Genomic DNA, 535,557 nt, shown 5'->3' with positions numbered 1-535,557 from the left:
TCTTCCTGGGTCGCATAGGCCCTTGCAGGCTTACTAGAGGAGGCCTTTGGCTTGCGGCTCTCCTTCATCTGCTTTGTAAGGTCCGTCATCACCTTGAGGACATCATTGATTCTTGCTTCTCCCTAAGGATTGCAAGAATGTCTTGTGGTGAGAGATTCACCTGGGCATCAATTGCATCGCGAATTGAGCCAAATGAGTCTGGCAGAGCTGCTAAGAGTTGCTGGATCTTTCTGTCCTCAGTCTTGATGTCTTGGAACTGAGGCGAGATTGAAACAGCCCTCCTTGCAATTGAGCTAAGCTCCTGCCAGGCGTCATCTATTGACTGGTCCTCTGTCATCACGAAATTGGTGTATTGCTGAAGCAAACTTCTTCTAGTAGCGAGAAGTCTTCTCTTGTATTTGGCTTCAGCCCATTCCCACAACTCCTTCGTATGCCGGATCTCGTATGTCATCTCTTGGTCATCTGTCGACAGACAGATGTACATCTCATACAGGGCCGTTGCATTGTGCCGTCTGTACGATGCCTTCCTTATCGCTTGATCCAAAGGAAGGGATGACTCCGATGATGTAGAGGGTATCGCTAGGGTTGTAGCGGGAATGTCCGTAATGATGTCCTCGAGGACCCAGTCAACCTGCTTTGATACCAGGTGTATTCTTATCAGCTTGAACCATGGTTCGTGGTTCTCTCTTGTCAGAAGAGGTGCTGCTCTCTTTCTTGTAAACCCAGTCTCGTTCTCCATTTTTGTAAGTTGAGGGACAGGTTGGCTGCCCTCAGGTAACAGGATGTATTCGGTCGTACGCGATCGGATCGAAATAGGATAAACCGAACGCGAGGTTGATATTGGTGCTGAGACACTGTAGCGTAACTCTCTCAGCAGAGGGGGTTTCTAAGACACTACGGCTCTCTCAGAATGAATAGTTAGTCGATACGAACGCGATGTCCGGAGAGCGACTCTTCTTAGTAAGCTCGCCCACTTGTCTAAGGTATTGGCATAGGCTCCCTGACTCGGAGTCTAACAGTGCCTCACTAGGCTCTTTCACGTCTTATATGCACCTATAGCACGGCTGTAGCTTCCTATATAATGCGGGTGCGGCCTCTAGTCTGCCTTCCTTTTGTTCTAAAGAGGAATAACTCTAATACGACTTTGTCGAGGGTGAAACACCGAGTTACTAACCCGGGCTTATAACCTGTTAAATAGGTACGAGTTACGTAGTAGTAGAAGACGGCAGATTATACGAAAGACGAAGAAGGACCTAATAGGATAGTGTGTATCTATATATAGTATCGCTAGTATTAGTGTAGGTAGATACTAGGTGTCCGGATGTTTGCTAGCCTATAGGCTAGCAAACCCTAATTATGTGATCTAGTTATATGACATACCCACACCTATATGCTTGTCCTACGGCCTGTATGTTCTTAACATCTACTAAAGAGGCCACTCTATACCTAGTAAAGTCTTCCGAGAACCCGTTCGTATCTAGGGGAATGTTCGTATCCCTTATCGTCACCTCGTTTAAGAGTGTAGCGGAGTCAATTAACCTATATAGTATAGCTTTACTATTTAGCTCGACCTTCTTCGCTACTAAGAACTAAGTATTTGTATAAGTACCTTGACTATACTTAAGAATTCTGTTCTTAATTCGAGCGCGGATTATCTGTTCTATAATCGCTCGTAAGCTTAGGTATAACCGAATGTTCCGCGCCTACTACGGTTTGTACGTAATCGTTATAATCTTCTAAGGAGGCATAACATTATGTCTAATCTACCGTATATAGCTAAAATCCTACGCTAGGACACCTTCTCGGTTAAAGAGCATTTCTTTAAACATTTGTCTTTCCTTAGCCGAGAGAGCGATACTAACCTTAATACTAGCGAGCCTTCTAGGTATAATCCTCGAGCCGCGCTCGATACTAGAGAACTTTTTAATAAGATACCTCCTATCGAACGGGCCTTACCCTACTAGTATTAGATTTTCCTAGTAAAGGGCCTTCCGCTTCTAATCTATATTACTATCTACTTTCGACTAAGGCCTCTCGTAAACGCTCGCGTTAATAGGTCTTTTCTTATTAGCTTTACGCTTATATATAGTAAATATATACGGTATCCTAATACCGGGTCTATATAACCCTACGTCTCGTTTCTAAGCCTACCTATTAATCTAGCCCTATTTCAGGATCTCCGTATACTAGTCGCCCTATACGGAGTATATATTTATAATAACCTACTCTCCTAGAGCGTTAGTAGTCACCTTAGCGCTTAAGTATTAGTAGTTTCCTAGTAGTCCTAGTAATTTCTTCGAATACGGGCTAAGGTCGAGGACATTTTCTCTTTATTATAATACGGGGCCGCGGTAATTCTTAAAGTAGTCGAAGACAGTCGTGTCTATAGGCTTAGGTTTTAGCTTCGTTATACCTTCTTATCGATATCGACGCGCCGTATTATTAGAACACTCCGCCCCTAATATATTCACTACGAATAGGGTATTAATAGGCCCTACCGGCTGTTCCGAGGGCGTAGGCCTTAACTTAGCTCGAGGCTTAGGTGTCCTTCTAAGAGTCTCCCCTAAGGCTACCGTTAACTAGCTTCTACTAGCCCTAGAACCGGCGTCTCTAATTATCTCTACCTCCTACTAACCGAGTTCTTCCTACCGGATCTCTTCTTCGAGTTCTTATTATATAGCTTTAGCGGCCTCGGCTCGTACCCTTAATACCTATATACTAGACCTAGTTCGAGGGTTCGGGTTCTTTATAATTCCTACTAGAGCTTTGCCTCGAGATTTGTTACTCTAGATTAGGTAGGCCTTAACCTTAAACTCGTCGTAGTTTATAATCCTATACCCTTATAGAGCCGGTTCTTCTTCTTCCTTAAACTAGATCTAGTAACTACTAGCGGCCGTTAGTTACTACCTAGATCTAACATCTTAAGGGCCGTATTCTATAAGGTATCGGTTATTAGGTAGAGGTTTAGAGTAGTTAGGAAGCTTTACGCTTAAGATACTAGTATAATCTCGACCTATCTATTATTTCCGAAGCGTAGGGATTTTCATGTCCTTATTAAATAGAATCGGGCTATAGTGTTCCTTAAGCTACGGAAGTATATAAAGGAGCTTAGGTTTGCTATAGTCCCGTCGGAAGTTAAACTTAGGGGGATTTAGATCGGTCTTCTTTCCTAGGTACTACTAGTTATTCGTCGCTAAAAAGACATACCCTTATAAGGTAAGGAATAGTATCGCGGGGTACCTATTAGCCTAATATTCCGTACTACTATAGTTATAATAGTACCTATTAAGCGCTTTAGACTGCTCGCGGTTCTATAACTACGGGCGCTATATTAAGTAAACCTATAGTTTAGGCACGCGATCGGGGTTTTCTAGTTATATAGACCTTTGATTTTTACTAGGGTTAAAGGATCTGACCTCCGCCGCGCGACCTCGTTAGTAAGCCCGAATACTTATTTCTACTATTTTCTAAATAAGGTCATCGTCGATAGTAGCGGAAATAGCTAGTTCGTTAAGTATATTAATCTTAGGGATTAAGCGCGGCATCTACTTTATAACTGACCGATAAAGCTATAGTAAAGTAAGTAGAAAGTCCGTATATACGGCCTTCTATCCTTCTTTACTATTAGCAATAATTGTCGCCTCGTCTAGTATCTTTTAAAAGCGCTAAAACTTCTTAGGCTACTTTAGATAGAGCCTACATTTCTTATAAACTGCCTTAGTAACTGACTCTAGGAGCCACTAAAGTAGAAGACAGCTACGGGAGCTGTTATCGAGGTCTTCGGAATTAATTAGGTTACTAGAGGCTACGAAGAGATAGATAAACTCCTTTATATCCTGTTCCTTAGAGCTTTTCCCTTACTCGGCCCGGACTATCTCTTCTAGATATTCTCGACTTCCTAATATCGAATAGGTATCGAATCTCGAAAATTTAGCTAAGAAGGACCTCCTAAAGGTGCTCCGCCTCACTTGCTACCCCTCTAACCTTATTACTAAACGTCGGATAGTAGTCTCGTAGTTACGCTCGAAACGACCCTAGAAGTTGTCTTTCTTAATTAATAGCCTTAGTAGATACTAGTCTATAAGATTATTAAACCTCTCCTAGAATTTAGTAGCGTTCCTACTATTAAAGAGGGGGTTTTCCGGACTCCCTAGAGTAGGGAAGCGAGGTCCTACATTTTCTATAGTAATAGTAAGACGGCTAAACAATACTGCTATCGCATCCGGACTATAAGGCATTCCTAACGTTATAGTGCCCTTATTTAAGTCATCCTCTTCTTAGTTATTTCGTCGTGCTCTTTCCTTATCCTTATTAGAGCCTAAAGCCTCCGGGATGTTGTCTTCGTCGCTATCCGAGTCTTCTATCCCTTCTAGGATTATAGCCTCCCTATAAGGCCTATAGGCCTTCGTTAGACTTTCTAGTAACTCTTAGCTAGCTCTAACACTAGTAAACGACTCGAACCTCGATAAAGATATAACTAAAACTTATGACCTTATTCGTAACCGTAACCTTACTCGTAACGTTATACTTACTTTACTTATTACTAAGAGCCTTGACCTTAGGTGCCTTAATACCTTAAGATTTCGACTTCGAGTCGACCTTAACCTTAATTTTACTAAGATGTACTAATAATACTACCGGGGATATACTTAAAACCCCCCCTTATTAACTACTAAAATATAGACGACTAACCACCCTAGTAAGTAAGGGCGCGCCTAGTGACCTTAGAATAGCTTACGCGTAGGTATATATATTTGCCGGTCCGCGGGCCGTAAAATATATACTAAGATCCTAAAAGATAATAAATCTAAAATTCTTAGATTCCCGTGTTTTTACCTTATAGAGATATTTGTTCGTAAATCCTAGCTTCCTACTAAGATTACCTCCTAACTATATATATCTTAGTAGTACCTCTATATACCCCTACTACGTAATCAACCGTTAAAGGTTAACGAGATTCGACGCGCAAATTTCAGGGTCTAAAGGGGCCCTTAGCTCGTTAGTACTAGTCCGATCCTATAGCTTAGTCTATTCTTTAGTCTATTATACGATAGTCCGCTACGCTCTGTAGAACTCGTACCTACTAGAACGTAATACTATACTAATTAGAGGCGTTTATATTTACTCTTAGTTCACCTTCGCTCTTCCTTACTTTCTTAGTAGTAGATATATACTAGGATTCTCTTATATAGTATTACCTAAACTATTAAGAGTAGTTAGATACTATAACGCCTACTAATAAAGCCCGTATCGCCCGTGATAATCTCCGCGACTATCCTTATTTTATAGACTATTATATTATACGTCGTTTCGAGATCTTCTTTAAGACCTATATTAAGCGAAGTTTAAGGGAACCTATATAACGGATTTAGATTATATTACTACGACTCGCCCGAAGGAGGCGCTATCGCTAAACGCGATATATTCGAAAGCCCTTATTAAGGCTATTCTAACGATCTATAGAGTAGGCTACTACCCCTAGAATTAAGGGAGTTCTACCCTATTAATTTAGATAGCTTCAAGTTCTCTTTACCCTATTTTTTAGCTCTAAACGCTACGGAGGTGCCTAGCTACATTAGGTAACTCCTAGGTAATAGTAGCCTAGGCTACGGTACTACTAGCGCCTACGGCTCTATAGGCGAAGCTCCCCTAAGACAACTAGTAGTAACTTATAGAGGACGTAAAAAGTATAGAAACTAACGATTAGCTCCTATACTAGTCTCTATAGGTAATAATCACTTAGCTACGTACGGCGCTTATACTATCGTATTACCGAGAGGAATAAGAAATAAGGACGACGTCCTAGGCGATTAGTAAGGCCACCCGGAATTAACACCTCTATAGCTAGGTATCGGTCGCGGTATTAATACTAGGCCCCCGCCTAACGTACAATATAGTTACGATCCGTATTATAGTAAAGGAAGACTAGGCCGAAGTTACGAAGCTATCGAATAAGGAGCTCGCCTAACGAATTAATTAACTAGGGGTAGTCGTAGTAAAGTAATAGTCTAACGGTACTCTATAGATCTATACTAGCTCTACTACTACTAGGAGGCACCTAGAGGTATAGCTATAGTAGGTATCTAAGGTTACGGTATTAGCGAAGGTCTTAACGAAGTAATTTACGATCCTAGTCTACGATATACCTAAGAAGTTTGACCTAACTAACTCAGGTCACCTATATACTCTCTAAGAGGACAAACCGGTTACTTTTAACTCTCTATTAAATAGGTACGAGTTACGTAGTAGTAGAAGACGGTAGATTATACGAAAGACGAAGAAGGACCTAATAGGATAGCGTATATCTATATATAGTATCGCCGGTGTTAGTGTAGGTAGATACTAGGTATCTAGATATTTGCTAGCCTATAGGCTAGTAAACCCTAGTCACGTGATCTAGTCATATAACACACCTGTACCTATATACTTGTCCTACGGCCTATATGTTCTTAACACTTCTACTTAGGCTATATAGTCTCCTATAATCCCTTTATATAAGCTAGAGCTACCTTATAAAGTTTTAGAACTACTAGCTATTAAGGGGCTTTATTAACCTATTAGTAGCTATGTCCTTTATATAGTAGTAGTCTACTACAATCTTCTTCTACTACTAGAGATGTCTAATACAGTTATATATAACATCAATATGCTTTGACCTTTTATGTATATAGGCATCTTTAATAAGTGTTAAAGCGGCTTAGTTGTTACCTATAAGCTTGACTAGCCTTAGCTCGTTAATAGTGCCCTTACTTACCCTTATACTCGGCTAGAAAGAGCTCTTTCCCACTAGTTCTAGGCACCCTATTTCCCTAAGGACAGTAGTAAGAAATTGTGACTACTTTGCGGCTACGTTTATAGCTATAAAATCAGCTTCTATTATTAATGTTATAATAGACTTCTACTTCCTACTTATCTAGGACATAGGTGATCTATAAAGGAACTATACGTATCCTAGAATTGAGACTCTATCTACTTTGTCTATAGCGTAGTCAGAGTCCGAGTATCCCTAGAGATTGCCCCCTCCCTTTCTATATATAAGACCTAGGTCTAGGTACGACCGTAGGTATCGGGAGAGCTTCTTCAAAGCCTTTATATACTACTACGAGGGATTAGCAACATATGAGCTAATTCTTCTAAGGGGGAATGCTAAGTCTAGCCTTGTTATTGTTATTGGCTACATCTAGGTACTATTATAGCTCTAGTAATCCTGTTTGTTACACCTCTTATCTATAGGTGCCGTAGGCACTAAGTGCTCGTAGCTCTCTATAGGTGAGTAGGTTAGCGTAGCCTTCTCTCTAGCTATATTCATCTTGGCTAAGTTAGCGTAGACATAGTGTCCTTGATCAAGCTTTAAAGTGCCTTAGGACCTGTCTCTTATAATCCTCATTCTAGGGATCTTCGTAGGTTCACTAAGATCTTTAATCTTAAACACTTTTCTAAGCTCAGCCTTAAACTACTAAATATCTAACAGCTTCGGAGCTATAATGGGTATGTCATCTATATAGGTAAGGACTATAAGGTCTCTATCCGTATAGATAAGTAGGCATAGATCTACCTAGGACTAGGTAAATCTAATCTTCTCTAGCTTTATAACATAGAGCTTGTTCCAGTCTCTAGCTACTTGCTTAAGCCTATAAAGGCTTTGTAGGACCTTATATACTATGTTTAGAGGTACTTCAACTCCTAGGGGTAGGATTATATAGATGTCTTTAAGGAGGCTACTTTAGGTAAAAGCATTATTCATATCTACTAGGTGCATCTCGAGATCTCTCTTATATACTACTACTATGAATACTCGGAGAGTATTATGTCTAATAGTAGGTGCAAAGGTCTCTTCGAAGTCAACCCTATATTTCTATAAAAACCCTCTTATAACTAGTCTTGCCTTGAACTTCTTAATAGCTCTACTAATCATTCTTTTTATATCAAAGACCTACCTAGAAGTAATTAGATTCGCACCCTTTGGCGGTACAACTGCTTCCTAGGTGTTGTTACTTACTAAGGCAATAAGTTCGTTCTCGATTACCTCTCTCTATATATGTCCCTATTCGGGGTCTCCTACGGCTACCTTATAGGACTTTAGGATTAGCACTTCCTACTAATAGGCTATAGCCTACCTAATAGTAGCAAATATATATTCTTCTACGTCGTTTAGAATCTCCTCTACCTAGCTTATTATAGGGTCTAGATAGAACATCTAGGCGATAAGAGCCTTATAGTGTTTAGCCTTATACTCTTTAGAGTTATTATCTCCGTCCCCCCTTAACCTCTTGTTGCCTACAACCTAAGGTGGCGCTAGGTGTTTAGATAGGTCGAACTGAACGACATCTTCTTTTTCTTTTATTAGAGTACCCTAATCTCTAAACTTCTAGTATTTCCTAATGTCCTTTAGGGGAGGGGGAAGTTATATAAACAGCGGTTACTATAGTATTAATAACTTAGGTAGGTTCTATATAGATCTACCGTTATCGGCCTTCGATAGTATTAAAACCGCCTAACTAATATTAAGTAGCAACGCTCAATCGGGTTCATCGATCTCTACGCCAAAACAAGACACATTCGAAAGCTCTTATCAAGGCCATTCTAACGATATATAGAGTAGGCTACTACCCCTAGAATTAAGGGAGTTCTACCCTATTAATTTAGATAGCTTCAAGTTCTCTTTACCCTATTTTTTAGCTCTAAACGCTACGGAGGTGCCTAGCTACATTAGGTAACTCCTAGGTAATAGTAGCCTAGGCTACGGTACTACTAGCGCCTACGGCTCTATAGGCGAAGCTCCCCTAAGACAACTAGTAGTAACTTATAGAGGACGTAAAAAGTATAGAAACTAACGATTAGCTCCTATACTAGTCTCTATAGGTAATAATCACTTAGCTACGTACGGCGCTTATACTATTATATTACCGAGGTTAATAAGAAATAAGGACGGCGTCTTAGGCAATTGATAAGGCCACCCGGAATTAATACCCCTATAGCTAGATATCGGTTACGGTATTAATACTAGGCCCCCGCCTAACGTACAATATAGTTACGATCCGTATTGTAGCAAAGGAAGACTAGGCCGAAGTTACGAAGCTATTAAATAAGGAGCTCGCCTAACGAATTAACTAACTAGGGGTAGTCGTAGTGAACTAATAGTCTAACGGCACTCTATAGATCTATACTAGCTCTACTACTACTAGGAGGCACCTAGAGGCCTAGCTATAGTAGGTATCTAAGGTTACGGTATTAACGAAGGTCTTAACGAAATAATTCACGATCCTAGTCTACGACATACCTAAGGAGTTTGACCTAACTAACTAGGGTCACCTACGCGCTCTCTAAGAGGACAACCCGGTTACTCTTAACTCTCTAATCTAGAAGGCGACTTAGCTCTATAGGAAATGGCTAGAAGGCAAGAAGGCCTCGGCGCTAATAGTATAGCTATAAGACGCGAAAGCGGCGGATCTAGCGATAGAACAAGGCCTAGTCTAGCAATATAGCCTTAAGATAGTAGAAAAGCACTCCTTATCCTTTCGTGTCCTCTAATGCTTCAAATGCTAACAGTATAGACACCAAACCTATACGTATATAAACAAGTAGGCCTACTCGAACTATATAGGAGACTATATGTCTAGGGACTATATATCGACTACGAGACGGTACGCGAACTGTCCGGGGCACTACCTATCGTATAGTACGGAATGCCTATAGCGGAAACTAGCGAAAAACAAGGTAATCATAAACAGAACCGTCGCCCTAAGATTCTACGGCGACCGTAAGGCTAGCCTATACCGGAACTAACTAGCGGCGGTCGGGTATAAGCGCCCTAGGGCCGAGAACGATATAAAGGATATATAACCTAGGGCGTACGGGAGGCCACGTGCTCTACTAGCTACGGCGAGGGAATCTAACTAGGCCCGGCTCCCCTTTAGTATATAGCCGATAGGCGTAGACTAGGACGTATAGGGCAGTAGGACATAGGACGATATAGAGGAAATAATTGTCGATACCGATAACTAGCCTCGACGCGCTTAGTATCATCTAGTATAACGTCAACTATAGCAAGGATATAGTCTAGAACCATTTCCTACACGAGGCGGACCCGCGCGTCTACTACGTCCTTATAATCTAGGAGCTCTAGATTAACCCGTACTATAAGAGACTAACGACCTATAAGTTACTAGGCTATACGACATACCTACGAGGCGACGGCAGACCCCGTACGTGCTTCTATATTAGTAAGGACATACTAGAATCCGACTAGGAGGTAGTATACTACGTAGACGGAGAAGGCGGGGGCGATATTACCTCCCTCTACGTAGGTAGTACCTAGATATATAACCTATATATATAACCGCTAGCCTCGAGGTCTAGCCGCGACCTAGGGGTCTATAGACACCTAGACAGTACGCTTAAGAGACAAGGGTGCCACATCGTAGTAGGAGACTTTAATATATACTACCCTTCCTAGGAAAGCCTTATATAGCCGCACCCTATAGCCGACGAAGTACTCGACTTGATAGCGAGTAACGCAATTGCCCTTAATACCCTAAAGGACCTAGGCACCTAGAAGAGAGGGGGACTCTAAGGCACGATCGACCTCTCCTAGATCTTAGATAGCTACTACTATACGGTAACCTACTATAGGATCGAATATAAACTCGAGGCGTCGTTAGACTATATACTAGTCAGGACCTCTATTACGATATAGATATAACGTATACTAGCGGGAACCCCTAAGCTAAACTAGGGAAAGGCCTACTAGGCTAATATCTAGGCGTACCTCGATAACTCTAAGAGGCTAGTCCAGATCGCGTAGTAGCAATATAATAGTAAAGACGAGATAGACGAAGCAGTCTAGGGGTTAATAGACGAAATAAGAAAAGCGACCTTACTTCACGTTCCGCTTACCTAACTAACGATATAGTCTAAACTATACTAGACGCCGGAGTACACTACGGTAGTAAGAGAAGTAAGGAGAGCCCGCCGGGTGTAGACGAGCAGCTATAGCGAGGAGGCCTAGAACGTATATAGAGAGGTATACTAATAGAAGAAAGCTATAATACGGAGGGAGAAAGTAGTCGGCTAGAGGGCTATAGTAGAAGAAATCGCCGGTAAGCTAGAGAGGATGTAGAAGCTAGCGAAATAGGCCCGATAGGACCCTATATAGGGCCCCTCCTTCTCTATCCTAGCGCTATAATCGCCTAGTAGCCCGGTTAGCGACCCCGAGGCTAAGGCGCGTCTACTAGCTAGTAAGTTCTTCCCGCCCCTAGTCGAGGCTAATCTAAGTAACATAAATAGCTCTACTCCCCTAGCCCCTAGTATCGCGGTCTAATAGGAGGTGTCTAAGGGAGAAGTTACCGCTATACTAAGGAAGTTACCGGTAAAGAAAGCCCCGGGGCCGGATAGGATCCTAAACGAGCTACTAAAGAAGTGTAGAGATCAACTAGCCCTAGTAGTTATAGCGATCTTTAACGCCTGCCTATAGACCGGGTACTACCCGATAGCTTTTAAACAATCGACGATAGTAGTCCTACGTAAGCCGTAGAAGGAAGACTATACGTAGGTAAAGTCGTACCGCCTAATTACGCTCCTTAATACTCTTAGGAAGGCGCATAAGAAGCTAGTTATAACGAGACTCTCCGAGGCGGTAGAGGAACACTCCCTACTCCCGGACACCTAGATAGGTACGCGCCTATAGCGATCGACGCTATCCGCGATAGAACTTATTACCTCTTAGGTAAAGGCTATCTAGTATAAGAATAGGGACAAGGTAGCTTCCTTACTTAGCCTAGACATATCGGGAGCCTTCGACTACGTATTATACCCGCGGCTACTCTATATCCTAAGGTCGAAAGGACTCCCTAAGTAGCTTGTCAACTTCGTACGGTCCTACCTCTAAAACCGTAGTACGTCGATCCTAGTCGGCTAGTATAGAAGCCTATTTTAAGTAGTCTATACTAGAATCCCGTAAGGCTTAACGCTAGTACCTATTCTGTTCCTCTTCTTTATAGCGACGCTACTCCTAGCCCTAGAATCCTAGAACACCGCTACGAGCGGCTTCGTAGACGACATAAACATCCTAGCGTAGTCTTCCTCGACTAAGGAGAACTATAGGCTACTAGAAGAGAAGTATAAGATCTACGAGGACTAGGCTAGGAGGCACGGGGCTCGGTTTGCCCTAGAAAAGTACAATCTAATACACTTTACGCGCCGGCTACGGTTCTATAATATATAAGCTTCTATCTAGATATCGGGGCACACGACTAACCCGGCAAATTAGCTTAGGATCCTCGGACTATAGGTAGACCCGGCGCTACGGTAGAGGAAGTACGTATAGGCAATATTACGGAAAGCTAAACAGAATATAGCATTATACTAGAGGCTCACTACGTCTATATAGGGGGCGGACTTCCGGTAGTTACGACTTCTATATATAGCTATTATACGGCTAGTCCTTACCTATAGTAGCCAAGTATAGTCCTTAGGTAAGAGGGCCTACCTATCGAAGGGACTCGTCGCGCCGCTAGCGAAGATCTAAAACTAATACCTAAGGAAGGTTACTAGGGTATATAAGGCGATACTAACGAGGATACTTAAGTACGAGACCGCTATACCGCCGATCGACCTATATATCTAGGGACTACGGACCTCCTACTTAGGCAAGTCGGCATAGTACCTAGTATAGAGGGTTATCGCTAGTATAGTCGTAAGGGCCCGCGAATTAGTACTAGCGTATAGGGGCATTCGACCCGGAAACGAGCCGAACTACCGGGTAAGGGACGAATAGCTAGTAATATAATAGGAAGGTAAGAAATCGTTTATAGAGCAACTATAGAAAGAGAGGTAGAACAACTAGGTTATAGGGTATAGTAGACGCCCTTAGCTAGCGGGACAACCTAAGGAATAGTTAGCTATAAAATCCGCGGTCAAGTACCCCCCGAAGCTTATCTACTACCGCCTTACGAGGGTATAGAGTAGTATAGCAACCTAACTACGAAGCGAATATATCGGCCTCTAGGGGTACCTATTATAGAGGAAGGTTCTAGGATATACGAATACTAGCTGCCCCTACGGCTATCGCTCCTAGAACGTACGGTACGTACTCCTCGTCTATCTAAGGTAGTCGCTAGGAAGGGGGGAGTAGATAGTAAAGGCGAGGAACCGGACGATTAGGGCACTTCTTAACAACGCTAAGGACCTACGGCGTATTACGAACTAGATACTAGAGAAGGGCTAGCTAGAACAGTACCGCCTAGTAGGAACAGTATAGGAAGAGAGGACACGACGTAGCGCGACGAGACCGGCTAGGAGCGGGGGCTAACGGGGTAGTGACATAGACTACGTACGTTTAGAGGGAAAGCTAAACTAGACAAGGAGTAGTCGGGGGCGGGAAGGGTTTTTACCTATTCGGGTTTCCCTTTATATATAACAATAGATATATACCTATATAGGCCGGATAGGGTCCTAGAACAGGGGAATGACAAATCTATCTATCTATTAAAACCGCCTTAATATTTTCTCCTAGCCTTTATAATAGTGTTTCTAATAATCCCCTATCGGAAAATTTCGCCCTAAAGGGCTTCCTCCTAATAGGATTACGCTATAGCGCTCGACTCGGCTAGTTAGTAAAGGTGATACTAAGATCTATATCTCCCCCCTTCTTATTCTTAAACTAGTCGACGTGACTATACGCTTTTATAGCTTTTATGTCGGGATCCTAGAACAGCTATTATTTTGTAGTGTTTTCTAAGTAGCCTATAAATACGGCTTCTTTTCCTCGGTTTATTAACTTGTCTCTTCTTAAGCCTTAAGGTTAGGCTCTTAGGTCTATATAGACTATAGCTTTATAGATAGATAGATTTGTCATTCCCCTATTCTAGGACCCTATCCGGCCTATATAGGTATATATCTATTGTTATATAGAAAGGGAAACCCGAATAGGTAAAAACCCTTCCCGCCCCCGACTACTCCTTATCTAGATTAGCTTTCCCTCTAAACGTACGTAGTCTATATCACTACCCCGTTAGCCCCCGCTCCTAGCCGGTCTCGTCGCGCTACGTCGTGTCCTCTCTTCCTATACTACTCCTACTAGGCGGTACTGTTCTAGCTAGCCCTTCTCTAGTATCTAGTTCGTAATGCGCCGTAGGTCCTTAGCGTTATTAAGAAGTGCCCTAATCGTCCGGTTCCTCGCCTTTACTATCTACTCCCCCCTTCCTAGCGACTACCTCGGATAGACGAGGAGTACGTACCGTATATTCTAGGACTAATAGCCGTAGGGGTAGCTAGTATTTATATATTCTAGAATCTTCCTCTATAATAGGTACCCCTAGAGGCCGATATATTCGCTTCGTAGTTAGGTTACTATACTACTCTATACCCTCGTAAGGCGGTAGTAGATAAGCTTCGGGGGGTACTTAACCGCGGATTTTGTAGCTAACTATTCCTTAGGTTATCCCGCTAGCTAAGGGCGTCTACTATACCCTACAACCTAGTTATTCTACCTCTCTTTCTATAGTTACTCTATAAACGATTTCTTACCTTCCTATTATATTACTAGCTATTTGTCCCTTACCCGGTAGTTCGGCTCGTTTCCGGGTCGAATGCCCTTATACGCTAGTACTAATTCGCGGGCCCTTACGACTATACTAGCGATGACCTTCTATACTAGGTACTATACCGACTTGCCTAAGTAGGAGGTCCGTAGTCCCTAGATATATAGGTCGATCGGCGGTATAGCGGTCTCGTACTTAAGTATCCTCGTTAGTATCGACTTATATACCCTAGTAACCTTCCTTAGGTATTAGTTTTAGATCTTCGCTAGCGGCGCGACGAGTCCCTTCGATAGGTAGGCCCTCTTACCTAAGGACTATACTTGGCTACTATAGGTAAGGACTAGCCGTATAATAGCTATATATAGAAGTCGTAACTACCGGAAGTCCGCCCCCTATATAGACGTAGTGAGCCTCTAGTATAATGCTATATTCTGTTTAGCTTTCCGTAATATTGCCTATACGTACTTCCTCTACCGTAGCGCCGGGTCTACCTATAGTCCGAGGATCCTAAGCTAATTTGCCGGGTTAGTCGTGTGCCCCGATATCTAGATAGAAGCTTATATATTATAGAACCGTAGCCGGCGCGTAAAGTGTATTAGATTGTACTTTTCTAGGGCAAACCGAGCCCCGTGCCTCCTAGCCTAGTCCTCGTAGATCTTATACTTCTCTTCTAGTAGCCTATAGTTCTCCTTAGTCGAGGAAGACTACGCTAGGATGTTTATGTCGTCTACGAAGCCGCTCGTAGCGGTGTTCTAGGATTCTAGGGCTAGGAGTAGCGTCGCTATAAAGAAGAGGAACAGAATAGGTACTAGCGTTAAGCCTTACGGGATTCTAGTATAGACTACTTAAAATAGGCTTCTATACTAGCCGACTAGGATCGACGTACTACGGTTTTAGAGGTAGGACCGTACGAAGTTGACAAGCTACTTAGGGAGTCCTTTCGACCTTAGGATATAGAGTAGCCGCGGGTATAATACGTAGTCGAAGGCTCCCGATATGTCTAGGCTAAGTAAGGAAGCTACCTTGTCCCTATTCTTATACTAGATAGCCTTTACCTAAGAGGTAATAAGTTCTATCGCGGATAGCGTCGATCGCTATAGGCGCGTACCTATCTAGGTGTCCGGGAGTAGGGAGTGTTCCTCTACCGCCTCGGAGAGTCTCGTTATAACTAGCTTCTTATGCGCCTTCCTAAGAGTATTAAGGAGCGTAATTAGGCGGTACGACTTTACCTACGTATAGTCTTCCTTCTACGGCTTACGTAGGACTACTATCGTCGATTGTTTAAAAGCTATCGGGTAGTACCCGGTCTATAGGCAGGCGTTAAAGATCGCTATAACTACTAGGGCTAGTTGATCTCTACACTTCTTTAGTAGCTCGTTTAGGATCCTATCCGGCCCCGGGGCTTTCTTTACCGGTAACTTCCTTAGTATAGCGGTAACTTCTCCCTTAGACACCTCCTATTAGACCGCGATACTAGGGGCTAGGGGAGTAGAGCTATTTATGTTACTTAGATTAGCCTCGACTAGGGGCGGGAAGAACTTACTAGCTAGTAGACGCGCCTTAGCCTCGGGGTCGCTAACCGGGCTACTAGGCGATTATAGCGCTAGGATAGAGAAGGAGGGGCCCTATATAGGGTCCTATCGGGCCTATTTCGCTAGCTTCTACATCCTCTCTAGCTTACCGGCGATTTCTTCTACTATAGCCCTCTAGCCGACTACTTTCTCCCTCCGTATTATAGCTTTCTTCTATTAGTATACCTCTCTATATACGTTCTAGGCCTCCTCGCTATAGCTGCTCGTCTACACCCGGCGGGCTCTCCTTACTTCTCTTACTACCGTAGTGTACTCCGGCGTCTAGTATAGTTTAGACTATATCGTTAGTTAGGTAAGCGGAACGTGAAGTAAGGTCGCTTTTCTTATTTCGTCTATTAACCCCTAGACTGCTTCGTCTATCTCGTCTTTACTATTATATTGCTACTACGCGATCTGGACTAGCCTCTTAGAGTTATCGAGGTACGCCTAGATATTAGCCTAGTAGGCCTTTCCCTAGTTTAGCTTAGGGGTTCCCGCTAGTATACGTTATATCTATATCGTAATAGAGGTCCTGACTAGTATATAGTCTAACGACGCCTCGAGTTTATATTCGATCCTATAGTAGGTTACCGTATAGTAGTAGCTATCTAAGATCTAGGAGAGGTCGATCGTGCCTTAGAGTCCCCCTCTCTTCTAGGTGCCTAGGTCCTTTAGGGTATTAAGGGCAATTGCGTTACTCGCTATCAAGTCGAGTACTTCGTCGGCTATAGGGTGCGGCTATATAAGGCTTTCCTAGGAAGGGTAGTATATATTAAAGTCTCCTACTACGATGTGGCACCCTTGTCTCTTAAGCGTACTGTCTAGGTGTCTATAGACCCCTAGGTCGCGGCTAGACCTCGAGGCTAGCGGTTATATATATAGGTTATATATCTAGGTACTACCTACGTAGAGGGAGGTAATATCGCCCCCGCCTTCTCCGTCTACGTAGTATACTACCTCCTAGTCGGATTCTAGTATGTCCTTACTAATATAGAAGCACGTACGGGGTCTGCCGTCGCCTCGTAGGTATGTCGTATAGCCTAGTAACTTATAGGTCGTTAGTCTCTTATAGTACGGGTTAATCTAGAGCTCCTAGATTATAAGGACGTAGTAGACGCGCGGGTCCGCCTCGTGTAGGAAATGGTTCTAGACTATATCCTTGCTATAGTTGACGTTATACTAGATGATACTAAGCGCGTCGAGGCTAGTTATCGGTATCGACAATTATTTCCTCTATATCGTCCTATGTCCTACTGCCCTATACGTCCTAGTCTACGCCTATCGGCTATATACTAAAGGGGAGCCGGGCCTAGTTAGATTCCCTCGCCGTAGCTAGTAGAGCACGTGGCCTCCCGTACGCCCTAGGTTATATATCCTTTATATCGTTCTCGGCCCTAGGGCGCTTATACCCGACCGCCGCTAGTTAGTTCCGGTATAGGCTAGCCTTACGGTCGCCGTAGAATCTTAGGGCGACGGTTCTGTTTATGATTACCTTGTTTTTCGCTAGTTTCCGCTATAGGCATTCCGTACTATACGATAGGTAGTGCCCCGGACAGTTCGCGTACCGTCTCGTAGTCGATATATAGTCCCTAGACATATAGTCTCCTATATAGTTCGAGTAGGCCTACTTGTTTATATACGTATAGGTTTGGTGTCTATACTGTTAGCATTTGAAGCATTAGAGGACACGAAAGGATAAGGAGTGCTTTTCTACTATCTTAAGGCTATATTGCTAGATTAGGCCTTATTCTATCGCTAGATCCGCCGCTTTCGCGTCTTATAGCTATACTATTAGCGCCGAGGCCTTCTTACCTTCTAGCCATTTCCTATAGAGCTAAGTCGCCTTCTAGATTAGAGAGTTAAGGGTGACCGGGTTGTGCTCTTAGAGAGTACGTAGGTGACCTTAGTTAGTTAGGTCGAACTCCTTAGGTATATCGTAGACTAGGATCGTAAATTACTTCGTTAAGACCTTTACTAATACCGTAACCTTAGATACCTACTATAGCTATGCCTCTAGGTGCCTCCTAGTAGTAGTAGAGCTAGTATAGATCTATAGAGTACCGTTAGACTATTAGTTCACTACGACTACCCCTAGTTAGTTAATTTGTTAGGCGAGCTCCTTGTTTAATAGCTTCGTAACTTCGGCCTAGTCTTCCTTTACTATAATACGGATCGTAACTATATCGTACGTTAGGCGGGGGCCTAGTATCGATACCGCGACCGATATCTAGCTATAGGGGTATTAATTCCGGGTAGCCTTACTAATTGCCTAGGACGTCGTCCTTATTTCTTATTACCCTCGGTAATACGATAGTATAAGCGCCGTACGTAGCTAAGTGATCATTACCTATAGAGACCGGTAAGGGAGCTAATCGTTAGTTTCTATACTTTTTACGTCCTCTATAAGTTACTACTAGTTGTCTTGGGGGGGGCTTCGCCTATAGGGCCGTAGGCGCCGTTAGTACCGTAGCCTAGGCTACTATTACCTAGGAGTTGCCTAATGTAGCTAGGCACCTCCGCGGCGTTTAGAGCTAAAGAAATAGGGTAAAGAGAGCTTTAAGCTGTCTAGATTAAATAAGGTAGAACTCCCTTAGTCCTAGGGGTAGTGGCCTGCTTTATATATCGTTAGAATAGCCTTGATAAGAGCTTTCGAATGTGTCGTGTTTTAGCGTAGAGATCGATAATAGGAAATATAGGGTCGCTGCTTACTATAGCTTTATATCCCTAGACGCGGAAATAGTCGACTAACGGTACTTAGCTAGTAAAGGCTTCTTCTAGTAAAATAGTAATACTATTAATGATCGGACTATTAGGTAGTCTATCTCTAATTATAGTCTATACTTATAAAGCTTCTAGCTAGAACTTAACTAGTATACTAGAGTCTTTAAGTATAGCCCGGACTATATTCTTAGAGGCTTAAATTGACCTTTCTATAGGTCTATTTTAAAGAGAGTTATAGGCATTAGTTGTGTCTATCTAAGTACTAAACTCCTTCTCCTACTCCTTTAGTAAGGCGAGAATTTCCTTTATACTATTACTACGGATCGTAGACAGAAAGTACCTTAACTACCGTTCTACCTAGACCTTCTAATCTCGTAGGGCTATAGGAGCGTCGCTCCTAGCCTTTAAAGGGATTACCTACTTCTTCCTAGAGAAGTTGTCTATAATCTTAAGCCAATATTTGTATCCTAGCCTAGAGACTACGCCCTAAAAAGGCCTATAGATGTCAATAGAGATGAGGGCTAGCCTCTCCCCTTTCCTCTCTATAGTAGGTCCCTTGAACTTCCTTATATTTATCAGGGAGCAGACCTTACAATTCTAGTGTTTAGAAGGAATAGGAATAGGATCTTTTTTATTAGTAACTCTATATAGGTTTCTTAGTAGTCCCTTACTAAGGTGTATATATCTTCTATACTATAGCTTCTACTAATCTTCGGACTTAGTATTAGCTATAGCGGTACCGTGACGTTCTTAAGAGAGTATACTAGTATACTATAGCTTAAGAAATTCCGAGATCGAGTAGATAAACGGTACTCCTCCTCGAAGTTTAGTCTAGATAACGGGTTTACTAGACAAGGATTTTAGGGTGAAACTAGCTAGTTAGATAGCAAACTATTAGCTAAACTAATTCTACGAAATGAGACTAACTCTAAGGCTAGGAATAAACAGGACATTTTCTAAGACAATTTCTTTCTAGAAGGACTACCTATTACTATACTTCCTATATATGTAGCTTATAGATAGCCACCCCTAACCTTAATCTACTTTCCCTTTTAAAGAGGCTTTAGTGTCCTAAATAGTGGATCTTAGTCAGTTATATAAAATGATATATAAGAGTTAAGTAACTACTCGGACGAGGGGTACTTACCTTTAGCTTCTATAGTAGAATAGGTAACCTTATTAACATTATTATCTTCTAATAGTATCTTAGAGTCTAATACGTCTTCCTAGGTCGTATAGGCCCTTATAGGCTTACTAGAGGAGGCCTTTGGCTTACGGCTCTCCTTTATCTACTTTATAAGGTCCGTTATTACCTTAAGGACATTACGAAGGCTTAGTAATAATAACCTCCTACGAGGTAGTGACGGTTATCTCTTAGTAGGGTAGGTAACCCTAGCTAGTTTGTCCTTGTTCCTAACAGCCTACTAAGCTATAAAAAGGTGTAGGCACTTGCTTTTAAAATAGTTACTACCGTAGAGATAGTACGTAAGCTTGCCCTAGAAACCCTTCTTAGCGAAAATAGCTATCCCTTAATAAATTATTGATTCTTACTTCTCCCTAAGAATTGTAAGAATGTCTTATAGTAAGAGATTTACCTAGGTATTAATTGTATCGCGAATTGAGCCAAATGAGTCTAGTAGAGCTACTAAGAGTTGCTAGATCTTTCTATCCTTAGTCTTAATATCTTAGAACTAAGGCGAGATTGAAATAGCCCTCCTTATAATTAAGCTAAGCTCCTACTAGGCGTTATCTATTGACTAGTCCTCTATTATCACGAAATTAGTGTATTGCTAAAGCGAACTTCTTCTAGTAGCGAGAAGTCTTCTCTTATATTTAGCTTTAGCCTATTCCTATAACTCCTTCGTATACCGGATCTCGTATATTATCTCTTAGTTATCTATCGACAGACAGATATATATCTTATATAGGGCCGTTACATTATACCGTCTATACGATACCTTCCTTATCGCTTAATCTAAAGGAAGGGATGACTCCGATAATATAGAGGGTGTCGCTATAGATAGGGTTGTAGCGGTAATGTCCGTAATAATGTCTTTAAGGACCTAGTTAACCTACTTTAATACTAGGTATATTCTTATTAGCTTGAACTATATTTTGTAGTTCTCTCTTATTAGAATAGGTACTACTCTCTTTCTTATAAACCTAGTCTCGTTCTCTATTTTTATAAGTTAAGGAATAGTTTAGCTACCCTTAGGTAAAAGGATATATTCGGTCGTACGCGATCGGATCGAAATAGGATAAAACGAACGCGAGGTTAATAGCGGAGAGGATAGCTATCCGCCGGGAAGAGGAGGAAAGTCGAAGGATCGTATTAGTACTAAGACACTATAGCGTAACTCTCTTAGTAGAGGGGGTTTCTAAGACACTACGGCTCTCTTAGAATAAATAGTTAGTCGATATAAACGCGATGTCCGGAGAGCGACTCTTCTTAGTAAGCTCGCCTACTTTTCTAAGGTATTAGTATAGGCTCCCTAACTCGGAGTCTAATAGTACCTTACTAGGCTCTTTTACGTCTTATATACACCTATAGCACGGCTATAGCTTCCTATATAAGGCGGATACGGCCTCTAGTCTACCTTCCTTTTGTTCTAAAGAGGAATAACTCTAATACGACTTTATCGAGGGTAAAACACCGTGTTACTAACCCGGACTTATAACCTATTAAATAGGTACGAGTTACGTAGTAGTAGAAGACGGCGGATTATACGAAAGACGAAGAAGGACCTAATAGGATAGCGTATATCTATATATAGTATCGCCGGTATTAGTATAGGTAGATACTAGGTATCCGGATATTTACTAGCCTATAGGCTAGTAAACCCTAGTCACGTGATCTAGTTATATAATATACTTATACCTATATACTTGTCCTACGGTCTCTATATTCTTAATACTCTCTAATCTAGAAGGCGACTTAGCTCTATAGGAAATAGCTAGAAGGTAAGAAGGCCTCGGCGCTAATCGTATAGCTATAAGACGTAAAAGCGGCGGATCTAGTAATAGAACAAGGCCTAATCTAGTAGTATAGCCTTAAGATAGTCGAAAAGTACTCCTATCCTTCCGTGTCCTCTAATACTTTAAATGCTAATAGTATAGACACTAAATCTATACGTATATAAATAAGTAGGCCTACTTAAACTATATAGGAGACTATATATCTAGGGACTATATATCGGCTACGAGGCGGTACGCGATGTCGCGATCCGAGCGTGCACATAGGCAATATCCTATCATCAAAACTTGAGGCCACGTACGCTAAGAATCAGGTGACTAATTAGTCACCTACAGCCTCTTCAAGAGCAACACTTGTCCATTCTAGATAGACACATGCAATACACAACCTGCTTTTGAAACACCCTATATGAGCCCGTACAATAACTTCCTACACTTCTAACGTGATACGCGAACTGTCCGGGGTACTACCTATCGTATAGCGCGGAATACCTATAGCGGAAACTAGCGAAAAACAAGGTAATTATAAATAGAACCGTCGCTCTAAGACTCTACGGTAACCGTAAGGCTAGTCTATACTAGAACTAGCTAGCGGCGGTCGGGTATAAGCGCCCTAGGGCCGAGAATAAAATAAAGGATACGTAACCTAGGGCGTACGGGAGGCTACGTACTCTACTAGCTACGGCGAGGGAATCTAACTAGGCCCGGCTCCCCTTTAGTATATAGCCGATAGGTATAGACTAGGACGCGCTAGGTAGTAGAATATAGGATATTATAGAGGAAATGATTATCGATAACGATAACTAGGCTCGATACGCTAAGTATTATCTAGTATAACGTTAACTATAGTGTTATAGGTAGCCCGTAACTCCTTACTATAGCTACGTCGGCCCGGCTAAACCGCGGACCTTCCGTATTAGGTTAGCGTAGCTTAGCTTTACTTTATAACTTCGCCGCGCCTCGCGCTCCCCTTTCGTAGCTTCGTAGAATAATAACTATCTCGTTCGGACCCTATAGTACGCGCGCCCTTATAGTTTATTCTACTACCCTACCTAGATCGCGGATCTAGGTAAGGGACGCGTAATAATAGGAATAGATAGAACCGTAGAACTCGAGAACGCGTAGAGTCGTATTAGAATATAGAATACGGTAAGGCGTATAGCGCGTAGATACCTAGAGAACGTAACGCGGCGACATTATTAGTAGGTAGTTACGCGCTCGTAGATAGTTAGGATATAGGTACCGTTACGCCTCCCCCGAACCTAGATAATATAACTTTATAAATAGCGAACAGCGGTATACTACCGCTACCTAAGCCTAAGGGCAAAAGTAAGTAGCGTATATCTCTTTTCCCCGACCTCTCCTCTTTTCCTTAGAGTTAGATATAGGACGATAACCGGCGGGTTATAGTAGACACCGGTGTCGCGCTATAATAAGAGATTAATAACGCTTACTAGAAGGCCTTTAAGCGAGAAGAAGGTAGTAAGATTAACTTTATAGAACTGTTCGAGTTTAAGCTTAAAGAGAACCTAGGCGGTAACCTAGACGAGGTATATCTATTACTCGATAAGGTAGAACATATTCTCGTATCCGAATACTAGAATGTTACCCTAGACAACCTTACGACCCTTATATCCTAACACCCGAAGACTACCTACGACTTCGTACTATAAGTAGTTAATACGGCGATTACTAAGGGTAGACAACTCGATATAATAGAGCGAGCTAACAACCTCTAGAACACCTAGTACACTACGCTATATACCGAATACAACCGTATCTATAAGATACTACGAAATAAAGAAATTACTATATAGAAAATAGTAGTAGATCTTAAGAGTAAGAAGGATTACGACCTAGCTAAGTTATAAGAGCTAGAGAAGAAATGAAAGGAAGCTAATAACCTATATAAGCAGTTTAGCGAGATCTACGAGAAGGAGAAGAAGAAGGCATAAGATACTAAGGCAAAGAACTAGGCCCTATAATAAGAAGTCGATGACCTAAAGGCTCGGCTTAAGGTAGGAGACACTATATTATTAGTTTATAAGCTTTATATAGCTACTTAGCGAGATATACTATTATAAAGCGGTAGACTATTAAATCCGATAGATTCTAACAACCCGTAAGCTCCTAGTATCGCTAGGATTGTACGGAAATGCTTGTCTAAGCCGTAATAGGCTAGCGCCGGACTCCCGGCTTATAGTATCTTTAGAACTAGCTATGTTCTAATTATATTAAGATCTAGAACGCTCTAGGTAGTCTAGAAGACAAGCTATAGAATTTAATAGAATCTACGAGATATAACTTCTTACAAATCCGCTTCTTATTATAGATATACTACGTAATAGATTACGTAGTATAGAAGGTTCTAGAAATCTATAATCGAATATAAATAAGAGTAGAATAAGCCCTCTAGATAGGACAAGCAACAAAGCAAGTCTACTACTCTTAACTACTATAACCTCGACTATTATACTCGACTTATTACGACTATCTACGAATATCCCAAGGCTAGCTTCCGCTACAAACACCTTCTAATAGGTTATGAGCCCGGATCAGCTCTTAGCCTACGGAACCTAGTCGCTTCTACCGATTAGGAACGATAACTACGCCCTATATATACGACAAGCGGCGTAGCGACCGAAGAAACCCGAGGAAACAAACGAGAAACGGCAAAAATCGCGCGAATCTACTAGAAGGTCCGACACGGATAGGGATTCCCCGCGTTATAAATAAGCGGACTATACTAAAAAGGGAAACACCCCGGATATCCTAACATCCCGGCGAAAAATCAGCGCTAGTCTCGGCAAACCTTCTGTTTACGGAAGTACCCCGCATTTCGAAGCTACGAGGATTGCGACTTACTATAATTATTACAACTTCGTAAATTCGATAACTCGACAACCCTACGACCTCAAAATTCAAACCAACCTGTTTCCGGATCGGGAATATACGACGAATCTAACTATAGAGAGCCTGTGGCGTTACAAAGTCCCTTCGGAGCGCTATTCTAAGTAATTAGGAATTTTAGCGTTACTAGTAGTATAAAATCCTTACGAGGAACCTACTAGCAATCCGTATACTAATACGCTAGGACGAAAAATAGCGAAATCTGAGGGCGGGAGCCTACGAAAGTAGCTAAAGTATTGTGCCTATCTCTCTATAAAAGGAAAGGGCGATTTTTAAATAAAGCTCTTGACTTTCTAAAGGACGCTTTTTTCAAGATGTCTTCAAACAATAAGACATTTAATATTACGCGTCTAAGGGGCCAATCTAATTATAAATTTTGGGCCCTAAGGATAAAAGCGTACCTTACGAAAGAAGGCCTAAATCAGGCTATAGAGGAACCTATTACGGACGATGAAGAAATTAAAAACAAAGCGCTCGCCATTATTAGGTTATCTATTAAGGACGGGCCTCTTCTACAAATTCAAAATAAGCATACGGCCCTAGAAGCGTGGAATTCCTTAGAGGACTTATATAGTCCTAAAGGATTTAATTCCTCGTTCTTACTTTTGAGAGAGCTATTTAATACTACGATCTCTAAGAGTAATAACTCGGTAGAAAAATTCACGACTACGATTTGCCGTCTATACGACGACCTTAAATCTAAAGGCGTCGAGTTGCCTAAGACCGCTATAATAGCGTGGACTTTAAATAATCTTACGGACGAATGCGAGTCGTTTATTACCTCTATTAGTCGAAACCTAAGAGCTAATATAGAGGCTTATTCTCTCGAAAAATTATTGAGTAATTTACTAGACGAATCGCAAAGATATAGCGCTAAAGATAAGGAAGATAGCGCTTTATTTGTTAGCAATTCTTCTAAAGGAAAGCCTAAGAGATACGGGCCTAAACGGCCGGGAAATAAAGGTCCTAAACACGCTAATTCGAATAAAGTATGTTCCTATTACGATAAAAAGGGCTATATCGAATCTACGTATTTTAAAAAGAATCCTAATCTAAGACATAAGACTTTTAAGAAAAGGGATAAGGATTCTAAGGAGGATAGCGACGCGCTATTTGCTAACTCTAACGAAGTTAGCAAAGTCGAAGTACTATTCTCTAATATAGAGGACTTAGGCGGCGAAGAATTGAATAATACCGCCGTTTTAAGCATAAATAGCGATAATAGTCGCGATAAAAGCGCTAAAAGTACCGAGTTTGTCCTAGATTCGGGCGCTTCCCGGCATATTATAGCAAATAGAGACTATCTCACTACATTCCGGGATACTACTACCGTATTACGGTGGGCTAACGCCGGGCAAATAGTCTCCTACGGGCAAGGAGATATAAAAATGCGCTTTAAAGACACTAATAAGGTAGTTCTTCTTAAGGATTGCCTTTATATACCCGAGTTTGGCGTAAATCTTATAAGTCTAGCGCAATTAGATGCTCGTAATTGCTATGCCCGTCTTAAGAACGGCGTTATAGATTTGTATAGCGAAAATAATGCCCTTATAACGCGGGCTAATAAAGACAAATCGCTATATAAGTTAGCTGTTTATTCTCCGAATAATAGCCTACCTAAAGACTCGAAAGACGAAGAGGGTACGTTCTATACCCTATCTAATAGCGAGAATAATTCGCTAATTTGGCATAAAAGACTAGGACATATAAATCCTAGCGCCTTAGAAAAATTAGGCGTAAAGGTAGACAAAAACGATCCTAGGCTCGTAAATTGCGACGTTTGCCTTAGGGCGAAATTTACGCGCAAAATTAATAAAATAAGTATTACGAGCACGAAAGCTAAAGCCTTCCTAGATAAAGTTAGTTTCTATATCTGCGGTCCTATAGAGCCTAGGACTAATCGCGGACTTTGTTATTTTATTAGCTTTATCGATCATTACTCTAGGTTTATAGAGGCGGATATAATTAAGTCTAAGTCCAAAGCTTTTCGTTTTTTTTATGCCTATAAATTACGTACCGAGAATTCTTCGTCTAATAGCGTAGCCAATAATAAAAGGCCTAAGCTTAAGATCCTTAAATCGGATAATGCTCTCGAATTTCTAACTAAAGAATTCGAAGAACTAGTACGGAATAGCGGTATTATACGCGAGCTGATCGCGCCGTATTGTCCGGAGCAAAACGCTAAAATAGAAAGGCCTAATCGTACTATAATAACTAAAGTACGAGCTATGTTATACGAGTCTAGGCTACCTAAATATTTTTGGGGAGAAGCCGTTTTAGCGGCGATTTTTATCTATAATCGTACGCCGTATTCTAGCTTAGGCTTTAAATCCCCGTACAAAGTTAGGTACGGGACTAAACCCGACCTTAATAATATTAAAATCTTTGGATCTATTGCCTATTATCGTAATCCGAGTCCTAAAAAACTCGAAACTAGGGCGAAAAAGGCTATTCTATTAGGTTATACCGACTACGGTAACTACAAACTATTAGATCTAGACTCTAGAAAAGTATTCTTTGCTAGAGACGTAAGAGTCTTAGAAGGAACCTTTTTAGATAGTCCTTAATCCGAAGAACCCGCTATAGTTAGCGAATCCGAGGTAACCGATAATTTAAAAATTAGCGAGGATACTAAAGCTTCTAGCGAACGAAATAAAATAGCTACGAAGTAAAACGAGCCGAGTAATAAGAGACTACGCTTAGATACGTCTAGGAAAAATACCTCCGGAAGCGTAGAGGCTCTTAGTCCCGCTATCAACCTCGATAATAGCGATTTTAGCGCTACTCCTTCTACAAATTTGCAAAATAGGGCTAATACTACTCGTTCTAGTCCTCTAGAAAATATGAACGACAACGTAGACCCTATATCTATAGAGGCGAATAAGGAATTAGACGGCCCGTCGATTTCTAATAACCCGTTAATTTCTAATAATCTGTTAGAATCTAATGGTTCTAAGACTTTAGAAGACGACGGATTAGAAGACGAGCTAGCGCTACTCGCTAATTATAGCGAGCAGACCGCCAATTTTATTACTTATAAAGACGCGATTACTAGTCCTAATAAAGTCAAATGGCTAGAGTCTATGAAATTCGAAATAGGCGACTTAAATAAGCTAAAAACTTGGGACTTAGTTAACCTTCCTAAGGATCGCGTAGCCCTTAAAGGACGGTAGGTTTATAAGACTAAAACCGACGCTAAAGGCAATATAATTAAATATAAGAGTCGGTAGGTCGTAAAGGGCTTTAAACAAATATTCGGAGTAGATTACGGCGAGACATTTAGTAATACTTGTCGACCCGAAACTTGGCGTTCGTTATTCTATTTTGCGGCTTATAATAATTGGGAAATAAAGCAATAGGACGTTAAATTAGCTTTCCCTAATAGCCCTATAGATAAAGAATTATATATCGAACAGCCCTTAGGTTTCGAGGATAATACTCCGAGAGTTTGCCGTCTAAATACGGCGTTATACGGCTTAAAACAAGCCTCTAGACAATAGTACTTATACCTTAAGTCTATACTTCAAAAGCTAGGCTTTGTTCCGCTTAAGAAAGACGAGGTAGCGTTGAAAAACGCTAATACGGGCATTATAATAACGTACTACGTAGACGATATGCTTATATTTAGTCCTAACGAAGGACTAGTTAGGGAACTTAAGGATAACCTCTCTAAGTCGCTAGAACTAAGTGATTTAGGCGACGTAAACTACTATCTAGGGATCGAAGTAACGCGTAATTACGAAAATAAGTCTATTACTCTAAGTCAAAAAGAGTATTTAGATAAGATCCTTACTAGATTTAATAAGAGAGGTCTTAATCCGGTTAGTAGCCCTATAGAAAATAGCCTACGTCTAGAAAAGAATAAGGAACGAGCTAGTCTATAGGATACTCGGCTATTTCAAGCCGAAGTAGGGTCCTTAATTTATCTAGCTACTAAAACAAGGCTAGATATAGGCTACGCCGTAGGGCAAGTAGCTAAATTTGCCTCTAATCCCGATAGCTCACATTTTAAAGCCCTGAATAGGATTTAGAAATACTTGAACGATCCTAAGGCTTACGAGCTAAAACTAGTCTATAAAGCGCAATCGTCACCCCTATTATTAGGCTATAGCGATGCCGATTAGGGGGGTGATTTTACGACTAGAAAAAGTACTACGGGATATATTTTTACTATAGGACCTAAAGCGCCTATAAGTTAGCGTAGTATCCTACAAAAATCGGTCGCGCTATCGAGTTGCAAAGCCGAATATATAGCCCTAAAAGAGACTATAAAAGAGTTCTTATTCCTAAGAGATATATATCTTGAGATAGGAATTAGTACGGGCCTTAATACTATTCTTACGGATTCTAAATCCGCGATAGAACTAGCTTATAATCCCGAACACCACGCTAAGACAAAGCACATCGATATACAACATCACTTAGTTCGAGAGTGCGTTCAAGAAAAAATAATAAGTCTAGAGTATATCCCTACAAAAGAAGAAATAGCGGATATTTTAACTAAAGCTCTAGACTCGCCGAATTTTAAGAGGCTACGGGACTTTATTTACGGCTAGTTCTTATATCATACTAGTACTCTTTTATCCTTATTAGTTTATAAGCTTTATATAGCTACTTAGCGAGATATACTATTATAAAGCGGTAGACTATCAAATCCGATAGATTCTAACAACCCGTAAGCTCCTAGTATTGCTAGAATCGTACGGAAATGCTTGTCTAGGCCGTAATAGGCTAGCGCCGGACTCCCGGCCTATAGTATCTTTAGAACTAGCTATGTTCTAATTATATTAAAATCTAGAACGCTCTAGGTAGTCTAGAAGATAACCTATAGAATTTAATAGAATCTACGAGATATAACTTCTTACAAATCCGCTTCTTATTATAAATATACTACGTAATAGATTACGTAGTATAGAAGGCTCTAGGAGTCTATAATCGAATATAAATAAGAGTAGAATAAGCCCTCTAGATAGGACAAGTAACAAAGCAAGTCTACTACTCTTAACTACTATAACCTCGACTATTATACTCGACTCATTACAACTATCTACGAATATCCTAAGGCTAGCTTCCGCTACGAACACCGTTTAATATATATAGAACGGAGGTAGGGGCCGCTTAGGCCGCCGACCCTCTCGTTCCCGCCTACGCGAGACCTTACTCGAGTAGCTATTACGTAGGTATCGCGAAGCTACTAGTAGAGGTGGCGGTAGCGGTGGTGGTAATAACGATAGAGACGACTATAACCGTAGTAATAATAGCCGAGGACGTAATAACAACCGTCCGCGACTAGGACCTAACAATAGTCGTGACTCGAGAATATATAACACCCGTACTTAGATACTACTAGTTAACCTTCTAGAACGTCTCTTTACTATTAACCGTACCCTTACTCGCGGTATAGAGATCAGTAAGGGTATGCCTAACCCTAAGTACTTTAAGAACGATAATGACCCTAATTTCGATAGCTAGTATAGTAGTGTTCTCCTAAAGCTAACTATAGTAACCTTCCGTACTAAGGTAGATAGTCTACCCTTCGTATATAGGTAGAAGTAAGGTGATCCTTAGCGAAGTATTAAGCCGAGGATCTATATACCTAGATAGTAGTCCTCTAACGAGTTTAAGACTAGAGAAGAGTTATTAGATTAGATAACACGCTAATATAGTATACGTAATGAAGGAACTATAGCTATAGTTAATATTGCTACCTATAAGTAAGAACAAGACGAAACCTTTATAGCCTTCTATATACGCTACTCGAAGTTACGCGCCTAGATATTATAGACTAATAAGACCGAGCTTATACTATTCCGTAACCGACTAAACCGTAAGTACTTTATTAAGACCTTTAGCGACCGCGAAGTCGACCGCCGCCTAGATAGTATATAAGACGTTATCGAGGAGTATACCGTACTAGACGAGAGCTTCTACGAGACAGATCGACTATACCCGTAGAAGGAGCGCCCCCGTAGTAATAGTAACTCGAACGGTAATAGCGGCTAGAATAACTAGAATAACGGTAACGTAGTTACTAGTACCGCTACCGGTATAGTAGGTGCCTTAGTATAGCGCCTACTATAGTACGCTAGTACTAAGAAGAAGGAGGATCTACCGACATATCTATAGAACCTACCTACGCTTAATCGTAAGTAGCGCGAAGACCTTAAGAAGTAGGGTAAGTACTACCGCTACCGTATAGGTTCTTACGTATCGACTAACCCTAAATACCTAATATATAGGTACGATAGCGACTATTACCTACCGCGTCTACGTAATACTACGCCGAATCCGAACGCGAACCTTAGTTCCCTAGCCGCCGATCCGTAGTAGGGAAATAGTACGACCGCTACCTAAGCGTAGTAGATAGCGGTTACCCGAACTTCCTAGGATAGAAAGTATATAAGATTAGGAGACACAAAATGTAAGAGACGGTAATAGACTATAGTAAGGAGCTTAAGATATCGGTATACGTACTAGATAAATAATAGCTAGCTATATACCCGTATATATTATTACCCGTAATAATATAATATAGAAAGGCTCGAGGCCTTATAGATTCTACTTCTACCTCTCTCTTTCTTAACTAGAAATTTATACGCAAATACATAATACCCCTAATCCCTTTGGCGTAAAGCCGACGACTAATACTAGGAGATAGAACGGCTACTATACGGTAGATTATATACGCGGCCCTTATAGACGTAGTTATCGGTAATCATTATAAGTAAATATTATACTACGTTACCGACCTCGAATATAATATCGTCTTTAGCCTACCGTAGCTTATAGCGTATAACCTAAACATCTTCTAGGAGATAGGCGAGGTGGTATTTAGATTGGAATACTACTTTGGTCACTATCTATAGAATAAGACATCGATAACATTATAATCCCTAAACTATCGCGAGAAGAAGAAGTAGGCACTAGTACGGGATAGACTAGAGCTCTTTACTAGAGAAGTAGCGAGCTTTATAGTAGGAGGGGCGGAGCTAAACGTCTTATTATATAACCTAGAAGATATAGACGATAAAGAAGTAGACTACTAGGGCGTTTCTTGACGCGCGTAGAGAATATACGCGTACCGGCCTAGGGCTAAGTGCTTCTATATTATGCCTACTAGGCGTAAGAGCGACGACGGAGAGCTTAAGCCAAGTAGAATAGCTACTAATAATCTAGACCAATTCTTAAACAAGTAGGTTAATTACAACCCGAAGGAGAAGTTACCGCCGATATACTACGATATTACGGACGCTTTCTTAGCTAAGGATTATAAAGGACTCCCACCTTACCGACTAGGCGTAGATTATAAGGTTTATATTAAGCCTAATAGTCTATAAGAGCTACTATACCGTAAGCCCTACGGCCTAGCTAAGAAGGAGAACGAGGTAGTTAAGAAATGGCTAGACGAGTAAACATCTAAAGGGAAGGTACGGAAAGTAGGGCAAAAGACAAGCTAGTATCCTATACTAGTACTAGTAGTACGTAAGCCTAGAGGTAGGCTACGTATTTATATCGACTATAGAGGATTAAATGCGATCACTATTAAGAACCGGTATCCGATTCCCTTAATATAAGAGACGCTTAACCGTATATACGGCAAGAAGTACTTTACGAAGCTAGACATTATAGCAGCCTTTAATAAGTTACGGATAGCTAAAGGGCACGAGTAGTTAACGGCGTTTACGACACGATACGGTATCTACGAGTATCTAGTATTACTATTCGGCTTATATAACGGACTAGTATCGTTCTAATTATATATTAACAAGGTCTTATAAGAACACCTAGACGACTTTGTATCGGCCTACCTAGATAACGTACTTATCTTTCGTAACACCTTAGAGGAGTATATTAAACACGTACGGAAGGTTCTTACTAAGCTACGCGATATAGGACTTATAGTAGACATCGACAAAAGCGAATTCTACTAATAGAAGGTGAAGTATCTTAGGCTAATTATAACCTATAACGGTATCGAGATAGACCCTAAGAAACTCGAATATATTTAGATATAGGAAGCGCCTAAGAACCTAAAGGATGTCTAGGCCTTCCTTAGATTTACTAACTTCTATAGGCGGTTTATCGAAGCATTTTCGCGTATAGCTACTCCTCTTACAAACCTAACCAAGTTGGACGGACTAAGTAATCATAAGAACAGAAGGATTCAATAGTCACTAGATTGCTAACGAGCCTTTAACAATTTGAAAGCTACGTTTAGTAAAGCCGGTATACTCGTATATTATATACTAGGTAGGGAAACGGTAGTAGGGACAGATTCTTTAGATTTTATAAACGCCGGCGTGCTTTCGTAGTATAACGAGAAGGGTGTACTATATCCTATAGCCTTCTACTCGAAGAAGTTGAGTCTATAGGAGTGTAATTATAAAATCTATAATAAGGAATTATTAGCTATTATTAAGGCTTTTAAGGAATAGAGACCCGAGCTCGCCTACGAAGTAGATAATAAGGACTTATAGCTAGTCAAGATTTATACCGACTATAAGAACCTAGAATACTTTATAAAGACAAAGTAGCTGAATTAGCGACAAGCGCGTTAGGCTAAGTTCTTATTATAGTTTAACTTTAAGATAATATACCGTCTAGGACTTTAAGGTATAAAGCTAGACAGCCTAACGAGACGTAGCTAGGACCTTCTATAGGGGGTGAACGACCCTCGGAACTAGTATTAGCATTAGATATTGCTACCTCCTAAGCGATTCCTTAAGATCGCCTTACTATAGGTAATAGTAGAAGATACGCCGGAAGAAGAGGAACTAGTATAGCTAGACCCTAAAGCTAAAGAGTTTATACCTATAGAACGAGATACGCCTACTAAATAACCGGCGACGCGTAAAAGTTAACGGGAAGCCGAACTCGAGTATCGAATGTCGACGGCGTACGTAACCGATAACGAGCTTAAGACTACGATCAAGGACCTATAGAAAGACCGTACTCCTATACTACTATAGAGAGTAAAGATTCACCTAGTATACTATAAAGTAGATAGCGACCTACTATATATTCGAAATTAATACGACGGCTAGAGCTTATAGGTACTAAATAACTAAGCCTTATAGACTAGGATAATTAAGATAAACTATAACGCTCTAGTAGTAGGCTATCTAGGACGAGCTTGTACTTATAAACTCGTAGTACGTAAATTCTACTAGCCTAGATTAGCGAGATCCGTACGTAGACATACCGCGAATTGCCGTACCTACCGTATAACAAAATCTCTATACTCCTAGCTACTAGGATTATTATAGCTACTTCCTATTCTAGATCGGCCTTAGAAACATATTATAGTCGACTTTGTTATCGGACTCCTAGATAGTACTCTTAACGGTATAGTCTATAATAATATTATGACCGTTACTAATAGGCTTACTAAGGAAGTCGAGCTAATCCCTATTAGCGTAATAATAGTATAGAATACGGCAAGGTTTTTCCTTAAATATATGTTCTATCGGCGCGGGTTTCCTAATACTATTATATTAGACCGTAGTAAGTAGTAGGTTACTACCTTCTAGAAGAAACACTATAAGATACTCCGTACAAATCGTAAGCTAAGTTCTTCGTATTATCTAGAAACTAATAGATAGTCAGAACGTACTAACTAGGCGATAGAACAGTATCTTTATATATTTACTAATAAGGCATAGGATAAATAGGTAGAATAGCTATACCTTGCTTAGTTCGCGATTAATAATTACCTATCCGAGACTACTAGTGTGTCGCCGTTCTACGCTACCTTAGGCTATAATACTAAGTTTATAGAGCGAGTTGACCTAAACGCTAGAAAGGAGGGAGGACTGACTACTCTCTAGCGACTAGATACGCGATTAGTAGAAACCTTTATACGTCGAATTTGCGAGCTTTATAAGCACCTTTAAGAGAATATACGAATGTCATAAGCTCTCTAAGTAGAAGTAGTAAACCGCTACCGAAGCATTCCTCTAGACTATAAGGTAGGTGATTAGGTATATCTTAGTACTAAGAATATCCGTACGACTCGACTATCTAAGAAGCTAGATAGGAAATATGCCGGCCCTTACTAGATTACGGAAGTTATACCGGCTAGACTCTCTTATCGACTGAAACTATTAGACGCTCTAGTAGGACTTAATAACTACTTCTACACCTTACTACTATAACGAGCCGACCACCCCAGTTTCCTACTACTTAAAGGGTAGTATCTAGCGCCGCTACTACCGATAACTATCGAACCTAATACTACCGAGGCTAATATAGTAGCCGATATAGTAGTAGTACCTACGTATATATACGAGGTAGGAAAGATCCTTAATATATATACCCGTAAGCGGGTAGGCAAGGTAAAGAAGGGGCATAAGCGTAAGGTAGATATATAGTATAAGGTGAAATAGGCTAGATATTAGAACGAGGAGGATAGTAAGACCTAGTAACCTATAGAGGATATCCTTAAATACGCGGCCGCCGCTATTATAGACTTTCACTATAACCGGCCGGAGTTGTCTACGCCTATAGGCTTCGTAGCTCTATCTAACTAGTCCCTACTAGCTACTAAGGTACTCGGGCTCAATACGATTAGAGTTATTCTAAAAGACACCGTTACGAATAAGTCGCCTCGAGCCTTACCTCTAATAGAATCTACTCCGTATATATTCGATACTCGAGTAGAGCCTATAGAGCCTATAATAATACCTAACTTTGGTTATAAGGATTATACGCGAGTACTAGCCGAAGACAGACGTAGGTCTAGGGTAAGCTAGCTAACTAGGCAATATGTTTCTCGAAGGAAGCCGGTCGAGGATAGTCTTAATAGAGCGAATACGATGTTATCGGATAACGACAGGGCACTAGAGGATAATTAGGCGTTCGCGCGATTATATAGCTCGATAGGCAAGTGGCCTTATAAGGTAGATAACGCTTAGAGGACTAAGGCGTGTTTTAGGAGGGGGGATACTATCACGGGTAGCCCGCGACCCCCTACTATAGCTACGTCGGCCCGGCTAAACCGCGGACCTTCCGTATCGGGTTAGCGCGGCTTAGCTTTGCTTTATAACTTCGCCGCGCCTCGCGCTCCTCTTTCGTAGCTTCGTAAAACAATAACTATCTCGTTCGGACCCTATAATACGCGCGTCCTTATAATGCTACATTAATATACTTTGACCTATTATAGATTTAGGTATCTTTGATAAAGGTCAAAGCTACTTAGTTATTACCTATAAGCTTCACGGGTCTTAGCTTATTAATAGTACTACTTACCTTAATCCTAGGTTAGAACGAACACTCTCTAACTAGGTCAGGACACCTTATCTCTCTAAGGACTATAGCAAGAAACTGTGACTACTTAGCTACTACATTTATAGCTATAAACTCAGCCTCTATTATTGATATAGTAATAGACTTCTGCTTCCTACTTATCTAGGATATAGGTGATCTATAAAGGAACTATATATATCTAAGGATTGAGACTCTATCTACCTTGTCTATAGTATAATTAGAATCTAAGTATCCCTAGAGAATACCTTCTCCTCTTCTATATATTAAGCCTAGGTCCGGGTATAATCTTAGATATCTAGAGAGTTTCTTTAAAGCTCTAAGATATTACTTTAAAAGGTTAGTAATATATAAGCTGATTCTTCTAAGGGGGAAAGTAAGGTCTAGCCTTGTTATTGTTATTAGCTACATCTAGGTACTATTACAACTCTAGTACTCCTGTTTATTACACCTCTTATCTATAGTAGCTAAAGGTCTTAGATCCTTAAAGCTGTCTATAGGTAAGAGTGTAGGTATGGCCTTCTCTAGAGAGACGCCTATCTTAGTAAGGTTAGTTTAGACTAGTGTCCTTGATTAAGCTTTATAGTACCTTAGGACCTGTTTCTTATAATTCTTATTCTAAGGATCTTCTTAGGTTCCCTAAGATCTTTAATCTTGAACACTCTTCTAAATTTAGCCTTAAACTACTAAACATCTAATAGCTTTAGAGCTATAATAGGGATGTTATCTATATAGATAAGGACTATATTGTCTCTTCCTCTATAGATAAGTAGGCATAGATCTACCTAGGACTAGGTGAATCTAATCTGTTCTAGCTTTGTAATATAGAGCTTGTTCTAGTCTCTAGCTGCTTGCTTAAGTCTATAGAGGCTTCTAAGGACCTTAAAGACTATGTTTAGGGGAATGTTAATACCTAGAGGTAGGATTATATAGATGTTTTTAAGAAGGCTACTTTCAGTAAAAGCATTGTTTATATCTACCTAGTATATCTTAAGATCCTTTTTACATACTATAGCCATGAAGACCCTAAGGGTATTATGCCTAATAGTAGGTATAAAGGTCTCTTTAAAGTTAATACTATATTTCTATGAAAACCCTCTTATAACTAGTCTTACCTTAAACTTTTTAATGGCTCTACTAATCATTCTTTTTATATTAAAAACCTACTTAGATGTAACTAGGTTTGCACCCCTAGGTAGTATAACTGGATCTAAGGTATTGTTGCTTCCTAAGGCAATAAGTTCTTTCTAGATTGCCTCTTTCTATATATATCCCTAATTAGGGTCTCCTACTACCTCCTTATAGGACTTTAGGATTGGCACTTCCTACTAGTAGGCTATAGCCTACCTAATAGTAGCAAATGTATATCCCTCTATATTATTTAGGATTTCCTTAACCTAGCTTATAGTTAGATCAAGATGAAATATCTAAGCAATCAATACCCTATAATACTTAGCTTTATACTTAGTAGAGCTATTATCTTCATCCCCCCTTAACCTCTTATTACCTATAAGCCAAGGTGGCTGTTAAGGTTGATCCTCCTAAACAAGTTCCTCTTCCTTTTCTTTTCTTAGAGTCCCCTCTACTCCACTCTTCTAGTACTCTCTAATGTCTTTTAGAGGTTAGGGAATTTATATAAACAGAGGCTTTGCCTAGAGCTACTATAGCTATATTGATAAACTAGAGACCTAAGTAGGATATCTTCTACCGGGGGTTCTCTTTAGGGCTCTGCTTAACTAGTTTATAAAGGTAATGCTAAGATCTATATCACCCCCCTTCTTATTCTCAAACTAGTTAACTTGCCCGTGTGTTTTAATAGCTTTTATGTCAGGCTCCTAACAGAGCTATTGCTTTGTAGTGTTCTCTATATAGCTAATAAAGACAACTTCTTTACCCCTATTTATAAGCTTGTTACTTCTTAAGCCTTAAGGTTAGAATCCCGGGTCTATATAGACTACTACTTTACATCCCTAGACTCTCAAATAGTTAACTAATAGTACCTAGACAGTAAAGGCTTCTTCTAGTAAAAGAGTAGTACTATCTATTATTAGTCTATTTAGAAGTCTGTTTCTGACTACAGTTTAAGCAATAAGGGCCTCTAGCTAGAATTTAACTAGTATATTTAAGTCCTTAAGCATAGCTCTTACTATATTCTTAGAGGCTTAGATTGACCTTTCTACGGGTCTATTCTAAAGTGAGTTATAGGCATTAGTTATGTCTAGCTAAATGCTAAACTCCTTCTCCTACTGTTTTAGTAAGGAAAGAATTTCCCTTATACTATTACTACGGATTGTAGATAGAAAACACCTTGAGCTGTTCTCTACCTAAACCTTCTATTCCTTTAGAGCTATAGGAGCATCACTCCTAGCCTTCAAAGGGATTACCCACTTCTTCCTTAAGAAGTTATCTATAACCTTAAGCTAGTACTCGAAGCCAAGTCTTAAGACTATACCTTAAAAAGGCCTATAGATGTCAATAGAGATAAGGGCTAGCCTCTCTCCTTTCCTCTCTATAGTAGGTCCCTTAAACTTCCTTATGTTAATAAGGGAGCAGACCTTATAGTTCTAGTATTTAGAAGGAATAGGAATAGGATCTTTCTTATTAGTAACTCTATATAGGTTTCTTAGTAGTCCCTTACTAAGGTGTACACATCTTCTATACTATAGCTCCTACTGGTCCTAGGACTTAGTAGTAGTTATAGCCTGTTCTAATTTATACTCAAAATGTGTACCTAACTTAGACAAATCTAAGTTATGCTCCTATAGAGAGGCATATGCTTGAGGTATAGCTTTAAGCTACTCTAAAACACTTTGAATAAATAGAACACCCCCTCTTAGCTTTGTCTAGACAACAGGTTTTCTAGAAAGGGATTTGAGGGTGAAACTAGGTAGTTAGATAGCAAACTATTAGCTAAACTGATTCTAAGAAACAAGGCTAACTCTAAGGCTAGGAACAAACAAAACATTCTTTAAGACAATCTGCTTCCTAGAAGGACTACCTATCACTACACTCCCCTTATGTATAGCATATAGGTAGCCACCCCTAACCTTGATCTACTTCCTCTTCTAAAGAGGTTTTAGGATCCTAAAAAGTAAATCCTAGTTAGTTATATAGGATGAAGCACAAGAGTTAAGCAACTTCTCTAAGGAGGGGTACTTACTTTTGGCTTCTATAGTTAAATAGGCAACCTTATCAACTTCATCATCCTCTAATAGTGTCTTAGGGTCTAATAAGTCTTCCTAGGTTATATAGGCTCTTCCTTATAAGGTCCTTCATCACTACTAGGATATCCCTTAGGCTTAGGGATAGGGACCTCCTGCTTAGTAGTAATGATTATCTCTTTATAATAGAGGTGTTTCCTCTATTAAGCTTGTCCTTCCTAATAGCATACTTAGCTCTAGAGAGGTATAGGCAATCCTTGATCACATAATCACTATTATAGAGATAGTAGGTGATCTTGCCCTAGAAACCTATTCCTATAAACATTACTGTTTCCTTAGATACAACTTCTAGCCTAGATTTATATAACTCAAGCAGTTATAGACAATCTTTATATAATAGTCCTAGCTAGGCTAGGATAGTGTTCTTAGTCTTAAGATACACCTTAGGTAGGGCTTAAAGTAGATACTTTAGCTTCCTTATAGGCTCTCTATAGTAAGCCTCTACTAGGTCAACTTTAGCAATCCTTCTTACAAGATTACTAAGGTAGACCTAGGCCTATCTAATAGTTATACTATCTATTATTCTAAAGTTGATCAATTCTTAAATAACTATTATTATATATATAGCATAAACCTTACTATACTTTACCCTTATCTTGAGCTAGATTTCCCCGGATTATCTTATCTCTAACACCTTATCTTGGTCATCTTATAAAAGGTAGATAAAGATCCTATACCTTGCCTTTATATTAGCCTTCCTACTAGCTAGGCTGAATCTTAATTCTTTAATCCTAGACGAAGAGGCTAATAACTCGAATAGTATTAAGGAGCTAGGGGTGCTAGATAGTAGATAGCTTCTATCTATAACCTAAAGCACATCTTAGGACTTAAGATAATCTTATATTAAGGAGAACTATATTCTCTAGTTGTCCTTAGTAAGGATAGACGCTACCCTCCTTTTCCTAAGGTTACTATATCTAGATCTAGTCTCGGACTCTATACTTTTATATATATAGCAGATTAGCTACCTATAGGTCGAAGGTGTTCGGTCGTACGTAATGTCGAGGGGATAAGTCGATTTACGCGTTTAAGGGCGGAGAGAATAGCTCTCTACCGGAACGAAGGAAAGTCGGTCGTAATGATCGAGAGTTTCTAAGACACTACGGCTCTCTTAGATAGAATAGTTAGTTAGTAAGGACAACGCGATGTCCTAAGAGTAACTCTTTATAGTAGGCTCGCCTACCTTTCTAAGGTATTAGTATAGGCTTCTCTTCTAACCCTCTAAGTTAGTTAAAGTCTAATAGTGCCTTACTAGGCTCTTTTACGACTATATACACCTATAGCGAGCTATAGCTTCCTATATAATACGGAGGCGGCCTCTAGTCTACCCTTCCTCTTAGTATTATAGAGGAATAACTACTACGACTTTAATCTATAAGACCTAAAGGCTAACCCGGGCTTATAACCTATTAAATAGGTACGGATTGCGTAGCCGTAGAAGATAGGAATTACAGATTATATAAATGAAGAAGGACCTAATAGAATAGCGTATATCTATATATAGTATCGCTAGTTAATAGTATAGGTATTTTAGGAGGGATAGCTATACTTAGGACTTGACTAGTAAGCCCTAATTACTAATCCCCCTAAGTACCTAATGTTGACCCTATAACCTATATATTCTTAATATAAGTAACGGTAACTATCTAGGGTTACGTAACGAAGCCCTCTCCTAAATTACGAGTCCTAGGAATCTAGCTAGACCCTAAGCTTAGCTAGAACCCCTAGATTAGGAAAGCCTAGAATAGAGCCTAGGTTAACAAGGCTATAATAACTAGACTCATAACGTTAATATAGGGAGTTACGTTTAATAAGGTAAGGATTATATATAAGACGATCGTAAAACTAGTAATGCTCTATAGGGCCTAGTTATAGGGGATAGGAGGAGTAGGCAAACCGATCCTAAAGCGGATAGAGAGACCCCTAAACCGGACGTAGGCCGCGAACCTTAGACGGATACTAGGAGCCTATAAGATAACGCTAACGAGAGTAGTAGAGGTAAAGATAGGGTCTCCCCTAATTAAACATTATATTAAGGGAATGAGGATCTAATACGCTAGGAAGACGGCGGATTCTCTAGTATAATAAGCTATTTAGGACTCTACGGAGAATATCGCTAGGAGGTACGACCGACTACCTAGCCTTAGGGTACGTTAAAGCTAAAAGTAAGACGACCTATATACATTTAAAGTTGTTAAGCGAACCTAGGAGTAGCTAGAGAGGAAGGAGGAGGAGTAAAAGGTACGGAGGAAAAAGAGTAATAAGGTAAAGACGTAAAGCCTCGTAGAGTAGGTAGTAGGCTACCTTTAGGAACAGGAATAGAAAGAGAATCCCCTACTAAATCGAGGACCCCTAGCCTTACGCCCCTTCTAGAGACATAACTACCTACTCTACCGTGACCTAATAAGGGCCGAAGTAAGTATTACGATATAGATTAGGTCCGAATATATCGGGTTAAGGGCCTACCTATATAGAAGGAAAGTCCCGGACGTATATAGCCTAGTATACTAGTATAACTACCCGTTATAGAACCCGGAGTATATAATACTACGGTGCCCGTAATAGGTAGAAGGACGAGGCTAGTAGAGAGCTAAGGTAGTAAGACGTAACTACTAGTTAATCGTAACGGATGAGCGAGACGTAAGACGGATAGTATAGTAGATACTATAGTAGGGCTTTCTTAAATAGTTCGCGCTAGCGAGCGAGACGGAGGAGTAGATAGAGAAGAGGCGGGAGGTTAAGGGGGTGTAGACAGAGTAGTTATTAGGGTAGGCCTATAATACTAGTATACCCTTAATAAGGAAAATACAAAAGAAGGTAAGGTTAAGAACGTATAGGAGAGGAGAGGGGGTTTTTACTCTATAATATAAGTTTCCCCTTTATAACTAGAAGTAGGTAGTATAGGTATATAGGCTAATAGGCTCTATAATAGTATAATGAACAATATATATATATAGAGATATACGCTATCCTATTAGGTCCTTCTTTGTCTTTCGTATAATCCGCCGTCTTCTACTACTACGTAACTCGTACCTATTTAATAAGTTATAAGCCCGGGTTAGTAACTCGGTATTTTACCCTTAATAAAGTCGTATTAGAGTTATTCCTCTTTAGAACACAAGGAAGGTAGACTAGAGGCCGTACCCCCCTTATATAGGAAGCTATAGCCGTGCTATAGGTATATATAAGACGTAAAAGAGCCTAGTAAGGCATTATTAGACTCCGAGTTAGGGAGCCTATACTAATACCTTAGATAAGTAGGCGAGCTTACTAAGAAGAGTCGCTCTCCGGACATCGCGTTCGTATCGACTGACTATTTATTCTAAGAGAGCCGTAGTGTCTTAGAAACCCCCTCTACTAAGAGAGTTACGCTATAGTGTCTTAGTACTAACACGATCCTTACTAACTAAATATATCCTTTTACCTAAGAGTAGCTAAAGCTCCGGTTTCTACTAGTCCTTTGATTTTATACTTACTCTTACTCTCGGTATAGCTTTGTTTATACTTTCCTAGATAATAGCCGTAAATTCCTCGATTATTAAATCGAGTGTCGACGTATCTTAAGAAGAGTTACTTTATAGCCTCTCGAGAGTAGTATTACGGAGTAGAATCTCGTCTAGGAGCCTTATAGCTTTGTCTTATTTTTTTTGTTAAACTTTTCCTAATCGGCTCTTTTTAAATCGAGCCTTTCGGTTCGTTCTTAGGTTGTCGGTTCCTACATTATTAGGGTAAATAAGATCGGTTTATAGTCCGACTTATTCGTAGGTATTGTTTACTAGTCCCTTATATTCTGTTATAGTTTGCCCTTTATAAAAGTAAGGTCGATTACGCTTTCCTAAAGTATATTCGGCCGGTAGAAGGTACCTTTACCGATAGTATTCGAAATAGTAAAATGATGTCTATTAATCGACTCTATAAATGCTATTTCTTAGCCGTTCGGCGAGGTGTAGGTAGGTTCCTACCTAGGGTAGTATAGGTTTAGGTCCCCGAGTAGAATCGTGTTCGGTAGTATATAGGAAAGGTTTTCTCGAAAGAGTATACGGTTTATAGTCATTTACGACTATGTCTCGAGATCTCGTTCGTTATAGCAATTCATAACCCGAGTAGTTTCTTTCCTAATAATTAAATCGAGGAATTAGTAATCGGGTTCTTCTTTGCTAGGTCCTTGTCGTATTTCGTACGGGTAGTCCTTTCGGACCTACGTAATAACTCTCGGACGGGTCTCCTTATTCTTTAGCTTTAGTCGGATTTGGTCGAAGGCCTAGTGGTTTATTGACCTCGTATTTTATTAGTTTATAAGCTTTATATAGCTACTTAGCGAGATATACTATTGTAAAGCGGTAGACTATTAAATCCGATAGATTCTAACAACCCGTAAGCGCCTAGTATTGCTAGGATCGTACGGAAATATTTGTCTAGGCCGTAATAGGCTAGCGCCGGACTCCCGGCCTATAGTATCTTTAGAACTAGCTATGTTCTAATTATATTAAAATCTAGAACGCTCTAGGTAGTCTGGAAGACAAGCTATAGAATTTAATAGAATCTACGAGATATAACTTCTTACAAATCCGCTTCTTATTATAAATATACTACGTATTAGATTACGTAGTATAGAAGGCTCTAGAGGTCTATAATCGAATATAAATAAGAGTAGAATAAGCCCTCTAGATAGGACAAGCAACAAAGCAAGTCTACTACTCTTAACCACTATTACGTCGACCAATATACCCGATTTATTACGACTATCTACGAATATCCTAAGGCTAGCTTCCGCTACAAACACCTTTTAATAGGAACCTTTTTAGATCGTCCTCAACCCGACGAACCCGCTATAGTTAGCGAGTTTGAGGTAATCGATAATTTAAAAATTAGCGAGGATATTAAAGCTTCTAGCGAACGAAATGAAATAGCTACGAAGCAAAACGAGCCGGATAATAAGAGACTACGCTTAGATACGTCTAGGAAAAATACCTCCGGAAGCGTAGAGGCTCTTAGTCCCGCTATCAACCTTGATAATAGCGATTTTAGCGCTACTCCTTCTACAAATTCGCAAAATAGGGCTGATACTACTCGTTCTAGTCCTCTAGAAAATATGAACGACAACGTAGACCCTATATCTATAGAGGCGAATAAGGAATTAGACGGCCCGTCGATTTCTAATAACCCGTTAATTTCTAATAATCCGTTAGAATCTAATAGTTCTAAGACTTTAGAAGACGACGGATTAGAAGACGAGCTAGCGCTACTCGCTAATTATAGCGGGCAGACCGCCAATCCTATTACTTATAAAGACGCGATTACTAGTCCCAATAAAGTCAAATGGCTAGAGTCTATGAAATTCGAAATAGGCGACTTGAATAAGCTAAAAACTTGGGACTTAGTTAACCTTCCTAAGGATCGCGTAGCCCTTAAAGGACGGTAGGTTTATAAGACTAAAACCGACGCTAAAGGCAATATAATTAAATATAAGAGTCGGTAGGTCGTAAAGGGCTTTAAACAAATATTCGGAGTAGATTACGGCGAGACATTTAGTAATACTTGTCGACCCGAAACTTGGCGTTCGTTATTCTATTTTGCGGCTTATAATAATTGGGAAATAAAGCAATAGGACGTTAAATTAGCTTTCCCTAATAGCCCTATAGATAAAGAATTATATATCGAACAGCCCTTAGGTTTCGAGGATAATACTCCGAGAGTTTGCCGTCTAAATACGGCGTTATACGGCTTAAAACAAGCCTCTAGACAATAGTACTTATACCTTAAGTCTATACTTCAAAAGCTAGGCTTTGTTCCGCTTAAGAAAGACGAGGTAGCGTTGAAAAACGCTAATACGGGCATTATAATAACGTACTACGTAGACGATATGCTTATATTTAGTCCTAACGAAGGACTAGTTAGGGAACTTAAGGAACGGTTAATAGTAAAGAGACGTTCTAGAAGGTTAACTAGTAGTATCTAAGTACGGGTGTTATGTATTCTCGAGTCACGACTATTGTTAGGTCCTAGTCGCGGACGGTTGTTATTACGTCCTCGGCTATTATTACTACGGTTATAGTCGTCTCTATCGTTATTACCACCACCGCTACCGCCACCTCTACTAGTAGCTTCGCGATACCTACGTAATAGCTACTCGAGTAAGGTCTCGCGTAGGCGGGAACGAGAGGGTCGGCGGCCTAAGCGGCCCCTACCTCCGTTCTATATATATTAAACGGTGTTCGTAGCGGAAGCTAGCCTTAGGATATTCGTAGATAGTTGTAATGAGTCGAGTATAATAGTCGAGGTTATAGTAGTTAAGAGTAGTAGACTTGCTTTGTTACTTGTCCTATCTAGAGGGCTTATTCTACTCTTATTTATATTCGATTATAGACTCCTAGAGCCTTCTATACTACGTAATCTATTACGTAGTATATTTATAATAAGAAGCGGATTTGTAAGAAGTTATATCTCGTAGATTCTATTAAATTCTATAGGTTATCTTCTAGACTACCTAGAGCGTTCTAGATTTTAATATAATTAGAACATAGCTAGTTCTAAAGATACTATAGGCCGGGAGTCCGGCGCTAGCCTATTACGGCCTAGACAAGCATTTCCGTACGATTCTAGCAATACTAGGAGCTTACAGGTTATTAGAATCTATCGGATTTGATAGTCTACCGCTTTATAATAGTATATCTCGCTAAGTAGCTATATAAAGCTTATAAACTAATAAGGATAAAAGAGTACTAGTATGATATAAGAACTAGCCGTAAATAAAGTCCCGTAGCCTCTTAAAATTCGGCGAGTCTAGAGCTTTAGTTAAAATATCCGCTATTTCTTCTTTTGTAGGGATATACTCTAGACTTATTATTTTTTCTTGAACGCACTCTCGAACTAAGTGATGTTGTATATCGATGTGCTTTGTCTTAGCGTGGTGTTCGGGATTATAAGCTAGTTCTATCGCGGATTTAGAATCCGTAAGAATAGTATTAAGGCCCGTACTAATTCCTATCTCAAGATATATATCTCTTAGGAATAAGAACTCTTTTATAGTCTCTTTTAGGGCTATATATTCGGCTTTGCAACTCGATAGCGCGACCGATTTTTGTAGGATACTACGCTAACTTATAGGCGCTTTAGGTCCTATAGTAAAAATATATCCCGTAGTACTTTTTCTAGTCGTAAAATCACCCCCCTAATCGGCATCGCTATAGCCTAATAATAGGGGTGACGATTGCGCTTTATAGACTAGTTTTAGCTCGTAAGCCTTAGGATCGTTCAAGTATTTCTAAATCCTATTCAGGGCTTTAAAATGTGAGCTATCGGGATTAGAGGCAAATTTAGCTACTTGCCCTACGGCGTAGCCTATATCTAGCCTTGTTTTAGTAGCTAGATAAATTAAGGACCCTACTTCGGCTTGAAATAGCCGAGTATCCTCTAGACTAGCTCGTTCCTTATTCTTTTCTAGACGTAGGCTATTTTCTATAGGGCTACTAACCGGATTAAGACCTCTCTTATTAAATCTAGTAAGGATCTTATCTAAATACTCTTTTTGACTTAGAGTAATAGACTTATTTTCGTAATTACGCGTTACTTCGATCCCTAGATAGTAGTTTACGTCGCCTAAATCACTTAGTTCTAGCGACTTAGAGAGGTTATCCTTAAGTTCCCTAACTAGTCCTTTGTTAGGACTAAATATAAGCATATCGTCTACGTAGTACGTTATTATAATGCCCGTATTAGCGTTTTTAAACGCTACCTCGTCTTTCTTAAGCGGAACAAAGCCTAGCTTTTGAAGTATAGACTTAAGGTATAAGTACTATTGTCTAGAGGCTTGTTTTAAGCCGTATAACGCCGTATTTAGACGGCAAACTCTCGGAGTATTATCCTCGAAACCTAAGGGCTGTTCGATATATAATTCTTTATCTATAGGGCTATTAGGGAAAGCTAATTTAACGTCCTATTGCTTTATTTCCCAATTATTATAAGCCGCAAAATAGAATAACGAACGCCAAGTTTCGGGTCGACAAGTATTACTAAATGTCTCGCCGTAATCTACTCCGAATATTTGTTTAAAGCCCTTTACGACCTACCGACTCTTATATTTAATTATATTGCCTTTAGCGTCGGTTTTAGTCTTATAAACCTACCGTCCTTTAAGGGCTACGCGATCCTTAGGAAGGTTAACTAAGTCCCAAGTTTTTAGCTTATTTAAGTCGCCTATTTCGAATTTCATAGACTCTAGCCATTTGACTTTATTAGGACTAGTAATCGCGTCTTTATAAGTAATAGGATTGGCGGTCTGCCCGCTATAATTAGCGAGTAGCGCTAGCTCGTCTTCTAATCCGTCGTCTTCTAAAGTCTTAGAACTATTAGATTCTAACGGATTATTAGAAATTAACGGGTTATTAGAAATCGACGGGCCGTCTAATTCCTTATTCGCCTCTATAGATATAGGGTCTACGTTGTCGTTCATATTTTCTAGAGGACTAGAACGAGTAGTATCAGCCCTATTTTGCGAATTTATAGAAGGAGTAGCGCTAAAATCGCTATTATCAAGGTTGATAGCGGGACTAAGAGCCTCTACGCTTCCGGAGGTATTTTTCCTAGACGTATCTAAGCGTAGTCTCTTATTATCCGGCTCGTTTTGCTTCGTAGCTATTTTATTTCGTTCGCTAGAAGCTTTAATATCCTCGCTAATTTTTAAATTATCGGTTACCTCAAACTTGCTAACTATAGCGGGTTCGTCGGGTTGAGGACGATCTAAAAAGGTTCCTATTAAAAGGTGTTTGTAGCGGAAGCTAGCCTTAGGATATTCGTAGATAGTCGTAATAAATCGAGTATATTGGTCGACGTAATAGTGGTTAAGAGTAGTAGACTTGCTTTGTTGCTTGTCCTATCTAGAGGGCTTATTCTACTCTTATTTATATTCGATTATAGACCTCTAGAGCCTTCTATACTACGTAATCTAATACGTAGTATATTTATAATAAGAAGCGGATTTGTAAGAAGTTATATCTCGTAGATTCTATTAAATTCTATAGCTTGTCTTCTAGACTACCTAGAGCGTTCTAGATTTTAATATAATTAGAACATAGCTAGTTCTAAAGATACTATAGGCCGGGAGTCCGGCGCTAGCCTATTACGGCCTAGACAAATATTTCCGTACGATCCTAGTAATGCTAGGAGCTTACGGGTTGTTAGAATCTATCGGATTTGATAGTCTACCGCTTTATAATAGTATGTCTCGCTAAGTGGCTATATAAAGCTTATAAACTAATAAGCGTTTACCTAGGTACCGAAGTTAGCGGCGTTCGAGAAGGGAATATTAGCCTACTTACTAAAGTAGAATAGGGTGTCTTAGTTGTCGAGGTTAACACCTTTATTAGTAGCGTAGTCACCTATAAGGATGACTCGAGTAGTTAACAGTTTGTTAGTCTTTCGTAATGTTAGGGCGAGAGCCTAGCCTATAAGATATAAGAGTAAAAGCGAGAATATAGATACGAAGTACAGATGTAAAGGGTATAGTATAATTGCTATATAAAACGAAAGACGAAGAAAGTAAGAGAGGCCTAGGGAAGGCCGGAAACTTATACGCGACCCTCGCGAGTACGTGTCCCCGCATTAATAGGGCTAACCTATACGAAGCTGCGCTTAGTAGCTTTGCTCAAAACCTTATTCTAACCTACCCTACGTTCCGAGTCTTCTACGTGCTTCTTCTAGGGTCTAGCGTAGTTGCGGGTACTCGCGGGAGTGCCGTAAGTTATATAGCTACGAGCCAAAGTAAATCTATTAAGCTCTAGTAGAGTAGTGAGTTTAGAGGGCTAGGTCCCGTAGTAAATATTACGGGGCATATGATTCTTAGCGCTTATATACTAAGCTAGACTTTTACTTCTTAACGACTTCTAAGCACTCTAAGGCTCTTCTGTCCCTACCTTCTATACACTCTATAGGCAGACTATAACAGACCTTAGGTGCCTTAATACCTTAAGATTTCGACTTCGAGTCGACCTTAACCTTAATTTTGCTAAGATATACTAATAATGCCACCGGGTATATACTTGAAACCCCCCCTTATTAACCACTAAAATATAGACGACTAACCACCCTAGTAAGTAGGGGCGCGCCTAGTGACCTTAGAATAGCTTACGCGTAGGTATATATATTTACCGGTCCGCGGGCCGTAAAATATATACTAAGATCCTAAAAGATAATAAATCTAAAAATCTTAAATTCCAGTGTTTTCACCTTATAGAGGTATTTGTTCGTAAATCCTAGCTTCCTACTAAGGTCGCCTCCTAACTATATATATCTTAGTAGTACCTCTATACACCCCTACTACGTAATTAACCGTTAAAGGTTAACGAGATTCGACGCGCAAATTTCAGGGTCTAAAGGGGCCCTTAGCTCGTTAACACTAGGTAAGTCTCTTACTATAAGACATTCTTATAATCCTTAAGGAGAAGCAAGAATTAATGATTTATTAAGGGATAGCTATATTCGCTAAGAAGGGTTTCTAGGGCAAGCTTACGTACTATCTCTATAATAGTAACCATTTTATAAGCAAGTGCCTATACCTTTCTATAGCTTAGTAGGCTATTAGGAACAAGGACAAACTAGCTAGGGTTACCTACCCTACTAAGAGATAACCGTCACTACCTCGTAGGAGGTCATTAGTACTAAACCTTTGTAATGTCCTTAAGGTAATTATAGACCTTATAAAGTAGATAAAGGAGAGCCGTAAGCCAAAGGCCTCCTCTAGTAAGAAGCCTATAAGGGCCTATATAACCTAGGAAGACGTATTAGACTCTAAGATACTATTAGAAGATAATAATATTAATGAGGTTGCCTATTCTACTATAGAAGCTAAAGGCAAGTACCTCTCGTCCGAGTAGTTACTTAACTCCTATACATCATTATATATAACTAACTAAGATTCACTATTTAGGACACTAAAGCCTCTTTAAAAGAGGAAGTGGATCAAGGTTAGGGGTGGCTATCTATAAGCTATATATATAGGAAGTATAGTAATAGGTAGTCCTTATAGAAAGTAAATTGTCTTAGAAAATGTCCTGTTTGTTCCTAGCCTTAGAGTTAGTCTTGTTTCGTAGAATTAGTTTAGCTAACAGTTTGCTATCTAACTACCTAGTTTCACCCTAAAATCCTTGTCTAGTAAACCCGTTGTCTAGACTAAACTTCGAGGAGGAGTACCGTTTATCTACTCGATCTCGGAAATTCTTAAGCTATAGTATACTAGTATACTCTCTTAAGAACGTAACGGTACCGCTATAGCTAATACTAAGTCGGAAGATCAGTAGGAGCTATAGTATAGAAGATATATACACCTTAGTAAGGGACTACTAAAAACCCTATATAGAGTTACTAATAAGAAAGATCCTATTCCTATTCCTTCTAAACACTAGAACTATAAGGTCTACTCCCTTATAAACATAAGGAAGTTCAAAGGACCTACTATAGAGAGGAAAGGGGAGAGGCTAGCCCTCATCTCTATTGATATCTATAGGCCTTTTTAGGGCGTAGTCTCTAGGCTAGGATACAAATATTGGCTTAAGATTGTAGACAACTTCTCTAGGAAGAAGTGGGTAATCCCGTTAAAGACTAGGAGCGACGCTCCTATAGCTCTACGGAATTAGAAGGTCTAGGTAGAACGGTAGTCAAGGTGCTTTCTATCTACGATCCGTAGTAATAGTACAAAGGAAATTCTCGCCTTACTAAAAGAGTAGGAGAAGGAGTTTAGTACTTAGATAGACATAACTAATGCCTATAACTCTCTTCAAAATAGACCTATAGAAAGGTCAATTCAAGCCTCTAAGAACATAGTCCGGGCTATACTTAAAGACTCTAGTATACTAGTTAAGTTCTAGCTAGAAGCTTTATAAGTATAGACTATGATCAGAAACAGACTGCCTAATAGTCCGATCATTAATAGTATTGCTCTTTCACTAGAAGAAGCCTTTACTAGCTAAGTACCGTTAGTCGACTATTCCGCGTCTAGGGATATAAGGCTATAGTCTATATAGACCTAAGACCCTAACCTTAAGGCTTAAGGAGAGACAAGTTAATAAACCGAGGATAAGAAGCCGTGTTTATAGGCTACTAAGAAAATACTACAAAACAATAGCTGTTCTAGGATCCCGATATAAAAGCTATAAAAGCGTATAGTCACGTCGACTAGTTTAAGAATAAGAAGGGGGGAGATATAGATCTTAGTATCACCTTTACTAACTAGCCGAGTCGAGCGCTATAGCGTAATCCTATTAGGAGGAAGCCCTTTAGAGCGAAATTTTCCGATAGGGGATTATTAGAGACAGCGTTACGAAGGCTAGGAGAAAATATTAAGGCGGTTTTAATACTATCGAAGGCCGATAACGGTAGATCTATACAGAACCTACCTAAGTCATTAGCACTATAGTAACCGCTATTTATGTGATTTCCCCCTCCCCTAAAGGACATTAGGGAATACTAGAAGTTTAGAGATTAGGGTACTCTAATTAAAGAAAAAGAAGATGTCGTTCAGTTCGACCTATCCGAACACCTAGCGCTACCTTAGGTTATAGGCAATAAGAGGTTAAGGGGGGACGGAGATAATAACTCTAAAGAGTATAAGGCTAAATACTATAAGGCTCTTATCGCCTAGATGTTCTATCTAGACCCTATAATAAGCTAGGTAGAGGAGATTCTAAACGACGTAGAAGAATATACATTTGCTACTATTAGGTAGGCTATAGCCTATTAGTAGGAAGTGCTAATCCTAAAGTCCTATAAGGTAGCCGTAGGAGACCCCGAATAGGGATATATATAGAGAGAGGTAATTGAGAACGAACTTATTACCTTAGTAAGCAACAACACCTAGGAAGCAGTTGTACCGCCAAAGGGTACGAATCTAATTACTTCTAGGTAGGTCTTTAATATAAAAAGAATAATTAGTAGAGCTATTAAGATGTTCAAGGTAAGACTAGTAGTAAGAGGGTTTTTATAGAAATATAGGGTTGACTTCGAAGAGACCTTTATACCTACTATTAGACATAATACTCTCCGAGTATTTATAGTAGTAGTGTATAAGAGAGATTTCGAGATATACCTAGTAGACATAAATAATGCTTTTACCTAAAGTAGCCTTCTTAAAGATGTCTATATAATCCTACCCCTAGGAGTTGAAGCACCTCTAAACATAGTGTTTAAGGTCCTATAAAGCCTTTATAGGCTTAAGTAAGCAGCTAGAGACTAGAACAAGCTCTATGTTACGAAGCTAGAGAAGATTAGATTTACCTAGTCCTAGGTAGATCTATGCCTACTTATCTATACGGCTAGAGACCTTATAGTCCTTACCTATATAGATGACATACCTATTATAGCTCCGAGGCTGTTATATGTTTAGTAGTTTAAGGCTAAGTTTAGAAAAGTGTTTAAGATTAAAGATCTTAGTGAACCTACAAAGATCCTTAGAATAAGGATCATAAGAGACAGGTCCTAAGGTACTTTAAAGCTTGATTAAGGACACTATGTCTACGCTAACTGAGCCAAGATGAATATAGCTAGAGAGAAGGCTACGCTAACCCACTCACCTATAGAGAGCTACGAGCATTTAGTACCTACGGCTCCTATAGATAAGAGGTGTAACAAATAGGATTACTAGAGCTATAATAGTACCTAGATGTAGCTAATAATAATGACAAGGCCAGACTTAGCATTCCCCCTTAGAAGAATTAACTTATATATTACTGATCCCTCGTAGTAGTATATAAAGGCTTTGAAGAAGCTCTCCCGATACCTACGGTCGTACCTAGACCTAGGTCTTATATATAGAAAGGGAGGGGGCAATCTCTAGGGATACTCGGACTCTGACTACGCTATAGACAAAGTAGATAAGGTCTCAATTCTAGGATACGTATAGTTCCTTTATAGATCACCTATGTCCTAGATAAGTAGGAAGTAGAAGTCTGTTATAACATTAATAATAGAAGCTAAGTTTATAGCTATAAACGTAGCCGTAAAGTAGTCACAATTTCTTGCTACTGTCCTTAGGGAAATAGGGTGCCTAGAACTAGTAGGAAAGAGCTCTTTCTAGCCGAGTATAAGGGTAAGCAAGGGCACTATTAACGAGCTAAGGCTAGTCAAGCTTATAGGTAACAACTAAGCCGCTTTAACACTTATTAAAGATGCCTATATATATAAAAGGTCAAAGTATATTAATGTTATATATAACTATATTAGACATCTCTAGTAGTAGAAGAAGATTGTAGTAGACTACTACTATATAAAGGATATAGCTACTAATAGGTTAATAAAGCCCCTTAATAGCTAGTAGTTCTAAAACTTTATAAGGTAGCTCTAGCTTACGTAAAGGGATTATAGGAGACTATATAGCCTAAGTGGGAGTGTTAAGAACATATAGGCCGTAGGACAAGTATGTAGGTGTAGGTATGTCATATGACTAGATCACGTGACTAGGGTTTGCTAGCCTATAGGCTAGAAAACATCCGGACACCTAGTATCTACCTATACCTACACTAACACTAGCGATACTATATATAGATATACGCTATCCTATTAGGTCCTTCTTCGTCTTTCGTATAATCCGCCGTCTTCTACTACTACGTAACTCGTACCTATTTAATATAAGGCAAAGAGAACTTTAAGCTATCTAAATTAAATAAGGTAGAACTCTCTTGATTCTAGGGGTAGTAACCTACTTTCTAGGTCGTTAGAATAGCCTTAATAAAGGCTTTTAGATACGTCGTGTTTAGCGATAGCGCGGTTTGTATTCGTAAGTAGGCGTTAGTATATCGCGCGTTTATCTAGAGATTATATTACTTTAAAAGGGCCTTATATTTATCTCTATAGCTTAGCTATAGGCCCGATAGATTTTAATATTAGCGTTTATAATTCCTAAGAGTAAGCGTAGCGATATATAGCCCTATATACCGACCCGATCTTTTCGTAGGCGTAAGATATACGCTACGTCTCGTTAGTAGTAGCCTACGGGTAGTCGTAGTTATAACTATAGGATTAACTACGAGTTCGCTAATAGGTATAGCGCGGTCGAGTACGTAATACTAAAACTTAAAGGACTTTTCTTAGACCTTTTAACCCGGTTTTTCTAGAGTAGTAGTACCGATCCTATTTATAGAATCTTCTATCGCTATACTTATAGCGACTCTTTAGGTCGTCTAGCTCAAGCGCTCTCTACGAGTACTATAATCTTAGGTAATAGACGGTCGACTAGGTCTTCGATAAACTACTTAATAATACTAGGCGACTTTTCGATACTATTAGCCGCTCTATAATAATTATTACTACTATAGTGTAGGATAAAGGCCTTCTCCCTTTGTAAAGTAAGCGCCTCTTAATAACGCTATATTTAGCTTCGAGTAGGTAGCGCGGTAAAGGTACGCCTACTGTCTCGTGTCTTAGGACCTAGTACTTACTAAGATCTTATAATAACGTTCCTATAATAGAGGAACACTAAGCATTCTATCTTCCTTACGCCGCTTAAGCTAGCTCACCTAGTCGGGATCGACTCCTTCGAGATCTAAATCTAATGCCTATAAGGGATTCTCGCTAGGCTCAAAATTTTATAGATAGGTTTTTGTAATGTCGGCTAGAGTATAACTAATAGCTAACGCGGTAAATTAAACAGTAATACGACTAGTCCTCTTAAGATATATAGTCCTAGTACGATTAAGACGAAATATCCTTCTAAAGGCCTACGGACAACCTTGTTATCGCCGGTAGGCAGCTCGTACCCTATCTAACGCTGTCGTGCTACAGGTTACGTAGGCTAAAGGCGTTCCTAAGCAAACACAGGTCGGGAGGGGTGGGCACGTCTACATGGCAAGCACAGTAACACCGGCTCGAAAGCGCCAACTCATTGCATTCGAGCGTTAATAGTGCGCTTTGTGGCCAGCGTGCGGACTCGGCATTTAAGTATGTCTCCTTTGAACGGACGGCATCTAATAATTGCTATATATCGGTTCGCCGACTGGCTTCTACTTCGAAGCCGGTCAGTATCTGGTAAGCCCGAGATAATGCATCACGCATCTGTTAATCTGTTGCGACGGCACCGTAGACGGCTATCATCTGTTAGTGGTACAGTCTTGCATTCTCTGCTTCGGCGAGCGGCCAACCTGTATTACTGTATACAGCTGTCTCTGAGTCGACATTTTTGATCAATGTGTCTTGCACCAATCTTGCTTGATGTACGAGCTCCTCGGCCGTAGCCACCAGCGATTGCGGCGTAGCGTCAGAACGAGGCGGTGGTGATGGTGGTTGAAGCATAGTGTGGAGCTGTATTGAAGGCCACGATGTGCGGGAGATGTAGAATATGACCGAGTATCAAGATTCGTACAAGGTGATCCTGCTGGAATGGGGGACACGCGTAGAGCTGCGTACTTTACTAAAGACAGCTAGTCACGTTGACGTTCATTGACCTGAAAATTAGGTCCACGGCGACATTTGCTTCTGACTTGAGCGTCTCGTGGCTCTATGGCAACACCAGGTCTCGGGATTGGATTACTGCAGACAGACAATTGGACCTCATGCCGATGAAATACCCCCGTCTTACTGCCTTCCATTCTCTATGATCGTCCGCAGCCGATGAGAACTTCATACTGTGGCCACCGATCCTTCGTCAGCTTGCTTTTCGTGGAGCGGAATACTAAACAAAGCTCGCTGGCCACAGCGTGTAACACCAGTCTGCATAGACTTGTGGATGGTATGCAGTGATTCGGAAAACACACTGTCCAACGTTCCATGGCCAGTATTGCAGGTGGCGGAAGACACCTGCTCCCAGCTCACTGAGCAAGTCTGCTCGTGCAATGGCATCGATGGAATGCTTCGTGCGCAAGGCACGAGAGGGGCGTTCCAAAATCGACATGTCGTCTCACATGTCCTTGTCTTCATGTTGGGTGCTACACATCGATGTGAGGTGGTCGATGTGAGATGTCCCATCTTGGCGTTGACTCTTGCAATCCAGTGGCCTCAACCCAGTATCAAGATGCCCGACCTTGAACAAGCTCCGACTGCACTAGCAAGGCAGACACAGTGACTCCACCGGACCTCGAACCGTCCTCTACCTACCCATGTTGCCGACCTTCATCTCCTCATCTGCCTCGCTCCCTTCCTCCATCTCATGCTCCATCTCATCGCCTCCGCCATCGTGCCCACTATCTCTACTAGCTCTTGCCACCACCTTGGCCATCTCAGCCGACACCGATGCATGTTCGCTCTTCATTCTCAAAGCCTCGCCATAACGATAGAATACGAACGGTATCGGTGCCAAGATAGTTGCACACCCTGCGAGCAAGCTTCCGGCTCCGCCAACGCCCATCGCATCGAAAATTTGAGGGGTGAAAGGTGGCGACGCCGCTGCTAGGGCTGAGCGACAGATGGTGTTGGCTGTCACAGCGCTCGCTGCGAACATGAGGTAAGCATCGATGAGGTAGTTGAAGATTGCGAAGAAGAGGAGTACTATGGCGGCGGAGAGGACGACACCTGCGATGGTGGGCACAATCCAGTGAATTGAGGTGTACTCGCCTGTCCAGGCGATCCAATCTGTGGGTGACGATCAGGTTCGAGACGCAGAGTATGACAAATGGAAGGAGTATACTCACAGATACCAGCAGCGAAAGTGACCGCTCCAATCATGCCGATCCGCATCCTTCCCTCGGGTCTGTATCCTTTACTCTTCCCATGCTTCTTCCTCTTCTCCATGATCGCAGTCTCCACAAAGATGATGGTGGCAGCAACGCAGCTTCCGAGAACCATCCCAAGAAAAGGCAGCTCACCAACACCTGAGTTCCAATGTCGTTTCTTTTGGAATATTTCCGGGTAGATTGAGAATAGCATGTACTCGAGCATGTAGATGAAAGACATGTATATCGTTGTCCATAAGCACAGCGGGTCGATCAACATGATCCATGGTCTTGTCAATGCGATCCGGAACACCCGACGGGGTGTGAGGTTCTCCATTGATGATGGTGGCCTGGCATGCTCGTAGCCAGGTAATTTCTGCATCCGACGAGCTTTCCGTGCAAGCAGAAGTGGGATGCATGTCTCTAGGCAAGTCGTGATCAGAAGGAGGGATAGCGCAGCCAGCCAAAGGAGCTGGTAGTACTGTTTCCGACGTCTGTCAGTACAAGATCGTGATAGCGCCTGTTACCACAGCTCGACAAGCGACAGTACTCACAGTCCACCTCCAATCCTTCTTCAACTCCAAGAACCCCGAGCTCACAGGCGCACAAGCCGGACCAGCAAATATAACGACAAGAAATATGGCGACCACGTTCCCACGCGGCAGTGCATCCCACAGGTCCGCGGCAACACCCGGGGCGATCGTGAGCGCAGCACTGGCGAAAACGCCTGAGAGGAATCGACCCACAAGGAGGCCACCGAACGTCGGGGTAAACGCACACAGGAAGATGAACGCGAAGTTACCAGTCATGCCAGCGACGAAGAGCCAGCGCCTGCCGTATAGCTCCGACATGGGCGCCCAGAAGAGTGGGCCTGCGCAGTATCTACATGATTGTGAGTCCTCTCAAGCATGCAAGTAGTGCGAAGGAACTATATGCGTACCCAAGCAATAAGAGAGTGGTGACCAGATTGGCCGCGACACTGGAAACGCCGAAAGGCTGCGATACGCCAACGATGTTCGCTGTAGGAGCTGATGATGCGAACGATGCGTTGAAAACCATCAACATGTTGATCGCAGTGACATATGCCTTGAGTCGGAAGGACCATTGCCTCGAATTGGCCGGGTCGTCTGGCAAGAAGGTGACATGGCCATTTTCATCGAGGCAATCTGGTGTTTCGGGTGATGGTCTCGTTGGCTTCACTGTGACGAGGTCGATGATCTTCTGCAGGAGAGCGGCCATAGCGGGCCTCGACCAATGTCGTTGGTAATGCGTCTCGGTGAACGAAATCAGTCAGCGGCAAGACCTAGGCCTATGTATATCGTAGGCTCGTTCGGAGGTACATGACGCCAGTGGTCGTATCCTGGCATACACGCGGATAGCACATGCAGACCAGATAGCACATCAGACCCCGGCTGTCATAAGCTATAGTAGTTCTTCCAGCCAGTACAGGATGACAAGCTCGTTCGGATCTCGTCATCGTGGTACGACAAGATCGCGGACTGACCACGCTGCAAACTGGCCATGTGCGACGTTGCAAGTCCGATTCTGTGCAGTGACCGTGGAACCACCTGAGATACAGAGCATTTCACTGCAGAGATGTATGCTGGCATTGCAAGGGTGATTATATCGGGTGCTCATCCTGTAGTGTTCAGTGCAAGAGTTGCCATCTCGACTGAAAGCACTTTGGCAGAAATACCGGAATGGTGGAGCCTCACAGTTGCCGTTCCGCCGCTATCATGGTCTGTATCAATACGAACATGCGCACGTACAACCCGTAGTATGATGCCAGCTACCTGGCAAATCGCACACTGCAGACCCAGACACTCGTGGTCAGATTTTGGCATAGCCATTTTCCGTGAAACTGCTCTACACTGGCATCTGCTTCTTCGGTTGAAGCGGCGACCACAGACACAGCCGAGACCGAGTGTAGAGCTTGTCGAAGCTTGGTTTGACGACACGTACTCAGTCTGGCAGGGGCTCAGACTTAGCAAGGCTTAGACCGACGACCACTGTCAGACGAACAGCTCGACTGGTCTTGCTGGGAAGCAGCGGAAGCGCCATCCTTGCTCGGCAGGCGACCACCGGAACATCATCGCCCACATGGCCGAAACTGGCATATCGCGTGCACCATCATCGTTCCTATGCGCAGTCCGATAGCTCCAGAATGTCCGAGGTGAGATTTGGCTGTAGAGTAGACACGAGACATGACCTTCAAGTATCCTTCAGTCTCCCCCATTCCGGCCTGAGTTCAACGTGCTCTCCCTCCACAACTTTGCCTCGATCCCACTCTCTGCCCTCGCCCTTCTTCTGCCATCGCACACTTTCGATATCCACATCGTCTCCGCCCCGCCCCTTCTTCCCGCTCTTCTCCCACTTGTCCACCTCGTCTTCCGTGAAGCCAGCAGCCCGCAGTCTCTCTGCGCCAGACTTCTTCCACTTTGCACGATCTCGCATCGCTTCCAGCGCCATATCCCAGTCATCGTCGTCCACATGGTCGTCTAGCGCAACGTCTTCTTTTGGGTCGTACTTTGAGTCGAAGCGAGAGTCCATATTGGAGTCTTTGTGGGCGCCACGTCCTCTGGCCGCTGGCTTGGACGATGGCTTTGGTCCGATCACGTCGTCTAAGGGGTCCGAATCAGAGCTTCCTCCTTGGCCTTCATCTATTTCTCGACGATGCTGGGCTAGTGGCGACCCCCGGTCTTTCCTGGAACCCTTGTGACCATCTCTTCTTGACGACTCGTGCCTGCGCTTTGAATCCTTTCGTTCGTCTTCAATTCGAGATGTACCTTGGGTCCTCCGCTCATGTACCTTCCTGGCCGAATAGACCTCCCTCTCCCTCCTGCCATCATCTTTGCGCCTTTCTCTTTTAGGCGATCTTGATCTCCGCCTATCCTTCGATTCTGCCCTCGAGTCCTTCTTGAGCCTTCGCAGCCTTGCCCTGCTCTCCTCCGCCTCCCTCTTTAGCAGCGCAGCATTATTACTGTCGGCCTCCTTCACAATATGCTTCAAGAACCTGGTGTTCGGCTTTGGCGCATCGCGATTCCTAGGTCTAGTATTGTTCAAGAGAGATCCTAGGCCATTTGCGACGAAGCGGTTGGTGTCTTTCCGCTCAGCATCGCGTTTCAGGATATGGGCGACGTAGTCGTCTGTGATGTCGGAAGACATACTACGCTGAATGCTTTGAGCGTAAGATGTCGTGGTATTCAAGAGCTACAGTGACGTGCGAGGAAGAAGTGGACGCCCTCGGGAGCTTAGCGCGCCATGAAGTAACGATGGAGGATTACTTAAGCTTTGATTGACCGCGAAGATAGCATCAAGGGGCGATATTCGTACACTGTGTACACAACTTTTATCCAAACAACTGTCTTCGTCACTCATAAATATCCCGATACCGTACTACCAACCATACTCGGCCCAGCCATACCCGCCATACCCCGGTGCCTGGTACACTTCCACTCATCTCCATACTTCTTCCACTCCATAACATAGAGATACTGAACATGCGGTCCGCCGACCGGGGTGTTCTTGATTTCGAGAATGAAGTTCACCTGTGCTTGGCTGTTGGAATCGTCGATCATCACATCCAGATCTATGATGCTGGCCTTGGAGTCGGGGAAGATGTTGGTTACGGAATAAAGATTGTGGAGATGTTCCTGTAATGTCACGCCAGAAGTCCATCGGGATTCTTCGTACTGAGCAACGAAGTCGGGACTCATGTTGTCCCAGACGGAGGAGTTCCAGTTACGGCGGTTGATGCTCTCAGTGATAGAGTGGGTGATGTCTCGCAGGAAGTGTTCTGAGCTAGCTCGAGATGCTTGTCTCGACGTGCTTTCCTGGATGCCTGCTTCCCCAGTCATCTCGACGTCCTTCGAGATGGTAGCAGCGGTTGACGCCAGAACTGGGTACTGTAGTCGAGCAGCGACTGCTCGTTCGGTGCTTGGCTGCGATCCTGCGGTTCCCTTGACTGACGAGCGCCCGCCCAACGGTCAAGGTCAATGATGAGACTGCAGATAGACAACTGACAGACAAAGTTTGGAACAGGTATGCCGTCGTCGCCGGCGGACAAGACGAAACTATACTTAGCGGCAACGTGCCTAGGTACTTTCTGGAGATCGACGTCGTGGAGATCGTGCTGTGATGCCTACGCAGAAGCATTTCTACAGAGATTCAGACTTAGCATGATTGATGACCGCACAAGGTCACGAGTCCAAGTGCTTGCAGGTTAGCACAAGTCTGTGGGGAGGGATGAAGGAGGGATGGAAGTGAATGTCGTAAACAAGAGATCAGCGGAACACGTCCGCCCTTCCTCGGCCCCACGCTTTTGTTGACATCGAGCCCTGATCGAGGTAAACAGTGACAACGACACCAACTTCTCGCACCATCACAAGAACAGAACAGCATGGATCCTCAAGCAGCACTGAACGCGCTTCAACAGCCTCAACTACAGTCCCTCTCGATCCTCACCCTCTCCGAACCACTCCTCAACAGTTCCATCAACGCGCCCAAATCACCTTCGCGTCGCTACTCCAATGCCTCGCAAGCAACACAAACACCTTCATCCCTCGCCGCGGACTTGACGCACTACCGCGAACTCTTCTCCAAACTACGCTTCTCCTACGTCGAGCAAGTCACCAAAGAACGCTTTCTCCGCAGCATCATCGCCGAAACACCCGAGTTTGTCTCGGCAGCAGACAATGCCGAGTTCGATGAAGCGCTGAAAGGTGAGAAAGCGGCGCTGAAGCAGAAGAAGGAGGAAGTTCGCGAGACTGTGGGAGTTCTGGAAGAACAGGGACGAAGTTTGGCGAAGCGGTATGAGAATGTACAGCTGCAGACGCGGCAATTGAAGAATCTACCAGCCGACATTGCGTATCTGGAAGCGACGATCGAGGAGCTGCGGATGAAACAGGAGCCGGGTAGTGAGGATCCGGAAATGCGATTGAATCTACAACAGACGCGACAGCTGCTCGATGACAGACAGCGCGAGATGAGGAGTGCTGACATGGAGATCGAGAGATTGCAGGCGGCACTACCTGCCAAACAGGCTGAAGTCCAGAGACTGAGGGATGAGCTAGCTCCCATACAGATGCGAAAGATCAAGGCTGTGGAAGAGGCGCAGGAGGCGAAGAAGAGGCGGGAGATGGGTGCTGGTGCAGATGAGTTGGAGGAGAAGGGCAGGTGGCTGAGAGGCGTGGAGACCAGTCTGAAGGCTATGCTGGAGGTTTGACGGTCATCTGGCTGTTATGAGGCGTTTGGGAGTTGCTTGATGTTACGAAGATACCCATTCCCATGGCAGGGTAACGAATGCGAGCTGTTGGTCAGTAAGATGTCGTCTTTCTACAGGCGTGTCTCGGGCGAGGACAGCTCTTGAAAGAGAATGACATACCACAGTGTCATACAACGACTACTACGACGACGTACAGAAAGGCAAGGACAAATCAATGCTTTGAAAGCAGTCACCGAAAACATCAAACCAGCTGTCATGACAAAGCCTGCAAGACGATGTCGATCCGTCTCACTTCACATCTCGAAGCTGACTTCCTTCTCTTCCACAACATCAACACCACACGAGCCTCGATCGCTGACCCGATGGATCTCCAATGCTACCCAGTAAGATGTCGACGCTTGGCATGCTTGCTGACCATTCCCCCCGGTTACATCCACCCCCTCCGCAGTTTCTGCGGGCGCAATGATGCTTGTTTGGAGCTCTCAGCTCCACCTCGTCGAACATCGGCATCTGCTCGAGCTGTCTACTCGTGCGCTGACCACATGTATCGTCCGTTTGGTTCCGTGGGTATAGATTCATGGTTCTTTGTTTTGTATCTTATCGCAGGAAGAATCATCGCAGCAAACACATTGACTAGGGATCCCGAACAGCACGTCAGGAACAAGCCATCATCATGCCCGGACAATATGCAATCTACCCATCTCTCCGCGACAAGGTCGTTGTCGTAACCGGCGGAGCAGAAGGCATCGGAGGCGCAACAGTTGAAATGTTCTCCCACCAAGGCGCCAGGGCAATCATCCTGGACATCTCAGAGACATCCGCCCACAAACTCATCGAAAAAATCGAGACAGACGCCACACAAACGACCCAGATCCCAACCTTCTACCAATGCGACGTAACAGACCTCACCCGCCTCAAAACCATCTCCGAAGACATCATCACGACCTTTGGGGGCGTCAACATTCTCATCAACAACGCCGCCTGTGCCGGTGGCAAAGCCCGAGCCGGGACTTTCGCAGTCGACGCCGAAACCTGGCAGTTCAATATCGACGTTAACCTCCGCCATCAGTTCTTCCTAACGCAGTACCTTGCGCCATCGATGAAGAAGCTTGGCGGAGGGAGTATTATCAATATGGGCAGTATCTCCTGGCGCATCCCAGCGACAGGGCTGCCGATCTACACTACCTGCAAAGCCGCCATTCTCGGCTTGACACGTACACACGCGAGGGAGTTCGGGAAAGATAGAATCCGTGTCAACTCTGTGATGCCGGGCTCCATTGCGACGGAGAGGCAGATTGCGGAGGTTTTGACGCCGGAGTATAAGCAGGAGACGTTGGATGCACAGGCGTTGAAACGGGTGTTGGTGCCTGAGGAGGTGGCTAGGGTGATTTTGTTCTTGGCGAGTGACGATGCGAGCGCTATTACGGGATCGAGTTATTGCGTTGATGGTGGATGGGTCAGTGATCCTTGACTACCCGTTCTGAGCTGGAAGAATGCATGGACGGTGAGTGTGAGGAAGTCGAGTGTGGATAAGTTGTGGGATGGGGATACGGAGGATCGAACGCCAGTGGTGGAGCTTGATAGGATATTGGAGTAGTGTAGTACTGTAGGACAGAACGGAATACAGATGTTCACGTTTCAGCAGACCTTGTGGTCTTGCGCGGCGGTTTCCAGGATAATTGACTTCGTGCATTCCACGGATGCACAAAGCTTACATAATTCTTGCACAACTCTACCCATGTCGCCGGGAACTTTCTCGAAATTTGTCCAATTCCATTGCCAACGACAACAACTTCACGACAGCAGTACAGACGTGCGAGCGGCCCGAAGAGGAGTCATGACAGAAGAATCGCCCCGATTGTATGTCGGCAATCTGCCGTACGTGGCCCAGAAGCACGACATCGAGCGGCTGTTCGAGGACAACAACATCAACATGTAAGCATAGGAGGATCGTATTGCGTCGCATCGATTATGCTGTACATACGACGGGATAACAGAGAATCGCCGACTTTGCTCTTTGCTGACCATTCCCTTAGCAAGAAGATCGATATGTCGATCGATCCGTTCACAGGCCGAAACCCCAGCTATTGCTTCGTGGACTTTCATGATCATGAAACAGCACAACAAGTGCTGAACACGATGCAAGGACTCAACGTGCGAGGCCGACCAATTCGAATCAACCTCAAGACTGAACGCCGTCAAGGTGCTGGCCAGCGACCTGACACCAGGACCTACGATCGAGGTTGGAAGCCGAAGGACTTGCCGTCCAGGGATGCTGATCCGGATACTGCGTATGCGTTTGACCGATGGAACCGAGTAAGTACCGTTGTCTCGGTATCACGGACGCCGGGTCGTATCATACGACGGTGTGATGGCTAATGATAAAACTCTAGGATGATGCACAATCTCACTGGATCGCGCCACTCGAGGAACGCAGGCGCTTGTGGATCACTGGCCTACCTCGCATTCCCAATCAGGACTCATTGAATGTCGAGATGAGAGAGCTCTTTGCGCAGTATAATGTTGAAGCAGTCAGCAAGCTGATCTCGCCGCACCATAGCGAACAAGGCGAGCAGGGATCTCACTATTCGTGCTTCGTTGACCTCGCAGACGGGAATGAAGCAAAGAATGCCATCACCATGTTCGATGGTATGGCAACACCATACGGTAAGTCACTGCTTATGAAAAGCGCATTATAAATCAACTTTCGAGATTTTCTTGGTGCAGAAAGATTGTCCCGTTCGAGAACACAGCTGAAGGATGTCGACGGACAGGTGGCACATACACAGTCAAACTAGCACGACACAGCCGGAGAAAGATCGTCGAAAGAGAGCAGCTCGGCACAACATCGAAGCTTTTCGTCGGCGGCCTACAATGTTTCGAAACTCCGGAAGCTCTCGCAGAAGAGATCAAGCGAGTCTTCGAGGGATTTCATGTCAAATGGATCTCGACCCTCAGAATCCCACACGAGTCGAAAGTTAAGGACGATGGAAAGCATCACTACTGCCACGTCGACCTTTGCAATGCGCAAGATGCCCAAGCCGCAGTGGAACGCCTTGATGGCAAAGAGTTACAATCTGGCGCTACTTATAAGATCCGCTTTGCTAGGGAGAAGATCCTGCCACAGAATGGCCATGGCAGTGATCAATGGAGACAGAAGGAAGAGACTCCGGTCAAACGGAATCTTGGTGGAAGCTGGAGGAAGGCAGCATGATTGAATCATACAGCGACATCGGAGAAGGATGCGTCGCCATGTTGAGGAAACTGTTCGTGGACCGCCACTGAAACTACACAGCGTAGTGGTCACAGCAGCCATGCGCTGCGGATACAAAAGCATCACAAACTCAGGCCTCGTCACAGCACCAAGAATGTATCCTCAGGTCTTCTCCGCCGCCTTCGCCTCAGCAAAGACACGATGAAAAGAAAGATCAAGTGTAGCATGATCAGCACCCCACCACGCACTCCCTCAACCACCCCGAGTCGCAGACCCAGCAGGTCTACAGCCTACACGTCGTTTCGAAAAAGGGCGTACATTCACATCATTCACCGTGACCAAAAGCGAAGTGGAAAGTTGGAACGTATCGTGCGAGTAGTGGCGAAGACTAGGCGTGGCGTGGCATGGGCATCCTAGAACAAAGCGTCAGTAATCAAAAGTGGTTTCCGCAGCCACATCGCACAAAGCGAGGCCACTTTCAGAGCAGGCAACTATGCACGTGTCTGACAATCTTCCAGGGGAGGACTGCACGCTAGGTCGATCTGTTCGTCCGGCGGGCTTGCTTCGTGGATGTGCTGGGTGTGGTTTCTAAGAAGTGTTAGCAGTGCTGCACTCACATCCCTTTCCTTTGTTGTTGTGTTGTTTTTCATTTCACCTTTCTCCAGTTGAGAGCGGGGTGCTGGAGTGTTATTGGCGACTTACCAGGTCCAGTTCCAAGCTGGACGGGTTCATTGCAGTGGGTTGCTGTTGGGGGTGGGTTTGGTTGTGGTGGTGGGTGTGCTGACGATGAGGCGAAGAGAAGGGAGATCAGGAGTATTATATGCTTTGCTGGAGGCATTGTTCAAATTCGAGGAGAACGGCCTTTGTTGCTTCTCAAAGGAAGAAAGGCATTGTGGCTTCCTGGCGCAAAGCGGAGAGCATGTCAAAGGAGTGTCAAAGAGGATGCGATATCGTCGGGTCACTGGATATGGCGACATCGGCTAGCCAAGGGTGTGGTTTTGGACACATCAGGGCAGTGGTGTCACTGCTTAGTGTCGTTTGCTGATGCTTGGAAAAGCTGAACGACTGCAAGAGCGTTGATGATCTTCTCCAGGCGAAGTCCGCAACGGCCACACGTGGCGATCACTGTGGAGTTGTGCTGCCAGGTTCTCGGTCCGCCACTTTCACTCGTCTTGTCTCTTCCCTTCACAACGTCTATCCCACTGCACGCTGACCATCACACGGATCACGCTGCAGCACAAGATCATAGCCTCGCATTGGCTGCAGCAAAATCTCGTGAAGTACATGTCTTGAGATGTGATCCAGATCCTCGACCTACCTCGCTTGGCGAAAGCGCCGGCCGGCGAAGGACTGGCCGCTATCTCTCAGGCGGCATGACAAGCATGCAGAAGACACGATAAGCTATGCATCCTGCAATGCTTACCGGGGTACCCTGTAGCTTGGTACCTACATAACATCCAGGGTACCTCTCGCGAGAGGGGAGACTCGCCATCTGCTGAGCACCTCACAATGCACCGAATCCGCCGACCATGGACGCTGCAGCGACAGAATACTGACGGAGTACAGCTCAATACCCTCGATCACGATGGCAAAGTGTCGGACGAAGATGTCGGTGCAGCAGAGAAGACCGGACTGAAGGAAGCAGTTGAGCCTGTGCATGTAGACATCCAGCGAGGCCATTCTATTGAGGTCGATGTTGCTCAAGTCTTGCAGGATTCGGACGTCAAGGATATCGATGGAAATACCTCGCCATACCCGGAAGTACGAGCAGTGGTCCCAGAAACCGATGATCCAGACATGCCCGTCAACACTCTGCGAATGTGGATCCTGGGCACGATTTGGGTCCTCATCGGTGCTGGCGTCAATCAATTCTTCTCCCTACGCTACCCAGCTGTGCACATTGTCTCAATCGTGTCAGAGCTCCTGGCATATCCGATGGGAGTCTTCCTGGCCCGTGTCCTCCCGGTCATGTCAGTCAATCTACCATTCTTTGGAGAGTGGAGAATCAATCCGGACAAGAAGTTCAACATCAAGGAGCATGTGGTCATTGTCATCATGTCGAACGTCACAATCGGGTTCGCTGGAGGTGCTGATGGAGCTTCCGTTATACAGGCAGCGATCAAGTTCTATGGCTTCGAACTTCCAGCAGGCTTCAGCGTCTTGGTTGTCATGTGCTGTCAGGTTTTGGGCTTCGGTGTAGCTGGACTGTGCCATCAATGGCTTGTTGAGCCTTCACATATCATCTGGCCCGGCGTACTCGGCAACTGCGCTTTGCTGAATAGCCTTCACAGTAGCGCCAACGCCGTGGCGGATGGCTGGATGATTTCTCGAATCAGGTTCTTCATGGTCGTCATGACGGGCGCCTTTATCTGGTACTGGTTTCCTGGACTCATCTTCGTGGCTCTGAGCTACTTTACCTGGATCTGCTGGATCGCCCCAAACAATATCGTGGTCAACCAGCTCTTTGGCATGCAGACTGGACTTGGGCTGTTTCCTCTCACGTTCGACTGGTCTCAGATTGCATACAACACTAACCCACTGCTGTCACCTTCTTGGGCAGCCGTCAACGTATTTGTGGGCTTCGCTGCCGCATTTTGGGTGGTCGTGCCTGGTCTTTACTACACTGGCGTCTGGTTCACGAATTATCTACCCATGATGACTGCAGACGTTTACGATCGCTTCGGCTCTCAGTATGATGTATCGAAGGTGCTTACCGCGGCTGGAACCCTGGATCCGGTGGCCTATGCGGAATATTCGCCTCCATACCTGAGCGCCACATTCGCCTTCGTGTACGGCTTGTCTTTCGCCTCAATGACTGCAGTGCTTGTCCATGTCTGGCTTTGGCATGGTAGTGACATCTATTCGGCTCTCCGAGGGCGACAAAAGCTCGACATTCACGCACGCTTGATGCGGTCATACAGGAAAGTGCCCTGGTGGTGGAATGTTATGCTCCTGGTCATCTTCACAGCACTATCGATCGTTCTCGCCGAAATCTACAACACACAACTACCAGTCTACGGCATCTTCCTCGCTCTGCTCATCCCGGCGGTGTACATGGTGCCTTGCGGCATCATCCAAGGTATCACGAATGTCGACGCAAACCAGCTGAACGTGCTGTCTGAGTTCATCGGTGGGTACATGTTCAGCGGCAAGCCACTGGCGAATATGGTCTTCAAGATTCTGTCAGAAGATGTCGTCAGCCAGGGTATCTTCTTCGCCCAGGATCAAAAGCTGGGACACTACTTCAAGGTGGCGCCGCGAACCGTCTTTTTTGCACAAGGCTTCGCTTGTGTGTTGGGTGCGCTCACGCAGACTGGTGTCACATTGTGGATGCTGGGCAATATCGAGAACGTCTGCTCCTCTGAACAAGCAGATTCGTTCACTTGCCCGAATGGTCGAACTGTCTTCTCGTCCTCCGTCATCTGGGGTCTTGTCGGTCCGGGAAGATTGTACAGTATCGGCAAGATCTACAGTGGGCTTTTGCACTTCTTCTGGATCGGTGCTTTGATGCCGCTTCTGACCTGGGGTGTTTGGAAGTACACCAAGAAAGACTGGTTGAAGAAGGTCAATTGGCCGCTGATCTTTGGTATGTCATGCACTTTGAGCTTGGAGAGCCGCTTACTGACCATATCATAGTGGGGACGTATAATGTTCCGCCAGCTACCGGTACGTTTCTGAAGGGTACCATGCATCGAGCAGTGTCTAAGACTATGGTGTGGATGGAGCGCGCGATGCAGCGCGTATCTCACGCAGTCCATCGTAGTCTAAGATACTGTCACGTTGTACTGGAGTATAGCTAATACCCTTCTGTTTGTAGGCATCAACTACTCATCATGGGCGATCGTCAACTTGATTTTCAACCATTGGATCAAGAACAGAGTATGTCAAATCCTTCGATGTAGTGATAATCGCATTTCACTACTGACTCCGCTCGCAGTTCTTCTCGTGGTGGGCCAAGTACAACTACATCCTCGCTGCAGCGATCGACTTTGGCACTGCCTTTGCAGGCATCATCATCTTCTTCGCCGTCAGCTATCCAGGCTACTCGTTCCCAGACTGGTGGGGCAACACAGTCTTCTTGAACACCGCAGATGGCAAGGGTCTTGCGTACAAGCCAATGCCCGAGTCTGGATACTTTGGCCCGGCGAATGGGACGTGGTCGTAAAATCCATCGATAGCCTAACATGACTCTTCAAGACCCTCCAACATACCCGCTGGCACAGATCCGCAGATCACCAAGCAAGAACGGATACTTGTGCGTCGCCCGTCTGCCAACCTTGACTACGTCCGGCTCTCGTTCTCTCCGCGAGATCTTCTCCTTCCACTCCTTCATCTTCGGTACCCACTTCTCCCGCAAGCCGGGTCGCATCATCTCAAGCCCTTGCAACCCTTGACAAAGCATGATAGACTCATACATTCGCTGACGCCAATCTTGATCGCTATCTTCGACGTACCACCAGCCATCATCAAAGTCATCCTGGAAGTCCTTACCTGCTAGAGCTCGAGCTTCCTTCCCATGCGGTCGCCACCGAGTAGAACGGATCAGCCATGTCAAAGCAAGGTTATTGTTTGGATGATGAGCACTGGTAAAGCCGTCTTCGTTCATAGCGTAGGGACCGACTTGCTTGACAGCTCGCCTGGGATCTGTGGTTCCGTCGGGAAGCCTGGCTGAGCTGATATGCCCGTTCAGTTCGCACGCAAAGTCCGGGAGACAGTACTTGATGAATTCCAGCCTAGTGTCCACGCTGAGCTTCCGGAAGGTGTTGTCTTGGTTGAGGACGGCGTCAAAGTCGGGCGCAAACAGTTCGCCATAGATAGCAAGATGAAAGAGAGTTGCCGATGGTTCTGCTTGAATGGTATATGCATCGTCCACGCCGCCGTTCCAAAAGTTGGGTGTTGCGTACCATTGGTTACCGACGCATTTGTCGACGATGTCGGTGATTGGGTTGAAGAGGTCGAAGCGCATTTGCTGGAGTTGGCGAATGCGGTCCATGGTAAGGCCGCAGTGCTCGATTGCCAGCTCGAGGAGTCCATCAATACCATCCAAGCACTTCTCGGCCAGTTCATTCTCGTTCTCTTTGGATGCCCGCGCCCAGGTGCCAAGCTCTCGTGCTGTGGCGGCCACAAGGGAATGTGGCGATGGTCGAAAGAAGATCTTGCTTTGTGCTGCCGCCAGGCGGAGGACAGTGTTAGATGAAGCATTCTGCATGCATTGTCTTAGCCTTTGACAAGACGAAGACAGGTTCATATAGTCTTCAACATGGTGCAAGAACTCGGGCAGCAAGATCAATATATCGTTCGGCAATGATAGGAGCCCTTGCGAGGTCGACATGATGTCGCCTGGAATGATAAGTGAAGACTTGCTCCCGACCTTATGTACTCCTACGTTGACTGCAATCGTGGCTTTGAGTCACGAAGCGATGTCCTAGTAGAGTTGTTCGGTGTCGACAGCAGGCAGCTGCAGCCTTCAGAGCACATCGTGAATGACGTAGCCGCATCCTTCGCGTCGCGAATGTCCAGCATACCTACCTTGTGATTGTGCTCTGAACATCTATAGTGTGAGTGAGAGTATTCGCCAACATAGTGGGCAAGACGGCGATAGCAAGACGAGCTCACCCGCATATGATGGTGAAGGGGAGAGTACTTGGCCTGACTTTCTGAGACACCGAAGTGATCGGGCTCTGATCTTTTCGCATGCACTATCGTATGCATTGCCAATAATGTTATCGCCAAGCCCAACGCATTTGTTGCGATGCTACTGCGCCTTCCGGTTCATTGTCGTGCTTTTAAGGTACGCGTCGACCCAACGTGCTTGCGGCATGCACTTGGCAGCCTCGTCATCCCAACGTTTCATACAAGCTCTTTCACGTGCCATGATAAGGCGTCCATACTGGGCTGTAGACTTGGCGGGACTTGGGCGTTCAGCCTATGTTGTTCAACGGACCGACTGGTTGTTCGATGATGCTCTTGGCGCTGGGTGTTTGCGATGCTCGGTCAACGTAAGGAGGGTGTCGATATGCAACAAAAAGTATGGCTCCAGAGTCGGCATGGGCATATGCGTTCTGACACCACACAGGTACGTGGACGATCTCCGTATTGTTGATGGACAAGAGTGAAGATCAAAGCATCGACAAGAGAAAGGGAGGCCAAGCAACCACGCAGTCCGCTGATATCCCGAAATAGGTTCCACACATCACGTCCTTGCTCACTCCCTCTCATCTGCATCTCAATGCCTGTACACACCAGATATCAGCATGTGAAAGTTCTTACAGCGACAAGCAATGCTGCCCAAAGCCAAAGCAATGGCTACTGTCGGCTCAATGCCATCATCGAGCCCCAATCGAACCACAATCTCGCACTTACATCATGCATTAGACTGACACAAGTGTCCGACGTCGCACAACATAAGTAAAAGACGCTGCCTAGCCAAACACGTCTCCATCATGAGCCTCCAGGATACAAAATAACCATGCCTAACGAACAGCACCTCTTCTGGCAACGGTACCTCCCATCTACGAACCCGTCTCGCGCCACATCAGCCCTGCCATCGAGAGCAGGGTCGCAGGTCAATTTGAATGATACTGAGAAGCTCAAGCATCTCGATGGCATCGATTTGCGGTTGCCGGTTCCTGATGATCTTTCATATCTCGTTCCGACACGGGAGCGGATTAAGCACTTTACTTGGGCATGGTTCACACTGTACGTAACGATTGCTACCAACCATATCAACCTCTACTGACCAAGACAGACCGATGAGCACAGGAGGTCTCGCTCTTCCCCTCCACAACACACCCAACCGCTTTCCGGGCCTTGAGACGATAGGCAAAGTTGTCTACATCTTCGACCTTGTCATCTTCCTCTCACTATGTGCAATGATGGCAACCCGGTTCATCATGAACCCTGGCGCCCTGAAGAAGTCATTGATGCACCCGACCGAGTCTCTCTTCTTTGCGACATTCTTTCTCGCCTTCGTCAGTGTGGTCAGCTGCATGCAGATCTACGGAGGACCTAGCACCGGGCCCTGGCTGACAGTGGTCGTGCGGGTCCTCTTCTGGATCTACGTTGCCGCGACTTTCACCACTGCTGTGTCGCAATACCTGGTCCTCTTCTCTGCCAAGCGGTTGACGATACAGAGTATGACGCCGGGTTGGGTTCTGCCTATCTTCCCAAGTACGATCCATCATGCCCTTCCTTGCTTCCAACACTAACAGAACCCAGTCATGCTTACCGGTACGCTCGCAAGCGTAATCGCCGACTCCTAACCAGTATCCCAACGCGAAGCCATCATCGTCGCCGGCATCACATTCCAAGGACTCGGCTGGATGGTTGCCTTCATGGTCTACGCCATCTACATGCACCGCCTGATGCAGTTCGGCCTTCCCGCTCCAAACCTCCGACCCGGCATGTTCATCGCCGTCGGCCCACCATCTTTCACAGGCTTGGCCCTCATCGGCCTCTCGCAGGCACTCCACGAGGACATGGGTGACTTCCAAGCACGACCCGGCATAATCATCGTACTCCAGACCATGGCAGACTTCATCGCCATCTTCCTCTGGTGCCTCAGCTTGTGGTTCTTCTGCATTGCGATGCTTAGTGTGCTCGGAGGAGTGAAGAAGATGACGTTTCATCTCGCTTGGTGGGCTTTCGTGTTCCCGAATGTGGGCTTCACGATTGCGACGATACGGATTGGTGAACAGCTTGGGAGTGAGGGGATACTATGGGTAGCTTCGATCATGACGATCTTGCTGGTGGCTATGTGGATCTTTGTGCTTGTTGCTCATGTGAGAGCAGTGTGGATGAGGCAGATCATGATGCCGGGTGTTGATGAGGATAAGGAGGACTACAAGGCGAATGATAGGAAGAATGATATCCCGGTGCCGCCGGATCATCAGAGGAGGACGATGCGGTGAGAAAGAGATCTATATATCCTGGCGATATCAACATCTTGGCCACAGCCTAGTCAGCACAGCCTCGCTATCCATGACAGCCTCCCACCTGCCCATGATGCCGGCACCGTATGCAAACCTAGGCCAAATCATCAGCCAGTCATGTCGAGCCTTCGCGATTGCCGGCCCCAACACCTCGCACCAGCAAGCCCACCACAGCGACGGCAAATCCCGAGATCTCTGGGATTTGACCCAAAACAGGCACACCACCCATCGGAGGACACTGCCTCATTATTTCAAAGCTGTCAAAGCCTGCATGGCCGCTGTCGAGATACACATCGATGCCACAAGGTTTCTTGCTCTGGCCAAGCCGGTCAGTGATCTGGGATGAAAGCAAAGGTTGACAGATGTGGTTCAGGAGTTGTGGCATTTTCAAGAAAGGATTGCAGCGATTTCGTCTGCGCGTCGGGGCCAATGAGCCAGGCATTTAAGAATCGTGCGAGGAGTAGGTCGGTATGCGAGCTCAGGAACATCTCAGTCTCTGACACCACAATGCCAACGTATATCCCCTTAAACGTCCTTGGAGTGCAGAGTTTCCCTCAACGATAACGCACAATCAAGGCTGCCACTCCTTCGGCGGCGCCGAATTCCCCACATCCTCAATAGCATACGACGACTTCCTCCTCGACAGCGTCGGACTCCTCGTCCCGGCAGTGCGAGTAGCAGTATGCTGTGACGACACCGAGCTCTTCCTCCTCAAGATTGGACTGAGCTCCTCAGCAGCCGTCTTCGCCGCTTCCTGCATTGCCTTAATATCGTCCTTGGTCTGTTCGCCCGCTTTGAGCAAGTCCCGCCATCTGCTCAGCTTGGCTGCCATCTCTGCATCTCCGACGTTGGCGTATTGCTTGATCATCCTGCTGGTGTCTTTACCGGAGCTCATGAATAGGCCTTCGCTGTGTCGGGCGAGCATAATCCAGATGAGATTTTGCAGGACGTCGGAGCCGCGACTCATGCGGCGCATAGATTTGACTGCGGCTTGTAGCGTTCGGTATTTGGCATGTTTGACGACCTCGTCGGTTGTCGCTTCGATCTTCAGCTTCTTTTGCAGCTTGGACACACTCGTCTGCAAAGCTGCAAGAGTCTTGGCTTCGGCTGCTGTGTTGCGGAATTTATCCACCTCTCGTTCTCGACTGCGATCACTGAGGAGTCTTTGATCACGAGCCGCTTTGACGACCTGAGGCACAACCTCGAGTCGGAAGTGGTCTGTAACGAAGTCCTCAAGATGCTGTTTGAGTGTGGCGTCCTCGATCGAGTTGATGCCAGCGGTGTAAAGCTGAAGCGGTATGATGAGCCTCGCTTCGATGAGCTGAACAAGCTTCTGATGGTCCTCTTCGTTGAGCTGTTGGACCTGATCATGCACCACTCCACGAATCTTGTCGTGATGGTCGCTCAGCGCTATAAGTTTCGACAGCTTCCATTTGTCGCCCATGTTGAGGTTCTCGTTCTTCATCACCTTCATGATGCCTTCTGCTGTAGTCGTGCGTGGATCGTTCTCCCAGACGCTCTTTGTGTGTTCTCGCATTGCGGCCTTCATGGTTTCCAGGTGCTTCTCAAGGCGATACGGCGTGATGATCAGTGTCATGTCTTGAGTTGGCCAAGATGCGGCGGAATGGAGATACGGATTGTCGCTCTTGATGATTATCAGCTGAGGTGCCGGCTTATCAGCGTGAATGTCTTGGTAATGCTGGGCAACCGCGCGCCCGAGCTCCTCGCTCGCGTTACGTGCTTCTTGGACACTGGAGCTCTCGGGTTCGATGATACAGTAGCCTTCCTTCTCGAGCTCTTGAAACAATTCCCGTGATCGTGCTTCTTGTATTTGACGAAGCTTTTCTTCTACCGCAGCGGAGTAGTTGCTGGGGACATACACGACATGATCACCCTCAGGTCGAATCTCACCGCCTATTTCAGATGCCAGCTCATTGCCCAATTGTTTGAGTACGGCAAGTGGTACTTCATCAGAAAGAGCCGATGGCAGATCACATATGTCCGTCCCTGCTGCGCCGATGGCATCTCGAAGTTCCGTCTTGATGCCATCTGCGACTTGGGCACTGCATAAGAACTGCCGGCCATTTCCCTCGAAAGATCTCCAGTCAGGCGCGTCCTGTTCCAAGATGAGTCTCTCTAGGCTCGGCAGGCTGACATCCTGCTCTCTCGTGAAGGCTCTGAGATCGAGGCATGAAAATTGGACTCGTCTCGTGAGCTCTGCCTGGACTTTTCGAGCCGTTGGACTCGGAATGATGTAAAGACCATCTTTGTTCTCCCACGGCTGATGCTCGAGGTCGTTCAGTATTCTTCTCTCGATGCCATGCTCGACGCCGAGGATAGTCGTCAAGTTCGCCTTTTCGATTCTTGATTCTTCCTTCTCAATCAAAGCCTTACACCGGGCAAGGACATTGTCAAACCTGACGAGGCTGTTGCCAGAACGACTCCGGACAAGGAGTGGTCTGCCCTCAATGACAGAAAGTGGTTGGAAACTGGCCACCAGGGCTGCAATGTCTTCAGAAGCGAAAATCGGCGCCATGTAGGCTTTCCAGGCTTCCGGTTCGAACATGAGATGATGTTTATCGACTCATCGTGACGTGAAAGTGGTCAAGCGACACATTCCGAAGTGTCGCGTGAGATGTAAGAAAGATCGGAGTCCTCCTTGCCCCGCGTACCAGGTACAAGTTAGGGAATACCTCTTGGCGTATATCGCATCACTGCGAAGCCTCAAGCCCGTGACTAAGGTACCATCGACCTCATCACCACCACCACCTACATGCATCTCATTGCTCATCACCACCCCCTCTCCCCCTACACCCCATCACCAACCCTCACAATGTCGCAATTCCGCCCCCGCCGCCTCGACCTCTCCTGCTTCATCAACAACAAGATCATCCGCGACCACACAAAGCGCAAGGTCTTTGAACAACACGAACCCGAACGCCAAGCGCTCCGCTACATCATTCGCAACACCTCATTACCCCAACGGACGCGCGCGCAGGCACAATTGCAGTTGACACAGATGCACTGTTATACGAGATCGACGCAGATTAAGAATAGGTGTATGATGGGAGGGAAGGGGAGGGGTGTGTTTTCGGATTTCAGGATGGCGAGGGTGAGTGCAGGATAACTGGAGGATTGGATGAGAGCGGATGAGGCAGGTGCTGACGGGGGGAACAGTTTCAGTTTAGGATAAATGCGCTGGCGGGACGGATACCGGGGGTGAAGAAAGCGAGTTGGTAGAGGAATGAATATGATGAGAGGGCAGGTCAGGGCAGGATGCTATACATGAAGAGCACGGGCATAATACATGCGACGTCCGGCAGCATCCAGGCTGCCTTGAGAGCATAAGTCAGTAAGTCACGCTGTAGGCCTAGAGAGACGAAGTAGGGAACGGCTGTGCTGCATGCAAGATGCCTCGCTCGGACGACGAGCTTGCTTCAATCTTCACCAAGTCCGAGCGCATTGAGCACCACGTTGTAATTAGTCTGGTCTTCTCTCCTGGCGACCATATGTGGTGGATTCGCTTGCTTGGGATGCGCAGGTTTGTTGACCAGGATCACATATGCCGTGTAATCACGCCGCCATAACGACAGCAGCAAACTTTAAGCGCTTCACTTCACCTCTCCTCTTGTAAAGAACTCTTGACAACAAGATATGGCTGCCGATCCGATATTGGTGCCTTGCAAGCGCTACAAAAGCAAGATCGCGCCGCAGCGACTACTTTTAGAGAGGAAGTGCTAGAGTGGCCGTATCGCTTTGACAGCAGTAGGTATGTTTATCGTACTCGAGCTATCACACGCAGGTCACAGCCGCCATTGACCCTTGAATGCAGCGGTCGCCTCTCTATCTCGTTCCTTCTATCTGATGTTCGAAGCTTGAAATCCTGCGCCTTCTTTCATACCGCAATGTCTGTATAAGTCGGCCCCTCCGCTAGACTGAAGAGTCGCCAGTGAGTCAGTCCAGTGATGATAGCCTCATCGGGCCGAGTAAACCCAGCGACGAACATGTCACCCCAAGTGACGCCCACCGCCCCAGCCTTCACCACCTTACTCACACCAGCCGCATAGTCTCCGTGCCGTGAATTGAGCACATCCGCACGAGCGATTGGCGGCTGAGATACCAGCTGCCGGCGCCAAGAAGCGTTGAGACGCCAGAGAACATCGAGCTGGGAGTACTTGTACTTGTCGGCACGTGGATTGAGATATGGCCCAATGACTAGTGGATGTGCGGCGGGTCGTGTTTCTGCGAGTTCGTGTGGTGTATCTGGGTGTAGTGCTTGATCTGCGATCGGCTCGAAGAACATGGCCTGTTGGAGCTTGCGCGAGCCATCGAGGACTGCCTTCCACTGCTTGCAGGTGCGCTGGACGTTGACGAGAAGGCCGCGCATGGGTAACTCGAGGAAGATGGCCTCGGCGAGTTCGGCGGTGTCGAAGACGGCAAGACATGCTAGGGACTGCGGCTTTGTGATCTGCGGTAGCGTCAGCATGTTGAGACCTGTGTAGACCGGTGGTACTCGCCTGCGACATCTCGCCGATTGTGCCGATGTGGTGTGTTATGCGATCACCGGAGAACGTGAGCGTGAGATTTGAACTGAGCGACGAGAAGCGGCAGTCGCGATAGAACTACGGGAAATAGCCGAAGATTGAGCAGGAATGTCTCGAATGCTGGCTTGGCAGACATGTGCCAACGTTAAGCGAGTCACGCTCCTGTATTAGCTCGCCCCAGGTCGACTAAACAACGCAGGAGGAAGTCCCAGGTTGTTCTCGGACGTGCTCTACCCGCCGCCCACTAACGTGTGATTTGATAGCTCAGAAGATGCACCACGCATCTTCACCATCGAGATCCGTATCTGTACACCGTCGTCCAAGCAGATCCGCGAGTGCTGCCGGAGTCAGTTGCTCGGCCATTCTGATGCTACATAAGTCATATTCAGTCCGTGCTGAGCATACATACTATGGTTGGAGGGTTGCAGCGCAAAAGAGACCACAGAGTGCATGGAGAGTCGGCCTCATCTGAACCTGTTCGTCTGATGTCTATTCTATCCGATCGATGCTTTCTATCGTCCTGTGCCGTCTCATGCCACACGCACATCAATCCGTGCATTACACGCCTCCGCTAGAATGCCTTGCGCTCCACCACCCTCTATCTTGAAGTGCTCACATCTCCCACCCACGCCATGAGCTTCTGCCTCACACTCCTCTACCGTGTTCGCCTTCGTCGCACCAAGCATTGCCGAGCCCGTTCTATCTCTGATGATTCGCTCCATCCGGCAGGATACCCTCTCGGATGACTGGTTCCTCTCTTCTCACTCAAGCTAGTCCGGCACTGGGAGGATCAACATAGGTAGCGTCCATGTGTCTCAATGTGGGAGCCCGCTAAGGGCGTAGAAGATCCGCTGTCGATATCCCGAACGAACGGTACAGCCCTGAACGCAGGCTTGCCAGATCGATGTCGCCGCCCTTGAGTCTTGGGAATCTCGGGTGTATTGACCCTTCTAGACCTTCACCTTCATGTATGTCGCGGCTTCAGCCGCTCAGCCCGTTGAGACTGCCTGCAGAGCGCATTCCCGATATACAAGTCCCAGTCCGATATACCATTACCGCTGCTCCCTTCACGACTCATCCGTAAGGGACTGCCTCAACTCCGCAAACTTAACCGGCTTAGGAAGAAACAGATCAATCCCAGCACTCGCCGCATCAATCTGCGCCTGCGCACTCGCCAACCCCGTCAGCGCAATAATCTTCGTCTTCTTCAACCCATGCTCCTGCTCAAACTCTCTAATCTTGCGAGTTGATTCCATCCCATCCATCACCGGCATACTGATATCCATCAGCACAAAGTCAAAGCGACGGGGAAGGTGCGAGTCGTGGCGGGTAGGTGCTGGTCGAGTTGTTGTGTCTGGGTCTGTCGCGTGGTCGCTTTCGTCGGCGGGAGCTAGTGGGACGTGACATGCTGCTTCGTAGATATCTAGAGCCTCCTGTCCGTTTTCGGCTTCGAGGTAGCTGAATTTGTTTTTCTTCATGAACATGACTAGTAACTGTCGATTGATCTTGTTGTCGTCGACCAGTAGGATGTGGAAGGCGGGGTCTGGTGAACGTGCTCTGCTGGGCGCTTCAGATACGTCCTTCGACTGTGAGCCCGAGCTTGAAGCCGTGCTATCGTGGTCCTTCCTAACGGGCAGTTTGGGCTGCGGCTCGAGGGACGATTGTAGTGACGGTGTTGCTGGATCAAACGGCGTTGGCGAAGGATATGAGATCGCGCAGGACATGCTCTTACTAAGGTCTTGCTTAGCGGGCTCTTCTGCAGCGGGTGTCATCGGCAGAGAGCTTATAGAGGCTTCAGGAGTGGGTTCACCTATCACAAAAGATGTCAGTGCCCGTCTGTCTGGATAGCGCGCTACAGCTCCTCATTATCCCGAAGCAGCTCGAAGCGCATACGCTTGAGGGATAGTATCGTTCTTCGATAACATACCTGTCTCTTCAGCAACTTCTTGTGCTCTTCTTAAGCAGTGCGAGAACACCTTGGCGAGCTTTCGAGGGCCGCAAGGCTGTGGTATCACCTCAACAATTCTCCCTAATTGCTTGAGAGCCGTTGATTGATCTCGTGATATCGACATAGCGTCTTCATCGTTCATACAGACCAAAATGATCGGTACGCCTCGGCGCGAGAGTGCCTTCGTATCGGCATGTCGGTCGAGTAGTTCCTCAATCGGCGGTGGTTCGCAAAACAAATATAGGTCGGCACCATCGACTTCCATCTCCGATGAGGTGGTGACCTTCATACCGAACCAATTGGTGCAGATTTCCCGAAGTGTCTGCTCCAGTCGTGAGATGTGATGATCCGGACCGCGAGTCTGGCCAGCTGGCGTGACGTTAAGAAGGACCAAGTGCAGACCTTTTGTTCGTTCTGCGATGTCAATCATCTCTTGGTCTGGTGGCCGAACAGGACTATCGCCGGCAGGCGTGAGACTCAGGCGGATATCGACCTCTGTTCCGACGTCCTTTTGAGAAGTCAAATCGATTGATCCACCCAACGAGTCAACGATCTGTTTGACAATGCTCAACCCTAGTCCAGTACCCGGCTGGAACGGGTCTTCCTGTGAGAATGGAAGGAATGCTCGATCTCGCTGGAAAGACTCGGACATACCCTTACCAGAGTCAACAACACGGATCAGGCATTTGACCTTCGAACTGTTTGGGTCCTCCTGGGCACGCAGAGAAATGGCTACGAAGCCAGTCGATGTGTACTTGAGGGCATTGCCTAGCAGATTCATAATGATCCGACGCAGCGATCCAGGCTGTATGCGAACGAACCATGATCGTCGCGGGCTGATGTCCAAGAGCACGCAAACGTGGCCATTGACATCGAGAAGCTCTCCTGAAGACGACGCAGGGTCTTCTTTGCTCTCCTTGGTCCTGACAGGCTCCCGCGAGCTGCTAGCGCTTCGCGACGTCTTGCCACCTACAGCGCCGCCCAATGGTCTCTTGAAAGAGTGTCCAGCGGTGACAGCTTCTGCGACTTCCTCGATTAGTACACCCAGATCGACTTCGGCGACCATATTCAGGCTCTCCATCGATGAGTCCGACGTCAGATTAATGGCCTTGTTCTGCTTCGCATGCCTGCGCATTTGAACTCTTCCGAGCTTATTGATCTTACTGTAGTCCAGAACGTGGTTGAGAGTGTCCAGAAGTGTTCTTCCGCAGGTCACGATTGATGTCAGGAGACCAGATTGATAAGCATCCGTTGCTGTGTCCATGAGAAACTCTGCTGCGCCAAGGATACCGTGAAGAGGCGATCGAAGCTCGTGGCTCATTGATGCGACGAAGGTCGTCTTGGCCGCTTCGTTTCATTGCATGTTCATCCTGATCACCTCCGAGACTATGCAATTGCCGAACGCTCGTAGGCAAGATAGATCTGCATCCAGACTGATCATCCGCCCAGTCACGCTTGTCCACAGGAAGCACCCGGCGATCAGCTTCTCCTCGGCATTGTCGTACAGAGGCAGGAAGATGACATTCTTGGCTCCAGGAATCTTGTTGAGAAGCTCCTTGTGGTCCATGCGGCGCTTTCGTTGGCGCACTCTGTCGTGACTGTTTGACGTACCATCGCTCGCAACTGAAGGAGGCGGCTCCCTATCGCTAGCGCTCTCGTCCGCTGAAGAAACGCCTGCGCCTTCTTCGGTGAATGAGAAAGCTCTGCCCTGGGGGAAGAGCGAAAAGTACCTCTCCAGCGTTCCAAGCGTCAAAGCCGTGCCGTTCTCGGTCTCACAACGTGCATATTCGTCTGCTATGGAGAAGGCCAGACTTTTGCACGGTCTGGCGGTAGGTGCAGAGTCGGAGTCCGATGCTGTGGTATCGTGCTTTTCCGACTCGGAGCTGGTTCGAGGCGATGGCTGTGCTTCAGTACTTGTGCGAATGCTGCCATCAACGGCTCCATCGAATCCAGCAGGCGTGACGATCAGCTTGGCCTTCTCATCAGCACTTGCTGTAGCACCAAATATAGCTGCCCCATCGGCGAGAGCTGAGTCACGTAAGATGTCGGCAGCTCTGAGAAACATTCGTGTCATGGTGTCTTCGCCTCTGTTGCGCGAGGAAGTCCTTGGTACGCGACGAGAAGACTCTCGAGTAGTCATTCGTGGCCTGGCTGACGGATTCAATCGAGCTTCCTGTTCTGGTCGGGCACTGACGGGCGAGCTCTGTTGGCTCTGAGCACCATCGCTGTTGGCAGATGAAGAAGCATCTCGTTGGGTGGCGTGCGAGATCGAGTTGCGCGATGCTCTCAACATGCTTCGCGACATTCAGTGAGGAGCCGTGGGCGGCGAGCCATGGCTGGTAGTAGCGCTGGACTTCGCGTTCCGCGAGCTCACGAGACATGGTTGTTGTGCATGCGCGATGTGCAATGCACTGCTGCTATCAGCCCGCTGGCCAAGTCGGCGTGTCAGTGTCGCGATTGAGGGAAGCGGGAAAGGTGGACACCAGGAATGCAGTCACGAAGGGACAGGTACTTGGCGCCACCCGTCGCTCGCTTGCACTGCTTGCACATGGAGTCGGTCGGAGACGAGGGCGTGGAGGGCAGGACGCGCCAAGACGGCACAACTTCACAAGCCGATAAACACCAAACACCGGGACGTCGGAGCCTTTGTCTGATAACACATCTCGCACATTCGCGCAAAATCACGATATGGACAACGATGAGAGCAGGGCAGCTGCAGAGTCGCGGGCAAGGCGTGAAAGGTGTTGCTGATATTCTGGTCGCGCCGTTCCTGCCAGATCGAACTCAAAAACAGCCACGTCCACGGTCCAGGCACAGCCACGTCACCACGTGGCCATCCTCCGAGGCCTGGCCGTTGGAGAGCAAGGATCTCCAGACTCCGGCGCCTTCCTCCCTCGGCTCCACCTGTCTAACATGCCGCCTCATCACTCCCGGAGAGCAGTCCGCTCAGTCTGCACCGCACTCTCACAACCATCTCCATCAACATCATCAAGGGCTTGTCGAGGCGATGATTTAGGGCGTCGACAGGCAACATCTCCGTATGCTACATCACGTCTGAACCTCAGCTCTATGAAACTGGTCTTGCGAGGCACTACGGTGCAATCCGACAACGGCATGGAATTCTTACTCGTGTGTCTAGCACGCAGCACCGCACTCACGTCTCTCGACCTCACTTTCGAATTCGTTCTCCTTGCCGATTGTCGGCAGATTGCGGACTCTAAGTCGAGCCGGCTACTTTCACAGCAGACACTTCCTGCACTCAGGCATGTCAGAGTCACCAAGATGCAAATCAACCTGATGGACCTGATCATGTTCGTTCGTGCACAAGCTAGACTGCAGAGCATGACGATGGTCGACTATTTTGCTGTTGGACTATCATCGCCGGACATCGATTCCTGGACATCAGCGATCTTCAGTGGAGCTCACGCTTCTGCCATGCTGAAGAATGTCGTTGGTTTCGAAGGGCTGGAGTACGAGTGTGTTGAGGGAAGGCAGGATATCATGCTGTACAAGGCTTTGTGAGCAGAAGTGAACGTGTCTGTGGAAAGTGGAAGCCATTCTACCATGACTCCCAGAATGATTGTCGTCGGAGCCGAACACAAGTCAAGAGCGACGGGAGACAGAGGCCGCCAAACCACGAGGACTTTGCTCACGCCTGAAGTTGACGACGAAGGCGGCCGCAATCGAACACTACACTGTATGGCGCCGATGAGAGGGAATTCCAAAAGTTGCTCACGAGACGCCGCGATTGTTTGGAGGCGTCATTCGCTGGCGGGGCCGCATCGCGCGTGCCCATCACCAGTCTCACACGAAAGCCCAGAACACGTTGATGAGGTATGGTCTCGGTCCAATGCCCTAGCTCGGTTGGAGCCCGTCAAAGATGGAATGCAAGCACACCTCCATGGTGCAGCATGTACGCCAGAATGTCCGCGGAATCGACAAGCATTCTGCTATGCTGGTGACTATCAAAGCCAATTCCAACCCGATGACGGACATTGACTGCGGTAGAGATCGGTTTCGACGTCATGTTGTTCTCGCTCCAGGACCAAGGAAGAAGATGCTCGCAAGATGGGCGCAGATGATTTCATTGCTACCGGAGAGGAAGGGTGGCAGGAGAAGCATGCCGGATATCTTGACTTGATCATCGGCACCATCTCGAACCCGAAGATGCCATTCAAACCATACGGTGAGTTGTTTCCATTGACGAGTGGGGGTCTATCGGCTAACTTGTGCGCAGTGGGCCCCCTGGGCTACAAGGGCCGCTTCGTGCAGCTTGGTCTTGCCGAAGATCCCATGCCCTCTTTTGGTGCCGCAAGTCCGATCATGAAGGGTGTCAGCGTCAGTGGTAGCTTGATCGGCAGTCCGCAAGAGATCGAAGAGATGTTGCAATTGGCTTCAGATAACAAGGTGCAAGCCTGGATTCAGACCCGGCCTATGAGAAGGACGCCAACCAGGTTATCCGGGACTTTGAGGAGGGCAAGCCAAGGTACAGGTACTGTCTGGTCAACTAAGACAGCGGCGAGAAGTGGCTCCAACCACTCTTAGACGCGCCAATACTGCGTCCTGTGTAGCTCCGGCAAAATGTAGCCATACTTTCAAGCCTATGGGAGCCGGATACCATGACTTCACACTCGACAATATGTCCGTTAGACGCCGGTGGCGGGCTGATGTTGGAGATGGTCCTCCAAGCGCGTGCCTGCTCCATGAACTTTATGCATACGATCCGGTATCTGGCACACGGCCTTCACGTACAAAGTAGTTTACCAACATGAGACTGCAAGCCGTAGCACCGAAAAAGATCATGACCAACAAGTGACCGTTGAGATAGAGCTCCCTGAGTGATCGTGGTACATGACCTGATCTTCCACGCCCACTGCCGTTTGTGTCACCACGCCTTACTGACTTCCAGTACATCCCAGTCTCAGTCGCGTAACGCATCGCCACGTAGGGCAATTGCCATGCAGCGAGAACGAGGCTGATCATCATGCCGATGTTATCCACTCGCTGTAAGACACCCGTACTAGATAGCAGTGCTCCCAAGCCAAGGTATAACAAGCTGTAGCCAGCCATGCTCCAGCCAACTAGATAGATGTTCAATGTGAGCAGTGGCCCCAGTACATGCTCGAAGCAGCTCATGAGCAGCAAGGACGAAGCGCACGAAGATCTCGTCATAGAAAGGATCATCCCAGCAGGTCGATATGGCGTAAGCTTCTCAAGGTCACGATGATTCGTTGTCCGGACAGTGCGCGCTTGACTAGGTGCCGCTACGTGAATCAAGTGATGGCCCATAGGGAATCGAAATAGCCACTTCGGCGTATGCCAGAACAACTTGAGCGCGGATCTTCGCGACCAAATTCCCTGAGGCGAGGCGGGATCAAGGCCTTGACGACCTTGATCTTGCGCTTCGCGACACATGAGGACGGCGAAGCTTCCTCCATCGCCAGCACCTCGACAGTCGCAGGTGCATTGTAAAGATACGAGCACGTCAGCTTCGCCTGCAGCCAAGATGACCCGGCCATATAGTGAAGAGCTGAGCAGTGTTCGCATGGAGTCTATAGCTATCGGGAACTCGAGACCCCGATTTGTCGTTCTATAAGGCGGTCGGTCGTAGAACTCACGGCCCCGTCTGAGGCAAGGGAATCTCCAGAATTCAGCTGGCGAGTTTGCTAGCATGCCGCGTGGTGCTAGACCTTGCTGCGCTGACCAAGGATTCTTTGTAGATTCGACTAGCGCCGTCCAAGCAAATATGGTCTCATCATCTGATTGCGCGATGATCGCTTCCTGTAGACGGGTGAAGGCTTTGGCACCTTCGCCATACAACAATGACATGTTTACGTCAAACAGGCCAAGTAGACAATATGCAATGTCTTCCGTTCTAGTTGTGCGCCGCCTCGAGGCCCAGTACATTCGTTTCGATACGCTCGCCGTAGACAGGCTCGTGTGCCCACTAAGAAAGGCTCTCTCGATCCCGGCGATGCTGGAGAGTATGTTACAGAGACTGGATTTGGTGCCAAGGGGGAGTGGCTTAATGCTAGGATCCGAAGCAGTGTGATAGAACTGCATAGCTCGGGGTGCTAGAAGCTCCTGTAATGTCCAGCCTCGGCCGAACCACGATGTCGAGAAGTCGGCATCCACCGGGCTATAATTGGCCTGCGCTGCTGCCTCGTGGGAGTAGATGAATGGGACATGGTTGGGTAGAGGTTCGAAGTATCTGACGTCCTGGTCTGTCAAAAATGCATAGCAGATCGTAGAGTCACGATACCATGCAAACATTGGGTTGATGGCCTCGGACAGCTCCGCGCTGCTGCTGGCATCGATGCAGCAAGTATCGACCCATAGCCATTCGATGCCTCCACTTCTGGCAAGAGCGCATGCGCGCTCAATCTTGAGATGTCCAGTGCTCGTGGTATTGTCCTTTCTGCAGAACTGGCGAAAAGTCACCTCATCGTCATCATTCTCGGCCCATCGATGAGAGAGGATAGCATACTTTGGAATGTTCTGGCTGAAACTCCTGAGATACAAATCAGTTGTGTGTATCAGGCGCATCGTCAGCGCGCTTTGGAAGATCCGTTGTCGTTGTCAGACTGAAGTTCTGGTCATTGGAGCTGCCCTGAATAGCTGTCAAACGCCACAGCTCGTGCTCTTCTGTTGTGTAACCACACCCGAACCAGCTCCCCTGCCTTTTGAGCGCCTCGTTCTTGGGCAATGCGCATGCGGCTGAAGTGTCGACTTCGCCTCTTCGTTACCGATCCCACTTCTCTCAGGGTAAATTCGCCTAATCAACAGCTCGCTAGCTCGTGGGTACATCCTCTTCATGGCCAGGGTGAGCTTGCACTGATCACCATGTGATGTCTGTGCCGGTTGGCTAACAATTCAGCACGTCCCCATTCTTCCTCTACAGCACTATAGTACAACAGGTTCGCCATACTAGTACAAATGCAATGCAAAGAAATAAGGCCACACACAGCCCATGGTATCACACTTTCACCTAAAACCGCCAACTCTCTCTCTCCCCAAAGCCACCAATTCCCAATCTCTCTGCCACCAATCGCGCACGCGTCAAACATTACAGACACCCTCCCATGCAATATGCTAAAACGGAAGAGAGCCAGCCGTATACACAGTAAACGTAATGCCGCCATGTACCCTCTTTCTCAACACGCCCTCGCTATGCAAGAAAACAGCACAAAGTCGACGATATGTCTCCTGTTCAGGCTTTCATCCGACGCACGCTCACTCAAAGAGATTGACCTTTGATTGGTCAGAGTTCGTACCACTCCCACACACTCCTCCTCCCTCCAGGCGATGAAGCGTCCTCGTCATTCGCACCATCGATGCTCGGCAGAGGCGGGAGCGGTTTCTCCCAGTCCACCACTTCGATGTGAGTGGCGCTTTCATCTTCCTCTTCTTCAGCCACCTCGCTGAGTCTCGTCGGCTGATGAGCAAGTCCGGACGCCTAATCCATAGTCCTCCTACTACTTCTCTCTTCCTCCTCTTCCAGCACATCACTCAATCTCGTAGGATGATGATGGCGGGGGACGTACTGCTGATAATCATCATATCCCTCGCCCTCATAGTCAGGCGTAGACTCGGCACCACCGCTGCTCCCACCTCCACCTCCGCCTGCAGTGGCGGGTGTATACGTTGCCATCGCCGCCGCGCTATTGCTTGGCACGCTCGGTGCTTCAGGAATCAGCCCGCCATGGAACTGCGCAGCCTGATCTCGTTCGCGACGAACTGCTTCCTCGGTATCGAAGTCTTCCTCGGAGGCGGAGGAGCGGGCTGGTTGTGGTTGGCCTCGTTGCCGGAAGATGATGGGATTGCCGCGTTCGTCGTATTGGACTTCGCCGCGACCGTCGAGGGCATATTCGGTGCCAATCTCGGGGTTGGAGCCGCCGTAGCTGCCTTCGCCGACAAAGCGGACTTCTTCGCGCGGGAGGATAGCGGTGGTTCGTGGGACGGAAGCGCCAGGTGCGGTATGCGCAGGTTGGCTGCCTTGTTGATAGTAGCGTTGTGCTTCTGAAGTACTTACCGACGGCTGTGGTATCCGTTGTTGTGCTGGTGAGCTTGCTGCAGGGTACTGGCTTGGCGTCACTTGCTGGCAGGGACTTGATGATGCCGGTATGGCTGTTTGCATGGTGGCTGCAGATGTCGGGGTCCGATCTTGACCATGTCCTTGCTGGTAGCTCTGAGGATGGTACGATCCTTGTGCCAGTGATTGTGAAGGTGGTTGTTGCCGACCACTGTCTGTGAACGGGTCCGTATTCGTGGGCGATGCAGCATCGTGGCGATAGTACTCTCGCTCATCACCCGGACTCTGCATACCAGCTGCGGCCGCTTGTGACGCCAGACCAGTGCTGGCATACCCTGACGGACCATCTCGTGTCACAGGTCTCTGCGGCCCTTGGCTAGCACTTCCGGTCCGACTTGCTGGGCCGCCAAAGTACGGCACCACTTGCACTCCAGCGACAAGCGTGACCCGGCCTTCTTTGAGACTCTGAGCTGTGTCAAGTGATTCTTGGTTCCTACGACCAAGTTCTTCCCATGCTCGTCGTGCCTCATCTTTCGAGATCATCAGCTCGCGCCGCATCTCACTGACTTCGCGCTTGGCGTTCTCCACAGCGATGGAGTTGTCTGTTGTGTTCCGCGCTGCATCTTCTCGTGCTTGTCGCTCAACTTTGAGCTGCCTTTCCATGCCGGCTTGTATCTCGCGATTGCGCTCGTTGTCCGCTCGCGTCTCGAAGAACCATCGTTGGAACTTACGCTCACTGCTGGCGCGTAATCGTTGTAATTCGACTACCGCGTGGAAGAGGTTAGCTCCTGCTGCTGATAGATCCGTGATCTGCCTGTTCAGTGTCGAGGCGTTGGGTACTGTCTCTCGGATATCTTCCGTGTTTTGTTCCAGCTTGTGTAGCCAGTAACTCGTCAAGCCTTCCCAGTGTGATGACAGTGTTTCCCATCTTTCAAAAGCATGCGGGAACGATGATGCAGTCCCTCGCTGGGAGCCTTCACCCGGTGCCGTCGCTGCTGTAGATGCGTGTGCTGATGAGCTGGGCTGTGCGCCAGCAGTGGTAGCTTGTGTCCGCGTAGCTTGCTGGGGTTGTGTCCGCCGTGTTGCGCCAGTTGTTGCAGGTGCCGGTCTAGGTTGATCCTGCTGCGACAGTGCAGGCCCTCGGGCTCTACCTGAAGCATAGTCTTGCGCAGCAGGTCTGCTGGGTAGATCTTGACTGGCCCTACTCGTTGGATCGCCCAGCATGTTCGCGCCAGCAACGTCCCCAGCTATGCGGCTGCTCCGCCGCTGATCGCCAGAAGAGCTGTCGAAGCGTGGAACCTGCGGCGCAGACACGTCAGGGCTGTACTGACTTGACGTGTTACTGAACCGCGGCACAGCACCAGGTATAGCTGCAGCTCTTCGCTCAGCGCTCGTTCGCCTCTCTTCAGCTTGACGGCGTTTCTGCTCTTCCTCCGCCTGCCGCGACTCCTCCATCCGCCGCTGCTCTCGTGCCTCGCGATCCCTCATGATCATCTGTGGTGTCCGTATCTGCGCGCCGCCTGACACGGGCACTGGCCCGCCTGTTCGCGCTCCGCCATTGTTGGATGCTCGCGCTGCGCTGCCACCGCCGAGATCCGACATCTGGGCGTTCTCTTCGATCTCGTCCGCGGTGAAAGGGATCGGCTTGCGGATTGCCTCTTCAAGCGCGTAGAGGATAGCACTGTGCGTGCGCCGGGAAATGCGAAGCGCCGGATGTGGTGTTGTGCTGGAGTGATGCGCAGATGTCGCTCGTCGATGTGCTTTTGCCTTCGCTACGCCTGCGCGGGGCGGTGATGCGCTGGTGGGTGAGTCGAAGGAAGTCGATCGTTTGAGACGCGATGGTACAGCCTCAAAGTGTTTCGTGCGTCGGAGGCTGCGGGCGGTAACGTTGCTGCCACTGCTGGATGAAGGTCTGCTGGTGTCGTTCTGCTGTTCGCGGTAGTGTGCCTGAGCCTGCTCCTGGCGCTGTATTAAAGAAGTCGTATACCGGTCGTGGGTATCGTCTCGGTCGTTAAGCCTGCCCGCGGTTGGGGCTGACAGTGTTACTGCGGTATGCAGCAACGATGAATGTCAGCGAGTATCGTTCGGGTAATCGTCGTTGCTGGCGCTGTGCGCTATGCTATGCTGAGCTGGGCCACTGTCTTGCCAATGGGCAGGGTAGGGTAGGGACTGCTACCGAGGACGGCAATCGTCGAGAGGCAGATCTAATCGGCGCGGCGCGTGACCGGGGTGCTGGAGCTGGTGCTGGAGCTGGTGCTGGTGCTGGAGCTGGTGCTGGTGCTGGAGCTGGTGCTGGTGCTGGCGCAGGTATGGATTACGGGACGAGGCTCTGGACGGCGAGACAGTGGTGAGCGATGCTTCCACAGGTAGCGACAGTGACAATGCCTCGAGGGAGTGTACAGCCATCTTCGTGCAGGGGAGCAGCGCGACGCGACAAGGGCAGCAGCTTTTGAGGAGGTCGGGGTGGACGTGACGTGCTAAAGTCGAGATGGCTGGTCGGGCAGGATACATGTAAAGTCAAGTGGCTGGCAAAATGGTCGATGCGCCCTCGAAGCGAAAACTGTTACGGGGATGGAATCCGCCCAGACTCACCTTTCTATATTTGTACAAGCAGGATCAACGCCGAAATGCTAGTGCAGAAGTCCAGAAAATCGATCTGGAAGACCGTCTCCTGTATCGTTGCAAGATGTGGTGAAGTCGTGCGTTGTCAATGCCACCGCGGGCATGTCCAGTGTCCTGCAGCAAAATGGCCGAATGGCAGTCGAAGGTTGATGATGCAAGCTGCAGCTGCTGCAAGAGCGAACGCCTGGAGATGCCGCTGCCGGCCGATCGAAGTCGTTGAAGGAAACGGTGCGCCGTCGCTTTCAGCAGATGGCCTGCTCGTGTTGTCGTCGTACTTCGTTCTGACCATCATAGCAGAGTATTACCGTCGTGAGATCGATCCTGGTCGTAGTCGTCATTTGCAATGGTTTGTTTCCTCGGCAAGCAAAGTGGGCAAGAAACAGAAACGATCCAGAGAAACGAAAAGAAACAGGCAGGCCAAACAACCAAACCTGCTTCCCCAGCATATCCACAGCATCGCCTACCGCTACAGCGCTCTCGCTCATGTCGTGCGTGCGCTGGCGGGCTCGCAGCAGGATCGTCCCCTGGGCCCCTTCATCTGCATCCGCGCCTTGCGGTCGGCAATCCCTTGTCACATCCCGTGTGCCGTTCGCGTCAAACAGCGGCAGCCCGTGGAGACGGCAGAGCCCAGAGGAGAGTTTGGGCACAAATGTATCGATACAAGTTGATGAAAAAGGTGAGGAGAAGGCGGCATGGGAGGGATCTTTGGGCAACCTTTTCTGTTGTCTCGGGCAGCTGTAGCCTGTCTATCAAAGGTCATCTCAGATCCAACGTGACCGGCTTGGAGGTTGGTTCCCCGCCAATTGCATGCCAGAGAGCTTCCCTTGCGTCGTCTGGAAAAGAGCTGGCTCGCCCCTGCCGGCCATCATGTGCCATGCCGTCGTCCGACCATGGGACCTCGTTGTTGGTGGTGTTGTGTTCCTGCATCACCGCGGGAGGGGTGGAGGCGGAGATTTCCTGAGACCTGCGTTTGGAGATCCCGATGACACCTGTGCGACATCGAGTCGTGCGTGATGATTCCCGCACCAGAGAACGTTATGAGAACGTGTGAGAGTCATGCATACAGACCTGACATTCGCGACAGCGCGACCTGTCTTCACCTCGGCGATGTCGTGGGTGAGCAAGTAGTACAGTCGTCACATTGATGTTGCAGTAAGTGCTTTATGGAAGTGGCTGGTTGGCTGAGCGTCCTTCGAAACTTCCCAATTTGGAGACTGATTCCGGGCTTGGCGTCAAATGTGGAAGTGCAAAGCCGCAACAAGTGAACGATCCCAACACGGGTGATCCTCCGTCGGAGTTCTTCGCAAGAGCTCGTCTACAACTGCACAGAACAATTGGCAAGTAGAACACTTTGCGACACAGTCTTGCAAGCAGGAGCACTTCATGAGATCTTGCTACATATCTGTGAGAGATATAAGCCAAAAATAAACCCCCCTAATAGACATTGTACAAGACTGTGGCATCGTATGTGGCTACATCAAGTCACAGATCACGGGCTTTGCGAAGCCCTGTATGCACTTGTCACACCATACCACAGTGGTGAGCAAAAATTAGGAATACGTGTTCCGATACCGGCTACAATGCTGTTAGGATGCGTTGCATGCCATATCGTGCAGCAAAGATGCTTACGAGTCGAACCCGGCTCTCTGTGAAGCTGTCAGCACCTGCACGGACAACGGTACAATGTGGTGGGAACTCACGCCCGGTGCTACCATGAGGATGGTTGAAAGCGGGCGATGCTAGCTGTTGTCTCCATTAGTGGCATGGTCGTATGTGGAATTATCGTTGTTCCAACGTACCCGATACACCATATCGGAGAGACTGCAGCAGCCTGATTGGTTGCAGGATGTGCAAGGGAAAAGACTGTCTGTCTATGTAGCTTACAAAAAAGATGTGGAAGCTTGGGTCGGGCGGGCAGCTCAAGTAAAACTTTGATTCCCGGCGCTCAGCCGACCATAGAACACTTCCACCTGCATTGCAACTCGTCAAGAAGATTATTCACCAGCTGTATCTTGCGTGTATCTTACCGAGCTAGCCCAAGGAACAGTATGTCGGAATGTTCATTCATTTCACAAGTCCAGTCTTGGCAAAGCTTGGCTTCGAGGACTCCATGACTTTTAGAGCGCATGATGTCCACAACTCCGAGCGCGATCCATTGCACGCGCTGATCCAAACACTGGCCAGCTTACTGGGGCTTCTTCCATATGGTCAGGTCTGCTCGCTGCGCTGTCGCTCCAGCTCAGAACGTCCGGCCGAAATCGATCCTGCGTTGAGCCCAGAGACACGGCCGTGTATATTGATACGACCACACTCCGACGCGACAACGACACTCAAGAGTAGGAGAACATGACAATATGGTGTAAAAGGATGAAAGCGTGAAAGAGCTATACTCGCGATGTGGTCGACCCTTTGTCGCAATACACAGCCCTTCGGCTAGCGACATGAGGCATGGCGAAGTGGTCACACAAGATGGAACACATGCAATGCGCCGAGACGAAAACGGAGATGTAAAGTGATCTGCGACGATGATCATGATCGATGCGGCGAGCTGAAAGATTCAAAGCAGAGAGGTGCGATGGACCATACACCGTTTAGTCAACTGCGTGGAATGCTATTCTATGCAAGTATACCGCTCTGTCTCTTCCGAACCATTGCTCAGCGTATCCGCAACAACACGCTACTATACTCATTGCGCCGAAGGCGCGTTATAATATGGCGAAGCCGCACCGAGCAAGCGCAGCGTTCATTGGACGAAGTCCATTGAACGCTAGCTGCTAGTGCGGCGTAGCCATTGGCTGAATCCGTGTAGGTGGAGACTGCGGCATGCGCCGAGCTTGCGAGGCCGTGCGCAGTCACCACCACAACACGGATTCAGCAACACTGCGCAATACCATAGCGACGTGTGAGCCTGCGAACACTCGAGCGGAGGTCATTGAGCCCGCCGGAGGCAATCGACAGCCCTCGCGACAAGAGCCTGCCGCAGGCAAAGGGGGGTCCAGGGGGTCTTCCCTGGAAACACAAGAGATGGATTTGGAGACCACACACGCCTACACCTCGCGACAAGAGCTTGCCGCAGGCAGAGGGGGGTCTCGGGGGTCTCCCCTAGGGAACGAGAAGAGACGGACCTGGATACTACAGCGGTGTTGGTGTCAGCAATAGGAAACGGATTGCGCCCACGAGCTGGACGACCACAAACAGATTGCGCTTGAGCTGGAAGGCTAGAGACAGATTGCGCCCGAGCTGGAAGACTAGAAACAGATTGCGCCCAAGCTGGACGACCTAACCTCCAGTAATACAACCTACTGGATGAAGCAGAAGCAGGATGCGTAAGGCGGTAGTGACGGAGACCCAGGACAATGGTATGGCGCCATCATAGCTTGCACCTCATATACTGCCGGCGGTATGTGCAAGGTGTTTCTCGCAGCCCTATTGGCTAACGATCAAACGGCAGAAACGAGCCTGTCCGTAGCAGCTGCAGCATCCGTAGCGCGTAGATAGCGACAGCCAATCAGATCACGAGAAACACTGTCAAGTTATACCTACCGTGCCTACTAGCAAAAAGAGACGACGATGCAGCAATTGAACACGCTCGAACTAGCGACCTTGACGCCTGTCTCACTCTGTGTCCACGCTCACCTCACCCCACCCCCATAGGCATTAGCAAAAAGAGATAGACAGGGCACGCTCGAACTGGTGACCTTCACGACCTTCTAAAGTGTAGAAAGTAAGGCACCCCGAAGGTGCCTTTACAACTTTCCCTCGACGGAGGTGAGACTATTACAGTATATCCAAACACCCCATTATCGCCGGTGAGCGAACCCACCGACTGTTCATACCTATGAACTTCAATCGAGTCATCCTATAGCCGCCCGAAGACAACACTGCGAGGCGTAGGCGCACCTAGGCAACAATAGGGAAGGTAACGAATACCGCATCCTAAGGAGGCCACGACCGGTGATACCCGCTATACATAATAAAGAGAAGAAGATAAGTTTAAAGCTTCGATAGGCCACGATAAGTAATGCGCCATCAATTAATTGATTAGACTTTCGATAACCTAGAGGGTAGTGAAGCGATGAGTTCAACCCCTAAGCGTAGCAAGCTACAAACGGACTTTTGCCCTATAATAGGCTATTGTCTCGCAATAGCATTAATATAATAGCACACTAAGGATGTATCGTACAACGTGCTATAGTTATAGATAACTACTTAGCTATATTGCCGCTACGCGAGACAATAGGCATACAAATTATCTCAATGATATAGCTTTAGTAAAAGTGAGATAAGAAGTGAGACTAGGGAAGTCAAAAGCTACCCTAACCTTATATAAAGCATTCACTAACATAATGAGTCAGTAGGACTCTTTTATTGTTATAGTCTCCCTATAGAGTATATAGAAGGTAGGGACAGAAGAGCCTTAGAGTACTTAGAAGTCGTTAAGAAGTAAAAGTCTAGCTTAGTATATAAGCGCTAAGAATTATAGGCCCCGTAACATTTACTACGGGACCTAGCCCTCTAAATTCACTACTCTACTAACCCTTAACAGATTCACTTCGGCTCGTAACTATATAACTTACGGTACTCCCGCGAGCACCCGCAACTACGCTAGACCCTAGAAGAAGCACGTAGAAGACTCGGAACGTAGGGCAGGTTAGAATAAGGTTTTGAGTAAAGCTACTAAGCGCGGCTTCGTACGGGTTAGCCCTATTAATACGGGGATATATACTCGCGAGGATCGCGTATAAGTATCTAGCCTTCCCTAGGCCTCTCTTACTTTCTTCGTCTTTTATTTTGTGTAGCAATTATACTATACCCTTTATATCTATACTTCGTACCTACATTCTCGCTTTTACTCTTATATCTTATAGGCTAGGCTCTCGCCCTAACATTTATATACGTACTAATCTATTAAGGAGCCTGCTATTACTTTGATATTACGCCCTACCTAGAGGATACGTATAGCTCTATAGGGTTAGGCGAAGAGGCGCTATAATAGCGGCTACCTCCTTATAAAAGGTCGCTCCTCCTTATAAAAAGTCTTAATACGTACGCTCTATATAAAGGGTATAAATCTATATATAGGACGTATATAGGACGTATATAGAAACCCTTAGTACGTCGAAGATACCGCGTAGACGCTAGGTAACTAAACGAGCGTTAGTAATATAAAGGAGGCTAGAGGCTACGCCCTCTCTAGAGGAGCCTATATAGCTCCGTAGGACCCCTAGTATATACGATAGTCGACAAGATAAATACGGACACTACTAATACGTAAACATTATATATAGGAACTGAATTAGTAGCTCGGTATAGGGCGGAAGGCTATATACGCCGAGATAGTATTTAATAAATAGTATCGGATACCTATAGAAGATTCTTATATATAATTACGGTAAATTAGGGTTATATCGAATGTTCTTATAAGGGCGCGCGTACTATAGGGTCCGAATGAGAGAGTTGTTATTCTACGAAGCTATAAAAGAGGAGCGCGAGGCGCGGCGAAGTTATAAAGTAAAGCTAAGCCGCGCTAACCCGATACGGAAGGTCCGCGGTTCACCCGGGCCGACGTAGCTATAGTAAGGGGTCGCGAGCTACCCGTGACAGTTCTACTCTCTTCCGTCTTCTTTTCCGTAATCTACTTCCGCTTACTTTCTAAGTTCTTAAGCTCGTCTCTCTCTCTCCTCCGTAATCTCTATCTCGATATCGTACTTTCTATTACTCTATCTACTATTAAGATAGACAGACAATAATAATAGTAGAAGAATAGAACGATACACTACTATAATAACAATCGTACTAGGAGGTGTATCCCTAGACCCCCTAGGAGGCGGTAGTCCTTATAAGAACACCCCTCCCTCTAAGCCGGTAGTACCTATCGACATCGACCTTAAAGCTCTTAGCCTAGATAGCTATACCTACTATAGTTCTAAGAAGCCGAATAAGGAGTTCCTTCCGTAGATATACCCTCCGTAGATATACCCGCCGTAGATCTAGCCTCCGTAGATCTAGCCTACGCCTACTCGCTATCCGAACCTACCTACCGGGTCGCCCCTTAGTACACCTCCTTTAATATCTTAACTATAGATACCGAGAACATATCTAATACTAAATCCTAATTAGATTCTAAGGTATTACCTACTCGTACGATATATACCGAATATAGTTAGAGATCTTTAAGCTCGGAATATAGCTAAGCGTACTAGTCGATATACGACTCGTTAATAATAATAAGCTAAATAAGATAAGCTATAGGGTAAGGAATAGGACATTAATACTAGCGGTAGTACTAGTACTAGTACTTCTTAAAATATAACTAGTACCGCCTCTTAGAATATATCGTTTACGCTAATACCTCCTAGCGCGCTAGCTACGCTAATAGCGCCTATCGCTCTACGCCGAGCTTTCCTCGCTCTAAAGGCTCCTAACTACTTCGAATATACTAAGTATTATATCTTACGGGTAGAATTACGATAGGATAGTATAACCGAGAACTATTACGTTTACTACTACGATAGCGTTATCGGTAGTAACCTAATCTATAAGTATAAGTAGTATATACCTTATAAGAATAAGTACCCTAGGATAGATTTTATATATAGAGACAACGATAAAGAAGAGGCTGACCGGATTTACCTACGCTATAGGCCTAGAGCTAGACCTCTTAGGTCTATACTATTATTATCCGCTCCTAGCCGTAGTTACCGCCGCGCTTAAGCTTACTCCGAGTCTGTTTAATATAAGCGTATTATACGTCTTAATCGCCTTATTAATTCGGATTCGCCGCCGATACCTACGGACGACAACCTTTAATAAACCCTCGATAAGATACCTATACTTAACGAACACGACGAATTATTACGATAGGAGTTTATCTAGGATGTCTTTCGTAATTAATAGGTCTATACTCTATATTATTACCGTAAGCGCTTAGGAGACCCTAGTAAGATACTTACGCCCGACGGCATTTACTATAATTACTATATAAAGGACGGGAGGAGATACTATATAGAACGGAGGGAGGAAAACGCTCATCGATCTCTACGCCAAAACAAGACATATTCGAAAGCTCTTATTAAGGCCATTCTAACGATATATAAAGCAGGCCACTGCCCCTAGGACTAAGGGAGTTCTACCTTATTCAATCTAGATAGCTTGAAGCTCTCTTCACCCTGTTTCTTTAGCTCTAAACGCCGCGGAGGTGCCTAGCTACATTAGGCAACTCCTAGGTAATAGTAGCCTAGGCTACGGTACTAACGGCGCCTACGGCCCTATAGGCGAAGCCCCCCTAAGATAACTAGTAGCAACTTATAGAGGACGTAAAAAGTATAGAAACTAACGATCAGCTCCCTTACCGGTCTCTATAGGTAATGATCACTTAGCTACGTACGGCGCTTATACTGTCGTATTACCGAGGGCAACAAGAAATAAGGACGACGTCCTAGGCGATTAGCAAGGCCACCCGGAATCAATACCCCTATAGCTAGGCATCGGTCGCGGTATCGATACTAGGCCCCCGCCTAACGTACGATGTAGTTACGATCCGTATTGTAGCAAAGGAAGACTAGGCCGAAGTTGCGAAGCTATTAAACAAGGAGCTCGCCTAACGAATTAACTAACTAGGGGTAGTCGTAGTGTACTAATAGTCTAACGGCACTCTATAGATCTATACTAGCTCTACTACTACTAGGAGGCACCTAGAGGTATAGCTATAGTAGGCATCTAAGGTTACGGCATTAGCGAAGGTCTTAACGAAACAATTTACGATCCTAGTCTACGATATGCCTAAGGAGTTTAACCTAACTAACTAGGGTCACCTACGCGCTCTCTAAGAGGACAACCCGGTCACTCTTAACTCTCTAATCTAGAAGGCGACTTGGCTCTATAGGAAATGGCTAGAAGGTAAGAAGGCCTCGGCGCTAATAGTATAGCTATAAGACGCGAAAGCGGCGGATCTAGCGATAGAACAAGGCCTAGTCTAGTAATATAGCCTTAAGATAGTAGAAAAGTACTCCTTATCCTTTCGTGTCCTCTAATACTTTAAATGCTAACATTATAGACACCAAACCTATACGTGTACAAATAAGTAGGCCTACTCGAACTATATAGGAGACTATATATCTAGGGACTATATATCGACTACGAGACGGTACGCGAACTGTCCGGGGCACTACCTATCGTATAGTACGGAATGCCTATAGCGGAAACTAGCGAAAAACAAGGCAATCACAAATAGAACCGTCGCCTTAAGATTCTACGGCGACCGTAAGGCTAGCCTATACCGGAACTAACTAGCGGCGGTCGGGCATAAGCGCCCTAGGGCCGAGAACGATATAAAGGATACGTAACCTAGGGCGTACGGGAGGCCACGTACTCTACTAGCTACGGCGAGGGAATCTAACTAGGCCCGGCTCCCCTTTAGTATATAGCCGATAGGCGTAGACTAGGACGTATAGGGTAGTAGGACATAGGACGATATAGAGGAAATAATTGTCGATACCGATAACTAGCCTCGACGCGCTTAGTATCATCTAGTATAACGTCAACTATAGCAAGGATATAGTCTAGAACCATTTCCTACACGAGGCGGACCCGCGCGTCTACTACGTCCTTATAATCTAGGAGCTCTAGATTAACCCGTACTATAAGAGACTAACGACCTACAAGTTACTAGACTACACGACATGCCTACGAGGCGACGGTAGACCCCGTACGTGCTTCTATGTTAGCATAGACATACTAGAATCCGACTAGGAGGTAGTATACTACGTAGACGAAGAAGGCGGGGGCGATATTACCTCCCTCTACGTAGGTAGCACCTAGATACACAACCTATATATATAACCGCTAGCCTCGAGGTCTAGCCGCGACCTAGGGGTCTATAGACACCTAGATAGTGCGCTTAAGAGACAAGGGTACTATATCGTAGTAGGAGACTTTAACATATACCACCCTTCCTAGGAAAGCCTTATATAGCCGTACCCTATAGCCGACGAAGTACTCGACTTGATAGCGAGTAACGTAATTGCCCTTAATACCCCGAAGGACCTAGGCACCTAGAAGAGAGGGGGACTCTACGGCACGATCGACCTCTCCTAGATCTTAGATAGCTACTACTATACGGTAACCTACTATAGGATCGAATATAAACTCGAGGCGTCATTAGACTATATACTAGTTAGGACCTCTATTACGATATAGATATAACGTATACTAGCGAGAACCCCTAAGCTAAACTAGGGAAAGGCCTACTAGGCTAACATCTAGGCGTGCCTCGATGACTCCGAGAGGCTAGTCTAGATCGCGTAGTAGTAATACATTAGTAAAGACGAGATAGACGAGGCAGTCTAAGGGTTAATAGACGAGATAAGAAAAGCGACCTTACTTTACGTTCCGCTTACCTAACTAACGACATAGTCTAAACTATACTAGACGCCGGAGTGTACTACGGTAGTAAGAGAAGGAAGGAGAGCCCGCCGGGTGTAGACGAGTAGCTATAGCGAGGAGGCCTAGAACGTATATAGGGAGGCATACTAACAGAAGAAAGCTATAATACGAAGGGAGAAAGCAGTCGGCTAGAGGGCTATAGTAGAAGAAATCGCCGGCAAGCTAGAGAGGATGTAGAAGCTAGCGAAATAGGCCCGACAGGACCCTACATAGGGCCCCTCCTTCTCTATCCTAGCGCTACAATTGCCTAGTAGCCCGGTTAGCGACCCCGAGGCCAAGGCACGTCTACTAGCTAGCAAGTTCTTCCCGCCCCTAGTCGAGGCTAATCTAAGCGATATAAACAGCTCTACTCCCCTAGCCCCTAGTATCGCGGTCTAATAGGAGGTGTCCGAGGGAGAAGTTGCCGCTATACTTAGGAAGTTACCGGCGAAGAAAGCCCCGGGGCCGGATAGGATCCTAAACGAGCTACTAAAGAAGTGTAGAGATCAACTAGCCCTAGTAGTTATAGCGATCTTTAACGCCTACCTATAGACCGGATACTACCCGATAGTATTTAAATAATCGACGATAGTAGTCCTACGTAAGCCGTAAAAGGAAGACTATACGTAGGTAAAGTCGTACCGCCTAATTGCGCTCCTTAATACTCTTAGGAAGGCGCTTAAGAAGCTAGTTATAACGAGACTCTCCGAGGCGGTAGAGGAATACTCCCTACTCCCGGACACCTAGATAGGTACGCGCCTATAGCGATCGACGCTATCCGCGATAGAACTTATTACCTCTTAGGTAAAGGCTATCTAGTATAAGAATAGGGACAAGGTGGCTTCCTTACTTAGCCTAGACATATCGGGAGCCTTTGACTACGTGTTATACCCGCGGCTACTCTATATCCTAAGGTCGAAAGGACGCCCTAAGTAGCTTATTAACTTCGTACGGTCCTACCTCCAAAACCGTAGTACGTCGATCCTAGTCGGCTAGTATAGAAGCCTATTTTAAGTAGTCTATACTAGAATCCCGTAAGGCTTAATACTAGTACCTATTCTATTCCTCTTCTTTATAGCGACGCTACTCCTAGCCCTAGAATCCTAGAACACCGCTACGAGCGGCTTCGTAGACGACACGAATATCCTAGCGTAGTCTTCCTCGACTAAGGAGAACTATAGGCTACTAGAAGAGAAGCATAAGATCTACGAGGACTAGGCTAGGAGGTATAGGGCTCGGTTTGCCCTAGAAAAGTACAATCTAATACACTTTACGCGCCGGCTACGATTCTATAATATATAAGCTTCTATCTAGATATAGGGGTACACGACTAACCCGGTAAATTAGCTTAGGATCCTCGGACTATAGGTAGGCCCGGCGCTACGGTAGAGGAAGTACGTATAGGTAATATTACGGAAAGCTAAACAGAATATAGCATTATACTAGAGGCTTACTACGTCTATATAGGACGCGGACTTCCGGTAGTTACGACTCCTATATACGGCTATTATACGGCCAGTCCTTACCTATAGTAGCTAAGTGTAGTCCTTAGGCGAGAGGGCCTACCTATCGAAGGGACTCGTCGCGCCGCTAGCGAAGATCTAAAACTAATGCCTAAGGAAGGTCACCGGGGTATACAAGTCGATACTAATAAGGATACTTAAGTACGAGACCGCTATACCGCCGATCGACCTATATATCTAGGGACTACGGACCTCCTACTTAGGCAAGTCGGTATAGTACCTAGTATAGTAGGTCATCGCTAGTATAGTCGTAAGGGCCCGCGAATTAGTACTAGCGTATAAGGGTATTCGACCCGGAAACGAGCCGAACTACCGGGTAAGGGACGAATAGCTAGTAACACGGTAGGAAGGTAAGAAGCCGTTTATAGAGCAACTATAGAAAGAGAGGTAGAACAACTAGGGTGTAGGGCATAGTAGACGCCCTTAGCTAGCGGGACAACCTAAGGAATAGTTAGCTACGAAATCCGCGGTTAAGCACCCCCTAAAGCTTATCTACTACCGCCTTACGAGGGTATAGAGTAGTATAGTAACCTAACTACAAAGCGAACATATCGGCCTCTAGGGGGACCTATTATAGAGGAAGGTTCTAGGATACACAAATACTAGCTACCCCTACGGCTATCGCTCCTAGAACGTACGGTACGTACTCCTCGTCTATCCGAGTTAGTCGCTAGGAAGGGGGGAGTAGATAGTAAAGGCGAGGAACCGGACGATTAGGGCACTTCTTAACAACGCTAAGGACCTACGACGTATTACGAACTAGATACTAGAGAAGGGCTAGCTAGAACAGTACCGCCTAGTAGGAGTAGTATAGGAAGAGAGGACACGACGTAGCGCGACGAGACCGGCTAGGAGCGTAGGCTAACGGGGTAGTAATATAGACTACGTACGTTTAGAGGGAAAGCTAATCTAGATAAGGAGAAGTGGGGGGCGGGAAGGGTTTTTACCTATTCGGGTTTCCCTTTATATATAACAATAGATATATACCTTTATAGGCCGGATAGGGTCCTAGAATAGGGGAATAACAAATCTATCTATCTATATAAAGGACGACAATCGTCTACTTAGAGCTCTACGGTTCTATTTAGCCGAGAACAATATAGATCTAATAACTAAGCCTAATTTACTAGAACTATCCTAAATCGAAGAGATTCTAAGTACTTAGGTATACGTTATTATATATATTAAATAGATACGAGTTACGTAGTAGTAGAAGACGGCGGATTATACAAAAGACAAAGAAGGACCTAATAGGATAGCGTATATCTATATATAGTATCGCTAGTATTAGTATAAGTAGATACTAGGTGTCCGGATATTTACTAGCCTATAGGCTAGTAAACCCTAGTTACATAATCTAGTTATATAACACACCTATACCTATATACTTGACCTACGGCCTATATGTTCTCAACAATATATATATATATACTATTCGTAGTAAGTAGTATTACTTCTCTAGTTATATCGCTAACTTCCTTAAAGACACTATAAAGGTCTACCGTAAGCTACTACTATAACTAAGCGATATAGACGTCGTCCTTCTTAAGCTAGCTACTAAGACTAGCAAAGATAGCTAGCCCCTTCTAGAAGACTATCGTTAGGCGTAGTAGTTTACGAAGGAGATGTTTGTCCGTCGTAGCCGGGTTAAGGCTTAGCTTAACTAGCTTAAGGAGTATAACGAGTTATATCGTTAGGTACTTATCGACCTAGTTACTCTCTCGTAATTGCCTAGGACTTATAGTAATATAGACGATAGTAGTAACGTGTCGACTATACTCAAGTAAGACACCTATACCCTAGTAGATCGTAGGCTTAATATACGTAAGGGCGATACTTAGCCTAAGTATACTACGGAAGAGGACATTAAGTATAATAATAAAAGCATTAGTGTTCTAGTGCTTTACCTAGATAAGCGTACGATATAGAAACTTTATAATCGCCCTACGAAGCGTTACTAGCGTAAGAATCGTAGTAATAAACTTGCTAGCGACCGGATATAGGACGATACTCTAGACTAGAGCCTAACTCGTCGTCGCGTGAACGCTAGCAAATCTAATAATAACGAGCCTAACGTCTTCTACCCCGATAATGCTCGTAATATCTAATAGCTAGTAGCATACCCTTAGCTATTAGTCCCTAATATAGATAAGATCCCTATCTCTAAGTAGGACAAGTTAGTTGATATTATACTAATAGCGTTCCCTACCCTATTTCTCTACGGTAAAGCTAGCTATAATTAGTCTCGTAAGAGATCGGTTAAGTACTATAAATACATTAATCACTTAATATAGTACAAAGACTATCGCTTCGTATCTTACCTACGCTTTCCGTTCTTTATATATAATTAGCTTATATAGTAGAAGGTTCGTAGCTACTCGTTATTCTTTATTAATAAATCCTAGGCCGGGCGTACTACGGAAGTTATAGTAGAGGATATTAAGGCCGCCCTTAGCGCTAGTAAGAACAACCGCGAGGCTTAGGTACTTATTAGCGCTATTACTTACTAGAGTAGTAACCTACTAGGTATATAACCTTTCTAGAACGGACATCGACGCAATCTTAAAGCTTACGTATAAGTACTTAGTAAGCCTAACCTCTTTATAACGTGTTCCGCCGCTAACTATTAGTAGGATTCTATTATACGGTTAATGTCTGATTACGAGGAAGAGAAGCAAGCCGAGGGCGTTACTCGTATACGCCTAGCTAAGCGTACCGTCCGGGAAAATCTTTATATTACTACCCTATATTTCGAGTACCGCTTTATAGCCTTCCTTAAGATATTAAAGAAGAAGTTTAACCTTAAGGACTAGTAGTATCGCTACGAGTAGCAAGGCCGTAGAAGTACGTATACCTACTTCTTCGTTTAGATTAATTAGGAGTCTACTAAAGATAGGATAGCCTACCCGATAATGTCTATTACTATTAACGATCCTAAATAGGCGAAGGAGTTTACCGCCTTCTAGGGCAAGTATGTTACCGCCCTTAATCTAGAACCCTACTACTAATTTACTAAGACTAAGAATAGCGTACTATAAGTACCTAGGTCTAATCTTATAAACACCCTATCATCTCTTTTAGATATTATTAATCGCGCGTAGAAGTATACTTATAACGCCTACTATTAGAAGCGTCGAGAAGGTAAGGAGGGCAACCTAGTAGAGTGTCGCTTCTATTTCCCTCGTAATAATAAGCGACTAGAAGTAGTTATATTAAAGGAGCATAATCCCCGCTACTATATATTTATTACCGTATATAACGATACGGTTCTAAATCATTACTATCGTCTCGTCTTACTTACCTAGTAGGCTAATACGGATATTACTCTATATACGACCGCTTATACTATAATAGAATATATTGCTAAGTACTATAGTAAGGCGGAGAAGAAGACCTAAGCCTATTAGGATATTATAAAGGAGGTGTTACTACGTATTAGTAGTAATAAGCCATTCCTATTGTTAGTAGTAAAGACGATAAACAAGCTCGTTAGTAAGCGCGACTAGTCTACGTAAGAGGTTATTATAAGGGCGCGCGTATTATAGGGTCCGAACGAGATAGTTGTTATTCTACGAAGCTACGAAAGAGGAGCGCGAGGCGCGGCGAAGTTATAAAGCAAAGCTAAGCCGCGCTAACCCGATACGGAAGGTCCGCGGTTCAGCCGGGCCGACGTAGCTATAGTAGGGGGTCGCGGGCTACCCGTAATAGTATCCCCCCTCCTAAAACACGCCTTAGTCCTCTAAGCGTTATCTACCTTATAAGGCCACTTACCTATCGAGCTCTATAATCGCGCGAACGCCTAATCATCCTCTAGTGCCCTGTCGTTATCCGATAACATCGCATTCGCTCTATTAAGACTATCCTCGACCGGCTTCCTTCGAGAAACATATTGCCTAGTTAGCTAGCTTACCCTAGACCTGCGTCTGTCTTCGGCTAGCACTCGCGTATAATCCTTATAACTAAAGTTAGGTATTATTATAGGCTCTATAGGCTCTACTCGAGTATCAAACATATACGGAGTAGATTCTATTAGAGGTAAGGCTCGAGGCGACTTATTCGTAACGGTGTCTTTCGGAATAACCCTAATCGTGTTGAGCCCGAGCACCTTAGTAGCTAGTAGGGACTAGTTAGATAGAGCTACGAAGCCTATAGGCGTAGACAACTCCGGCCGGTTATAGTAAAAGTCTATAATAGCGGCGGCCGCGTGTTTAAGTATGTCCTCTATAGGTTGCTAGGTCTTACTATCCTCCTCGTTCTAATATCTAGCCTATTTCACCTTATACTATATATCTACCTTACGCTTATGCCCCTTCTTCACCTTACCTGCCCGCTTACGGGTGTATATATTAAGGATCTTTCCTACCTTGTATATATACGTAGGTGCTACTACTATATCGGCTACTATATTAGCCTCGGTAGTATTAGGTTCGATAGTTATCGGTAGTAGCGGCGCTAATACTACCCTTTAAGTAGTAGGAAATCGGGGTGGTCGGCTCGTTATAGTAGTGAGGTATAGAAGCAGTTATTAAGTCCTACTAGAGCGTCTAATAGTTTTATTCGATAAGAGAGTCTAGCCGGTATGACTTCCGTAATCTAGTAAGGGCCGGTATATTTCCTATCTAGCTTCTTAGATAGTCGAGTCGTACGGATGTTCTTAGTGCTAAGATATACCTAATTACCTACCTTATAGTCTAGAGGAATGCTTCGGTAGCGGTTTGCTACTTCTACTTAGAGAGCTTATAACATTCGTATATTCTCTTAAAGGTGCTTATAAAGCTCGTAAATTCGACGTATAAAGGTTTCTACTAATCGCGTATCTAGTCGCTAGAGAGTAGTTAGTCCTCCCTCCTTTCTAGCGTTTAGGTCAACTCGCTCTATAAACTTAGGGTTGTAGCCTAAGGTAGCGTAGAACGGCGATATACTAGTAGTCTTAGATAGGTAATTGTTGATCGCGAACTAAGCAAGGTATAGCTATTCAGCCTAGTCATCCTATACCTTATTAGTAAATATACGAAGATACTGTTCTATCGCCTAGTTAGTACGTTCTAACTGTCTATTAGTTTCTAGGTAATACGAAGAACTTAGCTTACGATTTGTACGGAGTATCTTATAGTGCTTCTTCTAGAAGGTAGTAACCTACTACTTGCTACGGTCTGATATAATAGTATTAGGAAACCCGCGCCGACAGAACATATGTTTAAGGAAAAGCCTTACCGCATTCTGTGCTATTATTACGCTAATAGGGATCAGCTCGACTTCCTTAGTAAGCCTATTAGTAACGGTCATAATGTTATTATAGACTATACCGTTAAGAGTACTATCTAGGAGTCCGATAACGAAGTCGACTACAATATGTTTCTAAGGCCGATCTAGAATAGGAAGTGGCTATAATAATCCTAGTAGCTAGGAGTATAGAGATTTTGTTATACGGTAGGTACGGTAATTCGCGGTATATCTATATACGGATCTCGCTAATCTAGGCTAGTAGAATTTACGTACTACGAGTTTATAAGTACGAGCTCGTCCTAGATAGCCTACTACTAGAGCGTTATAGTCTATCTTAATTATCCTAGTCTATAAGGCTTAGTCATTTAGTACCTATAAGCTCTAGCCGTCGTATTGATTTCGAATATATAGTAGGTCGCTATCTACTTTATAGTATACTAGGTAAATCTTCGCTCTCTATAGCAGTATAGGAGTACGGTCTTTCTATAGGTCCTTAATCGCGGTCTTAAGCTCGTTATCGGATACGTACGCCGTCGACATTCGATACTCGAGTTCGGCTTCCCGTTAACTTTTACGCGTCGCCGGTTATTTAGTAGGCGTATCTCGTTCTATAGGTATAAACTCTTTAGCTTTAGGGTCTAGCTATACTAGTTCCTCTTCTTCCGGCGTATCTTCTACTATTGCCTATAGTGAGGCGATCTTAAGGAATCGCTTAGGAGGCAGTAATGTCTAATACTAATGCTAGTTCCGAGGGTCGTTCACCCCCTATAGAAGGTCCTAGCTACGTCTCGTTAGGCTGTCTAGCTTTATACCTTAAAGTCCTAGACGGTATATTATCTTAAAGTTGAACTATAATAAGAACTTAGCCTAACGCGCTTGTCGCTGATTTAGCTACTTTGTCTTTATAAAGTATTCTAGGTTCTTATAGTCGGTATAAATCTTGACTAGCTATAAGTCCTTATTATCTACTTCGTAGGCGAGCTCGGGTCTCTATTCCTTAAAAGCCTTAATAATAGCTAACAGTTCCTTGTTATAGATTTTATAATTACACTCCTATAGACTTAACTTCTTCGAGTAGAAGGCTATAGGATGTAGTATACCCTTCTCGTTATACTACGAAAGTACGCCGGCGTTTATAAAATCTGAAGAATCTGTCTCTACTACCGTTTCCCTACCTAGCATATAATGTGCGAGCATGCCGGCTTTACTAAACGTAGCTTTCAAATTGTTAAAGGCTCGTTAGCAATCTAGTGACTATTAAATCCTTCTGTTCTTATGATTGCTTAGTCCGTCCGACTTGGTCAGGTTTATAAGAGGAGTAGCTATACGCGAAAATGCTTCGATAAACCGCCTATAGAAGTTAGTAAATCTAAGGAAGGCCTAGACATCCTTTAGGTTCTTAGGAGCTTCCTATGTCTAAATACATTCGAGTTTCTCGGGGTCTATCTCGATGCCGTTAGGGGTTATAATTAGCCTAAGATACCTTACCTTCTATTAGTAGAATTCGCTTTTGTCGATGTCTACTATAAGTCCTATATCGCGTAGCTTAGTAAGAACCTTCCGTACGTGTTTAAGGTGCTCCTCTAAGGTGTTACTAAAGATAAGTACGTTATCTAGGTAGGCCGACACAAAGTCATCTAGGTGTTCTTATAAGACCTTGTTAATATATAATTAGAACGATACTAGTCCGTTATATAAGCCGAATAGCAGTACTAGACACTCGTAGATACCGTATCGTATCGTAAACGCCGTTAACTACTCGTGCCCTTTAGCTATCCGTAACTTGTTAAAGGCTACTATAATGTCTAGCTTCGTAAAGTACTTCTTGCCGTATATACGGTTAAGCGTCTCTTATATTAAGGGAATCGGATACCGGTTCTTAATAGTAATTGTATTTAATCCTCTATAGTCGATATAAACACGTAGCCTACCTCTAGGCTTACGGACTACTAGTACTAGTATAGGAGACTAGCTCGTCTTTTGCCCTACTTTCCGTACCTTCCCTTTAGATGTTTACTCGTCTAGCTATTTCTTGACTACCTCGTTCTCCTTCTTAGCTAGGCCGTAGGGCTTGCGGTATAGTAGCTCTTATAGACTATTAGGCTTAATATAAATCTTATAATCTACGACTAGTCGGTAAGGTAGGAGTCCTTTATAATCCTTAGCTAAGAAAGCGTCCGTAATATCGTAGTATATCGGCGGTAACTTCTCCTTCGGGTTGTAATTAAACTGCTTGTTCAAGAATTAGTCAAGATTATTAGTAGCCATTACACTTAGCTTAAGCTCTCCGTCGTTACTCTTACGCCTAGTAGGTATAATGTAGAAGTACTTAGCCCTAGGCCGGTGCGCGTACATTCCCTACGCGCGTTAAGAAACGCCCTAGTAGTCTACTTCTTTATCGTCTATGTCTTCTAGGTTATATAATAAGACGTTCAGCTCCGCCCCTCCTGCTATAAAGCTCGCTACTTCTCTAGTAAAGGGCTCTAGTCCGTACCGTACTAGTGCCTACTTCTTCTTCTCGCGATAGTTTAGGGATTATACTATTATCGATGTCTTATTCTATAGATAGTGACCAAAGTAGTAATCCGATCTAAACGCCACCTCGCCTATCTCCTAGAAGATGTTTAGGTTGTGCGCTATAAGCTACGGTAGGCTAAAGACGATGTTATATTCGAGGTCGGTGACGTAGTATAATATTTACTCGTAATAATCGCCGATAACTACGTCTATAAGGGCCGCGTATATAATCTACCGTATAGTGGCCGTTCTATCTCCTAGTATTAGTCGTCGGCTTTGCGTCAAAGGGATCAGGGGTATTATATATTTGCGTATGAATTTCTAGTTAAGAAAGAGAGAGGTAGAAGTAGAATCTATAAGGCCTCGAGCCTTTCTATATTATATTATTACGGGTAATAATATGTAAGGGTGTATAGCTAGCTATTATTTATCTAGTACGTATACCGATATCTTAAGCTCCTTACTATAGTCTATTACCGTCTCTTATATTCCGTGTCTCTTAATCTTATGCTCTTTCTGTCCTAGGAAGTTCGGGTGACCGCTATCTACTACGCTTAGGTAGCGGTCGTACTATTTCCCTACTACGGATCGGCGGCTAGAGAACTAAGGTTCGCGTTCGGATTCGGCGTAGTATTACGTAGACGCGGTAGGCGATAGTCGCTATCGTACCTATATATTAGGCATTTAGGGTTAGTCGATACGTAAGAACCTATACGGTAGCGGTAGTACTTACCCTACTTCTTAAGGTCTTCGCGCTACTTACGGTTAAGCGTAGGTAGGTTCTATAGATATGTCGGTAGATCCTCCTTCTTCTTAGTACTAGCGTACTATAGTAGGCGCTATACTAAGGCACCTACTATACCGGTAGCGGTACTAGTAACTACGTTACCGTTATTCTAGTTATTCTAGCCGCTATTATCGTTCGAGTTACTATTACTACGGGGGCGCTCCTTCTACGGGTATAGTCGATCTGTCTCGTAGAAGCTCTCGTCTAGTACGGTACACTCCTCGATAACATCTTATATACTATCTAGGCGGCGGTCGACTTCGCGGTCGCCGAAGGTCTTAATAAAGTACTTACGGTTTAGTCGGTTACGGAATAGTATAAGCTTAGTCTTATCGGTCTATAACATCTAGGCGCGTAACTTCGAGTAGCGTATATAGAAGGCTATAAAGGTTTCGCCTTGTTCTTGCTTATAGGTAGCAATATTAACTATAGCCTTAGTTCCTTTATTACGTATACTATATTAGCGTATTATCTAATCTAATAACTCTTCTCTAGTCTGAAACTCATTAAAGGACTACTGTCTAGGCATAGGGATCCTCGGCTTAATACTTTGCTAAGGATCACCTTACGTCTACCTATATACGAAGCGTAGACTATCTACCTTAGTACGGAAGGTTACTATAGTTAGCTTTAGGAGAACACTGCTATACTAGCTATCGAAATTAGGGTTATTATCGTTCTTAAAGTACTTAGGGTTAGGCACACCCTTACCGATCTCTATGCCGCGAGTAAGGGTACGGTCAATAGTAAAGAGACGTTCTAGAAGGTCAACTAGTAGTGTCTAGGTACAGGTATTACGTATTCTCGAGTCACGACTATTATTAGGTCCTAGTCGCGGACGGTCGTTATTACGTCCTCGGCTATTATTACTACGGTTATAGTCGTCTCTATCATTATTACTACTACCGTCACCGCTACCTCTACTAGTAGCTTCGCGATACCTACGTAATAGCTACTCGAGTAAGGTCTCGCGTAGGCGGGAACGAGAGGGTCGGCGGCCTAAGCGGCCCCTACCTCCGTTCTATATAGTGTCTCCTACCTTAAGCCGAGCCTTTAGGTCATCGACTTCTTGTTATAGGGCCTAGTTCTTCACCTTAGTATCTTGTGCCTTCTTCTTCTCCTTCTCGTAGATCTCGCTAAACTGCTTATATAGGTTATTAGCTTCCTTATATTTCTTCTCTAGCTCTTATAACTTAGCTAGGTCGTAATCCTTCTTACTCTTAAGATCTGCTACCATTTTCTATATAACAAGCTCTTCACTTCGTAGCATCTTATAGATGCGGTCGTATTCGGTGTATAGCGTAGTGTACTAGGTGTTCTAGAGGTCGTTAGCTCGCTCTATTATATCGAGTTGTCTACCCTTAGTAATCGCCGTGTTGACTACTTATAGCACGAAGTCGTAGGTAGTCTTCGGGTGTTAGGATATAAGGGTCGTAAGGTTATCTAGGGTGACATTCTAGTATTCGGATACGAGAATGTGTTCTGCCTCGTCGAGTAATAGATATACCTCCTCTAGATCGCCGCCTAGGTTCTCTTCGAGCTTAAACTCGAACAGTTCTATAAAGTCAATCTTACTACCTTCTTCTCGCTCGAAGGCCTTCTAGTAAGCTTTATTAATCTCTTATTATAGCGCGACACCGGTGGCTACTATAACCCGCCGGTTATCGTCCTATATCTAACTCTAAGGGAAAGAGGAGAGGTCGGGGAAAAGAGATATACGCTACTTGCTTTTGGCCTTAGGCTTAGGTAGCGGTAGTATGCCGCCGTTCGCTATTTATAAAGTCATATTATCTAGGTTCGGGGGAGGCGTAACGGTGCCTATATCCTGACTATCTACGAGCGCGCGACTACCTACTAATAATGTCGCTACGTTACGTTCTCTAGGTATCTACGCCCTATACGCCTTACCGTATTCTATGTTCTAATACGACTCTACGCGTTCTCGAGTTCTACGGTTCTGTCTATTCCTATTGTTACGCGTCCCTTACCTAGATCCGCGATCTAGGTAGGGTAGTAGAACAAACTATAAGGGCGCGCGTATTATAGGGTCCGAATGAGATAGTTGTTATTCTACGAAGCTACTAAAGAGGAGCGCGAGGCGCGGCGAAGTTATAAAGTAAAGCTAAGTAGCGCTAACTAGATACGGAAGGTCCGCGGTTTAGCCGGGCCGACGTAGCTATAGTAGGGGGTCGCGGGCTACCCGTAATAGTTATATATATAAATCACTACCTACCTCTATAGCGTAGTAGCCGTATAGTTATTACTATCGACTATCGACTACCTACGGAACAATCTGCTACCCTCGACCTTAGTACTAACGACAAAGATAGCGAGTAGCCCCGTAATCTAGGATAGACGCCGTAGGAGAAGTATATTAATCGGCCTAACGAGCTTAATAGCCTTACTTTCCTCTACTTTATCTACTATTATAACTTGTAGCGCCGCCCTATCAAGATAATTCGGGACTCTCGCCATTTCCGTCTTCTAAACTACTTTCCGTAATATAAGGACGACCCTCTATAATATATACGCGGCCTAACATCGCCTTTTCCTTATCTATACTATCGTAGTATCTAACTAAGCTAACTAAGACATACCTTAAGCTTATAGATTAGTACTTACGCTATCTCCTAGAGACTAAGAACCTCTACCTTATATATAGATAGTAGGATAGATTTGTTATTCCCCTGTTCTAGGACCCTATCCGGCCTATATAGGTATATATCTATTGTTATATATAAAGGGGAACCCGAATAGGTGAAAACCCTTCCCGCCCCCGACTACTCCTTATCTAGATTAGCTTTCCCCCTAAACGTACGTAGTCTATATCACTACCCCGTTAGCCCCCGCTCCTAGCCGGTCTTCTCGCGCTACGTCGTGCCCTCTCTTCCTATACTACTCCTACTAGGCGGTACTATTATAGCTAGCCCTTCTCTAGTATCTAGTTCGTAATACGTCGTAGGTCCTTAGCGTTGTTAAGAAGTGCTCTAATCGTCCGGTTCCTCGCCTTTACTATCTACTCCCCCCTTCCTAGCGACTAACTCGGATAGACGAGGAGTACGTGCCGTACGTTCTAGGAGCGATAGCCGTAGGGGTAGCTAGTATTTGTGTATCCTAGAACCTTCCTCTATAATAGGTCCCCCTAGAGGCCGATATGTTCGCTTTGTAGTTAGGTTACTATACTACTCTATACCCTCGTAAGGCGGTAGTAGATAAGCTTCGGGGGGTGCTTAACCGCGGATTTCGTAGCTAACTATTCCTTAGGTTGTCCCGCTAGCTAAGGGCGTCTACTATACCCTACACCCTAGTTGTTCTACCTCTCTTTCTATAGTTGCTCTATAAACGGCTTCTTACCTTCCTACCGTGTTACTAGCTATTCGTCCCTTACCCGGTAGTTCGGCTCGTTTCCGGGTCGAATACCCTTATACGCTAGTACTAATTCGCGGGCCCTTACGACTATACTAGCGATGACCTACTATACTAGGTACTATACCGACTTGCCTAAGTAGGAGGTCCGTAGTCCCTAGATATATAGGTCGATCGGCGGTATAGCGGTCTCGTACTTAAGTATCCTTATTAGTATCGACTTGTATACCCCGGTGACCTTCCTTAGGCATTAGTTTTAGATCTTCGCTAGCGGCGCGACGAGTCCCTTCGATAGGTAGGCCCTCTCGCCTAAGGACTACACTTAGCTACTATAGGTAAGGACTGGCCGTATAATAGCCGTATATAGGAGTCGTAACTATCGGAAGTCCGCGTCCTATATAGACGTAGTAAGCCTCTAGTATAATGCTATATTCTGTTTAGCTTTCCGTAATATTACCTATACGTACTTCCTCTACCGTAGCGCCGGGCCTACCTATAGTCCGAGGATCCTAAGCTAATTTACCGGGTTAGTCGTATACCCCTATATCTAGATAGAAGCTTATATATTATAGAATCGTAGCCGGCGCGTAAAGTGTATTAGATTGTACTTTTCTAGGGCAAACCGAGCCCTATACCTCCTAGCCTAGTCCTCGTAGATCTTATGCTTCTCTTCTAGTAGCCTATAGTTCTCCTTAGTCGAGGAAGACTACGCTAGGATATTCGTGTCGTCTACGAAGCCGCTCGTAGCGGTGTTCTAGGATTCTAGGGCTAGGAGTAGCGTCGCTATAAAGAAGAGGAATAGAATAGGTACTAGTATTAAGCCTTACGGGATTCTAGTATAGACTACTTAAAATAGGCTTCTATACTAGCCGACTAGGATCGACGTACTACGGTTTTGGAGGTAGGACCGTACGAAGTTAATAAGCTACTTAGGGCGTCCTTTCGACCTTAGGATATAGAGTAGCCGCGGGTATAACACGTAGTCGAAGGCTCCCGATATGTCTAGGCTAAGTAAGGAAGCCACCTTGTCCCTATTCTTATACTAGATAGCCTTTACCTAAGAGGTAATAAGTTCTATCGCGGATAGCGTCGATCGCTATAGGCGCGTACCTATCTAGGTGTCCGGGAGTAGGGAGTATTCCTCTACCGCCTCGGAGAGTCTCGTTATAACTAGCTTCTTAAGCGCCTTCCTAAGAGTATTAAGGAGCGCAATTAGGCGGTACGACTTTACCTACGTATAGTCTTCCTTTTACGGCTTACGTAGGACTACTATCGTCGATTATTTAAATACTATCGGGTAGTATCCGGTCTATAGGTAGGCGTTAAAGATCGCTATAACTACTAGGGCTAGTTGATCTCTATACTTCTTTAGTAGCTCGTATAGGATCCTATCTAGCCCCGGGGCTTTCTTCGCCGGCAACTTCCTAAGTATAGCGGCAACTTCTCCCTCGGACACCTCCTATCGGACCGCGATACTAGGGGCTAGGGGGGTAGAGCTGTTTATGTCGCTTAGATTAGCCTCGACTAGGGGCGGGAAGAACTTGCTAGCTAGTAGACGCGCCTTAGCCTCGGGGTCGCTAACCGGGCTACTAGGCGATTATAGCGCTAGGATAGAGAAGGAGGGGCCCTATATAGGGTCCTATCGGGCCCATTTCGCTAGCTTCTATATCCTCGCTAGCTTGCCGGCGATTTCTTTTACTATAGCCCTCTAGCCGACTGCTTTCTCCCTTCGTATTATAGCTTTCTTCTATTAGTATGCCTCCCTATATACGTTCTAGGCCTCCTCGCTATAGCTACTCGTCTACACCCGGCGGGCTCTCCTTACTTCTCTTACTACCGTAGTGCACTCCGGCGTCTAGTATAGTTTGGACTATGTCGTTAGTTAGGTAAGCGGAACGTGAAGTAAGGTCGCTTTTCTTATCTCGTCTATTAACCCTTAGACTGCCTCGTCTATCTCGTCTTTACTAATATATTACTACTACGCGATCTAGACTAGCCTCTCGGAGTTATCGAGGCACGCCTAGATGTTAGCCTAGTAGGCCTTTCCCTAGTTTAGCTTAGGGGTTCTCGCTAGTATACGTTATATCTATATCGTAATAGAGGTCCTAACTAGTATATAGTCTAATGACGCCTCGAGTTTATATTCGATCCTATAGTAGGTTACCGTGTAGTAGTAGCTATCTAAGATCTAGGAGAGGTCGATCGTGCCTTAGAGTCCCCCTCTCTTCTAGGTGCCTAGGTCCTTCGGGGTATTAAGGGCAATTACGTTACTCGCTATCAAGTCGAGTACTTTATCGGCTATAGGGTACGGCTATATAAGGCTTTCCTAGGAATAGTAGTGTACGTTAAAGTCTCCTACTACGATATAGCACCCTTGTCTCTTAAGCGCACTATCTAGGTGTCTATAGACCCCTAGGTCGCGGCTAGACCTCGAGGCTAGCGGTTATATATATAGGTTAGGTATCTAGGTACTACCTACGTAGCGGGAGGTAATATCGCCCCCGCCTTCTTCGTCTACGTAGTACACTACCTCCTAGTCGGATTCTAGTATGTCCTTACTAATATAGAAGCACGTACGGGGTCTGCCGTCGCCTCGTAGGCATGTTATATAGCCTAGTAACTCGTAGGTCGTTAGTCTCTTATAGTACGGGTTAATCTAGAGCTCCTAGATTACTAGGACGTAGTAGACGTACGGGTCCGCCTCGTATAGGAAATGGTTCTAGACTATATCCTTGCTATAGTTCACGTTATACTAGATAATACTAAGCGTGTCGAGGCTAGTTATCGGCATCGACAATCATTTCCTCTATAGCGTCCTATGTCCTACTACCTTATACGTCCTAGTCTACGCCTATCGGCTATATACTAAAGGGGAGCTGGGCCTAGTTAGACTCCCTCGCCGTAGCTAGTAGGGCACGTAGCCTCCCGTACGCCCTAGGTTACGTATCCTTTATATCGTTCTCGGCCCTAGGGCGCTTATACCCGACCGCCGCTAACTAGTTCCGGTATAGGCTAGCCTTACGGTCGCCGTAGAATCTTAGGGCGACGGTTCTGTTTGTGATTACCTTGTTTTTCGCTAGTTTCCGCTATAGGCATTCCGCGCTATACGATTAGTAGTGCCCCGGACAGTTCGCGTACCGTCTCGTAGCTAATATATAGTCCCTAGATATATAGTCTCCTATATAGTTCGAGTAGGCCTACTTGTTTATATACGTATAGGTTTGGTGTCTATACTATTAGCATTTGAAGCATTAGAGGACACGAAAGAGTGAGGAGTGCTTTTCTACTATATTAAGGCTATATTACTAGATTAGGCCTTGTTCTATCGCTAGATCCGCCGCTTTCGCGTCTTATAGCTATACTATTAGCGCCGAGGCCTTCTTGCCTTCTAGCTATTTCCTATAGAGCCAAGTCGCCTTCTAGATTAGAGAGTTAAGAGTGACCGGGTTGTCCTCTTAGAGAGCCCGTAGGTAACCTTAGTTAGGTCGAACTCCTTAGGCATATCGTAGACTAGGATCGTAAATTACTTTATTAAGACCTTTGCTAATACCGTAACCTTAGATGCCTACTATAGCTATGCCTCTAGGTGCCTCCTAGTAGTAGTAGAGCTAGTATAGATCTATAGAGTGCCGTTAGACTATTAGTTCACTACGACTACCCCTAGTTAGTTAATTCGTTAGGCGAGCTCCTTATTCGATAGCTTCGTAACTTCGGCCTAGTCTTCCTTTACTACAATACGGATCGTAACTATATCGTACGTTAGGCGGGGGCCTAGTACCGATGCCGCGACCGATGCCTAGCTATAGGGGTGTTGATTCCGGGTGGCCTTACTAATCGCCTAGGACGTCGTCCTTATTTCTTATTACCCTCTATAATACAATAGTATAAGCGCCGTACGTAGCTAAGTGATTATTACCTATAGAGACCGGTATAGGAGCTGATCGTTAGTTTCTATACTTTTTACGTCCTCTATAAGTTGCTACTAGTTGTCTTAGGGGAGCTTCGCCTATAGAGCCGTAGGCGCCGTCCGTACCGTAGCCTAGGCTACTATTGCCTAGGAGCTACCTAATGTAGCTAGGCACCTCCGCGGCGTTTAGAGCTAAAGAAATAGGGTGAAGAAAACTTCCTACCTTATATATAGCGCTAGTAAACACCTTACTAGCCTTTATAGCTAACTAGAGCACCTCGGTAGTAACTACGAGTTCTTTAGAGTATTAGACGCGTCCTACGGCATAAATAATAATAGGACCAGCTCAAATAGCTAGGTCTTTATACTGTTCGGTGGACTAGTAGATTATAAGGCATCTAAACAAATCACTATTACTAAGTCCTTAATAGAGGCTAAGCTACTCGGGCTTTCGTAAGCCGCCTTAGAGCTTATATAGTAGGAACGAGTCTTCGCTAAGATACACCTTCAGTTCAATTAGCGTACCTACTTATACTATGACAACACGTAGACTATTCGCCTTATTAACTAATAAGGGCAAAAGCTTAATACGAAGCTACGCTACGTTAATATCTACTACTACTAGCTCCGATAGCGAGACTAGCGCGGAGACATTAAGATCAAGTATCTTAGTACTAACGACATGCCTACAGACGGGCTGACCAAGCTACTTCTACTATAGAAGCATAAGCACTTCGTTAAGCTACTTAATATAGCTAAGGAAGGCGTAGACCTACGTACCTTAGTGCCCTCTATAGCCGTATTAGGAGGTAACGGGCTAATAGACGCCTAAGAAGCCCGTAGTAGCGGCCTTACCTTATCTCGAAACGAACACCGAACGGCTTTATCTTTACGGACACCTCTCTAGAAGCGCTAGTAGGCGTAAAACACGGCTACTAGTAGCTACTAATACTATAGACGATAACGAAGCTAGGGCAAAGCATCTACTATTTACCGGTACGGCCCTAGTACTATTATTAACAGGTGTTTCTCGGACTCCTATTAGCTAATAGCGTAAGGGCGAGAAACACCCCTATTACTAGTAGTAGCGTACGCGCGCGACAAAAGTAGCGCGTCTAATTAGAAAGCGAGAAACGCCTCTAACTTACTACTAGTAACAATACTACTACCTTGTACTACATTATCCGCTACTTTCGTACCTTATATACCCTTTAAAGTATAGAAAGCAAGGTACCCTAAAGGTGCCTTTTCAACTTTCCGATACCGTTGCTTAGGTATTACCTATTAGAGCCCTATTACACCTTATATAGTATAAGCTCTATCGTAGACAGCCTAGTACATTACGCTACTAACTAGTATCTTATACTCCCTAGGGGCAGAGCGAGCTCTCTTACTATTCGCCGGAGCGAAATAACTTAGTATAGAGCAATTATTAGACAATTTAATAAGTTGAGCGGACGACAATATATGTTTAAGTATATAATAGGACTAAGGTTACCCCTAGATTAAACTTAGGACCTCTAATGTTTTCCGGTAGGTAAGATAATTATACACTTAAGTAAAAGTCCGTGTAACGGGACTATTACCTAAGCTATCTTACCGGTAATAGTTATATATTCTATACTTTATTATATAGGTAACAATAGTAGCAGTAAAAGTGAGGAATAAGGGAAGGGGTACAAAGCTCACCTTACTTACCTTAGCTTACTTTACTTAAAATAGCTAACTTACCCTTACTATAGTAGTAGTAACACCGAGGGCCTAACGTCACTACTATAGGTAGGGGGGGTAGTTATGATAGGGTGTACGCGATTATATAGGAATTAGCTTATTCACTCTAGCGTACGAGCTAAGGGGGTGTGTCGCGATCCGAGCGTATATATAGGCAACATCCTATCATCAAAACTTAAGGCTACGTACGCTAAGAATTAGGTGACTAATTAGTTACCTATAGCCTCTTTAATAGCAACACTTGTCCATTCTAGATAGATATATACAATATATAACCTGCTTTTGAAACACCCTATATAAGCCCGTATAATAACTTCCTATACTTCTAACGTAATAACTATTACCTAAAAGCTAGTAGTAGCCTTATTACTCTAGTGCTTACGCTAATCTTCACCTAGTATATAAAGTAGGGGTATTGCCTAAAGGCCTTTAGGCAATTACTAACTTACGTCCTAAGGAAACCCTAAAAGGAAGACTATACTAAGTTAAAGTTATATAGACTAATTGCGTTACTAAATATACTAGGGAAGCTCCTAGAGAAGGTCGTAGCTATAAGACTCACCGGAATAGTAGAAGAATATAACCCTCTCCCGGTAACGTAAATAGAGGGGAGATAAAAGAGATCTACCCTTATAGTAGTCGAACTGATTATAGAGCAAATTAGACATATCTATCACTATAGTAATAATAAGGTAGCCTTACTACTTTTACTAGACATATTAGGGGCTTTCGATAACGTGTCCTACGTAAGGCTCCTATATATCCTTAGAATAAAAAGTATCCTAGCCTAGATAGTATACTTTATATAGCTATTCCTTAAGGACAGAACAACCTAGATCCTCCTAGGGTCCTTTAAAGCCCCGTAGACCCTAATTACGAACACGGGTATCCTATAGGGCTCTACACTCTCCTTAATTCTATTCCTCCTCTTTATAGCCGACCTGACCCTACTCCTAGAAACAGTAAACACCTTAGTATTAGGGTTCGTAGATAACACAAATATCCTAGCGTAGTCGGGGTCTATAGAGGAAAACTACGTACTCCTAGAGGAGAGATATAGACAATACGAAAAGTAGGTAAGAGAGTATAGGGCAAAATTCGTACCGGATCAGTACTAACTTATCTATTTTAGTAAGGTAAAGACAAAATATAACTTAGTAGTACTAGTAAGAATCTAGGGTTCGAGACCTATCCTATAAGGGAACTTAGAGTCCTGAGGATATAGCTAGACCCAAAACTTAGCTAGGGACTATAAGTAAAGAAGGCGTAAGCGAGAGCGGATACTAATAGACAATTAATCGAGAGACTTACTACGTTAACCTAGAGGGCGACCTTTATAAAGGCCTAGACTATATATAAGGCTATTATCAAGCCCGTAATACTATATAGAGTAGCAATTTAGGCAGCGAAAAAACACATCCCGAAGAGAATTAAGGACCCCCTTAATAGAGCGTAGGTAGCTTACCTAAAGAGAGTACTAGGGGTATATAAGTCAACCCCTTATAGGACAATAGAAATAGAATCAGGTACAGCCCCTATTAGGGAGTACCTCTAGAGCATAAGGTGTTAATACGTAGAGAAGACATTAGTATACCTAGCCTAGACAACTATCTAAGTAGCTAAAAGGATAAGAACCTAGTAGGAGAGGAGGAGAAGACCTAACCGGCTATATATAATCCTATAGAAAGAAGCAGACCTAAAAATATCACAGGAAATCCTAGTAGCCCTTAAACAGAGAGAAGCTCTAAGGAAGCAAGCTAACATAGGAGATAAAGGGAAAAAGAAGTAAAGCTAAGTAGAAAGGATCGTAGGTCACCTATAGGAAACTCGTTAGAACCAAAAACCGGTGAGGCTAGGAGCCCTACTAGCGGCTAGGACCTTCGGGAGGTATAACTACCTTATCTATAAAGACTTAAAGAGGGCGGAAGCAAGTATAGCTATCTAGATTCACTCTAAGTACATTAGGCTAAGAGTATACTTGTACTAAAGAAGAGTCCTAGGATACGATTCTAAACGTTGCCCCTATAGCTACCTATCCTAAAACCCGGAGTATATAGTACTAAACTGTACTAAGTAGGTAAAAGGGAGAAGCTAGTAGAGGGCGAAGACAAGAGATAGGCAATACTAGGCCATTATCTAGAATAGACAAGATATAAGGAGAGTAACAAGATGGATCCTTAACGAGGACTACCTAGAGTAATTCTCTCTAGTAGTAGAAACGGAAAGGTAGATAGAGAGGAGGGCGAGAGAGAGAAGAGCCGGGGAAACAGAAGGGAGAAAGGGAATCGAGAGGAGGACATTACTAGGGTTACGGGCAAGGTAGTCATAGGATAATAACTATGACACTAGCGTACCCTATAGGAAGGAGAACGAAAGGACATGATAGGAAAGAACGAGGAGGGCAAAGACGAGGAGGTTTCTATCCGCTAATCGGGTTTCCTACCTATATAAATAGACCTAAATAGCGAGAGACCTATATAGGCTATAGGGCACTAAAACAGGCAAATGAATAATCTATCTATCTATCTATATATGCCTAGCTAAGCGTACCGTCCGGGAAAAACTATATATTACTACTGACCTATACTATTTACTAGCGAGAATTTATCGACGAGGACTATCTATTCGATAGCCCTTATTAAGACTAGCAATCTACTTAAGTAGTAGCGACCCGCCTACGCTAGCGGCGGCGTAATTATAGTATAAAGAACCCTAAAACTAAGGTTCTATTCCCCTAACGGTAGACCCTAGAGTAACGGAGCTACGGAGGACAACTACCTAATTAGGAAGCGCGACCTCACCCCGAATAGTAGCGGAGGGTAGTAACTAACGAGAGCTATAGCCTTACGAGTATTTTGTACTAAGAGCTAAGCCGAGGAACAAACTAAGGAAAAACCTAGGATATAAGCTAAGGCCTACTATATAGAAAGTAGAGGCTAACGACGAACAATATAGCGTAGACGATCCTATATATAGAGGCGGAAAACTTATTAGGGGACAACGAATACCTAGCCCGGGTATATAAGAATACTATAGTATAGCTACTAGGAGCGCTAAAAGCGCTATTATACTAAATCCCGAAGACAATCTAATAAGTAATACAGAAGGTAGCCTAGAGACTAACTATATAGGTAATAGTAGTAGGTAAGAATTGACCCCTTACGAAGGCAAGTAATACGGTACGCCTATACATTACTAATCCGGCGGAGAAATAAGAAATCGTAGCCCTAATAAGCAAGGAGATTGTCGACAGAATCGGCTAAAAGGAGGTAGTTAGAGCGAGGGTAGAGGCAATAGGCGTAGTAAGACTCTTTACTATATAAGAGTCTAATAGACGAAAGCTAGAGACCTATAAGGAGTAGACTACTAAAGTCGCGAAGTCGGTACGAGTCTCCTACTAATAGTATACTACTATCGCCTACGGGGTCCCTAGGATATTTAAGGTCGAAGATCTTCCCTAACTCTAAGTATAGAGCTAGAATATATCCCTAGGAGTACGACTAACGAAGGCGGTATAGTTATATAAGATAGTAGACCGAGAGAAGACGTATTTATCGCTTATTATCTAGGTAGAGATAGCGGAATAAGCTAACTAGATACTAGATAATAGGCTATTCTAGAACTACGAGAGAATAGATACGGAGGTCTATTAGAGTAGCTATAGGGTACTATAATACTTCTAATACTAATAGTACGGCTATATAGCCCTAAAATACGGGGAGAAGACCCTAAGGTATCCTTACTACGTAGGCCTATACTAGGGAAGGGAATGCCTAAAAAAGGAGAGTAGGTATATATACTACGGTAGAAGGTACCTAGCGTATTTAAACTAATGCCTAGCTAGAGTAGTAGTATAAGAACGAGCGAGACAAGTAAGGATCTCTATACTAGCTAGGTACCCCTAACGATAGTAGGAGGGACCTACCGTATATAAGGGCTTCGAGCCGAGCAAGAGGAAGAGGGTAGAAGAGACGAATAAGAGAACCTAACCCTAAACGTATCTACCTCCCGGTAGGCCTCGACACCTTAACCGGGCTACTAACGAACTAGGCTAAATACGAATCTTTAGGGCGCCCTAGCGGCCCTAGGGCTAGCCGGACAGCGAGATATAGGCTTAGGAGACATAGTAGGTTAGTACGGAAATAGACCTTACGGATAACGAATAATACTATACGACGACATTACTATCGTACAGTATAACGTAAACAAAAGTAGGGACAAGGTCCAGCGCCACTTTCTATAAGAGCTAGACCCGCTACGGCACTACGTTATCGCGGTATAGGAACTATAGGTCAACCCCTACGAAGGACTCCTAGCTACTTATAATGACCGGAGATACTATACCGTAATCGCGGGCGAACAAGGCGTTATCCTAAGGACTTATATATACGTAAGTAAGACTATAGACCTTAAGTTATAGAAGGTTATACTACCGTAATAGGGTAACCTAGGAGACATAATATCAATCTAGATCGACACGATATAAGGCTCTATCTAGATCTATAAAGTTTATAACCCGCTACCGCGGGGTCGGACGAATAGGGAACTAGGAACCCTTGCCTAACTAGAGTAGACCCTAACCTAAGACATAAAGTAAGTACTCCTCGGCGACTTTAACCTCTACTACCTATAGTAGGGTTTCGACTTTACTCCCCCGTACGCGTTTTTAGGGGGAAAGCTACTAGATATAACCGTACGCTACGGAATAGCCTTAGTAATACTAAAGGGAATAGAGACGTAGGACCCGTATAAGTATAAGTATAATCGACCTATACTTTCTATTACGAGAACTTAAAGAGAGACTAGTCTAATACCGACCGAACTACGCGCTAGAGGCCTCCGTAGACTATATACCTATTTAAACGACGCTAGGGGTGAAGGTAATAGAGGAACTAATAAGGGAACTACGCCGTAACTAGAAGAAGGTACGCTAGGACGATATAAGAGACTTCCTAATAGTAAACCTACCGTAGTATAGGGAACTCGAGACGACAGCTTAGCTAGATCAAGTAGCGGAACAGATTACCTCGGTCATATAGTAAGTAGCGGAACAATATACGCCGCTACTCCGGCCCTTAGCGTAGTAGAAGGCCTTCTAGACCCCTAAATACTCTACGAAGGTAAAGGAGGCTAGAAGGGCAAGGCGACCGTAGGCGAAGGAGTATACCTAAGAGACGTAGGAGCAATACTATCGCGCGACATAAGAGAAGAAGGTATAGATAAGACGCGATAAGCTATAGGACTAGAGAGCGACGATTAGGCTCGTTATAGAAACCCCGGAATAGATATAGAGACTAGCTAAATAGGCACGACTACCTAAAGAGTAACGAACCCCTTACTTCCCTCTAATCGTAGACCGCGAAGGGATTACCTAGACTACGCCTAGGGACAAGGCAAAAGTATTAGCCGACTATTTCTTTTCTACGTAAGTAGAGGTAGACCTTACGGACATCGACCCGAGTATATACCCGGAACCCCTAGATATAGATTAGGCGGTTAGCTCTAATATAGTAAAAGGAGTTATAAGTAAGCTAAAAGGACGAAAAGCCCTAGGCCTAGATAGGATACTAAATATACTACTAAAAGAGTATAGAGAAGAGATCGCGCCGAGCCTTATAAACCTATTTACCGCGTACCTATAGCTAGGGTACTACCCGAAGCCGTATAGAGAGTCTATAATAGTAGTACTACGTAAGCTATAGAAGGAGGACTATACTTAGCCTAAATCGTATAGACTAATCGTACTTCTAAACACAATAGGGAAGGTCCTAGAAAAGATCGTAGCCTAGAGACTTACGTAGCTAGCCGAGGATAACTACGTACTTCTAGTAACATAGATAGGGGACAGAAGCTAGCGATCGATACTTATAGTAATAGAGCTAAGTACGGAGTAAATTCAGACCCTCTAGTACTACGGTAGGAACCGAGCGGCGTCCTTACTATCCCTCGACATCGTAGGGGCCTTCGATAACGTCTTATACTAAAGGCTAATATATATCCTATAATAGAAAGGTATCCCCTAATAGGTAACGAAGTTTGTCTACCCTTTCTCTAGGAACGGACGATATACCTAGTCCTAGGGAGGTATACGTCCGACCCGGTAAAGGTAGAGGCTAGAATACCTTAGGGATCTACTCTCTTCCCTATTCCATTTCTAATATTTATGTCTAATCTAATTCCCCTACTTACCTCTCCGTAAACCTTAGTATCGGGATTCGTAGACGATATAAACACTCTAGCCTAGTTAGACTCAATAGAGGACAACTGTCGCCTCCTTAAAGATAGGTATAAGAAATACGAGGAGTAGGTAAAGAAGTATAGTGCCCGGTTCGCCCCTAAAAAGTACTAGCTTATATACTTTAGTAAAGCGAGAATGTACTATAATATAAAGGCGGCGGTAAGAATCTAAGGCTACGAGACTAAGCTATTAGCGGAGCTACGAGTACTAGGGATCTAGCTCGACCTAAAGCTAAGCTAGAACGTATAGATTAAGAAAGCCTAGAGTCGAGCGTAAGTTAACGAAGCCTCGATAAAGAGGATCACGGCGTCTATATAGGGAGTAATATTCGATAAGGTATAGGTAATATATAAGGCGATCGTTAGACTAGCTATAATATACGGGGTATAGATTTAGGGAACAGGAGGCGTAGGTAAGCCGATCCTAAAATGGATAAAGCAACCCCTAAATAGGACGTAGGTAGGCAACCTACGTAGGATACTAGGCGTATATAAGACAACGTTAATAAGTACGGTAGAAATGGAGATAGAAACCCTACTAATCGTCTAATATATCCGGGGAATGAGAATTTAATACGCGGTAAAGACGACAGATTACCTAGTATAAACTACGATCTAGGAGGTAATAAATAAGATAGAAAGCCGCTACCGGAGAGGGGCCGGACATAGGACAAGCTAAAAAGAGGATGACCTTACTACCTTCGCGGCCGTATAGATAAGCACCGAATAGCTAGTACGAAAAGAGGAGGAACGTAGGACTCGCTAGGCCGGCGGGAGTAAGGCTAAGACCTAAAGCCTAGCGGAATAGATAGCGAGCTACCTATAGGAGTAGGACTAGAAAAGGAAGCCCCCTAAGACAATAGGCCCGATAGCACTCCGAGCTTTCTAGAGACATAATTACTAGCTATATAGGGATCTAATAAGAGCCGAAGCAAGTATAGCGATCCAAATTAGGTCCGAATATATTAGACTAAGGGCCTACCTATTTAGGAGACGCGTACTAGACATCTAAAGCCTAGCCTACTAGTATAGCTACCTATCGTAAAACCTAGAATATATACTACTACGATACCCGTAGTAGGCGAGAGGTAGGGGAAATTAGAGGTACTAAGCGGGAAGGAGAGACTATAAGTCAATTATTAGGGACAAAGGCAATATTCGCCAAATCTCTCGGTAGATACTATAGTAGGGATACCTCTAGTAGTTTAGCCTCGCTAGCGAGACGGAGGAGTAGATAGATAAGAGGCGGAAGCTAGGGGGGGTGTAGATAGGGTAGTTATTAGGGCAGGCCTATAATACTAGCGTACCTCTAATAAGCGAAATCTAAGACGATAACGAGGGGGAAAAGACAGGCGGGAAGGAGGAGGGGTTTTTACTAATACGGTTTCCCCTCTATATATACGAAAACAAGATAGTATAGCTATATAGGCCAAAGGGCACTATAATAGCTTAAATGAAATATCTATCTATATTATCGTTATAATCAAACTCGATATCCTATCTAGTTATATATTCTTCTACTTCGTCGTCCCGGATATAGTCGGAGAGGTTAATCGTCTTAGGCGATTTAGTAACTAGTTTTATTAGATACTTAACACGCTACTATATTTGCTCGTTAGTTAGCTATTAGGGTTAGGTTTAGTGACCTTAAGTCTAGCTACTATTAAATATAAGCGACTCGCGGCAGATCTTAGGGCGACTAGTAAGTAGAGAGTACCTACTACCTATACTCTTAGCTAGTATCTTATTAATAAAGTTACGATTGTTCTTATTGACTTAGACCTATCGCGTTTATCACGCGATTAGTATAAAGAACTCGCGATAAGCGTAGTTTCTATATCTTTAAGCTATTACTTTATAGGTCCTTCGTAGTACGTATTCTACGGTTAGTAAAGGAGGTCTAATAAAATATAAGGGAGCCGTTCTTAATATAGGGCAAATCACGAAGTTATCAGATAGGCTATCTAAGAGGAGCACGAGGTACGGAGAGTTAATATATAAGCCGAGGTATACGAGCCGGCCCGTACCGAGTTACGTAACCGACTACTATTTACTAGACGTCCGCCTAGGCCCGTAATACTAAGAAGTTACGTATCGATCTAGTAGAAGCTATATACTTAACTCTAAAGCAATTAGTAATACCTACTCGATAGGAAGATTTAATATATACCGTCGGACGGAGTTCTACTATAATTAGTAGAATATTTAATAAGGTAATAGACTATATTAATAATAACTTTAGTAATAGACTACTATAGGATCTATACCGTCTAATAGCCCAGTATCTAAAGTAGTATACTTAAGTAATAGGCTCTAATATTAGCGTAGATAGGGTATTTAGATTTATCGACGGTACCTTTAGAAAGACGTATCGTCTAATATATTATTAGAAGGTATATTATAATAGCTATAAGCGCTATTACGGTATTAAGCTTTAGGGTATTATTACGCCAGATAGATTAATATCGTCGCTCTATATTCTAGAGCCTAGCTCCTTTAGTAACGGTAGACTAGTATTCGAGTCGATAATATAGTAGATCTAGTAGCGTGCTTTACTATCGAGGGGGCTATACTACCGAGCGGGCTACTTTTACTAAGAACTATACCATTTCTATAGATATAGCTATATAACTACTATTATAGCGTATATTGTCTTTAAACGAGGCCAAACTGACCTTAGCTGTCTAGGCTACGAAACACGACGCGACAATTACGAATCGACTTACTATAAAGGTATACGACGCGTCTCGAACTACACTACTTAGAGGTTTCCCGCTATTAAAGGCTAGTATACGAGTAATAGCCGATTTATTACTATAAGAGAAGGGTCTTAAGCCCGCTAGTCTTAATTAGATAGACAGGTTTATTAGGCGGTATCGTAAGCTAAAGGTTCGTATAATACGTAGATACGATCGTTAGCGAGCCCTAATAGAAGATCTAGACGTTATTGAGAAGTAGTTCTTACTTATACGTAATATAAAGGAGAAGTATAGTATCCTTAACTAGGACACCTATAACTCCGACGAGACAGGGTTTAAAATAGGTGTCATTACGTCTTAGAGCGTCGTTACGGGCTTAGAAAGGCATAGGAGAAAGAGGAAGGTCGTTTAATAGGGCAATAGAGAGGGAGTAGAGAGATAGCGTATTAGATAGCTCTTATATAAAGCAAGATTAGTAAGCTACGTAAGTCTAACGAGGCCCTTATATAGTAGAAAGCACGAAAGCGTAAGTATATTTAGTCTAGAGGGTCTCTAACCTTTAATAAGGCGTCGCAATTAATACCTCTAGAGGATACTAGGAGGTAGGAAGTAAGTAGAGAGTCGCTAGATAGTATTCGGCTAGTACTAAGGCTTCGCCGCTATAAGTAATATAGCGAGTCGTATTACGAATATAGGTTAGTAGGTATGTCGTACGGTACTAGGACTAACTTAGTATATACTAAGTTAGTCGAGACAATAGTACGGTAATACTACCGAGACACCGTACGAATAGTAGGAGCGACTTAGAGGACCTAAAGTTACTTAGCTAGTTAGTACGAGACTATCGGAGGAACTACCGTCGTAGGATAAGATATAGGTAAAACCGATAAGGCGTAGTGAAATAGAACTAGGACTAGAGTAAGATCCCTCTATATAGGTATAAGAGACGTAGTCTCTATACCGATAGTAGAGATACCTTTAGTACTAAACACTATTCTACTATATACCTTCGTATACTATATTAGTCCTTCCTCCTTCCCTATTACGTGTCCTAACTTCCGTATATATATACTATACCTATTTAATAGGTTATAAGCCCGGGTTTGCTTAATAGGACATCGATATACTAAGGAAGTACGACGTAGGGTATTATACCCTATACCCGGAATCCGTACGGTAACGTACTAATAGACTCGGGGAGTCTACTATACGGAACGCTACTAATAGACTCGGGAAGTCTAAGCTTATTCTAACTACCGTAGTCAAGTAGAGCTTACTATATATCTAAGGCTACCTTCGCTATAGAAGACTTAACGAGTTACGAGGGCCCCCGGAAGGTCGGCCCTACCCTTACTTATAAGAACTAGAAGCGCTAGTTCGTTATACTACGAGACTATCTCGAAAGCCGGGAGGTATTCTAGGTTATTGACGACTCGTCGGCTAACCTCCTAGAATCTATTACGCCTAAGATCACTTCGAAGGCGATCGGTATAGCGAGATATACTATCTTAGTATATTTATCCGAGGAGGATAACTAAGAAATCTTAGATATACGAGATACGAAAGAGATCTAGAAACTTCTATAGAAGAAGTATAGTAAGGTCTATAAGGTATACGTAGTAGCGCTTATAAAATAGCTAGTGTCGTTTAAGCTACCGGATAATTAGACAATTAGATAAGGGTAGATATATCTAGGTAACCTATCTATATAGATTACCGAAACAGATAGTAAAGAGACCTACTATAAGGACCCTGTCCGGAGGTTTAAGTACCTACTAAGTAGCCTCCCGGACGTCAAGCTAGTACTAGGGACACTATCCTAGCCTAGCTAAACCTAGGCTAGGAATCCGCTATAACCTTACTTAAATCCTACGAATTACGGATTTAAGAGAGTAAGGGCGAGACCGCTCTATACTTCTAGAGACAAGGGGGTAAGAGCGGCTACTTTATCTACGATAGTAACTACCTAGTTATATTGTGCCCGGAACTAGATTCCGTAAAGGAGTTTATTAAAAAGAAGGATAGGAAGTGACCGGAGAAGAAGTCCTATAAAGAGCTAGTCTAGGATCTAGAGAAAGCCTAAAACGCCCTTAAGAAGTCTAGGAAATACTAGAAGGATAGGAGAAGCCAATCCGATAATAAGATAAAGATAAAGGCGGTACGAGCCTATACCTTACGAGAAAGTAATACCGAGGAAATATACGACGACGAAGTCGCCTATTCTACTACCGAAGTAAAAGGTAAGTTTCCCGCCTCTAAATAGTTACTAGACTCCTATACCTCCTTATACATAACTAATGATAAGTCTCTATTTAGATCGCTTAGGAAACTAGCGAGAAGAAAAGTAATTAAAGTCGGTAGGGGGTACCTAGATTCATTCTATAAAGGAATAACGGGGAAATAAATTACGCTAGAGAAAGTCTATTTTGTTCCTAATCTCGGAGTTAATCTAGTTTTATAGAGGTAGTTTAGTAAGTAATTCGATGTCGAACCTCTAAACTTTATACTTAAGTATAAGAGCGGAGAGCCTATCGTACGAATAGTACTACGAGGGGGGGTACCGGTAGTATCTTCGATATCCGACTCCCTAAACTAGGTAGATAATAGGCCCCCGGAGATGTTACCCGCGGGTAACATTCCTAATAAGGAAGCTCTAGCCGCGGTAACTACCGAGGATTAGTAGGAGCTTTAGTATAGAAGATTCGTATACCTAGGTAAAGGATTACTCCGGAACGTCTATAGGGTAAGTAATAAGAAGGACCCGATTCCTATCCCGGACGAGTATAACTATAAGGTATACTCTATCGCGAATATACGGAAGTTTAAAGGCGCTATCGTAGACCGAAAGAACGAAAGACTTACGCTTATATCTATCGATATCTACGGACCCTTCGAAAATACGATATCTAGGCTAGGTTTTAAATACTAGCTAGAGATTATAGATAACTTAAGAAAGAAGTAGGTAATCCCGCTTAAGAACAAATCCGACGTACCGTAAGCACTACGATAATAGCGGCTAACTATAGAGAAAGTATCGAAATGCTACGTAAGAGTAGTACGGAGTAATAATATACCTAAGCTACTAATAGTTCTAAAAGAATAGGAGAAAGAATCGGGGGTTTAATACGATACGATAGATACTTATAACTCTATACAAAACGGAGTAGTAGAAAGGTCAATCTAGGTATTAGAGAACGCGATCCGCGTAATACTCGAGGAATCGGGGATGCCGGTAGAATTCTAGCCTAAAGCGCTAGAGGTATAGGCGGTTATACGTAACCTACTACTAAACGGACCGTTACTTAACGGTGTCTAACTTTCGCCGGAACAAGTATTTACTAGCAAAGTACCGACGGTAGACTACCTAAGAGTATAGGATTATAGGGTAGTAGTTTACGTAGAACCGAAATTATATCTAAAAGGGCTACGATAGGATAAGTTAATAAACTAGGGTAAGGAAGCTGTTTTTGTTAGATACGGTCAATCGACTAAGTAATAGTTGTTCTAGGAGCTAGATATACGAGCTATTAGGTAGTATAGCTAAGTAGATTAGTTCGAAAACGAGAAGGGGGGAGATCTAGATTTAGGTGTCTTCTTTACGAACTAACCTAGTAAGGTACCTAAATAAAGGCTAGTCGGTCGACTACCGGCGGTCTCGCGACTACTACTAGTTTAGCGACTAGCGGATGCCCCGATAGTAATCTCACGATCCTCGGGTAGTATAATACCTAGGCCCGACGAGAGTAACGTAAGCGAGATAGTATATAAAATACCCTAACTTTCTACTACTAAAGTAGCCGAGTCTTCTATAGAAGAACCGACCTAGCTAATCCCTGCTCTCTACGTAGAGACCGAACCCGCTACGGCTAAGGACAAAGGACTAACTGTCTTAAGACCGCTCTATATCTAACTTTCCGGTAGACTAGATAATATCGCGAACTATAAGAAGATCGAGAAAACCCCGTAGCTACCGGAACTAATCGTCCGGAGGAAAAGGACTAGGGATCCCGACGATAACTACGGCTAGGACTAGGACTATAAGGCTAAGCACTATAAAGCTATAATAGCTTTGTTCTACTAACTACTATAGGTGAATAATAGACTTACCGATACCGACGAACGTATATTTATAGCTACGGTAGAGGAACTATTCGACGAAGTCTAAGAATACGCCTTTGTTATATTCGGACCCGGTATCGCCTACTAATAGGAAGTACCTATCCCGAAGATATATAAGGCTACGGTAGGGAATCCTAGATAGGGCTACTTATAGAAGGACGCTATCGATACCGAGCTACTCTCGTTATTAGGTAATAATACCTAGGAAACGGCTATCGCTCTAAGGGGGGCAAATATAGTTACCTCTAAGTAGGTCTTTGACGTAAAGAGACTTATTAGCGGAGCAATCGAAAAGTTCAAGGCAAGACTTATCGTAAGAGGGTTTTTATAGAAGTTCGGCGTTAACTTCGAAGAGACATTCGTACCTATAGTACGCTATAACACCCTAAGGGTCTTTATAGTAGTAGTTTACGAGCGGGATCTCGAGATATACTAGGTCGACGTTAACAATACGTTTACCTAAAGCTACCTAGCCGAAGATATCTATATAAAACCCCTACTAGGAGTCGAAACCCTACCGAATACGGTCCTTTAGGTACTCCGGAGTCTCTACGGCCTACAGTAGGTAGCTAGAGACTAGAATAAGCTCTATGTCGCTACGTTAGTCAAAATAGGATTCTACTAGTCCGAGGTAGATCTATGTCTCCTAACCTATACTAAGAGAGATATTATACTACTTATCTATATAGACGATATACCTATTATAGTACTAAGGTTAGCCGACATCTAATAGTTTAAGAAGTAGTTCGCGTAATACTTTAAGATTAAGGATCTCGGGGAACCGGAGAAACTACTAGGACTAAAGATTACCCGCGATAGGCGTAACGGTACCCTAAAACTCGACTAGGGCTATAATATCCGTAAGGCCCTTACTAAAATAGACATAGCAAAAGAAAAGGCAAGCCTAATACTCTCGCTAATAGATAGTTACGATAATCTCCGTCCTATAGCCCCGAACGACGAGAGATATAGTAAGGATAACTACTAGAGCGATAATAGGACCTAGATATAGCTAATAACTATAACGAGACCGGACCTAGCCTTCCTACTCGGGAGAACTAGTACATATGTTGCGGATCTAATTAAGCGGTATATAAAAGTACTAAAGAAGGTCTCGAGATACCTAAGGTCGTTCCCCGACCTAGGGTTAATATTTAGACGTAGTAGCGGTGCCCTAACCGGATACTTAGACTCTAACTACGCGATAGATCGAGTAGATAGGGTCTTAATTCTAGGACATGTCTAGCTAGTGTACGGTACGCCTATATCCTAAATAAGTAAGAAGTAAAAGTCTATAGCAACCTCTACTATAGAGGTAGAGTTTATAGCGATAAACGCCGCCGCGAAATAATCCTAGTTCCTAGCGGCTATCCTCCGAGAGATAAATCACCCGGGGCTAGTAGGAGACTACTCTTTCTAACTAATAGTCCTAGCCGATAAGAGCACTGTCGACGAACTAAGACTAGTACGTCTTATAGGGGATAACTAGGCGGCTCTAACCTTAGTTAAGGACGCCTATATCTACGAAAGATCTAAGTATATTAATGTTACCTATAACTATATTAGGCACCTCTAGTAGTAGAGGAAGATTAAAGTAGAGTACTACTATACTAAGGAGATAGTAGTAGATAGTTTGACTAAACCGCTAGCCGGTCCCTAGTTCTAGACCTTTATACCATAGCTATAGCTAGTATAGTAGGAATAATTGTTCCTTACCTTACGACCTAAGTAGGAGTATTACGAATATAGGTTAGTAGGCATATTATACGGTACTAAGACTAACTTAGTATATGCTAAGTTAGTCGAGATAATAGTACGGTAATACTACTATAACACCGTACGAATAGTAGGAGCGACTTAGAGGACCTAAAGTCGCTTAGCTAGTTAGTACGAGACTATCGGAGAAACTACCGTCGTAGGATAAGATATAGGTAAAACCGATAAGGCGTAGTAAAACAGAACTAGGACTAGAGTAATATCCCTCTATATAGATATAAGAGAGGTAGTCTCTATACCGATAGTAGAGATACCTTTAGTACTAAATACTATTCTACTATATACCTTCGTATACTATATTAGTCCTTCCTCCTTCCCTATTACGTGTCCTAACTTCCGTATATATATATACTATTAAGGGCTCCTATATATTACCTATTAAAAACTGATTTTTTGCCGCGTACCTATAGCGGACGAGGACTATTTATTCGACAGCCCTTATTAAGGCGAGCAATCCACTTAAGTAGTAGCGACCCGCCTACGCTAGCGGCGGCGCAATCGTAGTATAAAGAACCCTAAAACTGAGGTTCCGTTCCCCTAAAGGTAGACCCTAGAGTTGCGGAGTTGCGGAGGACAACTGCCTAATTAGGAAGCGCGACCCCGAATAGTAGCGAAGGATAGTAACTAACGAGAGCCATAGCCTTACGAACACTCTATACTAAGAGTTAAACCGGGGAACAGACTAAGGAAAAACCTAGGACATAAGCCAAGGCCTACTATATAGAAAGCAGAGGCTAACGACAAACAACATAGCGTGGACGACCCTATATACGGAGGCGGAAGACTTGCTAGGGGATAGCGAACACCTAGCCCGGACATATAAGAACACTATAGCATAGCTACTAGGAGCGCTAAAAGCGCTATTACACCAAATCCCGAAAACAATCTAATAAGTAACACAGAAAGTAGCCTAGAGACTAACTATATAGGCAATAGTAGTAGTAGGTAAGAATCAACCCCCTCCGAAGGTAAGCAAGGCGGTACGCCTATACATTACTAATCCGGCGGAAAAACAAGAAATCGTAGCCCTAATAAGCAAGGAGATTGTCGATAGAATCGGCTAAAAGGAGGTAGTTAGAGCGAGGGTAGAGGTACTAGGCGTAGTGAGACTCTTTACCGTATAAGAGTCTAATAGACGAAAGCTAGAGACCTATAAGGAGTGGACTACTAAAGTCGCGAAGTCGACACGAGTCTCCTACTAATAGTATACCGTTATCGCCTACGGGGTCCCTAGGACATTTAAGGTCGAAGACCTTCCCTACCTCTAAGTATAGAACTAGAACACCTCCCTAGGAGTATAACTAACGAAGGCGGCATAGCTATACAAGACAGTAGACCGAGAAAAGACATACTTATTGCTTATTATCTAGGTAGAGACAGCGGAACAAGCTAACTAGATACTAGACAATAGGCTATTCTAGAACTACGAGAGAATAGGAACGGAGATCTATTAGAGTAGCTATAGGGTACTACAATGCTTCTAATGCTAACAGTACGGTTATATAGCCCTAAAATACGGGGAGAAGACCCTAAGGTGTCCTTACTACGCAGGCCTATACTAGGGAAGGGAATGCCTAAAAAAGGAGAGTAGGTATATATACTACGGCAGAAGGCACCTAGCGTATTCAAGCCAATACCTAACTAGAATAGTAGTATAAGAACGAGCGAGGTAAGCAAGGATTTCTATACTAGCTAGGTACCCCTAACGGTAGTAGGAGGGACCTACCGTATATAAGGGCTTCGAACCGAGCAAAAGGAAGAGGGTAGAAGAGACGAACAAGGGAACCTAACCGTAAACGTATCTACCTCCCGGTAGGCCTCGACACCTTAACCGGGCCGCTAACGAACTAGGCCAAATGCGAATCTTTAGGGCGCCCTAGCGGCCCTAGGGCTAGCCGGATAGCGAGATATAGGCTTAGGAGACATAGTAGGTTAGCACGGAAATGGACCTTACGGATAACGAATAATACTATACGACGACATTACTATCGTATAGTATAACGTAAACAAAAGAAGGGACAAGGTCTAGCGCTACTTTCTATAAAAGCTAGACCCGCTACGGCACTACGTTATCGCGGTATAGGAACTATAGGTCAACCCCTACGAAGGACTCCTAGCTACTTATAATGACCGGAGATACTATACCGTAATCGCGGGCTAACGAGGCGTTATCCCGAGGACATATATATACGTAAGTAAGAATATAGACCTTGAGTCGTAGAAGGTTATACTACCGTAGTAGGGCAACCTAGGAGACATAATATCAATCTAGATCGACACGACACAAGGCCCTATCTAGATCTATAACGTTTATAACCCGCTACCGCGGGGTCGGACGAGTAGGGAACTAGGAACCCTCGCCTACCTAGAGCGGACCCTAAGCTAAGATATAAAGCAAGTACTCCTCGGCGACTTTAACCTCTACTACCTACGGTAGGGACTCGAATTCACTCCCCCGTACGCGTTTCTAGGGGAAAAGCTACTAGATATAACCGCACGCTACGGAATGGCCTTAGTAACGCCAAAGGGAACAGAGACGTAGAAGGCCCGTTTAAGTATAAGTACGATCGACCTATACTTTCTATTACGAGAACTTGAAGAGAGACTAGTCTAATGCCGACCGAACTACGCGCTAGAAGCCTCCTTAGACTATATCCCTATCTAAACGACGCTAGGGGTAAAGGCGATAGAGGAGCTAGTAAGCGAACTACGCCGTAACTAGAAGAAGGCACGCTAGGACGATATAAGAGGCTTCCTAATAGCGAACCTACTATAGTATAGAGAACTCGAGACGATAGCTTAGCTAGATCAAGTAGCGGAACAGATTACCTCGGTTATATAGTAAGTAGCGGAACAATATACGCCGTTACTCCGGCCCTTAACGTAGTAGAAGGCCTTCTAGACCCCTAACTACTCTACGAAGGTAAGGGAGGCTAGAAGGGCAAGGCGACAGTAGACGAAGGAGCATACCTAAGAGACGTAGGAGCAATACTATCGCGCGACATAAGAGAAGAAGGCACAGATAAGACGCGATAAGCTATAGGACTAGAGAGCGACGATCGGGCTCGTTATAGAAAACCCGGAACAGATATAGAGACTTGCTAAATAGGCACGACTACCTAAAGAGCAGCAAACCCCTCACTTCCCCCTAATCGTAGACCGCGAAGGGATTGCCTAGGCTACGCCCCGGGGCAAGGCAAAAGCATTAGCCGACCATTTCTTTTCGACGTAAGTAGAGGTAGACCTTACGGATATCGACCCGAGTATATACCCGGAACCCCTAGACATAGATTAGGCGGTTAGCTCTAACATAGTAATAGGAGTCATAAGTAAGCTAAAAGGACGGAAAGCCCTAGGCCTAGATAGGATACTAAACATACTGCTAAAAGAGTATAGAGAAGAGATCGCGCCGAGCCTAGTAAACCTGTTTACCGCGTGCCTACGGCTAGGGTATTACCCGAAGCCGTATAGAGAGTCTATGACAGTAGTGCTACGTAAGCTATAGAAAGAGGACTATACTTAGCCTAAGTCGTACAGACCAATCGTACTTCTAAACACGATAGGGAATGTCCTAGAAAAGATAGTAGCCTAGAGACTTACGTAGCTAGCCGAGGACAACTACGTACTCCTAGTAATATAGATAGGGGGAAGAAGCTAGCGATCGATACTAATAGTAATAGAGCTAATTACGGAGTAAATTCAGACCCTCTAGTACTACGGTAGGAACCGAGCGGCGTCCTTACTATCCCTCGACATCGTAGGAGCCTTCGATAACGTCTTATACTAAAGGCTAATATATATCCTATAGCAGAAAGGCATCCCCCTATAGGTAACGACGTTCGTCTACTCCTTTCTCTAGGAACGGACGACATACCTAGTCCTAGGAAGGTATACGTCCGACCCGGTAAAGGTAGAGACTAGAATACCTTAGGGATCTACTCTCTCCCCTATCCTGTTTCTAATATTTATGTCTAATCTAATCCCCCTACTCACCTCTCCGCAAACCTTAGCATCGGGGTTCGTAGACGACATAAACATCCTAGCCTAGTCAGACTCGACAGAAGAGAACTGTCGCCTCCTCGAAGATAGGCACAAGAAATGCGAGGAGTGGGCAAAGAAGTATAGTGCCTAGTTCGCCCCTAAAAAGTACCAACTTATACACTTTAGTAAAGCGAGAACATACTATAATATAAAGGCGGCGGTAAGAATCCAAGGCTACGAGACAAAGCTATTAGCGGAGCTACGAGTACTTAGGATCTAGCTCGACCCGAAGCTAAGCTAGAATGTATAGGTTAAGAAAGCCTAGAGTCGAGTACAAGTTAACGAAGCCTCGATAAAGAGACTTACGGCATCTATATAGGGAGCAACATTCGACAAGGCAAGAGTAATATATAAGGCGATCGTTAGACTAGCTATGCTATACGGGGCATAGATTTAGGGAACAGGAGGCGTAGGCAAGCCGATCCCGAAACGGATAGAGCAACCCCTAAATAGGACATAGGTAGGCAACCTACGTAGGGTACTAGGCGTATATAAGATAACGTTAACGAGCACGGTAGAAATGGAGACAGGAACACTACTAATCGGCTAGTATATCCGGGGAATAAGAATTCAATACGCGGCAAGGACGACAGGTTACCTAGTACAAACTACGATCTAGGAGGTAAAGAATAAGATAGAAAGCCACTACCGGAGAGGGGCCGGACATAGGACAAGCCAAAAAGAGGATGACCTTACTACCTTTACGGCTATATAGATAAGCACCGAATGGCTAGCACGAAAAGAGGAGGAGCGTAGGACTCGCTAGGCCGGCGGGAGCAAGGCTAAGACCTAAAGCCTAGCGGAATAGATAGCGAGCTACCTATAGGAGCAGGACTAGAAAAAGAAGCCCCCTAAGACAATAGGCCCGATAGCGCTCCGAGCCTTCTAGAGACATAATTACTAGCTATATAGGGACCTAACAAGGGCCGAGGCAAGCATAGCGATCCAAATCAGGTCCAAACACATTAGGTTAAGGGCCTACCTGTTTAGAAGACGCGTACTAGACATCTATAGCCCAGCCTACTAGTATGGCTACCTATCGCAAAACCTAGAACATATGCTACTACGATGCCCGTAGTAGGCGAGAGGTAGGGGAAATTGGAGGCACCAAGCGGGAAGGAGAGACTATAAGTCAATTATTAGGGACAAAGGCAACATTCGCCGAATCTCTCGGTGGATACTATAGTAGGGATACCTCTAGCAGTTTAGCCTCGCGAGCGAGACGGAGGAGTGGATAGACAAGAGGCGGAAGCGAGGGGGGTTGTAGATAGGGTAGTCATCAGGGCAGGCCTATGACACTAGCGTACCCCTAACAAGGGAAATTTAAGACGACAACGAGGAGGAAAAGACAGGCGGGAAGGAGGAGGGGTTTTCACTAACACGGTTTCCCCTCTATATATACGAAAACAAGATAGCATAGCTGTATAGGCCAAAGGGCACTATAACAGCTTAATGAAATATCTATCTATCTATCTATATACTATTAACTAGCGATACTATATATAGATATACGCTATCCTATTAGGTCCTTCTTCATTTATATAATCTGTAATTCCTATCTTCTACGGCTACGTAATCCGTACCTATTTAATATAAAAGAGTAATCGTAACGACGGAAACTCTTAAGGAAGTATATAAAGAAGTACGTAAAGCGATCGAAGATATATAACAAAAACTGTCTTAATTACGGTCAGACGAGAGAAAAATAGCGCCTCTACTAAAAGAGGGGGATAAGGTCTATCCTCTTATAAAAAACCTAAGAATAAGAAGAAAGACTAAGAAGCTAGATCATATTAAAGTCGGACTATTTTTTATCGACAAAGTCGTAGGACTAGTTAACTACCGCCTATAACTACTACCCGACGCAAAAATCTACCTAGTCTTCTATATCTCTAGGTTAGAACCCGTAGACGCTAAAACACCTTACTAAGAAAGCTTCTATTTCGAGCCGGAAGTAGAAAACGAATTCGAAGTCGAGAAAATCCTAGACAGGAAGGGTTAGCGATACCTCGTTAAATAGAAAGAATACGACGACTCGGAAATTATCTAGGAACTAAAGGAGAATCTACGGAACTATTAGTAGAAGATTTAGGAGTTCGAGAGAAAGGATACTAACTATAAGGTTACTCGCCGGAGCTAGAGGCAATAGAAAAATCGATCGCGTTATTAACAAAATCGATCAAGGACTATATAGTAGGAGAGAGACTAACGGTCGTATTAGCGGTAGGATAATCGACGTCCTTAATCTCTCTAGAGGCCTCTATTTCGGCCTCTAAGTATTACGCCTTCTTACGCGCGCGCTCCTCTACTTAGTAAAGTATCGCCTTGTCCCGTATTAACCGCGCTAAAACCTCCGTAATCTCTTCCTCGTCCTTTTCGACCTTTTTCTAATATTCCTTCCGAGTCCTATTAAGAGACTCCTAGGATAGGTTTATATATTTACGCCCGCGACGAACGTACTCCGAACACCGAAGATAGAAGTTACCCTCTATAGTAATATAGGAGAAGCCGTTAACAAAATAATAGTCGTACGCGAGATCTACCGTACGGCCGTACTCGTAAATTTCTCTAGTAAGCCGAAGACGGTTCTTAGAAGAAGAAGAAGACATCGTTAACTACCTACTAGAGGAGATAATATATTATCTTATATAAGCTTCGGGACGAAGCTAAGCTAGAAGGGAGATAGTGTTACGGTTCGGGCTAAGCCTCGAAGGTATATATAGCTATTAGCCGAAGGAATTACGTATACTATACGAGATCACTCGCTTACTAGTAACTTAGTAATTCGAGATCACTCGCTTAATAGTAACTTAGTAATCAAGGCTAAGACTAGTAATATCTCCTTTATATTTAGGAACGCTAAGAATCCCTTATAGCTTCGAGGCGTTTAACTTACTATTTAATATTACTATTTAGAATATACTATAACCTAACCTCTATCTTACTACTACTTAGCCTTTATAAGACAAGACAGCTACTACTTTATTACTCTCCCTTACCTTCTATCGGCTACGAGACAAACCCCGATTAAGCTTAGTCTTCTAATCTTATAATATTATTAGGTTATACTAAACCTAACACCGGTTATATATCCTTTAATATCGATAGCTATACCCTATACTCATTCTTTAGCTTACCTATTTAGGGAGCATTTGGCCCTCTTACTAACCCTACGGCTCTAGCTAATAAGCTTCGCTATATTAAGCTAATTGTTATTAATAAGAAGTCTATAGTCAGCTTGAAGCTACTATATAGATAGATAGATAGATTTGTTATTCCCCTGTTCTAGGACCCTATTCGGCCTATATAGGTATATATCTATTGTTATGTACAAAGGGAAACCCGAATAGGTAAAAACCCTTCCCGCCCCCGACTTCTCCTTATCTAGATTAGCTTTCCCTCTAAACGTACGTAGTCTATATTACTACCCCGTTAGCCCCTACTCCTAGCCGGTCTCGTCGCGCTACGCCGTGTCCTCTCTTCCTATACTACTCCTACTAGGCGGTACTGTTCTAGCTAGCCCTTCTCTAGTATCTAGTTCGTAATACGCCGTAGGTCCTTAACGTTATTAAGAAGTGCCCTAATCGTCCGGTTCCTCGCCTTTACTATCTACTCCCCCCTTCCTAGCGACTACCTCGGATAGACGAGAAGTACGTACCGTACGTTCTAGGAGTAATAGCCGTAGAGGTAGCTAGTATTCGTATATTCTAGAACCTTCCTCTATAATAGGTACCCCTAGAGGCTAATATGTTTGCTTCGTAGTTAGGTTACTATACTACTCTATACCCTCGTAAGGCGGTAGTAGATAAGCTTCGGGGGGTACTTAACCGCGGATTTCGTAGCTAACTATTCCTTAGGTTGTCCCGCTAGCTAAGGGCGTCTACTATGCCCTATACCCTAGTTGTTCTGCCTCTCTTTCTCTAGTTGCTCTATAAACGATTTCTTACCTTCCTATTATATTACTAGCTATTCGTCCCTTACCCGGTAGTTCGGCTCGTTTCCGGGTCGAATGCCCTTATACGCTAGTACTAATTCGCGGGCCCTTACGACTTTACTAGCGATGACCTACTATACTAGGTACTATACCGACTTGCCTAAGTAGGAGGTCCGTAGTCCCTAGATATATAGGTCGATTAGCGGTATAGCGGTCTCGTACTTAAGTATCCTTATTAGTATCGACTTATATACCCCGGTGACCTTCCTTAGGTATTAGTTTTAGATCTTCGCTAACGGCGCGACGAGTCCCTTTAGTAGGTAGGCCCTCTTACCTAAGGACTATACTTAGCTACTATAGGTAAGGACTAGCCGTATAATAGCCGTATATAGAAGTCGTAACTACCGAAAGTCCGCCCCCTATATAGACGTAGTAAGCCTCTAGTATAATACTATATTCTGTTTAGCTTTCCGTAATATTGCCTATACGTACTTCCTCTACCGTAGCGCCGGGTCTACCTATAGTCCGAGGATCCTAAGCTAATTTACCGGGTTAGTCATATACCCCTATATCTAGATAGAAGCTTAAATATTATAGAATCGTAGCCGGCGCGTAAAGTGTATTAGATTGTACTTTTCTAGTATAAACCGAGCCCTATACCTCCTAGCCTAGTCCTCGTAGATCTTATACTTCTCTTCTAGTAGCCTATAGTTCTCCTTAGTCGAGGAAGACTACGCTAGGATATTCGTATCGTCTATGAAGCCGCTCGTAGCGGTGTTCTAGGATTCTAGGGATAGGAGTAGCGTCGCTATAAAGAAGAGGAATAGGATAGGTACTAGCGTTAAGCCTTACGAGATTCTAGTATAGACTACTTAAAATAGGCTTTTATACTAAGCGACTAGGATCGACGTACTACGGTTTTAGAGGTAGGACCGTACGAAGTTAATAAGCTACTTAGGGAGTCCTTTCGACCTTAGGATATAGAGTAGCCGCGGGTATAATACGTAGTCGAAGGCTCCCAATATATCTAGACTAAGTAAGGATACTACCTTGTCCCTATTCTTATACTAGATAGCCTTTACCTAAGAGGTAATAAGTTCTATCGCGGATAGCGTCGATCGCTATAGGCGCGTACCTATCTAGGTGTCCGGGAGTAGGGAGTATTCCTCTACCGCCTCGGAGAGTCTCGTTATAACTAGCTTCTTAAGCGCCCTCCTAAGAGTATTAAGGAGCGCAATTAGGCGGTACGACTTTACCTACGTATAGTCTTCCTTTTACGGCTTACGTAGGACTACTATCGTCGATTATTTAAATACTATCGGGTAGTATCCGGTCTATAGGTAGGCGTTAAAGATCGCTATAACTACTAGGGCTAGTTGATCTCTACACTTCTTTAGTAGCTCGTTTAGGATCCTATCCGGCCCCGGGGCTTTCTTCGCCGGTAACTTGCTAAGTATAGCGGTAACTTCTCCCTCGGACACCTCCTATCGGACCGCGATACTAGGGGCTAGGGGGGTAGAGCTGTTTATGTCGCTTAGATTAGCCTCGACTAGGGGCGGGAAGAACTTGCTAGCTAGTAGACGCGCCTTAGCCTCGGGGTCGCTAACCGGGCTACTAGGCGATTATAGCGCTAGGATAGAGAAGGAGGGGCCCTATATAGGGTCCTATCGGGCCCATTTTGCTAGCTTCTATATCCTCGCTAGCTTACTAGCGATTTCTTCTACTATAGCCCTCTAGCCGACTACTTTCTCCCTCCGTATTATAGCTTTCTTCTATTAGTATACCTCCCTATATACGTTCTAGGCCTCCTCGCTATAGCTACTCGTCTACACCCGGCGGGTTCTCCTTGCTTCTCTTACTACCGTAGTACACTTCGGCGTCTAGTATAGTTTAGTCTATATCGTTAGTTAGGTAAGCGGAACGTAAAATAAGGTCGCTTTTCTTATCTCGTCTATTAACCCTTAGACTACCTCGTCTATCTCGTCTTTACTATTATATTGCTACTACGCGATCTAGACTAGCCTCTCGGAGTTATCGAGGTACGCCTAGATGTTAGCCTAGTAGGCCTTTCCCTAGTTTAGCTTAGGGGTTCTCGCTAGTATACGTTATATCTATATCGTAATAGAGGTCCTAACTAGTATATAGTCTAACGACGCCTCGAGTTTATGTTCGATCCTATAGTAGGTTACCGTATAGTAGTAGCTATCTAAGATCTAGGAGAGGTCGATCGTACCTTAGAGTCCCCCTCTCTTCTAGGTGCCTAGGTCCTTTAGGGTATTAAGGGCAATTACGTTGCTCGCTATTAAGTCGAGTACTTCGTCGGCTATAGGGTACGGCTATATAAGGCTTTCCTAGGACGGGTAGTATATATTAAAGTCTCCTACTACGATATAGTACCCTTGTCTCTTAAGCGTACTGTCTAGGTGTCTATAGACCCTAAGGTCGCGGCTAGACCTCGAGGCTACCGGTTATATATATAGGTTGTATATCTAGGTACTACCTATATAGAGGGAGGTAATATCGCCCCCGCCTTCTTCGTCTACGTAGTATACTACCTCCTAGTCGGATTCTAGTATGTCCTTACTAATATAGAAGCACGTACGGGGTCTGCCGTCGCCTCGTAGGTATGTCGTATAGCCTAGTAACTTATAGGTCGTTAGTCTCTTATAGTACGGGTTAATCTATAGCTCCTAGATTACTAGGACGTAGTAGATATACGGGTCCGCGTTATATAGGAAATGGTTCTAGACTATATCCTTACTATAGTTGACGTTATACTAGATAATACTAAGCGTGTCGAGGCTAGTTATCGTTATTAACTATTGAGAACATACAGGCCGTAGGACAAGTATATAGGTGTAGGTGTGTTATATGACTAGATCACGTGATTAGGGTCTACTAGCCTATAGGCTAGCAAACATCCGGACACCTAGTATCTACCTATAACAATACTAGCGATACTGTATATAGATACACGCTATCCTATTAGGTCCTTCTTCGTCTTTCGTATAATCCGCCGTCTTCTACTACTACGTAACTCGTACCTATTTAATAGGTTATAAGCCCGAGTTAGTAACTCGGTATTTCACCCTCGACAAAGTCGTATTAGAGTTATTCCTCTTTAGAACAAAAGGAAGGTAGACTAGAGGCCGCACCCGCCTTGTATAGGAAGCTATAGCCGTGCTGTAGGTGTATATAAGACGTGAAAGAGCCTAGTAAGGCACTGTTAGACTCCGAGTTAGGGAGCCTATACTAATACCTTAGACAAGTAGGCGAGCTTACTAAGAAGAGTCGCTCTCCGGACATCGCGTTCGTATCGACTAACTGTTTATTCTAAGAGAGCCGTAGTGTCTTAGAAACCCCCTCTACTAAGAGAGTTACGCTATAGTGTCTTAGTACTAATATTAACCTCGCGTTCGGTTTATCCCATTTCGATCCGATCGCGTACGACCGAATATATCCTATTACCTAAGGGTAGCCAACCTGTCCCTTAACTTACAAAAATGGAGAACGAGACTGGGTTTATAAGAAAGAGAGTAGCACCTCTTCTAACAAGAGAGAACTACGAAACATAGTTCAAGCTAATAAGAATATACCTAGTATTAAAGTAGGTTGACTAGGTCCTCGAGGACATTATTACGGACATTCCCGCTATAACCCTAGCGACACCCTCTACATCATCGGAGTCATCCCTTCCTTTAGATCAAGCGATAAGGAAGGCATCGTATAGACGGCACAATGCAACGGCCCTATATAAGATGTATATCTGTCTGTCGATAGATAACTAAGAGATGATATACGAGATCCGGTATACGAAGGAGTTATAGAAATGGGCTAAAGCCAAATACAAGAGAAGACTTCTCGCTACTAGAAGAAGTTTGCTTTAGTAATACACCAATTTCGTGATGACAGAGGACTAGTCAATAGATAACGCCTAGTAGGAGCTTAGCTCAATTGTAAGGAGGGCTGTTTCAATCTCGCCTTAGTTCTAAGACATTAAGACTAAGGACAGAAAGATCTAGCAACTCTTAGCAGCTCTACTAGACTCATTTGGCTCAATTCGCGATGCAATTGATGCCTAGGTGAATCTCTTACCACAAGACATTCTTGCAATCCTTAGGGAGAAGTAAGAATCAATAATGTCCTTAAGGTGATAACGGACCTTATAAAGCAGATAAAGGAGAGCCGCAAGCCAAAGGCCTCCTCTAGTAAGCCTATAAGGGCCTATGCGACCTAGGAAGACGCATCAGACTCTAAGATACTATTAGAAGATGATGATGTTGATGAGGTTGCCCATTCTACTATAGAAGCCAAAGGTAAGTACCCCTCGTCCGAGTAGTTGCTTGACTCTTATACATCATTATATATGACTGACTAAGATTCACTATTTAGGACACTAAAGCCTCTTCAAAAGAGGAAGTGGATCAAGGTTAGGGGTGGCTATCTACAAGCTACATATATAGGAAGTGTAGTAATAGGTGGTCCTTCTAGAAAGCAAATTGTCTTAGAAAATGTCCTGTTTGTTCCTAGCCTTAGAGTTAGTCTTGTTTCGTAGAATCAGTTTAGCTAACAGTTTGCTGTCTAACCACCTAGTTTCACCCTAAAATCCTTGTCTAGTAAACCCGTTGTCTAGACTAAACTTCGAGGAGGAGTACCGTTTATCTACTCGATCTCGGAAATTCTTAAGCTATAGCATACTAGTATACTCTCTTAAGAACGTAACGGTACCGCTATGGCTAATACTAAGTCCGAAGATCAGTAGGAGCTATAGTATAGAAGATGTGCACACCTTGGCAAGGGACTACTAAGAAACCTGTATAGAGTCACTAACAAGAAAGATCCTATTCCTGTTCCTTCTAAACACCAGAATTGTAAGGTCTGCTCCCTTGTAAACATAAGGAAGTTCAAAGGACCTGCTATAGAGAGGAAAGGGGAGAGGCTGGCCCTCATCTCTATTGACATCTATAGGCCTTTTTAGGGCGTAGTCTCTAGGCTAGGATACAAATATTAGCTTAAGATTGTAGACAACTTCTCTAGGAAGAAGTGGGTAATCCCTTTGAAGGCTAGGAGCGATGCTCCTACAGCCCTACGGGATTAAAAGGTCTAGGTAGAACGGTAGTTAAGGTGCTTTCTGTCTACGATCCGTAGTAATAGTGTAAAGGAAATTCTCGCCTTGCTAAAAGAGTAGGAGAAGGAGTTTGGCACTTAGATAGACACAACTGATGCCTACAACTCTCTTCAAAATGGACCTGTAGAAAGGTCAATTTAAGCCTCTAAGAACACAGTCCGGGCTATACTTAAAGACTCTAGCATACTAGTTAAGTTCTGGCCAGAAGCTTTGTAAGTATAGACTGTGATTAGAAACAGACTGCCTAATAGTCCGATCATTAATAGTATTGCTCTTTTACTAGAAGAAGCCTTTACTAGCCAAGTACCGTCAGTCGACCATTTCCGCGTCTAGGGATACAAAGCTATAGTCTATATAGACCTAAGAGCCTAACCTCAAGGCTTGAGGAGAGACAAGTTAATAAACCGAGGAAAAGAAGCCGTGTTTATAGGCTACTTAGAAAACACTACAAAACAATGGCTGTTCTAGGATCCCGATATAAAAGCAATAAAAGCGTATAGTCACGTCGACTAGTTTAAGAATAAGAAGGGGGGAGATATAGATCTTGGTATCACCTTCACTAACTAGCCGAGTCGAGCGCTACAGCGCAATCCTATTAGGAGGAAGCCCTTTAGGGCGAAATTTTTCGATAGGGGATTATCAGAGACACCGTTACGAAGGCTAGGAGAAAATATTGAGGCGGTTTTAACACTGTCGAAGGCCAATAACGGTGGATCTATACAGAACCTACCTAAGTCATCAATACTATAGCAACCGCTATTTGTGTAACTTCCCCCTCCCCTAAAGGACATTAGGGAATACTAGAAGTTTGGAGATCAGGGTACTCTAATAAAAGAAAAAGAAGATGTCGTTCAGTTCGACCTATCCGAACACCTAGCGCCACCTCAGGTTATAGGCAACAAGAGGTTAAGGGGGGACGGAGATAATAACTCTAAAGAGTATAAGGCTAAACACTATAAGGCTCTTATCGCCTAGATGTTCTATCTAGACCCTATAATAAGCTAGGTAGAGGAGATTCTGAACGACGTGGAAGAATATACATTTGCTACTATTAGGTAGGCTATAGCCTATTAGTAGGAAGTGCTAATCCTAAAGTCCTATAAGGTAGCCGTAGGAGACCCCGAATAGGGACATATATAGAGAGAGGCAATCGAGAACGAACTTATTGCCTTAGTAAGTAACAATACCTAGGAAGCAGTTATACCGCTAAAGGGTGCGAATCTAATTACTTCTAGGTGGGTCTTTAATGTGAAAAGAATGATTAGTAGAGCTATTAAGAAGTTCAAGGCAAGACTAGTTATAAGAGGGTTTTTATAGAAATATAGGGTTGACTTCGAAGAGACCTTTGTACCTACTGTTAGATATAATACTCTCCGAGTATTCATAGCAGTAGTGTGTAAGAGAGATCTCGAGATACACCTAGTAGATGTGAATAATGCTTTTACCTAAAGCAGCCTTCTTAAAGACATCTATATAATCCCACCCCTAGGAGTTGAAGCACCTCTAAATATAGTGTTCAAGGTCCTACGAAGCCTTTATAGGCTTAAGCAAGCAGCTAGAGACTAGAACAAGCTCTATGTTACGAAGCTAGAGAAGATTAGATTTACCTAGTCCTAGGTAGATCTATGCCTACTTATCTATACGGATAGAGACCTTATAGTTGTCAGGGCGAGAGCCTGGCCTGTGAGATGCAAGGGTGAAAGCGAGAATGCAGGTGCGAAGTGCAGATGCAAAAGGGTATGGTATGATTGCTACACAAAACAAAAGACGAAGGAAGCAAGAGAGGCCTGGGGAAGGCCAGATATTTATACGCGACCCTCGCGAGTGCGTGTCCCCGCATCAACAGGGCTAACCCGTGCGAAGCCGCGCTCAGCAGCTTTGCTCAAAACCTTATTCCAACCTGCCCTACGTTCCGAGTCTTCCACGTGCTTCTTCCAGGGTCCAGCGCAGTCGCGGGTGCTCGCGGGAGTGCCGTGAGTCACACAGTCACGAGCCGAAGTGAATCTGTCAAGGTTTGGTAGAGGGGTGAATTTGGAGGGCTGGGTCCCGTAGTGAATGTTGCGGGGCATGTGATTCTTGGCGCTCACACACCAAGCTGGACTGTCACTTCTTGACGACTTCTGAGCACTCTGAGGCTCTTCTGTCCCCACCTTCTGTACTCTCTGTGGGGAGACCATGACAGTAGCCCCCCCGAACAAAGCTGAGTTCCTACGAAGCCGTAGTAGTTCCACATATCGAGGATGTTCAGCTTCAGTACCAGGCCTAGGCCTGATGTCATGGTCGATACACCATTGGCAAGCCCCGTCGAAGAGCTCAGATTCGAAGAGCCTGCCGATGTTGACTTCTGGGCCGTCTGCGCGGGCGTGGTATTCTTCGATTGCTTGACGATTGAAGATGATATGTTGGATAGGTTCCCATGAGGTATCCCACTCAGGGCAACCTTGCCATTCGACTTCATACTTGATCGGCGGTAGTCCTTCAACGTCGTTGGGCTCTACGCGGATTCCCCGGATCTTGCGGACGGCATAGTCGTCAGAAGGTAGGTTAACAGGCTCGTCGACTTCTACTTCATCGGGAGGACCTGGCATGTCTTGGTTTTGGTTCGGGAATGGGTCCTCAGCCGACGGCCGAAGGCGTACGGGATGGAAGACGTCGTGGATCTTTATGTTCGCAGGAAGAGCTAGACGGTAGGCGTGTGAACTGATACGCTCGGTGATCTCAAAAGGACCTAGGTTCTTCCAGTTCAGCTTCTTGGAGGGGCGGTCTGTCTTGATGTTCTTGGAGTTGAGGTAGACCATATCGCCTACTTGGTAGTCGGGAGCTGGCTGGCGACGACGATTGGCTTGATCCTCGTAGATTGCTTGTGCGTACACCATCTCGTCGTGAACTTCTTCATGGATCTGTGAGAGCATAGTAGCGAACTCGTCTGCTGCTTGCTCGTTTGCGTCTTCGGTAGGCGGGAGAGGTTCTTCTGGTTCCATGCCTGTACGAGGGTGGTAACCTCTCGTAGTATAGAAGGGAGAGTAGCCAGTAGTCTCCGAGTCCCAGTTACGAGTAGCGAACTCCACCGCAGGGATATGCTGAGGCCAATCCTTCTGGTGGTAGTCGACGAAGCAACGAAGGACCTGCTCGAGGATAGCGTTCGTAATTTCGGTCTGGCCGTCGGTCTGTGGCTGAAAACTGGTCGAGAGGTTATGCTTGATGCCTAGGATAGCACACAGACGCTTCCAGAAGTGCGAGATGAACTGGGTGCCTCTGTCAGAGGTGATGCTATCCGGGAGGCCTTGAAAGCGCCAGACGAATTCGTAGAACAAGCGAGCAGTCTCCTTTGCGGTCATGCTCCAGCACGGGATCATGTACCGGTCCTTGGAGTGACGGTCCACGATCACTAGAAGGGCCTTTGCTTTCACGCCGCTGAAGGTCTTGCCGTGAGGAAGATCGGTGATAAAGTCCATAGTGATGTGCTTCCACGGACGATCAGGAGCCGGGAGAGGGTGCAAGAGACCGTGGGGACGGTGGCGGTTAGCTTTGGCTCTTCGGCAAGCAGCGCAGTTCAGCACGTAGCGGCGGACGTCCTTCCAGGAATGCGGCCACCAGTAATACCTAGCGAGGAGCTTGTGGGTCTTGGCTACGCCTGGGTGACCCCCAGAGGCGGAGTCGTGGATGATTTGAAGAATCTCAGCTCGGATATTAGAGCCTTCGGGCTGCGGTACGTAAAGCTTCTTACGGAAGTAGACGACACCTCCCTGGAGCTCGCACTCGGACAGCGAGAAGCCCGGGAATGTCCTCGCGCCAGATTCAAGGGCCTGAACTAACTCTTGGGCGTCTATGTCGGCATCGTACGCTGTTCGTACTCGTGCCATGATGCCTTCGGGCTGCTCCTCATTATCAAACCCCTCAAAGTCTGATTCGGATGAGCCGTCGGTCGTTACTGAGCCCTCTTCATCGTCGTTCAAGTCCTCAGCGTCCGAGGCGTATTCTTCAGGCTCGGATTCATCGTCACTCTCGTCAAGGTAGGCAGGAGCGAGCACGAGAGTAGCAAAGGAAGCGGCGAGCGTAGGCTGGCCGTTCGATAGGTACTCTCGAAGCTCGGAAGAGAGGTTGTGCTCTTTGATGACTTGTTGCCCTGCGATTTGCCGGCCCCCTCTTCGATCAACTGGAGAGTCACCAGGGCGGCGGGTAAGGGCGTCGGCCATCGAGTTGGCCTTGCCGGGCGTGTACGAGATCACGAAGTTGAACCGGGAGAGGAACTCGCTCCAGCGGGCCTGGCGACGATTGAGCAGCTTGCTCTTCATAAAGTAGACGAGGTTCTTATGGTCGGAGCTTACTTGGACGGGCATAGCAGAGCCTTCGAGCTCGGGGCGCCACTCTTCGAAAGCTTTGACGATGGCGAGAAGCTCCTTGTCGTAGATCTCGTAGTTACACTCCGTGGCGGTCATCTTCTTGGAGAGGAAGGCGACAGGTAACCAGGGGGATTCAGGCGAGCGGCGTTGTAGCAGGACACCGCCCACCACGCCGTCGGATGCGTCGGTCTCTACACGGGTCTCCAGTTCGAAATCGAAGTGCCGTAGAAGCGGGTTCTCAACAAACTTCGCTTTGAGCAAGTCAAAAGCCTCCTGGCATTCGTCGGTCCAGGCGAACTTCTCACCCTTGCGCGTGAGCTTCGTCAAAGGGCGTACCACGCCCGAAAATGCGTGGATGAAGCGGCGGTAGAAGTTGGCAAAGCCTAGGAAACCCTGGACCTCTTTGACGTTCGTAGGAGCATCCCATTCGACGATAGCGTCGATCTTCTCTTGGTCCATCTTGATGCCGTCTGCGGTAAAGATCAAACCAAGGAACTTGACTTCGGTCTTCTCAAACTCGCACTTGTCGATGTCGAGCTGCAAGCCGGCGTCTGCGAGCTTCTGAAGGACCTTACAGACGTGCTCGCGGTGCTCCTCCTTGGTCTCGCTGTAGACTAGGATGTCGTCGATGTAGGCAGTGCAGAACTGATCGAGGAACTCCTGAAGGATGTCGTTAATGAAGTTCTGGAAGGTACTAGGCCCGTTACAAACGCCGAAGGGCATAACGAGCGACTCGAACAGCCCGTAGCGAGTACGGAAGGCTGTGAGATACTCGTGTCCTTCTGCCATTCGTAACTTGTTGAACGCAGCGATGACATCGAGCTTGGTGAAGTACTTGGCCTTAGAGAGGCGCTCGAGCGTCTCCTGAATCAACGGTATTGGGTAGCGGTTCTTCTTTGTAACAGCGTTCAAGCCTCGGTAGTCTACGCAGAAGCGTAGACCACCGCCGGGCTTCTTGACGAACATGACGGGACTGCCAGCGCTGGAACGGCTCGCTCGAATGAACCCCTTCTTTAGGTTCTCTTCGAGGTATCTCTTGAGGACGATAAGCTCTTCTCGGGACATGGAATATAACGGTCCGAACGGTGTCTCTGCACCTTCTTCTAGCTCAATCTTGTGGTCGTGAGGGCGATGAGGAGGTAGCTCGTCTGCGGCTTTAGCATCGAATACGTGGAGGATGTGGTGTGCCCAAGGAGGGACCTTCGTAGCAGGGTCGGTAGGTGTACGCTTCTTGTCGAGCTTCTCGAGGGCGATGTCGATATCGCGGAGAGAGGCGGCGAAGACTTGAGCTTTGGGCTGCTTAGCAGCAGTGGTGAAGGCAGCGGCGTTCACCTGGAAGATCTTGGTATACTCAGGACCGCGCTGAGGCGGCGGATAAGGCGGAGGTGCCGGAGGAACTTCTGGAGGGAAGCTGACAGTAAGGGAAGTCCAGTCGATGATAGGTCGGTGTCGTCTGAACCAGGGGAGGCCGAGGATAAACTTCTGATGCGGTAGGGACGTAAGGAAGCTGGTGATCGACATACGCTTGCCTCCGAGGGTGATTGACGTGTGTACAACATGAGTAATCTTACCAGTGGTAGTCTCCGTGCCGTCAAAGAGTTCAAGGGTGCGAGGGTACTTCAGTTCCTGGGGTTCGAGGTTGAGAGAGGTCGCGAGTTTATAGTCCATAAAAGACTCGCCTAGTGCGCCAGTGTCCATGAGAGTGAGATTGGAAGAAGAGAGTTTCTTTGAGCCGATATTTACATTCGTGACGAACGGTTTGCAAGCGTGGTCCTTGCCCGTCTCGTCGTACAGGTCTAGCTGTGCTGTATTGATCCTCAACTTCTTTCCTCTCTTCACTTTCGGTAAACGTTGTTCTTGGTCTTCATCGCGTCGATGAGGAAGACCTAGGCTTTTTCCTGCTCAGCGGGAGCAGCAGGAGCAGGCTCGATAGCGCCGACAGCGCCGCGAACCGGGTTGCGGGCGTTACGGGCAGCGAGCTGCGGACAGTTGGCTGCGATGTGGCCTGGACCGCCGCAGTAGGTGCAGAGTCCGGCCTGGCGACGGCGAAGCTTCTCTTCGGGAGTGAGCTTACCGTTGACGAGGCCCTGGACTCGAGGGACGGCGGCACCAGCGCTGAGATCCATAGCGTCACCTACAGAGACGGGAGGGAGAGCCGTAGGAGCGGCGGCGCCTAGTGGAGCAGCGAAGTGGCTTCCGGGACCACGAGGCTGACGACCTTGAGAACGGGAAGCGAGGAGAGAGGCGGTGTGTTTCATGTTGGAGTCGAGGCGCTGGCAGGTCTCGACGAGCTCACGGAAGCTCATAGCACCGACGTCCTTGTCCTCGAGGGCTCGAAGAAGCTCTGCTGACAAACCACGGCGGAGAGTGCTCTTCTTGGTCTCTTCGTTGTAGCCGGTGAACCCGATGTCGCGGTTGAAGGCCGCGAGGTACTCGGCGAAGCTCTTGTTCTTCTGAAGGAGGTTGTGGATGGCGTTCTGGGCGGTGGCTCTACGGTCTGGATCACCAAAGGCAGCACGGAGGTCCTGCATCAAGGTGAGGACGTCCGGGCAGCCGATAGTCTGCGTGGCGTTGTCGATGTAGTGTTGTACCTGAGCCGCGGCGTCTCCCCGAAGGAGGGAGAAGACGTACGTGACTTTGTCCTTCTCTTGCGGAAAGTGGTCGGCATTAGCCAACAGCTTGATGGTGAGCTGTGTCTCAAATGCCTCAAACTTGCTCTTGTTGCCGTCGAACTCGTCTGGGTCGTTGACCTTCTTGGAGAAGTGCTGGCGGCGGTTGTCGTCGGCGTGCGGGGCGAGGTTCTGGAAGGTGTTCACAATACCTTGAAGGTATGTTGCTTGGTTGTTTGCTTGCTCGACCTGCTGGGCGGTCTCGCGGAAAGAGGAGACGGTGCGGTTGATGAGAGCGTAGGCGGTGTCGGGGTTGGCGTTTGCCCAGGCACCGAAGGCAGCGGCGTTCGAGAAGGGGATGTCAGTCCACTCACTGAAGTGGAATGGAGTGTCTTGGTTGTCGAGGTTGACACCTCCATCGGTGGCGTGGTCACCCATGAGGATGACTCGAGTGGTTGACGGTTTGTTGGTCTTTTGTGATGTCAGGGCGAGAGCCTGGCCTGTGAGATGCAAGGGTGAAAGCGAGAATGCAGGTGCGAAGTGCAGATGCAAAAGGGTATGGTATGATTGCTACACAAAACAAAAGACGAAGGAAGCAAGAGAGGCCTGGGGAAGGCCAGATATTTATACGCGACCCTCGCGAGTGCGTGTCCCCGCATCAACAGGGCTAACCCGTGCGAAGCCGCGCTCAGCAGCTTTGCTCAAAACCTTATTCCAACCTGCCCTACGTTCCGAGTCTTCCACGTGCTTCTTCCAGGGTCCAGCGCAGTCGCGGGTGCTCGCGGGAGTGCCGTGAGTCACACAGTCACGAGCCGAAGTGAATCTGTCAAGGTTTGGTAGAGGGGTGAATTTGGAGGGCTGGGTCCCGTAGTGAATGTTGCGGGGCATGTGATTCTTGGCGCTCACACACCAAGCTGGACTGTCACTTCTTGACGACTTCTGAGCACTCTGAGGCTCTTCTGTCCCCACCTTCTGTACTCTCTGTGGGGAGACCATGACAATAGTCCTTACCTATATAGATGACATACCTATTATAGCTCCGAAGCTGTCAGATGTTCAGTGGTTTAAGGCTAAGCTTAGAAAAATGTTTAAGATTAAAGATCTTAGTGAACCTACGAAGATCCTTAGAATAAGGATTATAAGAGACAGGTCCTAAGGCACTTTGAAGCTTGATCAAGAACACTATGTCTACGCTAACTTAGCCAAGATGAACATAGCTAGAGAGAAGGCTACGCCAACCTACTCACCTATAGAGAGCTACGAGCATTTAGTACCTACGGCACCTATAGATAAGAGGTGCAACAAACAGGATTACCAGAGCTATAATAGTACCTAGATGTGGCTAATGACAATAACAAGGCCAGACTTAGCATTCCCCCTTAGAAGAATTAGCTCATTTGTTGCTAGTCCCTCGCAGTAGTATATAATAGCTTTAAAGAAGCTCTCCCGATACCTACGGTCGTACCTAGACCTAGGTCTTATGTATAGAAAGGGAGGGGGCAATCTCTAGGGATACTCGGACTCTAACTACGCTATAGACAAAGTGGATAGAGTCTCAATTCTAGGATACGTATAGTTCCTTTATAGATCACCTATGTCCTAGATAAGTAGGAAGCAGAAGTCTGTTACAATATTAACAATAGAAGCTAAGTTTATAGCTATAAACGTAGCCGCAAAGTAGTCACAATTTCTTGCTACTGTCCTTAGGGAAATGGGGTGCCTAGAACTGGTGGGAAAGAGCTCTTTCTAGCCGAGTATAAGGGCAAGCAAGGGCACTGTTGACGAGCTAAGGCTAGTCAAGCTTATAGGTAATAACTAAGCCGCTTTAACACTTGTTAAAGATGCCTATATGCATGAAAGGTCAAAGCATATTGATGTTATATATAACTATGTCAGACATCTCTAGTAGTAGAAGAATATTGTAGTGGACTACTACTATATAAAGGACATAGCTACTAATAGGTTAACAAAGCCCCTTAATAGCTAGTAGTTCCAAAACTTTGTAAGGCAGCTCTAGCTTGCGTAAAGGGATTGTAGGAGACTATGTGGCCTAAGTAGGAGTGTTGAGAACATACAGGCCGTAGGACAAGTATGTAGGTGTGGGTATGTCATATAACTAGATCACGTGATTAGGGTCTACTAGCCTATAGGCTAGCAAACATCCGGACACCTAGCATCTACCTACACTAACACTAGCGATACTATATGTAGATACACGCTATCCTATTAGGCCCTTCTTCGTCTTTCGTATAATCCGCCGTCTTCTACTACTACGTAACTCGTACCTATTTAATATTAATAATTATTTCCTCTATAATGTCCTATATCCTACTACCTTATACGTCCTAGTCTACGCCTATCGGCTATATACTAAAGGGGAGTCGGGCCTAGTTAGATTCCCTCGCCGTAGCTAGTAGAGTACGTAGCCTTCCGTACGCCCTAGGTTACGTATCCTTTATATCGTTCTCGGCCCTAGGGCGCTTATACCCGACCGCCGCTAGCTAGTTCCGGTATAGACTAGCCTTATAGTCGCCGTAGAATCTTAGGGCGACGGTTCTGTTTATAATTACCTTGTTTTTCGCTAGTTTCCGCTATAGGCATTCCGCGCTATACGATAGGTAGTGCCCCGGACAGTTCGCGTACCGTCTCGTAGCCGATATATAGTCCCTAGACATATAGTCTCCTATATAGTTCGAGCAGGCCTACTTGTTTATATACGTATAGGTTTGGTGTCTATCCTATTAGCATTTGAAGTATTAGGGGACACGAAAGGATAAGGAGTGCTTTTCTACTATCTTAAGGCTATATTACTAGATTAGGCCTTGTTCTATCGCTAGATCCGCCGCTTTCGCGTCTTATAGCTATACTATTAGCGCCGAGGCCTTCTTACCTTCTAGCTATTTCCTATAGAGCCAAGTCGCCTTCTAGATTAGAGAGTTAAGAGTAACCGGGTTGTCCTCTTAGAGAGTACGTAGGTGACCTTAGTTAGTTAGGTCGAACTCCTTAGGTATATCGTAGACTAGGATCGTAAATTGCTTCGTTAAGACCTTCGCTAATGCTATAACCTTAGATACCTACTATAGCTATGCCTCTAGGTCCCTCCTAGTAGTAGTAGAGCTAGTATAGATCTATAGAGTACCGTTAGACTATTAGTTTACTACGACCACCCCTAGTCAATTAATTCGTTAGGCGAGCTCCTTATTCGATAGCTTCGTAACTTCGGCCTAGTCTTCCTTTACTATAATACGGATCGTAACTATATCGTACGTTAGGCGGGGGCCTAGTATCGATACCGCGACCGATGCCTAGCTATATAGGTGTTAATTCCGGGTAGCCTTATTAATTGCCTAAGACGTCGTCCTTATTTCTTATTACCCTCGGTAATACGATAGTATAAGCGCCGTACGTAGCTAAGTAATCATTACCTATAGAGACCGGTATAGGAGCTAATCGTTAGTTTCTATACTTTTTGCGTCCTCTATAAGTTGCTACTAGTTATCTTAGGGGAGCTTCGCCTATAGAGCCGTAGGCGCCGGTAGTACCGTAGCCTAGGCTACTATTACCTAGGAGTTGCCTAATGTAGCTAGGTACCTCCGCGGCATTTAGAGCTAAAGAAATAGGGTGAAGAGAACTTTAAGCTATCTAAATTAAATAAGGTAGAACTCCCTTAATTCTAGGGGTAGTGGCCTACTTTATAAGCTACTATATATAGTTAATTAACGCCTAAAGCAAGCTAACGCTAGTTATAGACAGTAGTTTAGTAGGTTATCTATTATTCTAAGTAGGGACTTCTACTAGCTTACGCTAGTTAGCGAAAAGCTACTTTACTATAATTAGCTAGGACTAAATAAGGCCGAGCTTTCTAGGCGTAACGCCTATCTTCAGTTTAATACGACCGTCGGTCTTTATAAGAACATACGCTAATAGGGTATCGATATACTATAGGTCGCTCTCCGTACCGTACTAAAAGGCTTATATAACTATAAAGTCACTCGCGAGCGTTAGTAGACATTAGATTCTTAAACGAAGACAAACCTTCGTAATATAATAAGCCCGGCACAGTACCGCTAGCTTGATAATAAAGGTGTATATCTATACTTTACTAATCTAGTAGTAGACCTTTATAATTACGAGAAGCTACGGGATCTTAGCTACGCTGTCCTACTAATTCACGCCTCCTATAACAATGACGATGCGTATCGGTAGCGTAGCAAGCATGTCGACTCTAAGAAGGTTAATAACCTCTAGGCTAAGGTCAAAGTTGCGATTAGTAGTCGTGTTATACTACTAACGAATCTTAAGACTAAATTTGGCCTAACGAACGGTTATACTAGAACCGTCTTTAACATTATCTAGAAGCTAGGTACTAACGACCCTAGATAGGAGATACTACACTATGTCCTAGTCGCTTTTGATGATCTTGATAACGACGCTAAGGAGCCGGCTCTCTTTACGTAGTAGGGTAAGCTAGTATTCCTAGTCTTCCGTATTCGCCGTAAGTTCTAGTATATAGGGCACTATAGTTGGCGCTAGTAGTTCCTACTCACTACTGTATATGCCTTTAGTGTTCACAAGTCGTAGGGCATGAGCTTAGAGAAGGTGGTCGTAAATCTTAACTAGCCTGAGTTTACCGCTAGGCTGTCCTACGTTACGGTGTCGCGTGTCACCTATATTCGTGGCTTGATGCTTAAAGAGTCGGTGGCATTGTCGACGCTTTAGAGCCGCACTGCCGGCACTCTTAGGCATCGTCGCGATCGAGATGCAGCCCGTCGCTTGCCGTAGATATTGCCGGAGCCACCTAGTAGCCCTAGCACCTACGGTATACAATCAGAAGCTGTGGATCCTATAGACAGTCTAATTGGCAGTATAGGTGTCTTGATGTCTAACGACTACCGTCGTGAGCTCAATCAGCGTGATCCTGTCCTTTATATAGATTCTGACCCTATGCCGGAATACTCAGTCGAAGAGCTTCCGCTGCTAGGTTAGCCAGGCTATACTTATATAGGTGCCGCTACAGGGAGATACACTAGAAATATGTCTCGTCGTGTACCTGCACCGGCTCGTCGTATTGATCCCTTTGGGCGCCCTACCTAGACAGTCGCAGGTCCTGCTCCGCCGCTAGATTCGAGCGATATTGCTCGATCTTAGCACCGTCAGCAGCAGTAGCGGCAACAGGCTGAGCAAGATCAATAGCGGATGATCGACCAAGCTGAGTAGTAACGCTAGGCTGTAGATGATCTTAGCGGGTTTATCGGTGAAGATGAGTTTGAGCCATCGCAAGGTTTCGAAGATGATAGCGATAAGATGGATGTAGATGAGGATGAGAACATGACTGATAGGTAGAGGGTAGCAACTACGGGGGAGGGGGAACATGGAAAGAGAGATAGAGGGCTTCAGCAAGGATACATAGACTATCGACAGTGTTGTTGCTCATTCAATCATTCATTTCACGGCTCTTTAGTCAAGTGGTTATGACGTCCTGCATTCAAGGAAGGCCCAAAGGGTAACATCCGTTTATGACTCCTTCGCATAGTGCTTGCACTATAGTCGTTTGAGTGATAGGGAAGCCGGTGTTCGATTCACAGAAGAGCTGTTCTTTTTGCATGTGATATAGCCGTTACATAGGTCGCACTGATTGGTAGTCGGCCTTCGGCGCTTCACGAGGACTGGCTCTGCCGCCTCGCAACACATTTTACAACCGACTCCCAATCACATGGATACAAGCGCTCGTGCCAAAGCCGCTCAAGGCCGATTCAACCTCGCATGCTCCATCCCAGAACAGCTTCCCACAAGCCGGCTGCTGCCCAGTACTGCTCATCTGAGCCCCCAGCTCCTCGGATCTCTTTCAACATGGGCTCAAGCATTCGCCTAGTCGATTGGACCTCGTCCCATTTCACCATTGTTGCCGCATCAATAGCGGCCATGCGGCCATGCGGCCATGGCGTGCTGCCTCTTGGTATGGATTCGGCGTGCTGCGATTTGATGCCGAGCTGGCATCGTCCTCAGCAGCTGCCTGAGATTGACCGGCTTCAGTGAAATGTGCGCGTACCTCTTGCAAGATCTTTCGTTGTCCTGTGATGATTTCGTCCAAGAGCGGTTTGAGTATATGTATGTCCTCATGCAGGTCGTTGACCCATTGGACCTTTTCCTCACTGAGAAGGGTCGGCGGCGATTTGACTGTCAAGTTGGGATCTCCACGTGGCTGGTGGTCCTCACGTTGCTTTTGCAGATTTGGAGTCGATAAGGACCGCTTCCTGGACTTCATCAGCAACAGAAATCTTCACGCCATGAGCAAGGCGTTCACAGTTCGTTTGAGAAGCCGTTGGAGGCCATGTATTCGTCCATGATCGATTTCGCACCCGCCGAAGCTGAACAACGTTTGATGGAATTGATGTGAGCCGATTTCGGGACAGTATCAGCCGTATACACCTGCAAAATGGATTCCGCCTTTCTCACTCAATCCGGAAGCTTTCTCGTCTGCTCAGAACAATGTGTTGGTGGAACAAAGAGGTGTTGTCTGTTGTCGAAACGGTCGAGAACAAGTTCGGAGATATCTACGGGCACCATGATCGAAGGAAGCCACTTCCACGAAAATTGGAACGTCCAACATTTGGCTCGGTGTGGCATCCGCTACTGACTGCAGGATCAGCAGCTACCTCCCGATGTCCCGAATGCAGCTGCGCATCACTCGGCGATGAACACAAATCAGGCAATCGACAACAAATGATCGCATTGCAGCGACGATATATAGATAGATATTTCATTTAAGCTGTTGTAGTGCCCTTTGGCCTATGCAGCCATGCTATCTTGTTTTCGTATGTACAGAGGGGAAACCGTGTTGGTGAAAACCCCTCCTCCTTCCCGCCTGTCTTTTCCCCCTCGTTGTCGTCTTAGATTTCCCTTGTTGAGGGTACGCTAGTGTCATGGGCCTGCCCTGATGACTACCCTATCTGCAACCCCCCCAGCTTCCGCCTCTTGTCTATCCACTCCTCCGTCTCGCTAGCGAGGCTAAACTGCTAGAGGTATCCCTACTATAGTATCCACCGAGCGATTCGGCGAATGTTGCCTTTGTCCCTAATGATTGACTTATAGTCTCTCCTTCCCGCTTGGTGCCTCCAATTTCCCCTACCACTCGCCCACTACGGGCATCGTAGTAGCATATGTTCTGGGTTTTGCGATAGGTAGCCACACTGGCAGGCTAGGCTTTGGGTGTCTAGTACGCGTCTCCTGAATAGGTAGGCCCTTAGTCCAATGTGTTCGGACCTGATTTGGATCGCTATGCTTGCTTCGGCCCTTGTCAGGTCCCTGTATAGCTGGTAATTGTGTCTCTAGAAAGCTCGGAGAGCTATCGGGCCTGTTGTCTTAGGGGGCTTCCTTTTCCAGTCCTGCTCCTATAGGCAGCTCGCTATCTGTTCCGCTAGACTTTAGGTCTTAGCCTTGCTCCCGCCGGCCTGGCGAGTCCTACGCTCCTCCTCTTTTCGTGCTAGCCATTCGGTGCTTGTCTGTACGGCCGCAAAGGTAGTAAGGTCATCCTCTTTTTGGCTTGTCCTATGTCCGGCCCCTCTCCGGTAGCGGCTTTCTATCTTGTTCTTTGCCTCCTAGATCGTAGTTTGTACTAGGTAATCTGTCGTCTTTACCGCGTATTGAATTCTTATTCCCCGGATGTATTGGCCGATTGGAGGTGTTCCCGTCTCTATTTCCACCGTGCTCATTAACGTTGTCTTATATACCCCTAGTATTCTACGTAGGTTGCCTACCTAAGTTCTGTTTAGGGGTTGCTCTATCCGTTTCGGAATCGGCTTGCCTACGCCTCCTATACCCCAAATCTATGCCTCGTATAATATAGCTAGTCTAACGATCGCCTTATACATTCCCCTTGCCTTATCAAATGTTGCTCCCTATATAGACGCCGTAAGCCTCTTTATCGAGGCTTCGTTAACTTGCGCTCGACTCTAGGCTTTCTTAATCTATACGTTCTAGCTTAGCTTCGGGTCGAGCTAGATCCCTAGTACTCGTAGCTCCGCTAATAGCTTAGTCTCGTAGCCTTAGATTCTTACCGCCGCCTTTATATTATAGTACATTCTCGCTTTACTAAAGTATATAAGCTAGTACTTTTTAGGGGCGAACCGGGCACTATACTTCTTTACCTACTCCTCGTATTTCTTATACCTATCTTTAAGGAGGCGACAGTTGTCCTCTATTAAGTCTAACTAGGCTAGAGTGTTTATATCGTCTACGAATCCCGATACTAAGGTTTATAGAGAGGTGAGTAGGGGAATTAGATTAGACATAAATATTTAAAATAGGATAGAGGAGAGAGTAGATCCCTAAGGTATTCTAGCCTCTACCTTTACCGGGTCGGACGTATACCTCCCTAGGACTAGGTTTGTCGTCCGTTCCTAGAGAAAGGAGTAGACGAACTTCGTTACCTACTAGAGGATGCCTTTCTATTATAGGATATATATTAGCCTTTAGTATAAGACGTTATCGAAGGCCCCTACGGTATCGAGGGATAGTAAGGACGCCGCTCAGTTCCTACCGTAGTACTAGAGGGTCTGAATTTACTCCGTAATTAGCTCTATTACTATTAATATCGATCGCTAGCTTCTTTCCCCTATCTATATTACTAGGAGTACGTAGTTGTTCTCGGCTAGCTACGTAAGTCTCTAGGCTACTATCTTCTCTAGAACCTTCCCTATCGTATTTAGAAGTACGATTAGCCTATATGATTTAGGCTAAGTATAGTCCTCCTTCTATAGCTTACGTAGTACTACTATTATAGACTCTCTATACGGCTTCGGATAATACCCTAGCCGTAGGTACGCGGTAAATAGGTTTATAAGGCTCGGCGCGATCTCTTCTCTATACTCTTTTAGTAGTATATTTAGTATCCTATCTAGGCCTAGGGCTTTTCGTCCTTTTAGCTTACTTATAACTCCCTTTACTATATTAGAGCTAACCGCCTAATCTATGTCTAGGGGTTCCGGGTATATACTCGGGTCGATGTCCGTAAGGTCTACCTCTACTTACGTAGAAAAGAAATGGTCGGCTAATACTTTTGCCTTACCCCGGGGCGTAGTCTAGGCAATCCCTTCGCGGTCTACGATTAAAGGGAAGTAAGGGGTTCGTTACCCTTTAGGTAGTCGTGCCTATTTAGCTAGTCTCTATATCTATTCCGGGTTTTCTATAACGAGCGCGATCGTCGCTCTCTAGTCCTATAGCTTATCGCGTCTTATCTATGCCTTCTTCTCTTATATCGCGCGACAGTATTGCTCCTACGTCTCTTAGGTATGCTCCTTCGTCTACTGTCGCCTTGCCCTTCTAGCCTCCCTTACCTTCGTAGAGTAGTTAGGGGTCTAGAAGGCCTTCTACTACGTTAAGGGCCGGAGTAACGGCGTATATTGTTCCGCTGCTTACTATATGACCGAGGTAATCTGTTCCGCTACTTGATCTAGCTAAGCTATCGTCTCGAGTTCTCTATACTATAGTAGGTTCGCTATTAGGAAGCCTCTTATATCGTCCTAGCGTGCCTTCTTCTAGTTACGGCGTAGTTCGCTTGTTAGCTCCTCTATCGCCTTCACCCCTAGCGTCGTTTAAATAGGGATATAGTCTAAGGAGGCCTCTAGCGCGTAGTTCGGTCGGCATTAGACTAGTCTCTCTTTAAGTTCTCGTAATAGAAAGTATAGGTCGATTATACTTATACTTATACGGGCCTTCTACGTCTCTATTCCCTTTAGTATTACTAAGGCTATTCCGTAGCGTACGGTTATATCTAGTAGCTTTCCCCCTAAAAATGCGTACGGGGGAGTAAAGTCGAAACCCTACTATAGGTAGTAGAGGTTAAAGTCGCCGAGGAGTACTTACTTCGTGTCTTAGCTTAGGGTCTGCTCTAGGTAGGCGAGGATTTCTAGTTCCCTACTCGTCCGACCCTAAGGTCTATATTCTTGCTTACGTATATATATGTCCTCGGGATAACGCCTCGTTCGCCCGCGATTACGGTGTAGTATCTCCGGTCATTATAAGTGGCTAGGAGTCCTTCGTAGGGGTTGACCTATAGTTCCTATACCGCGATAACGTAGTGCCGTAGCGGGTCTAGCTCTTATAGAAAGTGGCGCTGGACCTTGTCCCTACTTTTGTTTACGTTATACTATACGATAGTAATGTCGTCGTATAGTATTATTCGTTATCCGTAAGGTCTATTTCCGTACTAACCTACTATATCTCCTAAGCCTATATCCCGCTATTCGGCTAGCTCTAGGGCCGCTAGGGCGCCCTAAAGATTCGTATTTAGCCTAGTTCGTTAGTAGCCCGGTTAAGGTGTCGAGGCCTACCGGGAGGTAGATACGTTTAGGGTTAGGTTCCCTTATTCGTCTCTTCTACCCTCTTCCTCTTACTCGGCTCGAAGCCCTTATATACGGTAGGTCCCTCCTACTATCGTTAGGGGTACCTAGCTAGTATAGAGATCCTTGCTTATCTCGCTCGTTCTTATACTACTATTCTAGCTAGGCATTAGTTTAAGTACGCTAGGTACCTTCTACCGTAGTATATATACCTACTCTCTTTTTCTAGGTATTCCCTTCCCTAGTATAGGCCTACGTAGTAAGGACACCTTAGGGTCTTCTCCCCGTATTTTAGGGCTATATAACCGTACTATTAGTATTAGAAGTACTATAGTACTCTATAGCTACTATTACGGGCAGCCCGCGACCCCCTACTATAGCTACGTTAGTCCGGCTAAACCGCGGACCTTTCGTATCGGGTTAGCGCGGCTTAGCTTTACTTTATAACTTCGCCGCGCCTCGCGCTCCTCTTTCGTAGCTTCGTAGAACAATAACTATCTCGTTCGGACCCTATAATACGCGCGCCCTTACAGTTTGTTCTACTACCCTACCTAGATCGCGGATCTAGGTAAGGGACGCGTAACAATAGGAATAGACAGAACCGTAGAACTCGAGAACGCGTAGAGTCGTATTAGAATATAGAACACGGTAAGGCGTATAGCGCGTAGATACCTAGAGAACGTAACGTAGCGATATTATTAGTAGGTAGTCGCGCGCTCGTAGACAGTTAGGATATAGGTACCGTTACGCCTCCCCTAAACCTAGACAATATAACTTTATAAATAGCGAACGGCGGTATACTACCGCTACCTAAGCCTAAGGGCAAAAGTAAGTAGCGTATATCTCTTTTCTCCGACCTCTCCTCTTTCCCTTAGAGTTAGATATAGGACGACAACCGGCGGGTTATAGTAGACACCGGTGTCGCGCTATAATAAGAGATTAATAACGCTTACTAGAAGGCCTTTAAGCGAGAAGAAGGTAGTAAGATTGACTTTATAGAACTGTTCGAGTTTAAGCTCGAAGAGAACCTAGGCGGCGACCTAGACGAGGTATATCTATTACTCGACGAGATAGAACACATTCTCGTATCCGAATACTAGAATGTCACCCTAGATAACCTTACGACCCTTATATCCTAACACCCGAAGACTACCTACGACTTCGTACTATAAGTAGTTAACACGGCGATTACTAAGGGCAGACAACTCGATATAATAGAGCGAGCTAACGACCTCTAGAACACCTAGTACACTACGCTATACACCGAATACGACCGCATCTATAAGATGCTACGAAGTGAAGAGCTTGTTATATAGAAAATGGTAGCAGATCTTAAGAGTAAGAAGGATTACGACCTAGCTAAGTTATAAGAGCTAGAGAAGAAATATAAGGAAGCTAATAACCTATATAAGCAGTTTAGCGAGATCTACGAGAAGGAGAAGAAGAAGGCACAAGATACTAAGGTGAAGAACTAGGCCCTATAACAAGAAGTCGATGACCTAAAGGCTCGGCTTAAGGTAGGAGACACTATATAGAACGGAGGTAGGGGCCGCTTAGGCCGCCGACCCTCTCGTTCCCGCCTACGCGAGACCTTACTCGAGTAGCTATTACGTAGGTATCGCGAAGCTACTAGTAGAGGTAGCGGTGACGGTAGTAGTAATAATGATAGAGACGACTATAACCGTAGTAATAATAGCCGAGGACGTAATAACGACCGTCCGCGACTAGGACCTAATAATAGTCGTGACTCGAGAATACGTAATACCTATACCTAGACACTACTAGTTGACCTTCTAGAACGTCTCTTTACTATTGACCGTACCCTTACTCGCGGCATAGAGATCGGTAAGGGTGTGCCTAACCCTAAGTACTTTAAGAACGATAATAACCCTAATTTCGATAGCTAGTATAGCAGTGTTCTCCTAAAGCTAACTATAGTAACCTTCCGTACTAAGGTAGATAGTCTACGCTTCGTATATAGGTAGACGTAAGGTGATCCTTAGCAAAGTATTAAGCCGAGGATCCCTATGCCTAGACAGTAGTCCTTTAATGAGTTTCAGACTAGAGAAGAGTTATTAGATTAGATAATACGCTAATATAGTATACGTAATAAAGGAACTAAGGCTATAGTTAATATTGCTACCTATAAGCAAGAACAAGGCGAAACCTTTATAGCCTTCTATATACGCTACTCGAAGTTACGCGCCTAGATGTTATAGACCGATAAGACTGAGCTTATACTATTCCGTAACCGACTAAACCGTAAGTACTTTATTAAGACCTTCGGCGACCGCGAAGTCGACCGCCGCCTAGATAGTATATAAGATGTTATCGAGGAGTATACCGTACTAGACGAGAGCTTCTACGAGACAGATCGACTATACCCGTAGAAGGAGCGCCCCCGTAGTAATAGTAACTCGAACGGTAATAGCGGCTAGAATAACTAGAATAACGGTAACGTAGTTACTAGTACCGCTACCGGTATAGTAGGTGCCTTAGTATAGCGCCTACTATAGTACGCTAGTACTAAGAAGAAGGAGGATCTACCGACATATCTATAGAATCTACCTACGCTTAACCGTAAGTAGCGCGAAGACCTTAAGAAGTAGGGTAAGTACTACCGCTACCGTATAGGTTCTTACGTATCGACTAACCCTAAATGCCTAATATATAGGTACGATAGCGACTATCGCCTACCGCGTCTACGTAATACTACGCCGAATCCGAACGCGAACCTTAGTTCTCTAGCCGCCGATCCGTAGTAGGGAAATAGTACGACCGCTACCTAAGCGTAGTAGATAGCGGTCACCCGAACTTCCTAGGACAGAAAGAGCATAAGATTAAGAGACACGGAATATAAGAGACGGTAATAGACTATAGTAAGGAGCTTAAGATATCGGTATACGTACTAGATAAATAATAGCTAGCTATACACCCTTACATATTATTACCCGTAATAATATAATATAGAAAGGCTCGAGGCCTTATAGATTCTACTTCTACCTCTCTCTTTCTTAACTAGAAATTCATACGCAAATATATAATACCCCTGATCCCTTTGACGTAAAGCCGACGACTAATACTAGGAGATAGAACGGCTACTATACGGTAGATTATATACGCGGCCCTTATAGACGTAGTTATCGGCGATTATTACGAGCAAATATTATACTACGTCACCGACCTCGAATATAACATCGTCTTTAGCCTACCGTAGCTTATAGCGTATAACCTAAACATCTTCTAGGAGATAGGCGAGGTAGCGTTTAGATCGGATTACTGCTTTAGTCACTATCTATAGAATAAGACATCGATAATAGTACAATCCCTAAACTATCGCGAGAAGAAGAAGTAGGCACTAGTACGGTACGGACTAGAGCCCTTTACTAGAGAAGTAGCGAGCTTTATAGTAGGAGGGGCGGAGCTAAACGTCTTATTATATAACCTAGAAGACATAGACGATAAAGAAGTAGACTACTAGGGCGTTTCTTAACGCGCGTAGGGAATGTACACGTACCGGCCTAGGGCTAAGTGCTTCTATATTATACCTACTAGGCGTAAGAGCAACGACGGAGAGCTTAAGCTAAGTGCAATAGCTACTAATGATCTAGACCAATTCTTAAACAAGCAGTTCAATCACAACCCGAAGGAGAAGTTGCCGCCGATATACTACGATATTACGGACGCTTTCTTAGCTAAGGATCATAAAGGACTCCTACCTTACCGACTAGGCGTAGATTATAAGATTCACATTAAGCCTAATAGTCTACAAGAGCCACTATACCGCAAGCCCTACGGCCTAGCTAAGAAGGAGAACGAGGCAGTTAAGAAATAGCTAGACGAGTAAACATCTAAAGGGAAGGTACGGACAGTAGGGTAAAAGACGAGCTAGTCTCCTATACTAGTACTAGTGGTACGTAAGCCTAGAGTTAGGCTACGTGTTTATATCGACTATAGAGGATTGAATACGATCACTATTAAGAACCGGTATCCGATTCCCTTAATATAAGAGACGCTTAACCGTATATACGGTAAGAAGTACTTTACGAAGCTAGACATTATAGCAGCCTTTAACAAGTTACGGATAGCTAAAGGGCACGAGTAGTTAACGGCGTTTACGATACGATACGGTATCTACGAGTGTCTAGTACTACCATTCGGCTTATATAACGGACTAGTATCGTTCTAATTATACATTAATAAGGTCTTATAAGAATATCTAGACGACTTTGTGTCGGCCTACCTAGATGACGTACTTATCTTTAGTAACACCTTAGAGGAGTATATTGAACACGTGCGGAAGGTTCTTACTAAGCTACGCGATGTAGGACTTATAGTAGATATCGACAAAAGCGAATTCCACTAATAGAAGGTGAGGTATCTTAGGCTAATTATAACCTATAACGGTATCGAGATAGACCCCGAGAAACTCGAATGTATTTAGACATAGGAAGCTCCTAAGAACCTAAAGGATGTCTAGGCCTTCCTTAGATTTGCTAACTTCTATAGGCGGTTCATCGAAGCATTTTCGCGTATAGCTACTCCTCTTATAAACCTGACCAAGTCGGACGGACTAAGCAATTACAAGAACAGAAGGATTCAATAGTTACTAGATTGCTAACGAGCCTTTGACAATTTGAAAGCTACGTTTAGTAAAGCCGGCATGCTCGTACATTATGTGCTAGGTAGGGAAACGGTAGTAGAGATAGATTCTTTAGATTTTGTAAACGCCGGCGTACTTTCGTAGTATAACGAGAATGGTGTGCTATATCCTATAGCCTTCTACTCGAAGAAGTTAAGTCTATAGGAGTGCAATTATAAAATCTATAACAAGGAACTATTAGCTATTATTAAGGCTTTTAAGGAATAGAGACCCGAGCTCGCCTACGAAGCAGATAATAAGGACTTATAGCTAGTCAAGATTTATACCGACTATAAGAACCTAGAATACTTTATAAAGACAAAGTAGCTAAATCGGCGACAAGCGCGTTAGGCTAAGTTCTTATTATAGTTCAACTTCAAGATAATATACCGTCTAGGACTTTAAGGTATAAAGCTAGACAGCCTAACGAGACGTAGCTAGGACCTTCTATAGGGGGTGAACGACCCTCGGAACTAGCATTAGTATTAGACATTACTGCCTCCTAAGCGATTCCTTAAGATCGCCTTACTATAGGCAATAGTAGAAGATACGCCGGAAGAAGAGGAACTAGTATAGCTAGACCCTAAAGCTAAAGAGTTTATACCTATAGAACGAGATACGCCTACTAAATAACCGGCGACGCGTAAAAGTTAACGGGAAGCCGAACTCGAGTATCGAATGTCGACGGCGTACGTATCCGATAACGAGCTTAAGACCGCGATTAAGGACCTATAGAAAGACCGTACTCCTATACTGCTATAGAGAGCGAAGATTTACCTAGTATACTATAAAGTAGATAGCGACCTACTATATATTCGAAATCAATACGACGGCTAGAGCTTATAGGTACTAAATGACTAAGCCTTATAGACTAGGATAATTAAGATAAACTATAACGCTCTAGTAGTAGGCTATCTAGGACGAGCTCGTACTTATAAACTCGTAGTACGTAAATTCTACTAGCCTAGATTAGCGAGATCCGTATATAGATACACCGCGAATTACCGCACCTACCGTATAACAAAATCTCTATACTCCTAGCTACTAGGATTATTATAGCCACTTCCTATTCTAGATCGGCCTTAGAAACATATTGTAGTCGACTTCGTTATCGGACTCCTAGATAGTACTCTTAACGGTATAGTCTATAATAACATTATGACCGTTACTAATAGGCTTACTAAGGAAGTCGAGCTGATCCCTATTAGCGTAATGATAGCACAGAATACGGTAAGGCTTTTCCTTAAACATATGTTCTGTCGGCGCGGGTTTCCTAATACTATTATATCAGACCGTAGTAAGTAGTAGGTTACTACCTTCTAGAAGAAGCACTATAAGATGCTCCGTACAAATCGTAAGCTAAGTTCTTCGTATTACCTAGAAACTAATAGACAGTTAGAACGTACTAACTAGGCGATAGAACAGTATCTTCGTATATTTACTAATAAGGTATAGGATGACTAGGCTGAATAGCTATACCTTGCTTAGTTCGCGATCAACAATCACCTATCCGAGACTACTAGTATATCGCCGTTCTACGCTACCTTAGGCTACAACCCTAAGTTTATAGAGCGAGTTAACCTAAACGCTAGAAAGGAGGGAGGACTAACTACTCTCTAGCGACTAGATACGCGATTAGTAGAAACCTTTATACGTCGAATTTACGAGCTTTATAAGCACCTTTAAGAGAATATACGAATGTTATAAGCTCTCTAAGTAGAAGTAGTAAACCGCTACCGAAGCATTCCTCTAGACTATAAGGTAGGTGATTAGGTATATCTTAGCACTAAGAACATCCGTACGACTCGACTATCTAAGAAGCTAGACAGGAAATATGCCGGCCCTTACTAGATTACGGAAGTTATGCCGGCTAGACTCTCTTATCGACTAAAACTATTAGACGCTCTAGTAGGACTTAATAACTGCTTCTATACCTCACTACTATAACGAGCCGACCACCCCGATTTCCTACTACTTAAAGGGTAGTATCTAGCGCCGCTACTACCGATAACTATCGAACCTAATACTACCGAGGCTAATATAGTAGCCGATATAGTAGTAGCACCTACGTATATATACGAGGTAGGAAAGATCCTTAATATATATACCCGTAAGCGGGTAGGCAAGGTGAAGAAGGGGCATAAGCGTAAGGTAGATATATAGTATAAGGTGAAATGGGCTAGATATTAGAACGAGGAGGATAGTAAGACCTAGTAACCTATAGAGGATATACTTAAACACGCGGCCGCCGCTATTATAGACTTTTACTATAACCGGCCGGAGTTGTCTACGCCTATAGGCTTCGTAGCTCCATCTAACTAGTCCCTACTAGCTACTAAGGTGCTCAGGCTCAATACGATTAGGGTCATTCCGAAAGACACCGTTACGAATAAGTCGCCTCGAGCCTTACCTCTAATAGAATCTACTCCGCACATATTCGATACTCGAGTAGAGCCTATAGAGCCTATAATAATACCTAACTTTGGTCATAAGGATTATACGCGAGTGCTAGCCGAAGATAGACGTAGGTCTAGGGTAAGCTAGCTAACTAGGCAATATGTTTCTCGAAGGAAGCCGGTCGAGGATAGTCTTAATAGAGCGAATGCGATGTTATCGGATGACGACAGGGCACTAGAGGATGATTGGGCGTTCGCGCGATTATAGAGCTCGATAGGCAAGTGGCCTTATAAGGTAGATAACGCTTAGAGGACTAAGGCGTGTTTTAGGAGGGGGGATACTGTTACGGGTAGCCCGCGACCCCCTACTATAGCTACGTCGGCCCGGCTGAACCGCGGACCTTCCGTATCGGGTTAGCGCGGCTTAGCTTTGCTTTATAACTTCGCCGCGCCTCGCGCTCCTCTTTCGTAGCTTCGTAGAATAACAACTATCTCGTTCGGACCCTATAATACGCGCGCCCTTATAGCTACTCTAATAGATCTCCGTGTCCATTCTCTCGTAGTTCTAGAATAGCCTATTGTCTAGTATCTAGTTAGCTTGTTCCGCTATCTCTACCTAGATAATAAGCGATAAATACGTCTTCTCTCGGTCTACTGTCTTATATAACTATGCCGCCTTCGTCAGTCGTACTCCTAGGGATGTGTTCTAGTTCTATACTTAGAGTTAGGGAAGGTCTTCGACCTTGAATGTCCTAGGGACCCGGTAGGCGATGACGGTATACTGTTAGTAGGAGACTCGCGCCGACTTCGCGACTTTAGTAGTCCACTCCTTATAGGTCTCTAGTTTTCGTCTATTAGACTCTTATGCGGTAAAGAGTCTCACTACGCCTGTTGCCTCTACCTTCGCTCCGACTACCTCCTTTTAGCCGATTCTATCGACAATCTCCTTGCTTATTAGGGCTGCGATTTCTTGTTTCTCCGCCGGATTAGTAATATATAGGCGTACCGCATTGCTTGCCTTCGTAGGGGGTTGATTCTTGCCTGCTGCTACTGTTGCCCATGTAGTTGGTCTCTGGGCTGCCTTCTGTGTTGCTTGTTGGATTGTCTTCGGGATTTGGTGTGATAGCGCTTTTAGCGCTCCTAGTAGCTGTGCTATAGTGTTCTTATATGCCCGGGCTGGGTGTTCGTCATCCCCTAGCAAGTTTTCCGCCTCCGTGTATAGGGTCGTCCACGCTGTGTTGTTTGTCGTTGGCCTCGCAAGGCTATGGCTCTCGTTGGTTGCCATCCTTCGCTACTGTTCGGGGTGAGGTCGCGCTTCCTAATTAGGCAGTTGTCCTCCGCAACTCCGCAACTCCAGGGTCTGCCGTCAGGGGAACGGAACCTCAGTTTTGGGGTTCTTTGTACCACGATTGCGCCGCCGCCAGCGCAGGCGGGTCGCTGCTGCTTGAGTGGATTGCTCGTCTTGATAAGGGCTGTCGAATGGATGGTCCTCGTCGATGTTCCGAGAAGAAAAAGAGTCCAGCGACGATATATACGCCCTTCGGCGAACGAGTTTGTAAGCAGTCTGAACCCGATCAAACACATTCTGCCCGCCTCAACCGCTCGAACGATTCGAGGGCCCTCCCGCTCGACACTGCAACGTTTGACATGGCTTTGTGATTATCTTACGTTCAGAGGTAAGAGGTATGGTCGTCCCCTTCACGCCAGTCCAAGCGGCAGTCGCGGCGCTGCACCAAACGCAAACGATGACGGCCAGTCTACCGCCCCAAGGTCTTCTTCACTGTCAGCTCCATCAGAGACTGACCAGCCTGGGCTCGCTCGTTCGTCTGACATCATGTGGTAGGTGCCCGAGACTCCCCCACACCCATGGCATGGTATGCTGACTCCATAGGTGCACTTCTTGCACCGACCACAATGCCACTCTCGCCAGTCATTGCACTCCTTACACACCGAACAATGCCAAGTATGACATTCGTCCTCCCATCCGCCGTTTCTACAAAAGGACCAGAAGTAATCCGGCACTCTCTCACCCTCTCCGAACAAACCATATCGCAGGAGCTTGTTGATGTGTTCGGCCCTGCCTTCTTCTTGCATGGCGTCGTACTGTGCTCGCCAGTCCTTCAAGAAATGGCCGTATTCAAAGCCGTTACAGTCGATCAACATGTTTTCCTGCAATTCGTCTAGGTTGACTTCATGTTTGGCGATATGGCTCCCGAAGCAGGGCGTTGCGACTGCATTTTCTCCGCAACCCAGAGCTCGAACGACATCGTTCAATCGGTTGCGGCATTTCTTCTTCTCGTCCGTCTTGCAGGCTTCTGATTGACAGTGGCATGAAGCACCACAGCCACCGCCTGAAGCTCTGCATTTGCATTTCGCATTACAACCGGTCTTACAAGCACATTTCTCTGGTTTGTCAGGGCGCTCTGGTCGATGCTTCGTACAGTCAGTCGTGTATTTCCGATATCAACGCACATCTGTACACGGTCGCTCGCGGTTTGGAATGTGCTTGGGCTTTACCCTCTTCAAAGCCGGGCCGTCAAGCGACGTAGGCGATGACTTTCGTTTTGTGGAAGGCATGTCGTTGATGCTAGAAATGTTCAATGAGATAAATGTCGACGGGATGAAGAAAGCATGTCGTTGAAGTTCAGGAGGACGCGTCGAGCGTGTTCGAGCGCGTCCGTCGATCGTACGTGTGGATTGGTCGAGCGATCTGTCACGCTAGTGTTCGTCTGCGAGAGGCAATATGGCTTTCGACTTCACGGCGTTAACATCAACAGCAGCTTGTTTCAAGTCTATGGTCCCCGTCAGCCAGAGATCTTTTGTCGTCGAACACCAAAAGCATCCGAAAGACACCACAACAGCACCGAGACCTGACGGTTGTTATCCTTACGGAGCAAAACGACCATCAGTCTGCAGCGGCGTCGAGGTAGGATACTATGCAGTTGACCTGGCAGTTGCTGCAATCAGTATGTCATGCAACCGGCTGTGAGCATGGAGTCTCTAGTTGCTGCATGCAAAAGGTCTTGGCAGACATGCTCCCTTTGTATTGAGCTTCGGGCGCGCACAACAACGTAAGACTTGCTGATGCGTGCTTAGGGCAAAGGATCTAATAGTTTAAAAAATACATACTTTGACTTGCGTAGCATCTTAATGGCAGTCTGTGGTCATCTGCTATACTCTTTGGGCATACTCACAGCCTTCGACCACTAACCTATGCGAGAAACGATTAGCGCGTACATCATATATCCCCCCCCCCCGCGGCGCGGTGATGGGCTTCAAAATGGTGTATAGAAAGGCCTATGCATCGCACTTGGTCAAGGGGAGCACGGCCCACCCTCTTCTCCAGCACGGGATTGCACTCCGGGAAGTGAATCGATTTGTTGACTTGTGTTGAGCTGCAAGCGATGACTTACTTCCGTCACTGCTCGACGCGTCGTGTTCCGACCAACGCGCAAGCTGCTCACCAAACTCACAACACTTCAGAGACTCTCGGCAGCCTCTACCAGCCGGCTTACAACCATCGCAGAACCTTCTCTTTGTACTTCATCACCACACCCTCGGGCTATCAGCGCGGTTCTTTCCCTCAACATGTCGACAACAAGTCAGAACACCGTCGCGGACGACAACAAAATCGGCATACTAGATCTACCCCAAGAGATATTCGACATCATCGGAAACTACGTGCTGCCCAGACAAGTACCGACACTCCGTCTAACATCAAGGGGCGTCAATCACAGATTCCACAAGGTGTTCCTGAAGGTCAACTACCGGACCTTGACGGCATCTCTTGCTTCGAAGCGATCCCTGCGAAGATCTTTGGCGATTGTGTCAGTGCCCGAGTATGCAAGGACCATTCGACAGGTCGATATCTACATCGACCAGTATGACGACAATAAAGGCTGGAAGGGTCGTATGGATGATGAGCTCGAGATGGAGCGGACTCATGCTGATAAAAAGTACCTCATCGAGATCTTCCGCCGCCTTGGTCGGAATGCACATGGCACCACAGTCCAGGTCAGGAGTGGCAGTGTGCTGGGGCCAAGGTATTTTGGTGCGTCGCTGGGCTCCAGGTTCAACAACAGGGGTCTCTGTGCGCCAAATATCACTGACGAACGACCATTCCGTACCATCACTGCTGCATTGGCGTTGAGCTTCCTCAAGATCGACCGCTTCGTGCTGGACACCTTCGATGAGGAGGCGTACAGTGTCGCGATTCACCGAGTTGTGCTGCGTTCACCGCACTCGTGCCCAGCGATCTTAAACGCTCAGACGTTGTTCCAGAATGTGCGCGAGTTGAGAATGGACGTTTGGGTCAGGAATGGTAGTGCCTCCGATGCTCTGACCCTCATACAGACTATGGCGGACTCACCAAACCTCAGGATGTTGACTATCCGGAGCTGAGACCGATTCGATGACCGAATCCAGCCAGCTTCCTCCGTCTCTGACTATGCTGTGGGCAAGGCCATCTGCGCGCTGAGATTCGCCAAAGTCAGGGAGATGGAGATTCAAGCGATGCTCGTGCTTAAGGATCTGGTCTCCTTTCTGCGGAACCACGATGGCATTGAGGTCTTGGTGTTGTGCCAGGTCACCATCGACGTGGAGGACTTCGACTCAACTATAACATATGCGACCAGCGTCGACGCAGCTTTAAATACCCTGGCGCCTTCGCGGGTCATCCAAACAGATACCAACACTCGCTTCCTTGGCCAGTACGAGGAGGATGAGGAGATAAGGTATGCGAGGTCGTTCTAAGTAACGCGAGATGGACTTGGTTGGGAGGGATGGAGGAGGTTTCTGTTAGCAACATTGGCGGGCGTAAGAGTGTTGATATGGCGTGCAGCATGTATAGCATATTGTTGATGCCAAAGAAAGTCGTTTCTTGTAGCCTTTGACTTAGCTGCTACAAAAACATCCGTAGCCGTCCAGTTCTGAATCTGAGAGCGCTGCGTGTTGTCAGAGTGCTCTTAAGATCTACCAGAGGAATTCTCGTTCCAACTCCCTGTAGGTGACAATACTTGCCCATCGCAGGCAGATGGATGATTGATCGAGACCTGCATCCACCCTGCAGGACCTGGATGATTGTCTGCGGTCCTGCGCAAACAAAGAAGAGCTCGTCTGAAAGATGGTACATCCGCCAGTCTGCTGCTCTACACAATCAGCCTCAATAACTTTAGCTCAACCATCACCCAATGACTTCTACACTTTCGAAAAGATCCAGACCACGGCCGGTATATATATGCGATGCGCGAGGCTCTTGCGGTATCGGAGTACTCAGGGAACATGGCTCGACGCTCTGCTTGTCGAAGAAGAGCAACAGCGATATCCATCCCTTCATTCAGGTATCCGGTGAGCCAGGTTGACGCTCCGCTACGGGGTAGTGAATCGCTTAAAGAAAGCATCGATGTTTCCCTAACTCAAGGTAGCCAGTGCAATAGCAAACAGAGCTTAACTCCCGCGCGCGCTGTGTTGGACTGCTGCAAGTACATTTTTCTCCGAAGTCCTTCGCGACCAAACTACGATGAAACTCGGTATTACCTTGCGCGCTCTCGAGACAATAGCATCCGATTCTACTTTGTTGACATCTTGTACGCTCTTTGTTCGCAAGTCGTACTGCCCCAACGGCTTTGTCTCGAATCATGTCGCATCTGACAGCAGTCGGTGTCAGCGAAGTCGAGGAGGAGAAGCATACCACTATTCTAGACCTGCCGCTCGAGACTCTCCAGCACGTCGCTAGCTACCTCGAACCACGCCGGCTGGGGAAGCTGCGCCGGGCAGCTCTGACTGCCCGTGAGCACGGCAAGCGAGCCAAGCTGTGATATACGTAAGACGACTCGGTTGAGGGCAGGACGTTATTTCCTCTTCGAAGATGGGTTGCAGGACACCAGACTTCACGTGCAGCGGCATTGCCCGGCCGCCAAGGACGCCATCACATGGTGGCACCTGCAGTCAACAGCTTGCACGGCGATGATTCGGGCATGGACCGGGTATACCAGCACGAGCTGCATCATGGCCCACCATACATGTAGCAAGAACAGCGTCTGCGATGCATGGTTGCTTCTGCTGGTTGTGATGTTGATGGCGTGCTTGACATCGTTGTGAGATGGATGCACGACGAGATGTTGTCGAGAAAAGAAGCGAGCCGGGCGTTCGGGCCAAGGGACGTGCAATCCTTGCTGCTGCTGCCATCCACGCCATCATCTCCTTCGCTCCTTCCTGCTGCCAACTCCGCCTTCCACGTGCACGCGCCTCGCACGCAAACATCTCCCGCACCGTGCACGCAGATTGTATCATAGTCTCACAGATCTGCAGCGAATCGTCGTCCGTCTCCCCCCCCCACACCCGTCACACCCGTAGCTCTCATGCTTCCTGCACGCCACAAGTCGCTCGCTTCCCTCGCGGAGCACTTCCCAGGTGTACAGGTGTACCCTAGCTTGCCTTGCCTAGCCTCGGGATGCAGGTCACAGCTCCGAACCGCTAGTGTACCGATTGTGCGCAGTGAGCAGTGCGTTTTGTCGGCTTTGAACTCTACACAAGCCTTGTCAGACCCAGGTCGCTTTGACGACATCTTCTGGTAAAAAACTGCATCCACAGCTATCTTACCATCGTTCGTCTCACTTCACAGCTTGCGAGCCACACTGGCAGACCGCAGACCGCCTCCCAACGATCAACGTCGGCCGCCTCATCATCCTGCGTCTGGTGTCTCCACCCGTTCGCCTGCTGGCACTTCGTTGAAGCTCTCGTCTCAAGGTTCAGCAGTCCGCACCCCACGGGCGGCACACGTCCACAGCTGGTTGTCTACCTCGAGGCCACGATACCCGCCGTCATGAATCAACAACGCCCTCTCGTGCCGGAGAGCAGTGCCTCTGTCAGATCTGGTAAGGACTGTTGCGCCATCTCATCGGGACATTCTACTACAAGCCGCGGACCTGCGATTCAAAATTTGGTGTACGATTTGATGCTGCTGCTGCTGTTCTGCCGTGCGATCGTAGCTGTTATGCATCAGGATTAAGCTTATGTCGTGTAGGCAGCAGTCGTGGCGATATGGACATCAAGCCAACCATGCCGATGCCTGCCATGCCGCAGCGCAAGAAGAAACCCGGGCCAAAGCGAGACAGCAAACCTGCGCCCAACGAGAAACTTGAGAGGAATCGACAAGCACAGAGGTCAGCCGTCCATACTGCTACACGTTGATGACCTTGATACTGACAATACTCAGAACACATCGAGAACGAAAAGAGCAATACACAAAAGATCTCGAGCTGGAAGTGATGCGCTTGAAAGAGCTGTATGTCAACTCTACGCGAGAACGTGATGGAGCCTTCAAGGCACGCGACGACGCCACTATTGAACAGGATCGCCTTCGTGTGGAGAATCACAGATTGCGCGAAGAGAATCAGCGCATGAGAGAAGCACTCCAAGCTTCCAATTCATCAACAGACTCTGGCTTCGATGCAATGTCTGTCAGCTGTGACGCGACCCGTAAAGGCAGTATCTCGACGACAGATGGCTTTCCCGGAATGGTGGCTCCTGTCAACATACAAGAACTTGCGGCTCAGAACAGCCTTGCGGAAAGCCGACGACCAAGTGTATGGGAAGAGTGCGAATCGAGAGGCTTCGCATCTGACGACGTCATGCGGGAACCTCCAATCAAGATTGAGCGATCGACCGCCCAACAAGGCTCTACTCACATTTCTGCGCAGCTTTCTGCGCAGCTCACTATGCAATTGCCTGCTGCAGGCATCGACTACGATGAACTGGGCCTTGACTTTGTCCTAACGTACGTACTTGGAGCATGTCCGTGAAATGACAAGCGTATGCTGACATTGACACAGTCTTGAGAAGCCATGCATGGGGCACATACAGTATCTCCATGTTCGTGCTCATAATTGGCAGTCCGGCCAAGACGGGAACACGATGATACCGCCCATGGAAGTGCCAGACGATGGCGAGAATCAGCACATATCCGGACATGCTTTGATGGCCACAGCACCCCCGTACAGCACGGTCATGGAAGACCCAGCGCAACGCTATCCGACGCAGTATCCACACGGCCTCAAGCGCGAGGATCTGATGAATTTGCTGAATCTGGCCTCCCAGCTGGAGACCAATGAAGTCGAGCTACCTCCGGTCAAAGCGTGGCTGAGGATCATGCAGGATGCCAGACTCCGGCAGCTTGGTGTCAGTGATTTCGATCTTCTCAAGCAAAACTTGTTGAGCAAAGTGCATTGTTATCGGTAAGACTCAATGCAATAACGCTGGCTGTGCATTGCTGACAACGGATAGCTTTGGTGCCGTGATCGAAGATCATGATATTGAGGATGCTCTGCAGCAGGTTCTGAACTGGAAAACTGGCAACTCTGCAAATTATGGCGTTGCAGAGCCCATGCCACCACCAGGACATCCGTCCCACATGGGCTCTGCTCCTGTGCATCTGGCTGCACCAACTTCTGTGCCACCTGGCACCGCCTTGTGACGACCACAAACCCAAGCCTACAAGCACACGAATGCGCAGTCGTCCCGATCTCTCGGCAAACCTGGAAGCTATTGCACGGGTCCGCCCGCTGAATGCTACAATGTACTCGCATTAGGATGACACTTGCACGCATCATCCCGCGCGAACTTTACGAAGCCCAGACCGGACACTAACGACAGCTCTTTGAGCTCAGCAAGTGCCGTTCGCGAGCTATCGAGGACAACTCTCTTCTCCAACAGCAGCCACCGTGTTGGCCGAAGGATTGGTCGTCATGCACGACATACCCTACAACTCTACCTGATCCAGCGCAATGGACCCGACTCTGATGCCAGACATAGCGGCGCCAATGCCAGGCGACCCTATTGGCTGGCTGGAGAAGATTATTGTGTTTCCAGACGGCGTGTCGCTACTGCGACTGCACCCACTCTCCGACTACCGGCGAGGCGAGGAAGAAGCCAGAATTCTGTATCTTTGCCGCAAGTTCACGGGCATACAAAACGACCCTGGTGGATATGCGTTTGTGATGAAGATCAAGGTACAGTAGGTTTGCGCCGCAGAATTAAGCAACTGTGACCGGCCGCGGCTGATCTTCTCAGGGTGCCGAAGTCTGAAGGTGGCAAGGCCGATCCCTTAGATGGTCCAAGCGACAGGTCGATGGCCGAAATGCAGGCTATGATGAAGTTTCGAGATGCGGACCTTGACTGTACACCTGATCTACGTTGGACGCTGCAACAAGCACAGCCTGGGGACGGACCCGTGCCTGGTGGCTATGTCACTGTCATCGTCATGAACCAGATGCCTGGATCGTCTCTCGAAGAGCTGAAGTTCTGGTCGTTGAAGGAGGAAGAGCAAAACATGATTCGCGAGAAGTTCAGCAACAACTTGAGGTGAGATAAGGATGATTTTATCTTCGTCGAGAGTCTTCATGCTAACAGTGGCAACTAGGTCGGTATGGAAATGCGGAATCGTCCCCACTGACTGCAGCATGCGGAACATATTCTGGGACGCCAAGGCACAAAAATGCTCCATCATCGGCTTCGAGCGCCACCGCGCAATGTCCCCAAACGTATCACAAATAGACGAAGCCGCGATCCGAGGAGAGCTACCGCAATGGGGTCTCGTATAACAGCAGACACCGCCATGACACGCAGGATCATATCCAAACGACAGCATATCACAGTTTCAGTACACCTACTCACGGCAACCTCAGTTTCCTATCCCTCAGATACTCGTAATCCGGCATCGCCCACTCCACCATCTCCTTGATGGACACCGCTCCCTCCACCCCAAACTTCTCCCTCCACTTCCTCTCCTCATCCTCCAACACCGGTGCACCCTTGACCTTCCCCGGCACTAACCCCGTCGAGTTTATCAGCGTCTGCTGCAGTTTCACGTACATCGGATGCTGCGCCGCCTGGTCATCTTCACTCATCGCATCCCACTCAAACAGACATGTGCTAGCATCCAACCCTGCTTCGCTAGCCAGATGTCGCACGAACTCCGGAGACGACATGTAATCTTCCGCCTCAGCGACAACGGGAGTTATCCCATTGGCGACGTAGAAGTTATACAGTTGGGTTTGCCAGGAGTAGTTGGTGGGGATCAGGTAGTTCGATATGTTGCCGGACTTCTCGGAGTTTGATAGGGCGTCGTAGGCGGCGGGGACGACGAAGGCGGGGTGTCGGATTGTCATTATTATCGTTGTGCCTGGATGCAGGAGGAGGGAGGAGGGTGGGATTTCTGGCTAGGGTGGAGGGAGTTTTAGTTCTGTTGAATTCGTGGGTGATGTAGTGGAGTTGTAGGTCTGGGTCGAGGCAGAAGACGGGGTGTTCGTGGATGAAGAGGGTGGAGTTCTGGGGTGATGGGTGTCAGCTAAATTGGCGGGTGGTTCTAGCACTGTTAGGCTCACGGCGTCATGAGCGGATTGGAGTTCACGCTGCCAGGTGGATATGCCGTCCTGGACTTTCGAGACGTAGATCGGAGCGCGACTCGGGTGTGAGGCCGGCTGATACGGAGTGTTCCTTGAGCATGTTGATCTGAGCAGGAAGTCGGGCGGGGATCATGGGGTGGAAGAGGTAGCTTGTGGCTGGCTGCTTGGAGAGGACTCGTTCAAGGAGGTGACATGCTGTCCGGCCGATGGAGAAGAGGATGACATGAGATGGTGTTTTCGACATTGCTTGGGAGTTCGTCCCTGGAGGGTATGCCTTGAAGTTGGCGCTGAGAAGAAGAAGTTGTTGGGGGATGATTGCAACGATGGTAAGGTCGTTCTTTCTGCAGGATCTGAGATTGGTAGTCCAGAGCTGTTGTAAGATATGTACGTCAGCTTATCCTAGGGCTGTGGATCTTGTGTTTCTATCCCACCTGATCATCGCGGCTGAGAGGGATCAGCTGAAGACTAAGCGATTGCTTTGTCAATCACTGAAGTCGTATATCAGAACCAGTGGGAACATCATCGTGGATGGACTTGTGAAATCTGGTCATGGGTGGCATAGTGACGCCCACTGCACCTCTTGATTCGTGCGCGCGATGCACATGTCGTCGGCCGTGGTGACAGCGGACAAGCGATGTCAGGACCGATCGAAGTCAGAAGAGTCTCGAGGCATTACGGGGCAGTGACAGGGGATTACGCCGCATACATTCTCACAGATGGTACGGTGGGTTGGTTGATGGCTGTTCGAACGTGTTGTGCTCTAAGTTGACGGTGGATGTCCAAGGAGAACAAGATCGAGGATCGACGGCGAAGTCCGAAGCCGAAGCCGAATCCGAATCCGATGTTGCCCTTCTGGCGACTTTCCACACGTTTCAGCAGTCGCGACTACAACGCGTCCATTTTCCGTCTTGGACCTCAAACATTACCCAGGCTGCTTCATGTGCCAGGAAACACGATGCTGTCAGTGTGTCGGTGGCTGAAGCCTCGCGTACTGGAGGGCATCCAGGTTCTGAGCTCTCTTCCACGCCTGGCTTCAAAGACAACGCCCCAGAATGCGCGTACTGTGGCCAGCGACACAGGCCCTCGCAAGGCAGTGGTCAAGCTCTGGGATGCGAAGGAGGTAGCTGAGTTGGTCAGACTCTGCGACGCGGGACTGCTATACTCTGAGATCGGAATTCTGTCTCAGAGATCGGACAGGCGCTCAGTCGAGGCAAAGAGCGATGGAGCCGACCACCACGTCCCGACTCATGCCGATTCTCTACGCCTGCAGAAGATCGGCGAATTCTGGAGTTGCGAGAGAAAAGAGAAAGGTGGTCGCAAGTCGCAGCACAGCTCTCACATCGGACTGGCTCTGGAGTATGGAACCGCTTCCATAATGGTCTTCAAGCCTCGCGAAGCCGGCAACATGCTCGGGGTGCACCCTCTACCGCTGCAGAGCTCTCGGAGATTGTTCATCGCCGGGAAGCTGTTGGAACCGGCTATGAGTGACAACTCTGATGCTTGATTCTCTGAACTGCGTAAGGCAGTGAGGAGAGGATACACCTCGACTATCTGTTTGCTACATATGCGTGTCTTTGTTTGTGAAAGAAGGTGGGTATGACTTACGCTGCCATTGCTGAAGTGACTGGCAGACCTCTGGGAGCGATAAAGCATGCATACTACAGGGCTTCGAATACTCGCCGTGCTGGTCTTCCCGATAACAAAACCACGACTAGGCAATCGGCTCCATCATCTTCTTAGTGGTCGTCACGGCTCAGCGAATGTTGCAGAGCAGAAATGATAGTGCTCAAGCCATCCGGGGACCGAAAGAGCCACCTCTGCTTCTGCATGTATAACGAAAGCCCTACAGTAAGACGCATGCGCCTTTATTATGCTGTATAGTCTACAGCAAGTCACTAACCCTGCACCGGAGTGCTCAGCCGCATACATGAACAGCGACTTGCACGCGGAGGCCGACATCGGCTGACTGCGCATGGTACAGCTTCTGCATCAGCTTACAGACTGTGGCGGTGCGACATAGGGCTCACTACACACACTCTGGACGCCTAATTGTTGTGTACTCCATGTTATTATTACTCCCAGGATCCAACGCAGATCCATATACTGCTTTACTAGCAATCCGAGCATTGCAACGGGCTTAAGATTCGACGATCTAGCAACGGTGGACCTAACAGACCAGAAGCATAGAATCCGAGCGAGCGTTGGCTCAAATTTGATCGATCGGGACGTGGATTAGCACTCTACAATGTCGTACGCACGTGTCAAGCGAGCCCATCGAAAGTCGCGATTGGGCTGTCTTACGTGCAAACAGCGTCGTGTCAAGGTACGAACCCGGTGCTTTAGGCCTGACAGAAAGTAATGCGACATTGACTGAGGCCTGGTCCCAGTGCGACGAAACGAAACCGCAATGCATTAACTGTGGGAGCCGACAAATCGCATGTGTCTATGCCAATGATGCGAGAGCGGCAGCTCCCGGACCGGATCCCTCATCTTCCTCGCCCAGAGCTAGTCATGGGGAGACATCACGTTCCAGCGAGAACGACACATGGCTGAACCAACAGCCCAGGGGCTTTCCTAAACTGCTCAATCGTTCGCCACTCCGCAGAAGCGGTTCGAGCACACCAAGTCCGCGTCCTGCCGTGCACGACACCGAAATCACACGACACTATCTCGAAGTCACCGCCCATACGCTCTCCGAAAGTAGTGCCCGCGTAGAGCAGCATTGGATCTGGCACGTTTTCGTCCCATCATTGGCGTATACCTGCCCCACGATACGGGAGGGTATGCTGACACTCGGAGCCATGTCGTTGCACTTCTCGGCAAGCACCAGAGATCCTCTGCAGCCCAGACATTCTGGCTATCTTACCACTGCGACCACTCATGGTGAAGCATTTGTGGCACGAAGTCGATCTCAGCTCATCAGACTAGACCCAGGGGATGTCGACTCAAACACGGCATCGGCCCGTCTGTTGTGTGTTCTCGCTTTCGCCTTCTTGCGCCAGTACCGCAGGTATGGCATCGACACACAGGAGGAGCGAGCCTGGAGATGGCTCCATCTACTTCGCGGTGTACGCATCGTGCATACCTCACTGCTCAAGCTAGATCAGGAGGTCAATTCAAACATCAAGCAGGACATGATGCCAGACCTGTTTCCGTGTACGCGCGCATGCTCTGCCGGTCCTATTCGCAGCAGCAAAGGCAAAGTGATGCTGGCATACATCCAGCAAACTCACGCTCAGGGCTTCGAGATGCTGTATGCAGCTCTCTACGACGGGACTCTAAACTTCGCGGAGGACGCGAATCCTGGCGCCCTTGCTGCGATTCGTTGTCTTGAGCGCATCACGGAGCATGTCTGCCGTTGGGATGAGATGTCGAGTCTGTTCCGGGCAGTATGCGAGTGGCCAGGCAATCTGGCTGAAGACTTTGTCCGACAGCTTACACAGTGTCATGTTCCTGCGTTGATTATCTATGCGCACTGGCTGATGCTTGTGACATTGGCGGAAGATCTGTGGTGGGTGGGCGATATGGGCGCGGCAGGTATTCGTGCTGTGGCAAAGCTCGTTGCGGGCACAGATGGGACGCTGCTCGAGCTGCTTCAGCAGCCTCTGCAGCTTCTTGCTCTGGAAGACGCCGGCCAGTGATGTAGAACAGTGTTCAGGCACCAACGTTGCCGGGTCATAACGGCTCCAGACAAGTGAGTCCACTGCTTATCTTCACTGCTCGCGCTACTGGTGACCGGGATACAAGCAATTAACACAGAAACATCAAACCTTTATATCTCTATCCAAGACACCAGGTTCAACTCTACCCAGCCTCCGAATGCTCTGGATCAGGATCTTTCTCCAACGCAGTTCCACATCGCTAGTTTCTATTCACCTCCCAACGACTCAAGCCCATCACGCCGTCAAACACGCTCCTCCGGCACTCTCGCAACACTCGGAGCCCTCGGTACCTCATCAGCCCCTTCCACATCACTAAGCGCTTTACGACCGCGCGCTGAATACATAGGCAACGACTCTCTAGACTGATATGCTGGTGGATTCACTGCCAGCGTCCATTGCGTCCCAGGGAAAGGCTTTACACCGGCTCGATGACGTTTCCGCGCAGAGAGGCAGCTGCAGATTGTGTCAGTGGAAAGGGACTGCACTGGCTAAGGGAGGTATGCTGACGCGGCGATCAAATAGATTGCTAGTGCGACTGCCAGGATACTGCCGAGGACGACCCAGCGGCCCCAGAGGAGCCAGCCGCTGTCGTGGCAGATTTCGTCGTTGAAGTCGTTGATGTAGCAGTTCGTCATGGTTCTGTTGCAACGTTTGACGTTTCAGTTAGATGGGCTGATGCAGACACAGATGCTTGAGTCGGTGGTGGTTGGATTACTGGGACGGGATTCTCATTCTCATATAGAGAACTGGCAGTCCTTTCCTGCCGTTTGCTAAGACACTACATTGATTTGTGTACACGGCTACATCGACGCCAAGGAAAGGTCACCAGCGGGCTGTGTTCGTTCTGGGGTGCGAGGCACTCTTCTGCCATGTTCGGCTTGAACAGCACAGCCTCTTGGCTGGGAGCACACGATACACATCAAATGTCGATCTGACCGAGACACGATCATGCGTTGCGCCCACTACTCTCGATTCCGGTCGCTTGGCTGACATGCCTGGCCGCCTCGACGCCGATCAGCCATGATAGCGATCTTGGGTGCGGACGCAAATCTCGCGTTCGTTCAGCCTCCCGATCGCAGGTTAATACTGGGAAATCATCAAGAAACAGGTGAGATTCCACATCACTGCAGTATTGTGCATGTGTAAAAGAGGAGCGAAGTCGGCCGAAGGAAGGAACGAAAGCGAGTTGCAGAAACGGTAGGGCTGAACGCTGCTGACAAAGTGCAGCATCACAACGCCTCCAAGCACGGCGCTGGTGTGACAAAAACACGTTGAGTGATACGCCACAGTATGTTGTCCTCCTGGTATGGATTGCAGCACATGGGATGACACCTCGCTGTTAAGGCTTTCCGAGGAGGCACAGCACAGCCATGATATATCTCAGCAGAGTCCTGCTAGCATGAATCCACCATCTGGTCCAGCAGCAATGTCTGTACATAGCTCGACACTTTCTCACCTGGACTCAACCCAGCGAGCTCGCACTCTACGTCGGCAAATCCAAGCTTAACGAGATGACAAGACCACGGCTTAACATGATGGGCTTTTACGCACTCGCGCTTTTGAGTGCCATAGTGGCAAGCATCAATGCTACACCTGTACGCCCCGAGTGCCACAGCTTCTATCTCGACGTTCCAGTCACTGGCTACCAGCTACGACCTTGACATTCTCCGAGTTGACAACAATATCGACGCCGTCAACTTCGCTCTCGATATTGATCGCTGGAAATCTCCCAACACCACGGAGCGTATGGCGAGCTCGACGAACGTCACGGCAACGTACACCATCTATGCGGAGCTTTGTGCTCCCACGACATCCAACGAGGAGGATGTCATACAGATATTGACGCATGGGGCGATCTTTGATCATCGATATTGTGAGTCTGCTGAGCACATCTGTAACTTTCTCATGAGCTCGGCTAAGCGATCTACACACAGGGGATGCCGCAATCGACCCTGCCCAGTACCCCTATGTTCAAGCTGCGCTTGAGGCTGGATACACAGTCTTCACATACGACCGCCTGTGCAACGGCCTCTCTGATAAGCCTGACGCCTACACGATAGGTCAAGGCCCTACCGAGCTGGAAATCCCCCGTGCACTCACCGAGATGGTTCGAAGTGGCACACTATCCAAGTCCCTTCACGAAGGCTCGGTCCTGAATCCAGTCGCGCCATTCGAGAAAGCGGTACACATAGGTCATAGCTTTGGCTCGCAGCTCACAGCAGCCCTCCTCACATCCTACGGCCACCTCTCGTCTGGTGCGATCCTCACCGGGCTCCTGTTCGCGACTCACACAGCACAAGCATCCACTGCACAACTGGGATTCGAGTTTGCCGCGACCAATAACCCAGCCCTTTTCGGTGATCGTGGGAGCGGGTATATCGTGCCTTCGGATGTCTCGAAGCTAGAGCTCAATTTATTCCATCGCTACAACGACACAGATGCATCAGATTCCACCGACGGGGCACTCGCATTTGCTGAGGGCATAAAGCAGCCGTTGACAGTCGGTGAGTGGATGTCACTTCGAGGTCTGCTAGATGTCGGCATGGCTCCGGCCTTTACCGGACCGCTGCAGTTCTTCGCGGCGGAATATGATGCTCTGGTCTGTGGTGGGGATTGTAAGAGCAACTATGATCTTGCTACTTTGGATGCGATATATCCGAATGCTTCGGCTAAAGAGGTATCCATCCAACCAGGGGCTGGGCATAGATTGACGTTGCATCGCAACGCGAGTGCTGGGTATGCGGTCATGATGGACTTCCTGGAGAGCAATGGGCTCTAAGCAAGCGGATCGCACTCATGTCACATGCCGTGCATAGTGCTCTTGTCTCACTGCCGGAGTATGCACTCATCGTTTCATTCTTCTGGATTGTGTTACAGCGCCCTCGACGGGGTGTCTTGTCGAGCAAAGTCGGTACTTCACACCCCAACGCAATCGCAGATATCCATCAGTGGATCTTCTCGTGTCATCTGATCGTACTCGATACATTACAACGGGCAATACCCTCATAGTCGTGCCAACGCTGCTAATCAGATCCATTCGCCACTAGATCATGCTGCACATGCGTGTATGCCCCATCCGCTGTGTTCCATGCAACATAACAGCTCGCGTTTCCGTGCAGCAGGGAAAGGGGCCTCTCTGACTCCGGCCACTATCTCTTAAGTCATGCGGTTGTCATCGCTCGGTGGACGTTGGAGTGAAGCCACTACTGCGGCAGTGCGGATGCTCTTGGATAGTCACTACTGACACAAAGGTTATGTGGCACAGTCCCAACACAGGTGTATATGCACGGAGTGTTAAGTAATCAATCAGGCTCTAGAGCCTTGGCTATGGTGCTAGTCTTCTGAAAACCTGGCTGGGGTTCGGGTCTGTGGCACCACTCTACACTGCACAGCATTAACACTCGTATTTATCTTGACAGTCACCCACTTCCTGCTCCCGTCTTGTTGAACCAGTATCCTCAGTCACATTCAGCCCTTTAACCATCCAACTCCAAGGCCTCGATTACACCAAACGACCAAACCAACATGCAGCTTCAAGCGGGAATCTTAATGCTCATCTTCTGGGCCGGATCTGCATTTGCAGCGACACCTTGTGAACAAGGCTGTGTGGATACTGCAAATACCTGTAACGCGGGCTGCCCCTCTGGAGTGAGTACATGTGCGTACAGTCACGATCGGCCGAATGAACTAATGGTGCCAGTTCAGTCCTTTCAAGGACGCCTGCACTGCTACAGGAAGGGACTGTGTGGTCAAGTGCCGTGGGTAGAGCGATCTCAAGGTGACCTTCAGTGTGACTGAGGTAAGTGCCGGCGACTGGGCTTTGGCAGGCTTGTGCCAGGCTGAATGGGATAGCGGTAGCGTCGGCGGATGCCTCTCTGTGACCAAGCCGACATCAACAAAGCTCAGGATAGACTTTTCCACCCCAAATCACGGGCTTCTTTTGACATAGCTCTTCCAAGCGTGATCTTGTTCGATGTATAGGATCGTGTGCTACCGGGAAGGATGTGCAAGGCTTCCCTCTGCCCCAGTTGACACCCATCCCTATCTTTGCCGGCATGCCGAGACAGTGTTCCGTACGCACCCAGCTGCATTACGGTAGTGGTCAGAGACAGCACTCACTGTTGTTACTTTACTTGAGTTTATTGGTATGGCTCAATACAATGACATTGGTCTATCTCTATTCCTTCCATGAGAGCAAGTGCGGACACGCCTGCAGCTTTGATTATAACCCATTTGCTTGCAAGTTATCATGAATATGCCTGTACGCCTCATCCGCGGTGTAATGAAAGTTAAGCGCATGGCCAGTATTTGGTGCAAGGTAGAAGCTCGCATTTCGTGCATTCGGAAAGAACGCCTCTTTGACGCCAACAGCAAGATTGTCGGGATACAAGCAGTTCCCATAGCAGTTGGGGAGATCTTTCAGACCGTTGACCACGTCGATAGGGCCAGTGTAGTTCAGCGCAGGTTGAGGCTTACCGAACAGGACCTGCTCACCTAGGGAAGTAGTCTGCTTGGTATTCTCGGCCAAGTCGAGTATAGCTGGGTCGAAAGACGGTGCACGGAAGAAGAACCCTTGCAAGCTTGCGATGCTGCCAGAAATTATGTAACCGTTGGAGAGATTGGCGAAGCGGGTCGGTTGGTTTTGTGAAGCGATCGAGAGGCCGAAGGTAGCCAATGCGATTGGGATACCGGCGAAAGAGGAAGACCAGCCGGTCAGGACTAAAGCGTCGAAGTCTGCTGGATGAGCAGTTGCCACACCAAGCACGTTTGCACTTCCATAAGAATGACCAACGCCCACAACGTGGTTAAAAGCGTGCCCTCCGAAAGTACCGTTACGTAGTAGTGTCACGAGCTCGTGGTTGATGGCGACTTGTATGCCAATTTGTACCGTCTGGATTGGGTCAGGTTGATCGGAAAGTCCGACCCCTAGACGATCGAAAAGGAACGTAGGATAGCCTCTTTCGGCAGCGTAGTCGACATAAGAGTATCCTGGAGCAAAGTCCCAGTAGGTATGACCTCGATACTTCCGTTCCCCCCAGATCGCCGCCTTCCCCCCAGCAATAACCGACGATATATAATATACGTAGCACAGCGTATTTGCGCCTATATCGTATGCTTGGCATCATGGTCACTTCGCTGCAAGGAGCATATTAGAATGAGGCTGAGAAAAGGTGTTGTTGCTGCTATCTACTCAGGGCCCATTGGCTTCTGCCCTGCAGCCCTGTATCCACGCGCTATATATGCTGGTTCATACTGATCAAGCTGTCGTTGCTGCTGCTGGATGTAATAGGCCTGTTGTTGCTGTTGCTAATGTTGATACTTACCTGGCCATTACTACGACTGTTAGAAGTGCTATTGCTGGACGACACTGTGGTGTAGAGGCCTCACCGGCTGAGTCGATGGATACACTATCCGTTGCTGCTGTGACTGCTGTAATTAGTGTTGTTATAGCGCAACCTGTCGACGGTGTTGCTTAGCTAATATTGCTTGCTGTCGATAGTGGTCAGCCTGTAATCTTGCTCGCTCCTCCTTAGCATGTTGTCGCTGCTGCTCACGAGCCTCCATCTCAGCGAGTCGTTAGCGTAGCACATCGACCTCACTTGGCTGCTTCGGCGGAGCTAGTTGTAAGGACTCCTACCGAAGGTTGTAGCACTCGTATCCAGCAGCGTTACACGCAGGACCACATGCTCGATTGTCTCGTTAGTAAGGGCATTGCTGAGTGCGGTATTGGCTACCCTTGCAGCCACAATTAGGTACTGTCTTCTTCAATTGAGTAAGTGACACTCTAGGCTTAAGAACGAAGGCAGTAGTCGTTACTATAGCCGGCTTCGCTCTCTTAATAGCAGCCTTATTCAAGTCGTCTAATTCACGAGTAGTGAGTGCTCGCTTCGTCGAATACAACGTTGCACTACCTGTTATAGGCTTACGGTTGCCAAAGTAGATGTCAGGCTCTCGTATTCGAGGTGGTAGCTACACCTTCTTAAGTAGCCTTATCTTGTCGAACTTAACGAACTAATAGAGGTCGAAGCGCTATGGCAGCAGCTTCGTAGATCGTCGTCTATTCACCTTAAGAAGCTTTATAATATCATGAACGTATAGCCAGCCTAGAGTCTTAGTAGTGTAGTCGTTGCACTAACACTGCTTATAGCCGCAGCTATACGTAGAGTGCTTGATCTCATTACCAGCATCGTCAACCCTATAGTCATTATAGAGCAATGCTTCTACGCGCTTATGAAGCTCAAGCACTTCGAGCAGTGCGTAGTCACTAATATAGCGAGTTACGCTCTGCTAGAAGTGACCGGTTAACACCTTATAACAACGCTTACGGTTATTAGCGAGTTCACTACGTCGACGGTCGTGGCCTTGGTTCCACTAATTCAGCAACGACTCGAAGAGTATAAAGATATCGTAGCGGCTGCTATGGTTGAGCCACTCCTTAATGCGGCCGTGACATGCTTTAACTCGTAATGTTGTCTTCTCGCCGAAGTGCTTGATCTCGTTTGTCTAGCAATAGACAATACGTGTCTTAAAGCGTTACTAGTTAACGTGTAAGTACTGCTTAAACATTAGATACACTATATCGAGCTTGGTAACGTTGCTATTAAACTCGTCTTTAGACTGACTCCGTACGGTATAAGTGAATAGCTTTAAGAATTGAGCAGTAGATGGACTGTCCGTCTAATAGCCGCCTTGCCTAACCTGTCCGAATTCACCTCTCTCCTTCCGCACACGTACAAGGATGTCTTACTGTAGATGCTAATCGCACACAATATTCGTGCTTTCTAGAAAGACCTCGTCGACGGCGAACATAAGTGCCTCTTCACGGTCAGTACCGAAGACGGTAGGCATTAGACAACTAGTCTGTTCAAGGCCCTTGCGAAGAGAGCGTAGCAATTCGACAAAGTGTGACTTATTAGGCTTAGGTCGAATCAAGCCAACGCCCAGCTCGATTGTATCGTTTATAGGACCAGCAGATCCAATGTCAACAAGCTCTATGTTATATAGGTTTATGCTGTAGGTTGAGTCAATACAGATCGTATACGGCGTATTCTTAAAGGCTTCAAGGCTCTTCGGATGAAGGGCTATTATGCTTCGAATTGAGCCTGTCTCGGAGTCTGTGTAGATGTCATGATATATAGACTTACTGTTGAGCAGATTGACTATCCTCTCTGCTTGATTATACTCACGCCGAGCGTTGATATTACGAGCCTAAGCAATGTTATAAATGTCGTGAGGCTTCAGCAACACACGCCCCCTAAAATAGGCCATAATCTTCGCTGTCGACATACGTGTTTTCTGAAGGCGTTCAAGCTCCTCCAAGAACGTAGCAGTCCTTGAACGTTGGCGGTGTGTAACAAGCGCTATTACAACGTCCGGCTTATGATTGTGTCGATAGTGTTCAGGCTTGTTCGAATGCCGTATCTCCCACTCCTCTTCAGGCTCGTCTGGCATAGCAGCAACAGCGTAGAAGTAGAAAGGGCAACCACATCGCTTGGACTTCTTCTTCGCCTTGTTCTTATCGGTCTTAGCAAAGCCAGCACAGCAACACACTACCTTGTAGCGATACCGCTGTCCAGCACGGTTGCAATCCTTGGAGCCCTTCGGATCTGGTCTGTATTCGAAGCCCTCCTCTTTTCCAAACGCGTGGTAGTAATCGTTCAATTCCTTCTCGCTGGAGAACGTGTCTTCTCGCGGCATAGGACCATCTGGCACCGGCTTCATAATGAACGCGTGCTTCTGAGGCCGTGGTGATACAGAGCGTGTCGAATATTGAGGTCGTATGAAGGTGTGAGAGGTGATAGACCGCGTTCTTCGACGCCCACGCGCATCTGAGTCGGAGCGGTCAAAACAAGGTGTTTCTAGCAGCACAGGCGGTTCGGCGGCGGCGGTGAGGTCGATAGCAGGTGGCTGTGATGCTAACAACACCGTCTCGTAATCGTCCATGTCGCTATTGAGGTGGTAGTGTTGCAATGGATGAGATTAGGCTTGAGAAAGTGCGAAAAAGAGGTCCTGGGAGGGCGGGTTTCGAGATCACCTCCCAGTGCTGCTGCGAGCCCACAACAACCTAACAACGCGATTAGACGCAATAACATTAGCTTGAATTGATGCGATATTGAATGCCATTTGATACAGGAGCCTATATGGCTATATCTGAAGTGTGGGTATTGCTGGGGGGAAGGCGGCGATCTGGGGGGAACGGAAGTATCGAGGTACGTATGATCGCAGCCGGCTCCGTGGATGAGCAGCTGAATGGTCGATACATTGGTCGGGTTTGTTGGGAAGCAGATCCGCGAATGGATGCCGTACGTTCCACTGACTTTCTTGATGCCGCCATCAAGGTTTGCAGCTTTTGTCGAGTCCACCTGCAGGAGCTCGCTGGCCAGCTCAGTGAGCGCTATCTGATTCGCCGGCTCCTCCATTTTGATGAAATGGTTGTCCGCAGATGCTGTGATGTCGAGAAGGCCTTCCATACATACGGCCTTGCCGCCCTTCGATGAGAGGATTCTAGGGTCCTTGAACGCCTGGTCATAACCCGCTAACACTTGTGGAATGATCGTCGTATTGCTGTGCGAAGGCGCTGCGAAGACACGTTGTCCCAGTACTGATAGTGCAATCACCCGTGTGTAATGCATTCTTCGTATGTCCAGGATATGGTCCGAGGCTGATCCTCCTAATAATCGTACTTTGCAATGGCTGTAGAATGAACACTTGCTTCGACAATCTCTCTCACGACGGCATCGCGCATGGTCATATATGGCTTGGAGGTAGCTCGCGGGTGCTTGGTGGATGAGGTACCGGGAATGGAGCTGCTTCGCGTGACAGTACACATGACGACAGCAGACGTTTGATTAAACATCGTTCGGACCAAGCGCTTCCGGACTGGACGAAAGCGAAAGCACCACACTGAGATGTGTCACGCCTCTTTGACATTGATCCGAAAGGTGGTTGCTAGCTTACAGCAGGAAGTCTTAGCTGAGGATGGTGGAACGGAAACAAGAAGGATGCGTACATCTCCCGCGCTGATGCCCTCAGCTGCAAAGGATCTGTCTCCGACCTGTGCGCCCTGTCAGCGATCTCCAGGTGTGACGAGTAAGCCGTGGATCAAGATGACGCACTCCAGCGGCAACGCCGCATCGTGTACAGGCTACGACTGACGAAGACTTAGCATATCCACCGAATGGAGTGCGCTCATGATGCGGATACATTCATTCCAGATTTCAAGCGCGCAACGTCAGGCCAAAGTGAATCCCATGTTGGGCAATGTGGTCTCCGAGAGCGAGTCATTGCTCTCTTCGTAAGATTTTAGACTGCATATCGAGTCGAGGGGGGTGCCAGCTGTTCACAGTTCTCCTGCAGCATGAGTCCCTCTGCTACAGGCTCCCGGGTCTTTTCCTTGTTCCCAGCATTTGTAGATCCACAGGAGCCGTCATATTGTCGGAGTATTGGAGGATGTCAGCCCTTCCAGCATTACTAAGTGGCCTGTACTGCCATCCAGTGGAATGGCAAAAGACAGTCAGTCTCCGTGCTGCGGTGTACATAATCTCAATGACTGCCGGTGTCGTGGGCTATCTCGAGGGTATCTGCAAAGTCGGTAAGATCTTCCTCATACGGTCATCTCCGTGGAGATACTTTATGAGGTCTGATTGTCATATAGTAGGCCACTGGTTCAAGCCTGCTTCGTGGGAGAGTGTAAAACGATCCATGGCGTACTGCGAAGCGCCGTTGGGCATGCTCATGTCGAAGTTCTGCATCCAGCCCTCTATTGGATGATCATTTTGCAGCATTGACTCGAGGTCTGGAACGACCACATCAGTAGATCGTACGACTTCTTCATCGACCGATTCGTCGCTGTCTTGATGCTCGAACGAAGGGTGATACGTCGCAGATGGTGCTGGAGCTGCCTGTGCTAGACTTGGGTGCACATAGTACGGGATGAGATCGTTGTGCAGCATGCGAAAACATGACAGATCATTCCAGCTCCGGTTGAAGCTCTCAGAGAAAGAGTATATGCCCGTCGACCTATTCACCTTATAGGTGTCTCGCACATCGTATGGCCAGACGAAGCGGAAGCTCTCCACGAAAGCAATCAATGCCTTTCCTGTACGTTTGCCGATTCCTTGAGTAAGTAGATGATTTCGAACGGCTGGCCATCCAAAGTAGTCTACAATGGGAGCACGTTTTTTGCAGGACAGTTGATTCTGCGTTGGTGCCATGAATGGAGAGATTTCGCGTTGTTGCTGATTCTTTGGTTGGATCTTGTGAAGCATGTTGTTTCGCATCTGCCAGAGAGTGGCAAGTCTCCCTGCCTGACCAGCCCGATACCAAAGACCCTCGTCGTAAGCGCGGAGGAATCGCCATACAATGTCGAAGTGATGAACCCTCCCAGCTGCATCCCCGCCATGAACGATAGCTCGGACCAAGATGTCTTCATCCTCCTGTGGTCCTGATAGACTATCGGTCGTTTGCTCAAGCTTCGTGATAGCATCGTTGAGGCGAAGGACGTAGGTACAATCTTCGGTGTCCTCACACGCAACACTGACGCCGAGCACGTTAAGATTACGAGGTAGAGATGCGGTGGCTGGCTGAGCCTTTGGTCTTGGATCTTCGCGTTGCAGCACATTTGGCACTTCGGTATTCGTCCATCCAGGTCCTTCATTGGTCCATTGGTCCTCACTGGCTGATTCGGAATCCCCTCGGGCGGAGAACGGGTTGTCTGCAGAGCCATCCCCAAACATGGACTCCACGATGGAGCCTTCAGCCTTCACACGGGGTGGACGCGAGCCGCTCGACGAAGATCCGTCCCCTTTGGATGCCTCCTGGACTAGGGAACGAATCTTGCTGACTAGTCCTTGGAGACCATCGATTTCCTGGGCTTGTTTGGACGCATGCCGAGCAAGGTAATTGGCTCTATTGTCACCAGAACTTCCAGTAAGATCTGCTACGGTCTTCTCCAGATGGCTGCAATACCGTCAGCTCGTTTGCACCGTCGAGAGTAGCAGTGGAAGCACTACTGACGCAATATATGCCTTGGTCTTCGCCCTGCTCGCTCTCTGGGCTTCTCTGTCGTGAGCGCGCTTCCGTTCGATACGACATGAGCTCATTGTCACGGCAGATATCAATGACTCTCACTTTGAGACTCGCAGGTCGAACATGTAGTTGTCTGGAGTGCGAAGAGGAGCAGACTAGCGCCCCACAGTGCTCCGTCTGCACGATCATGTACCCCAGTGGAGCTTGCCCTGGGTTGCCCGGTCTGCAAGGATGGTAGGAGAAGATGATGCACGCCACCAAGCGATCATCCGCTGTCCAGACCCTCCGAACGATATCGAACGGAGTCCCTGTGCTACTAATGGCCGAGGGCCTGTCGTACGGTCGGCATTCCTGGCGACCGAGAGGTCAGTCTGAGACTGCTTGCTGTGCCGCTAGCGTCTTCTGCAGCAATAACCGAGGTTATATGTTCCGACGCCTTCCTGCAGCTTGCTCCTCACTACTCCGCACGTCAACGACACGAAAGGACGCGCATCCTGCATCCTTCCGTGCCTTCGTTGTTGTGCCATGTGTGCATTATTGTACATTGCACAAGGCTGACTTTAGGCCGTTATAACTCACCAGGGTTAGTGCTACCCTCGTGGTCTTCGAACCACTTTGCCGTAAATTCACTGCCGCTCGTGTGCGATAGGGTTGTTCCTGGGCCCATCGTCGAGGTCAGCACATTACATAAGACCCTACAAGCTGGTGTACATGCCATTTCCAGGCATTCTCTAACCAAAGTCAATCTCAAGGACAAGACATTCTACCTGCTACCTGGCGACTCGACCACTTTCCCGGCGAACATGCCTGGAGGCATCGGATCCGCTGCCGAAGCCTGCACATTTCCATGTGTGCCCTTCGACATCGCGGGAGAGCCTCTCGAGCAGGAATTTCTCCCCGCGCAGGACACGAAGCTATGATGTTCTCAATGCGGTCGTCGAGGTGCATCCATAGATACTGATGAGCTACCTTGCCCTCGAGCACTTAGATAGATGGGCCCAGGCTACTTCACAAAGCAGTTTTTTCGCTGGCGTGTTCTGTCATGCACGTTAAGCGTTCACTGGAGGCTTGGTAGAAGCTCACAGAGCCCAAGTCAAAGAGAACTGTTTGCTGTCAAGATCTTCATAAGCACCTCCATGGAGGAACATCTGCTTCACCACACGTTTCGCACTGCAACAGGATCTCAATGTCCAAACCCACTGACACAAAGCCTGACTCAAGCGTGAATCCTACCGCTGCTTTCGGCCATGTAACGGTCAAGGTTTGGCAGAAGGACAACTTCGTCCAAGAAGTGCTCAATCCTGCTGACGCACCAGACACAAACAGCAAGCTTGTTAATTTGGTACCAGGAGAGTTCAGAGTCTACGTCGCCATCTCCCCAACCAAACGGACTGCTGGTAACGTAACATGCTTCACCGTTGACATTGATGGCACTAGCATGGCGCAGCTTTGTGTCCCCCAGGAGCACATCACGACAGAGGTCGCGTACATGAGCTTCATACAAAGCTACCCAAACACAGACACCAAGAGATACGTAGCCTTGACGGCTCCAGAGGGTGTGAAGGAAGTGCGCGTCACAGCAAGGGCTGCCGATGGAGGGCTCCAGAAAGTCTCCAACACGCACGATGACAAGGTATTACCGTCGATAAAATCTCGTAAGAAGCACTGGATGCTGGTAGAACCATATATGGCAGCGGAAGTCCCTGTGGTGGGGGGAAGTATGGCCTCTGCTGATGTTGTGACTTTCATCTCAACGCCGTCGCTCAACATGCTGGGCCCGGAGGTCGTGTATAAGTTCAAGGTTGAGAAGCTTGACGGGGAAGACAAGAACGAGATCAGGAAATCTGATCCGGAGAGGAGAGCGCCTCTCATTCAGAGAGAGTGAAGTCGTGGCGGCGTTACGTACGTAGCTTGGCCAAGAAGTTTGACATGTGCTTTTCGAGTCAGATGTGATGTATCCTGGTTATGTGTGATTTAACCTGGCTATGGCGAGCATCACTAGCATGGAGACCTGCGTGAGCTTCTGTTCCACGTGATTACTGGTGATCTACTGGTGAGGCAGCGGTCACTGCGTAACGGCACACAATAAGACGTCTCTAGAACTATCGACTACGGCATTCTTCTTCTTACATTCTTCTTCTAGCGTTCACCATGTTGTTCATTGTATGCCGCCAGCAGCAAACGTTGCTTCAGCCTTGTGGTTTGCTGCGTTCTGGATATTGTGATGGTAGAGCGACTGAAAATCACTTTGCTTATACTGCTAACCATTTACCACAATGCGGAACAAGAAGAACAGCAACGAGATTGTTGAGTACCCAGACCTCGAAGTCTGTCTGAAGCAGAACTCTGCCTACGTCGAAGAGCTAGACGACGACTTCGCGAATCTCCGACCCGGCCCTTTCAGCATCGAGATCAAGATCGAAAAGTACAAAACATCCGAGAGAGGCGTCCTAGCCTTCGATATCAAGTTGGATAAAAAGCTCGTTGCCCAACTCTGTGTTCCACAAGCCTACATCGAAGCCAACGGCTCATACACCCACACAATCGCGAGCATTACAAATGAGGGCCTTCGAACAAGACTAGAAGCATCACAGAGCTTGCGCGAGGTCACAGTCCTTATCAGCAAGGGTGAAGATAGCATATCCCCTGGGTACGATGACAAAGCTGGCCATACGCACTGGATGGTCGAGCCGAAGGGAGAGCCTGTAATGATCACATCGGCGAATGACATGAAGGGAGACGACATAAGCGTGATCTACCTGAAGCCCACGTACAAGAGAACAAAGATGCTGGATGTGATGAGATTCTTGGTGGTGAGGAATCACGACGGCAAGAAGGGCGGCAAGGGGAAGGGCGAGAAGAAGGAGCAATAGATCTGACGTGCGCAAGAGGCACGTAGAGACGCGGTGATGAAGTTTTAGGCAGCGCATATAGAGTAGAATGACAAGCATGAAGTTCCTGACCCATCCCATTCCACACGTCTGGCGTACTGCGATGATTTACACTCACGGGATAACCTAAAGTACGAAGGTAGCCTCGTGAGTGGCGCAGACGGGAGCAAACACTGTCAGAGTAGCATTGCCTGCTGCAACACTTTAGTCCATATGACGAAGGCGGCTTCAAACAAGAGAGGCGCCGGCCGTCAGATTCCAACGGGATGATCATGTTTTCCAAATACGTCGACGACCAGGAAGAATGATATCCATACGGGTCCGGAAGCACCAGAAGCAAGGCGGGATATATGATGCCTCTCTCGGAACAGACGCTCGGGTTCCTTCATGAGATAGGAGGTCGTAGGGTACAGCGTGGCGAATTAGTAAGGTTGAAAGGTTAGCCCAAAGTCCGTGGATGTTGAAGCCTTTGACGTCGACATCCAAGGTGATACTGCAGCCATACTACAACCAAGTATATGTCCGCAGGGTAAGTAGAGCTATTGCGATACTTTGACACACGTTCGATCGTCCGTTAGAGGCAATCCTTCGATCATCAGAAACGGGATTTGATGGCAGGATCCTCCGTCGATGGCAACAGTTCCCTTGAGATTTATTACGTCGGTGTACGCGCGTGCGATCGCTCCCGGCACTTGAACATACACGTGCATGGTTCTGGCTGATATACTGCAACCATATCCAGGATGATGAGAACGACCAAAGAGTCGGAGCGAGGAAGGTTCAAATCCCAGTCTAGCTTCGTTCGGCTAGCTTGCCGCGATCTGTCACGTGTTGCGCAGCTCGAGTGAGGGACCATGTTCAAAGTTTCAGCAGATTCGAGAATCGAGACTGCCTCAGCTCCTTCTGAAACATCCTTCGAAGTAAGACGCAGCGCAAATGCCACAACAACGTCGTTACAATTCGTAGTCCACTGCCCGAGTAATGCTCATAGCCAACACATGGCCACACGATGGCCACAACGCGTGAAAGCGCGTCCCGAACGACGCGAGCGTTGCTCACGCTAAGTATGAAAATGATCTCTTCTGACTACTCCCTTTGGTATACCCTGCACTTTTACTTTACTGGAACAATGACGAAGCGTACTATTGGGGATGTCCTTGCTGATGAGGGTGAATCCTCCAAGCGTTGTCGCATCAGCATCTCAGATCTTACAGAACCATCGACGGTGCAGTTCAACAACGACCCCGAACCTGTTATCGGATGGTCACGACCACACGATCTCAACACATCTTTGGCCGATCGAGCTCCTGCCACGCTGTCTATGCCCGCGTCATACTACTCCACGTATGCTCAGCAGATGTCAAATCAGCAGCACGCCCTCGACCAGTAAGATGATACAATCCCGGAATATGCCCAGTATCCAGTCGCTCCGACCATGGCTGTCGGTCATCCTCGAAACGTGATCTACATCCTGACCATGCACGAAAGTGGAAAGCTCATGGACGACGAGTTCAAGATTATCGGGGTGTACCGAGATGAGGCCGCTGCGGAAAGAGAAGGACGAAGACGGGCTCGGAGGGGATACGGTGTGTATATGTGTCTAAGTAATGGATTGCGACTGTTGTTGACAGCAGCAAAGATAAGGAATGCGGATACGAATCACCTTCTGGCGGCATGTCATACAAGAACGATGAGTCTACGATGACCACCTATGATGTGCAGGAACATGAGATCGATGCCACAAACGTCGAAGCGGACGCGGAGAGCTCTGTCGATAGTGATGGGAACTCAGTATCGTCAGAGAGGTAGCAAGTCTGCTTGTATTTGGGTCTTTAGCAGCGAATTCCGGGCGCAGCGTAATGCGGTAATCATTGGTCCTGTCATGTTGCTTATATGCCTCCATAAGGCCTGGACTGACATAGGTCTTGCACCTGTCAGACGCTCTCGAGACTACCATCACGTAGATAGCCATAAAGCGGACCCCACCCACGCTACCATTTCAATACCGAACAACGACGTCATCTGATGATCGTCTGGAGCTCATCGTTTCGGAATGTCCTGCACTGCACTCAAAAAGACTTGATCACATTCATTACATCGGAAGTGAGACTTTACAACAGTTCATTGACCAAACCAACCAACTCGACAAGGTATTCACCCTAGCGGACCCTACAACGTCCAACATGGCATCAAGCAAGCCAAGAACGCTTGAAGGCAAAGTGTGAGCAGCAGACCCATCAACTTTGTGCCTACAAGAGGTAGCTAACACCACCAACAGCGCCATCGTCACCGGCGCCTCACGCGGCATAGGCGAAGCAATCGCCTTCGACCTCGCCTCCCGCGGCGCCAAAGTAGCCATAACCTACTCCAGCGACCGCTCCCGCGAAGGCGCCAACAACCTCATCACCCGCATCGAATCCGAAGCTCACAGCAGCGCCATAGGAATCCAATGCAACCTCCAAGAGCCCTCCGCACCCCAGCAGATCGTCGACGAAACTCTCAAAGCCTTCGGCCCTCATATCGACATCCTCATCAACAACGCCGCCATCATCTCGGATAAGAAGTTGGAGGATGTGACAGCTGATCACTTCGATGAAGTATTCCACCTCAACGTGCGCGCCCCTCTGTTCATGATCCAAGCCGTCCTTCCACATCTCCGCCGTCCAGGCCGGATCGTCAATATCTCCTCAGTCGGCGCTCGGCAGGGATACCCCGGGACAGGGACATACGCGGCGTCAAAGGGGGCGCTCGAGGCGTATACGCGTAACTGGGCCGCGGAGCTGGGGAAGGATGGAACTACGGTGAATTGTGTCAACCCTGGACCTGTGCAGAGTGAGATGCTGGATCAGGTGGCTCCGGAGATCGTCAAGCCGCAGAAGGAGGCGACGTTGGTGGAGCAGAGGGTTGGGAAGCCGGAGGAGGTCGCGGATGTTGTGGCATTTTTGGCGGAGGGGAGGAGTAGTTGGGTCAGTGGGCAGTGTATTTCCGCGAGTGGGGGCTACCATTGTTACTAGAGCCCGTCGAGAGGTCGTGGCAGCTTGAGGGTTAGGTCGCAAAGTCCTCGAGACCCGTCGATCATGCTGATAGACAGGCCAATAGAGCATCACTTCCGACCTCACAGCGCACCATCCGCCCCCCTCACCCACCCACAACCACACTCCCCACACTCATCCGCATGCTCCCTCAACTCCACCTCCGTCGGCAACCCCACCACACACGCTCCCATCTCCTCCAGCACCTCCACCTCCATCGACGACGGCATCACCAACCCCGTCCCCGAATCCTCCCTCCCCTTACCCCCATCCCCAACCCCACACCTCCTCCCCCTCAACCAACAACAAAGCGCCGGCAACCTCAACACCGTCTTCCCCACCTTGTTAACCTCCCTCGTCCCAAACCTCCCCGCCCCCAAAAACAGCTCGCGATCATTCGTAATCTTCTGGAAACTCTGCCGTAACCAATCCGACGCTTGGCGGAAATCAGTCTCGTTCTGGTTCAGGAAGCAGGTCTCCTTGTTGGCTGCTGGGTCGAGCTTGAAGCCGACGACGGGCGCGCGGATGGAGCCTGCGTGCTCGTGCTCTTCAGGGAACACGCGGGAGCGGATGTTGAGTTGGACGGCGAGGTGGTTGAAGTGGAAGACGAGGTCGCGGATGTAGCCGCAGTTTGCGTCGTTGAGGAAGGAGAGGAAGGAGAGCCATGTTTTTGCTGCTGTTGAAGGGGTTGCGGTTAGGGCGGGGATGTTGATGATGAATTGTGTATCTTTGAGGAAGAGTTTCCTGTAACTGTCCGGGATGCGGTCGCTGTTGAAGCCTGGTAGTCTGGCTTGTTGGTCTGCTGTAGCGTATGGGAAGTCGGTGTATGTGACTACGTCCCGGACACTCTGCGGGAGCTGTTCCTCGAAGTCGCGTCGGAACGCCTGTGCTGTGAGAGTAAGGAGCTTGGAGTCTGGATGCTCTATAGTGTCGATGATCCTCGTATGAGTCTTGTGCTCGAACGCCTCAGCTGCGGCACATATAATCCTCGCACTATGCTGCACCTCCTTGCTCCAAGCCTTTCCATCGCAGCAGGTATCTTCGAGCAGATCCCACACGTGAGCCATTGTCACACCACGTGGGTTCCGAGCCGCCGTGGAGAACAGTCAACTCGATGTCGGTCCTTGTAGTGACACGAAGTGAAATTTGTCTAGATATGCTTTGCGTCAAAGTGAGTTCTACAAACAAGCGACCAATAAGTCTTTACGCGATGACCAGAAGTCCCGAGAACGAGACGCCCGACACATGGGAAGCGTGATGTCGTTTCGTGAATCCATGAATGTTGGACATCGCGCACTGACGTTCACATGGCGATGCGGCTTCGGTGAATGCCTCACGAGATGGGGCGAAAATTTTGGGGAGTAGTCTCTCGGATGGATAGTATCGATCGCATATGGGCTGATGCCTGCCAGATATCTTGCAAGCCGCCATCGTGCAAGACTATGTGCCGCGATAGCATGTTCGTGATTCTGTGCCTATCTCACTATCCGTAATATGAACACGATGTTCAAGAAACCGTGACTCCAGAGCAGTCTATCCCAACCATAACATCCAGAAGAGCACCAAAGCGATGTCAACGTAGCTACCGAGTGTGCATATGCTACACCATAAGCACTGCAGATTCTCGGCCTGCCACCAGTCATAAGCTCCTATTCTGGCATGCTTAAGCTCAACCTGGAAGGTAAGTGAATCCTTGGCTGTCGATCTCTCGGCAACCAAAGCTCAAATCAGCCATAGCAACACTCGCAGCTGAATCCTTACGCAGATGTCGAGCTGCTACTCATGCTATAAGAGAGGTGTGATCAGTGCTCCTACCCGAACTGGTCTTCGCCCATGTCCTGATCTTCCCAGAGCAGCCGCCAGAATGCGCACCAGGATTTTCTTCCTCGCAAGCTGCATCCTTGCAGTCACTGCGCTCCCGCAGGCCAACATCTCACCCTCAGCAATCGAGCCAGAATGTCCCGAAGGAACCTTCTTGTGCCCACCTGACGGCTGCGTCCCATACTTGAGCAAGATACACCGTCGCTGCAGCCCGTAAGTCATTTCGTCACACCGATGCAAGTATTTCACACCAAGCTAATATGACATCGCAAGACCAATCGATGACGAGCAAGACCCTGTCACAGCAGCGATCGCCGCAAGAAAGCCTCAAGACAATACAGCAGAATGTCCAGATGGTACCTACGCTTTCGAAGACGAATGTGTTCGCAATGGCCAGTGTCCATGGAGCCAGGTGATGTGTAATGGCGGATGTATTCCAGCTGGTGGTGCGGCTTGTATGGAAGCGTGAAAGCGGAACAAGGCAAACCTGGCCGTTAGCAAGGCGAACCATCGTATGGTCGTGCTCAGACGAGCTTAAGAGAAATCGAACAATGCTTTCATCGACCACTATGTACCAGGTCGTACAATGATATACAGCTCCTCCAACGCCACGCTTGCCAGGGTATAGAACGTGCATCGAAACAAACTTGCATTGTACAGTGCTGTAGTACTCCATCCGCCGTCGACATTACCCATCCTACACATATACAGTGATGACATGCATCGCTCCCGGTTCATGACAATATGTGCAGCTTGGTACCAGTTACGCGATCAGTATCGCACGCCACCGTTCTCCACCTGGGGACCAGCGTTGTATGGACCTTGACCAGAATGGAAAGGCACCTCGTCAATCTTCTCGCTGTGGCTGCCATCCATGCGTGCTCGGTTTGCGATGCCCACCGGCGACTGCATGCTGCCGCTGCGGTAGTCGTCATTGCTGGTCAGGGTAGCGGGATTTGGACGTGCGACGTCTGCACCAGTCGCAGCGTTCTCCTCGTCGTGGTGCTCGTCGAACATCTCCTGCTCGTGCTCGTTAAAGTCGGCGCCGGGGTTCGCGGTCTCATACTCGAGCATCTTGACAAAGCGGTAGAAGCCAACCGCCACCAATGCACCAAGAGCGGGGCCCAGCCAGTAAATCCAGTGGTAGCCAGGAAAGATGCCGAGGACGACGCAGGGACCGAAGGATCGTGCAGGGTTGAGAGAGCCGCCGGTGAAGTAGACACCTGTGAGTTCGGCGACAAAGAGCGCGAGGCCAATGCCAATGGGGGCGATGAAGGTGCCCTTGTGCTTCTCGGCCGCAAGCATGAAAATGGTGAAGACGAGCTCGGCAGTGAGGAACATCTCAATGACTGAATAAGTGTTAGTGAAAGCTGGTGGAAGGAAACTGCAGTGGAAACTCACAAAGGCCGCGAGTGATGCTTGTGTTACCACCGAGTGTCGTGGAGACTGCCATTGATCCAGGGAAGAGGGCTTGCACCACACCAGCAGCTGCCATGCTACCAAGTATCTGCGCGATGAAGACAAGTCCTGCACGAGGCCAAGTGACAGCTCCAATGAGTGCCATGCCGAGTGTGACTGCTGGATTGAAGAGACCTGGTGGAGAAAGTCAGCAAGAAGTGATGTGTTGTTGATGACGGGATGTGACTGACCTCCACTGATCCTGAAGAACACCCATGCGTTCACGGCCAGACTGAAGCCAAAAGCCAAAGCAATGTACAGCAAGACGCTTGTATTCGGCACCTGCGTGATGGAGCCTCCCTCAGTACCCGCACCAGCGGCAGCGGCATTGGCGACTTGGGTAGCGGAAAAGGCGAAGAACAGGAAGAGAAAGGTGCCAATGAATTCGCCGACCATAGCGATGAAATGGTTCCTTGGCTTGTTAGGCAGGAAGCCGAGAAAGGGTATCCTCAGCTCATTCCTGTGTTTTCCACCTTCTCCTTTGCTCGGTCGTGAACGGAAGCCGGGCAGGTTGAGACCTGTCGAGCGTGGGGCGTTGATGTTCATGGTGGAGGACGGGATGGGCTGTCGCTGGAGGGTGGATGGAGCAAGTGCTGTTATTGTCTCGTTGCTGACGCTGGGTGAAGGTGTGTGGAAGGACTTGGTGGAGCTCGCAGGTGTCGATGTTGTAGCAATGTTGTTGAGATTGTGGCAGGTGAAGTGCTGTTAAGCGTTTCGATGGTGCGAGTGGTTTCCAGGTGCTTGCAGGTCGTGATTCAGGACACAGGCGTAGGCGATCGGTCGTATGGTGCTGATGTTGTTGATGTTGAGGTGTGGGAGATGGAGAAGAGGAGGACGGAAGGACAAGCACGCGGACAACAAGCAACGCTCAGCGCAGGCAAGAGGCGTGGGGTGTGAGGTAGGAAGGAGTGAAGAAGAGGTCAAGGACGGGCTGCGCACTGCGGTATTGCGTAGGAAGCGACAGTACCACGGTCCGGCCTTTGCCTTAGCAGAAGACGGAGCTTTGGCTGCCCGTTTCTCGTTTATCATTTCTCGTTTCTCGTTTATCATTTCTCGTTTCTCGTTTATCATTTCTCGTTTCTCGTTTATCATTTCTCGTTTATCATTTCTCGTTTCTCGTTTATCATTTCTCGTTTCTCGTTTCTCGTTTCTCGTTCCTACCAGATTCCCATCAAGCGCCGGCTCCGGCTCCTGGGCACCACCTGGGGAAACAGTGTTTAGCTTCCTGGCACGCCTGGCTTCACGTCGGTCGGCTCGCCGTTGAAGAATGCGGGAAGCCGCGCACGAGGCCAATCTTTTCTTGTACCGGACTGGCGGACACGCGCATCATCTTGCTGGACCCGCGCAGCTTCCAGTGCAGATCGTTCGCTCTTCCCACCTGCACATTTCCAGCACCGCGATATGTCGTGCATGGCGGTTGTTTGGTAGCAGTCTGGCTGTGTGTGGAGATGCTGCTGTGTCGTAGAGATGTCCTGCATTGTGGCAAAGGTGCCGTGTTTGGGGTAAAGTGATGATGCCGGCTTGCAGTGATCGACCACAGCTCTCCTACTCCTACCGGCCACCCAGCGGCCTCGGCTGCGGGACCGTATGTTCGTACAGGGCGGCATAACAAAGAGCAAGAAGATAGCGATAACACGAGCAACAGAATCTGGATGGATGAAGTGAAGTCGAGGTGATGTGCGAGCAGGGAAGAAGTAGTGGCCGCTATCATCCTAGCCGTGAATCGTGTTCGCTCCGGTTTATCCTGACACGTGATTGATGCCCGACTGACATAGTTCTGAGGAGGTATGCAAGTCCAGCACCAGGAGATGTGACACTGACGGCCATGTCATACGACCTGATGAGCCTCTCATACATCTCGCACACACTGCACACTGTATACACCGCACACGCTTTCCTCTGTTTCAGCTTTCACACTGCGTGCTTCGCCTTCTACCTCGATAGCACGCCTCGACATCACAGTGTTCGACATTCGCCCATAGACTAACACTGTCCCGCCGTCCGATCGCAACTGCCCGCTGCAGCACGCCTAGACCTTGCATCTACCCCAGCGCCACCACATCACAGCCCTCCGCGACTCGCCATATTCACGGATCCTACATACACATCGCGACCGATCTGCGTGCACATCACATGCGAATGATAACCTGATACAATTGCGCTGGCCGCGCGCGGGGTCGACCTCTACACTTGCGCCAACAACTTCCTATCCTTGGACACGGAGGGGCAACCAGGCGGCCACCAACATGCGACCTCTACGATTCGTCCTGACCTTGGTCGCCTTCCTCGTTTCTTTTCTGTTTCTTGTACTCGTCGGGCCGTGGCGAGGGAGCAATCCCGCAGAGTATGCGCAAGACCAGGGCGGCTTAGCGACATACTTCAATTGGCGGACACCATCTTCGCTGTTTCCACCTTCAGCTATCATCAGCATAACCGATGACAACTCCACCAACTTCTTGGCACGACCCGCCGCTTTTGGTCCTCTACTACCACAAAAGAGCTTGAGTGGACAACTATGGATCGGTAGCGGCTTTGGAGATGACAGGCTAGGAAATGGCGCAGCAGAGCTAGGATGCAGCGATGTGCCTGGCTGGGATGATGGAAGCTGGTCAGCCGTGGGCGGCAGCGGAAAGAAGTCGAGCCATGAAGGGAAGAGTGCTGCAACAGAAGGGAAGAACAAGAGGTCTGTGACGGTAGAGGATGAAGATGAGGACGACGAGGAACATCCAGATGAAGACGATGGCACAGATGATCATCTCCACCATCCGCTCCCCGCGAGTGACGGCATGAAGAACAATGGCGAAGCCGCAAGGAAGACGAAGAAGCCGACGCATGCGGATATCCAGTCTTTGCAAGAGAGCGCCGAGATTGCGGCCAAGGTCGTGCTGCTCAGCAGGGGCGGATGTGGCTTCTTGGAGAAGGTCAAGTGGGTGCAAAGGAGAGGTGGGATAGCGTTGATTGTGGGAGACGACATCCGTGGAGGCCCACTGGTCACCATGTACGCAAGAGGAGACACGTCGAACGTCACGATCCCCTCGCTCTTCACATCGCATACTACTGCACAGCTGCTTTCCAGCCTCTTGCCGTCTGGCAGCTTATCGACTGAGGATGCAACCAGGCTTGGACTTGCTCTCGGCGGCAAGAGCAAGACCACTGCCGAGAGCAGCAAGAAGCTTGCGCACAAGCCGAACTTCACCACGACTACTGCAACATCGAAGGCTACCGCAACACCCAAGCCCAAGGCGGGAAGCAAGAGCGGCAAGCAGCTGGACACCGGTGCCCAAAGTAAGCCTGAAAGGCCCAGGCATCGAGGCTGGTTTGCAGCGCTCTTCGGAGGAGGATCTGATTCTGCAGACAGCAGACGACCACCAAGCAGTGGGAACATTGGCTGGGTGCTGCAAGAGGAGTTCGAAGATGATGAGCCTATCTATGGCAAGACAACCACAACGTCCACTTCGTCTTCACGCGCAGCCGTCAAGACCAAAGGGCCAAGTGATGGCTTCCAGATCGGCATTCACGATTGGCGAGATCCCGATCTGGTTGCGGCTCAAAAGGAGCAACACCTGGCAGGCTCGACATCCACAACGACAAGCTCGGTCGCAATGCCCAAGTCGACCAAAGCCGCGACCACTTCCCTTCGCGGTGGCAGCATCACACCGGGCAGTGGTGAGTACGCGAAAGCGAATCACGAAGCCGTGGACTTGTCTAGCTCGAGGAAGGCCACAGAGAAAGACACAAAGACTTCGCAGCAGAGCGAAGAGGAAGAAGAAGACGAAGACCATGGCTGGTTGCACAGACTCTTCTCCACAGATGGCGACGTCGAGAATGTCAAGGTGGAGCAAGTCGCAAGACCTGCCACAAAGGCACTGGAGCCTGAAACGCATGTCAAGACGGAGACTCAGCATCGCCCTCAGCATGCCAACGATGCGCCACAGATGCATGAAGGCTTGTTCGTAACTCTGAGCCCAGCTTCGATGTCATCATCGCCCTTTTTCGACACACTGCTCGTGCTGGTGGTATCACCTCTGGTCACGTTGACCGTCGTGTATGCACTTCTCCTTTTGCGGTCGCGCATCAGGAGGCGTAGGTGGCGAGCGCCAAAGTCAGTCGTAGAACGCCTGCCGGTCAGGACATATCAGACTATGGCAAGCAGCGCGGCATCAACGACTTCATCTGCAGCGTCTCAAGCCAGTGCGACGACACCGCTCCTGCCGACTGCGTCGAGGCCGATCAACGCTCGTGCCAGACCTCGAGCACGCACCACATCAGAAGTCCCACACGGCTCTTCTCTGCGGTCCGATGACATGGCAAGTCCTTCTCTCGAGCAAATCGAGGAGAAGCGAGCAGCAGGTCTAGCTGAATGGCGAAGGCGTTATGGCGGCAAGCAAAGAGAGTGCGTAGTGTGCCTGGAGGAGTACGTCGATGGCGTGAGCAGGGTCATGAGTCTACCTTGCGGCCATGAGTTCCACGCCGAGTGCATGTAAGTCTCATACTCTGTTCTGAACCTTTTGGAAAAGTCTACTAACAAATCTCACAGAACACCATGGCTGACCACCCGCCGCCGAACATGCCCCATCTGCAAAGGCGACGTCGTGCGCTCCCTAGCACGAAGCGGCGGCTCCAGCTCTGCCACGCCGCCGCCACAACAGTACCGCGATCACGATAGCGAAGATGAGGAAGATGTCCAGGAGCAGGCGGTCACGACTGTCAATGACGACCCCATTAGCCAACGCCCTGTCAGCAGAGAAGATGAGGCGTTCGAGGACTTGGAACGAGGGGTGACGCCTACGCCGGATAGAACGAGATGATTTGATATTGACTTGAGACGTAGCGTCTTCTTTGTTTTGTAGTTCGTTTGGGATGGGTTGCGATCAAGGGAAGGAAATGCATAGAAGCATTGCAGAACAGTGTTTTGGGGATAGGGGCCAGGGGGCTTAGGCAGGCGCTTTTGAGATGATCCAATTGATACCCCGTTCTTTCTCTTGATCGTGTTGTTCTAACTCACAGATCGGGCTCCCTGCATGTTGTGGCTGCATCAGGTGCGTAAGATTCTTTGTGCCCTGGTGCATGATACTGCTCATGGTCAACAGCACCATGCCAAAATCCATCACCACCGCCTAACATCCCCCAGCTCCACATCTGCGCCAATATCAACTTCTCTGAACCCCGTCACCCTCATCACTTCCTCAGCGGCATCTTCGTAATCGTCGCCAAACACTTGACCGCCGAGGTCGAGGTCGTCGAATAGATACGCATCCTCCAACTCGAGCCGCCGCAGCGAAGCTCGTGCCTTTACCATCTGTGTTAAGCGAAGTGTGCCGATCTCGCCGCCCTCAAGGATCAGTGTCTCAAGTGCTGGCAGAGCCTCGTCTGGGAGACATGTGAGGAGATCGAGAATGTCGTGCATGCTCCCCTCCTCCTCAGTGTTGGCTCTGATGCGGAGCCGTCTCAATTTCGTTGCTGAAGTGAGGGCTTTTGCCACAGCCGAGAACTCTGCGTGACGGCTATCTGGGTCGCGATTGATGCACACTAAAGGTAGATCCAGAGACTCGAGCGGTGTAAAAAGATCTCCAACGTATTCCATGATTTTCGGATCCTCGTGATGCCATTTCTCAAACGGCATGCCCAGGTCCGCTGAGACAGTGTCCATCGTCAAAGTAGTGATGGGCAGGTCACAGGCATACACGGCTGAGACAATGCCTTCGAACCATTCCAGCGGCTCCTCGTGGTAGCGTGAGGGCTCTATGCACGCACCCCGTTCCTTCTTGAAACTTTGTAATCGGAGGTAGGGCGCTGTAGGCTTGAGGAAGATATAGCTGGGCCGCATGTTGCAGTCGATTTGGCCCGCTGTGATGCGCATCGTTCTCACGTGGCTCTTCATGCGGAGTCTGTGGAAGAGGGTGGTAAGCATGGCCATGAATTGATGATGCATCCTATCGGAGCACTGGTCGTACAGCGCTGCGATTGTGTTCTTCGATTTAGGGTTCTGCCATGGGGATGTTCAGCCCATAATCCTCGTAGTCGTCCTCGTCGGGAATGACGTCGATGCTAGGGTCGATGGTACGAATGGCTGGAGCAAAAATGGGGTGGCCGGCGATTTCGAGTGCGGTCTTGATGCTTTTGTCGTAGCAAAGTAGGATCGGGAGGGTTGTGAAGAAGGTTTTGGTGAAGGTACGGAGGACTTTCGAGTTACATTCGCGATTGACGAGTCTGAGGGCAGGGAGGTCTTGTAGATCGGCGAAGGTGGCGATGCTCTTGAGGAGTTCTGCTGGCATTGCGGCGAGACTTGCTTCCTTGACTGGCTGCGTCTTCGCGTTGCAGGCTACAGTTTTGTTGATCACGATGGGCACGGGACTCTTGCTTGTAGTAAGCGCTGCTGGGACTGCGACAGATAATCTCTCTTGCTGATCCTGTGTGGTGGCCATCGCGATGTAGTAGTACTGATGTGATTGGAACAGACTTGCCGCCATTGTATGCAGCGGCTTCCAGGTAGCTGAAGATCCGGAATGTTTGAGGCCCGGGTAGTCACTCGGCGCGAGTGATGTTCTTATGCTGTGTGGAAATGTGCTTTGGGTTGACTTTCCATGAAACCGGGCCGCTTCACCCAAAACGATCGCGTCATCATTCACTTCCACGTGAACGTCATGTGCGTTAAAAGGGGTCCGTGCCTGCGGCCCGACTCCGAGGACAGAATTATTGATAGTTCTGGGCCCCTTCTTTCTTTTTCCTTCCACCAGTACGTCAGCAAGTTCGAGTGCAAAGCAACTTCAGTCCGTCGCACGTTCCGGTATGGCACCAGTCACTCGCGCAGGGCGGATGATGCAACAAGCAGGAGAGATTAGTCCGCCGACTGCAGCGAGCATCGTCACAAGATCAACATCCACAAGGCACCGTATGGCCTCCAGAGCCAGCTCCGAGACTTCGAAGACCACCAGAAACGCCCAGCAACCCCGTGCCACCTCACCAACACAACTCGTCACTCTCCCGCCCGAAATCTTCGAGCGCATTGCAGAGGAGTGCAACGACGCATCAGTGAAAGCTCCTCGTCTCACATCCCACGAATCCGCAAGCAAAGTCTTGCGGACATACGTCTCCACCTTCTTCCAAGACCTCGTCGTGCTACCATGTCTCGAGGAGAGTCTGCAGAACATCTCGAAGATTCTCAGACATCCCACGTTCGGCAAGGTAGTGCGCTCACTGAGTGTTTGCCCTAAGGTCATGGAGTCCAGCAGCAAGCAAGATCTGCATCGTATCAGGCAGAGGGCGGACAAGATGCGAGAGTCTGAGAAGGACTTCACTATGCTTCGAGAGTTCTTTGAGCAGTTGATGCTGCAGGGGAGATCAATCGAGGTGGTTATCACGACAGTCGACGATGCCGTTCGCAAGCCAAGCGCACACAGTCTACTTCTCAGCCAAGATGGAATGCTCACACTCTGCCACTACCGCCACCACATCGCGAGCATAACAACCGACGCCATCATCCGGAGTCGTGTCAAGATTCAGCACTTCTCTATGCAGGGCGAGTATGGCATAGGCGCCACGGACTTCACCCACGACCCGCGCCGCGGAATCCTGGAGACTCTGTGCATGAGACTATCATCTCTTGAGCTCGTCGTCTGGTGCAATTACCGCTTGTGGGGAGACTCAGGTGGAGAGTTCGGCAAGGTCATCGCATGTGGGTCTCAGTTTCAACACCTCAGCCTCGATGTCCATTGGGACGGCGAGGGAAGTACGAGCATTTATGGGATGGGCTCTGGAAGGAGTCTCAACTCCGCAACGATTGCACGAGGAGTCCTCTCCGGTGCCTTTCCGGCGCTTGAGAGCTTAAAGATCACTGGTGCTGAAATTTCTTGCAACAACCTTCTGCATTTTGCTAGTCAACACAAGCGGCTCAGCCTCACTAGTCTTACCCTGGTCAATTGCAGCATATTCGGGGCGGAGGATTTACACTTGCAAGAGGACTGTAGCGCTGCAGTGGAGGATGCATTAAGACGCCTGACAGGCCTGGAAGGGGTACAAGTCACTGCGGGCAACCGGATACTCTTGTACTTCGCAGCTCAGCAGTGAACTGAGACGGCTGTGAAGTGTGCATTGACGAAGCAATGAGAGGCAACGATTGGTGCTCTGGGAAGAGAAAGATGCACGAACAGCGTTCGATATGGCGGCTACAGTAGAGTATCGGATGTCCAGTGCATGCGTCCTGAGTTGATGTGGCTATTATCGACCAGGATCAGTAGAGCGCAGTATTCAATGGGGTTCCTCCTCACTGTTGTCTCACTGTTGTACCATAGCACTCCAAATTTACGGGATTGGTGGTCCATATCAGCCCACACATTGTTCCCGCTGTATAAGTCCCGACAAAGACTCCTCCGTGGCGAAAGACCGACGAGTCAGACCGCTCATACCATAGAAAGCAGTACTCTGCCTTGCCCCACTCGAAGCCTAGCCAGCTCTTACAGCCTCCCAACCTCCTTCTTGAACGTCGAGTTGACAGCCGTCTCAAACCTCTTATACATCTCAAAACTCTCCACATCCCCCGGCGGCACCAACTGACTAAAATAACACCCACAAATCCCATCTTTCGGATTCATCCACCAAAACAAATTCGGATACCCACCCCACTGCATGCCCCCCGGACTCCGTCCCGTTGGCATTTTCTCCAAATTCAAAATCCCCCCCAACCCAAAGTCCACCTTCAACCCTGGTGGAATGTTGCCTGCTAGGCCGAAGGCTTCTGGGTTGGCGTGCATTTTTTGCAGGTGGCGGGGGTCGGCGAGGTGGGGTTGGAACATGTAGTTGACTGTTTTGGGTTGGAGGAGTTTGGAGTCGTTGGCGAGGAGGGAGATGAGGACTTTGATGTAGTCGTTTGCTGTGCTTGCTAGGCCGCCTCCGCCGGCGTGTCGCACGCCGCCGATAGGGGAGGTCGTGGAAGTTTGGTGTTGTGGGACGAGTTTGTCCTCGTCGTCGCGGACTGTCATTCCGGCTATTCGGGAGGTGAGGTGAGGGTAGTTGAGCGGTTCAAAGGTTGTGTCATTCATGCTCAGAGGGGTGAAGATATACTTCTTCATGAAGTCCTCGAGGGTTAACGAGCTGGCACGCTCGACGGCAAGGCCTGCCCAATCGATGCCGTAGCCGTAGGTCCAGCTCGTTTCGGGGTCAAAGACGAGTGGGACGTGGTAGGCGTGGGAGACTTCTGTGCGGTCTTGGTGGGATTTCTTGATACCGCGGGAGCGGAGGTCTTGGTTGTTCCATTGGCGCCAGGAGAGGAGTTTAGCGTGCATGAATTCGTAGGTTACGCCGGAGGAGTGGGTTAGGAGGTTTCTGTGGAGATCAGTTGAAATGCTTAGGTCTCACACTGGCCATCTGTTACCTCAACGTCATCTTGCCTTTCGAAGGTCGCAGAACAGGAGTCTCTCCGCCCTTGCCATCGTCCTTCATGCCTTCTAGTACCTGAACATCTCGGAATTCTGGCAAGACTGTGGTGGTCACATCATCGTCGAGCTTGAGTAAGCCTTGCTCGACACACTTCATAGCACAGACCGTGGTGAGCAGTTTTGTCATGGAAGCTATCCAGCAGACTGTATCTGGGCCGAAGGGCTTTGTGACTTGTGGGACTTCTGTCAAAGGCTTCGTCTGCACCGAAGTGCCTTCTGAGGGTAGTCTTGTCTGCCATATCGGACTATTGATGTATGTGCCTGATGATGCGGTGTGTAGGATGTTCCCTTGCAGTGTACTTAGCAAGCTTCATGGAGTGAATGGTATTTGAGAGCATACCGTACTTGTCTGCCGCTATCACGCAGGTGCCAGATAGGATATTACTGGCAGTGGCATCGTGCAATGCTTGGTCAAACGCATCCATTGTCAGTTGTGGCAGTCTATGAGAGACCTATGCTGCACACAAGTCGAAGCAGCCGTAAGTAGTGAACAACAAAACCACGCTGCGGCTAACGTGGTACGCACGATGGTGCTGAAGGTTTGAGCCGAGGTACGTTTGAAAGGACCAGATTGGGCAGGTGCTCACTGAGTACGCCCAAAGAATGCATAGCTGGTTGAACTCACATCCGCTACGATCACATGCTGCCACGATGTCTTCTCAGGTGTGAAATGTTCGGTAGTTCCATCCCAGCTGCTCAATTCATGACCATTATGAAAATTCGAGAAGCTCTTCTTTGAAAAGTACGGAAAGCTGCTATGTTCCATCTGTCGAGTAAAGCGGAAGAAGACACAGTATATACTGCAATACGAGAGACAAGACACTGCCAGATGTGCAGAGATGCTGGCAAAGATTGCTTCACTCAGGTTCGATGGGATGAGAACGTGAGCAAAGCCTGGGGCACACACACGCTCCTTCTCTGAACCTACCGTGCATGGAAGTGATCGAGGTGCGGACAAGAGCACTGCGAGTTTCATGACACGGTCGGCAAGGCCTGATGCTGATTCTATGCAGAACAGTGACCTGGCCTCGAAGGCTCGAACTCGCCACTACTCGCCTGGCTGTGTCGGGATATGGTGTGGTCGGGATGCCGATCCGGTCCCGATGCACCGCGTATGGCCAGACAGAGCACTTCTGGAGTGAGCATCGATGGCTGGCCTTGCACAGGACAAATATTGGCGAAGAGAATCGCAGTTGGTAGAGTCCAAAAGCTAACGGAGCCAGCTCTTCAGGACAAAGAAGTCGTTGTAATGACGGGCGAGATGGTACCACCGTCCCAATGATTGCCACACAAGATGGTAAGATGAGTGGATGAAGTGAATGAGAGCAGGCAAGGGATCCGCTGGTGAAGACATGGAGCGATCCATCAGTTGCCGTGGCCCGTGTGACGTTTCGCTTGGCGGGCACGGGACCTCTCCCATTTCTTGCCCCGCCACGCCGCCCAATCTCTCTTCGTTCCAGGTTACAATCCTCTCTCTGCACAACACAACAACCACACCAGCACATCTCCACTCCACCACCACCGCCAATACAGCCTTCGCAGCCTCCGAAAGCACCGCCGAACCACACGAACATCACTTCTAACCAGAACAGACAACACGAGAAGTTGCTGTTTATGTCCGGGCAGATCGAGAACCTCAAGTCTTTCGGTATGTGCGCCCTCCTCACCCTGCCCCTCGGCCTCGCGACAAGCACCGCGACAGGGTCGCTTTACCACCCCTCGCCTCGCCGTCTCGAGTATGCAACTTCACGGCGAGAGAAACAAGACCACCACGGCGCTGCTTGTCGCGCGTACTCGGCTGACGCCCCACAATCTCACGCACCTGCTAATCGCGCATGTGACACAGACCCCTTCGCGGAAGCCGATGAAGGAGAAGGCGAGACCAAGCAGTCGCAGAACTACATCCATATTCGTATCCAGCGTAAGTCGCTTCTGCGTTAACTCGCAACCTCACATCCCACCACCGTCATCACCTCTCCCTCCGTCACACACGCTGACTCACCCGTCCCACAGAACGCAATGGACGCAAGACCTTGACCACAGTCCAAGGACTCCCCAAGAAGTTCGACCAGAAGAAGATCCTCAAGGTGATCAAGAAGAAGTTCGCTTGCAATGGCACCATCGTCAACGACTCGGAGATGGGTGAGGTGATTCAGCTGCAGGGTGACCAGCGCAAGGATGTGCAGGAGTTCCTCGTGGACAAGAAGGAGGGCCTGGAGCTAGATGCCAAGACCATCAAGGTCCACGGTTTCTAGACGCTCTGTCATGATACCGCCACGGCCTCGTCGGGACAAGGCAGCGAGGAGTCGGGACAAGACACGCGCGTAAGCACGGCCGGGCGGCAGTGTTCGATGCGGACGACTGCATGTTGGGCCCGAGATTACGCGCCCATACGACTTCACGACACCGGTACGACAGCATCTCCTACGGGAGGCTATGATGAGGCATGGCGAGACGAGCGGCAGGTCACTCCCTGGCATACTTGCGTTTCACTGCTTCCTCTACACCAACTTTCCTATGGACTCACTTTTCGGCAATGGCTACCTTGATGCGGATGCTCATGAGGGACGATCGAGGCTCACAGATGGGCGGGAGCGGTTTTCAGAACGAGCACAGAGCGGATGGGATGACGGCCATGAGTTGGAGCTCGGTAGTCTTTACGGTAGCTTAGCAGAAGGGCATGGTTATGCATCATGAATCTTGTGTGCTTTTCTGTGCAATGTTTACTCACATACGTGAAGTCCACTGATCGCAGAGGGGTATATTGTCAGCTCATACATGCATGTACATAGCAACGTGCTCGCACCAAGCTCGGTCTCGCACTCGGCCAACGCGGGCATGTCCATGTCCCAAAACGTGGCCGTCACGGCACGACCACTTCGATGCATCCACTCCAATGTCGAAACGCCTCTGCACATCACTCCTCCACGCGCCGCAGCGATCGCAAGCCTCACTGCCACGATGCAGTATCCACAGCACCTTCTGCATCCGCCGCGATGACCTCCACCACCGACAGTTCCCATCAACACGACCATTCACCTCTTCGACACGATGCACTTCCGGCCCAAGCGCAATACGCGGAATGCAAGGGCGAAAGCAGTCGCAGCCGTCCATGGCTGTCCAGATGAAAGAGAAGCAAAAGTCGGCTCAACGCGATGGCTCAATGCTTGAACACCTGGGATTCCTTCCCGACACCTTCGTCTCACCCACCGGCAAGAACCTCCCCTCCTGGTTCACAAGTCCCAAAGACCGCTGGAAAGTCCAGAAACTCAAGCTGTGGAATACATTCTACTACTTAGCAAGCCACTACATGGCCTGGTGGATGGTCACGCCACGCGTGAAGCTCGAGCGGCGCAAACTCCCCGAGCTCAGCAAGAAGCTCTACGAGGAAATGTACACCCACTTCGCAGCCGGCAACCTCCAAGCCATCGAACCCATCCTCAGCGCCGGCATGCTGGGCTCCCTCCGCTCCCGCATCGGCCAGCGCACCCCCAACACAGGCCTCCAATGGACCCTTCACAGATACCTCTCGCACCCCAGGGTGGTATCCTACCGCTTCCAAATCCTCCCCGACGGCGCCAAGACCGAAAAGAACGCTTTCGCCCAAGCCGTCGTGCAGATCCGCTCGCTGCAGTCTCTCTGCAAGACGCGCCGGCTTCGCGTGATCAATAACGAGACGAGGCGGGGGTATATTAAGGAGGCGGTTTTCGATGAGCAGGGGAATATGATCCAGGATAAAGATGTGGAGGCGCATAAGAGGAAGATTGCGAAGGTCACAACGGAGTATTTGGTGGTGCAGAGGTTTGTGAAGCTTTCGAGGCCGGGGGAGTGGCATGTTTGGGGGACGGTGCCGGAAACGAGGATGGAGGATATAAGGGGCAAGGAGAGGGAGAATGAGAGGGAGTTGATGAGTAAGGTGTAAGAGGATGATGAGATGGCGGCGTGGGAAAGATCGAGGGGACGAAGGAGCAAGAGATGTATCATATCTGAAAAAGGAGGCCTTCCACATATCCTGTTCACAGCTGGAACAGGCAGCGAATCGCATACCCATACCCTCGACAATTTCAGTCCACTCTACATCTGCACCCATGACACCAATATTCATAAAGGACAGTTTCCAAAGATGCGTCAGTTTCCCCGTCGAAATGCATCTCAATGTCTGTTGAGATGCGTCGCAACGCAGTGGGTATATCGGGTAAGAATGCGATTTGACTGTATTTAAGGAGACTGCGGGAAGCACAGATCCGGCTGTGGGATAAATTGGCTCGAGAATGCGTCCCGCATACGATGCCTCTATCAGACCCGCTTATGTCGCTGCATCTCGGTGCAGCTGCGTGGAAGCGTCGTCCGCCGGCTACATGCAGAGGCTGCGTCGTCCATACGATGCCTCTCCCAGACCTGCTCGTGTCGCTGCATCTCGGTGCAGCTGCGTGGAAGCATCGTCGACCGACCACATGCAGAGGCTACGCATTGCGCGTCGCATCTGGTTCGTTCGCGTGCCTTCTCGCATGCTGCCGCGTCGTTTGCTGCCAGCACTGCCTGACGAGGACTTGGCTGTGACCATCAAAAAAGTCCTTTGTGGCATTTCCTACACGAACAAGAAGCATCTGGCCTGGCTGAAGTCTACGGCGATGGCAGCAAATTCTCAGATGTCCACAGGCTGGTTATAATTAACGAGCCCTTAACTTTCAAGTACTCAACATCTGGTCAGCAACTCCAAACACTGAAGACTTCACAGCCAACCAAGTTCCAAAACAAGTCCTCAGAATTACCAGAAAGAAAAAACCTAGCCTTCTGGACCTTGAGTCATCAGAGATCATTGTCCCCTTCCCACTTTTTGCAAAAGTCTTTCTATAGCACAGGTCTTCTTTTGGATCCGACTTCTTCGACGTCTGGTGTATCGTGTGTCGTCAATATTGCCCCCAAGCAATAGCAACATACCACAATGTCAACAACGATCAAGGATCTCTTCTTGACCAGGTCGCAGCATATACAAGTGCGCACCTGTGGAAAGCTACTTTGCGCTCTGGACAACGTCTTGGATCGAGAGCGAGGCCTGTCAGCCAGCCTAACAATGCCGAATGCCGCCCATCCCGGCTTGTTCAGGTACATCTTGAACACTCACTGCAACATTCTTGTCAGACGCTACGAAGTTGTGGCGGTAGTGCTTTCTGGCAAGCGATCCAGCCTTGCCACTGGGCCAGACGATGGGGTTGGCAACATCATCGATCCAACAATTGTAATTGCTGCAAATCCACGCCCGGACGACTACAACAAGACCAGGACCCAAGACAAGGATGAAAAAAAGGTCATTGTGACACAAATCGACATCAGCAATACCGTTGCACCACAAACCATGATCGCAGACCTCCTGCAGAGCATGTGCAATGCGAAAGAGGACATAACGAACAGCTCAAACACCATACCTTTCGCAGACCATGTCAGGACTTACTTTGGTCTCCTTCGAGCTGTGCACGCCGCCTCTGATCTCACTGAGCATGGCAACGCGGTAGCCGTTCTGAGAGACTATGTATACGCGACGTCCTTCCCCAAGATGATCATGCGCTTTGACAACGGCGCCAAAGAAGCTCGCGACAATTCTATCATCAACTTCTTGGACATCGTTATGCGCACGGACAACTTTCCAGAACACGCGTCGCGTATTCAAATGCCAGTCCACCTTCTTAGCAAGAGACCAAGCCCAGCGCAGGCGAAACTCATTGCCATAGCGCTCGAAGGCATGGGTGCCGATTACATCAAGACCTGGCAGGAAGCGAATATCTACGATACACCTGTTGATCGAATCAGATTCCAGTCGCTTCTACAAGATTATCTGTCTCAAGCCAAGAGAGCATGTGAGGAGCTCCAGCAGACGATGGACAGAGCTGTCAACTCTATATGCGGCTCACCTGCCGCCGAGCGACCTGGAAAGCTAGCCATCGAGCAGGCTAAGGTGCAACTCGCAGTACAGTCTGCCCGCCAACGAATGTCTCTGCTAGTCACCTTTTTGGACAATTTCAAGGATTTCCTTGAGGAGCATCTCAAATGGCTCGCAGAGGCGGCCAACGTTGAGGACTTCAGAAGTCCCCCTATATGGACTGAGCCCAGATCGACCACAGCTGGCAGCGCAACACCGAATCCAGTGCCTCCAGAACACGGATCTTCCAGCGAGCAGAAGCCTCACATCAACGATCTCGAGGAAGAAAGAGAAGAAGAAGATTCGGACCTATCTGACCTCTATGCGCTTCAGGAGGCCCTCCACATGTCACAGCAGCAGCGGACATCGAAGTATCGTGTGTGGGCGATCATGTGCCAGTCTTGGATGGAGCTGCCGGGGCTACCAGAGATAAGCCTCCGAAGAGCGACTGTAGGGAGGCCGGGCTTAAAGTCTTTGAGGGAGAAGCACGAGTCTGCCTTGATCCAGACTGCTCAGGTCGGCCTTGTCAATATTAGCATCAAGTGCTGGGACCACGAGTGCGCAAAGATTGATGCGAAGTTCATCGAATCTCTCCTGGGTCATCAGCCTGATCTCGATGTTGCTAGGATGGCCAAGAAACTCAAAGATAAGGAACGCATAGGCGTGAATAAACTTGAGAGATCGATGGTCGTGGCTGGTGCACCCCACTGCGAGGCAATACTCATGAGCCTCATCGCCATCGCGAAAGATGAAAGCATCATGAAGCACATCACCGACGACTGGCTGGAGCACAACGGCATTTTCGCCACAAGGAAGGATCTGCTGGAGATGTTTCCCGACGTTCTACCTATGGTGCACGTGTCGAAAAAGTGCTGCCCAGCATGCGAGAAGGTCAGAGCTCAGATGCAGAGAGTCGGCATCACAACCAACGATTTCGTCGCGCCAGGCTCTCATGCAAAGTACGCAGGCTTCCTGCTACCGTCATTCATCCCCAAGAGGCTTGGACAGCCAGTGTTAGAATCTATCGAGCGCGATGCCGCTGAGAAGCTCATGGCCTGGCAAAAGAAGTTGCAATCCGACGACTTTTCAAAGGCTCTGGGGAACAGCAAGAGCCCTCAATCAGAAATCAACAGCTCTCCGTCAGAGTACGCTGAGGTCCCAATCGAGGCGCCGGTCAGCACGTCGGCCCTCACGCCAGCAAAGCAGCAACGATTTCAGTCTCTGACGCCTATCAAGGAAGTTGAGGAAGGAAACACAAGAGCACTTCAGCGTCACACCATCACGCGGGGAGCCGAACCCAGGTGACATCTCAATGGGCGATGCCTCAAGCACAGGTACACAGTCGAGCCCAACAGCACAGTCCAGCCCGCTCGCACCGTCGTCGCCGACCAAAATACAGCGGCCTCGCGACTTCACTGACCCACGTCAGCCTGATACGAAGAAACGGGTCGTCGAAGCGCAGCCAGAAGAGAGCGGCGAGAAGCAGGAAGAGCAGGGCGATGAGAGTGTGGAGGGGGAGAAGGATGGTGAGAATGAGTCGTGAAGGTAGAGTCAGAGGCGCTTCATGCAGTGGTCGATTGCCGACTGCTGCATCAGACACCAAGGTAGCGAGCGGGCGTGCAGCATCGCGTGGTTCTCGATTTTCATTGCGGGATGGGTGCAACATAGTTGTGGCAGCATCAGGCGGACATAGAGCACAGCACAGTCCTTACAGGCATAGAATAGAAGAAACACAGTCTTTACCGATGTATGCTTCCAAAGAAAAAGTCAGATATTGTGCCCACTTCTTCCTTGCACTTCAGCTTACATCTACCATCCTCCGCGGGCTGTGCCAGCGAGGATCGCAACACCGAAGGAGATTGAACGGACGTGAGGCGCATGCTGTATCTTCTTTGTTGGTGCCTTTTCCGGCACTAGAATTGTGCCCACCTCATGCTGACACTTCGACTATGCTTCGCGAGCCGGGTTGTCAAGCCGCGCCTGAGATCATCATCGCTGCACCGAAGGCGATCGAATGATGCGAGGCGCCTACGGTATACTACTCGTTGGCGCTCTCATTCAAGTGAGTAGATTGAGCAAGACGAAATCTACGTGATGCCGCAGACAGACACTTTGACATAGGGACTGCGCCGACCTTTTCAGTACGCAACACTCCTACACAATCGACTCTACGAATGAGAACATGCGATCATGGCAAGTAGATACTCAGAGTATTGTGCACATAGTTTACGTTGGCAATAGATCGTGCATGAACGGGCAGGCCAAGCAATGCTGCCACAAAGTGTTGTAGCTGATCCATCGAGGCTGAGGTTATCGTCAAAAGGGAAGCGCCAGGTACACTGACTGTATTACTCTGTCAAGGTAGGACAGTGCTGCATGTCGTGAAGTGCGGCTGTTGTGTGCCCTATACAGCTGAGCCTTAGCAAGTGTAAGCGAAAACGCTACAGGGTCTAGCTACGGCCAAGTGACCAGAACTTCGCCAAGTCCCTGCGAAAACGGATGTCGTGTGCGAAGGTCCCTTTGCCTGGACGGGTTCAGAGCGTGCCAGTCTATGTAGAGAACCTAAGCCAGTCCCAGGCCCTGAAAATGAATTGGTCGAGCGCCAAGAGTGCAGGATTCTAGGATCCGGCTCTGCACTACGTGTAGATGAGGGTTTAGACTTGGCTGCACTATTGATTCTGGAGCTGACGGCGCTTGATTGTTGGGATAGTCGAGCGTAAGTACAAGTATGCACACTCGCAGACATACATGGTGGGCAGCCCGATCGATTTCTCGCCCTTTCTGAAGTCAGCAACCATGTCATCCTTCTGGCTCTCGCTGCCACATCCAGTGCTGTTGGCTCTATTCGTATTGATCGTATACTCTTTGCTGAAGTACATCTATCGCATTACGCTTCACCCTTTGGCTCGCTTTCCAGGACCACCATTAGCTCGTATCACGAGTCTGTATGCCGCATCGATCGACTGCGGTGGGACAACGTCGGTTGTCAAACTCCTGCCAGAATGGCACAGAAGATATGGCCCCATCGTTCGAGTCCGTCCAGACGAGCTTCACGTCCACGATTGGCATGCTTACTGCCAGGTCTTCAAAGCCAACACAAGGTTCGACAAAGATCCATCCTTCTATGCCAACCCAGCAGTCGATGGGTCGTTCTTCCAGATCCCGTCGGCGAAGGATGCGAAGCCGCTCAGAGACATGTTCTTACCACACTTCTCGAAGGCAAAGGTGGATAAGTTGGAGCCGTTGGTGCATGAGAAGCTGGACTTCTTCCTCAAGAAGCTGGAAGCCGAGCAAGACAGTGTCCAGCTTGACACGGCGTACAGTGCTCTGACCGGTGACACGGCGATGCACTGGACGTACCAAGAGTCGTTTGGGCTTATGGAAGCACCAGGATTCCGACACAAGATGCTGCTCGACATGGATGAAATGAGCTACATCATGCCACCACTTTGGTACTTTCACAGAGCACTAGGAGTATTCATGGCTCTAATCGCAAGCCTACCCAAATCGATAAAGAGGAAGTACTTTCCGGCCGTGGCTGCACTGGATGCCATCGAAGCGACGTGCAGGGACCGTGTCTTAGCGCTCGCAGCAAAGTCCGAGGATGATCGCGAGGTTCCAGACAGCATCTTCGCGACGGCACTGCATCCCAATGTCGAGAAGGGACAACGACCTCTGACACCACGCGAATTGACCGCTCATGCATGTATAATGTTCCTGGGTGGTACTGATACAACGAGTAACACTCTGGCGTTTGGTACGTGGCACATCTTGCAGAGTCCAGGTATTTTGACAAAGTTGAGGAAGGAGCTGGACGAAGCGATGCCTGATGCCATGAAGCTATACCGACAGCTCGACCTGGAGCGACTGTCATATCTCCGCGCCGTGATTAAGGAATCTATCCGTTTCTCCATGGGTACCAGTGCCAGGCTGATGCGATTAACGCCAACAGAAGGAGCAACTTTCGATGGCCAGTACATTCCAGCCACCACGCGAATCTCCTTCTCCAACTACGTATACAAATTTGATGCTGATGTATTCGAGGATCCTTTCGTGTTCAGACCTGAGAGATGGCTTGCTGATGACACACGGTAGCTCGAAGCGAAGATGATCTCGTTCTCTCGGGGAGGCAGAAGCTGTATCGGTATCAATGTGGCGTATGCGGAGCTGTACAATACATTTGCGCATTTGTTCCGGAGATTCGACCTGAAGGTGGATGGGACCACGGAGCATGACATGGATTGGCAAGATTGCTTCGTGCCGAGGAGGAATGGTCATCTAAGGGTCGGGCTTGAGCGAAGGTGAGCCGACTTCATCATCACTTCGGCGTTCCGTGTCTGTCTGGAGGACAGCTTGTGGACTTGAAGAGCGGGTCCGTAGCTGTTGGGCATGGGATAAACGATGCCTCGCCGCAGCAATGGACCTACCTGGCAGCTGAAGCGCTACTATGTGCCAGGGGACTGCTTGGGCACGCAGACTCAGCAGCTTTTGATCCTCTTCTGGCTTCCACCGCTTCGCCCTCCAGGACACCTCGCAGATCGGCACACCATAAACCTTGAAAAGCCCTGAGATGGATTGGTAGGTCCTCCCAAAGCGGTCTGCGATCTGCGCATAGCTCATTCCAACATCAGTCCTGAGTCGATGCGCTTCCACAATCTCATCTGGAGTCCACGTACGACCAGATTTGGTGTTGAGGTGATGTCCGCCACGTAGACTTCCATGATAATGAGTCATGATAGCTTCAACACTTCGGCCAGGAAATACGGCTGCGATATGCGCCCAAGAACTGCCACCATTGCGCATCTTGACGATCAAAGCGTCCTCTGCTGCAGTGTACGGTACCCTGCTTCGTGGAGGTGATAGCTGACGCAACGCCATTTGTCGAAGCCGCAAGAAGCGGGTACGCGTTGCGCTAGCGGAGCGCTGCATAGTCGCCGCAATTTCTGGCCAGTCCTTGCCTTGCTGCTGGAGGCTTTGGAGCATCTCATCTTCATCTTTAGTCCACCGTCGATGGGTAGGGCAAGTCGCCGCTGATTTCCGCTTGTTATAGCTCGAAGTAGATGTTGTGAATGTTGAGCTCAATGTGGTCCAGTACGTCAAGCTTGGCCGAGCGTGAAGTGTCGGTAATACTGCCCGTGACAGAAGGTCAGAGAACATTGAGCGCAACAGCCATTTGCTCATAGCTTCACATGCATGCAGTGAAGTTGCTGTAAAAGTAAGAAAGGGCAAAGTCGCGTGAGGTCCGCGTTTCTCAGACTCTCGGCTACACTTTCCGCCCAGTCTCTAGGGACACGTTTCTTAGACCCGACCTTTCGGCCTATTGAATCCTAACTAATTCTAATTAATAAGCTGGCGCCCGACTGTTTTAGAAGATACTACGTAACCCTACGTAACCCTCCTAACCCCTCCCTAACTACTGTACCCTAACCCCTAACTCTTACCCTTCTAACCCTTCTAGCCCTTTATAGGCAGCTTAGCACGATCTTGCTGTATATTAAACAACTACAAGCATCGAGTAAGCCGAGCAAGCTTAATTAAAGTCGAAGTTTAGCTTAGAATTAGGGTCTAGATTCCAGACTTTAGGAGATCCGGCGCAACAGAGGGTCGGGTACGAGGAACGTGTCCGTAGACACTGGGCACTTTCCGCCTCAGACTGTCCGTGCCACCACCCCTGCCACCTTCTATCTCATCGCAACTTCACCCTTTCTTTCCAACAACACAAACAGCCTTCAAATAGAACCTCAGATCCGCATACCTCTCCCTCACGACCTTCGTCATTTCCGCCCTCGCCTCCTCCCTGTCCCCGTGGAACGCCTCCTGCATCACTACATAAGCCGGATTCTGCGAGTCCATAAATACTTCCACAAAGTGCTCCACGCTATCAGGTTCCCACCAGATATCAGCACTCGTGCTGTGAATGTCCATGCACCCAGCTTCCTGGAGAGCATTTTCGAGGGATGTCGCGTTGTTGAACGATTTGAAGGGCGTAGAGAAGGTGAAGTTCGGATCTAGATTCTTGCACGCAATCAACCACGGCTCTCCCATCGAGAGTACTTCCCAGGTCGCGATGCCGAGAGTGCCGCCTGGTTGAAGCATGCGAAACATCTCGTTGACAGCAGCTTGGCCGGGATTGACGAACTGTACCAGAAAGGAGCTGAGGACGTGAGAATAGGATTTTGGGACTAGGCCTTGAGCTTGATGGTCTGCTGCAGCATCGACGACTTTTGTGCTGACATTGGGTAGCTTCTGCTGATCCAAGATTTCGAGCATGCCAGGAGCAATGTCTGCGGCCGTGACTGTGATGCCTGGGTGCTGCGCCACGAGCATCTCGGTCATTATCCCCGTGCCTGCGCCTTCGTCTAGAACTTTTGAAGAGAGGGACAAGGGAGCATATTCGTTGACGAAGGCGACGAGCGCGGCGGCGCCTTTGCCTGTGAAGCTTGTGATGTGTTTGGCGTATTGTTGCGCGTGGACCGACCAATCGTTGCCAGCTGTGCTTGTGGTTGATGCCATGGTGTTGAGCACTCGACTTTACGCGCGCAGAATGTGACCTTTACTGATATTGCTTGTTTGGAAGAAGATTCGATACAACGGAGAAGAGGAGCCTTCCGAGGTACCGAAGAGACTTCCGCCGATCCCTCCACTACGCCGACGTATAGTTCACACCCAAGGCTGTAGGATGACACCGTTGCTGGACAACTCTTTGTTCTGAAATCGATATCGAAAGCAGATTGCGAGTACTGGAACCATGCCAACCACTATGAAGACGCCCGAGGGTAAGCAAGTGCAGACCTTTGCCCCGCTGCCCAAGGTCCAGAGGGAGGTGCTTCTGCCCTTACCACGTTATCATGACCTTTCCTTAGATTGATAGATCCGCCGCTGGACTTCTCTCAGTTCTTTCCGCGTCCCTTCGTCTGTCGGGAATCAACGAGACAGTTCTCGCCCTCCTCATGCTCATGGTACATGCAGCGATCGTCATAAGACAAAGCCCAATCACGCCTCGAGCAGTTCGAGGCAAACTTACACGCGAAGTGAAGAACCTCAGTAGGCATATCCTTGTCCTGTGCCAGATGCTTTTCCAAGTTCTCTGCGACCTCCAGTATGTCTAGGAAAAGTATCTGTACGGTCGAGCCCACAGGCGTGACACCCCAGGCATATTCGATGGTGCTGGTTTTGACCCCTTGAAACGTCATCTCGCAGGCCTTCTAGTCAGGTAGGAAGGCGGTGGAACTTGTAAGCGGGCTCGCGGCTCGGGCTCGGTAATGTAGCTGCAATCGAGCTCGCCGCGATAGGCCCAGTGAAGGAACACCTGGAATGCTTCGGGGTCGACCTCTGGTAGCTTCACAATGCCTTCTTGACCTTCAGCCCATGTCTTGGAGCAGGCGGCGGTGAAGTAGTCGGAAGCTGCGCAAAGGACTCCCTTATGCGCGGCGAAGCTTGTTTGATGCGGACCGACGAGGACATCAATTAGATGTTCTTTGCCGTAGTCGAGTCGACACTTGGTGTCAGTCCATATATCACAAATTCATTGTCGTCGAGACTCACTTGACTTTCTTTGCTGTTGGCGGGTTTGATCGATGGTGCGCTTGCTTGGCGTAGTCATGGTAGTCGTGGTGCAGAACACAGTGAAGTGTCGGTGAGGTTTGTTTGTGAGTCGAGAACCTTGAAGTCGAGAGAAGAACAGGAAGAAGTCAGGAGCAGTGTGAAGAGGCAATCGCGCACGGACGTAGCGGCATGTGCCGATTTCATAGCGTTTGCGTGCTCGCGGAGGAAGGAGCGAAGAGACGAGTCTCACTCGCGGTCCCTACTCGAGTCGCCGCTTGAGGTGAGTTCAAGAACACTGCCGTTGCCTTCGTGGTATCCACCACATTGGCTCCCCTTCAACAAGCTCAAAGCAAATAATCTACAACGGATACCGAAACGCCTTATTCACCTTATCCGTGACATCCAAAAATCGTCACATCAACCTCCTCCCCATGCTCATCCAAGTACCTCTCCCTCCTCCGATTCTCCTTCACCATATACCACCTCATAATTACCAACATAACCGGCCTCGCCACGTACGTCCCCAAAATGATTCCCCAAGGCACATAATACCTCGGTGCATACTTCCCCTCCCACATCTGCGGACTTAACAGATTACCTAAGCAGTACCCGATGAATAGCATAGCATTAGCGGTAGTCTTCTTAGTGTGTCCGGAAGTCGTCGCAGCCAGCCAAGCCATCGCGAAGATGAAAGCGGGCCCGCCCCAGAAGGATATGTACATGGCAAAGAGGAGCACGCCTTGGGCTGACAAGGGGGGCGCGACGAGGAGGACGCCGGAGATGATGTTCGGGAGAGCGAACCAGGCGCCTAGTAAGGCGCGGGAGTTGGGGAGCTTGGTGAACAGCCAGACGCCGAAGAGGATTGCGGTCATTTCCATTGCGCCGTTGACGGTGCCGAGGAGGGTAGTTTGGCCGACGTTGAAGCCGGGGGATTTAATGATGGGGGCGGTATAGTTTCCCATGGAGTTTGAGATGTTGCTGATTGCGGCGTAGAGGGCGAAGGACCAGACTTTCCAATCTGTGAGGGCTTCGAGGAATTGCTCGCGTTTCCAGGGTTTGTTCTCAACGCCGGTGCTCTTGTTGCGTAGCCTAGCTATGGCGTTGAGGCGCTCTTCGGGTGTGAGGAAGTGGGCTTGCATTGGGTTGTCGGGGATGAGGAACCAGAAGCAGACTCCGACGATGAGCGTCATGCCACCGGTGAGGATGTAGAAGACTCTCCAGGGCGCAATGATCTCGTTATCAACGTGGTACACACCGAAGCTGACGAAGCCGGCGAAGATGCTTGCGGCGCCGTTCATCAGACTCCAGTAGGAGATTCTAGGCATGGCTTCGTCGTGTGTGTAGAACATGCTTGTCATGATCAGAAAGCCAGCCGTAATGGAACCTTCGCATGCTCCAAGCAGTAACCGACAGACGAACAAACCATCGAAGTTGTGACACGCGCTTGTCGCGCACAGGACCACCGCCCAGATCAAGATGTTGCATGCCATCCACTTCCCAGGTGGGTATCGCTGCAAGCCCAAATTCTGCGGCCATTCGAAGACCAAGCACGCTAGGTAGGAAATCGTCCCGAGCCAATTGTATTGTGACTTGCTCAGTCCGTTATCCTCCAGCAACCCAAGTATTGAAGAGGTCCCCAGCGTTGTCTTGTCCAAAGATTGGATGAAATACATCACCATCAACAGTGGCATGAGATGAAGGTCAATTTTCCGTCGTACTTGTCGGCTCTGCTCGGGTGTGACGGGACCGTGGAAGCCGGATATGAACGTAGCGGCGGAATCTGCATCTTGCAAGCGGATCTGATGAACTGCAGTGTTAGTCCGTTGGGGAAGTGCTGTGATATTTTGACTGGGGTGTTTCTCTGATAGACCGAGGTGCTGGCTTGCGTTGATTCGGAATCTACCATTGCTTCAATCTGATGGGAATGGATAATTCTACCGGCGAGGAGCCATCTTGTGAGAGCGGATATGTTGTAGTTATACGATAGCAACAACAAAACTTGCGATCCTCACACCATACAGTACAAGCTATCAAGGGTAAGCTCCGCATCCTTATCTTATCTCATCCCAACGTGGTTCGGCAAAACCAATCGAGTCCTCCCGCAACGTGCTCCAGTGCTGTGGGAAGATTTGGAGCATCAAGGCCCGCAACTACGTCCTCCCAGGTATGTGGTTCATAGTCCATGTTTTGGATCTGGAGCACGACTGTGAGTGTGAGAGGAACGCGAAGAATCGGCGTGGAGGTCTAATCTTCCTGTGCAGCTACCCTGTTCTTTCCCAGCACTCCACGTTGGACTTTTGCGATACCGAAGATTAACCTAGGGCGTCCGGTCCGGTACAAGCTACGCGTTTGTTTTCGTTGACCGTCATCGATATTGTCCAACGGCAGCTATCTCAGTTGTCGTCCTCGAGATATAAATTTGTATGACACCTTATTTTATCCGTTGGAACTGATCACATTGGCGGGCAAACGTGTGATGATAAATGGATCTTGTCCGTGTGCGAGAACCAGCAGAGCTTATATGGGATGTTGGTATTGTCAATTTGAAGACCAGTCGGAGTCAATTGCTACAAGCTTAGCCTGCACTGCTTCGCAGTCAGTGCATGTAAAAGCTGAAGTCGAAGTGATGGTACTACTTACCTCGGGACCATTTGATCTTGAGCCATTAGCACTGAGTCTTGTCCATGACTGTGATACGGAATCCATCCTCGGCCTGAAGTGCGCTCAATCCCGAGACTGTTGACCCATTCTGAACGATCCGGCTCTCCTGGATGCTTGCTGGTGTCTGGACAGCACCCATGAGCAGTGTCGATGTCAGTGGCGACAGGCTCGTGGGCACTCAAGCAGAGGCTTGCAGGCTGCCGGTTCTGTGCATCTGGGCACATCTGCTGGATGACGCGGAAGTGGCCGCATTTCATCCAGGTCAATAGGTTCGCGTAGCACATGGAGTCGTTTCTTGTCAAGATGTCGATTGTTGGGAGGGTTTGGTCCTGGTGTGACGATGCTGTGAGCGGACGAAGAGTAGAGGAGTAGGTCAATGGTATATGCAGTTTGGATGCACTGCTCCGTTATGTATTCGCAGATCTGGTGCCGGATGACCGATGTGATGGCCGTGGGAGTCGCCACGGCGGTCCGAGATGTCGCCTTGGTCAAACCTACATGTACCTTGGAATGGAGACAGCTGCTGCGCTGGAGAAGATTCAGTACGGGCAAGTGTGCACGACTATAAGTCTCGGGAAGTCAGCAGGCCGTTTCTGGTGCTGCGCGAGACTTGGTTAAGCGTAGCGACCGAGCGCTAGCCACACCGGAGTACGAGCTTGCGAGTACGTAGGTGAGGCGTCAGCGAGGGAGTGAAGCTCTATACCAGCCCTCAACTAGCCTTGGCGCCCGCTCTGATTGGTCAACTTTCATGTTTTAGGGTCACGTGACCTACCGCACTGTGCCTGTTGGCGAACTCGCAAACATATACTCGTCGCTAACGCCTATGTCGTCGTATAATAAGCACTGTACTTCGGGTAGCGGTAGCGTGGATCGCACGCTACTTTGCAGTCTAGAAGGGTTGGTAGAGAGCTCCACTCCGCTACGCTTACCTTTGGAGGTTCACAACCGCCAACAGCACATTTTTTGCAGGTAGCACGGCGGGCGCCTCTGGTGCTGATTGGAGCCGAGAGACGTGATGCAGCTTGGTACTGTATGGATACTTGCTTCGCTTGCACCGCCAGAGAGGACATTACATGTATGAACTTCATGCCCGCGCGGTGTAGCAAGGAACGAACGAGTCTCGGTGATGGTCTCAAGAAGGAGCAGAAGTCTGGTCTCGGATAGCCGACTCGAGCACGGACCAGTGTGCCAAGACTCAAAGCGGGGGTCTGATGCTATTCTGAGACCAGCAGAAGTCACAGCTTACTCAGCATGACGTAGCTCTACCTGGGAACTTCCACGTGCAACCGCGCGCGAATGCCAGCTATACTTAGACGCGCACTTCGGAAAGAAGCATTACGCATGTTAGCCTCAGCCTCAGCATTCACAGGCTGAGCACCATCATGTGCCAGTATCACAATGCCCATGTATCATAATGGGCTTCCGGACGTACGCCTTCGTCTATGTCTTCGGCGGCCTGACATTCCTCCCACTACTGTTCGCCGCAGTATTCCTAGCAGCATGGAAACTGTTACCACGCGTCGTAGAGCAGAGCAAGACGGGCGCAGGTGACGATGAGGTCTTCAAGCTGGACGCCAAGAGCGAGGAGTTGGCCAGGAGGGCAAAGGAAGACAGAGAACGGCAAGAGTCCATTGGAGATGCAGCAGCGAGTGGGACCTTTGCTGTGCTCAGGCGGTATGACTTTCAGGCCGCGATTGGAGCCATAAATGCGCGCAACAATGCTGGAAATACGGCCAGCACCACAAATGTTGCAGCTGATGCTACAACGCCCGGAGATGGCAGCTCCGGGTCAACGGGAGAATCAGTCTACCAGAGCATGTATCGATCCGTCTTCGCTGGCAGGCAGAACAACGGCAGCACGAATTCACTGTTGCACACCGATGAGACTCTGCGGAAGCCAGTCCCTGCAAGTGTTGTGTATATTGTCCTCAGGCATGGTCATCTGATGCTGTACGATTCGCCAGCCCGCGTGGAAGTCAAGCATGTACTCAGCTTGGCTCACCACAAAGTCACTCTGCAGGCAGGAAAAGATGGCGATGATGCGGACGAGAAGATGATCCCAGAGGCTGATCTGTTCATCAAGCGCACAGCTATTGTACTGACGCCCGTCGAGCTCCCCAATGGCGCATTGCAGCAGCAGAATGCGCAAACACCCCCAAAGCCGTTCTACCTCTTCTCTGCTACCAACATCGAAAAGGAAGATTTCTACCATGCCTTACTCTATGCTCGCTCGAAGCCGCCGACCCCGCGACCGCTGGACTCAGATGCCCTGATCAAGCTGCAGTCAATGTTGCACTCCTCTTCGCTAACATCAGAAACACGAGCGCTGAACGCACTCCTTGGTCGCGTCTTTCTTGGGGTCCACCATGGCGAGCGTCTAGTTGACTTTGTTCGGGCGAAGATCGAACGAAAGCTGAATCGTATCCAAAAGCCAAACTTCATCACCTCCCTGAGGCTGCGAAGTCTGGATCTGGGCGATGCCGGTCCTGTCTTCACAAATCTCAAATTGCGGGACCTGAACATCTCTGGTGATACCACCATCAGTGCTGATATGCGCTACAATGGGGGGTTGTCGATCACTCTGCTGGCTGTTGCAAAGCTGGACTTGGGACAGAGGTTCAAAACCAGGACGGTCGACCTGGTGTTGAAGACATCGCTCAAACGAGTGCAAGGCACGATGCTCTTGCACATCAAGCCTCCACCATCCAACAGACTATGGTTCACCTTTGAGACTATGCCCGAGCTTGAGATTCGCGTTGAACCTGTGGTCAGCGAACGCAAAATCACTTACGGCTTCGTGCTGCGGGCGATCGAGGAAAGGGTTCGAAGTGCCATTGCTGAGGGGCTGGTCAAACCGAACTGGGATGATGTTCCATTCCCCATGCAGGATACACGCGGCTCATCCACTCGTGGAGGATCGTGGTCTGATGTAGGACAGGAGGAGCATGTTCCCTCTGCATTCGACTCAGCGAAGTTCTTGGCCGAGCGCAATGAGAAGACCATGTCAGTACCAGAGTTTCAGCAAGAACCGGATACTGCCACTTCCACAAGTCTCTGGTCCAATTCTGAGCTCAACGTCGGGAGGCTGAGACATGCTTCGACGATGCCTCCCAATGCGTTGAACAGTCCGTCACAGAACTCAAACTCAACTCAGGATGGTCGTTCAGCTGCGCAGAACGTTGCTCGTGCGGCACAGAGCACAGCGCGGCCACCAAAACCCCTGCGCTCACCCTCCATATCCTCTTCGGCGCCAAGTGTCGCTATCGACGGCCAGACGGTCGAGCCTGTGCGGTCCGATGATCCGGCACTTAGGCCTACATCTTCGGGGAGAGGAAAGATTTGGCGACCGCGAAATAATCAGCCGCCACAACAGAAGGATGCCCTTGACGAGCTGCGAGACCTTCGAGACCGTGCTAAGCAGGCGGTCGCCAATCCATCCTCCCTTACTACTAGCGATAGCGAAGACGGCAGTCGCACTGATAAGAAAGCCTCGCTCACTGACGCCGACGAATCAGATGATACGCCTCTTCGCAGCCGTCAGGAGTCGGCCAGCTCAGAGTCGACAATTGGAACAACTCCACGCGCCTTCTCGCTTCGTAGCACAGATTCGGAGCGATCTGCTATGACTTCTTCGGCCTCGTCTTCACGAAGCCAACAGACACAGCAACGCAAAGCCAATCTCATAGCAGCTGCTGGCGCTGCGACCAATGCTGCAAAGAACTGGGGCTGGAATGCTATCCAGAGGAACAAGGCTGCATTTCCGCGTACTCCACCCAAGCCCGAACCAGGGTCGCAGTCTTCGAAAGAGCCGATGGGAAGAGGACAACCGCTGCCGCCACCTGGACAGCCTTTACCTGGTCCTCAGAAGGGCATATGGGGCACGGTCGGTAATATGAGACGCAAGCCGGTGCCCAATTTGCCAGCTCGTGGGCCTGGGGCGGGAGCATCTCACACGGATGCCGATGGAAGCTCAAGTGCAAAAGCGTCGAGTCCTCCGATCGGCAGGGGAGGAGACGATGGTATCCGGGTCACAGCCATGGAAGATGAGTTCGGAACGTGGCAAGAGAACGTAGTCGGAGATGGTGGAGATACCGTGGAGACTGAGGTCAACCCTCGTGAGCCGACGTCAACCGCCGACAACAAGGCAACCAAGGCGGACGAGCCCTCCAGTGCCAATGCATCCGAAGAAGATTTGTTGGACCTGGGCCACGATGACTTCAGCTCGCAGTCGCAAAAGCCAGCAACACCGAATCCCTCGACAGACAGTACTCGCAAAGCTCCTCCACCACTGCCTGCAAGGCGGCGCGAAAATGCTGCAAGTCAAGCATCAGCCCCCGCTGCTTCCAAGATCGAGGCTACGGTGGCCACGAGTAAAGCAGAAGACAGCGACGACAGCGAATCCGTTCCACTGAAAGTCCCCGAAAACACAGCTTCTGCGATAGCAAGAGAAAACTTGACCACAGACCTCGCCCACGGCAGCACTGACGACGCCGCTCATGTCGACGAACAAAGAGGTGTTGATGCTGAGGTGCTTCCTGATCAAGATCTTGACGCATTGCGGTCAAAGGGAAGCCACGAACAGGGGTCCAAGGGCCACCCTAGCCGTGAGGACCTTACACTGAGGCGGACCGACACTGACGAGCGCTTTCTTCGTGGCGAGAATTTTCACGTGGAGGACTTTGAGGACGAGCAAGATGTCAAAAGGTCACCAGCAACGCTGCCACAGCCACAGGACAAGGCACAGGACAGCGCGACATCGCATTTGGCTGGTATGTCTGTTCCCATGAACGTGGCTGAGGATGATGACTTGGCCAGACGGATCAAAGCACAAGTCGAGAAGTATTCGCAAGCTCCGGCTGAGACTTCGTCTAAACACGCACGTGTAGAATCTGATATTACACCTGCGACGGGTTGGTAGTGGAAGCGTGTGTTCTTCGAAAGTTCTCGAACTTCAACATTTGCAGCGTTTAGCGTTTTGGTACTTACTTTCCCATAGAGAACCCAGACTTGGCGTTTTGACGGGCATGACCTGTCTGCCGCCACTCCTTGCTGCCAGTCTCAGAAGACACCTCAGGTGCCCATGTGCCATCGCATCATACTCGTCGAGATGGCGGCGACAGCCTCTAGAGTCTAGACTTCTAGCGTTCTGTGTCTTTGGAACTTCGCCGTCAAATGGCCCCCGCAAGCTTCTGGCCGTGAGACAAGGGAATAGAGATGTCCGGCCACATGTGGATTTCATCTCTTCGCAGTGGCCACAAGTGTAGCCACCTGTGGTACACCCGGTGGCCACACAATATCGACGTCAAGGCAGCCTGGAAATGCCCAGATTAGACCGAATTGGGGTCGCTGTCCGGCACCAAGGCACGAAGTACCCCTGCATCAATTGTGGCCATATGTGGCTGGCTACTCAGCCAGGTGTTCACAATGTGGCCACGACCTTGTGTCTGAGTGGCTGCCACGAAAACGTATCTCTACAAGGGAATCATCGGCGACTGTATCCACTTAACAGCAATTCGGACCCATTAAAGGCCTGTCCCGCAGTTCTCCAAGCTCTCACAGGACTGCAAATGGATGCCTTGAATTGTACTGCCCAAACCCCGTATGGGGGCGTCGTGGTCTCACCCTTGGCGCTCGCCAAGCACGATTTCCGAGATGTAGCGCGTTTTAGCTGCTTCTCGTCAGCCTTGCCCTCCGCAGAGGCCGCGTGTTGCAAACGAGTGCAAGTATGGAGTATTGTATAAGTTCGGATACCTGGCTATCGCTACTGTACCGTTGACAACCACGTCCCACGTCGATTCATTAAGCGTAGCGACCGAGCGCTAGCCACACCGGAGTACGAGCTTGCGAGTACGTAGGTGAGGCGTCAGCGAGGGAGTGAAGCTCTATACAAGTCCTCAACTAGCCTTGGCGCCCGCTCATGTCGTCGTAAAATGTGCTGTTGGCGGTTGTGAACCTCCAAAGGTAAGCGTAGCGGAGTGGAGCTCTCTACCAACCCTTCTAGACTGCAAAGTAGCGTGCAATCCACGCTACCGCTACCCGACGTACAGTGCTTATTATACGACGACATAGGCGTTAGCGACGAGTATATGTTTGCGAGTTCGCCAACAGGCACAGTGCGGTAGGTCACGTGACCCTAAAACATGAAAGTTGACCAATCAGAGCGGGCGCCAAGGCTAGTTGAGGGCCGGTATAGAGCTTCACTCCCTCGCTGACGCCTCACCTACGTACTCGCAAGCTCGTACTCCGGTGTGGCTAGCCCTCGGTCGCTACGCTTAATCATCTCCATCTTCTGCTCGACAGCATGGGCCGCGGTACGACCATCATCTCACCATGCTCCTTACCATATTATCGAACTTTGCTGATGCTTCGTCGACAGAGCTGCCAGGCTGTGAGCCAGCCTGGAGTGGGCGGTAGTGGTACTTGCTATGAGCTTGGGGCATATGGTAGGGGTGGATGGAGCCAGACTTGCACGGATGTAAGACTTTTGTTCCTGTAATGAGCGGGTGGGATTGGCTAATGTTGGGGCGCGATAGGAGTTTTATTGTAAGGTTACTGGGAATGGGTGTATTCCGAATACGAAGATGGTTGATGGGAAGTGGAGGGCGAATTGTCATTGAGGGAGGAATAGATGGTGAGACGGCATGGGAGCGGATGCAGGAGTGATAACATCGATGGGAGGGTGGGCATGCATCCCAAGAAGGCACGCTCGTTAATTCGACCCTTCTCTTGGGTTGGATGAGTATCATGAAAGGACTTCATGGAGTTCCGAAACATGCTACCAGTGAGGTACCTGTTCCACGCCACAAGAAAGAACTCACTTGGTGGTCTGAAACAACCGCGCGCTCGTGGAGCTGCAAAAGGTAGTGCTGACTGTGTTGGTAGAATTTCACCCACGAGTGATGACAGCTTCTCCATCGACGGTTGCCACCTACGACAATATCGACAAGCATCTCATCAGATCACAGCTGTATACGGACTCGTCGTGAAACTGGTTAAAATAGCATGGCGACCCTCCTGAGATCGTCTATCTTGACTTCTCTCCGGCAGAATCAACGTGGCCATGGGCTTCTGGTTAGCTTCGCAGGCCATGCTCAGACGTACGTCAGTAGGACTGCAGTCTTGCGTGAAAGCGCTCGCTACTTCACCAGATTTGCAGTCTCTGTTACGAGTGCTCGGCACATGCTGCTGCGTACGACAAGGCATACACCGCTACATGAGACCACAGGCACTCACTCGGCTGGGCCAAAGGAAGACACTTAACAGCTGGAGCGGAGCCGGTAATTGACGTGAATAGGCAAGAAGAATCGGATGAATCCGTCCCTATCGTGGCGAACAAATTGGAGGCAACACACAAGCGACTCTTGGCCATCGATGAGCGTCCAAAAATGAGTACTTCACGGACTGATGCGATAGGCTCGCATTCCACGATCGGTGATCTCTGTTCTATGCCACCGCGCGGGCTCTCGCCCACACCAGCAAAGTCTATCTCAGAGCTCGAGGAGGACCTACAGAATCTGAAGATCTTCCACGCGCTAGCCGACCAGGGTACCGAAGAAGTTCGCGCTCTAAACAAGGTCTTCCCAGATTAGCGGAGCCAGTAGTTGGATCATGGTCTAGGCAAATGACAGTGCTCGAAAATTGCTCGATGGCTCTAGCTTGTTGAAACAGGTGCCTGCTAATCCAGCTGGCATAGGCCATGCTGACCCAATGGTGCGAGGCCAAAAGCTCGACTCATACCCTTGCAGCGTTCACAATTCCTGGCGTGCAACATTTCCAACCAGCAAGATACAGCAGAAGACGAGCGACATGGCGACAACCACCCAAAGATTGGCCCGCACCATCCTGCGACCATCGAGAGGTCTATTCCGGAGCACTCCCCTTTTAGGACGCATGGCTCCATCAACCGGTAGATCACTCACCTTCTATGGTGTGCGGCCATTCTCGTACCACAGGCCGACTCCTGAGATACAAGATGACCTAGAGAAAGTTGGAGAGAAGCTATCGCACCAATCGGGTCTAGAGATCACAATGAACATCTTCGATAGTACTGCTCAGTGTCCCGACGGCCGGAAGATGGTACTGAGCGCGATACAGACTGAGCAATCTCGAATCCAGCTACGACAGGCAGATCTTTACAAGCAACAAAGCTCTCTAATGCGTGAGCTCAAAAGCGCACACGAGGCCGATCTGAAGGACATCCTCGCCTCTTCTCCAAAGATTCAACGCAGAGTATCAGCATTCAAAGATGATGCTGAGGGTAGCACTTCAAGGGGAGAGAAAGTGAGTACTGGAACATCCATTACGGAGTCGCAAGCAGCTGCAGTGAGCCAACCTGACAGAACAAGCCCCAGCAGGGCAGCAGGTGATGCCTTAAAGCTTCGAGCGCAGATCCCGACCGAGCAGTTAAAAGCGGAGGAAGACGGGGAGTTGAGTCAGGATGAAGCAAAGTCCGAGAAGGAAGAAGGCTGGAGAGTTTTCGATACTCTGACGCTCAGTATCACACTCGTGGCGGTGGGCAGATTATACAATGGCATAGCCATCAGCGGAGTCTCGCTCTGGTGATCATATCATGTAGTGATCTCAACTCAATCAGTTATGTTGTTCATCACGATATCTCGCTACCACCTCGTGATCATCCACTTTTTCGCCAAGCCAAGCATGTGCAACGCGGATGTTCTACTACTCAGTGCGCTACGATTGCAGTGATCAGACTATAGCTGCACGACGATGAGATGCGATATCTGAGCCGGCGCTACAAAGCAACGGACTGTGGTGGTTCTTCACAACTCGGACCGGAAAGCCGACACGCTTGGATTAAGTCGATACACAATCGACAAGGATCTCAAGATTTTCAGGATGGAGCGCGAGAGAATGCATCTCACAGAAGAGTTGCCGCCGCGCTCCCAGAATGACGGCGATCGAACCTTGCGCAGGGTGCTTCGAACACCTTAGAACAATTGAGTGTTGTCGAAGCGATCGCAAAGCACTTGGCTCTTTGTACGTGTTCGCGAGGTGAGTAGATACATTGTGCGGCATCGCCGGCGTTCTGTCCTCGGTCAAAGAACCCTCTCGGTCTCAAATGTCCATTCCCTCTGCCACATTCATTTGCACTCGGCATCGCCTTCGTTGTGGTCGTGGTAGTGGCAGCGCGTCTTCTTCAGCGGATTGCTGTCGGTCTTCAGGTCGCCAGCGATGTGTTTTCTCGCAATCGCAGTAACGATCTCTCTTGGAAGCTGAGGCTCCTCTCGTTCACAAGTCTCGGTACCGTAGCACCAGACTGCCAGGTCGAACAAGAACCGCCTTGCGCCGCCTTCCGACGGAATGCTTTCGCAAGCGAATTTGAGTGTCGTTGCGTTCGGGTGTCTGCGTGGAAGCTGGCGACGACGCGCAAACATCGTATCGACAAGCTTGTTGCAGAACTCCAGGACCTGGAGATAGTGCCCCAAGACCCAGAGGTGGGCGAGCGTGAGGTAACTCGGTTCAGTTTCGATGTTCATGTCCGTCATGGCCATGTCGATAGATCCAGTGTACACCCAGTGCAGAAACATCGCAAATGCCTTAGGCCGTTGAGTGGGTAATCGTACGATGCCCTCTTGTCCTTCTTCCCACTTCTTGGAACACGCCGCGGCGAAGAACGGCGATTTGGCGCAGATGGACGCTTTGTGGACAATGTATTTGGTCCCCTCCTTGCCCACCACAACCGTGATCACTTCTGAGTAGTCGGGTCTACACATTGTCAGCTCAGCTCATAGACGCGTGATGGAGAAAGGCCCGCACCTGAAGCGCTTTGCAGCCGACTCCTCACTGTCACTTGGTTGTTTTGCGGCTGTAGGTGCTGGCAGTGCTGCTGCATTCCATGCTGGTGCCGCTGCGGATGTTGACGATGTCGCGAAGGGCGCTTGCGAGTTTGTGGCGAAAGATGGCGTCGCACTCGCCGGCGTGCTGATGTTGTCCGCCATGCTACCAATGCAGTGGTGCGAATGTGTTTGTTTTTGGTGGAGTGGGTGCGACAAAAGCAAAAGTGTCGGCTTGCGTGCGCACAGGCTTTGCAAGGATCGCGGCTCACATGCTTAAGCGAGCGCGGCAACGTTAAGCATCCAGCCGCCAACGGCTCGGGCAGATTGGATGAATGGGTAGTCTTCGTTTTTACACTCGACCGCTCAGCTTGAGACCGAGTATTTATGACAGCGAGCTATACACCGTGCAATACGTTCCGGTTGCGAGTCTATCCTACGATAGCAGAACCGGGTTGCACGCTGCAGAGGTCTTTCCACATAGACTCCGTTGCATCCGGCGCTCGAGACAATCAACAAGCTCGCTCGAACTGCCTGGTTCCCTTCAAGTACACTTTGGCCCTCCCTCCTCGTGCTCATGACACTTGCAGCGCTCCTTTGGTGATGGATCCATACTGTCCTTCGTCCGACCAGAAACGAGCTCACGAAGGACTTCTGCCATGTAATCCCGCGGCCAGTCTCTACTTTGCGCATCGAAATATTCTACGTCCCATGGATGAGCCATGTCAACTACCAGCCCCCGAATGCCACTATCACTAGCGCAGTTCGTGTAGATCAAGGCGAGTTCCTGTCCTTCCGGTTGCTCATAGAAATCATCGTCACCCTCGTACCGCTGCAGCATCTGGGTCGATGACGAGATTGCACAGGTCGAGGCTGCCAAGGTAGTGTGCCAGGATCCAGGTCCGCACAAGCTCCTCGTGTGAATCCGGGCTACCGCTCTCGCCCTTTCCCACTAGCTTGACGTCTAGCTCGCCGGTATACGACCAGTGGATGTAGATTGCGAAGGTGGATAGTTTGTGATCAGGCAGTCTAACGACGCCTTCTCGACCTTCCTGCCAGCGAGTCGAGCAGGCAGCCTTAAAATATGGTGATCGGTCGCAATGGGTGGTCTTGTGGACTTTGAACTCCTCCTCATCCTCACCGACCAGTACTGAGATGATACTGTTGTAGTCAGGCCTGAAGTGCGTCAGTTTTCATTCAGTACCATGCGCAGATTGGGCATGACTGACTTGGACCGTTTGGCAGCTGAGCCTGTGACGGTCGGTGTCGAGGGTCGCTTGTTGAGCGTGCTAGCCATCACGTCGTGGATGTTGTGATGTTGGTCGGGTAGAGTAGTGGAGTGCTGGAGATATGTAAGTCGTCAGAAGTGTGAGCTTTCGACATGGACCCTGGTCACATGCTCGGATCAGGCAGCAACATATCCCCATCAAGTGAATGGGACAATCAGCTGAAGATTTGAGCTTTATCTGAGCTCAACTATTTCAGTGGATGGGTACCTAATCTCGTGACTCCAGCTATTCTCAGCGATGCAACATAGAAGCCGTCTGGTCTACTGAACAGGCGTCTCGCTTCTAATTCAGTGGCGTTGCTCCACGGCGAAGGGCGTGAAGTATTTGAGTTACCATCGCCCGTCCCACGTGGGAGTATCGTCGGGTTCCTGATCCTGTTCTTCGTTTGATCCTGCATATCGTAAAGCTTCTTGCGTAGGACCGGTTCTCACGGTATCCACCAATACGTCGATATCATCGTGTGCCTCAGTCTCGAGACTCTTAACTGCCTTGCCATTTGCGTACCCTGATCCGTAGTCGCTGCGAGTACTTGGAGTCGTGGAGTACGACCTGGGAAGATCGTCAGCCTCGTCAGTAAGCGCTGGTGCGGCCGTATGCAGCAGCTTGACGCAGTGAGACCTGTGAATGTCACTCACCCTGAAAAGGCCATAAGGTCTCCATGTTCCTCTTGCAACCCGTCCACAAAGTCTGTGGCGTGATAGTCGATTGTATGTACTTCGGATGGAAATCGACAGTTTGATTTCCCGCCTCGGAATCTGCAGTCACTTCGCTGGCAAACATGGCCGTGATTGCAATCCACGTTTCGGCAGCTCCCATACTGGTTCTTGTCGCATGGTGTATTGAAAGCGAACGCCCGTAGGCACTTTCTTGTGACCTCGTCGATAGGACAATGGTCGTATTTGCAGTCTTGTGGATTTGGACAGCGGCCTGTAAGGTGAAGGTTGTTGCAGAGCTTGCCCTTTGCCACATAAGCTAAGAAAGCGGCACGTTCTTCTGGGGTGGTTGACATGTAAGGGTCAAGACGTTTTGAGTGCCTGTTGATGGCGATCTTGTTTCGAGGGATCTCCTCTGGGCGTGGCAATGCTTCGAACTCGGCCTCGAATGACTGGGTTCGAGCATGCCCATTACCATGCGGCGAATCGTTCCAACGACGTTGGACTTGGTCGAACTCTTGGGTCATGGATCGTCTCGAGTCTGGTCTGCTGCCCATCGAGTCGTGATCAGATTTGCCGACTGGTCGCGCAGCATGTGGGGTTGAAGACTTTTGTCGCCAGTCTTTGATGTCATCGATGGCCGCTTTCACGTGGCGGTTTTTGCAGCCTGAGCCGTAAGTGCACCGGCCCTTTTGAAAGAAGAAGCAGATAGGTGCACTGTCGGATGGTGTAGCTCCATTCGAAGCTTGAAGGGGCGTGGGCTTGGTGCTGGACTGCTCTCCTAATGGTGTCGTCCTGAAGACGTTCGGCAGTAGATGTTCAGTTGGAAGTCCAAGCTTTTGAAACTCTTGTTGGAAAGCATGGTTATGAACAAGTGTGATTCGATCTCGCTGGTTTACGTGCGGCATGAGTTCGCTGACCTGTGTAGTTGTCAGTGGCTGCTTAGGCCGGGCTGTGTCCATTGTGAGGGGAAACCATGACACGGCAAGGCGTTGCATGGCGAAATTGTCACTTACATATCCCACATCGTGGCAACCGGCGAAGTAGATATGGCGGCATTGTGTGTTGTCAATGAACTGTCGAAGAAGCGCTCTGAGCTTGAAGTCGGTATTCTCCTTCAGTTCGCCAGCATCGACAAAGTCGAATAATTCGTTTGTCCTCGTGAAGCTTGCAGCGAAAGGTGCTAGAGCACGCCTGGTAGGTGTTAGTGAGGTCTTGCCCACAGGACTCTTGCTTGGCGTCATACTTCTCCGCGCCACACAGCTTGACTTTCGAGACTGCTTTGCTGAGCGCGACCAAATCGGCGTAGACCCTGACCATGATACGACAGTCTTCGAGACCTTTCGCCGCCAGGCTGCGCTTTACAGCATCATTGAGCAATTGTGCAGCTTTTGAACCACCTTCTACCCCGCCACCAACTAGGTGGTCATCGAAGATGTAGCCATCTCCGTCGATGAGCACGAGGGCGAAAGGGTTACGTTCGGCGCCTTTGCTCAGTCGCTTGTAGTTGTCGCGAGAGTCTCGCGCTTCATCGTAATCGGCTTGTAGGCGGCGGTAATCTGCTACAGATCAGCGTGTGTCGAAATAGCTCCAGGGAACCGGCGTACCTTGAATCAAAGTTTGATATTGCTGCAAAATATCATCCTGGCTCTTGGTCTGTTGCTCTTGTGAGACACGAAAGCGCTGCAGATCAGTAGCTGCCTGATCGAGCTCCCTGTCGCTAGGCATGCTGCACTGAAGCAGTATGAACGAAAGTGAAGGAGATCTCGGGCAAGATACTCAGCACCAGGGCTAGACAAGTCAGTTCAAACCGCGGACAGAACACCTCGATGTCTGACACAGCATCGCCGACAGCGCTTGGTGGTCGATATTGGTCCCGTACTCGAGTCAATGTGTCTGTCGCCGGCGGTGATGCGCGTGAAACGAGCACGAAGTTGTGAGAACATTGAAGGAAAAAGAAGTGTTATTGTGTCAAATTTGTTGTGAATCAGGTGACTTGGGTACCATATTAGTCAGGACTTGGCACACACACCCTATATCAGCAATATCTGTAGCCACCATAGATACATCTTATGCAATTCAGAAGGTATCTGATCACCCTTATTGTTTCATGGTTCAGCAAGCTTGTACACTCGTCAATCACCCCTATAACAGGTTATGAGCCCGGGTGCTCCTCTGCCTATTCGACCTGAAGCCTGAATTGTCATCAGAGCCTCCATCAAGGATCAGCTTGCTTTGCTGGTGACCCTGACCCTACATTTGCCTTACCTGTATCCAATCGATTCAGCAACACCTGCAGGAAGCCGAGGTCCTAAGCATCAATACCAGTGGTACAGCAGAAGAGCTAGGCCCAATATAGAGAGCAGAACAAACAACCACAGCAGCCTGGCCAAATCCGCCAAGGACAACCAGGTGCTGAAGAAGGGAGTCCAGTTTCAAGCCTGGAAAACGATGCTCCTAACAGCCCTTCTGGAGAACGATCTAGCTGGGCATGTCTTCCATGGTCTGGACTGGGTGGACAAGGTTTCAATGCCTTCCCTAGCAACTTATAGGGGAGAGACCACACCCATTAGGCAGGATAGCCCAGGCTACAAGGCTGTATACAAGAAATGGAAGATCAATGATATGAAAGCATTTGGTTGCATCATATCAAGACTTGATCCAAGCATAAGGCCAAACTTTGGTGAGGCAGACAAGTCTGCTAAAGAGCTGTATGATACCATTGCAACAACCTAGAAACCTGTGGTCACAATTGACCTATATGATGCAATGAGGAGTGTCAACAAGCTAAAGCTTGATGAGCTTCGCCTAAACACCCTCAGATACTGTGAATCATTCCAATCCTGGGTACACAACCATAGGATTGCTCTGGATCAGTTCATAGTAACCTCACAGGTGGATAACAAGAAGAAGCTTAAGCCTCTCTTTGTTATGCCAGATGGGTACTACAGACTTAACTTTGTGGAGGGACTGAACCATGTTGAATGGCTCAGAACATGGAGGCACAACAATCCTCCAGAAACCACATCCCTAGAGACCATGATCTCCACCCTTGAAAGGGAACAAGTCCCAACATCCATCAGGACTAGACTTGTTGGGGGAGCTTTTGATGATGAGGATCTGTGCACTCAATGCACCCATAAGCACACCAATGCCAATTGCTTTAAGCAGCATCCGGAGACAGTGAGTGTATTGGTATGGTTACCGGTACTCATCTTGTCCATACCATACCAATAACCTATAGCTGAATAAGCCTACCAATACATACCAGTTGGTGACCACTTTCCTAATTAGGAAGGTCTGTATCTTCATAAGGTGTTGCTGCCGCTGCTGCTGCTTGCTGTCACTACAACCTCCGGTCCAGGCTCTATAGCTCGTGTAAAGAAGTTGTCCTTATAGTCATTCTCGATAGCCACCTCATCGTCCACATCGCCACTACCTGGTGCTCCGTACTAGCTGCGTAGACAGCTACAGGCTTCAATGATAGTGTCTATAAGGTTTCAGCGTCTGTATATAATCATATTACGGCCTGAGCTGAAGGAGCGCTCTGGAGAGTCCGACATAAGCGGAATAGCGAGTGTATCGAACGCAAACCTCGCTAGCTCCGGCTCTATCTCACGGTGTCGGTACTAGTATCTAAGGGCATCGTATAGAGCTATATTGTCGGCCTTAATCTGCTCAGCAGACTTGATAGCTTGTGGATTAATCTCACAAGTGCTAGCCAGGTACTTCTCAAGCGAGTCACGCTTGACAGTAGGTACAAGAAGCTCGTCAACCCTCCGCCGCTTGCACTTGTTGTTAAGCACGCTTCGAAGGTCGTCATTGTCCTTAACAATAACCGGTTGTGAAGGCTGAGATTGAGATGCCGCTAGTGCCTTGCCCTTCTTATTCTTACGCTTCTTAGACGCCGGCTCTTTAGTAGGTGTTATAGCCATCTGATCGGCTGGCTTATAGAAGTCTGTCCAGAGCTCTTACACTTGCGCGAGGGTAGTATTGATCCAATTCTACTACTCTTCAGTGCCGGCCGACTATATGTCTTTGAACCACTCCTACTTCTAGATAGGATTGAACATTATAGCGGCGTAATAGACAGGCATCTGATCTACGAGTCCGAAGTACTTCTCGGCCTTAGACCAGCTTATAGCGCAACACGCGGAGAGATATTCGTAGGAGTCGTCATTCCTTGCTTCCTCTTCAAATTGCTCTTTATACCTATCGAGTGTATTAAGCACGAAGCACAGAGTCGGATACTGGTCGTATAGGTGCTTCTTCTCGCCCTACGTATCTATCGTGCCTATCTCGAAGACCTAGAGGGTGTTGTGGAGGGAATCCAGCTAGGCCTAATCGTTCGGGGAGAGCATGTTCTTTCGGATAGTCGTATCGTCGCGGTGTCGTATATAAAACGTGTCGACACGTTCCTTGATAGTAAGCGCTCGTCCGATCATATAATAGAAGCTGTTCTATCGTGTGGAGTTGTCTTGAATGAGCTATAAGATAATAGGTTACCTAGAAGGTATTTTAGGGAGATGTTCGAAGTTACGAAGTGCCGCCGGCAGAACATCGGAGGCGTTTAGGAGTCTGGGATACAGGCACTTCCTTTTACATCACCAACATGCTGGATGACCTCATCAATGTGAGGCGACTGCACAAACCCAAATGCTTCTCCCAAGCAGTTGGACGATCCTAGCTGTACATTGAGGGAAACATAGAAATTGTGTTCAAGAACCAATTTGGCCAGAAGCAAACCTTTATGGCCCGCAACGTCCTATACTCCCTAGATGCTGATGCTACATTAATTTCTGCAGAACTTATGTTTAAAGATCATGGCATCTATATGGACAGGCCATCAAACACCCTGCTCCAGAAAGGCAAGCCAGTGGGCTTGCTCACAACAGTCAAGAATGTGACTATGCTCAGGAACTTCCGCATTAGGAGAGCTCTAAAGAGCAAAATCAACAGATCAAAACTGAGAGGCCTTGTAGCACTTGTCTTTACCAAGCCAAGAGCTGACACTGATAGATGGCACCAAAGACTTGGGCACATTGGCAGCATCTTGCTTAATGCTACGAAGAGTGTAGTAACAGGCCTTGAAGGAATTGATACTATAGAACTTGGACACTACGAGCCATACAAGTTGTCCAGGTCACAGAGAGTTGTTTCAAGAACTCCCAGACCCTTAGCACTCCATGCCCTTGATGAAATTCATACAGATCTGATTGGCCCAATTGAGCTAGTATCCTCACAGAAGGACAAGTACTGTCTGATGCTCACCTGTGCAAAGACAAGGATGAGATGGTGCAAACCATTGGAGAAGAAAGATTATGCCCCTGCAGCAATCAAGGCATTCTTAGCTAAGATGTAGAACTTCTACAAGAAGACCCCCAAGATATGGTTCTCTGACCAAGGAGGGGAGTTCAACAACAAGGAACTTGCTAGGGAAGCCCAGGCTGAAGGCATCAGATGGGATTTCTCAGCCCTATACACTCCTGAGCAGAATGGGATTGCAGAAGCTTCCAACAAGGTTGTGGTGAACAAGGCAAGAGCTATGATGATAGACTCTGGCCTCCCACAATTTATATAGCATTTTGCTATGAAGCATTCATGCTACATCACCAACAGACTCTACAACCTTACCACCAAGAAGATCCCAATCCAGGACTTTGAAGAAGACCTTGGGCTGGGGGTCAGGGAGGTTGACCTGAGCAACATCAGGAGGTTTGGGTGCAAGGCATTAGAAACTTGGACAACAAGCAAGATTCAGCCAAGTTCATGCCCAGAGCAGAGATATAGTGGTATGTTGGATTCCAGGAAGACTCCTCAACCAACTACCTGCTCTGGAGACCAGTCTGGAATGGGAGGATGTGGACAGATGATTCCAAGTTTGGACCCCACTGCACCTTCAATGAAGACTGTCTATTTGGCCATCCATACCCTGCTGCCCAGCAGGTCGCTCAGGGAAAGCCATCTCCAAGAGATCAGAGCTCCCAGCTTGAAGCAGTAGATGATGGGAGTGAAAGAGAAGAAGCATCCACCTCCCAAATGGATCCTGAAGACCCCCCAGATGTCCCAGGAGGCCCCTCAGCAAGTCCTATAGAGCCTCACTCTCCACAAGGGCGCAATCACATGCCCCAACATGCGCCCCAAGCGCGTCACACCTCTCCACAGAATGGACAGGAGACCGAGCAGCCCCAGGGGGAGCTGCAGCAGCATAGTGACCCAGCTGGACAAAATGGTGCATCAACAGAAGACTCCCTAGAGCGCCAAGGGGAGCATGTGACACTCTCACATACGCCAAGAAGCGCTTCCCCCCAGATCCAGGAAACCACTCCTGAAGAAACTGTCCATGAGCAACAAGACCCAGAGGACTCACCTGACGACCCTGACAACCTCATGACCCCATTCCATCCTCAGCCCCATCTTAGCAAAAGAAAGAGAGGTGATATGGTGGAATCAACTATCATGAAACAAGCAAAGGTCATTCCTGAGGCCACAAGAAGAAGCACCAGAGAGGGCAGAGCCCAGCATGACTACAGAAGACTTGCTAATCAAGGACTTTCTGCAGCAGCTACAGAATCTGCACCTAAGAAGGAGAAGTTGAAAGACCCAACTTCCCTCACTAATGCCCTCAGCAGGCCTGACAGAGCTGAATGGGTCAGGGCAGTCAGGAAAGAACTCACATCTCTTGAAGACACAGAATGTGTCCAATAGATCCATATGTCCAAGGTCCCAAAGGGAAGGAAGCTTCTCTCTGGGAAATAGGTACTTCATTACAAGTAGATAGAACCATTGAAAAGCGCAGAGCCAGATGGACTGCAAAGGGATTCACCCAAAGACTTGGGATGGACTATGTCAACACATTTGTACCCACCCCAAGGCATGCTACTGGCAGAATCCTCCTGGCCCTGTGCATAGTGCTTGGCTGGAAGAGAAGGCAAATTGATGTGGAAACAGCCTTCATAAACCCCAAGATTGATAGACCTCTCTTCATCAGACCACCTGAAGGAGCTGAACTGATCAAGAAGAATGCATCAAACCTGGTCCTAGAGCTCAAGAAAGGGTTGTATAGATTGAAACAGTCAGCCAACCTCTGGTACTATGATGTAAAAGAGACTCTTGAAGCTCTTAGCCTGAAGAGGACAGATTCTGATGCTTGCCTCTTTCAGGGGGAGGACATTCTTGTCCTCCTTTATGTGGATGACTTCCAAATCTTTAGCAAATCTGAAAAGAGGATTGACAACCTCATTGCTGGCCTGAAGAAGAAGTACTCCATCAAGACTGTGGACACCAACCTCTTCCTTGGCATGCATCTGAAGCTGAACAAGAAGGGAGACGTTCTCATCTCCTAGAAGCATTATGCTTTAGAGAAGCTCCAGAAGCATGGCCTTGACTAAGCCAAAAGTGTCAAGTATCCCCTTGACCGCCTATATGAGAAGCATACCTCACAATGCTCCATCTAGGACTACAATCTGTTCAACACAATGATTAGGGAACTCCAGTATCTGGCCAACCAAACAAGGCCAGACATCTCCCATGCCACAAATCACTTGGCCAAATTTCTGGCCAACCCATCTGTAGACCACATTACAGCTGCAAAGCATGTTTGGAGATACATTGCTGGAACAATTGACAAGGGCCTGATCTTCAGAAAGAACTCTTTACTGAGGCCTGAAATCTACACAGATTCAGACTTTTCTAGGGATCCCTTAGGCAGATCCACATCTAGGCTCCTAATCAAGATGGCTGGAGGCCTAGTAGCATAGAAATCTGCCCTCTAGAAGGAGGTAGTGCTCTCCAGCACTGAGGCAGAATATGTGGCCCTTACTGAATGCTGCAGAGAAGTGATGAGGATGAGGAACCTCCTGCAGGAGACTCAAAAGATGACAGGATGGAAAGCATCCCCATCCAAAATCTTTGTGGACAACCAGTCAGCTATCAAGCTTGTAAGGGATCACTCTAACCACAAAATGACAAAGCATATCAGGCTCAGGAATCACTTCTGCAGATGGATTCATAAGCAAGGTGTCATTGTGGTTGAAAATATCCTAACAACCCTTCAGCTAGCAGACTGGCTTACAAAGCCAAAGTCCCCAAACCACATTCTCTAAGAAGGCATTCACGCTGAGGCACAATTTCATTTGTCACTAGATACTATAGGAAATTTCATTTGTTCAAAGCACATTCATTTGTATTAACTTTTGGAGCTATCTGCTCATCATCAGGGACCCATCAGGGTCATATCATGGCTGCCTTTCAAAGCAAGCCATCTCATAACAAAGGAAAATGATCGCATAGAAGTCTCTCTAGACCACCTTGAGGAAGTTGTCTCATCATCTCATCAGCCCAAATCTCCAGCAAGACTCACTTGGGAGAACCATCCCCCTACCTGCCCTTCTTGTGGGTCTCCTTGGAGTTGCTTATCATGCCATCCCAGAAAGCATCATCAGTAGCCAAGCGAGCCAGAAAATTACGGATGGCAACAATTGCCTCATCTCTGCTGGCTGAACTCTGATATGGGATCCTCAGCTCAAGCACGGCAGTTTTGGACCCGTCACCAGGAGCTCGTGGAGCAGTGATGCGATAGTCAATCTCTGCTGGGAGCAAGTTGGTTGGGTTGACTGGCTAGCCCATGCGAGTCTGGGACAAGCCAGGAGATGGAGGATTCTGGGATGGGCTTAGGAAGCCACTACCAGTGGGAGATCCTGGGTAGGAGCGATGACCTGGGGACTCGCGTGGGGAGAGAGCAGCATTGGCACTGCAGATGTGGTATGAAGAGGGAAGAGTTGCTGGTGCTACAGGAAGTTCTTTTAAGCACGCCTGCTTATGACACTTGCTACTGCCTGCTTTACCCTTCACAAGAGAAGCTTCCAATTGCTTCCAAAAGAGGAAAGATGAAGCTCAATAAGCTCAGAAGTGGGGCTATACAGGCATTCTGGCACCTGATGATTGTGATAACTGGAGCAGTTTGGCATATGCTAACATGTGCAAAACAGCTGAAGTGATGCACATCTGAAGGATATAGGAGTTGCCTGCACCTACTAGGTCTATGGGGTCATCCTGGCAGACAATCTGCCAGCCTGAAAGGGGAGTGTTGTGAATCAGGTGACTTGGGTACCATATGAGTCAGCACTTGGCACACACACCCTATATCAGCAATATCTGTAGCCACCATAGATACATTTTATGCAATTCAGAAGGTATCTGATCACCCTTATTGTTTCATGGTTCAGCAAGCTTGTACACTCGTCAATCACCCCTACAACAAAATTGAGTTTGAGCCGCGCTCGGAGACGCGATCCGATACGACCCACCTTGCGTTGCCTATTTACGCGACAGTATCGCGTTGACCATCATCTTGACATGACCACCAGCAACGATGGACACCAGCACACAGAATGCCTTGCAAGGCTGTGTCTCGTCGCTGCAGTCTAGCATGCAACTGCTGGAGTCGAGCATCAACATCCTGGACTCCGGCGTGAACGATTACCCAAGACTCGGCAAAGTGCTGCAAACGACAAGAGTACGTCCGAACCAAGTGGCCTTGCAGACTTAGCCTGACATTTCTCCCCCAGCACTTCGAACTCGTCTCCGAACACGACCTCATCACAGCCCAATCCTCCCTCCTCTCCGAGATCCAGCCCGAAGTGTCAAATCTGTTATCCCGCGTGGAGACTTATCTCGACAAGCTCGAACGACGAGAGAAGTCGCTCATAGCCAAGGCAGAGCTGCAAGAGGGTCGACTACAGCAGCCTTCGCGGGCTAGTCAAGGTGCCAAAAGTCCCAGGATGAAGGGTGGTGCGAGTGGACTGGACAAGCTGGAGGAGCTGAAGTACCAACAGCTCAAGCAGAAGAAGGAGCGGTTGAGCTATGCTGTTGAGAGGCTGGAGCTGCAGGCCAATCAGAGGCAGAGGCAGTTGAGGAAGAGTATGGCTTTCCAGTGAGCGTTGTCTGGGCAAGTGCGAACAGGCTCCATTCGGTGTCTGAGTAATCGGTTTGAGCACGAAGATGCACCGAGACCATTGAAGCGAAGCTGTCCTTTGACGTCCACGGATCTTCCTCGTGAGATGGGCCGCCATGACTTCCAAAGAACGCCAGTGACGGGCTTTAGCCACCAACATCACCGGAACGGTGCCCTTATCAGCATCAACAGGCGCCCTTGGGTTAGCATGTCAGCCATGCTCGGAGACCTTGGAAAGCCTCATATCACTACTTGCCGCCATCTGTTAAGCGACATTGAATCACACCCCGAACCGAAAGCGCAAAGCGCGCTCAGATGGCTCGTTTCACGAGAGAACATTACAATGCCGAGCACGGAGCGTTGCAGCGTCCGGGCTCTACTTCCACACATGAGCTCGATGGTCTGAAGACTTGCCAGCCAACGTTGCATCATTCACGTCAGCCTTATTGACGCTGCGGCGCACCTTAATCCAAATGCTATTCAAGATCTGGGGTTCATGAGCGAGCTGAGTAAGACCGCTCGGTCCCGAAGGCGAACAGCTATACCAACATTACGCCGTTCGAGAGTGCGGCGACACATCGCTGCGACTTCCAGGTCAATGTTCGCTCGAAGCCATCGAGCCAGGAGACGTTTGGAATGCGGCTACTGTGTGCAAGGTGTCGGTTCTGCATGGAAATAGCACAATGAACAATCGTTAAGATTAGAGTGTAGACTTCAAACGCCGCATCCCATCTCCTTCGTTCGCCGGATCAATTACTCTTAACGTGACCATTCATGGCACCATTCGCCTTTGCATGTCCGTTCGCCATACCATTCGCCTTCCCATGACCATTCATCACCCCATTACTCTTCGCATGCCCATTCGAAACCCCATTACTCTTTACGTTTTCATTCATGCCTCCGTCCCCAGCCAAAACTTCAGCCGGCGTCTTCCCCGCGTATCTCTCCCTCGTCACAGCATCCTTATGCCTCTTACCCGCCAACGTCTCCTCCCTCCTCAACCACCCCAACCCCAGCGCACTCGCTGGACCTGCCACGATCGTCAAAGCTACAGCAGTAGCGAAAGCTTGGATCCAACTAACCGTCTCCATTCCGGCATCCTTCTGGTTCTTGAAGAGGAGACCGAGCCAGAGGGCTGTTGCAGCGAGGAGGATGATGTGGTTTGTGTCGGCGAGAAGAGAGTCCAGGGTGATGGAGCTGCGGAGTATTGCGATCCACCAGGAGAGTGTCGTGATGGCGGAGAGGACGAGCATGCAGGCGCGGATGGCGGGGACGTCCTTCTTGACATTGAAGCGGGAGTCGTGGTGGATATCTGTTGTGCTTATACCAGTCTTCACCAGCAGCCACTGGATTGCGGTGAACAGCAGCGGTAGCGCTGACACGGCCCATCGAAGCTGAGTCAATATGATCCCCGAATCAGAGCCGATCAGCCTCAGGGCGAGGATATGCAGTGTGACGAAAAGCATGATGGGCATGATAGTTCTTGTCCAGGCTACATTCGTCAATCGCAGATCCGCCGGTGCCCACTTATCGATGGGACTGAGGATGTAGTATAGGAAATAGAACACCGGAGCTACAACGCCTGGGCCAAAGTATTGTGCTGCAACCATGAAGAGCGGTGCGACTTGCGTTGGGGTCAAGACGTTGATCCTGCGATTCGATTCAATCAGCCAGGTTGCGAAAAGGACGTGGACATCGGCAGCTTGGCTGAAGGCATAGAGCCAGGAGGACGTATCGACGGCTGAAGGGTTGAGGAGCGTCGCGATCAGGTCTGCTCGAGAGAGGATAGTGGTGTGCTGCGAGGCGTAGTATGACAACGCCAGAAGTGGCGTGGCGAACAGGACTCGCTTCAGCAAGCTTTCCTTGAAGCCATTTCCTTGCTTGGGATTCCATGCGCAGGATCCAGAAAAGGCTCGATCGTGCAACGGGAGGTACTCCAGTACTTCCGCGCCAATCATGGCATCTGTAGAGAGATTCAGCAGAAGATCCGCAGCCAGCGGTAGCATCCAGAAGACTGTAAAGTAATCCTTGAAAGTGCTCAGAGCTTGGAGACGACAGATCATAGCTGCCTCTTTCACGGTAGCTTCGACACGTGCTTTACGCTTCTTCTGCCATCTCCCGAATGCGGCCGTGATGGAAGCTTGAGATGTATCGTCAGCATCGTGGAGACGCTTGAGCTCATTCGCAAGCGCTGTGGCGGATTCGATAGCGTTGTTGCCGGCCTGTCCATGGTTAGCGGTCATCTTGTGAGCGCAATCACCAATTGTCGCGATTCTGCCCCAGCTCCAGTGGTCGAAGAGGGCTTCTTCCATTGGTACAAGAGTATATGTGATGCGCTTATCCCACACGTCTCCGAGAGTGCGTGACTCGTGGCAAGGGCGCCAGGAGTTCTTCTCGGCGTGTCTCTCGGCATCGGCTTGGCTGTAGCGTGGGAAGTTTTTGGTGTTCCATGTGGCGACTTGTGGCAGCTTCTCGAAGTAGAACCAGTACAGCCTTCTGTTCTTGCCAGTGATGGCGAGGAATGAGTGGTCTTTATCGTAGGTGTAGTCGAGGTCTCCCTCGTCGAAGCCTTCGACGGGATTGCTGATGCCGAAAAGGCATGTGTACTCGGCTGTCATCTTGGTCCGTTCCTTCTCCGTGAAGTAGGTCGGATCTGTCGTGCCAGCAATGCGCCACATTTCGTTGCGAACTTTGCTATTGACACCATCGCAGCCAATGACGATGTCACCGTCGTAGAACGTGCCGTCTTCACAAAAGACCATGGCACCCGTGGCATGATGCTCGATAGACTTCACCCTCTTGTTCAGCAGGACCTTTTCTTCCGATGCGACTGTGTTGGCTAACGCTCGGAGCACAAGCTGTCGGTCCAGGAAGCTGATAGTATAGCCAAACCTCTCTTTCAATATCTCCACGGCCGAGGAAGCTGGCATGATGAGAGAGCCATCTTTCCGGTGGTGTTTGGTCTTTGTGATGGGGTACGTCTCATCGATAATAGCTTGTGCTGCCCCAAACTGATCAAAGATTCGCATGGCGGCAGAACTTATGCCTATCGAGGCGCCAACTTGTGGATCAATCACGCTTCGAGCCTCGAGGAGGATAAAGTCGATGCCAGCCCTTTCCAGAGCGTTGGCCATGGTCAGGCCAGCGATACCGCCTGTTAGCGATCAGGTGGGTTGCCCTCGATGCGATGTCGATGGGATGGATGCTTACCGCCTGCAATGATGACCCTCATCCTGTTTCAGCCCGATGTGCCGAAGCTGTATGTGAAAGGCAGTGAGAGGAACAAGTGTAGGACGAAACCACTTTGCGTGTAGTCAGAGATACAGCTTACCTGATGTCTTATATTCAACTGAGGCGAGAGCATAAAGTTTCGGCATCGAGCTTGCCGCAGGTATGAACAAGGAGTGGACGACATTTTACGACGATGATCCTGGTGAGAATATCCCTGTACTCAGGCGCACGAGGACTCCGTATCATCCTTCTGACTGAGTAATCGTGCTCGCATTTAGGGCACCTTGTGAGGACGCCTGATGAGGCCAGGTTTTCCGCGCAGCTTTCAGTCTTGTCCAGATCTTGGTGTAATTCTTAGGCTGGGCTCTTGTTGTGCTGCCGAAGCGAGGGTCCCGCGCACTACATCCCTCACGAATTTGATAGCAATAGACAAATCCGTGCATACTAGCCGCTGAAAAAGCGGCAGGAACCGTGCCACTTCCTTCGAATCCACATGCTGTGCATGTGCCTCAGAAAGCGTAGGGCTTAGTCTTCTGTGCAACATAGGACAACCCGAAGACTCTTCTGCATTAACCCGTAGGGTTGTTGTGGCAGCGAACGACTGGCTGGTGGGTACCAGCTGGCCAAGCGTGCACTAAGGCAAACAGTGGTGGGGTCGATGTTGCGTTTCGCCGTTTACAGTCCTTGTTTCGCGCTGCGATACTAGTCTTCGGGTGTACTGTCGAGGTCCACAAGCGTCGTACACATGGGAGCATCTGTGCGTGGTCCGAGCTGGTCGCAAGCTCCATGTGGAGATAGATTCGGCTGCGTGTTGTGAGCATGCCCGTGGATATCCCGCTTACTGTTTCAACACGGCCGAAGGAATGCGATTGAAGGATCAACATCCTGCCAAGCGATGTCCTGGTCTGAATAGAGGCGCAACACTCATTGGTCTGCTCGTAGTTGGTACGTGCGAGAGAGCTACCTGTGCCCGCCGGTGGAACAGCCTCTGCTGGCGCATGTGTAGCATGCTCACTCTCGCAAGTACGTTGGTCACCGCGAGATCCTCGAAGCAGTAGAACTATGTCATCAAGAATCGAATTGACACTTCCAAGGTCGAGCTGGCCAGCAGAGATCGGTCAGCAAAGAGGATTTGCCCACTTCCCAGCGAACATCATCGATGGCCGGATGCTGATTGTGCTGAATAGTCGATCATGGCAGGATCATATCGTACACATGCGCCGGACATTCCATCGAACGATCTGAGGCGGATTTCGAGTAGTCAGGAGATACTCCAGAGAAGGAGCAGATGTCAGAGACAAAGAAACACAGTGTCTGGCCAAGCCCGGAAATAAGTATGACCGGGTCCGGCGCTAGTTCGAGCTTGCACTTTCCTCGACCTCCCTCGCTCGTTGTTTCCCTGGTCATAGACATCAACACGCGCCACTATCCTCTCGATCGCTGTCAGTACCGAGAGAAAGATGTGCTGGTAGACTTTCACAACTCAAGATGCTCTCGCGGGCAACATGGAGCCTGAAAATTACGCAACCTGTGGCATTCATAGCTTGCAACATGGACGAGCACTGGCCACAGCGTGCTCGTCTCGCCGGATCCATTCGAAATCATTACTGGAGACGTCACGTATAGGAGTACACAGCCTCTGGAGAGCTCTGCGAATCGCGTCCCAATACCGCCATATCTCGGCGAGCACGCCCAAAGCAAGTTCTTCTCATGATTTTGCCAGCTCTGATGTCGATCAAGCAGATAGCACGCCCGTGGAGGAACTGCCTGTGCGTAAGGAGTCAACGTTCGACGAAAGCGGCGGAGCTTCACAGAGGACGAAGATAAATTTATAATCAAGCGGCATGGGCCGGGAGTATCATGTAGAGACATTGCCTTTGAGTTATATCGGAGCTGCGATACTGTTGTGAGGCGCAGGCTTACAGTCTTAGCCCCGAGACCCGGAGCGAAGGTGTCCCTCCCGGAGAGCACGCACCCTTTGCGCGCCGCTGGACGCCGGCAGAAGATGACGTTGTTTCGTCACTGAAAGCTGCTGGCAAGACTTTGGGTGAGATTTCCCAAAGTGTAGGTCGATCTTACAGAGCGACCACAGCCAGGTACTTGGAACACATACGGTACCAGGATCAACGCTGGGAAGCTGCTAGGGCACGAATCGGTGTCTCATGGTCGCCTGTAGACATCGCAACAATGATGCGCATGAAGAGCGCTGGCGCCAGTTGGCATGATATCGGTCTCGAGCTACAAAGACTACCGCCGGCGTGTAGAGTGTGTTGGTATCACAGAACTGCAGGCGGACCTAGACGAGCTGCATGGACACCTGAAGAAGACTCAAAGTTGCGGCATTTGCGAGAGGAGCTCAAGCTCGAATACCGGGCCATCCAGCTACAACTTCCACGGAGAACACTCGCCGCCATACTGAATCGCTATGAAGCAATTCGGCCCAGAGCTGGAGGTAAGCAGTGAGGCAGCGTTGACATCGCGACCATCAGAGCAGAGAAGGTACTCGGACGGAAGCCTAGACTCCGCGGCTGTGCACCCAGCTGATGACAGTATCGATAAGCCATGTTCCGCGGCAACGATACTCTCCACGATTTACGCGAGCACCTTGCAACTGGGTGGACCCCGAATTATCTCCCACCCCATGTTGCCACCGTCAGATCAATACCAGCGTGGACGACACCAAGCGCGCCCCAGCCCTTGGCCTCCATACATTTGGGCGCACATCGACATCACGATGCCGTCGTCATTGTGCCACCTGTCTGCGGGCCACATTCAGCTCCATCCATACTTCCAATGTCAGCCCATCCTGACCACCGACCCATGCATCTTTATTCATCAACATGCCGCACCACCTCACTTCTTGCTCGCATACTTCTTCAACTCGTCCAGCCCAATCACATCCAACGCCTTATCATGCGTAGCATTCAGATCCACCTTTGGCGCCGTATCCGGTCCCATCTCTTTCACTGCTTGTCGAAAGTCATACGCGGAGATACATGTTTTCTGCCCGGCTTTGAGACCCTTGTAGTCGTCGTCGCCGTACTCGCATTGAAGAAAGGAGTGGGTTAGAGTCGCGACTATGGTGAGGTGTCGTTTGTCGGAGGGACCGGTGCGGCAGTAGCCGTCCTTATGGAAGCCGGCGTTCTCGGTGTGTTGTTGGAGGGGTTTGCCGTGAACTGTAGTGGGTGGTGTTAGTGGAAAGTAGGGTGTAGTGGTTGATGATGGCAACCATACCGTTCTTTTGGTCCGACATCTTGTATTAGCCGTTGATGAAGACTTCCATGTCGACTTCAATGTAAACAGGAACAACATACAACTGCTTGGCGTGTTGTCTCGATGACGCACGCGGCTGCAGGAACGATTCTGGAACAGGATTCTGGCACATTGCGATGCTTCCAAGGGACGGGACGATTCGCTAAATGCTGATCATAGATAGCATAGCTGTATATGTCGAATCGTCCCCTTCGCCTCGAGTCTGCTCATGGTCTTGATACTTAACCCGCTGTTCGCATGGTCAGATGATCGAGGCGTACAACAGAATACCCCAGGAAGCGGTCTGCCGACCCAGCGATACCATCATAGGGCGCCCAGCACGTTATCAGGGCTTTCTGCACTGGCAGAGAGGAAGTGCACTCTGCGGGCGTCTTTGAGCATGAGGCTAGATACGCTTTGCTAGAGCTGAACAGACGAGGTGTGGTTGGCTCGTATTCCGGAGCAACGGCGATGCAGAACCCGAGCATTCGGCACTTGCCAGCCATCCCCGTCGTGTCTCAACATCCTTGCCGTGTTACCTCCGTGACGGTACCAAATCAAAATATATTGATGTCTTCCTCCGCCACTTCACGTTCTACTACACCCTCTACAAACCCCTCTCAGGGCACGTCACGTGGGTTTCTTTTCATTGACGACACGCGAAAGGATAACGTCCAGCAAAATGTGGATTCAGCCGCGCAGAAGAAGAGCATACGCGCCCAAGCAGCAAAGGCCAGTTCCCAGGCACGTCTCGATACGATCCGGAAACGTGCAGAAGGACGCCCTCGTGCGCAAAAGCCTGGCCAGGGAGTATTTGCAGTCCAATTGGGCCTGAATGAAGACTTGCAGAACTGGAACGAACCACTTACTAAAGTAGCGGTCAAGCAACATGACAATGCCATCGCTAAGTACCAAGCACGGGAAGCTGATGTTGCTGTGCATGCCGACATAATCCTCGGAGGCGCTATACCTGTCGCACAAGCCCACATAGGAATTTTGAGCCAGTTCCTCACTCGCTTCATGATCAGTGCGAACGCCTCGTCAGAACGTCCATGGGTGACCTTGGTCATGGATGGAGCTACCTCTGTAAGGCATTACGGGATGATGTCCCAGGCTTTGCAGGCCAATGCTACGGCCATTTTTGCCAATGATTTGCAGAGATCTGAAGTCCGTACGCATGCTACCAAGATGTACCTAGACACAATCAGGCGGCTGCAATTGTCCTTGAGGAGTCCACGCTGGAACGATCCTATCGTTATGCACACCTGCATGATTGTGACCCTCTTCGAGGTGCGTTGCGTTCTAATGATGTTGTGCATTTTCGTTTGTCTGACATGTCGTCCAGGTTATCCAGTCCAACAATCCCGCCGCCGCGTATCCTCACATCAGAGGTCTTGCTCATCTCATCGAGCAGAAAGGGCCTCATACTTTCGTTTCTGGCCTCGAGCACAGGACATTTCGATACTACCGGATCAATCTTGTGTGTTTTTTCGCCATCGTCTTACTGCTGCACTTCCCTTTCTAACGGTGTCGCAGTTTCTGATGAATCTCCATGACCGTCGGCCCTCGTTCCTGGCGGAGGAGAAATGGAAGACCATACCATTCTCGGAAGATTGCCAGCCCAAGACCATACTGGAAGCACTCGTTGACATCCTAGTGGAAATTCCTGGAGTCCTAGCTGCTATTGAGGCCATGAAGACTGGACAGCTGGGGCACTATGCGTTAGTTCAAAAGGGCCTTGAATTGGCTTACTGGGTGAGACGCCTGGTCTACGATCTCGAGAGTTGGAAGGAGGCCTACATATGGACATATCCGACGATCTGCACCACGCCCCGCCTGCACAGTTTGAGCCTTTTGGAACTATGCACACTCAGCACCGAACTGATTCCATATAAACACAACCTCAGCGAAGCTCTCAATTGCTATGCTGCTGCACATCTAATCCTGGCGCGACTAGCTCACGGGATGGCTGAGAAGAGCTGGCTTGTCGGAACTGTGCTACGCCAACCACATTCCCTTCACGACCTCGTTGCTGCCATCACCATCATCTCGGAGAGACACATCAGTGATGCTAATACAGAAATGGTCAGCATGATGGTCACAGGTTTCAGCCTGAGGGTAGCGCAAAGTACAGAGGAGGTGCAGGATCCGGTCCTCTTCCAGTCTATACAGAAATTGCTTGCTCGCATCAACAGAGAGATGGGCCGCAGATACAATATCAACTACTCTGTACCGAAGGATACCCAGCGCATAGAGGTGTGATGACGCGTTGCTCGACTAAACGGAATCAATTTTATGGACCTCTCAGAGCTGGAGCACCATCATTACAGCTCGGCTGGCTCCCTATAATCAACATCCGGGACGGGAAAAGGAACTACGGTGGCAGGGTCTTCGAAAAGCCTCCCACAGCCTTAACCCGGGTGCCTGTCACTGGATCAAACCGCTCAAACGCGCCGATTGATGCCTGGTAATCTATCCAAAGAAGGCGCTTGGACAACCTCAGCCACGACGTCCCCCTTGTACCCTGAACGCGACGCCACCGGCCTTCACTCGCGGTATGGAAACTGCATTGATGGGGGCCAGATGCAGACACCTATGGCGGGCACATCGGTGACAAAGCGAGCTGTTGGTGGCACACCAGTATTTCCTTGCGCCGACCATGCGTTTCGGTCAAGACCAGTCAACCGTGGGTCAACAAGAGCCGTCTTACACGAGATAGTTTGGACTTTGCCATTGACGACGCGCAACGAGAATCGGCCCGTCGTGTGCCGTTGGGTCTGACAGGGCGAACTGGCAACTTTGATACATTCCGGAAAAATTATACTTCCTCAATGGTCTTGCCGACCAACCCGCACGTCACGATCATCAAGCTCGAAAAAAGCAAATTTCCTCCGATATTCAATCCGCGTCGTGTGGAACCTTGGGCTTCTTAATGGCATCATTGATCAGGTGAGGTCGGCCAGGCGGACCTGCAGCTTTGAGCGCCTAGGAGGCACGAAGTACTATTAATAGCATCCTTCTGTGGGCTCATGCTTCACCTCTACAGGAGTCAGTCTACAGTCATCAGCGAATGCGCCCAACGATACGGCATCCATGGAAGTCTTGCAAGACGAACCGGACTCGCTGCTATTGTGGCGATATGCAAAGTCAGCCGCACATCAACTTTTCAGCAGGAAATATCGCCTCCATATATTGAACACTGGATTCAGGAAGACAAAGTGAGTCACGCCTCTGCTTGTCGCTCCACTGACATGTCATGGCGAGTGATCTGTAAAGATGAAGTCAAGTGGGTGTTCATGATCAGTGTGCTCTTGACCAGGCGTGAGGCTGTCCAAGAGGAGGCCATTGTAGCTGCACAGTCAGCCATGAGCTTTCTCAATGCGATGTCAGAATACGAACAGTGGGTCTTCATGAAGTCCCGACAATTCGAGGGCGGCACGCTCAGAGCAATCGACAACTGCAGTATAGTTGAGCTGGCTTCCAACGATAACATATAAACGCCGCAATTCAGCACTATCTCAACTGCCCATCGTCAACACCAACCATCCAACCATCTCAGAGAACTACCCATCTCATCACCAACACAGCAACCATGCCTACCCAATCCATCCTCCTCTCCCTCCTCTCTCTCACAACCCTCACCACCCTCGCCACCGCCTCCAGCATGAAAGTCCAATACTACACCGACGGCGGCTGCACCTCCTACGCAGTCGAAACCTACCCCTTCGCCAACTGGGACTGCTACAACTACAGCTGGGGCGGCTCCAACAGCGCCAACATCGCCGCTTGCAATCCCGACTATCAGGGTGGCATTTGCTCGTGCACTTTCTTTACGAGCTCGAATTGTGGAGGCCAGGGACATACGGCGGAGTGGAGGTATAGTAATTGTGCGTCGAACTGGGGAGCGGGGTATAAGAGTATGAGTTGTGGGGTTTGGTATCCGGACTCGTAGATGGGTTGCGGAGGTAGAGGGAGGGTATGGCGCAGTGGATGGGGAGGAGGGAAGGGCGAGTCTGGTCAGGACATAGGATGTGGGTTGGACTCAAGCTGATCTCTGTTTAGCAAAGTCGCTCGAGAGGTTGCGAGCATGGAGTATGTTGATCAATCGGTGGTCTCTGACACAGTCAATGTATCTCGCTTCCACGGGGTAATCGATCCGCTCCCTCGATCCACCGACGCCACTGTAATCCTTTTCTACAGCTCCTGACCTAGCTGCTGCCAATCGTGATACCGCACTACCTAAACATCACGATCATGTCCGACGAGGTACTCGGCAACTCGCCATGCCTGACACGGGATGGTTTGGACTTCTTCTCCCTGAAGGAAAGCACGACATCAGAAAGGGCGGCTTGCATGTAACACTTCTCATATTTCGTCTATTTCTACATAGTCCACGTTGCTAATTCGCCAACCTCCACGCCTTAAGCGGTAAACTCTGCAGCTTCATCGCCTTGGGCTTAATGAAGCCGAAGAACGTCACCACGCCAAACACCACACATAGTATGTTGACGATGTAGTATCCATCCCTCTCGATGTTACAAATACCTCCACCGTCAATGCAGCGGTGCTTCTCAACCTCTGCCACGCAGCTGAAAGCTTGAGTGATGAGGTCGCTTTTGAGGTCGGCGGGTGCCTTCTCAGGCGGTATGCAAGTCGCCTTCGTGAACGCATCCACGAAGCGGAGGATAAAGTATCGTGGGAAGGTGCCGCCAAGGTTGGAGACTGTTGCCAGCAAAGTCATGTATGTGCCTCCAATGGCTGGATCCGAGATCTTGGCGTGGAAGGCGGAGATGGCGACGAACATGACCGTGCTCATGAACGTGCTAAAGACATGTTCCACGATGATGACGAGCAAGTATACCGTCGTGGTCCCTTCTGCTGGAAAGAACATGACCACAAGCTGCGCGAAGACTGCGGCCATGAGGCGACCAACGAAAGCCCAGCACCAGACGCGGACGGGAAGGTATTGTTCTGACCACTTCCCTGCGTAGTAGCCCAGGCCGATCTCGAAGGGGAAGTCGATGAGAACAGTGAGCGCTAGATCCTCCTGGCTGAATCCCTTGTCGAGGAGTTTGAGATTCGTTACGGCGTCGTTTGCTTGGAATCCAATCTTCGCAATCAAGTGAATGACGATGAAGACTTGAATATTCTTCAACTTCAAGATCCCGCCCATGAGCTTGTAGACATCCCAGATTCCCTCCTTCTCACGGGTGCGTTCTTCTTTCTTGAGGAGTGCGAGGCCGAGGGTCACAAGGATATAGAACCAGCCCCAGAAGGTGAGGTAGGAGTTGAGGGTGAAGAGACCTTGGTCGAGGGGTGTGGAGCGGAAGTATTTGTTGGCGAAGTCGGGCGAGTTGAGGGCGAGGAAGACGGTGAAGGAGAGGAATTGGCCGCCTGTGAGGCCGACTGTCTGGGCGGTTGAGGCGTAGGAGAGGTTGGATTGGGAGAGGAGAGTCAAGGCCCAGCCTGGAAACCGAAGTCAGTAAAACCTTTAGCATTGGATCGGCCGTCGAACTTACCATCCACAGCGATGTCCTGCGTCGCACACATGAACACCAGCGCAAACCACCATCCGGTAAAGCCCCACACCCCAGCACCATTGTTCTCACCCGCCGTCACCATCATCGCCTCAGCTCTTGTTCCTAACCATAGCATACCGATACCACTCAACAACTGGATTGGCAGAATCCAACTCTTCCGCCTCCCCACCTTCGAACTCCATACAGCATCCACGATCGGACTCCACAGCAGTTTCAACGAGTAGGGATAACTCGCTAAGCTGTACACACCAATCTGACTGTAGCTCAGATGGCTCTTCAGTAAGAATGGTATACTTCCTCCAGCCAGACCCATTGGTATGCCTTGCAGGAAGTATAGCAACACCAGCAGCAGGAAATTCCGTCGATCTTGCACAGGCAATTCAAAGAAACCTTTGCTCTCGCTCTCCTCTCCCTTTGCCGGTGTATCGTCCAGACTGAACGTCTCCCGCCCCATCAACCGTTCCCGTGCATCTGCTGAATCCTCCCCGGGTATGTCCATCGACTCATGCCGCTTTCCTCGCCGATGTTCCAGCATTGTGCCGTTCATATCCACGTCCCCTCGTAACGACGCGTTGGAGTCCTTCGACGATAATGATCCGTTCGCTGTACTTCTCCCACGTACTGATCCTCCTCGCGGATTAGGAGAGCGTGACTTGCTCTTCCTGTGTGGCATTGAGAGAGAGGGGTCTCCCTCGTCGGCGGAGGAGATGTCGCTGTAGGGATCGTCCTCACGTGGTCCGAGATTTGAGAATTCGACTTGATCTTCGAGGCGATCCGCGATTCGTGTAGACGATAGCGGTTGCTCTTGTGCTCGAGCGAGATGTGTTGGAGGGAAGGGTGCAACGGATTGTGAAGTTCCGGCTATGATCAAGGAAAGTCGACGTTGGTGTTGGTCGCCCATGTAGGCATCGTGGTGAGATGCTGTGAGCCTGCCTGCGGGACCTTGTTAACACGTCGTTTAAAGGCCACGCGCTCTAGCCCGGGGATGAGCCGGAGAAGTGGACCCTGAGCCCTGCAGGAACCAGAGCGCTGGGACTGGGGGTCGCGTCGAGAGTGACTTCCTTTCCTTCTTCAGACACACCTGACACCCAGACTTGATTATCACAAGTTACCGCTTATGACCGCAGGCTTATCCTCTCTAAGCACCTGGGGTTACACAGCATGGATGCTCGCATATGCAGACGAGCGCACAGCATGCATTGCAGCTGGTTGCCTCGTGGGGCGGAGCTGATGGCTACGCCTCAGCTTCACTTCGGCCAACAGTGCTTCTTGCACAGTCATGACAGCAGGCTATCGAAGCTTCACTGCTAATGAGTGCTAGGTCCCTTCTGTGCTAGACACCAGGCCAGTCGAGGTATCTGACATAACTCGGTCTTACAATGTCCACTTTGAGTCACGACGGTCCGATATTCGACTCTGGAATCGATGAAGAAGATAATGTGTATCCAATCCTCCCGGATGATGCTATACGACTCATGCGAATCCTTCCCAGCAGTACGCCTGATGACATTCAATGCCGTCTGGAAGTGCACCCAAGCTATTGGAACTGCGACCTACAGTACACTGCTTTATCCTACTGTTGGGGAGATTCTGACATCATGCAAGAGATCATGATAGATTGCAAGGCGTTCGGATCACCTGCAATCTCTGGGACGCGTTGGGTTTGATCATCAAGCAGCATCACTGCCTGAGCGCCGGCCTGTATTGGATCGATGCCATCTGTATCATCCAGGCGAGTGGCGAAGAACGAAACCATCAGGTGTGTCAGATGTGGCGTATCTACTCAAGTGCAAGGGAAGTCTTTGCATGGCTTGGCGCTGAAGATGTGTCTACCAAGGAAGCGTTCAACGCGATTGCTCAGGTTGAGAAATCATGCAGATCTGGGAACATTCACTGCTCTGGCTGGAAGATGGACCATACTCTACCTGGTGCTTCTATTCTCAAGCACATCACTGAGCTACTGAACCGGCCATACTTTGGTCGTACTTGCGTCATACAGGAGTTTGTGCAGGCCCGAAGACTATGGATCATTTGTGGCACGCAGTACTGTAGCGGCGATAGCCTGCTTCATCTCCAAAAAAGTGTGCGCAGGTCTCCAAGCTGGTGAACTACTGAGCCATCGGTGGACACATGGGCCAGAGACAGATACATCTTCAGTGCCGAGCTCTATTGAATAAAGCGATTTCGACGTTGGCGAATTCACTTTTCAGCTACTCGCGGTCCTCATGCTCTGATACACGAGACAGGATCTTTGCTCTCCCGGGCGATCCTGCACTGAGGAGGCTGGACTCATCCATGAAATTCCGGCCAGACTACTCTTTAGATGTCAGCGAACTTGGGCTACTGTTCATCAGGTACTGTGATACCATTCTCACGCCTTATTTCAGTGGAAGCCAGGGCGACCTCGCCACCAGTATTGACTCGACGCCACACCTGAACAGACTCGTCTACTCGCTTGGTGCAGCATTGAATGTGTCAAGCCGCTTCGAGTTCGTGACATTCATGAAGTCCCGTCTGGCCGTCTCGGCAACGAGCGATTATCTCAGCTCTGAGAGTAGAGCCGTCCTTCAGATATCTGGCTTCATCGCTAACCACATTGTCGACAAGTCCGTGGCGCCACCGCCAACGCCAAAGGAATCTAATCCTCGCTATCTCCTGGAACTGAACGAAGTGGCGCCTTGGAGAATGAACGCAGAGGATGATGGAGGACCCACGCCGCTGCTGTCATCCGTTAGCTACCCTCCCGAGTCCGAGACTCATGAAGCCAAGCCATACCTATGCACGCGTCTGATGCACTTGTTGACCATACAGTGCAATCAGAAATTCGCCAATACGTACCACTTAGCGCGCCACGAGAATATCATGCATGAGGGTGTCCCAGCGCAATGTCCTTACTGCAAGATCAGCCCAACGCTGCTCAGTCGGAGCCTACTCGAAAGACATCGATTCGCAATCCATCCGCAAGAGCAAGTGGTCTCGGAGCAATCGTGGAGCTGGCGCTGTGCACATACAGGTTGTTCTTCCCAGTGCGCCAGTCACAACGACCTACTTCAGCATGAGCGGGAAGTACATGGACGCCCGGTCGAGTCTCAAGGACCCCGAAAGGACGTCGCCTTCTCTATCGAACCTCTGCCGACACAGGGTGTAATTGAGACTCACGACGAAGCGTTTGGAAAATTGCAAGCCATTGCGCTACTTGCTGAGGCCGCAGGTACGGATCCTCAGATGAAGGTACTCATAGGCATGGTCGCGCAAGGTACTGCCGATGGAGCACAGGTCGAGCAATTGAAGAGGCGCTTAGAACAAGCAGAGCAAGCAGTGAAGCGTCGAAAATTGAGTGGTGATACTCGGCGAACTGGGTCTGAGCACTCCCAAGTCACTCAACCTTTCGCTCTAGACTTCACGAAGTTGGACTTCCCGGCGGGTTTATATAACTCCGAGACAGAAAATGCGTTGGGCGTTGTCTAAAGAGAGCTTTCATGTGTCCAGTCCAAGTCCAAGCCCGGGGCAAGAGTAAAAGCCAGAGCAAGAGCCATTGTAGACGACTGCAGACGCGTATATCAGCCAATATCGCTACCAAACTACCAGAACTACTCAGACCCCATCACCAAGGCAGCTCACTCCCATCATAATTCCAAAACTTCGCCCCCAATTCCTCCCTCCCCTTCCCGATCACCTCCAAATACCCCTTCACACTCTCCTCAACCGTAATACTCGGAATCGCACGCTTGGCCTGCTCCGCAAACAGCCCTCCTATGTCCGTCTGCACCAATCCAGGGTGGATGATCACAAACCCAATATTAGGATACTCCCCTGACGCTTTACGGAAGAGGTGATTGACTGCCGCCTTACTGACGCCATAAGCCGCAGTCGGCACCCCGAAGGTTGGAGCGAGAGTAGTGGATCCGATCGCTGAGGTTGTGACTGCGAACTTCGCGTCTGGACTCTTCTCGAGGAGGGGAAGGGTTGCTTGGAAGAGGTATAACGGCCCCAACGCATTAACCTCGAAATCCGCCCTTATCGCCTCAGCCGTAACATCACCGACTTTACTAATCCCTTCGTCGCCTATCACGCCCGCGTTCGCAATCACTACATCTAGCTGCTGGATGCCGTGGTCCTTCTGGATGGAAGCGACAGCTTCGGCCGCTGAGATTTGGGGGAGGCGTCGATTTTGACGATGATTAGGTTGGCCCCTTGGGCTTTGGGTAAAAAGTTGAGAGATGTGGCAGTGGCGGCTTTGGTGCCGCGGACACCGGCTATGACGGTGGTGTTGGGGTGCTGGAGGAGGGAGGAGACGAGGCCGCGGCCTATGCCGCGGGTTGTGCCGGACATGAGGAATGTTTTGGTGTTGGTTGGGGGAGACATGGTTTTCGGGATTGCGGTAGTGGGGTTTGGGGGTGGCGCTGTTGTTCTCGTTGAACGATGAGATGATTGTGCAGTAGAAGCTTCAAGGTGCTGTGCTATGCTCCAAACTAGTCTGCTATTCATTGTCATCTCCTCAAAGGCAGCAGCGCCTCAGCCCTATTGTAGACCTATTTCAACGGCGATGACTGATCCCCCAAGCCTGAACCCATCGTGGACCACAATACATCCTGCTTACCATACCTTGAAGGCGCAACTCGAGCGCCGCATATGAAGCAACTACGCCTCGTCGCGACGGCGACAGAAGGGCCTTTGTGCCAAGATGTGGTCGTCGGCGCTAATGGACCAGCTCTTGTCGAAAGCGTTCAGCGGTCAGGGGCATAAAACCATAGTACTTCGGGATCTCGCCATTCTTATCATGTTCTTGGTAATCGTGTCGAAATGATGCCACGAGGCGTCCTGGCGACTGATCATGAATCAGCCTGCAGAGTGCGCGTGGCATCTCGTTGCCTGACGTGGTAGTGCGGCGTGTGGTAAGCGTGTTGTCCTTGTAACACCATCAGCTTCATACTTCTCCGGCATAGTCACACCACTCCGCGAAATGGATTGTTCTTGCTTTGACAGCTCCTTCAATTTCGTGCCTACATAGCGTTGCAGGCTTTCTCTGTTACACAACGAAATGCTGCAGACGTTGCCGCCCAGCTATATCCGAGCTCCATGCTCTTGTCTCAGCACTTGCTGTGCATGCCCAGTCCAGAACTCCCCAACACCGTATGCTCGCTGTGCATGCCTTTTGCCGGCCGCTCGAATGCTCGCTAGTATCGATCGCGCATTATGGAAATGTGTTTCGCATCTTGCTTAGCCCATTGGACTCCATGGCATTGGCACCATGATGCGGCTCTTCATGGTCTGAATGAGAGGGACCGTCTTGTGGACCGTCTCGCCCCAGCCTGGGATGCTCCAGCTCTGCTCGCGACGAGCGCGGCGCTCTTCGAGGTCAGCGAATTGCCAGAGGTGGTGGACTTCGTTGAGTGCGCCGATTTGCACGAACCAAGCTGTATGCACGTCAGTATTCTGCCCGCAACTTTCACCTTTTGATGCACGTACCTCCTACGCCCTCCATAACCTCTCGCCTCGCTGCCAGACCCTTTTGCCAATGCGTCTCCCATTCGAGCAAGTTGCCTGGGTGCAGGGTGTACGATCTCAGTTCGAAGACACCACCTAGCTGGCGTGGTGGTGATGTTGGCCAGAAACGGAACTCTTGCATCAATGAAGTCTTCTTAGACGTGATCAAAGTCTTGAGCTTCGCGTCGAAGGCAGGGAAGTCCTTGTGGTTCTGGATGGCGTGGAGCGAGGCGTGGTAGCCGGAGTACCGTTGGTATTCCCAGATGTGGACTGCGTCGTGTTAGCGGAGGGTATCGACAAAATAGCTGGGTGAGCTCACCAAATGTATCGCACTCGCCGACCTCTGTCCGCCAGCTACCGACCAAGTGTACCTTGTTCTCCGGCATACTCGCCATCTTCGGGTACCACTGGCCCACCAGCTCGACATACTCATCGACCTTGTCCGGCTTCACCTCGTGGAAGACAATGCTGTGGACATACTTGCCTCTCGCCAAGACCTGAGAGAAGGACCTCTCAATCTCGCGATCCATCTCTCGACCCTCCTCGGTGCCGTAGATGAGACTCGACAATCGGCCGGTCTTCTTCTTGACGCCATCGGCATCTTGTTCGCGAGCAGCTTCGCCTGTAGAGGGTTGCAGTGAGCCTACGGCCTCGCCGAGCACTTGATGAGTAGAAGCAAATGTGTTAGGAGAAGACTTAGCACTGGCAATGGACTCAGACGCACGCTCTTGCTCTTTGCGCTTCCGGTTGGCTTCGGCTAGGTTGTCGCGGAACGCTTTCTGTTTCTGGTCGAAGATGTGGCCCTGATCAGGCTCGATGTCGGAGATGGCGGGAGCTTTGTGCTTGCTCTTGTCCTTGTCCCATTGAGCTGCTGAGCTGGCGAAAGGGCGGGCGAGGGAGGCGGACGTCGACGGGGTGGTGGTGTTGATGGCGGTGGTAAGGCGGGGTATCACGCGTCGCGAGTACATGGCTGCGGATTGCCAGTGTCTCTACCTAGGTAGTGATGATGGTTTTTCTTGCTGGCCCAACGGAGGCCGTGCTGTGGACGCGGTGTTTGCTGGTAACACGCTCACGTCGTACTGCTGAGTGCGGTCATGCAGTGAAAGGTGACGTGTGATAGGTTGCGTATGATGTGAGCTTCCCTCTGAGCTCTGCGCTGCGTCTGTTCCACCCTTGCCAGTTGTGCTTGCTCGTGATGGCTTCTCCTCACACACGTGCAGCAAGTGTCAAGCTATCTGGCCGTAAAAGGAGAGGTGCAATGTGACAGCTTGCTGAGGTACGCGCTAGACCCCGCATGTGTGACGGCACGTGACTATATAATTGTGGAGAATGCTGGTCGTTCTTGCTTGTGAAAGACATTGCCCCGGCATACATGTAGACATTCGACAACATCAACATTGCCGTCTCTCTTTGCATGATGCACCACCGTCCCTCACCATCGCTTTCAGCCTGTCCAGACCATGCCCCTTGTTTGATGGCCCGTCTAACGCCCGAGTTCTCCCGGGCCTCTAGCAATCAAGAGCGAGAAGGTGCTATCGGCGACGTGGATGCCTCGTCCATTTCAGGTTCATTCACTTCGTCTGAAAGATCCTGTTTATGGCGTACGCTAGCCCGGTAAGGTATGTATCAACGATAGCAGCAAATGGCACTGCACGGGTGTCTCATCAGTCACTGCCATCCCACCGAAGCTCTCGACGATGTTCATGGTCATGCACATGAAGGGGAGCATGGCATCCGACTTCTTTCGACTGTGCACCGTGCACAAACTTCCAGGTACCTCGCAGGCCCTGTCGTGGGAAAGCCTTACTCTGCAGATCAGTCATCATGAGCCTGTTGTCACCCACGCAGTGATTGCATTGGCGGCGATACATCGCTCTCAAGCGCCGCCAAGATGTGCTTCCGACTCACCAGGGACGACGCCACCTGCAGATCTAGTGTCAGAGCAGGTTGACTTCGCCCTCGACCAATACAGAAAAGCCGTCTCACATCTTCGCTCCTACATAGCGGCACTCTCAGAGCCCACCAATGCTCAGGTTGAAGTTGTCCTCCTTCTCACGCTGCTCTTCTTCTGCTTTGACGTCCTACGGGCAGAAGACGAGAGTGCTGGAGCGCATCTATACACTGGCTTGAAGGTTCTGTGTGAACGCCTGCAATGCATCGCCATCCGAGAAGGTGGCGATAGTCAGAGACATGTGCTGGATCTGCGGACTCTCCCTCACACCAATCTGGACCTGCTGGCGCAGACCTTCGTCCGCTTGGATGCCGATCTGACGCTCCATACTGGCCAGGATCATGCTCTGTTACTCCCGGGATGCGATGTGCCTATTCCGAAGTTGTTTTCGTCCATTGATGAAGCCACGGTCCACCTCGATGCGCTCGGTGGCGAGCTCATGGAGATCCTTTTCGCCATCACAAATGTCGGCCGGCCTGTGTTGGCAGAGGAATACGATACTTCTGCGACGGACGAAGACACTGTGGAATGCTACCTGAACGCCATGACAAGAAGACTCGCACTCCCTAATGACCTCTCAACACAAATCCATCTCTTCAAACCAGATTGCCAGAAGTGGATGTCAGCCTACGCACAACTGCGTCAAAAGAAAGAAGACGAGCCTGCCCACATTTTAGCCAGCATCAACTTCTTCCTAATCTGGTTCACAATCACCAACCTCCAGATCGCTTCCGAGATGGGCTACGACTCACACCACGCCCAGCTCATCCACATGGTAGACTTCTGCGAGCGTTATCTTAGCCTCGGAAAGCCTCGCGGCAGAGCTGACTGCCACACTACCCGACCTGCCTTTACAACAGGTACACACATCCTGGCAGTCCTGTTTGAAGTCGCTTCCAAGTGCCGCGATTCTAACATTCGACAACGATGTGTCAGTCTCTGTAGGACCACGAACATGGCCGGGGTCTTCGACGGTGAATTTATCGCTTCCCTGCTCGGGCACCAAATCTGCCTGGAGGAGACGAGAGCGAGGCCTATCACCGGTGATTGGACGACCCGCCGACATCCCGGAAGAGGCCCGACTACTGGACAGCGACCTATGTCTGGACCCGGGGAATGGCATCAACATGAGCAATATCTGCAAACAAGGTCGTGGAAGGCGTGTATATGCTACATAAGCCGACATCGCCACGGGACGGTTAAGGTGCGACTGGAGTGAGTTCACCGTCCATCGACAGAGGTTTGGGCCACCGTGTTCTGCGTCCCCACCACTCACAGGCCCGTCTTCTAGTTCGCCCTCTGCGATCTTGACACCAGGCTCTAAGTCGATGGAGTCATTTGATATTGGCGAGCAAGCTTGGCTCCCTTTTGAGTTGGAGGGTCTGTGGCCATTATTAGATCTGGATATGGCGATGTTAGGGCGGGTCTCTCAAATATAGCGCCAAGTCAGAGATACACGCAGCTCCTGGAGTACGGAACACGAATTGACGAATACACATGAGCGACATGAATGATATAGACAAGAAGATACTGCGCTACCATAGAAGCAATGCTTTCGTATTCATATCTGACATTATTACACCCAACTTCATTATGCATTAATGCATTTCCCATGTCATGATATCCCTCTTGTATGCATATGCGACCCACGCTGCCTGGTAATCATCTATATGCTGTCATGTCCCTCTTGGGTATCACTCGAAGTAGGTAAACGAACGTCGCTTGCTTTGTATCCCCATACACGCTCTGTCTCTCTCCTGGCCTCGCCTAAAGAGCGACAAACGCCATCAAGCACATCAAAAGTGCCATAAGCATACTCGACACGCCAGATCCCGAAGCCGCGCCAGTCTGTATGGGCACCGCCGCACTACCATTGACCATGCTGTAGAATAGCGTGACATACGCCGTGGCCCGTCCATCAGGCCCGGTCGTCACAGCTGTCCCTGTTGTCGTCGATGCTGTGCCGGTGGTCTGATCAGAAGACAATGAGCTTCCTCCTCCCCCATCAGAACCAGCTGGCAGTACGGTAGTCCCAGTAGTAACTCTAGTCGACCCAGAACTGACAATGGTCCGTGTTATTCCTCCAGGGGCACCAGCAAGGTCAGTCGAAATGATAGTCGTACCGCCTTCGATGAAGGTGGAGGTATATACGCTTGTCTCTCCGGCTCCACCGGCACTTCCTCCAGCGACGGGTTGCGTCCGAGTTACGACAACAGCGCTACCGTCAGAAGAGATGGTTTCGGTGATGATGACGCCGCCGCCGCCGCTCGGCGCATTGGTCTGACCATCTGGGGCTTGCGATCCGATCTGGGTGACTGGTGACGCTTCAGATCCCGTGTTGCCGGATTGACCAGGTGGGATCACGATGACTTGGGTGCTACCTTTGTTTGGAGGAGAGGTTCCTGCTTGTCCTCCTCCTCCGGTCGTCTGACTGGGCGCGGTAGGTTGGTTCGCTGAAGTGGGCGTAGGCTGCTGAGGAGCGGGCGATTCTGGCGAGGCAGGCTGCGTGATCGTGACTGCTGGTTGCGTGATGGTAGGGCCGGCGATAGTAGTGGGTGCCTCTGCTGGTGCTGGAGAGTCAGTTCCTTGAACCTGAGATTGAGCAGCATCACTCGTGAGATCTCTCCTGAGATTCGGAGTTCCTGGCCACGTATACGATGCTGCGTCGGCACGCTTCTCGAGCCCTCGGCGGGCAAGCTTTGGTCGGAGCATACGTGCTTGGCCTTCGTTGCCCGCATTTGGGAAGATCGCAGTTTGACAGTTGCCAAAGGGATCATTTGGTCGGAAGTATGCTGGAAGCTGAGGCAAGATGTATTCCGTTGCCACAGCGTAGCTTCCATTGGCGTAGGTCCCTGTGGGTGCCAATGTGATCACGTCGTCTGTGTAGACGAGAGATCTTGTGTTGCTGGCTACCGTTGATGTGACGCATTGTGGATTCCCCCCTGCGCACGAGGGAAGGTTGTATCCTGTCGCGATCATGCCAAGATTGAGGTTCCAGCCAGAAGACCCATCTTGCAATCTATTTGAGGTTAGTCATTGAGTATTCCGAAAGATGAGAGCCATAGTTACTCACACAGAGGTAGTCTCCCCATTGGGTAGAACCAATGGCCCAACCATGATGTTGCAGTCGCAGTCCAGGTAATTGCTAGGGCATGGAGGTCGCGCACAGCTCACCAGGCTTCGAGTGTAGAACGACGTGAACGCCGCAGAATTACAGATCGTCGTAATGCACGTCTGGCTAGCGACCGTGTTTCGGAATGTGAGACTGGTCGAAAGTATAGGCGAATCTGGGAGCAGATCCCAATGGACAGCCGCAGGAAGATCGAAGTCAATATAGCAGTCGTCGCCCCCACATGCGTCGTTGTTTTCCGGAAAGAAGCCCGTTCCATTGCACGTGCTCGCAGGCGGAGGTGGCGCTACCGTTATGGTGGAAGGCGGTGCAGTCATTGTGACATAGACCGTGGTAGGGAAGAAGGCTGTGAATTCTACAGTTTCCTCAGGCGGCACTTCAACAACCGTGGTCCCGGGGACCTGGACGGTCTGGCCGGGAATTTGGATGGTTTGTCCTGGCAGAGTGGTGGTATCGACCATCGTTACAAGAGAGGTGGTGCCATCTTCTCTAACAGTCGAGATCCTTGTAACCTCAACTGTCTCCGCTGGCGGGATAATGGTCCGAGTGAGCTCTTGGGTGTACGTCAAGACTTCAGTGGTTCCATTCGCTGTGATGGTCGAGAATTGCAAGACTGTCGTAGGTATAGGCACCTCCGTTGTCACCCGGCTAGTCTCTACCCGCGTTGTAGTCTCGGTGATTGTGAACTTTGGTACATAAGTTGTCCCTGATTCCGTGACGGTCTTGGACGAGACATAGATTGTTGGAATGGGCACATATTCCGTATCATATTCTGTTGTAGGAACTGCGACGGTCGTTGGCACCGGTATCGTATACTTCTTTGTCGTGGGAACTGTAATGGTATTGTTCGAAGTAATGACGATAGTGTCTGTGACTGTGTCCGTCTTGTAGATGGTCGTGCTCTTGGTATCTGTAACTTCGGTGGAGTACGTTGTCTTCTCTGTCAAAGTTGAAGCGGGCAAGGTCTCAGTCGTCGTATCGGTTATGTATGAGGTGTACTAGTGCCTAGTCAGAGACGAGGTCATGAGGAAGAAGCGGTCCAACACAAGAAGCCTGAATCAAACCTGCCTGAGCATAGACATGACCTTGTTTGATGCTACGCGCTGAGAGCAATTATGCAGAGTTTGACGACGTACCTTCTTCGTCTCACCGGGCTTTGTGTATGTGGAAGTGACCGTTATAGTTTTGACCTTCGTGGGCTTGTAAACGATCGGTGTTGTGCATACTGACTGGTATGTTGTCGTATAGTATGTCACGACGGGCGTGGTTGTCTCATACGTGCTGTACTCCGTGCAACCTCCGTATCCACACTCCTCTGCGCTGCTTTGCAGTGTGGCCGTAAGGAGGATAGCAACTGTGGAGACCTTCATGATGGCTACAGGAAATCGATCGCGGCCTGGCGCAGGACTGCATTGGAAATCATCAGCACAATTATTGCAGGGTATGCACGATCAACTTACATCTGTTCCTCCCCAGCCTAGGTATGACGCGCAGGAGACCCGACAGGTGATTGTAGCACAGCGAGCATCAACCCGTGAACAATCAAGAGCAGGGGACAGACCGGTCCTTATTGCCGAGACATAAGGGCGCAAAGAAGACGAACAAGCTCGAGCCTCGTGTGTGAGTGCTTTCCCTTGAGATGCAGCGCCCAACGCCGTCACGACTTGGAGAAAGGCTGGGGCCGATGTGCTCGCTGGCCAGCCAGGTCATTGCGGAAAGCAAGGTTGAACATCGAAGGTTGACCTCGTTGCATTCGGAGAGATGAGGTTACGCTGAGTCGTAAGCCCTCCCAGAGTGCTGAGGGCAATGCATGTGCACGGCGCAGTGCATGCGCAGATCGTCCGAGCATAGCAGGCCGGAGACCAGGCAATCAGCTATTGGCCGGATCGGGTCGTTGTAGCTCCATCGATAACATGTGAGTGGTGTAGTGCGTTCGTCAGAGGCGGTCGCATGGCATCGAGGCACAAGTTCTTGCCAAGCTATGTGTTGTTCTTCAGGCCTGGATCCAATCAGCATGACGGGCTCAACTCGATGTGCCGTGCTTGCAGAGGGCTTGGGCTATCTTGAGCATGATCTGCCATATCGGTATGGCAAGATGTGGCTAGCGAGCAAGCTCGACATGCAGTGGCTGCCAGGTTTGGTCGTTTAGATCTGCAGTGACAGTCAAGTCATCCCGCACTCGAAAGCTTCCGAATCCTCTGAGGCTCGACTGTCGATTGGACCCCTCCTTGTGATACCTTGGAGATGTATATTCATATAGGCGTGCCACAATGCTGATAGTTGTCTTTGCTGCTTGTAGATACCTCTGGAACTTTTTGGATCAGTTTCCGACGCTGAGTGACGATGGTACGAAAGGTCGATACAGGCAAGAGCTGAGGTTGAGGTGCAATTCAGCCCCAGCGCGGGACGATTCACCTGCATGAGCCGGCCGAGGACGTCCCGACAGCACATGGTTAGCGCAAACTTTCATGCAGGCAACGCAAGCGACCGAGCCACCACCACTGCATGCATGCACGTTTGGAACAACAAAACGAACGAGCATCGACCCCGCCACACCATCATGAGGCCCTGCTTGATTAGGACCTGTCACAGAGCCGCATGGCGAGAATCGAGCCGCGCCTGTGATCCCGTGCAGTTTGCCACTGCGGCTCTGGCTGGCCGGTGGTGTAGGACCCAAGTGAGCTCCAAGCCTGGGGCTCCAGAACATCGTTTTGGCCAGGCTGGGGGTTCTGCCTTCCTTTGGGCGATGATTGACAAGCCCGGATGCCAGCATCAAGACAGACTTGTCAAAGCGTTTCAAGCCCGTTCGTGAAACCTTCTGGAACTCCTGAGAGCCACTGAAGCCGCAGTGCAGTCGCGCACGATCTTTCGATATGTCGGCCAGTGTATACAGCATCAGCCCAAGCACCAACTTCAAGGGCAACGATGGCAACTGGTCCACCTTCACAATACAGGTTGGAACACCACCTACGTTCCTAGAAGTGTTACCTGCCACCTCTGGACGGTCAATATGGGTCGTTCACCCACAAGGTTGCGAGTTTTCGGACCAGCCAGATGGCTGTCAGGACGCAAGAGGAGGCATTTTCAGTCCGGTCGCGGAGGTGTCAAGCACCTGGAGCAACATTGGCGATGCGAACCAGTTTTACGACCTTAACTTTGGCCCAGAAGAGCCACTCAACAGCGCCTTACCAACCAACAGCACATATGCAGGTGCATCAGTCCTTGGAACCGACCTTGTGACATTTGGGTCAGACGGCGGTTCAGATGCTCCAGAACTGAGGCTACAGTTTGTCGCAGCATACGCAGAGCGCGTCCCATACCTAGGAGTCCTTGGTCTGTCAGCATTCAACGAGACCCCGATCAACCGCAACGAGCCCTACAGCAGCCCCCTCGGTGCCTGGAACAGTACGGACAGAGTCTCAAGCGCCTATTATGGCTATACTGCTGGTGCACATTACCGCACCGAAGACGACAGGCTTGGTAGTCTGGTCTTTGGAGGGTACGATGCTTCACGGAGAGACCTCGGTCGAGTTGTGACGGTCCCTTTCGGCGCAGCAAATACAAATCGAAGCCTTGCGCTCACTGTGCAAGGCATCACGCTCACGGATATTTCGCAAGCGCAAGCCATAGATATGCAGCCACTAGCGAATGTGCTGATTGACTCAGTGGTACCAGAGATCTGGCTTCCGGAAACGATATGCAACAGTTTCGAGACAGCGTTCGGGCTTGTGTGGAACAGCACCGCCAGGATGTATCTTGTGAGCGACGATCAGCACAATCGTCTCACTACACGCAATGCATCTGTTACATTCTCATTAGCCAGGAACTCAACGGCCAATAGCACGGCGATAACATTACCATACGCAGCACTTGCGCCCTTCGCTGGCTACCCATTGCTTGAGCCCGTAACCAACGACGCGACACTGCAACTCAGGTACTTCCCACTCAAACGAGCGGAATCCACCAATCAATATTACCTAGGGCGCACCTTCTTGCAAGAAGCGTGAGTACACTGCCATTCATGTGGCGCAAGTTTCTGACTTTTGCGCAGGTATCTTGCCGTCGATTATGACAGGGAAGAGTTCTATGTCTCCCCAGCGAAGTTCGGTTCTGGCGAACCAAGCTTGCAACAAGTGTACTCCCCGGGGCGTGACAATGGTCCCTCCGGCTTGCGCGGTGGTGCTATCGCGGGAATCGTTGTTGGAGCTTTGGCGGCGCTTGCACTTGCCGGTGCTCTGGGGTGGTGGTTCGGCTTCAAGAAGCACAGGCAGGAGAGGCGACGTCGAAAGTCCAAGTCCTACGGCGGCACATCCAGCATTGGCGGCACAACCATCGAAGCCTGGCAAGAAGGAATACCGCCTGGCCATGTTGAGCACTACAAACCAGCAATGTCGGAAGTCGGAAGTGATCAAGACCAGCTCAAGCAAGAGCTCGATGCGACCGCTACTGCCCGCGGTTCAGCTGCATTCCATCGACACGAACTTTCGGCAGGCACGATACGCAGAGTCAGCGATCAGTCGAGAGCCAGCATATCGCCTTTGGAAAACAGGAGGAGCCACTACCGATCCGGATCGTACGGCGTGCCATTGCCACCAAGCGCGGATCAGTTGGGAGCGCCTTCACCACCATTGCCGGGCTCAGAGCATCCATCGCCGCCACTGTCGAGCGGGACTAGCTGGTTTGGAGGACCTGTTGAACTACATGGCTTCTCCAGAGGTAGTCCGGCATCACCTTCTACGCCGGCTATAGAGGAGGTGCCACCAATCCAGGAAGGCTCTCAGCCTGCTGATCGCAACACTTTGAATCATCTTGAGGGCTCGAATGCATAGATTGCCCTGGTAATTCTTCCGACGCGTTCAGTTCTTGTTGTAGGGCTGTGTTCGCGATCAGCGTTCCTCTGTACGACACATCCAGAATTTCTCAGACTGCGACCTCCATACTTGCATCTTCCATCAACAACACAACATCAGAAGATCTCCGAACACGTACTGCCGCGTCGTGGACCAGGGATCGTCCATATGTTGTTGATTCTTTGGTTCGAACTGATCCCTCGTCAGGTGGTATACGGTCGCATCGAGGAGGCGATCACCCGACCGTCTCCTTTACAGCCAAGAGACACACCATTTCATCTCGTGTTCAATACAATATCATCAAGACGCTGCCAATGATTCGCAGACGAGATCAGAAGATGACGAGGAAGAATCATGCTTCAGAAGCCAATTGCGACGCGTCGTCACCCTGGGTCTTGGCTCCGGCCGCAGGAAGGCCCTTCCCACAGCGGTTCCTGACGATCTCCTTGGTGCTGCGCCCACCTTGACCGAACCTCCTGTTCGGCATCACTGGTGCTGTTCTTTCGATCCTCGACAGCAATGTGAGATTCGCTTGCACAGCCGTCATTGCTCGTACACTGCGCCATACCGGCCCATCCATTCGTTATGACATGATCGCATTCATGTACGCCACGAGCATACCATTCACTCATTTGTTTCTGTTCTTGTTTCTGCTTGTATCGAATGCCTCGAGCCTGGGAATCGACTTCACAGTCCCTGCTGGAGGAGCGACATGGCCGGCTGGCCCTATTACTGTAAAATGGCAGGATGCGGGAGGATACCCTGACGAGAGCGATCTGGTGGCATATACGTTGGAGTTGGTGGTGGGAGGGAATTCGCTAAGCAATTCGGAAGTGATACAAACGATTGGGAAACCCAATGGCACGGTTACCGATGGATCAGTCCAGGACGAGATCGCTGCGGATATATCGCAAAGCATACAAAATGGGTTCTACCTCAAGATGACTTCGAACACCACGACGGGAGATCAGGTCATCAACTACTCGCAGAGGTTCACGTTGATCAACATGAATGGCACTACGGAGTCGACATATCTAGAGGGTGCCAATGAAGCTTCTGGCGATTTTTCAAACGTACCCGAAGCACAGTACAACGTCGTCCAGTCGCCTGTGTCCACGATTACCCCATCTGCAACATCGGCGTCGACGCCCACAGTAACAGCGACAGCGCCTCCAATAGTACCCGCGGGCCAAAGCGAAGACGACCGCCCCGGCATGTCGAATGGAGAAATGGCGGGACTAGTCACAGGCGGAGTACTTGCACTTATCGGCTTCGTCTCCCTCTTCATATGGATCGCATTCTTCTGGCGGCGGATGAGACGAACGCAGGACGAACGCAGGCACGATCAAGAGGCAGAGGAAGCGATTGTACACAAACACATAACGCCAACATTTATCGGCCACAAAGCCGAGTTGGCCGCACATCGAACCTCCGGTCTGCATTCCACACAGACACGGGAGCTCAGCCCGCAAACTGAGCGCTTCGAGATGAATGGTCTGGACAAGATCGCGGAGGTACCGGCTTCATCCATTGTTCATGAACTCGAGGGTAATTGGACAGGGTGGGAGGCCAGCTCTGGGCGGAAGAGTAAAGCGTACGATCCGACGCTGTAGTATAATTGTATACACATGACATGAGAAATGCGTTCTGATACCCAGCCGTAAAAGGCGCTTGAGAGCAGCACTCTCATCCCCAACGCTGCGAGACACCCTCTTCGAAATCGATTGTTCGTGTCGACATGGATATTGGCAGCTTACAGCTAATCTCGTGGCATCACCGCCGAAAAGCTTGGAAGTACAAATAAGGTGAATGCACCTGGCATCCCTGTCGACATATTCTATGTCTGTTTCCGAAATGCAGCCGGCATTCATGGACGACTTCATCTTTCGAACGACAGACGCGATGCTGCGAAGCAAGTGAAAATAATATGAACGCACGACCGACCGATGTGTATCATGAGATACTATCCGCCAGTCCTCATAGCATTCAATCATCAAGCTCGAAAGTTCATGATCGAAAGTCCGTGACTGCTAAACGATATCGTTGCTAGTCCAGAAGAAGTCCAAGTCCAGCCTCTGCACTTCCAAGCTAGGCCAATAACAGCGAGATGAAGAGAGGCCATGGTGTTGACTTGGAAGGAAGGTCTGCCCAGAGAATGGATACTAAAGAGGCGGCTGAGGTAATTTCTCAAGTGTTGCAGTGCAATACACTTGTAGGCATCCAGAAGGAAGCCATATCGATCCACCCGCGTTGTGGTACAGTCTGGGCTCGATCGCAGCAGTTCTCGGTGCCGGGGCGATTCTATGGTAACGTCGTGCGTCTGGATGCCGTGAAGAGGTACTTATCGTTGGATCACTCGCTGCACATTCTACTGCAGGGGCAATATTGCTAGATGATAGATTGAGCTCCTGTTCTACTGTGCACAGGAATGCCGTAAAGCCGTCAGTGGACGGAAAGACACAAGAGATGCTGCTTCAAGCTCAATATAACATTTCACGATTTTGTCCCATCAGTTGTTTCGGCATACTACCTCAACCCTAAGCACTCATCCATGCCAACATGTCCCCCATCATCATACCATTGCAGTCGTACCTTTGCATCTAATGTGTATGACATCTACGGAGTCAAGCAAAAAGACAGAACAACCACCCAAGGCCCAATGAACACTACGACTAAGCCACTGAGCCTTGGATGGATGTCGCGAGCTAGCCATCACAGGTCGAGATGTATAACTTGTAGTCATAGGCATCTCTTCATGCGATGAAGTCCGCTGATGACTATCGGTAAAGCTATGGCGATCACATGTCACGAGAACGTACATGTAGAAGCAAATACTGGCTGCTTTCGACAACAGATCAAGGCTCAACGGCTCAATCGTAACGCGTCAGAGGACGACGATACGTATCATGTGAGTGGACGCCGACGTCACGTTCTATGCCTTCCAGGACATGGATTGATTCTGACATCGGTGCAGCAATTGTGCCTTGACCTGTTGTTTTACCTCTCTTTGCCCCTTTCCATCCTCCATCATCCCTCACCCAGCTCAGTACTTTTTGATCACGTTCACAACGCTTCAAAAGATGACCAGAACAACTCTCATTCAAGTCTATCTTACTATACACACCCCAACAGCCTCCACCCCTCCTTCCCACCATATCCACTCATCCATTCATCCCTCCCTACCCTAGTCCAGTGCATATCCCGTACTCAGAATCCTCCTGATCTCATGTCTCATCTCCTGTGGAGACCAGTACGCAGCGCAAGCAGGGTATATTATCTCACAACAACAACAATAACAACAACAACAACAAACGTTGCAGCAGCAGCAGGAACCAGAAACAGAAAAAGCAGACCAGCAGAACAGCATTTCACGCCCTTCTCCAACGTGGTCGGTGCAAACCCAGAAAAACACACATTATACGCCCTTTCCCCTTCGCGCGCCGGTCCTGTTCCTTGTCATAGCGTAGGGGTATTGATAATTGCTTCCTTGCCGGAAAATACAACAAACAAAACATACAGTGGTGTGTTGATCATGATCGTGATATTGGTGGCGTGTTCTCTACTCAGAACGCGCTATGGTGCGCGCCGGATGTCATCGTTAAGGCCAGAGGTAGCTTGCGCAGCAGTAGGCGTGGGCATGTCCTCTCTGCTATCACGGCTACCCTTTGATGTCGACGCACCCTCGGACGTGCCAGGCCTCGTCTCATCGTCATCGTCAATCTCTAGCCCTCGTCGCCAGTCCGCCAGCCCGCCGGCAGTGTTGGCGGATGTGGCTGTGAGTGTTCGCTCAAAGTCGAACTTGTCCGATAGGCGGTAGTTCTTGTTGGTTGTCTCCCAATGTGTGCGCAGCGCGTCGAGTTCGCTGGCGAGGGAGTCGAGGGCCATCGAGTTGCGACCTTCTCCGGATTCTGAATGTGCTGTGCCGGAATAGTTGCTGTCTCCGCTGGCGGAGACGCCGGAGGTGTTCCTCGTGTGGCCTTTCACGATTGATTGTGAAGCTTCACTCGCCTCGCTGATGCTGGGAGGACGAGCGTGAGCAGTGCCATTCAGGACAGGTGTCGTAGAAGCGCTCATGCGCGATTGTCGGCGGTAATTGTCCACGCTGGACTCGACCTGGTCCAGAAGTAGTTGGACCTTGTTCTCAGCGTCCTTGGCGCGCTCTTCAAGTGCCGAGTTCTCCTTTTGCAGACGCTCGATGTCGCTACGAGAAGAGGTGTGCGATTCCTGCAGAGCCTTGAGGTCGCTTTGCGCAGAGGTGTGCGATGTTCTCGCCTGCTGCAGTTCTCTCTCGGTGCTCTGCATGTGCTCTTGCATGGTGTCAATCTTCTTCTCGAGCTCAGCGACTGACGTCTGCAAGCTTGACTGAGTGGTAGCAAACTCTTCCCTGAGCCTCGTCCTCTCAGCTTCCCATTCCGCAGGGGAGCGATTGTCAGGTGTAGCTTGCCTGCTGGTTCCCACATCGTCTTTGGCCTTATCAAGCTTCTTCTTGAGGTCGCCATTCTCATTCTTGACGCGTTGCAGCTCCTGCTTCATCTTGGAAAGCATTTTCTCCGTGCCGCGAAGATATTTGACCGCGGCCTGGTGATCATTGTCAAGAGCAGTGAGCTTCTCTTCATAGTCGCGCTTCGTCTTATCACTGCGCTCGTTGATCTCCTCGAAGTGTTGCTTGAGCTCCTCGTGGTTCTTCTGGCTATTCTCCAATTGCTGTTCGAGGTCACGCACGCGATGTAGATCTGGCGTACTGAAGCGTGCGCTGCTGGGCGAGTCAAGTGCCCTGCTACGGCGCTTCTCTGCAGCGCTGACTCCACGGTCTCCAAGAATGTCCTTGAGCGAGCCGTACTGCACAGAGAGAGCATTAGTCTCGAGCATGTGTCGCTCAAGCTTCTGTTCCAGCACCGACTTCTCTGCAGTCAAGATTTGGTTCTCTTTCATCGTAGTTGAGAGTTGCTTCCTGATGGAGAGGCCTTCACGGCTGGCTTGTTCTTGGTAGGCCTCGAGACCAGCAATACGCTCCTCGGCGCGGCGCAGCTTTTCAGACGCAGCATCAGCCGCAGCTTGGTTCTGACGCACCATAGCGTTCGCAGCTTCGACTTGCTCCTGCAAAATAGTAATGCGCTCATCATTTGCAGCTGCAGGGTTGACCTCACGTTCCGAAATCTTGCCAAGACCAACAATGACCGCCTCACGATGCGTACGAGCTTCCTCTGCATGCTTCTGTGCCAGCTCTTCCGCTCCTCGCAAGCGGCGTGTCACAGACCCCAGTTCGGCGGATCGAGACTCGTGCTGTGACCTTAATTCTCGCAGGCTGCGTTCGATGTCTGACTTGTGGCCACGCTCTTCCTCAAGTTGTCTCTCCAGCAGATCCGCCTTCTCCGTTGAAGCCGTGACAGCAGATCGAAGAGACATCAGCATCGATGTGTGGCTTTCGCCACTTCCTGACACGTCTTCGAGCTTTCTGCTCAGCTCGTCCTTGTCTACGCTCAGTAGTCGGTGCTGCGAAAGGATCTCGTTATGATTCGCCGTCGCTTCACGTGCTTCTCGTTGCGCTTCGTGCAGTTCAGCTTTGAGGCTCTCGACCTGGGCGCTGTTCTGTTGGCGATAAGCGTCAAGTTCAGCCACTCTTGCCTGAGCGGCATTGGCAGTGTCCTCAAACTGCTCTCGCAGCCTCTTCTCAGTCTCGACTTCTCGGATGAGACCGTCGATTCGGGTACTGAGCTCGCGCTGCGCCTCAATGGATGAGGCCAGTCGGCGACTAATGTCGTCACTGCGATCGATGCTTCTGCTGTCCCCGTCTGGTTTGAGACTCCCTTGTCCGGCAAGCTTTGCTTTCGCAAACACTGCTTCGTTGATGGCAGTGTCACGCTCCTTTTCGATCTGGGCAATGCGCTCGCCGGCCTGCTTTGCTTGCTCGTCAATTGTCTCTTGCACCCTGGCGAGCTCGGCACGCATCTTGAGCAGCGCCTCAATGAGAGGTCTGTCGTCCTCGCCAAAGCTTTCACCAGCACGCTCATCGAATACAGGTGACTCAGCCGATCGAGCCTGGTAGCCAGCCTTCCGGGCAAGCGCAAGTTCAGACGCATACCACTCGTTCTGCTTTTTAACCTGCTCTAGCTCTCGCTGCATCTGGTCGTGTTGGTGGACAAGTGCCGGCGATGAACCAATGCCAGAATCTTGGGGACCTTCGGGCTCCTCTGACAATTGTCGAACCTTGGGCAGTGACGCCGCATCTTGTGTGTCCGTAGATGGGCGCGGCGTCTCGTCAAATCGTTCAGGCTGTCGAGTCTGCTGTGCTCGAGAGCTTGTGCGCCCATATGGTTGTGAAGCCTGTGGTTGTTGCGAGGGCTGGTATGTTTGGGGAGGTTGATACGTCGCCGGCTGTCGAGTGGGCTGCGGTTCGGGCTGCGGCTCGTTGTCGTAGTAGCCACCCTCAGAATCGAATGTAGGCGATGTCGGCAGCTTGCTTTGTGGCACCGTCACATCGCGAGTCGTTTCTGCAATGGTGTTCTCGAATCTCTGCGGCCGCTCATTCTCAGCATTCGGGCTGAAGGCACGCTCCTGTGGTCTGGTTGGTTGCCGTGCAGCCGGCATCGTGCCGTTGGGCGCCTGCCTTGGTGCTTGGGGAGGTGGTCCAGTAGGTGCGGGTGCGGGTAGCTGATTTAGTAAACGCTGCGGCGGCCGCGAACCATCAGGTGAGCGTATCCTGTTTGCACTGTCGCTGCGCTCACGCTCCATCAGCTCTCGTGGAGGCCCTCTGTTCTGCTGAGCAGGAGACATGACTCGCTCGCCACTGGGCCGCCGTGTTCCTTGTATCCGCTCGTTCGAAGACTGCTGCGAGGCCGAGTCTGGAGGATACCGGATCTTACTCGTATCGAGGACGTACGCCAGGCCAAGCTCGATGGGATCCCTCGGAGCGCTGCTAGGCTCCCCCGCCAATACCATGATTTGCTTGCCGACGGTGGTCATGCTGTGACCAGATCGCGGTGAAGGACTTGGTCCCATGTTCTGGAATGTGTACCATCTTCGCGAGCTGATTCGAAACGCCGCAAGATCGCCCAGATCGGTTCCTTCCTCTGTTCGACCGCCGAATATGTACATGACGTCTCCGACCAACGACGCTGCATGTCCTTCTCGTGCTGCTGGAATGTACCCTATACACTCCTGCTGTGTCCAAGAATTCGAGTGCGGCGAGTATGACCAGACGTCATTGAACCATTGTACACCGTCTGTGCCTCCGAAGAGATATAGTTTGTCGCCCCAAGTGATCATCGTGTGATTCGTTCGGGCGGGAGGGATCTGGCCATGCGGAGGCCCACCGTCGATTGTGTTTTGTATGAGAACCTCCCACTTGTTCGTTGCCTGCTGCAGTGCATTCAAGTCGAAAGCTACTAGGTCATTAAAAAAGTAGCCTTCGACTTGACCACCGAAGATGTAGATCTTGCTGCCCAGTATGTTCAGTGTATGGCCGTATCGGCCTGGCGGACGTGGGCCAGCAGGTAGCGCTCGCGACCATTGCTTGGTGGCTGTTCATGTCAGCAAATGGTAAACTCCACATCGCCCGCTGTCACAACTTACAGGTATTGAGCAGATATAGCGTGTCATCTAGCATGTCGCCCTCGTCCATCTTGGTGTCTCCACCGAACACGATGAAAGCGTTGCCTACCAGCAAGCTAGCATGTCCAACTCTTGGGCCGGGGCCTTCACTCGTAGTCGCGACTGGAAAACAGGTCATCTGGGGCGAGCCGGCTTCAACCATCCACAGATCGCCCTTAACGGTACTGCCGTTGATCAAGCCGCCCATCAGGTATATCGAGCCATCCTTGCTGGAAGTTGCATTGACTGCTGCGCCATATCGAGGGAACGGATTCGTATGCGACACCGTGAAGTTGAGTCGTCGTTGCGACCAGGGATATGGCGACTGGTCTGGAGAGGGTCTGCCTTGCACTTGCATGCGATGTGACTACGCAGAGGGGTCAGTACAAAGGTCGAGGAATAGACAGCGAGAGATTGTGTCGTATACTCACGTTCTCCCGGCTATTCGATCTGCTGTCTTCTCGCAATGACTTCTGCTCTGGACTCGGCGGTCCTCGCTGTGGAGTGTCTTCTCGCAATGCCACCACCCGATCGTCGGCCGCTCTGGGTACTATGCCTGGCTTCTCCTTCGGATCGATCGAGTTGAGGCTGCTGTTCACGCTCTTGGCCGGGGTGGGTGATGCGGGCATTGCGCCAGTGTTGGCCATGCCATTGGGCGCAGTAATGTGAGCGGTCGTGATACCTCCGGCCTGTCCTTTCATGCCGGCTGCTGACGTGGGCGCTACATTGGGCCCAGAGGCGCCTTTCTGTTTGGACGACTTGAACAGGAACGACATGTCGGCCGTGTTTGGAGGTGTATATGCGCGTCAATTGTTCCAGGAGGTGCCGAGTGCGTCAGGCGACAGGTCTACGTCGCAGTCATCCAGTCGACGCGCGATGCTGCACAGCGCGAAAACGAGTGTCGTGTGTATGGAGGTCGGCGTGTGCCGCGATGTCGCGTTGCGGATGGCTGGTGGGTTGAATGCCTCGTAGTCGACCCGGATGCACAGAGGCTGGCAATGCGGAGCCTTGGTACTGCGGAGCTACCGTGCCCAGCAGCAAACATGCGACGCCTCCTCGATGGACTGTATGCGACGCCGCAGCGTATTCGCTCCAGATGTTGTCGCGCGTATGGTGCGATGTTGGGTGACTGGATGGTGGACACAGACACAGATTTGTCGCCGTTCAGAACAGACCGGGTGCGAAGGACGAACCAAAGTTCCAGGAGAGGCCGTTGGCGGGCTGTGGAGGCGTTTACGCTTGGCCGCGCAGCAGGACCCAGATCTTGAGATGTGGGATCGTGCAACTACTACATGTAGACAACGTTGCTCTTCACCATTGGACGCATGGTTTCTCATCCTAAGCTACACTACGAGCACGCGCACTACTGCTGCTGTCTACACCCCCGTCTTTGTGTCACCGCCTGTCCAAACGCCGTCGAGCAATTCGCTCTGTGCACAGTCGATGCAGACTCCAGGCACCCTCGGCAGCCACTTGAAACGCCGCTCCGCAGGAGCCTCAGGGGATACTGTAGAAGTATGCCGACGCGAAAAGTGACGCTCCCATGCGGGCCGATCAACTAAAAACAGCTTGCACATGCTGCAACATCTCCTCTCATCTTTCACCCTTCCCCATCAACATCAATGGACGTTCAAGGCTTGTGGTACGGTACAACGTGATTAAGGACTACGATGCACGAGCACATGATCAGATTACGCGAAACAGCTCTATGCACGCCTTGACCAAGCGGACTGGAGACTTCTCCGCAAATCAGAAATACAGGGCGGTGTAGTGCAGCCTGCATGCCAAATCGCCCTTGTAGTGTCGTGCTTTGCAGTAGTGATGAACTACATACCGTAGATACCTCCTACTCTAGACGGTGAGTCGTTCTCTCTGACAATGCGTTCGGGCCGCCAAGCGTCGACTGGAACTGCATTTGTCAAGTCACGCATGGACCTGAGTCGAGCAGGCAGCATGAAGATTCATGCGCATAGAACTATGCCATGCGAACACCTTCCCAACACGATGACTTCCGGCCGCAGTGCTTTGACTCTGGTTGGCACATATCGCTTGTGACCGATGAGCCAAACGATCTCTGTATGTATATTGGTGGTTGACATCGCCCCTGCCTCTCCAGGCGCATGGCCAATGAGGCTCAAATTGCTGGTCAGGCCATGAGAGCGTGAGACGTCACATCTTGCATGACACCTGCGGACCTCATAGGGTCGTATAACGCGTTGTGCGAGCTATGCATAGGTGCAGCAGACTGTCATAACCAGAGGCATAAGGTATTTCGAGAGGACTGCAAACCCGCAAACGTTCGTTCGTGACAGTGCATCGGGACCACGTCTCATGATAGCATGACGAAATGCTTCAGATCATCTTCATGAAGCATATGCAAGCCATGTATAGCCCAGGCTATGTACCGATAGTGAACGGTGATCAAGTTGGTGTTCGATCAGAGGATGACCTTTCGGAGAGAGCTTCTCGAAGATTATAAGCTTCGGCTAGTCTAGCGGCTGACATAACCACTGCCACAAGATCAAACGCCGCCGACAACACTTAGTGGTGGCAGCATAGCAGCAGGCTTCACAACAACCACCACCTCGACCTTCAAAGTCACCGCGCTATGTGCCTCTGCCACAGGCACTGGTCCAAATGACGCGCGGTGCTATGAACGAGGTGAATGGCAAACATCCGCAGCCTGTCCTGGACGAGGCCGAGCTCTTTCCCCGGCACCATGACAAGAGCTCGTCCTTTGGCGCTTCTGAACGATTATACCGACCCGCAACCTCAATCTCGCTAAAAGGACAAGCGAATGGGAACTATGGCGAACAAAGCGATTCCGACGACGACGACGCTCTGCATATCCACGCGACAAATGGCCACCAACCTGGCAAGCCGGCACTGTCGCGTGCGAAGAGTGACTTTGGCCAAGGTGCACCACATCCACGGCAAGGACGTCATGGAAGTGAAGTGAGCAAAGAGGAAGAGCTGAACATGCGCCATGGCTGGCATACACAACTGCAGAATGAGGAAGTCACCAAGAACTTGTCCGAGAACTTCTTCATGTACTACGAGGACAAGCGACATGAGACGGCTGGTAACCTTCCGCCGGAGTTCAATCCGTCGAAGCTGGTGACAGAGTGGCGCATGAAGGACCGCCTGAAGACAGTCTCAGCGTTGCTCGCAGTTTGTCTAAATGTCGGAGTCGACCCGCCGGATGTGATCAAGACGAACCCATGTGCACGCTTGGAGTGCTGGGTGGACCCTGTACCGCCGGACAGCAGCAATCAGAACTCGAACAACACAAACGCGCAGATTGGAAAGAATCTCCAGTCTCAATATGAGAACCTATCTTTACGCACGAGGTACAAGGTCATTCTGGACCCCACTATCGAAGAGCTGAAGAAGTACACAACGTCGCTTAGAAGGACGGCGCACAACGAACGTATTCTCTTCCACTACAATGGCCACGGTGTACCAAAGCCGACGCAAAGTGGTGAGGTGTGGTGCTTCAACCGCAGCTACACTCAGTATATCCCAATCAGCCTGATGGATTTGCAAGAGTGGTTGGGTGCTCCGGGGCTGTGGGTGTGGGACTGCAGTGCTGCCGGTGGTGTCATACAGCATTTCCTGGAAGCTGCGGGAAAGCACAGCGCTGCTCAGACCGAAGTCTTGAAGCGCGACCCGAATAGGGCACAGTCCGGACAGCCACTGCCGCGATGGGAGGACTCAATACACCTTGCTGCTTGTCGTGACAACGAGGTCTTGCCGACAAATCCAGACCTGCCTGCAGATCTCTTCACATCATGCCTCACGACTCCGATCATGATGGCTGTGCGCTTCTTCATCCTTCAGAATCCTCTATCCTCAACTTCAACGGTCACACTTGCCGAAGCGCGCAACATTCCTGGCAAGGTTAGCGAGCGTAGAACACCTCTGGGAGAGCTTAACTGGATCTTCACAGCCATTACCGATACCATCGCGTGGAACTGCCTGGACAAGCCTTTGTTCAAGAAGCTCTTCCGTCAAGATCTCATGGTGGCTGCTCTGTTCCGCAACTTCCTGCTTGCTCAACGAGTGATGCGAATGTTCCACTGCCATCCTGTGTCCCACCCGAACATACCCGATACCCACGATCACCCTCTATGGAAGAGCTGGGACCTGGCCGTGGAGATGATCTTGTCACAACTCCCAAAACTCATCCAACAACAGAAGGCGAACGAGGCTGCTGTGGAAGCAGCACCGAGCGGCCAACAGCCACCGCCACCAATACCTGAGCTCGAATATGTGCACTCCGACTTTTTCGCGGACCAGCTGTCGGCCTTTGAGGTATACCTCAGCTCTGCGCCTAGTAATCCGGGCGCTGCAGGATATGCAAAGCCTCCGGAACAGCTTCCAATTGTGCTTCAAGTCCTACTTTCGCAAGTACATCGGCTTAGAGCGCTGGTGCTCCTTTCGAAATTCCTCGACTTGGGACCATGGGCCGTCAATCTCGCGCTCAGTATCGGCATCTTCCCGTATGTGCTGAAGCTTCTCCAGTCGCAGGCACTCGAACTTAAAGCGCCCATGGTTTTCATCTGGGCACGCATACTGGCTGTTGATCAAACGTGCCAGAACGACCTGCTCAAAGACCAAGGCTTCGCCTACTTTACCAATATCCTTGTTACTACCAGTGGCATTCCTATCGGTAATGTGGCCGAACACCGTGCCATGTGCACCTTTGTCATCGCCATGTTCTGCAAAGACTTTGGCCAGGGGCGAAATGCTTGCATGACGAACAACCCCGAACTGGTTGACAACTGCCTGCAGCATCTCAGCGACATGGAAAATCCTCTGCTACGCCAGTTTAGTCTGCTGTGCTTGAGTAATCTTTGCAGGGACTTCCCACCCGCTAGAGAAGCCTACATTTTGCAGGGCGCACATGAGCGTATCTGCGATCGAAGTCACGATCCCGTGCCCGAAGTACGTGTGGCATGCCTGAACGCACTCGCAAGCTTCATCGCTACACAGGATATCGAACAGCGAGACACTGTGGAGCTTGAGGAGATCATCGTGGGTATTGTCTGCTCCATGGGCATGGATGGCTCCATCATGGTTCGTAAAGAGCTTACCATCTTCTACTCCGAATACGTCAAGAAGTATGAGAAGCGCTTCATCACTACAGCATGGGAACAGCTCTTGGAAGAGCAAGACAAGAAGCAAGGCAAGGCACCAAACGAGGACGACTTCGTCCCTGGCAGTGATGTACCTGGTCTCAATGGCGGTATCAATGGCGTGAAGTCACACCAACGCAGTGTCTCTGCGAACATCCCCAGAAGCACAGACGCCGCGCCGGTCTTTATCAAGCCAACTATGCGGACTGAGTACTCAAAGCGCACGGTCTATCGCGCAGTCTGGCGCCAGTTGATGAGTCTTTCGGCGGACCCACATCCTGAAGTGGCAAGAAATGCGGGCGTCGTGGTCGACTACACACTCAATGCCTTGCTGGAGTCTCCCCTTGGTCCTCATGCCGAAGCACTGCTTGATCTGATTCAGCTGCAACGTCCCGTCAATGGGGGCCCAAAACTGTCCGTTACTCCTGCTGCTGAAATCATGAGCAGACGACCCTCACGAGATTTTGGCCGACCAGAAACGCCTCCTAGCCCTGCTTCATCGACAGCAACCAAACCAGATGGATACTTTGCTCTTTCGCGAACAGCCAGCGTTGCCGCAGCGATGAAGAATCTCATCGGCTGGGGACCCAAGACGCCTGGTGACACACCGTCAACCCCTTCCTCGCCAACACATGCACGTCGCAGCTCAGTGTATAGCACTACCGGCACCCCGTACAGATCTCGTCCACTGACTCCAGCTGATGCTGCACAATTACCACCAGATCTACTTGACAACATTCCAGGCCCACCACACCAAATGGCAGCTCCTGTACCACCAACACCTTACTACAAAGGTCGTGATGGTAAAGAACTACCTCGATTGCCTTTGAGGTCAGACTTCTTCGACTGGTCCGCATCGTACTTCCGCGAGCCGCAGATGCGACCTTCAGAAGCTGACGAACCAGGTTCGAAAGACTACAATGAGCGACTGTGGCGTCGAAATCGTAACGACAAGATCATCGCGTCTACACAGCCATTGAAGGAAGCTGCTAGCTCGACTCGCTGGGACAAGCCGTGCGGCTTCTTCGGCATTGGTGCTGCACCTGTCAAGATGGTCTTCCACCAGTTCGAGAATCACCTGGTCACGAGCGATGACCGTGACAGCATAGCTGTGTGGGACTGGCATACGTCGCAGCAACTCAATCGTTTCAGCAATGGCAACCCGAAGGGCAGTCGAGTCACTGAAGTACGCCTCATCAATGAAGACGACGTGGCGATGCTCATGATCGGCTCCAGTGATGGTGTCATCAAGATCTACCGGCATTATGAAGACCCGGAGGAAATCCACCATGTCTCAAGCTTCCGTGCCTTGAGCGATCTCTTCGACAGTGAGAAGGGCCTGAGCTCTGGTTTGGTCTTCGACTGGCAGCAAGGTCAAGGCAGAGCTCTGGTCGCTGGTGACGATCGCGTGGTGCGCGTTTGGCAAGTGGGCCAAGAACTCTGCATTAGCGACATCCAAACCCGCACTCGCTCTTGCATCACATCATTAACATCCGACCAAGTCGAAGGCAACGTCTTCGTCGCCGGCTTCGGCAACGGCTCTGTAAAAGTCTTCGACCAACGCCTCCCTCGCAGCGACCAAATGCTCATCTCCTGGAACGAGCACAAATCCTGGATCGTCGGCGCGCACCTCCAGCGTGGCGGTATGCGCGAACTCATTACTGCCGAAAGCAATGGTGGCATCCGCCTCTGGGACATCCGAATGCGTGGCTCGGTCGACAGTTACAACCCGCGTAGTGCGCGATCGCCTAGAAGTCTTCGCACATTGAGCGTGCACGAGCATGCTCCTGTCTTCGCTACCGGTGGACGAGATCACACGATTCGTGTCTACAGCACGAGGAACATCTCAGCTGGTCGAAGTATCAGTAGCTTTGAGCCGTATATGAGCTACCTTCGAGGCCTAAATACGCCGAGAAATGCACCCATCACTGCTACAGCTTTCCACCCGCATCGCATGATGTTGGCGTGCGGCGCCGTCAACGACGGCCACGTCAACCTCTTCAAGTGCGATGTGCCGGATTACGAGAAGAAGGGAGGCGTGGTGGATGAGTGGAAGAGTGAGTGGGACTAGGATTCTCGCTCACCTACACTGGGTCTGTGGAGCAGGAGATTTGACACCACTTCGCGGTCAGACAGTGGAGTCTTCACGCCTTCGACACTACGGAGCGAGATTTTGACCCCGGCGTCGAGTGCAAACGGTAGTACGGTGGGTATGGATGGGTTTGTGGAACTTTAGCGTGGTGTTTTGGGGTTGATCATGTTGTTATGATGGGGGTTAATGGGATGCTTGGGCCCTGGGCTGGGCGAGCGATACAGATGAGATGCGACTGTTGCTAAAGACTTAGCGAAAGAGGTGCAATGATAGCACAGATCATGGGACGGTATAGCATTATCGGTGTATATGACTCTGATTCATGACTTGCAGGAGCCGAGTGTGTGCCACTTGCGCTGTGCTTGATGAACGGCAGCACACGACCCCTGATAACATGTGAGGCCGTTGCCGTGTATCTATACAAGCAGCAAGAATGCGTGCACCCGACAGGACTGTGCAAGGCTCAATGGCTCAACCAAATCTTGTCGATAGCAACCTCATCCCGCTTATGCCATCTTAGACATAGGCTGGCAGGGTCATCGTCGATATGCTGTTGATCTTTGTGCAGTCTTTTTGCCCTCCTCTCTCCTCCGAGAAGCTGCAGCGTTTGGCTCGCGATATACCTGCCAATGCGGCACGACCATAACACGTCACATTTAATGCAAGACACTTCAATTGCTATTGCTGTTACGTTTCGGACCGGGGATCATGAGCGTCTAAAACTGCCTATACTTCCTCCCCCCCTCCACCATAAGCAGGCGGTGCATACGTCGGCGGCGACGTTCCATTCCCTCCACCACCACCACCACCACCACCTCCACTCACTTCCGTATCCAAGACAGCTACACTCAACTCCGGCAGTTCAAACTCAAACACTCCTCCCTCACCCGCCTCCACAATCGTGCTCGTTGTGTTCACGATATTCACACCCGTGAAAGGATCGTTGACGGCATAAGGATCGCCTCCTGGGTTAGTGAGGACCGTTAGATTGGCTTTTGTGCCTGCTTGGACGCCCTCGAATGCAATAGCGATAGGAACGGCTTCGCCATCAGTGGTGTTATAGACAGCTCCCTTCCACACCAGCGCATCGTTGCGGTTAGAGTCCTTGCCGGCGCCCCAGTAGACGGGCCCATACGTTCCGACAGTCGGGAGCGTCTCGGTAATGGGGTGATGCGCGAACAGGGACCAGATATACCAGGACGTCGAGCGAGTGGTAAGGGCCGGGTCAGCCGCGAACTGGAGGATGGTAATGGCCCACTGCCATCTATTCATATTCCTCAGCACCGGGGCGTAGAATGTCCCCGGAATGCGATCGGCGTTGCGCTCGTAGCCGATAAGGGAGACAGCTTCGCCAACGGATCCAATCCACCAGGGGAACTTGTACAGCCCAAAATCCCAGCGTGGAGGCGGAGCGTCGTTGACGTGCGTTGCGGCGACTTCGCCGATAATGTGGCCGATATCGTTGTCGAAGCGGTCGAATTCGATTACGAGTTCGTCTGGTTCGCGGTATGGGTGGTAGTCGCCGATGACGCCGGGTGTGTTGTTGAAGTTGAGGCGTTCTGTAACGTTCGGGTTCGGGCCTGTTGTCTCGCCTTCCGGGGCGGGATCGGAGGAGGCGGAGGAGGAGATGACTTGGATGTCTGGGTACGCTTTCGTAATGGCTTCGTAGAAGAGTGGGAGGCGGTAGGCCTTGTAGGAGTACCAGCCTCCAGGAAAGCCAGCGAGCCAGTCCTCATTGCCGACTTCTACGTAGTTGAGTTCAAAGGGCTCTGGGTGTCCGAGCTCAGCGCGGCGTGCGCCCCAGGTGCTGTTTGCTGGGCCGCGGATGAATTCGATTTGGTTGAGAGCGTCGTCGATGAAGGGCTGAAGTTCCTCTTCTGGAGTCACGTCGCCGTTGAGAGCTAGGCCTGCCCACACACCAATAACCGCCTCAAGACCCATGTCTTCAGCCCAGTAGAGGTATTCCATGATACCCAGACCATGGGTCTGCTGGTATTCCCAGACACCTTGGAAGCCGGGTCGCTCGCGCAGTGGGCCGAGAGTATCCTTCCAGTCCCAGTAGGTCGTGTTTGTGAGACCTTCCAGCATGTTGCCACCTGGGAATCTCAGGAAAGTTGGGTTCAGCTCAGCCAGAGCCTCAGCAATGTCGATTCGGAGACCATTCTTGCGGCCCTTGTAGGTCGGTGGGAACAAGCTGATCAAGTTAAACTCAAGAGATCCTCCTGCAGCGCTTGCGGGATCAAAAGTAACAGCAAACGTATTGTTCGAGTTCGGGGCATCCCTCTCCGGAACAAGCTCAAACTCATGCTCAACCCAATCATCAGCGACCGCCTTCGACGGAATCTCAACAGATCCAAACACATCATCCGTCAAATTCGACTGCAGCGAAGCAGTAAAAGTACCATTATAAGCACCCCTGACCCAGAAAGATCCAGTATAAGTCTGTTGCTTGACATCCATGCCCCAATACCCTTCATTCTCGAAACCAATCTTACCAGTGCTGTTGCCACCAGTCACGCGTAGATTGGCGGGAAGTGCTTCGGACAGTGGCTGTTCCGGGAACACGACGCTCAAGCCTGCACCGTTGATCGGATAGTAGGCATTGAGAGTCTCGTTGACTGGGAACGCTTCGCTGAATTGGAAGGCTCGGTCACGGATTAGTTCGGCGTAGATTCCGCCGTCGCCGCTGTTGTTGATATCCTGGAGGGGACCCGTCAGCTCTGATGTATGGATACTCGGGGCTTGCTTACCTCATGTAAAAAGCCATAGCCATAGGGTTGACCTTTATGAATTGTTGAGTTGCCACCAGAAGCTTTGACAGTAATGTCCACAGCAGCTGTAGACACAACACAGGCCGCAGCCGCTACAGCCACTTTGAGTCCCACCATCTTGACTTACCTCTCAAAGGTCATCGAAATCCTTCACGGCGACATCGTAGTTATATGTTTACTCTCGGTCACCAGTACCGAAACCCTTGGCCGCAACTCCATGACAGGGTACTGCTGCAACAAGCAGCCGATACATGCATCATAACGTCCCTGCCAAGTATACAACACCGTGCGGAATCGTGTACATACATGGACGGAAGATCTCTCGCAAAGAGCATGATGTCCCTGCCGAGCCTGGACGTATTTATCCGTGCCTTGTCGATCGTTTTGTTCCCCTCATTCTGTGGACCGGCATCTGCAGGAACGGGCTGTGATGTCCCGTGGCACGAGAAGTGGCATGTAGCGGGGCCGCGAAGGAGCCAAAGTGATCGAGAAGGGTGCCATGTCCAGGTCACCAAGAATACTGGTAGAGTTGGTGGATGTAGGGAAGGCGAAGTCAACATTGGGAGAAAGTGACGATGTCATAGCCTTTCGATGGTGCAGGCCTGGCGGCTGAAAGCTTTGCCCACAGACCAGCTTCCAGCAGCAAAGCTGTGCTATTCTTCCGACTCATCGCCCAAAGGCGGCCAAACATGCAACCAATCCATTCCAATGCTATGCCAAATGCAAGTAAAGTCCCTTCTATCCAAAGTCGTTATGCCTCCACCAAAATCCCCTAAACACTCAAAACTTCTCCATCAAATTCTTCCTCACCGTCCACATCCTCGCCCTCTTCCCATAGATATACATCGGAATCGTCGTAAACAAACAAGCCAACTGTATACCCCCAATAGCCAAAAACACACTCTTACTCCCCTCACTATCCAACCAATCATTGAAGAACAAGCTGAACACCAAACCGTGGAAGATGTTCTTGCTGAAGTTCAGCGTGACGAGAGCTTCGCCGGCATACTGGCGATACGAGTCGACTGCGAAGGTGATGGACGTCGTAGAGCCTAGGGAGCAGCCGAATGAGATTATGCCGAAGAAGACGGTCGGCACGATCCACGCGTCGCGTTCTTCGGCGCTCCAGCCGTAGCCCATTAGGCCGATGACGGTGGTGATGGCGATGGGGATTGCCATGACGAGGCGGAACTCGGGTTCGTAGATGCCGCCGTTCTTGCGGGCCATGTAGCGGACAACAATGTCTGAGAACTTGCCGGCTACAGCAGTACCTAGGACACCGCCGACGAAGGGGGAAATGTATACGAGACCGGCTTGCAGGGAGGTGAAGTTGTACATGTTGCGGTCCTTGTAGATCGTGGTGATGGATTCTGAGATGACGATAAGCCAGCCGATGGATAGAGAGTACACGAGGGCGCTCCACAGCAAGCTCGGGTAAGCGAAAAGGATGAAGGGTCGGAGAGCAACCTTGAACCAGTTGTCCTTCGAGAGTCGGCCGGCGTATGGCTTCAGTGACTGGACCCAGGTCTGAGCGGGCTCGGAGTCGAGGCGCTGTGTGTAGGCGTTGCGAGGATCGTGATCTTCACTGTGGTTGGTCGAAGTCCTGGATAGTACGTGTGGAAGTTGGCTTTCCACTGCTGGTAGATCCACTGCGTGGTTGTCAAAGTAATCGTGGGCCGCAACAGCAGGAGCTGGTGGTGGGATTGACGGATGGCTCTTGGGTGAGACTCGACCTCGCTCTAGTGGTGTAGCGTCGCCCTTCTCGTTCTCTCCGTTGTCAACACTACTGCCACGCTTTTCGTCGTTTAAGGATTCAGTCTGGAAGTGTGCATGTCGACCAGGTGTTTTGTGTTCTGTCGCAGGTCCATCGATAAGACCATCGTTGGCATTCGCTGCAAGCAGTCTAGTCTTTCTTTCCACACCCGGACTTGCCGGCTGAGAGTGCGACAACTGATGCCACACCTGATGGACACTCCAAGTACTTCCATGCTGTCTCGGCTTCGGTCGGCGAGGTTTTGGTGTTCTATCCCAAAACGTCTCCGGCACGAAGAGGAAAAGCAGCACACCTCCGAACGCGACGACAATAGCCACGATCCAGAATACCCATCTCCAACCTAGGCTCTCTATGACAGCTGCACTGACCAGAGGCACCAGATTCTTGCCTCCTAGCAGCAGCAGTGTGTAAATGCCCAATCTGTACCCTTTCTCGTGCTAAAGTTTATGGTTATTACGATGTACGTGGGTATATAGAAGCGTATATCGCGGGGTATTTACTTACTAGGAAATAGATTTCGGCGATGGTAGCAGAGGGGAGACATTCCACACTGCTCGCAGCAACGCCCATAAAGATACGAGCTCCGACAAGGCTGCCGAAGCTCGGTGAAAGTGCGCACCAGACCCCAGACAATGCAAAAGCGACCGAGGCTACCAGGTACACAGGCCGCTTGCCGTACAAGATTGCGGTAGGACTGAGCAGGACGCTGCCAATGCCCAGACCCATCATGTACAGACCCGTAGTCAGTGCGACTGTCGGCTCAGATACGTCGTACTCATGTGCAACGTTGTTGAAGCCTGCCGCCAAGATGGCAGTCATGCCTCCTCCCAGCATGCAGTAGAAGCCCAACGATAACAGTGCAGCATCTCTTCTCCACTTCGACCAATTCAGCGGGTCGTTGAGAGAGTCGTCTGGTTGTGGATCAAGCACAAACTGGCCGTCTGGTGTCCGCTTCTTCTCTTGTATCGATGACCTTCGTCGTTGCTGCGAGCTGGATCTTGAAGGCGAGTAGGGCAGGGAGGAGGCGGAGGTTCGTGCTGGGGCATTTCGTATGCCGAGAGGTTCGTTGTACTCGGAGACCTTCGACAGGAGCAGGACGGAGCCAGGCACTTCATCCGTCTCTGCATTCATGATGCCCATGTTCCATCTTGCTGGCCTCTTCTCAGCACTACTCTGCTCGGTGTCTGACGTGTCACCGCTGCCACCGTGCTGCCTTGTGCTTGTGTTGTTCCTGTTGCCCAGCAGGGCCTTCCAGTCGAAGCGTCTCTTTGCTCGTCCATCATCCATGGCAGCGGATGCTGTATCGGGTCCATCTCTTGGCTTCTCACCGCCGTCCATGGTCTGTGTTGTTGACGCGACCTGACGCCGTTGTAACAGGACGGAGCACAGAGGAAGGTCGTTGAAAGAGTAATAAGTGAGAGGAGGGAGTCATGTGCGGAGAACAGTGGTGTATGTATGTATGTATGTACGTATACTTAGCGCATCATGTGCAAGTAAATCCTTCCAGTGGTGTGTGAGATAATGTCGGGCTGGTACGTCAGAAAGATGTGCCTTGCGCCAGATGCTGACTCTGACACCGACGCCTTGCGATAGACAGAATGCTACAGCATCGTGTTGCTGAGCAGAAGAAGCTTGGCTGTCCTCATCAAGTGGGTCGCGCTGATCCTGGTTGAGATCAATGAGGCAAACTCAAAAGGCGGAGAGGTGGTCCCGATGTCGAAGCTCACTTCTCTCGCCAACACACCCGGCACCGCTCATACTGCTAGCAGCGGTATGCCTGCGTGGCTTGCACATGATGTGTGGACAAGACTGCGGGGATGGAGGTTGGTGGTGTGGTGGTGTCGCAGGACGGTGCTCGTGCCCGTTGGTGACGGCATCCCAACACGAACCGGCTTGGCGGAGCTTTATCGACTACTGCACAAGGCCATGTGACGAGCTTGTGCTTGATACATGTCAGATGTGAAGCCACACCGACACCGATGAAAGCCCGAAGCTGTTCGACATGGATCCACGAGCCGATGCGACCTCAGCTCATGCCGGCCATGTCAGGCAAGCTACAATCCCTGGAGAAGGCAATCGTGTTGCATTCCACCGTCGATGCTGTCGTTCTGATCGAAGCATCTCGTTTTCTGGCTGGCGCCGAAACCTCAGAAACCTCGTCTGCAAGCTCGTCTTGACTTGAACATTTCCACGGCGTGTGCTAACATGCATGTCAGAGCGACTGGAAGTGGTCTGGATCGAGGAGTGTATGCTCCAGAATCTAGCCAACACGCTCCTCCGGAGGGTGCAGCACCACAATATGGACCAACCTTGGCCATCCTTGCCACACATAGGTCGCATATGCCCGGAACTGACCGTTGTCGATGGAGGACTTGCCCATGTCCCGATACTCGAGAAGTCCATGCAGTTGCCAGTAGTGAGCCTGCCGAGGTCAATTCATCGACTCCACAGTCAACACCGTTCCTACGATAGAGCACTTCCATACGGCAAGCAACGTGCAGCTAGTGCGGTGAATGATGCTGCGTCTCCATGTGCGATCGTCGACCACGGCATGGTCGGTCTCAGTTCTTCTAACATTGCCCGACCTGCAGCACTTCGCCCACATGCATTCCACGACGGACTCTGTTTTCAAAATGCATGCGGCTGTTGACTGTGCTAATCCATGCTCATGCATCCGCTGACAATCCATGTCCCAGATCCTTCGCTTCACTCCTCCATGCAGTAATGTGGAGTGCCATAGCGGCTCTGACTTTCAGCTCAGCTCTCGAACGAGAAACCACAACACCTTCTTCCAGCATCCTCGCCCTGTCAGCATTACCTTCAATTCCGCGCCATGGCCTTCTGCGATGCATGCCTGGAAAGCTTAAGACCCGAAAGACCGTTCAGCAATGCGAGCCCCGCTCGCAGCTTCTATCTACACCATAAATCGACTGCCGCGTTCTTGGCCGCAGATTGCGAACGGCTGCCCTCTCTGCAAGCGGCTGTGGGCAAAGTTGAGCGATGAAGAGCGCGGCATTGTATTCAGGCATGAGCTGCAGCCGTGCAAGGACAATCATGGGCTCTTTCGGTACTCCATAACACCGCCATTGGCGAATGACGAATGCGAAGTGGCAATCTGGTGCCGATTTGAGAAAGAGAAAGAAGGTGTCGACTACAACAAGTTCGGCACCCTCGATCTTGTTCCCACCCGCGGTGAGTGCGGCAAACGCCGGCTGTGTTGATGATCGAGACTGACCGCATCACCAGAGACAACAACAGGTTCCGGCACTACTGTCACATCTTCTGGAACTGGGTCGATGAAGACGCTTGGACTTGCCAACCAATGGCTATCCGATTGCGTGGGGAATCACGAGACGTGTAACCGGAATGTTGACGCAGGATGGCTACCGACCCGGCTGCTTCACTTGAGCGAGGACTTACAATCTTCTTCTTTGATGACTGCGCGCGAGCTTGATGCTCCTGCACTTTACGCGGCTCTGAGCTACTGCTGGGGCGGTGATCGCTTCTTGAAACTAGCAGCTTCGAATGGGCGCAGCCTCCGCCGCGGACGACCAATAGCGGAACTACCAAAGACTTTCCAAGAGGCCATGCATGCCTGCATAGCGCTGGGTATACACTACCTTTGGAGTGATGCCTTGTGCATCATACAGGAGGAGGATGGATTGCAAGACTGGATCATAGAGTTCGCCCACATGGGCCAGGTATACGCCAACGCCACCTGCGTCGTAGCCGCCACTACTTCCAACAAGCCTAGTGAGGGCCTGTTTCGGGACCAGCATGATGTCGACTTTTCAAGCACTAGGGTGGTGCTGCCCCCGGGTATCTTAGGTCCGCTCCTACCAGGTGCCTACGGTGTTGTCCCCGGACGCTTCTGGCAGGACCGTGTAGACCTGACTTCCCTCAATCACCGGGCGTGGGTGTTACAGGAACGCACTCTAGGCTGACGAATCATCCACTTCGGCGCAGAAGAGCTGCTTTGGGAATGTCGGTATCTCAATCGCTGCCAGTCATATCCTGAAGTTCTACCAACTTCGGTGCCGACCGCTAGCCCCAAGCTTGGAACGCCACGGCCAGCTATCATAATCGAAGATGAGCATGAAAGTCCATGGTACGATGTCTAGTATCACTTGATCGCTCGCTACACCTCCACACATCTGGAAAACTACACTGGACATCGATAGGCCACTGTGGACTGGTCGGCACGATCGCTTCAGAGCTTCAAGCTTCTCCTGACTGTCCCTGGAATGGCCATGCTCGCTAAAGCCGTCGTACAGCGAATGGAAGATCCTGGAATACTACTACAGTGTCGTCAGCCTGACCCTGGAACATCAAACAGATGATACGACAGGTCTGATCCACAAGGGGGAGCTTGTGTTGGAGGGGTTTCTACTGCCCGTCACTCTCGCTGAGCGAGCAGGCCATCAGGACCGGTGGCATGTGCGATCAGGCGACCTGAGCGCCACCGAGCCCGCCGTGGATCATACACGAGAGTATCTTCCCATCTCTTCGCAGAACGAAGAACATTACTGTATGCCCGCCGCCAAGACGACGACTAAGCAGGGCGGTGGCGACACATTAATCCGACGCTTCTTGCTGGAAGTTGTCGATGCCAAGAGTGGGACAGTCCAACGCCTTGGGATGGCATTCTTCTCACCCGACCAGTATGCACAAATGCGGACTACTCCAGGTGCCGAACCAAACGGTCCCTGCGTCAATTACGATGCCATCACTGGACGCCATCAGATCCGCATCGTCTAGTCATCCACTACCTCCACAAAGGCATCGACGTACAGCGGCATGTCGTCCAGCAACGCCTGTCTCGTCTTCCTGTACAGCCCTCTTTCCAGCCTGCTCTGCCACCCGCCCTTCTCCTTCGCCACGACATATTGCGTATAGATCTTTTCCCAAGCATCCTCATCCCATTTCTTACCACGCTTTGTGTGCGTCACCTCCATGACCCGCCACATATGGAACCACCAGACACTCGTGGTCACCAACTCTCTCAAAGGCGCCGCGGCAGCGAACGGATTGGTGTAGTCACTCAGCCATGGCTTCTCGAAACCAGGATCGAGGCGGACGTGTTCTCGATTCGCGAAGTCGGTGGATGAGATACTATGGCGCTTGACATCGTCGTCGAAGAGGTGGAGCACATCGAGGAGTTGCTTGATGTAGACGTGGTCGGTGCTAAGGGTAGAGAGTGCGAGGGGTTTATCGGCTTCTTCAAACCAATGGCCCGGCCAGTTGGCGAGAGGATGGGCGAGTCGAGGTAGCCACCTTTTGGCGAAGGCGGTGGTCTTTGGGGTCGCTGACATTGGCGTGGTGGAGATGAGCTGCGCAGGGGGCTGCGAGTGGTGGTGGAGCTTCATGGAACCTGGTACCGCGGCGCTTGCTGGGTATTGACGGTCGAACAAGGTGGCATTGTGCCTTCGGATTGCTTCTTGGTCATCGTTCTTTTGTTGACCACAGAAGGCGAGGAAGTTTCGATGATGCCAGATTGCACGCGCGAAGCTGTGCTCATTGAAGTCTGGCGATTGTTGGCTTGTGCCAGTGTTCGCAGTCACTGAGTCTGAAGTGATGGCTCAGCTTCACTCGAAGACCCCATCCAGGCAACAGCCCACCTATTGACCACAACAATGATAGCTCGGACAGCATTGGTAGTACAAATAGCGACAGATCTTCGATTCAACATCAACGACAACACCGACACCACCTTCATTACCACCACATCGACCACATCAACCTCACCAACGCCACCATGGGTGGTCCATCCCTCATCTCCCAAAACTCACAACAACTACCAACACCGAAGAGAGCCAGATCTACCAAGATTAAGAAGAAGCGCGTCGACAAAGACGAGTTCGCTTTGGAATGGCTGACACGCTTCGTCCTTATGGACCGCGAGCTAGAGGACGCTCGTGAGCCCAAGCCACAGGGAGGCTTGGTAGTGCAGGGAGAAGATGGAGAAGATCTGATCGTGAACGATGACGACGACGATGACTACCAACTCAGACAGCTCGATGCAGTCGGCCACGGCTTGGATTTGCTGGAGGCTTGGGATGATGTTGCTAAGGGCGTGATGGTTACGAAGAAATCGTTCCCGAAGGAGATTTGGCGTATGCTTGGCTTCCTCGATTTTGAAGTTGTCGTACAAAATGGCTGACTCAAACTACAGTCAACCCCTTCACCGCCGCTGACGCACTTCGTACCTTCGTCATCAACTTCTTGGCCACGTGGCAGACTATCAAGGTAAGAACGAACGGCGTTCTTTCCTGCAGCATTTGCATATCTCACTAACCCTCTCACAGCACGAGAAGTTCTACCACGGCCAGCAACGACACGCACAACACATTAAGCAGTTCGCGAAGAAGCTGAATGCCATGCTGGAGAGGGCGCATAAGATGGCGCCGAATGTGATTAATAAGGTCAGAGGTGCTGCGGGTGGGAGGCTGAGGAAGGCACGGGCTGGGGATGATGATGATGGGGACGAGGAGTGAATGAGAGCAGCAGGTATGGAGTGAGAGCTTGGCTTGAAATTATTGGATTGGCGAAGTTGAGCCGAAGTGAGGATGGAATATAAGTGGCGCGAGGCGCGATGACTGCCTACAGATCTTTCACTTCGATGGCGTGATGGCTGTGGCAAGTGAGAGTGGATGCGTTTGTGTTTCAGAATGGAAGGCGCTTCACTTTCGATGGCATATAGATCCAGTGCTATTTCGAACGATCGTTCGACATTCTCTTTCTCACACCCTCCAACCCTACAGTACCACGACGAGCCTACGCGATACGATCTGGCACAACGGTACGCTCACGGTTCATCTCGCAAAATAGCACCCACAGCATCATGAAACTCTCTATCATGGTCATGCTGCTCTTGGCCGCGATCATCAGTCATGCTACTGCCGCAAACGTCTCCGACGCAGCCGTGCCGCCTTGCATGTCCAACATTGAGCCAGCCACATCTGCTCCAGCTACCGCAAGCGACTCTGTTACCGTCAGCATCCTAGATCAGACAATGACTCACCTTTCTAGCAACGTCGATTTGCCACAGCTCGATGAAGATGCACGACTCTCACTCAGCGTTACGGCCATAGACCAGTGGTACAGGACTATTGGCTCAACCAGCGGCACAGAGACTTCAGTGAACATCTCCGTGGACCATGCAGCGAACCACCGCGCCCGTGTCTCGAAGAAGTCTTCAATCTCCGCCCTTGGTCCGCTCATAACGGCTATGCCTCTTGGTCTCGCTCAGCATACCGATCAAGCGACCGCCATAACCGAGGGTTCTAAGAACAAGGTGGCAAGCATTGATAAGGAGGATCGACAGCATGCGAAGCAAATTCCACTCCCAGACTGCCCGTCCGTCGCATTCAATAACAATCTTCGCTCCGACAGCTGGCCCCGAGGGCAGCTCGCACGCATGCTGCTGAGCAGACGTGCTGTGGTCATCGATGGCATATGCGGCCAGCGTGAGTCCCAAGCGCAGGCGTTTGACGAAACGCGGGCGTCACGCAACGCGTTTGGTAAGATGTCGACAGAGAAAGATGTCCTTGGAGTGGGATGACGTCGAGCTCGGCAGACCTCCTTCCTTTTCGCGTTGATCTCGCGTTGGGTTCTCTCGATACCATCGACCACTCCCTATTCGCCGTCAGGCTTATGGACTATTGTCATCTCGCAACGGACTATGTTTGACTCAATCGGAGCGATTCTGTCCTTGCCCAGCACCACCCACCCGGATCTGCATGCGGCCAGGATGTGTTGTGTAACATGATTGGACATTGCCATCAAGGAGCACGGATGCTGGATTCCGCACACCAAGCATCATGTAGGGCGGTATGCTCTTCATCAAAGTCGTCGCTTACTACTTTCATCTTGCACATCTTGCGTCCAGCTCGAGGCAGCTGTATTGACTTTCATTGGGAAGGCCTTCTTTGCGTAGTCTGCTAAAACACACGTCTCTATGCACTGAACCGCCTACTGGAAGGTCACAATCCCGAAAGTCGATGGGGCGATATGAGTGACTGTAGCACTGTCATGGTCGACCGCACAAAGGCTTGGTTCGCAGCTAAGTCATCTCCGCGGGCGTATGGGGGAGGCGATGGCGCCGTCTTCTGGGCCATGAACATTAATGCTAATCAGGTCATCTTCTGGCTTGTTTGGTACGCATACTCGCAGCCAGGTCTTCTCCAGGAACTCAGAGACGAGATCGCACCTTATGTTAAGCGAGCTCCATTGTCAGATGAGGTACAGATCGACCTGGATTCCCTGTGGAGGCATTGTCCTCTTCTGAAGGGCGCCTTCTTCGAGAGACTTTGCGGATTGAAGCTGCTAGCATGAGCTACAAGGTTGCTGAGCAAGACTTTGTCGTTCGAGAGAGCACGGACGATGCCAAGCTGCTAGGCAAGTCTGAACCTGAAAGCTTCGAGCTGAAGAAGGGAGAGTATATCTGCATTCCACATGTCGTGCACCAAAGCGATGGTCGATACTTCCGAGACCCAGATCGCTTCGATCCACGCAGGTTCTGGGTGCACGACTCGACCGATGTTGCGAGTGGTGAGAAGCACAGAGACATCAGCGTCGAATACAAGACGATGAAGGTCTGGGGTGGAGGAAAGCAGATGTGCAAAGGCAAGCCGTTCGCAGAGCGTGAGGTCGTACTTTTTGCCGCTGCTATCATCAGTGCTTGGGAGATCGAGCCTGTCGATGGCAAGTGGGAACATCCAGGACGTATCCCTACGGCAGGAACTGTTGTACCGAAGAAAGATGTTCGGGTGCGAATGTGGAAGAGGGAAGGCTGGTGAACTTTATAACACGAGTCGCGACATTACACTCAACTGCTCGGGCAGTGACCGCGATACTATCGTTCGTGTGGCGGCCGAGCCCGCCCCTAGATTGCTCTACCGGGTTCGGACGGGAGCATGAGTGAGCTCGATTTGCTTCGTACTTGCCTGTCACACAAAACCTGGTCTGCGGCACGGCTCATTGATACAAGAAGCGGAGACCTGCCAAGAAAGTTCGACTTCACCTGTCCCTTATCTTATCCTGATCATCATCTTTACTCATGCCTCGTGTGCAAGGTTGTCCCATAGCTGTGACTACCTTCACCAACTTTGAGCTGCCCGGGCTCGTCCGAGGCTAACTTCATCCTAAAACCCTACACACCCTACAACACCGCCGAAGCCATGAAGATGATCGGAGAAGCCTACTGGCCAGACTCAGGTCTAGGCACAAAAGCCGCCCTCGCGGTAACGGGCGAACCAATGCACCCCTTGACCAGAACAGTCCTCTCCCCTGTGACATCCTCCTTCGACGACATTACCGGCCCAGAGCGCGAGAAGACCGCCAGCGAGATTTTTTTCCGCCGCTCGCGTAGCCCGTGATGCGTTCCGCTGTGCCTTTGTCGAGGACTGGAACCGTCAAGACATCGACGTGGTGCTTGCACCATGCTTCGTCGGTCCGGCGAGCAAGCATGACACAGCGTATTATTGGAATTATCCTGCGCTCTGGAACTGGGTGGATTACCCGGCCGTTGTGTTGCCGACGCCTATGAAAGTCAAGGCGAGTCGGGAGCAGGTTTATGCGAAGGACTATGAGCCGCTAAGTGAGAAGTGTAGGCATGTTAAGGAGATGTGGGAGGAGGGTGGGTTTGAGGGTGCGCCGATAAATGTGCAGGTTGTTGGGAGGAGGTCTCACGATAATGAGTTGTTTGGAGTGTTGGGGGAGATGCAGAGGGTTTGTGAGTTTAGGGTGGATTGCAAGAGTGGATAGAGTTCTTGTGTTAGAAAGCAGAGCTGCACCGCTCTCAGATCCTTGTAATGCTTGCTATCATGGTTCTGCTACGGACCCTGGATTACCAGACGACGGCTCGCGTACGCGCGATAGCCCGCTTCAATCAGCTCATGTATCTTTGCTGGAATCTCATCTTCCTTCCACAAGTTCTCGGGAACCGGCGGCAGCCCCTTTACAGCAAGTTTTCTCTCTTCAAAGGCCCAACGACGCTCAACCATGACGCTTATTGCTTGTCTCAGCTCATCGCTGCTCATATTGTCGAGTGCTGAAAGGTCGAGTTGATCCCGCCGCGCCAGCTCTTTGAGCTCGTCAATCTCTGCAGTTGCAGCCTCCGCATACTGGTAGATCTTGTGGCCGAGTAAATTGACGCAGGTGGTGGCGGCGATGCGGAGCTCTGAGTCTGTGAGCTTAGACTCGCGGACTTGGTTATGAAGTAGGACTCCTGGGGTGAAGGCGTGGCGTGGCTTGGCGGTCATGGCTTGGAAGTGGCTGAGAGCTGCATCGTCTGGTTGGGTGGACATAATGGGACAGTGTTGTACGGAATCTGTTGTTGTTTCTGATAGCAGGGTGTGCTTGGGTTTTGTTGGAGCTTCTGAGGCGGTTTGACGTGTTTGCCTGGTGCTCCAGCTGGGCTTTTTAATGCTCCGACTAGAACGTGGTGGACAACAAGTATACAAAGGCTGGCCTAACGGCCATGTCTGTGAGATCGCAATCAAGCGCTATGGAAGAAGTGAGCGTGTGTTTGTGCTGTGCCTGATGCTCGGGGGTTTTAGACAACTGATCAGATATACCAGACTTCCTTTGTATGTTGCGCTCCGGTAAGTGCTGGCTCGTGCGTAAGTCTGGTGCGCTGTGTTGCGGAGCTTCCGCGTCTCTTTCGTGGCACTCTGGCCAATGCTAGAGGTATGTGATGCCCTTGCGTGTTCCTTCCACCGCCAAGAATGAGTCTATCCCACCTACAGCCATTGCTCGGATGTCATCTCGGTCAATCGTAACATCGACATCTTGTAGGTCCAATCTTCGCAGCTTTGGTTGCCTCTTTGCGAACTCGACCAGCTGCGACCCGTGGAATATCCCGCCACGCAGTTGCAAACTTTCGAGCGTGGAGTATTCATGGGACAGAAGGCACGCCGTGAAATGCACCGTACCACCGATTTTACAGCGTGACACCTGTAGCTTCAACGACTTCAGGCTATCGATTGCCGCTACCAGAAGCGAATTGCCGAAGGGAATACAGTGTTCCACAGTGCGGCCTTTAGCGCAGACTTCGAGATCAAGGTGCTGGATGTTCCTGAACTGATTGAGTTGGTCGAGACGTCGGGCAGGAAGGCCCCAATTGCCACAGTGCGATGTGAATGTTGGCAGGACAAACTGCGTCGAAGCCTCGGTACAGGCCATCTGAAGTGCGTTCGAAATCAAGACGAAGGGGCTGTGATCGCGGCACGAAGGCATGTGCATCTTGCCACTACGGGAGAAGCCTCCCATGCCAGCGCGAATGATTGGGAAGGTTTTTGCAGTATCCCTATTGGCTAGGTGAACTCCCTGGAGTGTGCCGGTTCTGACTATCGCGGCGAAGACCTGTTGCAACAGCGTGATCTGCGAGCCGCTCGCTTGAAATGTGTTCTGTTTGTCCTGCGCGGCTAGCTGTCCATGGAAACACTCGTAGAGTTCTACGTACTTAGCGTAGTCCTCGCTGAGTGAAGAAGAGGCGCCTTTGATTCTTCTGAACGCCGCCTCACGGGATCTCTGCGCGACTTCCATGGCCTCTCGGAGGTCTGGGCGTGCGTATGCGCCCTCTATGAGGAACGTGATCGTCTTCATGGCAGGCCCGAAGACATGGTGTCGCGAGATCTGCACCGCCAGCTCGACGCTTTCTTGAGAGTTGAGAAAGAATGCATGATGTGTGAAGAGCGTGCGTGTGTAGACTCGAAGGACTTTGGAGCATGCTTCGCGACACGCGAGCCGGAGTGCCTTGAGGTCTCGTCCTGTCAGTCGCTCGGCAACGGCCTCGAAGATCTCCGGAGGGAGCGTAGCGAGGTAGGCCTTCGCCATGGTGTGAGCGCGACGTTTGGTGTTGCTTGGGCGTGATGTTCTGAGGTGGGAAGAAAGGACACGTCTGGCAAGAGGACTGCGGACATGTCAAGCGGCAGCCCGCAAAACTCCAAACTGTGCGCCTCCCATTTACTCACATTTCAGCCCCTCGGTGTGCAACCGAGCAGCGTTGTTCACCTGCAAGATTTGCCGGTGCATCTCGTGTCTCGAAGCAAAAAGACAAAAATCACTGCTACCACAGTGCATGCATGGTCACTCTGCCATCAGCCTTCAAACATGACATCAAAACTGCAAAAAGAAACTCCTCTGAGCACGACTTATTCTATGCGTACCTCATCTGACAGGATAAGGAAAACAACCCTTAGATGGGGTGGTTTTACCTTGTATTTTGGTGCACCTACGATCTGATGTGTGGTATCAACATGATCGACAACTCGAACCCATGACTCCCATGGTGCTGCTACTAAGCCTATGATGGGGCGTTTCGTGGACGAGCTGTGTCGGTGGATCGAACTGTTCGGAAATTCAAGACCTCTTGCGACCTGAGCCATGGGGGACTTGAATCTCGTACTGAGTTGATGAGGGGTAGGTGAGTCTGGTGGTATGTATGCGTTTCATGTGAGCTGCCGGGGATCTGCCGTGTGGTGTGCAAGATGGGAGGCTGTGCGACACCAGGCTATCGCGCGGGTCGTGCAGGTCATGCTTCTTGGAAATCGAGGCAGGCTCGTCTACTCATTATCGGCATGGCCATATAGTCATCACTCGTCACCCTCGAGTGCCAACCCGCACTCCCTCGCCAGCACATCCACAATACCCCTCCACTGCCTCACAACAGGATGATGCCTCGCAACGTTCCCAAACGTAACGCTCCCCTGCCCCTCCACATCTTGGCCCGGGACATCATACTTCCAAATGCCATCACGCCCGAAGTACTCCTCTCCCAAAATCTTCTCCATCTTCAACTCCTCTTGGGCATCCTCCCACAACTTTTTCACCCTCTCATCCTCCGCCCTCGCGATAGCTTTCGCGATTCCCTCTAAAACTCCTAGTATGTACCCAACTTTCATGCCAATCTCCCCGCCCAAGCTGAAACCCTCATCGAAGCCCGCTTGGATGTGCTGTTCTTTGCTCACGGCTATGCCTTCACGGTAGCCGTTGGTGACGTGAATGCTGCGGAGGCGGGGTATGTCGGAGTGGTCTGTGTTGGTCGCATGAGTTCCCTCACGGCCGGCTAGGTTGGGCGATGAGGGTGCGGATCCAAAGACGTCGTCAAGGGGATCTGTGTGCTGTGGCTCATAGCCAATGCTGTGTGGTTGTTCATCGTCGTTGCCTGGGGCGCTCATAAAGAGCTCGTCGTCGCGCGGACCCAAGGGTGGTCGGTCGCGGAGCATGGTGACAGGGTGTTAAGAGACATGCTGTAGATGTGGAAAGAGCTGTTCTGGGTAGGAGGTGATGTGGTGTGGTTGTTGAAGATTGCAGATTCTCGGGAGTCGGCTGAGGTTGCGGGCGGGCCGATCGCGCTGCTGACTTCCAAGGTTGTTTGACTTCTTTCCTCGTCCCTTCCTCCATCAACATACTATCAAGCACATCGTCAATGCCCGATGTACAAAAGTGATCAGAAATGCTAACGGTAGGTGGTAACGACTTTCACGGCGTGAAAGCGAACACCCAGAACGAAGCCGACATCGTCAGCCGAAAGATCGGGATGCGCCACAGAAGGACCGAGTTTTCGGGTCTGCAGCCATTGCAACCACGAGTACCGACCTGATCCTCCTCAGCTGCCGGTCTCGCGGTCTGATATAATGTCGCACCATTGTGTGTGTGGTCTATGCTTTGTGCGACTTCGCGACTTCGGTATAGGCACTCGGTACCTCAGAAAGTGACCTGGACGGCAACAGAAAATGCTTGCTTTGGCCACCATGAATGCAAGGATATGTATAGTCTTCGATTACTTTCCTCTTCATGCCGTCACTGATTACAGCGTGATGACATGGCTGCACCGCAAAGTCACAGAGAATCCTTCGAGAAGGAAGAGACGCCATACACATCGCGAGCACACTCGTATGTAGATGACCCGGAGAAGCAGGAACAACATCTACACCACCAGCAGCAAGACCAAAGCGACACGCTACGAAAGTACAGCACAGATGGATCACCTCTCGAGATCTCTTCCTCACATCTCTCGGTACCTGCTTCGCCTTACATCCCCGATGGCGGCTTCACCGCATGGTTCCAGGTCACATCAGGTTTCTTCCTCTTCTTCAACTCATGGGGTCTTATCAACGCCTTCGGGGTCTTCCAGTCGTACTACAAGTCGACGCTAATACCCTACGAGACCGAAAGCAACCTCTCCTGGATCGGCAGCATCGAGGCATTTTTGCTTTGCTGCTGCACCATCTTCGCAGGACCAGCTTTCGATCGAGGATATGGTCGTACTCTGGTTATTGCCGGCACACTCATGGTGGTCTTTGGCATGATGATGACTTCTCTCTGCACGACTTACTGGCAACTAATGCTCGCACAAGGCCTGTGCATGGGCATCGGTCACGGCGGACTTTTCATTGTTAGCATTGCCATCGTGCCATCCTACTTCAGCACTAAGCGCTCTTTCGCGATAGGTCTCGCAGCCAGTGGGTCCAGCTTAGGAGGCGTCATATATACCATTGTGTTCCATCGCCTTATCGATGTCCACCATCTGAGCTTCGGCTGGGCAACCAGGATCCTGGGCTTCATGGCACTTGGCACCCTCGTCATTCCCTGCGTATGCATCAAGCAACGCGCAATACCCGCTGCACCGAGGAAGAACATCATCGACTTTAGCGGCTTCAAGGAGCTCCCCTTCAGCCTCTTCTCACTTGCTAGCTTCGTTGGCTTCATCGGGCTGTACATCCCGTTCTTCTACATCTCAACCTTCTCCTCCACGAAAGCTGGACTTGACGACATCATGGCGTTCTACATGCTTCCAATCCTTTCGGCCGGCAGTGTTGCTGGTCGCATCTTGCCGGGCTTCGCGGCCGACTACTTGGGACCTCTGAACATGCTCAGCTTCTGTACGGTGGTAGCTGGTATTCTCGGCTTCTGCTGGATCGCAATACCGGCACACGCAAGTGTCGGCGGACTTCTGGTATGGTCGCTGCTATATGGATGCTTCAGCGGAGCCTTCGTGAGTCTGCAGCCTTCCACTGTCGTCAGTATCACACACGACCTCAGTACCGTTCGTTGGTGGTCGGCTAGGCATGAACACATTTTGTGCCGCGCTGGGACTCCTCATTGGTACACCTATCGCTGGTGTTATACTGGGCGACAACAATGCTTGGACGGGGCTGCAAGCGTTCTGCGGTGCGACACTACTCGCAGGTGGGGCGCTTGTTATGGTTACTAGGTGGTCGAGGGCTGGAGCAGGTCTTGCGAGGAGAGCTTGAGATTGACCCCGTGAGCTTGGAGAAGTTTCGTCCATCTATTGCTTCCACTTCACACACCCAATCAATATCCAGGAAGCGGCGCCGCAAGTTCTTCAGTATCAGTAAAGTTCATGAAGGTCCCGGGACCGGTGCCTCAAGCCGAGTGCCATCTACCTCAGCTGAAAGCCCGATGTCGCGCTGAGCCGTTCATCAAGCCAAGTTCCAAACCTAGTAATGTGGCGCAATCGAGGTGTAAAAGCATCGGAGCATTCTCTTTGTTGCCAGTGCACAGGCACAAATTCTGGTAGCACTGCATGATGGTAGGCCTGCCTGGCGGCTACGACGTTGCGACATCTTGGAGACTCTCCAGTTCACAGTTTCAGGAGCTGAGAGATCTATGAGACGCACACCTGCTCACTGCTGGAAAGTAGAGACATTTGTTCCATGCACCAGCTTGAATCAACGACCTAGGCGACAATGCATAAACGCCAAGAGAGTGTCGGCTGGATCACTATTACACACGTGCCAGATATTGTCTTCCCAGCAACAAATTCGGTAACAACTGCTAGCGGCTCGGGCCTCGACGACTTCTGTCAGTGCTCTCTTGAAGGGACATCACTGCCTCACATTACATGTCGGCTTTAACATGTCAACGGCAGTTTCATCGAGCGCATCGACAGACACGCGCTTCGAGTTGACTACGACCATAGGATTTGCCGCGACATATACCAGTGCAAGCCAGACTTTAGGTACTTTGCCCGGACTATTCTACTCGAGCTTGAGTGTTGCTACTCAGGCCCCAACATCAGGTGCAGAGCTGTCACCGTCTATCACAAGCCGTGCGACCGCAAGTCAAGGAGCTGCGAAGACTACCGTATACGTGACAACAGCCCTAGCCTCCACACCGTCAAATACACCAACCAATAACCTGTCGAGCGCCACATATGCTGGTATCGGAGTTGGCGTTGGTTTGGGTGTACTTGTCTCAGCGATGCTGGGATTCCTGATTTGGCGCAGGAGATCGGCACCAAAAAGAAAAGGGGGCAGAGAAATCTCGTATCATCTGACGCTAGGCCTGCGGGAAAAGCAGAGTTATCGGGTGATGGTACAGAGCGAATCGAGCTTGAGGTCAAACATATTATGCGTAAGGTTGGCGGGACTGTAGAAGCTCGAGAGCCGCACGGAAGGCAAATCAGAGCGGAGCTCGAAGGTGACTGCGAGAGGCGAGGCATACCAAGGTTGACGATACGATGACAAGAAAGAGTACATGAATCTCCTAAAGCAGATCATGCCCCCATATTCCAAAACCTCCCCAAGGCGCTTCTCGGCCTTAGCTGCCCTCGATCCTCCTCACTGTGAACATCCTCAACCGCCTCGCCATCCGGTCGAGTATTGCTGACGAGGTTGTGTTGCTTTCCAAGGTAATAATCCGGCATCAAAAAGCAAAACACCAACGCCACCGCCGCCGGCGCCACCGCCACAATAAACAACACCCCATTAGTCCTCTGATACGCCCTCACCCCACACTCCCGAATCGTCGACATCCAAGGATAGTCGCGGAGCGTCTTGATTGAGCCGTATATTTTCCTCAGCTCTGCGGAGCTCACTTCAGGTGGACACTCCTCCCTCATCCACGGCAACATTCTATCGCCCCAGACCACGCCCGCGATCGTGAAGCCGATTGAGGATGCTAAGGAGGACCAGAGGGAGAGCTGTGCGATGATCGATGCGAGGTCTTCGTGGGGAACCGAAGCTTGGGATCCTACGCGTGCGCCTACTACTGTGAAGGAGCCGCAGCCGGAGAGGATTTGGGAGATCACTAGTTGTGCGGTATTGGTGGTGGCGAGAGGGCTGTTGAGTTGGATTCCGTAGCCGATGAGTTGGAGAATTGCGCCGAGGAGCATGAGGAATTTGAAGCGGTGTGTCTTGGCTAGGATGAGACCTGCGATAGGGCCGAGGACCACGAGAACGAGGGTCACGGTGTTGGTGAAGAGGTTCGTGTTATACAGATTCCAGTCCTTCGCTACGAGGATGTAGGAGGGGAAGTAGAGGGAATGGATCCCGCTCGCCAGCAGGCCGAAGATGTCGATTCCGAGGGCGGAGATGAATGCTTTGTTGATTAAGATGCGGCGGGAGCAGCAGGGTTTGGGGGCGATGTAGATTTCGAAGAGGAGGAAGGTGATCAGGAGGATTAGATCGATGGCGAGCATGGCGATTATGCTGGGGTTGGAGAAACCGCCTTTTGCGGTGGTGTAGAGATTTAGGGAGAGGAGGATTAGGGCGAAGCCGAAGCCGAGGAGGAGGAGACCGAGGAGGTCGATGTCGATTATGCCTTGCCAGGCGAGTTGCAAGTATGACTTCTTGTTTATGTTATTGACCTGGCCTGTGCGGGCGAGCTTGCTACCGCCCATGGACACCATGTTGAGTTTCTTCGCTTTGTGCTGCATAGCGTACAGTGTGATGATGGGGGGGATAAGGAGCACGGGTACCATGATTGCGAACATGCCCAAGCCCCAGCGCCATTTGTCCGGAAGGAAAGCATCGGAGATGAAGCCGTCTATGAAGACTGTGACGATGAAGGGAAGACCTAGGAGAGAGACGAAGAAGCCTCTCCATTGGAGACTAGTCATGTCTGCAACAATGATGTCGCCGAGGAGATCGATGCCTGACTTGCCGAATGCCGTGAAGCAGGTGCCGATGGTGTATGCAGCGATACTCTGGCCGCTGGCGGCGACGGCAAAGCCAACGGCGTAGAAGATGAGGACGACTACGTATGTCGTTGGCCGGGAGGTGATGTCTGCGAGCTTTCCCAGGAATGGCTTTGAGATGGAGCGGACTAGCTGGCCTGCAGTGTTGATGGCCCCGAGCGATGAGTGACGCCGGAAAGCTGAAGCAGCGATGGCGTTGAAGAGGTATGTAGTGCCTTGGTCCATGGAGTATGCGAACATGGTCAGGCCGATCGACACGGCTAAGGTGTATAGTAGCAGCTTTCCCTTGCCAGAGGTGCGGAGGACTCTGTTGAAGGCTTCGACTTTCGTGACACTGCCATGAGGGTTGATGACTTCTCTGCCATCTTCGATGTCGTTGTCAGGCGTGTTGGGCGCCGTGATCGAGCTGGTCGGTGACTGCTTGCCATCTTGGGTAATAGTCAACGGTCGATGGCTGTCATTCAATCCATGCTCGCCAAGATCACCTTGAATCTTGTGATCTGCCATGTCGATTCTTGCAACGGGTGGTACTGGCTAGCTTTGTTCAAGAAATCAGGTAAGAAAGATCATTCGAGACTTCCACAACTTCCTGATCAACCCTGCTGGCGGTCATTTCATCCTTCGAAGACCCTGCGTAGGAGGCTGGCTGATCAGATCCGTTTTGGGCAAACTTGCTCAAGATCTCGTGTCTCGAACCCAATCACGGTAGGCATCATAACTTACCGCACGAGGTCTGCCGGTCGACGTTACATCAGATAAGATGCATTGGAACACATTCTGTAGCCTTGGCATTGCCTTATCGAAGGATTCTGCGCATTTGTGCTCACTGTGCCGTATCGTTGAGTATTGGATCTGTAGCCTACCTTGACACCACGTAGTGGTTGTGAATAGAGGAACGCTGCATGCAAACCAGGGCTACATCCTGAAAGGCGGAGCAGGTCGCCCACCTCATGTTCCTTTCTGTGCTTCGGGTCAGTCGGTCCTTTGCCGCCACATTGAAGTTTTCGAGGATACGTTGAAGTAGAGTCGTCGCATATGTTTAAGTCTGGAGACAGTCCATGGTTTCACCCTGACACTCACGAGGTGCAGGGATGATGATCCGGCACGTGATGTCGTGGTACCGGGCATGACAGCCTCATGCTCGTGCAGCTTCTCCATATACTGGCCGGCACTGGTGCTCAGCACGATGTTGCTTTTCAGCAGAAGCAATGATCGCTCCTGTTTCGACCTTTGCTCTGTTATTGTGGACGAGAAGCTGTACTCGACGGGTGTGAGATGAGACGGTCCTTTGGCGTGCCGAGCAGAGTCAGTACCAGGAACCAGGATCGCCGTGCTCCAGCTTGTTCCAGCTTGTGGGAGTCGAGGCTGACAGTGCGGGTGCAAAGCCATCATTGTCACGGAGACAGTGCATGATATAGAAGTGAATGAAAGCATGTGATATGTCGAGTGAATGGATGTAGGAGACAAGAAAGTGAATGGTAGAGGATGACGTTGCTGTGGCGCAAAGGCTAATCTGCGGCGCCATGTCAGTGGATTTGCGTGCCTTGCAGCCTTGAGGACATGACCACTAACTACCCTGTCCTCACTTCCGCCCTCCCATGCAGCTACACACCATATTTCATGTCGCACCGCCGCCGTGCAACACACCAGACACATACGATACACCACACGTTGTGCATGGACAGGCAATCCCATCGCCGTTGAGAGTCTGGGCTAGCTAGCCGCCAGAGCCCAGTCCAGCCACACTCCACTACGCAAACGACAGGCCACCGAACGACCAACAGACCACCAAGCTGGCGGAGTACGTCTCTACTCTACTCTCCACCACCGCGCCTTGCAAGCATCCAGACTCACCTAACATTCCTAGCTTTCTCTTCGTCTCCGGCTGGGGTGGCCATGGCAGCACCTCCTTAACCTCCGCCGCATCCTCGCGACCCACCGCCGTCCGATCCCAAACCCCGACGCCCGCGACTCCTGCGAGGTCGCGCTTCGCCTTCAACCGTTTCGTCAAGGCGGCCAGCTCGCCCGACATCAAGGACAACACCACAATGGCGGCAGTCGCGAGTCCGCAGAATCAGCCGATCAGTGCCATGCGCGACGAGGTCACGGACACGCGGACACCCAGTCCTGTGCACCGTACGGACAGCTCTGATAGCGAGACTCGAGAACCTGTCTACCAGCCGGACCTGAGCGCAGAAGTGGCCATGCTGAGCACGAAGCTGGTCAACGCCATCAATTACCAGACGAACCTCGACGACTCTCTGCAACAAAGCCGACACGAACTCGAGCAACAGCGACAGCGATGCACGACCCTGGAGGAAGAGAAGAGGCGCGTGGACCAGCTCATCACAAGTGGAGCGCTGGTCAGAAAGAGCGAGACGGACAAGATCATTCTTAAGCTGCGGCAAGAGCTGAACAGCGAGAAAACGGCACGAGAAATTGCCGAAAGAGACAAGAAGAAGGTCGAAGGCGAACTGGAGAACCTGACGAGCGCACTATTCGAAGAGGCCAACAACATGGTGGCTGCCGCGCGGAAGGATACAGAAGCAGTCGAGAAGCGCAATGCTCAACTGAGGAGTCAACTGCAGGATACCGAGATGCTGCTCGCGTCACAGCAGGAACAGCTACAGGATCTCAAGGCCACGATGGAGAAGCAGCACGAGGCGACCATGTGCCGCGTGCCGAGCATGCCATCCACTCCGATCACTACCCAAGGCGCCACTTTCGATGCGCTACAGATCTCGCCAACCGATTCGAGTCTCCCCGATATCCCACCTGAGCACCCGCTGCATTTTGTACAGCTCATCTCGCCGGTGCTTAGAAGCGACACCTCCGCATACACCGACTTCCAGGACCTGCTACTACTCGCCCGGCGACTTGGAGCACATTCCAGAACGAACAGCAGCACAGCAACACAAACCGCATCGGGAGGAAGCATAGCCGCAAATCAGTTGGCATCGGCTTCGTCACCAAACCTCCCAGGTGCCTTCTCGTTCTCCACCAACTCTAGTCCGTCATCCTTTGCGACATCTGGCACTTTGCCGCCACTGAAGGACAGCAAGTTCTACAAGCGCGTTTTGACCGAAGACATTGAGCCGTGCCTGCGACTGGATCTTGCGCCAGGACTTTCGTTTTTGAGCCGGCGAACAGTGTTGGGCGCCTTGTTGCAAGGCACACTGGCGGTGGAGCCATACCCGCAAAACAAGCACTACTTTGCATGCACACTCTGTGGTGAGAGTCGACGGAATGAGCCATATGTTCGCAAATACAGATTCAGGACATCGGAGGATGACGGCGTCTCGAAGCCGCTCTGTGACTACTGCGTTGCAAGATTACGATCGACGTGCGACTTTGTTGGGTTCCTGAGGATGATCCGCGACGGACATTGGAGAACCGATAGCGGGGAAGATCAAAAGAGCGCATGGGAAGAGAGTGTGCGGCTACGAGAGCGCATGTTCTGGACACGACTGGGAGGTGGAGTAGTGCCTGCGCAACAACTACGGACTGTACCGCCTACACTATCTTCTGCAGTAGATGCGCGACACAGCTTGGAGAGCATACCTGAAGCCCAGGTTAAGTCGGTCGAGACATCTGACGGCACATCAGACGTCTTCCAAGGACACCCGGATAGACCGAAGAGCGCGGTTGGAAGCGCCATAGTGGACATGTCTTCGACAGCTGCTGCAAGTGCGGCGCCTGAACTACGACCGCAACCATCATCGCAGAGGTCGAAGTTTATCACACCTCCAGCTAGTCGCGGCGTCGACACAGAGGATGTGTCTCAGGCTTCTGCTGCTGCTGCTGATGCCGGTGCTGTTGACATCGAAGAACCTGGGACCCCGTTTGAGGACGCGAACCAGCAGCTTGAGACCGAACTTGAAGCGAGCGCCGGTGTCGTTGATGAAGTCAGTGCCAGTGACGACAAGGACGACACCACAAAGGAGGCCAGTACCGAAGACAGCGAGAGAAGTCCCTCCGAGGACATAATGAAGTCACTTCGGGACTCAACGCAAGCATTGTCCGTTGAGAAAGAAACTACGCCACGGACCTCGTTGCAAGTGCCTGCTCCCGAACCTGAAGCTTCTCCACGAACATCGCTCACGGTTGAGCAATCGCATCAGCCCGAGCGAAGAGGCTCTTCCGTCCTAGCGAGGGTCCGCGCAATGGAGTCGCAAGGCAAAAGCCTCCCAGGCGCCTTTGAGTAGAGAGTGAACGGGCGAGAGTGAGGAGGTTGTACCTGTAAGATAGTGGGTGGATGATACACGGCCTTGTAAGATATGGGATGGCATGACGTTGATGGGTTGTGAGCGAGCATTTTTGAGGCGTTTGAGCGGTATTTGGTATGCACGAGGCAGGGTCACACAGGCTCACACAGTCCCTGACCGGCATAATGCGCTGCGAAGTGCTACGTAGATAAAGACGCCGTGACGCGCAATGTAATGCTAATAATGCCAAACAAAAGATCATACCTCACGTGATCACTGTACTTGGCCTGTGCTTTTTCGAGCTCCACTCCAAGCGCGACCTCGACATTGGAACTTCATCTTCGCTTTCACGTCACGTCACGCCATTGACATAACCCAGCACAGCTATTGCTCAACATCTCTACCGCCTGCATTCACAGCATAGCATAACACAGCAAGCATGTATCGACCACGGGACCGACCCGAATATGGTATACCCTCGAGAAGATGAAACGAGCAGCACGTTATTGAAGAGCCACCTTCGCTGACATGAAGGTGTTCTCAAGACAGCGCGCCTAGTCAGGATGATGACACTGGCTTCCAAATCCGGGGACGGGCTAGCCTGAGCAATCGATCAAAGGATGAGCCAACCGAAGCGCCGTCCTCCAGAGATGCACGCGATTCTGCTGGACATACGGATCGTTCTGCAGCACCTGGAGAAGCACATCGGTCGCCAGCACGGGATGCACCTCGGTCGTCTCCTGCAGTGAATGCGCGTCACTCTGATGGTGCAGCCCAAGCACCCACGCGCACTTATCGATCTCCACCCCGCCGATACTCCAGGTCGCCACCGCATCATGCGCCACGCTCACGGACTCCGCCGAGACGGCCGTACCAGGACCTGGACAATCCGCGAGTGAGCGAACGCTCTGGACATCGTCCTCCTCGATCAGATCATCGTCAGGATCGAGAGCGAAACCTAGATCGCCATCACGACAACAACGTCAGTCAGCGCGCGCAGATATACTCAGCCGTCAGGTCTAACCTTTAGCAGGACGACAGGTATCGACCGCATTACGACAGCCGATCTAGAGACTACTATGCGCAGGACTACGTCGACCCTACTGTATACGACGAGCCGGAGGAGCCACCAGCCAGTAATGGCGACTGCGATGTCTCACCAGATGGCACTCCGCTGCAGATTCTGCTCATCCGCGGACTTAAGAACAACGTGGACGAAGCATTACTCAGCAAAGGCCTTGACAAGCTATATCTTGACGACACTCAACAGGAACAAGGCAGTCAGCCACCAGCCCTCACCCTACCTGGTGCACAGTCTAGGCCGAGTCAGCCAGGTGCCACGCCAAAAAGCCTGAAACGTGTTCTCATCATTCGTGATCGTGTGACGGAGAAGAGTCTTGGATTCGGATTCGCTGAGTATCATTCCAGGAAGGACGCACAAGCTGCGCTGGCCAAAGCAAATGAACTTGGCGACAAATGCACCATCTCTTCGAAGCAGATCCAAGTAGGGTACCCGCATCTGGGCGTGTTCCCACCGGTAGTCATCGGCCAGACAGATGATAACACCCGTTTCCTGTTCCAGATGGACGACGGCAACTTCAGAAAGTACCACGACACACGATATTATGCTTCTGGATCAGTGGTCAATGCTGAGCCACCAGCGCGCCCGAAGAGTCCATCTCCTGTGAAAGACGTAGCCAAGACAAGCAAGAAACGCTCGAACAATAACCAATCATCCGACACCCTAGAAAATGCTGACGGTGTCAAGAAAGTAAAGACTGGACCCGCTTTCACCATCGCCGCACAGTGGCAGAAGAAGCAAGCCGAGCTTCGAGGTGAGGACGAGGCGGACGACAGCGATGGCACAAATCCCACCATTGCTTCAGGAGCTAATGCCGAGGCCGTGACAGGATACGTACCCCAAAGCTTTGTATATCATGGGGATCGAAACGGGAAGATGAGGAAATGCTGCTTGCTCTGCGGGACAGAGCTGCCTGCTGCTGTGTCGCCGGCGGATCATGTCAAGGGAAGCGTCAAGCATGCGGAGAACTTGAAGAACGAGCAGAAGTACCAGCAAGGCTTCGAGAATCTGAAGAAGTGGGGTGTTGCAGAGGATGCCACTGTTCAGGTTGAGGACGACTCCGCCAAGCAACAACCTCAATACGTCGACCGCGCCAAAGAGCGTCGCAAGCAAGAAGCTCTTACCGGCACAGGCGAGCGTTTCAAGATGTCGCTCAAGGGCGCCAACAAGAACAAACCAGCCCCTGTCGAAGAGAATGTCCCAGTGGCGCCGACTTACGGCAAGGGTCTTAACATGTTGCAGAAGGCTGGTTGGAAAGAAGGACAAGGTCTTGGATCTGGGAATGGGATTACTGCGCCTGTTGAGCAGAATGTCTATGCAGCGGGCGTGGGTCTTGGACATGAGGGGAGCAAGAAGGGGGATGCGGTGGAGGAGGCGAATAGGAGTACGAAGGGCAGTTTCTTGGAGAAGACGAGAGATGTGGCCAGGGAGAGGTTTGAGAGGATGGGATAGATGCCTGGGTCTTGAGTGGTACATGTGGGAATCAAACGCTTCTTTGATTCAGGGAATCGGGCAGCTCTGTTGCATCACTCTTGACAAGACCTCTTGAATACGGCCACGAATTCACGTGCTCGAGATGTTACCGGCTATATATGTTTTTCGCAACTACCTCCCTTCAGCAATCGACTTGACCATGATGGCTTAGTGATAAGGCGTCTCAAATAAGACACCCTCGCCCCGCGCTGTTCAAGGATTGACGCTCATGGCAAATGTGAATTTTCCGTGAGCCTCCAGCAAGCCCCGGCCGCCGTCATCAGGTGGATTGCTTTTTGCTGCACACTGGCTTTGAAGTCTTTGTGAGGCATTTGGGGGCACTTCGACTGATGATATTCATGATTTTGAATAGCAGATGTCAGATGGGCGATTAGTTGAGTTAAGGCTTTCGAGAGCCGGGTCGTTACTTTTGTCGTGTAATGCGGTTCGAAGGATCTTGATCTCCGAGCGTCGTACCGTGATTTTACATGTATTCGTCTTATCAACACTGGTGAAGAGACACAAGCATCTGGACATATGCCAAGCATCACAGGCTCCTCGACTGCCCTGAGAATCCCTCATAGTGAACCGCAAGTCATCGTCAAAACACCAATCCGCACTCAGTCCATCAACCACGGCTTCTCAACCCCCATCTCATACATATTCGATACTCCACCGCACTTCTTACACGGCTGGAAGATGTTGTCTCTGCACTTGTTGCAGACGGTGCAATGCCACACGTGCTTGGTATAAGCGCATTCTCCACATTCGGTACAGTGATGATGATTCCCGCCCTCGTTCCAGCCATCGATGCAGAAAGACCATCTCCACCATGCGCCGTGTTTGGAGCCACTCGGATCACATTTCTCGCCGAGCACGTGGCGGAAGAACCATTGCATGTGGTTTGCTCGCTCTTGGGATCCGGCTGGGAGTGAGGGGAGCTTGGTGTTCCACGCTGCGAGCTCATCCGGTGTGAAGATCTCGAATGGCAGCTTGTCCTTCAGTAGGAGTTTCTCGAGACCACCGGTGGTGAGATTGAAAGCTTTGGGGGAAGCTCGGTTGATGAAGTGGGTGAAGCACGGATTCGCCATCCATTGATCGTGTCCGTCTCCGAAGAACTTTGGCAGTACGGTGTTGAAAGGGTTCCAGCAGTTGAAGCTCGATCCGCTGGGCAAGACAGCAGCACTTGAGTCCTGGGCGTCCGCATTTCGACACGAACAACCAGCTTTGCAGCCGCCTCCCCATTCACGGCAGATGCATTTGGCCGTCTTGCAAGAATCCTCGCAGTCGCATGTGCACTTCTCGATGCCATCTGGCGCATAGACGGACGCCTCGGTCATCTGCCTCTCCTTCACGGTTGACTTCCGCGGACGCTTCGGGACTCGACCGTTCGCAGGCTTCGCAGTATGAGCCTTGCTTGCAGCTTGTTCATCGATGCCGGCTCTCGGCACGCCTCCGCACTCCATACATGCAAGCTTCCTTCCAACCACGCACTTTTTGCAGCGAGCACAGTGCCAGGCGTCCTCGAAGCAGTTGTCACAGTCCTCGCAGTGTCGGATTCTGTTGGCATCGACCCAGCGATCGCAGCAGAACGACCAGATGTGGGGCACGTTGTCGTCCGTGACCTCTGCTGCTTCTCCACGGGGTCTGGAGGTGGAGAGAGCATATACCCGCAGGAGCTGCATGTTGTATTCCTCGCACCACTCTAGATACTCTTCGTCATACTCATCATCGTCGTCATGTGCGAGGTCTTCCTCAATCTCGTTCCCATCTACGTTCTCATGTGCGAGTCCCTCCTCAATTCGGTTCCTCTCGTCTCGCCATGCTCGAAGTTCTACATCCTGCTTAAATGCATCGCAGTCGGCGGATATCTTCTCTTCCAATTTCTCAATGTCAACGACCCCGTTCTCCAGGTTGCTCCTCTGCTTCAGCCAAAGCTTGAAACAAGCGTTCGGTGTATGTCCGGTATACTTGTGGATTGCGTCGGAGAAGAGCGATCGGCTAGTGCACTCGCCTCCAAACAGATCCAGGAGGTTGTTGTACGGATTTTCGCATTTGAAGCAATCGTGGTCCGGTCCGAAACATTTGCAGTCCGGCCTGCATTCCATTTCGGATTTGCGACATTTGCATGTCGCAGTCTTGCAACCACTGCGACACCTGCAACCCGTGCCATCGCAGGGGATGCGCATCTTGATTCGGGCCTGCAGAGTGTGTTGGTCAGTGACATGCACCATCATGATGGTAAGTGAGACACTGATATTACCTCAGTCACCGCGGCACGGGCTCCGCGCAGGTTGCCATCTTCTGTGCCACTGCGTTGGAGTGACGGCATGGAGTCGGAGTCTCTGAGATCCATAGTTATCAGTACAGTTGCTATAAAGGCAAGTAGGCGTAAAGAAGGGGAGAAACAGGAGTGAAGAAAATGGTAGAGTATCCAAGAAGCCCCTTGTAGCTGCCCGAAGCGGTGAGGCCCCTCATCTTAGACCCACAGCTGGGTTTGACCTTAGCCTCGCAAGGTTACTCCAAGGGAAATCACCTCATAGAATCTAATGCCATAATACTCGTTGACAGACATTAGAGCGTTGGGTCCGGGCCCCGGAAATGTTCGATCCAACGTCAATGTTGTGTTCAGCATCCGACTTCCTGAGCGCAAAGGTATGGGCGAATGAAGACGCCCAGCAATCCCGCATCGGGCGGTACAAAACAGCTATGGCTCAATCGGTGCACGCGTTACATGGTCTTTGGACCAAAAGGCAGCGGCCCCCTGCCGTCAGAATACCCGATGGTCGTGTTCTATGTGCTTGTGCTTTGTGTGCATTCGCATGTACACACCTCTGTCCGTCTCTTTGCCGATACAGATGTACATGCACATGCCCATACACATATCCATCACAATAGAGACAGCCGAGCATATCTGCAGACTCTGTGCGCTTTGATCGTTCCATCGGGCAGGCGGTGGGCTGTATCGAATACTGTGCACAGCGTCTCAGGCCTCAATAGAGTGCGGTAGTCGGCGATGGCACTCAAGTAGGATTGGGGGATCTGCAGTCATCAGGTGTTCGCACTGTCTGTAAGGACATACGAGTGTACATGTGTATGTACATACGAACATACATACGACCGCACATACAAATGTACATATAAACGTCCAGACAATCGTCCAGATGGTCGTTGTACCGGTATCTCAACCGGTATAGAAGGTGATTAAAAGTGCCTTATTATCCTCATCTAGTGTGAAGCACGGGACTGCACGGACGGCGGTGAACGCATGCGTAGAATTGTACGTCCAAGGATTGTGCCAAGTGATGTTCAGTATCATGTTCAGTATCATATTGGTAAGTAGTCTTGGAACTAGTTACACAAGTAGTTCAGAAAGCTGGCAGTTGCCTGCCAGCAAGTGAAGTCGATGCCAAGACGAAAAGCAGCCGGAATCCCGCCGGTAGACAGCCGACATATCACATCCACCTGCTCTACGAACAGCACAAGACTATGTACTACATACGCCCATTTCTGTCTTTGACGTATCATGGATAGCCCCCTCTTACTGGATGGTGGATGGGTTCACATCCAGAATGACGATGCATCTTCCCTGAAGCCGACGAACGCAGCTGCTGTCTTTCCCTAAGACCAAACCAAAGACGGCGCCCGTATGCGCGATTGGTGGACGCTCTGGTGCACACGACAACCCAGACACTGCAGCCGCAGATGAAGTCCGAAGATGCTGCATGTAGGCCAGACTAGGGCCAAGACTGTCATCAAAGCTCACCTTCAATACCATCGTCTATCCGTGCCTACGTAGCATCTGGTACCATTTCTGTATAACACCTCCGCCTAGGCAATACACGCATCAAGAAACCAACTCTATGCCCTATCCATTTCTTCACGCCATGTCATGCATTCCAAGTCACTCAACTGACCATCTCGCTCACAACTGATCAAGCAGCCCCTCAGCCTCAAGCAGAAGCACAATCTGGTGCACAGCAGTTCGGACATTAATCTTGCTAATATCAACCACAAGATCCGCCTCCTTATCCTTCGGTGCCTCGTACGGGTCATCAACACCCGTGAAGCCCTTAATCTCACCACGGCGAGCCTTGGCGTAGATGCCGCGCTTGTCGGTCTTCTCGGCGTATTCGAGGGGAGTGGCGACGTGGATGAGGTAGAAGGAGCCGTGCTTCTCGACGATTTCGCGAGCGGCCTTGCGGGACTCGGTGAAAGGGGCGATGGGCGCAGCGATGACGGCGGCGCCTGAACGGGTGAGTTCTGAGGCTACGAAGCCGATGCGTTGAATGTTTTTGTCGCGGTCCTCGCGGTTGAAGCCGAGTTCGGAGGAGAGCTCGGAGCGGACTGTCTCACCTAGGAGGAGGGAGACGGATCGGCCACCTTGCTGGTTTAGGGTGACGTTCAATGCGCGAGCGATGGCGTCCTTGCCGGAGTTAGTGTAGCCGGTAAGGAAGACTGTGAAACCCTGCTTGTTGCGAGGTGGGTGCGACTCGCGAAGGACTTTGACGACCTCTGGGTATGAGAACCACTCTGGAATGTCACCACCAGTTCGTAGACGGCGACGGAGCTCGGTGCCGGAAATGTCAAGAGTCTTGACCTCCTTTGGCACCTCGTCCTTTGGTCGGTACTCGTCGGTGTCGGGGAGGTAAGTCATCTGCTGGAATGGCACCACCTCAATGCCGAGCTCATCGCGGTACTTCTCGACCATGTACTGTGCATCGTATGGGCCGTAAATTTCCTCACCCTTGCTGTTCTTGCCTGGACCTGCGTGGTCACGACCAACGATGAAGTGGGTAGCTCCGTGGTTCTTGCGGATGATGGCGTGCCATACAGCCTCACGAGGACCACCCATACGCATAGCGAGTGGGAGCAGACCAAGCACAGCCATACCGTTGGGGTAACGTGGAAGCAGAGCCTGGTAGACACGAACACGGGTGAAGTGGTCAATGTCACCGGGCTTGGTCATACCGACGACCGGGTGGATGAGGACGTTGGCTTGACGTTGGCGAGCAGCGCGGACTGTAAGCTCACGGTGAGCACGGTGCATTGGGTTTCTGGTCTGAAATGCGACAACCTTGGACCAGCCGAGCTTGTCAAAGTGCAGGCGGAGCTCTGCGGGTGTGTAGCGCAGGCCAACGTAGTCGTAATGCATGAGACGGTCGATGGCGTCGATCTTACCACCGACATAGTACTCTCCAGTCTGCTTGAAGAGGTATTTGACAGCCGGGTGGTCTGGGTCGCCGCCAAAGACTTCCTTGGCTTCCTTGTCCTTGTTTGGCTTGTAAACATCCTCAACGTTCAGTATGCCCAAGTTGCGGTCGTCTCTTGAGTCGCGGAGAGTGATGCGCGCTCCAGCCTTGATTCCAAGCTGTTCAATCTCTGCCTGGTTCAGGTCGAGGGTGATCGGCATGGAGAACAGGTTGCCGTCCGCGAGACGGTTGTTCTCCACCACGCCATTGTAGTCCTTCTCGCTCATGAAACCCTCGAGCGGCGAGAAGCCTCCATTGAGGATCAGCTCCAAGTCGCAGAGCTGGCGGTCGTTGAGCACGACTGCTGGGAGGCGCTCGGCCTCTTCCGACAGTTGCTGTCGTCGCGGGGCATCGCGGGCAATCAGGTCCTTGAGGACGCCGCCGTGGGGAGGGTTAGCCTGGGAATCGTGTTAGCCAGAATGATGGCCTGATCAGCAGCTATGATATGCATCGGTCGCGCACCATTGTGATGTGAGATTAGTGGTGTGGTGACTGAAACGGTTCGTATTTGCTTCGAGAACTTCTTTCACCAGACGCCTTCTCTCACGACTTTTTCCAGCTGCACGCTAACGACGTAACTTAAGGGACCGGAGTGCCTATATCGGATTCCGGTGGGTCAGAGCAATGCCACGGGTACCGATCGGATGAGTGACGAGAGATGTATGTCGTTGTTGTATGTAGGGATGGCGACAGCGCGGCTTTGTATTGTACTTGGAGAGGATGGTGTTGAATCGACCAGAGTCAGGAGAGCTGTTCATAAAACACTTTGATCTCTACTAGGACCTTGCCGGTAAGCCACGCGGAAGGATATGCGCTGACAATTGCGATACCCTGCTTGGCAAGGGTGAAGACGTGGATGGCTGATTAGTATGAAGGGGTTTATGGTCTGTATGCTGATGAGGTAGTTGTTGCGGATAAACACATCTTGCCATTGTCGTGTCCGACCTCAACACTCTCAACACCTCCTGTCGCGAGCAGGTGATAACGCCATTGCCCAGCATTCTCTACCACTCCTTCGGAAGTGTGCATCGACCCATTCTCTCATTGCCATATCAGGACACACCGAGTATACCCTTGGTGAATAACAGTGATGACCTCAGCGTGTCATGTCAACGGCACCACGCCGGCCGATGAGGCGGCTCTGGGGAAGAGCAACGCCAGCAACGCATTGGACACACGCCTCTGATCTATTGTGCTTCCAAGTCTGGCCTTGAGATCAGATGGTTCACATAGACACGCGTAATCTGTCAGTCAACGTCTCTGGTGTTGCAGAACAGCGAGATGGTTGTGGCGCATATGGCCGCTGCTGGAGTGAGATGTAGAGGATGGAGGATAGTACTACTGAGAGACATCGATGTGATCGTGCATACTACTGAACTGCCATCGAATGACGAAGAGAGCCGACGACGAGCTGCAGCTATACGTTGACACATCTGGTTCTATTGGCTGCTCGTGCTCATCCTGGCAGCAGGGCTCGCGAGAGGTGTTGATGTCGCTCGAAGTTGTGTGAAGCCGACATGCCTGACGTTCACAAAACACCGTCTTATCAGGCAAACAAGATCTGCATGATCTGAATAGAACGACATGTCTTCAAGTGCCCTTCCCTCTCTCTCTTTCTATCTTCCCCTTCAAGAAACGAACACCCTCGTCCCTCCCCCAGCACAAGCAAAGCGAGGCGCGAAGCTCTCGTCGTCCGGCTTGTCGCTCGGAGCGTCGCTTAATCACAATATCTTCTTCACCCAACCTCACCTTTTCCCTCTCTTCTTCGTTCTCCGAGCTCATCCTCCATTATTGTTGTCCTTTCATCGATATCCGCTGTTCTGGCCGAAAGAACGATGCAGAACCCGGCCAGGTTGGAAGGAATGATGGATTTGAGATGTCCGCCACGTGATCCCACGAGTTGAACCTGGAGCTGGAAACGGACTGGAAGACTGGAGAAACAAAAGCAACAGCAGCGTCTACCATCGAGACCTGGACTCCTCAAGACGTTGCAGCTTGACGACTGGGTACGAATCTGGAGACACCAATCGCTTGGTAACCGCCTCATGCCACCTTCCGGAGTCGCGCCTCCCTCAAGACGAGACACCACCATCTGCGATCACTGGAGAGGACAATGCTTGGTACTTTGTTCATTTGCTCCATTCGATATGCTATCTACACCTCACGACGTCAGCAAATGCTGCATACTTTCCGAGGCCGGCCACGCCGATGATGCCTTCCAACCCGCTCCAACGCCAATGCTAAAATTGCAGCTGCACACCCAACCCTTCGTCCCGATACCGATACTGGACGTCATCACTGTCATCTCCAACAACAAAAAGGAAATAAAATGCATCAAGCCGATACATCCGAACGCATCCGAAGCGGTCTGCCACACTGGAGTCACCGCCGGACGGTTCTACTTGCTCACTCTCCAGGTTCCCGCCATTGTTATGCGGAGGATTCGATCTTCAGGCCGGCGTGGATGGCGTTGCTGAGTTCCTCCTGGCGTTTCGCTTCTTGCTCGGCGAGGAAGATGGCGTAGCGGCTGCGCTTGTTGTGGATGCCGCACTCGGTCTTTTGCTTGCCCTTCCAGCGGCCGGCACGCTCATCTTCGCTGTCGGTCACTGGCTGAGTGGAGTGCCAGTCACCAACGGAGCGGTAGCCTTGGTCGAGGAGTTCGTTGGTTGGGACGTCGTTCTCTTGGACATACTTCTGGACGTCCTTGAACGACCAGTTGGCGAGTGGGTTGACCTTGATCAGGCCTTCCTCAGTCACCTCCACGATGTCGATATCACCACGCTTTCCACCTTGCGTACGTCTCCGACCGGTCAAGACAGCTTGCACGCCGAGTTCTCTGTATGCACGCTGTGCTGGCTCGACCTTGGCGACGAAGTCGTACAACTCGTCGTTCGTCTCCCACAGCCTCTCGCCATGCTTGGCCTCGAAGTCGGCAGTCGCGTCGCACCCTTTTGGCTTGTAAGAGTGGATAGTGAGATGAGGGTACTTGGTCTTGACTCGCTCGACCAGGTCGAGTGTTTGCGAGAAGTGGTAAAGAGTGTCGAGGAAGATGAGGTCAATGTCTGGCTTGAGGACAAAGTCGAGCTTGGAGATCATATCCATGACCGCCAACCCTGTCAGACCGAACGCTGAGGTCTGGTAGAGGTTCGGCAGCGATGTGATGCACCACTTGAGCACATCCTGAGGGGACAACTTCGCCAATTGCGAGTTCAAGAACTTCAGATGCGGTCTGCTGAAGTAGACATCTGATAGCGAGGCAGTCGAACTGCCACTGGCATAGCCAGACTCGCGGTCGCTCGAGTTGGAGCGTGGACGGTAAGCCATTGTTGTAGGCGGCAAAGTCTTCGTTCTCCGGATTCGCCGAGTAGGGAGGGACCAGGTTGTTTCTGCTTCAGTCGACAACCAAGACACTATTGACTACCTGGAATGTGGGATGGTAGACCAAAAGAAGAAGATGTAGTGTGTCAAAGAACAGGATGATGATGTCGACGGACGAGGCAGAAAGAGAGGTGAGTCGCTGCAGTTGAAATGGTGTAATACTTACACACAATCAGAATTGAGCACGCCATAATACAGGCCTCGCCTCTCATCAGAATGGTAGCCGTCACCGGAGCCGTGGGCTGCGATGGCCAGCAGCTTATGAAATCTTCAAGCCAACAAGGAAAGGCGTCGATGGCGTGCTCGCGGGAAATGCCAAGGAATTGTAGAGAACCTTTGTCGCAGCGCCGGCTGTGGCCAATCATAAAGGAGGGACGAATGGAGACACCCGTAACGAGAGTTGATGGGTCCAGATTTCCGCTTTCTGTGGGAAATGATGAGATGTGCCATTTATGCGTTGAGTTGATGTGTTCTTGCGATCGAAAGTTGATCAGATGTTCGTCACAGGACAGCACAAACTGCGCAATTGCACAGCAGACGGGAGTGTTGCACATGCGGCTCTGCTGATCAGACGCATTGCAGTTTCGACCGTATGCATCAGTAAGCACCTCGGCCTCAATGCCACAGGAATGTAATCAACTCTCACTGTGCTACGTGACAAAGCGCTCGCTGGCTTACAAGATGGTTCTTTGTACTTTATAGCAACTCCCTTCCTACTGTAATCGGAGCCCACCTCTACATCTCTATAGCACAACAAGAATAGTAGTAGTACCCGGTGCGTCGGCCCCAACCATGTCATCTCGTCGGCGTTGTGCATGGAGTTTCCCTTCTCGGTCAGTCTCGGAGGGCTTCAATCTGTAGCCCCACGTTTCACAAGGCGTCCTTCCAACATCTTTGGACTTCAAATAATGCTCAGAAGTGCACGCAGTAGTCAAGATTGAAGAAACAAAGCGGCGTGGCCGTACTGTACCTGGAGATCTGGATCCCCCAATGGCAAAAGCACGCCTTTGGCCTTTGTTGTGTAACTTGTGTTGTCATTGTACCTGCGTACTCGAGATTGAGGGGCTGAAGGAGCTGGGATCGCCACGTGGGAGAGCATGGTCGGATTTGCTTGTGCTCTTGGACAGATTTGTCGCGAGTTGGTAGTGGATGTCTTCTCTCGTGATAGTGTGTATATGGATCACGGTCTTGGATATACGGGAGAGTGTTGATTGTGCTACCGTGCTTCATGTATCTTACTTGATCTTGAAGGCTGACTAGGTTATAAGATCGGGCGTGGCGCGTGTTCTAGAGGTGAGTGAAGTACACTGCCTGTTGGGTCGTCTACGACAATGGAGACATGGCTATGTGACAACCCTCTTCAAGTAGAAACGCCTACCATGAACCCATCCCAGCGAGGCATACTCAAAGAGGTAACTCTACAGTCCTCTGCCCCCGGCTCTCTGCATGTAGCATACCACTCCAAAAAGTCCTCAACGCGGCTATAGAGCTTGCTATCCCACTCCATATCGCTCATGCCGTATCTCCACATCCAGTCCCCATCTCCATCTTCCCAAAGACCTTCATCGCCCTCGGTGCCTTCATGCGCACACAGGGCTTTGTCGTCGATACTGGCTCGAAGCCCGCGGCAAAAGACAGCCCACGTGCCCGCATCGCTAGACTCTGCATCCCAATTCTGACAGCCAGCGAGATCTGCCAGTCGCTCCAGTTGAAGGAGATGGCGTTGAGATGTTGGGAGTCCCAGTCGAGATTGCGGTTGTTGCGGATGCCTATGATGACACGATCTCGTGTTTTGAGAGGATTTTCGCGTGCGACTTCTGATGTCGATGTGATGAAGTCCATCTGATGTATTTCACGCCATCTAGGCAGACCTGGGCCGCAGATCCCGTCAAACAGTGTCCATAGATACTGAAGGTCTGCTGGGAGGAACTCAGAACGGGGCAGATCAGGCTCGATGTCCAAGGCCGCAATGGCGTCCCGGATGTGTCCAAACCATGCTTCTCGTTTCTCGACGTCGGGATGAGTAAGCCTGTGTACACCATCAGGCTGTATCGCTGAACCAGGCTTCGACATAGGCCGTCGGAGAGGAACAACTCAGAGACGATAGATAGTCGTACTCGTCTCCGTAGCCTAGAGCCGGGTGTAGGCATTGCGTTGCGATCGCATAGACTCGTCGCTTCATGGGACTCTTCTTTCTCCACTCGAATGCCTGCTGCTGAGAGACAGTTCGCCTCGTCGATGGCTGCTCGCAAGAGCTGGAAGTGAAAAGTCTCGACTCGTTCGCGGTATCGCTGCAGTGCTTTTCTAATGCTCTTTCTACGATCTTCATCCGCCTCCATTCTGGATCTCCAATGTAATCACCGACATCTTCGATCTCGAATAACCCATCCCAGGAGATGTCAAGTTTGTTGTAGTGGAACATATACATCCTGCGGCCTTGCTTGCTTGAATCCTCCTCGAAACTGAAACCTTATCGCGATAAGAAGCCCACCTCAAACATCCCACTTCCACCATCACTTCCTCCAAACTCCTCCTCAAAGCACAACCATGGCCGACACCGACCTCGAAGCAATCCGCGCCGCGCGCCTCCAACAACTCCAATCCCAACAAGGCGGCGCCGGCCCACCACAAGGCGCACAAGGAGGAGGAAGTCAAGAAGAACAACAAAAGTAGGACATCACCCACACTTACGCTTCCAGAGGTCACACCTATGGCCGCTAACCATACCACAGACAACGCGAATCCGAAGCCCGCGCCTCCATCCTCTCTCAAATCCTCGAACCCCTCGCCGCGGACCGCCTATCGCGCATCCGCATGGTCAACGCCCGGCGCGCCGAAGATGTGGAGAACCGACTCATAATGCTGGCGCGGAGTGGACAGTTAAGGGCCAAAGTAAGTGAGGAGCAGTTGAAGGGGATTTTGACGGCGGTTGCGGAGCAGGCGGAGAGTGGTGGTGGTGGAGGAGGAGGGGCTGGGAAGGTGGAGGTCAAGAGGCGGGGTGGGAAGGGTTGGGATGATGATGATTTGGATGATTTGTTGAATGAGGATTAGGAGGGCAAAGGGTAGAGTCGGGAAGGGAAGGGGAAGAATGAAGGGGTGGTGTAGGATGACGCCTTGAAGGAAGATGTTTCGTGAGCAAGATGAGGATTGAGACCCATGAGCTATGAATGATATGGATCTGTGCAGTGTCTGTCTACAGATGTACAGCGCTGCGAAAAATGCATAGCGAGGCGTTGGTAGGACCACGCTTGTGATCAAGATGATCACAGCTGGCTCATTCTGCTGCGAGGAATGCATCAACGGCATCCCGAATCTGCCTCCATCGGACTTTCAGCAGCCGAAGTGCTTCCTGCTCACCACTCCTGACCTCAAGCTCATCAAGCTCCTCCAGCCTAGAGACCGCGGTCTTGCGATACACCTGCATCCGCGGAATCAACCATTCCCGAGCTTTCCCACTCTGGTCACCGCTGAGATCCTCGCCATTTGCGATGAAGTACTCCCATTCATTGGCAGTCAGCAGTATCGCACGAACCGCAACTTCGGTCTTGAAGCATAGCTCGTTCGTGCCTGGGAGCAGGGCGTACCCACCAAGGAAGCCGACGTCCTGCAATGCTTCGCGAGTGGTCTCGGGCATGTCGGGCAAGACGATGTGGTCGAGGCGTATGTCGTCGTCAGTTGGCTGGCCGGGTTCGGAACTGTTCACGAAGCCGTAGTGGACGAGGAGCTTGTCGTTTGGATGGGCGCCGTATGTAGCGAGGATTTCTTCGCCAACTCCTGTGTGATAGTCAGACCATGTCATACGCTTCGATGCCTTGATGTAGTAGCTCGACTCACCGTATCGTACATCCACTCTCCATATTGAAACCAGTGATAAGGAGAAAAGGAAATTGTGCACGTAAGGAAATGAAAGCGAGGGAAGCAAGCTTACACGTACCATAATCCCTATCAGCGTGAACTTCATACCCTCTCTGCGTCTGCCTCACAACCACACCAGTCTTATCAGGTCCGTGATTCATATAATCGATGAAAGGACACAGCACCATGAATCCGGGCCTAGCCCCAGCAGGTTTGAAATGAAAGCTCCTGGAATTGACAATCGCCCAGTAGTACTCGAAAGGTTCGCCAGCCCAACCATCAGTAAGATCGTCGAACTCCTTCAACACTGCCTTATCCTTCTCGAAGTCTGCAATCTGCCGCTCAAGAGGCTGCTGCACACTGTGTGGGAGATGACACCTCAACTCCTCAGACCAAAAGAGCGGCATGCTCGCTTTGATATCGCCGAACGTAGGCCACGTCGCTTTCCATGTGAGAATGGGCGAATCCTCCTTGCTGCATTCCTGCGCGATACTGACGGCCAGCTGCGCTTGAGGCGAAGCTTTCCGATGCCATTCTTTGGATGTGTTCTTGCCGAAGACGTTGGCGTCGGGTTTGAACATGGCTTTCTCTGGGACGAACATCATGCGGTCGCCACTTTCGATCTTGCTGGTTGTGACGAGACCGATACCACGGCCGGGAAGAGCAGCTGCCTTGACGTTGTTGATCTCGACGCCACGATCGCGACTCCACTGTGTGAAGAGGCTGTGTTTGTCGGGTACTTCTGGCATTTCTGTGGGTTTTTGCTTGGACTCGCGTTTTCGCTTCTTGGATGCTGCGGTGTTGGACATTGTAGCGGTATGTTCAGCACATCATCTCATATTTCTGTGAAAGTGGTTGTGGAGGCAAGAAGAGAAGTGAACTTCAAACAGCAAGCACCCAGACACCAGCCCATCCCCGCCCCGTCTCGAGGTCCAGAATTTCCAGATCAACCTCACCATATTCCATTCTGCGACAACAACCACACCTCCACCACAACACACCCTCTACCATGGAGTGCATAACCGACGACCTCGAAGACCTAGTCTCCAACATCGATGACCTCGAAAACGCCCTCAAACCACTGTTAGCACAAGCCCTCAGCGCCTCCACCTCAAGACTCCCCCTCCTCGACAAATCCAAACTCTACATCCTCACAACCTACGCTCTCGAATCCATCCTCTTCTCCTACCTCCGTCTTCACGGCGTCGCTGCAACATCCCACCCCGTCTACCAAGAACTCAACCGCGTGAAAGAGTACTTCTCCAAGATAAAAGCTGCCGAAGAGATCGGAGCGGGAGGCTCAGCGAGGAAGGTGGGACTCGACAAAGGTGCCGCTGGAAGATTCATCAAGGCGGGATTGGCGGGGAATGAGAAGTATGATAAGGCAAGGGAGGAGGTGAGGGAACGGGAACGCGCCGGGGCGAAGAGGAAGTTGGAAGGTATGGGCGTGGGGACGCATACGAGGTTCGATGGTGCTGCGAAGAAGATTAAAGCGCAGGAAGACGGCGGGGAGGTCAAGGTCGTGAAGGCGGAGGTACGTTCCTGATAAGAGTACCAGGCATCGAGCAGTGGCTTAGACTATGGTGGACGTCAAGCGCGTCGAGCAGCGCATGTCTCGTGCGGATCACCATGGTCTCAGACACTGCTACGTGGTTGACGAGTATGGCTAACAGGCTTCTGTTTGTAGGATGTGGAGGATAGCAGTGACGTGGGAGAGGAGCTTTATGGTACAGGGGAGAAGAGTAGTAGTGGGAAGAAGCGTGGACATGCGAAGACAGTAGATGCGCTGGCTGCTGCGCAAGATGGTGGGGAGGAGAGTAGTGCTGGTGGTGAGAAGAAGAAAAAGAAGAGGGGGAAGAAGAAGGGCAAGAAGGGAGGGAAGGAGGCGAGTGAGGTCCCATGATGATCATGTTCATTCTGGTTCTGGTTCTCATTATGATACGGCTATGATACCCAAGCGATACGGTCTATGCAGCTGCAGCTTTGTGCGGTGCGGAAGACGTGCCCTTCTCGGTATCGCCGGATGCGACCACCGTGATAGGTCTGTATGAATGAGGTCGAGGTCTTCTGGTGTTGCGCCTCGCAGGACGGGTATCTTGGCCATGTCGATATCTGCCACCAGGCTCCGGCGATATACTGAGTGGCGCAACTTGGGGCGCACGAAGATCCGTGTCCAACTCCGGAGGAAGCACCAGCACCATCCTGGCCATCGAAGGACACGGTGGCGTTGTCAATCTGCTTTCCTCCGGCCACGCAGGAGAACTCAAGCACACCACGACGAGTTCCGAAGTGGATCTGGAACTCGGCGTCGACTTTGCGGAGCAAGCGTCCGTTGTGCCATCTGGACTGGTACTGAGTCAGATCGAGGCTCTTGAAGTCCATCTTCATCTGAGCCACTTTCTTTGCGCCTGTGAATTGTCAGTAAGGGCTCTTGCTGGCATCAGAACGAGAAGAGCTGACCCGGGACGCGGATGTGATCTGGAGGATCATCGAGATCGCAGCTGTAGATTGTCGAACTGTGACTTCCGGGGGAATCCTCGTACACCAAGGAATGGAAGCTCGAGGTGAGCTTGGTGTCTTCGTCGATCAGGTCGCCCTGTATTCAAGGTCAGCATTGGTGCAAGTGTCGGGTAAGTATCTCATACCTTCGCCATCTCCCAACAGAGATTGCCATCGGCACGAGCGCTTCCATCCCAGGCGAAGATGTACTTGTCCTGAGCCCGGTGGCGAACGCGATCGAACGGCAATGAGAAACAGAATCCATAATGACGTCGAGCGCGACGGGAAGTTGGCTGAATCTGTTGCAGGCCGCTGAGTGCTGCACCACGGACGATGGCAGCTTGACTGAACGTGCTTGTCAGTGGAGTCTTCGCAGATATGGCTTGACAACTTACGGATGCTCAGGGCAGATAAGGCGGATCTGGGCTTTTTGGCACCACTCGCGAAGCTTGTCGTTGAGATAGACTGAGTCTCCGAAACCACCAACAAGGATGATGGTCTTGATGGTCACCTTGCCCTTCTTCTGCCTCTTCTCTGCCTCGAGCTGGCTCTCGATGAGGCCGATGATCATAGCCACCACTGGATCGAACAGCTTGCGCAAGTCCTCGCTAGGATTTGGGTCAGTGTTCAAATCAGTCCAATGGATGCAAGGACGTCTTACTTGTAAATGCGGACGACGCCGTCATCATCGTAGTACTTCGAATCTTCGGCGTCCCGCATGAAGCACTGCATCTTGTAGTACTTGTCAGGATCCTGGGAATTGCCGAAGTCGCGCTTGTGGCCTTCGAAATCCTTCATCAAACGACTGGCTGGTCCTCGCTTCTGCCAGCTCAAGTTCATGTAGGCGTCGCCGAACTTCTGCTCCATCCATTTGATGAAGCCGCGATCGATGTAGGTCGAGCCACATTTGCCACCTGTGCCAACGACAAGCCCCTTGAAGCTGAGCTTAGGTGTGATAGACTCGATCTCGTAAGTGGTGACGTCCTGGAAGAAGGGTCAGAAGCGCTACAGGTGACTGAATGGAGAAGACTTACTACTGTACCTCCACCGCAGTCACAAATCAGAATGCTATCTCCGGCCTGGATATCAAAGTCAGCGCACGCAATAGTGGATGTGATCCTCGATACTCGCCTTGATTTGCTGCGTGGAACCTCCGAAGGTCAGCGATGAGATGGTGGCGATGGCCGCTGCCTCTGGCTCACGAATGAGGAACAGCTGTGAGTCATGGTGGACTTTCAGTTTCGCCATCTTTGCTGCCTTTTGCGCTGCGCGCAGAGTGTCCGACTTCGCCTTATCGCTCCAGACAGCTGGAACGGTGAAGTAGAACTCCAGAGGTGTGGCGGCCAGGACTTCAGCCGAGGGGCGCTTGACGAAGTACTTGTGAGCAAAGGCGGCAATCTCGCACAGGTAGTCGGCACAAAGCTCCACGGCGCTCTTGTACGATGGCTTGGCCAGTACACCTTGGCCCTCACTTGTGTTAAGACCCGGGTCATCGAACTTGCTGGCTTGCTCGGGATCGAGGAGGAGCTTGAACCACGCGTAGCTCTTCATCTTGGGCAGGACTTCGAAGCCCCAGACATTGATATCGCCGTCATTCTCGGAGCCGTACGCGACACGAGATGGTGTCTTCCAGGAGTAGTCGGCGTCCCCTTTCGGACCAGGCCTATCCATTGTCAGCCAGCTGTGCTTTGCCAGAAGCTGGGATGGACTTCGACATACCAATCTCGGATGCAGTGCACCTCATCCAGACTCTTCACGTTCAAGCCTTCGCTAGAGACCCAGCTGATACCTGGCGAATGTCAGTACGGAGCATATGTGAAGTTGTTCTCACATCGACTTACCGGTGTAGGTGGTGCCGAAGTCTACACCGACGATGATCTTGTGAACATCAACGCCAGCTGGTGGCTTGGGCGGAGCAGCCTTGGAGTACGGCGGTGTTGGTGGAGTGGGGTCTTCGACCTTCTGCTTCTTTCTTGGTGGCATGTTGGTCGTGGATGGTAAGGATGTGTTGGTGGTCGTAAGGTGGTTCAAGATATGGTCATAAGCAACGATGTTGTGAAGAGGAGATACGAAAGAAGAGCAAAAGAAGGAGACGGTGAGCTTCTTAAGACCGCTGCTCTGGCGCCTGCGCCACACCAAGATGCCTGGACATGGTCTCAGACTGTGTGAATGCAAGCTGTACTGTGGGTCGTGAGTGGCTCCCTGACATCAAGTGAGGTTGCAACAATCACAATATGTTACAGATTGTGGCTGGTGCCTTCCCTGCGTGAGTTTTCTCGCCGCAAAAGCTCTCACGCTACGCAAAGAATCTCACTTCACTTCACGATCATGGCAAGCACGTGCGCGTGAGTCGACAGCGCTGTAGGCACCAGCTGTGGCGTTTTGTCAGAACTCACTTCACCTACTAAGTACACGTCGACCGATCATCCTACCACGAAATACCACCACCCGATAGCACCATGCAGCCTGACGAAGACCGCATGTGGACCGACCCCAACTATCAACCAGTCAACAGCTCACGCACAGCGCCACCGCGAAATGTCACGCCTCGCAAGTACCGTGAGAAGCCTAGAGTAGGCCCGAATGTGTAAGCTGGAGACGACCAGAGGACTTACTCACAGGAGATGGAGAACTCCAGGTACACAGACCTCTTCGACAACAAGCGTCAGAGCGGTCAGCCGACCACGACCCGAAGCATGGCACAATCGAACCCTCGAAATACCTGGTTTGACTACGGTCTCAACTACATTGGCTTGAGCAGATCGCACCAAAACTCAGTCAAAGAGGCGCTCGCGAGTGTAGAGTATGATTATCAGAATCTGGCCCGAGAAGTCAAGGAGCACAGTCGAGAGAAGGTACAGCACAATGAAGAGAAGGGGGAGCTGCGTGAGACCATCGATACGTGCAAGCATACGATCTATGACCTCCAGGCGCAGCTCAGAGAGTCGAAGGACGATGTCAAGCAAGTGAAGCGGCAAGAGCAGCAGAAGTACGAGATCAAAAGAAACGCGTACATCGATGCCACAAATAAGCAGGCTGATGAGCGCGTCGAGAAAGCCAAGAAGCAATACCCTGGGTTCATTGAGAACGGCAACAAACAGATTGCTCAACATGCAGCTAATGCCAATCGCACAGCCGATCAGAAGCTCGTAGGTCTGCGGCGAGAGTGTGAAGGCCTCGAGCTGAGCAACCAGGATCTCGAAAAACGGTGCACCAGCTTCGAAACAGAGATTGAACGCCTCAGAGCTCAGGTGAAGGTGATGCAAGAAGCGTCTCTCCGCAACGTTGAAGCTGAGCATTGGGCTCCATTGTCAGTCTCTGACATCGACCGCAAGCTGAAGACCATCCTCAGCGACGTCAAACAGTGGAGCGCCAAGTACGCCCAATCGTCACTCCAGAACATGATTGCTTCACCTCGGTTCTACCTCGTAGGCTTTCGACTCCAGGAAGAGGGCTGTACTGGATCGACTCAAGGTCTGCTGGAAAAGTTGGGACAGAACAGGTCAATGAGCAAGAAGCCTGGCAAAGCAGCCGCTCTCCTCTTGGCAGCCCTCGTGTCTTCGGTCATCATGCGCCGCATCATCAACGACCCATTCTTCGCCTTCGTAGGCGAAGACGACAGTACATTGCTGTTGAAGAGTGATGCCGTAGGCTTGGACCACATCTTTGCGCAACTGCTGTTGAGTAAGTGCTACACATGCCTGCGAAGTGAATCACTGCTGACATTCCACCAGCAGACGAAGAAGGAGCTCGCGCCTGGCGCTGCCAGCTCTTCCGCCTGCTAGACCCGCCAGATGCGACTCTGGGCAATGATGCTGAGGAGGCGAAGACAATCGCCGACAACAGCCGTCACGAAGCCGCTCACCACTTGGGTAAAGTGATCTTGCACGAAGCTGCAGATGTCTTGATCCCCGCCGCCGACTGCAAAGCTGCACTGGCTAGCCTCGAGTCCATCCTACTGCACGCTGCCGAGCTCTCGTGGACCTTCCACGCACGCAAGCAGAGCATCAAGGTCCGTGATATCGACTACTTCAAGTCCGACAGAGCTTTGTGCTACAAACACACAGCAGCCGATCTGGAGACACACTCACTCCACTGCGCCGAGGTCGACGACGAGCCAGATGCCCTGGACGACAAGATGATCGTGCTCCTGTGCAACCCAGCGGTCGTAGCCTACGGCACTGCTGATGGCACTGACTATGACAAGAGCTGCATCTGGCGGAAGGGCGTGGTCTGGCTTGGCTAAGTCAGCCTGCCGCTTCCTCGACACGTCCTGCAATTTTGACATCTTGCGACATAGAAGAAAAGACTCCCATGATCAGAGCATGGATCTCGCGATAGCTTACATCGAATGACTTACGACATCGGACACGGAGATCTTGTTGAAAGATCCATCAATGAGCTGAGTAATGGTACTGCAGCATGCATGAGACAGGGAATGGTTAGAGCAGGCAAACTGCACATACTGTACCTAGTCAGCCTCAATGAAACACACTGAAACCCCATCCCAGCCCGTTCCCCTTCGCACCTTCCCAAATGTCAGACCTTCCATCGTCTCACATGCAATCACCACGACGAAGGCAACACCAACCCTCCCATCGCACCTATCTCACCTCATCCCAGCACAATCAAACACAGGCAGTCACGAACGTTTACAGAAAGAAAAGCACAAACATCCAATCTCAAAACACTTTCATTACAAGTCTCTCAAAACATCACATATATCGTACGTACTTCATTGGTATCTTTGCGCGCGCGCAAAGCAAAAAACACAAGGTTTCCGCAGTGCTGTATCCCTCCTCAAGTGATAATTCATCATTTCAAACGTGACGGACATTACGAGATCCTCTCATGCCGTATCCTGGTTTCCTTTTCTCCATTGCAAGTTCTGTGTTCTTGATTCATCCCAAATCTCATCCTCATCCAAGCCCTTCCTTGTTCGTTATCGCGTAACCGAGACGTCGCTGGCGCTCCGTCTACTCGTACCTGAAAGTACGCGGGTCAGCATGCCGATAGCGATAGCGACGGGTGGAGATGACAATGGCATCTAAGGAGAGTCAGGGTAGCGCGTGACGTACTCGTCCTTGACTCTCCTGTCACTGCTGGAGTCGATGAAGCTGCCGCGCTCGCGGGTGCTGCGCTTGGAGCCCTTGCGGCCGAAGTAAGATTTCTTGGTGGAGTCTTTGTTCTTGCCGACGCTACCGCCGATGCAGAAGAAGACGGAGGCGAGGAAGAAGACGGCGAAGGAGGTCCAGGAGAAGGCCATGGCTTTGACGCCGACGTGGGCTTCCATGCCGGCGGTGCGGAAGTGGTTGCGGCCTTTGATGACCCAGGCGCTGGGAGGGTGTTAGTGGGAGTTTGGGGAGGGAGGGGGGACTGGGACGAACGTCATGAGAGCTGCGGCGATGGCTTGCATGCCGACGGCGAGGAAGACGGTGAAGCCGCTGAGATAGGCACCGAGGCGGGAGAAGAGCGAGAAGACGCTCAGAAGGAAGGTGATGACGGCGAAGAACAGGGCGATCAGGAAGAAGACCCAGGAGAATCGGCTGATGTAGAAGTAGTAGTCTCGGTTGTTGACGAAGGCCTCAGGGACACCGGTCTCGGTGCCAAAGTTCCTCACTGGGTCGAAGGGGAGTGCTGGGCGCGTCGAGGTGCAGTCGGTGTTGCGGCCGTCGGTGACGCCGCAGATGTTGAGATATGTCCATCGCGCTGGGTTTCGGAGTTGTGTGTTGGCGTTGGTGATATCGCCGGTATCAGCCTGCAGAAAATAGCAGGCTTAGTATTATGAAGTCGTATCTTCCGTGGGAGTCGTGCGCGATAGCATACCTGAAGGAAATAAATTTGATTCAAAGGCGTCGATGACAAGCCAGAGAGGATGACCAGGAACTGCAGGACAATGCCTCCGGCGAGGAGGACAATGGCTGTCAGGCCTAAAAAGGGGCCTACGATCTGCTGTCAGGATGTTGTCGCGTCGCGATGGTGTCGCCAGAGCTGTTGTGTTGTCATTACTTACGTGCGATGGCCATGTCGTGGAGAGAGCTACGTGCAGCTCAGACGTGCAAGGAAGATGGGTGTCGGGGGTGGGTGGATTGTCTGTTTCCTCTCCGCAAACAAACAAGCCGTAAGCGGTCGTTCCGCGACGAATTCCTCGATGAAGCTGTGGGAGGAAGAATAGCAGGATCAGGACGCGATGCAGATGCAGGAGCGCAGGGAGTATTAGGGAACAGAGCGATTAGCTGGCCGGTGACGTCTCAATACCGCCGTTAGTCGGTCTACTAGAAGAGCAGCCTGTGGGAAGAGATGGATCATGGACGACTTGGGAGAAAGCAGGTAAAGCTGCGCTAAACGACCGCCGTTGACAACGACCTCGGGAGCTTGAATGACATCACGCGTCGAAGTCAATCGTTGTTCTTCTGCAACCACTCACACCACATACGCAGCGAGCACCATATCATCATATGATCTTGCTGTGCCTTTCCGACCACCAGCAGCAGCTCTGTGCTACGGCGAAAAGCATGTGACAGCTGCATGTTGTGTGCGTCCGTCTTGATGAGTGTGTGTCACTGATGTCTTCTCTTGGCGTGGATCTCATCAAGCTCCGGCGATCGTGATTTCCAGATGCACATGTCATGACCACCCTGCGATCCGTCACCTGAGCTGTGCCGTGGCACAGTGGCACATTGTAATTTGTGGTCCTGCCAAACACCCCCATCTGGCCCCATCGGGCATCGTGGAAGCTCTCCGGCGAGTGCCATCTTCTGCTCTGGCCAATATCACGAATCATGTCGACTTTGGTATGGCCTGCCATTGCACCGGAGGACCTGATCAAGGAAGAGGAAGCATCGCTTGCACGCGAGCTGGAGTGGTTGCTCTCCTCCGTACAGGAAACACTCCGCTCGCTCAAGGAAGGTCTCGAAGACTGCGCAGAATTGCTCGCTCCGAAAGAGCCTGGCTCGACATTGGTCTTGTCGTCACAACGATCCGAAAACCTCAAAGGCTTCATCACTAGAGTCGGCGCGCGCATTGTGAAAGGCGATGTCCAGCTGCGGCTGCCGTCGCTGCCGCCTCCACGAGGCCAAAACAGCTACAAGTTGTCCATATCAAATCTGCCTACCGCGCCGACCATTGCACTTGAACAGCTAACCACTGCGCGAACACTAATCAACGCTTGTCTCGATGTTGTGGACGCGACACGCTGGACAGGCGACAGCAGCAATGCAGATTACATCTCGAGTCAGATGCGACTCCTGCACGACAACATCCAGGAAGCAAAGGCTCCACTAAAAGGCTGGACTGAGAGCCAGAAGGCATGGAACGAGGACCCGCTCGACGAACATGCGTTCAGCCCTCCGCTACCGAGCAACGTTTCCTTCCACCTCTCCATCTCCGAAGCAGCTGTGCTTCTCAATGTGCGCACGCTCGAAGCTGCACAGCCCAACACCGGAACGAACACACTGCTGGGCGCTACGCCTCCGTCATACAGCGGCTTCTCACTCCGCGAAAGGCTCACCACAGCACTCGGAGGGCCACGACCAGCCTTCCACGATGAAGCGCACGAGGTCTTCATGTTCAAAGGACACGAAGTGCGAGTGCGCGACAAGGTGAGGGTGGAATCACAAGACCCGAGCCTCATGGCAGCCATGGCCAAGCTTGGAGCGCTCGAACGGAACGTTGCGCTTTCGAGAAGGGCTCTAGACGTGGTCATGGGCAGGGAACAGGAGCACGGATGAGCATATCGGGGGGTTTTGCACGCGATGCACAAGGTGGAGCTTGATGAGCAGGAAGATGGTTGGATACAGGCACAACAGTATATCGTGCGACACACCGGAGAACATCTCCAGCACGATTATACATATCGTTTGGTGTGAGTGTTTCTCAGCACCAAGACTGGTCGCAATCGCAGCTTTGGTCGCGTTCTCCGCGGACCCGCAACACCTCCGCGATCGGCATCTGCAGGAAGCTTGCGTGCTTGGAAGGATTCGATAAGAGGATTGGCAACACTTTTGAGTGGCTGCGAATGGTGACTCTCACTAGCAATCTCGTGGCAAAACAAAACGCTGCGCTATCTGCTTACTGCCCTACAGGCATTGTTCTGTGAAGAAAGACATACAGCTCTACAACACTTCTGCCCGCCTCATTGTCCCGCGACCTCGACCTCGATCTGACCACGGCATGTCTCCAGCACTCTTGACTGCTGTCGACTCCACTGCACATATACACCTCATCATTGCATCAAATCCTCTCGCTGGCGCACGATGTAGTAAATCGCTCGAAGTCGGTGCGACACCGATCCTCGTCGCGCCTGAACACGCCAACATACACTATGGCCTTGCAAAGAGAATAGAAGAGAAGCATGTACAATGGCTGAAACGTGATTTCGAAGAGCATGACTTGACCACACTTGGACGGGAAGAGGTCGACCATGTTGTGGATGCTGTCTTCGTCACATCTGGTGGCAAGTCTGCGTTGGCGACGAGGATATCCACACTCTGCCGAAGACTACGGATACCAGTCAATGTTGCAGATGCGCCGAATTTGTGCACATTCACACTACTGTCAACGCACTCGTCGGGGCCTCTGCAGATTGGTGTGACGACTTCAGGCAAAGGTTGCAAGCTCGCCTCGCGCATACGTCGTGAGATTGCAGCAGCATTACCTCAAGATTTGGGAGAAGCAGTCGAGAGACTAGGCACAGTACGGAGAAGGATATGGGAACAAGATCATGCAGATGAGGCAGGAGCAGATCTCGAGGCAGAAGACGAGGATGCGGGACAAACAGCGACCTTTAATAAGCTCGTGTTGCCGACAGATGCTGAAGCCGCGAAAGCTAGGCGCATGAGATGGCTTGCTCAGATCTGTGAATACTGGCCATTGAGGAGGTTGGCAGCTATCACCGACGAAGATGTGGACAATATCCTGCAGGCATACAAACAAGAGAAGGTCAACCCAACAAATGCGAGCGACCAATCTCCACTCAGCATATCGACACTAGACTCGAGGCGCCTGCGAGGTCGTATTATACTGGCAGGATCGGGTCCAGGGCACCCTGATCTACTCACTACTGCCACACTGAAAGCGATTCGAAGCGCGGATCTGGTTCTGGCTGACAAGCTTGTGCCAGCCCCTGTACTTGAGCTCGTACCGCGAAGAACGCCAATCCAGATTGCACGCAAATTCCCAGGCAACGCCGACAACGCGCAGGAAGAACTGCATAGGATGGGTCTTGAGGCACTGAATCAGGGCAAGACCGTCCTCCGGCTCAAGCAAGGAGATCCTTACCTGTACGGCCGCGGTGCAGAAGAGGTTGCCTTCTTCCGTGAGCACAAGTATGAAGCCATCGTGCTTCCTGGTATCACTTCGTCACTCAGCGCTCCGCTCTTCGCACACATACCAGTGACGCATCGATCTGTGAGCGACCAAGTGCTCGTTTGCACAGGCGCCGGCCGTGGCGGTGCTGCCCCGACTCCGCCTGCATATCTACCAAATCAGACTGTGGTGTTTCTCATGGCCCTCCACAGACTGAAAGACTCCGTCAAAGACGGCGTAGCAACGACAGGTCTCATCACGACCCTGACGAAGCACGAGAGCTCGCCTTATCCATTAACAACGCCGTGCGCCGTGATCGAGCGCGCTTCATGCCCCGATCAGCGTGTCATTAGGACAACGCTCGAGCACGTCAATGCGGCGGTCGAGGAGGAAGGCAGTCGCCCGCCGGGCTTGCTGGTTGTGGGCGCATCTTGTGAGGTTCTGCATCAGTCGCCGCAGAAGTGGGTGGTGGAAGATGGTTTCCGCGGTCTTGATGCGCTTAATGGTCTCAATGAGAGTGCTAATGGACTTGATGGGTTGAGGGACGCGCTGGTTTCTATGCCTGGGACGCCGGGGACGGAGGAGCCGAATTTACTTGGGGCGCCGGTGACGGTGTGAATATGATGAGGTATATGAGCAACGACACGGTGCATCACGACCTGAACATAATCAACACCAACACAAGCATTGTATCATCGGCTCAGCGCATTCTTCCGACTTCCCGACCCGATCATGAACCTCCAAACATCCGAGCAAGAGCGCTGACTCGTCCGCAGGTAATTGCGGCTCTTTTGGCTAACGTTGAACTTCACTTCTTCCGGGATGGAGCGAAGCTTCTTCGTCTTCTGACGTATATACGAGATGCGAACTTCACAATCATTGTTGCAGACGCTCTTCGAACGCTGGGAAAGGGTATTGGTTCGGAGGGTAGCATGCATCTAATAGAAGAAATGGATATGCCATTCGATTACAGTGGAATAAACTGCAGTAAATGCCTCATGTGTGCACTCACCATTGCTATGGCCCGTAACGGCACGCCAATGGCGATTATACGCAACCACATCCGTTGATCAACACTCTGATGGACAAGTCTGGCAAGCGCTGTCCTGACATGCCGAGATGGAGTTGTAGACATACACGACCGCACCTCCTCCATCTTCAATTCACAGCTAGATATTCGATCTCCTACCCACCATGCCACCCCTCGCCAGAACCCTCATCACCTCCCTCCCCTCCCTCTCCCTCTCCCTAACCCTCGCCGGCCCCCAACTCGGCCTCATCTCCGACCTCCCAGGCCTCAACCCGCGAATCCCCCTCGACTACGCCACCTTCAAAGGCACCAATGCCTTCCTCGGCGTCTCCTCTTTCCTCGGCATGCCCTTCGCCAAAGCGGGCAGGTACGAGAACCCCCGAGTCGTGAACGCGTAGCAAGACAGGCTAGAGGGTGTGCAGGTGCGACGAAGTATGGGATTGCGTGTCCGCAGCAGGAACTTGTTGCGCTGAATCCGGTGCTGGGGGGTTGTTGGGGGCGGTGGAGCAGGCGGCGTTTGGGACTTTGGGGGTGCTGCAGTAGGGGGAGGAGTGCTTGAGTGTTAATGTGCAGGTGCCGAAGGGGGTGGGGGGGGGGGTGGAATGGGACGGAGGGGGAGGGGTCGCCGGTTATGGTATGTTTATGTTCATGGTCATGTTGATGGGTAATAAGCCTGCCTGCGAGGGTTAGGTCAGGACGTTCCCCTTTGAGCTGCGACTGATCCGTAACCTCTCTACAGTTCTGGATCCACGGCGGCGGCTTCGAACCCCCTCAGCGCTCGGATCCGAGACTACAGCTCTACCTGGACCGATCTACCAAGGCGCCAGGATCGTGCAGAGGAGTGTTGAAATGGGACAGCCGATCATCTTCGTCTCTGCGAACCATCGCCTAAATGCCTTCGGCACACTCGCCAGCCAGGAGATGACAGGTGCCGGCGTGTCGAATTTGTTGCTGAAAGACCAGCGGGCCGAGATGTGGTGGATTCAGAAGCGGTGAAATACTCCCATCTCCCTTATGAGTACGTATGTTGCGTTTGTTAATAGTCTGGATCCGAATAATCATGAATTGGACGCCGGAGGGGAGGGAGATGTTTAAGATTCAGGAGAGTGGACCGGTGGTTATTAGTGCTGCTTATAGGGAAGAGCAGATGGGGCTTGTTAATGGGAATGCGGATACTTATATTTTGTAGATGAGAAGGAGGGAATGGGAAAAATTAGGATGGTCTTGTTTTTTTGCATCTCTTTCCCTTGATTGTCGTGGCCTGTAGCTGTCTGTTGGTTCCAGAGCTGGTAAGCCTCTCAGGCTGTCTTTCGATGCTGGCATGAGGTGAGTGTGCTCGAGACGCGAATTATGGCGAAGGTGATTGGCTGCAAGCTGAGCTGAACTTCTGTGGCTGCATGTGCTGACATTGTGTAACGAGCAGGGGACGAGGAGCTGAACATAAGGCTCGCATTCATTGCACAATGTCAAGGAACAGGACCAAAGATCTCAAATCGCTGAACACCATGAATTGTACTGCAACCAAAGAGGATGGAAAGCGCAGTGTCGCCGACTGGGTGTGTGATCCACTCCAGAAATGTGAACTTCCACTGACTCGTGCTCAGTTGACTTCCATTGGAGTATCTCTTACTTTCTTAGGCTTCTTGGGCTCCATGTCACTCCTGTTCAATATTGGCAAGACGATCTTCATCTTCTTCTCTCTGCACAGCAGAATCCCGGCCGCCCCTAGGGAGTACTTTGCCTGGATTATTCCCGACTTCGTTAGGGGGACTGTGACTGTGATACACTCGACCCCCTCGCTTGCTCAGCCAGGTCTCTGGAGCCCAAGCCAAGTCCGTTTCGTGTCCATACCAGCCACTGTCAATTGCGCTTCTCAACAGTCAAAAAGGATCTCAAACACTACCGGGCCTCTGATCACTACTGAGAGAGCTCTGGAAGATGGCAGAATACGGGCCAGAAATCCAATTCGGCCTTCCGCATTACTTGAACCAGAGCTATCGCCTTCTCTACTCCTCACGGCGAAGCATGCAGACACGACTATTCCTGCAAAGAGAAGACTCCACACACACTGGATGCACATCCGTAAGCTGCGCTTGACATCCAGAGCAAGTCCAGAATCGGTGTTCTCCGAAGACGAGCAAGAACGCTACGTCGTGGATCTTGACTTGCGCACAAAACCCATGCTTCTTGCCATGGAGTGGCCACAGTTCCTGTGGTTTGTCCTTGCCTTGGGGGTCAACACTTACTGCCCAGAGTTCGAGGCTTTAGGCTCTATATTCGAGTCTGACAGTCAGGAAGCAGACCTCCAGTCCGCTCTGACACTGGCATCAACCAGCACCACGATGGGACGTATAATCAAAGTAAGCTTGATTGACAACAAGCTTGTTGGCGAGCTCTTCCCGAAGGCTCTGCATTACAATCTCCAAGCAGCACTTGCATTCGACAACATAATGGTCTGGTCTGAAGAACAAACTGGTGGGCGAACCAAAGGTCCCGTTCAGACTTTCTGTCGATCACTTGCAGCTGACAAGTCCAGCATGATGAGACATATAACCGCAATCGGATCTACACTTGAGCTCAAGGATTTCAAGCCTTCTCAAGGTATAACGGGATCTACTGTGTCTGACTGTGGCAAAGATTCTACTCTAGCAGCGACCTGGCAGTGGCTGGCCTACACCATGTATCTCCTCAAGTTCAATCAACCAGCGCCAGTAAACGAGGATCTAGTCGAAGTGCGGGAACGCATCATCTTGGAACTGGCACAGCTTAGTGAGGCAGACATGGAAGCGCGATGGGACCGTCTCAAGCGGGATACCGATGCCCCTGCGTCTCTCATCACTTCGCTGAAAGATGTCATGCTCAGCACCACGAAGAGCTCATCCTACGTAAGCGAATCCATCCGGCTTAGTAGTCTCTGGGACAAGATGGCGACTTCTTGCAAGACCTTGGTCAACCAGTTAAGGCCAGCGGTCGACGAAGCCGTGGCAGTCGACAACACGAAGAACAGTGTGCGATTGCATTGCGATGAGTTCGGTGACTTGAAAGCAGCCATTGACAAACAGATTTCTACCATCAAGACGTACGATCTGGTAGAACCGAACGACTGTGCCTCGCCGTCGGTTGAGGAGCGCAGCAAACTGCTTGAACGCCTACAAAGGCTACCAGTGTGGGAAAAACTTCAGCACGACACTTCTTGGCACAATAAAGCCGACTGGTCACACCTTGACCTCGAGGCTCTCGACCGATATAGGAGGTTTGCCACGATATGCATAGTCATCGCACCATGGAACCGACGGCAGTGGCCCGTATGGCGACCCATCAAGAAGGCACGACGCCACTGCTCCGAATTGACTGAGATTCTTGATGATCTCGGGAAGGATGTTGTACAAGATCGCTGCGCATGGTACGAACTGATCGATAGACTTTCGGAGGGCTCTATTCAGCCTGGTGCAAAGGTATTCGAGTTCGGAGGGTTTGAAGCTCCGGACTCGCCTGTGCGAAAGCTGATGAGGGGCCTCGAGAGATCGGCCCCGGACAGAGTGGTGTATGTACGCTGATGGGCTATGTCACCCAGATCTCGATGAACGGAATGTCCTGGAGACAGAGAGCCATGGATCACGGTTCCTTGTGGATTGAAAGGGGTGAGGTAACTATGCTAGATCAGGAGTTCCGTGGACGAAGACACAAAAGCTTCCCGTGGCGAACGCGCAAGCTTGCGGTTCTGATGACCACGAATCATTGACCGCATCTGAACAGTCATTCATAACCATCTCCTGAAACAACGACTTCCAAACCCTCGACTCTGCCAACCTCCCCTCAGCCCACGCCCCCAACCTTCCAAAATACCCCTCCGGATCATCACCTCTCCAGTCCCTCAGCTTAAACCACAAGAACCTCGCATCCCTCCCCGCCCTCATCACCCTCTCATACTCCGGCGCCCTTTCAAACAACACCCCATGATATCCCACGGTACAAGCTTTAGCCTGCGCTACCTTCTCAACACCCGCATCTCTACTGATTCGTTTAACAGCAGGTCGAGCATCCTCATCAAGAATCAAGTCAGCCCCAGCCACAGCCATGCACGTGTCACTGAGCAAGGCGGGGACGATGCAACCTGTCTCCCAGTCGAAGAGGGATGTGATGGTGGGTGTATCGCCGTCGTCGATGGTCATGTTGTGGATGCCGAAGTCACCGTGTTCCAGAATGAGGCGGTAGAAGAGTGGTGTGTCAGTGGTTTCCTTCGGCAGCATGACAGGGACAAACTTTAAAAGAGACTGCTTCGCGGCCGCTGCTATGGGTCCGACAACGTTATTGTCGCTTTCCCAGCCGATCATGTCGCCGATCTTCCTGATGGTGGCTTCAATCTTGGAGGTGAAGAGGGTTACGCAGAAGTCTCGGGTTGGGGTCACTGGTACTGGGAGTGCGTTGGGTTTTTGCTCGAAGAGTCGGTCGTGTAAGTACTGGCTCGCGAAGTCCAGTGGCAGCTCGAAGCTGAAGAGAGCAGCACGGAGGGTCGCTGCTTGCGTGACAAGATCCAACTGTTGCGCAGTCAGTATGCTCATTCTGGTGTGCTTCAGACTTCAGACTTACTTGTTGCTGACCACTCAAACTGTTCCAAGCACCACTACTTCTTCCAGCAGCTCGATTGAACACCATCAAGCGCCGCCCAACAATGTTTTTCGGAATCGCGGACTTTTCGCCTCGACACTGCGCAGGAGCACGATGATAGAGCAGACGAGATGTCTTCAGCTGTGAATGATCGCGCAGCAGCTCGTAGACAGCTGCCTCGAACTCGATCTCAGCGATCTGAGACTCGAGCGAGAAGCCGTCGAAACCTGGCATGTTCACGTCTCCTCGAGCTAGTCTGGCAACTACCTCCTCACCGGAAAACAGCGTCATTTGGAAGCCCTGTCGATACTGTCAGCCACACAGCGACGAGCTATGCGATCGCCAAGCTCACATAATTGTTCGAACCACAATTGACTAGTGGTATGTCCACGACATGCTTGCCAACGTTCTCCTCGATTTCCGTGATAAGTAGATTGACATCCCACACATCAGCAAACGGACTTTCACCGCCCCGGACGAGCTCAAGGAGATCCTTGCCATTCCAAGGGCTACCATCTGCTATCTTCGGCCACTCGTCTTGGAGGTACATCTTGTTTGGGTTGTTGTGTTATTGCAGTTGGTCGACTGGAAATAAATCTCCTAGATAGAGGTATGAGCGACTCAGTGAGTAGCAGGTCTGATGTGGCGGTGTCCCGATGGAGCGCTGTGCTTCAGCCTTACTGTTTGTCCTCGTGCGGCTGCAGGCTGTCGCTACCCGAAGGTAACTAACCCAGCGGTGAACAGATGATCCTTGTTATCGCAAGTTGAAACAGCAGCAGAGCTCTGCTGTTGGACGTTGTGCACGTTCTGGAACGATCAGAGGCATTCCGGTTGCCTCGCGTTTGATGATGAGAAGCCTAGCATCATGATTCATGGCAGGTGCTGTATTGACCACGAGCATACTTCGATTTCTGGCTTTGTTCTGCTCCAGGATCTCGTCAGTCCCAAGGTGGTGAATGTATGGACATAAAACACTGGCAGTCATAAGGACACTGGCAGTCTTGTGATGAGCTCCACGGCATCTTGCCGGCCATCATTCGTTACATTCCTGCATCCTCAATCCCCTAGACTCCAAATCAGCATCTCAATTCCTCACAAACGCAACATCATGCTGCTTATACAACACACTCCTATCCAAAACCTCCCCCGTCTCAGACCTAACAAAACCCACACCAAGATGATTCGCATCCATAAACTTGATCTGCACAAAACTAAAATCATCCGCATATGCAAACACATTCGTCGAATAGTTACTTCCAACCTTCGACAGACCCTCAATATTCCCAGCACCCCCGGCTACAATGTACATTGGCGCCTTGGGGTCGTTCAGACCAGCAGGATCAGCAGTCTGGTTGTAGACGGGGTTGAATCGCTGGGAGTTGTGGACGTGACCAAAGATGCCCAGGTCGACGCCGTATTTGTAGAAGAGAGGTTCGAAAGCGGTCTGGCAGACGTCGCAGACACTGCCGCCGATGGAGTACCATGGGCGGTGGCCGGCTACGATGACCCAGGGTGTGACGCTGCGGTCGACGCTGGCGAGATCGGCTTTGAGGAAGTTGAGCTGTTGACCAGGCGCACCGAAAGGTCCACCGCCGAGATGAGCACTGCCGCCGGGCTGGTCTGGTGCGCTGGGAAAGTCGGTCTCGGTGTCGATCATTACAACGTGTGCCATGCCGTACTCGAAGGAGTACCAGAATGGTGGCAACGCTAGAGCTTGAGCTTGAGATGCTAGGCTCTGTGCAGTGCTGTTTGTGGACGACGAGGCGAAGGCAGTTGGCATGGTTTGACCGAATCGCATCATGAAGTCGGTGAAGTTGTGCTGACCTTCTGGGCAGAGGCCTGAAGTGTATGGAATCTCTTGGCAGGCTGCTTCGTGGTTTCCTAACAAACAGAAGGGTGTTAGCCACACTCGTGAACCAAGAGACAGTCTGACTGAGCTGTGCATGAAGCGCGTCGTGCAGCACATGTCTCGCGCGGTCCACCACAATCTAAGTCTCTGCTCGATGCCCGGTACCCTTCAGAAACGTACCTGGAGAAGCCATGTAAGCTTTCCGCCCACTGATGGGTTGAAGCTGCTCGTAGAAGCCTTCCAAGATGGCTTGGTAGGCATCTTTGCCATCTAGAAGGTTGCCAGGCTTGAGGTACCAGTCATCGGCGTATGCGAAGTCGCCTGGGTGGATGACGAGCTCGTAGTCATTGACAGTCTTCGCAAGACGGCCGATTGTGGTGTGGTTCAGCTCTGGTTGGATCGAAGGGATGGTGTCGCGTTTGGTAGTTGTGTACCCGTCAGGACCGTACACGCCAAGATCAATCACCACGTCCATGTTGAAGGCAGTCTTGTCACCCGGCGTCCTTGGACTGAGAAAGTGTTCGACGGTTGAGTTGGTCGAGACGATCTGGTAGTAGTATGTTGTTGACGGTTGCAGTCCAGTGAGCGCAACATCATGAGCGTACGTCCTGGAGGTATCATAGGTAGTCTGGCTATCGGAGCATGTCTGAGAAGTAAGACTGCTGGACGAGGTACCGTACCTCACGCAGGCGGAAGAATTGAGCTTTGCGTATGTGTTCCAAGCAATTGTCATGGCTAGGAAGCAATGTCAGTGTCTAAAGTGACTGTGACTCGCGAGATTCCCTTACAACTTGGTCCTTTGACGGCCAAGCGCTGCTGCACAGGTGTAGTCAGATCTGCTGGGATTGTAGGATAGTTCACAGCGAGACTGCCCACTGCCATGAGTGGCAACAACAATAGAGAAGCCATGCTCGGAGCAGTGTCTTTGGCCGATGTAAAGATGCGTGAAGCTGTTCCGAGGATAGCAACGAACTTAGCACCTTCATATAACCCATCTACATCATTCAGGGATCTCACGAACGGAGCAAGAGCTCCACTAGCCATAGTCGGCGAGTCTTGAAGTTGGGAGCAGAATGGGCGTAATCGCATGGACGCGGGTCCCGTGGCCAAGCAATTGGATCAGAAGGATGGTAAGCTCTAAACAGTGTTGACAAGCTCCACTGAAGCATTATGAGTTGCCTCTTCGAGATGGCCTGCCGAGCTCTTGCATGGAGCCATTATGACGAGACCAATGAGCTGTTTCGCATTACATTGATGCTACCGGGCGTGGTAAGCAGACTCGCGTCCTTGCGGGAGTCGGCAGCGAGGGTGCAAGTCGCGCGCTTGAAGGGACGTGTGTTGGCCTGAGGCCAATCTGCGAGATCAAGACAGGGACACGTGATGTCAGGTCTATGGGTGCTGTGGCGGTGGCGGTGGCGGTGGCGGTGGTGGTCGCCGTGGTGGTGATGTTGAGAGGAAGGAAACGAACATGGAAAGCCGACAGTCCGTGGCCACGACAGGATCTCTTGGCGTCCCTCGTCCTTCGTGGGCGGATACAGCGTCCGACACATGCACACCAGGGAGTCTTCGTGATCCCGCCACCTGTAGTCAGTGGCTACTCATGTTCAAGCTTCTGCCGGGCTGGCCCAAACACTTGCCTGGCGCGTGTACCTTTCGAAGTCTAGTCTTGTCCAAATGGTCCTCAACAGCCGCTACACCTGCTCCGCCGAAGGAACATATCAAGACCGCGGAGCGCCGTCAACACTACACACAAGCCGATGATGAGCTGATCTCGCGCCGCCGCAAACAAGGCAAGAGTATGAAAGACATCGCCGAAGAAGTGAAGCGAACATTATTCTCTGTCACGTCGCGTATCGGCATCCTGATGGCGCTCGATCCATCGTTGCGCGTGTATAAACCCCACAGGTCGACGAGCAGCATGGCCAGGAGGATTCAGGAAGGCTTGGAAGCCGGCCACTGGCGCAAAGAGGTTGCGAAAGACCTTGGCCTCAGCGAGTCCACTGTCTCGCGCCACTGGCTTCGACACCGTGCATCGAAAGCCCGAACTTTGGCCTCTCGGCCCCGACACTGGACTGTGGAGGAGCGCGACCGAGTCCTTGCACTGCAGTCGTCAGGCAAAAGTTCGCGTGAGATCGCGATGGATCTCGGACGAACGATGGAAGCAGTGTCAAGCCAGTTAGCTCGACTGCGTGCCGGGAGCAGTGTTAGAAGAGCGCGGAAGCCATGGACGCCTGAAGAAGATGAACGAATGCTGTCTCTACTGCGTGCGGGCAGATCAGTGCAAGAAATTGGGGTCTCACTGGACCGCCACCGAACTTCTGTGCATGCGAGGCGTAGAGCTTTACAGCAGGGTCCCGCAAAGCCACGGAGACGATGGACCGATTCAGAGAAGGACGAAGCACGGCGAATGTATAAAGCCGGCATCCGCATCGCGGACATTGCAGAGCGGCTGCATAGATCCGTAGCAGGAATCACAAGCCGCCTATCTTACTTAGTTGGGCTGAGCGACAAGCATAGACGGAAATGGACTGCTGAAGAAACACAGACATTGCTGAGACTGCGCAATCAGGAAGGACTGTCGTACGGTTGTATAGCAAGTCTGATGCCCGGCAGGACCCCAGCGAGTCTTTGTATTAAATTGAGCGTACTGAACAACAGCGAAAAGCGATGGAACATGGGAAACCTTTGACCAGGTGCGGTGGCTCGTCGCTACCCACAATCACAACACGGCTACCCCGATACCGAACTCGGTGTCGAAATGACCGACGACAAGTGCAGTCTTGTACCCACCTCATCCCACAAGTCACTTCCATAGACTGCATGGAACCTAGCTCAACAGAAGGCGCACAGGACCCAAACAACTGAGCCAAAGTAAATCATCATCATCATCAAGATCATTACAAGGCATGGTCATGCTACCGTCGACATCTACCAAGCTCTCCAGCCGCCTTACTGCAATCTCAAACTCCTCCCTCCTTCCCACCTTCTACACTCGCCCTCCTCGCCGCACTCAACCCCCTCCGACTCGCCACACTCGCCCTCCTCTCACTCTCCGCCTCCGGATCCCCGAATCGATAAAGCGGCTCAAACACCTGGACATCCCTCCTCAAAAGATGCCTATTAACATACCACGGCAACTTCTCCGTATAGTACTTCGCATGCTCCCTGTTACCAACATTGAATACATTATCCAATTCTTCCAGCGTGAGGTTTTTAGTCTCCGGCAGCAAAAAGTAGCAGAAGACCCAGCCAAAGATATTCCAGGCTGCATACCAGCAGAACGCACCCGTGGACGTGAAAGCCTGGACCAAAGCGGGCCAGGTGAGAGAGAGAATAAAATTAAACCCCCACGTCGTAGCAGTCGCGAAACTCATTCCAATATCCCGAATATACAGCGGAAACGCCTCAGCCGAATACGTAAACGGCACCGGCCCCTCTCCTGGAGAATACACCACCATAAACGCATATATCGCCGCCGCAATACTGCCCAGCTTTCCAGTCGGGACGGAGCCTCCCGGCTCGGCCTCGGTGGCGGGACCGTTGGGGATCAGGAAACTAAAGCCGCACCAGAACAGACAGAGGGCCATCAGTGGGAAGGTTACGAGCAGGAGGTTGCGGCGCCCGAAGGTGTCGATGGTGTAGATGGCGGGGATGGCGAAGAGGAAGTTTGTGACGCCGGTGCCGAAGGAGACGAGCAGAGCGCGGCGCTCGTCGAAGCCGGCGTCGACGAAGATTTGGGTCGAGTAGTAGGCTATGACGTTCTGGGAGCATTGTTAATGATGGATGGGTGGGCAGGGTTGTGAGGGATGGGAAATACGTACGACACCGCAGAACTGCTGCATGAACATGACGAAAAACGAACTCTGCGCCGCGCGACGGTTTCGGCGCACGAGGAAAAATTCCTTCCAGAGACTCTTGCCCTCACGCTGCGAGGACTCCACTTCGAGGAGTTTGTAGGCGTAGTACATATCCCTCGTCGCCTGAATGTCGTGTTTTCGCAGAGCTTTCATCGAGCGGTACGCTTTATCCCACTTGCCTTTCTCCATGTACCAGCGCGGAGACTCGGGGCAGAAGTACACCTGCAGCATGACGAGCAAAGGCGGGATGGACGTCGAGCCCAGCATCCAACGCCACTGCGTATCAGTACCTAGGAAGTCGGTGTCCTGGAAGGCGACGGACACGACGAAGCCAAGCATGATGCCGAAAGCCGTCCACATCTGCCACATCATAGTAAGAGCACCACGAATTGTCTTCGGTGCCGATTCCGCTGCGTACACCGGGGTCGTAGAACTCTTCGCACCAACGGCAAAACCCAACGCGAATCGCGAGATCAGCAGGTTATACCAGCTATCCGCCGCAGCCATCCAAATCCCAGCGACGAAGGAGATGAAGCAAGAAATCCAAATCGTGCCACGGCGTCCGAAGAATTTGTTCAGCGGGGCGTTCATCCAGCATCCTATGACGGCTGAGCAGAGGTACGGCGCGCCGTTCAGTAGGCCACGCTGCCAGACGGCTTCTGAGGGGATGTTGAAGGTTCGGAAGTAGAATTGTTGGGCGCCGTTGACGCTTGTTTGGTCCATGCCCTGCACGATCGCGGAGCCAGCGCAAAGAACTACGAGGAAGTACAGCATAAAGGGTTGGTCCCAGCGGTGTGCGATTTCGTTTCGTAGCCAGCCTTTCTCTTCCTCTGATAGCATGTTGATTCTCTCAAACCCGTTTTCGCGCTGTGTGACTCGCGCGAGGAGGGCGCCTTTTCGGAACGCTTCCCTCTCATCTCCAAGACCGCGAGCATCGACGAATGTATCGACATCCCGGATGACATCTTCCTCCGTCATGCCCGCGAGAGGATTCTTGAGCTTGGCCACCACGCTGGCCTGTCGTGGGGTGTCATCGTAGGCATTCTCTTGGTGGTACTTCTCGACGTCGGAGGAGGAGTGAGAGTGTCTCTTCTCAGTGCCAATGGCATCTTCTTCCTTTCGATCTGCCATGATTCCAGCAAAATGGACCCCGGGTCTGGAGCGATGGGGAAATGCCGGGGGGTTTCTTCGCAGAACGCAGAAGCAAAGACAAGAACAGGGAACAGGCTAACTACATACTTATCGCTCTCAACCATCTCCACTCAGTTGATGGCGCTACAGTGTTGGCATCGATGTTGAGTGCCACACACACGGGCAAAGGCTCGCGTGCACACTTAGGCACGACAGATCTTGTCATACGTGTGCCATGAGGAGGCACAAGAAGTGACAAGACGTGCTTGGTCACGAGAAGGATCGCGGGCATGAGAAGTCTCGCGGAGACGCGTGCGGTTGTGTTCTTGTCGTTGGCTCGATGACGTGCCGTCGTCTCGGCGGACAAGGGCTTGGCGACGGAGGTGGACGATGCACCACACGGTTGTTCGTGAACGCTGTGGAGCCCCAACATCGCCAATGTCTTGAGGCCGCCACCATGTGCTTTGCACGTGGAGACGGTGGAATTCTTGTTGTTCTCGTTGGCTGAATGGGCCGTGGCACCGAAGTGGTTGTGCCGTGTGTGACAGAGATTGGCTCGCCAAGGTGAAGATTTTGATGCGGCTGAGGATGATCTGAGGGAGATGGTAGACAGATGATAGCTGGCTTACCAGTGATCTCCTGTCAATGTTTGTGGGCCATTGCAATGGGGTGATACAAGATTTCCCTTTGATTGAGCGCAACGACCGACGAGCTCAGCGAGGGAGTGGAGCTCTATGTCAGCCCTAAGAATTCCTTAGCGCCCTTTTGATTGGCTAAAATCAAGTTGCTGGAATCTGACTAATTGAAGTCACGTGTGTGACTTCCATAAAGGCAGATACCTGGGCCAGCTATCACAACGCGCCGTAGGCACTGCTATAAGCGTTAGAAAACTATGCTTACGTTAAGCAGCTCCACTCCGTCGTTACGCTCACACTTGTGGGTCTCACAGACCCATACAGCACATTTTTCAAAGGATCTGCTCGGACGGAGGGCGTGGCACAGGAATGTAGACTGCCATTCTTCCTGCAGTTGCAAGGATCGTTGCATGACAGAAATCGTCTTTCGCAATGGTACACGTAGGTAGTCAGTGTGAAGCATCGATGTCCATCGTTGATGAAGATGAGTTGAAGTTGAACAGAAAGAAAGAGCCACGATCCCGGATTTATGCTCATGCACAAAATGCACAAATGACATTATGCAGCTATTATTCCGCCTCCTCAGGCATGATGCCACTGTCTACGGGCACAACCATAGCGTACGCCTATGGATATCAACATATCACGCCTCGATTCCAACCAAGACGCAGAGAGCCGAGGTCTTGGAAGATACTGCCTGAACCCTTTAAGCAATCTAGCCCGCCTTGCCCCCGAAACCCGTTGGAGTAAAAGCAGATCGTCTACAAGAAGTGTCCCTACAACTACAGCTCCTCTTGATCGGATCGTTGACTTCTACACACAACACCATAGCCAGGAAGAAAATTGCGAACGTTCGTGTCGGCGACCTGTGATAGCGAGTCAGCTCACTGCGGCTGTAGAGTTCTCCGTCGGGTCCACTCACAGTACCAGCGCCTCCCTCAAACATCTCCAGAGTGGTTCAGGTGGCATCGTTCGCCTCTTCATTGCAGTCCTTCTCTTCAAGCAAAGAAATCCCGATTTGCCGAATACTGCATTCGAAAGAAATGCCCTGCTGTATAGTACGTCTCTCCCGTCTGTCGTATGATCGCAACTAGCTTTTATCTCCGATAGATGAACCAATTCAGCGCCGAGAACAGCAGAAACGGCATCACTGCTGCGACGACTGCGCCCAGCACTATGTTTGTATGAAGAGTTTCAATGGGGGGTTGTGAGCTGCGATGATTGATTGTTGTAGAATGCGAATGCTATCGCGAGGTCTCGATGATGGTTATGATGCGTGCTTGCGGCCTCCAACCTGGAGCTCAGTGAGTTTGAAAGCAGCAGCTGCTTGCCTGCACGGTGACACAGCCCGGCCATGCTCGGCAGCCGCAAGCAGCTTTCCGTCACACAGCATAGGATGGTCGAAGAGGGTCTGGAGATGGGAACGATTCGCAGTTCCATTGTAAGAGTATTTGCGCGTCGAACGCACCAGCTCGAATGAAGAATATGTCAGGCCTACAGGGTCAATAATGTACATCACACTCATCCAAACTTCTAGCCGAGATGTTTCTCAAGATTACCCAGCAAGTCGTCGTCACCATCCGCAAACTTCACCCCCTCTTCCTCACCGGCATCGACAGCCTCGCCAGCCTTTTCCGGCTCCGCAGCAGCTTCGGTCTGCACGTCTTCAGGAGCGACTGGTTCTTCTGCTGCATCCAGAGATACTGGTGGAGGGTCTGCCATAGACCCTGTTCTACTGTGCGACTTTGCGAGCGGTAGTTCTGGGGAGCTTGAGGGGTCTCGGGTCTTTGACTCTTCTGCTGCGAGAGAGGGTTGGGTTGGTGGGGGGAGTTCGGCGGGCTCTGCCTCTGCGGCGTCGGATAATCTGCCATCGGTCAGTATGGTCTTGGAGTGTCGTGAATCAATTCGGTCATACTTGACGTCTTCCATAGGTTCGGAAGCACCGGTCTCTGATGGTATGACAGGGGTGTTATTCTTTGCTGGTGTAGGCTTTGCTGGAGTGGCGGCACCAGTGCCCGGCGCATCGTCGTCGGAGAGCTCGCCTGAAGTCTGTCAGTGCTGCTTCTAATCACAAGCAGGGTCTCTAAATGGTCTTCAGCGCACGACGAGATCTGTGCATGGCTGTAACGAATGGGCATAGAGATCTCGTCAAAATGTGCCTCACGATCCTTTCGGAGCAAGCGTAACAACATGTGCATACCTTCTTCCCTGTCTTCGTCGTCATCCCCATCATCATCACCTTCATCGCTCCCGGATCCGCCGTCTTCTCCCTCACCTTCTCCGTCCCCTCCATGCTCTGGTTGTTCGGTGGCCCGCTTGGCCGCCTCCTCCGCAGAAATGTCCGCAGTGGCCTCCTCGCCTTTCGCCACGTGCTTGACAGTCTGACCAGGTTGAGGAACGATCTTTGTCGCATTGGGCACGACAGTCGTGTACGTGGTGCCGTCAGGATTGGTGAAGGTAACACGCTTCTTACCTCGTCCCGGACCACCTTTCTTCTTAGGAGGCGGCCTGTTGCGTCGCGGCGCATTCATAGGCTTAAGGTGCTCAGCTACCAATACACCCTCTTCATTCGCAATTCCAACACCCTCAATGGCAGTTCCCGGTGCAGCAACGGCGGGCTTGACGTCGGCTAGTTCTGTGGACTCTGTGACTTCACCTTCGATGACTTGGCCTTCGGGTACCAATACCTCGTACACGGTAATCTCGCCGTTCACATCTGCTCGCTGAACTTTCGTCTTTCGCATCACTACGGCGGCCCCGTTCTGCTGCTCTGGACCATAAAGACTGGGTAGACCTCTTCTTCGCTTTGCCAGAAACTCGAAATGCTTGTGCTCCGGCTCCAGCATATGTTCAGGAACCGGTTTCCATTTCTTCGCAAGGTAGGCTCGTTCATCATTGTTGCTCTTAGTGACCTCTTCGGCACCCTCGTCCTCGGGCTTGTCTTCATCGTTCACATCAGCGTCTTGCTTCCGCTTGGTGCCGACTCTTCCAGATCTTGCTAAGCGGAGCAGATGCTGAGTCCAAGGATTGAGAAGTTGGTAGTCTCGTGGCATAGGCGGATCTGCCCATATTTTGTCTTCCGGGTTCTCGCTTTCCTGGACCGGAGGCGCTAGTGATACCCGAGCATGCGATACGTTCCATTGCTTTACTGGAAGCCCTTCGAATACGTCGTTATCAGCATTCGCGCGACCAGATCGGTTGCTTCTGCCAGGAGGCCGGTACTGCTCAAGGTAAGACATGTTAGTAGATGATTCCGCTGTGTATAATACCCATTGCGGTGGCAAGTATCATATATCTTGCGGCTTGAGCACGCCAAATTCGAGCTCGTCTTCGAACGACCCCAGCACCCAAAGTCATCCTCCAGCATGGTGAAAGGTCCTGAGTTTCGAGTTTTCGCGTTGTGACACGATGCCGGGCGCCTGCAGCGAGCCGACAAGCATTTGTAAATTGTAATGGGACTGCCAGCACATGGGTGGGACAATCGACAAGGCATCTGATGCTAGTTGTGCAAGCGCAGCCAATGAAGGGTTTCGCACGTACCGGAGCCATATGTCTTTATGTATGCAGTGTTTGAGCCCAACAGCCTCAGGAATGCGCCGGAGGCTCGATCAGGCCGATCAGACGCTGGAATGGGATCCAAGAACGCGTGTATATGATGCTGTATAGTCTATTCGTGCAATCTACTGGCACCGGCGATGATATTCGATGTTAATGGTCGCGAAGTTGGGAGCTGATGATTGATGTTGTCGTGGTGCAAGCGCGTTCTGGAAACATGGCACGTGACTCTGCGGACAAGCTTCCGCACGGCTGTATCCGTCCGCAGAAGTTATGTCATCGATGAACATTCACTTCAATGCTCGCCGCCCAATCTCAAGCATCACGAGACATCACGCCACGCCTAATAAGATCGCACCATCACGGTACACAAACCTAGCGCCGAGCCGTAAGATCAGTAACTAGCGCCTCGAAACGCCTTTACCATGTCATCGTCAGCGGGACTGGAAGTACGATCATTGTACAGATCATTATTACGGACATCGAGACAATTCGCTGCATACAACTTCAGGGAATACGCGAAGAGGAGGACAAGAGATGCGTTCAGGGATAGTAAGACTGTGACAGACGAGAGGCAAATACAGGAGCTTGTGCAGAAGGGCTTGAAAGAGCTGCAGATATTGAAGGTATGTTCACGGACAGAGCAAAGACGCTCCTAGGACAGTGAAATGTCCGCGGGTGTGATAGACGAACCAGTGGATGCATCGTATGGGCGGCTTGAGACATACAAAGGCTGACAAGATGTGCCGCAGAGACAAACAGTGGTATCTCAATTCTTCCAGCTGGACAGGTTAGTGGTGGAAGGCGGCAAGACGGGAAAGCAGACCGGTGACAAAGGCGATATAACGCGGAATCGGGATATGGGGTAAGTCATCTTGATAACCTACGGGGCGATCGACACTGACAAGACAACAGATGGGATTGATGCGTTTTCGTGATCGCGAACAGATGCATTGCAGGCGCTTTGCATTGGGTGTACAGTACATGTCCCGACTTCTGTGATAATAGACCGATGAAACGCAAAATTCGCTCGCTTTTACAGTGGTGCTGAACAGCCGGGACCGGAGCAGATAGCGACCTGTGCTATCACAATCCTATGCCTACTGATATATAGTGTGGCTTGCTTTCCGTTCTCTTTCCGCCTCCAGCTCACAGCTATCATGATCGTTCACGACACCAAGCAGGATACGGAGGTAAAAGTCTTGTCTAACAAGTGAACTGCTAGTGCGACTCTTATTTTGGGAGAACCAGATCTGAAGATTCCAGGATTATGAGCACGCTCGCATCCAAACCGTTGCATGAGTGCGCAAGGCCCGGACCATGCTCCAACTGTTGCAATTGGCGCTGGCACACCTTCCACATATCAGTCGCGACAGCGATAGATTAAGAGCTACAAGCGCCATGATTAGGCCTACAGCTCAGCACGACGGTGACGACATGCATCCGACCCCTGCAATATTACACAGATGTCTTCAGCGATGCGGACCGTATGGCATCCCCTGACTTGGAAGCAACCATCAGTGGTCTCGAGGGTAAGGTGCCACAAGCAACACCATGTTCTGTGCGGACCTTGAGCGGTACGCATGCTACAATTATCCACTCAATTGTGCTCCCTTCGACGACTGTCTTGGTACGATGGCAAAGTCAGAATGGCTCAGTCAATCCGGAAAAGTGCTGCTCCCAGTGGCCTGCTTCAACAGTGAATGTTGAAGCAGGAGGGTCGTTGACGGCATTGCGGTCATCGTAGTAAGGCTAGTCGTTTCTTTTTGTTCGACCAAGGATATCGGCAGAGCCAGAGGAAGCAGATCGGCGGAGGAGTAATGTTTATCCTCTTGATTGTGCTCCTTCAAGCGACTGTCTTGATACGGTGGCAATTTCAGAGTGGCTCAGCTATCCTCACCGAGTGCTATTCGTCAAAGCCATCGTGGCAAGGTCGGTCGTGTCTTTCTGAATCGATTCAGGACATTGGCAGGATCAGAAAATGACGATGACGAACATGAAATAATGAGTGCCATATCACTTGCATTCTTATCGTACCAGTAGCAGGGCCCCCATGATCGCTCCTTCACCAGAGGGAGGTACGTACACCACCTCAAGCGCGCCTACTTTGACAAAAGGCCTCTGCACAATGGCGCAGTCAGCGAATTTCCCTTGGCTGTAGCATCAACGTGAAGCAAAATAGCCGGAAGTGGACGATGATAGGAAGTGTGTATTCGACGCGGCCAGCATACTGAAGCTTTGTACATTTTTCGCGCAAGCACAGGCTTCGGTTGAAGGTATATATATGGTTTCGATCGCCGTGACTACAGCGACCGGTCTTGGTACAATGGCTGAGTAGGAAGGCTGGCGGCCTTCTTGCTGCAATCATGTCGATCCACTGCCTCTTCGAGATCAGTTAGGGTCTCGTCCGAGGAGATGGGGTGGCATGTGGCTGTTGTAGCAGGGTCGGTCGTAGCTTTTTGCTTCAGATCGAGGCCTTTGCGAGTTTTGTAGGTGGAATCGGCCGTCAGCCGTTGACGATGATTGCGGGCCGGACGGTCGAGGCAGTCCATCTGCTTATCGGATTTCATCGTTGGTTGGAATATGCGCACTTTCTTGATTCCCTACAGGAAGGCATGACAGTGTTCCCGGAAAGACATCATCCAATCCACGTACCACTCGGATTACTCCCCCTGCTCTTCTCCACAGCCTCCCTGATCCCCTCCCTCACAATCCTCTCCTGCAACACCCCCAAACTCCTCCGATCCTCCTCATGACCCGTCGCCTTCCTCTCTTCCCCACCGCCACCCCAACCAAACCACCCCTTCACCTTCTCTTTCACGGCCCCCGGGTTTGCCTCAATCCTCTTCAACATAACATCCCAATTCCCAACTCCCGTAAGTAAGCACTCTTTACACTTCCTCTTCTCCTCGGCAGGATCCGCCCCTAGAGCCGGGGCGGGATGTAAAATATTCGCATCCGCAATGTGGACAGCCTGTTTCGTCCAGCCTAGACCTTCGTCCGATGCAGGAGAGGAAGCGAAGAGGATTTCGCCAATGTAGAGCATCAGCTCGCTTTCCTCGCAGGTGGATTTGTCGGAAGCGCGGATCAAGGCATTGTCGCCTGATGATGGTGGATCAGGAAATTTTGGTGGGACGAAGAGGTTGGTGATCATCGTGCCGATGTCGCTGCTGGGTCGTGTAGAAGGATCCGAAGCTGTAGGCTGTGGGAAAGGGGAAACAGGTGCTGTACGGCGGGCTCGAAGGACGGAGAGGAAGATCGGTAGTGCTGCTGAAATGTTGCCTGAGCGGGCGTGGTGGATGGCCAGGTCTGTTGTTGCGCGGAGGAGGTTTGGGGTAATTTCCCTTGCTTCTGGGCCGTCTTTCAGCACAGCGCTCCTGCTGTCCACGATATCCTCAGGATTCACAGCTGGTGGTAGAGCACCCTTCGCAATATCCACCGCCCATCTGTACATCTCCTCGGCACTCTCTCTTAACCCCTTGTACTCCAACCAAGTTGCATACGCTCTCGCCGCACTCATCTTCTGGCCCGTGGTGAAACCTGTCCCGGTCAAGATCCTAACATAGAACGTCTCCGGCGGCGCAAATGGCGGGACACAATCCTCTTCCTTCGGCGCAGCCATCATATACGGCGGAGTCGGCCTCGGGTCAGGATTACTCGGTCCCAGCACAACCTCCCTTGGAAACACGACCCCCCTCGTCTTATCCAGCACCATCCCATCTAAATGCTCGGCAGCTGTGGCACATCCCATAATAACCTCAAAATATCCTGCCCTCCAAGGCCAGCTCTTATCACTGATGTCGAATCCCGCCCTCCCAGCACCAGGAATCAAAATTTCTTCTCCGCCCTCTCCCAGTTCCCGTAGCTCTTTCCCATCGATAGTCGCATCCTCTAACCGCTCCAATGCCCACCGTAGCTCAGATCCGACTTTCGCCCAATCCACAAACCCTGCCCGTGCATCACTGTACGCCCTCGCCGCTCTCAAACACTGCCTCGAACGAAATGTCCACTCGCTCGGCGTAGGGTTGTTCCGCTCATCCATCTCGATACTCAATCCGTACCACGTAATGCCACCCAAGATAAGGAAAGTCCAGCCTATTGCAGTCCATTTCGTCGCTAGCCAGACCTGCTCCTTCACGAACCGCTTATTCTCCGTTGAAAGCAACCTTGCAATCTGTTGGGAAGGTCCATTGAGGGGTTGTGGACGGCGGAATGCTGGCTGCGAGAGGTAAGGGAGCTGTGGGCGCGGTGCGGTGCGGTGGGCTGTGAGGAGGAGGGTTGTGTTTTGAGTGAAGAGGCGGGGTTGGGGGACTTTTCGGGAGGCTGAGGGGGGCCTGAGAGGGCGGAGAGAGCGTATTCGAGCTATTGGGGTGCGTTGTGATAGCATTGTGGGGTATGTTATGGTGTTGGTGTGAAAGATGGTGATGGTGGACGATGTCATGAGGAGCTCGGATTCGGATGCCCCGAGACGAGGTTGGCGTTGGTGGACTTCATCTCACCATTTTGGCTATGAACACAACACGCTCCCCCACCATTACGAGCTTAACGACTGCGTCAATTGCAGGTATGGCTCCTGGAGACGAGAATGCCCATTGTAATGACACGTTACAAGCCCTCCAATCCGTTCACCACCAGCTTGATGCCGCGTGGCAAGAATACTTGCACCTATTAGATGACTATACCGCAGCTCGAAATGCACTTCAAAAGCACATGAGTGCTGGCTTCTTTTCCTTGGCTCAGGCGAACTTCAAATCAACTGGTAAACGATATGGACGGGATTATTATGATCAGAGAGCTGTCGCTACGGCAAGGGTCAAGCTGGAGCCCCCAAAGGTGAGTGAAGCACACCAAGACGGTGGACATATCGTTCACGAAGACGGGTCTCCCAGAGTTATGCTTGCGAAGCTTGATCCTCCAAAAGCAGAGATCACCGGAATGGAGGAGGAAACTCTGAGTGGAAAACTCTCGAAGGCGACCTTCGACTCCAAAGTCGAGACCAGCGCGGAGGAAAAGTCAAAATCAGAACCTCAATCTGCGACGTCAACCGACAACAATGAAGAGGCTTCCGCGAAGCCTCCAGTCGATGCCCACGACCCGATCCGCCAATTCGGCATTCTTTTACCTCCCGCTCTTCGGACAGCCCAGAACTCATTCAACTCAGCCGTACTGAATGACGATTGCATTGCAAAAGCAGTGGAGGCAGCGAGGGGTATGAGGAGAGTTGAGGCAGAGATTCGGAAGTTGAGGAAGGAGGCCAGGAAGAGTGAGAGGGGGGAGCGATTGCGTGGTGCTGGTGGGGTGGACGTTGGGGGTGGATGATCTCCGCCGTCACTGGTCCCGGCCACCGGTGTTAGGAAATGTACTGCTGGCACTCCAACGCATGGTAGGCAACCGCACCCAGTGACGAATTTGCCATTATGGTCCCGATATGGTCACACCCCGATCCAAGCATGCGGATAGCGATAGTGTGATATGTTTATGGCAGAGCAGATGGGTCATGCAGACTATCACTGGACACGACTGGATCTGGAAACTGCACTGCTGGCAAATCAGTGCCTGAGAACAGCAGTGCGCTTGCTGGGCAATTCGACATCATGAGCTGTACGACGTGGCATCTCGGAGATATTTCTTGTCGCCGGCGGAGCCATGTGACCTGAGGGTCGATGGTCAGACTGCTGGTCATGCCAACATTGGTGACAGCAGATCTCCTTGGAGCCAGGATATATCTCGAGATCCACGCTGCGTTCACGATCTTCTCTATCCCTCACAACCACAAGTGTTTCTCAACACGCCTCGGACTTTGTACTTCAGCGATCACTCCAGAAATCGACCAAGTTCTCCATCCTGCTCAACTCATCTACCAGCTGAACACAATTGCGCAACAGCAGAGGGAAACCGGTGTAGCATAATCGTGTCAAGCATTAACAATAGAGGTGATCATGAAAGGCACGATGACATCCAACCTGTTGCCTCACGCCTTCTTATGGGCCGCCCTACCAGCCCAGCTGCTCGTCAGTGCTCTGCCTGCACACCATAACAGCAACGGCGCAATCACAAACCATACGTTCCATGGCAACACTACCGATGTGGACGTCGTGGCCGCTGAACTTGATCCTTTGCTTGAACTGCTTGACAATCATCGTGGCGATGATGAACTCTTCAAGCGAGCCGACGAAGAGTCTTCCAGCAACATCCCGGAGACTGGCAGACCCGATGAATCTACAAGCTACTACGTCACGGGAACCGGAGACTTATCACAAACGCCGTCGAACGGCGGTGAACAGTTCAACGCTGTCAATGTTGACACGTCCATTGCAAGGGGTAACGCCATGCTATCACTACTCCGTGACGACCCAATCACTCCCCATGAGCTTCGACACAGCCGATTCAATAACTTTGCCGATCTTGAGAGGCATGGCTGGTCTTGGAATGACCGTCCCGCGCATCAAGAGGATGGGAAGCTGCAGAGTGCCATGGCGAAGCTCAACATTGGTGCGTTCTACGGTATCGATGATGTCGAGGCGAAGCATAACACACAGACCATGATTGCGGAGATGGAATATGCGGCTACGGGAGCTGTGTACCGCAACTACTACGACTTTCGCAAACATGCCATAGTGAGCACTATCTACAACAGCCCGGACAGCGCAAGCGGATTTGGCAAACAGTACCAAAATCTGCTACCACCACTCCAGGATTGGTCTGATGTGACCTTCCTGACTCTGCAGCGTTTCAGTCAGGGACCATACCCCACCGCCCTGAACTCGGTGAACGAAATCGTCTTTGCTGGAGTCTCTGATGCCCCCACCATCAGCGTCCTGGACTTCGTGCTCGAAGAGATCGAAAAAGGCTGGAGGAGCCGAGAAGCGATTGCATACCCCGGGGCAAAGTTCCGCGCGGGATCCGCTGACGAGGTGGAGCGAGACTCATTCGTGGCTATACTTGGCACGCCTGTTGGTATGAGCGTTGCGAAGCTACTTGGACAACACCGAGACCGGTCTGGGTTGTTTCGAATCACGAGCATTGATGTCTTTTGCAATGGTTGTGATCCGGCGTGTCCGGATCCTTATGTTGTCTTTCACCTTCAGGATACGCCGGAGACTGGGGCTGGTAGGACTGTGGTCAGAAGAAGTGGCGCTGTCAGATCCGGAGGAGTAGATGATGCAAACGTCACCGATGAGTTTCTTGACAGCCAACGTGGAGACAACAAAGTGGCCAAGCGACGCGAAGTCCCTTCATGGGAGTCTCCCGGACATCCAGATCCTCATTACGCTGTGTCGATACACAACGCGTTCGACCGCGGCAACGATCGCTCAAGGACCGAGAGTTTCAGTAGCAATGGCTCCTCCGGAGTCTCTTCTGATGATGATTATGATAATGTGTCAAGGACCGATGCCTCACACGGTCTCTCCGATGATGCACAAGCCGAGTATGAAAAAAGCTCTCTTGTACGGGGACCAGGCTATCCACCTCCTCAGTCTTCCACCCGACAAGGCGGCACAAGAGCAAAGCAGGTGGACGGACAGCAACGATCTCGCTAAATACGGATGGGTAGTGTTCGAAGCTCCGCAAGACGAGGTCGAGGAGGACTTCGCCTGGGAAGGCATGGGGGAGATAGAGACTGATTTCGAAAAGCCCAAACTAGAAGGCTACATCTCCGAACACCAGCACGAGGTCGAGGTCGACGGCGTAAAATACCCTTACACATTTGGCCTCTACAACAACTACTACAACCTCAACCGCGGCGTCATTATTATGGTTCAGGCCGAAACGCCCCAAGAAACCGGGCCCGACCTCGAGCCTCCGGTCAATGGCCCGTATCCACCCCTTTCGGACTGGTCCGATCTCACGTATCTGACCTTCCAAATAATCACACGACCGAACCCAAACAGCCGCAAGAACCTCAGAGTTCTGGTCTTTGCTCTCATCTCCGACGACTCGTTCCACGCAGTCTTCGAGCAGATCATGTGTGCCTCTGACATGGATTCCGATGGAAACTCCTGGGACGACAGGCTGGGTTTCGAATATGGCTCAGTCGAACATACGGCTCTTATGGGCACGCCGCCTGGCATTGCTGCGGCAAACTTTCTCGGTCAGCACAAACAGCAGCTAGGGTGGCTAGGCGTTGCAAGAGTCGAGGTCTTTCGCGATGCAGCTTCAGGACCGGACGATGAACCACAGGGTTATATGGTTATGCATCTGGAGCATGGGTCTAAGCTCCAGCCGGGCAAAGGTAGCATCCTTGGGGAGGATCTGGCTGAAGAACCAGAGTCAACCGGGTCCTCTCATGATACGGCGATGCAAATTCGAAGCTCAAGCTCAGAAGAGGAACCGAGTTTGGAGGGATGGGCTTTCCAGCAGGGCGCACGACAAGAGCTCGCGGGCCGTGATGTTGATGGTATGGTGACTGTGGGAACATTAGGCTCATTTCAAGACATACAGACTCGTCCCATCGAAGGGGACATCGCGCCCCGTGGTAGTGGCGAGTCTTCGACGTTGTCAGACGCTATCAAGGCTGGCAAACAGCTGGCTTTCCGAATGGATGACACGAGCGACAGGCACAGCACCAGCGACTACATTCAACGAAGCGATCTACTTAAAGTGGGGCTGGACCATGACTGACCAGGAGTGTGATGTCGCCGATCCGGACGATGCCATTCAATCCATAGTGGATAGGTACCCAGAGCACGGAAAGCTCCAATCGCAGACCTGGACGCACACCAACGACGTTGAGGTAGAAGGTGTCGAATACAAAGCCACCAACGGCGAGTATGACAACTCGTACAGTCCCGGCGTCATCATCACGAACGACAACATGAGTCCTCATGAAATGGCACCCAAACAACGACCACCGGTAACAGGTCCACTACCAAAGCTGCAACACTGGTCACAGGTCGCTGCCATTTTGTATATGGACTTCTTCCGCACGACAGAACTACAAGCAGTGGTGCGTAGGGTCATTACGGAGGAACGAAGCAGAGCTGTCATCAAGCAGATCGTCCAAACTTCCTCCGCAAAGATCGAAACGCAGAAGGTGAGATTACCAGGCCAACTGTCGTTCTTGCCGGGGCAGGAACCATACTACGCTTTACTGGGTATTCCCCATGGCAAGAGTGTTGCCTACCTCCTCGCGCAGCAGCGCGACATTCTCGGCGATAAGTGCGTCAAGGAGATTCACTTGTGGTGGCGACTCACTTCTCCCTATCTGTGGTATGAAATAGGCCAGGCACCTTGTGGAGCGGCGCTCGCTGGGTCGAGCAAGCAGACTTCATCGTCGAAGCATACACCGAAGGTACCAGACCAACCTGATCTCAGCCTTGCGAAGCCGCAGCTCACTGCTGAAAATGCGATCGGGAGCTTTACACAGCCTCAGAGGCCTAGCTTGGTTCGTCATGGATATGCAAAGCGAGCTGACAATGGACAAAGCACCAACGAAGAAGACGCTATCCTGTCAAGATTCCGACAGGCAGGTGAAGCGTATAGCTACGAGCTTAACAGTGTGCATTACCACTTCTCGCAGCCATCGCGATTTAGAGCGGGCCAGCTGGAAGCTGCCACTGCGCGGTCAGGTTGGTGCTTTCAAGGCGAACCTCAATCGACGCCATTCTGTAACCCGCCGCTGGGTCCAGCTCTCGCCATGATGGACATACAGAATGGCGGGCCATTAGCAATACGGACGTGGCAATTTGACCCCGACCCTGATGATGGAGACGCCCAGGTAGCTGTCGTTTCCGGACTCTACGCGAGAGGGCTCGTCGTCGCTGTTGAGACCGTGAGTCCTTCAAACGTAATGAGGGACGGCGCTCGGCCCCCTGAGCTACAATTCTGGTCCGATATCGCTTTCATTCAATATACACAGCTTTATCCGCAGAACCGCTTGAAGAACGTCGTTCGTATGGCAGTCGTTGAGGATGATACGGCCCTCGTCGTTGAAGCTATCCGACAATCCAGACGACTTAGCGACGACCGCTCCAATGCCATGAACTACCCTCAGACACCGAACGCAATCGTGCTGTATTGGGGCCAGCGGGACTCCAATGCTACACTCGGGACAGCTGGTGGTAAGGGAGTTGCGAATATGCTGCTGCAACACAGGGATGATCTTGGACATCGTTGTGTTCAGGAGATTAGGATATGGTATGGTCCTGATAAGGACTCTTCACATATCTGGTTCCGCATCAAGAGTGCGCCATGTGGACCTTCTCCTCAAGAATCACGACGTTCGAAGCGGTCTGAGGGTGTAACGCTTAGTGATATTGAGAGTGCGGGTGCGAGTGACGCTGCACCTCCAACAGTAAACGACGAACAGAAAGCACTAGACACATTAAGCGCCAAAGGAGGGGGATGGGCTCTCGATCTCGACGATACCAACCCAGACCTTTGGTGTAACGCCGTGTTCAAGGCGGGTCAGTTGAGGAAGCGACCGCGTACTGGGGCTGGACACGCACCGTGGACGAAGTTGTTGCAGCCTCCAACTTCGTACCTTCCGGCCGAGCCTTGAATTTCATCTACAAGCAACAACAAGAACACATCGCGGTGCGAAAGATTACGTGGAAACATGACAGACAAGTCACGTCTTCTACAGGGCCCCTTCAACCGACGATGGCAGAGTACTCCAATGCTTACCTCCCCGGTACGATTATCGGCCTGAGTAATGAGAGCCCGAAACAACGAGGTATCTCTAGTGGAATCGACTTGAACAATGCGGATAATATTCCAGCACTACAGTTCTGGTCTGACATCACTTTCTTGCAGTATATGTCAATGTTCCCAATGCGACCTTTGCAAGCTATCATCCAACAAAACGTGTACAATCTCGAAACGAAGGAGGCGGTCGATGCGATTCGGCATATCGACTACAACCTTAGGGACGAACCCATTCTGACAGATTACCCACAGTTTCCGGGCCTTCAGCTTGACTATGGATCGAAGGCTTTCTTTGCTCTGCTAGCTGTACCAGTTGGAAGAAGTATCGCTCTCATGCTAAGCACGCATCGGGATGAACTTCGGCCGCTATGTGTTTGGGAGATCAGGGTGTGGTGGGATACTGGCATGGAGAATACAACGATCTGGTACAGGATCAAAGTGACGCCTTGTGGGCCACCTCGTGGTCCAGCAGGGCCTGCCAAGCGAAGTAACAACGACTTGCAGTCTGACCCCGGAAGACTTGGAAAGCGCGTCGATCCTGCTTACATCAGTGCGCCATCGACCCCCGAGGACGACATGAAGCTTCTGACCACACTGAGTAAGGCTGGTGGTGCATGGGCTGTGGCGCTTGACAGTAATGATCCGAAGTACTGGGAGCATGGCGTCTACCAGTATGGTCAACTGCAAGAGAAGACAGCTAAATGGGGTTGGACACTGGAGAGCAGTATGCAAAGTTCCGCTGCTGCTATGCTTCCCGCAACAGTTCCAGTATTCAAGGACATCTATGGCAAAGATCTATCCAAGATATCGATGTGGTCCATAACATGGAAACATACCAAAGAGGTCACATCGTTTGCTTACGGAGAGAAGGGCATATCTGGAGTCCTGGGGCCAAGCATGGCAGAAAATAGTCGCCCAGAATATCAAAAGCCCCGCGAGCAGTGGTCCGAAGCAGAACCCACCAAATCACGGACCATACCCTCCTCTCGAACACTGGTCCGATCTCACGTTTCTACAATACTCCGACCTCTTCTGCAACGACCCTCTACAAAATGTCATCCAGCTCGAAGTCTACAATAAACAGGCCAAACAAGTCGTCAACGCCATCAGGCACACTATCTTCGACCTCAACGATGACACAACTAACCCCGCCAACTATCCGGCCTTCCCAGGCCTTACAATCGTTTTCAACACCAAAGCATATAACGCCCTCCTGGCGATCCCGAACGGCAAGGGCATAGCCCAGCTTTTGAGTCAGAACAGAGCGACTTTGGGCCATAAGTGCGTCGAAGAGATTCGATTTTGGTATGATTTCGACATCACGCACGATACACCGACGATGTGGTACAAGGTGAAGGATGCGCCTTGTGGCTCTCCTGGGGCGGAGCTGGCTAACGACCCGGAGAAACTTGCGCAAGCGACGCAGGAGGAATTCGAGATGGGTCTACTGGAGACAACATGAGGAACGCCTTTGGTCGAATTGAGGGATGATGTTCTTCACTTCCAACAACCTTCATCTCACCTTCAGCAGCGCCCACGACCACCAGCTGCGACGGTACCTGCATCGATGTCCTCTCCGATGCGAACTGCGGTACCAAGATCAAGTCCGTCTGTGTCGATTTCACCTCTTGCAACACCGACTTTGGATCTGATCAGGGTTTCCGATCTATGAAAGTCAACAACAGTGGCAATAACCAGAAGGGGGTGAAGATTCAGGCGTACTACTACAGGAATGCGTGCAATGCACTGATCAACGGACAACATGGGTGTAATGCGGATGATACGAGCTGTTTGAATGGATTTGGCACGGATGGCGATATTTTGAGCCCGGATCATGGAAAGGATAATTTGCTTTTGCTATTGGGGCTGCTGGGTTGTAAGCGATGGTTTGACGAGCGCCGGTGGGCCACAGTGTTGCGAAGTCTTGGAGTTAGAGGTGTTGCTGTATTGGAGAGGGTGAACGACCTCACTAACTGTCGTTTTTGGTCAAGCATAGATCACAGATCACAGAGAAAGGAACCCACGGTTTCCTGATGATTCCTTGATGTATTCTTGTTTCCGTGGAACACAGCGATGTCTATAATCATTGCCAATTACAGTCTGTCAATTTACAAATGTCCTCATGCCAGCCCACCGTCCACCTAGAGGATGTCGAGTCGAGCCTTTCACCTCGATTCAACAGACGAATACTTCGGGCATCACCTTAGTCCTCCATGTCCTCGTACATGATCTCCTGATCACCATCATCGCCATTATCTTCATGCACATCCCTACGCCCGTTCTCGTGCCCCGAGCTGCCTCGCAAAAGACGAGCTTGCTGCCTGCCAAGCATCCTCAATTGAACCTTGGCTGCATCAAGCTCGTCTGTCAAGATTTTGACAGGGTCGTCGACTCCAATCATTCTAGCCTGTTTCTGCATAAGACGCATACGTTCAGCGCTGTGACGAGTATTCCAGTGCTTTGATGACCCCCATCGAACGCCGTCAAGGAACCCGAGTTTTGCTTCCTGGTGATGCAGACTTAGCTCACCGCCTGTGCTTTGACACAATTGTATCGCGAAGGTGGTGGCATATTTTGCCCACTCTGGAGATGTAAGAGGTTGTAGCTGGATAGCCCATCCTTGTATGATGTCTGAGACGATATTGGACAGTTTATCCGTGTCAGACAGGCCAAGGCCTAGGAGGGCTGCTAATCTCGCCATACCAGAGATGATAGCGGAGTTCAGCTGGACGTTACGGGCTCGCAACTCTGATAGAATCCTAGTTTCGAATGCCCCTCGCTGAGGGAGTAGATCGAATGACAATGCTTCGCCAATGATCGGATTGATAGTGGCGAAGCGCAGGATGTCGGACACCTTGAGTGTTTTGATGATTGCATCGCCAGATATTTCTAAAGCACGTTAGACGAGCATGAAACAATTGTTGAGGCGGTACACACCTCGCCAGACCAGATACTCATGCGTGCCCGGGTATCTTTGTGCACCATCAGGGTAGACGTACTTCTTCTTGGTCTGAGCATGGTATGGTGGCGCATGAAAGATCGACAATCGATCCATGCGGGTCGTGTCGATTATGCTAATCATGCCATTCCTGATTCCTTGCTTGACGTCTTTGAGGGCCAGACGAATAATCCACCAGAACGCCGTCGAAACCGAGACAAAAGGTGTTGGTATCTCATTTCCTGTTTCATGGTAAGCGGTCCATCTGACAGACATAGCGAAGCCACGACTCACGATTGATATGGTCCCATATATCGACCCAGTCAACGTTCTCGGCTTGGGGCGGGGGCTGGTACATAGGAACACATCTTGCGAATTTCCGCGCAAGAAAGCCCGTCTCTCGATTACGTAGTTGATTGGGCTCTGCCGGCCAGTATCTACTTCCTGTTAGCACAGTTAGAGTGAGAGCTGATAGATATTACCGATAGCAGAGTGCCGGCATCGGTGGATGCGCCTTCTCTTTCGTCACTGGAATCATAGGCTCTCTGGTGATTGCATGCTCCCTTTCTGTCAGCTGTAGGGCAGCAGACCCCAGCGTCACATCTTCTGGCCTGTGGTATGGTGATTTTGGCAAGTATTTGCGCGCGTTTCTCCTGGGTGTAAGGGGCGGAGTCAGAGGCTGCATAATCGTACTGGCTCCTAGCCGGACGATGTCTGCTCCTCCCAGGTTCACCTCACTCTTTCGCAGTAAGGGCGGTTGAGATATCACTACGCGTCGGCGCTTTGGTCGTATATCGCCCACGACTATCTCATCGTCGGACAGTTCGAAACTCCCGGCGGTGATTGCGGTTTGTTGTCGCTTTGGTGGGCATGTCCTTTTCTCTGCCGTCTGCGGTGTAAGTTTGGGATCCCAGAACGCTATGGGTGTTCTTTCACTGAGTGGAACTTCATCGCTTGGAGTGGGCGTGGTGAGTCGACCGTGACGATAATGACATGTTGGTCGGACGTTGAGATCTGCAAGTCCTCGGGCAGGAGTAGGCGTGATGGCGCGCTTGGACTGAGACGTTTGGCGTCTCGATACAGGAGCATCTGTACTTGCCTCCCTTGCTTCTGACTTCCGCTCTCCAGCAGAGGGTCCGACTGCACATTCGCCAGGAGTGGTGATCGCCGATGCAGCGATTGTCTCCACTTGTGCAGTAAGCTCACGGACCTTGACCAGCTGCTGCGGTGTCTGATGAGATGCGAGAATCTTTTTCCAGTCCTTGCATTTTCTCTTTTCAGTGGCTGCGCATTGTGCTTGCAACGACCTTTGGCGGATTGGTCTTGTGACGCCGCAAGCTTCGATGTGCTCAGCATGTATAGTATCGAAGATCTCTGTACGGACGCTCCACGGCATATCTCTTTTGAGTGTGAGGATGTGCAGGGTTAGCCTCATATCGTAGGTCCACCTCAGTGGAGCTCGACGATGCCCGTCGCCACCCGCCATGTTGTCGGTGATGGCGAAGAGAGGGGAGTCGGTGTCAGTGGTGTGTCTCTTCGACCACTGGTAGTTGGGTGATGTGAAAGTGGCAGTGAGGCAGAATAAGATGGTGAAGCCCCGCCGCCGTTGTAGATTGAGTTTGGTCAGCAGATATGGGTGGTACGATAGGCTCGATCGTTTGACAAGGTTCATGTCATGAAGACCTCACCTTCTTCCCCCAGGCACTGAAGTTGAATATACATGTTGCTTGTGAGCAAACAAGGCATTAGATTAAGTGCAGTATGCTTATGATGGCGCCTGACCCCAGCGTTAGAGGCCTCGCGAGCACGGAGCTCGTTGGCGATCATGTGGCTCGACAGGCCACGGCATACGACTGAGGCAGCGAGATGGCTCATGTGATACTGTGATAAGATAGTGATGTGAGGCCATTGTCACTGAGCCGTGCCAGCTGGAGTGAAGTGAACGTTGATGAGATGAAGTGAAGAAGACGGCCGTCGTGCCTGCAGGCTGATCCGTGTGCCACTTTCGATTGAGCTTAGCGCTTTCCAGATCTGTGCTCGTCAGAATTTGATTGTCTCCCGTCAAATGACTCGTGGATGCTCGCTGCTGTATCGGAGTCCGACAGCAAGGTCTTCGAATAGTAGCCACGAAATTGTCCACTCAGAGGATGGTACGAGGTATCTGAGCATGCTCTTTCGTTCGACTGAGCACATTTACCAGCCGTGAGCACCTGCAAACCATTTTCGTAATCGATAGCGTGACCAGTGTCTCTCAAGACGCCTTCTCCAACCTCAGATAACACTGCTGCGGCTGATGCATCGCCTTGTCAAGTCCAATATAAGACCTATACGCATCTGGCGGAGGCAGAACCTTGTACTCCCACATGATGAGAGTGAAGAAAGTCCTCAGGTTGAGCTCCGCGAGCTTGCGTCCTGCAGACAATGTTAGCAAAGCATCTAGCCCGGCATGCGCGATGGCATACCATAGCACCCTCTTAGCCCCGCTCCGAAGGCTTGGAACGGACCAGCCTTAGCATCATACGACACCTCACCCTTCTCATCCGCCACGAGCCATCTCTCTGGCATGAAGTCGCTGATGTTGGATGGGTCCCACATGCCGGTGACATCGTTGGCCTCGACGCTGCGTTTGCTGCGGCGGTTGAGGTCGATGGGGAGTGGTGCGGAGATGTAGTCGGCCCCATTCGATAGCTGGCTTTGGGTCAGCATAGAGACATGATTCTGGTCAGATTGACTCACCATCAGCACATCATAACCTTTCGGGATATCATAGCCCAGAATCTGCACATTCTGCGTCGTCTTCCTCGAATTACCCGGAGTGCTACCCGCCAGTCGCAGGATCTCGGTGATGGTAGCCTCAAGGTACGGAATATTGGCAGCCACGATCTCTTGCGAAGTAGGAATCTCCCCTTGCTCAAATGCCGCAGCGTGATACTCCCTCAAATGCTTGCGAAGCTTCTCTTGTACCTCCAAATTATCAGCAAGATGCTTCACGCCCCAGCAGATCGTAGCGGCAGTAGTCTCATTGCCGGCGAGCAGGAACCCGAAGAGCTCATCTCGAATGTCTTGGGTATCAAAGACCGGCTGTCGTCCTTCCTTCTTGGCTAGAGAGACCTCGCGTTGGACGACAAGGTCGAGTACGTGCTTGACTCTGCTTTCGTCCTGCGAGGTTGCGAATTTCCTGGCAGCTGAGTTGAGGAGGCCGGAGAAGAGCGTGCCTTTGAGTCTCATCGACTTGCGGAGGGAGGATACCAAGTGGACGGCCAACCAGTGCGTGATCTTTGGAAATGGTGACGATGCGGCGTATACAACACTGTCGCCAAGTGCTAGAAGTGCGGTGAAAGCTTCTGGGTCTTCAGCTTCGGGAAACTCGGCCGCGATGTCCTTTGATGCAGGTAGTGGGATGCTCTTGAGACCGGAGATCAGCTTCACTTGGCTTGATGTTGTGCTGATCTCGTCGCCGAGCGTTGACGCCCACATAGTGTCCATTCCGGCTTTGCAGACGTCCTCAAGGACACTGAATGCGTGGCCTTGCGCGAGATCCATCTTGCTCTTCCATAGTGCTATGAGCGAAGAAGCGCCAGAGTGAGCGTGGTGACTCGCAACATTCTTCAGGAAGTTAGGAGACATGGCATCAGCCATGAGCCGTCGATGTACTTTCCAGTCGTCATTGGTAAGGAACCTCGTCATGTTCCGCTGCATCTTCCGTCAGCAATTGCCTCGCGTTGAGGTTGTCGTACTCACCGGCGCGATAGCCCAGAACATGTCGCCCAGCCAAGCAGATCGGTCAAACTGCTGCGGTGTCCTTCGCACCATGATATCTCGTGATTCGAGGTAGTCGCTGATCACGATGAACGGCCTGCCCAGAGGCTGCATCCACACTTGCACGATCGGCGAGTTGAGCTGTCGACACCTTTCTTGCATGAAAGACCAAAACTCTTTCCTCTCGCCCATCCACTTCATGGCATCTGGCAAATCGCCCATGAGGCGATTGCGGGAGGCATTGTCGCAGGGAATTCCGGGCACTGGCTTGGGCAGAGCTGCTCTGTACAGGTTGTACAAGCCATACACCAGTGTTACAGCCAACAGTGCGTAAATGTAGACGGACCAATTTGTACTGCTGTTCTGGGTGTCTGCATGATGCAGTTCTGTCTTGCCTAGATCGGCTGTGGTGGGCGGTGAGTTATTCGACCAAGACCAAGGTCTCAACAGATCGCTGTATGCTTCAAAAGATGACATGGTGAGTAAAGGGAATGCTGTTACCGGTTCTTAGGAACGACAAGCAGGCCAGCTGGGCACGATTCAGTGACAGTATGCCAGACGTGCAATCGAAATCTTGACGTCGTAACCCGGCGGATCGAGCACTACCCGCATCCGCATAGTGATTACAGTCTTCAGTGTTGAGGCGTAGCAGTCCGACCGGTCGAATGCGCGATGTGTGGGAGTCCGACAAGCGGATCAGGACCCTGACCGTCACTTGCGCTCAGTGTTCTCAGGCTGTTGTGCACGTCCTCGCAGATTGAACAACCTGTGGAACGAGCTCATCAGCATTGGCGACGATTCATCATGGGGGAATGGCTGTTGCCCTCGAGGTTGGCTTTACCTCACTGCCGCCATTGATGTAAACAATGCCAAGAGCGAGAACATGATTCGGGACGACAAGCAGGCATCCGCCCAGCGACTTCCCTTTCTTGACAATCACGCCCTGACGAAGGGGGCGGCCGGATATCGCCATCACTCCCTCCCACGTGGTGAGGGATGGAAGTCCTTGTCGGAGTCCGGCAGGATAAGCTGAGATGACTAAGACGATCGCTTGGATAGCCGTCGGCAATTGAACCATTAGTTGAAGTTCTGCGTTGTGACATCGAAAGTCTGGCCAGCTAATGGAAGAACGTGATTTGACTGCCAAACAAGCATGCACAGCATGCTCCAAGCTGTCGGACCGCCTGCCAATAGCGAGGCTTAGCTGCACTCAGCAACTTTATTCAGTGGATCCCTCGTGGCTGGGTTGGATCTATACGTGCTGCGATGCGATTCGATGTTGAGACGCCAACTTGCATGAGGTCAGCCGGGCCAACTGTAGTGCATGCTCGGCCGCTGAGTTCAAAGATGCATAAGATGCAGATCTGGAGAAAATGAGGTAGGGCAGAGCATTCTTGCCCCAAGTTCTCGTTCAAATGTCAATTTTTCGGCCAGATATGTGTAGAATTACACCGGCAGGAGGATGTTGTGCCACATGTCAGTGACAGGTCCGTGCCGTGCCCCTCATGACTCGCGACGCTAGGAGACACGGTTTCTCCTTCTCCGTCCCTGGGACGCTTCCTGACACTTCAGCTGCATCCGCCTCAATCCTTTGCACAATTTCTTCGATGCCTGTACTCAATCTGTTCTAGCAAACCAACACAACTGACGCGTCCGAAATCACATCTGCCTACATGCATACCGATACGTCAGCTGACTAGATCTAGTTCCGGGCGACAGTCCGGACGAAGCTGGAGACGGAACTGGGGCTGGTATAGACCTACCAGCAGGTCTCACGGCAACGCCGGCAATTTCGTATGGGCAGTGCAGTCTGTCTGCACCGAGGCATGTGAACAGGCGACTGCCGGTGTCTGCACTCCGTCTATAGGCGAGCAATCATGCACAGCACGAGTCTACCACAGCATGCCCTGGTGTCGACACGAAGAGATCGTCAGCAGTACAGATATCAACTATAACAAGAATCGAAGTGGCTGAAGATCTACTAAAGCACGTACACGATGTGGCAGTCGGCCTACCTGCAGGGTATCGCCTATCTAGACGCGCCGCTGAACCCCTAGGGTTACGGAGCTTCTGCGGGCTTGACATTTGCTCGGCACTTATGCACATCACCCGCTTGTGGCGCTTCAAGCTGCCCGCCCTGCATTGTTGCCAATGCTGCACAGCTGCATCCTCCCTTCGGCTCGGGTATCGAAGAATACAATGAGACAGCCAGGTGTCCGAGATCTTCGCGCTCACTGGTGGCGATGTGGAGGAGGCTTGCACGTCTTGGCACAGCACTACAAGATTCAAGATCCCCTCATCGCCAATGAGATTTGGACTGCATTAGAATGTGCTCTTTCTACTCGTTGGCGGGTCCTATCTTGAGACAGGGTTGTATTGGCTATCGTTCCATCGCAGGCCGAAGATTGGTTGGCACTCAAGCACACGATCAAGCCTCGTCCCTGAGGACCCTTGTGTATGCCATGTGTGTGTCATGCTGCCGTCATGCACAGCTTCTTCTGCAGCAAGCATGTGTTGGTATATATCAACAATCATGATCCATGTTGTGACTGACTGTGAAGACGATGCACTGACTGGAATGTAGAGTTGATGAAAGCCTGAGGCAAGTTACATGTCTACGTATGGCATCTCTTGACTCCATGAAGCAGCGACGTAGCGCCGCGAGCCCAGCGCCGAATCCTCCCAATGTCCCAAAGTTGACCGCAGGATATGTATATCTATCGCGTGGCATTTTGGCGCGATACAAGGCCGTGTAGTGAAAAGGTGCATGGAGGGTATGCTAATTTCGGCGCAGAACGTCAATCGTTTCGAATGAAACTGCTCGTAGACGCTTTCTGAGATCAGCTTCGAGCTGATCAAACGTCGGTGATGACAGCGGCGATCCAGCTGTGGAGGATAGAGAGACTCCGCCAACGACAGAGTCTTCGCCAATGCTTTCCAAGCTAGCACTGCTCCCAGAGCTTGCAACGTGATTCCTCAAACGGACGCTTTCGAGGCGCTGTGACAGGAGGTTGATAAGTCTTTGGACACGATGCAGCTCGCTCAGAACAAGTTGAGCAGCCATCCTGCCCTGATCTGAGCCGTCGGAACTGTAACCATCGATACTCGGTGGAAATTGCAGCACCTCCTCTGAGTATGTGCGGGTACGTGAAGGACGAGCAGACGGTTGATCGGACCAATTCATGTCTTCATCGAAAGATGGCTTGTCGCGAGCTGCGGCTGCGTACCTGGGAACTGGTCAGTACTTCTTCAAAAACAAAGACATAGAAGTCGTCTCACCAAGCCATAACCTTGAAGACAACTAGGTGCACGATGGTGAGTAGATACTCGTCATGCGAGCAGGGACATTCGAGGATCTTCACGATTTGGTCGACGATTTGCCTGTTCTCCGTGATGACGGAGTCGATGGTTGGTAGAGCGTTGTTGCCATTGTGGCTACCTGGCATGGTACATGTCGACGTCGCAGTGGCGCACAATTGTGTCATGAAACCAAGGGCGACGTTCAAGCAGCAGTTGGCCGGCTCAACGGGCTGCTGAACAGCAGGTACACAGTTGACCATAGACAGATCCACGTTCGAAAAGTCTTGGCTACCAATGTCGGAGACCGAGGTCAGTTGATCGAATGGGCTTATCGAAGAAGAGGTATCGGAGAAGGCCTGCGGATGCTGATTCGACATGGTGGTATCTGCTGGCTCTCCGAGCATGCTGTATGATGTGAGGGAGTTGAAGAGATCGTCGATGTCGTTGCCAGTGCCGCATTGTGTCTGCATTGTGGATGAAGGTGCATCGTTCGAGCCTGTTCCATTCTGAGAGAACATTGTCGACCACAGATCTGGATTCCATTGATCGAGGCCAGTTTGCGAACTATCGCTGCTGAAGTCTGGCATGAGCGAGGGTGAAAGCATCGAAGGCTCTTGAAGATCTATCGGCGAGATGAATTGATCTGTGTCTGAACGCATGTTGGCCACGGGAACTGCAGGCTGACTGCCTCTCCTATCGGATCCATTTTGTTGATTTTGTTGTTGCTGTCGTTGTTGCTGTTGCTTCTGAGCAGTGGCGTGAGAGGTTCGTCCAGTACGCTTCGACAGACCATAGTCGCACGTCAGGCCGCGTCGGGTGCATCGAGCACAGGTTGGCTTGTCTTTGCTACATTTGACTTTTGATGTTGCACAAGCAGTGCACGAGTCTTTCAGTTTAGGCGTTGCAATATGTTGTGCACCAGATTGTCGTCGACATGTCGAGCTGCTGGACTCTGAGTTGCGAGTTGGTTCAGGCATGATGCTGGTGAAGGCTCGATGAGGAGGCACGTCCGATGCTAAAGAACAAGAAACACCAAGGCGCTGGTAAGTAGGTAGGGTCAAAAGTAAATGACAGCTTCGATCGGGTGCAACCACGAACATCGAAGGCAATTCAGGTGGGTGATCCACTATATAGGCAGGAAAGCCACGAGGTGTCGGACTGGTCGAATGAGAGGTGGACTAGTGTCCATGGGTGCGAGGACTGCCGCCCTTGATGGCCTGGCAATGTTCCTGCGTCGGCCAGCTTCATGCCCTGGGGCTCGTTCCAAGGATCAGAGGTAGTACCCATGCTGCGTAAAGCTGTGAGGATCTTTGGCCCCGCGGTTAGGCACAGGCGAAGCCTCTTCGCTCTTGTTGGGAGCGATCGACCGGCTTGGTTAGCAGGAGTAACCTTATTGCTCCGACGACATGCTGGGCGTGCTAGCAAACCGTTGGATTGCTCCTGGAGTCCGACGACAGACAGCAGCTTGATAACGCCATAAGCGGTTGTGGCGCCACGACATTTGCAGGCCTGCAGCCAGCCTCACAGCCTGAAGGTGTGGTCTGAGTGCCGACTGCGTGGTAGCCCGAGGCACATGGATGTTGTTCAAGATCGATGGAGCATTATGTGAACTGGACGGCATAGCATTGCGTCCACGTACGCATCTGCTATTTCGTATGTAGATTCGCCGAATCGGGCAATTTTAAGCCACCTAAGGCACCAAGATCCGACATAGTCGTAAGAGCATCACTCTTCGAAGTTCAATCTAAATTGCTTCGAGGACAACGACTTATATTGCCCCCCCCCCCCGCCCCAGCCCCCTAAGGGGGGGGGGCTCAAAAAAGTATAGGGTACGAGGTCTTGCAATTCAGTCTGTATCCCTCAAATCTAAGCTCATTTTGGGTGCTCTGTCATTGAGAGAATTGGCTATAAAGTTAGTCACTTCAGCCAGATTCAAGCAAGTGCTATACGAGCTAGATAGCAGACCTGTACGAGCGAAATAGTATTTGCCGAGCCAAACGAGCGTCGGAGAGCACTATGTGTGCGACATGTTAACACCCCCGACCGCCCATGAACCGCACGTGTTGGCAGTGTGGTCGCACGTGCAGATTCACCTTCCAATCCCGGGCACAGATCTTCCAGCGGGCCGTACACCGATATCAAGCTTAAAGGGCCACATTTGCGTGGCTTGCCCGTGGTGCTGCATACAACCTGCAGCACAGAGCTCAGTGGATCGGTACATACAGACGTAGGAAATTGCCGTGCCCTGAGAGTGTCCGAGACGGATGGTCAAACGACACTGTTACGACAGAAAGCTACTGCTGGGAATGCGTAGCGCCCGTGGATGGTCCGTAGCCTCAGGATGCGTGTGGGATGAAGGTGCGGGGCGGATAATTCGAGTATTTACCTGCTAGATCGCTTGGCCGATAAGACCTGCGTCGTCAAACACGCTATATGCTTTTGGTATGGTCGGCTATCTTAGCCGCATGAGCGCAATGCTGCCGCGCGCTGAGTTGTTGGTCTTGCGCAGACCAACAGCTTGCGAGTTCGTTTCTGCCCTAGCTTAAACTCAGTTACGCAGCTTCTCATCCCTCCGTAGGTCGCTGCTTTGCTGACGGCCAGGCACGTCAGCCCACAGCGGCGGTCTCGCGGAACGATTTCGTAGCAAGGCATTGTTTTGTGATCTCATACAGCTTGGGTACTCGTATGAGACCATCCATCTGACTTCGTCGGTTCACGCACCACGTACCTTGTGTTGCACTGCCCAATTGAGAGCACCACTCGTCTCATATTGGCCAAACATGGAGGACACACCTTTAGTCACGCACTTGGATCAGTAGTAGGTCGACCGACCCCAGGAAGGTGCTGAAAAGATGGGCTTCACGCCGTCAATCCGTGTAGTTCCGATCCGCTACACATTTGGATTAGTAGTGCCACGCGCGGTAAAGTGGTCGAGCAGTGGGTTGCTTAGTTGCGCCTGCAGGAAATGGCCTGCAGATTGGCCCGCGCAACCATGTTGGTCGGGGTTGGGATCAGGGCGTGGACATGCCCGTTGCTCGGCGAGCGGCGAGCTTTGATCACGACCTCAGACATCTGTTGACATGCAGGGCAGATAGCTGTATGCGAAGCTGCAGCTTCTGCTGCCACGCCCTGCACAGCATGGATCAGGCCAGCCACAGACAAGCATACCATCCCGTGCGAGCGCCCTTAGCATTGAACGGATTCAGCAATATCCGTCTAAACATTGTATGCCATTTTGGCCGCAGCATTGCCGCGGGTTGTGGACATTCGCGAAGTCTGCGGACAAGCATTCCGAGTGATGCTTGAGGTTCACACCTTTCCAACAAACGTCTCCGGCAGATGGTTGTGCAATGATGTATCCGGAAGACTTCATACAGAGACTTGCGCGAGAGGTTACAGATCTGACGCACCATTTTGCTACTGATACTGACACTCCGACTTCCAGAGCCAACTGCTTGCGTGTGTACAGTGGGTAGGCGAGTTTCAAGTGCTTGCCTGCATTCCTGTCGATGGATGCGTACACTACAGCGATGTTGCGGACCTTACGTGCGTACCAGAGGCTTATCTGCGCCGCATAGCTCGTATGACAATGGCGGCCGGCTTTCTGCAAGAGCTAAAGCAGGGGTATGTCGCACACAGCGCTCTCCCGGCGCCATTTGTCAAACAGCCCCTGCTGCTAGACGCAGCCATGTTCTTGTCCGAGACCCTCGCGCCATCTGCTCTCCACATGTCTCTGGCGACGAAGCGGTACCGACGAGCTCAGCAGACTGACCAGAGTGCTTTCAATGTCGCTTTCAATACGAAGTCCAGCTTCACGGACTCTCTCGGACAACATTCTAGGCTGAAATGTCAATGGCCATCATTCTCGAGATATGCCATTGCTGATGACGACGCCGGCATCGAGGAGATTTTGACCAAGTTGGGCTGGTTGAGCCTAGGTGAGGCCACGGTGGTCGATGTAAGTACTGTCTCAGGCTGGTGCACGTATTGGTGATCAATATTGATTGGGATCTGCAGGTGGGAGCAAATACCACATCTCTCGCCAGCGCATTGACCAGCAAATTTCCATCGCTGCGAGTGGTGGTCCAATATGAGGACCAGGCTCAGGCTAATGCCTTGTCCCGTACATCATCAGCAATCCAGCTTAGAAACGGACTGTCAACAACGCCCTTTGAGTCAAGCAGCAAGCTTATTGAATCGGCTGCTAAAGCAATTGAACGCCTTGAAACCCAGCATCGAGCGCCGGGCTCATCGCAGTGCGTCACCAACGCAGCCGTCTACGTTGTGCGTCTTGGAACAGCCTCGCCCTTTACACCCTGGCATGTACTCAAAGCACAGGCTACAGCAGAGCTCAACGCTCATGCTGAAGTACTTCGCAACCAGCACTTATCCTGGTGACGCGCACACTGCCAGGCGCTGGCGAGGTTGAGACCAATGTTGAGGCCATGGCACGATTTCGGGACCTCTGCTTCATGCAACTCGCTAACGTGCGAGAGCTGGAGACGTCGGAGGTGGTAGAACTCTTGACGAATGTTCATATCGACGCCGGCTCTTTGGTCTTGACGAATGAGCTGCGGACCAGAAACAGCGCCATGATTGCGTTCGAAGCGAGGCTTCAACCACGACCATCGTGACCTGGTAGCCATTCGATCAAGTAGACAGTCATCGGATGTGAGGTAGCTGAACGAGCCACAGCTGATCCCCGATACCTGAGCGGACTCACGCAGCCACGGTCAATCACAGAGCGGCCGCAATGTGCCTCGGCAATTCCGTACCCACGCCTTGTACTCAGCACATACAGAAGGAGTTAGCATCACACTTTCGTACAGAGGCTCATCGCTGACTGCAGGCACGGAGCCTCGCACGATCTGTTGGCGGTCGCGTAGATCATCCGACCTTCTTGTGGGGTTGTGAAATCCGAATTTGTTCCTCTGGGAAGTTGTATGTTGCCCAAAGGATGGAGCTTAGGGGTAGCTTGACTGACAGACAGTGAGGCTTGTGAAGCTATTCATTGCTACTGTGTGGCGGGTCCACATAGGTACGCCACCAAATTGTGGTCGGTTTGGGGTAGTGTTGCTCAGCCAAAATCGAAGTGAGGCAGCATATCACTAAAGATAATGGTTGCTGGGTCGTCTTAACCCCGTTGCGAAGATCGATCCGCTGTGTTGCAAGGATACCTCGTACATGGCCAATGGTGACCGAGGCGTGGTGCATCTGACCAGCTTAGCGGTTTCTGACTGTGAACTTATGCAGCCAGCCAAGCGCGCTGACCTCTAAGCTCCAACCGACTTGGCGACAGATCTCTTTACTTCGCATTAGATCAGACGGGCTGCAGCTATACGGACGCCATTAATTCGCCTGCTGTCACCAAGGTGCTCGTCAAGGTCCAGATTGCATGAGGTGGACCCCTCCGCTCGTGTGAGACTACCCCAGCTTGTCTCGCATTCGCAGTTGTCTCAAGTCCGATCGGCCAGCGCTAGATGTACAGGGTATAATGTCTCGCCGGTATTTTGACGCTCTTTGTGCACGTATAGTAGAACCTCCGCTATAGCGATGAACCGAATAACGATATCTCCGTTGTAACGATACAATCCGGGATTCCACGCCAATCTGTATAGGGCTTACGATATAACGATTATCGTTCGACCTCACCGGCGGGTAGGGGTATGTCTCTACTAAATATCGTTGTCTCGGGGTATCTCTTAGACCGGAAGCCTTAGACTTAGCCTAATTAGGCAGCGGTAGCAAGGTAATCGTAGTAGCCTAAGGCTCCTCCCTGTCTACGGCTACCGATTTTGGCAACCTATATAACGATAACTCCGTTATAGCGATATATCGGCGCTGCCGCGGGTTCATCGTTATAGTGGAGGTTCTACTGTACTCCCGCATCAAGAAAGACGCTCGAGTACGATATCAGACTCCAGCTACTCAGGCGTGCCAGCGCACATCATGTCTGATTACTGGAAGAGGCAGTTGACGTCAGAGCTGTCATTCAGCGAGATGGGAAATGCTTGATTACATCCAGGATCAGTCCATCGACCGACTGTGGTCGTCGTACATGTAGACGTCCTAGATGTAGACACTCTACTAAGCCTCGAAGTTTGGGCGATGGCTGTATCCTGGTGCTTGACGAGGCAATTCATCCTGCGCGTGGCTGTTGGAATGCCGCGGATGGCGGCTCTTGTGCTGAAGCTGACGCAGTGAAGTTGGAACATACTTTCCGGCAGCGGGCTGTGAAGGACAAACCTCGGGTAAAGACCAATGATTTGGGTTGAAGCGGATCGCATGGGCCACTCTGCTGGGACCAGTGCTGGAGAACCCTTGCGTTGGTTGTATTGCTTGCGTAATGATCTTGCCAGTGAGACCACCTGAAAGTATCCGGGCTTACTTTGCTTCCAGTCTGCCTTCCAAAGGTGCTAACTGGATTCAAAGGCAGCACGGATATGGACAGGCCCTTCGACAGGGTGGTCAACGCCTTGCAACATGGGTGGTTGACTGCCTGCAATGGCCGGTGTAATGCGGCAGCAAGGCCTGCGGCATTGCGGGCGCCGTCGTACCGGTCCGTGTGGTCATCGCGAATGACAGGGTGTAACATGGCAATATTGTCGCTGGCGAGACCGATCTGTGCCAAGCACACCACACTGCTGAGTACTCCTCCCACAATGAATTGAGGGCATTCGTCGCTACCGCCGAGCTCAAGGGCAGCCTGTAAACGAGCATCGTTCCCCATGTCTCAGAGAGTGTATCAGATTCAGGGCAACACCTGAGCCATGTCTGAAAGTTGTTCTCCGACTCGATGAGTGTCCAGCAAGGCCATTGAACTGGTCCGAAAACATGTCCGGCGACGTCCAGACAATGGTAATCTTCTCGTGTGCGTGAATTTGTACACCGACGCTGCCTATCTCGACGGATGATAGCCATCCGCACCTGAATGAGGCCACTCCGTAAGCAGCGTGAGACGCACGTGGTCAGTAGCACGGATGATGCCACTTTTGGCGTCTTCCAGGTGCCATTATTCGGCATCAGTGCGGTCGAGACGATAAGTCGCATCTTGTGTGATAGGCGAAGCTCTTTCTCCACGAATGTGAAAGCCGATCGGCGAGAACTCCGAGCTACCAGCAGCTTCGCCCACGTGGATGTGTGTGGAGGATCTGCAGAGGCCGGATATCTTGTGCTCAGGGGTCCATTGAGAAAACAGCGCTTCGATCTCAGCTAAGTGCGAGCTCGTAAAGGGCTTTAGGGCTATGTTTCAGCGCCCGGGCAAGGCCACGTGATCGTGTAGCAGCCTCGTGCTGATGTTGGCCCCAGGTTCATGTCGGATCGAAGCTCGTCTTTCAATCTTCTTCAGGTTGCATACATACACAAATCCCTTTGCAGTCCTGACATATCGTCATGTTGGAGTCCAAGCAACTCGCGGCGGGTGGGTACTTCCGCTCATGGCAAGGAAGCATTGGCTGACATGACGGCGTAGTCTACGATACGTCTCATGATGCTGACGACCCGACATGATGAAGATCCGAGATGACCGTAACGGATGTTGTAGTGTTTGATGACCTCGTACCAGCTTGCGAGTAAGGCCCGTGGCGGATCAAAGTCCGGGGTTGAGCAAGGGCCGCAGAGCAAATGTTGTGTTGTGCTTGTCTCGTACGCCAACGGGAATCACCTGGCGGTGAGGGTCTATGTCATTACGCGAAAAGGTGAAACCCAGAATTGATGTGCCTGTCACTGCTGTCAGGTTGATCCAAGAATCAAAGCAGTGGCACGAGACTACCTGGGCATGATCAGTGATCAGCCTCGCACAAGCTCAGATCACGGGAGCACGCTCCGTCGGATTGAGGTCGAGCGGAGGGCTGTGAGCGCAACCAGGTTCTGTTCCATTGCACGTGCAGCCGCATTCGACACTACTACCGTCTCAGTTGCCCAAGCATATAGCGCTGTGAACATGTCGAGTACGAGCGATGAGTTGGCTGGTGTCGACAAGGCTCCTTCCGACAACCTCGAGATCGACGTCCAAATCGGACTGGAAATGATGGGAGGAGCAAGTCGATTGTCCATCGGGGACCAATGTTGAACAATAAGTAGGCCGCCGAGATGCAACCCACCAAGCGCATTGCAGCACTACCTGCCGACAGGACTTCAGATTATGCACATTATTAGCCCATACACCTGCGCGTGCAAGTCTGTAACAGCTTGCAGCAAGATGCTTTCCGCACCAGTCGTTACCCTTTGATGTAACGCATTGGGAGACACGAAATCAATGCTGCTCCGCGACTGTTTGCCATCTGGCCTCACAGCTGCGACAAGATGTTACCCGCAAACAGTCGAAGGGTAGCCATTCTACTTGCTTGAACCACCTCAAGAAGTCGTGTCCTCCTGGAGGAGCTTAATGCTGGCATCAGAAGCTCTGCAGAAAGCTGGCTAGCGACAGAAGATCCCAAGCGTCAAGGCCTCGCCGCAAGACCTTACTGCGAAGTCTCAATCGGCCTTCAGATTGAAAACTCGGGTCGCCAGTCATGTATCCCACAGTACATCGAAGCTGTGCCAATGATAACGATCACATCTTGGTGTAGACATGGTCCTTCGTCTAAACCAAGACCAAGGCCGTCTTGAACATGAATGGCCTTGCTGCGAGAAGTTCCTGCACCTTTGGTTCGGCGACTCGAGTCACCAATACTGTATTCCACAGCGCATCGATATGCGTGCCAATGGTAGTGTTCAGATCAATCTGAAACTGTCGTTCTTTGTCTTTGGCCCCAGATCGAGGCAGTATCGATCATGAATGGCTTCGCCGCGAAATCGTTCTTTGTGCATCGCCGGATATGGCCCCATCACAGCATGTGTCTTCGACTACCAAGTCCACATCATGTCGCAACAGTGTTCCTGACGCTTCGAAAGTAAATCATGTTCACCACATCCTGGCCATATTCCAACGGTGGCGACGGGGACTCCCAACCGCTGTCCAACACTGCCAATACTCCTACTCCAGCTGCAGCAGAAACGTTCGAATGTGGGATCTGCGCCAACGACGAGTGTAAAGGAAACCCTTATATTGCAGACGGCTCCCCCGTGTGTAAAGAGTGCGTGATCGAGAACCTCGTGCCGCAGTTCCAGAAAGCGCTCGAGTTCGAAGATTCATACCCACCACCATGGGGTAGTGCGATCCTCGATGTGACTGCGTTCGAGGATGTGCTGGGTGAAGACTTCGTTGCGAGGTACAAGGCGCAAGAGGAAAAATACAAGATCCCGATTGATAAGAGACGATACTGTGAGTGACCCCAGGTGAAAGACCTCAAAGGGAGGAATGCTGACGTGCGGCAGGCAAGAACACCCTCGACGCCGGCGAGGAGTGCAACGCGATCTTGTTGCCAGGCAAGCCAGATCTCCCATCAAACGGCCAGAACTTCTCGTGCTCCAAGTGCTTGAAGTCCAGCTGCCGTGACTGCGACCTTCCCATCCAAGAAGGCCATGTTTGTCTTCCAGTCGACGGCGTAGTAGGCCGTCAAATCGATGCGTACGACGGCCTGAAGCGTGGCAGAGACTACCAAGAATGTCCCGGATGCGGTCTGAAGTGTGAGCTATCAGAAGCGTGCAACCATATGGTCTGCCCTCGACCACACTGTCGCACCAACTTCTGCTTCATCTGTGGAGTCGAAGCAGGGCCCCAACCCGGCCACTGGACTGCTCGTGGTTGTCCACGCTGGGGTCAGCCCAGAGAAGAGGTCGTCGCCCATGAGGCGAGACAGCCTGACGACGCACGCGCTCGCGAAGTAGTAGCACAGGTCCAAGGTGCTATCGGTCGACAATTGATCCAGGAAGGCGGCTGGATCTGGGGCTTTGACGATGATGCGTTCCCTTCAATGGTTACACGACTCGTCTCCCCGATTCCTGGCTGCGACACCGATGTGCTGATTTGCTCCTCACTCTTCGTCGAAACTTTGGTCAGGTATTATGGCGGCGTGATGATGCCCATTACAATCATGGATGAACGTGACCACAGAGCGTGGTATCTCATCGGCTATACTGGAAGATTTCCTGAAAGGGACGGCGAAGATTTCACCGTCACCAATGCCACCATGGTGGGGGTGGCGCCCTATGGTCGACAGGAGTGGGAGACGGATCTGGTGTTCACAGTCGAAAGATCCATACGGCAAGCTCTGGCTTTGAGCCCAGAAGGGCTGAACACAATTGTCGAAATGATTTATCACATGACCGGCCTTGACACAATGACGTGGGATGCTTAGCACACGCTTGCAGTGCACACGCAGGCATGGCGATGGTGTGATGACATGTTTCGTATGAATCCGTAGCTTCTGTATGATCGATCTGGTGATTTCGCTGCTTGGTCCCGCCTTCCCGTTGTCATATCCATCTCGACAGGAGCGTTGTGCACCGTTTCAAGGATGCACGCGCGTCATATCTTGTCCGGTGACTTGGTAGGTGTATTATGGACTGAGTTAGGAACATTCCGTCAACTGTTGTCAGGTCTGCCACTCCATACTTTCCGAAGAACCTCATAGAGCGTCGCCAAGCGTGGTCAATGTACTTCTTGGCATGTCGCAGATGACTTTTTCGCTGGGAGACCGGAGTTCTCGTTCTTGGCACCTGTGGACCAATCTTGGTTCTGGCTGATCCATTTATCCTGCACTGTCCGCGTGTAGAAAACGCATGTCGTCGCGGCTATGCATTGTAGGCAACGACATTCACTCTCCGTCGCAATAGCGCGATTGATGTGTCGCGATATGCTTGGTCGCTCAAACTTGTTGCACTGACGATCGTCGTGAGCGTTGAGCGTTGATCGTAGCGGTGCTGGATAGACGTTTTCTTTTAAGTTAGCCAAGCACTGCGGTAATGCCAAACAACCCAGCCACTATTGCTCGGCCACTTCTTGTGCGAACTTTGAGGCTGAGAAGGACCAAGTACTTCAAAGCCGCTGCTGTCATCTTCTTCGTCGCACTGCATTTGCGGTGAACAGGACCACACAAGCCCGGTGCACGATTCAGCCGCTCATCAGATATAACGCCTGATGCCGCTCCAGTCTCGACCCTGATCCTTTCACGCCGTAGAACTCATCATCGGCCTGGCACTCTAGCGCAATGGCAAAGAAGTCAGGACAGCCGCCGAAGAAGGCCACTTTCCTGGACCTCCCACCAGAACTCAGAGATTTGGTGTGCAAGACAGCAATCAGCCTCGCGACCCAACTCGATCAAATAGTCGCTAGCGGAAGACTCAAGGCCACGGATATCATCCCGGTCGGCCAAATTGTTCTCGAACTTTGCTCAGTCTGCTGCCTCATCAACAAGATGTTCTCAGGCCTGCGGCCGCTGTCAACACCAACGATAGCAGACCTCAACACACACGCCATCGACGAAGGGTGCTGTTCTTGCTGCTCAGTGCTCGACCTGATGGACCTCGATGGAGCAGTTCTCGGTAGCTTCTCAGATGACGGCGACGATGCTCCAGTGCCTCAAGAAACGCAAACGGCCGCTTTGAAGCTTGTGTTGATCGAAGTGGAAAGAGTTATCGACGCATTGGACAGGATTATGGGAGTTTCGAGCAAGCAGTCGGTCGAGCTGAGGAGGAAACCGAGTCTTGAGTCCATGGCGAAGCACATCCGTCAAGGCCTCAAGAAGTTGCCGTTCTATGGCAAAAAGTTCCCGGGTCAGAGTCAATCACCGAGCAGGCTACCTGTGGGTAGGAGCCTTTCGTCTTTGTCGGGTCCAGTGCAGACACGGCTGCAGAAGGTCTCCTCGAATGAGAGCTTCACAACTGCATTTGAAGCTCTGGCAGATGTGCCTTGCGATCGGAAGGTGCGCTGACTAGACTGGACAAGGTCGTTACGCCCGGAAGGATCAGTGATCTCGTCGCATCTAGACCCGGGGCCAGAAATAGTACCAGCAGGTAGCTGATATCATAAGATCTATAGATGTTGCTCAGTACAGTCTCATACTCTCCTTTCAGTCCTTGGTCCGAAAGTTGTATCCAACAACCACAGTCCCAAGCGCCACAGGTACTCCCATCAGCCACTTGGCAGTCTGTCTCGCCTGCGTCCGGTGACCTTCTGACATCGTTGCTCCAGGCTTTCGAAGTGATTCCATGCCAGGACGTGTAGCGCTGAGTTCAGACAGTAAGTGTCCAAGAGAGGGGCCAGATAGCGAGACCTTGTGCTGTGCTCCGGCCAGTGTTGTTTCGTCCACAATGCGTTTGCGTGATGTTGATGCCATTCGGCGTGTCACTCTTGATAGCCTTGCTGACAACATTGTAAGACCAGAGGCGTGCATGTACTGTTGTCGGAGGAAAGAAGGATGATGATGGGAGGGAAGTTGCTGACATTATCAGATCACCAAACAAGGGCCCGTGCGCCAAAAACAGCGATCTCGCGACGCTTTGAAGCATGCCAATCACACAATACATGTGCCTACCTACTTGACCAGCACCAATATGCTTCCACACCGTGTGGCCGGGCCCATACGACCATATTGTCACACCGCATGCTGCGCATAGCACACTCGAGGCCCACTATAAGGACCCTCGTCCGATCGATGCCTTAGTGGCTTCGTAAACCGAACTATATGGCATTTTCGTGGCTCCAGACTCCCCAATACCTCGTTACCAACAACAGTGGAAATGAAGCAGAACATCTGCAAGGATAAGTCTTCAAGATCCGCAAGGATAAGTCTTCAAGATCCGCAAGGTAGGAACACCAATATCTTGGGAAACAGCCTAACTGCCCAACCCACAGCCCAGCTCCAACTCCTCCCCCACCCCATCACCCTACATCGTAATCGGCGCCAACGGCACACCCCCAAACGCAACCACGCCCCTCCTCCAATCCAAATCGATCTGCAACACCGGCGGCGCCGCAGCCGGAATCGTCACCGGACTCAACTTCGGCGCAACAGCCACCAAGCTGAGCGTATCATGGTCATACGAAATGAGATTAAGACCATCGGCCGTCTCCTTCATGAACCCCCCCTTATCGATCGCATCCTTCTTCGCAATCAAGGCATCGACAGCTTGCGTGATATCGGGTTGAATGGGATTCGCAACGACGGCGATGATCCGATTGCTGTCGGGGATTGATTCTGGGGGGTGTGTTAGATAAGAGAATGTGGGGAGGGGAGGGGATTGGAGGTGAATAGGAACATACGAGGCTTGATGGTCATGGCGTCGTAGTAGGCGATGCGGTTGGTACGGTTTACTTCTGAAATGGACTCGCGGATGGCGCCGTAGGAGGCTGCGGTGCCGGTGAAGCTGTTGGCGGCGGTTGTGATGGTTCTGATGGCGCGGTCGAGGCGGAGCAGGTCCGTGATTAGGAGGTCTGTTCCTGCGTCGCGGTCGACGAGGGGGGTGGCGGAGGCGAGGCAGGTTGCGGCCAGGGTGAGGATGGTGGTGAGGAGGAGCATGGTTGCGTACGATACTGGGGGTGTAAAAGTCGACGGTGATGCGTGGAGCTTCGAAAGAGAACACGGCGAGGAACACTCAGAGCTACTCTGTTTGAGGCATAGGTATGGTCTTAAAGGCGACCTGAGATGTTGAGATGCATCCATGAGCCGTTTTGACGCGCTTGAAGGCACAAAGTTTGATCGTGGCTTAGGAAGATACCGAGGCGTTCGAGCTCTATGCTTTCGACAACGATATCTTCCCACGGCAACGCCTGTGAGAAGACTGTGACTGAGCATTCTCACTGGCAACGCTGCTTATCAGCTAGCCCACGAAGGCAAACGTCGATGGCCACTAGCAAGACATTGCTATGCTCAAGTGCTCCCGATTCCAGGCTCTCACGGCAAGGCTATGCTTGGGCATTGTCGAAGGATCAGTGTCGAACTGCAGGGACCAGATCGAACCACCATGCCGCGGTCGCTGTGTGTTCGATCATGCTGGGCACGAGAAGTAGCTGGGGTACACAGAGCTCGAGTCTCAATCTGCTTTGCTGCAAGCTCCAGTCAGCTGTGCCTGAGCAGTCCGCACTTGTGGGATCGTAGGAGCAAACATCCGGCAATCCTTGGTGTACCGTAGCACGTGGCTCTAGCCACAATCGCAAATCGACATGGTATAATGGTGCAAGGATGGAGATGGCGCACTGCCACTGCCAAGATCTCGGAGTGTGCCGACTCGTGCTGTCGATCTCGTCTGGTCGTGTTTCTTCGGCGACACTTCTCCTCTTCATCATTGCCACCTTGTGCATAGCATACCCTCGCGCGACGCACAGAGCCCCAATGCCATCGTTCAGCTCCTCCAGAGGTCGCGCCAGCCAAAGATTAGGCGACCAGCCTCTCTCCACTTCGACGGCGGGCGCTAACCTAAACGACGTGCCATCGCTTATGGCGCCAATTGGGCTCAAGAGTTGGGCGTCTCGATTGCTGCACGAGAACTGCGGCTGAGGATGCACAACCCGTGTGAAATGGAACAAGTACCGCTACACAGTCCGTCGTGCTGGCCGCGTGCGATGTTGCTGTCTTTTGACGTGACTTTCTGCTCGTCGTTGGTTCACACCATCCTGCGAAAGTCCAGACACTGACAGCAGCATGTCCTTCCTCGGATCCGACCGCAGCCGCAAAGGGCGCGGAAGGTCCAAGTCACCATCTGGCCGTGATGGACGAGACCGCTCACGTTCTCGCGGCAATGTGCGCGCTCCAGAGGCGCCAGAACCACCTGCTGCGGTGCCGAGGTCGGCATCTTATGGATATCCGCCAACTTCCTCCACCATGCCCGGAGCTGTCCAAGATGGAGTCACTTCGCCCGCGTATGATGTGAGAGCACCGCAAAAGGCCCAGAGCAACTACTATCCACAGCCCAGCGGACCGCCTCTGCCATATGGACCGGGCGCTACCGCGATGCCGTCTATGCCATACCCGGAGGAGGATGGCGGTTTTACCATGGGAGCATACACTGATCTGCCTCCGCATGAGCGACCGGGATATGATCCCAGGCTAGGCTATGTTCCGCATCCGGGCCAACGTGGACAGAGAGACAGCAGTAGCAGCGATGAAGACCTGGCGTATGGAGCAGACACATCCAGGCGAGACGACCGATCTCGTCAAACATCTTCATCCAACAGGTACAAATACACCCCAGACAATGTGAGAAATCCATCCGGACAGTTTGAGTATGCCAAGGCTCCCGAGAAGATCCAATACAAGCCATCAGCTGGTCAAGGCCCAAAGTCGCCGGCGTCATACTCATCTCAGCCATACGGGCAGCCACCGCAGCAGCCGCTGAACTACTCATCCAACACATATGGCCGCCCAGAACCCCTGCCAAGGACTTTCTCCAATGGACAGCCTTCTCACAGATATTCACAAAGTGGGTACGATAACGGAGCGCAAGTCGTGGACATCACGCCCGGCGGAGGAAGAGGTAAGCTTGATCGCCACAACTCTTCTTCCGAAAGAGTGACTCGCCTGTCTACCCCCGAACCACACGGACGGCAGCATTCTGCCTCGTTATCTGCACCAGGACTTGGACCTAGAATGGACAGGCTTTCCGTGAGTGGTAACCGGCCAGATCTGTCAGGACTGGGAGGCGGTATGCCACCACCAAGTCCTTTGCTTGAAGCGTACCACGGAACCTATCAGTCCATCTCCCCACTGCCCTTCGACATCCGCGGAAACGACGACCTCTCAGACATGGACGATCTCGACCTCAACTCTGGCTACGCACGCGCCGGCCAGCAAAGAAACGACAGACTCGCCCAGGACCTCCGGGCACAGGAGAAGAAGGCAAAGAAAAGTGTAAAGCTCTACGACCCAGAAGAAGACGCCAAAACCATCGCCTCAGCCCTATCCCACCACAAAGTCGACGCAGACGCAATCTGCGACACACTCCCTCGCCTCTCCCACGATCAAATCGTCACGATGCGCAAAGAATACAAGAAACAGGTCAAGGTCCAGGGCAAAGGCGTCAACCTCTCCAAGCACATCAACATGAAACTCTCCGGCAACTTCGGCAAAGCCGTTTATGTCACCGCCCTAGGCCGCTGGGAAAGCGAAGGCTACTGGGCAAACTTCTTCTACCAATCCCACGGCTCCCGGCGAGAACTCCTCATCGAATCCCTCATGGGCCGCACCAATGCTGAGATTCGCATGATCAAGGACGAGTTCAAGGATAAACGCTACAGCGACAGCTTAATGAAATGCATGGAGAAGGAACTCAAGATGGACAAGTTCCGCACGGCGATCCTCATGGCTCTTGAAGAGCGACGACAAGAGGAACAGGACGTCTATCCGCAGGAATACGTCCTCCGCGACGTGGATATGCTCTACCGCTCCGTGACAGCGCAGAAGGGAGGCGAGAGCCCCATGCTGGAGATTATAGTCCGGCGAAGCGACGCACACCTTAAGGAAGTCCTCCGCATGTACGAGGGCATGTACAAAGAAAACTTCGCCCGCACCGCCCTCCGGAAATCCAACAACCTCGTCGTGAGCCCCATCTCCTCCCCACTAAACCCTCCTCCCCCTTCAAAATACCCCAACTAATCCCCTCCTTTCAGGGCGAGATCATAGCCCACATCCTCAACGGCGTGATCAATCGTCCCGCACGCGACGCCCTCCTCCTCCAACACGCGATCAAAGACATCGCCGACCGCAACCGCGACGACGAACTCCGGTACGAATTGCTCGTGTCAAGACTTGTGCGGATCCATTGGGATAAAGCGCATTTGCAGAGGGTCAAGAAGGAGTATTGGGAGAAGTATAGAAGTACGCTGGAGGATGCGATTGAGGAGGCGATGAAGGGGGACTTTAGGGAATTTATGTGTGAGTTGTGTGAGACGAAGTGATGGAATTACGGGATGATGGGTTGGTGGGTTGGAGATGGGCATTGGGTGCAGGTTTGGGTGAGGCTACGGGAGCCTTAGACTTGGGGACGGGATAGCGTCATTACGACATGCACAATGGACACCCTCAGCATGTGGAACGATTACCCTTGCTCGAGCCGTCCAGTCTGGCGCTGCGCTATCATTATTGTTCAGCGCCTCTTCACGCTCCGCCAACAACACTCCTCAGCAACTGTCGCACGTTCCGAGATTTGTTCACGCAAGGGTTCGATCGTGCATCAAGCGACAGCTCACCCAAAGGTAACAGTGAAAACTAACACACCTCTGCCAGCACACATACACCCTACCTCCTCGCATCTACAGCCAGCGTGTCGTTCCCCATCTTCGCTCTCCGCTACGTCACCTTAAAGCTCATTTGGAAACAAAAACTTCGACTCGAGCTCTAGGCCCAAGCTGAGCAAAGACCGGAATTTCTCCGAAGTGAATGGAACAACATCAGTCTGCCAGCATATTTCTGACAGCACCACTCTCAATCGCAGCGGATAGACTGGGAACGCAGCATCACGTCTTCACGATACGTCATGTATGACGTGACGTTGCTCTCTGATATGTTCTGCGCAGTTGAGTCTGTGTTTTCGGTGTCGGACTCCGACATATGTTGGCCATAGGTGACACTGTGAGAATTTAGGGTGCAATTAATCGATTTGGCATGGCCATGAGCATTCTATATCAGGTCCTGCACATTGATGAATTGACGATCGTCCAGTCGTGATGTGAGGAGTCGTCAACGTCCAACCTCGTCTTGACCAGGAAAAGCTTGGCATTCTTCGGAACTCAGTACATCGAAAGTTCGGGATGCCGTTGAATGCCCAAAGCCCTTCGCGAAACGATACAACGCACGATCGCAGGTCCGAGTATAGCCTGAGGGACAATTGAAGGCTCGACTTTTCATCTCCCAAGATCATCTCATCCACAGCCAGCCAGCCCGTGACTCCTCTATACCTCCTCAAACCAGTCCAGATCTCGATTCAAATCCAGCAAGCAACCATGTCCTTCGGCACAGTCTACACCCGCGATGTACGTCCATCGTCAAACGATTCCAATAACACACTGACAACCCCCACCCCCAGGGCAACCCCCGCACCGTCTCCATCCGCGCCATAGCCGCGGCCGACAACCTCGACATAAGCTACCAATTCGTGCAAGGCGCCAAAGAAGCCGGCGCCGAATACCTCGCCCTCAACCCCTTAGGCAAGGTCCCCACCTTAGTCCGCAGCGACGGCTTCGTCCTGACCGAAACACTCGCCATAAACTTGTACCTCGCGCAGCAGAATCCCAAGACAACCCTGCTCGGCTCGTCGCTAGAGGAGTACGCCACGATAATCCGGTGGATGTCATTCGTCAACAACGACGTATACGACGTGCTCGGGGGCTGGTTCCTCCCATTAATTGGGCGGAGGCCGTATGTGAAGGAGAGTGTGCTGGAGCATATCGAGTTGACCGAGAAGAGGTTGCGGATGATTGAGAATCAGCTGGGGAAGAGTCGGTATTTGGCGGGGGAGAAGTTGACGCTGGCGGATCTGTTTGTGTGTGGGTTGTTGGCGGCGGGGTTTCAGTGCTTTTTTGGGAGGGAGTGGAGGGAGAGTCATCCGGAGTTTACGAGGTGGTCGAGGGATGTTTATCATCAGGAGATTTATCAGATGGCGTTGGCGCCGGAGAAGAGGGGGAAGTTGTTTGAGATTGAGGTGGCGTTGCCGAATGAGCCGTTTGAGGATCCGACGAAGTTTGCGAGGTAGGGTGGGTAGAGGGTGTAGAGATGAGTGTTATGCCAGTAGTTCGTGTGTGCGTGAAGGAGTGTCCAGTTCAACTCTTGTGCTTGCGCCATCTATCTCGCAATGGGCTGAAGGGGGATCTTTCTTGAGGTCCGCAACACTATCTGTGGACAGGGGGCTGGCTTGGGAGTTCATGTCAGTCTCTATCGTTCGACCTTGTCCGGGAGTGCGTGTTCGCCGCCTTCGCCGTAGTATCAGGAAGACGGCCACGGCGACCATCGCCAATGTGCCGACAGATATACCCACACCAAGGCCGATCTTTGTTCCCGTCGATAGCCCTGACGTGACGGACGGTATGTCGGTAGCGGAAGCACTGGGGGGTATCGACCCGGTGGATGTTCCCCCGCTGCTTGTAGTCGTGGCAGTGGCGCTTGCTATCGTCGTGGCTCGTGGTGCAACAAAGGGCTCAGCTATCGGTCCAGGAAACTCTGCCTCTCCCCATCCCAAGTTATACACCTGATCCAGCAATGGGTCACTACAATTGGGTCGATTCGACCCATCCCTCGTCTTGGCGCAACACGCCCAAACGTCCAAAGTCGGCACAAAGACGATATCCGAGTACCCATCATATCTTCTGCAATCACGTAAGCAGTTCGGGGCTGCGTAGTTTGGATCATTGCAGCCTGCGACATAGTATCTTCTTGACTCTGTGAGGTTTGGCTGTGTAGACCTGCAGATCCCGCTGGCGCCACAAGTGTCTCCTGGTTGGCAGCATGTGGAGACACCGGTTCCTGCATCGTAGTACCCCGGTGTGCGAGTTCCGTCACAAGGCGTAGCACCACCATGCTCAGTGGCGTTGAAAATGCCTCCATCGACCGCGAAACAGGAAGCCGAAGCCATCGTGATAGGGTTCCTTCCGTCCAAGGTGCCCACGATATACTCCAGAAGTCCAACCGTCTTCGATCAGATGTGATGGTGATGGTGATGGTACACCCAGCGTTGTTCGCGAGAGTCCGTGAGTGGGCCAAAGTTTGATGAGAAGAGTAGAACCTGAAATCTTTACACGCACTTGCCGCGCCAGTCGTCGAGATCCTGCGTACTGACCGAAATCTGCACAGCCACTTGGCGCCAATGCGAGTCTGTAAAGCAGGATTGTCTGAACAGTGTTCGGTTGCGAACCGATCCGAATCAATGCTTTCGTTAGGTGGTACGGAGCAGAGCTGCATTTCAGCTCTTGGCACTTGTAGCTAATCTAAGACAGCCACAGCTAGGCAGCGGCAATGTGCTGTTGATGAAGCTGCAAAGCGGGAAATCCGAGCAACATTTGTGCCTGAGGGAAGTAGACCAGAACTGAGCATGTCCAGCTTCGGGTTCTATGTACGTGCATCCGAAGTCGCGCCTAGGAGTCCATTTGCAGGTGACGCAGCATGGAAGCAGACTGTAACCCATGCTCCCGGCTTAAGTGCCCATACGATACCTATCAAAGGACTGTATACCTCATCCAGCATTCCATTGGCGTCCAGTCCATCCAGAGCATGGTCGTACAGCTATCAGCAGCTGTGAACGAGACCACCTCGCAAATCGAAGCGGAATCGGTGCCTGTCCAGATGGATAGTAAGCTTGTCAGGCATCTTCTAAGTCAACAGTCATGCTGCCTGCGCTCTCAACATCTGGACCATGATCTCCGTAACGTGCAATGGCAGGAATAGTGCCCTTCGTGGCATGAGCTGGATCTCGGGGGCCAAGTCTTGCTTCGGGGCTGTTTTGACATGACGATGTTTGTCGGTGAATGTACATTTGAGCGTCGTATTGTCTCGAAGTTGAAGCTAGATAGCTGGCATGTGGCAGAGTGCAGGAACGACGGAAGCAATTAGTGAAGACTTATGCTCTGATGATCACTGGCACGTACTCCCACGAGGGTGGCAATGCAGCCATCACTTCCACTGGGACCTTGCACTTCTGGCGTCAAGTCGATGACAGAGTCAAGTCGATGACAGAGTCAAGTCGATGACAGAGTCAAGTCGATGACAGAGTCAAGTCGATGACAGAGTCAAGTCGATGGCAGAGTCGTATTGGTAGTGATGTGTATCAGGCATACCTGGGTAGGTGAGTGAAACGAAGGCTCGAGGGAAGAAAGAACGACTCTTGGCAAAGCGCGACATCACGTGCTAGTCAACCCGCGTGAAACACTCCCCACTTCATCAAGAAATGATCGTTCGTTCATCAACCAACATCTACATCACTTTTGTCGCTGGAGCAATCAGATTGCTGTAGCCATGCCTTCATCGAGCAAGCCACGTTCTCTTCTGAACCATCGTCAGGCTGGGCTGCTGTCACCATGAAGGAATGGGAAGGATTAATTCGATGCACACGAAATAACGATGGGACATGATAGCAGTTGCGTATGCTATGGAAAACACCATACCGCCCTTAACAACAAACCGAATCGGATCTCCCACTTCGCCAGGACCACGTACGCCAAACAAGTCGCTCAAAAGTCTATCGCCCCAGACCCCGTCTACTTCCTCGGCTTGCCACGCCATATCCGATTGGGTTTTTGTACCAGTTGTCAGGGATTCTTTCGGTGCCTGGGGTGTACTTCAGGTTCGAGCCTGAGCCAGTCACGCCGTAGAAGCTCTTCAGGCCTGCGGCATCGAGGCAACCGGTAGGACATGCAGCGGAGTGGTTGGCGAAAAGGTACGTAACAAGAGCTGAAGTTGCTTCCGGGATGAACGCGGTCTTGAGACCTTTGAGGAAGTACGGGCTGTTCGCCTTGGAGTATTCGAATCTCCTGACCCGATGGTTTCCGAGCACATCGATATCGTACCAGCCCCTTGGCAACGACGAGGTCAAAAGATCCTTGAAGAGGTCCATGTTCATGGTCACAGCATTGCCAGTCTGGTATAGATCATGGCGCGTGATGCTCTGGTCGCTCTCGAATCGGTTGTGGGTGTTTCTCATACCCTGTGGTCTACCCAGCAGACCAGTCGCAGTCGGAAGTGATGGTGGAGGCGGGCCGCCGATAGAGAACCCAAGTCCATCTCCGCCCATGGCCGAGCCCATGATTGTCAAGAAGCCGCCGAACTCGGGAGAGATGTTGAACACTTCCCTCATGGCGGCAATCACTTGGATGTTCGAAGTGTAGCCGTTGCGAGGGATGTATGCATGATTCGCCATGCTGTTTAGACCTGGGCATGGACCGCGAAAGTCACTTGACCCTGGTGCTTGGCAAGCATGATCGCCGGTCGTGCTGACCTTCTGGAGAAGGGCGTCGAATGCGATTGTCTGACGTTTCTCTTGCTTCTGGTACTGCCTGAACTCGCCGGAGGTTGCGAGCTGGTCCAATGTTGGGTATGCCATGGCCGTGGATGTTAGGCAGGTCAAAACGAGGGCTGCAGAGGAGTGCATGGTGGGCTAATAGATGAGCTTGGATTCTTGTCTGCAGATGCTCCTGTTCACGCTGCGGCGAGGCGCTTTTATGATGCCTCCGTCCTTGCACCCTCGGTCATCAGTCGCTGTCTGATACCCTACGAACCACCAACATCGTCTAATCCTGTCCGACGGACTTTGCGAACGGCGCCTCAATTCAGGAATGCCGAACACATGGCAGGCACGCGCCTGCATGGCAGTGAAGCGATCCGAGGTCTGGCTCCAGGCTGCTCGACCAATGCTATCTCAGACATAGGCCGCATGGGCCATGCTATGTCTTGATCAGAGGGCGGTCTCGACCCATTGTCAGGTCTACGGCCGACTCATCCTGCAGCTTCCACGCGGAAAACATGGTCTCGGGCATTGTCCAGGTTGGAAGCGAAGAAGCGATTGGATCGTAGCGATGGTAGGATGTCTGCATGACCAAAAGCCCTACCCGCCTGCCAACAGTATGAGTGTGCCACAAGCGAACGGACATCAGATACATACCTGATACCAATAATGCTGATAGATATCGAGCTGTTTGCCGAACACCAACGCCTCTTCGCTAAGCCACCCGCCAACAAGCTTGAAGACCGAAGCACGAAACCTGGTTGCGAAGGCATATAGCATCGGCGATGACAAGAATAGAGGCGGGCGATACCGAGGGGTACGAGGAAGAGGCGTCCATGGCTGAGGGTAGAGGAAGCAGAACTGCGGCAGCGAGGCGAAAGGAAGGCACGAATTGAGAACTATTTGAGCGACAGAGAAGGTCTGGATTCTGGGATGTAACGATCATCATGGCATCACCGTGTTGACGATCATGTTCAGACCGAATACCTCGCGATTACTTAGGAGTGAGCCGCGAGAGCCTGTCGTTGAGGGACGAATCGCACAGTGCGCGCTGAGGAGTATAGCGTTGAAGATTTCACCGGGTACGTGGGAATCAGCAAAAGCACAGGACACACCTTCAACGACATCGAGGATTGCGGCTCCTTCCACCAAGGAACAAGGCATACTTACATCGAAGATGTTGGTGGTTGAATCCAGAGTCCGATCACTTCTCATGTCTGTTTGCGATTGTGCTGATACGGTCGATGCAGCTAACATCATCAGAAATCGCCGGGTCAACGCCATGAACCAAGCTCTGCGATTTCGCTTCAACCCCAGATGGGGCCGTGCACATGGGGCACGAGTAGGCGCTAGACTGTCATGAACTTATGGCAAGTGTCCCTCTCACAATTTTAATGTACGATCGAAACCGGGACTCACTGCCAAAGCGATGGGCTCGTTATCGGCATTCCCGCTTGTACCAACCGAACACTTCCTATCGATGAGCGCGGTATCGGAATTGAACGGCAAGTTTCAGGCGTTTTGATTTGGTTCTGCGCGACTCAGATCTATCGCTCAACCGGTTGCAGCATATCTACCTATCGCCAGAACACAAGCTACCGCGAGCAGTCCGTCGCTGACCACATACAATGCCGAAATTAAACCCCATGCAACAACACCTACTCGACTTAGGCCACTGTGATTGCCATCGCACGCCCTCGAGGTCCCGCCCATGGCGCAAGAGCGATATGTAAGATGGATAGCAGGTCCATCAAAGCTCCGGCTGGAGCAAACTGTTAGTCTGCACTGAGCGGAAGAAGATACCTTTGTTCAGTACTTGACTTACTGATTGATCAGCTGGTGGCCAGTTCAATGCCTTCTTGCCGTCTGGATGCTTGATTTGTGCGAGGTCTGGAATAGCGATGGTGGTTGCAACGAAGCAGGCGAGCAGGGTCGCCAAGAGTTGGACCTTCATGGTTGCGGTGGTGTTTTGTTGGGTCGAAGTGTCGACTGGGCTCAATGAACGACTGAGCAATTGGTGTTGTAAGAGGTTGCCAATACTTACAGACAATCAGAGCCGTCTGGAAGGACGTGGAGAGTGGGTGCTCGGAAGAGGTGAGGTCAAGTTGGCCGACGAAGCATGGAATCCCGAATCCCGATGAACTTCAGGCATCGAATCACAGCCTCCAGAATTCGGACCTGCGCCACACCACGACCACTTCCGAGCCATACTGTCCATCAACATCACTGACGATGTCTTGCAACGAGTGTGGCTGCGTTGTGTCGCAACATGGACGCACACCCAGTCGCTGTCCGTTTCTGGATTTCTATCCACAACCGCTGTCCTTCCACGGACCTGAGCGACGTTCAACCTCTTTATCATTGCTACCACTTCGCTTGATACATTGCGATCTGTACACACTCTCACTGCCTTCTCTACTACACCAGCACATCGCAAAAGATAAGACATCACACATCACACCAGCACTACAATCACAATGTCTGCCGACAACTTCCGCCTCGACGGCAAGGTCGCCCTTGTAACTGGATCTGGCCGCGGTATTGGTGCCGCCATCGCAGTCGAGCTGGGCAAACGTGGTGCAAACGTCGTTGTCAACTACTCACGAGCTGTCGATGAGGCCAACAAGGTTGTCGAGACCGTCATCGCCAACGGCACCAAGGCAATCGCCATCAAGGCCGATGTTCGTGAGATCGATCAGGTTGCGAAGATGATGGATCAGGCTGTTGAGCACTTTGGTCAACTCGATATCGTCTCTTCGAATGCTGGTCTTGTGTCTTTTGGACACTTGAAGGATGTTACTGGTGATGTATGGCACTACCTTTCTCTCTTGGCTGGAAGGACTTGATGCTAATCGCCGACTCACAGGAGTTCGACCGTGTCTTCCGGGTCAACACCCGTGGTCAATTCTTCGTGGCTCGCGAGGCATACCGACACCTCAGCGTCGGCGGCCGCATCATCCTCACATCCTCCAACACCGCCTCAATCAAGGGCGTACCCAAGCACGCAATCTACTCCGGCTCCAAGGGCGCCATCGACACATTCGTCCGCTGCATGGTAAGCCTACTTCCCTCCCTCTCCCAACCCCTCATCACACATCCCTTCTAACACAACCTGATACGCCTAGGCAATAGATGCAGGCGACAAAAAGATCACCGTCAACGCAGTTGCCCCCGGCGCTATCAAGACTGACATGTACGCTGCTGTTGCGCGCGAGTACATTCCCGGCGGCGACAAGTTCACCGATGAGCAAGTCGATGAGTGCGCCGCCTGGCTTTCTCCGCTGGAACGTGTTGGCCTACCAGCAGACATTGGCCGTGTTGTTTGCTTCCTTGCGTCGGATGCTGCCGAATGGGTCAGTGGGAAGATTATTGGTATTGACGGTGGTGCCTTCAGATAGAGGATTGCTTTTGATGACGAGGAGGGGGGCGAAGTGGGTGAAGAAGATGTTGAGAAAAGATCGCTCCAACGATCTGAAGCAGGGTTTCGTTTGTTAGCATCCGCCGCGCTTCATTGATAGTGATAGAGGTGCCGGTATCTCATCTTAGGTGGAACAGTAATTGAGCATACTGAAATTGATGTTCATTGTGTACCTGCAAGGCTGCTTGTTCGAGACATGGTGTCGACCGCGTTGTAAACCGAGGCTGTTGACAAAGTTCGTTGCCGATTGGACCATTGCAACAACAAAGAGACGGGATGATTGCGAGGTGGTTGAAGAAATGAAGGGCAAGGTCTCGTTTGTGGATGTTGTCTGGCGAGCATCATCGATAGAGATAAAAAGCGCCTAGGTGTTTCGGCTTCTTTCCACTCTACAACATTCTTTGTTACAGCTTACTCATTAGCTCTCTGCTCCAACACTCTGTGCACAGCACAGGCCATTTCTCCTGCCCAGCCATCTGACACTTCTTGTGCTGCGTCTTTTTACACTTCATTGAGAACTCAATATGTCCCACGCATCGGCAAGCAGTGCGTCTTCCGGACTTGACATAGCTCTCGTGATAATTCTTCTAACGCTGTTCGTGCCCTCCAATGTACTTTGAAAGCTGGCCGATGGTCTCCGAGTAGGAGCCATACTTTGTCACATCCAGCTGGTACATCTACTCTTCCCATGCGCGAGCATGAGCTCGGGCGAGAGTGAAGTCTGCTGTGTCATCAGCGAACTTCGTGGCCATATGGAGGATTTTGGTCTTGATCATGGGCTTTTCGGGAGCGATGTCTCGGTTAGTGAGCAGCTCTTCACATGCGGCCGGCGGATAAAGCACCTCAAACACAGTATTGCCCTGCTATAGATACACTCTGAACTTAGGCATGCCTCAACTCTCAACGAGGCGCCTCGTTGCGTGCCCAGTCATGAGGTAAAATGTGCTGCGAGGCGGCGGAGCCAAGCCTCGTATGTGTACGCCTAAGGCGCTCTCACTATCGCTGCCCTTCGCATGTCGCTGCCCTTCGACAAGCTAAAGTTAATGCTGCTTCTTTGTTTCCGGGGGAGACCCCCTACACCCCCCTCTGCCTGCGGCAGGCTCTTGTCGCGAGGTGTTTGTGACGCTCCGCTGGGCTTAGCAACCTCCGCTCGAGTGTTCGCAGGCTCACACGTCGCTATGGTACGGATTAAGCCAATAGACGCGCTGCACTAGCCCGCTAGAGTTGATGGACTTCGTCCAATCAACGCTTCGCTGGCTAACGCAGCTGCGCCCTACTAAAGACGCCTTCGGCGTAATTAAGCGTAGCGACCGAGCGCTAGCCATCCACCGTAGTGCGAGCTTGCGAGCACGTAGGTGGTGGCGTTAGCGAGGGAGTAGAGCTCTATTACTAGCCGCGGACGATCGCTAAGCCCCTCTGTGATTGGTTAACTTTCAAGTTTTAGTAGTACGTGACCTACCGCGCTGTGCCTGTTGGCGAACTCGCAAACATACGGTCGTCGTACAACATACGGTCGTCGTACAACAAGCACTGCACGTCGGGTAGGGGTAGCGTGGATCGCACGCTACTTTAAAGTCCAGAAGGGTTGGTATAGAGCTCCACTCCGCTACGCTTACCCTTGGAGGTTCACAACCGCCAACAGCACATTTTAAAGGGCTTGCCTTTACACACGGTGCAATACCCTATTTGCGGCAACCACAAGGCTCCTATCATCTTCTTCCGCATCGCCTGCTCCGGTCCAGAAGAAGACACCTCCAAGGCCATATGCTTTCACGAATGCAGCCTTCTGACGCACAGTCTCTGCGCTACCATAGCTGACCATCTCTCTATGACCTCCCTCCACTGAGCGACAGATTACAGCGCCCTGCCTGCTATCCAATATCTCCTCGGCGCCCTGAAGAGGCAGTGCAGAATATTCGTAGGCCCCCTCCTGCCCGCCACAGCCCCGGTGCTCTTGTCCAGGTCCAGTCACGCCCAAAAAGATCGTCCATACGCCGGAATGCCAAGGATAATTCGATGTGGATCGACCTTCCGCCTCTCAATCAGGTAGTACGATATGCGTGCCATTGACTGCTTCGCAAAGTTGTGCTTAGGCCTGGTTGGTGCATGTAGCTGTGCATGATGGCCTGCTACAGCTGACCAAGATCCCGCCATATCGTACGCCATCAGGTTGAGATAGTCGATGACGGCGTTGGGACCACTCAGCAGCCCCGGAAGGTCGATGTGATCCAGGACCTCCTCATTGGCGGGCAATGCGGCCGTGATGCTATATGCAGGTGACGGTAGACAAGCACGGAGAGCTACGAGCAGTGCAACGAAGTCTGCACCTTCGTCAGGCGTGCGCGGATGTTCCCAGTCGACTAAGCAAACGCATCAGCACATGTCAAGGGGACTGACCAAAGCTAACACTCACTGTCGGCACCGTCCAAGTGGAAATTATCTAGCAGCTGCTTTGTGGTCTGACAGAACCGTGCGGTCTTCTCCCTGTTCGCAGCAACGCCAGCAAATTGCTTCGAGCCGGTGCCGCCGCCTATGGATAGCAGGACTCGAGGTCCGGGATGAATCTCTTGTGAGTTTGATCAAAGCTGAAAGGAGGCCACGTGTCCCATCTACTTCAATATCGGTGTCTGCATGGACATCTCGATGCTACGTTGAAGGTCAGATGCGAAGACTCTTCTGAGTGAATACGTACGTGAACAGACCCATCTTCTGACACTGATGCGAAGGCATAGTATACATGCGTAAGAAGGGACAGTCGAAGATGTGATGGTTTCCGACCTCTGTAGATCTTCCAGGAAGGATAGTAGACGCCGATCGCGACTGGTCGCTGCTGCAGTGTCGACATGGTAGTCGACGAAGCAGAGACCTTTACGGGAGTTGGTGCTGAAGTCATGTCCGTCAACTCACACTACAGTACCACAGTGACGAATTCCACGAGATGCCTTTGACGGAACGAGCTGCTTTGTTCTGTATGAAGTTGACCGCACAGTCCCGTGGCTCCCTGACAGTGGCACAGCTCGGCGTCTCGCGTCCGGCTGAACATGCACATGCAGGTAATTCAACGACCTACTGCCACGCTTCTTGCCTTCGCCACAAGCCATGCTTCAACATCGGAGACACCGCGATGCCACAGCGCCTCGTGGCTTCAAGCCTTCGACTCGTAAACTTCTCATTGCCACGTGGTCAGGTCTGCACGCCACGCACTCTACAAAGTGATTGCCCTATCACACAACCGTTCAAAGTTTAGCTGCCTACTCAGGCCAGACCACACGCTAAGAGTGCACGGGTCAAAATTTATATTGCAGCTGGGCTGCTGACTGCATACTAAACAGGCTGGAGTCACCCACGCAAGCCACAGTCCATGCCGTACGCCCCATACTGGGTGATCCTCTGCTTTCAATAACGGTCTGAGCACGAGATAAACTGTAGACACGCCTGGATTGGAAAATCGAGACTTCGGCATCCCATGCATTTCGCTGGCTTGCCACAAGCCACATCACACGCACACTGATCGCACACTAATTATCAGCAGATCTGACCAGATTTGTGCAGGCAAAGCAGAACAAGTCAGATGTTAACAGCCGCTCCAGGCTATGCCGTGTCCATCACTGAGCAGTAGTAGCTAGCCGACGGGCGTCAAAATCGTGATTCTCAACCATTCCCCACGATTCTATGACTTTGTCGTGAGATCGGGTGTGATCAAGAGGTGTTGGGAAGGTTGACGCCTCGAGGTCTGTCTTCACAGTGATTTTGATCTCCTAGTGCATTGTAGTCCATGCGAGAAGTTCCGCGACCATTCCAAAGATTACAGGATCTATCGTGACATTGATATCGTTCGTGAAAACATCTCAATCGTAGACGACTCATTTATGCACCCAAGCGCTTCTCCTCCCCTGCAATATCCCTCGTAGCAACATTGACGGAGGACATGTTTGGTGGCGTCGTAGCCACCTGTCGTCTGTCCTCTTCCGAATATTGGCTGTCTGCACCATGTTGCGAAACGTTGTCGACGTTCGCCTTCGCCCCATCTTCGTTGATGACCTGTCTGGTCTTGCCCCAGCCGAATTGATCCATGTTCCACAAAGCATAGCAGAGAACGATGAATCGGCATGGCGGACCAAGAACAAGGTACAACATGAGACCGGCAAAGTACTGCCACTTCTCTTTGTAGCTGAGCTTGAGCAGGCCAAAGGGAATGAAGAAGTAGTATATGATCGGGATGAGAAGGATGGCGGCGAGATAGAGGATGACCAACGATGCATGAGCTGCGAAGAACTTTGTTAGCCATTGATCACTGAAAAATAGTCAGAAAGGATTGTGTGGTGCTCACCGATGATGACGTAGAAGAATGTGCAGTATGCTGCGAACACGAAGGGTGTCAAGAACCAGGTGAAGGTGTTGACGAAAGACAGAGTCCGTTCGAACCAAAGCACGTTCGGTCCAGATACAAGAAGCCAGTCGTTACCGGTTGCTCCAAGACTCCATCTCCGGCGTTGAGACAAGTAGACTGACCAGCTAACAGGAACATCTGTATACGCTCGGGCGCGAAGACACTGTCGCGTTCGTGCTTTCGAGAATGTTGTCATCACACAGCAGACGTGGTTTCCATCTTCTGATGCTGAGAACATGATTTGCTTGTACAGACCGTCCGTAATTTGTGGTTTGGCGCCGAACTTGTCCAGAAGAACCAGGTCGCAGCAGGTCTCGTCATTGATCTTCAAGATTTGGCAAGCGCCAGGCAAGACCGAGACTTTCTTCGTAACGCGACCTTGGTGCAGTCGGCGAACACACTGGGTGACAGTGTACTCTGCGTTTTGGAAGAGACGCCACAGGCCCCAAGGCTTATCCTTCCAATCAACGACAACGTATCCAGCCACTCCGAGAGTGTTTGGGAGACGTTGTTCCTGGACCAACTCGTAGACGCACTCTCGGTCGAGGACAGTGTCTGCGTCCATACCGACAAGGCAATCAACCTTACTGAACTGTGCGTTCCGGATGAAGAAGGTGGCAAGCCAGTCGAAGAGCTCCGGCTTGATGATGGTGCTTGGAGATTCTCCGCGCTTGTTGAAGTAGTGCAAGAATGATCGCACTGCAATCAAGCTGTCTCGTTTGCCTTGATTCTGTTGCTTGATGAGGCATACATATGGAGTACCCTTGTATTGTCCGCGCTGTACCACAACGTCCATAGGCTGTTGATCGCACGCAGTGTATCCGCCAGCGATGGAACGTCGTTCTTGATTGTCCACGAGTACATCGTCGAGTAGGATATCAGCACAAGACTAATCCATACCCGGTCCACGTGCGCGCCCGTCGCAGATGATGAAGATGCATTGCTGATGATCTTCGATCTTCTGTTGTTCGTGTAGTGACTCCAAGAATCTCGTGATCTCTTCTTGGTTCTCGTTGTAGCAAGGCACGAGCAAGACCAGACTTTCTGGTGTCTCCGGCACCTCTCTCTCCAGCGGCTTGATCTTGCGATGTGTTTCGTGTACCAGCAGTGACAAGATCATGATCGTGTTCATCGCAACGGCGAGGGAGATGAATGGTATCAATGCAAACCAATAAGCTGTGAAGTACCAAGTGACGAAGATCAAGAAGCCATTGACGGATAGCAGTGAAGCCTAAAATATGTACTTCTGCGTCAGGAGCTTCCGCTTGCCCTTCTTTCGAAGTATGCCTTGCTTGTCGTCGACTTGCCGCGGTCTGGGGGCGTTTTGGGCTGTGTTGAAGTGGAGCAAATGAGCGTCGAGTGGATTCCCCTCATGCGGCCGCTGAAGCGGCTCGATGGAATCGACGTGTTGACTCGATGACGGCAGCGATGGCAGGACTTGTACCGCTACAGCAGTCTGTACCCCGTAATCCTCTTGCACCTCGTCCTCATCATGGTCCCTGCTCGACGGAACTGGGGTGGTTCCTAACCAAGGCCGCAAGGGATCCACTGGCTCCTGTATCTGAATTGTGGGCAAACGTGGCTCCTCGAGATGAGCTGAAGCTGGCGTAGCGATGTCCAGGTCACCCGCTTGCTCGCGAGAGACGGAGTCGGGTTGTGATTTCTTGAAGCCCTGGCCAATGGTGCCACCGATGTCGTGAATTGAGTCATTCGACCACGATGATGCGCTTGCTATCGACAGAGGCGACCGGACACTGCTCATCCCATGGCTGAACGGGGTGGCAGCGGTAGTCTCAGTGGCAGCAGGAGAGACTGGCTCATCGAAATAGCCTGTATGCGTAAGATGCTTGCGCGAGGTTTGCCTATGCGAGCCATCACCCTTGAGTGCTTGTCGGAAACCGGGGGATGTTGCTTGGGATGAGCCCGGAGAGGTATCGGCTGCGAAAGCGTTGGAAGCCATGCCGTGTCCTTTCGTAGGTAGCTGGGGGATTCTCTGAAAGCGGTTTTCTGTAAGAACGATCAGACTGCCTACAGGCCGCTATTATACCAGACGCCATCTTTGCCCATGCACCTGGACGCTGGGTTCTCAGGACATAGGAGAGAGTCTAGAAGACTTCCAAGACGGACATACGCGAGCACACGTCCAAGGCTGGCTGAAGCCACCATTCTGAAAGGTCATAATGCACGTGTCGAATGAGTGTAGAAGGCAGGCCGAAGCCACAGTCCGGTAAAGTCGCAATGCACATGTCGAATGAGTGTCAGAGGCATGCAGCCCATGTCCGAAAGTGCTGTCGGATGATGGCTTGGCTCTCACGTGAGAAATTCAAAGTTTGTAGTTCTACCGAGCGTGTGTTTCTTGGTCTGGACCCTTGAAGTAGCGAACCTCTGTCCAGCTAGCGTCTCTACGCAAACATTCGTTTCACGTACGTCCACCGAGCAGATTATCACGCGAGAGGCAATCAATGCACTGGATGGATGACCATGTAACGCTTGGAGTGACTTCTGGAGTATCAACAGGGTACTGAGCAGCCACGGCCATGACCTTCATTGTTTCTTGCTCTGATACCGACTACGTCTCTTGGCAACCCGGTTCCACAGACTGTCATCGGTCAGCAGGAACGACTTCACCCATCATGGAGAAGACAGACAACAAAGGATACATTTAGTGGCTGTGTCCTGGCAGGTATCGGGTCTGGCCGGCCGAAGTCGAACAAGCGACAGGCACAGACTGGCCGATCACGCAAGCCGCAAGCGAGCTGCTAGTCCAAGCCAACAGCGGTCGCAGTGCGTGGACTTGCATGTGGGCGTGCAGTACCCGAGCTCCAGTCAGTATGTCACTGGATGTTTCTGATGAGCTTTGTCCGCGATGCTGACGAGTCAGCAGGGAAAGTACACCGTCTCGCAATTTTCGAGCCCGTTGGATGAGATCTGGTTCGGGAGACATGCTCGGTCCGTTCAGTTCAAGGACCAAACGTTCATCAATATGGGCATAGTGCACAGTTTTGGGATTATCCTACGATTCAGCGGCTCTATCACGGCGGTCAGCGGCCGGCACATTTCTCGCGCGGACGAACACAACGTTGTCTTGGTGTCCGAACACATCCAGATTGCTCCTGTCAGCTGCTGAATCCCCATTTGCAGGCTGACAATGAAATCAGCTTGCTCTTGACAAGAAGCATCAGCCTCCGTCAATACTTGACAGGGTCTTTTTCTGGCCTGACACTGCACTAGCATACATGCCAAGCGCCAATCGCCCTGGAGCATTTCCCTACCCGTCAGCGGATCAGCTGAACAGTGCAAGCCACAACAATGCTTAAAAAAGGCTATTCCAACGCCGCTCCTGCAGTGCGCACACGCAGTAGTCAAAGCTACGGGCAGCGCTAAGGAGCATTTTACTCTGACCTGCTGTAGGCTCCATGATACCATACCCAGATTGGTATAATGACCTGTTGTATGTGGTCCCGTGGCCCCGGGCATTCTGTTTTCATTGTTGTACACCAAGGCATCGAAGGGGACAATGCTGATGGGTCTTCGCTGTGGCAACCTGAGCGTAGGTCCTTGCAAGGTCATAGGCTCCCAGAACTCTCGGCGATCACCTCGCCCAGCCGAGGGCGGCAGAAGGTTGAACCTGACACGCAGTGACAGGGAGCATCGCAACACAGCCAGTGATCCCTCAACGAAACGGACTACCCGCATGTTGCCTGGCGTGTTGATCTACTTCAAGCTGAGTTACACTCCCACAACACGTGTGGGCGCCGGAACTGACCGCTGAATACCTCCAGGCGCAAGCCTTGCTCAGTCTCGCCATTCAACGCTGCTTGCTCCTGCAGGCAGAGACTCCAGATCTACATGATTCGTCGGGTGAGCGTACCTGGCTTGGCGAAAGACGCTGCGACCGGAGAAGGGCCTGCCCCTGTAATCACCCAGCCCAAGGTGCATCGAGACCCTTCCTCTGCCTCGAAAGCCGCAGCCTGCTTGTCCAGAGCACGACCAGGAGGCTGATGGCATGTGTCGCGCTTTCAGCCTGCCTTTGCCATGTGGACATCTGCAACATGTCCATCCAGCTGGCGCACAAGATCTAGCCCAGTCAACTCAAGTCTAACGAGCTGACCTTAGACTTCTTCTGTGTCGCAACGTCGGCTGAGCCTGAATTTACACGGCGTGCTTGGGGGCTGTATCCCGCAGGCTATATGATGAGCTCTTCTTTGTGGACAAACAAAGAGTGAGAGCACAGGAGCCAAGCCGCAGGACGATGTATGCTTGACAGTGCGTTGAGCCGATGACCCAAGCTTGGTACAGGCGAGACGACCCACCGCCGCCAACTCTTGCTTCGAAAGTATCGTTGCTCGGGACAATTATCACGCCTGCCAAGCATCCCTGCTCCTTCTAGAATATCTGGCTTGCGACTTCTTTGCATATCATGGCCTAGTCACGATCGGCGAGCGCGAATGTGGCTGCCACCATATCATGCAGCCCATTATGAGCCTCCACGTGGTCGGCCACCGAGCGGCTGTGACCACGGCACTCATTGATTTGAACATGCAGTCATGGTCAGTCACCACTTTCCCAGAGGCTCCAGACTAGACTGCTAGCAATGTGATCTTTGTCTGGCCAGAGTAGTGTCCTAGTGACCCACAGGCTAGGAGCTCGCAAGCGTGTCGTCGCTCGAGAACACACCAGACTTTGTCAGACCGATTCCACTATCGACGGTCACCACGTGTGCTTCAGCCGGTTGGGCATCAGATGTGCCTCAAGGCGTCCACCATGGCGTTTACAGTCGTGCGGATGATGGCTTGGGCGACTTTGGCGTTCGAGGTGCTGTGATGGCTCGTTAGCAGGGCGCGCTCATGGTTGCAGGCGAGCGGCATCACCAACAGTCATGGGGAAGTCACTTCGCGATGGCTTGCTGAAGCATGCCACCGTCTGAATGCGAGAGTATCAACAGCCTTGTGTCGATATAAGAGCGAGCGCTCGGTCATGAGCAAATAGCAGTAGCACTCGCAGCGAACATCGACAGCACATCAGAATCGGTGTCTTTCCCGCTTTGCAGTCCGCAATCATGTCTACCACTCGAGCAGTCACATCGTCTACCTACAGCCTTTACCCAACCATTCCCAAGAACTCCAAATCGTTCGTTCCGATCAGAGCTCCTTTCACCCCACCAGAGACACCGCCAGCATGCGACGTCGAGAGTCAGGATGACTACATCGGCAATACGGATATCAACTACTGCACCGCATCCCTTGCACGACCGGTCGTAGCGGTTGTTGGTACTGGATACGTAGGACTGCATCTCGTGGAAGCCTTCGCCACTGCCTACGAAGTGATTGCGTTCGACATATCGCAGCGAAGACTGGACGAGATCGAGCCTACTCTCAAGGCCATCTCCGCCGAAGGAACATCAGATGCGACACAACTCAGCAGGGCATCCCACATTCTCATCTCAGTCAGCACCATCATCGACCAGAATCAACAGATCGATACATCATGCATCAAGAGTGCCATCAAAACCATCGACACATTCGCTCGACCTGGCACAACCATCATCATCGAGAGCTCTGTAGCGGTCGGTATGACAAGAGACTTGCTACAGCCACTCATGGACACAAAAGGATTCCTCTGCGGCATGTCCCCAGAACGTGTCGATCCGGGTAGATCGTACCCACGATACGACGAGATCCCGAAGATCATCTCAGGCCTGGACACCGCATCGCTCAGCTCAATTCAGCGACTCTACTCCGAAGTCTTCAGCACTCTCGTACCGGTTTCGGCTCCAGAGGTCGCCGAGATGACGAAGCTCTACGAGAACTGCCAGCGAATGATGAACATTGCCTTTGCCAACGAGATGGCCGACGCCTGTAAACAATTATCCCAATCCCTAACCTGCAAGATCAACGCTGGGTCGAAACAACTCTCACCCTCGCCTATCAACATCGGCCCCTGGGAAGTGTCAAAGGCCGCCAGCACCAAGCCGTTCGGCTACATGCCCTACACCCCATCGCTTGGCGTGGGAGGTCACTGTATCCCTGTCAACCCATACTACCTCCTCTCAAACTCCAGTTTTCCCCTACTACAAGCCTGCACCGAGCGCATGCGAGACCGTCCAGCGAGGATAGCAGACCACCTCATGAATAGGATCGGCTTTTCTGCAGGGTCACGGCCAGAAGTCCTTGTCGTGGGCATGGGCTTCAAGCGAGGACAGTCAGTCCTTTCACATTCTCCTGGTTTGGCTTTAGCGACACATCTGCTCAACTCGTATGATGTTTATGTCGAGTATGTAGATCCTCTTGTGGAAGAGCAGGATGTTCCACCGGTTCCGCAGCTGAGGCATGAAGTGGATTGGAACGTGGAGTATCTTAGTCGGTTTGATGCAATTGTGGTCGCGGTGGATCAGCCAGGGCTTGATATGGGGGTGCTGGAACAGGTTCATACTCAAGGACAGTATGTTGAGTGGTATGTAAGGAGATGATCGTATCTGTAGTGGACATTCATCTAAGGGTTTAGATGGAGGCCTGGCGTTGTGATTGCTTTTGATAGAAGATACCACTCGGGTACAAAACAGTGTAACGATCAAAGATCGAACGCAGATAGAGATCCATTACTCTAGGTTACAGTCTGAATGAACTTCTAGGTAACACCAATGTACAGTGGTCTCTCACACCACCAGTGTGACTGCGTGGCCATGCTGTCCACATCGACGGCGTGATGTGAGGAGCATACTGTATTGTGCGGAAAGCCCTGGCCGCGAAATCAACACAGTCGCCGCCTGAGACTGACAAATAGTGCTGTAAGCATTTCACGGGCACCCTCAATGTGCTCTGCAACAGCAAGCGTCACAATATTCTGGTCTTCGTTACTTTTCCGTCGGCCGGTAGCAGTCGCTTCTGATATGGGATGGGCCCGTTGATGCAGCAGACGATGGCTTAAGTGCAGTTCTCAACATGCTGTTTGGTTCTGGAGAAGGTATTGACCGCTCGTGATCAGAGGCACCAGCTGAAGTGAAGGGGTCCTTGGACAGTGGGATCCAGTTCCATATTGTACCCGTAGCTCGTCCTAGTGGTATTCTGCACGACGAGCCATCGTTGCGAAGCAATTCATTAGATGAGCGGTTGGAGAGTACTGCCCAGATATCGCATCACCTAGACCTGCCCAGACCCAATACCCCTCAAAATCTCCAGCCTAACACACAACCACTCCCCATCGAAAAATCCAAAGCTAAGATGACTTGCGTCAACCGTTTCCAGCCCACCAGGATGCAGTCCTGAGCTTTGCATCGTGATGTAGACTTGAGCAGATTGGCCATCGACGTTGATGACGATGTCCGTGATCTTGAGGTAGTAGCTCGGTCTGCGGCTACTCGCCCGGCTGAAGATCTCGAGATACCCTGCGAAGCTAAAGGGGCAATTTCTGTCGAGTGTCGGGAAGTCTAGGCATGCTTTGAACCAAGGCGCTATACTCTCCCAGACTGGATCAGAAAGAGACAGGCGGCGAGTGTTGAGGCCGTCGACATAGGCTCTGCAAAGTGTCTCTAAGTGGAGTTCCATGACTTCGTTCTCTTGCCTCGGAGGTGGCTGACGATCTCGAAGCATAGCCATCTCGAGAGCAGCTTTCATATTGATGCGTCAGGTATGCCATCGTCTCTCTTGATGAAGGCCTTGAGGGGTTGTGCAGTGTGAAGGTCAGCTTCGTGGGGCACAAGCTCTGGGAGGATTGTGACTGCAGCAGCGATCTTCCATCACGTCTCTCGGGACGCAGTAGCCACGGAAATTGCCGCCGAATGTAACTTCTTGTGGTAGGCAATGGCAAGGGATCTGCTGCCAAGTAGTGCATAGGGTTATCTGTGTTCAAACCTCCCACCACTCTACTCTCCGTTCAGCTTCACCGATCTCAACGCGGAAGTCGAGCATCAACTCTTCGAGCTTCGACTTATTCTTCAACTTCTTCTGCCTTTGTCCCTTAATCATTCGTGCCATCTCGCCGGCAAACCCTTCCACAAGCAGCTTCCGCCCGGCGTAGGCAGGCCACACTGTTGGAGTGCCCCTCGCCCACTCTGGATGTTGGTCGGCCGACAACGATTGCGTAAAGCAGACTTGCTTCACGCCCTTCAGTCCCAGTCGCTGCATGCGCCTAACGGTTCTGGTCCTTGTCAGGAAGCAGTGATCCAGCTCCAGATAAGTCAGCGCCGGGAGTTGACGAAGTCGTGTCCAGATCGAGACAGAGTCTAGCCGAACCCGGAGCAGATCATCACTCGCGCCTTCACACGTATCTCTGATCCATGTGACCACCTCGTCGGGCCAAATGTCGAGAGACACCACCATGATGCTGATATGAGATATGACTTGCCGCCATCGCGAGTTCATGTAAGTGACGAAACTCACGAACGAGAATCCATCTTCGAAGGCGAAGATGTTCTTGGTGTAAAATACCATGGCAGCTTCTTCATACCACTTCCTGCACACGAGAAGGATCTGAAGATTCTCTCTTCGTGCGCACAGACATGGTAGTGAGCTGGTGCGAGGATGTGGTCCAGGTCGTAGGGCTCTCTCGTGGTAGCAATCCGAGCACACGTAAGGATTGGCTTGCTCAGGCGCCCACTGGCTCCTCCAGGGCGATACCTTCGGCTTGGTCTGCTCGTACTGCCTCTTTCGCCAGTCTGCACGGTGATGATCAACGGCGCAGTCGCAATCGCAGATAAATGGTGTCAGATCTTCGTCAGAGCTGCGGCGAGGACAGTCGTGGTGGTGCTCAACATCCCACTTGACGGGCCGAACGAGGAGGTGGGAGAAGACTTCGGCACGTAGCTCTGTAGGAAGAGCATTGAACCGATCGGCAAGAGATGGTTCGACATTCGTCTCAGAGACTGTGGTACTGTTGTTGCGGTGCTTGGCTTGCGCTCGAAGAACGCCATTGGGCAATGTAGGACCGGTCTCGCTGACGCTCGCTGCCAGGGTGGCGTTCATGGGCCTCAGGTAAGCAGATGATTCTCTTAGCTTGCCACTGTCGCGTAGAGGTCGCCGCCGCCTTGCCATGTTCTCGGCAAAGATGGTGGATATGTGATGGAGATGTCTTGGGGTGTGAGGAGGCTTTAAGTGGGTAGAAAATATCAGCCAGCTTGTGCACAAGCACAGACGTGCTGGTCGCGAGTGATGGCGTAGCGCTGGTGAGCGTTGAGGAACTCTGCAAAGGTGATTAAGTACTATGAAGCGCATGTATTGACCGCTGCACAGCCATTGCCATTCTTCGTATAGCACATGACTCAAAAGCCAGGTGCGGCTCAAATGTGGCGGTGTCTCGAACAGGAAGCGACGACACCATTGGCATGTGCGAACATGCGGAACGTTCTCACTCTGGAGAGTGAATACTCAATGAATCGGAGTCGCACATGATTGTTGCGATAGAAGTGAGATGAGAAAGGAGAAAGACAAGGTGGAATGGAGTTTAGTCAATGCCGGAATGTCCGAGTTTCAACCGAGCAAACCACTTCACTGATTCTCTCAAGGACCTTGTATCTGCCAATCGTACTGAATGACCCGTAACCTCGATCCTTCCCAATGTCCAGAGTCTGCTGCGATACCAGGTCTAGTGCATTGTGGCACAAGACTCCGGTGCAGAGTCGTCAACTGAGTCTTGAGATGGCTCGCCATGCTTGATCAATCCTCTTCCGGATAGATGTCGATCACCACACATCCTGCACCATCTTCGTCGTTGTTGCTCGTAGAGTCTCCAAGAACCTCATCACATCTCTCTTCCCCGTCCTCGTGCTCGTGGTGATGGCAGCGATTGGCGTAAGTTGGAGTGATTGGATCAACATCGGTGACCTTCGAGGTGGCTGGGATCTCAGCACCGCTCGAGGTCCTGTCGTGACCATGCCGCCAACCAGCTGGCCTGCCAGTCCGACGCGATCCGGCGGGTTTGACGGTCTTCTCAGCCTTTCCCTCGAAGTGCTTCTTCGCCGCAGCCAGCAGCAGATCCTGCGGCCACTTGTTGCATCCCTTTCCAAAGCTAATCGGGGTGGCATGTGCAATGACCAGGTCGATGATCAAACGTCGTAGGTTCGATCCTTCTGGCACGAGAGTCCAAGCGCTTTGAAGGTTGTCCGCAGTCCACCCATTGTTGATTGTATCCCTGCCTGAGTCCCGCTCGCTAAACCGCAGAATGTGATCCACGATGGCATTGCACACTTCACTGTTTTGCAAGTAGTTCGCCAGCAACCATAGGTGAAAGTTGCGGGGTATTGAGTCTTTGTAGCCGGTGCGGTGTGTGCGGATCAGGCTCCAATCGAAGTGGCCGGTGTAGGCATAGTGAAGATACACAGCGAAAGTTTCCGCCTGAGCCTCTGGCAGTCTGACGACGCCTTCTTTGCCTTCCGGCCATCGACTGGAGCGTGCTGCCTGAAAAAATACGACTTCGCACAGAGAGTATTCTTGTGGGCGGTGAAACTTGTCTCTTCTTCTCTGACCAAAATGGTGGTGATATTGTCGCTGAAGTAGTTCGACCTGGTTATTCTGGTTAGTAGTGCTCGGAAGTTTCTTCTGACACATTGACAACATACTTGAGACGTTTTGTGCCAGGCTCTTCTCCATTTGCTGAGCGCTTCTTGGTGGTAGTGGACATCGTGGCGTAGGACTCGTGGTGAGATGCTGGTGGCTATTGTCAGTTGTGGTGGTTCGTGGAAAGTCGAGTTCGTGTCTTGGTGCTATGTCTGCTGTTGAGGTCAATTGTGTGAGAAGTTAGTTTTGTGCGATCGCCGAAGGTGAGACACTGATATCATGCATGTGATATCCAGAAGTGAAGCAGCCCTGATCATGCTGTACGGAGTGATGCAGGTCCCTCACCTCCGACGTCCACTTGCCTCCATTGATCCCGTCCAGTTGAAGAAAGACCCACACATCGTAGCGCGACTTCGCCCATCTGCCCCATATACCACACTGCTAAGGACATTTCGGATCTCCCACCTCATGCTCATGATACGTGCACCTATCCCACCACTTCGGCACAGAAGCCGCATCCTGCACTTCCCTTGCGCAGAATCTCATCGTAGCCTCCTCCAGCACTTCAACCGGCCACGCATCAATATTGTTCTTGAAGTCTGACGAGCTCGCATGACAGACCTCTATCTGCGTATACAAGCGTCGAAGCGTTGAGCCCTCTGGTACTCCCCTCCACACGAGCCTCAGAACCGGCGCGGAAATGATACCGGGCGTTTTGTTGACCATGGTGATGACCATGTCGACGATCTTATTGCGGAGTTTGGTGTCCTGGAGGTAGTAGCCCAAGGCCCAGACTTTGCCGAGTTGGAGGTATGTTGGGCGCTTATCGTTATTGTCTGGCTGCGCTTGAGGTTGGGAGAGGATGCTCGCGTCCACCTGACCGGTATAGACCCAGTTGACGTATAACTCAAAGAGCTCAGGCTCCTGCTCTTCCAAGAAGATAAAGTTGTCCTAGCGACACGATGGTGAGCAGTCCGCGCTACGTTTGGTGGTGCGGTGGCACTTACCAGGCCCATTCGATGTCGCGTCAGGCACGCTGCTTGAAGGAACGGCGAGCGCGCGCATATCTTATCCTTGTGCATTGTGAAGGTCCGCTCAGCTTCACCTTCTCCAACGACGACTTTGATCGTGTCCTCGTAGTTGAAACGCGTGCGCTTCGCGGGTGGTTTACCGTGTTTCTGCTCCATATTGTTGGTTAGACGTCGTTTGATGTTGCAGATGTCCAGGTTCCCAGGCAGCCAGGACGAACGCCGGGTTGTGGTGGCGCAGCACAGACGTACGGGCGTTAATGCATGGTAGAGGTAGCGAGACGAGACAGCGGAATGACGCGCAAAATGCGCACCTCACAAGCTGAAAATGAGACAAGCATAAACGTGAAATCATTCGACTCAGCTGGTTCGATTGCAGCGCCTATCTAGCACCGCTTTTTGCATTCCCACACACTCGAACGCCATGCCGATGCCTTTCCCAGTGAATCGTAAATGTAGCTTGGCTGGAGCGAGTCGTTTACTCTTCCTCCTCCTCGCCACCCTCCTCGCCGTCACCCTTGCTCTCGGCGGCCTTGGCCTTCTTTCTCCTAACACGACCTGGGCGGCCTCCACCAAATGGCGAGGTAAGGGAGAAGTCGATGTGCTTCTGGGAGTCGAGACGGACGACGAACGATGGGACGTTGACGATCTGCTTGCCGACGCTGGGAACATGTTAGTCGCTGAATGATTGAATGTGCGCGTAAACAAGGCTTACCGGATGTGGCGCTGCTTGATGAGGACACGAGCGTGGTGGATGGACTTGGCGAGACCGAGCTTGTAGACACAGGTCTGGAGACGGCGCTCCAAAAAGTCCTCGACCTTCAGGGCAAGTACGTAATCGAGCTTCATGCGGGACTCGTCGAGCACACCGACACGGACCAGACGACGAATGAGGGCGTTGCCTTCGAAGAGACGCTTTGGGTCCTTCTCGTCCATGGTGAGAAGCTGACTGAGAGGATGTTAGAAGATGCTCTACGTAATGAGGATGTTTCAGCGTACCGGGCAGCACGACGGATCTTGGAGAGGGTGAGCTGGACACGCCACACCTCACGCTTGTTGCGGAGACCATATTCGCCGACAATCTTCAATTCGGAGTCACTGTGGACTGGTTAGATACCATTGACTTGAAACGGAGCAAGCTCACGTTCAGTGGCCATGGGAGTGTACTGACAGACGAGCCGACTCGAATGGACGACGAGGGACCTTGTAGGTCTTGGAGTACGAGCGTGGTCTGTGGTGAAGTCAGCACATTGTACTTGCCAATGGTATGCAGACCTCTGGTGTGCAGCAGCTGAGGTATGGCGATATGCGATGGGATGCGGCGATGCGATGCGGGCGCATTGGCCGGTGATGGTGCTGCCGGTGTCTTGTCCTATCTTTCCGCCTTCATGATGCGCCGCAGTGTTGCTGTACTCCATCTCCTCTGTCGGCTGTTCTGTGATGTCTCTTCACGTCCTGAGCACGAGACCTAGCCGCATGCCATCCTCGTCGCGCCCGCATGTTGTCGCAAATGCCATATGCCAGATCCTGAAGCTGCTACCCACCAGTGTATCCTGTGATGGTACTCACGCCATGGTTGCTCGATTGGTGCTGTCTTCGCAGTCGCTGAAGTCTCAAACCAGGAAGCAAGCGCAGCTCGAGAAAGGAAGGCACGAATTTCGAGATGCTTGGCTGCGCTAAGCTGTTTCGGACCCCGCCAAGCCGCGCACCTGCCCAGCCGAAATCTCAAGTTTGAAGATGGAGGAAGTTACGGTCGTTGCAGCCACCAGAATTGTGAGTCGCTCCTGCTCAAGTGTATGTCGATACACAACACTAACTACCTACAGAACCCTTGACCCTTCAACGTATGCGATCGGCTCCTCGAACGACTAGAAGACCGACTGCTAACGAACACAACAGCCCACACACTCCGTCACAATGGGTCACGCCGCAGGTCTCCGCGCAGGCACTCGCTATGGTAGGACAACACCACCCTGGAGGATGCAAAGATGGGGAAGGAGGATATGAAGGGACAGTTGGAAGGAGTGGGCATGAGTAGGAACATGCTGACATGGGATAACAGCCTTCTCTCGCGACTTCAAGAAGAAGGGCATGATCGCTCTGGGTACATACCTTAAGCAGTACAAGGTCGGAGACATCGTCGATGTTGTCGCCAACGGTGCCGTCCAGAAGGGCATGGTACGTGGATTTCGAAACAGCATATGCGACATCCAATCTATGGACTGGGCGACATGCTCCTCCTGATTGTAGGAAACAGCCACTAACACAACCCACAGCCATACAAGGTCTACCACGGAAAGACCGGTGTCGTCTACAACGTCACCAAGTCCGCAGTCGGCGTCATCCTCTACAGACAGGTCGGCAACCGCTACATCGAGAAGCGCATCAACGTCCGCGTCGAGCACGTCCGCCACTCGCGATCGCGCGACGAGTTCCTTGCCCGTGTCAAGACCAACGCAGCCAAGCAACGCAAGGCCAAGGAGACCGGCGAGCACGTCCACTTGAAGAGACAGCCAGCCCAGCCACGGGAGGCACGAACTGTGAGCACGAAGGACAACAAGCCAGAGAGCATTGCGCCGATCGCATACGAGACAACTATCTAAGCGTTGCTTGCTTAATGGGTAGGCGTAAGTGGTTGGCGGCATATGGGGACTTTTCTCAGAGGCACTCGAAATGGAATGCTGTGAAATGTGGTTATGATGAACTTGCATGGCAGCTGAGGCCTTACTCCGTAGCAAGCGTATCGATTGTGCATGCTTGAGAAATCATCAAGTTCTTGACGTTCCCTTTCTTTATGTTCTCTGCCTCAAATACCCTGCAGAAGTACAGCATCGGGACCGATACCGAGCAAGCATGAGCCCAGGTGCAGCACGACACTGGGTCACGTGCCAGAAGCTTGTCACCTCGCGTCTCAACAACCACGTCTCGCGACCTGACCATCATCAATCTCCCATCGATGCCCAACTGACAAGGCCTCGCAAGGATGTCTCCGTCTTCGTCAGCATTGCCAGTGCGCGATAGACCACGATCCAGGCAAAGCTCAAACGCAACGCCGATCGCCGGCCGAGCTCCTTCCAAGCGCTCGTCTAAGGAAAAGATCTCATCAAGACAACACAGTCCTTCATCTCCAGTACGAGAAGTAGTCAAGGCCAGGCCACCGCAGTACACGGTGTTTATCAGATTGCCGTTCATCAGGCAAGGGTTTGAGGATCCACCGCCGGTACAGTGGGATGCTGCTAAAGATCGCAAGTTATGGAAGATTATCAGTGCTGGGAAAAGGTATGCACTGAACGTTTCCGTTCCTGTATTAGGACCTTGGTGTTGAAGTCACTGACACAAGCAGTGATCTGGACTGGGAGGGTTTGAGCCAGGACTTTGCGGTTGACCTGCAGTTCTTGCTCATGCAAGCGGCATGGCTGAGCGAACGCCATATGGAGAGGATGAAGAAGCAAGTTGCTAGGATCGCGCAAGGAGATGGTGCGAGCAGTAGTGGGACAGGAAGCGCAGTCGGGGGGCTGAAGATGGAAAGAGGTGGCAGTCGAAGTATGTCTTTCCGCGATAGTCATTCTTCCACCTATATATCACATTACTGACTGGCTCAGACTCCAGAATTCTGCCTGGAAGTGGCTTGAGACGAGAGTCTCCAATAGGTGAGCCCAGTGGATCGCCTGGAACCAGCACGCCACAGGCGAGAGGCACCATATCACGATCGCCATCTACAACCACCGTGACGCAAAGTAAGGTAACAGGATCGACCACAGCGACAGCTCGCCAACAACCATATCTGCAACGTGCACATCGAGGCTCAAGTGGTTCTGGTCGAAAGCCGCAACGGCTAGTAACAGACTCCTCCCGCGACGACTACGATGAAGATGCATTAGAGCACGAAGGCAGATCAGAGTCCGACTCTGATGATGAGCCTGTATCGGCCGTGGCGAGGAGTCAAGCTTTCTGCAGACCTCTGATGGCCAGGAAACCGAAGTCGAAGCTGGGGACGCTCGCATCGGATGGTGATGCTGACGGCGACGACGACGATGATGATTCGGGAGGGTGCTATCTGCCCTTCGCAGCCGCTTCTAAAGCCGATCCAGCCGCGACGATTCGCAGCTCACCCAAGCGAACAGCCGCCACTCTAGCATTCGCAACAACCACGGCCACGAGCAGCAAACCCAAGCCCACCCGCGAGAACTCCACAGCAACAACCGCCACCGATTCCTCGCCCTCATCCTCCGGTATGCAACGCAAACTGTCCACCGACACCGAAGGCGCTTCAGACACTCCCTCAGGCCAGCATGTCCCTCGACAGCGGAGCGATCGACGTCCAGGACCATTGTCACCTCGCCATCGTGCTCAGCTTGCAAGCATGTCGCCAGGATCGAAACGTGATGGAATTGAAGGAACACCGAGCATGGGATCCAGCTTTAGTGATCTGGACGATGCAAGTGTGACGCAGAGTGCCCTGGAAGATGCGCTGATGAGCAATATGAGGCATCAGGGTGGGAGTACGATGGCGAGTCGGATGAGTAGTTTGAGGGATGCGCTTGGTAGGCGCAATGGTTGAAACGGACGTAGTCAGCAGCTTGCCGATCAACCGATGTGAAGCTCAAAACATCACTTCCCCATCTCGAATACATTGACAAGAACCACTCAAGCACGAAAACCATGGGCGACGACACTGCACAATCGCTTGTCAGCAACGCGAGCCCTGGTTCGTCCAAACGATCCAGTCAAGATGACGCGACGACTTCCTCGAAAAGACCGAAGTATGCTCGCATACCTTTGTATCGGCCTGGAGATTGATTCATCTGTAACAGGCGCGATCACGGCGAGATGGTCACCATCCATTGCGGCCCGGAGAAGAAAGTCTTCCTTGCTCACAAAGACACGATCTGCGCCACGTCAGAGTACTTCAAGGCCGCTTGCACGAAGCAATGGGTGGAGGGCCAGACAGGAGTGATAGAGTTGGCGGACGGGAAACCTGACACCTTCCAAACCTACCTTCACTGGACATATACCAAGGAGTTCGATCTCACGAACATGTTCGCCAATACACGCAAACGCTGCTGTTACGGGTGGCGCGACATGACCGCTCTCTGGACACTCGCTGACTACCTCGGCAACCGGGAACTTCGCAACGCATGCATCGACATCATTTATGCGCAGATGAAGGCACAACCAGCTCGTGGCATCAGAGCTTCAACCGTCGTGGAAATCTTCGAATACACTCCGTCAGGAAGTGGCGTGCAACGGCTTATCGCGGACCATGTGGCATTCTCTGCCGGCAAGGACAAATCCATCGAACCAATCGAGCAGCAAATCGCGGGCCTACCAACATACGTAGTCGGGATCATGGCGAAAAAGTACTACGACGCGCTGACCGACAAGTCCGCTCTGTGGCCAGCCGGACGCTGCAGCTACCACGATCACGAGGAGGGCGAATCAAAGTGTGAAGAATAGGTTTATCGAGAAGAGCTTATTTGTGTGATGAGGACACGGTTGGATGCAAGAGGTGGGCTCACTGGAAATGTAAACATAGCTGCTCGTATCACGACCACATCGACGGGGGCGGGAATGCGATGGATTGAAAGTGGTAATGACGTGAACGGCAAAGGTCACAGCGAGCACACCGACGATATCAGCAGTACCAGCGAGGAGGTCTACTCGGATCGCCACAGTGAGATGTCAAGGGTTGTCGCAGACATAGCGACAGGCTTCGGTATCCGAGACGTACCGAATGGCCACAATTCTATTGGCCAACCGCAGGTATCAAGCAAATTCTTCAGCATCGCATGATTCAATCTGGCGTCTTTCAATCGACGGACGTGCTCATAAATACTTCTTCGTTACTTCCGGACTCAGACACCATCCATCGATTCATCCACCACGACACAGCATGACCGGTTTCCCTTCTGCGGAACACGCGAGAACATCAGCCATGATATATACGAGAGCTTGACTTGCATGGCCATTTCCACCACGGGCCCTCCGAGTGCTGAGGACTTGCCAAGCCGCAAGCGAAGGGGTGTTGTCGCTGCCACATGGCCGCCACAAAACGTAGCGCGGCCTGGACTCCGTCTAGCCCGATATAAGGTTTGGGCTCCATCGCCGCGAACGGCCTTCTCAGCCAGCCTCATCCTTCCTAAAGGGGCTTCTCTTGTATTCTCGCGTGGTCTGGTCCACTATGGTCGAATCAGAGCAATCGTTATGTCGGCCACATGGACTCGAATTTGCTGTGCCGCCACAGCATTTCCTCCGGCGTCCGGAAAGGACCCCTGTTCCTTCCCCTTCGTACTGAGCTAGATCACTCTGAGAGCGTTTGTGGTAATGTGGCGGCCAGGTATACGCGACGTCCCCAGGAACAATGCCAGAACTGCTCGGCATTGCTTTCGCTACTTCGGAAAGCATCGTGACTACTGGGTATCGCGGCTGTTCAAGTCGCGAAGTCTATCCACCGGAATCGACTAATGATGTTCGCAGCAGAGTCCAGATGCCTCTCGAGTCGAGCTGCATACATAGGCGCAAGACTGCTTCCAGCGTCGCACAGCTGATCTCATTCTGCACAGCAAGCCACAGTAACGCCACTCGAATGGCACTAGTCACGATGCACCGTACACCGATCATGTATCGACACTCAGCACGAGAAGGAGCAACATCGAGCATATTGCCGAGTTACTTATGCCATTTCCAGTGCCCTCATGGGTCGGCAAGCATAGCTGCCCTATAGCACAAGCCTCTTGTTAGAACTAACAGCACCGTTTCTGGTAGCGTCCCTCGAGATTACCGTAGCCATGCGCCTAGAATCAGTCACACCTGGGCATCTCTCAAACGGTGCAGGGAAGGACAGTCATATACATGTCTATTCCTTTCACCTTCCTGCCTCGACCCTTCGTCTTCGAAGCAGTCTTTCGTTAAACTCCAGGAACTGGAGAGAGGTTGACCATGGTGCGAGCATTGATCAGCCTGGCCTTTGGCCTGCTGCTGTGTAGTAGTAATGCATTCGCATCAGGTTACTCCAAATGCTCTTCAGGTATACATTCATCACACGCCCTGCAAAACATTGGACTGACTTGTGTACAGCCGAGAACACTTCCCTCATGAAGATGATCGGGAACGATCCGTCCATCCAACGGTACTGTCAGTATTTACCTCCAAGCAACAGATACGACAAAAGCAAGTGCCCAAAAGCGATTAAAAATTACTCCTACGACAAGGTCAAGAGTTTCTGTGGCTGTGTCAAAAGCAAGTGCATGCCAACGCAGTGTGGCTACAAGAACAAGTGCTCGAAGGCACCGTGTGGAAACTACTGTGCCGACTTCAAGACTGATAACATTCACTGTGGAAAATGCGGAAACAAGGTACGTTCATCCATTCATCGAGACACAATTGCTTTGGGGGCTGACATGAACCACAGTGCAAAGCCGGCGAGGAATGTAAATCTGGATCCTGCAAGCCGTTGTGTCCATCTGGAAAGCCGAAGCAATGCCCTGATCCCAAGAAGCATGGTGTGCTTACTTGCACAGACGTCAAGAACGACTGCTCGAACTGTGGAAAATGTGGTGTCAAGTGCAAGTCCGCCGAGAAATGTCAAAACGGAAAGTGTACACCCAAGGCCCCCCAAACGCCCCAGTGCCCCAGCGACAAGCCCGATGCCTGCCCAAATCCTGCTAAGAAGAACGCCCTCGTATGTACCAACAAGCAGAAGGACAACCAGAACTGCGGTGTGTGCGGCAAAGCGTGTCCAAGCGGTCAGTCCTGTGTCGGAGGTGTCTGCAAGCCTAAATCGACAACGCCTTCCTGCTCAGCTACACAGACTCCATGTGGTGCGAAATGCTGTGCAGCGACCGAGACTTGCGATAAAGATACTTCTACTTGCAAGCCGAAGGTCACGACGCCGGTCTGCCTCGATGGACAAGTCAACTGCGGCCTGAACTGCTGCAACAGCAACACTGAAACGTGCAGCACGGATCTTCAGTGCAAGCCAAAGGTTACAACACCAGACTGCACTGGAAAGGGCCCTATCTGCGGATCATCTTGCTGCAACACTGTAGAGTCATGTTCCGATGGCGTATGCACGGCCCCAAGCACTTGCAAGGCCATTCCCGAACCCTGTGGAAGCAACGAGGAGTGCTGCAGCGGATTTTGCACCATCGGGACCCAAATCAAGAGGGGTGGCTTCACGCCATCGGCGTACTGCCAGGCAAAACCCGCTACACCTCAGTGCCAGACGACCGAGACCCAGTGCGGAACATCTTGCTGCAAAGCAGGCGAAGTTTGTACGCCGACGGGATGCAAAGCGGTACCTGTTATCCCCACGTGCGAAACAACCGAGACTCAGTGTGGTTTGTCGTGCTGCAAATCTGAGGAGACATGCACCGATGGTGTGTGTAAGACGCCAAGCACTTGCAATGCTAATAATATCCCGTGCACGAGCAATGATGACTGCTGCAGCGCCTACTGCGATGGTGGACCCCAGAAGAGGAGAGACGGCGTCACGGTGCTACAACTTTGCAAGCCAAAACCCGTTGCACCCCAGTGCCAGGCGACAGAGATGCAGTGTGGAACCACTTGCTGCAAATCTGGAGAAACATGCTCGAATGGCGTATGCACAGCCCCAAGCACTTGCGGTGCTAACGATACCCCATGCACGAGCCCCGATGATTGCTGCAGCACCTATTGCGACGCTGGACTCCCGAAGAAGAGGGACGGCATTCCGGTACCAAGACTCTGCAGGCCAAAGCCCGTCGCACCCCAGTGCCAGGCGACCGAGAGCGAGTGTGGAACAGCTTGCTGCAAAGCAGACGAAAGCTGCGATGTCGCCACTTCGACATGCAGTTCAGCAGACCCAGTACCTGACTGCACCTTTCGGGGACCTGTCTGTGGCGCGAAATGCTGCGCAGTTGGAGAGACCTGCTCAAATGGAGAGTGCCAATCGAGCTGTGGGCAGACTGGAAGCACCTGTGTCAGACCTGAAGACTGTTGCAGCAACGACTGTGCCTTTCTCAGGATCAAGAAGAGAGGTGCCGCATCTGGGATATGTAGGTCGACCACCACGACTCCCACCCCCGACTGCACCGGTCAAGGACCAGTCTGCGGTACCAACTGCTGCGCCAAAGGAGAAACCTGCTCGAATGGAGAGTGCCAATCGAGCTGTAGCCAAGAAACTGCCGACTGTCTCAAGAACGCAGACTGTTGCAGCAACAACTGCATCCCCCCCAGGTTCAGTTTTGGAGGGATCATCGGTCCAATTGGGTCTTGTGGGCCCGTCCCTGATTGCACCGGTCAAGGACCGGTGTGCGCCAGGGGGTGCTGCGAACTAGGCCAAACCTGCGGATCGGATTTCACTTGCTCTACGCCCCCACCGGCCTGCGGGGGAAATCTAAGCATGTGCACCAAGAACGAAGACTGTTGCAGCGACAACTGTGCTGACATCACGCTTCGCAACATAAAGCACAAGAAGAGAGCTGCTCTGGCCGCTCGTGGGATTTGCAAGCCGAAGATCACGATTCCCACCCCTGATTGCAGCGGGAAAGGACCAGTTTGTGGCGCTGTTTGCTGTTATCCTGGTCAGACATGCGGGTCGGATAATACTTGCTCTACACCTCCACCGGATTGCACTGGCCAAAGACCTGTCTGTGGTACTACGTGCTGTAGTCTAGGCCAGACCTGCGGATCGGATAACACTTGCTCTACGCCTGCACCTGACTGCACCGGTCAGGGACCTGTCTGTGGTACTACGTGCTGTGGTCTAGGCCAGACCTGCGGATCGGATAACACTTGCTCTACGCCTGCACCTGTCTGCAAGTCATTTGGCGCACTGTGCATGTCCGGTGATGGATCTTGCGTAAGTCTATCTCAATCCTCACCAACGCAGCCGACTTACATTCTGTTCCCAGTGTACCGACGTCTGTGCGCTCCCAGGTAGCAGCACTCGATTGGGTACTTGTGGTTGTGTCGTTGCTGGCCAGTACTGCCGTGAAGACAAGAATTGCGTAAGTCACAAAATTGGCGAGGAACTTGGACGGTACCGCTCACTAACCTATCAAGTGTGATGGAATAAAATGCAACAGCAACACGTGCACGATTGGGACTCCTGTTCTCGATTGCACTGACAAGGGACCGGTCTGCGGTACTAAATGCGTGAGTATTCGCGATCACACTGACTCATTCACGGCCATGCTAACAACATCATTTCTAGTGTGACGCTGGACAAACATGCAGATCCGACCAGACTTGCTCGACGCCTGCGCCAGTCTGCAATCTCGCCAATGAGCAATGCTCTTCTGACCCAGATTGCTGCGACGGCACCACCTGCCAGAGCGGCACATGTCAAGTCCCGCCCTCGTTCTGCACCGTAGATGCAGACTGCTCGGATGGCCAGGTTTGCTTGGACCTAGTGTGTCAACCACGGACACCAGCACCCGCACCTAATGGCTCACCATGCACTGGAAACTCACAATGCTCGAGCAACGCATGCGTGAACGCTGTGTGCCAAGCGCCCGCACCTGTCTGCTCCACTTTGATCGGCCTGTGCTTAGGTGGCGATGAATGCGTATGTATCACCCGCAACAGATTGTGCTGGAACGGCGTTTGCTAATGCTTCCATAGTGCGCTGGCTTGAGGTGTCGTATCGGTATCTGCCTACCCTAGTGATTGGTGTCGCAGACGACCGGTGGCATTCTGAAGAGGGACAGTGAAATTTTAGTTCTTTCTAATCTGTAGGCTGTGAGTCGTCTGCTTGCAGCCGCTAAGTAATCTGCATGATCAGCAATGAACCTGCTCCTATCTCCGGTGTGACTGGCAAGCTCGCTACGAACACACATCTTCAGGGCCGACGCTTTCAGATAAAGCGGCGCGTAGTCTGTCATTCCGCGGCTGAAGTTTCCCCCGACAAGGTAGCGGGATTCGCATGCAACGTCGCCTTGTGCTAGGTAGTAACGCCAAGTCTCAGTTTGATAGGCATCCGCTTGATCCTAAAGTTACATCTCACCTTTCCAAACATCCGAACGATATGGCATTCAACAATGCAGCCGCAACGTTCGCGGAACAAGCGCCCGCCGCCACACAACTCCTCAAGGCCTTTCAAGTGGCCATCGGATTCATTTTGAGATGCACACGGTGGGCGAGAGATCCTTCTTGGCGTGGAGAGCTTTTGTCGTTAATTGTTCATTCCATCATACTACATCGTCAATATCATCACCTCATCCATCGAAAGTCCACACCCCCATCGCACTCTCCGCGTCACCCTGCTGGACCGCCGACTCCTTCAACGCATCCGATAAAGCATCCAAATCGTCGGCCGTAGAGGACGTATGCCACAGCAAACTCTTCGCAACCCTCACCTGCCGCAAATGTGGTAAAGTTCCCTCATCCAATGCAATCATCACATCAATTGGTGAGATCTTGTCCTCGATACCGGGATTGCCACTATTCGTCAGCTCCAGCGTTCGAAGATCGCACACGCGCCCGGGAGTCCATCTGTGCCGGGTTGGGAGGCTTGCGGAATGGGGGAGGCAGGGAATGTACTCGACAGCTTCTTTGTGGCTGCCTACATCCAGATCGAAGAGGATTGGGGAGATGTAGTCGACGCTGACGCTGAGTTTCGTTAGGCCGGGAAGTACCACCAGAACGCTATCGAGAGCTGTGGTGCCGAGTCGTGGGAGGTTGGCGAGGCGCAGGATTTCCAGTTCGGGGAGTGGTTGGACTGCTGTGCGGAGGAGGTGCATCAATGCAAATCCCTTTGCCGCTGGACAGTGTTCGATAGTCAGGCTTCGTAGGGTTGGAGGTAATGCGACGATGCCGTGCATAAAGTGTGCATCGATGCCGCCGCTTAGGCTGAGATTTTCTAGGCGTGGTGGCCAGGTCACTGAGCCGGGTGTGACTTGGCCGTGAAAACCGGCGGAGCGGGGGAGGCGGAATGTTGTGAGGCTTTGGATGTGAGAGACTGTTTGGAGGAGTCGTGATAGTGAGGGTGATTCCGACACCATAGCTAGGTCCAGTAGCCGTAGGTTCGGACATTTCGATAGTGGTGCCAGACAGTTATCGCCGAATGTCGCTACCGGCGCAACGAATGCTTCCAGATTCTCCTTCGTCCTCCCTAATAGTCGTGCGGTCGTAGACTTGCTCCCTTGGTGCACGAGGCCCCGCATATCGAGGACTTTCACCAGCTTGGCAAGGATACTCTTCCGGACGTGGAGGTTCTTGGACGGCACGACGGTCTGCACGAACGGATCGAAGTTCTTCCCGTAGAGATGCGGACTTGCATAGAGCATGGGCACAGCCGCTGAATACCATTGTCCCGATAAGCGGCAACATGATGCCAGTGTGTATTGTGATTCCTTGAAGTGGGAGACATACTCCAGGATTTGTATGATCACTTCGTCCGGAAGATATACAGCTGGGCTCGTCCATACTCTGGGCTTCTCGTCCACTTTCGGGGGTTGATGATCGTTGGACACATCGTCGTTGTTCTTACGCCCGCCACTGGTGACATAATCAAGATTCTTTTCCATCCGGACAGTCCAGTTGCTCTGCATGTCCAGCGCCATGATGTGCTCCCAGACGCGGACCGTGAAGAAATCGCTAAGTCATCATGATATGAAAATAATGAAGTGGCAAGCTTCGCATATGAAAGAAGTCCAGAACCTTCCCAGAGTGAAGTCGCTGTTGCTGAGGTAAGGATGGCGTAGTTCTGCGTGTCACGTGGCTGCTCCAGCGCCGGATGTTTCCGACACTCAAGCTTCAACCTCGCATTGACCTCACCTCACTGCACGACGACCCATACCGAAGTCACCACCGACACGACCGCAACGATGTTCGGACTACGCGCGATCCGCTCACAGACACCGGCCATCCGCCAGCTCACCCAGCGCCGCCTTCAGTCTGGCGGTGTTCAGAGCCCGGCCGACAATGCCTTCAACCGCGAGCGACAGGCAGTGAAGGAGCATGCCGCGGAGTCGAGTGGTACGTAACAGTCTATCACGCAGGACTGTATGAGGCCATGCGCTATGGGGTGGTGGGAGGGAGGGGTAGCGGAGCCCGGGGGCGCGGCAGCGCGGTGGAGGGGGTCGTGTGGAAAGAGAAGGAGCAAGAGCAGGCGTGTCGCGCACCATACAACCATGCTCCAATCACAATCCAATTTGACGGCTTGCTAACAAAACTTACTTACAGATCTCTGGCGCAAGCTCTCCATCTAGTACGGTTCCCTCCCCATATCACCTTCTTACGCAGACAGCACACCGCATCACAACCACACCACGATGCAACATCCAGTCCCATGTACTAACGCGCTGCAGCGTCGTCATCCCCTCCCTTATCATCGCCAGCGTGAACGCATGGAGGCTGTGGGACGAGCACTGGGAGCACGTTGCTCACGGTCCACCGCTTGAGGAGAAGACCGAATACCCATACCAGAACATCCGAACCAAGAACTACTTCTGGGGTGACGGCGATAAGGTGAGTGGAAGATTAGTGGAAGATTGGGGAGACAATAACATTTGTGGAAGACAGGCATGGCTAACACTTTCCCGCATAGACCCTCTTCTGGAACCCCAAGGTCAACTACCACAAGAAGGACGAAGAGTAAATGGCAGCTTGATACGGAGCTAGAGAACCTTGGTCTCTACTTTGACGTGGAGGATGCCTCTGGGATCTCATGGGCATGCTGAGGTAAAAGCATGGCTCGGCGGCGCTAAGCAGATAGCTGTGCCAATCACTGACATGCTCGTACTGGGTCCCGAGAGATTTGAAGAGCTCAGGACGAACCTCGACGTATATCGGTGGTGTGTATATTACCTGCACGGCATTTTCATTTGTTCTCAGACGTCCTCCATGACACAGCCACAAGCCCAACATAAGGCCGCCCACTGACAGCGATAAGAAAATGAGGGCGCGAGTGACCTGGCATTTCTCGAACGACACACAATGCGCCCGGGCCTACAATGTATTCTCCGCACCACACTGCGCTCCATTGACGGGTGTTTGTGAGGAAACGCTCTCCTTTGACGAACAATTTCGCGACCACAACAATACCAAGCAATGCCATCAAAGAAAGCTATCTACCAACGATTCAGCACAATCATACTGCAGCTCTGGACCTCGTGCCCTCCTGGAAAGCATACAATCCACGTGATCTTGTACCTATTTCTCCTCGCCATATCTGCCACTCGATTTTTTCGCATCATGGCACGCCCATACACAGCACTCGCACAATCGAAGCAGCTTATACGGCCTCGAAATACCCTTACCACAAACGATCGAGCAAGAATCGTTCCTTCGATCGTACCCGATGACGCTTATCTCGCCTCCATTGTTAGGGTGTGATCTCCAGAGGCCTGGCATCCTCTCACACCTGCTGATACCAGCGTTCAGTTTGAATAGCATGGTTTGACAAAAGCTCAATATATGCCTTTGTGAGAGGCGCATTGTCTATCTCTGTGCAGACTAGGCCTCAGGCAACAATATTCACGTGATCGAATTTCGACCAATCAAACACACCCACCACTCTCAATCCGCAGGGACTTCCGTCAACAACACAGCGACATCATCAATGATCAAAAACACCGAAGTGTCAAGACGCGCTCGATCGGTTGAATATGACCTCTCTCCGATGTGGCTGTGGCGTCTGCGTTGACAGACTTCTCATGGCCGATGCTTACCTCGACTGCCTCGACATTGCGCCTCGACATTGCGCCTCGACCCTACGCGTTCGACCGGGCATGAAGAAGACCATGGCCCTTGGCCTAGATATCAATTAAACTGACCTTGCTAAGTCGTAGTAGGAATAGGTCTTTCCATGCAGATTGAACGATCACCTTGTACAGTGGCCGGGCTGGATGTCGGAACTCCTGAGAGGAGAGGTGGTCACCGCACATCCAGAGCAACAGCGACTATGACCTGCGCTGGGAACTTCGAGTACCCTAGAGGAGATGGATACTGTCGAAACGATGCGCGCGCGCTCACCCTTTTACTTTGCAAGTGCTCGCTACGCCACAATTTGGCTGTTCCAACGATCGGAAGGCACTTGAGAAGCGGAAGGACGCCACTTGATATGTGCTGCTCCAACACATTATCACAAGAATACCATCGCGGAACGCCATGTCAAATGCAGTCCTAGACAAAGCCCTTGTGGCCTTTATGTCAGTCCATCATTGTGACATGATGTCGTGCTTCTGGCCGGATCCGGTAGGGTTCAGCACAAAGGAGTCAAAGGATGGGTCGTTCGAAGTCTTGTGGGTATTGCAATGAGTTGCGTACAATGCATTGGCATATCGCCAGATCAAGAGACCTCGATATTGTCGAAGATGGCAGCATCACCTCCTGGCATCACCGCAAAGGAAACCGACGACCGGAGCCTAGCTACTGCCACGACCGAGTCAGATTTAGATGCCCTTGTGGGCTACAAATTCCCTCATGCATGCAAAGAAATCTCAGCATGTCGTATCTGTCGAGACAACTTCCGCGATACAGCTTGCTACGCGAGTTTGCGAGCGACTGGAAATGCACCATTAATTGCAAGATTTTTAACGTACACACAGACGCTGTCCAAAGATGAAGGCCGCTCTGTCATCGCAGCGTCCAGGACTGGCATTGATGGCAGATACAGGAACATCTGTAACGAGGTCTCCACCAAGGGCGACAAGATCATGGCTCGTTGGTCCAGATTCAATGCTGCTCGGCGCTCCACAGTGCTACGAGCAGCACTACCCGACAACTTTCCGGACGACAAGTGGGCGCATCTGTGTGCTTACTTCACGCGCGGCCCGCAATCTCCTGTCTCCATGCGAGACAAACATCGTCACAAGTTCTTGCTGCCGTTCTTGGATCTGAAAGATATGGCCAGCGATCCTGCGAAGCTGCTGCAGCTGCTCGAAATGCGGACGCAGTATCCACCAGCCCAGCATGCATGGAACGATCACCAGACAACAGCTTTCGGACGCAATAGTGGCATGCTCGCTATGCGGATGTCAGATGTCATGATCTCGACACAGCAGGCGTCATATGGTCAAAGTGTTGGGTTCGAACACGAAGCGTTCCATAGATGGGAGACCATCGGCTTTCCGACAGCTGAGATACTCTTTGAGGCGCAACAACACCTCTATGATTTCCTCGCAAAGGTTACGGCAGGCATCCTCAAAGGAGCTACTGGTCCGGCCACAGGCTGCACAGCATGGCTTACAGCTGCCGCTGGTGCATTTGCTAGCTATGCGTCAAGAAACGGCCAAGACGATGTCGGATTGTTCTATGTGCCTGTCCAGCATTTCAAGCCGCTGCCTACGTTCGACATTCAACGTCTGTGAGATGTGATGCAGGAGCGTCTCGAGATAATCGAAGATGAGTACTGGCTGCTGGAGACAGGTGTGTATTGAACGATCGTGGCAATATCGCGAGCCGGCACTGATGACAACTTTTGCTTACAGATATTGTACCCGCTTACGATACCGTTGCCAGCATTGTTCAAGCGCAGTACTGCTCGCAGCAGGATGATAACAACAAATGGGCAGCGGCAGCTCACGAGCTGACTCAGCCATTGGTAGAAAGAGCCAAGGTGTGGGACACGATTGAGGTTCTTGGTGCGTGCATACAGCAGGTAGGTTTGCGCTCCATGCATTGCTCTGCAGGCTCCTATTTGATGAATCTCGCCACTCAAATGCTTACAGTAATGTAGGTTCTTCGACAGCAATCATCTGCCTGCGAGGCAGGTCAGACGAAGCTGGCCGGAGAACTGGAAGGGGCGATATGTCATACCCATGACACTATTCGGGTCTTTTTGGAGGAGGAATATCCGAGGCTGATGCGTAGGGTTCTGTTGACAGACGCCGTCTTCGATGATGTTCGCCGCAGCAACCCCAGGGTCATGTCGGTGCAGGATGATAAGCAGAAGCTCGGGATCCTTCAGCTTCAAGCCTTCGAATCGCAACGTTTGCTCTGGGCTTTGATGGAGATTCACAACGACTCTACCTCGCCGTATACTCCTGGAGCAGAGACTGCCCTGGCGTACTTAGAAGACATGCTTGCAGCAGGTGACGTCAAGTCAGGCACAGAGGCTGTCAGAACTCCCGAGCTTGGGATGTTATGATTGACTTCTCCTCCGCATTGTGGTCCATGCACCATTTGGAAATACATCGGCCTAGATTCATCCAGAGAAATGGGCCTGAGCGCAAAAAGGTATGGCCAGTTTTCCTTGCCAGATATCGCGCCTTGCGCGACGAGAGGAAAGAAGCTGGGAAGGCAGCCTACGTGGCTCCTGGCGTTGTGTCCCACGAAAAGTATGAAGAAGTCCAACAAGCTCAACATAAGGGCCTCATCAAGGCTGGTCAACTTCTCAAGCAGTTTCATGCTATCAAGGTGCCGGCTAAAAGAAAACATACAAACTCTTGGCTGGACAATGCTCGCCAAGCCAAGGATGCATTGAACGCTTTCTGGTCAGAGGTCCGAAGTGTACGAATATGCGAGATGGAGGGCGCGCACGGACATGTGATCGAGGAAGTGGAAAAGTGCAGGGAGGTCACTCTGCTTGATTTTTACAGAGATCCTGAGTTCCTGAACTCCATCGACGCCGAACTCGCAGAACTGAATGCGGGAAAGGAGGCCGTAAATGCAGGACGACCTTTGAAACGCCCATCGAACGAGGATCATGAGCCACAAAGTCAATGGGGGACCAATGATAAGACTCCACCAAAGCGCCCCAAAATCGAAAAGCTGGAGAAGCCACCCAAGCGCAGGCGAGACCCCGACTATGAAGGACCACCGGAAGAAGACCCAGAGCCTGTACTTGCAGCATATCTGCCTCCCGAAACCATGTCTGTCTCACAAGCCACGCTACAGACCCTTGCTCGTCTTTGGCCACACCAGAGCATGACAGTCCGAGAAGGGACCGTCCGTTGGAATGATTTCCAGGCCGCAATGGAAGATATTGGCATGCGAGCAAGCCCAGGTGGAGGCTCGAAGGTTTCCTTCTTCGGCAGAGGTCGCAGCATCGTGATTCATGCACCCCATGGCTCCGGGACTGTGCAGCTTACTAGAGGAAATTTGGGCAAGTTTGGTAGAAGGTTGACAAGACACTTTGGCTGGACATATGGTATGTTTGAGGAGAGGCTGAGGGAAGAGGAGGGTGATGAGGGCGATGAGGACAATGAGGGCGATGGGGATGCGGAGTGAGACGGCTCATGCCAGAACGTCCTCATCGACATACCTGTCACAGCGGAATTAAAGACTGGATTCGAGCTTGTGAGGGCTTCCGAAGCACCACTTGAACGCTCTACACCAGACCCCGGTATGTGTCTGGAACGCTCAATGCCGTATACGGAGGTCAAATGCATGAACATGGCCAGCGAAATGTCAAGGCGCTGGCGATCGCCCTCCTTGTCGCGATCATATGGCCGAGGAGATTGAAGATTGCCGGCTTCCGGAACCCCATATAAGTCTCCACTCTTTGGTCAATGTAAAGTATACCCTTATGTTCCCCACCAGAAGTACCCGCCGTGTTGTCCTTGCCGCTGCTACGATACCACATTCATGGCCTCACGAAGCGTCTCAAGTCTTCCGGAAGTCATAAGACATTATAGTGAAGTCGCCGAAGTCGTCAATCATCGCGAAATGAACCGCTTCATCCAAGATATTAGATCACGCTGGGATCCTCCTACCCACGAAAAAGACTATCGATTCGAAGGCTGGACAAGCGAAGGCGCTTTGACAAAATGCATCTACCAAGGGGTTTTCTGGTACCACGACCGTCCGCAGCCTGTTGAGAGCTGGAATGCCAGTGATGCGGAGATAGACCGGCAGATCCAAATCAGACCGACCCTTGAAGAGATTATCAACTTCGTCGCGAAGCCAATACAGCGAGCTCTATGAGGCTCAGTACGTGGGGCAAATTCAGCTTCTACCTACACTCGACGACCTGATTGCTTGGGTGCCAAAGCCTCTGAAGAAGGCCCTATCTGAGAGTGACAGAACTGAGAGGCTGCGGAACTTGACGATAGTATTGGAAGAACAGTTGAAGGCATCAGGAACAGCGTTAGCATCATCTTTGAAACTTCCCGGGGACATCTCGGACCTCTAAGCTATCACAGATGGTATCCAAGGTGCAGGTATCGAGTCCGAGACCGGCAGCACTAAACTCTTATGGCCCATGCCTCGGGGTCTTGGTTGGGGAGGCATCACGGCAGAGTCTGGGAAGATACTTTACTTGGTCACCATCAGGGGCCCAGATTAATTGGAACAATTCGGAGAGAAAGCCGTCGCTTCATGGAAGATCGGTGGCGACACTCAGGTGAGGAGCCTATTCTATGTTCTGTGCCAATCTTTCGACGGTGCCAGAGTCACTTGGAGGATCATGAGCCAATGGGGTATTGAGGTTGATCTCTTTGATGATATTGCACAGTTGCTAGAATGTGAGGCTAAGCTCATTGGCGAGAGGTACGTTACTGAAGGTTACTTGGCATCGGGCAGTGACTTAGGCCATAGTGAAGCGTGCGAGACATGCGCTGTACGAGGCGCATGCTCCACCATCTACACTACAGTCTGAGACACTGCCACGTGGATTTCGAGTATGGCTAACTTCCTTCTGTTTGTAGGGAGCAAGGGGCTCAGACGCAGATTGTGATAGAGGGGGAACTTCCTGGTCGCGACATTTACTGAAGCTCTTTCTCATCGGACACTAAGAAACTCGGCATGCCAGAAGGATGCCATGGATTCTAATAGATCGGGTATCTATCATATCGAAGGACCATATCATCTATCATCGCGCCACCTGGTGTTCTCTCAACACAATCCGTCTCATGTTGTAGAAAGTGCGCCAGATCCTTATAGAAGCTCAACTCGTAATCATAATCATTTACAATGATCCACTCTGGCGGCAGTTTGTTATTGCCAGAGACGTGGTTTCCATCGCTAGATGAATGGCAGAAGACGGAGTAGATGCGCCGATGCTGAATGCTGCCACCAAGTTTCCAAGCTGCCAATGCCAATTTGCATCGATCGTTGACCCAATGTGCGATATCGTCCAGCATCTCCAATTTTTAAGCGTAGCGACCGAGCGCTAGCCATCCACCGTAGTGCGAGCTTGCGAGCACGTAGGTGGTGGCGTCAGCGAGGGAGTGGAGCTCTATCACCAGCCCCGGACGAGCGCCAAGCCCCTCTGTGATTGGTCAACTTTCAAGTTTTGGTGGCACGTGACCTACCGCGCTGTGCCTGTTGGCGAACTCGCAAACATACGGTCGTCGCACAACAAGCACTGCACGTCGGGTAGGGGTAGCGTGGATCGCACGCTACTTTGAAGTCCAGAAGGGTTGGTATAGAGCTCCATTCCGCTACGCTTACCCTTGGAGGTTCACAACCGCCAACAGCACATTTTACGTTGACCCAATATGCGATATCGTCCAGCATCTCCAATTTTACATCTTGTCGCTGAAGAGTATATATGAGTTCCGTCTGTTGAGTCTCTACGGGCACGCCAGCACCATGAAGGCCATCTGTCAAGGTCATCAGAGCATGAAAGTCCTCGGGCATGTCGAGCTGAACAGGCTCCATAGTTCCTGCTGCCTCAACTTGGTCCCGAAGAGCTGCTCTCATTGACTCCATCTTTGCTGTGATCTGATCGAGGGATGCGGTAGTCGTGAGAGGTCCGGGTATGCGATCGGTCAGCGATGTGATAGGCGGTTGGAGCAAGATCTGGTTGTATTCCTCTGCTTCACATAGCGGTCCATCTCGCGGAGGATCCGGGTTTCCGAAGGCAATCTGGTATATGTGCAAGTTCATTGCAGCAGCGTCTGTGTACCCGTCGTAACGAGGTTCGCATTCGTCTTCGGGTCATGGGTCCCATTTGGACTTTATCTCGTTGATGAAGCGTTCTATCTCTAGATGATTGACAGCATCTGCGACTTCATAATACTCTTGTACGACCTTCGCCAGTGTATCAGATCCTTCGGAAGCCATGGCAGATGTGTAGATGCATAGATGCGGGCGGGCGGGCGGCTACATTCCAGAGGTCCTTTCCGTTGATGAGTCAAGGCAGCGGGTGGAGCAGACGCATCGAATGAGTATGATCCTTGGCGGACAAAGCTTGACACCGTACCTTCCTAATACAGATGCGCTAGATCCTGTTCCCGCAAGGATGACGCTGAAAACGAACCAAACTTCTCGTGTTCCGATTAGCAACACCACACCATGGCTTCTTCGTTAAAGGGAATCATCAGGCGCTACGATCAAGTTGCAGTAATGGTCACCCTGACTCACCCAGAGAGAAATGCACCGCCTCATCCAGCAAGTCCGAGAGCTATGGAATCCTGTCTACGCACCAGACGCGGAGGAGTGGGAGCCCAACTATCATGCCGAAGGCTGGACTGAAGCAGGAGCATTCTCGTTGTGCATCTACCAAATTGCTTTCGACATTGCTGAGCCTGAACGCACGGGTCCATTATGCCAAGCGGAAGAGAATAACCAAGTATTGTTCCGACCGGTGGAGTCCTTAGTACACGATATTCGCTCGCACATGTCTGAGCTCAAACCAAAGCACAAGATAATACAGGAATTGGCATCATTACAGGTAGCTATCCAGCGTGTAGTTGACGAAGCTTTGCCCTCGAGAGCTGATCCGATCAGACTGCCGGAGGACTACGAAGCATCGAGGCATGTGACAAACCACATCAGTGGTGCCGGTATACCATCAGAACTCGCAGGTACAGTTCTGATTCAATCTCCGTCGCTCGATGATGCTGAAAATATCTTGAATCCAAACGCTGATGACTGGAGAGCTTCGTACTTTGCTTCCGGGGTTCGATCTACCGATCACACGCCACATGCTGGCTGGAAAATGGGCGGCTGTACGCAGCATAGAGACATATATTATGTGCTCTGTCAGGAAGCAAACGAGAAGGCATCGCCACTGAAATGGAAGATCTTTGATAAAAATGATGTTGACGTGGATGTGTACGAAACCCTGGCACACTTCCTCGGAGAACAGGCCAAATACATCGAGCAAAGGCCAGGTGGACATCAGCAAGAAAAGCTGCCTCTGGCGGAGAGATATCCACCGGAGGAGGGTACCTCGTTACTGTGATAATCGATGGAACTGAGTGCACGCATGTGATACCAAGACAAACAACGATGTTGGGAGCACCCAGTACGACTAGTGCAAAACATCATGAACCTCTTGGAAACGAAGAGGTATAGGCCGTTTAAGACGAAGCCTACTGCAGTCCATGCTATTCCGTTACCCAGCTCGTGAGTTCTGGTTGCGTGCTGATTACTGTCTCTGCCGTGCTATGACCCACACCTGGGCCAAGGTGCGTATAACTTGACGAAGATTGACTCTAACAGCTAAGCAGCAGAATGACTACAATGTTGTCGGACGGTAAGTTCTTACATCCCTCAATTGAAGCGTTGTGCGGCACAGCAATATGACGCATACCTTTGAGATCTGCATAGCGAAAAGCTTGTTGCAAGACAACCGTCACTCAATTTTTGACTCATGCTATCTACTGTAGCAGAAAGTCAATTGTTAGTCACTCACATACTTTGCTCTTCGCCTAATAAGAATGATTCCAGACAGCAGGATCATCTGGCAACGATTTTTGATTCCACCTCGATGCCTAGACGATGGCCGGCGATAATTGCACCTTCTGCTTCTCTTGCGACGGGAGAGCAGACCGTACTTCTCCTCGTTCAATGGAAGATGTGATTCATCGGTATGAAGAAGTCGCAGAATCTGTCAACCAACGAGAATTCAAGCGCTTTGTCGAAGAGATTAGACAGAAATGGCATCCCCTCCCGCCCGTAGAGGAATTCTGGGAACCAGGCTACAGGGGCGAAGGCTGGACCGAGGATGGAGCATTCGCACGGTGTGTTTATGCTGAGGCAACGGGCTTCGCCCCAGATATCCAACGTGAAGAGCCACTTTGCGAAGCAGAGAAGAAGAATCAAGTCTTGTTCCGGCCACTGGATTCCTTGTTAAACGTTATCATAAGGGGCCCTCTCTACGATCCTAAACCAGAGGACAAGATTTCTAAAGCGCTATCTGCGCTTCTGTCAGGCCTTCAGAGGCAGGCCACCGATACGGCGTCCTCAGAACCTATCTCGCTTGAGTTGCCAAGGGATTCTCAAAAGCTTCTGCGTATAACAGACGGCATTCAAGGGGCGGGCCTACCCTCAGAAACCGCGAACACCTATCTCGTGAGCGGCATAGACGGACTTGAGCAAGGACTGCGGCACTCTTTCAACAACATGTGGAGCGATGACTGGACGGTATTCACATCGTGGGAGCTCGGCTGCTGTACGCAACATCGACAGATACACTACGTGCTTTGCCGAGACGCACGCAACGATGCTGTTCCGATTGCTTGGAAGGTATTTGACAACACCGCTGATCATCTAGATGTGTATGATAGCCTTGCACAGTTCCTCGAACACCAGACTGTCCACATCGAGCAGACACCTGGTGGGCACAAGCAGGAGCTTGCCCTATATTCTGATACGTATCCGACCTATGCGTGGTACGACTCGTATTTGTAGATGTTCATCGTTATGACAGTTGAGTAACGCGAGAACCGTAACATCCTCGTCTCTCAGCAAGACTGTCGACAAGCAAGGCCCACAAACCCAAGTACAGGAAGTACTCGTGAAAGCAATCCCGAAAAAACATGGTCATGCGTGCCCGTAGTATGACGCATACCTCTGCAATATGCACGGCACAAACTTTATTGCACAGCGATCGTCATTGCACTCTTGACTCACTCTGTCCACCGCAGCAAGACTTCATCTCCCCACCACAACTCCCACCAGACTGTCAGTCGAGCCTCTACTACACATCATGACCTCGCCCACCGACCAAGACTTACGAGCAATCGTCCAGCACTATGGCGAAGTCGCCGAACTCACCAACCGTCGACGAATGGAACGCTTCATCGAAGAAATCAGACAAAGATGGAGACCTTACTCCCATGAAGAGGATTACCGTCAGGAGGGCTGGACTGACGAGGGCGCGTTCACCAAGTGCATCTTTCAGGAAGCATTCTACGGGCACGACCAGCCAAAGATGGACCGGAGTCGATCTGACTTGTCCTGGGCGGAGGTCGAGGGCCAAATCCAGAGTAATCCATCACTTGGAGAGATCATGGACTTTGTGCGGAGGCCTTTGACTGGACCGCAGCCTGAAAGCGTGAGGATCGAGATCCTTGGTGATCTCAAGGAGGCCATGAAGCGGCAGCTCGAGACCTCGGGCATAGCGGACACATCCAAGCTGGAGCTACCTTCAGATCTCGAGGTCCTGTTTTCTGTGGTGGATCGTATACGACAAGCAGGCGTGCCGTCGGAGACTGCTTACACACAACTAGTCTACTCCCTCGGCACCCACCGCGGCGCTACAGATATGCCTTACTATGTCTCTCTCTCCAGGCGAAGACATGATGAGCTGTACTGCCCGATCGCAGCTTTTGAACTCGGTGGTGGCGGCCAGCATCGGAGCACTTACTACGTTCTCGGCCAGCCCTCGGACTGCACTGAGTTGACTTCTTCTGCGACGTGGCAGATTTGGGATCTCTTTGGTAACCATGAATTGGACTATTAAGACAGTATTGCTGACTGGCTTTCGCACGAGGCGGAGGTCACCGAGGAGGATCCAGAAAGAACGATTCGGGAGCTGAGGATCATCTACGAAAGATATCCGGTACAGTAGTCCTCGCAGTTCAAGTGCCCGGCTTGAGTCCCGTTCGCCGCAAGCCAAAAGGCGATGGTAACCACAACAGAAGACAAGTAGTAATCTGCCAGGCCAATGCTGTTGGCAAAGGTGTTTCGCGGAGCTGGAATAAAACTACTAAGGGTGGATGTATTCCAAAGCGGCGGGCTTCCGATGACCTTCGCTCAACGCCTTCGTAGTCGTCTAGCCTAACGATAGCACTCTCGGCCAGATCAAACGGCTTTACGCGATAGAGCGTTTCCTTGCGAGCCGAATGCACCTTTCCTCGATTTGCGACGGCAATAGGTCGATCTGTCATAACACTAAGTGGGAGTGTGGCATCCAGGACCCGCCCCTTTGGATCAACACGCCATTGTACACCCCGAATTCTGAGAGTTTCTGCAGCCATCGTGGCCGATATGCGCTCCGAAAGATGGTAGGCCTGACTCGACAGGAGGGAGTAATGCGCAATGCAGTCTTACCCAGGGCCTGCAGATCTTCGACAGCATGGGCTGGATAGTGATAGTTGAGGAAGCCTTGATTCTCCTTAGTGTAAGAGCAGCTCTGCTCACAGCCTATGCGGAGAAGTCATCTTGAACTCCACGATGACAGAGACCGAAACCTACGTTGCCGATTAGCACAGAGCTCACATCGCTAAACGCATGACGACCATAGTCCAGACTAGCCTCAATACTTCCCAAGCAAAGTGTGTGCAAGACCCAGCTGTCGCAGCATTGTGCATTGCTCAAATTGGGCTCTCTGTCTTATTCAGGCAATTCTGTGTTGCACAGATTGCGTTAAAGGCAGCGCAAGCGCAGCATTGGTCGACACAGCAAGATGCATGAGGAAGCAGTTTTGAGCTTCGTGCAGCTGCACAGCGCATAGCTGCAGCACTATTACGCAGCTCCACGGAGCTCGGAGCTTGACAAAGACGAGGCCGAAGCAACTGCGTTTCTGGAGATGGTGATAAATAGGAAGAATGATCGTACACAACAAACTCCTTACCGATCACATCTTCCGTACTTACAAGTCATCAAACAATCTCACCACAATGCACTACCTCGTCAGCGTCTCCGGCGGCTGCTGCGTCGAAACCACCACCACGGGCACCCTCAACACCTACGCGGCATCCTCCGACTCTCAGAAATGGCAGGTCTACTTCCGCCACACGGACTTGAACGTCCAAGTCGCTCTGCAGAACGCCAGGGACAGCCAGTGGCTCAGAGCTGCGGCGGGTGGTCCGAACGGGAAGATCGAGACAGGTGAGCGACAGTGGTGGACGCTGGAGAAGGGGAAGGCGCCGAACTCGTACTGGTTAGTAAATAAATAAATACATTCATAATGCCTATCTAGCTCCTAAAAGGTCTACGAGGCCGGGGGCTATCGAGGAAGAGAGAGGGGAAAACCGTCGTACGGGGAAAAACCCTCTTCAGGTGTCAGTAAGTTCTCTCTGTTGCTTGTCGGTCAATCTGTCGTACTAGAAGCGGTGAGCACTAGGTGGTCAGCCGCCCCGGAGTGCCAATCTGCCCGGTGCCTGGGAACGAGTGTTAGTAGCTAGCCGACTATCGAGCAGACGACAGGTCGACTATTAGTAGAGGCGGGTCGCCTATCGAGCAGGAGACAGGTCGACCGTCGAGCGGAAAACGAGCTGGCCGTCGAGTAGACGACGAGTCGACCCTTCCGGGCTCCTATACTCTGTCAGTGCTCCTGTCGCTATTCCTCCTATACTCGGGGTCGCTATAGGCCACGGTCCACCCGCCTACGTAGTCGTCGGTGCCGCCGGAGTTCTACTACGTCTATAGGCAGGGCGCCTTCGAAGGCTTCCTAGAGCTCTTCCTCCTAGGCTGTCTCCCCTATTCTTGCTGCCATCTCACCCGCTATCTAGAACTGCTATAGTAGGCCGGTCCGTATCACTATTCGTGTAGCTACTCGCATCCTACGCGCTGTGCCTATTATATATTAGAAGTCTGTAGCCCTAGTCTCGAGGCGTATTACCTACCGGGCTTCTATAAAGCGTAGGCAGAATAGTACGACGTGTTTCGGCGTCTAGACACGACCACATTCGCATAGGCTACTATCTACTCCCGGTACCTTTCGGCGATATAGATAGTCCTTAAACCTAATATGTTCCGAGCGGAGTAGTATCGCGACTATTGCCTATAGGCGGGTAAGGGCTCGGAAGAGCATTACCCTGTCTCGGCTAATAGGTCCTATCTTCGCCGCTGCCTCGTCTTCTCGTCGGTATACCCGTCGCCGTAGTAGTTGCCCGTTCGGGTGCCGTTCGCCTTTCTCCTAGCGCTCGTTCTAGATTCCCTATATATGTCTACGGACCGCGTTCGCTATAGCCTTCCGTTCTTCGCGTCCCTATCCCGCTCCTATTACTAGTATACTACTAGCTAGGGCCTATACTCGGAACTTTACTATCGGGGTTTATTACGTATCTAGCTACCGCTAGGCCTATAATCCTGTCTTCTTTTTAGGCGCTATAGATCGAAGGCGTGTCGTAATCGCCTAGTACGCCGCGCTAATATCGCTCCCTACCTTACTATTTGCCGTCTAGAGCGTATAGCCTATAGCGAGCTATTAGAGGTAGAGGTCTAGTAGCGCGATCTACGTGTCCGCTTCTAGGACCTACGTCGGTATAGTACGGTATACCCCGGTCGCCCTACGTAAACATTCGTTCTATACGTTTTAAATCTACTTTATCTAGCTAGTCGCGTAGGATAGATACTAGACTAGTGCCCTAAAGGTAATCGCCGGTCGGACGATAGAGCTATATAGCTAGCGTACCTTTACGAAGGCTACGCCCTATATAGAGGCCGCGAGGCGTATAACTAAGGCTTTATTCTAGTCTCCCCGCTACCGGAGCTACTTTAGGTAGGCGTACTACTAGAGTTACGTGTCTACTTAGAATCCTAGGACCCGGATAGATAGCTATAGAGTAATCTAGCTTACGCCGGTCCCGGCCTCGATTATAGCTTAGAGGTTATACTTCTTCGGGGTCCTCGTAAGGTAGATTATCTAGTACTTCTTAGGTACGAAGACTACCCCGTATCGCGCTACCTATTCGTTATATACCTCGAGCGCCGCTTCGAGTTAGCGGTAGTTAGTCTTAGTTAAGTCGCTATATATTAGGATGTTCGTATTGTCGATAAAGCCTATATAGGAGTTAGTACCGCCGGCGCTTCCCCTAAGTAGCGGGAGCAGCGTAGAGGCGAAGAAAAGGAAGAGGATCGGAGAGAGCGATAAGCCCTACGGGATCCCCGTTTCTATAGGCCGTATCTAAGGTTTACGCTACTCCTCTAGGACGAGCTACGTAGACCGGTTACTAAGGAAGGACTTAATAAACGTAACGAGCTAGCTAGGTAGACCTTTCGCCCGGAGGTTATAGAGTAGTCGGGCGTAGGAAACTTTATCGAACGCCCCCGAGATATCGAGGGATAGTAGAGTAGCGACCTATTATCGACGTATTACCTAGATTATATAAACCTATTCCGTAACGAGTTCTAGAGCGGTTGTTATAGACCGCCCTAGTCGGGCTCCTATCTACTCGGCTAGGAGGAGCTAGTACTCCTCGGCTAGCTTAGAGATACGATCGGCTACGATACGCTCTAGCGCCTTACTAATTATACTAAGTAGGGCTATTAGGCGGTAGGCCTTCCTAACGTCGTATCTAGCCTTACCCTCCTTACGGAGGACGACTATACTCGAGTACCGGAAGGGGGTCGGTACGTATAACTACTAGAGGTATACCGTAAATAGCCCCGCGAGATACGGGGCGAGCGTCTAGCGGTAGTACTTAAGGAATCGGTTAGGAATCTTATCTAGTCCTAGGGCCTTATCTAGTAGCGCCGCTTTTAGTACTTTTAGTACCTCCGCCTCCGTTACTTCTTAGCTAGTCTCGAGCTCTATTAGGTATACGAAGCCTTCGATATCGTCGAGTTGGGTATTAACCGGAGGAGGGAAGAATGCCTCTACTAGCGCGTCGGCTCTACCTTACTATACTTCCTAGAGGACCCCTTACCTATTACGGATAGGTAGGAACTATAGTAGTAGTAGCGGCGTCTCCGGCTTCCTCGTACGCGCCTACTTAACGAGCTTCTAGACCTTACTTTGGTCTCCTATAACTTTACGGACGGCGTTACGCTACGTAATATTACCCTAGCACCTAATAATCCTACCCTTCTCGTTATCTAGTCGGCGGTATCGGACGTATATAGCGTCCTATTTTATCTCGTTCTACCGGCGCCGCGCCGCTACCGTTATACGGACTACGTCTACGTATTCCTACGACTAGGCTAGCGACGCGTACTTCGAGGGTCGGGTATAGGGGATCTTATCCCGGATTACTCTTACTATATACTATTAAATAGGTACGAGTTACGTAGTAGTAGAAGACGGCGGATTATACGAAAGACGAAGAAGGAACTAATAGGATAGCGTATATCTATATATAGTATCGCCGGTGTTAGTATAGGTAGATACTAGCTGTTACGGTCTGAAAGGTGGGAGAAGCTCATTTGTCAGACAAGCGAAGAACGAGGGGAGATCACTAGGCAGCTAGTGTATTGGAGTCACTTGGGTCACTCGTGAACGAGGTGACTCAGGGTCACTTAGGTCACTCGTGAGCGAGGTGACCGCGCCAAGACATAGTACTATATAGACGACGCTCCTTTGCAAGTAGATAGGAGCCTCGTGCTCAACTCATTTTAAGTATACACCATATACTGTTTGGGACCACTACCTTCTTAACGAGTCAGAGACATCACTGCAAAGATCCAAGCCCGGTTGGGATAACGTACAGCGGTTCCTAACAACTTTGAGCACCACCACCAGGGCCCTTTGCATATGTCTGGGAGAGACGCTACCCGGAGTCCGTCAAGACAAGGAACGCCACAGTCAACTGGCATTACGGAACGAATGAGCGAAATGTCGATTACAGGAAGCAGCAAGAACAACAACGCTCCTATGAGTATGCTGAACTCACAGGACCACCACCGTGCACCTAAGGTGTCTACGCCGGAGACGTTCGACGGGACCAAGGACAAACTGGAGGCTTTTCAACTGCAGGTTCAGTTGTACCTTCACTTCAACGCACACCAGTTTCAAGGCGAGGCCGGCAAGGTCTTGTACGCCGCATCCTTCCTACGAGGAAAAGCAGCTAGAGGATTCCGACCATACCTCAAGGACTGGCTCCACAACCAGGGTGAGGGGGGGACACCGAAGACGGAAACTCGAAAAATTTTCCACGACTACGACGAGTTTGAGACGAAACTCGATAATCTATACGGGATACCGAATGAGGAGGTATACGCCGACCGACATATCCGACAACTTCGACAGACCACTTCTGTAGCGCTGTACGCCTCAGAATTCCAAGGATATGCCGCCGACCTAGAATGGAACGACGCAGCATTGCGATCGCAGTTCTACCTCGGGCTGAAGGACAACGTTAAAGCCGAACTATCCCGAAACGCCAGCGTTGTGACGCTAGGGGCGATGATCAAGGCAGCAAAGGAGATCGACGAAAGGCTCCAGGATTTGAGGTACGACCGACACGTACAGCCTGGATACCAGAGACCCGCCGCGAGCGGAAGAGGGGGCTTCAAGGCCAGAAGTCAGGACCCTAGTTACGGAGACCCAATGGAATTGGACGTAACGGATCGTAGGACAGGAAGGGGGCTGAAGAGCAAAGGTTCCACCTGCTACGTATGTGGCGAGCAAGGCCACTTTGCAAAAAACTGCAAGAAGAAGAATATGGTTAGCCGCGAGTTCAACGCAATGATTCGCGAAGAGAAGACATACCAGGAATGCGAGAACTTCTTCTCGAAATCTGCTTAGCAGAAACGACCTGACGACAAGGCATCAAACAGCGGCTTCTTGATTTGATGACCTAAGGACTAGAAGTCAACACAAAACGACTACTGGAACACGACTTACGAAGGCGCCTCGGGAGGAGGATCAGAACAAAAACCAGACCAGGAGAAAGGGGACGCTACACCGACGCTTTGGAGGCTCTTCTCCAGCTCGGATGCGGACAGGTGGACGACCCGAGTATCGTCTCCCTCGGCGGCGAGCTCACGATCCAAGCAACGGAGTTTTTCTTCTTCACGGGCACGGTTCTGCTCGAGTACTTGGCGCTTCCTGGTGAGGATCGCCCGGACCTGCTCCAGTTGCTGCAGGAGCGATTCCTGTTGTTGCTCCGCCAGCTCGATTTCTCTTTTTATGGATGCTTCGGTCCGATCTATGGCGGCCCACGACGTACGGACACAGGCGCGACCTCTACGGACACACTCGGAACACCGCGAGTCGGAGCCGGGCATGACGAAACACAGACGCAACTTCGAACAACAGTTCTCGCAGGGGGACTCGGCCAGGTGATTCTGTCGCTCGATGCGGGAGGCACGAAGTTCGCGTTTCTGTGACGAGGAGGAAGACATTTTGGACAAGCTGAGGAATGAAAATGATGGGACATTCGCTTATATCATCATGACACGTGATCGTTGGGACACCGATCCTGGGGAGGGGGATGGTGTTACGGTCTGAAAGGTGGGAGAAGCTCATTTGTCAGACAAGCGAAGAACGAGGGGAGATCACTAGGCAGCCAGTGTATTGGAGTCACTTGGGTCACTCGTGAACGAGGTGACTCAGGGTCACTTAGGTCACTCGTGAGCGAGGTGACCGCGCCAAGACATAGTACTATATAGACGACGCTCCTTTGCAAGTAGATAGGAGCCTCGTGCTCAACTCATTTTAAGTATACACCATATACTGTTTGGGACCACTACCTTCTCAACGAGTCAGAGACATCACTGCAAAGATCCAAGCCCGGTTAGGATAACGTACAGCGGTTCCTAACACTAGCTGTCCGGATGTTTACTAGCCTATAGGCTAGTAAACCCTAGTCACGTGATCTAGTTACATAACACACCTATACCTATATACTTGTCCTACGGCCTATATGTTCTTAACACTCCTACTTAGGCTATATAGTCTCCTATAATCCCTTTACGTAAGCTAGAGCTACCTTATAAAGTTTTAGAACTACTAGCTATTAAGGGGCTTTATTAACCTATTAGTAGCTATATCCTTTATATAGTAGTAGTCTACTATAATCTTCTTCTACTACTAGAGATGTCTGACATAGTTATATATAACATCAATATACTTTGATCTTTTATATATATAGGCATCTCTAATAAGTGTCAAAGCGGCTTAGTTATTACCTATAAGCTTAACTAGCCTTAGCTCGTTAATAGTGCCCTTGCTTACCCTTATACTCGGCTAGAAAGAGCTCTTTCCTACCAGTTCTAGGCACCCCATTTCCCTAAGGACAGTAGCAAGAAATTGTGACTACTTTGCGGCTACGTTTATAGCTATAAACTTAGCTTCTATTGTTAATGTTATAATAGACTTCTACTTCCTACTTATCTAGGACATAGGTGATCTATAAAGGAACTATACGTATCCTAGAATTGAGACTCTATCTACTTTGTCTATAGCGTAGTCAGAGTCCGAGTATCCCTAGAGATTGCCCCCTCCCTTTCTATATATAAGACCTAGGTCTAGGTACGACCGTAGGTATCGGGAGAGCTTCTTTAAAGCCTTTATATACTACTACGAGGGATTAGTAACATATAAGCTAATTCTTCTAGGGGGGAATACTAAGTCTGGCCTTGTTATTGTTATTAGCTACATCTAGGTACTATTATAGCTCTAGTAATCCTGTTTGTTACACCTCTTATCTATAGGTACCGTAGGCACTAAATGCTCGTAGCTCTCTATAGGTAAGTAGGTTAGCGTAGCCTTCTCTCTAGCTATATTTATCTTGGCTAAGTTAGCGTAGACATAGTGTCCTTAATTAAGCTTTAAAGTGCCTTAGGACCTGTCTCTTATAATCCTTATTCTAAGGATCTTCGTAGGTTCACTAAGATCTTTAATCTTAAACACTTTTCTAAGCTTAGCCTTAAACTACTAAACATCTAATAGCTTCAGAGCTATAATAGGTATATTATCTATATAGGTAAGGACTATAAGGTCTCTATCCGTATAGTTAAGTAGGCATAGATCTACCTAGGACTAGGTAAATCTAATCTTCTCTAGCTTCGTAACATAGAGCTTGTTCTAGTCTCTAGCTGCTTACTTAAGCCTATAAAGGCTTCGTAGGACCTTAAACACTATGTTTAGAGGAGCTTTAACTCCTAGGGGTGGGATTATATAGATATCTTTAAGAAGGCTACTTTAGGTAAAAGCATTATTTATATCTACTAGGTACATCTCGAGATCTCTCTTATACACTACTGCTATAAATACTCGGAGAGTATTATGTCTAACAGTAGGTATAAAGGTCTCTTCGAAGTCAACCCTATATTTCTATAAAAACCCTCTTATAACTAGTCTTACCTTAAACTTCTTAATAGCTCTACTAATCATTCTTTTCATATTAAAGACCTACCTAGAAGTAATTAGATTCGTACCCTTTAGCGGTACAACTACTTCCTAGGTGTTGTTACTTACTAAGGTAATAAGTTCGTTCTCGATTACCTCTCTCTATATATATCCCTATTCGGGGTCTCCTACGGCTACCTTATAGGACTTTAGGATTAGCACTTCCTACTAATAGGCTATAGCCTGCCTAATAGTAGCAAATATATATTCTTCTACGTCGTTTAGAATCTCCTCTACCTAGCTTATTATAGGGTCTAGATAGAATATCTAGGCGATAAGAGCCTTATAGTATTTAGTCTTATACTCTTTAGAGTTATTATCTCCGTCCCCCCTTTGACCTCTTATTACCTATAACCTAAGGTGGCGCTAGGTGTGCGGATAGGTCGAACTAAACGACATCTTCTTTTTCTTTTATTAGAGTACCCTAATCTCTAAACTTCTAGTATTCCCTAATATCCTTTAGGGGAGGGGGAAGTTGTACAAATAGCGGTTACTATAGTGTTAATGACTTAGGTAGGTTCTATATAGATCTACCGTTATCGGCCTTCGATAGTGTTAAAACCGCCTTAATATTGTTAGGGCGAGAGCCTAGCCTATAAGATATAAGAGTGAAAGCGAGAATATAGGTACGAAGTATAGGTATAAAGGGTATAGTATAATTGCTATATAAAACGAAAGACGAAGAAAGTAAGAGAGGCCTAGGGAAGGCTAGATATTTATACGCGACCCTCGCGAGTACGTGTCTCCGTATTAATAGGGCTAACCCGTACGAAGCCGCGCTTAGTAGCTTTGCTCAAAACCTTATTCTAACCTGCCCTACGTTCCGAGTCTTCTACGTGCTTCTTCTAGGGTCTAGCGTAGTCGCGGGTACTCGCGGGAGCGCCGTAAGTTATATAGTTACGAGCCGAAGTGAATCTGTTAAGGTTTAGTAGAGTAGTGAATTTAGAGGGCTAGGTCCCGTAGTAAATATTACGGGGTATATAATTCTTAGCGCTTATATAATAAGCTAGACTTTCACTTCTTAACGACTTCTAAGCACTCTAAGGCTCTTCTATCCCTACCTTCTATACACTCTATAGGGAGACTATAATAGTAGCTCCCCCGAACAAAGCTAAGTTCCTACGAAGCCGTAGTAGTTCTATATATCGAGGATGTTCAGCTTCAGTACTAGGCCTAGGCCTAATATTATAGTCGATACACTATTATAAGCCCCGTCGAAGAGCTTAGATTTAAAGAGCCTACCGATATTAACTTCTAGGCCGTCTACGCGGGCGTAGTATTCTTCGATTGCTTAACGATTAAAGATGATATATTAGATAGGTTCCTATAAGGTATCCTACTTAGGGCAACCTTACTATTCGACTTTATACTTAATTAGCGGTAGCCCTTTAACGTCGTTAGGCTCTACGCGGATTCTCCGGATCTTACGGACGGTATAGTCGTTAGAAGGTAGGTTAACCGGCTCGTCGACTTCTACTTTATCGGGAGGACCTAGTATGTCTTAGTTCTAGTTTAGGAATAGGTCCTTAGCTAACGGCCGAAGGCGTACGGGATAGAAGACGTCGTAGATCTTTATATTCGTAGGAAGAGCTAGACGGTAGGCGTATAAACTAATACGCTCGGTGATCTTAAAAGGACCTAGGTTCTTCTAGCTTAGCTTCTTAGAGGGGCGGTCCGTCTTAATGTTCTTAGAGTTAAGGTATACTATATCGCCTACTTAGTAGTAGGGAGCTAGCTAGCGACGACGATTAGCTTAATCCTCGTAGATTGCTTATACGTATACTATCTCGTCGTAAACTTCTTTATAGATCTAAAAGAGTATAGTAGCGAACTCGTCTACTACTTACTCGTTTACGTCTTTGGTAGGCGGGAGAGGCTCTTCTAGTTCTATACCTATACGAGGGTAGTAACCTCTCGTAGTATAGAAGGGAGAGTAGCTAGTAGTCTCCGAGTCCTAGTTACGAGTAGCGAACTCTACCGTAGGGATATACTAAGGCCAATCCTTCTAGTAGTAGTCGACGAAGTAACGAAGGACCTACTCGAGGATAGCGTTCGTAATTTCGGTCTAGCCGTCGGTCTATAGCTAAAGACTAGTCGAGAGGTTATACTTAATACCTAGGATAGTATATAGACGCTTCTAGAAGTACGAGATAAACTAGGAGCCTCTATTAGAGGTGATACTATCCGGGAGGCCTTAAAAACGCTAGACGAATTCGTAGAACAAGCGAGCAGTCTCCTTTACGGTTATACTCTAGTACGGGATTATATACCGGTCCTTAGAGTAACGGTCTACAATTACTAGAAGGGCCTTTGTCTTTACGCCGCTAAAGGTCTTACCGTAAGGAAGATCGGTAATAAAGTCTATAGTGATATACTTCTACGGACGATTAGGAGCCGGGAGAGGGTATAAGAGACCGTAGGCGCGGTAGTAGTTAGCTTTAGCTCTTCGGTAAGTAGCGTAGTTTAGTACGTAGCGGCGGACGTCCTTCTAGGAATACGGCTACTAGTAATACCTAGCGAGGAGCTTATAGGTCTTAGCTACGCCTAGGTGACCCCTAGAGGCGGAGTCGTAGACGATTTAAAGAATCTTAGCTTAGATATTAGAGCCTTCGGGCTACGGTACGTAAAGCTTCTTACGGAAGTAGACGACACCTTCCTAGAGCTCGTACTCGGATAGCGAGAAGCCCGGGAATGTCCTCGCGCTAGATTTAAGGGCCTAGACTAACTCTTAGGCGTCTAGGTCGGCATCGTACGCTATTTATACTCGTGCTATAATGCCTTTAGGTTGCTCCTTATTATTAAACCCCTTAAAGTCTAATTTAGATAAGCCGTCGGTCGTTACTAAGCCCTCTTTATCGTCGTTTAAGTCCTTAGCGTCCGAGGCGTATTATTTAGGCTCGGATTCATTATCACTTTCGTTAAGGTAGGTAGGAGCGAGTACGAGAGTAGTAAAGGAAGCGGCGAGCGTAGGCTAGCCGTTCGATAGGTACTCTTAAAGCTCGGAAGAGAGGTTATGCTCTTTAATGACTTGTTACTCTACGATTTACTAGCCCCTTCTTCGATCAACTAGAGAGTTACTAGGGCGGCGGGTAAGGGCGTCGGCTATCGAGTTGGCCTTACCGGGCGTATACGAGATTATAAAGTTGAACCGAGAGAGGAACTCGCTCTAGCGGGCCTAGCAACGATTAAGTAGCTTGCTCTTTATAAAGTAGACGAGGTTCTTATAGTCGGAGCTTACTTAGACGGGTATAGTAGAGCCTTCGAGCTCGGGGCGCTACTCTTTAAAAGCTTTAACGATAGCGAGAAGCTCTTTATTATAGATCTCGTAGTTAGACTCCGTAGCGATTATCTTCTTAGAGAGGAAGGCGATAGGTAACTAAGGAGATTTAGGCGAGCGGCGTTATAGTAGGACACCGCCTACTACGCCGTCGGATACGTTAGTCTCTATACGGGTTTCTAGTCCGAAATCGAAGTACTATAGAAGCGGGTTCTTAATAAACTTCGCTTTAAGTAAGTCAAAAGCCTCCTAGTATTCGTCGGTCTAGGCAAACTTCTTACCCTTACGCGTAAGCTTCGTTAAAGGGCGTCCTACGCCCGAGAATACGTAGATAAAGTAGCGGTAGAAGTTAGTAAAGCCTAGGAAACCCTAGACCTCCTTAACGTTCGTAGGAGCATCCTATTCGACGATAGCGTCAATCTTCTCTTAGTCTATCTTAATGCCGTCTACGGTAATAATCAAACTAAGGAACTTGACTTCGGTCTTCTTAAACTCGTACTTATCAATATCGAGTTATAAGCCGGCGTCTACGAGCTTCTAAAGGACCTTATAGACGTACTCGCGGTGCTCCTCCTTAGTCTCGCTATAGACTAGGATGTCGTCGATGTAGGCGGTATAGAACTAATCGAGGAACTCCTAAAGGATGTCGTTAATAAAGTTCTAGAAGGTACTAGGCCCGTTATAAACGCCGAAGGGCATAACGAGCGACTCGAATAGCCCGTAGCGAGTACGGAAGGCTATAAGATACTCGTGTCCTTCTACTGTTCGTAACTTGTTAAACGTAGCGATAACATCGAGCTTAGTGAAGTACTTAGCCTTAGAGAGGCGCTCGAGCGTCTCCTAAATCAACGGTATTAGGTAGCGGTTCTTCTTTATAATAGCGTTTAAGCCTCGGTAGTCTACGTAGAAGCGTAGACTACCGCCGGGCTTCTTAACGAATATAACGGGACTACTAGCGCTAGAACGGCTCGCTCGAATAAACCCCTTCTTTAGGTTCTCTTCAAGGTATCTCTTAAGGACGATAAGCTCTTCTCGGGATATAGAATATAGCGGTCCGAACAGTATCTCTATACCTTCTTCTAGCTTAATCTTATAGTCGTAAGGGCGATAAGGAGGCAGCTCGTCTACGGCTTTAGTATCGAATACGTAGAGGATGTAGTGTGCCTAAGGAGGGACCTTCGTAGTAGGGTCGGTAGGTGTACGCTTCTTATCGAGCTTCTCGAGGGCGATGTCGATATCGCGGAGAGAGGCGGCGAAGACTTAAGCTTTAGGCTACTTAGTAGTAGTAGTAAAGGTAGCGGCGTTTACCTAGAAGATCTTAGTATACTTAGGACCGCGCTAAGGCGGCGGAGAAGGCGGAGGTGCCGGAGGAGCTTCTAGAGGGAAGCTAATAGTAAGGGAAGTCTAGTCGATAATAGGTTAGTATCGTCTAAACTAGGGGAGGCCGAGGATAAACTTCTAATACGGTAGGGACGTAAGGAAGCTAGTAATCGACATACGCTTGCCTCCGAGGGTGATTAACGTATATATAATATAAGTAATCTTACTAGTAGTAGTCTCCGTACCGTTAAAGAGTTCAAGGGTACGAGGGTACTTTAGTTCCTAGGGGTCGAGGTTGAGAGAGGTCGCGAGTTTATAGTCTATAAAAGACTCGCCTAGTGCGCTAGTGTCTATAAGAGTAAGATTGGAAGAAGAGAGTTTCTTTAAGCCGATATTTACATTCGTAACGAACGGTTTATAAGCGTAGTCCTTACCCGTCTCGTCGTATAGGTCTAGCTATACTATATTAATCTTTAACTTCTTTCCTCTCTTTACTTTCGGTAAACGTTATTCTTAGTCTTTATCGCGTCGATAAGGAAGACCTAGGCTTTTTCCTACTTAGCGGGAGTAGTAGGAGTAGGCTCGATAGCGCCGATAGCGCCGCGAACCGGGTTACGAGCGTTACGGGTAGCGAGCTACAGATAGTTAACTACGATATAGCCTAGACCGCCGTAGTAGGTATAGAGTCCGGCCTAGCGACGGCGAAGCTTCTCTTTAGGAGTAAGCTTACCGTTAACAAGGCCCTAGACTCGAGGGACGGCGGTACTAGCGCTAAGATCTATAGCGTTACCTATAGAGACGGGAGGGAGAGCCGTAGGAGCGGCGGCGCCTAGTAGAGTAGCGAAGTAGTTTCCGGGACTACGAGGCTAACGACCTTAAGAACGGGAAGCGAGGAGAGAGGCGGTATGTTTTATATTAGAGTCGAGGCGCTAGTAGGTCTCGACGAGCTTACGGAAGCTTATAGTACCGACGTCCTTATCCTCGAGGGCTCGAAGAAGCTCTACTAATAAGCTACGGCGGAGAGTGCTCTTCTTAGTCTCTTCGTTATAGCCGGTAAACCCGATGTCGTAGTTAAAGGCCGCGAGGTACTCGGCGAAGCTCTTGTTCTTCTAGAGGAGGTTGTAGATAGCGTTCTAGGCGGTAGCTCTACGGTCTAGATCACTAAAGGCAGTACGGAGGTCCTATATTAAGGTAAGGACGTCCGGGTAGCCGATAGTCTACGTAGCGTTATTGATATAGTATTATACCTAAGCCGCGGCGTCTCCCCGAAGGAGGGAGAAGACGTATATAACCTTGTCCTTCTCTTACGGAAAGTAGTCGGCATTAGCTAATAGCATAATAGTGAGCTATGTCTTAAATGCCTTAAACTTACTCTTATTACCGTCGAACTCGTCTAGGTTGTTAACCTTCTTAGAGAAGTACTAGCGGCGGTTATCGTCGGCGTACGGGGCGAGGTTCTAGAAGGTGTTTATAATACCTTAAAGGTAGGTTGCTTAGTTATTTGCTTACTCGACCTACTAGGCGGTCTCGCGGAAAGAGGAGACGGTACGGTTAATAAGAGCGTAGGCGGTGTCGGTATTAGCGTTTACCTAGGTACCGAAGGTAGCGGCGTTCGAGAAGGGGATATTAGCCTACTTACTAAAGTGGAATAGAGTGTCTTAGTTGTCAAGGTTAACACCTCTATCGGTAGCGTGGTCACCTATAAGGATGACTCGAGTAGTTAACGGTTTGTTAGTCTTTCGTGATGTTAGGGCAAGAGCCTAGCCTATAAGATATAAGAGTAAAAGCGAGAATATAGGTACGAAGTATAGGTATAAAGGGTATAGTATAATTGCTATATAAAACGAAAGACGAAGAAAGTAAGAGAGGCCTAGGGAAGGCTAGATATTTATACGCGACCCTCGCGAGTACGTGTCTCCGTATTAATAGGGCTAACCCGTACGAAGCCGCGCTTAGTAGCTTTGCTCAAAACCTTATTCTAACCTGCCCTACGTTCCGAGTCTTCTACGTGCTTCTTCTAGGGTCTAGCGTAGTCGCGGGTACTCGCGGGAGCGCCGTAAGTTATATAGTTACGAGCCGAAGTGAATCTGTTAAGGTTTAGTAGAGTAGTGAATTTAGAGGGCTAGGTCCCGTAGTAAATATTACGGGGTATATAATTCTTAGCGCTTATATAATAAGCTAGACTTTCACTTCTTAACGACTTCTAAGCACTCTAAGGCTCTTCTATCCCTACCTTCTATACACTCTATAGGGAGACTATAATAGTAGCTCCCCCGAACAAAGCTAAGTTCCTACGAAGCCGTAGTAGTTCTATATATCGAGGATGTTCAGCTTCAGTACTAGGCCTAGGCCTAATATTATAGTCGATACACTATTATAAGCCCCGTCGAAGAGCTTAGATTTAAAGAGCCTACCGATATTAACTTCTAGGCCGTCTACGCGGGCGTAGTATTCTTCGATTGCTTAACGATTAAAGATGATATATTAGATAGGTTCCTATAAGGTATCCTACTTAGGGCAACCTTACTATTCGACTTTATACTTAATTAGCGGTAGCCCTTTAACGTCGTTAGGCTCTACGCGGATTCTCCGGATCTTACGGACGGTATAGTCGTTAGAAGGTAGGTTAACCGGCTCGTCGACTTCTACTTTATCGGGAGGACCTAGTATGTCTTAGTTCTAGTTTAGGAATAGGTCCTTAGCTAACGGCCGAAGGCGTACGGGATAGAAGACGTCGTAGATCTTTATATTCGTAGGAAGAGCTAGACGGTAGGCGTATAAACTAATACGCTCGGTAATCTTAAAAGGACCTAGGTTCTTCTAGCTTAGCTTCTTAGAGGGGCGGTCCGTCTTAATGTTCTTAGAGTTAAGGTATACTATATCGCCTACTTAGTAGTAGGGAGCTAGCTAGCGACGACGATTAGCTTAATCCTCGTAGATTGCTTATACGTATACTATCTCGTCGTAAACTTCTTTATAGATCTAAAAGAGTATAGTAGCGAACTCGTCTACTACTTACTCGTTTACGTCTTTAGTAGGCGGGAGAGGCTCTTCTAGTTCTATACCTATACGAGGGTAGTAACCTCTCGTAGTATAGAAGGGAGAGTAGCTAGTAGTCTCCGAGTCCTAGTTACGAGTAGCGAACTCTACCGTAGGGATATACTAAGGCCAATCCTTCTAGTAGTAGTCGACGAAGTAACGAAGGACCTACTCGAGGATAGCGTTCGTAATTTCGGTCTAGCCGTCGGTCTATAGCTAAAGACTAGTCGAGAGGTTATACTTAATACCTAGGATAGTATATAGACGCTTCTAGAAGTACGAGATAAACTAGGAGCCTCTATTAGAGGTGATACTATCCGGGAGGCCTTAAAAACGCTAGACGAATTCGTAGAACAAGCGAGCAGTCTCCTTTACGGTTATACTCTAGTACGGGATTATATACCGGTCCTTAGAGTAACGGTCTACAATTACTAGAAGGGCCTTTGTCTTTACGCCGCTAAAGGTCTTACCGTAAGGAAGATCGGTAATAAAGTCTATAGTGATATACTTCTACGGACGATTAGGAGCCGGGAGAGGGTATAAGAGACCGTAGGCGCGGTAGTAGTTAGCTTTAGCTCTTCGGTAAGTAGCGTAGTTTAGTACGTAGCGGCGGACGTCCTTCTAGGAATACGGCTACTAGTAATACCTAGCGAGGAGCTTATAGGTCTTAGCTACGCCTAGGTGACCCCTAGAGGCGGAGTCGTAGACGATTTAAAGAATCTTAGCTTAGATATTAGAGCCTTCGGGCTACGGTACGTAAAGCTTCTTACGGAAGTAGACGACACCTTCCTAGAGCTCGTACTCGGATAGCGAGAAGCCCGGGAATGTCCTCGCGCTAGATTTAAGGGCCTAGACTAACTCTTAGGCGTCTAGGTCGGCATCGTACGCTATTTATACTCGTGCTATAATGCCTTTAGGTTGCTCCTTATTATTAAACCCCTTAAAGTCTAATTTAGATAAGCCGTCGGTCGTTACTAAGCCCTCTTTATCGTCGTTTAAGTCCTTAGCGTCCGAGGCGTATTATTTAGGCTCGGATTCATTATCACTTTCGTTAAGGTAGGTAGGAGCGAGTACGAGAGTAGTAAAGGAAGCGGCGAGCGTAGGCTAGCCGTTCGATAGGTACTCTTAAAGCTCGGAAGAGAGGTTATGCTCTTTAATGACTTGTTACTCTACGATTTACTAGCCCCTTCTTCGATCAACTAGAGAGTTACTAGGGCGGCGGGTAAGGGCGTCGGCTATCGAGTTGGCCTTACCGGGCGTATACGAGATTATAAAGTTGAACCGAGAGAGGAACTCGCTCTAGCGGGCCTAGCAACGATTAAGTAGCTTGCTCTTTATAAAGTAGACGAGGTTCTTATAGTCGGAGCTTACTTAGACGGGTATAGTAGAGCCTTCGAGCTCGGGGCGCTACTCTTTAAAAGCTTTAACGATAGCGAGAAGCTCTTTATTATAGATCTCGTAGTTAGACTCCGTAGCGATCATCTTCTTAGAGAGGAAGGCGATAGGTAACTAAGGAGATTTAGGCGAGCGGCGTTATAGTAGGACACCGCCTACTACGCCGTCGGATACGTTAGTCTCTATACGGGTTTCTAGTCCGAAATCGAAGTACTATAGAAGCGGGTTCTTAATAAACTTCGCTTTAAGTAAGTCAAAAGCCTCCTAGTATTCGTCGGTCTAGGCAAACTTCTTACCCTTACGCGTAAGCTTCGTTAAAGGGCGTCCTACGCCCGAGAATACGTAGATAAAGTAGCGGTAGAAGTTAGTAAAGCCTAGGAAACCCTAGACCTCCTTAACGTTCGTAGGAGCATCCTATTCGACGATAGCGTCAATCTTCTCTTAGTCTATCTTAATGCCGTCTACGGTAATAATCAAACTAAGGAACTTGACTTCGGTCTTCTTAAACTCGTACTTATCAATATCGAGTTATAAGCCGGCGTCTACGAGCTTCTAAAGGACCTTATAGACGTACTCGCGGTGCTCCTCCTTAGTCTCGCTATAGACTAGGATGTCGTCGATGTAGGCGGTATAGAACTAATCGAGGAACTCCTAAAGGATGTCGTTAATAAAGTTCTAGAAGGTACTAGGCCCGTTATAAACGCCGAAGGGCATAACGAGCGACTCGAATAGCCCGTAGCGAGTACGGAAGGCTATAAGATACTCGTGTCCTTCTACTGTTCGTAACTTGTTAAACGTAGCGATAACATCGAGCTTAGTGAAGTACTTAGCCTTAGAGAGGCGCTCGAGCGTCTCCTAAATCAACGGTATTAGGTAGCGGTTCTTCTTTATAATAGCGTTTAAGCCTCGGTAGTCTACGTAGAAGCGTAGACTACCGCCGGGCTTCTTAACGAATATAACGGGACTACTAGCGCTAGAACGGCTCGCTCGAATAAACCCCTTCTTTAGGTTCTCTTCAAGGTATCTCTTAAGGACGATAAGCTCTTCTCGGGATATAGAATATAGCGGTCCGAACAGTATCTCTATACCTTCTTCTAGCTTAATCTTATAGTCGTAAGGGCGATAAGGAGGCAGCTCGTCTACGGCTTTAGTATCGAATACGTAGAGGATGTAGTGTGCCTAAGGAGGGACCTTCGTAGTAGGGTCGGTAGGTGTACGCTTCTTATCGAGCTTCTCGAGGGCGATGTCGATATCGCGGAGAGAGGCGGCGAAGACTTAAGCTTTAGGCTACTTAGTAGTAGTAGTAAAGGTAGCGGCGTTTACCTAGAAGATCTTAGTATACTTAGGACCGCGCTAAGGCGGCGGAGAAGGCGGAGGTGCCGGAGGAGCTTCTAGAGGGAAGCTAATAGTAAGGGAAGTCTAGTCGATAATAGGTTAGTATCGTCTAAACTAGGGGAGGCCGAGGATAAACTTCTAATACGGTAGGGACGTAAGGAAGCTAGTAATCGACATACGCTTGCCTCCGAGGGTGATTAACGTATATATAATATAAGTAATCTTACTAGTAGTAGTCTCCGTACCGTTAAAGAGTTCAAGGGTACGAGGGTACTTTAGTTCCTAGGGGTCGAGGTTGAGAGAGGTCGCGAGTTTATAGTCTATAAAAGACTCGCCTAGTGCGCTAGTGTCTATAAGAGTAAGATTGGAAGAAGAGAGTTTCTTTAAGCCGATATTTACATTCGTAACGAACGGTTTATAAGCGTAGTCCTTACCCGTCTCGTCGTATAGGTCTAGCTATACTATATTAATCTTTAACTTCTTTCCTCTCTTTACTTTCGGTAAACGTTATTCTTAGTCTTTATCGCGTCGATAAGGAAGACCTAGGCTTTTTCCTACTTAGCGGGAGTAGTAGGAGTAGGCTCGATAGCGCCGATAGCGCCGCGAACCGGGTTACGAGCGTTACGGGTAGCGAGCTACAGATAGTTAACTACGATATAGCCTAGACCGCCGTAGTAGGTATAGAGTCCGGCCTAGCGACGGCGAAGCTTCTCTTTAGGAGTAAGCTTACCGTTAACAAGGCCCTAGACTCGAGGGACGGCGGTACTAGCGCTAAGATCTATAGCGTTACCTATAGAGACGGGAGGGAGAGCCGTAGGAGCGGCGGCGCCTAGTAGAGTAGCGAAGTAGTTTCCGGGACTACGAGGCTAACGACCTTAAGAACGGGAAGCGAGGAGAGAGGCGGTATGTTTTATATTAGAGTCGAGGCGCTAGTAGGTCTCGACGAGCTTACGGAAGCTTATAGTACCGACGTCCTTATCCTCGAGGGCTCGAAGAAGCTCTACTAATAAGCTACGGCGGAGAGTGCTCTTCTTAGTCTCTTCGTTATAGCCGGTAAACCCGATGTCGTAGTTAAAGGCCGCGAGGTACTCGGCGAAGCTCTTGTTCTTCTAGAGGAGGTTGTAGATAGCGTTCTAGGCGGTAGCTCTACGGTCTAGATCACTAAAGGCAGTACGGAGGTCCTATATTAAGGTAAGGACGTCCGGGTAGCCGATAGTCTACGTAGCGTTATTGATATAGTATTATACCTAAGCCGCGGCGTCTCCCCGAAGGAGGGAGAAGACGTATATAACCTTGTCCTTCTCTTACGGAAAGTAGTCGGCATTAGCTAATAGCATAATAGTGAGCTATGTCTTAAATGCCTTAAACTTACTCTTATTACCGTCGAACTCGTCTAGGTTGTTAACCTTCTTAGAGAAGTACTAGCGGCGGTTATCGTCGGCGTACGGGGCGAGGTTCTAGAAGGTGTTTATAATACCTTAAAGGTAGGTTGCTTAGTTATTTGCTTACTCGACCTACTAGGCGGTCTCGCGGAAAGAGGAGACGGTACGGTTAATAAGAGCGTAGGCGGTGTCGGTATTAGCGTTTACCTAGGTACCGAAGGTAGCGGCGTTCGAGAAGGGGATATTAGCCTACTTACTAAAGTGGAATAGAGTGTCTTAGTTGTCAAGGTTAACACCTCTATCGGTAGCGTGGTCACCTATAAGGATGACTCGAGTAGTTAACGGTTTGTTAGTCTTTCGTGATGTTAGGGCAAGAGCCTAGCCTATAAGATATAAGAGTAAAAGCGAGAATATAGGTACGAAGTATAGGTATAAAGGGTATAGTATAATTGCTATATAAAACGAAAGACGAAGAAAGTAAGAGAGGCCTAGGGAAGGCTAGATATTTATACGCGACCCTCGCGAGTACGTGTCTCCGTATTAATAGGGCTAACCCGTACGAAGCCGCGCTTAGTAGCTTTGCTCAAAACCTTATTCTAACCTGCCCTACGTTCCGAGTCTTCTACGTGCTTCTTCTAGGGTCTAGCGTAGTCGCGGGTACTCGCGGGAGCGCCGTAAGTTATATAGTTACGAGCCGAAGTGAATCTGTTAAGGTTTAGTAGAGTAGTGAATTTAGAGGGCTAGGTCCCGTAGTAAATATTACGGGGTATATAATTCTTAGCGCTTATATAATAAGCTAGACTTTCACTTCTTAACGACTTCTAAGCACTCTAAGGCTCTTCTATCCCTACCTTCTATACACTCTATAGGGAGACTATAATAGTAGCTCCCCCGAACAAAGCTAAGTTCCTACGAAGCCGTAGTAGTTCTATATATCGAGGATGTTCAGCTTCAGTACTAGGCCTAGGCCTAATATTATAGTCGATACACTATTATAAGCCCCGTCGAAGAGCTTAGATTTAAAGAGCCTACCGATATTAACTTCTAGGCCGTCTACGCGGGCGTAGTATTCTTCGATTGCTTAACGATTAAAGATGATATATTAGATAGGTTCCTATAAGGTATCCTACTTAGGGCAACCTTACTATTCGACTTTATACTTAATTAGCGGTAGCCCTTTAACGTCGTTAGGCTCTACGCGGATTCTCCGGATCTTACGGACGGTATAGTCGTTAGAAGGTAGGTTAACCGGCTCGTCGACTTCTACTTTATCGGGAGGACCTAGTATGTCTTAGTTCTAGTTTAGGAATAGGTCCTTAGCTAACGGCCGAAGGCGTACGGGATAGAAGACGTCGTAGATCTTTATATTCGTAGGAAGAGCTAGACGGTAGGCGTATAAACTAATACGCTCGGTAATCTTAAAAGGACCTAGGTTCTTCTAGCTTAGCTTCTTAGAGGGGCGGTCCGTCTTAATGTTCTTAGAGTTAAGGTATACTATATCGCCTACTTAGTAGTAGGGAGCTAGCTAGCGACGACGATTAGCTTAATCCTCGTAGATTGCTTATACGTATACTATCTCGTCGTAAACTTCTTTATAGATCTAAAAGAGTATAGTAGCGAACTCGTCTACTACTTACTCGTTTACGTCTTTAGTAGGCGGGAGAGGCTCTTCTAGTTCTATACCTATACGAGGGTAGTAACCTCTCGTAGTATAGAAGGGAGAGTAGCTAGTAGTCTCCGAGTCCTAGTTACGAGTAGCGAACTCTACCGTAGGGATATACTAAGGCCAATCCTTCTAGTAGTAGTCGACGAAGTAACGAAGGACCTACTCGAGGATAGCGTTCGTAATTTCGGTCTAGCCGTCGGTCTATAGCTAAAGACTAGTCGAGAGGTTATACTTAATACCTAGGATAGTATATAGACGCTTCTAGAAGTACGAGATAAACTAGGAGCCTCTATTAGAGGTGATACTATCCGGGAGGCCTTAAAAACGCTAGACGAATTCGTAGAACAAGCGAGCAGTCTCCTTTACGGTTATACTCTAGTACGGGATTATATACCGGTCCTTAGAGTAACGGTCTACAATTACTAGAAGGGCCTTTGTCTTTACGCCGCTAAAGGTCTTACCGTAAGGAAGATCGGTAATAAAGTCTATAGTGATATACTTCTACGGACGATTAGGAGCCGGGAGAGGGTATAAGAGACCGTAGGCGCGGTAGTAGTTAGCTTTAGCTCTTCGGTAAGTAGCGTAGTTTAGTACGTAGCGGCGGACGTCCTTCTAGGAATACGGCTACTAGTAATACCTAGCGAGGAGCTTATAGGTCTTAGCTACGCCTAGGTGACCCCTAGAGGCGGAGTCGTAGACGATTTAAAGAATCTTAGCTTAGATATTAGAGCCTTCGGGCTACGGTACGTAAAGCTTCTTACGGAAGTAGACGACACCTTCCTAGAGCTCGTACTCGGATAGCGAGAAGCCCGGGAATGTCCTCGCGCTAGATTTAAGGGCCTAGACTAACTCTTAGGCGTCTAGGTCGGCATCGTACGCTATTTATACTCGTGCTATAATGCCTTTAGGTTGCTCCTTATTATTAAACCCCTTAAAGTCTAATTTAGATAAGCCGTCGGTCGTTACTAAGCCCTCTTTATCGTCGTTTAAGTCCTTAGCGTCCGAGGCGTATTATTTAGGCTCGGATTCATTATCACTTTCGTTAAGGTAGGTAGGAGCGAGTACGAGAGTAGTAAAGGAAGCGGCGAGCGTAGGCTAGCCGTTCGATAGGTACTCTTAAAGCTCGGAAGAGAGGTTATGCTCTTTAATGACTTGTTACTCTACGATTTACTAGCCCCTTCTTCGATCAACTAGAGAGTTACTAGGGCGGCGGGTAAGGGCGTCGGCTATCGAGTTGGCCTTACCGGGCGTATACGAGATTATAAAGTTGAACCGAGAGAGGAACTCGCTCTAGCGGGCCTAGCAACGATTAAGTAGCTTGCTCTTTATAAAGTAGACGAGGTTCTTATAGTCGGAGCTTACTTAGACGGGTATAGTAGAGCCTTCGAGCTCGGGGCGCTACTCTTTAAAAGCTTTAACGATAGCGAGAAGCTCTTTATTATAGATCTCGTAGTTAGACTCCGTAGCGATCATCTTCTTAGAGAGGAAGGCGATAGGTAACTAAGGAGATTTAGGCGAGCGGCGTTATAGTAGGACACCGCCTACTACGCCGTCGGATACGTTAGTCTCTATACGGGTTTCTAGTCCGAAATCGAAGTACTATAGAAGCGGGTTCTTAATAAACTTCGCTTTAAGTAAGTCAAAAGCCTCCTAGTATTCGTCGGTCTAGGCAAACTTCTTACCCTTACGCGTAAGCTTCGTTAAAGGGCGTCCTACGCCCGAGAATACGTAGATAAAGTAGCGGTAGAAGTTAGTAAAGCCTAGGAAACCCTAGACCTCCTTAACGTTCGTAGGAGCATCCTATTCGACGATAGCGTCAATCTTCTCTTAGTCTATCTTAATGCCGTCTACGGTAATAATCAAACTAAGGAACTTGACTTCGGTCTTCTTAAACTCGTACTTATCAATATCGAGTTATAAGCCGGCGTCTACGAGCTTCTAAAGGACCTTATAGACGTACTCGCGGTGCTCCTCCTTAGTCTCGCTATAGACTAGGATGTCGTCGATGTAGGCGGTATAGAACTAATCGAGGAACTCCTAAAGGATGTCGTTAATAAAGTTCTAGAAGGTACTAGGCCCGTTATAAACGCCGAAGGGCATAACGAGCGACTCGAATAGCCCGTAGCGAGTACGGAAGGCTATAAGATACTCGTGTCCTTCTACTGTTCGTAACTTGTTAAACGTAGCGATAACATCGAGCTTAGTGAAGTACTTAGCCTTAGAGAGGCGCTCGAGCGTCTCCTAAATCAACGGTATTAGGTAGCGGTTCTTCTTTATAATAGCGTTTAAGCCTCGGTAGTCTACGTAGAAGCGTAGACTACCGCCGGGCTTCTTAACGAATATAACGGGACTACTAGCGCTAGAACGGCTCGCTCGAATAAACCCCTTCTTTAGGTTCTCTTCAAGGTATCTCTTAAGGACGATAAGCTCTTCTCGGGATATAGAATATAGCGGTCCGAACAGTATCTCTATACCTTCTTCTAGCTTAATCTTATAGTCGTAAGGGCGATAAGGAGGCAGCTCGTCTACGGCTTTAGTATCGAATACGTAGAGGATGTAGTGTGCCTAAGGAGGGACCTTCGTAGTAGGGTCGGTAGGTGTACGCTTCTTATCGAGCTTCTCGAGGGCGATGTCGATATCGCGGAGAGAGGCGGCGAAGACTTAAGCTTTAGGCTACTTAGTAGTAGTAGTAAAGGTAGCGGCGTTTACCTAGAAGATCTTAGTATACTTAGGACCGCGCTAAGGCGGCGGAGAAGGCGGAGGTGCCGGAGGAGCTTCTAGAGGGAAGCTAATAGTAAGGGAAGTCTAGTCGATAATAGGTTAGTATCGTCTAAACTAGGGGAGGCCGAGGATAAACTTCTAATACGGTAGGGACGTAAGGAAGCTAGTAATCGACATACGCTTGCCTCCGAGGGTGATTAACGTATATATAATATAAGTAATCTTACTAGTAGTAGTCTCCGTACCGTTAAAGAGTTCAAGGGTACGAGGGTACTTTAGTTCCTAGGGGTCGAGGTTGAGAGAGGTCGCGAGTTTATAGTCTATAAAAGACTCGCCTAGTGCGCTAGTGTCTATAAGAGTAAGATTGGAAGAAGAGAGTTTCTTTAAGCCGATATTTACATTCGTAACGAACGGTTTATAAGCGTAGTCCTTACCCGTCTCGTCGTATAGGTCTAGCTATACTATATTAATCTTTAACTTCTTTCCTCTCTTTACTTTCGGTAAACGTTATTCTTAGTCTTTATCGCGTCGATAAGGAAGACCTAGGCTTTTTCCTACTTAGCGGGAGTAGTAGGAGTAGGCTCGATAGCGCCGATAGCGCCGCGAACCGGGTTACGAGCGTTACGGGTAGCGAGCTACAGATAGTTAACTACGATATAGCCTAGACCGCCGTAGTAGGTATAGAGTCCGGCCTAGCGACGGCGAAGCTTCTCTTTAGGAGTAAGCTTACCGTTAACAAGGCCCTAGACTCGAGGGACGGCGGTACTAGCGCTAAGATCTATAGCGTTACCTATAGAGACGGGAGGGAGAGCCGTAGGAGCGGCGGCGCCTAGTAGAGTAGCGAAGTAGTTTCCGGGACTACGAGGCTAACGACCTTAAGAACGGGAAGCGAGGAGAGAGGCGGTATGTTTTATATTAGAGTCGAGGCGCTAGTAGGTCTCGACGAGCTTACGGAAGCTTATAGTACCGACGTCCTTATCCTCGAGGGCTCGAAGAAGCTCTACTAATAAGCTACGGCGGAGAGTGCTCTTCTTAGTCTCTTCGTTATAGCCGGTAAACCCGATGTCGTAGTTAAAGGCCGCGAGGTACTCGGCGAAGCTCTTGTTCTTCTAGAGGAGGTTGTAGATAGCGTTCTAGGCGGTAGCTCTACGGTCTAGATCACTAAAGGCAGTACGGAGGTCCTATATTAAGGTAAGGACGTCCGGGTAGCCGATAGTCTACGTAGCGTTATTGATATAGTATTATACCTAAGCCGCGGCGTCTCCCCGAAGGAGGGAGAAGACGTATATAACCTTGTCCTTCTCTTACGGAAAGTAGTCGGCATTAGCTAATAGCATAATAGTGAGCTATGTCTTAAATGCCTTAAACTTACTCTTATTACCGTCGAACTCGTCTAGGTTGTTAACCTTCTTAGAGAAGTACTAGCGGCGGTTATCGTCGGCGTACGGGGCGAGGTTCTAGAAGGTGTTTATAATACCTTAAAGGTAGGTTGCTTAGTTATTTGCTTACTCGACCTACTAGGCGGTCTCGCGGAAAGAGGAGACGGTACGGTTAATAAGAGCGTAGGCGGTGTCGGTATTAGCGTTTACCTAGGTACCGAAGGTAGCGGCGTTCGAGAAGGGGATATTAGCCTACTTACTAAAGTGGAATAGAGTGTCTTAGTTGTCAAGGTTAACACCTCTATCGGTAGCGTGGTCACCTATAAGGATGACTCGAGTAGTTAACGGTTTGTTAGTCTTTCGTGATGTTAGGGCAAGAGCCTAGCCTATAAGATATAAGAGTAAAAGCCAGAATATAGGTACGAAGTATAGGTATAAAGGGTATAGTATAATTGCTATATAAAACGAAAGACGAAGAAAGTAAGAGAGGCCTAGGGAAGGCTAGATATTTATACGCGACCCTCGCGAGTACGTGTCTCCGTATTAATAGGGCTAACCCGTACGAAGCCGCGCTTAGTAGCTTTGCTCAAAACCTTATTCTAACCTGCCCTACGTTCCGAGTCTTCTACGTGCTTCTTCTAGGGTCTAGCGTAGTCGCGGGTACTCGCGGGAGCGCCGTAAGTTATATAGTTACGAGCCGAAGTAAATCTGTTAAGGTTTAGTAGAGTAGTGAATTTAGAGGGCTAGGTCCCGTAGTAAATATTACGGGGTATATAATTCTTAGCGCTTATATAATAAGCTAGACTTTCACTTCTTAACGACTTCTAAGCACTCTAAGGCTCTTCTATCCCTACCTTCTATACACTCTATAGGGAGACTATAATAGTAGCTCCCCCGAACAAAGCTAAGTTCCTACGAAGCCGTAGTAGTTCTATATATCGAGGATGTTCAGCTTCAGTACTAGGCCTAGGCCTAATATTATAGTCGATACACTATTATAAGCCCCGTCGAAGAGCTTAGATTTAAAGAGCCTACCGATATTAACTTCTAGGCCGTCTACGCGGGCGTAGTATTCTTCGATTGCTTAACGATTAAAGATGATATATTAGATAGGTTCCTATAAGGTATCCTACTTAGGGCAACCTTACTATTCGACTTTATACTTAATTAGCGGTAGCCCTTTAACGTCGTTAGGCTCTACGCGGATTCTCCGGATCTTACGGACGGTATAGTCGTTAGAAGGTAGGTTAACCGGCTCGTCGACTTCTACTTTATCGGGAGGACCTAGTATGTCTTAGTTCTAGTTTAGGAATAGGTCCTTAGCTAACGGCCGAAGGCGTACGGGATAGAAGACGTCGTAGATCTTTATATTCGTAGGAAGAGCTAGACGGTAGGCGTATAAACTAATACGCTCGGTGATCTTAAAAGGACCTAGGTTCTTCTAGCTTAGCTTCTTAGAGGGGCGGTCCGTCTTAATGTTCTTAGAGTTAAGGTATACTATATCGCCTACTTAGTAGTAGGGAGCTAGCTAGCGACGACGATTAGCTTAATCCTCGTAGATTGCTTATACGTATACTATCTCGTCGTAAACTTCTTTATAGATCTAAAAGAGTATAGTAGCGAACTCGTCTACTACTTACTCGTTTACGTCTTTAGTAGGCGGGAGAGGCTCTTCTAGTTCTATACCTATACGAGGGTAGTAACCTCTCGTAGTATAGAAGGGAGAGTAGCTAGTAGTCTCCGAGTCCTAGTTACGAGTAGCGAACTCTACCGTAGGGATATACTAAGGCCAATCCTTCTAGTAGTAGTCGACGAAGTAACGAAGGACCTACTCGAGGATAGCGTTCGTAATTTCGGTCTAGCCGTCGGTCTATAGCTAAAGACTAGTCGAGAGGTTATACTTAATACCTAGGATAGTATATAGACGCTTCTAGAAGTACGAGATAAACTAGGAGCCTCTATTAGAGGTGATACTATCCGGGAGGCCTTAAAAACGCTAGACGAATTCGTAGAACAAGCGAGCAGTCTCCTTTACGGTTATACTCTAGTACGGGATTATATACCGGTCCTTAGAGTAACGGTCTACAATTACTAGAAGGGCCTTTGTCTTTACGCCGCTAAAGGTCTTACCGTAAGGAAGATCGGTAATAAAGTCTATAGTGATATACTTCTACGGACGATTAGGAGCCGGGAGAGGGTATAAGAGACCGTAGGCGCGGTAGTAGTTAGCTTTAGCTCTTCGGTAAGTAGCGTAGTTTAGTACGTAGCGGCGGACGTCCTTCTAGGAATACGGCTACTAGTAATACCTAGCGAGGAGCTTATAGGTCTTAGCTACGCCTAGGTGACCCCTAGAGGCGGAGTCGTAGACGATTTAAAGAATCTTAGCTTAGATATTAGAGCCTTCGGGCTACGGTACGTAAAGCTTCTTACGGAAGTAGACGACACCTTCCTAGAGCTCGTACTCGGATAGCGAGAAGCCCGGGAATGTCCTCGCGCTAGATTTAAGGGCCTAGACTAACTCTTAGGCGTCTAGGTCGGCATCGTACGCTATTTATACTCGTGCTATAATGCCTTTAGGTTGCTCCTTATTATTAAACCCCTTAAAGTCTAATTTAGATAAGCCGTCGGTCGTTACTAAGCCCTCTTTATCGTCGTTTAAGTCCTTAGCGTCCGAGGCGTATTATTTAGGCTCGGATTCATTATCACTTTCGTTAAGGTAGGTAGGAGCGAGTACGAGAGTAGTAAAGGAAGCGGCGAGCGTAGGCTAGCCGTTCGATAGGTACTCTTAAAGCTCGGAAGAGAGGTTATGCTCTTTAATGACTTGTTACTCTACGATTTACTAGCCCCTTCTTCGATCAACTAGAGAGTTACTAGGGCGGCGGGTAAGGGCGTCGGCTATCGAGTTGGCCTTACCGGGCGTATACGAGATTATAAAGTTGAACCGAGAGAGGAACTCGCTCTAGCGGGCCTAGTAACGATTAAGTAGCTTGCTCTTTATAAAGTAGACGAGGTTCTTATAGTCGGAGCTTACTTAGACGGGTATAGTAGAGCCTTCGAGCTCGGGGCGCTACTCTTTAAAAGCTTTAACGATAGCGAGAAGCTCTTTATTATAGATCTCGTAGTTAGACTCCGTAGCGATCATCTTCTTAGAGAGGAAGGCGATAGGTAACTAAGGAGATTTAGGCGAGCGGCGTTATAGTAGGACACCGCCTACTACGCCGTCGGATACGTTAGTCTCTATACGGGTTTCTAGTCCGAAATCGAAGTACTATAGAAGCGGGTTCTTAATAAACTTCGCTTTAAGTAAGTCAAAAGCCTCCTAGTATTCGTCGGTCTAGGCAAACTTCTTACCCTTACGCGTAAGCTTCGTTAAAGGGCGTCCTACGCCCGAGAATACGTAGATAAAGTAGCGGTAGAAGTTAGTAAAGCCTAGGAAACCCTAGACCTCCTTAACGTTCGTAGGAGCATCCTATTCGACGATAGCGTCAATCTTCTCTTAGTCTATCTTAATGCCGTCTACGGTAATAATCAAACTAAGGAACTTGACTTCGGTCTTCTTAAACTCGTACTTATCAATATCGAGTTATAAGCCGGCGTCTACGAGCTTCTAAAGGACCTTATAGACGTACTCGCGGTGCTCCTCCTTAGTCTCGCTATAGACTAGGATGTCGTCGATGTAGGCGGTATAGAACTAATCGAGGAACTCCTAAAGGATGTCGTTAATAAAGTTCTAGAAGGTACTAGGCCCGTTATAAACGCCGAAGGGCATAACGAGCGACTCGAATAGCCCGTAGCGAGTACGGAAGGCTATAAGATACTCGTGTCCTTCTACTGTTCGTAACTTGTTAAACGTAGCGATAACATCGAGCTTAGTGAAGTACTTAGCCTTAGAGAGGCGCTCGAGCGTCTCCTAAATCAACGGTATTAGGTAGCGGTTCTTCTTTATAATAGCGTTTAAGCCTCGGTAGTCTACGTAGAAGCGTAGACTACCGCCGGGCTTCTTAACGAATATAACGGGACTACTAGCGCTAGAACGGCTCGCTCGAATAAACCCCTTCTTTAGGTTCTCTTCAAGGTATCTCTTAAGGACGATAAGCTCTTCTCGGGATATAGAATATAGCGGTCCGAACAGTATCTCTATACCTTCTTCTAGCTTAATCTTATAGTCGTAAGGGCGATAAGGAGGCAGCTCGTCTACGGCTTTAGTATCGAATACGTAGAGGATGTAGTGTGCCTAAGGAGGGACCTTCGTAGTAGGGTCGGTAGGTGTACGCTTCTTATCGAGCTTCTCGAGGGCGATGTCGATATCGCGGAGAGAGGCGGCGAAGACTTAAGCTTTAGGCTACTTAGTAGTAGTAGTAAAGGTAGCGGCGTTTACCTAGAAGATCTTAGTATACTTAGGACCGCGCTAAGGCGGCGGAGAAGGCGGAGGTGCCGGAGGAGCTTCTAGAGGGAAGCTAATAGTAAGGGAAGTCTAGTCGATAATAGGTTAGTATCGTCTAAACTAGGGGAGGCCGAGGATAAACTTCTAATACGGTAGGGACGTAAGGAAGCTAGTAATCGACATACGCTTGCCTCCGAGGGTGATTAACGTATATATAATATAAGTAATCTTACTAGTAGTAGTCTCCGTACCGTTAAAGAGTTCAAGGGTACGAGGGTACTTTAGTTCCTAGGGGTCGAGGTTGAGAGAGGTCGCGAGTTTATAGTCTATAAAAGACTCGCCTAGTGCGCTAGTGTCTATAAGAGTAAGATTGGAAGAAGAGAGTTTCTTTAAGCCGATATTTACATTCGTAACGAACGGTTTATAAGCGTAGTCCTTACCCGTCTCGTCGTATAGGTCTAGCTATACTATATTAATCTTTAACTTCTTTCCTCTCTTTACTTTCGGTAAACGTTATTCTTAGTCTTTATCGCGTCGATAAGGAAGACCTAGGCTTTTTCCTACTTAGCGGGAGTAGTAGGAGTAGGCTCGATAGCGCCGATAGCGCCGCGAACCGGGTTACGAGCGTTACGGGTAGCGAGCTACAGATAGTTAACTACGATATAGCCTAGACCGCCGTAGTAGGTATAGAGTCCGGCCTAGCGACGGCGAAGCTTCTCTTTAGGAGTAAGCTTACCGTTAACAAGGCCCTAGACTCGAGGGACGGCGGTACTAGCGCTAAGATCTATAGCGTTACCTATAGAGACGGGAGGGAGAGCCGTAGGAGCGGCGGCGCCTAGTAGAGTAGCGAAGTAGTTTCCGGGACTACGAGGCTAACGACCTTAAGAACGGGAAGCGAGGAGAGAGGCGGTATGTTTTATATTAGAGTCGAGGCGCTAGTAGGTCTCGACGAGCTTACGGAAGCTTATAGTACCGACGTCCTTATCCTCGAGGGCTCGAAGAAGCTCTACTAATAAGCTACGGCGGAGAGTGCTCTTCTTAGTCTCTTCGTTATAGCCGGTAAACCCGATGTCGTAGTTAAAGGCCGCGAGGTACTCGGCGAAGCTCTTGTTCTTCTAGAGGAGGTTGTAGATAGCGTTCTAGGCGGTAGCTCTACGGTCTAGATCACTAAAGGCAGTACGGAGGTCCTATATTAAGGTAAGGACGTCCGGGTAGCCGATAGTCTACGTAGCGTTATTGATATAGTATTATACCTAAGCCGCGGCGTCTCCCCGAAGGAGGGAGAAGACGTATATAACCTTGTCCTTCTCTTACGGAAAGTAGTCGGCATTAGCTAATAGCATAATAGTGAGCTATGTCTTAAATGCCTTAAACTTACTCTTATTACCGTCGAACTCGTCTAGGTTGTTAACCTTCTTAGAGAAGTACTAGCGGCGGTTATCGTCGGCGTACGGGGCGAGGTTCTAGAAGGTGTTTATAATACCTTAAAGGTAGGTTGCTTAGTTATTTGCTTACTCGACCTACTAGGCGGTCTCGCGGAAAGAGGAGACGGTACGGTTAATAAGAGCGTAGGCGGTGTCGGTATTAGCGTTTACCTAGGTACCGAAGGTAGCGGCGTTCGAGAAGGGGATATTAGCCTACTTACTAAAGTGGAATAGAGTGTCTTAGTTGTCAAGGTTAACACCTCTATCGGTAGCGTGGTCACCTATAAGGATGACTCGAGTAGTTAACGGTTTGTTAGTCTTTCGTGATGTTAGGGCAAGAGCCTAGCCTATAAGATATAAGAGTAAAAGCGAGAATATAGGTACGAAGTATAGGTATAAAGGGTATAGTATAATTGCTATATAAAACGAAAGACGAAGAAAGTAAGAGAGGCCTAGGGAAGGCTAGATATTTATACGCGACCCTCGCGAGTACGTGTCTCCGTATTAATAGGGCTAACCCGTACGAAGCCGCGCTTAGTAGCTTTGCTCAAAACCTTATTCTAACCTGCCCTACGTTCCGAGTCTTCTACGTGCTTCTTCTAGGGTCTAGCGTAGTCGCGGGTACTCGCGGGAGCGCCGTAAGTTATATAGTTACGAGCCGAAGTGAATCTGTTAAGGTTTAGTAGAGTAGTGAATTTAGAGGGCTAGGTCCCGTAGTAAATATTACGGGGTATATAATTCTTAGCGCTTATATAATAAGCTAGACTTTCACTTCTTAACGACTTCTAAGCACTCTAAGGCTCTTCTATCCCTACCTTCTATACACTCTATAGGGAGACTATAATAGTAGCTCCCCCGAACAAAGCTAAGTTCCTACGAAGCCGTAGTAGTTCTATATATCGAGGATGTTCAGCTTCAGTACTAGGCCTAGGCCTAATATTATAGTCGATACACTATTATAAGCCCCGTCGAAGAGCTTAGATTTAAAGAGCCTACCGATATTAACTTCTAGGCCGTCTACGCGGGCGTAGTATTCTTCGATTGCTTAACGATTAAAGATGATATATTAGATAGGTTCCTATAAGGTATCCTACTTAGGGCAACCTTACTATTCGACTTTATACTTAATTAGCGGTAGCCCTTTAACGTCGTTAGGCTCTACGCGGATTCTCCGGATCTTACGGACGGTATAGTCGTTAGAAGGTAGGTTAACCGGCTCGTCGACTTCTACTTTATCGGGAGGACCTAGTATGTCTTAGTTCTAGTTTAGGAATAGGTCCTTAGCTAACGGCCGAAGGCGTACGGGATAGAAGACGTCGTAGATCTTTATATTCGTAGGAAGAGCTAGACGGTAGGCGTATAAACTAATACGCTCGGTAATCTTAAAAGGACCTAGGTTCTTCTAGCTTAGCTTCTTAGAGGGGCGGTCCGTCTTAATGTTCTTAGAGTTAAGGTATACTATATCGCCTACTTAGTAGTAGGGAGCTAGCTAGCGACGACGATTAGCTTAATCCTCGTAGATTGCTTATACGTATACTATCTCGTCGTAAACTTCTTTATAGATCTAAAAGAGTATAGTAGCGAACTCGTCTACTACTTACTCGTTTACGTCTTTAGTAGGCGGGAGAGGCTCTTCTAGTTCTATACCTATACGAGGGTAGTAACCTCTCGTAGTATAGAAGGGAGAGTAGCTAGTAGTCTCCGAGTCCTAGTTACGAGTAGCGAACTCTACCGTAGGGATATACTAAGGCCAATCCTTCTAGTAGTAGTCGACGAAGTAACGAAGGACCTACTCGAGGATAGCGTTCGTAATTTCGGTCTAGCCGTCGGTCTATAGCTAAAGACTAGTCGAGAGGTTATACTTAATACCTAGGATAGTATATAGACGCTTCTAGAAGTACGAGATAAACTAGGAGCCTCTATTAGAGGTGATACTATCCGGGAGGCCTTAAAAACGCTAGACGAATTCGTAGAACAAGCGAGCAGTCTCCTTTACGGTTATACTCTAGTACGGGATTATATACCGGTCCTTAGAGTAACGGTCTACAATTACTAGAAGGGCCTTTGTCTTTACGCCGCTAAAGGTCTTACCGTAAGGAAGATCGGTAATAAAGTCTATAGTGATATACTTCTACGGACGATTAGGAGCCGGGAGAGGGTATAAGAGACCGTAGGCGCGGTAGTAGTTAGCTTTAGCTCTTCGGTAAGTAGCGTAGTTTAGTACGTAGCGGCGGACGTCCTTCTAGGAATACGGCTACTAGTAATACCTAGCGAGGAGCTTATAGGTCTTAGCTACGCCTAGGTGACCCCTAGAGGCGGAGTCGTAGACGATTTAAAGAATCTTAGCTTAGATATTAGAGCCTTCGGGCTACGGTACGTAAAGCTTCTTACGGAAGTAGACGACACCTTCCTAGAGCTCGTACTCGGATAGCGAGAAGCCCGGGAATGTCCTCGCGCTAGATTTAAGGGCCTAGACTAACTCTTAGGCGTCTAGGTCGGCATCGTACGCTATTTATACTCGTGCTATAATGCCTTTAGGTTGCTCCTTATTATTAAACCCCTTAAAGTCTAATTTAGATAAGCCGTCGGTCGTTACTAAGCCCTCTTTATCGTCGTTTAAGTCCTTAGCGTCCGAGGCGTATTATTTAGGCTCGGATTCATTATCACTTTCGTTAAGGTAGGTAGGAGCGAGTACGAGAGTAGTAAAGGAAGCGGCGAGCGTAGGCTAGCCGTTCGATAGGTACTCTTAAAGCTCGGAAGAGAGGTTATGCTCTTTAATGACTTGTTACTCTACGATTTACTAGCCCCTTCTTCGATCAACTAGAGAGTTACTAGGGCGGCGGGTAAGGGCGTCGGCTATCGAGTTGGCCTTACCGGGCGTATACGAGATTATAAAGTTGAACCGAGAGAGGAACTCGCTCTAGCGGGCCTAGTAACGATTAAGTAGCTTGCTCTTTATAAAGTAGACGAGGTTCTTATAGTCGGAGCTTACTTAGACGGGTATAGTAGAGCCTTCGAGCTCGGGGCGCTACTCTTTAAAAGCTTTAACGATAGCGAGAAGCTCTTTATTATAGATCTCGTAGTTAGACTCCGTAGCGATCATCTTCTTAGAGAGGAAGGCGATAGGTAACTAAGGAGATTTAGGCGAGCGGCGTTATAGTAGGACACCGCCTACTACGCCGTCGGATACGTTAGTCTCTATACGGGTTTCTAGTCCGAAATCGAAGTACTATAGAAGCGGGTTCTTAATAAACTTCGCTTTAAGTAAGTCAAAAGCCTCCTAGTATTCGTCGGTCTAGGCAAACTTCTTACCCTTACGCGTAAGCTTCGTTAAAGGGCGTCCTACGCCCGAGAATACGTAGATAAAGTAGCGGTAGAAGTTAGTAAAGCCTAGGAAACCCTAGACCTCCTTAACGTTCGTAGGAGCATCCTATTCGACGATAGCGTCAATCTTCTCTTAGTCTATCTTAATGCCGTCTACGGTAATAATCAAACTAAGGAACTTGACTTCGGTCTTCTTAAACTCGTACTTATCAATATCGAGTTATAAGCCGGCGTCTACGAGCTTCTAAAGGACCTTATAGACGTACTCGCGGTGCTCCTCCTTAGTCTCGCTATAGACTAGGATGTCGTCGATGTAGGCGGTATAGAACTAATCGAGGAACTCCTAAAGGATGTCGTTAATAAAGTTCTAGAAGGTACTAGGCCCGTTATAAACGCCGAAGGGCATAACGAGCGACTCGAATAGCCCGTAGCGAGTACGGAAGGCTATAAGATACTCGTGTCCTTCTACTGTTCGTAACTTGTTAAACGTAGCGATAACATCGAGCTTAGTGAAGTACTTAGCCTTAGAGAGGCGCTCGAGCGTCTCCTAAATCAACGGTATTAGGTAGCGGTTCTTCTTTATAATAGCGTTTAAGCCTCGGTAGTCTACGTAGAAGCGTAGACTACCGCCGGGCTTCTTAACGAATATAACGGGACTACTAGCGCTAGAACGGCTCGCTCGAATAAACCCCTTCTTTAGGTTCTCTTCAAGGTATCTCTTAAGGACGATAAGCTCTTCTCGGGATATAGAATATAGCGGTCCGAACAGTATCTCTATACCTTCTTCTAGCTTAATCTTATAGTCGTAAGGGCGATAAGGAGGCAGCTCGTCTACGGCTTTAGTATCGAATACGTAGAGGATGTAGTGTGCCTAAGGAGGGACCTTCGTAGTAGGGTTGGTAGGTGTACGCTTCTTATCGAGCTTCTCGAGGGCGATGTCGATATCGCGGAGAGAGGCGGCGAAGACTTAAGCTTTAGGCTACTTAGTAGTAGTAGTAAAGGTAGCGGCGTTTACCTAGAAGATCTTAGTATACTTAGGACCGCGCTAAGGCGGCGGAGAAGGCGGAGGTGCCGGAGGAGCTTCTAGAGGGAAGCTAATAGTAAGGGAAGTCTAGTCGATAATAGGTTAGTATCGTCTAAACTAGGGGAGGCCGAGGATAAACTTCTAATACGGTAGGGACGTAAGGAAGCTAGTAATCGACATACGCTTGCCTCCGAGGGTGATTAACGTATATATAATATAAGTAATCTTACTAGTAGTAGTCTCCGTACCGTTAAAGAGTTCAAGGGTACGAGGGTACTTTAGTTCCTAGGGGTCGAGGTTGAGAGAGGTCGCGAGTTTATAGTCTATAAAAGACTCGCCTAGTGCGCTAGTGTCTATAAGAGTAAGATTGGAAGAAGAGAGTTTCTTTAAGCCGATATTTACATTCGTAACGAACGGTTTATAAGCGTAGTCCTTACCCGTCTCGTCGTATAGGTCTAGCTATACTATATTAATCTTTAACTTCTTTCCTCTCTTTACTTTCGGTAAACGTTATTCTTAGTCTTTATCGCGTCGATAAGGAAGACCTAGGCTTTTTCCTACTTAGCGGGAGTAGTAGGAGTAGGCTCGATAGCGCCGATAGCGCCGCGAACCGGGTTACGAGCGTTACGGGTAGCGAGCTATAGATAGTTAACTACGATATAGCCTAGACCGCCGTAGTAGGTATAGAGTCCGGCCTAGCGACGGCGAAGCTTCTCTTTAGGAGTAAGCTTACCGTTAACAAGGCCCTAGACTCGAGGGACGGCGGTACTAGCGCTAAGATCTATAGCGTTACCTATAGAGACGGGAGGGAGAGCCGTAGGAGCGGCGGCGCCTAGTAGAGTAGCGAAGTAGTTTCCGGGACTACGAGGCTAACGACCTTAAGAACGGGAAGCGAGGAGAGAGGCGGTATGTTTTATATTAGAGTCGAGGCGCTAGTAGGTCTCGACGAGCTTACGGAAGCTTATAGTACCGACGTCCTTATCCTCGAGGGCTCGAAGAAGCTCTACTAATAAGCTACGGCGGAGAGTGCTCTTCTTAGTCTCTTCGTTATAGCCGGTAAACCCGATGTCGTAGTTAAAGGCCGCGAGATACTCGGCGAAGCTCTTGTTCTTCTAGAGGAGGTTGTAGATAGCGTTCTAGGCGGTAGCTCTACGGTCTAGATCACTAAAGGCAGTACGGAGGTCCTATATTAAGGTAAGGACGTCCGGGTAGCCGATAGTCTACGTAGCGTTATTGATATAGTATTATACCTAAGCCGCGGCGTCTCCCCGAAGGAGGGAGAAGACGTATATAACCTTGTCCTTCTCTTACGGAAAGTAGTCGGCATTAGCTAATAGCATAATAGTGAGCTATGTCTTAAATGCCTCAAACTTACTCTTATTACCGTCGAACTCGTCTAGGTTGTTAACCTTCTTAGAGAAGTACTAGCGGCGGTTATCGTCGGCGTACGGGGCGAGGTTCTAGAAGGTGTTTATAATACCTTAAAGGTAGGTTGCTTAGTTATTTGCTTACTCGACCTACTAGGCGGTCTCGCGGAAAGAGGAGACGGTGCGGTTAATAAGAGCGTAGACGGTGTCGGTATTAGCGTTTACCTAGGTACCGAAGGTAGCGGCGTTCGAGAAGGGGATATTAGCCTACTTACTAAAGTGGAATAGAGTGTCTTAGTTGTCGAGGTTAACACCTCTATCGGTAGCGTGGTCACCTATAAGGATGACTCGAGTAGTTAACGGTTTGTTAGTCTTTCGTGATGTTAGGGCAAGAGCCTAGCCTATAAGATATAAGAGTAAAAGCGAGAATATAGGTACGAAGTATAGGTATAAAGGGTATAGTATAATTGCTATATAAAACGAAAGACGAAGAAAGTAAGAGAGGCCTAGGGAAGGCTAGATATTTATACGCGACCCTCGCGAGTACGTGTCTCCGTATTAATAGGGCTAACCCGTACGAAGCCGCGCTTAGTAGCTTTGCTCAAAACCTTATTCTAACCTGCCCTACGTTCCGAGTCTTCTACGTGCTTCTTCTAGGGTCTAGCGTAGTCGCGGGTGCTCGCGGGAGCGCCGTGAGTCATATAGTCACGAGCCGAAGTGAATCTATTAAGGTTTAGTAGAGTAGTAAATTTAGAGGGCTAGATCCCGTAGTAAATGTTACGGGGTATATAATTCTTAGCGCTTATATACTAAGCTAGACTTTTACTTCTTAACGACTTCTAAGTACTCTAAGGCTCTTCTGTCCCCACCTTCTATACACTCTATAGGGAGACTATAACAAATATTTTCTCCTAGCCTTCGTAACGGTGTCTCTAATAATCCCCTATCGGAAAATTTCGCCCTAAAGGGCTTCCTCCTAATAGGATTACGCTATAGCGCTCGACTCGGCTAGTTAGTGAAGGTGATACCAAGATCTATATCTCCCCCCTTCTTATTCTTAAACTAGTCGACGTGACTATACGCTTTTATAGCTTTTATGTCGGGATCCTAGAATAGCTATTATTTTATAGTGTTTTCTAAGTAGCCTATAAACACGGCTTCTTTTCCTCGGTTTATTAACTTGTCTCTCCTTAAGCCTTAAGGTTAGGCTCTTAGATCTATATAGACTATAGCTTTATATCCCTAGACGCGGAAATAGTCGACTGACGGTACTTAGCTAGTAAAGGCTTCTTCTAGTAAAAGAGCAATACTATTAATGATCGGACTATTAGGTAGTCTGTTTCTAATTATAGTCTATGTTGAACAGGTACGGGTGGATAGCAGCGGAGTGGAGTAAGAGATCAATCTTCAACTGACTAATAGCACGAGCATGTAGCAATATATCAGGAACCAATATGTTGATTGTGTTGGATGTCTATCTAAGCTAAAGGGGAGAGAAGGTATCTCCCTACAAGCTGAGTCATCGTGGATGCCTCAGGCTGCCAGATCACTTCCTGATTGTTGACTCCCTTTAAGATGCTACATCTTAACAGTCTATACTTATAAAGCTTCTAGCTAGAACTTAACTAGTATACTAGAGTCTTTAAGCATAGCCCGGACTATATTCTTAGAGGCTTGAATTGACCTTTCTATAGGTCTATTTTGAAGAGAGTTATAGGCATTAGTTATGTCTATCTAAGTGCCAAACTCCTTCTCCTACTCTTTTAGCAAGCCGAGAATTTCCTTTATACTATTACTACGGATCGTAGATAGAAAGCACCTTGACTACCGTTCTACCTAGACCTTCTAATCCCGTAGGGCTATAGGAGCGTCGCTCCTAGCCTTTAAAGGGATTACCCACTTCTTCCTAGAGAAGTTGTCTACAATCTTAAGCTAATATTTGTATCCTAGCCTAGAGACTACGCCCTGAAAAGGCCTATAGATGTCAATAGAGACGAGGGCCAGCCTCTCCCCTTTCCTCTCTATAGTAGGTCCTTTGAACTTCCTTATGTTTATAAGGGAGCAGACCTTATAATTCTAGTGTTTAGAAGGAATAGGAATAGGATCTTTCTTATTAGTAACTCTATATAGGTTTCTTAGTAGTCCCTTACTAAGGTGTGTACATCTTCTATACTATAGCTCCTACTAATCTTCGGACTTAGTATTAGCTATAGCGGTACCGCTACGTTCTTAAGAGAGTCTACTAGTATACTATAGCTTAAGAATTTCCGAGATCGAGTAGATAAACGGTACTCCTCCTCGAAGTTTAGTCTAGATAACGGGTTTACTAGACAAGGATTTTAGGGTGAAACTAGGTAGTTAGATAGTAAACTATTAGCTAAACTAATTCTACGAAACAAGACTAACTCTAAGGCTAGGAACAAATAGGACATTTTCTAAGACAATTTGCTTTCTAGAAGGACTACCTATTACTACACTTCCTATATATATAGCTTGTAGATAGCCACCCCTAACCTTGATCTACTTCCTCTTTTAAAGAGGCTTTAGTATCCTAAATAGTGAATCTTAGTCAGTTATATATAATGATATATAGATACCTATACTATACCCAATCTAGGGAATTATTGATCTCTACGCCAAAACACGACACATTCGAAAGCTCTTATTAAGGCTATTCTAACAATATACAAAGTAGGCCACTACCTCTAGGACTAAGGGAGTTCTACCTTATTTAATCTGGATAGCTTAAAGCTCTCTTCACCCTGTTTCTTTAGCTCCAAACGCCGCGGAGGTGCCTAGCTACATTAGGCAACTCCTAGGTAATAGTAGCCTAGGCTACGGCACTAACGGCGCCTACGGCCCTATAGGCGAAGCCCCCCTAAGACAACTAGTAGCAACTTATAGAGGACGCAAAAAGTATAGAAACTAACAATCAGCTCCCTTACTAGTCTCTATAGGTAATAATTACTTAGCTACGTACGGCGCTTATACTGTCGTATTACCGAGGGCAACAAGAAATAAGGACGACGTCCTAGGCGATTAGTAAGGCCACCCGGAATCAACACCCCTATAGCTAGGCATCGGTCGCGGTATCGATACTAGGCCCCCGCCTAACGTACGATATAGTTACGATCCGTATTATAGTAAAGGAAGACTAGGCCGAAGTTACGAAGCTATCGAATAAGGAGCTCGCCTAACGAATTAACTAACTAGGGGTAGTCGTAGTGAAGTAACAGTCTAACGGCACTCTATAGATCTATACTAGCTCTACTACTACTAGGAGGCACCTAGAGGCATAGCTATAGTAGGCATCTAAGGTTGCGGTATTAGCGAAGGTCTTAACGAAACAATTTACGATCCTAGTCTACGATATACCTAAGGAGTTTGACCTAACTAACTAGGGTCACCTACGCGCTCTCTAAGAGGACAACCCGGTCACTCTTAACTCTCTAATCTAGAAGGCGACTTGGCTCTATAGGAAATGGCCAGAAGGCAAGAAGGCCTCGGCGCTAATAGTATAGCTATAAGACGCGAAAGCGGCGGATCTAGCGATAGAATAAGGCCTAGTCTAGCAATATAGCCTTAAGATAGTAGAAAAGCACTCCTTATCCTTTCGTGTCCTCTAATGCTTCAAATGCTAATAGTATAGACACCAAACCTATACGTGTATAAACAAGTAGGCCTGCTCGAACTATATAGGAGACTATATGTCTAGGGACTATATATCGACTACGAGACGGTACGCGAACTGTCCGGGGCACTACCTATTGTATAGTACGGAATGCCTATAGCGGAAACTAGCGAAAAACAAGGCAATCACAAACAGAACCGTCGCCCTAAGATTCTACGGCGACCGTAAGGCTAGCCTATACCGGAACTAACTAGCGGCGGTCGGGCATAAGCGCCCTAGGGCCGAGAACGATATAAAGGATACGTAACCTAGGGCGTACGGGAGGCCACGTGCTCTACTAGCTACGGCGAGGGAATCTAACTAGGCCCGGCTCCCCTTTAGTATACAGCCGATAGGCGTAGACTAGGACGTATAGGGCAGTAGGACATAGGACGATATAGAGGAAATGATTATCGATACCGATGACTAGCCTCGACACGCTTAGCATCATCTAGTATAACGTTAACTATAGTAAGAATATAGTCTAGAACTATTTCCTATACGAGGCGGACCCGCGCGTCTACTACGTCCTTATAATCTAGGAGCTATAGATTAACCCGTACTATAAGAGACTAACGACCTACAAGTTACTAGGCTATACGATATGCCTACGAGGCGACGGTAGACCCCGTACGTACTTCTATATTAGTAAGGACATACTAGAATCCGACTAGGAGGTAGTGTACTATATAGACGAAGAAGGCGGGGGCGATATTACCTCCCTCTACGTAGGTAGCACCTAGATACACAACCTATATATACAACCGCTAGCCTCGAGGTCTAGCCGCGACCTAGGGGTCTATAGACACCTAGACAGTACGCTTAAGAGACAAGGGTGCCACATCGTAGTAGGAGACTTTAACATATACTACCCTTCCTAGGAAAGCCTTATATAGCCGTACCCTATAGCCGACGAAGTACTCGACTTAATAGCGAGTAACGTAATTGCCCTTAATACCCCGAAGGACCTAGGCACCTAGAAGAGAGGGGGACTCTAAGGCACGATCGACCTCTCCTAGATCTTAGATAGCTACTACTACACGGTAACCTACTATAGGATCGAACATAAACTCGAGGCGTCGTCAGACTATATACTAGTCAGGACCTCTATTACGATATAGATATAACGTATACTAGCGAGAACCCCTAAGCTAAACTAGGGAAAGGCCTACTAGGCCAATATCTAGACGTACCTCGATGACTCTAAGAGGCTAGTCTAGATCGCGTAGTAGTAATACAATAGTAAAGACGAGATAGACGAAGTAGTCTAGGGGTTAATAGACGAAATAAGAAAAGCGACCTTACTTTACGTTCCGCTTACCTAACTAATAATATAGTCTAAACTATACTAGACGCCGGAGTATACTACGGTAGTAAGAGAAGTAAGGAGAGCCCGCCGGGTGTAGACGAGCAGCTATAGCGAGGAGGCCTAGAACGTATATAGGGAGGTATACTAACAGAAGAAAGCTATAATACGGAGGGAGAAAGCAGTCGGCTAGAGGGCTATAGTAGAAGAAATTGCCGGCAAACTAGAGAGGATGTAGAAGCTAGCGAAATAGGCCCGATAGGACCCTATATAGGGCCCCTCCTTCTCTATCCTAGCGCTACAATCGCCTAGTGGCCCGGTTAGCGACCCCGAGGCCAAGGCGCGTCTACTAGCTAGTAAGTTCTTCCCGCCTCTAGTCGAGGCTGATCTAAGCGACATAAACAGCTCTACTCCCCTAGCCCCTAGTATCGCGGTCTAATAGGAGGTGTCCGAGGGAGAAGTTGCCGCTATACTAAGGAAGTTGCCGGCGAAGAAAGCCCCGGGGCCGGATAGGATCCCAAACGAGCTACTAAAGAAGTGTAGAGATCAACTAGCCCTAGTAGTTATAGCGATCTTTAACGCCTGCCTATAGACCGGATACTACCCGATAGCTTTTAAACAATCGACGACAGTAGTCCTACGTAAGCCGTAGAAGGAAGACTATACGTAGGTGAAGTCGTACCGCCTAATTGCGCTCCTTAACACTCTTAGGAAGGCGCTTAAGAAGCTAGTTATAACGAGACTCTCCGAGGCGGTAGAGGCACACTCCCTACTCCCGGACACCTAGATAGGTACGCGCCTATAGCGATCGACGCTATCCGCGATAGAACTTATTACCTCTTAGGTAAAGGCTATCTAGTATAAGAATAGGGACAAGGTGGCTTCCTTACTTAGCCTAGACATATCGGGAGCCTTCGACTACGTGTTATACCCGCGGCTACTCTATATCCTAGGGTCGAAAGGACTCCCTAAGTAGCTTATCAACTTCGTACGGTCCTACCTCTAAAACCGTAGTACGTCGATCCTAGTCGGCTAGTATAGAAGCCTATTTCAAGCAGTCTATACTAGAATCACGTAAGGCTTAACGCTAGTACCTATTCTATTCCTCTTCTTTATAGCGACGCTACTCCTAGCCCTAGAATCCTAGAACACCGCTACGAGCAGCTTCGTAGACGACATAAACATCCTAGCGTAGTCTTCCTCGACTAAGGAGAACTATAGGCTACTAGAAGAGAAGCACAAGATCTACGAGGACTAGGCTAGGAGGCACGGGGCTCGGTTTGCCCTAGAAAAGTACAATCTGATACACTTTACGCGCCGGCTACGGTTCTATAATATACAAGCTTCTATCTAGATATAGGGGCATACGACTAACCCGGCAAATTAGCTTAGGATCCTCGGACTATAGGTAGACCCGGCGCTACGGTAGAGGAAGTACGTATAGGCAATATTACGGAAAGCTAAACAGAATATAGCATTATACTAGAGGCTCACTACGTCTATATAGGGGGCGGACTTCCGGTAGTCACGACTTCTATATACGGCTATTATACGGCCAGTCCTTACCTATAGTAGCTAAGTGTAGTCCTTAGGCGAGAGGGCCTACCTATCGAAGGGACTCGTCGCGCCGCTAGCGAAGATCTAAAACTAATACCTAAGGAAGGTCACCGGGGTATATAAGTCGATACTAACGAGGATGCTTAAGTACGAGACCGCTATACCGCCGATCGACCTATATATCTAGGGACTACGGACCTCCTACTTAGGCAAGTCGGCATAGTACCTAGTATAGAAGGTCATCGCTAGTATAGTCGTAAGGGCCCGCGAATTAGTACTAGCGTATAAGGGTATTCGACCCGGAAACGAGCCGAACTACCGGGTAAGGGACGAATAGCTAGTAATATAATAGGAAGGTAAGAAATCGTTTATAGAGTAACTATAGAAAGAGAGGTAGAACAACTAGGTTGTAGGGCATAGTAGACGCCCTTAGCTAGCGGGACAACCTAAGGAATAGTTAGCTACGAAATCCGCGGTTAAGTACTCCCCGAAGCTTATCTACTACCGCCTTACGAGGGTATAGAGTAGTATAGTAACCTAACTACGAAGCGAACACATCGGCCTCTAGGGGTACCTATTATAGAGGAAGGTTCTAGGATACACGAATACTAGCTACCCCTACGGCTATCGCTCCTAGAACGTACGGTACGTACTCCTCGTCTATCCGAGGTAGTCGCTAGGAAGGGGGGAGTAGATAGTAAAGGCGAGGAACCGGACGATTAGGGCACTTCTTAATAACGCTAAGGACCTACGGCGTATTACGAACTAGATACTAGAGAAGGGCTAGCTAGAACAGTACCGCCTAGTAGGAGTAGTATAGGAAGAGAGGACACGACGTAGCGCGACGAGACCGGCTAGGAGCGGGGGCTAACGGGGTAGTGACATAGACTACGTACGTTCAGAGGGAAAGCTAATCTAGATAAGGAGTAGTCGGGGGCGGGAAGGGTTTTCACCTATTCGGGTTTCCCTTTATATATAACAATAGATATATACCTATATAGGCCGGATAGGGTCCTAGAACAGGGGAATGACAAATCTATCTATCTATAATAATGCATAAGAGTTAAGTAACTACTCGGACGAGGGGTACTTACCTTTAGCTTCTATAGTAGAATAGGCAACCTTATTAATATTATTATCTTCTAATAGTATCTTAGGGTCTAATACGTCTTCCTAGGTCGTATAGACCCTTATAGGCTTACTAGAGGAGGCCTTTAGCTTGCGGCTCTCCTTTATCTGCTTTATAAGGTCCGTTATTACCTTAAGGACATCACGAAGGTTTAGTAATAATAACCTCCTACGAGGTAGTGACGGTTGTCTCTTAGTAGGGTAGGTAACCCTAGCTAGTTTATCCTTATTCCTAACAGCCTACTGAGCTATAGAAAGGTGTGGGCACTTACTTATAAAATGGTCACTATTCTAGAGATAGCACGTAAGCTTGCCCTAGAAACCCTTCTTAGCGAACATAGCTGTCCCTTAATGAATTATTGATTCTTACTTCTCCCTAAGGATTACAAGAATGTCTTATAGTAAGAGATTTACCTAGGCATTAATTGTATCGCGAATTGAGCCAAATGAGTCTAGTAGAGCTACTAAGAGTTGCTAGATCTTTCTGTCCTTAGTCTTAATGTCTTAGAACTAAGGCGAGATTGAAACAGCCCTCCTTATAATTAAGCTAAGCTCCTACTAGGCGTTATCTATTAACTGGTCCTCTGTTATTACGAAATTGGTGTATTGCTAAAGTAAACTTCTTCTAGTAGCGAGAAGTCTTCTCTTATATTTAGCTTCAGCCTATTCCTACAACTCCTTTGTATACCGGATCTCGTATATTATCTCTTAGTCATCTATCGACAGATAGATATACATCTTATATAGGGCCGTTATATTATGCCGTCTGTACGATACCTTCCTTATCGCTTGATCTAAAGGAAGGGATGACTCCGATAATATAGAGGGTGTTGCTATAGATAGGGTTATAGCGGAAATGTCCGTAATAATATCTTCGAGGACCTAGTCAACCTGCTTTAATACTAGGTGTATTCTTATTAGCTTGAACTATGTTTTGTAGTTCTCTCTTATTAGAACAGTTGCTACTGTCTTTCTTATAAACCTAGTCTCGTTCTCTATTTTTTATAAGTTAAGGGACAGGTTAGCTACCCTTAGGTAAAAGGATATATTCGGTCGTACGCGATCGGATCGAAATGGGATAAAACGAACGCGAGGTTAATAGCGGAGAGGATAGCTATCCGCCGGGAAGGGGAGGAAAGTCAAAGGATTGTATTAGTACTAAGACACTATAGCGTAACTCTCTTAGTAGAGAGGGGTTTCTAAGATACTACGGCTCTCTTAGAATAAATAGTTAGTCGATACGAACGCGATGTCCGGAGAGCGACTCTTCTTAGTAAGCTCGCCTACTTGTCTAAGGTATTAGTATAGGCTCCCTAACTCGGAGTCTAATAGTGCCTTACTAGGCTCTTTTACGTCTTATATATACCTATAGCACGGCTATAGCTTCCTATATAATACGGGTACGGCCTCTAGTCTACCTTCCTTTTGTTCTAAAGAGGAATAACTCTAATACGACTTTATCGAGGGTAAAATACCGAGTTACTAACCCGGGCTTATAACCTATTAAATAGGTACGAGTTACGTAGTAGTAGAAGACGGCGGATTATACGAAAGACGAAGAAGGACCTAATAGGATAGCATATATCTATATATAGTATCGCTAGTATTAGTATAGGTAGATACTAGGTATCCGGATATTTACTAGCCTATAGGCTAGCAAACCCTAGTCACGTGATCTAGTCACATGACACACCCACACCTATATGCTTGTCCTACGGCCTGTATATTCTTAATATATACTACTATATGCTCCCTACCGCCGTATCGATTTCCGCCTCTACGCGGAGGGGTACTAGCGGTACGAGGGCCGTTATTCGTTCTTTTAGTACCTTATTAATCTCCTTCTAGTCCGCTCTCTTCTACTAAGGCCGTAGTTCTAGGGCTAGTAGCGCCTATAGGTATATTACGTCGAACGTCGTACGGATAGCTAGATAGTCTAGATAGCCGGTATCGAGTTCTAGGTCCGTATCGTAGAAGATAGTCCGCTAGGCTATCTACTATATCGCGAAGGTTAGGTTAAGCGTCTAGGTCGTGTTTTTCTACTAATACGTAGCCGTACCTACGGGAAGTACTAGGCTAAGGCCGGATACCTCTACTAGACCGATAAGCGCGTCTATAGCGCTATAGGCTAAGAGTACGCTATTGCCTCCCTATCTTAGGTAGTAGAGGTTAAGGTCGCCGACTAGGATATATATATTAGCTTCCTCTTAGAGAGCTTCTTAGAGCTAGTAGAGGGTGGCCGACTAGCTATAGTCTTCTATCGAGCCCGGTACTAAGTACGGGTTATAGGCGTTATAGATAGCTATTATCTTACCGTCGGTAAGGTATAGCCGTAGAGAGGCTATATCGCTAGAGTAGGTATAGGCCGTCTACGTTATTATCGCGATTTCTTTACTTACGTAGAAGTAGACCCGTACTACCGGCTAGTTACCTTAGGGTACTATAAGGTAGTATCTCGGGTCTACGAGTATCGTCTTTCCGTTTGTCTACTACTCTTAGATAGCAACTATATAGTGCCGGCTAGGGTGTAGTAGGCTAAGGAGTAGCTTCTAGGCCTTATCCTTACTCTTGTTAGCGTTATACTATACGATAGTTAGCTAGGTAAGCGTACTATTTATAGTTAGACTGTTATGTTAGCTATAGTTCCCTATTCTACCTCCGTAGGTTTACTACTATATTGTCGTCCTCGTCGCCCTCACCCTCGCCTTCGTTATCCTATCGCGGGGCCGGCGTCGCTAGCGTAGCTACCGGTAAGGGCGCGCTACCTCCGTAGGGGCGGAACATCGTCGTATCGAGGCGCGTCTATCCGAGGCCCTAAGCCCGGGGTCGGTAAGCGCTAGTCGGCCTACTCCGTATATTAAGCGTCTATCGCTATTTGGCCTCCTCTTCTTGCTCCTATATATAACCGGCTAGAAGCCGTCGGCGTCGACTCTTAGACGGTGTAGTGCTGTCGCTATTCCTCCTCTTTCCTAGCGTATACCTAGGCGCGCTCCTACCGCCTGTTCCGCTACCTACCTCTTTACTCTACATCCGCCTATCCAGGCCTTATAGTCCCCGCCGTAGTTAGCGCACTTACTTATCTTAGGTTAGGGGTATTCGCGGGTGTTATGTGCCTTCGCGTAGTGGCCGTAGTAGGTCTCCTGCCTATAATGCTTTATAGTGTGCCCGAATCCCTAGCACCGGAAGCACTAGGTTACTATATAGGTATAGTCGTGCTTTTCAACGTAGTGGTGCGAGTAGGCTAGGACTAGTCCCTTCTCTATAGCCTAGATCCTCTAGCTATTATACTTAAACGCGAGCACGAGTAACGAGTGTTTCCGCTCTATTCGTTCCGGCTTCTTTAGCTAGTACGCCCGGGCAACAACGAGGCCTAGGATAGTGGCCTGGTTGTCCTTTGCGATAGCCTCTCCTATCGCTACCGGGCTAGTGTCTACTAGGAAGGTGTCAACTCGGACACCGTATATAAGGGCCTAGTATACTAGCGCGACCGGCGCTACGCTCTTCGCGTTCAGTGCCTCGACCGCCTAGGCTGCGCTCTATAGCAGCGTCGGTCTCCCCGCTGTAGTTGCGAGCGTATAGCGCACGTCTCTACTCTTTAGCTTCTAGGCTGCAATAATGTCTTGTTTGCTAGCCTAGCGCGCCTGCTCTACGAGGCGTTAGTGCGATAGCACCGCTACCCGCTCTCTTTCTTCAGGGTTGTCTATGTGTATCGTGACCTCGCGCTGAACTAGCCTAACGCGGTGCGTCAGTTGCTCTGCGGCTGCTATAGCCGCTTGGGCATATGTCGCCGGCCTGGCTCTTCCTAGCGCCTAGATCTCCCGTAGGAGGTCCGCGTTCGTCACTTCCTTTGCTGGCGCTGGCGCCTTCGTCGCCCGTAGTAGCTCCTGGATCGCTTTGGCTAAGCTCTCGAGGAGGCTACGGATCGCGCGTTCGTGGGGCAGATTGGCGCTCGCGAGGGTGGCTGTGATTTCGTGTGCAATCGCGGTATATTCTGCCGTGTCTGTACCGTGTTTCGTATGCTGGTTCTTCTGGTTAGTGGCTTGCGGTTGTTGTGGTCGTTGTGGTAGATGGTCTCCGTGTTTCGTTTCTCCCGGGCGCGTCGTCGCTCCGCGCGTTTCCCTTCGTTCGCCGCCTTTCGAGGGCGCTCTTTGCTTTTGCGACGCTGTCGCCCCTTCGTTTATCATCGTGGCGAGGACCTCAACTCGATATCCGTACTGGTTAGTAGTTCGAGTGATCGATGGGGGTGTGGTTTCGTGCTGATGGAAGACGGACAGGCTTGGATGTGCTGATTTCGAGAATGCGTTTCCGTGCAATGCTAATGGCAGTGCTGCTACGAAGAATCCGGTGTATATTTGGCCGAAGCAGGTAAGTTTGACTTTTACCTCATCTTTCGTTTCGATCTCTTTTCGAAGATGTGGTTACTGACAATTGCACTTCGTACCAGATTGAGTGGGTGCATGCATTGACATGGTACTTCGTACCCGTGGACGAGGTCGAAGCCCCGATCGCTGCGTATCTAGCGGACAGGGGCGTGGCATCGGATGCTTGAGAGAAGAGCCGGCACAATAATAATGTGGTGGGATCATCAGTTGTGCTGAACGTACGTGAGGGCTGGGGAGCACGTACAACTCGCAATGCTGGTTTTTGTTGCGAACAGGACACGAATTGCGCAGCCGTGGAAGATAGGAATTACAGATTATGTGATTGAAGAAGGACCCAATGGGATAGCGTGTATCTATATACAGTATCGCCAGTTGATGGTGTAGGTGATATTAAGGAGGGACAGCTGCACTTAGGACTTGACTAGCAAGCCCTGATTACTAATCCCCCTAAGCACCTAATGTTGACCCCATGACCTGCATATTCTCAACACTCCCACTGAGGTCAGAAGGTCTCAAACAATCCCTTATGTAAGCTGGAGCTGCCTTACAAAGTTTTGAAACTGCTGGCCATTGAGGGGCTTAGTCAGCCTATTAGCAACCATGTCCTTTGTGTGGCAGTAATCCACTGCAATCTTCCTTTGCCACTAGAGATTCCTGACATAGTGGTATGCCACATCAATATGCTTTGACCTGTTATGGACATAAGCATCTTTGACAAAGGTCAAAGCTGCTTGGTTGTCACCTATAAGCTTCACTGGTCTCAGCTCATCAACAGTACTTTTGCTTGCCTTAATCCTAGGTTGGAATGAACACTGTCTAACCAGGTCAGGACACCTCATCTCTCTAAGGCCTGTAGTAAGAAACTGTGACTGCTTAGCTACTGCATTCATGGCTATGAACTCAGCCTCTATTGTTGATGTGGCAACAGACTTCTGCTTCCTACTTATCTAGGACATAGGTGATCTATAAAGGAACCACACATGTCCAAGGATTGAGACTCTGTCTGCCTTGTCTATAGCATAATCAGAATCTGAGTATCCCTGGAGAATACCTCCTCCTCTTCTGTACATCAAGCCTAGGTCTAGGTATAATCTCAGATATCTGGAGAGTTTCGTCAAAGCTCTAAGATGTTGCTTTGAAGGGTCAGTAAAATATGAGCTGATTCTTCTAAGGGGGAAAGCAAGGTCTGGCCTTGTCATTGCTATTGGCCACATCTAGGTACTATTGCAACTCTAGTACTCCTGTGTGTTGCACCTCTCATCTATAGCAGCTGAAGGTCTTAGATCCTCATAGCTGTCTATAGGTGAGAGTGTGGGTGTGGCCTTCTCTAGAGAGATGCCCATCTTGGCAAGGTTAGTTTGGATGTAGTGTCCTTGATCAAGCTTCAAAGTACCTTAGGACCTGTTTCTTGTAATCCTCATTCCAAGGATCTTCTTAGGTTCCCTAAGATCTTTGATCTTGAACACTCTTCTAAATTCAGCCTTGAACCACTGAACATCTAACAGCTTTAGAGCTATAATAGGGATGTCATCCACATAGGTGAGGACCATGATGTCTCTTCCTCTATGGATAAGTAGGCATAGATCTACCTAGGACTGGGTGAATCCAATCTGTTCTAGCTTAGCAACATAGAGCTTGTTCCAATCTCTAGCTGCTTGCTTCAGTCTATACAGGCTTCTAAGGACCTTAAAGACCATATTTGGTGGAATTTCAACACCTAGGGGTGGGATCACGTAGATGTCTTTAAGAAGGCTGCTTTCGGTGAAAGCATTGTTCACATCCACCTAGTGCATCTCAAGATCTCTCTCACATACTATAGCCATGAAGACCCTAAGGGTATTATGCCTAACAGTAGGTGCAAAGGTCTCTTCAAAGTCAACACTATATTTCTGTAAAAACCCTCTTACAACTAGTCTTGCCGTGAACTTTTTAATAGCTTCACTGATCATTCTTTTCACATCAAAAACCCACTTAGATGTAACCAGGTTTGCACCCCTTGGTAGTATAACTGGATCCAGGGTGTTGTTGCTTCCTAAGGCAATAAGTTCTTTCTAGATTGCCTCTTTCCACATATGTCCCCAATTGGGGTCTCCTACTGCCTCCTTATAGGACTTTGGGATTGGCACTTCCTACTAGTAGGCTATAGTCTGCCCAACAGCAGCAAATGCATATCCCTCCACATCATTCAGGATTTCCTCAACCTAGCTCATAGTTGGATCAAGATGAAACATCTGAGCAATCAATGCCCTATGATGCTTGGCTTCATGCTCAGCAGAGCTATCATCTTCATCCCCCCTTGACCTCTTGTTGCCTACAAGCTGAGATGGCTGTTGAGGTTGATCCTCCTGAACAAGTTCCTTTTCCTTTTCTTTTCTTGGGGTCCCCTCTACCCCAATCTTCTGGTACTCTCTAATGTCTTCTGGAGGTTGGGGAAGTCGCACAAACAGAGGCTTTGCCTGGAGCTACTGTGGCTGCATTGATGAACTGGAGATTTGAGTAGGAGGTCTTCCAACGGAGTTTCTCTTTAGGGCTCTGCTTGACTGGTTTGTGAAGGTGATGCCAAGATCCATATCACCCCCCTTCTCATTCTCAAACCAGTCAACTTGCCCGTGTGTTTTGATGGCTTTTATGTTAGGCTCCCAGAAGAGCCATTGCTTTGTGGTGTTCTCTACATAGCTAACAAAGACAACTTCTTTACCCCTATTCATGAGCTTGTCACTTCTCAAGCCCTGAGGTTGGGATCTCGGGTCTATATAGACCACTGCTTTATATCCCTAGACTCTCAAATGGTCAACTGATAGTACCTGGCCAGTGAAGGCTCCTTCTGGTGAAAGAGTAGTACCATCTATTATTGGTCCATTTGGAAGTCTGTTTCTGACCACAGTCTGAGCAATAAGGGCCTCTAGCCAGAATTCAACTGGCATATTTGAGTCCTTAAGCATAGCTCTCACTATATTCTCAGAGGCTTAGATTGACCTTTCTATAGGTCCATTCTGAAGTGAGTTGTAGGCATCAGTTGTGTCTATCTGAATGCTAAACTCCTTCTCCCACTGTTTTAGCAAGGAAAGAATTTCCCTTGCACCATCACTACGGATTGCAGATAGAAAACACCTTAAGCTGTTCTCTACCTGAACCTTCCATTCCTTTAGAGCTGTAGGAGCATCACTCCTAGCCTTCAAAGGGATTACCCACTTCTTCCTTGAGAAGTTGTCTATAATCTCAAGCCAGTACTTGAAGCTAAGTCTTGAGACTACACCTTGAAAAGGCCCATAGATGTCAATAGAGATGAGGGCCAGCCTCTCTCCTTTCCTCTCTGTGGCAGGTCCTTTGAACTTCCTCATGTTTATAAGGGAGCAGACCTTGCAGTTCTAGTGCTTAGAAGGAACAGGAATAGGATCTTTCTTATCAGTGACTCTATGCAGGTTTCTTAGCAGTCCCTTGCCAAGGTGTGCACATCTTCTATGCTATAGCTCCCACTGTTCCTAGGACTCAGTGGCAGTCATAGCCTGTTCTAATTCACACTCAAAACGTGTACCTAACTTGGACAGATCCAAGTCATGCTCCTATAGAGAGGCATATGCTTGAGGCATAGCTTCGAGCTGCTTTGAAACACTTTGAATGAATGGAACACCCCCTCTCAGCTTTGTCTGGACAACAGGTTTTCCAGAAAGGGATTTGAGGGTGAAACTGGGTGGTTGGACAGCAAACTGTTAGCTGAACTGATTCCAAGAAACAAGGCTAACTCTAAGGCCAGGAACAAACAAAACATTCTTCAAGACAATCTGCTTCCTAGAAGGACCACCTATCACTACACTCCCCTTATGTGTGGCATGTAGGTAGCCACTCCCAACCTTGATCTACTTCCTCTTCTGAAGAGGTTTCAGGGTCCTGAAAAGTGAATCCTGGTCAGTCATATGGGATAAAGCACAAGAGTTAAGCAACCACTCTGAGGAGGGGTACTTGCCTTTGGCTTCCATAGTTGAATAGGCAACCTCATCAACTTCATCATCCTCTGATGGTGTCTCAGGGTCTGATGAGTCTTCCTGGGTTGCATAGGCTCTTGCAGGCTTCTTAGTGGATGAGGCTTTCTTCTTCTGGCTGTCACCCACCTTCCTTGTAAGGTCCTTCATCACCACTAGGATGTCCCTCAGGCTTGGGGATGGGGACCTCCTTCTTGGTGGTGATGATTGTCTCTTTGCAACAGAGGTGTTTCCTCTGTTGAGCTTGTCCTTCCTAACAGCATGCTTGGCTCCAGAGAGGTGTAGGCAATCCTTGATCACATGATCACCATCACAGAGATGGCAGGTGATCTTGCCCTAGAAACCTCTTCCTACAAACATTGCTGTTTCCTTAGATGCAACTTCTAGCCTAAATTTATGTGACTCAAGCAGTTGTAGACAATCTTCATATAACAGTCCTGGCTAGGCTAGGATGGTGTTCTTGGTCTCAAGATACACCTTAGGCAGGGCTTGAAGCAGATGCTTCAGCTTCCTTATAGGCTCTCTATAGTGAGCCTCTGCTAGGTCAACTTCAGCAATCCTTCTTGCAAGATTGCTAAGGTGGACCCAGGCCTATCTGATGGTCATGCCATCTGTCATTCTGAAGTTAATCAATTCTTAAACAACTGCTATTGCATATATAGCATAAACCTTACTATACTTTGCCCTCATCTTAAGCCAGATCTCTCTAGCTTGTCTCATCTCTAACACCTCATCTTGGTCATCTTGTGAAAGGCAGATGAAGATCTCATATCTTGCCTTTGTATTTGCTTTCCTCCTAACTGGACTATATCTTGACTCTTCAAGTCTAGGTAAGGGATCTGATGACTTAGATAGTGTTAAAGAGCTGGGTGTGCTTGATAATAGATGGCTTCTATCTACAACCTAAAGCACATCTTGAGCTTCAAGATGGTCTTACATCAATAAGAACTATGTCCTCTAGTTGTCCTTAGTTAGGATAGGTGCTGCTCTCCTCCTACTAAGGGTGCTATGTCCAGTTTCCTCTATACTTTTATATGTAGGACAGGATAGCTGCCTACAGAAGAAAGGTATTCGTTCGTACGCGATCGGATCGATAGGAGGTGAACCGAACGCGAGGTTGATAGTGGAGAGAATGGCTGTCTACTAGAAAGCGAGGAAAGTCGGTCGTAAGGATCGTGTTTCTAAGACACTGTCTGTAGCTCTCTTAGGGGAGGGTTTTCTGAGACACTACGGCTCTCTTAGACGGAACAGTTAGTTAGTGAGGACAATGCGATGTCCTAAGAGCAACTCTTCCTAGTAGGCTCGCCCACCTTTCTAAGGTATTGGCACAGGCTTCTCTTCTAACCCTCTAAGTTGGTCAAAGTCTGACAGTGCCTTACTAGGCTCTTTCACGACTAACATACACCTATAGCGAGCTGTAGCTTCCTGTGTAATGCGGAGGCGGCCTCTAGTCTGCCCTTGCTTTTGGTATTGTAGAGGAATGACTACTACGACTTCAATCTATAAGACCTAAAGGCTAACCCGGGCTCATAACCTGTTGAGAACAGGACACGGATTGCGCAGCCGTGGAAGATAGGAATTACAGATTATGTGAATGAAGAAGGACTCAATGGGATAGCGTGTATCTATGTACAGTATCGCCAGTTGATGGTGTAGGTGATATTAAGGAGGGACAGCTGCACTTAGGACTTGACTAGCAAGCCCTGATTACTAATCCCCCTAAGCACCTAATGTTGACCCTATGACCTGCATATTCTCAACAGTTTTGGGTTCTACGTTGAGACGGAAGTGATGCGACTTGCTCATCGGCCAGGACATTCAACATGCCGCGTCCTTTCCGATTCATACTTGCCTTTTCATTAGTTCTACCTCCCATGGTGTGCATAGAGTCGCGGATCATATCAAGCAGCAAAGTTGGGCAGCGTGCTGATATGGGTTTGGTATGTGTCGCCGGCTCGAAGGGACAGAAATGCTGTAGGTTGGTCATTCGCAATACCTTGTCGATGAGTGTGTCATGCGAGGGGTGAGACGGGCTGTTATTGCCGAGTGCTCGGGTGAAGTGGTACTGTATGGTCTTATGGCTGGCATGCTGTGGTGAAAAAGGAAAAGGGGAGCAAGGTTACTGACGGGACGGTCCATTCTGACGGACCAAGAATAGCTTGGAAGGATGCATTGGCATTGGAGCGGATCTGTCTCCGTTCGAGACGCGTGGTTCCCCTCTACGCCTTTGAAGGGTAAGGTGTGCTTGTTTCTCATGGTTTGCGTTGCAGGATGGCGAGGTCATCGGCAAGCAGCATGATTCGCTCGAGAGGAGTGATGTTGCTGCAGTAGCGATGTGCTACCAGGGTGCCACCCCATCGTGTGGTAGTGCGATATAATATATTGACATCGCCCGGGAGTCGTGTAACGCAGATGCTTGTCCTGAGGAGCCGGCCCTTGGCAGCACTTGCCGGGTTCTCGTGCGACCGCCGACCAGTGAGCACCAGTCTTGGGACTCTTGGGCTGCACGAACACTCCATCATGCATCACAGCGCATCCATCATGCATCACATGTCAAAGCCCGGCGAAACAACAGAATCGCAAGGTGAAGAGATCCCAACATCTCGCCACCCATCTTCTCTCGCACGATGACGCGGTATCACCCGGGCCGTTGCCAAAACACCAGCGAAGATTTCTTAGTGCCCGCGCAATACGAGGCACATGCCTGGATCGCCCAAAAGCTTGGGTGAGGCGAGGTGAGGTCAGGTGAACCAACACACATCTCTCTAACTTACCGCAAGGTTGGGGAAACTCTTTCTTGTAAATCTGGACTTTCGTTGATAAGATGCGTCTCGTACCATCACCACGCTCGCCTCTTGCATAGTATCGATTGGACGGTGTGACGGATCGAAGAGGAGCTGTTGTCACGGGACGATGATGATGGTGATGATGATGATGATGAACAAGATGCTGGAGTTGCCGGCGAGCGTGCTGGTGGCTGTTTTTGCCTTGGTTCCTCCTGCCACCGCGAATCCAATCACAGCAGCACCATCGAGGCCGACGGGGACTGGATCTGGATTTGGGCGAAATGCAACGAACCTACCATCGACAGGATCTGGCCCTTCGTATGCCAAGGCATGTTGGTACGAGCGAATGTCGTTTGATTCCGCTTCGAGCTCATGGGTGAGCGCTCATGCCTCGACGGATACGACGTATCAGATAGAGGACGGGACGTCGATATCAGAGGTCACGTACTACGAAAACGCGACGACGCTGTGTGATGGTCACGCCAGAGTGACATACTCTCCTGCCATTTCGCTTTCCACAGGAACCATTACTGTGCTGAGTGGCACGAGTAAAAGGACAAGTACGATTGTGCAGACCTTCTGGTCGGGCGATTATACTTCTGAACGAGCATCACCAAGTTGTTCGATAACTGCAACGTCGGACTGCGATGCATTGTACAGCATGTACGTCAATATGAAGGGCAGGAGGCATCGTCCGTCGGAGACATGCGTGCTGCATCTCCATCTCAGCACTAGTTGCTGAGACATTGCCACGTGGTGTTCGAGTATGGCTAACACCCTTCTGTTTAGGTACACTACCTCAGTGGCTGCGGGAAGCCCACCCTACGAAACGCCTCCATGCTTGAATGCCACTGCGGCTGCGCAGTATTCGTCAGCCATGGCGAACATTTATGGTTGTGGTGACTGCACTATCTATGGCGAGGGAGTCGAGCTAGTGTACTTCCCGACCACAGCGGAGCGGGACTTTTGTGCGTCCACACCCACCGCGACTTTGACGCACTACGGCCCCAGTGCAGTCATCACAGCTTATGCCGGCAAGTCCACCACAACCGCAGGCCAAGTCTTCAACAACCGCACAGTCTGGGCAGACGGCCACGCTTTCACCACAGAGACTGCATACATCTCAATCTCAACCGTTTACGCAGTGGATCGATGCTCCAAGACCTTTGGCGCGCCAGTCAAAGATGCCATCTTGGCCATGCCATCTGAATCAGTCCTGAGCCTTCGCTATTCGCAAGACCACTTCCAACGTGTGATGACGACAGATATCCAAACAGGCTACCCCGTGAACTACGCAGACTTTAACACACCGATCCCTTGGTCAGCATGGAATGGTCAAAATATTTGTGATCCGGGAGGTTATGGTGGGTGGGCGTGTTCCGTCATCTACGAGCAGAGTTATCGTCCGCAGCTGGCGATTCCACCACAGATTACAGACTTGGCGCCCGAGTTTAAGAAGTGCCAGATGTTCTACAACGGTCTCTGGGATCCGCCATTGGCGTTACAGCCTGCAGAGTCTGTAGTGAAGCCGACTGCACCTGGTGGTGGAGGAGGAGGAGGAGGAGGAGTGGAGGCCACTACTACCGCTGAAGCAATACCTTCGAACAAAGCTCAACCACCTACTGCGCCTGCGACAGCACAGTATATTGTAGTACCGACTCCTCCCTCAGCTACGTCGAGTGTGCCTCGGAACGAACCAAACCCACCTATTGCGCCTGCGACAGCACAGTCTATTGTAGTACCGACTCCTCCCTCAGCTACGTCGAGTGTGCCTCGGAACGAACCAAACCCACCAGCAGCCACGCCGAAGCCGACCGGCTTTGTTCCAGCAAACGAGCCAAACCCACCAGCAGCCACGCCGAATCCGACCGGCTTTGTTCCAGCAAACGAGCCAAACCCACCAGCAGCCACGCCGAAGCCGACCGGCTTTGTTCCAGCAAACGAGCCAAACCCACCAGCAGCCACGCCGAAGCCGACCGGCTTTGTTCCAGCAAACGAGCCATGGCAGGAGAACCTCGATCTCGGCGGGAAGAAGTATGCCGTAACAGCCGCCAATGGACGATGCCGTGTCGGCGGTGTGACGCTCACAGCTGGAGGTGCTGCACAGACTCTGCCAAATGGTGCTATTGGCAGCTGTGGCCAATACGAGCTCGTTGTACAAGGCTCAAAGACCGTACACTTTGACGACAACGTCAATTATGGTGGAGGAGGAGAATCGCCGCCTCATGAGCTTGGCGGTGCACAGAACGGCATCGCGACTCATACCGACCCCATCGCCTCATATATCGTGACAAGCGGTGGACTTTTACCTCCCACGCCTGGACCCCATCACAACGATGGTGACGAAGATGACGATGGTGACGAAGATGCAGCCATAATCACAATCAACGGCAACCCCGTCACCGCAGTACAAACCCACGAGGGTGGCGTCGTCGTCATCGGCTCAACCATCACTCTGACGCCAGGCGGCGGTGCTACCACGATCAGCGGCCAAGTCATCAGTGCAGCCACCAATGGCATTATTGTTGATTACACCAGTACCCTGGGACCCGGACCCATTGGCGATGAACGAAGTCAAAGTAGCAAGCCGAGCGGCACCGCATCGGGTAACGACAATGACCATTCGGACAGTCCATCTGCTTCCGGTGGCAACAGTGGATCGAACGCTGCTACGGCGACAGCAACAGCGTCTTTGGCTACGGGATCAGCTTCGTCGATGTCGCCGGCTCAGGCGTTTAGTCTTTTCACTGCTCTGCTGGCTATTGTTGTGGTTGGAGGATGAGGATTCGCAAGGTGATGGAACTACTACACGAAACCAAACTACGAACGAGCTCGAAGACCTTATACGGCGAAGGAGAGGGAGGAAAGGATCTTCACACTCCGCACACCACGATATCGACACGTCTGTCACAAGCTTACAGCTCATGCTACGACCTCCAGAGCACTGGAAAGGGCTATACACTCATCTTTTACTGAGCTGATGATGGGAGTTTACATTGTCTGAACATTTGAGCAATGGGATGTGGCAATACATTACGACTTCAATCAATGAGTGGCGCAGGAGGTAATATGTACCAATAGCACGCAACAAGTGCCAAGGAGCTATATGTATTTATGGCCTCCTCCTGAAGAACACAAATATAGCACAATACATAATGCCGCAAAGCACCCACCAAGCTCCCAAAATTCCTCCAATGCCACCACAACCACCCTCCCTCCACGTGCAACACCCCCTCAAATCGGCTCATCCCTTGGCTCAATCAACACCTCATTAACCGCGACATGCTCCGGCTGCTTCAACGCAAACACAATCGCGCCCGCCACATCCGCCGGCTCCAAAATCTTCGCCCCACTCGGCATCCCATAAGCCTTCACCGCCTCCTGATCACTTGACATTCCCAACAAATCCGTCTGCGTATTCCCCGGCTGGACGCCCGTCACCCTCAACCCCTTACCAGCCGTCTCCAGCCTCAGCGCCTGCAGGGTCGCTTCCACGAAGAACTTGGAGGCACTGTAGACCCCCAAACCTGGGAACACTTTGCGCCCTGCGTCCGAGGAGATGGCGATGATGTGGGACGGGATGGAGTGCGTGGTGTAGCGGGCTAGCATGGCGGGCACGGTGGCGGCGAGGCAGTGTAGGAGGCCTTTGCAGTTTACGTCGACGGTTGTGTTCCATTCGTCCGTGTGGGCGGCGGCCATGGTGGTGAAGTACATGACGCCAGCACAACTTACGAGAATGTCGACAGGTCCTAGCTCGCGGACTGTAGTTGCGAAGAGGTCGTCGACGTCGGCTTTGGAGGTGACGTCGGTGCGTTTTGTTATTACCTTGCCCTCACGCACTACGAGGCGGCGCTTGAGAGATTCGAGGGCATCGGTGCGGCGGGCGGCGAGGACGAGGTGGCAGCCTTCTTGCGCGAGGGCTACTGCCACTGCTGCGCCGATGCCAGAGGATGCGCCGGTGATGACAGCGACGCGGCCGGAGAGGATGCTTCGTTTCACTGACAAAGCGGAGCCGCCTAGGGCGGTGTGTCGTGAGGGTGGTTTGTTCATCCAGCCTCGCGCGAACCAGTGGCGGGCGTAGGTTTCGAGGAGGACGCCGTCGACCTTGGGTCTCTCGACGATGGCGCGGAAGGGGCGGGTTTGGGCGTTGTTTAGGACGACGATGTCGCGGAGGAAGTTTACGGAAGGCATGCCGGAGCGGAGGATGTCAATTGTGAAGGCGCCATCGCCTCCTTTGGCTGTGCCGCGGCGGTCGTGCCAGAGTTGGACCCACTCATCAAAGGCAAGGGGCTCGGTAGGGTAGCCTAGTTCGGTGAAGTGCTGGAAGACAGTCTTGGTCTCGACTGGGTCTGGGTCGCCGAGGTGGAAGACGAGTTGCTTTGCGTGGGTCTGGTTGCCAAGATGGACAATGGCCTTGCTGACGAAATCGACTGGTGTCATTTCCGCTCTCCAACCTGGAACGTCTGGGTAGAAGCCGAGATGAATCGATTCCACGAAGAGAGCAGTGAGAAGATCCCAGGCGTTAGCTGAGCCACTCGAGCTGTGACCGCTGATCGTGCCTGCGCGCAGGATTCTAACAGGGAGACCACGACGTCCAGCCTCGAGGACGAGTTGCTCTGCTGCCCACTTTGTTTGGCCGTAGCCATCTGGAATTTTCTCTGGAACGGCATCGACGTAGAGCATCGAATCTTCAGGCCAGCCGTGGCCCGATTCTGAGGGCGGCAGAACACCGTTGGTGGAGACGTACTGTACCGTCGCGCCGCCAAGGCATGCGAGTCGGAGGATCTCGCGAGTGCCGTCGACGTTGCTGCCTCGGAGTGCGGCGTATGGATAGACGAGGTTGACTTGCGCTGCGGCATGCACGATGACCTGGACACGCCCAGCCAGGTCTGCAAACACATCCGTGGAAAGACCAAGGCGCTTGCGAGGCAGATCTCCAGGAATAATCTCAACACGCTCCATAATCGAGTCCCTCCAAAGACCAAGATCGATCAGATTCTTGCGAAGCCTAGCGGTGCAGCCTGGCTTATCTTCATCCGAGGGCTCCTGCGAGCGTACAAGACAGGTGATTTGCGCAGATGTCCCCTCCAGAAGCTCGTTCAGCAGGAAAGCGCCCAAGAAGCCCGTGGCACCAGTGAGGAGAATCGTCTTCGCATCTTTGAGTGCACAGATCTTGGCACCATTCGGCTCAATATCACGGTCTAACGACGAGTCTTTGCGCAGTGCCGCAGGCAGATCTGATTGTACAGCTGCAATGGTACCGTCTCGGACTTCGCGCACGGTGAGAAGGTGACTTTGGAGGTCAGCTGGCTCAGCAAGTCGTCCGACTGGTACTCTGATACCGAAGCGTCGAGAGAGCTTGGATGCTAATGCGGCGAGCGACAGACTGTGGCCACCTAGGTCGAAAAAGCTGTGCTCTGGCTTTAGCGTTGCCTGGCTGATGCCAAGCGTGGCCGCCCATACTTCAGCAATGTCGTTGAGTCTGATGGGATCTTCCGGTGTGCTCGTTCCGTTTGTGGTTGATGGCATGGGCGGTGGCGGGAGACTCTTCAGGTCTACCTTGCCAGACACACTGTTTGTAGGAAGCTCATCCATTTCCACCCAAAGAGTGGGAATCATGTACTGAGCCAAGTAGTCTGACACCACTTTCCTCGCGCTTGGGCTGTGTCCATGGTCGTCGGTCTCTACTTGTGGTCTGCCAGAGATCTCGTCATCTCGAACGAAGTATACGACCAACTGGCGGTCTAAGCCGTCTCCGTGAGAGACCACAGCACAGTGTCTCACGCTGAGGTGCTTCGTAATGGTATCTTCGACCTTGGCAGGGACGACAGAATAGCCGCGAAGCTTGATCATACTGCCAGTTCGTCCCGTGATCTCGAGTACGCCAGAGGAGTGCAAAATTGCGAGATCCCCGGTGCGGTATAGCCGCGCTTCCGGATCCTTTTCGTTGAATCGGTCAGGCAGAAACGCACTAGCAGTCACCTCTGGTCGGTTCAGGTAGCCTCGTGCCAGAAGGTCGCCGCCAACGTATAACTCGCCACTTGTGCCGGCTTCCACTTCGTTCCCTTCCTCGTCGAGCACATGTACATATTCCGGCTCAAGTGGTCTCCCGACTGGGCAGTAGGTGGCCTCATCGTCCAGCAATTCCCTGACATCTCCGCAAGCGATTTCGTGCGTCTCGCAAGCGCTGTACACATTGAGAAGTCGCACCTTCGGCAGCGCTTTTGATGCTCTGCGCGCCAGATCGGCAGTCACGACTTCTCCGTTGAGCCACAGCGTTCTGAGGTCCGCCAGCCGCGATTCAATGTCTGGAAATCGAGCAAGCACAGCAGCAAGCAGAGTCGGCGTCATGAGGGTCTCCGTGGTCTTCTTTGTTGCAAGCAGATCTACCAGAGCTACGGGATCATAGCTCACTTCGTCGGGGACTGCGATCACAGTCGCACCTCTCAAGAGTGGGCGAAGGATCTCCCAGACGAAGAAGACATTGCAAGCCACGCGGTCGCCGGGCTGAGAGTCTGAGACGCGGAATCTGAGATCGTAGGAAAGTACAGCTGCACGATGGGGATTCGCTATGCCTTTTGGCTTTCCCGTGGTCCCGGAAGAGTACGCCACAAAGGCTAGCCTCTCGAGATCATTCTCGTCTGTGCCAACTCCAGTCGTGTGGCCATTTGTGTAGCCGTTCTCGTTCTGAGTGCCATTCGTGTCGTGGTCGCCATTGGTCGCTCGGTCACCATTTGAAAGGCCATTTGGCTGATCTCTTGCCTCATCAAGAACAATAGTCGGTGTGCCGTCCTTGATCTTGCCAGTGGCTGAGCTGTTGGTGATTATCACTGCCGGGGTGGCATCTTCAAGCACGTCCACAAGCAAGTCCGGCGGGTAAGCGAGCTCCAGAACCAGGAATGCTCCACCGGCTTGCAGACTGGCCAGACAAGCGATGACATAATCGGCACTCCGCGGGAGAAGAACGCCAACCAGACTGTCTCGCTTTATGTGGTGCTTCCTGAGTCGTTCTGCTAGCTCATCGACTTTGTGAGCTAGCTGTTTGTAAGTGTAAGTCTCTGCCTCATCCTCCAGGGCAACGGCATTTGGAGTGCGTGCAACCTGGGTTGAGAACAGAGCGCAGAGATCCTTCGATGTATCAATCACGGACATAGCTGTGGTTTGTCAGGTGTGATGAATGGGATTGTTGTGAAGACCAAGAAAAGCGAGGTCTGGAATGTAATAACAGGAAAGTGAGGAGATCGGATTGCTCAAGTAAGTGTTTGACCTTGCTTGCTGGACCGATCGCGGCATGCAAGGTTCGACATAAGTTTGGCAGATTCTTCATGTGCGTCTCTCACCTTCTCAACTCGGTCGTGAAAGGTGTAGTGATGGCAGTGGCGACAGGGATCATGTTCCCCACGTGGGAAGCGCGGTATGTGATGGGTCAACGAAGCGGTCCGCTGCGAGAAACAGGCACGACAGGTGGCCGCAGGACCATACCAGTAGAGATACGACGAATGATGATGTGTGTAAAGGTTGCTTACAGCAGGGTGGATGTTAGTGCCAGACAAACCGCGTCTCACCTGTTTCAACCGTTTCTGAGCCTCGTTTTCGCCATTGCCTCCCCGAAATTGACAGTCGAAGACCGCGATAGACACGGCATTCTTGCTGTGACGCCACAATCCCCGAGTGTGCGCGACGATTGGTGCCTCAAATCGCGGGTAGTGCAGCACATGCTACGGATTCTGTGGGATGCAAAGCCGCATGTCGGATCTGCGCCATCATGGGTGGATACTGCCGCCGAGGATACTCCTGGATACTCCAACCACGTTGGGAAAGGTAAACCGCAACTAGGAACAGCCGCTGCCATGGTATCTGGTATCTCCGCTATCGCTGTGTGCTGGCTGTGCCGCGAGCAGCATGACCCGATGCTGTCCAAGCAGTAGCATAACAGCCAAATATTGAGGTACACAGCATCGAGGGGCTTTGTGTCGGTATTGTGGCCGAGTTATGGTAGTCACTGCGGTTGCCGCGGTATAGGAGCCAGTCATGAGGCAGCATGACTTGAAGGTGGACCTTAGCTCTGATGGCGTGCTCAAGGGGAGGACGACCTCCCACCTTATTCGCACCGCACCTTATGCATATGAACGCCTGGGATTGTTGTGGTGTCGATGTAGCGTGCACTCATTGACGTCTTGCATACGAAGTATCTTCTGTTGCTCTTGAACTGGTGCTTTGGCAGTGGCTCGGTTCGTGAGTGTCGCGTGCGGGAAGGCATAATGGTGTCTCACGGAAAGGCTTTGGTGAGGAAAAGGAAGGGAACAAGATCAGTATGTAGACGTGAGGATGATATCAACACCGGCGGGGGTAAGATGTCGATCTTGTCGAGGTCACGATTGCACGTTGAAGTGCAACGTGTGAAGGTAACTCCTGACGATACATCTTCACGTGATCGACCCCCCACATCGACCAATATGAGTTAAAACGCCTCTTGGTATTTCTGCTCCGCCCTTCTCCGTACATGTAGATCGAGCTCTTCGCTTTCGTAACACAGTGATAATTCGCGCAATTAATAGTGGGTCTGCACCAAATATTGAATAAGTAATCGTGTTATTCATGGACCGCATGTCATGTGACACATCATGTGACCCATGTATGGTTTGTGAGTGATGTTGTTTCTGAATAATGTTGTTTCTGAATAATGTTGTTTCTGAATAATGTTGTTTCTGAATAATGTTGTTTCTAGAAGAAACAAATTTAACATTAAGAATGTAGGGGATAAGTTTCCTAGAGATTACAAATCCTAGATTTCTTAGTGCCTCGGCCTATACTTAGGCATTTAGGCATTACGGGAAGGCCCGAGTAGTACGTATATAATAAATCTTCGGCTAGAAAGTCAATAAATATTCGTATAGGACGCTAGTACAAACACCTAGTATACTCGGCTTCCTCGATCGTCGCGTTAAATCGCGATGTTTTAAACAAAACAGTATATTAGGTAATAATAAAGCGCTTATATATAGTAATATATAAATGCTCGCCTATATATATATTACGTATAAAGGTACGCGTATATAGGTAACGCGCTATCCTATAGTAAATAGCTCGGCGCTAGATTAACGTTTATCCGGGCTTAGCGCGTATTCGAATAGCTCGCGTATCTCGCGCTATTCTTCGTAGATCCGAATTATAACTCGTCTACTACCTTACTATAACATTTTATAATTCTAACTAGAAGAAACTAGATATAGAATAGGCTACGGTACTCTTATACTACGTAGTACGGATTACGAATTACGATACTAACCGACTAGCTAAAAGGTATATAGTAGTTACTAATAAATAGCGACATAAAATACGCGCCTTCCGACTTAGATACGTAGTAGTAATAGAATTAATAATTAATAAGCTTACGCTAGAGGTTCGAAGTAGCTAAGTAAGAAGCGAAAGCCGTAAAGAAAGCGTATAAGATATAGGAAGCCCTTAAGAACAAGGGCTACCTATTATTAATAAGCTAAGGGCCCCGTTAGACCCTAAAATCTAGGCTTTGAATCTTATTAACCTTTAACGGTTAATTACGTAGCGGGGGTATATAGGGGTATTACTAAGATATATATTAAATAGGTACGAGTTACGTAGTAGTAGAAGACGGCGGATTATATAAAAGACGAAGAAGGACCTAATAGGATAGCGTATATCTATATATAGTATCGCTAGTATTAGTATAGGTAGATACTAGGTATCCGGATATTTGCTAGCCTATAGACTAGTAAACCCTAGTTACGTAATCTAGTTATATAATATACCTATACCTATATACTTGACCTACGGCCTATATGTTCTTAACACTCCTACTTAGGCTATATAATCTCGTATAATCCCTTTACGTAAGCTAGAGCTACCTTATAAAGTTTTAGAACTACTAGCTATTAAGGGACTTTATTAACCTATTAGTAGCTATGTCCTTTATATAGTAGTAGTCTACTATAATCTTCTTCTACTACTAGAGATATCTAATATAGTTATATATAACATTAATAACGTGCTTTACTACCGAGCGGGCTATACTACCGAGCGGGCCACTTTTACTAAGAACTATACTACTTCTATAGATATAGCTATATAACTACTATTTTAGCGTATATTGTCTTTAAACGAGGCCAAACTGACCTTAGCTGTCTAGGCTACAAAACGCGACGCGATAATCACGAATCGACTTACTATAAAGGTATACGACGCGTCTCGAACTATACTAGAGTATCGATTAAATAGACGACCTCCTCGGGGTGACTACGAGCCTAATTCGAAGAAGCTTATAGAGCTATAAGAGAGGATAATACTTAAGTATATACACGAGCTAGATCTTAGAGGTTTCCCGCTATTTAAGGCTAGTATACGAGCAATAGCCGATTTATTACTATAAGAGAAGGGTCTTAAGCCCGCTAGTCTTAATTAGATAGACAGGTTCATTAGGCGGTATCGTGAGCTAAAGGTTTGTATAACACGTAGATACGATCGTTAGCGAGCCCTAATAGAAGATCTAGACGTTATCGAGAGGTAGTTCTTACTTATACGTAATATAAAGGAGAAGTATAGCATCCTTAACTAGGATACCTATAACTTCGACGAGACAGGGTTTATAATAGGTGTCATTACATCTTAGAGCGTCGTTACGGGTTTAGAAAGGTGTAGTAGAAAGAGGAAGGTCGTTTAATAGGGTAATAGAGAATAGGCAATAGTAATTAAGACTATCTATATAGACGGAATAGCGCTCCTACCCTACGTCATCCTTATAGGCAAACAGTATATTAGTACCTAGTACTAAGACGGTAACTTAGGTCTAGACTAGACAATCGGGCTAATAGAGAACGGCTAGACTAAAAATGAGTTCGGTATACGGTAGCTAGAGCATTTCTAGAAGTATACTATAGCTCGTACGACTAGGGTATAGAGACTACTTATTATCGATAGCTACGAGAGCTATAACTTGAAGGCATTCTAGAATCTATATAAGGAATATAAGATCTTGGCCCTATATATGCTATCGCACGCCTCGTACTTACTCTAGCTATTAGATATAGGTTACTATTCGCCTTTAAAGAAGGTATACGGTACTTAGCTCTCGGGCTTAGTACGCTAGCGTATTACTTATATCGATAAAGTAGAGTTCCTACGCGCCTTCTGGGCAGCCTATAACGCTATATTTAGACAGGAGAACATCCTATCGAGCTTCAGAGGCGCTTATTTAGTTCTATTCAATCTATAGGTAGTGACAGACAAGCTTAATATTAAGCTACGTACGCTAACCCCTCTAGCTCCGGACTCTACCCCTTAGGAGTCGAAGACACTACGAACTACAAAAGAATCCGACTCTTAATCGACACTAGTAACAAACAAAATGCGTACCCGGGCAGGTTCATTGCCAAACTCGTTATAGGAAGGGGTATATTAGCTTATAAAAGGGAGTAGAGAGATAGCGTATTAGATAGCTCTTATATAAAGCGAGATTAGTAAGCTACGTAAGTCTAACGAGGCCCCTATATAGCGAAAAGCATAAAAGCGCAAGTATATTCAGTCTAGAGGGTCTCTAACCTTCGATAAGGCGTCGTAATTGATACCTCTAGAGGATACTAGGAGGTAGGAAGTAAGTAGAGAGTCGCTAGATATTATTCGGCTAGTACTAAGGCTACGACGCTATAAGCGATATAGCGAGTCGGGGCATAACGTACGCACCTATTAAGTAGACTTACTAGATAGCGAAGAATCTAAAGAGGAATTGTCCTCCTAGTAACGATTCTATAGGATATCGTTATATTAAGATACCGTCGTAATTAAAGTAGAAGTAGTATAGTTCTTAGTAAAAGTAGCCCGCTCGGTAGTATAGCCCGCTCGGTAGTAAAGCACGTTACGAAGTTAATAGAGATATCCTCCTAAGCGCTAAAGAGTACTAGTAGCGGTCTTAATAGCCCTAGGTACTAGATATTAGTATTCTTATTCGTACGGTAAGCGCGGTAGGTACGTATATAGCTCTTAATAAATCGTACGATACCTAGCTAGGTATAGTTACGAGCTACTAATTTATACGTCTTCTCGTCCCCTAAGTAACTAGCTACTATATAGTCGTAGAAAGCCTATACGATACGAGTACGTACCGGGATTTCACCTTTATCTAGATTATCTTCTAACTCCGGAGGGACGAATAGGCTATAAGTACTATATATATTCTTAATTGTTAAGAACATACAGGCCGTAGGACAATTATATAGGTGTAGGTGTGTTATGTAACTAGATCACGTGACTAGGGTTTACTAGCCTATAGGCTAGTAAACATCCGGACACCTAGTATCTACTAATACTAATACTAGCGATACTATATATAGATATACGCTATCCTATTAGGTCCTTCTTCGTCTTTCGTATAATCCGCCGTCTTCTACTACTACGTAACTCGTACCTATTTAAAAGGTTATAAGCCCGAGTTAGTAACTCGGTATTTTACCCTCGACAAAGTCGTATTAGAGTTATTCTTCTTTAGAACAAAAGGAAGGCAGACTAGAGGCCGTACCCGCCTTATATAGGAAGCTATAGCCGTGCTATAGGTGTATATAAGACGTAAAAGAGCCTAGTAAGGCACTATTAGACTCCGAGTTAGGGAGTCTATACTAATACCTTAGACAAGTAGGCGAGCTTACTAAGAAGAGTCGCTCTCCGGACATCGCGTTCGTATCGACTAACTGTTTATTCTAAGAGAGCCGTAGTGTCTTAGAAACCCCCTCTGCTAAGAGAGTTACGCTATAGTGTCTTAGTACTAATACGAGACAGTGTCTTAGAAACACTATCCTTACGACCGACTTTCCTCGCTTTCTAGTAGACAGCCATTCTCTCTACTATTAACCTCGCGTTCGATTTACCTCCTATCGATCCAATCGCGTACGACCGAATATATCCTTTTACCTAAGGGTAGCTAACCTGTCCCTTAACTTATAAAAATAGAGAACGAGACTAGGTTTATAAGAAAGAGAGCAGCACCTCTTCTAATAAGAGAGAATCACGAAATATAGTTCAAGCTAATAAGAATACACCTAGTATTAAAGTAGGTTGACTAGGTCCTCGAAGATATTATTACGGACATTCCCGCTATAACCCTATCTATAGCGACACCCTCTACATTATCGGAGTCATCCCTTCCTTTAGATCAAGCGATAAGGAAGGTATTGTACAGACGGCATAATATAACGGCCCTGTATAAGATGTATATCTATCTGTCGACAGATAACTAAGAGATAATATACGAGATCCGGTATATAAAGGAGTTATAGGAATGGGCTAAAGCTAAATATAAGAGAAGACTTCTCACTACTAGAAGAAGTTTGCTTTAGCAATATACTAATTTCGTGATGACAGAGGACTAGTCAATAGATGACGCCTAGTAGGAGCTTAGCTCAATTGTAAGGAGGGCTGTTTTAATCTCGCCTTAGTTCTAAGACATTAAGACTAAGAACAGAAAGATCTAGTAACTCTTAGTAGCTCTACTAGACTCATTTGGCTCAATTCGCGATATAATTGATGCCTAGGTGAATCTCTTACTATAAGACATTCTTACAATTCTTAGGGAGAAGCAAGAATCAATGATTTATTAAGGGACAGCTATGTTCGCTAAGAAGGGTTTCTAGGGCAAGCTTACGTACTATCTCTACGGTAGTGACCATTTTATAAGCAAGTGCCTACACCTTTCTATAGCTCAGTAGGCTATTAGGAACAAGGATAAACTAGCTAGGGTTACCTACCCTACTAAGAGACAACTGTTACTACCTCGTAGGAGGTCATTATTACTAAACCTTCGTGATGTCCTTAAGGTAATAACGGACCTTACAAAGCAGATGAAGGAGAGCCGCAAGCTAAAGGCCTCCTCTAGTAAGCCTATAAGGGCCTATACGACCTAGGAAGACGTATCAGACTCTAAGATACTATTAGAAGATAATGATGTTAATAAGGTTGCCTATTCTACTATAGAAGCTAAAGTTAAGTACCCCTCGTCCGAGTAGTTACTTAACTCTTGTACATCATTATATATAACTGCCTAAGATTCACTATTTAGGACACTAAAGCCTCTTTAAAAGAGAAAGTAGATCAAAGTTAGGGGTGGCTATCTATAAGCTATATATATAGGAAGTGTAGTAATAGGTAGTCCTTCTAGAAAGCAAATTGTCTTAGAAAATGTCCTGTTTGTTCCTAGCCTTAGAGTTAGTCTTGTTTCGTGGAATTAGTCTAGCTAACAGTTTGCTATCTAACTACCTAGTTTCACCCTAAAATCCTTATCTAGTAAACCCGTTGTCTAGACCAAACTTCGAGGAGGAGTACTATTTATCTACTCGATCTCGGAAATTCTTAAGCTATAGTATACTAGTAGACTCTCTTAAGAACGTGACGGCACCGTTATAGCTAATACTAAGTCCGAAGATTAGTAGGAGCTATAGTATAGAAGATGTGTATACCTTAGTAAGGGACTACTAAGAAACCTATATAGAGTTACTAATAAGAAAGATCCTATTCCTATTTCTTCTGAACACTAGAATTATAAGGTCTACTCCCTTATAAATATAAGGAAGTTCAAAGGACCTACTATAGAGAGGAAAGGGGAGAGGCTGGCCCTTATCTCTATTGACATCTATAGGCCTTTTTAGGACGTAGTCTCTAGGCTAGGATATAAATATTGGCTTAAGATTGTAGACAACTTCTCTAGGAAGAAGTGGGTAATCCCTTTAAAGGCTAGGAGCGACGCTCCTATAGCCCTACGGGATTAGAAGGTCTAGGCAGAACGGTAGTCAAGGTGCTTTCTATCTACGATCCGTAGTAATAGTATAAAGGAAATTCTCGCCTTACTAAAAGAGTAGGAGAAGGAGTTTAGTAACTAGATAGACACAACTAATACCTATAACTCTCTTTAAAATGGACCTATAGAAAGGTCAATTCAAGCCTCTAAAAATATAGTCCGGGCTATGCTTAAAGACTCTAGTATACTAGTTAAGTTCTAGCTAGAAGCTTTATAAGTATAGACTATAACTAGAAACAGACTGCCTAATAGTCCGATTATTAATAGTATTGCTCTTTTACTAGAAGAAGCCTTTACTAGTTAAGTACCGTTAGTCGACTATTTCCGCGTCTAGGGATATAAAGCTATAGTCTATATAGACCGAAGAGCCCAACCTTAAGGCTTAAGGAGAGACAAGTTGATAAACCGAGGAAAAGAAGCCGTGTATATAGCCTATTTAGAAAACACTACAAAACAATAGCTGTTCTAGGATCCCGACATAAAAGCTATAAAAGCGTATAGTCACGTCGACTAGTTTAAGAATGAGAAGGGGGGAGATATAGATCTTGGTATCACCTTTACTAACTAGCCGAGTCGAGCGCTATAGCGTAATCCTGTTAGGAGGAAGCCCTTTAGGGCGAAATTTTCCGATAGGGGATCATTAGAGATACCGTTACGAAGGCTAGGAGAAAATATTAAGGCGGTTTTAACACTGTCGAAGGCCAATAACGGTAGATCTATATAGAACCTACCTAAGTTGTTAACACTATAGTAACCGCTATTTATGTAACTTCCCCCTCTCCTAAAGGACATTAGGGAATACTAGAAGTTTAGAGATTAGGGTACTCTAATAAAAGAAAAAGAAGATGTCGTTCAGTTCGACCTATCCGAACACCTAGCGCTACCTTAGGTTATAGGTAATAAGAGGTTAAGGGGGCACGGAGATAATAACTCTAAAGAGTATAAGGCTAAATACTATAAGGCTCTTATCGCCTAGATATTCTATCTAGACCCTATAATGAGCTAGGTAGAGGAGATTCTAAACGACGTAGAAGAATATACATTTGCTACTATTAGGTAGGCTATAGCCTATTAGTAGGAAGTACTAATCCTAAAGTCCTATAAGGTAGCTATAGGAGACCCCGAGTAGGGATATATATAGAAAGAGGCAATTAAGAACGAACTTGTTGCCTTAGTAAGTAACAATACCTAGGAAGTAGTTGTACCGCTAAAGGGTACGAATCTAATTACTTCTAGGTAGGTCTTTAATATAAAAAGAATGATTAGTAGAGCTATTAAGAAGTTCAAGGTAAGACTAGTTATAAGAGGGTTTTTGTAGAAATATAGGGTTGACTTCGAAGAGACCTTAATACCTACTTTTAGATATTATACTCTCCGAGTATTTATAGTAGTAGTATATAAAAGAGATCTCGAGATATACCTAGTAGATATAAATAATGCTTTTACCTAAAGTAGCCTTCTTAAAGACATCTATATAATCCTACCCTAGGAGTTAAAGCACCTCTATACATAGTATTTAAGGTCCTACGAAGCCTTTATAGGCTTAAGCAAGTAGCTAGAGACTAGAACAAGCTCTATGTTACGAAGCTAGAGAAGATTAGATTTACCTAGTCCTAGGTAGATCTATACCTACTTATCTATACGGATAGAGACCTTATAGTCCTTACCTATATAGATGACATACCTATTATAGCTCCGAAGCTATTAGATGTTTAGTAGTTTAAGGCTAAGCTTAGAAAAGTGTTTAAGATTAAAGATCTTAGTAAACCTACGAAGATCCTTAGAATAAGGATTATAAGAGACAGGTCCTAAGGCACTTTAAAGCTTAATTAAGGACACTATATCTACGCTAACTTAGCCAAGATGAACATAGCTAGAGAGAAGGCTACGCCAACCTACTCACCTATAGAGAGCTACGAGCACTTAGTACCTACGGCACCTATAGATAAGAGGTGCAACAAACAGGATTACTAGAGCTATAATAGTACCTAGATATAGCCAATAATAATGACAAGGCCAGACTTAGTATTCCCCCTTAGAAGAATTAGCTTATATATTACTGATCCCTCGTAATAGTATATAAAGGCTTTAAAGAAGCTCTCCCGATACCTACGGTCGTACCTAGACCTAGGTCTTATATATAGAAAGGGAGGGAGCAATCTCTATAGATACTTAGACTCTAACTACGCTAGAGACAAAGTGGATAGAGTCTCAATTCTAGGATACGTATAGTTCCTTTATAGATTACCTATGTCCTAGATAAGTAGGAAGCAGAAGTCTATTATAACATTAATAATAGAAGCTAAGTTTATAGCTATAAACGTAGCCGTAAAGTAGTTACAATTTCTTGCTACTGTCCTTAGGGAAATAGGGTGCCTAGAACTAGTAGGAAAGAGCTCTTCCTAGCCGAGTATAAGGGTAAGTAAGGGCACTATTGACGAGCTAAGGCTAATTAAGCTTATAGGTAATAACTAAGCCGCTTTAATACTTATAAAAGATGCCTATATATATAAAAGGTCAAAGTATATTAATGTTATATATAACTATATTAGACATCTCTAGTGGTAGAAGAAGATTATAGTAGACTACTGCTATATAAAGGACATAGCTACTAATAGGTTAATAAAGCCCCTTACTAGCTAGTAGTTCCAAAACTTTATAAGGTAGCTCTAGCTAACGTAAAGGGATTATAGGAGACTATATAGCCTAAGTAGGAGTGTTAAGAACATACAGGCCGTAGGACAAGTATATAGATATAGGTGTATTATATAACTAGATCACGTGATTAGGGTTTACTAGCCTATAGGCTAGTAAACATCCGGACACCTAGTATTAACCTATACTAATACTAGCGATACTATATATAGATACACGCTATCCTATTAGGTCCTTCTTCGTCTTTCGTATAATCCGCCGTCTTTATAAGGGCGCGCGTACTATAGGGTCCGAATAAGAGAGTTATTATTCTACGAAGCTACAAAAGAGGAGCGCGAGGCCCGGCGAAGTTATAAAGTAAAGCTAAGCCGCGCTAACCCGATACGGAAGGTCCGCGGTTCACTCGGGCCGACGTAGCTATAGTAAGGGGTCGCGGGCTGCCCGTAATAGTACCCCCCCTCTTAAAATATGTCTTAGTCCTCTAAGCGTTATACATCTTATACGGCTACTTGCCCGTACTACTCTATAATCGTACGAAAGTCTAATTATCCTCTAATACCTTATTATCGTCTAGTAACACATCTATATCCTATCTATCTATAACTAGCCTATCCGCGACCGGCTCCCTTCGAGAAATATACTACCTAGTTAGCTCGCTTGCCCTAGACCTAAGTCTGTCTTCGGCTAGTACTCGCGTATAATCCTTATAGCCTAGGTGAGGTATTATCGTAGGCTCTATAGGTTTTACTTGAGTATTGGTATAACTACCGGTACTATCGTAGAGCTAAGGGTAGTAGGTAATACCGGAGTCCTTAGTTAAGATAGTAGGCTTTCCCGTAACCTAGCTAGTATAGCGGTACGTAGTAAATATATACTAAGTAGATTCTATTAGAGGTATAGCTCGAGACAACTTATTCGTAACGGTGTTACTATTAACCCTAATCGTATTAAGCCCGAGGACCTTATTGCTTAGGAGAACCTAATTAGATAGAGCTACAAAGCCTATAGGCGTAGACAACTCCGGCCGGTTATAGTAAAAGTCTATAATAGCGGCGGCCGCGTGTTTAAATATATTCTTAGCCGGTTACTAGGTCTTACTATCCTCCTTATTCTAATATCTAAGCCATTTTACCTTATACTAAGTGTCTACTTTACGCTTCTACCCCTTCTTCACTTTGTCTACTCGCTTACGGGTATATATATTAAGGATCTTTTCTACCTCGTATATATACGTAGATACTACTACTATATCGGCTACTATATTAGCCTCGGTAGTGTTAGGTTCGATAGTTATCGGTAGTAGCGGCGCTAGATACTGCCCTTTAAGTAGTAGGAAATCGAGGTGGTCGGCTCGTTATAGTAGTAAGGTGTAGAAGTAGTTATTAAGTCCTACTAGAGCGTCTAATAGTTTCAGTCGATAAGAGAGTCTAGCCGGTATAACTTCCGTAATCTAGTAAGGGCCGGTATATCTCCTATCTAGCTTCTTAGATAGTCGAGTCGTACGGATGTTCTTAGTACTAAGATATACCTAATTACCTACCTTATAGTCTAGAGGAATGCTTTAGTAGCGGTTTGCTACTTCTACTTAGAGAGCTTATAACATTTGTACATTCTCTTAAATGTGCTTATAAAGCTCGTAAATTCGACGTATAAAGGTTTCTACTAATCGCGTATCTAGTCGCTAGAGAGTAGTCAGTCCTCCCTCCTTTCTAGCGTTTAGGTCAACTCGCTCTATAAACTTAGGGTTATAGCCTAAGGTAGCGTAGAACGGTAATATACTAGTAGTCCTAGACAGGTGATTATTAATTGCGAACTAAGTAAGGTATAGCCATTCTGCCTAGTTATCCTATACCTTATTAGTAAATATACGAAGATACTTTTCTATCGCCTAGTTAGTACGTTCTGACTGTCTATTAGTTTCTAGGTGATACGAAGAACTTAGCTTACGATTTATACGGAGTATCTTATAGAGTTTCTTCTAGAAGGTAGTAACCTACTACTTACTACGGTCTAATATAATAGTGTTAGGAAACCCGCGCCGATAGAACATATATTTAAGGAAAAGCCTTACCGTATTCTATACTATTATCGCGCTAATAGGGATCAGCTCGACTTCCTTAGTAAGCCTATTAGTAACGGTTATAATGTTATTATAGACTATACCGTTAAGATTACTATCTAGAAGTCCGATAACGAAGTCGACTACAATGTGTTTCTAAGGCCAATCTAGAATAGGAAGTGGCTATAATAATCCTAGTGGCTAGGAGTATAGAGATTTTGTTATACGGTAGGTACGGTAATTCGCGGTATATCTACGTACGGACCTCGCTAATCTAGGCTAGTAGAATTCACGTACTACGAGTTTATAAGTACGAGCTCGTCCTAGATAGCCTACTACTAGAGCATTATAGTTTATCTTGATTATCCTAGTCTATAAGGCTTAGTCATTTAGTACCTATAAGCTCTAGCCGTCGTATTAATTTCGAATATATAGTAGGTCGCTATCTACTTTATAGTATACTAGGTAAATCTTTGCTCTCTATAGTAGTATAGGAGTGCGGTCTTTCTATAGGTCCTTAATCGCGGTCTTAAGCTCGTTATCGGTTACGTACGCCGTCGATATTTGATACTCGAGTTCGGCTCCTCGCTAACTTTTACGCGTCGCCGGTTATTTAGTAGGCGTATCTCGTTCTATAGGTATAAACTCTTTAGCTTTAGGGTTTAGCTATACTAGTTCCTCTTCTTCCGGCGTATCTTCTACTATTACCTATAGTAAGGCGATCTTAAGGAATCGCTTAGGAGGTAGTAATGTCTAATACTAATACTAGTTCCGAGGGTCGTCTACTCCCTATAGAAGGTCCTAGCTACGTCTCGTTAGGCTATCTAGCTTTATACCTTGAAGTCCTAGACGGTATATTATCTTAAATTTGAACTATAATAAGAACTTAGCCTAACGCGCTTATCGCCGATTTAGCTACTTTGTCGTTATAAAGTATTCTAGGTTCTTATAGTCGGTATAAATCTTGACTATATAACGGTTTATAGTCGTATTAATACAAAGTAGCTAGGTACGTAGGAAAGAGGAGCGCGAGGTGCGCCGAGGCTATATATAAGCCGAGGTGCTACGCTAGTACGCGCGGTCACGTGACCTACGTACTAGCTAGACATTCGCTAGGCCTAGGGCCGTGACACTACCCCCCCCTTTAAAATCGCGCTCAGTCCCTTAAGCTCGTAGTATAGCCGCTATAAACGCGGCGTCATCCTCTATATTATCCTCTATACTATCTATCGTATCTATCTTCGTTAGTCCGGTATTATATTCGTTAATCTTAGTATTATTATATCCTCCGCGGTAGCTATTCTAGCCTATACGAGTCGTGATTTTGTTTCTATCGTAGCGATATATAAACTCCGCGAAGGAGTCCGTTATAGTAGCTATTACTTAAGTCGAGGAAGAGCTACGGTACCTATTACTAGCTTAAGCTAGCGGTATATCCGTAGTTACCGAGTTAAGGGAAGTATACTACTTGTTAAGATGTAGTATCTCAAAGGGAGTTAATAATTAGGAAGTGATCTAGTAGCCTAAGGCATCTACGATAACTTAGCTTATAGGGAGATACCTTCTCTCCCCTTTAGCTTAGATAGACATCTAACATAATCAATATATTAGTTCCTAATATATTGCTATATACTCGTGCTATTAGTTAGTTAAAGATTGATCTCTTACTCCACTCCGCTACTATCTACCCGTATCTGTTTAAACACTACTTATATTAACGTATATCCGGTGCTTACCTACTAACGGTCATCTTTCTTAAAGCAGCCGCCTACGGGCTATTATAAGTACTAGTATTAGGTTCGTAATACGTAACTACCGGAAGAGCTATAGGTACCTACGCGAATAACTTACGTAGCCTACCTATAGTTACCGGGTTAGACGTAACTATTAACAAAGCGTTTATAGCTAAAGCGTTTATTACTTCGCTAATCATAACGTCTTCGGGTATATCCTTATTAGGAATCTACCCTAGTAGCGGCGTAAAGCTAGCTACCCTATCCTTCGTAGGATAGTTATAGTAGAAGTCCGCGATAGAGGCGGTAGTAGTATCTATTAACTCCTTAGCGGGCTCCTAGGTAGGCTTACTATAACCTACCTATTATATAAGGTATTTATACCTTCGTTCCTTCCTCCTACCGCGTAGCGCTAGGCCTAGCGGTAATGTACTCTTTACGTTAAGCACTATATCTAGAAGCTAATACGTGTTTATATCTCTATTATTATCTTCTACCTCGATCGGGGCCGGAGGTAGCTATACTTGTCCTAGTATTAGTACGTATATAGGTATTAGTAAGTTAGCGTAAAAGCCGTTATAGAGGTTACTTAGGGATTAAGGGAGGTCTAGACGGTACGTGTCGTGTAGTAGTACCTTAGTGACTACGTATAGTCTAGTATAGCGGTAATTAAGCTTCTTTAATAGGCGCTTAGTACGTTAGTTACGTATACTAAGGTGTACTAGGTCTCCGACTTCGTACCGTAGTATAATCGTTCTATACTTATTAGTATATTTAGCTTACGATACTTATACTATTACTATAGAGTCTCGTAGCTTATACCTAAGGTCTATTATACGTTATACGAATATATTTGTAGACTCTACGTCTAATCGCTATTTATACGGAAGTAGTTATATAGGGAGATTGAGTTTAGTATCTATATAACGTAGGTTCTTACTAATGTTCGCTATAAAAGGACTTACGCTAGTCGTTTCGGAGACGTAGTCGTTTATAGTAAACTCTATAAGTAGGAGCTAATCTAGCTAGTTATCCTAAGCGTAACTAGTAAACGTACGTAGGTACTGTTCTATTATCTTATTAGTATTCTCGCTTTAACTATTAGTCTTAGGGTAATAGCCGGTTAAGATCTTATGCTTGATTTATAGTAACTCGTAGAGGCGTCCCTAGAAGGCTAATACCTATTAAGGACTACGATCCGACGTAATTATCTTTAGTAGACTATATTAGGAGAAGATGTACTTTACGTAGATATATATAATATACTCCGCTATTATTTCAAATACTAGAATACAATACCGCTCCTTATCTAAACGGTCTATAACTATAAGTACGTTCTTATAGTACTGACTATCTACCGTGTACTTAGCCCTTAGTAGTTTGATAACGAAGTCTAAGGTAACGTCGTCCTACGTATCGAATAGGACTAGTAGTAGAGCAAGTAGTCTATATTAAGGTTCGTTAATACTACGGCTATTACGGTATATACGGTATACTCGTGCGAAAGATCTAATAAACCGTGTTATTCGTAGCTATATATAGTAACGTAACACTAACCGGCTCGTAGTTATCTTGCCGGGGTGTCCTATAGTAGGTGTATCGTAGAAGGCCTTAACAATACGTATACGTATAGTGTTTCCCTTATCTTCGGTAGGTAGGATAAAGAGACTATAACCGCTATGTCTGTTCTTAATATAGATCATCCTATCGACTAGTATCGCGTACTTATCGTCAATCTTGTTCTTCCGTAGTAGTTTAATAGGTTCGCCTACTACTAACTAGGTCGTGGCTTCGATTATATCGTCCTGTTTGTATAGCTTACTAATGTTGGCTAATAGCGCTTCGTCTATTACTACTCCTTCGACTTCGGATACGCTTAGCCGTAGGATTTAGCTAGCGCTAATAGATAAGAAGTGTTCTAGTTTAAGTAGTATACGATCCTACTATACGTACCGCGGATCTGATTTGTTATATAGAATCGCGTCCTATAAACGTCTAGTAAGGCTATCTAGTTTAGCTCCTTAAATACTTAGACGATATATAATCTTAAAGAAGAATCGTAAGAGGGACTCGGCCTATCTTGCTTGTCGTTTGTTTAGTTACTTAGAAGTTATAAAGTATTCGAGGTTCTTATAGTCGCTATATACTAGTACTAGGTGGCCGCTTAGATTAGTGAAGTTCTTAAAGTCTAGTTCGTCGATATCGCTAGCTATAAGTTCGGGCTTCTACTCTTTAAATACTTTGACGATAGCAAGTAGTTCCTTATTATAAATGTCGTAATTGTACTCCTACGGGCTTATCTTCTTAGACAGGTATACGATTGGCCTTAGGATGTTGTCCTTATCGTATTTCGATAGGACCGTAGCCGTAATAAAGTCACTCGTATCCGTTTTAAGTACTGTTCTACGTCCTAGGACAAACATCGCTAATATAGTGCCTTTAGTATCGGTAAAAGCTTACTTTAGTCCGTCGAATACCTTCTGACATTCCTCTGTCTATTGCTAAGGGCAATCCTTCTTAGTTAGCTTTACTATAGGTAATACTATCTTACTATAGTCCTTAATAAAGCGCCGATAGAACCCGGAGAACCTATTAAACGCAAGGACATCTTTCACGTTTACTAGTGTTCCCTATTCCCTTATAGCTTATACCTTAGCTAGGTCTATTAAGACTCCGTCCTTACCAATAATAAGGCCTAGGTATTTAGTAGATTAGGTATAAAACTTATATTTAGTAATGTCGAGTTGTAGGCCGGCTTTACTATATTTACGAAGTACCTTCTTAATATACTCTATATACTCCTTAAGAGTGTCGCTGAAGATAAGTATATTATCTAGGTATACCGACGTAAAGTCGTTAAGGAACTCTCGTAGTATGTCGTTAATATAAGACTAGAAAGTACTAGGGGCATTATACAACCCGAATGCTATTACTAGGCATTTAAACTGTCTATATCGTGTTATAAATACGGTCAGCCATTCGGAGCCCTCTACTATTCTAATACGATTGAAAGCAGCAATAACATCTAGCTTAGTAAAGTACTTCTTACTAGTAATACGATTGAGTATGTCTTATATTAAGGGTATAGGATATCTAGACTTGATCGTACGTTTATTAACTTGTCTATAGTCAATATAGACTCTCAATCCACCTCCTAGTGTCTTAATAATAAGCACGGGTAATAAAGCATCTGCTCTGCCTTTATATCTACGAATACCCTTCTAGGCTAACTACTCTTAGACCTAGTACGTAATAACTTCGTCCTCCTAGTTTAATATCCGGTAGGGCCTACTAAAAGGCGGTATAGTTCCTAGCTTTAGCTTAATCTCGTAGTCAATACTAGGCCTATATAGTAGAAGCTCCTTCGTATCTTATTTAGAGAAGCAATATGCGAATTCGTGATATATAGGGAGAAGGTGGTCCTTTAGATCGATAGTCTCCTCCTTCTTACGTCTAAATTTGTCTATATCGGCTTATATATACATCTTGTAGGTAGAGAGAGTCGGACTAACGCGTTACGCTACTAGTACGAACGCCGCTATACGTATATCAAGTCGCTCGATAGTCTTGTTATTAGAAAGTATCCTATAGCCGATATTAGGCGAGTATATCGCTATATTATATATATTACGGGCGCTTATAGCGTAGGTAGTAAGTAGGTCTATAGTACGTATATCGCTAGGTTACTATAGCTCGTTCCTATTAAAGATAAACATTATGTGTACCTCTGCTCCTTTCCGCCTTACTATCTTCTTAATTACCTCCGCGCTAACTTCCTAGATGTCGATATCCGGTAGTATCGGTATAGCTAGTTTCTTTTCGAATAATAGTTTAGCGGTTCGCAGGCGTTCCTTTATAATTATATTAGAGGTTATAGTCTAGACAAAATCTCTATCGTTATCTTCTTCGACAGTGGCTTAATACGCTAGTCGGGTCTTTAGGGCAGGTTCGAAGGTCTGCTTAGTAATTACCGGTTCCTACTTATTGTTAACACTCTATACCTAGACTAGCTTACTATCCTATAGGTAATACTCCTTATAGTGCTTCAAGTCGAGGGTTATAGTACCTAACGTAAAGTAGATACCCAGCTAGTGTTTATTATACTAGGGCCTACCTAGTACGATATTATACTCTAGATATATAACCTAGAAGGTTCTAGTCTCCTTGTGACTATTACCGAGTATAAGTTCTAGACTTATACGGTATTCTATTATTTCCGCGGCTGTCGAGCCGTTTGCTAACCTAAGGGCTAGTAGGTTATTAAGCTTAATTAAGGGTAGATTGTGTTTTTACGTATAGGAGAAGTCGATATACTTAGAATTAGCACCGTTATTAAGGAAAGTAAATGCATTTTGCCTATTAGCTATCCCTAGTATTACGAGGTATAAGCCGATAATAGGGTTATATTCTATTTCTACTATTCTAAGAATATATAATAATAGCTTAAGCCCTTCGGGTAGCTTTACTAGTAGTGCCTCTTCGTTATGTCTTATATTCTCCTTTTTATGTCTACTAGTTGTTACGCTTAAGTAGTAGAGTAGGTATTTTCCGCCGGTAGTATAACGGTAGTGCCGCTAGCGTTAGTACCTAGACGTACTAGTATCTCGTACTCGAATAGCTCGTAAGTACGCTACTATAGGCGGTGACCGGGCTTACGACACTTCTTATAGAGGCTCTTACGTATATAGCGAGTGTTCTTAGCTTCGTCTATAGTCTTACTAAGGCTACTCTTAAATAGTTTAGGTCGGGTGGACTAAGCCTTACGGGTCGGCTTATTAGAGCCTAAACCTACTAGCTTGTCGTCCTTATTATCCTTGTTACCGTCCTTCTTATCGTTCTTTAGCTTCTCGGAGCGTAGGTAGAGAGCGTCGAGGATCCTAAAGTCCTTATCTACCTAATAGAGATTGTCGATCATCTCTTATAACAATTCGGGACGGAAGTTAAGATACTTATTAAGATAGCGGACAGTTAGCTTACGTTATAGGTTATCTATCGCATCTTTACCCTTAAGGCCTAGGATATTAGTATTCTAGCGCTACTTAGGGAAGAAGGTCTAGAAGCTGTCCTTATTATCTATCTTAAGGTTAGTTAGGCGATTACGAGCCCTACTAATTAGGTTACGGTCTCCGTATCGCTTAGCGAGTTCCTAGATAAGGTCGTTAATGCCCTTATACGTCTTCTTACTACTAGTTAGGCTACCCGAGATAGTAGGGATCTTTAGTCTAACTAGTTCCTAAGTATTACCTAGTAAGGCTAGTAAGTCGTATACGAACTTAAGTACTACCTTCTTATCGTAAAAGACCGTATAGTCGATAATAGTCTCTAACTCGGAGAAGAACTTCTCGAGAGAGGGTCTAGATAGCTTACTATCGATAGTACCGACGAACTTCTCTAGCTTATCTATACTACGCTAAGTCTTAAAGGGCTAGCTAAGGTCTAGATCGTACTTAACTAGAGACTCGAAGTCGTAGACTAGCTTCTTCTTCTTAGAAGGGCGGTAATAAGTACGAGCATCGCTATCCGACTCCGAGTCCTTCTCTAACTCCTTAGATAATAGATCGGAGTCGTTACTATTATCCTTACGTATAGACTTCTTAGCCTTGTTTCTAGTAGTACGGCGAGCTGCCTTGTCCTCCTCGTCCTTGTTACTAGCTCTTTTATTATCCTTATTGTTGTCCTTAGATAGGGTTCGGCCGTTCTATAGGGCACGACGCTATAATATAGCGCGAGATAGTAAGGATCGTACTCGAGAGCGGCCTCGGCGGTCTTCGAGTTGCTTCTTAAGATTATCTACCTAAGTCTACTACGACTTATTAAGATACTTAATGTCGTTCTAGTAGGTTTAAGCTTCTGTCTTATACGTATCGAGATCGAATTCGAGGGTCTTAATCTTCGAGTTATTGTTAGATAACTACTAAAGTGCCTCCTTAGCTTACTTCTTTAGGGTGTCGTTCTTCGCGGTAAGTGTACTAATCTCTACGGACATTACTATATTCGATAATACCTTAGGTTAGGCCTTTAGGTTATCGAGTTCCTTAACTAGGGTGTCGTATTTATTACGTATCTATTAGTCGTAACTCTTCTATCTCCTAAGCTCTTGCCCTACTTTGCCTAACTACTCGTAGAGGATAGTCGCTATCTATATTACGTTCCTATACTCTTACTCGGCGCGTCGTAGGATAAAGTAGATAGCCGCGGCGGTCTCGGGCTCTACTAGGAGCTTGACGAGCTAGTCGATATCGAGTTAAAGGAGGTTATTCGCGGGAATTTAGAGGGTTTTCGCGACTTATTATATATCCTCGCCCTTACCTTCCTTAGTCGCGCCGTCGTCGTTGTAGTCGACTACCGCTATAGTAACGCCGTTCTCGTCTTAGATCTCGTCGTCGTTTAGAAGGTCGTATAAGTTAAACTTGCTAGGTAGGTTAGTAACTAGGCGCTATAAGTTCTCGAGTTTCTA

General features: G+C 49.5%; 146 protein-coding genes across 146 annotated transcripts; 74 read left to right on the top strand and 72 right to left on the bottom strand.

The window, feature by feature from the left end:
- Positions 1-56,266: 56,266 nt before the first annotated feature.
- Positions 56,267-58,067, bottom strand: CLAFUR5_14490 (uncharacterized protein; the record flags this gene model as incomplete). The annotated part of the gene is made up of 4 exons (XM_047913638.1): positions 56,267-56,748; positions 56,808-57,309; positions 57,383-57,710; positions 57,769-58,067. 4 exons carry the CDS (start codon positions 58,065-58,067, stop codon positions 56,267-56,269), a joined length of 1,611 nt encoding a protein of 536 aa, XP_047769398.1.
- Positions 58,068-59,039: 972 nt separating this feature from the next.
- On the bottom strand, positions 59,040-59,993 carry CLAFUR5_14489 (uncharacterized protein; the record flags this gene model as incomplete). The annotated part of the gene is made up of 1 exon (XM_047913637.1): positions 59,040-59,993. One exon carries the CDS (start codon positions 59,991-59,993, stop codon positions 59,040-59,042), a length of 954 nt encoding a protein of 317 aa, XP_047769689.1.
- Positions 59,994-60,202: 209 nt separating this feature from the next.
- Positions 60,203-60,685, bottom strand: CLAFUR5_14488 (uncharacterized protein; the record flags this gene model as incomplete). The annotated part of the gene is made up of 1 exon (XM_047913636.1): positions 60,203-60,685. The coding sequence occupies one exon, from the start codon at positions 60,683-60,685 to the stop codon at positions 60,203-60,205; it is 483 nt and encodes a 160-aa protein (XP_047769690.1).
- A 542-nt stretch (positions 60,686-61,227) lies between these two features.
- Positions 61,228-62,052, top strand: CLAFUR5_14487 (Kinetochore protein Sos7; the record flags this gene model as incomplete). Its single annotated transcript, XM_047913635.1, has 1 exon — positions 61,228-62,052. One exon carries the CDS (start codon positions 61,228-61,230, stop codon positions 62,050-62,052), a length of 825 nt encoding a protein of 274 aa, XP_047769685.1.
- A 673-nt stretch (positions 62,053-62,725) lies between these two features.
- On the top strand, positions 62,726-63,523 carry CLAFUR5_14486 (putative galactose dehydrogenase GalD; the record flags this gene model as incomplete). Its single annotated transcript, XM_047913634.1, has 1 exon — positions 62,726-63,523. One exon carries the CDS (start codon positions 62,726-62,728, stop codon positions 63,521-63,523), a length of 798 nt encoding a protein of 265 aa, XP_047769686.1.
- Positions 63,524-63,889: 366 nt separating this feature from the next.
- Positions 63,890-64,751, top strand: CLAFUR5_14485 (uncharacterized protein; the record flags this gene model as incomplete). Its single annotated transcript, XM_047913633.1, has 3 exons — positions 63,890-63,987; positions 64,050-64,368; positions 64,446-64,751. 3 exons carry the CDS (start codon positions 63,890-63,892, stop codon positions 64,749-64,751), a joined length of 723 nt encoding a protein of 240 aa, XP_047769687.1.
- Positions 64,752-65,912: 1,161 nt separating this feature from the next.
- CLAFUR5_20114 (uncharacterized protein) lies at positions 65,913-66,104 on the bottom strand (the record flags this gene model as incomplete). Its single annotated transcript, XM_059462951.1, has 1 exon — positions 65,913-66,104. One exon carries the CDS (start codon positions 66,102-66,104, stop codon positions 65,913-65,915), a length of 192 nt encoding a protein of 63 aa, XP_059319206.1.
- Positions 66,105-66,775: 671 nt separating this feature from the next.
- On the top strand, positions 66,776-69,431 carry CLAFUR5_14484 (Glutathione transporter 1; the record flags this gene model as incomplete). Its single annotated transcript, XM_047913632.1, has 4 exons — positions 66,776-68,852; positions 68,903-68,932; positions 69,084-69,145; positions 69,204-69,431. 4 exons carry the CDS (start codon positions 66,776-66,778, stop codon positions 69,429-69,431), a joined length of 2,397 nt encoding a protein of 798 aa, XP_047769688.1.
- A 27-nt stretch (positions 69,432-69,458) lies between these two features.
- CLAFUR5_14483 (uncharacterized protein) lies at positions 69,459-70,598 on the bottom strand (the record flags this gene model as incomplete). The annotated part of the gene is made up of 1 exon (XM_047913631.1): positions 69,459-70,598. The coding sequence occupies one exon, from the start codon at positions 70,596-70,598 to the stop codon at positions 69,459-69,461; it is 1,140 nt and encodes a 379-aa protein (XP_047769681.1).
- Positions 70,599-71,735: 1,137 nt separating this feature from the next.
- Positions 71,736-73,176, top strand: CLAFUR5_14482 (Malic acid transport protein; the record flags this gene model as incomplete). Its single annotated transcript, XM_047913630.1, has 4 exons — positions 71,736-71,965; positions 72,015-72,436; positions 72,485-72,496; positions 72,533-73,176. The coding sequence occupies 4 exons, from the start codon at positions 71,736-71,738 to the stop codon at positions 73,174-73,176; spliced, it is 1,308 nt and encodes a 435-aa protein (XP_047769682.1).
- A 592-nt stretch (positions 73,177-73,768) lies between these two features.
- CLAFUR5_14481 (uncharacterized protein) lies at positions 73,769-75,733 on the bottom strand (the record flags this gene model as incomplete). Its single annotated transcript, XM_047913629.1, has 1 exon — positions 73,769-75,733. The coding sequence occupies one exon, from the start codon at positions 75,731-75,733 to the stop codon at positions 73,769-73,771; it is 1,965 nt and encodes a 654-aa protein (XP_047769683.1).
- A 297-nt stretch (positions 75,734-76,030) lies between these two features.
- Positions 76,031-76,437, top strand: CLAFUR5_14480 (37S ribosomal protein MRP2, mitochondrial; the record flags this gene model as incomplete). Its single annotated transcript, XM_047913628.1, has 2 exons — positions 76,031-76,309; positions 76,375-76,437. The coding sequence occupies 2 exons, from the start codon at positions 76,031-76,033 to the stop codon at positions 76,435-76,437; spliced, it is 342 nt and encodes a 113-aa protein (XP_047769684.1).
- A 655-nt stretch (positions 76,438-77,092) lies between these two features.
- Positions 77,093-77,683, bottom strand: CLAFUR5_14479 (uncharacterized protein; the record flags this gene model as incomplete). The annotated part of the gene is made up of 1 exon (XM_047913627.1): positions 77,093-77,683. One exon carries the CDS (start codon positions 77,681-77,683, stop codon positions 77,093-77,095), a length of 591 nt encoding a protein of 196 aa, XP_047769317.1.
- Positions 77,684-78,808: 1,125 nt separating this feature from the next.
- Positions 78,809-81,010, bottom strand: CLAFUR5_14478 (Virulence sensor protein BvgS; the record flags this gene model as incomplete). Its single annotated transcript, XM_047913626.1, has 2 exons — positions 78,809-79,551; positions 79,669-81,010. 2 exons carry the CDS (start codon positions 81,008-81,010, stop codon positions 78,809-78,811), a joined length of 2,085 nt encoding a protein of 694 aa, XP_047769316.1.
- Positions 81,011-81,043: 33 nt separating this feature from the next.
- Positions 81,044-81,763, bottom strand: CLAFUR5_14477 (uncharacterized protein; the record flags this gene model as incomplete). The annotated part of the gene is made up of 1 exon (XM_047913625.1): positions 81,044-81,763. One exon carries the CDS (start codon positions 81,761-81,763, stop codon positions 81,044-81,046), a length of 720 nt encoding a protein of 239 aa, XP_047769313.1.
- A 1,208-nt stretch (positions 81,764-82,971) lies between these two features.
- CLAFUR5_14476 (NADP-dependent alcohol dehydrogenase C 2) lies at positions 82,972-84,234 on the top strand (the record flags this gene model as incomplete). The annotated part of the gene is made up of 3 exons (XM_047913624.1): positions 82,972-83,207; positions 83,733-83,875; positions 83,927-84,234. 3 exons carry the CDS (start codon positions 82,972-82,974, stop codon positions 84,232-84,234), a joined length of 687 nt encoding a protein of 228 aa, XP_047769312.1.
- A 165-nt stretch (positions 84,235-84,399) lies between these two features.
- On the bottom strand, positions 84,400-86,235 carry CLAFUR5_14475 (Vegetative incompatibility protein HET-E-1; the record flags this gene model as incomplete). The annotated part of the gene is made up of 1 exon (XM_047913623.1): positions 84,400-86,235. The coding sequence occupies one exon, from the start codon at positions 86,233-86,235 to the stop codon at positions 84,400-84,402; it is 1,836 nt and encodes a 611-aa protein (XP_047769315.1).
- A 910-nt stretch (positions 86,236-87,145) lies between these two features.
- Positions 87,146-89,323, bottom strand: CLAFUR5_14474 (uncharacterized protein; the record flags this gene model as incomplete). Its single annotated transcript, XM_047913622.1, has 1 exon — positions 87,146-89,323. The coding sequence occupies one exon, from the start codon at positions 89,321-89,323 to the stop codon at positions 87,146-87,148; it is 2,178 nt and encodes a 725-aa protein (XP_047769314.1).
- A 14,057-nt stretch (positions 89,324-103,380) lies between these two features.
- On the top strand, positions 103,381-104,102 carry CLAFUR5_14473 (uncharacterized protein; the record flags this gene model as incomplete). The annotated part of the gene is made up of 2 exons (XM_047913621.1): positions 103,381-103,386; positions 103,923-104,102. The coding sequence occupies 2 exons, from the start codon at positions 103,381-103,383 to the stop codon at positions 104,100-104,102; spliced, it is 186 nt and encodes a 61-aa protein (XP_047769309.1).
- Positions 104,103-159,462: 55,360 nt separating this feature from the next.
- CLAFUR5_14472 (uncharacterized protein) lies at positions 159,463-160,054 on the bottom strand (the record flags this gene model as incomplete). Its single annotated transcript, XM_047913620.1, has 3 exons — positions 159,463-159,699; positions 159,759-159,963; positions 160,014-160,054. The coding sequence occupies 3 exons, from the start codon at positions 160,052-160,054 to the stop codon at positions 159,463-159,465; spliced, it is 483 nt and encodes a 160-aa protein (XP_047769308.1).
- Positions 160,055-174,675: 14,621 nt separating this feature from the next.
- CLAFUR5_14470 (uncharacterized protein) lies at positions 174,676-175,839 on the top strand (the record flags this gene model as incomplete). The annotated part of the gene is made up of 2 exons (XM_047913618.1): positions 174,676-175,398; positions 175,513-175,839. 2 exons carry the CDS (start codon positions 174,676-174,678, stop codon positions 175,837-175,839), a joined length of 1,050 nt encoding a protein of 349 aa, XP_047769310.1.
- Positions 175,840-176,723: 884 nt separating this feature from the next.
- On the top strand, positions 176,724-176,903 carry CLAFUR5_14469 (uncharacterized protein; the record flags this gene model as incomplete). Its single annotated transcript, XM_047913617.1, has 1 exon — positions 176,724-176,903. One exon carries the CDS (start codon positions 176,724-176,726, stop codon positions 176,901-176,903), a length of 180 nt encoding a protein of 59 aa, XP_047769359.1.
- Positions 176,904-177,910: 1,007 nt separating this feature from the next.
- CLAFUR5_14468 (uncharacterized protein) lies at positions 177,911-179,560 on the top strand (the record flags this gene model as incomplete). Its single annotated transcript, XM_047913616.1, has 5 exons — positions 177,911-177,962; positions 178,112-178,250; positions 178,304-178,864; positions 178,920-179,321; positions 179,371-179,560. The coding sequence occupies 5 exons, from the start codon at positions 177,911-177,913 to the stop codon at positions 179,558-179,560; spliced, it is 1,344 nt and encodes a 447-aa protein (XP_047769611.1).
- Positions 179,561-179,870: 310 nt separating this feature from the next.
- Positions 179,871-180,686, top strand: CLAFUR5_14467 (uncharacterized protein; the record flags this gene model as incomplete). Its single annotated transcript, XM_047913615.1, has 3 exons — positions 179,871-180,100; positions 180,157-180,447; positions 180,506-180,686. The coding sequence occupies 3 exons, from the start codon at positions 179,871-179,873 to the stop codon at positions 180,684-180,686; spliced, it is 702 nt and encodes a 233-aa protein (XP_047769356.1).
- A 69-nt stretch (positions 180,687-180,755) lies between these two features.
- Positions 180,756-181,253, bottom strand: CLAFUR5_14466 (Pyrrolopyrazine biosynthesis cluster protein F; the record flags this gene model as incomplete). Its single annotated transcript, XM_047913614.1, has 1 exon — positions 180,756-181,253. The coding sequence occupies one exon, from the start codon at positions 181,251-181,253 to the stop codon at positions 180,756-180,758; it is 498 nt and encodes a 165-aa protein (XP_047769358.1).
- Positions 181,254-182,265: 1,012 nt separating this feature from the next.
- Positions 182,266-182,994, top strand: CLAFUR5_20385 (uncharacterized protein; the record flags this gene model as incomplete). The annotated part of the gene is made up of 1 exon (XM_059463221.1): positions 182,266-182,994. The coding sequence occupies one exon, from the start codon at positions 182,266-182,268 to the stop codon at positions 182,992-182,994; it is 729 nt and encodes a 242-aa protein (XP_059319205.1).
- Positions 182,995-184,291: 1,297 nt separating this feature from the next.
- CLAFUR5_20384 (uncharacterized protein) lies at positions 184,292-185,131 on the top strand (the record flags this gene model as incomplete). Its single annotated transcript, XM_059463220.1, has 1 exon — positions 184,292-185,131. The coding sequence occupies one exon, from the start codon at positions 184,292-184,294 to the stop codon at positions 185,129-185,131; it is 840 nt and encodes a 279-aa protein (XP_059319204.1).
- Positions 185,132-185,394: 263 nt separating this feature from the next.
- CLAFUR5_14465 (uncharacterized protein) lies at positions 185,395-185,787 on the bottom strand (the record flags this gene model as incomplete). The annotated part of the gene is made up of 2 exons (XM_047913613.1): positions 185,395-185,605; positions 185,660-185,787. The coding sequence occupies 2 exons, from the start codon at positions 185,785-185,787 to the stop codon at positions 185,395-185,397; spliced, it is 339 nt and encodes a 112-aa protein (XP_047769355.1).
- A 949-nt stretch (positions 185,788-186,736) lies between these two features.
- CLAFUR5_14464 (uncharacterized protein) lies at positions 186,737-187,931 on the top strand (the record flags this gene model as incomplete). Its single annotated transcript, XM_047913612.1, has 2 exons — positions 186,737-187,025; positions 187,087-187,931. 2 exons carry the CDS (start codon positions 186,737-186,739, stop codon positions 187,929-187,931), a joined length of 1,134 nt encoding a protein of 377 aa, XP_047769280.1.
- Positions 187,932-194,799: 6,868 nt separating this feature from the next.
- CLAFUR5_14463 (uncharacterized protein) lies at positions 194,800-196,254 on the bottom strand (the record flags this gene model as incomplete). The annotated part of the gene is made up of 2 exons (XM_047913611.1): positions 194,800-196,111; positions 196,169-196,254. 2 exons carry the CDS (start codon positions 196,252-196,254, stop codon positions 194,800-194,802), a joined length of 1,398 nt encoding a protein of 465 aa, XP_047769354.1.
- A 1,112-nt stretch (positions 196,255-197,366) lies between these two features.
- CLAFUR5_14462 (uncharacterized protein) lies at positions 197,367-198,065 on the top strand (the record flags this gene model as incomplete). Its single annotated transcript, XM_047913610.1, has 1 exon — positions 197,367-198,065. The coding sequence occupies one exon, from the start codon at positions 197,367-197,369 to the stop codon at positions 198,063-198,065; it is 699 nt and encodes a 232-aa protein (XP_047769279.1).
- Positions 198,066-198,456: 391 nt separating this feature from the next.
- CLAFUR5_14461 (uncharacterized protein) lies at positions 198,457-199,053 on the top strand (the record flags this gene model as incomplete). The annotated part of the gene is made up of 1 exon (XM_047913609.1): positions 198,457-199,053. The coding sequence occupies one exon, from the start codon at positions 198,457-198,459 to the stop codon at positions 199,051-199,053; it is 597 nt and encodes a 198-aa protein (XP_047769351.1).
- A 1,453-nt stretch (positions 199,054-200,506) lies between these two features.
- Positions 200,507-200,880, top strand: CLAFUR5_14460 (uncharacterized protein; the record flags this gene model as incomplete). Its single annotated transcript, XM_047913608.1, has 2 exons — positions 200,507-200,657; positions 200,711-200,880. 2 exons carry the CDS (start codon positions 200,507-200,509, stop codon positions 200,878-200,880), a joined length of 321 nt encoding a protein of 106 aa, XP_047769352.1.
- A 374-nt stretch (positions 200,881-201,254) lies between these two features.
- Positions 201,255-202,085, top strand: CLAFUR5_14459 (Dehydrogenase OXI1; the record flags this gene model as incomplete). Its single annotated transcript, XM_047913607.1, has 2 exons — positions 201,255-201,292; positions 201,350-202,085. 2 exons carry the CDS (start codon positions 201,255-201,257, stop codon positions 202,083-202,085), a joined length of 774 nt encoding a protein of 257 aa, XP_047769336.1.
- Positions 202,086-202,186: 101 nt separating this feature from the next.
- Positions 202,187-203,170, bottom strand: CLAFUR5_14458 (uncharacterized protein; the record flags this gene model as incomplete). Its single annotated transcript, XM_047913606.1, has 1 exon — positions 202,187-203,170. One exon carries the CDS (start codon positions 203,168-203,170, stop codon positions 202,187-202,189), a length of 984 nt encoding a protein of 327 aa, XP_047769335.1.
- A 1,525-nt stretch (positions 203,171-204,695) lies between these two features.
- On the bottom strand, positions 204,696-205,928 carry CLAFUR5_14457 (Aquaporin-1; the record flags this gene model as incomplete). Its single annotated transcript, XM_047913605.1, has 3 exons — positions 204,696-205,273; positions 205,326-205,517; positions 205,574-205,928. The coding sequence occupies 3 exons, from the start codon at positions 205,926-205,928 to the stop codon at positions 204,696-204,698; spliced, it is 1,125 nt and encodes a 374-aa protein (XP_047769542.1).
- Positions 205,929-207,628: 1,700 nt separating this feature from the next.
- On the top strand, positions 207,629-210,190 carry CLAFUR5_14456 (E3 ubiquitin-protein ligase RNF13; the record flags this gene model as incomplete). The annotated part of the gene is made up of 2 exons (XM_047913604.1): positions 207,629-209,862; positions 209,920-210,190. 2 exons carry the CDS (start codon positions 207,629-207,631, stop codon positions 210,188-210,190), a joined length of 2,505 nt encoding a protein of 834 aa, XP_047769541.1.
- Positions 210,191-210,489: 299 nt separating this feature from the next.
- CLAFUR5_14455 (uncharacterized protein) lies at positions 210,490-211,299 on the bottom strand (the record flags this gene model as incomplete). Its single annotated transcript, XM_047913603.1, has 1 exon — positions 210,490-211,299. One exon carries the CDS (start codon positions 211,297-211,299, stop codon positions 210,490-210,492), a length of 810 nt encoding a protein of 269 aa, XP_047769540.1.
- Positions 211,300-211,360: 61 nt separating this feature from the next.
- Positions 211,361-211,852, bottom strand: CLAFUR5_14454 (uncharacterized protein; the record flags this gene model as incomplete). The annotated part of the gene is made up of 1 exon (XM_047913602.1): positions 211,361-211,852. One exon carries the CDS (start codon positions 211,850-211,852, stop codon positions 211,361-211,363), a length of 492 nt encoding a protein of 163 aa, XP_047769539.1.
- A 319-nt stretch (positions 211,853-212,171) lies between these two features.
- CLAFUR5_14453 (uncharacterized protein) lies at positions 212,172-213,449 on the top strand (the record flags this gene model as incomplete). The annotated part of the gene is made up of 1 exon (XM_047913601.1): positions 212,172-213,449. The coding sequence occupies one exon, from the start codon at positions 212,172-212,174 to the stop codon at positions 213,447-213,449; it is 1,278 nt and encodes a 425-aa protein (XP_047769538.1).
- A 386-nt stretch (positions 213,450-213,835) lies between these two features.
- Positions 213,836-215,241, bottom strand: CLAFUR5_14452 (Monacolin J acid methylbutanoyltransferase; the record flags this gene model as incomplete). The annotated part of the gene is made up of 3 exons (XM_047913600.1): positions 213,836-214,703; positions 214,753-215,104; positions 215,157-215,241. 3 exons carry the CDS (start codon positions 215,239-215,241, stop codon positions 213,836-213,838), a joined length of 1,305 nt encoding a protein of 434 aa, XP_047769545.1.
- A 1,189-nt stretch (positions 215,242-216,430) lies between these two features.
- Positions 216,431-217,071, top strand: CLAFUR5_14451 (Eukaryotic translation initiation factor eIF-1; the record flags this gene model as incomplete). The annotated part of the gene is made up of 3 exons (XM_047913599.1): positions 216,431-216,464; positions 216,663-216,737; positions 216,830-217,071. 3 exons carry the CDS (start codon positions 216,431-216,433, stop codon positions 217,069-217,071), a joined length of 351 nt encoding a protein of 116 aa, XP_047769537.1.
- A 641-nt stretch (positions 217,072-217,712) lies between these two features.
- On the top strand, positions 217,713-218,738 carry CLAFUR5_14450 (uncharacterized protein; the record flags this gene model as incomplete). Its single annotated transcript, XM_047913598.1, has 1 exon — positions 217,713-218,738. One exon carries the CDS (start codon positions 217,713-217,715, stop codon positions 218,736-218,738), a length of 1,026 nt encoding a protein of 341 aa, XP_047769536.1.
- Positions 218,739-219,761: 1,023 nt separating this feature from the next.
- CLAFUR5_14449 (uncharacterized protein) lies at positions 219,762-222,276 on the top strand (the record flags this gene model as incomplete). The annotated part of the gene is made up of 2 exons (XM_047913597.1): positions 219,762-221,914; positions 221,970-222,276. 2 exons carry the CDS (start codon positions 219,762-219,764, stop codon positions 222,274-222,276), a joined length of 2,460 nt encoding a protein of 819 aa, XP_047769491.1.
- Positions 222,277-223,529: 1,253 nt separating this feature from the next.
- Positions 223,530-224,828, top strand: CLAFUR5_14448 (Cytochrome P450 monooxygenase aflU; the record flags this gene model as incomplete). The annotated part of the gene is made up of 1 exon (XM_047913596.1): positions 223,530-224,828. One exon carries the CDS (start codon positions 223,530-223,532, stop codon positions 224,826-224,828), a length of 1,299 nt encoding a protein of 432 aa, XP_047769492.1.
- A 183-nt stretch (positions 224,829-225,011) lies between these two features.
- On the bottom strand, positions 225,012-225,716 carry CLAFUR5_14447 (uncharacterized protein; the record flags this gene model as incomplete). The annotated part of the gene is made up of 1 exon (XM_047913595.1): positions 225,012-225,716. One exon carries the CDS (start codon positions 225,714-225,716, stop codon positions 225,012-225,014), a length of 705 nt encoding a protein of 234 aa, XP_047769218.1.
- A 714-nt stretch (positions 225,717-226,430) lies between these two features.
- CLAFUR5_14446 (Methyltransferase ucsB) lies at positions 226,431-227,246 on the bottom strand (the record flags this gene model as incomplete). The annotated part of the gene is made up of 1 exon (XM_047913594.1): positions 226,431-227,246. One exon carries the CDS (start codon positions 227,244-227,246, stop codon positions 226,431-226,433), a length of 816 nt encoding a protein of 271 aa, XP_047769258.1.
- Positions 227,247-228,667: 1,421 nt separating this feature from the next.
- Positions 228,668-229,969, bottom strand: CLAFUR5_14445 (uncharacterized protein; the record flags this gene model as incomplete). The annotated part of the gene is made up of 1 exon (XM_047913593.1): positions 228,668-229,969. The coding sequence occupies one exon, from the start codon at positions 229,967-229,969 to the stop codon at positions 228,668-228,670; it is 1,302 nt and encodes a 433-aa protein (XP_047769222.1).
- Positions 229,970-230,845: 876 nt separating this feature from the next.
- On the bottom strand, positions 230,846-231,223 carry CLAFUR5_14444 (uncharacterized protein; the record flags this gene model as incomplete). The annotated part of the gene is made up of 2 exons (XM_047913592.1): positions 230,846-230,858; positions 230,919-231,223. 2 exons carry the CDS (start codon positions 231,221-231,223, stop codon positions 230,846-230,848), a joined length of 318 nt encoding a protein of 105 aa, XP_047769259.1.
- Positions 231,224-232,353: 1,130 nt separating this feature from the next.
- Positions 232,354-235,857, top strand: CLAFUR5_14443 (Nucleus-vacuole junction protein 2; the record flags this gene model as incomplete). Its single annotated transcript, XM_047913591.1, has 1 exon — positions 232,354-235,857. One exon carries the CDS (start codon positions 232,354-232,356, stop codon positions 235,855-235,857), a length of 3,504 nt encoding a protein of 1,167 aa, XP_047769260.1.
- Positions 235,858-238,745: 2,888 nt separating this feature from the next.
- Positions 238,746-239,501, top strand: CLAFUR5_14442 (uncharacterized protein; the record flags this gene model as incomplete). The annotated part of the gene is made up of 1 exon (XM_047913590.1): positions 238,746-239,501. The coding sequence occupies one exon, from the start codon at positions 238,746-238,748 to the stop codon at positions 239,499-239,501; it is 756 nt and encodes a 251-aa protein (XP_047769261.1).
- Positions 239,502-240,040: 539 nt separating this feature from the next.
- On the bottom strand, positions 240,041-240,898 carry CLAFUR5_14441 (uncharacterized protein; the record flags this gene model as incomplete). Its single annotated transcript, XM_047913589.1, has 2 exons — positions 240,041-240,665; positions 240,717-240,898. 2 exons carry the CDS (start codon positions 240,896-240,898, stop codon positions 240,041-240,043), a joined length of 807 nt encoding a protein of 268 aa, XP_047769232.1.
- A 653-nt stretch (positions 240,899-241,551) lies between these two features.
- Positions 241,552-242,030, bottom strand: CLAFUR5_14440 (uncharacterized protein; the record flags this gene model as incomplete). The annotated part of the gene is made up of 2 exons (XM_047913588.1): positions 241,552-241,909; positions 241,963-242,030. The coding sequence occupies 2 exons, from the start codon at positions 242,028-242,030 to the stop codon at positions 241,552-241,554; spliced, it is 426 nt and encodes a 141-aa protein (XP_047769234.1).
- Positions 242,031-242,351: 321 nt separating this feature from the next.
- On the bottom strand, positions 242,352-244,403 carry CLAFUR5_14439 (uncharacterized protein; the record flags this gene model as incomplete). Its single annotated transcript, XM_047913587.1, has 4 exons — positions 242,352-242,571; positions 242,658-243,869; positions 243,922-244,234; positions 244,283-244,403. 4 exons carry the CDS (start codon positions 244,401-244,403, stop codon positions 242,352-242,354), a joined length of 1,866 nt encoding a protein of 621 aa, XP_047769276.1.
- Positions 244,404-252,048: 7,645 nt separating this feature from the next.
- Positions 252,049-252,613, top strand: CLAFUR5_14438 (DASH complex subunit SPC19; the record flags this gene model as incomplete). The annotated part of the gene is made up of 2 exons (XM_047913586.1): positions 252,049-252,192; positions 252,245-252,613. The coding sequence occupies 2 exons, from the start codon at positions 252,049-252,051 to the stop codon at positions 252,611-252,613; spliced, it is 513 nt and encodes a 170-aa protein (XP_047769275.1).
- Positions 252,614-253,379: 766 nt separating this feature from the next.
- Positions 253,380-255,862, bottom strand: CLAFUR5_14437 (FAD-dependent monooxygenase ntnK; the record flags this gene model as incomplete). Its single annotated transcript, XM_047913585.1, has 2 exons — positions 253,380-255,784; positions 255,841-255,862. The coding sequence occupies 2 exons, from the start codon at positions 255,860-255,862 to the stop codon at positions 253,380-253,382; spliced, it is 2,427 nt and encodes an 808-aa protein (XP_047769558.1).
- Positions 255,863-258,714: 2,852 nt separating this feature from the next.
- CLAFUR5_14436 (uncharacterized protein) lies at positions 258,715-259,114 on the bottom strand (the record flags this gene model as incomplete). The annotated part of the gene is made up of 2 exons (XM_047913584.1): positions 258,715-259,037; positions 259,096-259,114. 2 exons carry the CDS (start codon positions 259,112-259,114, stop codon positions 258,715-258,717), a joined length of 342 nt encoding a protein of 113 aa, XP_047769629.1.
- A 1,019-nt stretch (positions 259,115-260,133) lies between these two features.
- Positions 260,134-261,375, top strand: CLAFUR5_14435 (uncharacterized protein; the record flags this gene model as incomplete). The annotated part of the gene is made up of 3 exons (XM_047913583.1): positions 260,134-260,403; positions 260,459-260,593; positions 260,650-261,375. 3 exons carry the CDS (start codon positions 260,134-260,136, stop codon positions 261,373-261,375), a joined length of 1,131 nt encoding a protein of 376 aa, XP_047769671.1.
- A 989-nt stretch (positions 261,376-262,364) lies between these two features.
- On the top strand, positions 262,365-262,610 carry CLAFUR5_14434 (uncharacterized protein; the record flags this gene model as incomplete). The annotated part of the gene is made up of 1 exon (XM_047913582.1): positions 262,365-262,610. One exon carries the CDS (start codon positions 262,365-262,367, stop codon positions 262,608-262,610), a length of 246 nt encoding a protein of 81 aa, XP_047769739.1.
- Positions 262,611-262,705: 95 nt separating this feature from the next.
- Positions 262,706-263,325, top strand: CLAFUR5_14433 (uncharacterized protein; the record flags this gene model as incomplete). Its single annotated transcript, XM_047913581.1, has 3 exons — positions 262,706-262,989; positions 263,176-263,260; positions 263,314-263,325. The coding sequence occupies 3 exons, from the start codon at positions 262,706-262,708 to the stop codon at positions 263,323-263,325; spliced, it is 381 nt and encodes a 126-aa protein (XP_047769750.1).
- Positions 263,326-263,512: 187 nt separating this feature from the next.
- Positions 263,513-265,554, bottom strand: CLAFUR5_14432 (uncharacterized protein; the record flags this gene model as incomplete). The annotated part of the gene is made up of 2 exons (XM_047913580.1): positions 263,513-264,579; positions 264,633-265,554. 2 exons carry the CDS (start codon positions 265,552-265,554, stop codon positions 263,513-263,515), a joined length of 1,989 nt encoding a protein of 662 aa, XP_047769749.1.
- A 1,394-nt stretch (positions 265,555-266,948) lies between these two features.
- CLAFUR5_14431 (uncharacterized protein) lies at positions 266,949-268,121 on the top strand (the record flags this gene model as incomplete). The annotated part of the gene is made up of 1 exon (XM_047913579.1): positions 266,949-268,121. One exon carries the CDS (start codon positions 266,949-266,951, stop codon positions 268,119-268,121), a length of 1,173 nt encoding a protein of 390 aa, XP_047769753.1.
- A 136-nt stretch (positions 268,122-268,257) lies between these two features.
- CLAFUR5_20383 (Norsolorinic acid ketoreductase) lies at positions 268,258-269,018 on the bottom strand (the record flags this gene model as incomplete). Its single annotated transcript, XM_059463219.1, has 2 exons — positions 268,258-268,773; positions 268,830-269,018. The coding sequence occupies 2 exons, from the start codon at positions 269,016-269,018 to the stop codon at positions 268,258-268,260; spliced, it is 705 nt and encodes a 234-aa protein (XP_059319203.1).
- An 855-nt stretch (positions 269,019-269,873) lies between these two features.
- On the bottom strand, positions 269,874-271,108 carry CLAFUR5_14430 (uncharacterized protein; the record flags this gene model as incomplete). Its single annotated transcript, XM_047913578.1, has 3 exons — positions 269,874-270,070; positions 270,123-270,410; positions 270,460-271,108. The coding sequence occupies 3 exons, from the start codon at positions 271,106-271,108 to the stop codon at positions 269,874-269,876; spliced, it is 1,134 nt and encodes a 377-aa protein (XP_047769638.1).
- A 729-nt stretch (positions 271,109-271,837) lies between these two features.
- CLAFUR5_14429 (uncharacterized protein) lies at positions 271,838-273,269 on the top strand (the record flags this gene model as incomplete). Its single annotated transcript, XM_047913577.1, has 2 exons — positions 271,838-272,951; positions 273,037-273,269. The coding sequence occupies 2 exons, from the start codon at positions 271,838-271,840 to the stop codon at positions 273,267-273,269; spliced, it is 1,347 nt and encodes a 448-aa protein (XP_047769486.1).
- A 589-nt stretch (positions 273,270-273,858) lies between these two features.
- Positions 273,859-276,591, bottom strand: CLAFUR5_14428 (uncharacterized protein; the record flags this gene model as incomplete). Its single annotated transcript, XM_047913576.1, has 3 exons — positions 273,859-275,110; positions 275,165-276,219; positions 276,358-276,591. The coding sequence occupies 3 exons, from the start codon at positions 276,589-276,591 to the stop codon at positions 273,859-273,861; spliced, it is 2,541 nt and encodes an 846-aa protein (XP_047769490.1).
- A 1,503-nt stretch (positions 276,592-278,094) lies between these two features.
- On the top strand, positions 278,095-280,050 carry CLAFUR5_14427 (uncharacterized protein; the record flags this gene model as incomplete). The annotated part of the gene is made up of 2 exons (XM_047913575.1): positions 278,095-279,224; positions 279,273-280,050. 2 exons carry the CDS (start codon positions 278,095-278,097, stop codon positions 280,048-280,050), a joined length of 1,908 nt encoding a protein of 635 aa, XP_047769329.1.
- A 611-nt stretch (positions 280,051-280,661) lies between these two features.
- CLAFUR5_14426 (uncharacterized protein) lies at positions 280,662-281,684 on the top strand (the record flags this gene model as incomplete). Its single annotated transcript, XM_047913574.1, has 1 exon — positions 280,662-281,684. The coding sequence occupies one exon, from the start codon at positions 280,662-280,664 to the stop codon at positions 281,682-281,684; it is 1,023 nt and encodes a 340-aa protein (XP_047769330.1).
- A 1,960-nt stretch (positions 281,685-283,644) lies between these two features.
- CLAFUR5_14425 (Tip elongation aberrant protein 1) lies at positions 283,645-288,437 on the bottom strand (the record flags this gene model as incomplete). Its single annotated transcript, XM_047913573.1, has 3 exons — positions 283,645-287,591; positions 287,644-288,028; positions 288,093-288,437. The coding sequence occupies 3 exons, from the start codon at positions 288,435-288,437 to the stop codon at positions 283,645-283,647; spliced, it is 4,677 nt and encodes a 1,558-aa protein (XP_047769327.1).
- A 1,861-nt stretch (positions 288,438-290,298) lies between these two features.
- Positions 290,299-294,870, top strand: CLAFUR5_14424 (Target of rapamycin complex 1 subunit mip1; the record flags this gene model as incomplete). The annotated part of the gene is made up of 1 exon (XM_047913572.1): positions 290,299-294,870. One exon carries the CDS (start codon positions 290,299-290,301, stop codon positions 294,868-294,870), a length of 4,572 nt encoding a protein of 1,523 aa, XP_047769328.1.
- Positions 294,871-295,617: 747 nt separating this feature from the next.
- CLAFUR5_14423 (Alpha-L-arabinofuranosidase A) lies at positions 295,618-297,779 on the bottom strand (the record flags this gene model as incomplete). Its single annotated transcript, XM_047913571.1, has 2 exons — positions 295,618-297,591; positions 297,642-297,779. The coding sequence occupies 2 exons, from the start codon at positions 297,777-297,779 to the stop codon at positions 295,618-295,620; spliced, it is 2,112 nt and encodes a 703-aa protein (XP_047769333.1).
- Positions 297,780-298,442: 663 nt separating this feature from the next.
- On the bottom strand, positions 298,443-300,774 carry CLAFUR5_14422 (MFS antiporter QDR3; the record flags this gene model as incomplete). The annotated part of the gene is made up of 2 exons (XM_047913570.1): positions 298,443-299,873; positions 299,941-300,774. 2 exons carry the CDS (start codon positions 300,772-300,774, stop codon positions 298,443-298,445), a joined length of 2,265 nt encoding a protein of 754 aa, XP_047769334.1.
- Positions 300,775-302,324: 1,550 nt separating this feature from the next.
- On the top strand, positions 302,325-303,380 carry CLAFUR5_14421 (uncharacterized protein; the record flags this gene model as incomplete). Its single annotated transcript, XM_047913569.1, has 2 exons — positions 302,325-302,628; positions 302,683-303,380. The coding sequence occupies 2 exons, from the start codon at positions 302,325-302,327 to the stop codon at positions 303,378-303,380; spliced, it is 1,002 nt and encodes a 333-aa protein (XP_047769331.1).
- An 810-nt stretch (positions 303,381-304,190) lies between these two features.
- On the bottom strand, positions 304,191-304,802 carry CLAFUR5_14420 (uncharacterized protein; the record flags this gene model as incomplete). Its single annotated transcript, XM_047913568.1, has 1 exon — positions 304,191-304,802. The coding sequence occupies one exon, from the start codon at positions 304,800-304,802 to the stop codon at positions 304,191-304,193; it is 612 nt and encodes a 203-aa protein (XP_047769332.1).
- Positions 304,803-305,191: 389 nt separating this feature from the next.
- On the top strand, positions 305,192-305,930 carry CLAFUR5_14419 (uncharacterized protein; the record flags this gene model as incomplete). Its single annotated transcript, XM_047913567.1, has 3 exons — positions 305,192-305,549; positions 305,609-305,682; positions 305,742-305,930. 3 exons carry the CDS (start codon positions 305,192-305,194, stop codon positions 305,928-305,930), a joined length of 621 nt encoding a protein of 206 aa, XP_047769291.1.
- A 347-nt stretch (positions 305,931-306,277) lies between these two features.
- On the top strand, positions 306,278-306,997 carry CLAFUR5_14418 (uncharacterized protein; the record flags this gene model as incomplete). The annotated part of the gene is made up of 1 exon (XM_047913566.1): positions 306,278-306,997. One exon carries the CDS (start codon positions 306,278-306,280, stop codon positions 306,995-306,997), a length of 720 nt encoding a protein of 239 aa, XP_047769290.1.
- A 769-nt stretch (positions 306,998-307,766) lies between these two features.
- CLAFUR5_14417 (uncharacterized protein) lies at positions 307,767-308,234 on the top strand (the record flags this gene model as incomplete). Its single annotated transcript, XM_047913565.1, has 1 exon — positions 307,767-308,234. One exon carries the CDS (start codon positions 307,767-307,769, stop codon positions 308,232-308,234), a length of 468 nt encoding a protein of 155 aa, XP_047769284.1.
- Positions 308,235-308,615: 381 nt separating this feature from the next.
- On the top strand, positions 308,616-309,201 carry CLAFUR5_14416 (Putative amidase; the record flags this gene model as incomplete). The annotated part of the gene is made up of 2 exons (XM_047913564.1): positions 308,616-308,802; positions 308,855-309,201. 2 exons carry the CDS (start codon positions 308,616-308,618, stop codon positions 309,199-309,201), a joined length of 534 nt encoding a protein of 177 aa, XP_047769283.1.
- Positions 309,202-309,269: 68 nt separating this feature from the next.
- CLAFUR5_14415 (uncharacterized protein) lies at positions 309,270-309,743 on the bottom strand (the record flags this gene model as incomplete). Its single annotated transcript, XM_047913563.1, has 1 exon — positions 309,270-309,743. One exon carries the CDS (start codon positions 309,741-309,743, stop codon positions 309,270-309,272), a length of 474 nt encoding a protein of 157 aa, XP_047769282.1.
- Positions 309,744-310,119: 376 nt separating this feature from the next.
- CLAFUR5_14414 (uncharacterized protein) lies at positions 310,120-311,274 on the bottom strand (the record flags this gene model as incomplete). Its single annotated transcript, XM_047913562.1, has 1 exon — positions 310,120-311,274. One exon carries the CDS (start codon positions 311,272-311,274, stop codon positions 310,120-310,122), a length of 1,155 nt encoding a protein of 384 aa, XP_047769281.1.
- Positions 311,275-312,032: 758 nt separating this feature from the next.
- CLAFUR5_14413 (uncharacterized protein) lies at positions 312,033-312,665 on the bottom strand (the record flags this gene model as incomplete). The annotated part of the gene is made up of 1 exon (XM_047913561.1): positions 312,033-312,665. One exon carries the CDS (start codon positions 312,663-312,665, stop codon positions 312,033-312,035), a length of 633 nt encoding a protein of 210 aa, XP_047769288.1.
- Positions 312,666-313,264: 599 nt separating this feature from the next.
- CLAFUR5_14412 (MFS-type transporter dbaD) lies at positions 313,265-314,696 on the top strand (the record flags this gene model as incomplete). The annotated part of the gene is made up of 2 exons (XM_047913560.1): positions 313,265-314,441; positions 314,485-314,696. 2 exons carry the CDS (start codon positions 313,265-313,267, stop codon positions 314,694-314,696), a joined length of 1,389 nt encoding a protein of 462 aa, XP_047769287.1.
- Positions 314,697-315,961: 1,265 nt separating this feature from the next.
- CLAFUR5_14411 (Siderophore transporter) lies at positions 315,962-317,890 on the bottom strand (the record flags this gene model as incomplete). The annotated part of the gene is made up of 1 exon (XM_047913559.1): positions 315,962-317,890. One exon carries the CDS (start codon positions 317,888-317,890, stop codon positions 315,962-315,964), a length of 1,929 nt encoding a protein of 642 aa, XP_047769286.1.
- A 1,541-nt stretch (positions 317,891-319,431) lies between these two features.
- On the top strand, positions 319,432-321,588 carry CLAFUR5_14410 (Rab guanine nucleotide exchange factor sec2; the record flags this gene model as incomplete). The annotated part of the gene is made up of 2 exons (XM_047913558.1): positions 319,432-321,116; positions 321,300-321,588. The coding sequence occupies 2 exons, from the start codon at positions 319,432-319,434 to the stop codon at positions 321,586-321,588; spliced, it is 1,974 nt and encodes a 657-aa protein (XP_047769285.1).
- A 439-nt stretch (positions 321,589-322,027) lies between these two features.
- CLAFUR5_14409 (uncharacterized protein) lies at positions 322,028-324,121 on the top strand (the record flags this gene model as incomplete). The annotated part of the gene is made up of 3 exons (XM_047913557.1): positions 322,028-322,058; positions 322,134-322,570; positions 322,622-324,121. 3 exons carry the CDS (start codon positions 322,028-322,030, stop codon positions 324,119-324,121), a joined length of 1,968 nt encoding a protein of 655 aa, XP_047769243.1.
- A 641-nt stretch (positions 324,122-324,762) lies between these two features.
- CLAFUR5_14408 (uncharacterized protein) lies at positions 324,763-326,777 on the bottom strand (the record flags this gene model as incomplete). Its single annotated transcript, XM_047913556.1, has 3 exons — positions 324,763-326,343; positions 326,406-326,487; positions 326,716-326,777. 3 exons carry the CDS (start codon positions 326,775-326,777, stop codon positions 324,763-324,765), a joined length of 1,725 nt encoding a protein of 574 aa, XP_047769244.1.
- Positions 326,778-328,067: 1,290 nt separating this feature from the next.
- CLAFUR5_14407 (Sulfate adenylyltransferase) lies at positions 328,068-329,859 on the bottom strand (the record flags this gene model as incomplete). Its single annotated transcript, XM_047913555.1, has 2 exons — positions 328,068-329,792; positions 329,857-329,859. 2 exons carry the CDS (start codon positions 329,857-329,859, stop codon positions 328,068-328,070), a joined length of 1,728 nt encoding a protein of 575 aa, XP_047769591.1.
- Positions 329,860-331,824: 1,965 nt separating this feature from the next.
- CLAFUR5_14406 (Phosphoadenosine phosphosulfate reductase) lies at positions 331,825-332,718 on the bottom strand (the record flags this gene model as incomplete). Its single annotated transcript, XM_047913554.1, has 1 exon — positions 331,825-332,718. The coding sequence occupies one exon, from the start codon at positions 332,716-332,718 to the stop codon at positions 331,825-331,827; it is 894 nt and encodes a 297-aa protein (XP_047769245.1).
- Positions 332,719-334,284: 1,566 nt separating this feature from the next.
- On the bottom strand, positions 334,285-335,200 carry CLAFUR5_14405 (uncharacterized protein; the record flags this gene model as incomplete). Its single annotated transcript, XM_047913553.1, has 2 exons — positions 334,285-334,801; positions 334,890-335,200. The coding sequence occupies 2 exons, from the start codon at positions 335,198-335,200 to the stop codon at positions 334,285-334,287; spliced, it is 828 nt and encodes a 275-aa protein (XP_047769246.1).
- Positions 335,201-335,319: 119 nt separating this feature from the next.
- On the top strand, positions 335,320-335,823 carry CLAFUR5_14404 (uncharacterized protein; the record flags this gene model as incomplete). The annotated part of the gene is made up of 2 exons (XM_047913552.1): positions 335,320-335,441; positions 335,505-335,823. 2 exons carry the CDS (start codon positions 335,320-335,322, stop codon positions 335,821-335,823), a joined length of 441 nt encoding a protein of 146 aa, XP_047769247.1.
- Positions 335,824-336,046: 223 nt separating this feature from the next.
- Positions 336,047-337,436, bottom strand: CLAFUR5_14403 (SET domain-containing protein 4; the record flags this gene model as incomplete). The annotated part of the gene is made up of 2 exons (XM_047913551.1): positions 336,047-336,546; positions 336,707-337,436. 2 exons carry the CDS (start codon positions 337,434-337,436, stop codon positions 336,047-336,049), a joined length of 1,230 nt encoding a protein of 409 aa, XP_047769587.1.
- A 200-nt stretch (positions 337,437-337,636) lies between these two features.
- Positions 337,637-338,530, top strand: CLAFUR5_14402 (Nuclear nucleic acid-binding protein C1D; the record flags this gene model as incomplete). The annotated part of the gene is made up of 2 exons (XM_047913550.1): positions 337,637-338,161; positions 338,315-338,530. 2 exons carry the CDS (start codon positions 337,637-337,639, stop codon positions 338,528-338,530), a joined length of 741 nt encoding a protein of 246 aa, XP_047769588.1.
- Positions 338,531-338,594: 64 nt separating this feature from the next.
- CLAFUR5_14401 (Heat shock protein 12B) lies at positions 338,595-341,109 on the bottom strand (the record flags this gene model as incomplete). Its single annotated transcript, XM_047913549.1, has 10 exons — positions 338,595-338,670; positions 338,789-339,035; positions 339,088-339,223; positions 339,273-339,471; positions 339,522-339,734; positions 339,788-340,110; positions 340,161-340,205; positions 340,258-340,789; positions 340,846-340,915; positions 340,968-341,109. 10 exons carry the CDS (start codon positions 341,107-341,109, stop codon positions 338,595-338,597), a joined length of 1,983 nt encoding a protein of 660 aa, XP_047769589.1.
- A 641-nt stretch (positions 341,110-341,750) lies between these two features.
- CLAFUR5_14400 (uncharacterized protein) lies at positions 341,751-343,372 on the top strand (the record flags this gene model as incomplete). The annotated part of the gene is made up of 2 exons (XM_047913548.1): positions 341,751-342,810; positions 342,861-343,372. The coding sequence occupies 2 exons, from the start codon at positions 341,751-341,753 to the stop codon at positions 343,370-343,372; spliced, it is 1,572 nt and encodes a 523-aa protein (XP_047769590.1).
- An 801-nt stretch (positions 343,373-344,173) lies between these two features.
- Positions 344,174-345,152, bottom strand: CLAFUR5_14399 (SUR7 family protein FMP45; the record flags this gene model as incomplete). The annotated part of the gene is made up of 4 exons (XM_047913547.1): positions 344,174-344,462; positions 344,514-344,884; positions 344,953-345,068; positions 345,140-345,152. The coding sequence occupies 4 exons, from the start codon at positions 345,150-345,152 to the stop codon at positions 344,174-344,176; spliced, it is 789 nt and encodes a 262-aa protein (XP_047769612.1).
- A 756-nt stretch (positions 345,153-345,908) lies between these two features.
- Positions 345,909-346,856, top strand: CLAFUR5_14398 (uncharacterized protein; the record flags this gene model as incomplete). Its single annotated transcript, XM_047913546.1, has 1 exon — positions 345,909-346,856. One exon carries the CDS (start codon positions 345,909-345,911, stop codon positions 346,854-346,856), a length of 948 nt encoding a protein of 315 aa, XP_047769613.1.
- Positions 346,857-347,298: 442 nt separating this feature from the next.
- CLAFUR5_14397 (Uroporphyrinogen-III C-methyltransferase) lies at positions 347,299-349,050 on the top strand (the record flags this gene model as incomplete). Its single annotated transcript, XM_047913545.1, has 1 exon — positions 347,299-349,050. One exon carries the CDS (start codon positions 347,299-347,301, stop codon positions 349,048-349,050), a length of 1,752 nt encoding a protein of 583 aa, XP_047769607.1.
- A 576-nt stretch (positions 349,051-349,626) lies between these two features.
- CLAFUR5_14396 (uncharacterized protein) lies at positions 349,627-349,860 on the top strand (the record flags this gene model as incomplete). Its single annotated transcript, XM_047913544.1, has 1 exon — positions 349,627-349,860. One exon carries the CDS (start codon positions 349,627-349,629, stop codon positions 349,858-349,860), a length of 234 nt encoding a protein of 77 aa, XP_047769608.1.
- Positions 349,861-350,925: 1,065 nt separating this feature from the next.
- On the top strand, positions 350,926-353,019 carry CLAFUR5_14395 (uncharacterized protein; the record flags this gene model as incomplete). The annotated part of the gene is made up of 2 exons (XM_047913543.1): positions 350,926-351,018; positions 351,067-353,019. The coding sequence occupies 2 exons, from the start codon at positions 350,926-350,928 to the stop codon at positions 353,017-353,019; spliced, it is 2,046 nt and encodes a 681-aa protein (XP_047769609.1).
- A 93-nt stretch (positions 353,020-353,112) lies between these two features.
- On the bottom strand, positions 353,113-354,620 carry CLAFUR5_14394 (uncharacterized protein; the record flags this gene model as incomplete). Its single annotated transcript, XM_047913542.1, has 3 exons — positions 353,113-354,000; positions 354,053-354,370; positions 354,423-354,620. 3 exons carry the CDS (start codon positions 354,618-354,620, stop codon positions 353,113-353,115), a joined length of 1,404 nt encoding a protein of 467 aa, XP_047769610.1.
- A 534-nt stretch (positions 354,621-355,154) lies between these two features.
- Positions 355,155-357,008, bottom strand: CLAFUR5_14393 (Acid phosphatase; the record flags this gene model as incomplete). Its single annotated transcript, XM_047913541.1, has 3 exons — positions 355,155-355,951; positions 356,100-356,654; positions 356,708-357,008. The coding sequence occupies 3 exons, from the start codon at positions 357,006-357,008 to the stop codon at positions 355,155-355,157; spliced, it is 1,653 nt and encodes a 550-aa protein (XP_047769603.1).
- Positions 357,009-358,879: 1,871 nt separating this feature from the next.
- CLAFUR5_14392 (Putative metabolite transport protein) lies at positions 358,880-360,907 on the bottom strand (the record flags this gene model as incomplete). Its single annotated transcript, XM_047913540.1, has 2 exons — positions 358,880-359,680; positions 359,741-360,907. 2 exons carry the CDS (start codon positions 360,905-360,907, stop codon positions 358,880-358,882), a joined length of 1,968 nt encoding a protein of 655 aa, XP_047769604.1.
- A 2,168-nt stretch (positions 360,908-363,075) lies between these two features.
- Positions 363,076-364,781, bottom strand: CLAFUR5_14391 (uncharacterized protein; the record flags this gene model as incomplete). Its single annotated transcript, XM_047913539.1, has 3 exons — positions 363,076-363,406; positions 363,458-363,584; positions 363,743-364,781. The coding sequence occupies 3 exons, from the start codon at positions 364,779-364,781 to the stop codon at positions 363,076-363,078; spliced, it is 1,497 nt and encodes a 498-aa protein (XP_047769605.1).
- Positions 364,782-365,522: 741 nt separating this feature from the next.
- On the top strand, positions 365,523-366,022 carry CLAFUR5_14390 (LYR motif-containing protein 4; the record flags this gene model as incomplete). The annotated part of the gene is made up of 3 exons (XM_047913538.1): positions 365,523-365,723; positions 365,850-365,962; positions 366,013-366,022. 3 exons carry the CDS (start codon positions 365,523-365,525, stop codon positions 366,020-366,022), a joined length of 324 nt encoding a protein of 107 aa, XP_047769606.1.
- Positions 366,023-367,653: 1,631 nt separating this feature from the next.
- Positions 367,654-369,484, bottom strand: CLAFUR5_14389 (uncharacterized protein; the record flags this gene model as incomplete). Its single annotated transcript, XM_047913537.1, has 2 exons — positions 367,654-367,700; positions 367,753-369,484. The coding sequence occupies 2 exons, from the start codon at positions 369,482-369,484 to the stop codon at positions 367,654-367,656; spliced, it is 1,779 nt and encodes a 592-aa protein (XP_047769628.1).
- Positions 369,485-369,865: 381 nt separating this feature from the next.
- On the top strand, positions 369,866-370,416 carry CLAFUR5_14388 (uncharacterized protein; the record flags this gene model as incomplete). Its single annotated transcript, XM_047913536.1, has 2 exons — positions 369,866-369,930; positions 369,987-370,416. 2 exons carry the CDS (start codon positions 369,866-369,868, stop codon positions 370,414-370,416), a joined length of 495 nt encoding a protein of 164 aa, XP_047769568.1.
- A 632-nt stretch (positions 370,417-371,048) lies between these two features.
- On the top strand, positions 371,049-377,206 carry CLAFUR5_14387 (uncharacterized protein; the record flags this gene model as incomplete). Its single annotated transcript, XM_047913535.1, has 5 exons — positions 371,049-372,526; positions 372,576-373,495; positions 373,656-375,503; positions 375,566-376,559; positions 376,615-377,206. The coding sequence occupies 5 exons, from the start codon at positions 371,049-371,051 to the stop codon at positions 377,204-377,206; spliced, it is 5,832 nt and encodes a 1,943-aa protein (XP_047769305.1).
- A 741-nt stretch (positions 377,207-377,947) lies between these two features.
- On the bottom strand, positions 377,948-380,354 carry CLAFUR5_14386 (uncharacterized protein; the record flags this gene model as incomplete). The annotated part of the gene is made up of 4 exons (XM_047913534.1): positions 377,948-378,633; positions 378,682-378,924; positions 378,977-379,119; positions 379,165-380,354. 4 exons carry the CDS (start codon positions 380,352-380,354, stop codon positions 377,948-377,950), a joined length of 2,262 nt encoding a protein of 753 aa, XP_047769304.1.
- A 579-nt stretch (positions 380,355-380,933) lies between these two features.
- Positions 380,934-382,918, bottom strand: CLAFUR5_14385 (Cytochrome P450 monooxygenase TRI13; the record flags this gene model as incomplete). The annotated part of the gene is made up of 3 exons (XM_047913533.1): positions 380,934-381,094; positions 381,145-382,375; positions 382,424-382,918. The coding sequence occupies 3 exons, from the start codon at positions 382,916-382,918 to the stop codon at positions 380,934-380,936; spliced, it is 1,887 nt and encodes a 628-aa protein (XP_047769636.1).
- Positions 382,919-385,220: 2,302 nt separating this feature from the next.
- Positions 385,221-386,718, bottom strand: CLAFUR5_14384 (Dothistromin biosynthesis regulatory protein aflR; the record flags this gene model as incomplete). The annotated part of the gene is made up of 2 exons (XM_047913532.1): positions 385,221-385,668; positions 385,721-386,718. The coding sequence occupies 2 exons, from the start codon at positions 386,716-386,718 to the stop codon at positions 385,221-385,223; spliced, it is 1,446 nt and encodes a 481-aa protein (XP_047769633.1).
- A 2,606-nt stretch (positions 386,719-389,324) lies between these two features.
- Positions 389,325-390,139, top strand: CLAFUR5_14383 (Dothistromin biosynthesis regulatory protein aflJ; the record flags this gene model as incomplete). The annotated part of the gene is made up of 2 exons (XM_047913531.1): positions 389,325-389,699; positions 389,759-390,139. The coding sequence occupies 2 exons, from the start codon at positions 389,325-389,327 to the stop codon at positions 390,137-390,139; spliced, it is 756 nt and encodes a 251-aa protein (XP_047769751.1).
- Positions 390,140-394,642: 4,503 nt separating this feature from the next.
- CLAFUR5_14382 (uncharacterized protein) lies at positions 394,643-395,982 on the top strand (the record flags this gene model as incomplete). Its single annotated transcript, XM_047913530.1, has 2 exons — positions 394,643-395,006; positions 395,060-395,982. 2 exons carry the CDS (start codon positions 394,643-394,645, stop codon positions 395,980-395,982), a joined length of 1,287 nt encoding a protein of 428 aa, XP_047769471.1.
- An 852-nt stretch (positions 395,983-396,834) lies between these two features.
- CLAFUR5_14381 (uncharacterized protein) lies at positions 396,835-397,557 on the top strand (the record flags this gene model as incomplete). The annotated part of the gene is made up of 1 exon (XM_047913529.1): positions 396,835-397,557. One exon carries the CDS (start codon positions 396,835-396,837, stop codon positions 397,555-397,557), a length of 723 nt encoding a protein of 240 aa, XP_047769307.1.
- Positions 397,558-397,695: 138 nt separating this feature from the next.
- Positions 397,696-398,019, bottom strand: CLAFUR5_14380 (uncharacterized protein; the record flags this gene model as incomplete). The annotated part of the gene is made up of 1 exon (XM_047913528.1): positions 397,696-398,019. The coding sequence occupies one exon, from the start codon at positions 398,017-398,019 to the stop codon at positions 397,696-397,698; it is 324 nt and encodes a 107-aa protein (XP_047769306.1).
- A 493-nt stretch (positions 398,020-398,512) lies between these two features.
- Positions 398,513-399,144, bottom strand: CLAFUR5_14379 (uncharacterized protein; the record flags this gene model as incomplete). Its single annotated transcript, XM_047913527.1, has 2 exons — positions 398,513-398,823; positions 398,889-399,144. 2 exons carry the CDS (start codon positions 399,142-399,144, stop codon positions 398,513-398,515), a joined length of 567 nt encoding a protein of 188 aa, XP_047769564.1.
- A 1,122-nt stretch (positions 399,145-400,266) lies between these two features.
- CLAFUR5_14378 (Annexin C1) lies at positions 400,267-402,518 on the top strand (the record flags this gene model as incomplete). Its single annotated transcript, XM_047913526.1, has 2 exons — positions 400,267-402,159; positions 402,231-402,518. The coding sequence occupies 2 exons, from the start codon at positions 400,267-400,269 to the stop codon at positions 402,516-402,518; spliced, it is 2,181 nt and encodes a 726-aa protein (XP_047769565.1).
- Positions 402,519-403,562: 1,044 nt separating this feature from the next.
- CLAFUR5_14377 (Putative sterigmatocystin biosynthesis protein stcT) lies at positions 403,563-404,311 on the top strand (the record flags this gene model as incomplete). Its single annotated transcript, XM_047913525.1, has 2 exons — positions 403,563-403,592; positions 403,646-404,311. The coding sequence occupies 2 exons, from the start codon at positions 403,563-403,565 to the stop codon at positions 404,309-404,311; spliced, it is 696 nt and encodes a 231-aa protein (XP_047769350.1).
- A 2,475-nt stretch (positions 404,312-406,786) lies between these two features.
- CLAFUR5_14376 (Dothistromin biosynthesis peroxidase dotB) lies at positions 406,787-407,695 on the bottom strand (the record flags this gene model as incomplete). Its single annotated transcript, XM_047913524.1, has 1 exon — positions 406,787-407,695. One exon carries the CDS (start codon positions 407,693-407,695, stop codon positions 406,787-406,789), a length of 909 nt encoding a protein of 302 aa, XP_047769277.1.
- A 798-nt stretch (positions 407,696-408,493) lies between these two features.
- CLAFUR5_20113 (uncharacterized protein) lies at positions 408,494-408,832 on the bottom strand (the record flags this gene model as incomplete). Its single annotated transcript, XM_059462950.1, has 1 exon — positions 408,494-408,832. One exon carries the CDS (start codon positions 408,830-408,832, stop codon positions 408,494-408,496), a length of 339 nt encoding a protein of 112 aa, XP_059319202.1.
- Positions 408,833-409,298: 466 nt separating this feature from the next.
- On the bottom strand, positions 409,299-409,502 carry CLAFUR5_20382 (uncharacterized protein; the record flags this gene model as incomplete). The annotated part of the gene is made up of 2 exons (XM_059463218.1): positions 409,299-409,310; positions 409,374-409,502. 2 exons carry the CDS (start codon positions 409,500-409,502, stop codon positions 409,299-409,301), a joined length of 141 nt encoding a protein of 46 aa, XP_059319201.1.
- Positions 409,503-410,025: 523 nt separating this feature from the next.
- On the top strand, positions 410,026-410,946 carry CLAFUR5_14375 (Versicolorin reductase 1; the record flags this gene model as incomplete). Its single annotated transcript, XM_047913523.1, has 3 exons — positions 410,026-410,355; positions 410,415-410,603; positions 410,674-410,946. The coding sequence occupies 3 exons, from the start codon at positions 410,026-410,028 to the stop codon at positions 410,944-410,946; spliced, it is 792 nt and encodes a 263-aa protein (XP_047769347.1).
- A 1,988-nt stretch (positions 410,947-412,934) lies between these two features.
- Positions 412,935-413,811, bottom strand: CLAFUR5_14374 (Endochitinase B; the record flags this gene model as incomplete). Its single annotated transcript, XM_047913522.1, has 3 exons — positions 412,935-413,326; positions 413,380-413,532; positions 413,745-413,811. 3 exons carry the CDS (start codon positions 413,809-413,811, stop codon positions 412,935-412,937), a joined length of 612 nt encoding a protein of 203 aa, XP_047769563.1.
- Positions 413,812-414,833: 1,022 nt separating this feature from the next.
- Positions 414,834-416,152, bottom strand: CLAFUR5_14373 (Chitin synthase 6; the record flags this gene model as incomplete). Its single annotated transcript, XM_047913521.1, has 2 exons — positions 414,834-415,231; positions 415,297-416,152. 2 exons carry the CDS (start codon positions 416,150-416,152, stop codon positions 414,834-414,836), a joined length of 1,254 nt encoding a protein of 417 aa, XP_047769561.1.
- A 93-nt stretch (positions 416,153-416,245) lies between these two features.
- On the bottom strand, positions 416,246-416,488 carry CLAFUR5_14372 (uncharacterized protein; the record flags this gene model as incomplete). The annotated part of the gene is made up of 1 exon (XM_047913520.1): positions 416,246-416,488. The coding sequence occupies one exon, from the start codon at positions 416,486-416,488 to the stop codon at positions 416,246-416,248; it is 243 nt and encodes an 80-aa protein (XP_047769562.1).
- Positions 416,489-416,587: 99 nt separating this feature from the next.
- Positions 416,588-417,316, bottom strand: CLAFUR5_14371 (uncharacterized protein; the record flags this gene model as incomplete). Its single annotated transcript, XM_047913519.1, has 1 exon — positions 416,588-417,316. The coding sequence occupies one exon, from the start codon at positions 417,314-417,316 to the stop codon at positions 416,588-416,590; it is 729 nt and encodes a 242-aa protein (XP_047769262.1).
- Positions 417,317-420,415: 3,099 nt separating this feature from the next.
- Positions 420,416-421,825, top strand: CLAFUR5_14370 (UDP-N-acetyl-D-glucosamine 6-dehydrogenase; the record flags this gene model as incomplete). The annotated part of the gene is made up of 1 exon (XM_047913518.1): positions 420,416-421,825. One exon carries the CDS (start codon positions 420,416-420,418, stop codon positions 421,823-421,825), a length of 1,410 nt encoding a protein of 469 aa, XP_047769337.1.
- Positions 421,826-422,495: 670 nt separating this feature from the next.
- CLAFUR5_14369 (uncharacterized protein) lies at positions 422,496-422,969 on the bottom strand (the record flags this gene model as incomplete). The annotated part of the gene is made up of 1 exon (XM_047913517.1): positions 422,496-422,969. One exon carries the CDS (start codon positions 422,967-422,969, stop codon positions 422,496-422,498), a length of 474 nt encoding a protein of 157 aa, XP_047769637.1.
- A 231-nt stretch (positions 422,970-423,200) lies between these two features.
- On the bottom strand, positions 423,201-424,385 carry CLAFUR5_14368 (uncharacterized protein; the record flags this gene model as incomplete). Its single annotated transcript, XM_047913516.1, has 1 exon — positions 423,201-424,385. One exon carries the CDS (start codon positions 424,383-424,385, stop codon positions 423,201-423,203), a length of 1,185 nt encoding a protein of 394 aa, XP_047769654.1.
- Positions 424,386-425,006: 621 nt separating this feature from the next.
- CLAFUR5_14367 (uncharacterized protein) lies at positions 425,007-425,970 on the bottom strand (the record flags this gene model as incomplete). The annotated part of the gene is made up of 3 exons (XM_047913515.1): positions 425,007-425,719; positions 425,770-425,852; positions 425,909-425,970. 3 exons carry the CDS (start codon positions 425,968-425,970, stop codon positions 425,007-425,009), a joined length of 858 nt encoding a protein of 285 aa, XP_047769649.1.
- A 317-nt stretch (positions 425,971-426,287) lies between these two features.
- CLAFUR5_14366 (uncharacterized protein) lies at positions 426,288-427,033 on the bottom strand (the record flags this gene model as incomplete). Its single annotated transcript, XM_047913514.1, has 2 exons — positions 426,288-426,797; positions 426,854-427,033. The coding sequence occupies 2 exons, from the start codon at positions 427,031-427,033 to the stop codon at positions 426,288-426,290; spliced, it is 690 nt and encodes a 229-aa protein (XP_047769632.1).
- A 319-nt stretch (positions 427,034-427,352) lies between these two features.
- CLAFUR5_14365 (40S ribosomal protein S9) lies at positions 427,353-428,448 on the bottom strand (the record flags this gene model as incomplete). Its single annotated transcript, XM_047913513.1, has 5 exons — positions 427,353-427,536; positions 427,590-427,823; positions 427,874-427,972; positions 428,046-428,105; positions 428,444-428,448. The coding sequence occupies 5 exons, from the start codon at positions 428,446-428,448 to the stop codon at positions 427,353-427,355; spliced, it is 582 nt and encodes a 193-aa protein (XP_047769635.1).
- Positions 428,449-428,791: 343 nt separating this feature from the next.
- CLAFUR5_14364 (60S ribosomal protein L21-A) lies at positions 428,792-429,477 on the top strand (the record flags this gene model as incomplete). The annotated part of the gene is made up of 3 exons (XM_047913512.1): positions 428,792-428,831; positions 428,937-429,052; positions 429,151-429,477. 3 exons carry the CDS (start codon positions 428,792-428,794, stop codon positions 429,475-429,477), a joined length of 483 nt encoding a protein of 160 aa, XP_047769634.1.
- Positions 429,478-429,857: 380 nt separating this feature from the next.
- Positions 429,858-431,435, top strand: CLAFUR5_14363 (Autophagy-related protein 29; the record flags this gene model as incomplete). The annotated part of the gene is made up of 3 exons (XM_047913511.1): positions 429,858-430,153; positions 430,215-430,417; positions 430,477-431,435. 3 exons carry the CDS (start codon positions 429,858-429,860, stop codon positions 431,433-431,435), a joined length of 1,458 nt encoding a protein of 485 aa, XP_047769630.1.
- A 269-nt stretch (positions 431,436-431,704) lies between these two features.
- On the top strand, positions 431,705-432,331 carry CLAFUR5_14362 (uncharacterized protein; the record flags this gene model as incomplete). Its single annotated transcript, XM_047913510.1, has 1 exon — positions 431,705-432,331. One exon carries the CDS (start codon positions 431,705-431,707, stop codon positions 432,329-432,331), a length of 627 nt encoding a protein of 208 aa, XP_047769644.1.
- Positions 432,332-433,813: 1,482 nt separating this feature from the next.
- On the top strand, positions 433,814-436,191 carry CLAFUR5_14361 (uncharacterized protein; the record flags this gene model as incomplete). Its single annotated transcript, XM_047913509.1, has 4 exons — positions 433,814-433,901; positions 433,952-434,229; positions 434,286-434,592; positions 435,542-436,191. The coding sequence occupies 4 exons, from the start codon at positions 433,814-433,816 to the stop codon at positions 436,189-436,191; spliced, it is 1,323 nt and encodes a 440-aa protein (XP_047769646.1).
- Positions 436,192-438,072: 1,881 nt separating this feature from the next.
- CLAFUR5_14360 (F-box protein) lies at positions 438,073-439,419 on the bottom strand (the record flags this gene model as incomplete). Its single annotated transcript, XM_047913508.1, has 1 exon — positions 438,073-439,419. The coding sequence occupies one exon, from the start codon at positions 439,417-439,419 to the stop codon at positions 438,073-438,075; it is 1,347 nt and encodes a 448-aa protein (XP_047769631.1).
- A 264-nt stretch (positions 439,420-439,683) lies between these two features.
- On the top strand, positions 439,684-440,456 carry CLAFUR5_14359 (Cytochrome c oxidase subunit 13, mitochondrial; the record flags this gene model as incomplete). Its single annotated transcript, XM_047913507.1, has 4 exons — positions 439,684-439,834; positions 440,042-440,066; positions 440,167-440,326; positions 440,406-440,456. 4 exons carry the CDS (start codon positions 439,684-439,686, stop codon positions 440,454-440,456), a joined length of 387 nt encoding a protein of 128 aa, XP_047769404.1.
- A 1,717-nt stretch (positions 440,457-442,173) lies between these two features.
- CLAFUR5_14358 (uncharacterized protein) lies at positions 442,174-443,948 on the top strand (the record flags this gene model as incomplete). The annotated part of the gene is made up of 3 exons (XM_047913506.1): positions 442,174-443,161; positions 443,290-443,459; positions 443,538-443,948. The coding sequence occupies 3 exons, from the start codon at positions 442,174-442,176 to the stop codon at positions 443,946-443,948; spliced, it is 1,569 nt and encodes a 522-aa protein (XP_047769405.1).
- Positions 443,949-444,017: 69 nt separating this feature from the next.
- On the top strand, positions 444,018-445,030 carry CLAFUR5_14357 (uncharacterized protein; the record flags this gene model as incomplete). Its single annotated transcript, XM_047913505.1, has 2 exons — positions 444,018-444,037; positions 444,061-445,030. 2 exons carry the CDS (start codon positions 444,018-444,020, stop codon positions 445,028-445,030), a joined length of 990 nt encoding a protein of 329 aa, XP_047769407.1.
- Positions 445,031-445,387: 357 nt separating this feature from the next.
- CLAFUR5_14356 (uncharacterized protein) lies at positions 445,388-445,726 on the top strand (the record flags this gene model as incomplete). The annotated part of the gene is made up of 1 exon (XM_047913504.1): positions 445,388-445,726. The coding sequence occupies one exon, from the start codon at positions 445,388-445,390 to the stop codon at positions 445,724-445,726; it is 339 nt and encodes a 112-aa protein (XP_047769364.1).
- A 2,392-nt stretch (positions 445,727-448,118) lies between these two features.
- CLAFUR5_14355 (uncharacterized protein) lies at positions 448,119-448,931 on the top strand (the record flags this gene model as incomplete). Its single annotated transcript, XM_047913503.1, has 1 exon — positions 448,119-448,931. One exon carries the CDS (start codon positions 448,119-448,121, stop codon positions 448,929-448,931), a length of 813 nt encoding a protein of 270 aa, XP_047769520.1.
- Positions 448,932-449,539: 608 nt separating this feature from the next.
- CLAFUR5_14354 (uncharacterized protein) lies at positions 449,540-450,382 on the top strand (the record flags this gene model as incomplete). The annotated part of the gene is made up of 1 exon (XM_047913502.1): positions 449,540-450,382. One exon carries the CDS (start codon positions 449,540-449,542, stop codon positions 450,380-450,382), a length of 843 nt encoding a protein of 280 aa, XP_047769409.1.
- A 298-nt stretch (positions 450,383-450,680) lies between these two features.
- Positions 450,681-451,436, top strand: CLAFUR5_14353 (uncharacterized protein; the record flags this gene model as incomplete). Its single annotated transcript, XM_047913501.1, has 1 exon — positions 450,681-451,436. One exon carries the CDS (start codon positions 450,681-450,683, stop codon positions 451,434-451,436), a length of 756 nt encoding a protein of 251 aa, XP_047769430.1.
- Positions 451,437-452,595: 1,159 nt separating this feature from the next.
- Positions 452,596-452,874, top strand: CLAFUR5_14352 (uncharacterized protein; the record flags this gene model as incomplete). Its single annotated transcript, XM_047913500.1, has 1 exon — positions 452,596-452,874. The coding sequence occupies one exon, from the start codon at positions 452,596-452,598 to the stop codon at positions 452,872-452,874; it is 279 nt and encodes a 92-aa protein (XP_047769410.1).
- A 55,091-nt stretch (positions 452,875-507,965) lies between these two features.
- Positions 507,966-510,620, top strand: CLAFUR5_14351 (uncharacterized protein; the record flags this gene model as incomplete). The annotated part of the gene is made up of 2 exons (XM_047913499.1): positions 507,966-508,501; positions 508,628-510,620. 2 exons carry the CDS (start codon positions 507,966-507,968, stop codon positions 510,618-510,620), a joined length of 2,529 nt encoding a protein of 842 aa, XP_047769523.1.
- A 452-nt stretch (positions 510,621-511,072) lies between these two features.
- On the bottom strand, positions 511,073-514,990 carry CLAFUR5_14350 (Linear gramicidin synthase subunit D; the record flags this gene model as incomplete). Its single annotated transcript, XM_047913498.1, has 1 exon — positions 511,073-514,990. One exon carries the CDS (start codon positions 514,988-514,990, stop codon positions 511,073-511,075), a length of 3,918 nt encoding a protein of 1,305 aa, XP_047769411.1.
- Between the last annotated feature and the right edge of the window lie 20,567 nt (positions 514,991-535,557).

The sequence above is a fragment of the Fulvia fulva genome, chromosome 13 (genome assembly GCF_020509005.1).
Source record: "Fulvia fulva chromosome 13, complete sequence".
NCBI lineage: Eukaryota > Fungi > Ascomycota > Dothideomycetes > Mycosphaerellales > Mycosphaerellaceae > Fulvia > Fulvia fulva.
Note: the sequence above shows the minus strand (reverse complement) of the source record. Positions and strands in the feature narration are given on the sequence as shown.